Source organism: Heterodontus francisci, chromosome 11 (genome assembly GCF_036365525.1).
Source record: "Heterodontus francisci isolate sHetFra1 chromosome 11, sHetFra1.hap1, whole genome shotgun sequence".
NCBI lineage: Eukaryota > Metazoa > Chordata > Chondrichthyes > Heterodontiformes > Heterodontidae > Heterodontus > Heterodontus francisci.
Window position 1 is genome coordinate 8,816,851 of NC_090381.1, and position 522,961 is coordinate 9,339,811.

Consider the following 522,961-nt stretch of genomic DNA (forward strand, 5'->3'; position numbering starts at 1 on the left):
CCTCAGTTTGAGGTGTTGCCTTCCTTTGAGGCGCTGCCTTCGTTTGAGCGGTTGCCTTTGTTTGAGTGGCTGCCTTAGATTGAGCGGTTGCCTTTGTTTGAGCGGCTGCCTTAGTTTGAGGGCCTGTCTTAGTTTGAGCGGCTGCCTTACTTTGAGGGGCTGCCTTAGTTTGAGGGCCTGTCTTAGTTTGAGCGGCTGCCTTAGTTTGAAGTGTTGCCTTTGTTTGTGCGGCTGCCTTAGTTTGAGGGGCTGCCTTAGTTTGAGGGGCTGCCTTAGTTTGAGCGGCTGCCTTAGTTTGAGAGGCTGCCTTCGTTTGAGCGGCTGCCTTAGTTTGAAGAGTTGCCTTTGTTTGAGCGGCTGCCTTAGTTTGAGGCGCTGCCTTAGTTTGAGGGGCTGCCTTAGTTTGAGGGGTTGCATTTGTTTGAGCGGCTGTCTTAGTTTGAGCGGCTGCCTTAGTTTGCGCGGTTGCCTTAGTTTGAAGAGTTGCCTTAGTTTGAGGGTTTGCCTTAGTTTGAGCGGTTGGCTTAGTTTGAGGGGCGGCCTGAGTTTGAGGGGTTGCATTAGTTTGAGCGGTTGCCTTAGTTTGAGCGGCTGCCTTCGTTTGCGCGGTTGCCTTAGTTTGAAGGGTTGCCTTAGTTTGAGGGTTTGCCTTAGTTTGAGCGGTTGGCTTAGTTTGAGGGGCGGCCTGAGTTTGAGGGGTTGCATTATTTTGAGCGGTTGCCTTAGTTTGAGGGGTTGTCTTAGTTTGAGCGGCTGTCTTAGCTGAGCGGCTGCCTTAGTTTGAGCGGCTGCCTTCGTTTGAGCGGTTGCCTAAGTTGCAGCGGTTGCCTTAGTTTGAGGGGTTGGCTTAGTTTGAGGGGTTGCCTTAGTTTGCTCTGCTGCCTTAGTTTGAGGGTTTGCATTAGTTTGAGGGGTTGCCTTAGTTTGAGTGGTTGCCTTAGTTTGAAGGATTGCCTTAGTTTGAGGGGCTGCCTTAGTTTGAGGGGTTGCCTTAGTTTGAGGGGCTGCCTTAGTTTGAGGGGTTGCATTAGTTTGAGGGGTTGCCTTAGTTTGAGGGGCTGCCTTAGTTTGAGCGGCTGCCTTAGTTTGAGAGGCTGCCTTCGTTTGAGCGGCTGCCTTAGTTTGAAGAGTTGCCTTTGTTTGAGCGGCTGCCTTAGTTTGAGGCGCTGCCTTAGTTTGAGGGGCTGCCTTAGTTTGAGGGGTTGCATTTGTTTGAGCGGCTGTCTTAGTTTGAGGGGCTGCCTTAGTTTGCGCGGTTGCCTTAGTTTGAGGGGTTGCCTTAGTTTGAGGGTTTGCCTTAGTTTGAGCGGTTGGCTTAGTTTGAGGGGCGGCCTGAGTTTGAGGGGTTGCATTAGTTTGAGCGGTTGCCTTAGTTTGAGCGGCTGCCTTCGTTTGCGCGGTTGCCTTAGTTTGAAGGGTTGCCTTAGTTTGAGGGTTTGCCTTAGTTTGAGCGGTTGGCTTAGTGTGAGGGGCGGCCTGAGTTTGAGGGGTTGCATTATTTTGAGCGGTTGCCTTAGTTTGAGGGGTTGTCTTAGTTTGAGCGGCTGTCTTAGTTTGAGGGGCTGCCTTAGTTTGAGGGGTTGCCTTAGTATGAGGGGCTGCCTTAGTTTGAGGGGTTGCATTAGTTTGAGGGGTTGCCTTAGTTTGAGTGGTTGCCTTAATTTGAGCGGTTGCCTGAGTTTGAGGGTTTGCCTTGGTTTGAGAGGTTGCCTCAGATTGAGCGGTTGCCTGAGTTTGAGCGGTTGCCTTAGTTTGAGGGGTTGCCTTCGTTTGAGCGGTTGCCTTAGTTTGAGGGGTTGCCTCAGTTTGAGGGGTTGCCTTAGTTTGCGCAGTTGCCTCAGTTTGAGGGGCTGCCTTAGTTTGAGGGGTTGCATTAGTTTGAGGGGTTGCCTTAGTTTGAGGGGTTGCCTTAGTTTGATGGGTTGCCTTCCTTTGAGGGGCTGCCTTAGTTTGAGCGGTTGCCTTTGTTTGAGTGGCTGCCTTAGTTTGAGGGGTTCCCTTAGTTTAAGCGGCTGCCTTAGTTTGAGGGGCTGCCTTAGATTGGGCGGCAGCCTTAGTTTGAGCAGTTGCCTTAGTTTGAGCGGGTGCCTTAGCTTAAGCGGCTGCCTTAGTTTGAGCGGTTTCCTTAGTTTGAGGGGCTGCCTTAGTTTGAGCGGTTGCCTTACTTTGAGGGGTTGCCTTAATTTGAGCAGTTGCCTTAGTTTGAGTGGTTGCCTTAGTTTGAGGGGCTGCCTTAGTTTGCGCGGTTGCCTTAGTTTGAAGGGTTGCCTTAGTTTGAGGGGTTGCCTGAGTTTGAGCGGTTGGCTTAGTTTGAGCGGTTGCCTTAGTTTGAGCGGCTGCCTTAGTTTGAGGGCTTGCCTTAGTTTGAGCGGCTGCCTTAGTTTGAGCGGCTGCCTGAGTTTGAGGGGTTGCCTTAGTTTGAGCGGTTGGCTTAGTTTGAACGTCTGCCTTCGTTCGAGGGCTTGCCTTAGTTTGAGCAGCTGCCTTAGTTTGAGCATCTGCCTTAGTTTGAGGGGTTGCCTTAGTTTGAGCTGTTGCCTTAGTTTGACTGGATGCCTTAGTTTGAGCGACTGCCTTAGTTTGATGGCTTGCCTTAGTTTGAGCGGCTGCCTTAATTTGAGCGGCTGCCTTAGTTTGAGGGGTTGCCTTAGTTTGAGCGGATGCCTTAGTTTGAGCGGTTGGCTTAGTTTGAGGGGCGGCCTCAGTTTGAGGGGTTGCTTTAGTTTGAGCGTTTGCCTTAGTTTGCGGGGTTGTCTTAGTTTGAGCGGCTGTCTTAGTTTGAGGGGCTGCCTTAGTTTCAGGGGTTGCTTTAGTTTGAGCGGATGCCTTAGTTTGAGCGGTTTGCTTAGTTTGAGGGGCGGCCTGAGTTTGAGTGGTTGCTTTAGTTTGAGCGGTTGCCTTCGTTTGAGGGGTTGTCTTCGTTTGAGCGGCTGTCTTAGTTGAGCGGCTGCCTTAGTTTGAGCGGCTGCGTTAGTTTGAGGGGTTGCCTTAGTTTGATGGGTTGCCTTAGTTTGCGCGGTTGCCTTAGTTTGAGGGGTTGCATTAATTTGAGGGGTTGCCTTAGTTTGAGGGGTTGCCTTAGTTTGAAGGGTTGCCTTAGTTTGATGGGCTGCCTTAGTTTGAGGGGTTACATTAGTTTGAGGAGTGGCCTTAGTTTGAGGGGTTGCCTCAGTTAGAGCGGTTGCCTTAGTTTGAGGGGTTGCCTTAGTTAGAACGGTTGCCTTAGTTTGAGGGTTTTCCTTAGTTTGAGGGGTTGTCTTTTTTTGAGGTGTTGCCTTAGTTTGAGGAGTTGCCTTAGTTTGAGTGGCTGCCTTTGTTTGAGCGGCTGCTTAGTTTGAGCGGCTGCCTTAGTTTGAGGGGCTGCCTCAGTTTGAGGTGTTGCCTTCCTTTGAGGCGCTGCCTTAGTTTGAGCGGTTGCCTTTGTTTGAGCGGCTGCCTTAGCTTGAGGGGCTGCCTTAGTTTGAGCGCTTGCCTGAGTTTGAGCGGCTGACTTAGTTTGAGTGGTTGCCTGAGTTTGAGCGGCTGCCTTAGTTTGAGTGGTTGCCTTAGTTTGAGGGGCTGCCTTTGTTTGAGCGGTTGCCTTAGTTTGAGCGGCTGCCTTAGTTTGAGGGGCTGCCTTAGTTTGAGCAGTTGCCTTAGTTTGAAGGGTTGCCTTAGTTTGAGCGGTTGCCTTAGTTTGAGTGGTTGCCTTAGTCTGAGGGGCTGCCTTAGTTTGCACGGTTGCCTTAGCTTGAAGGGTTGCCTTCGTTTGAGGGGTTGCCTTAGTTTGAGCGGTTGGCTTAGTTTGAGAGGCTGCCTTACATTGAGCGGCTGCCTTAGTTTGAGGGGCTGCCTTCCATTGAGCGGCTGCCTTAGTTTGAGTGGTTGCCTTAGTTTGAGCGGCTGCCTCAGTTTGAGCCGCTGCCTTAGTTTGAGGGGTTGCCTCAGTTTAAGCGGATGCCTTAGTTTGAGGGGTAGTCTTATTTTCAGCGGCAGTCTTATTTGAGCGGCTGCCTTAGTTTGAGCGGCTGCTTTAGTTTGAGCGGTTGCCTAAGTTTGAGCGGTTGCCTTAGTTTGAGGGGTTGCCTTAGTTTGCGCGGTTCCCTTAGTTTGAGGGGTTTCATTAGTTTGAGGAGTGGCCTTAGTTTGAGGGGTTGCCTCAGTTTGAGCGGTTGCCTTAGTTTGAGAGGTTGCCTTGGTTTGAGGGATTGCCTTAGTTTGAGCGGTTGCCTTAGTTTGAACGGTTTCCTTAGTTTGAGAGGTTGCCTTAGTTTGAGGGGTTGCCTTAGTTTCAGCGGTTGCCTAAGTTTGAGCGGTTGCCTTAGTTTGAGGGGTTGCCTTAGTTTGCGCGGTTGCCTTAGTTTGAGGGGTTGCATTAGTTTGAGGGTTTGCCTTAGTTTGCGCGGTTGACTTAGTTTGAGGGGCTGCTTTAGTTTGAGGGGTTGCAATAGTTTGAGGGGTTGCCTTAGTTTGAGGGGTTGCCTTAGTTTGAGGGGTTGCCTTAGTTTGATGGGTTGCCTTCCTTTGAGTGGCTGCCTTATTTTGAGCGGCTGCCATAGTTTGAGCGGCTGCCATAGTTTGAGGGTCTGCCTTAGCTTGAGCGGCTGCCTTAGTTTGAGCGGCTGCCTTAGTTTGAGGGGTTGCCTTAGTTTGATGGGTTGCCTTTGTTTGAGCGGCTGCCTTAGTTTGAGCGGCTGCCTTAGTTTGAGCGGCTGCCTTAGTTTGAGGGGCTGCCTTAGTTTGAGGTGTTGCCTTAGTTTGAGCGGTTGCCTTTGTTTGAGCGGCTGCCTTAGTTTGACGGGCTGCCTTAGTTTGAGGGGTTGCCTTACTTTGAGGTGTTCCCTTCCTTTGAGGCACTGCCTTAGTTTGAGCGGTTGCCATAGTTTGAGGGGCTGCCTTAGTTTGAGGGGTTGCCTTAGTTTGAGGGGCTGCCTTAGTTTGAGCGGTTGCCTTAGTTTGAGAGGCTGCCTTAGTTTGAGGGGTTGCATTAGTTTGAGGGGTTGCCTTAGTTTGAGGGGTTGCCTTAGTTTGATGGGTTGCCTACCTTTGAGGGGCTGCCTTATTTTGAGCGGCTGCCATAGTTTGAGCGGCTGCCATAGTTTGAGGGTCTGCCTTAGTTTGAGCGGCTTCCTTAGTTTGAGCGGCTGCCTGAGTTTGAGGGGTTGCCTTAGTTTGATGGGTTGCCTTCCTTTGAGGGGCTGCCTTAGTTTGAGCGGTTGCCTTTGTTTGAGCGGTTGCCTTACTTTGAGGGGCTGCCTTAGTTTGAGCGGTTGCCTTAGTTTGAGCGGTTGCCTTAGTTTGAGGGGTTGCCTTAGTTTGAGAGGCTGCCTTTGTTTGAGCGGCTGCCTTAGTTTGAGCGGTTGCCTTTGTTTGAGCGGCTGCCTTAGTTTGAGGGGCTGCCTTAGTTTGAGGTGTAGCCTTAGTTTGAGCGATTTCCTTTGTTTGAGCGGCTGCCTTAGTTTGACGGGCTGCCTTAGTTTGAGGGGTTGCCTTACTTTGAGGTGTTCCCTTCGTTTGAGGCGCTGCCTTAGTTTGAGCGGTTGCCATAGTTTGAGGGGCTGCCTTAGTTTGAGGGGTTGCCTTAGTTTGAGGGGCTGCCTTAGTTTGAGCGGTTGCCTTAGTTTGAGCGGTTGCCTTAGTTTGAAGAGTTGCCTTAGTTTGAGCGCTTGCCTTAGTTTGAGGGGCTGCCTTAGTTTGAGGGGCTGCCTTAGTTTGAGCGGTTGCCTTAGTTTGAGGGGCTGCCTTAGTTTGAGGGCTGCCTTAGTTTGAGCGGTTGCCTTAGTTTGAGCGGCTGCGTTAGTTTGAGGGGTTGTCTTAGTTTGAGCGGCTGTCTTAGTTTGAGGGGCTGCCTTAGTTTCAGGGGTTGCTTTAGTTTGAGCGGATGCCTTAGTTTGAGCGGTTGGCTTAGTTTGAGGGGCGGCCTGAGTTTGAGGGGTTGCTTTAGTTTGAGCGGTTGCCTTAGTTTGAGGGGTTGTCTTCGTTTGAGCGGCTGTCTTAGTTGAGCGGCTGCCTTAGTTTGAGCGGCTGCGTTAGTTTGAGGGGTTGCCTTAGTTTGAGGGGTTGCCTTAGTTTGAGGGTTTGCCTTAGTTTGAGGGGTTGCCTTAGTTTGAAGGGTTGCCTTAGTTTGATGGGCTGCCTTAGTTTGAGGGGTTACATTAGTTTGAGGAGTGGCCTTAGTTTGAGGGGTTGCCTCAGTTTGAGCGGTTGCCTTAGTTTGAGGGGTTGCCTTAGTTAGAACGGTTGCCTTAGTTAGAGGGTTTTCCTTAGTTTGAGGGGTTGTCTTATTTTGAGGTGTTGCCTTAGTTTGAGGAGTTGCCTTAGTTTGAGTGGCTGCCTTTGTTTGAGCGGCTGCTTAGTTTGAGCGGCTGCCTTAGTTGGAGGGGCTGCCTCAGTTTGAGGTGTTGCCTTCCTTTGAGGCGCTGCCTTAGTTTGAGCGGTTGCCTTTGTTTGAGCGGCTGCCTTAGCTTGAGGGGCTGCCTTAGTTTGAGCGCTTGCCTGAGTTTGAGCGGCTGACTTAGTTTGAGTGGTTGCCTGAGTTTGAGCGGCTGCCTTAGTTTGAGCGGTTGCCTTAGTTTGAGCGGCTGCCTTAGTTTGAGGGTCTGCCTTAGTTTGAGCGGTTGCCTTAGTTTGAAGGGTTGCCTTAGTTTGAGCGGTTGCCTTAGTTTGAGTGGTTGCCTTAGTCTGAGGGGCTGCCTTAGTTTGCACGGTTGCCTTAGTTTGAAGGGTTGCCTTCGTTTGAGGGGTTGCCTTAGTTTGAGCGGTTGGCTTAGTTTGAGGGGCTGCCTTACATTGAGCGGCTGCCTTAGTTTGAGGGGCTGCCTTCCATTGAGCGGCTGCCTTAGTTTGAGTGGTTGCCTTAGTTTGAGCGGCTGCCTCAGTTTGAGCCGCTGCCTTAGTTTGAGGGGTTGCCTTAGTTTAAGCGGATGCCTTAGTTTGGGGGGTAGTCTTATTTTCAGCGGCAGTCTTGTTTGAGCGGCTGCTTTAGTTTGAGCGGTTGCCTAAGTTTGAGCGGTTGCCTTAGTTTGAGGGGTTGCCTTAGTTTGCGCGGTTGCCTTAGTTTGAGGGGTTTCATTAGTTTGAGGAGTGGCCTTAGTTTGAGGGGTTGCCTCAGTTTGAGCGGTTGCCTTAGTTTGAGGGGTTGCCTTGGTTTGAGGGATTGCCTTAGTTTGAGCGGTTGCCTTAGTTTGAGCGGTTTCCTTAGTTTGAGAGGTTGCCTTAGTTTGAGGGGTTGCCTTAGTTTGAGCGGTTGCCTAAGTTTGAGCGGTTGCCTTAGTTTGAGGGGTTGCCTTAGTTTGCGCGGTTGCCTTAGTTTGAGGGGTTGCATTAGTTTGAGGGTTTGCCTTAGTTTGCGCGGTTGACTTAGTTTGAGGGGCTGCTTTAGTTTGAGGGGTTGCAATAGTTTGAGGGGTTGCCTTAGTTTGAGGGGTTGCCTTAGTTTGAGGGGTTGCCTTAGTTTGATGGGTTGCCTTCCTTTGAGTGGCTGCCTTTTTTTGAGCGGCTGCCATAGTTTGAGCGGCTGCCATAGTTTGAGGGTCTGCCTTAGCTTGAGCGGCTGCCTTAGTTTGAGCGGCTGCCTTAGTTTGAGGGGTTGCCTTAGTTTGATGGGTTGCCTTTGTTTGAGCGGCTGCCTTAGTTTGAGCGGCTGCCTTTGTTTGAGCGGCTGCCTTAGTTTGAGGGGCTGCCTTAGTTTGAGGTGTTGCCTTAGTTTGAGCGGTTGCCTTTGTTTGAGCGGCTGCCTTAGTTTGACGGGCTGCCTTAGTTTGAGGGGTTGCCTTAATTTGAGGTGTTCCCTTCCTTTGAGGCGCTGCCTTAGTTTGAGCGGTTGCCATAGTTTGAGGGGCTGCCTTAGTTTGAGGGGTTGCCTTAGTTTGAGGGGCTGCCTTAGTTTGAGCGGTTGCCTTAGTTTGAGAGGCTGCCTTAGTTTGAGGGGTTGCATTAGGTTGAGGGGCTGCCTTCGTTTGAGCGGCTGCCTTAGTTTGACGGGCTGCCTTAGTTTGAGGGGTTGCCTTAATTTGAGGTGTTCCCTTCCTTTGAGGCGCTGCCTTAGTTTGAGCGGTTGCCATAGTTTGAGGGGCTGCCTTAGTTTGAGGGGTTGCCTTAGTTTGAGGGGCTGCCTTAGTTTGAGCGGTTGCCTTAGTTTGAGAGGCTGCCTTAGTTTGAGGGGTTGCATTAGTTTGAGGGGTTGCCTTAGTTTGAGGGGTTGCCTTAGTTTGATGGGTTGCCTTCCTTTGAGGGGCTGCCTTAGTTTGAGCGGTTGCCTTTGTTTGAGCGGTTGCCTTACTTTGAGGGGCTGCCTTAGTTTGAGCGGTTGCCTTAGTTTGAGCGGTTGCCTTAGTTTGAGAGGCTGCCTTTGTTTGAGCGGCTGCCTTAGTTTGAGCGGTTGCCTTTGTTTGAGCGGCTGCCTTAGTTTGAGGGGCTGCCTTATTTTGAGGTGTAGCCTTAGTTTGAGCGATTTCCTTTGTTTGAGCGGCTGCCTTAGTTTGACGGGCTGCCTTAGTTTGAGGGGTTGCCTTACTTTGAGGTGTTCCCTTCGTTTGAGGCGCTGCCTTAGTTTGAGCGGTTGCCATAGTTTGAGGGGCTGCCTTAGTTTGAGGGGTTGCCTTAGTTTGAGGGGCTGCCTTAGTTTGAGCGGTTGCCTTAGTTTGAGCGGTTGCCTTAGTTTGAAGAGTTGCCTTAGTTTGAGCGGTTGCCTTAGTTTGAGGGGCTGCCTTAGTTTGAGGGGCTGCCTTAGTTTGAGCGGTTGCCTTAGTTTGAGGGGCTGCCTTAGTTTGAGGGGCTGCCTTAGTTTGAGCGGTTGCCTTAGTTTGAGCGGTTGCCTTAGTTTGAGTGGTTGCCTTAGTTTGAGGGGTTGCCTTAGTTTGAGCGGTTACCTTAGTTTGAGGGGCTGCCTTAGTTTGAGTGGTTGCCTTAGATTGAGGGGCTGCCTTAGTTTGCGCGGTTGCCTTAGTTTGAAGGGTTGCCTTAGTTTGAGCGGGTGGCTTAGTTTGAGGGCTTGCCTTAGTTTGAGGGCTTGCCTTAATTTGAGCGGCTGCCTTAGTTTGAGCCGCTGCCTTAGTTTGAGGGGTTGCCTTAGTTTAAGCGGATGCCTTAGTTTGAGCGGTTGGCTTAGTTTGAGGGGCGGCCAGAGTTTGAGGGGTTGCTTTAGTTTGAGGGGTTGTCTTAGTTTCAGCGGCAGTTTTAGTTGAGCGGCTGCCTTAGTTTGAGCGGCTGCCTTAGTTTGAGCGGTTGCCTAAGTTTGAGCGGTTGCCTTAGTTTGAGGGGTTGCCTTAGTTTGAGGGGTTGCCTTAGTTTGCGCGGTTGCTTTAGTTTGAGGGGTTGCATTAGTTTGAGGGTTTGCCTTAGTTTGAGGGGTTGCCTCAGTTTGAAGGGTTGCCTTCGTTTGAGGGGCTGCCTTAGTTTGAGGGGTTTCATTAGTTTGAGGAGTGGCCTTAGTTTGAGGGGTTGCCTCAGTTTGAGCGGTTGCCTTAGTTTGAGGGGTTGCCTTGGTTTGAGGGGTTGCCTTAGATTGAGCGGTTGCCTCAGTTTGAGCGGTTTCCTTAGTTTGAGAGGTTGCCTTAGTTTGAGGGGTTGCCTTAGTTTGAGCGGTTGCCTTAGTTTGCGCGGTTGCCTTAGTTTGAGTGGCTGCCTTAGTTTCAGGGGATGCATTAGTTTGAGGGGTTGCCTTAGTTTGAGCTGTTGCCTTAGTTTGAGCGGTTGGCTTAGTTTGAGGGGCTGCCTTACATTGAGCAGCTGCCTTAGTTTGAGGGGCTGCCTTACATTGAGCGGCTGCCTTAGTTTGAGTGGTTGCCTTAGTTTGAGCGGCTGCCTCAGTTTTAGCCGCTGCCTTAGAATGAGGGGTTGCCTTAGTTTAAGCGGATGCCTTAGTTTGAGGGGTTGTCTTAGTTTCAGCGGCAGTCTTAGTTGAGCGGCTGCCTTAGTTTGAGCGGCTGCCTTAATTTGAGCGGTTGCCTAGGTTTGAGCGGTTGCCTTAGTTTGAGGGGTTGCCTTAGTTTGCGCGGTTGCCTTAGTTTGAGGGGTTGCATTAGTTTGAGGGTTTGCCTTAGTTTGAGGGGTTGCCTTAGTTTGAAGGGTTGCCTTAGTTTGAGGGGCTGCCTTAGTTTGAGGGTTTTCATTAGTTTGAGGAGTGGCGTTAGTTTGAGAGGTTGCCTTAGTTTGAGGGGTTGCCTTAGTTTGAGCGGTTGCCTTAGTTTGCGCAGTTGCCTTAGTTTGAGGGGCTGCCTCAGTTTGAGGGGTTGCAATAGTTTGAGGTGTTGCCTTAGTTTGAGGGGTTGCCTTAGTTTGATGGGTTGCCTTCCTTTGAGGGGCTGCCTTATTTTGAGCGGCTGCCATAGTTTGAGCGGCTGCCATAGTTTGAGGGGCTGCCTTAGCTTGAGCGGCTGCCTTAGTTTGAGGGGCTGCCTTAGTTTGAGCGGTTGCCTGAGTTTGAGAGGCTGCCTTAGTTTGATGGGTTGCCATCCTTTGAGGGGCTGCCTTATTTTGAACGGCTGCCATAGTTTGAGCGGCTGCCATAGTTTAAACAAAGAAAAGATAATTGCAGCACAGGAACAGGCCCTTCGGCCCTCCAAGCCTGCGCCGATCCAGATCCTCTCTCTAAACATGTCGCCTATTTTCTAAGGTTCTGTAACTCTTTTCTTCCTGCCCATTCATGTATCTGTCTAGATACATCTTAAAAGACTCCATCGTGCCCGCATATACCACCTCCGCTGGCAATGCGTTCCAGTTGCCCACCACCCTCTGCGTAAAGAACTTTCCACGCATATCCCCCCTAAACTTTTCCCCTTTCACTTTGAACTCGTGTCCTCTAGTAATTGAAACCCCCACTCTGGGAAAAGCCTCTTGCTATCCACCCTGTCTATACCTCTCATGATTTTGTACACCTCAATCAGGTCCCCCCTCAACCTCCGTCTTTCTAATGAAAATAATCCTAATCTGCTCAACCTCTCTTCATAGCTAGCGCCCTCCATACCAGGCAACATCCTGGTGAACCTCCTCTGCACCCTCTCCAAAGCATCCACATCTTTTTGATAATGTGGCGACCAGAACTGTACGCAGTATTCCAAATGTGGCCGAACCAAAGTCCTATACAACTGTAACATGACCTGCCAACTCTTGTACTCAATGCCCCGTCCGATGAAGGAAAGCATGCCATATGCCTTCTTGACCACTCTATTTACCTGCGTTGCCACCTTCAGGGAACAGTGGACCTGAACACCCAAATCTCTCTGGACATCAATTTTCCCCAGGACTTCTCCATTTACTGTATAGTTCACTCTTGAATTGGATCTTCCAAAATGCATCACCTCGCATTTGCCCTGATTGAACTCCATCTGCCATTTCTCTGCCCAACTCTCCAATCTATCTATATTCTGCTGTATTCTCTGACAGTCCCCTTCACTATCTGCTACTCCACCAATCTTAGTGTCGTCTGCAAATTTGCTAATCAGTCCACCTATACTTTCCTCCAAATCATTAATGTATATCACAAACAACAGTGGTCCCAGCACGGATCCCTGTGGAACACCACTGGTCACACGTCTCCATTTTGAGAAACTCCCTTCCACTGCTACTCTCTGTCTCCTGTTGCCCAGCCAGTTCTTTATCCATCTAGCTAGTACACCTTGGACCCCAAGCGCCTTCACTTTCTCCATCAGCCTGCCATGGGGAACCTTATCAAACGCCTTACTGAAGTCCATGTATATGACATCGACAGCCCTTCCCTCATCAATCAACTTTGTCACTTCCTCAAAGAATTCTATTAAGTTGGTAAGACATGACCTTCCCTGCACAAAACCATGTTGCCTATCACTGATGAGCCCATTTTCTTCCAAATGGGAATAGATCCTATCCCTCAGTAACTTCCCCAGCAACTTCCCTACCACTGACATCAGACTCACCGGTCTATAATTACCTGGATTATCCCTGCTACCCTTCTTAAACAAGGGGACAACATTAGCAATTCTCCAGTCCTCCGGGACCTCACCCGTGTTTAAGGATGCTGCAAAGATATCTGTTAAGGCCCCAGCTATTTCCTCTCTCGCTTCCCTCAGTAACCTGGGATAGATCCCATCCGGACCTGGGGACTTGTCCACCTTAATGCCCTTTAGAATACCCAACACTTCCTCCCTCCTTATGCCGACTTCACCTAGAGTAATCAAACATCTGTTCCTAACCTCAACATCCGTCATGTCCCTCTCCTCGGTGAATACCGATGCAAAGTACTCGTTTAGAATCTCACCCATTTTCTCTGAGTCCAAGCATAACATTCCTCCTTTGTCCTTTAGTGGGCCAATCCTTTCTCTAGTTACCCTCTTTCTCCTTATATATGAATAAAAGGCTTTGGGATTTTCCTTAACCCTGTTTGCTAAAGATATTTCATGACCCCTTTTAGCCCTCTTAATTCCTCGTTTCAGATTGGTCCTACATTCCCGATATTCTTTCAAAGCTTCGTCTTTCATCAGCCGCCTAGACCTTATGTATGCTTCCTTTTTCCTCTTAGCTAGTCTCACAATTTCACCTGTCATCCATGGTTCCCTAATCTTGCCATTTCTATCCCTCATTTTCACAGGAACATGTCTCTCCTGCGCGCTAATCAACCTCTCTTTAAAAGCCTCCCACATATCACATGTAGATTTACCTTCAAACAGCTGCTCCCAATCTACATTTCCCAGCTCCTGCCGAATTTTGGGATAGTTGGCCTTCCCCCAATTTAGCACTCTTCCTTTAGGACCACTCTCATCTTTGTCCATGAGTATTTTAAAGCTTACGGAATTGTGATCACTATTCCCAAAGTAGTCCCCTACTGAAACTTCAACAACCTGGCCGGGCTCATTCCCCAACACCAGGTCCAGTATGGCCCCTTCCCGAGTTGGACTATTTACATACTGCTCTAGAAAACCTTCCTGGATGCTCCTTACAAATTCTGCTCCATCTGGACCTCTAACACTAAGCGAATCCCAGTCAATGTTGGTAAAATTAAAATCTCCTATCACCACCACCCTGTTGCTCCTACATCTTTCCATAATCTGTTTACATATTTGTACCTCTATCTCACGCTCGCTGTTGGGAGGCCTGTAGTACAGCCCCAACATTGTTACCGCACCCTTCCTATTTCTGAGTTCTGTCCATATTGCCTCACTGCTCGAGTCCTCCATAGTGCCCTCCTTCAGCACAGCTGTGATATCCTCTTTGACCAGTAATGCAACTCCTCCACCCCTTTTACCTCCCTCTCTATCCCGCCTGAAGCATCGATATCCTGGGATATTTAGTTGCCAATCATGCCCTTCCCTCAACCAAGTCTCAGTAATAGCAATAACATCATACTCCCAGGTACCAATCCAAGCCCTAAGTTCATCTGCCTTACCTACTACACTTCTTGCATTAAAACAAATGCACCTCAGACCACCAGTCCCTTTATATTCATCATCTGCTCCTTGCCTGCTCTTCCCCTTAGTCACACTGACTTCATTATCCAGTTCCTTACAGGCTTTTGTTACTACCTCCTTACTGTCAACTGACCTCAATTGGTTCCCATCCCCCTGCCACATTACTTTAAACCCTCCCCAACAGCGTTAGCAAAAGCACCCCCAAGGACATTGGTTCCAGTCCGGCCCAGGTGTAGACCATCCAATTTGTAATAGTCCCACCTCCCCCAGAACCGGTCCCAATGTCCCAAAAATCTGAACCCCTCCTTCCTGCACCATCTCTCAAGCCACGCATTCATCCTGACTATTCTTTCATTTTTACTCTGACTAATCACGTGGCACTGGTAGTAATCCTGAGATTACTACCTCTGAGGTCCTACTTTTTAACTTGGCTCCTAACTCCCTAAATTCTGCATGTAGGACCTCATCCCGTTTTTTACCTATATCATTAGTGCCTATGTGCACAATGACAACTGGCTGTTCACCCTCCCCCTTTAGAATGTTCTGCAGCCGATCTGAGACGTCCCTGACCCGTGCACCTGGGAGGCAACATACCATTCGGGAGCCTCGTGTTCGACCACAGAACCGCCTATCTACTCCCCTTACAATCGAATCCCCTACGACTATAGCCCTTCCACTCTTTTTCCCGCCCTTCGGAACAGCAGAGCCAGCCACGGTGCCATGGACCTGGCTACTGCTGCCTTCCCCTGGTGAGCCATCTCCCTCAACAGTATCCAAAACGGTATACTTGTTTTGGAGGGAGATGACCGCAGGGGACACCTGCGCTGCCTTCCTGCTCTTTCTCTGCCTTTTGGTCACCCATTCCCTTTCTCCCTCAGCAATCCTAATCTGCGGTGTGACCAATTCACTAAACGTGCTATCCACGACCTCCTCAGCATCGCGCATGCTCCAAAGTGAGTCCATCCGCAGCTCGAGAGCCGTCATGCGGTCTAACAAGAGCTGCAGCTGGACACACTTCCTGCACGTGAAGGAGACAGGGTCATCAGCCATGTCCCTGAGCTCCCACATTGAGCAAGAGGAGCATGATACGGGTCTGAGATCTCCTGCCATTTTTAATCTTAAGTTTTAACTTAGTTAAATGAAAAAGGAACAAAAAGTTTTTACCAATCACAATAAAACCAGAGAAATCGAAAAAGCCTTACCTTATAAACACCCCACCGAGTCCTTTTTTTTGGTTAGAGGAGGAGGGCGGGTGGGAGACACTACAAGTGTGGTGTCTCGGGTTCAGAAACCGCCCAAATATATAGTGTTTTACTAACCCAGCAGCCCCCTGGCCTCCGCCGAAAAACAAAAGGAAATTAAATTTACTTTCAAACGGACTTTCCCAGCTGCTCACTCGCTAACACGCTGATCCCGAAAAAGCTGCTGCACTGAAAGGTTTGAGTGGTTGCCTTAGTTTGAGGGGCTGCCTTAGTTTGAGCGGCTGCCTTAGTTTGAGCGGCTGCCTTAGTTTGAGGGGTTGCCTTAGTTTGATGGGTTGCCTTCCTTTGAGGGGCTGCCTTAGTTTGAGCGGTTGCCTTTGTTTGAGCGGCTGCCTTAGTTTGAGGCGTTGCCTTAGTTTGAGCGGTTGCCTTAGTTTGAGGGGCTGCCTTAGTTTGAGCGGTTGCCTTAGTTTGAGCGGTTGCCTTAGTTTGAGGGGTTGCCTTAGTTTGAGAGGCTGCCTTTGTTTGAGCGCCTGCCTTAGTTTGAGCGGTTGCCTTTGTTTGAGCGGCTGCCTTAGTTTGAGGGGCTGCCTTAGTTTGAGGTGTTGCCTTAGTTTGAGCGATTTCCTTTGTTTGAGCGGCTGCCTTAGTTTGACGGGCTGCCTTAGTTTGAGGGGTTGCCTTACTTTGAGGTGTTCCCTTCGTTTGAGGCGCTGCCTTAGTTTGAGCAGTTGCCATAGTTTGAGGGGCTGCCTAAGTTTGAGGGGTTGCCGTAGTTTGAGGGGCTGCCTTAGTTTGAGCGGTTGCCTTAGTTTGAGCGGTTGCCTTAGTTTGAAGAGTTGCCTTAGTTTGAGCGGTTGCCTTAGTTTGAGGGGCTGCCTTAGTTTGAGGGGCTGCCTTAGTTTGAGCGGTTGCCTTAGTTTGAGGGGCTGCTTTAGTTTGAGGGGCTGCCTTAGTTTGAGCGGTTGCCTTAGTTTGAGCGGTTGCCTTAGTTTGAGTGGTTGCCTTAGTTTGAGGGGCTGCCTTAGTTTGTGCGGTTGCCTTAGTTTGAAGGGTTGCCTTAGTTTGAGGGGTTGCCTTAGTTTGAGCGGTTGCCTTAGTTTGAGGGGCTGCCTTAGTTTGAGTGGTTGCCATAGTTTGAGGGGCTGCCTTAGTTTGCGCGGTTGCCTTAGTTTGAAGGGTTGCCTTAGTTTGAGCGGGTGGCTTAGTTTGAGGGGTTGCCTTAGTTTGAGCGTCTGCCTTAGTTTGAGGGCTTGCCTTAGTTTGAGCGGCTGCCTTAGTTTGAGCCGCTGCCTTAGGTTGAGGGGTTGCCTTAGTTTAAGCGGATGCCTTAGTTTGAGCGGTTGGCTTAGTTTGAGGGGCGGCCTGAGTTTGAGGGGTTGCTTTAGTTTGAGCGGTTGCCTTAGTTTGAGGAGTTGTCATAGTTTGAGCGGTTGCCTAAGTTTGAGCGGTTGACTTAGTTTGAGGGGATGCCTTAGTTTGAGGGGTTGCCTTAGTTTGCGCGGTTGCCTTAGTTTGAGGGGTTACATTAGTTTGAGGATTTGCCTTAGTTTGAGGGGTTGCCTTAGTTTGAAGGGTTGCCTTAGTTTGAGGGGCTGCCTTAGTTTGAGGGGTTTCATTAGTTTGAGGAGTGGCCTTAGTTTGAGGGGTTGCCTCAGTTTGAGCGGTTGCCTTAGTTTGAGGGGTTGCCTTGGTTTGAGGGGTTGCCTTAGTTTGAGTGGTTGCCTTAGTTTGAGGGGTTGCCTTAGTTTGAGCGGTTGCCTGAGTTTGTGCGGTTGCCTTAGTTTGAGTGGCTGCCTTAGTTTGAGGGGATGCATTAGTTTGAGGGGTTGCCTTAGTTTGAGGGGTTGCCTTGGTTTGATGGGTTGCCTTCCTTTGAGGGGCTGCCTTATTTTGAGCGGCTGCCATAGTTTGAGCGGCTGCCATAGTTTGAGGGGCTGCCTTAGTTTGAGCGGCTGACTTAGTTTGAGGGGTTGCCTTAGTTTGATGGGTTGCATTCCTTTGAGGGGCTGCCTTAGTTTGAGCGGTCGCCTTTGTTTGAGCGGCTGCCTTAGTTTGAGGCGTTGCCTTAGTTTGAGCAGTTGCCTTAGTTTGAGGGGCTGCCTTAGTTTGAGCGGTTGCCTTAGTTTAGCGGTTGCCTTAGTTTGAGGGGTTGCCTTAGTTTGAGAGGCTGCCTTTGTTTGAGCGGCTGCCTTAGTTTGAGCGGTTGACTTTGTTTGAGCGGCTGCCTTAGTTTGAGGGGCTGCCTTAGTTTGAGGTGTTGCCTTAGTTTGAGCGGTTTCCTTTGTTTGAGCGGCTGCCTTAGTTTGAGGGGTTGCCTTACTTTGAGGTGTTCCCTTCCTTTGAGGCGCTGCCTTAGTTTGAGCGGTTGCCATGGTTTGAGGGGCTGCCTTAGTTTGAGGGGATGCCTTAGTTTGAGGGGCTGCCTTAGTTTGAGCGGTTGCCTTAGTTTGAGAGGCTGCCTTAGTTTGAGGGGTTGCATTAGTTTGAGGGGTTGCCTTAGTTTGAGGGGTAGCCTTAGTTTGATGGGTTGCCTTCCTTTGAGGGGCTGCCTTATTTTGAGTGGCTGCCATAGTTTGAGCGGCTGCCGTAGTTTGAGGGGCTGCCTTAGTTTGAGCGGCTGCCTTAGTTTGAGCAGCTGCCTTTGTTTGAGGGGTTGCCTTAGTTTGATGGGTTGCCTTCCTTTGAGGGGCTGCCTTAGTTTGAGCGGTTGCCTTTGTTTGAGCGGCTGCCTTAGTTTGAGGCGTTGCCTTTGTTTGAGCGGCTGCCTTAGTTTGAGCGGTTGCCTTAGTTTGAGCGGTTGCCTTCGTTTGAGGGGTTGCCTTAGTTTGAGAGGCTGCCTTTGTTTGAGCGGCTGCCTTAGTTTGAGCGGTTGCCTTTGTTTGAGCGGCTGCCTTAGTTTGAGGGGCTGCCTTAGTTTGAGGTTTTGACTTAGTTTGAGCGATTTCCTTTGTTTGAGCGGATGCCTTAGTTTGACGGGCTGCCTTAGTTTGAGGGGTTGCCATACTTTGAGGTGTTCCCTTCGTTTGAGGCGCTGCTTTAGTTTGAGCGGTTCCCATAGTTTGAGGGGCTGCCTTAGTTTGAGGGGGTGCCTTAGTTTGAGGGGCTGCCTTAGTTTGAGCGGTTGCCTTAGTTTGAGGGGCTGCCTTAGTTTGAGGGGCTGCCTTAGTTTGAGCGGTTGCCTTAGTTTCAGCGGTTGCCTTATTTTGAGGGGTTGCCTTAGTTTGAGTGGTTGCCTTAGTTTGAGGGGCGGTCTTAGTTTGAGGGGCTGCCTTAGTTTGAGCGGTTGCCTTAGTTTGAGGGGCTGCCTTAGTTTGAGGGGCTGCCTTAGTTTGAGGGGTTGCCTTAGTTTGAACGGCTGCCTTAGTTTGAGGGGTTGCCTTAGCTTGAGGGGCTGCCTTAGTTTGAGGGGCTGCCTTAGTTTGAGGGGTTGCCTTAGTTTGAGGTATTGCCTTCCTTTGAGGCACTGCCTTTGTTTGAGCGGCTCCCTTCTTTTGAGGGGCTGCCTCAGTTTGACCGGCTGCCGTTGTTTGAGCGGGTGCGGTAGTTTGAGGGGTTGCCTTAGTTTGAGGGGCGGCTTTAGTTTGAGTCGTTGCCTTAGTTTGAGAGTCTGCCTCAGTTTAAGCGGTTGCCTTAGTTTATGGTACTGCCTTAGTTTGAGCGGTTGCCTTAGTTTGAGGGGCTGCCTTAATTTGAGCGGTTGCCATAGTTTGAGAGTCTGCCTTAGTTTGAGGGTCTGCCTTAGTTTGATCAGTTGCCTTTGTCTGAGGGGTTGCCTTATTTTGAGCGGTTGCCTCAGATTGAGGGGCTGCCTTAGTTTGAGTGGTTGCCTTAGTTTGAGTGTTTGCTTTAGTTTGTGTGGCTGCCTTAGTTTGAGCGGTTGCCTGCGTTTGACTGGTTGCCTTAGTTTGGGCGGTTGCCTTAGTTTGAGACACTGCCTTAGTATGAGGGTTTGCCTTAGTTTGAGCGATTGCCTTAGTTTGAGGTGTTGCTTTAGTTTGAGCGGTTGCCTTAGTTTGTGGTGTTGCCTTAGTTTGAGCGGTTGCCTGAATTTGAGCGTCTGCCTTAGTTTGAGGGGTTGCCTTAGTTTGAGCGGTTGCCTTAGTTTGAGGGGTTGCCTTAGTTTGAGAGTCTGCCTTAGTTTGTAGGGTTGCCTTCGTTTGAGGGGTTACCTTAGTTTGAGGGGTTGCCTTAGTTTGAGGGGTTGCATTAGTTTGAGCGGTTGCCTAAGTTTGAGATTTTGTCTTTGTTTGAGGGGTTGCCTTAGTTTGAGGGGTTGCCTTAGCTTGAACGGTTGCCTTCGTTTGAGGGGCTGCCTTAGTTTGAGGGGTTTCCTTCGTTTGATTGGTTCATTAGTTTGACGCGCTGACTTAGTTTGAGAGGATGCCTTAGTTTGAGCGGTTGCCTTAGTTTGAGTGGTTCCCATAGTTTGAACGGTTGCCTTAGTTTGAAGGGTTTCTTTAGATTGAGCGGTTGCCTAAGTTTGAGCTTTTGCCTTAGTTTGAGGGTTTGCCTTAGTTTGAGGGGTTGCCTTAGTTTGAGCGGTTGCCTTACTTTGAAGTGTTGCCTTAGTTTGAGGGGTCGCCTTAGATTGAGGGGTTGCCTTAGTTTGAGTGGTTGCCTTCGACTGAGGGGCTGCCTTCGTTTGAGTGATTGCCTTAGTTTGAGGGTTTGCCTTAGTTTGAGGGGCTGCCTTAGTTTGAGGGTTTGCCTTCGATTGAATGTTTGCCTTAGTTTGAGGGGCTGCCTTAGTTTGAGAGGCTGCCTTTGTTTGAGCTGTTGCCTTAGTTTGAGAAGTTGCCTAAGTTTGAGGGGCTGCCTTAGTTTGAGTCGTTGCCTTAGATGGAGGGGCTGCCTTAGTTTGAGCGGTTGCCTTAGTTTCAGAGTCTGCCTTAGTTTGAGGGCTTGCCTTAGTTTGAGGGGTTGCCATAGTTTGAGCGGTTGCCTTAGTTTGAGGGGTTGCCTTAGTTTGAGCGGTTGCCTAAATTTGAGCGTTTGCCTTAGTTTGAGGGGTTGCCTTCGTTTGAGGGGTAGCCTGAGTTTGAGGGTTGCCTTAGTTTGAGCGGTTGCCTAAGTTTGAGCGTTTGCCTTAGTTTGAGGGGTTGCCTTCGTTTGAGGGGTTGCCTTAGTTTGAGGGGTTGCCTTCGTTTTATGGGCTGCCTTAGTTTGAGGGGTTGCCTTAGTTTGAGCGGTTGCCTTAGTTTGAGGGGTTGCCTCAGTTAGAGCGGTTGCCTTAGTTTGACTGGTTATCTTAGTTTGAGCGGTTGCGTCAGTTTTTACGGGTTGCCTTACATTGAATGGTTGCCTTCGTTTGAGGGGTTGCCTTAGTTTGAGTGGTTGCCTTAGTTTGAGCGGTTGCCTTAGTTTGAGACTCTGCCTTAGTTTGAGGGGTTCCCTGAGTTTGAGTGCTTGCCTTAGTTTTAGGGGCTGCCTTAGTTTGAGCAGTTGCCTCAGTTTGAGTAGTTGCCTTAGTTTGAGGGGCTGCCTTAGTTTGATGGGTTGCCTTGGTTTGAGTGGTTGCCTTAGGTTGAGGGGCTGCCTTAGTTTGTGGGGCTGCCCTAGTTTGAGCGCTTGCCTCAGTTTGAGGGGATGCCTTAGTTTGAGGGGTTGCCTGAGTTTGAGTGCTTGCCTTAGTTTGAGGGGCTGCCTTAGTTTGAGCGGTTGCCTTAGTTTGAGCGGCTGCCTTTGTTTGAGGGGTTGCCCTAGTTTGATGGTTTGCCTTAGTTTGAGGGACTGCCTTAGTTTGAGCGGTTGCCTTTGTTTGAGCGGCTGCCTTAGTTTGAGGCGTTGCCTTAGTTTGAGCGGCTGCCTTAGTTTGAGGGGCTGCCTTAGTTTGAGCGTTTGCCTTAGTTTGAGCGGTTGCCTTCGTTTGAGGGGTTGCCTTAGTTTGAGAGGCTGCCTTTGTTTGAGCGGCTGCCTTACTTTGAGCGGTTGCCTTTGTTTGAGCGGCTGCCTTAGTTTGAGGGGCTGCCTTAGATTGAGGTGTTGACTTAGTTTGAGCGATTTCCTTTGTTTGAGCGGATGCCTTAGTTTGACGGGCTGCCTTAGTTTGAGGGGATGCCATACTTTGAGGTGTTCCCTTCGTTTGAGGCGCTGCCTTAGCTTGAGCGGTTGCCATAGTTTGAGGGGCTGCCTTAGTTTGAGCGGTTGCCTTAGTTTGAAGAGTTGCCTTAGTTTGAGCGGTTGCCTCAGTTTGAGGGGCTGCCTTAGTTTGAGGGGCTGCCTTAGATGAGCGGTTGCCTTAGTTTGAGGGGCTGCCTTAGTTTGAGGGGCTGCCTTAGTTTGAGCGGTTGCCTTAGTTTCAGCGGTTGCCTTAGTTTGAGGGGTTGCCTTAGTTTGAGTGGTTGCCTTAGTTTGAGGGGCGGGCTTAGTTTGAGGGGCTGCCTTAGTTTGAGCGATTGCCTTAGTTTGAGGGGCTGCCTTAGTTTGAGGGGCTGCCTTAGTTTGAGCGGTTGACTTAGTTTGAGGGGCTGCCTTAGTTTGAGGGGCTGCCTTAGTTTGAGGGGTTGCCTTAGTTTGAGGTATAGCCTTCCTTTGAGGCACTGCCTTTGTTTGAGCGGCTCCCTTCTTTTGAGGGGCTGCCTTAGTTTGACCGGCTGCCTTTGTTTGAGCGGGTGCGTTAGTTTGAGGGGTTGCCTTAGTTTGAGCGGTTGCCTTAGTTTGAGGGGCGGCCTTAGTTTGAGTCGTTGCCTTAGTTTGAGAGTCTGCCTCAGTTTAAGCGGTTGCCTTAGTTTGAGGTACTGCCTTAGTTTGAGCGGTTGCCTTAGTTTGAGGGGCTGCCTTAATTTGAGCGGTTGCCATATTTTGAGAGTCTGCCTTTGTTTGAGTGTCTGCCTTAGTTTGAGCGGTTGCCTTTGTCTGAGGGGTTGCCTTATTTTGAGCGGTTGCCTCAGATTGAGGGGCTGCCTTAGTTTGAGTGGTTGCCTTAGTTTGAGTGGTTGCTTTAGTTTGTGTGGCTGCCTTAGTTTGAGCGGTTGCCTTGGTTTGACTGGTTGCCTTAGTATGGGCGGTTGCCTTAATTTGAGACACTGCCTTAGTATGAGGGTTTGCCTTAGTTTGAGCGGTTGCCTTAGTTTGAGGTGTTGCTTTAGTTTGAGCGGTTGCCTTAGTTTGTGGTGTTGCCTTAGTTTGAGCGGTTGCCTGAATTTGATGCTCTGCCTTAGTTTGAGGGGTTGCCTTAGTTTGAGCGGTTGCCTTAGTTTGATGGGTTGCCTTAATTTGAGAGTCTGCCTTAGTTTGTAAGGTTGCCTTTGTTTGAGGGGTTACCTTAGTTTGAGGGGTTGCCTTAGTTTGAGGGGTTGCATTAGTTTGAGCGGTTGCCTTGGTTTGAGCTTTTGTCTTTGTTTGAGGGGTTGCCTTAGTTTGAGGGGTTGCCTTAGCTTGAACGGTTGCCTTCGTTTGAGGGGCTGCCTTAGTTTGAGGGGTTTCCTTCGTTTGAGTGGTTGCATTAGTTTGACTCGCTGACTTAGTTTGAGAGGATGCCTTAGTTTGAGCGGTTGCCTTAGTTTGAGCAGTTGCCTTAGTTTGAGGGCTTGCCTTAGTTTGAGTGGTTCCCATAGTTTGAATGGTTGCCTTAGTTTGAAGGGTTGCTTTAGATTGAGCGGTTGCCTAAGTTTGAGCTTTTGCCTTCGTTTGAGGGGTTGCCTTAGTTTGAGGGGTTGCCTTAGTTTGAGCGGTTGCCTTACTTTGAAGTGTTGCCTTAGTTTGAGGGGTTGCCTGAGATTGAGGGGTTGCCTTAGTTTGAGTGGTTGCCTTCGACTGAGGGGCTGCCTTTGTTTGAGTGATTGCCTTAGTTTGAGGGTTTGCCTTAGTTTGAGGGGCTGCCTCAGTTTGAGGGGTTGCCTTCGATTGAATGTTTGCCTTAGTTTGAGGGGTTGCCTTCGATTGATGTTTGCCTTAGTTTGAGGGGCTGCCTTAGTTTGAGAGGCTGCCTTTGTTTGAGCTGTTGCCTTAGTTTGAGAAGTTGCCTAAGTTTGAGGGGCTGCCTTAGTTTGAGTCGTTGCCTTAGATGGAGGGGCTGCCTTAGTTTGAGCGGTTGCCTTAGTTTCAGAGTCTGCCTTAGTTTGAGGGCTTGCCTTAGTTTGAGGGGTTGCCATAGTTTGAGCGGTTGCCTTAGTTTGAGGGGTTGCCTTAGTTTGAGCGGTTGCCTAAATTTGAGCGTTTGCCTTAGTTTGAGGGGTTGCCTTCGTTTGAGGGGTAGCCTGAGTTTGAGGGGTTGCCTTAGTTTGAGCGGTTGCTTAAGTTTGAGGGGTTGCCTTAGTTTGAGCGGTTGCCTTAGTTTGAGGGGCTGCCTTAGTTTGTGCGGTTACCTTAGTTTGAGGGATTGCCTTAGTTTGAGTGGTTGCATGAGTTTGAGGGGCTGCCTTATTTTGAGGGGCTGCCTTAGTTTGAGCGGTTACCTTAGTTTGAGGGATTGCCTTAGTTTGAGTGGTTGCATGAGTTTGAGGGGCTGCCTTATTTTGAGGGGCTGCCTTAGTTTGAGACTCTGCCTTAGTTTGAGGGGTTCCCTTAGTTTGAGTGCTTGCCTTAGTTTTAGGGGCTGCCTTAGTTTGAGGGGTTGCCTTAGTTTGAGTGCTTGCCTTAGTTTGAGGGGCTGCCTTAGTTTGAGCGGTTGCCTTATTTTGAGTGGTTGCCTTAGTTTGAGGGGCTGCCTGAGTTTGAGGTGTTGCCTTGGTATGAGTGGTTGCCTTAGGTTGAGGGGCTGCCTTAGTTTGAGCATTTGCGTTAGTTTGAGGGGTTGCCTTAGTTTGAGGGGTTGCCTTAGTTTGAGCGGCTGCGTTAGTTTGAGGGTTTGCTTTCGTTTGAGCGGATGCCTTAGTTTGAGCGGTTGCCTCAGTTTGACACTCTGCCTTAGTTTGAGGGGTTCCCTTAGTTTGAGTGCTTGCCTTAGTTTTAGGGGCTGCCTTAGTTTGAGACTCTGCCTTAGTTTGAGGGGTTCCCTTAGTTTGAGTGCTTGCCTTAGTTTTAGGGGCTGCCTTAGTTTGAGGGGTTGCCTTAGTTTGAGTGCTTGCCTTAGTTTGAGGGGCTGCCTTAGTTTGAGAGGCTGCCTTAGTTTGAGGGGTTGCCTTAGATTGAGAGGCTGCCTCAGTTTGAGCGGATGCCTTAGTTTGATCGGTTGCCTAAGTTTGAGGGGATGCATTAGTTTGAGGTTCTGCCTTATTTTGAGCGGTTGCCTTAGTTTGACCGGCTGCCTTAGTTTGAGCGGGTGCGTTAGTTTGAGGATTTGCCTTAGTTTGAGCGGCTGCCTTAGTTTGAGGGTTGCCTTACTTTGAGGGGTTGCCTTAGTTTGAGGGGCTGCCTTAGTTTGAGGGGTTGCCTTCGTTTGAGCGGTTGCCTTAGTTTGAGGGGCTGCCTTAGTTTGAGTTGTTGCCTTAGTTTGAGCAGTTGCCTTAGTTTGAGGGGCTGCCTTAGCTTGAGCGTTTGCCTTAGTTTGAGAGTCTACCTCAGTTTGAGCGGTTGACTTAGTTTGAGGTACTGCCTTAGTTTGAGCGGTTGCCTTAGTTTGAGGGGCTGCCTTAATTTGAGCGGTTGCCTTAGTTTGAGAGTCTGCCTTCGTTTGAGGGTCTGCCTTAGTTTGAGCGGTTGCCTTTGTTTGAGGGGTTGCCTTAATTTGAGCGGATGCCTAAGTTTGAGCGGTTGCCTTAGTTTGTGCTGTTCCCTTTGTTTGAGCGGTTGCCTTAGTTTGAGGTGTTGCTTTAGTTAGAGCGGTTGCCTTAGTTTGAGCGGTTGCCTTAGTTTCAGAGTCTGCCTTAGTTTGAGGGCTTGCCTTAGTTTGAGGGGTTGCCATAGTTTGAGCGGTTCCCTTAGTTTGAGGGGTTGCCTTAGTTTGAGCGGTTGCCTAAATTTGAGCGTTTGCCTTAGTTTGAGGGGTTGCCTTCGTTTGAGGGGTAGCCTGAGTTTGAGGGGTTGCCTTAGTTTGAGCGGTTGCCTTAGTTTGAGGGGTTGCCTTAGTTTGAGCGGTTGCCTTAGTTTGAGGGGCTGCCTTAGTTTGTGCGGTTACCTTAGTTTGAGGGATTGCCTTAGTTTGAGTGGTTGCATGAGTTTGAGGGGCTGCCTTATTTTGAGGGGCTGCCTTAGTTTGAGCGGTGACCTTAGTTTGAGGGATTGCCTTAGTTTGAGTGGTTGCATGAGTTTGAGGGGCTGCCTTATTTTGAGGGGCTGCCTTAGTTTGAGACTCTGCCTTAGTTTGAGGGGTTCCCTTAGTTTGAGTGCTTGCCTTAGTTTTAGGGGCTGCCTTAGTTTGAGGGGTTGCCTTAGTTTGAGTGCTTGCCTTAGTTTGAGGGGCTGCCTTAGTTTGAGCGGTTGCCTTAGTTTGAGTGGTTGCCTTAGTTTGAGGGGCTGCCTGAGTTTGAGGTGTTGCCTTGGTATGAGTGGTTGCCTTAGGTTGAGGGGCTGCCTTAGTTTGAGCATTTGCGTTAGTTTGAGGGGTTGCCTTAGTTTGAGGGGTTGCCTTAGTTTGAGCGGCTGCGTTAGTTTGAGGGTTTGCTTTCGTTTGAGCGGATGCCTTAGTTTGAGCGGTTGCCTCAGTTTGACACTCTGCCTTAGTTTGAGGGGTTCCCTTAGTTTGAGTGCTTGCCTTAGTTTTAGGGGCTGCCTTAGTTTGAGACTCTGCCTTAGTTTGAGGGGTTCCCTTAGTTTGAGTGCTTGCCTTAGTTTTAGGGGCTCCCTTAGTTTGAGGGGTTGCCTTAGTTTGAGTGCTTGCCTTAGTTTGAGGGGCTGCCTTAGTTTGAGAGGCTGCCTTAGTTTGAGGGGTTGCCTTAGATTGAGAGGCTGCCTCAGTTTGAGCGGATGCCATAGTTTGATCGGTTGCCTAAGTTTGAGGGGATGCATTAGTTTGAGGTTCTGCCTTATTTTGAGCGGTTGCCTTAGTTTGACCGGCTGCCTTAGTTTGAGCGGGTGCGTTAGTTTGAGGATTTGCCTTAGTTTGAGCGGCTGCCTTAGTTTGAGGGTTGCCTTACTTTGAGGGGTTGCCTTAGTTTGAGGGGCTGCCTTAGTTTGAGGGGTTGCCTTCGTTTGAGCGGTTGCCTTAGTTTGAGGGGCTGCCTTAGTTTGAGTTGTTGCCTTAGTTTGAGCAGTTGCCTTAGTTTGAGGGGCTGCCTTAGCTTGAGCGTTTGCCTTAGTTTGAGAGTCTACCTCAGTTTGAGCGGTTGACTTAGTTTGAGGTACTGCCTTAGTTTGAGCGGTTGCCTTAGTTTGAGGGGCTGCCTTAATTTGAGCGGTTGCCTTAGTTTGAGAGTCTGCCTTCGTTTGAGGGTCTGCCTTAGTTTGAGCGGTTGCCTTTGTTTGAGGGGTTGCCTTAATTTGAGCGGATGCCTAAGTTTGAGCGGTTGCCTTAGTTTGTGCTGTTCCCTTTGTTTGAGCGGTTGCCTTAGTTTGAGGTGTTGCTTTAGTTAGAGCGGTTGCCTTAGTTTGAGCGGTTGCCTTAGTTTGAGCGGTTGCCTTAGTTTGAGGTGTTGCTGAAGTTTGAGCGGTTGCCTTAGTTTGAGGGGTTGCCTTAGTTTGAGCGGTTGCCTTAGTTGGAGGGGTTGCCTTAGTTTGAGGGGTTGCCTTCGTTTGAGGGGCTGCCTTAGTTTGAGCGGTTGCCTTAGTTTGAGGGGTTGCCTTAGTTTGAGGGGTTGCCTTAGTTTGAGCGGTTGCCTTATTTGAGGGGTTGCCTTAGTTTGAGGGGTTGCCTTCGTTTGAGGGGCTGCCTTAGTTTGAATGGTTGCCTTAGTTTGAGACTCTGCATTAGTTTGAGGGGTTCCCTTAGTTTGAGTGCTTGCCTTAGTTTGAGGGGCTGCCTTAGTTTGAGCGGTTGCCTTAGTTTGAGACTCTGCATTAGTTTGAGGGGTTCCCTTAGTTTGAGTGCTTGCCTTAGTTTGAGGGGCTGCCTTAGTTTGAGCAGTTGCCTTAGTTTGAGTGGTTGCCTTAGTTTGAGGGGCTGCCTCAGTTTGAACGGTTGCCTTAGTTTGAGCAGTTGCCTTTGTTTGAGGGGCGGCCTTAGTTTGAGTCGTTGCCTTAGTTTGAGAGTCTGCCTTAGTTTGAGCGGTTGCATTAGTTTGAGGTACTGCCTTAGTTTGAGCAATTGCCTTAGTTTGAGGGGCTGCCTTAATTTGAGCGGTTGCCTTAGTTTGAGAGTCTGCCTTAGTTTGAGGGTCTGCCTTAGTTTGAGCGGTTGCCTTAGTTTGAGGGGTCGCCTTAGTTTGAGCGGTTGCCTAAGTTTGAGCGGTTTCCTTAGTTTGTGGTGTTGCCTTTGTTTGAGCGGTTGCCTTAGTTTGAGGTGTTGCTTTAGTTTGAGCGTTTGCCTTAGTTTGAGCGGTTGCCTTAGTTTGAGGGGTTGCCTTAGTTTGAGGTGTTGCTTTAGTTTGAGCGGTTTCCTTAGTTTGAGCGGTTTCCTTAGTTTGAGGGGCTGCGTTAATTTGAGCCGTTGCCTTAGTTTGGGAGTCTGCCTTAGTTTGAGGGGGTGCCTTAGTTTGAGCGGTTGCCTTAGTTTGAGGGGTTGCCTTAGATTGAGCGGTTGCCTTAGTTTGAGGGCTTGCCTTAGTTTGAGGGCTTGACTTAGTTTGAGGGCTTGCCTTAGTTTGAGAGGTTGAAATAGTTTGAGCGTTTGCCTCAGTTTGAGGGGTTGCCTCTGTTTGAGGGGTTGCCTTAGTTTGAGGGGTTGCCTTAGTTTGAGCAGTTGCCTAAGTTTGAGCGTTTGCCTCAGTTTGAGCGGTTGCCTTATTTGAGGGGTTGCCTTAGTTTGAGGGGTTGCCTTCGTTTGAGGGGCTGCCTTAGTTTGAATGGTTGCCTTAGTTTGAGACTTTGCATTAGTTTGAGGGGTTCCCTTAGTTTGAGTGCTTGCCTTAGTTTGAGGGGCTGCCTTAGTTTGAGCGGTTGCCTTAGTTTGAGACTCTGCATTAGTTTGAGGGGTTCCCTTAGTTTGAGTGCTTGCCTTAGTTTGAGGGGCTGCCTTAGTTTGAGCAGTTGCCTTAGTTTGAGTGGTTGCCTTAGTTTGAGGGGCTGCCTCAGTTTGAACGGTTGCCTTAGTTTGAGCAGTTGCCTTTGTTTGAGGGGCGGCCTTAGTTTGAGTCGTTGCCTTAGTTTGAGAGTCTGCCTTCGTTTGAGCGGTTGCATTAGTTTGAGGTACTGCCTTAGTTTGAGCAATTGCCTTAGTTTGAGGGGCTGCCTTAATTTGAGCGGTTGCCTTAGTTTGAGAGTCTGCCTTAGTTTGAGGGTCTGCCTTAGTTTGAGCGGTTGCCTTAGTTTGAGGGGTCGCCTTAGTTTGAGCGGTTGCCTAAGTTTGAGCGGTTTCCTTAGTTTGTGGTGTTGCCTTTGTTTGAGCGGTTGCCTTAGTTTGAGGTGTTGCTTTAGTTTGAGCGTTTGCCTTAGTTTGAGCGGTTGCCTTAGTTTGAGGGGTTGCCTTAGTTTGAGGTGTTGCTTTAGTTTGAGCGGTTTCCTTAGTTTGAGCGGTTTCCTTAGTTTGAGGGGCTGCGTTAATTTGAGCGGTTGCCTTAGTTTGGGAGTCTGCCTTAGTTTGAGGGGGTGCCTTAGTTTGAGCGGTTGCCTTAGTTTGAGGGGTTGCCTTAGATTGAGCGGTTGCCTTAGTTTGAGGGCTTGCCTTAGTTTGAGGGCTTGACTTATTTTGAGGGCTTGCCTTAGTTTGAGAGGTTGAAATAGTTTGAGCGTTTGCCTCAGTTTGAGGGGTTGCCTCTGTTTGAGGGGTTGCCTTAGTTTGAGGGGTTGCCTTAGTTTGAGCAGTTGCCTAAGTTTGAGCGTTTGCCTCAGATTGAGGGGTTGCCTTAGTTTGAAATGTTGCGTTAGTTTGAGTGGTTGCTTTAGTTTGAGCTGTTGCCTTAGTTTGACTGGTTGCCTTATTTTGAGCGGTTCCGTCAGTTTTTAGGGGTTGCCTTACTTTGAATGGTTGCTTTAGTTTGAGGGTTGCCTTAGTTTGAGGGGTTGCCTTAGTTTGAGCGGTTGCCTTTGTTTGAGACTCTGCCTCAGTTTGAGGCGTTGCCTTAGTTTGAGCGGTTGCCTTAGATTGAGGAGTTGTCTTTGTTTGAGCGGTTGCCTTAGTTTGAGCGGTTGCCTTAGATTGAGGGGCTGCGTTAATTTGAGCGGTTGCCTTAGTTTAAGAGTCTGCCTTAGTTTGAGGGGTTGCCTTAATTTGAGCGGTTGCCTGTGTTTGAGGGGTTGCCTCAGCTTGAGCGGTTGCCCTATTATGAGGGCTTGCCTTAGATTGAGGAGTTGCCATAGTTTGAGCGGTTGACTTAGTTTGAGGGGTTGCCTTAGTTTGAGCGGTTGCCTAAGTTTGAGCGTTTGTCTTAGTTTGAGCGGTTGCCTTAGTTTGTGGTGTTGCCTTAGTTTGAGGGGTTGCCTTAGTTTGAGGGGTTGCCTTAGTTTGAGCGGTTGCCTTAGTTTGTGGGGTTGCCTTAGTTTGAGCGGTTGCCTAAGTTTGAGCTTTTGCCTTAGTTTGAGCGGTTGCCTTAGTTTGAGTGGTTGCCTTAGTTTAAGCGGTTGCCTTTGTTTGAAGGGTTGCCTTAGTTTGAGGGGTTGCCTTAGTTTGAGGGGTTAGCTTAGTTTGAGTGGTTGCCTTCGATTGAGGGGCTGCCTTCGTTTGAGAGATTGCCTTAGTTTGAGGGGTTGCCTTAGTTTGAGGGGCTGCCTTAGTTTGAGAGTCTGCCTTTGTTTGAGCTGTTGCCTTACTTTGAGCAGTTGCCTTAGTTTGAGGGGTCGCCTTAGTTTGAGCGGTTGCCTAAGTTTGAGCGGTTTCCTTAGTTTGTGGTGTTGCCTTTGTTTGAGCGGTTGCCTTAGTTTGAGGTGTTGCTTTAGTTTGAGCGTTTGCCTTAGTTTGAGCGGTTGCCTTAGTTTGAGGGGTTGCCTTAGTTTGAGGTGTTGCTTTAGTTTGAGCGGTTTCCTTAGTTTGAGCGGTTTCCTTAGTTTGAGGGGCTGCGTTAATTTGAGCGGTTGCCTTAGTTTGGGAGTCTGCCTTAGTTTGAGGGGGTGCCTTAGTTTGAGCGGTTGCCTTAGTTTGAGGGGTTGCCTTAGATTGAGCGGTTGCCTTAGTTTGAGGGCTTGCCTTAGTTTGAGGGCTTGACTTAGTTTGAGGGCTTGCCTTAGTTTGAGAGGTTGAAATAGTTTGAGCGTTTGCCTCAGTTTGAGGGGTTGCCTCTGTTTGAGGGGTTGCCTTAGTTTGAGGGGTTGCCTTAGTTTGAGCAGTTGCCTAAGTTTGAGCGTTTGCCTCAGATTGAGGGGTTGCCTTAGTTTGAAATGTTGCGTTAGTTTGAGTGGTTGCTTTAGTTTGAGCTGTTGCCTTAGTTTGACTGGTTGCCTTATTTTGAGCGGTTCCGTCAGTTTTTAGGGGTTGCCTTACTTTGAATGGTTGCTTTAGTTTGAGGGTTGCCTTAGTTTGAGGGGTTGCCTTAGTTTGAGCGGTTGCCTTTGTTTGAGACTCTGCCTCAGTTTGAGGCGTTGCCTTAGTTTGAGCGGTTGCCTTAGATTGAGGAGTTGTCTTTGTTTGAGCGGTTGCCTTAGTTTGAGCGGTTGCCTTAGATTGAGGGGCTGCGTTAATTTGAGCGGTTGCCTTAGTTTAAGAGTCTGCCTTAGTTTGAGGGGTTGCCTTAATTTGAGCGGTTGCCTGTGTTTGAGGGGTTGCCTCAGCTTGAGCGGTTGCCCTATTATGAGGGCTTGCCTTAGATTGAGGAGTTGCCATAGTTTGAGCGGTTGACTTAGTTTGAGGGGTTGCCTTAGTTTGAGCGGTTGCCTAAGTTTGAGCGTTTGTCTTAGTTTGAGCGGTTGCCTTAGTTTGTGGTGTTGCCTTAGTTTGAGGGGTTGCCTTAGTTTGAGGGGTTGCCTTAGTTTGAGCGGTTGCCTTAGTTTGTGGGGTTGCCTTAGTTTGAGCGGTTGCCTAAGTTTGAGCTTTTGCCTTAGTTTGAGCGGTTGCCTTAGTTTGAGTGGTTGCCTTAGTTTAAGCGGTTGCCTTTGTTTGAAGGGTTGCCTTAGTTTGAGGGGTTGCCTTAGTTTGAGGGGTTAGCTTAGTTTGAGTGGTTGCCTTCGATTGAGGGGCTGCCTTCGTTTGAGAGATTGCCTTAGTTTGAGGGGTTGCCTTAGTTTGAGGGGCTGCCTTAGTTTGAGAGTCTGCCTTTGTTTGAGCTGTTGCCTTACTTTGAGCAGTTGCCTTAGTTTGAGTCATTGCCTTCGTGTGAGAGTCTGCCTTAGTTTAAGGGGCTGCCTAAGTTTGAGCGGTTGCCTTAGTTAATGGTCTGCCTTAGTTGGAGCGGTTGCCATAGTTTGACAGTGTGCCTTAGTTTGAGGGCTTGCCTTAGTTTGAGGGGTTGCCATAGTTTGAGCGGTTGCCTTAGTTTGAGGGGTTGCCTTAGTTTGAGCGGTTGCCTAAGTTTGAGCGTTTGCCTTAGTTTGAGGGGTTGCCTTCGTTTGAGGGGTTGCCTTAGTTTGAGGGGTTGCCTTCGTTTGAGGGGCTGCCTTAGTTTGAGGGGTTGCCTTAGTTTGAGCGGCTGCCTTAGTTTGAGGTGTTGCCTTAGTTTGAGCGGTTGCTTTAGTTTGAGTGGCTGCCTTAGTTTGAGTGGTTGCCTTAGTTTGAGTGGTTGACTTAGTTTGAGCGGCTGCCTTAGTTTGAGGTGTTGCCTTAGTTTGAGCGGTTGCCTTAGTTTGAGGGGTTGCTTTAGTTTGAGCGGTTGCCTTAGTTTAAGACTGTGCCTTAGTTTGAGGGGCTCCCTTAGTTTGAGCGGTTGCCTTAGTTTGAGTGGTTGCCTTAGTTTGAGTTGCTGCCTTAGTTTGAGGGTTTGCCTTAGTTTGAGGGGTTGCCTTAGTTTGTGGGGCTGCCTTAGTGTGTGGGGCTGCCATAGTTTGAGCGCTTGCCACAGTTTGAGGGGATGCCTTAGTTTGAGGGGTTGCCTTAGTTTGAGTGCTTGCCTTATTTTGAGGGGCTGCCTTAATTTGAGCGGTTGCCTTAGTTTGAGTGGTTGCCTTAGTTTGAGGGGCTGCCTTACTTTGAGGGGTTGCCTTGGTTTGAGGGGTTACCTTAGTTTGAGTATTTGCGTTAGTTTGAGGGGTTCCCTTAGTTTGAGGGGTTGCCTTAGTTTGAGGGTTTGCTTTAGTTTGAGCGGATGCCTTAGTTTGAGCGGTTGCCTTAGTTTGAGCGGCTGCCTCAGTTTGAACGGATGCCTGAGTTTGAGCGGTGGCCTTAGTTTGAGGGGATGCCTTAGTTTGAGGGGCTGCCTTAGTTTGAGCGGTTGCCTTAGTTTGACCGGCTGCCTTAGTTTGAGCGGGTGCGTTAGTTTGAGGGGTTGCCTTAGTTTGAGCGACTGCCTTAGTTTGAAGGGTTGCCTTAGTTTGATTGGTTGCGTTAGTTTGAGGGGTTGCCTTAGTTTGAGAGGCTGCCTTAGTTTGAGCGTTTGCCTTAGTTTGAGCAGTTGCCTTAGTTTGAGGTGCGGCCTTAGTTTGAGTCGTTGCCTTAGTTTGAGGGGCTGCCTTAATTTGAGCGGTTGCCTTAGTTTGAGAGTCTGCCTTAGTTTGAGGGTCTGCCTTCGTTTGAGCGGTTGCCTTAGTTTGACGGGTTGCCTTAGTTTGAGCGGTTGCCTAAGTTTGAGCGTTTGCCTTAGTTTGAGGGGTTGCCTTCGTTTGAGGGGTTGCCTTAGTTTGAGGGGTAGCCTTATTTTGAGCGGTTGCCTAAGCATGAGCGTTTGCCTCAGATTTAGGGGCTGCCTTAGTTTGAGGGGTTGCCTTAGTTTGAGTGGTTGCTTTTGTTTGTGTGGCTGCCTTAGTTTGAGCGGTTGCCTTAGTTTGAGGTGTTGCCTTAGTTTGTGCGGTTGTCTTAGTTTGAGGGGTTGTCTCAGTTTGAGCGTTTGCCTTAGCTTGAGCGGTTGCCTTAGTTTGTGGTGTTGCCTTTGTTTGAGCAGTTGCCTTAGTTTGAGCGGTTGCCTTAGTTTGAGGTGTAGCTTTAGTTTGAGCGGTTGCCTTAGTTTGAGCGGTTGCCTTAGTTTGTGGTGTTGCCTTTGAGCGGTTGCCTTAGTTTGAGAGTCTGCCTTAGTTTGAGGGTCTGCCTTAGTTTGAGCGGTTGCCTTAGTTTGACGGGTTGCCTTAGTTTGAGGGTTTGCCTTAGATTGAGGGGTAGCCTTATTTTGAGCGGTTGCCTGAGCATGAGCGTTTGCCTCAGATTGAGGGGCTGCCTTAGTTTGAGGGGTTGCCTTAGTTTGAGTGGTTGCTTTAGTTTGTGTGGCTGCCTTAGTTTGAGCGGTTGCCTTAGTTTGAGACTCTGCCTTAGTTTGAGGTGTTGCCTTAGTTTGTGCGGTTGCCTTAGTTTGAGGGGTTGTCTCAGTTTGAGCGGTTGCCTTAGTTTCAGCGGTTGCCTTAGTTTGTGGTGTTGCCTTTGTTAGAGCAGTTGCCTTAGTTTGAGCGGTTGCCTTAGTTTGAGGTGTTGCTTTAGTTTGAGCGGTTGCCTTAGTTTGTGGTGTTGCCTTTGAGCGGTTGCCTTAGTTTGAGCGGTTGCCTTAGTTTGAGGGGCTGCGTTAATTTGAGCGGTTGCCTTAGTTTGAGAGTCTGCCTTAGTTTGAGGGGCTGCCTTAGTTTGAACGGTTGCCTTAGTTTGAGGGGTTGCCTGAGATTGAGCGGTTGCATTAGTTTGAGGGCTTGCCTTAGTTTGAGGGCTTGGCTTAGTTTTAGGGCTTGCCTTAGTTTGAGGGGTTGCCATAGTTTGAGCGTTTGCCTCAGTTTGAGGGGTTGCCTTCGTTTGAGGTGTTGCCTTAGTTTGAGCGGTTGACTAAGTTTGAGCGTTTGCCTCAGAATGAGGGGCTGCCTTATTTTGAGGGGTTGCCTTAGTTTGAGTGGTTGCTTTAGTTTGAGCTGTTGCCTTAGTTTGACTGGTTGCCTTAGTTTGAGCGGTTCCGTCAGTTTTTAGGGGTTGCCTCACTTTGAATGGTTGCCTTCGTTTGAGGGTTGCCTTAGTTTGAGGGGTTGCCTTAGTTTGAGCGGTTGCCTTAGTTTGAGACTCTGCCTTAGTTTGAGGGGTTGACTTAGTTTGAGCGGTTGCCTTAGTTTGAGGGGTTGTCTTAGTTTGAGCGGTTGCCTTAGTTTGAGGGGATGCCTTAGTTTGAGGGGCTGCCTTAGTTTGAGCATTTGCCTTGGTTTGACCGGCTGCCTTAGTTTGAGCGGTTGCCTTAGTATGAGGTGTTGCCTTAGTTTGAACGGTTGCCTTAGTTTGAGGGGTTGCCTTATTTTGAGCGTTTGTCTTAGTTTGAGTGGTTGCCTTAGTTTGAGGTGTTGCTTTAGTTTGAGCGGTTGCATTAGTTTGTGCTGTCGCCTTTGTTTGAGCGATTGCCTTAGTTTGAGGTGTTGCCTCAGTTTGAACGGTTGCCTTAGTTTCAGCGTCTGCCTTAGTTTGAGGGGTTGCCTTAGTTTGAGGCGTTGCCTTAGTTTGAGCGGTTGCCTAAGTTTGAGCATTTGCCTAAGATTGAGTGGCTGCATTAGTTTGAGGGGTTGCCTTAGTTTGAGTGGTTGCTTTAGTTTGAGCTGTTGCCTTCGTTTGACTGGTTGCCTTAGTTTGAGCGGTTCTGTCAGTTTTTAGAGGTTACCTTACTTTGAATAGTTGCCTTAGTTTGAGGGGTTGCCTTTGTTTGAGCGGTTGCTTTTGTTTGAGCGGTTGCCTTAGTTTGTGGTGTTGCCTTTGTTTGAGCGGTTGCCTTAGTTCGAGCGGTTGCCTCAGTTTGAGCGGCTGCCTTAGTTTGAGCGGTTGCCTTAGTATGAGGGGTTGCCTTAGTTTGAACGGTTGCCTTAGTTTGAGGGGTTGCCTTAGTTTGAGCGTTTGTCTTAGATTGAGCGGTTGCCTTAGTTTGAGGTGTTGCTTTAGTTTGAGCGGTTGCATTAGTTTGTGGTGTCGCCTTTGTTTGAGCGATTGCCTTAGTTTGAGGTGTTGCCTCAGTTTGAGCGGTTGCCTTAGTTTCAGCGTCTGCCTTAGTTTGAGGGGTTTCCTTAGTTTGAGCGGTTGCCTTAGTTTGAGGGGTTGCCTCAGTTTGAGAGTCTGCCTTAGTTTGAGGGGTTGCCTTAGTTTGAGCGGTTGCCTTAGTTTGAAGGGTTGCCTTCGTTTGAGGGGTTGCCATATTTTGAGCGGTTGATTTAGTTTGAGGGGTTGCCTTAGTTTGAGCGGTTGCCTAAGTTTGACCGTTTGTCTTAGTTTGAGGGGTTGCCTTAGTTTGAGGGGTCGCCTTAGTTTGAACGGTTGACTTAGTTTGAGGGGTTGCCTTAGTTTGAGGCGTTGCCTTAGTTTGAGCAGTTGCCTAAGTTTGAGCATTTGCCTCAGATTGAGGGACTGCATTAGTTTGAGGGGTTGCCTTATTTTGAGGGGCTGCCTTAATTTGAGCGGTTGCCTTAGTTTGAGTGGTTGGCTTAGTTTGAGGGGCTGCCTTACTTTGAGGGGTTGCCTTGGTTTGAGGGGTTGCCTTAGTTTGAGTATTTGCGTTAGTTTGAGGGGTTCCCTTAGTTTGAGGGGTTGCCTTAGTTTGAGGGTTTGCTTTAGTTTGAGCGGATGCCTTAGTTTGAGCGGTTGCCTTAGTTTGAGCGGCTGCCTCAGTTTGAACGGATGCCTGAGTTTGAGCGGTGGCCTTAGTTTGAGGGGATGCCTTAGTTTGAGGGGCTGCCTTAGTTTGAGCGGTTGCCTTAGTTTGACCGGCTGCCTTAGTTTGAGCGGGTGCGTTAGTTTGAGGGGTTGCCTTAGTTTGAGCGACTGCCTTAGTTTGAAGGGTTGCCTTAGTTTGATTGGTTGCGTTAGTTTGAGGGGTTGCCTTAGTTTGAGAGGCTGCCTTAGTTTGAGCGTTTGCCTTAGTTTGAGCAGTTGCCTTAGTTTGAGGTGCGGCCTTAGTTTGAGTCGTTGCCTTAGTTTGAGGGGCTGCCTTAATTTGAGCGGTTGCCTTAGTTTGAGAGCCTGCCTTAGTTTGAGGGTCTGCCTTCGTTTGAGCGGTTGCCTTAGTTTGACGGGTTGCCTTAGTTTGAGCGGTTGCCTAAGTTTGAGCGTTTGCCTTAGTTTGAGGGGTTGCCTTCGTTTGAGGGGTTGCCTTAGTTTGAGGGGTAGCCTTATTTTGAGCGGTTGCCTAAGCATGAGCGTTTGCCTCAGATTTAGGGGCTGCCTTAGTTTGAGGGGTTGCCTTAGTTTGAGTGGTTGCTTTTGTTTGTGTGGCTGCCTTAGTTTGAGCGGTTGCCTTAGTTTGAGGTGTTGCCTTAGTTTGTGCGGTTGCCTTAGTTTGAGGGGTTGTCTCAGTTTGAGCGTTTGCCTTAGCTTGAGCGGTTGCCTTAGTTTGTGGTGTTGCCTTTGTTTGAGCAGTTGCCTTAGTTTGAGCGGTTGCCTTAGTTTGAGGTGCAGCTTTAGTTTGAGCGGTTGCCTTAGTTTGAGCGGTTGCCTTAGTTTGTGGTGTTGCCTTTGAGCGGTTGCCTTAGTTTGAGAGTCTGCCTTAGTTTGAGGGTCTGCCTTAGTTTGAGCGGTTGCCTTAGTTTGACGGGTTGCCTTAGTTTGAGCGGTTGCCTAAGTTTGAGCGTTTGCCTCAGGTTGAGGGGTTGACTTCGTTTGAGGGTTTGCCTTAGATTGAGGGGTAGCCTTATTTTGAGCGGTTGCCTGAGCATGAGCGTTTGCCTCAGATTGAGGGGCTGCCTTAGTTTGAGGGGTTGCCTTAGTTTGAGTGGTTGCTTTAGTTTGTGTGGCTGCCTTAGTTTGAGCGGTTGCCTTAGTTTGAGACTCTGCCTTAGTTTGAGGTGTTGCCTTAGTTTGTGCGGTTGCCTTAGTTTGAGGGGTTGTCTCAGTTTGAGCGGTTGCCTTAGTTTCAGCGGTTGCCTTAGTTTGTGGTGTTGCCTTTGTTAGAGCAGTTGCCTTAGTTTGAGCGGTTGCCTTAGTTTGAGGTGTTGCTTTAGTTTGAGCGGTTGCCTTAGTTTGTGGTGTTGCCTTTGAGCGGTTGCCTTAGTTTGAGCGGTTGCCTTAGTTTGAGGGGCTGCGTTAATTTGAGCGGTTGCCTTAGTTTGAGAGTCTGCCTTAGTTTGAGGGGCTGCCTTAGTTTGAACGGTTGCCTTAGTTTGAGGGGTTGCCTGAGATTGAGCGGTTGCATTAGTTTGAGGGCTTGCCTTAGTTTGAGGGCTTGGCTTAGTTTGAGGGGTTGCCATAGTTTGAGCGTTTGCCTCAGTTTGAGGGGTTGCCTTCGTTTGAGGGGTTGCCTTAGTTTGAGGTGTTGCCTTAGTTTGAGCGGTTGACTAAGTTTGAGCGTTTGCCTCAGAATGAGGGGCTGCCTTATTTTGAGGGGTTGCCTTAGTTTGAGTGGTTGCTTTAGTTTGAGCTGTTGCCTTAGTTTGACTGGTTGCCTTAGTTTGAGCGGTTCCGTCAGTTTTTAGGGGTTGCCTCACTTTGAATGGTTGCCTTCGTTTGAGGGGTTGCCTTAGTTTGAGGGGTTGCCTTAGTTTGAGCGGTTGCCTTAGTTTGAGACTCTGCCTTAGTTTGAGGGGTTGACTTAGTTTGAGCGGTTGCCTTAGTTTGAGGGGTTGTCTTAGTTTGAGCGGTTGCCTTAGTTTGAGGGGATGCCTTAGTTTGAGGGGCTGCCTTAGTTTGAGCATTTGCCTTGGTTTGACCGGCTGCCTTAGTTTGAGCGGTTGCCTTAGTATGAGGTGTTGCCTTAGTTTGAACGGTTGCCTTAGTTTGAGGGGTTGCCTTATTTTGAGCGTTTGTCTTAGTTTGAGCGGTTGCCTTAGTTTGAGGTGTTGCTTTAGTTTGAGCGGTTGCATTAGTTTGTGGTGTCGCCTTTGTTTGAGCGATTGCCTTAGTTTGAGGTGTTGCCTCAGTTTGAGCGGTTGCCTTAGTTTCAGCGTCTGCCTTAGTTTGAGGGGTTTCCTCAGTTTGAGCGGTTGCCTTAGTTTGAGGGGTTGCCTTAGTTTGAGAGTCTGCCTTAGTTTGAGGGGCTGCCTTAGTTTGAGCGGTTGCCTTAGTTTGACCGGCTGCCTTAGTTTGAGCGGGTGCGTTAGTTTGAGGGGTTGCCTTAGTTTGAGCGACTGCCTTAGTTTGAAGGGTTGCCTTCGTTTGAGTGGTTGCCTTAGTTTGAGGGGCTGCCTTAGTTTGAGAGGCTGCCTTAGTTTGAGCGTTTGCCTTAGTTTGAGCAGTTGCCTTAGTTTGAGGTTCGGCCTTAGTTTGAGTCGTTGCCTTAGTTTGAGAGTCTGCTTTAGTTTGAGCGGTTGCCTTAGTTTGAGGTACTGCCCTGGTTTGAGCGGTTGCCTTAGTTTGAGGGGCTGCCTTAATTTGAGCGGTTGCCTTAGTTTGAGAGTCTGCCTTAGTTTGAGGGTCTGCCTTTGTTTGAGCGGTTGCCTTAGTTTGACGGGTTGCCTTAGTTTGAGCGGTTGCCTAAGTTTGAGCGTTTGCCTTAGTTTGAGGGGTTGCCTTCGTTTGAGGGCTTGCCTTAGTTTGAGGGGTAGCCTTATTTTGAGCTGTTGCCGAAGCATGAGCGTTTGCCTCAGATTTAGGGGCTGCCTTAGTTTGAGGGGTTGCCTTAGTTTGAGTGGTTGCTTTCGTTTGTGTGGCTGCCTTAGTTTGAGCGGTTGCCTTAGTTTGAGACTCTGCCTTAGTTTGAGGTGTTGCCTTAGTTTGAGGGGTTGTCTCAGTTTGAGCAGTTGCCTTAGCTTGAGCGGTTGCCTTAGTTTGTGGTGTTGCCTTTGTTTGAGCAGTTGCCTTAGTTTGAGCGGTTGCCTTAGTTTGAGGTGTAGCTTCAGTTTGAGCGGTTGCCTTAGTTTGAGCGGTTGCCTCAGATTGAGGGGCTGCCTTTGTTTGAGGGGTTTACTTAGTTTGAGTGGTTGCTTTAGTTTGTCTGGCTGCCTTAGTTTGCGCGGTTGCCTTAGTTTGAGACTCTGCCTTAGTTTGAGGTGTTGCCTTAGTTTGTGCGGTTGCCTTAGTTTGAGGGGTTGTCTCAGTTAGAGCGGTTGCCTTAGTTTGAGCGGTTGCCTTAGTTTGTGGTGTTGCCTTTGTTAGAGCAGTTGCCTTAGTTTGAGCTGTTGCCTTAGTTTGAGGTGTTGCTTTAGTTTGAGCGGTTGCCTTAGTTAGAGCGGTTGCCTTAGTTTGTTGTGTTGCCTTTGAGCGGTTGCCTAAGTTTGAGCGTTTGCCTTAGTTTGAGGGGTTGCCTTCGTTTGAGGGGTTGCCTTAGTTTGAGGGGTTGCCTTCGTTTGAGGGGCTGCCTTAGTTTGAGGGGTTGCCTTAGTTTGAGCGGCTGCCTTAGTTTGAGGTGTTGCCTTAGTTTGAGCGGTTGCTTTAGTTTGAGTGGCTGCCTTAGTTTGAGCGGTTGCCTTAGTTTGACTGGTTGCCTTAGTTTGAGCGGTTGCCTTAGTTTAAGACTCTGCCTTAGTTTGAGGGGTTCCCTTAGTTTGAGCGGTTGCCTTAGTTTGAGTGGTTGCCTTAGTTTGAGTTGCTGCCTTAGTTTGAGGGTTTGCCTTAGTTTGAGGGGTTGCCTTAGTTTGTGGGGCTGCCTTAGTTTGTGGGGCTGCCCTAGTTTGAGCGCTTGCCACAGTTTGAGGGGATGCCTTAGTTTGAGGGGTTGCCTTAGTTTGAGTGCTTGCCTTATTTTGAGGGGCTGCCTTAATTTGAGCGGTTGCCTTAGTTTGAGTGGTTGCATTAGTTTGAGGGGCTGCCCTACTTTGAGGGGTTGCCTTGATTTGAGGGGTTGCCTTAGTTTGAGCATTTGCGTTAGTTTGAGGGGTTCCCTTAGTTTGAGGGGTTGCCTTAGTTTGAGGGTTTGCTTTAGTTTGAGCGGATGCCTTAGTTTGAGCGGTTGCCTTAGTTTGAGCAGCTGCCTCAGTTTGAACGGATGCCTGAGTTTGAGCGGTTGCCTTAGTTTGAGGGGATGCCTTAGTTTGAGGGGCTGCCTTAGTTTGAGCGGTTGCCTTAGTTTGACCGGCTGCCTTAGTTTGAGCGGGTTCGTTAGTTTGAGGGGTTGCCTTAGTTTGAGCGACTGCCTTAGTTTGAAGGGTTGCCTTAGTTTGATTGGTTGCGTTAGTTTGAGGGGCTGCCTTAGTTTGAGAGGCTGCCTTAGTTTGAGCGTTTGCCTTAGTTTGAGCAGTTGCCTTAGTTTGAGGTGCGGCCTTAGTTTGAGGGGTTGCCATAGTTTGAGCGTTTGCCTCAGTTTGAGGGGTTGCCTTCGTTTGAGGGGTTGCCTTAGTTTGAGGGGTTGCCTTAGTTTGAGCGGTTGACTCAGTTTGAGCGTTTGCCTCAGATTGAGGGGCTGCCTTAGTTTGAGGGGTTGCCTTAGTTTGAGTGGTTGCTTTAGTTTGAGCTGTTGCCTTAGTTTGACTGGTTGCCTTAGTTTGAGAGGTTCCGTCAGTTTTTAGGTGTTGCCTCACTTTGAATGGTTGCCTTCGTTTGAGGGGTTGCCTTAGTTTGAGGGGTTGCCTTAGTTTGAGCGGTTGCCTTAGTTTGAGACTCTGCCTTAGTTTGAGGGGTTGACTTAGTTTGAGCGGTTGCCTTAGTTTGAGGGGTTGTCTTAGTTTGAGCGGTTGCCTTAGTTTGAGGGGATGCCTTAGTTTGAGGGGCTGCCTTAGTTTGAGCATTTGCCTTGGTTTGACCGGCTGCCTTAGTTTGAGCGGTTGCCTTAGTATGAGGTGTTGCCTTAGTTTGAACGGTTGCCTTAGTTTGAGGGGTTGCCTTAGTTTGAGCGTTTGTCTTAGTTTGAGCGGTTGCCTTAGTTTGAGGTGTTGCTTTAGTTTGAGCGGTTGCATTAGTTTGTGGTGTCGCCTTTGTTTGAGCGATTGCCTTAGTTTGAGGTGTTGCCTCAGTTTGAGCGGTTGCCTTAGTTTCAGCGTCTGCTTTAGTTTGAGGGGTATCCTTAGTTTGAGCGCTTGCCTTAGTTTGAGGGGTTGCCTTAGTTTGAGAGTCTGCCTTAGTTTGAGGGGTTGCCTTAGTTTGAGCGGTTGCCTTAGTTTGAGGGATTGCCATATTTTGAGCATTTGATTTAGTTTGAGGGGTTGCCTTAGTTTGAGCGGTTGCCTAAGTTTGAGCGTTTGTCTTAGTTTGAGGGGTTGCCTTAGTTTGAGGGGTTGCCTTAGTTTGAACGGTTGCCTTAGTTTGAGGTGTTGCCTTAGTTTGAGGCGTTGCCTTAGTTTGAGCGGTTGCCTAAGTTTGAGCATTTGCCTCAGATTGAGGGGCTGCATTAGTTTGAGGGGTTGCCTTAGTTTGAGTGGTTGCTTTAGTTTGAGCTGTTGCCTTCGTTTGACTGGTTGCCTTAGTTTGAGCGGTTCCGTCAGTTTTTAGGGGTTACCTTACTTTGAATAGTTGCCTTAGTTTGAGGGGTTGCCTTAGTTTGAGGGGTTGCCTTGGTTTGAGCGGTTGCCTTAGTTTGAGACTCTGCCTTAGTTTGAGGGGTTGCCTTAGTATGAGCGGTTGCCTTAGTTTGAGGGGTTGTCTCAGTTTGAGCGGTTGCCTTAGTTTGTGGTGTTGCCTTTGTTTGAGCGGTTGCCTCATTTTGAGCGGTTGCCTTAGTTTGAGCGGCTGCCTTAGTTTGAGCGGTTGTCTTAGTATGAGGGGTTGCCTTAGTTTGAACGGTTTCCTTAGTTTGAGGGGTTGCCTTAGTTTGAGGGGTTGCCTTAGTTTGAGTGGTTGCCTTATACTGAGGGGCTTCCTTCGTTTGAGGGGTTGACTTAGTTTGAGCGGTGCCTTAGTTTGAGGGGCTGCCTTAGTTTGAGGGGTTGCCTTAGTTTGAAGGGCTGCCTTAGTTTGAGGGGCTGCCTTTGTTTGAGTGGTTGCATTAGTTTGAGGCGCTGCTTTAGTTTGAGAGGCTGCCTTAGTTTGAGCGGTTGCCTTAGATTGAGCAGTTGCCTTAGTTTGATGGCTTGCCTTAGTATGAGGGGTTACCAGAGATTGAGCAGTTGCCTTAGTTTGAAGGGTTGCCTTAGTTTGAGCGGTTGCCTAAGTTTGAGCGTTTGTCTTAGTTTGAGGGGTTGCCTTAGTTTGAGTGGTTGCCTTAGTTTGAACGGTTGCCTTAGTTTGAGGGGTTGACATAGTTTGAGGCGTTGCCTTCGTTTGAGTGGTTGCCTTAGTTTGAGCGGCTGCCTTAGTTTGAGGGGCTGCCTTAGTTTGAGGGGTTGCCTTAGTTTGAGGGGCTGCCTGAGTTTGAGGTGTTGCCTTCGTTTGAGGGGCTGCCTTAGTTTGAGGGGTTGCCTTAGTTTGAGCAGTTGCCTTAGTTGAGGGCTTGCCTTAGTTTGAGGGGTTCCCATAGTTTGAGCGGTTGCCTTAGTTTGAAGGGTTGCCTTAGTTTGACTGGTTGCCTTAGTTTGAGCGGTTGCCTTAGTTTGAGCGGTTGCTTTAGTTTGAGTGGCTGCCTTAGTTTGAGCGGTTGCCTTAGTTTGACTGGTTGCCTTAGTTTGAGCGGTTGCCTTAGTTTAAGACTCTGCCTTAGTTTGAGGGGTTCCCTTAGTTTGAGCGGTTGCCTTAGTTTGAGTGGTTGCCTTAGTTTGAGTTGCTGCCTTAGTTTGAGGGTTTGCCTTAGTTTGAGGGGTTGCCTTAGTTTGTGGGGCTGCCTTAGTTTGTGGGGCTGCCCTAGTTTGAGCGCTTGCCACAGTTTGAGGGGATGCCTTAGTTTGAGGGGTTGCCTTAGTTTGAGTGCTTGCCTTATTTTGAGGGGCTGCCTTAATTTGAGCGGTTGCCTTAGTTTGAGTGGTTGCCTTAGTTTGAGGGGCTGCCCTACTTTGAGGGGTTGCCTTGATTTGAGGGGTTGCCTTAGTTTGAGCATTTGCGTTAGTTTGAGGGGTTCCCTTAGTTTGAGGGGTTGCCTTAGTTTGAGGGTTTGCTTTAGTTTGAGCGGATGCCTTAGTTTGAGCAGCTGCCTCAGTTTGAACGGATGCCTGAGTTTGAGCGGTTGCCTTAGTTTGAGGGGATGCCTTAGTTTGAGGGGCTGCCTTAGTTTGAGCGGTTGCCTTAGTTTGACCGGCTGCCTTAGTTTGAGCGGGTTCGTTAGTTTGAGGGGTTGCCTTAGTTTGAGCGACTGCCTTAGTTTGAAGGGTTGCCTTAGTTTGATTGGTTGCGTTAGTTTGAGGGGCTGCCTTAGTTTGAGAGGCTGTCTTAGTTTGAGCGTTTGCCTTAGTTTGAGCAGTTGCCTTAGTTTGAGGTGCGGCCTTAGTTTGAGTCGTTGCCTTAGTTTGAGGGGCTGCCTTAATTTGAGCGGTTGCCTTAGTTTGAGAGTCTGCCTTAGTTTGAGCGGTTGCCTTAGTTTGAGCGGTTGCCTTAGTTTGTGGTGTTGCCTTTGAGCGGTTGCCTTAGTTTGAGCGGTTGCCTTAGTTTGAGGGGCTGCGTTAATTTGAGCGGTTGCCTTAGTTTGAGAGTCTGCCTTAGTTTGAGGGGCTGCCTTAGTTTGAACGGTTGCCTTAGTTTGACTGGTTGCCTTAGTTTGAGCGGTTCCGTCAGTTTTTAGGGGTTGCCTTACTTTGAATGGTTGCCTTCGTTTGAGGGGTTGCCTTAGTTTGAGGGGTTGCCTTAGTTTGAGCGGTTGCCTTAGTTTGAGACTCTGCCTTAGTTTGAGGGGTTGCCTTAGTTTGAGCGGTTGCCTTAGTTTGAGGGGTTGTCTCATTTTGAGCGGTTGCCTTAGTTTGAGGGGATGCCTTAGTTTGAGGGTCTGCCTTAGTTTGAGCGGTTGCCTTAGTTTGACGGGTTGCCTTCGTTTGAGCGGTTGCCTAAGTTTGAGCGTTTGCCTCAGGTTGAGGGGTTGCCTTCGTTTGAGGGTTTGCCTTAGATTGTGGGGTAGCCTTATTTTGAGCGGTTGCCTGAGCATGAGCGTTTGCCTCAGATTGAGGGACTGCCTTAGTTTGAGGGGTTGCCTTAGTTTGAGTGGTTGCTTTAGTTTGTGTGGCTGCCTTTGTTTGAGCGGTTGCCTTAGTTTGAGACTCTGCCTTAGTTTGAGGTGTTGCCTTAGTTTGTGCGGTTGCCTTAGTTTGAGGGGTTGTCTCAGTTTGAGCGGTTGCCTTAGTTTGAGCGGTTGCCTTAGTTTGTGGTGTTGCCTTTGTTAGAGCAGTTGCCTTAGTTTGAGCGGTTGCCTTAGTTTGAGGTGTTGCTTTAGTTTGAGCGGTTGCCTTAGTTTGTGGTGTTGCCTTTGAGCGGTTGCCTTAGTTTGAGCGGTTGCCTTAGTTTGAGGGGCTGCGTTAATTTGAGCGGTTGCCTTAGTTTGAGAGTCTGCCTTAGTTTGAGGGGCTGCCTTGGTTTGAACGGTTGCCTTAGTTTGAGGGGTTGCCTGAGATTGAGCGGTTGCATTAGTTTAAGGGCTTGCCTTAGTTTGAGGGCTTGGCTTAGTTTGAGGGCTTGCCTTAGTTTGAGGGGTTGCCATAGTTTGAGCGTTTGCCTCAGTTTGAGGGGTTGCCTTCGTTTGAGGGGTTGCCTTAGTTTGAGGGGTTGCCTTAGTTTGAGCGGTTGACTCAGTTTGAGCGTTTGCCTCAGATTGAGGGGCTGCCTTAGTTTGAGGGGTTGCCTTAGTTTGAGTGGTTGCTTTAGTTTGAGCTGTTGCCTTAGTTTGACTGGTTGCCTTAGTTTGAGAGGTTCCGTCAGTTTTTAGGTGTTGCCTCACTTTGAATGGTTGCCTTCGTTTGAGGGGTTGCCTTAGTTTGAGGGGTTGCCTTAGTTTGAGCGGTTGCCTTAGTTTGAGACTCTGCCTTAGTTTGAGGGGTTGACTTAGTTTGAGCGGTTGCCTTAGTTTGAGGGGTTGTCTTAGTTTGAGCGGTTGCCTTAGTTTGAGGGGATGCCTTAGTTTGAGGGGCTGCCTTAGTTTGAGCATTTGCCTTGGTTTGACCGGCTGCCTTAGTTTGAGCGGTTGCCTTAGTATGAGGTGTTGCCTTAGTTTGAACGGTTGCCTTAGTTTGAGGGGTTGCCTTAGTTTGAGCGTTTGTCTTAGTTTTAGCGGTTGCCTTAGTTTGAGGTGTTGCTTTAGTTTGAGCGGTTGCATTAGTTTGTGGTGTCGCCTTTGTTTGAGCGATTGCCTTAGTTTGAGGTGTTGCCTCAGTTTGAGCGGTTGCCTTAGTTTCAGCGTCTGCCTTAGTTTGAGGGGTATCCTTAGTTTGAGCGCTTGCCTTAGTTTGAGGGGTTGCCTTAGTTTGAGAGTCTGCCTTAGTTTGAGGGGTTGCCTTAGTTTGAGCGGTTGCCTTAGTTTGAGGGATTGCCATATTTTGAGCATTTGATTTAGTTTGAGGGGTTGCCTTAGTTTGAGCGGTTGCCTAAGTTTGAGCGTTTGTCTTAGTTTGAGGGGTTGCCTTAGTTTGAGGGGTTGCCTTAGTTTGAACGGTTGCCTTAGTTTGAGGTGTTGCCTTAGTTTGAGGCGTTGCCTTAGTTTGAGCGGTTGCCTAAGTTTGAGCATTTGCCTCAGATTGAGGGGCTGCATTAGTTTGAGGGGTTGCCTTAGTTTGAGTGGTTGCTTTAGTTTGAGCTGTTGCCTTCGTTTGACTGGTTGCCTTAGTTTGAGCGGTTCCGTCAGTTTTTAGGGGTTACCTTACTTTGAATAGTTGCCTTAGTTTGAGGGGTTGCCTTAGTTTGAGGGGTTGCCTTGGTTTGAGCGGTTGCCTTAGTTTGAGACTCTGCCTTAGTTTGAGGGGTTGCCTTAGTATGAGCGGTTGCCTTAGTTTGAGGGGTTGTCTCAGTTTGAGCGGTTGCCTTAGTTTGTGGTGTTGCCTTTGTTTGAGCGGTTGCCTCATTTTGAGCGGTTGCCTTAGTTTGAGCGGCTGCCTTAGTTTGAGCGGTTGTCTTAGTATGAGGGGTTGCCTTAGTTTGAACGGTTTCCTTAGTTTGAGGGGTTGCCTTAGTTTGAGGGGTTGCCTTAGTTTGAGTGGTTGCCTTATATTGAGGGGCTTCCTTCGTTTGAGGGGTTGCCTTAGTTTGAGCGGTGCCTTAGTTTGAGGGGCTGCCTTAGTTTGAGGGGTTGCCTTAGTTTGAAGGGCTGCCTTAGTTTGAGGGGCTGCCTTTGTTTGAGTGGTTGCATTAGTTTGAGGCGCTGCTTTAGTTTGAGAGGCTGCCTTAGTTTGAGCGGTTGCCTTAGATTGAGCAGTTGCCTTAGTTTGATGGCTTGCCTTAGTATGAGGGGTTACCAGAGATTGAGCAGTTGCCTTAGTTTGAAGGGTTGCCTTAGTTTGAGCGGTTGCCTAAGTTTGAGCGTTTGTCTTAGTTTGAGGGGTTGCCTTAGTTTGAGTGGTTGCCTTAGTTTGAACGGTTGCCTTAGTTTGAGGGGTTGACATAGTTTGAGGCGTTGCCTTCGTTTGAGTGGTTGCCTTAGTTTGAGCGGCTGCCTTAGTTTGAGGGGCTGCCTTAGTTTGAGGGGTTGCCTTAGTTTGAGGGGCTGCCTGAGTTTGAGGTGTTGCCTTCGTTTGAGGGGCTGCCTTAGTTTGAGGGGTTGCCTTAGTTTGAGCAGTTGCCTTAGTTGAGGGCTTGCCTTAGTTTGAGGGGTTCCCATAGTTTGAGCGGTTGCCTTAGTTTGAAGGGTTGCCTTCGTTTGAGCGGTTGCCTAAGTTTGAGCTTTTGCCTTAGTTTGAGGGGTTGCCTCAGTTTGAGGGGTTGCCTTAGTTTGAGCGGTTGCCTTAATTTGAAGGGTTGCCTTAGTTTGAGGGGTTGCCATAGTTTGAGGGGTTGCCTTAGTTTGAGTGGTTGCCTTCGATTGAGGGGCTGCTTTCGTTTGAGAGATTGCCTTAGTTTGAGGGGTTGCCTAAGTTTGAACTTTTGCCTTAGTTTGAGCGGTTGCCTTAGTTTGAGGGGTTGCCTTAGTTTGAGCGGTTGCCTTAGTTTGAAGGGTTGCCTTCGTTTGAGGGGTTGCCTTAGTTTGAGGGGTTAGCTTAGTTTGAGTGGTTGCCTTCGATTGAGGGGCTGCCTTCGTTTGAGAGATTGCCTTAGTTTGAGGGGTTGCCTCAGTTTGAGGGGCTGCCTTAGTTTGAGGGGTTGCCTTCGATTGAGTGGTTGCCTTAGTTTGAGAGGCTGCCTTTGTTTGAGCTGTTGCCTTACTTTGAGCAGTTGCCTTAGTTTGAGGGGCTGCCTTAATTGGAGCGGTTGCCATAGTTTGACAGTGTGCCTTAGTTTGAGGGCTTGCCTTAGTTTGAGGGGTTGCCATAGTTTGAGCGGTTGCCTTAGTTTGAGGGGTTGCCTTTGTTTGAGCGGTTGCCTAAGTTTGAGCGTTTGCCTTAGTTTGAGGGGTTGCCTTCGTTTGAGGGGTTGCCTTAGTTTGAGGGGTTGCCTTCGTTAGAGGGGCTGCCTTAGTTTGAGGGGTTGCCTTAGTTTGAGCGGCTGCCTTAGTTTGAGGTGTTGCCTTAGTTTGAGCGGTTGCTTTAGTTTGAGTGGCTGCCTTAGTTTGAAGGGTTGCCTTAGTTTGAGGGGTTGCCTTAGTTTGAGGGGTTGCCTTAGTTTGAGCGGTTGCCTTAGTTTGAGACTCTGCCTGAGTTTGAGGGGTTCCCTTAGTTTGAGCGGTTGCCTAAGTTTGAGTGGTTGCCTTAGTTTGAGTTGCTGCCTTAGTTTGAGGGTTTGCCTTAGTTTGAGGCGTTGCCTTAGTTTGTGGGGCTGCCTTAGTTTGTGGGGCTGCCCTAGTTTCAGCGCTTGCCACAGTTTGAGGGGATGCGTTAGTTTGAGGGGTTGCCTTAGTTTGAGTGCTTGCCTTATTTTGAGGGGCTGCCTTAGTTTGAGCGGTTGCCTTAGTTTGAGTGGTTGCCTTAGTTTGAGGGGCTGCCTTACTTTGAGGGGTTGCCTTGGTTTGAGGGGTTGCCTTAGTTTGAGCATTTGCGTTAGTTTGAGGGGTTCCCTTAGTTTGAGGGGTTGCCTTAGTTTGAGCTGCTGCCTTAGTTTGAGGGTTTGCTTTAGTTTGAGCGGATGCCTTAGTTTGAGCGGTTGCCTTAGTTTGAGCGGCTGCCTCAGTTTGAACGGATGCCTGAGTTTGAGCGGTTGCCTTAGTTTGAGGGGATGCCTTAGTTTGAGGGGCTGCCTTAGTTTGAGCGGTTGCCTTAGTTTGACCGGCTGCCTTAGTTTGAGCGGGTGCGTTAGTTTGAGGGGTTGCCTTAGTTTGAGCGACTGCCTTAGTTTGAAGGGTTGCCTTAGTTTGAGTGGTTGCCTTAGTTTGAGGGGCTGCCTTAGTTTGAGAGGCTGCCTTAGTTTGAGCGTTCGCCTTAGTTTGAGCAGTTGCCTTAGTTTGAGGTGCGGCCTTAGTTTGAGTCGTTGCCTTAGTTTGAGAGTCTGCTTTAGTTTGAGCGGTTGCCTTAGTTTGAGGTACTGCCCTGGTTTGAGCGGTTGCCTTAGTTTGAGGGGCTGCCTGAATTTGAGCGGTTGCCTTAGTTTGAGAATCTGCCTTAGTTTGAGGGTCTGCCTTAGTTTGAGCGGTTGCCTTAGTTTGACGGGTTGCCATAGATTGAGCGGTTGCCTAAGTTTGAGCGTTTGCCTTAGTTTGAGGGGTTGCCTTCGTTTGAGGGGTTGCCTTAGTTTGAGGGGTAGCCTTATTTTGAGCGGTTGCCTAAGCATGAGCGTTTGCCTTAGATTTAGGGGCTGCCTTAGTTTGAGGGGTTGCCTTAGTTTGAGTGGTTGCTTTTGTTTGTGTGGCTGCCTTAGTTTGAGCGGTTGCCTTAGTTTGAGACTCTGCCTTAGTTTGAGGTGTTGCCTTAGTTTGTGCGGTTGCCTTAGTTTGAGGGGTTGTCTCAGTTTGAGCGGTTGCCTTAGTTTGAGCGGTTGCCTTAGTTTGAGGTGTAGCTTTCGTTTGAGCGGTTGCCTTAGTTTGAGCTGTTGCCTTAGTTTGAGGGGCTGCGTTAATTTGAGCGGTTGCCTTAGTTTGAGAGTCTGCCTTAGTTTGAGGGGCTGCCTTAGTTTGAACGGTTGCCTTAGTTTGAGGGGTTGCATTGGATTGAGCGGTTGCATTAGTTTGAGGGGTTGCCATAGTTTGAGAGTCTGCCTTAGTTTGAGGGGCTGCCTTAGTTTGAACGGTTGCCTTAGTTTGAGGTGTTGCCTTAGTTTGAGCTGTTGCCTTAGTTTGAGGGGTTGCCTTAGTTTGAGCGGTCGCCTTAGTTTGAGACTCTGCCTTAGTTTGAGGGGTTGCCTTAGTTTGAGCTGTTGCCTTAGTTTGAGGGGTTGCCTTAGTTTGAGCGGTCGCCTTAGTTTGAGACTCTGCCTTAGTTTGAGGGGTTGCCTTAGTTTGTGCGGTTACCTTCGTTTGTGGTGTTGCCTTAGTTTGAGTGCTTGCCTTAGTTTGAGAGTCTGCCTTAGTTTGAGCGGTTGCCTTAGTTTGAGAGTCTGCCTTAGTTTGAGGGTCTGCCTTAGTTTGAGCGGTTGCCTTAGTTTGACGGGTTGCCTTAGTTTGAGCGGTTGCCTAAGTTTGAGCGTTTGCCTTAGGTTGAGGGGTTGCCTTCGTTTGAGGGTTTGCCTTAGTTTGAGGGGTAGCCTTATTTTGAGCGGTTGCCTGAGCATGAGCGTTTGCCTCAGATTGAGGGGCTGCCTTAGTTTGAGGGGTTTACTTAGTTTGAGTGGTTGCTTTAGTTTGCGCGGTTGCCTTAGTTTGAGACTCTGCCTTAGTTTGAGGTGTTGCCTTAGTTTGTGCGGTTGCCTTAGTTTGAGGGGTTGTCTCAGTTAGAGCGGTTGCCTTAGCTTGAGCGGTTGCCTTAGTTTGTGGTGTTGCCTTTGAGCGGTTGCCTTTGTTTGAGCGGTTGCCTAAGTTTGAGCGTTTGCCTTAGTTTGAGGGGTTGCCTTCGTTTGAGGGGTTGCCTTAGTTTGAGGGGTTGCCTTCGTTTGAGGGGCTGCCTTAGTTTGAGGGGTTGCCTTAGTTTGAGCGGTTGCATCAGTTTTTAGGGGTTGCCTTAGTTTGAGGGGTTGCCTTAGTTTGTGCGGTTGCCTTAGTTTGAGTGGTTGCCTTAGTTTGAGTTGCTGCCTTAGTTTGAGGGTTTGCCATAGTTTGAGGGGTTGCCTTAGTTTGTGGGGCTGCCTTAGTTTGTGGGGCTGCCCTAGTTTGAGCGCTTGCCACAGTTTGAGGGGATGCCTTAGTTTGAGGGGTTGCCTTAGTTTGAGTGCTTGCCTTATTTTGAGGGGCTGCCTTAGTTTGAGCGGTTGCCTTAGTTTGAGTGGTTGCCTTAGTTTGAGGGGCTGCCTTACTTTGAGGGGTTGCCTTGGTTTGAGGGGTTGCCTTAGTTTGAGCCTTTGCGTTAGTTTGAGGGGTTCCCTTAGTTTGAGGGGTTGTCTTAGTTTGAGCGGCTGCCTTAGTTTGAGGGTTTGCTTTAGTTTGATCGGATGCCTTAGTTTGAGCGGTTGCCTTAGTTTGAGCGGCTGCCTCAGTTTGAACGGATGCCTGAGTTTGAGCGGTTGCCTTAGTTTGAGGGGATGCCTTAGTTTGAGGGGCTGCCTTAGTTTGAGCGGTTGCCTTAGTTTGACCGGCTGCCTTAGTTTGAGCGGGTGCGTTAGTTTGAGGGGTTGCCTTAGTTTGAGTGACTGCCTTAGTTTGAAGGGTTGCCTTAGTTTGAGTGGTTGCGTTAGTTTGAGGGGCTGCCTTAGTTTGAGAGGCTGCCTTAGTTTGAACGTTTGCCTTAGTTTGAGCAGTTGCCTTAGTTTGAGGTGCGGCCTTAGTTTGAGTCGTTGCCTTAGTTTGAGAGTCTGCTTTAGTTTGAGCGGTTGCCTTAGTTTGAGGTACTGCCCTGGTTTGAGCGGTTGCCTTAGTTTGAGGGGCTGCCTTAATTTGAGCGGTTGCCTTAGTTTGAGAGTCTGCCTTAGTTTGAGGGTCTGCCTTCGTTTGAGCGGTTGCCTTAGTTTGACGGGTTGCCTTAGTTTGAGCGGTTGCCTAAGTTTGAGCGTTTGCCTTAGTTTGAGGGGTTGCCTTCGTTTGAGGGGTTGCCTTAGTTTGAGGGGTAGCCTTATTTTGATCGGTTGCCTAAGCATGAGCGTTTGCCTCAGATTTAGGGGCTGCCTTAGTTTGAGGGGTTGCCTTAGTTTGAGTGGTTGCTTTTGTTTGTGTGGCTGCCTTAGTTTCAGCGGTTGCCTTAGTTTGAGGTGTTGCCTTAGTTTGTGCGGTTGCCTTAGTTTGAGGGGTTGTCTCAGTTTGAGCGTTTGCCTTAGCTTGAGTGGTTGCCTTAGTTTGTGGTGTTGCCTTAGTTTGAGCGGTTGCCTTAGTTTGAGGTGTAGCTTTAGTTTGAGCGGTTGCCTTAGTTTGAGCGGTTGCCTTAGTTTGTGGTGTTGCCTTTCAGCGGTTGCCTTAGTTTGAGCGGTTGCCTTAGTTTGAGGGGCTGCGTTAATTTGAGCGGTTGCCTTAGTTTGAGAGTCTGCCTTAGTTTGAGGGGCTGCCTTAGTTTGAACGGTTGCCTTAGTCTGACTGGTTGCCTTAGTTTGAGCGGTTCCGTCAGTTTTTAGGGGTTGCCTTACTTTGAATGGTTGCCTTCGTTTGAGGGGTTGCCTTAGTTTGAGGGGTTGCCTTAGTTTGAGCGGTTGCCTTAGTTTGAGACTCTGCCTTAGTTTGAGGGGTTGCCTTAGTTTGAGCGGTTGCCTTAGTTTGAGGGGTTGTCTCATTTTGAGCGGTTTCCTTAGTTTGAGGTACTGCCTTAGTTTGAGCGGTTGCCTTAGTTTGAGAGTCTGCCTTAGTTTGAGGTACTGCCTTAGTTTGAGCGGTTGCCTTAGTTTGAGAGTCTGCCTTAGTTTGAGGGTCTGCCTTAGTTTGAGCGGTTGCCTTAGTTTGACGGGTTGCCTTAGTTTGAGTGGTTGCTTTAGTTTGTGTGGCTGCCTTAGTTTGAGCGGTTGCCTTAGTTTGAGACTCTGCCTTAGTTTGAGGTGTTGCCTTAGTTTGTGCGGTTGCCTTAGTTTGAGGGGTTGTCTCAGTTTGAGCGGTTGCCTTAGTTTGAGCGGTTGTCTTAGTTTGTGGTGTTGCCATTGTTAGAGCAGTTGCCTTAGTTTGAGCGGTTGCCTTAGTTTGAGGTGTTGCTTTAGTTTGAGCGGTTGCCTTAGTTTGTGGTGTTGCCTTTGAGCGGTTGCCTTAGTTTGAGCGGTTGCCTTAGTTTGAGGGGCTGCGTTAATTTGAGCGGTTGCCTTAGTTTGAGAGTCTGCCTTAGTTTGAGGGGCTGCCTTAGTTTGAACGGTTGCCTTAGTTTGAGGGGTTGCCTTAGATTGAGCGGTTGCATTAGTTTGAGGGCTTGCCTTAGTTTGAGGGCTTGGCTTAGTTTGAGGGCTTGCCTTAGTTTGAGGGGTTGCCATAGTTTGAGCGTTTGCCTCAGTTTGAGGGGTTGCCTTCGTTTGAGGGGTTGCCTTAGTTTGAGGGGTTGCCTTAGTTTGAGCGGTTGACTAAGTTTGAGCGTTTGCCTCAGATTGAGGGGCTGCCTTAGTTTGAGGGGTTGCCTTAGTTTGAGTGGTTGCTTTAGTTTGAGCTGTTGCCTTAGTTTGACTGGTTGCCTTAGTTTGAGCAGTTCCGTCAGTTTTTAGGGGTTGCCTCACTTTGTATGGTTGCCTTCGTTTGAGGGGTTGCCTTAGTTTGAGGGGTTGCCTTAGTTTGAGCGGTTGCCTTAGTTTGAGACTATGCCTTAGTTTGAGGGGTTGCCTTAGTTTGAGCGGTTGCCTTAGTTTGAGGGGTTGTCTTAGTTTGAGCGGTTGCCTTAGTTTGAGGGGATGCCTTAGTTGAGGGGCTGCCTTAGTTTGAGCATTTGCCTTGGTTTGACCGGCTGCCTTAGTTTGAGCGGTTGCCTTAGTATGAGGTGCTGCCTTAGTTTGAACGGTTGCCTTAGTTTGAGGGGTTGCCTTAGTTTGAGCGTTTGTCTTAGTTTGAGCGGTTGCCTTAGTTTGAGGTGTTGCTTTAGTCTGAGCGGTTGCATTAGTTTGTGGTGTCGCCTTTGTTTGAGCGATTGCCTTAGTTTGAGGTGTTGCCTCAGTTTGAGCGGTTGCCTTAGTTTCAGCGTCTGCCTTAGTTTGAGGGGTTTCCTTAGTTTGAGCGGTTGCCTTAGTTTGAGGGGTTGCCTTAGTTTGAGAGTCTGCCTTAGTTTGAGGGGTTGCCTTAGTTTGAGCGGTTGCCTTAGTTTGAAGGGTTGCCTTAGTTTGAGGGGTTGCCATATTTTGAGCGGTTGATTTAGTTTGAGGGGTTGCCTTAGTTTGAGCGGTTGCCTAAGTTTGAGCGTTTGTCTTAGTTTGAGGGGTTGCCTTAGTTTGAGGGGTTGCCTTAGTTTTAGACTCTGCCTTAGTTTGAGGGGTTGCCTTAGTATGAGCGGTTGCCTTAGTTTGAGGTGTTGTCTCAGTTTGAGCGGGTGCCTTAGTTTGTGGTGTTGCCTTTGTTTGAGCGGTTGCCTCAGTTTGAGCGGTTGCCTTAGTTTGAGCGGCTGCCTTAGTTTGAGCGGATGCCTTAGTATGAGGGGTTGCCTTAGTTTGAACGGTTTCCTTAGTTTGAGGGGTTGCCTTAGTTTGAGGGGTTGCCTTAGTTTGAGTGGTTGCCTTATATTGAGGGGCTTCCTTCGTTTGAGGGGTTGCCTTAGTTTGAGCGGTGCCTTAGTTTGAGGGGCTGCCTTAGTTTGAGGGGTTGCCTTAGTTTGAGGGGCTGCCTTAGTTTGAGGGGTTGCCTTCGGTTGAGGGGCTGCCTTAGTTTGAGGGGCTGCCTTCGTTTGAGTGGTTGCATTAGTTTGAGGCGCTGCTTTAGTTTGAGAGGCTGCCTTAGTTTGAGCGGTTGCCTTAGATTGAGCAGTTGCCTTAGTTTGATGGCTTGCCTTAGTATGAGGGGTTCCCATAGTTTGAGCAGTTGCCTTAGTTTGAGCGGTTGCCTAAGTTTGAGCGTTTGTCTTAGTTTGAGGGGTTGACATAGTTTGAGGCGTTGCCTTAGTTTGAACGGTTGCCTTAGTTTGAGGGGTTGACATAGTTTGAGGGGTTGCCTTAGTTTGACTGGTTGCCTTAGTTTGAGGTGTTGCCTTCGTTTGAGGGGCTGCCTTAGTTTGAGGGGTTGCCTTAGTTTGAGCAGTTGCCTTAGTTGAGGGCTTGCCTTAGTTTGAGGGGTTGCCTTAGTTTGTAACGTTGCCTTCGTTTGAGCGGTTGCCTAAGTTTGAGCTTTTGCCTTAGTTTGAGGGGTTGCCTCAGTTTGAGGGGTTGCCTTAGTTTGAGCGGTTTCCTTAGTTTGAAGGGTTGCCTTAGTTTGAGGGGTTGCCATAGTTTGAGGGGTTGCATAGTTTGAGTGGTTGCCTTCGATTGAGGGGCTGCTTTCGTTTGAGAGATTGCCTTAGTTTGAGGGGTTGCCTAAGTTTGAACTTTTGCCTTAGTTTGAGCGGTTGCCTTAGTTTGAGGGGTTGCCTTAGTTTGAGCGGTTGCCTTAGTTTGAGGGGTTGCCTTAGTTTGAGCGGTTGCCTAAGTTTGAGCTTTTGCCTTAGTTTGAGCGGTTGCCTTAGTTTGAGGGGTTGCCTTAGTTTGAGCGGTTGCCTTAGTTTGAGGGGCTGCCTTCGTTTGAGAGATTGCCTTAGTTTGAGGGGTTGCCTCAGTTTGAGGGGCTGCCTTAGTTTGAGGGGTTGCCTTCGATTGAGTGGTTGCCTTAGTTTGAGAGGCTGCCTTTGTTTGAGCTGTTGCCTTACTTTGAGCAGTTGCCTTAGTTTGAGGGGCTGCCTTAATTGGAGCGGTTGCCATAGTTTGACAGTGTGCCTTAGTTTGAGGGCTTGCCTTAGTTTGAGGGGTTGCCATAGTTTGAGCGGTTGCCTTAGTTTGAGGGGTTGCCTTTGTTTGAGCGGTTGCCTAAGTTTGAGCGTTTGCCTTAGTTTGAGGGGTTGCCTTCGTTTGAGGGGTTGCCTCAGTTTGAGGGGTTGCCTTCGTTTGAGGGGCTGCCTTAGTTTGAGGGGTTGCCTTAGTTTGAGCGGCTGCCTTAGTTTGAGGTGTTGCCTTTGTTTGAGCGGTTGCCTTAGTTTGAGCGGTTGCCTTAGTTTGAGGGGTTGCCTTAGTTTGAGACTCTGCCTGAGTTTGAGGGGTTCCCTTAGTTTGAGCGGTTGCCTTAGTTTGAGTGGTTGCCTTAGTTTGAGTTGCTGCCTTAGTTTGAGGGTTTGCCTTAGTTTGAGGGGTTGCCTTAGTTTGTGGGGCTGCCTTAGTTTGTGGGGCTGCCCTAGTTTGAGCGCTTGCCACAGTTTGAGGGGATGCCTTAGTTTGAGGGGTTGCCTTAGTTTGAGTGCTTGCCTTATTTTGAGGGGCTGCCTTAGTTTGAGCGGTTGCCTTGGTTTGAGGGGTTGCCTTAGTTTGAGCATTTGCGTTAGTTTGAGGGGTACCCTTAGTTTGAGGGGTTGCCTTAGTTTGAGCTGCTGCCTTAGTTTGAGGGTTTGCTTTAGTTTGAGCGGATGCCTTAGTTTGAGCGGTTGCCTTAGTTTGAGCGGCTGCCTCAGTTTGAACGGATGCCTGAGTTTGAGCGGTTGCCTTAGTTTGAGGGGATGCCTTAGTTTGAGGGGCTGCCTTAGTTTGAGCGGTTGCCTTAGTTTGACCGGCTGCCTTAGTTTGAGCGGGTGCGTTAGTTTGAGGGGTTGCCTTAGTTAGAGCGACTGCCTTAGTTTGAAGGGTTGCCTTAGTTTGAGTGGTTGCCTTAGTTTGAGGGGCTGCCTTAGTTTGAGAGGCTGCCTTAGTTTGAGCGTTTGCCTTAGTTTGAGCAGTTGCCTCAGTTTGAGGTGCGGCCTTAGTTTGAGTCGTTGCCTTAGTTTGAGAGTCTGCTTTAGTTTGAGCGGTTTCCTTAGTTTGAGGTACTGCCCTGGTTTGAGTGGTTGCCTTAGTATGAGGGGCTGCCTGAATTTGAGCGGTTGCCTTAGTTTGAGAGTCTGCCTTAGTTTGAGGGTCTGCCTTAGTTTGAGCGGTTGCCTTAGTTTGACGGGTTGCCTTAGTTTGAGCGGTTGCCTTAGTTTGAGGGGTTGCCTTCGTTTGAGGGGTTGCCTTAGTTTGAGGGGTAGCCTTATTTTGAGCGGTTGCTTAAGCATGAGCGTTTACCTCAGATTTAGGGGCTGCCTTAGTTTGAGGGGTTGCCTTAGTTTGAGTGGTTGCTTTCGTTTGTGTGGCTGCCTTAGTTTGAGCGGTTGCCTTAGTTTGAGACTCTGCCTTAGTTTGAGGTGTTGCCTTAGTTTGTGCGGTTGCCTTAGTTTGAGGGGTTGTCTCAGTTTGAGCGGTTGCCTTAGTTTGAGCGGTTGACTTAGTTTGTGGTGTTGCCTTTGTTTGAGCAGTTGCCTTAGTTTGAGGGGTTGCCTTAGTTTGAGCGGTTGCCTTAGTTTGAAGGGTTGCCTTAGTTTGAGGGATTGCCATAGTTTGAGGGGTTGCCTTAGTTTGAGTGGTTGCCTTCGATTGAGGGGCTGCTTTCGTTTGAGAGATTGCCTTAGTTTGAGGGGTTGCCTAAGTTTGAACTTTTGCCTTAGTTTGAGCGGTTGCCTTAGTTTGAGGGGTTGCCTTAGTTTGAGCGGTTGCCTTAGTTTGAGGGGTTGCCTTAGTTTGAGCGGTTGCCTAAGTTTGAGCTTTTGCCTTAGTTTGAGCGGTTGCCTTAGTTTGAGGGGTTGCCTTAGTTTGAGCGGTTGCCTTAGTTTGAAGGGTTGCCTTCGTTTGAGGGGTTGCCTTAGTTTGAGGGGTTAGCTTAGTTTGAGTGGTTGCCTTCGATTGAGGGGCTGCCTTCATTTGAGAGATTGCCTTAGTTTGAGGGGTTGCCTCAATTTGAGGGGCTGCCTTAGTTTGAGGGGTTGCCTTCGATTGAGTGGTTGCCTTAGTTTGAGAGGCTGCCTTTGTTTGAGCTGTTGCCTTACTTTGAGCAGTTGCCTTAGTTTGAGGGGCTTCCTTAATTGGAGCGGTTGCCATAGTTTGACAGTGTGCCTTAGTTTGAGGGCTTGCCTTCGTTTGAGGGGTTGCCATAGTTTGAGCGGTTGCCTTAGTTTGAGTGGTTGCCTTTGTTTGAGCGGTTGCCTAAGTTTGAGCGTTTGCCTTAGTTTGAGGGGTTGCCTTCGTTTGAGGGGTTGCCTTAGTTTGAGGGGTTGCCTTTGTTTGAGGGGCTGCCTTAGTTTGAGGGGTTGCCTTAGTTTGAGCGGCTGCCTTAGTTTGAGGTGTTGCCTTAGTTTGAGGGGTTGCCTTAGTTTGAGTTGCTGCCTTAGTTTGAGGGTTTGCCTTAGTTTGAGGGGTTGCCTTAGTTTGTGGGGCTGCCTTAGTTTGAGTGGTTGCCTTAGTTTGAGTTGCTGCCTTAGTTTGAGGGTTTGCCTTAGTTTGAGGGGTTGCCTTAGTTTGAAGGGTTGCCTTAGTTTGAGTGGTTGCCTTAGTTTGAGGGGCTGCCTTACTTTGAGGGGCTGCGTTAATTTGAGCGGTTGCCTTAGTTTGAGAGTCTGCCTTAGTTTGAGGGGCTGCCTTAGTTTGAACGGTTGCCTTAGTTTGAGGGGTTGCCTTAGATTGAGCGGTTGCATTAGTTTGAGGGTTTGCCATAGTTTGAGAGACTGCCTTAGTTTGAGGGGCTGCCTTAGTTTGAACGGTTGCCTTAGTTTGAGGTGTTGCCTTAGTTTGAGCTGTTGCCTTAGTTTGAGGGGTTGCCTTAGTTTGAGCGGTCGCTTTAGTTTGAGACTCTGCCTTAGTTTGAGGGGTTGCCTTAGTTTGTGCGGTTGCCTTAGTTTGAGGGGTTGTCTCAGTTTGAGCGGTTACCTTCGTTTGTGGTGTTGCCTTAGTTTGAGTGCTTGCCTTAGTTTGAGAGTCTGCCTTAGTTTGAGCGGTTGCCTTAGTTTGAGAGTCTGCCTTAGTTTGAGGGTCTGCCTTAGTTTGAGCGGTTGCCTTAGTTTGACGGGTTGCCTTAGTTTGAGCGGTTGCCTAAGTTTGAGCGTTTGCCTTAGGTTGAGGGGTTGCCTTCGTTTGAGGGTTTGCCTTAGTTTGAGGGGTAGCCTTATTTTGAGCGGTTGCCTGAGCATGAGCGTTTGCCTCAGATTGAGGGGCTGCCTTAGTTTGAGGGGTTTACTTAGTTTGAGTGGTTGCTTTAGTTTGCGCGGTTGCCTTAGTTTGAGACTCTGCCTTAGTTTGAGGTGTTGCCTTAGTTTGTGCGGTTGCCTTAGTTTGAGGGGTTGTCTCAGTTTGTGGTGTTGCCTTTGAGCGGTTGCCTTTGTTTGAGCGGTTGCCTTAGTTTGAGCGGTTGCCTTAGTTTGTGGTGTTGCCTTTGAGCGGTTGCCTTTGTTTGAGCGGTTGCCTAAGTTTGAGCGTTTGCCTTAGTTTGAGGGGTTGCCTTCGTTTGAGGGGTTGCCTTAGTTTGAGGGGTTGCCTTCGTTTGAGGGGCTGCCTTAGTTTGAGGGGTTGCCTTAGTTTGAGCGGTTGCATCAGTTTTTAGGGGTTGCCTTAGTTTGAGGGGTTGCCTTAGTTTGTGCGGTTGCCTTAGTTTGAGTGGTTGCCTTAGTTTGAGTTGCTGCCTTAGTTTGATGGTTTGCCATAGTTTGAGGGGTTGCCTTAGTTTGTGGGGCTGCCTTAGTTTGTGGGGCTGCCCTAGTTTGAGCGCTTGCCACAGTTTGAGGGGATGCCTTAGTTTGAGGGGTTGCCTTAGTTTGAGTGCTTGCCTTATTTTGAGGGGCTGCCTTAGTTTGAGCGGTTGCCTTAGTTTGAGTGGTTGCCTTAGTTTGAGGGGCTGCCTTACTTTGAGGGGTTGCCTTGGTTTGAGGGGTTGCCTTAGTTTGAGCCTTTGCGTTAGTTTGAGGGGTTCCCTTAGTTTGAGGGGTTGCCTTAGTTTGAGCGGCTGCCTTAGTTTGAGGGTTTGCTTTAGTTTGATCGGATGCCTTAGTTTGAGCGGTTGCCTTAGTTTGAGCGGCTGCCTCAGTTTGAACGGATGCCTGAGTTTGAGCGGTTGCCTTAGTTTGAGGGGATGCCTTAGTTTGAGGGGCTGCCTTAGTTTGAGCGGTTGCCTTAGTTTGACCGGCTGCCTTAGTTTGAGCGGGTGCGTTAGTTTGAGGGGTTGCCTTAGTTTGAGCGACTGCCTTAGTTTGAAGGGTTGCCTTAGTTTGAGTGGTTGCGTTAGTTTGAGGGGCTGCCTTAGTTTGAGAGGCTGCCTTAGTTTGAACGTTTGCCTTAGTTTGAGCAGTTGCCTTAGTTTGAGGTGCGGCCTTAGTTTGAGTCGTTGCCTTAGTTTGAGAGTCTGCTTTAGTTTGAGCGGTTGCCTTAGTTTGAGGTACTGCCCTGGTTTGAGCGGTTGCCTTAGTTTGAGGGGCTGCCTTAATTTGAGCGGTTGCCTTAGTTTGAGAGTCTGCCTTAGTTTGAGGGTCTGCCTTCGTTTGAGCGGTTGCCTTAGTTTGACGGGTTGCCTTAGTTTGAGCGGTTGCCTAAGTTTGAGCGTTTGCCTTAGTTTGAGGGGTTGCCTTCGTTTGAGGGGTTGCCTTAGTTTGAGGGGTAGCCTTATTTTGATCGGTTGCCTAAGCATGAGCGTTTGCCTCAGATTTAGGGGCTGCCTTAGTTTGAGGGGTTGCCTTAGTTTGAGTGGTTGCTTTTGTTTGTGTGGCTGCCTTAGTTTGAGCGGTTGCCTTAGTTTGAGGTGTTGCCTTAGTTTGTGCGGTTGCCTTAGTTTGAGGGGTTGTCTCAGTTTGAGCGTTTGCCTTAGCTTGAGTGGTTGCCTTAGTTTGTGGTGTTGCCTTAGTTTGAGCGGTTGCCTTAGTTTGAGGTGTAGCTTTAGTTTGAGCGGTTGCCTTAGTTTGAGCGGTTGCCTTAGTTTGTGGTGTTGCCTTTCAGCGGTTGCCTTAGTTTGAGCGGTTGCCTTAGTTTGAGGGGCTGCGTTAATTTGAGCGGTTGCCTTAGTTTGAGAGTCTGCCTTAGTTTGAGGGGCTGCCTTAGTTTGAACGGTTGCCTTAGTTTGACTGGTTGCCTTAGTTTGAGCGGTTCCGTCAGTTTTTAGGGGTTGCCTTACTTTGAATGGTTGCCTTCGTTTGAGGGGTTGCCTTAGTTTGAGGGGTTGCCTTAGTTTGAGCGGTTGCCTTAGTTTGAGACTCTGCCTTAATTTGAGGGGTTGCCTTAGTTTGAGCGGTTGCCTTAGTTTGAGGGGTTGTCTCATTTTGAGCGGTTTCCTTAGTTTGAGGTACTGCCTTAGTTTGAGCGGTTGCCTTAGTTTGAGAGTCTGCCTTAGTTTGAGGTACTGCCTTAGTTTGAGCGCTTGCCTTAGTTTGAGAGTCTGCCTTAGTTTGAGGGTCTGCCTTAGTTTGAGCGGTTGCCTTAGTTTGACGGGTTGCCTTAGTTTGAGTGGTTGCTTTAGTTTGTGTGGCTGCCTTAGTTTGAGCGGTTGCCTTAGTTTGAGACTCTGCCTTAGTTTGAGGTGTTGCCTTAGTTTGTGCGGTTGCCTTAGTTTGAGGGGTTGTCTCAGTTTGAGCGGTTGCCTTAGTTTGAGCGGTTGCCTTAGTTTGTGGTGTTGCCATTGTTAGAGCAGTTGCCTTAGTTTGAGCGGTTGCCTTAGTTTGAGGTGTTGCTTTAGTTTGAGCGGTTGCCTTAGTTTGTGGTGTTGCCTTTGAGCGGTTGCCTTAGTTTGAGCGGTTGCCTTAGTTTGAGGGGCTGCGTTAATTTGAGCGGTTGCCTTAGTTTGAGAGTCTGCCTTAGTTTGAGGGGCTGCCTTAGTTTGAACGGTTGCCTTAGTTTGAGGGGTTGCCTTAGATTGAGCGGTTGCATTAGTTTGAGGGCTTGCCTTAGTTTGAGGGCTTGGCTTAGTTTGAGGGCTTGCCTTAGTTTGAGGGGTTGCCATAGTTTGAGCGTTTGCCTCAGTTTGAGGGGTTGCCTTCGTTTGAGGGGTTGCCTTAGTTTGAGGGGTTGCCTTAGTTTGAGCGGTTGACTAAGTTTGAGCGTTTGCCTCAGATTGAGGGGCTGCCTTAGTTTGAGGGGTTGCCTTAGTTTGAGTGGTTGCTTTAGTTTGAGCTGTTGCCTTAGTTTGACTGGTTGCCTTAGTTTGAGCGGTTCCGTCAGTTTTTAGGGGTTGCCTCACTTTGTATGGTTGCCTTCGTTTGAGGGGTTGCCTTAGTTTGAGGGGTTGCCTTAGTTTGAGCGGTTGCCTTAGTTTGAGACTATGCCTTAGTTTGAGGGGTTGCCTTAGTTTGAGCGGTTGCCTTAGTTTGAGGGGTTGTCTTAGTTTGAGCGGTTGCCTTAGTTTGAGGGGATGCCTTAGTTGAGGGGCTGCCTTAGTTTGAGCATTTGCCTTGGTTTGACCGGCTGCCTTAGTTTGAGCGGTTGCCTTAGTATGAGGTGCTGCCTTAGTTTGAGGGGTTGCCTTAGTTTGAGGGGTTGCCTTAGTTTGAGCGTTTGTCTTAGTTTGAGCGGTTGCCTTAGTTTGAGGTGTTGCTTTAGTCTGAGCGGTTGCATTAGTTTGTGGTGTCGCCTTTGTTTGAGCGATTGCCTTAGTTTGAGGTGTTGCCTCAGTTTGAGCGGTTGCCTTAGTTTCAGCGTCTGCCTTAGTTTGAGGGGTTTCCTTAGTTTGAGCGGTTGCCTTAGTTTGAGGGGTTGCCTTAGTTTGAGAGTCTGCCTTAGTTTGAGGGGTTGCCTTAGTTTGAGCGGTTGCCTTAGTTTGAAGGGTTGCCTTAGTTTGAGGGGTTGCCATATTTTGAGCGGTTGATTTAGTTTGAGGGGTTGCCTTATTTTGAGCGGTTGCCTACGTTTGAGCATTTGTCTTAGTTTGAGGGGTTGCCTTAGTTTGAGGGGTTGCCTTAGTTTTAGACTCTGCCTTAGATTGAGGGGTTGCCTTAGTATGAGCGGTTGCCTTAGTTTGAGGTGTTGTCTCAGTTTGAGCGGGTGCCTTAGTTTGTGGTGTTGCCTTTGTTTGAGCGGTTGCCTCAGTTTGAGCGGTTGCCTTAGTTTGAGCGGCTGCCTTAGTTTGAGCGGATGCCTTAGTATGAGGGGTTGCCTTAGTTTGAACGGTTTCCTTAGTTTGAGGGGTTGCCTTAGTTTGAGGGGTTGCCTTAGTTTGAGTGGTTGCCTTATATTGAGGGGCTTCCTTCGTTTGAGGGGTTGCCTTAGTTTGAGCGGTGCCTTAGTTTGAGGGGCTGCCTTAGTTTGAGGGGTTGCCTTAGTTTGAGGGGCTGCCTTAGTTTGAGAGGTTGCCATCGGTTGAGGGGCTGCCTTAGTTTGAGAGGCTGCCTTCGTTTGAGTGGTTGCATTAGTTTGAGGCGCTGCTTTAGTTTGAGAGGCTGCCTTAGTTTGAGCGGTTGCCTTAGATTGAGCAGTTGCCTTAGTTTGATGGCTTGCCTTAGTATGAGGGGTTCCCATAGTTTGAGCAGTTGCCTTAGTTTGAGCGGTTGCCTAAGTTTGAGCGTTTGTCTTAGTTTGAGGGGTTGACATAGTTTGAGGCGTTGCCTTAGTTTGAACGGTTGCCTTAGTTTGAGGGGTTGACATAGTTTGAGGCGTTGCCTTAGTTTGAGTGGTTCCCTGATATTGAGGGGCTGCCTTCGTTTGAGTGGTTGCCTTAGTTTGAGCGGCTGCCTTAGTTTGAGGGGCTGCCTTAGTTTGAGGGGTTGCCTTAGTTTGAGGGGCTGCCTGAGTTTGAGGTGTTGCCTTCGTTTGAGGGGCTGCCTTAGTTTGAGGGGTTGCCTTAGTTTGAGCAGTTGCCTTAGTTGAGGGCTTGCCTTAGTTTGAGGGGTTGCCTTAGTTTGTAACGTTGCCTTCGTTTGAGCCGTTGCCTAAGTTTGAGCTTTTGCCTTAGTTTGAGGGGTTGCCTCAGTTTGAGGGGTTGCCTTAGTTTGAGCGGTTTCCTTAGTTTGAAGGGTTGCCTTAGTTTGAGGGGTTGCCATAGTTTGAGGGGTTGCATAGTTTGAGTGGTTGCCTTCGATTGAGGGGCTGCTTTCGTTTGAGAGATTGCCTTAGTTTGAGGGGTTGCCTAAGTTTGAACTTTTGCCTTAGTTTGAGCGGTTGCCTTAGTTTGAGGGGTTGCCTTAGTTTGAGCGGTTGCCTTAGTTTGAGGGGTTGCCTTAGTTTGAGCGGTTGCCTAAGTTTGAGCTTTTGCCTTAGTTTGAGCGGTTGCCTTAGTTTGAGGGGTTGCCTTAGTTTGAGCGGTTGCCTTAGTTTGAGGGACTGCCTTCGTTTGAGAGATTGCCATAGTTTGAGGGGTTGCCTCAGTTTGAGGGGCTGCCTTAGTTTGAGGGGTTGCCTTCGATTGAGTGGTTGCCTTAGTTTGAGAGGCTGCCTTTGTTTGAGCTGTTGCCTTACTTTGAGCAGTTGCCTTAGTTTGAGGGGCTGCCTTAATTGGAGCGGTTGCCATAGTTTGACAGTGTGCCTTAGTTTGAGGGCTTGCCTTAGTTTGAGGGGTTGCCATAGTTTGAGCGGTTGCCTTAGTTTGAGGGGTTGCCTTTGTTTGAGCGGTTGCCTAAGTTTGAGCGTTTGCCTTAGTTTGAGGGGTTGCCTTCGTTTGAGGGGTTGCCTCAGTTTGAGGGGTTGCCTTCGTTTGAGGGGCTGCCTTAGTTTGAGGGGTTGCCTTAGTTTGAGCGGCTGCCTTAGTTTGAGGTGTTGCCTTTGTTTGAGCGGTTGCCTTAGTTTGAGCGGTTGCCTTAGTTTGAGGGGTTGCCTTAGTTTCAGACTCTGCCTGAGTTTGAGGGGTTCCCTTAGTTTGAGCGGTTGCCTTAGTTTGAGTGGTTGCCTTAGTTTGAGTTGCTGCCTTAGTTTGAGGGTTTGCCTTAGTTTGAGGGGTTGCCTTAGTTTGTGGGGCTGCCTTAGTTTGTGGGGCTGCCCTAGTTTGAGCGCTTGCCACAGTTTGAGGGGATGCCTTAGTTTGAGGGGTTGCCTTAGTTTGAGTGCTTGCCTTATTTTGAGGGGCTGCCTTAGTTTGAGCGGTTGCCTTGGTTTGAGGGGTTGCCTTAGTTTGAGCATTTGCGTTAGTTTGAGGGGTACCCTTAGTTTGAGGGGTTGCCTTAGTTTGAGCGGCTGCCTTAGTTTGAGGGTTTGCTTTAGTTTGAGCGGATGCCTTAGTTTGAGCGGTTGCCTTAGTTTGAGCGGCTGCCTCAGTTTGAACGGATGCCTGAGTTTGAGCGGTTGCCTTAGTTTGAGGGGATGCCTTAGTTTGAGGGGCTGCCTTAGTTTGAGCGGTTGCCTTAGTTTGACCGGCTGCCTTAGTTTGAGCGGGTGCGTTAGTTTGAGGGGTTGCCTTAGTTAGAGCGACTGCCTTAGTTTGAAGGGTTGCCTTAGTTTGAGTGGTTACCTTAGTTTGAGGGGCTGCCTTAGTTTGAGAGGCTGCCTTAGTTTGAGCGTTTGCCTTAGTTTGAGCAGTTGCCTTAGTTTGAGGTGCGGCCTTAGTTTGAGTCGTTGCCTTTGTTTGAGAGTCTGCTTTAGTTTGAGCGGTTTCCTTAGTTTGAGGTACTGCCCTGGTTTGAGTGGTTGCCTTAGTATGAGGGGCTGCCTGAATTTGAGCGGTTGCCTTAGTTTGAGAGTCTGCCTTAGTTTGAGGGTCTGCCTTAGTTTGAGCGGTTGCCTTAGTTTGACGGGTTGCCTTAGTTTGAGCGGTTGCCTTAGTTTGAGGGGTTGCCTTCGTTTGAGGGGTTGCCTTAGTTTGAGGGGTAGCCTTATTTTGAGCGGTTGCCTAAGCATGAGCGTTTACCTCAGATTTAGGGGCTGCCTTAGTTTGAGGGGTTGCCTTAGTTTGAGTGGTTGCTTTCGTTTGTGTGGCTGCCTTAGTTTGAGCGGTTGCCTTAGTTTGAGACTCTGCCTTAGTTTGAGGTGTTGCCTTAGTTTGTGCGGTTGCCTTAGTTTGAGGGGTTGTCTCAGTTTGAGCGGTTGCCTTAGTTTGAGCGGTTGACTTAGTTTGTGGTGTTGCCTTTGTTTGAGCAGTTGCCTTAGTTTGAGGGGTTGCCTTAGTTTGAGCGGTTGCCTTAGTTTGAAGGGTTGCCTTAGTTTGAGGGGTTGCCATAGTTTGAGGGGTTGCCTTAGTTTGAGTGGTTGCCTTCGATTGAGGGGCTGCTTTCGTTTGAGAGATTGCCTTAGTTTGAGGGGTTGCCTAAGTTTGAACTTTTGCCTTAGTTTGAGCGGTTGCCTTAGTTTGAGGGGTTGCCTTAGTTTGAGCGGTTGCCTTAGTTTGAGGGGTTGCCTTAGTTTGAGCGGTTGCCTAAGTTTGAGCTTTTGCCTTAGTTTGAGCGGTTGCCTTAGTTTGAGGGGTTGCCTTAGTTTGAGCGGTTGCCTTAGTTTGAAGGGTTGCCTTCGTTTGAGGGGTTGCCTTAGTTTGAGGGGTTAGCTTAGTTTGAGTGGTTGCCTTCGATTGAGGGGCTGCCTTCATTTGAGAGATTGCCTTAGTTTGAGGGGTTGCCTCAATTTGAGGGGCTGCCTTAGTTTGAGGGGTTGCCTTCGATTGAGTGGTTGCCTTAGTTTGAGAGGCTGCCTTTGTTTGAGCTGTTGCCTTACTTTGAGCAGTTGCCTTAGTTTGAGGGGCTTCCTTAATTGGAGCGGTTGCCATAGTTTGACAGTGTGCCTTAGTTTGAGGGCTTGCCTTCGTTTGAGGGGTTGCCATAGTTTGAGCGGTTGCCTTAGTTTGAGTGGTTGCCTTTGTTTGAGCGGTTGCCTAAGTTTGAGCGTTTGCCTTAGTTTGAGGGGTTGCCTTCGTTTGAGGGGTTGCCTTAGTTTGAGGGGTTGCCTTCGTTTGAGGGGCTGCCTTAGTTTGAGGGGTTGCCTTAGTTTGAGCGGCTGCCTTAGTTTGAGGTGTTGCCTTAGTTTGAGGGGTTGCCTTAGTTTGAGTTGCTGCCTTAGTTTGAGGGTTTGCCTTAGTTTGAGGGGTTGCCTTAGTTTGTGGGGCTGCCTTAGTTTGAGTGGTTGCCTTAGTTTGAGTTGCTGCCTTAGTTTGAGGGTTTGCCTTAGTTTGAGGGGTTGCCTTAGTTTGTTGGGCTGCCTTAGTTTGTGGGGCTGCCCTAGTTTGAGCGCGTGCCACAGTTTGAGGGGATGCCTTAGTTTGAGGGGTTGCCTTAGTTTGAGGGGCTGCCTTAGTTTGAGCGGTTGCCTTAGTTTGAGTGGTTGCCTTAGTTTGAGGGGCTGCCTTACTTTGAGGGGTTGCCTTGGTTTGAGGGGTTGCCTTAGTTTGAGCATTTGCGTTAGTTTGAGGGGTACCCTTAGTTTGAGGGGTTGCCTTAGTTTGAGCTGCTGCCTTAGTTTGAGCGGTTGCCTTAGTTTGAGCGGTTGCCTTAGTTTGAGGGTCTGCCTTAGTTTGAGCGGTTGCCTTAGTTTGAGGGGTTGCCGTAGATTGAGCGGTTGCCTTAGTTTGAGAGTCTGCCTTAGTTTGAGGGTCTGCCTTAGTTTGAGCGGTTGCCTTAGTTTGAGGGGTTGCCGTAGATTGAGCGGTTGCATTAGTTTGAGGGGTTGCCTTCGTTTGAGTGGTTGCCTTAGTTTGAGCGGTTGCCTAAGATTGAGCGTTTGCCTCAGATTGAGGGGCTGCCTTAGTTTGAGGGGTTGCCTTAGTTTGAGTGGTTGCTTTAGTTTGAGCTGTTGCCTTCGTTTGACTGGTTGCCTTAGTTTGAGCGGTTCCGTCAGTTTTTTGGGGTTGCCTTACTTTGAATGGTTGCCTTCGTTTGAGGGGTTGCCTTAGTTTGAGGGGTTGCCTTAGTTTGTGCGGTTGCCTTAGTTTGAGACTCTGCCTTAGTTTGAGGTGTTGCCTTAGTTTGAGCGGTTGTCTTAGTTTGTGGTATTGCCTTAGTTTGAGTGCTTGCCTTAGTTTGAGGGCTTGACTTAGTTTGAGGGCTTGCCTTAGTTTGAGGGGTTGCCATAGTTTGAGCGTTTGCCTTCGTTTGAGGGGTTGCCTTCGTTTGAGTGGTTGCCTTAGTTTGAGGGGTTGCCTTAGTTTGAGCGGTTGCCTAAGTTTGAGCGTTTGCCTCAGATTGAGGGGCTGCCTTAGTTTGAGGGGTTGCTTTCGTTTGAGCGGTTCCGTCAGTTTTTAGGGGTTGCCTTACTTTGAATGGTTGCCTGCGTTTGAGGGGTTGCCTTAGTTTGAGGGGTTGCCTTAGTTTGTGCGGTTGCCTTAGTTTGAGACTCTGCCTTAGTTTGAGGTGTTGCCTTAGTTTGAGCGGTTGCCTTAGTTTGTGGTATTGCCTTAGTTTGAGTGCTTGCCTTAGTTTGAGAGTCCGCTTTAGTTTGAGCGGTTGCCTTAGTTTGAGCGGTTGCCTTAGTTTGAGGGGCTGACTTAATTTGAGCGGTTGCCTTAGTTTGAGAGTCTGCCTTAGTTTGAGGGTCTGCCTTAGTTTGAGCGGTTGCCTTAGTTTGACTGGTTGCCTTAGTTTGAGCGGTTCCGTCAGTTTTTAGGGGTTGCCTTACTTTGAATGGTTGCCTGCGTTTGAGGGGTTGCCGTAGTTTGAGGGGTTGCCTTAGTTTGTGCGGTTGCCTTAGTTTGAGACTCTGCCTTAGTTTGAGGTGTTGCCTTAGTTTGAGCGGTTGCCTTAGTTTGTGGTATTGCCTTAGTTTGAGTGCTTGCCTTAGTTTGAGTCCGCTTTAGTTTGAGCGGTTGCCTTAGATTGAGCGGTTGCCTTAGTTTGAGGGGCTGACTTAATTTGAGCGGTTGCCTTAGTTTGAGAGTCTGCCTTAGTTTGAGGGTCTGCCTTAGTTTGAGCGGTTGCCTTAGTTTGAGGGGTTGCCTTAGTTTGAGTGGTTGCTTTCGTTTGTGTGGCTGCCTTAGTTTGAGCGGTTGCCTTAGTTTGAGACTCTGCCTTAGTTTGAGGTGTTGCCTTAGTTTGTGCGGTTGCCTTTGTTTGAGGGGTTGTCTCAGTTTGAGCGGTTGCCTTAGTTTGAGCGGTTGCCTTAGTTTGTGGTGTTGCCTTTGTTTGAGCAGTTGCCTTAGTTTGAGCGGTTGCCTTAGTTTGAGGTGTAGCTTTAGTTTGAGCGGTTGCCTTAGTTTGAGCGGTTGCCTTAGTTTGTGGTGTTGCCTTTGAGCGGTTGCCTTAGTTTGAGCGGTTGCCTTAGTTTGAGGGGCTGCGTTAATTTGAGCGGTTGCCTTAGTTTGAGGGGCTGCCTTAGTTTGAGGGGCTGCCTTAGTTTGAACGGTTGCCTTCGTTTGAGGGGTTGCCTTAGATTGAGCGGTTGCATTAGTTTGAGGGCTTGCATTAGTTTGAGGGCTTGACTTAGTTTGAGGGCTTGCCTTAGTTTGAGGGGTTGCCAGAGTTTGAGCGTTTGCCTTGGTTTGAGGGGTTGCCTTCGTTTGAGTGGTTGCCTTAGTTTGAGGGGTTGCCTAAGTTTCAGCGGTTGACTAAGTTTGAGCGTTTGCCTCAGATTGAGGGGCTGCCTTAGTTTGAGGGGTTGCCTTAGTTTGAGTGGTTGCTTTAGTTTGAGCTGTTGCCTTAGTTTGACTGGTTGCCTTAGTTTGAGCGGTTCCGTCAGTTTTTAGGGGTTGCCTTACTTTGAATGGTTGCCTGCGTTTGAGGGGTTGCCTTAGTTTGAGGGGTTGCCTTAGTTTGTGCGGTTGCCTTAGTTTGAGACTCTGCCTTAGTTTGAGGTGTTGCCTTAGTTTGAGCGGTTGCCTTAGTTTGTGGTGTTGCCTTAGTTTGAGTGCTTGCCTTTGTTTGAGAGTCTGCTTTAGTTTGAGCGGTTGCCTTAGTTTGAGGTACTGCCTTAGTTTGAGCGGTTGCCTTAGTTTGAGGGGCTGACTTAATTTGAGCGGTTGCCTTAGTTTGAGAGTCTGCCTTAGTTTGAGGGTCTGCCTTAGTTTGAGCGGTTGCCTTAGTTTGAGGGGTAGCCTTATTTTGAGCGGTTGCCTGAGCATGAGCGTTTGCCTCAGATTTAGGGGCTGCCTTAGTTTGAGGGGTTGCCTTAGTTTGAGTGGTTGCTTTCGTTTGTGTGGCTGCCTTAGTTTGAGCGGTTGCCTTAGTTTGAGACTCTGCCTTAGTTTGAGGTGTTGCCTTAGTTTGTGCGGTTGCCTTAGTTTGAGGGGTTGTCTCAATTTGAGCGGTTGCCTTAGTTTGAGCAGTTGCCTTAGTTTGTGGTGTTGCCTTTGTTTGAGCAGTTGCCTTAATTTGAGCGGTTGCCTTAGTTTGAGGTGTAGCTTTAGTTTGAGAGGTTGCCTTAGTTTGAGCGGTTGCCTTAGTTTGTGGTGTTGCCTTTGAGCGGTTGCCTTAGTTTGAGCGGTTGCCTTAGTTTGAGGGGCTGCGTTAATTTGAGCGGTTGCCTTAGTTTGAGAGTCTGCCTTAGTTTGAGGGGCTGCCTTAGTTTGAACGGTTGCCTTAGTTTGAGGGGTTGCCTTAGATTGAGCGGTTGCATTAGTTTGAGGGCTTGCCTTAGTTTGAGGGCTTGACTTAGTTTGAGGGCTTGCCTTAGTTTGAGGGGTTGCCATAGTTTGAGCGTTTGCCTTGGTTTGAGGGGTTGCCTTCGTTTGAGTGGTTGCCTTAGTTTGAGGGGTTGCCTTAGTTTGAGCGGTTGCCTAAATTTGAGCGTTTGCCTCAGATTGAGGGGCTGCCTTAGTTTCAGGGGTTGCCTTAGTTTGAGTGGTTGTTTTAGTTTGAGCTGTTGCCTTAGTTTGACTGGTTGCCTTAGTTTGAGCGGTTCCGTCAGTTTTTAGGGGTTGCCTTACTTTGAATGGTTGCCTGCGTTTGAGGGGTTGCCTTAGTTTGAGGGGTTGCCTTAGTTTGAGCGGTTGCCTTAGTTTGAGACTCTGCCTTAGTTTGAGGGGTTGCCTTAGTTTGAGTGGTTGCCTTAGTTTGTGGTGTTGCCTTAGTTTGAGTGCTTGCCTTAGTTTGAGAGTCTGCTTTAGTTTGAGCGGTTGCCTGAGTTTGAGGTACTGCCTTAGTTTGAGCGGTTGCATTAGTTTGAGGGGCTGACTTAATTTGAGCGGTTGCCTTAGTTTGAGAGTCTGCCTTATTTTGAGGGTCTGCCTTAGTTTGAGCGGTTGCCTTAGTTTGACGGGTTGCCTTAGTTTGAGCGGTTGCCTAAGTTTGAGGGTTTGCCTTAGTTTGAGGGGTTGCCTTCGTTTGAGGGGTTGCCTTAGTTTGAGGGGTAGTCTTATCTTGAGCGGTTGCCTGAGCATAAGCGTTTGCCTCAGATTGAGGGGCTGCCTTAATTTGAGGGGTTGCCTTAGTTTGAGTGGTTGCTTTAGTTTGTGTGGCTGCCTTAGTTTGAGCGGTTGCCTTAGTTTGAGACTCTGCCTTCGTTTGAGGTGTTGCCTTAGTTTGTGCGGTTGCCTTCGTTTGAGGATTTGTCTCAGTTTGAGCGGTTGCCTTAGTTTGAGCGGTTGCCTTAGTTTGTGGTGTTGCCTTTGTTTGAGCAGTTGCCTTAGTTTGAGCGGTTGCCTTAGTTTGAGGTGTTGCTTTAGTTTGAGCGGTTGCCTTAGTTTGAGCGGTTGCCTTAGTTTGTGGTGTTGCCTTTGAGCGGTTGCCTTAGTTTGAGCCGTTGCCTTAGTTTGAGGGGCTGCGTTAATTTGAGCGGTTGGCTTAGTTTGAGAGTCTGCCTTAGTTTGAGGGGCTGTCTTAGTTTGAACGGTTGCCTTCGTTTGAGGGGTTGCCTTAGATTGAGCGGTTGCATTAGTTTGAGGGCTTGCCTTAGTTTGAGGGCTTGGCTTAGTTTGAGGGCTTGCCTTAGTTTGAGGGGTTGCCATCGTTTGAGCGGTTGCCTTAGTTTGAGACTCTGCCTTAGTTTGAGGGGTTGCCTTAGTTTGAGCGGTTGCCTTAGTTTGAGGGGTTGTCTTAGTTTGAGAGGTTGCCTTAGTTTGTGGTGTTGCCTTAGTTTGAGCGCTTGCCTTAGTTTGAGGGGATGCCTTAGTTTGAGGGGCTGCCTTAGTTTGAGCATTTGCCTTAGTTTGACCGGCTGCCTTAGTTTGAGCGGTTGCCTTAGTTTGAGTGGTTGCCTTAGTTTGAGTGGCTGCCTTAGTTTGAAGGGTTGCCTTAGTTTGAGGGGTTGCCTTAGTTTGAGGGTCTGCCTTAGTTTGTGGTGTTGCCTTCGTTCGAGTGGTTGCCTTAGTTTGATGGGCTGCCTTAGTTTGAGAGGCTGGCTTAGTTTGAGAGGCTGCCTTAGTTTGAGCAGTTGCCTTAGTTTGAGCAGTTGCCTTAGTTTGAGGTGCGGCCTTAGTTTGAGTCGTTGCCTTAGTTTGAGAGTCTGCTTTAGTTTGAGCGGTTGCCTCAGTTTGAGGTACTGCCTTAGTTTGAGCGGTTGCCTTAGTTTGAGGGGGTGCCTTAATTTGAGCGCTTGCCTTAATTTGAGAGTCTGCCTTAGTTTGAGGGTCTGCCTTAGTTTGAGCGGTTGCCTTAGTTTAAGGGGTTGCCTTAGTTTGAGCGGTTGCCGAAGTTTGAGCGTTTGCCTTAGTTTGAGGGGTTGCCTTCGTTTGAGGGGTTGCCTTAGTTTGAGGGGTTGCCTTATTTTGAGCGGTTGCCTAAGTTTGAGCGTTTGCCTCAGATTGAGGAGCTGCCTTAGTTTGAGGGGTTGCCTTCGTTTGAGTGGTTGCTTTAGTTTGTGTGGCTGCCTCAGTTTGAGCGGTTGCCTTAGTTTGAGACTCTGCCTTAGTTTGAGGGGTTGCCTTAGTTTGTGCGGTTGCCTTAGTTTGAGGGGTTGTCTCAGTTTGAGCGGTTGCCTTAGTTTGAGCGTTTGCCTTAGTTTGTGGTGTTGCCTTTGTTTGAGCGGTTGCCTTAGTTTGAGCGGTTGCCTTAGTTTGAGGGGCTGCGTTAATTTGAGCGGTTGCCTTAGTTTGAGAGTCTGCCTTAGTTTGAGGGGCTGCCTTAGTTTGAACGGTTGCCTTAGTTTGAGGGGTTGCCTTAGATTGAGCGGTTGCATTAGTTTGAGGGCTTGCCTTAGTTTGAGGGCTTGACTTAGTTTGAGGGCTTGCCTTAGTTTGAGGGGTTGCCATAGTTTGAGCGTTTGCCTTGGTTTGAGGGGTTGCCTTCGTTTGAGTGGTTGCCTTAGTTTGAGGGGTTGCCTTAGTTTGAGCGGTTGCCTAAGTTTGAGCGTTTGCCTCAGATTGAGGGGCTGCCTTAGTTTCAGGGGTTGCCTTAGTTTGAGTGGTTGTTTTAGTTTGAGCTGTTGCCTTAGTTTGACTGGTTGCCTTAGTTTGAGCGGTTCCGTCAGTTTTTAGGGGTTGCCTTACTTTGAATGGTTGCCTGCGTTTGAGGGGTTGCCTTAGTTTGAGGGGTTGCCTTAGTTTGAGCGGTTGCCTTAGTTTGAGACTCTGCCTTAGTTTGAGAGGTTGCCTTAGTTTGAGTGGTTGCCTTAGTTTGTGGTGTTGCCTTAGTTTGAGTGCTTGCCTTAGTTTGAGAGTCTGCTTTAGTTTGAGCGGTTGCCTGAGTTTGAGGTACTGCCTTAGTTTGAGCGGTTGCATTAGTTTGAGGGGCTGACTTAATTTGAGCGGTTGCCTTAGTTTGAGAGTCTGCCTTAGTTTGAGGGTCTGCCTTAGTTTGAGCGGTTGCCTTAGTTTGACGGGTTGCCTTAGTTTGAGCGGTTGCCTAAGTTTGAGGGTTTGCCTTAGTTTGAGGGGTTGCCTTCGTTTGAGGGGTTGCCTTAGTTTGAGGGGTAGTCTTATCTTGAGCGGTTGCCTGAGCATAAGCGTTTGCCTCAGATTGAGGGGCTGCCTTAATTTGAGGGGTTGCCTTAGTTTGAGTGGTTGCTTTAGTTTGTGTGGCTGCCTTAGTTTGAGCGGTTGCCTTAGTTTGAGACTCTGCCTTCGTTTGAGGTGTTGCCTTAGTTTGTGCGGTTGCCTTCGTTTGAGGATTTGTCTCAGTTTGAGCGGTTGCCTTAGTTTGAGCGGTTGCCTTAGTTTGTGGTGTTGCCTTTGTTTGAGCAGTTGCCTTAGTTTGAGCGGTTGCCTTAGTTTGAGGTGTTGCTTTAGTTTGAGCGGTTGCCTTAGTTTGAGCGGTTGCCTTAGTTTGTGGTGTTGCCTTTGAGCGGTTGCCTTAGTTTGAGCCGTTGCCTTAGTTTGAGGGGCTGCGTTAATTTGAGCGGTTGGCTTAGTTTGAGAGTCTGCCTTAGTTTGAGGGGCTGTCTTAGTTTGAACGGTTGCCTTCGTTTGAGGGGTTGCCTTAGATTGAGCGGTTGCATTAGTTTGAGGGCTTGCCTTAGTTTGAGGGCTTGGCTTAGTTTGAGGGCTTGCCTTAGTTTGAGGGGTTGCCATCGTTTGAGCGGTTGCCTTAGTTTGAGACTCTGCCTTAGTTTGAGGGGTTGCCTTAGTTTGAGCGGTTGCCTTAGTTTGAGGGGTTGTCTTAGTTTGAGAGGTTGCCTTAGTTTGTGGTGTTGCCTTAGTTTGAGCGCTTGCCTTAGTTTGAGGGGATGCCTTAGTTTGAGGGGCTGCCTTAGTTTGAGCATTTGCCTTAGTTTGACCGGCTGCCTTAGTTTGAGCGGTTGCCTTAGTTTGAGTGGTTGCCTTAGTTTGAGTGGCTGCCTTAGTTTGAAGGGTTGCCTTAGTTTGAGGGGTTGCCTTAGTTTGAGGGTCTGCCTTAGTTTGTGGTGTTGCCTTCGTTCGAGTGGTTGCCTTAGTTTGATGGGCTGCCTTAGTTTGAGAGGCTGGCTTAGTTTGAGAGGCTGCCTTAGTTTGAGCAGTTGCCTTAGTTTGAGCAGTTGCCTTAGTTTGAGGTGCGGCCTTAGTTTGAGTCGTTGCCTTAGTTTGAGAGTCTGCTTTAGTTTGAGCGGTTGCCTCAGTTTGAGGTACTGCCTTAGTTTGAGCGGTTGCCTTAGTTTGAGGGGGTGCCTTAATTTGAGAGCTTGCCTTAATTTGAGAGTCTGCCTTAGTTTGAGGGTCTGCCTTAGTTTGAGCGGTTGCCTTAGTTTAAGGGGTTGCCTTAGTTTGAGCGGTTGCCGAAGTTTGAGCGTTTGCCTTAGTTTGAGGGGTTGCCTTCGTTTGAGGGGTTGCCTTAGTTTGAGGGGTTGCCTTATTTTGAGCGGTTGCCTAAGTTTGAGCGTTTGCCTCAGATTGAGGAGCTGCCTTAGTTTGAGGGGTTGCCTTCGTTTGAGTGGTTGCTTTAGTTTGTGTGGCTGCCTCAGTTTGAGCGGTTGCCTTAGTTTGAGACTCTGCCTTAGTTTGAGGGGTTGCCTTAGTTTGTGCGGTTGCCTTAGTTTGAGGGGTTGTCTCAGTTTGAGCGGTTGCCTTAGTTTGAGCGTTTGCCTTAGTTTGTGGTGTTGCCTTTGTTTGAGCGGTTGCCTTAGTTTGAGCGCTTGCCTTAGTTTGAGGTGTTGCTTTAGTTTGAGTGGTTGCCTTCGTTTCAGCGGTTGCCTTAGTTTGTGGTGTTGCCTTTGTTTGAGCGGTTGCCTTAGTTTGAGGGGCTGCGTTAATTTGAGAGGTTGCCTTAGTTTGAGGGGTTGCCTTCGTTTGAGGGGCTGCCTTAGTTTGAATGGTTGCCTTAGTTTGAGACTTTGCATTAGTTTGAGGGGTTCCCTTAGTTTGAGTGCTTGCCTTAGTTTGAGGGGCTGCCTTAGTTTGAGCGGTTGCCTTAGTTTGAGACTCTGCATTAGTTTGAGGGGTTCCCTTAGTTTGAGTGCTTGCCTTAGTTTGAGGGGCTGCCTTAGTTTGAGCAGTTGCCTTAGTTTGAGTGGTTGCCTTAGTTTGAGGGGCTGCCTCAGTTTGAACGGTTGCCTTAGTTTGAGCAGTTGCCTTTGTTTGAGGGGCGGCCTTAGTTTGAGTCGTTGCCTTAGTTTGAGAGTCTGCCTTCGTTTGAGCGGTTGCATTAGTTTGAGGTACTGCCTTAGTTTGAGCAATTGCCTTAGTTTGAGGGGCTGCCTTAATTTGAGCGGTTGCCTTAGTTTGAGAGTCTGCCTTAGTTTGAGGGTCTGCCTTAGTTTGAGCGGTTGCCTTAGTTTGAGGGGTCGCCTTAGTTTGAGCGGTTGCCTAAGTTTGAGCGGTTTCCTTAGTTTGTGGTGTTGCCTTTGTTTGAGCGGTTGCCTTAGTTTGAGGTGTTGCTTTAGTTTGAGCGTTTGCCTTAGTTTGAGCGGTTGCCTTAGTTTGAGGGGTTGCCTTAGTTTGAGGTGTTGCTTTAGTTTGAGCGGTTTCCTTAGTTTGAGCGGTTTCCTTAGTTTGAGGGGCTGCGTTAATTTGAGCGGTTGCCTTAGTTTGGGAGTCTGCCTTAGTTTGAGGGGGTGCCTTAGTTTGAGCGGTTGCCTTAGTTTGAGGGGTTGCCTTAGATTGAGCGGTTGCCTTAGTTTGAGGGCTTGCCTTAGTTTGAGGGCTTGACTTAGTTTGAGGGCTTGCCTTAGTTTGAGAGGTTGAAATAGTTTGAGCGTTTGCCTCAGTTTGAGGGGTTGCCTCTGTTTGAGGGGTTGCCTTAGTTTGAGGGGTTGCCTTAGTTTGAGCAGTTGCCTAAGTTTGAGCGTTTGCCTCAGATTGAGGGGTTGCCTTAGTTTGAAATGTTGCGTTAGTTTGAGTGGTTGCTTTAGTTTGAGCTGTTGCCTTAGTTTGACTGGTTGCCTTATTTTGAGCGGTTCCGTCAGTTTTTAGGGGTTGCCTTACTTTGAATGGTTGCTTTAGTTTGAGGGTTGCCTTAGTTTGAGGGGTTGCCTTAGTTTGAGCGGTTGCCTTTGTTTGAGACTCTGCCTCAGTTTGAGGCGTTGCCTTAGTTTGAGCGGTTGCCTTAGATTGAGGAGTTGTCTTTGTTTGAGCGGTTGCCTTAGTTTGAGCGGTTGCCTTAGATTGAGGGGCTGCGTTAATTTGAGCGGTTGCCTTAGTTTAAGAGTCTGCCTTAGTTTGAGGGGTTGCCTTAATTTGAGCGGTTGCCTGTGTTTGAGGGGTTGCCTCAGCTTGAGCGGTTGCCCTATTATGAGGGCTTGCCTTAGATTGAGGAGTTGCCATAGTTTGAGCGGTTGACTTAGTTTGAGGGGTTGCCTTAGTTTGAGCGGTTGCCTAAGTTTGAGCGTTTGTCTTAGTTTGAGCGGTTGCCTTAGTTTGTGGTGTTGCCTTAGTTTGAGGGGTTGCCTTAGTTTGAGGGGTTGCCTTAGTTTGAGCGGTTGCCTTAGTTTGTGGGGTTGCCTTAGTTTGAGCGGTTGCCTAAGTTTGAGCTTTTGCCTTAGTTTGAGCGGTTGCCTTAGTTTGAGTGGTTGCCTTAGTTTAAGCGGTTGCCTTTGTTTGAAGGGTTGCCTTAGTTTGAGGGGTTGCCTTAGTTTGAGGGGTTAGCTTAGTTTGAGTGGTTGCCTTCGATTGAGGGGCTGCCTTCGTTTGAGAGATTGCCTTAGTTTGAGGGGTTGCCTTAGTTTGAGGGGCTGCCTTAGTTTGAGAGTCTGCCTTTGTTTGAGCTGTTGCCTTACTTTGAGCAGTTGCCTTAGTTTGAGGGGTCGCCTTAGTTTGAGCGGTTGCCTAAGTTTGAGCGGTTTCCTTAGTTTGTGGTGTTGCCTTTGTTTGAGCGGTTGCCTTAGTTTGAGGTGTTGCTTTAGTTTGAGCGTTTGCCTTAGTTTGAGCGGTTGCCTTAGTTTGAGGGGTTGCCTTAGTTTGAGGTGTTGCTTTAGTTTGAGCGGTTTCCTTAGTTTGAGCGGTTTCCTTAGTTTGAGGGGCTGCGTTAATTTGAGCGGTTGCCTTAGTTTGGGAGTCTGCCTTAGTTTGAGGGGGTGCCTTAGTTTGAGCGGTTGCCTTAGTTTGAGGGGTTGCCTTAGATTGAGCGGTTGCCTTAGTTTGAGGGCTTGCCTTAGTTTGAGGGCTTGACTTAGTTTGAGGGCTTGCCTTAGTTTGAGAGGTTGAAATAGTTTGAGCGTTTGCCTCAGTTTGAGGGGTTGCCTCTGTTTGAGGGGTTGCCTTAGTTTGAGGGGTTGCCTTAGTTTGAGCAGTTGCCTAAGTTTGAGCGTTTGCCTCAGATTGAGGGGTTGCCTTAGTTTGAAATGTTGCGTTAGTTTGAGTGGTTGCTTTAGTTTGAGCTGTTGCCTTAGTTTGACTGGTTGCCTTATTTTGAGCGGTTCCGTCAGTTTTTAGGGGTTGCCTTACTTTGAATGGTTGCTTTAGTTTGAGGGTTGCCTTAGTTTGAGGGGTTGCCTTAGTTTGAGCGGTTGCCTTTGTTTGAGACTCTGCCTCAGTTTGAGGCGTTGCCTTAGTTTGAGCGGTTGCCTTAGATTGAGGAGTTGTCTTTGTTTGAGCGGTTGCCTTAGTTTGAGCGGTTGCCTTAGATTGAGGGGCTGCGTTAATTTGAGCGGTTGCCTTAGTTTAAGAGTCTGCCTTAGTTTGAGGGGTTGCCTTAATTTGAGCGGTTGCCTGTGTTTGAGGGGTTGCCTCAGCTTGAGCGGTTGCCCTATTATGAGGGCTTGCCTTAGATTGAGGAGTTGCCATAGTTTGAGCGGTTGACTTAGTTTGAGGGGTTGCCTTAGTTTGAGCGGTTGCCTAAGTTTGAGCGTTTGTCTTAGTTTGAGCGGTTGCCTTAGTTTGTGGTGTTGCCTTAGTTTGAGGGGTTGCCTTAGTTTGAGGGGTTGCCTTAGTTTGAGCGGTTGCCTTAGTTTGTGGGGTTGCCTTAGTTTGAGCGGTTGCCTAAGTTTGAGCTTTTGCCTTAGTTTGAGCGGTTGCCTTAGTTTGAGTGGTTGCCTTAGTTTAAGCGGTTGCCTTTGTTTGAAGGGTTGCCTTAGTTTGAGGGGTTGCCTTAGTTTGAGGGGTTAGCTTAGTTTGAGTGGTTGCCTTCGATTGAGGGGCTGCCTTCGTTTGAGAGATTGCCTTAGTTTGAGGGGTTGCCTTAGTTTGAGGGGCTGCCTTAGTTTGAGAGTCTGCCTTTGTTTGAGCTGTTGCCTTACTTTGAGCAGTTGCCTTAGTTTGAGTCATTGCCTTCGTGTGAGAGTCTGCCTTAGTTTAAGGGGCTGCCTAAGTTTGAGCGGTTGCCTTAGTTAATGGTCTGCCTTAGTTGGAGCGGTTGCCATAGTTTGACAGTGTGCCTTAGTTTGAGGGCTTGCCTTAGTTTGAGGGGTTGCCATAGTTTGAGCGGTTGCCTTAGTTTGAGGGGTTGCCTTAGTTTGAGCGGTTGCCTAAGTTTGAGCGTTTGCCTTAGTTTGAGGGGTTGCCTTCGTTTGAGGGGTTGCCTTAGTTTGAGGGGTTGCCTTCGTTTGAGGGGCTGCCTTAGTTTGAGGGGTTGCCTTAGTTTGAGCGGCTGCCTTAGTTTGAGGTGTTGCCTTAGTTTGAGCGGTTGCTTTAGTTTGAGTGGCTGCCTTAGTTTGAGTGGTTGCCTTAGTTTGAGTGGTTGACTTAGTTTGAGCGGCTGCCTTAGTTTGAGGTGTTGCCTTAGTTTGAGCGGTTGCCTTAGTTTGAGGGGTTGCTTTAGTTTGAGCGGTTGCCTTAGTTTAAGACTGTGCCTTAGTTTGAGGGGCTCCCTTAGTTTGAGCGGTTGCCTTAGTTTGAGTGGTTGCCTTAGTTTGAGTTGCTGCCTTAGTTTGAGGGTTTGCCTTAGTTTGAGGGGTTGCCTTAGTTTGTGGGGCTGCCTTAGTGTGTGGGGCTGCCATAGTTTGAGCGCTTGCCACAGTTTGAGGGGATGCCTTAGTTTGAGGGGTTGCCTTAGTTTGAGTGCTTGCCTTATTTTGAGGGGCTGCCTTAATTTGAGCGGTTGCCTTAGTTTGAGTGGTTGCCTTAGTTTGAGGGGCTGCCTTACTTTGAGGGGTTGCCTTGGTTTGAGGGGTTACCTTAGTTTGAGTATTTGCGTTAGTTTGAGGGGTTCCCTTAGTTTGAGGGGTTGCCTTAGTTTGAGGGTTTGCTTTAGTTTGAGCGGATGCCTTAGTTTGAGCGGTTGCCTTAGTTTGAGCGGCTGCCTCAGTTTGAACGGATGCCTGAGTTTGAGCGGTGGCCTTAGTTTGAGGGGATGCCTTAGTTTGAGGGGCTGCCTTAGTTTGAGCGGTTGCCTTAGTTTGACCGGCTGCCTTAGTTTGAGCGGGTGCGTTAGTTTGAGGGGTTGCCTTAGTTTGAGCGACTGCCTTAGTTTGAAGGGTTGCCTTAGTTTGATTGGTTGCGTTAGTTTGAGGGGTTGCCTTAGTTTGAGAGGCTGCCTTAGTTTGAGCGTTTGCCTTAGTTTGAGCAGTTGCCTTAGTTTGAGGTGCGGCCTTAGTTTGAGTCGTTGCCTTAGTTTGAGGGGCTGCCTTAATTTGAGCGGTTGCCTTAGTTTGAGAGTCTGCCTTAGTTTGAGGGTCTGCCTTCGTTTGAGCGGTTGCCTTAGTTTGACGGGTTGCCTTAGTTTGAGCGGTTGCCTAAGTTTGAGCGTTTGCCTTAGTTTGAGGGGTTGCCTTCGTTTGAGGGGTTGCCTTAGTTTGAGGGGTAGCCTTATTTTGAGCGGTTGCCTAAGCATGAGCGTTTGCCTCAGATTTAGGGGCTGCCTTAGTTTGAGGGGTTGCCTTAGTTTGAGTGGTTGCTTTTGTTTGTGTGGCTGCCTTAGTTTGAGCGGTTGCCTTAGTTTGAGGTGTTGCCTTAGTTTGTGCGGTTGTCTTAGTTTGAGGGGTTGTCTCAGTTTGAGCGTTTGCCTTAGCTTGAGCGGTTGCCTTAGTTTGTGGTGTTGCCTTTGTTTGAGCAGTTGCCTTAGTTTGAGCGGTTGCCTTAGTTTGAGGTGTAGCTTTAGTTTGAGCGGTTGCCTTAGTTTGAGCGGTTGCCTTAGTTTGTGGTGTTGCCTTTGAGCGGTTGCCTTAGTTTGAGAGTCTGCCTTAGTTTGAGGGTCTGCCTTAGTTTGAGCGGTTGCCTTAGTTTGACGGGTTGCCTTAGTTTGAGGGTTTGCCTTAGATTGAGGGGTAGCCTTATTTTGAGCGGTTGCCTGAGCATGAGCGTTTGCCTCAGATTGAGGGGCTGCCTTAGTTTGAGGGGTTGCCTTAGTTTGAGTGGTTGCTTTAGTTTGTGTGGCTGCCTTAGTTTGAGCGGTTGCCTTAGTTTGAGACTCTGCCTTAGTTTGAGGTGTTGCCTTAGTTTGTGCGGTTGCCTTAGTTTGAGGGGTTGTCTCAGTTTGAGCGGTTGCCTTAGTTTCAGCGGTTGCCTTAGTTTGTGGTGTTGCCTTTGTTAGAGCAGTTGCCTTAGTTTGAGCGGTTGCCTTAGTTTGAGGTGTTGCTTTAGTTTGAGCGGTTGCCTTAGTTTGTGGTGTTGCCTTTGAGCGGTTGCCTTAGTTTGAGCGGTTGCCTTAGTTTGAGGGGCTGCGTTAATTTGAGCGGTTGCCTTAGTTTGAGAGTCTGCCTTAGTTTGAGGGGCTGCCTTAGTTTGAACGGTTGCCTTAGTTTGAGGGGTTGCCTGAGATTGAGCGGTTGCATTAGTTTGAGGGCTTGCCTTAGTTTGAGGGCTTGGCTTAGTTTTAGGGCTTGCCTTAGTTTGAGGGGTTGCCATAGTTTGAGCGTTTGCCTCAGTTTGAGGGGTTGCCTTCGTTTGAGGTGTTGCCTTAGTTTGAGCGGTTGACTAAGTTTGAGCGTTTGCCTCAGAATGAGGGGCTGCCTTATTTTGAGGGGTTGCCTTAGTTTGAGTGGTTGCTTTAGTTTGAGCTGTTGCCTTAGTTTGACTGGTTGCCTTAGTTTGAGCGGTTCCGTCAGTTTTTAGGGGTTGCCTCACTTTGAATGGTTGCCTTCGTTTGAGGGTTGCCTTAGTTTGAGGGGTTGCCTTAGTTTGAGCGGTTGCCTTAGTTTGAGACTCTGCCTTAGTTTGAGGGGTTGACTTAGTTTGAGCGGTTGCCTTAGTTTGAGGGGTTGTCTTAGTTTGAGCGGTTGCCTTAGTTTGAGGGGATGCCTTAGTTTGAGGGGCTGCCTTAGTTTGAGCATTTGCCTTGGTTTGACCGGCTGCCTTAGTTTGAGCGGTTGCCTTAGTATGAGGTGTTGCCTTAGTTTGAACGGTTGCCTTAGTTTGAGGGGTTGCCTTATTTTGAGCGTTTGTCTTAGTTTGAGTGGTTGCCTTAGTTTGAGGTGTTGCTTTAGTTTGAGCGGTTGCATTAGTTTGTGCTGTCGCCTTTGTTTGAGCGATTGCCTTAGTTTGAGGTGTTGCCTCAGTTTGAACGGTTGCCTTAGTTTCAGCGTCTGCCTTAGTTTGAGGGGTTGCCTTAGTTTGAGGCGTTGCCTTAGTTTGAGCGGTTGCCTAAGTTTGAGCATTTGCCTAAGATTGAGTGGCTGCATTAGTTTGAGGGGTTGCCTTAGTTTGAGTGGTTGCTTTAGTTTGAGCTGTTGCCTTCGTTTGACTGGTTGCCTTAGTTTGAGCGGTTCTGTCAGTTTTTAGAGGTTACCTTACTTTGAATAGTTGCCTTAGTTTGAGGGGTTGCCTTTGTTTGAGCGGTTGCCTTTGTTTGAGCGGTTGCCTTAGTTTGTGGTGTTGCCTTTGTTTGAGCGGTTGCCTTAGTTCGAGCGGTTGCCTCAGTTTGAGCGGCTGCCTTAGTTTGAGCGGTTGCCTTAGTATGAGGGGTTGCCTTAGTTTGAACGGTTGCCTTAGTTTGAGGGGTTGCCTTAGTTTGAGCGTTTGTCTTAGATTGAGCGGTTGCCTTAGTTTGAGGTGTTGCTTTAGTTTGAGCGGTTGCATTAGTTTGTGGTGTCGCCTTTGTTTGAGCGATTGCCTTAGTTTGAGGTGTTGCCTCAGTTTGAGCGGTTGCCTTAGTTTCAGCGTCTGCCTTAGTTTGAGGGGTTTCCTTAGTTTGAGCGGTTGCCTTAGTTTGAGGGGTTGCCTCAGTTTGAGAGTCTGCCTTAGTTTGAGGGGTTGCCTTAGTTTGAGCGGTTGCCTTAGTTTGAAGGGTTGCCTTCGTTTGAGGGGTTGCCATATTTTGAGCGGTTGATTTAGTTTGAGGGGTTGCCTTAGTTTGAGCGGTTGCCTAAGTTTGACCGTTTGTCTTAGTTTGAGGGGTTGCCTTAGTTTGAGGGGTCGCCTTAGTTTGAACGGTTGACTTAGTTTGAGGGGTTGCCTTAGTTTGAGGCGTTGCCTTAGTTTGAGCAGTTGCCTAAGTTTGAGCATTTGCCTCAGATTGAGGGACTGCATTAGTTTGAGGGGTTGCCTTATTTTGAGGGGCTGCCTTAATTTGAGCGGTTGCCTTAGTTTGAGTGGTTGGCTTAGTTTGAGGGGCTGCCTTACTTTGAGGGGTTGCCTTGGTTTGAGGGGTTGCCTTAGTTTGAGTATTTGCGTTAGTTTGAGGGGTTCCCTTAGTTTGAGGGGTTGCCTTAGTTTGAGGGTTTGCTTTAGTTTGAGCGGATGCCTTAGTTTGAGCGGTTGCCTTAGTTTGAGCGGCTGCCTCAGTTTGAACGGATGCCTGAGTTTGAGCGGTGGCCTTAGTTTGAGGGGATGCCTTAGTTTGAGGGGCTGCCTTAGTTTGAGCGGTTGCCTTAGTTTGACCGGCTGCCTTAGTTTGAGCGGGTGCGTTAGTTTGAGGGGTTGCCTTAGTTTGAGCGACTGCCTTAGTTTGAAGGGTTGCCTTAGTTTGATTGGTTGCGTTAGTTTGAGGGGTTGCCTTAGTTTGAGAGGCTGCCTTAGTTTGAGCGTTTGCCTTAGTTTGAGCAGTTGCCTTAGTTTGAGGTGCGGCCTTAGTTTGAGTCGTTGCCTTAGTTTGAGGGGCTGCCTTAATTTGAGCGGTTGCCTTAGTTTGAGAGTCTGCCTTAGTTTGAGGGTCTGCCTTCGTTTGAGCGGTTGCCTTAGTTTGACGGGTTGCCTTAGTTTGAGCGGTTGCCTAAGTTTGAGCGTTTGCCTTAGTTTGAGGGGTTGCCTTCGTTTGAGGGGTTGCCTTAGTTTGAGGGGTAGCCTTATTTTGAGCGGTTGCCTAAGCATGAGCGTTTGCCTCAGATTTAGGGGCTGCCTTAGTTTGAGGGGTTGCCTTAGTTTGAGTGGTTGCTTTTGTTTGTGTGGCTGCCTTAGTTTGAGCGGTTGCCTTAGTTTGAGGTGTTGCCTTAGTTTGTGCGGTTGCCTTAGTTTGAGGGGTTGTCTCAGTTTGAGCGTTTGCCTTAGCTTGAGCGGTTGCCTTAGTTTGTGGTGTTGCCTTTGTTTGAGCAGTTGCCTTAGTTTGAGCGGTTGCCTTAGTTTGAGGTGCAGCTTTAGTTTGAGCGGTTGCCTTAGTTTGAGCGGTTGCCTTAGTTTGTGGTGTTGCCTTTGAGCGGTTGCCTTAGTTTGAGAGTCTGCCTTAGTTTGAGGGTCTGCCTTAGTTTGAGCGGTTGCCTTAGTTTGACGGGTTGCCTTAGTTTGAGCGGTTGCCTAAGTTTGAGCGTTTGCCTCAGGTTGAGGGGTTGACTTCGTTTGAGGGTTTGCCTTAGATTGAGGGGTAGCCTTATTTTGAGCGGTTGCCTGAGCATGAGCGTTTGCCTCAGATTGAGGGGCTGCCTTAGTTTGAGGGGTTGCCTTAGTTTGAGTGGTTGCTTTAGTTTGTGTGGCTGCCTTAGTTTGAGCGGTTGCCTTAGTTTGAGACTCTGCCTTAGTTTGAGGTGTTGCCTTAGTTTGTGCGGTTGCCTTAGTTTGAGGGGTTGTCTCAGTTTGAGCGGTTGCCTTAGTTTCAGCGGTTGCCTTAGTTTGTGGTGTTGCCTTTGTTAGAGCAGTTGCCTTAGTTTGAGCGGTTGCCTTAGTTTGAGGTGTTGCTTTAGTTTGAGCGGTTGCCTTAGTTTGTGGTGTTGCCTTTGAGCGGTTGCCTTAGTTTGAGCGGTTGCCTTAGTTTGAGGGGCTGCGTTAATTTGAGCGGTTGCCTTAGTTTGAGAGTCTGCCTTAGTTTGAGGGGCTGCCTTAGTTTGAACGGTTGCCTTAGTTTGAGGGGTTGCCTGAGATTGAGCGGTTGCATTAGTTTGAGGGCTTGCCTTAGTTTGAGGGCTTGGCTTAGTTTGAGGGGTTGCCATAGTTTGAGCGTTTGCCTCAGTTTGAGGGGTTGCCTTCGTTTGAGGGGTTGCCTTAGTTTGAGGTGTTGCCTTAGTTTGAGCGGTTGACTAAGTTTGAGCGTTTGCCTCAGAATGAGGGGCTGCCTTATTTTGAGGGGTTGCCTTAGTTTGAGTGGTTGCTTTAGTTTGAGCTGTTGCCTTAGTTTGACTGGTTGCCTTAGTTTGAGCGGTTCCGTCAGTTTTTAGGGGTTGCCTCACTTTGAATGGTTGCCTTCGTTTGAGGGGTTGCCTTAGTTTGAGGGGTTGCCTTAGTTTGAGCGGTTGCCTTAGTTTGAGACTCTGCCTTAGTTTGAGGGGTTGACTTAGTTTGAGCGGTTGCCTTAGTTTGAGGGGTTGTCTTAGTTTGAGCGGTTGCCTTAGTTTGAGGGGATGCCTTAGTTTGAGGGGCTGCCTTAGTTTGAGCATTTGCCTTGGTTTGACCGGCTGCCTTAGTTTGAGCGGTTGCCTTAGTATGAGGTGTTGCCTTAGTTTGAACGGTTGCCTTAGTTTGAGGGGTTGCCTTATTTTGAGCGTTTGTCTTAGTTTGAGCGGTTGCCTTAGTTTGAGGTGTTGCTTTAGTTTGAGCGGTTGCATTAGTTTGTGGTGTCGCCTTTGTTTGAGCGATTGCCTTAGTTTGAGGTGTTGCCTCAGTTTGAGCGGTTGCCTTAGTTTCAGCGTCTGCCTTAGTTTGAGGGGTTTCCTCAGTTTGAGCGGTTGCCTTAGTTTGAGGGGTTGCCTTAGTTTGAGAGTCTGCCTTAGTTTGAGGGGCTGCCTTAGTTTGAGCGGTTGCCTTAGTTTGACCGGCTGCCTTAGTTTGAGCGGGTGCGTTAGTTTGAGGGGTTGCCTTAGTTTGAGCGACTGCCTTAGTTTGAAGGGTTGCCTTCGTTTGAGTGGTTGCCTTAGTTTGAGGGGCTGCCTTAGTTTGAGAGGCTGCCTTAGTTTGAGCGTTTGCCTTAGTTTGAGCAGTTGCCTTAGTTTGAGGTTCGGCCTTAGTTTGAGTCGTTGCCTTAGTTTGAGAGTCTGCTTTAGTTTGAGCGGTTGCCTTAGTTTGAGGTACTGCCCTGGTTTGAGCGGTTGCCTTAGTTTGAGGGGCTGCCTTAATTTGAGCGGTTGCCTTAGTTTGAGAGTCTGCCTTAGTTTGAGGGTCTGCCTTTGTTTGAGCGGTTGCCTTAGTTTGACGGGTTGCCTTAGTTTGAGCGGTTGCCTAAGTTTGAGCGTTTGCCTTAGTTTGAGGGGTTGCCTTCGTTTGAGGGCTTGCCTTAGTTTGAGGGGTAGCCTTATTTTGAGCTGTTGCCGAAGCATGAGCGTTTGCCTCAGATTTAGGGGCTGCCTTAGTTTGAGGGGTTGCCTTAGTTTGAGTGGTTGCTTTCGTTTGTGTGGCTGCCTTAGTTTGAGCGGTTGCCTTAGTTTGAGACTCTGCCTTAGTTTGAGGTGTTGCCTTAGTTTGAGGGGTTGTCTCAGTTTGAGCAGTTGCCTTAGCTTGAGCGGTTGCCTTAGTTTGTGGTGTTGCCTTTGTTTGAGCAGTTGCCTTAGTTTGAGCGGTTGCCTTAGTTTGAGGTGTAGCTTCAGTTTGAGCGGTTGCCTTAGTTTGAGCGGTTGCCTCAGATTGAGGGGCTGCCTTTGTTTGAGGGGTTTACTTAGTTTGAGTGGTTGCTTTAGTTTGTCTGGCTGCCTTAGTTTGCGCGGTTGCCTTAGTTTGAGACTCTGCCTTAGTTTGAGGTGTTGCCTTAGTTTGTGCGGTTGCCTTAGTTTGAGGGGTTGTCTCAGTTAGAGCGGTTGCCTTAGTTTGAGCGGTTGCCTTAGTTTGTGGTGTTGCCTTTGTTAGAGCAGTTGCCTTAGTTTGAGCTGTTGCCTTAGTTTGAGGTGTTGCTTTAGTTTGAGCGGTTGCCTTAGTTAGAGCGGTTGCCTTAGTTTGTTGTGTTGCCTTTGAGCGGTTGCCTTTGTTTGAGCGGTTGCCTAAGTTTGAGCGTTTGCCTTAGTTTGAGGGGTTGCCTTCGTTTGAGGGGTTGCCTTAGTTTGAGGGGTTGCCTTCGTTTGAGGGGCTGCCTTAGTTTGAGGGGTTGCCTTAGTTTGAGCGGCTGCCTTAGTTTGAGGTGTTGCCTTAGTTTGAGCGGTTGCTTTAGTTTGAGTGGCTGCCTTAGTTTGAGCGGTTGCCTTAGTTTGACTGGTTGCCTTAGTTTGAGCGGTTGCCTTAGTTTAAGACTCTGCCTTAGTTTGAGGGGTTCCCTTAGTTTGAGCGGTTGCCTTAGTTTGAGTGGTTGCCTTAGTTTGAGTTGCTGCCTTAGTTTGAGGGTTTGCCTTAGTTTGAGGGGTTGCCTTAGTTTGTGGGGCTGCCTTAGTTTGTGGGGCTGCCCTAGTTTGAGCGCTTGCCACAGTTTGAGGGGATGCCTTAGTTTGAGGGGTTGCCTTAGTTTGAGTGCTTGCCTTATTTTGAGGGGCTGCCTTAATTTGAGCGGTTGCCTTAGTTTGAGTGGTTGCATTAGTTTGAGGGGCTGCCCTACTTTGAGGGGTTGCCTTGATTTGAGGGGTTGCCTTAGTTTGAGCATTTGCGTTAGTTTGAGGGGTTCCCTTAGTTTGAGGGGTTGCCTTAGTTTGAGGGTTTGCTTTAGTTTGAGCGGATGCCTTAGTTTGAGCGGTTGCCTTAGTTTGAGCAGCTGCCTCAGTTTGAACGGATGCCTGAGTTTGAGCGGTTGCCTTAGTTTGAGGGGATGCCTTAGTTTGAGGGGCTGCCTTAGTTTGAGCGGTTGCCTTAGTTTGACCGGCTGCCTTAGTTTGAGCGGGTTCGTTAGTTTGAGGGGTTGCCTTAGTTTGAGCGACTGCCTTAGTTTGAAGGGTTGCCTTAGTTTGATTGGTTGCGTTAGTTTGAGGGGCTGCCTTAGTTTGAGAGGCTGCCTTAGTTTGAGCGTTTGCCTTAGTTTGAGCAGTTGCCTTAGTTTGAGGTGCGGCCTTAGTTTGAGGGGTTGCCATAGTTTGAGCGTTTGCCTCAGTTTGAGGGGTTGCCTTCGTTTGAGGGGTTGCCTTAGTTTGAGGGGTTGCCTTAGTTTGAGCGGTTGACTCAGTTTGAGCGTTTGCCTCAGATTGAGGGGCTGCCTTAGTTTGAGGGGTTGCCTTAGTTTGAGTGGTTGCTTTAGTTTGAGCTGTTGCCTTAGTTTGACTGGTTGCCTTAGTTTGAGAGGTTCCGTCAGTTTTTAGGTGTTGCCTCACTTTGAATGGTTGCCTTCGTTTGAGGGGTTGCCTTAGTTTGAGGGGTTGCCTTAGTTTGAGCGGTTGCCTTAGTTTGAGACTCTGCCTTAGTTTGAGGGGTTGACTTAGTTTGAGCGGTTGCCTTAGTTTGAGGGGTTGTCTTAGTTTGAGCGGTTGCCTTAGTTTGAGGGGATGCCTTAGTTTGAGGGGCTGCCTTAGTTTGAGCATTTGCCTTGGTTTGACCGGCTGCCTTAGTTTGAGCGGTTGCCTTAGTATGAGGTGTTGCCTTAGTTTGAACGGTTGCCTTAGTTTGAGGGGTTGCCTTAGTTTGAGCGTTTGTCTTAGTTTGAGCGGTTGCCTTAGTTTGAGGTGTTGCTTTAGTTTGAGCGGTTGCATTAGTTTGTGGTGTCGCCTTTGTTTGAGCGATTGCCTTAGTTTGAGGTGTTGCCTCAGTTTGAGCGGTTGCCTTAGTTTCAGCGTCTGCTTTAGTTTGAGGGGTATCCTTAGTTTGAGCGCTTGCCTTAGTTTGAGGGGTTGCCTTAGTTTGAGAGTCTGCCTTAGTTTGAGGGGTTGCCTTAGTTTGAGCGGTTGCCTTAGTTTGAGGGATTGCCATATTTTGAGCATTTGATTTAGTTTGAGGGGTTGCCTTAGTTTGAGCGGTTGCCTAAGTTTGAGCGTTTGTCTTAGTTTGAGGGGTTGCCTTAGTTTGAGGGGTTGCCTTAGTTTGAACGGTTGCCTTAGTTTGAGGTGTTGCCTTAGTTTGAGGCGTTGCCTTAGTTTGAGCGGTTGCCTAAGTTTGAGCATTTGCCTCAGATTGAGGGGCTGCATTAGTTTGAGGGGTTGCCTTAGTTTGAGTGGTTGCTTTAGTTTGAGCTGTTGCCTTCGTTTGACTGGTTGCCTTAGTTTGAGCGGTTCCGTCAGTTTTTAGGGGTTACCTTACTTTGAATAGTTGCCTTAGTTTGAGGGGTTGCCTTAGTTTGAGGGGTTGCCTTGGTTTGAGCGGTTGCCTTAGTTTGAGACTCTGCCTTAGTTTGAGGGGTTGCCTTAGTATGAGCGGTTGCCTTAGTTTGAGGGGTTGTCTCAGTTTGAGCGGTTGCCTTAGTTTGTGGTGTTGCCTTTGTTTGAGCGGTTGCCTCATTTTGAGCGGTTGCCTTAGTTTGAGCGGCTGCCTTAGTTTGAGCGGTTGTCTTAGTATGAGGGGTTGCCTTAGTTTGAACGGTTTCCTTAGTTTGAGGGGTTGCCTTAGTTTGAGGGGTTGCCTTAGTTTGAGTGGTTGCCTTATACTGAGGGGCTTCCTTCGTTTGAGGGGTTGACTTAGTTTGAGCGGTGCCTTAGTTTGAGGGGCTGCCTTAGTTTGAGGGGTTGCCTTAGTTTGAAGGGCTGCCTTAGTTTGAGGGGCTGCCTTTGTTTGAGTGGTTGCATTAGTTTGAGGCGCTGCTTTAGTTTGAGAGGCTGCCTTAGTTTGAGCGGTTGCCTTAGATTGAGCAGTTGCCTTAGTTTGATGGCTTGCCTTAGTATGAGGGGTTACCAGAGATTGAGCAGTTGCCTTAGTTTGAAGGGTTGCCTTAGTTTGAGCGGTTGCCTAAGTTTGAGCGTTTGTCTTAGTTTGAGGGGTTGCCTTAGTTTGAGTGGTTGCCTTAGTTTGAACGGTTGCCTTAGTTTGAGGGGTTGACATAGTTTGAGGCGTTGCCTTCGTTTGAGTGGTTGCCTTAGTTTGAGCGGCTGCCTTAGTTTGAGGGGCTGCCTTAGTTTGAGGGGTTGCCTTAGTTTGAGGGGCTGCCTGAGTTTGAGGTGTTGCCTTCGTTTGAGGGGCTGCCTTAGTTTGAGGGGTTGCCTTAGTTTGAGCAGTTGCCTTAGTTGAGGGCTTGCCTTAGTTTGAGGGGTTCCCATAGTTTGAGCGGTTGCCTTAGTTTGAAGGGTTGCCTTAGTTTGACTGGTTGCCTTAGTTTGAGCGGTTGCCTTAGTTTGAGCGGTTGCTTTAGTTTGAGTGGCTGCCTTAGTTTGAGCGGTTGCCTTAGTTTGACTGGTTGCCTTAGTTTGAGCGGTTGCCTTAGTTTAAGACTCTGCCTTAGTTTGAGGGGTTCCCTTAGTTTGAGCGGTTGCCTTAGTTTGAGTGGTTGCCTTAGTTTGAGTTGCTGCCTTAGTTTGAGGGTTTGCCTTAGTTTGAGGGGTTGCCTTAGTTTGTGGGGCTGCCTTAGTTTGTGGGGCTGCCCTAGTTTGAGCGCTTGCCACAGTTTGAGGGGATGCCTTAGTTTGAGGGGTTGCCTTAGTTTGAGTGCTTGCCTTATTTTGAGGGGCTGCCTTAATTTGAGCGGTTGCCTTAGTTTGAGTGGTTGCCTTAGTTTGAGGGGCTGCCCTACTTTGAGGGGTTGCCTTGATTTGAGGGGTTGCCTTAGTTTGAGCATTTGCGTTAGTTTGAGGGGTTCCCTTAGTTTGAGGGGTTGCCTTAGTTTGAGGGTTTGCTTTAGTTTGAGCGGATGCCTTAGTTTGAGCAGCTGCCTCAGTTTGAACGGATGCCTGAGTTTGAGCGGTTGCCTTAGTTTGAGGGGATGCCTTAGTTTGAGGGGCTGCCTTAGTTTGAGCGGTTGCCTTAGTTTGACCGGCTGCCTTAGTTTGAGCGGGTTCGTTAGTTTGAGGGGTTGCCTTAGTTTGAGCGACTGCCTTAGTTTGAAGGGTTGCCTTAGTTTGATTGGTTGCGTTAGTTTGAGGGGCTGCCTTAGTTTGAGAGGCTGTCTTAGTTTGAGCGTTTGCCTTAGTTTGAGCAGTTGCCTTAGTTTGAGGTGCGGCCTTAGTTTGAGTCGTTGCCTTAGTTTGAGGGGCTGCCTTAATTTGAGCGGTTGCCTTAGTTTGAGAGTCTGCCTTAGTTTGAGCGGTTGCCTTAGTTTGAGCGGTTGCCTTAGTTTGTGGTGTTGCCTTTGAGCGGTTGCCTTAGTTTGAGCGGTTGCCTTAGTTTGAGGGGCTGCGTTAATTTGAGCGGTTGCCTTAGTTTGAGAGTCTGCCTTAGTTTGAGGGGCTGCCTTAGTTTGAACGGTTGCCTTAGTTTGACTGGTTGCCTTAGTTTGAGCGGTTCCATCAGTTTTTAGGGGTTGCCTTACTTTGAATGGTTGCCTTCGTTTGAGGGGTTGCCTTAGTTTGAGGGGTTGCCTTAGTTTGAGCGGTTGCCTTAGTTTGAGACTCTGCCTTAGTTTGAGGGGTTGCCTTAGTTTGAGCGGTTGCCTTAGTTTGAGGGGTTGTCTCATTTTGAGCGGTTGCCTTAGTTTGAGGGGATGCCTTAGTTTGAGGGTCTGCCTTAGTTTGAGCGGTTGCCTTAGTTTGACGGGTTGCCTTCGTTTGAGCGGTTGCCTAAGTTTGAGCGTTTGCCTCAGGTTGAGGGGTTGCCTTCGTTTGAGGGTTTGCCTTAGATTGTGGGGTAGCCTTATTTTGAGCGGTTGCCTGAGCATGAGCGTTTGCCTCAGATTGAGGGACTGCCTTAGTTTGAGGGGTTGCCTTAGTTTGAGTGGTTGCTTTAGTTTGTGTGGCTGCCTTTGTTTGAGCGGTTGCCTTAGTTTGAGACTCTGCCTTAGTTTGAGGTGTTGCCTTAGTTTGTGCGGTTGCCTTAGTTTGAGGGGTTGTCTCAGTTTGAGCGGTTGCCTTAGTTTGAGCGGTTGCCTTAGTTTGTGGTGTTGCCTTTGTTAGAGCAGTTGCCTTAGTTTGAGCGGTTGCCTTAGTTTGAGGTGTTGCTTTAGTTTGAGCGGTTGCCTTAGTTTGTGGTGTTGCCTTTGAGCGGTTGCCTTAGTTTGAGCGGTTGCCTTAGTTTGAGGGGCTGCGTTAATTTGAGCGGTTGCCTTAGTTTGAGAGTCTGCCTTAGTTTGAGGGGCTGCCTTGGTTTGAACGGTTGCCTTAGTTTGAGGGGTTGCCTGAGATTGAGCGGTTGCATTAGTTTAAGGGCTTGCCTTAGTTTGAGGGCTTGGCTTAGTTTGAGGGCTTGCCTTAGTTTGAGGGGTTGCCATAGTTTGAGCGTTTGCCTCAGTTTGAGGGGTTGCCTTCGTTTGAGGGGTTGCCTTAGTTTGAGGGGTTGCCTTAGTTTGAGCGGTTGACTCAGTTTGAGCGTTTGCCTCAGATTGAGGGGCTGCCTTAGTTTGAGGGGTTGCCTTAGTTTGAGTGGTTGCTTTAGTTTGAGCTGTTGCCTTAGTTTGACTGGTTGCCTTAGTTTGAGAGGTTCCGTCAGTTTTTAGGTGTTGCCTCACTTTGAATGGTTGCCTTCGTTTGAGGGGTTGCCTTAGTTTGAGGGGTTGCCTTAGTTTGAGCGGTTGCCTTAGTTTGAGACTCTGCCTTAGTTTGAGGGGTTGACTTAGTTTGAGCGGTTGCCTTAGTTTGAGGGGTTGTCTTAGTTTGAGCGGTTGCCTTAGTTTGAGGGGATGCCTTAGTTTGAGGGGCTGCCTTAGTTTGAGCATTTGCCTTGGTTTGACCGGCTGCCTTAGTTTGAGCGGTTGCCTTAGTATGAGGTGTTGCCTTAGTTTGAACGGTTGCCTTAGTTTGAGGGGTTGCCTTAGTTTGAGCGTTTGTCTTAGTTTTAGCGGTTGCCTTAGTTTGAGGTGTTGCTTTAGTTTGAGCGGTTGCATTAGTTTGTGGTGTCGCCTTTGTTTGAGCGATTGCCTTAGTTTGAGGTGTTGCCTCAGTTTGAGCGGTTGCCTTAGTTTCAGCGTCTGCCTTAGTTTGAGGGGTATCCTTAGTTTGAGCGCTTGCCTTAGTTTGAGGGGTTGCCTTAGTTTGAGAGTCTGCCTTAGTTTGAGGGGTTGCCTTAGTTTGAGCGGTTGCCTTAGTTTGAGGGATTGCCATATTTTGAGCATTTGATTTAGTTTGAGGGGTTGCCTTAGTTTGAGCGGTTGCCTAAGTTTGAGCGTTTGTCTTAGTTTGAGGGGTTGCCTTAGTTTGAGGGGTTGCCTTAGTTTGAACGGTTGCCTTAGTTTGAGGTGTTGCCTTAGTTTGAGGCGTTGCCTTAGTTTGAGCGGTTGCCTAAGTTTGAGCATTTGCCTCAGATTGAGGGGCTGCATTAGTTTGAGGGGTTGCCTTAGTTTGAGTGGTTGCTTTAGTTTGAGCTGTTGCCTTCGTTTGACTGGTTGCCTTAGTTTGAGCGGTTCCGTCAGTTTTTAGGGGTTACCTTACTTTGAATAGTTGCCTTAGTTTGAGGGGTTGCCTTAGTTTGAGGGGTTGCCTTGGTTTGAGCGGTTGCCTTAGTTTGAGACTCTGCCTTAGTTTGAGGGGTTGCCTTAGTATGAGCGGTTGCCTTAGTTTGAGGGGTTGTCTCAGTTTGAGCGGTTGCCTTAGTTTGTGGTGTTGCCTTTGTTTGAGCGGTTGCCTCATTTTGAGCGGTTGCCTTAGTTTGAGCGGCTGCCTTAGTTTGAGCGGTTGTCTTAGTATGAGGGGTTGCCTTAGTTTGAACGGTTTCCTTAGTTTGAGGGGTTGCCTTAGTTTGAGGGGTTGCCTTAGTTTGAGTGGTTGCCTTATATTGAGGGGCTTCCTTCGTTTGAGGGGTTGCCTTAGTTTGAGCGGTGCCTTAGTTTGAGGGGCTGCCTTAGTTTGAGGGGTTGCCTTAGTTTGAAGGGCTGCCTTAGTTTGAGGGGCTGCCTTTGTTTGAGTGGTTGCATTAGTTTGAGGCGCTGCTTTAGTTTGAGAGGCTGCCTTAGTTTGAGCGGTTGCCTTAGATTGAGCAGTTGCCTTAGTTTGATGGCTTGCCTTAGTATGAGGGGTTACCAGAGATTGAGCAGTTGCCTTAGTTTGAAGGGTTGCCTTAGTTTGAGCGGTTGCCTAAGTTTGAGCGTTTGTCTTAGTTTGAGGGGTTGCCTTAGTTTGAGTGGTTGCCTTAGTTTGAACGGTTGCCTTAGTTTGAGGGGTTGACATAGTTTGAGGCGTTGCCTTCGTTTGAGTGGTTGCCTTAGTTTGAGCGGCTGCCTTAGTTTGAGGGGCTGCCTTAATTTGAGCGGTTGCCTTAGTTTGAGAGTCTGCCTTAGTTTGAGCGGTTGCCTTAGTTTGAGCGGTTGCCTTAGTTTGTGGTGTTGCCTTTGAGCGGTTGCCTTAGTTTGAGCGGTTGCCTTAGTTTGAGGGGCTGCGTTAATTTGAGCGGTTGCCTTAGTTTGAGAGTCTGCCTTAGTTTGAGGGGCTGCCTTAGTTTGAACGGTTGCCTTAGTTTGACTGGTTGCCTTAGTTTGAGCGGTTCCATCAGTTTTTAGGGGTTGCCTTACTTTGAATGGTTGCCTTCGTTTGAGGGGTTGCCTTAGTTTGAGGGGTTGCCTTAGTTTGAGCGGTTGCCTTAGTTTGAGACTCTGCCTTAGTTTGAGGGGTTGCCTTAGTTTGAGCGGTTGCCTTAGTTTGAGGGGTTGTCTCATTTTGAGCGGTTGCCTTAGTTTGAGGGGATGCCTTAGTTTGAGGGTCTGCCTTAGTTTGAGCGGTTGCCTTAGTTTGACGGGTTGCCTTCGTTTGAGCGGTTGCCTAAGTTTGAGCGTTTGCCTCAGGTTGAGGGGTTGCCTTCGTTTGAGGGTTTGCCTTAGATTGTGGGGTAGCCTTATTTTGAGCGGTTGCCTGAGCATGAGCGTTTGCCTCAGATTGAGGGACTGCCTTAGTTTGAGGGGTTGCCTTAGTTTGAGTGGTTGCTTTAGTTTGTGTGGCTGCCTTTGTTTGAGCGGTTGCCTTAGTTTGAGACTCTGCCTTAGTTTGAGGTGTTGCCTTAGTTTGTGCGGTTGCCTTAGTTTGAGGGGTTGTCTCAGTTTGAGCGGTTGCCTTAGTTTGAGCGGTTGCCTTAGTTTGTGGTGTTGCCTTTGTTAGAGCAGTTGCCTTAGTTTGAGCGGTTGCCTTAGTTTGAGGTGTTGCTTTAGTTTGAGCGGTTGCCTTAGTTTGTGGTGTTGCCTTTGAGCGGTTGCCTTAGTTTGAGCGGTTGCCTTAGTTTGAGGGGCTGCGTTAATTTGAGCGGTTGCCTTAGTTTGAGAGTCTGCCTTAGTTTGAGGGGCTGCCTTGGTTTGAACGGTTGCCTTAGTTTGAGGGGTTGCCTGAGATTGAGCGGTTGCATTAGTTTAAGGGCTTGCCTTAGTTTGAGGGCTTGGCTTAGTTTGAGGGCTTGCCTTAGTTTGAGGGGTTGCCATAGTTTGAGCGTTTGCCTCAGTTTGAGGGGTTGCCTTCGTTTGAGGGGTTGCCTTAGTTTGAGGGGTTGCCTTAGTTTGAGCGGTTGACTCAGTTTGAGCGTTTGCCTCAGATTGAGGGGCTGCCTTAGTTTGAGGGGTTGCCTTAGTTTGAGTGGTTGCTTTAGTTTGAGCTGTTGCCTTAGTTTGACTGGTTGCCTTAGTTTGAGAGGTTCCGTCAGTTTTTAGGTGTTGCCTCACTTTGAATGGTTGCCTTCGTTTGAGGGGTTGCCTTAGTTTGAGGGGTTGCCTTAGTTTGAGCGGTTGCCTTAGTTTGAGACTCTGCCTTAGTTTGAGGGGTTGACTTAGTTTGAGCGGTTGCCTTAGTTTGAGGGGTTGTCTTAGTTTGAGCGGTTGCCTTAGTTTGAGGGGATGCCTTAGTTTGAGGGGCTGCCTTAGTTTGAGCATTTGCCTTGGTTTGACCGGCTGCCTTAGTTTGAGCGGTTGCCTTAGTATGAGGTGTTGCCTTAGTTTGAACGGTTGCCTTAGTTTGAGGGGTTGCCTTAGTTTGAGCGTTTGTCTTAGTTTTAGCGGTTGCCTTAGTTTGAGGTGTTGCTTTAGTTTGAGCGGTTGCATTAGTTTGTGGTGTCGCCTTTGTTTGAGCGATTGCCTTAGTTTGAGGTGTTGCCTCAGTTTGAGCGGTTGCCTTAGTTTCAGCGTCTGCCTTAGTTTGAGGGGTATCCTTAGTTTGAGCGCTTGCCTTAGTTTGAGGGGTTGCCTTAGTTTGAGAGTCTGCCTTAGTTTGAGGGGTTGCCTTAGTTTGAGCGGTTGCCTTAGTTTGAGGGATTGCCATATTTTGAGCATTTGATTTAGTTTGAGGGGTTGCCTTAGTTTGAGCGGTTGCCTAAGTTTGAGCGTTTGTCTTAGTTTGAGGGGTTGCCTTAGTTTGAGGGGTTGCCTTAGTTTGAACGGTTGCCTTAGTTTGAGGTGTTGCCTTAGTTTGAGGCGTTGCCTTAGTTTGAGCGGTTGCCTAAGTTTGAGCATTTGCCTCAGATTGAGGGGCTGCATTAGTTTGAGGGGTTGCCTTAGTTTGAGTGGTTGCTTTAGTTTGAGCTGTTGCCTTCGTTTGACTGGTTGCCTTAGTTTGAGCGGTTCCGTCAGTTTTTAGGGGTTACCTTACTTTGAATAGTTGCCTTAGTTTGAGGGGTTGCCTTAGTTTGAGGGGTTGCCTTGGTTTGAGCGGTTGCCTTAGTTTGAGACTCTGCCTTAGTTTGAGGGGTTGCCTTAGTATGAGCGGTTGCCTTAGTTTGAGGGGTTGTCTCAGTTTGAGCGGTTGCCTTAGTTTGTGGTGTTGCCTTTGTTTGAGCGGTTGCCTCATTTTGAGCGGTTGCCTTAGTTTGAGCGGCTGCCTTAGTTTGAGCGGTTGTCTTAGTATGAGGGGTTGCCTTAGTTTGAACGGTTTCCTTAGTTTGAGGGGTTGCCTTAGTTTGAGGGGTTGCCTTAGTTTGAGTGGTTGCCTTATATTGAGGGGCTTCCTTCGTTTGAGGGGTTGCCTTAGTTTGAGCGGTGCCTTAGTTTGAGGGGCTGCCTTAGTTTGAGGGGTTGCCTTAGTTTGAAGGGCTGCCTTAGTTTGAGGGGCTGCCTTTGTTTGAGTGGTTGCATTAGTTTGAGGCGCTGCTTTAGTTTGAGAGGCTGCCTTAGTTTGAGCGGTTGCCTTAGATTGAGCAGTTGCCTTAGTTTGATGGCTTGCCTTAGTATGAGGGGTTACCAGAGATTGAGCAGTTGCCTTAGTTTGAAGGGTTGCCTTAGTTTGAGCGGTTGCCTAAGTTTGAGCGTTTGTCTTAGTTTGAGGGGTTGCCTTAGTTTGAGTGGTTGCCTTAGTTTGAACGGTTGCCTTAGTTTGAGGGGTTGACATAGTTTGAGGCGTTGCCTTCGTTTGAGTGGTTGCCTTAGTTTGAGCGGCTGCCTTAGTTTGAGGGGCTGCCTTAGTTTGAGGGGTTGCCTTAGTTTGAGGGGCTGCCTGAGTTTGAGGTGTTGCCTTCGTTTGAGGGGCTGCCTTAGTTTGAGGGGTTGCCTTAGTTTGAGCAGTTGCCTTAGTTGAGGGCTTGCCTTAGTTTGAGGGGTTCCCATAGTTTGAGCGGTTGCCTTAGTTTGAAGGGTTGCCTTCGTTTGAGCGGTTGCCTAAGTTTGAGCTTTTGCCTTAGTTTGAGGGGTTGCCTCAGTTTGAGGGGTTGCCTTAGTTTGAGCGGTTGCCTTAGTTTGAAGGGTTGCCTTAGTTTGAGGGGTTGCCATAGTTTGAGGGGTTGCCTTAGTTTGAGTGGTTGCCTTCGATTGAGGGGCTGCTTTCGTTTGAGAGAATGCCTTAGTTTGAGGGGTTGCCTAAGTTTGAACTTTTGCCTTAGTTTGAGCGGTTGCCTTAGTTTGAGGGGTTGCCTTAGTTTGAGCGGTTGCCTTAGTTTGAAGGGTTGCCTTCGTTTGAGGGGTTGCCTTAGTTTGAGGGGTTAGCTTAGTTTGAGTGGTTGCCTTCGATTGAGGGGCTGCCTTCGTTTGAGAGATTGCCTTAGTTTGAGGGGTTGCCTCAGTTTGAGGGGCTGCCTTAGTTTGAGGGGTTGCCTTCGATTGAGTGGTTGCCTTAGTTTGAGAGGCTGCCTTTGTTTGAGCTGTTGCCTTACTTTGAGCAGTTGCCTTAGTTTGAGGGGCTGCCTTAATTGGAGCGGTTGCCATAGTTTGACAGTGTGCCTTAGTTTGAGGGCTTGCCTTAGTTTGAGGGGTTGCCATAGTTTGAGCGGTTGCCTTAGTTTGAGGGGTTGCCTTTGTTTGAGCGGTTGCCTAAGTTTGAGCGTTTGCCTTAGTTTGAGGGGTTGCCTTCGTTTGAGGGGTTGCCTTAGTTTGAGGGGTTGCCTTCGTTAGAGGGGCTGCCTTAGTTTGAGGGGTTGCCTTAGTTTGAGCGGCTGCCTTAGTTTGAGGTGTTGCCTTAGTTTGAGCGGTTGCTTTAGTTTGAGTGGCTGCCTTAGTTTGAAGGGTTGCCTTAGTTTGAGGGGTTGCCTTAGTTTGAGGGGTTGCCTTAGTTTGAGCGGTTGCCTTAGTTTGAGACTCTGCCTGAGTTTGAGGGGTTCCCTTAGTTTGAGCGGTTGCCTAAGTTTGAGTGGTTGCCTTAGTTTGAGTTGCTGCCTTAGTTTGAGGGTTTGCCTTAGTTTGAGGCGTTGCCTTAGTTTGTGGGGCTGCCTTAGTTTGTGGGGCTGCCCTAGTTTCAGCGCTTGCCACAGTTTGAGGGGATGCGTTAGTTTGAGGGGTTGCCTTAGTTTGAGTGCTTGCCTTATTTTGAGGGGCTGCCTTAGTTTGAGCGGTTGCCTTAGTTTGAGTGGTTGCCTTAGTTTGAGGGGCTGCCTTACTTTGAGGGGTTGCCTTGGTTTGAGGGGTTGCCTTAGTTTGAGCATTTGCGTTAGTTTGAGGGGTTCCCTTAGTTTGAGGGGTTGCCTTAGTTTGAGCTGCTGCCTTAGTTTGAGGGTTTGCTTTAGTTTGAGCGGATGCCTTAGTTTGAGCGGTTGCCTTAGTTTGAGCGGCTGCCTCAGTTTGAACGGATGCCTGAGTTTGAGCGGTTGCCTTAGTTTGAGGGGATGCCTTAGTTTGAGGGGCTGCCTTAGTTTGAGCGGTTGCCTTAGTTTGACCGGCTGCCTTAGTTTGAGCGGGTGCGTTAGTTTGAGGGGTTGCCTTAGTTTGAGCGACTGCCTTAGTTTGAAGGGTTGCCTTAGTTTGAGTGGTTGCCTTAGTTTGAGGGGCTGCCTTAGTTTGAGAGGCTGCCTTAGTTTGAGCGTTCGCCTTAGTTTGAGCAGTTGCCTTAGTTTGAGGTGCGGCCTTAGTTTGAGTCGTTGCCTTAGTTTGAGAGTCTGCTTTAGTTTGAGCGGTTGCCTTAGTTTGAGGTACTGCCCTGGTTTGAGCGGTTGCCTTAGTTTGAGGGGCTGCCTGAATTTGAGCGGTTGCCTTAGTTTGAGAATCTGCCTTAGTTTGAGGGTCTGCCTTAGTTTGAGCGGTTGCCTTAGTTTGACGGGTTGCCATAGATTGAGCGGTTGCCTAAGTTTGAGCGTTTGCCTTAGTTTGAGGGGTTGCCTTCGTTTGAGGGGTTGCCTTAGTTTGAGGGGTAGCCTTATTTTGAGCGGTTGCCTAAGCATGAGCGTTTGCCTCAGATTTAGGGGCTGCCTTAGTTTGAGGGGTTGCCTTAGTTTGAGTGGTTGCTTTTGTTTGTGTGGCTGCCTTAGTTTGAGCGGTTGCCTTAGTTTGAGACTCTGCCTTAGTTTGAGGTGTTGCCTTAGTTTGTGCGGTTGCCTTAGTTTGAGGGGTTGTCTCAGTTTGAGCGGTTGCCTTAGTTTGAGCGGTTGCCTTAGTTTGAGGTGTAGCTTTCGTTTGAGCGGTTGCCTTAGTTTGAGCTGTTGCCTTAGTTTGAGGGGCTGCGTTAATTTGAGCGGTTGCCTTAGTTTGAGAGTCTGCCTTAGTTTGAGGGGCTGCCTTAGTTTGAACGGTTGCCTTAGTTTGAGGGGTTGCATTGGATTGAGCGGTTGCATTAGTTTGAGGGGTTGCCATAGTTTGAGAGTCTGCCTTAGTTTGAGGGGCTGCCTTAGTTTGAACGGTTGCCTTAGTTTGAGGTGTTGCCTTAGTTTGAGCTGTTGCCTTAGTTTGAGGGGTTGCCTTAGTTTGAGCGGTCGCCTTAGTTTGAGACTCTGCCTTAGTTTGAGGGGTTGCCTTAGTTTGAGCTGTTGCCTTAGTTTGAGGGGTTGCCTTAGTTTGAGCGGTCGCCTTAGTTTGAGACTCTGCCTTAGTTTGAGGGGTTGCCTTAGTTTGTGCGGTTACCTTCGTTTGTGGTGTTGCCTTAGTTTGAGTGCTTGCCTTAGTTTGAGAGTCTGCCTTAGTTTGAGCGGTTGCCTTAGTTTGAGAGTCTGCCTTAGTTTGAGGGTCTGCCTTAGTTTGAGCGGTTGCCTTAGTTTGAGGGGTTGCCTTAGTTTGAGCGGTCGCCTTAGTTTGAGAGTCTGCCTTAGTTTGAGGGGCTGCCTTAGTTTGAACGGTTGCCTTAGTTTGAGGTGTTGCCTTAGTTTGAGCTGTTGCCTTAGTTTGAGGGGTTGCCTTAGTTTGAGCGGTCGCCTTAGTTTGAGACTCTGCCTTAGTTTGAGGGGTTGCCTTAGTTTGTGCGGTTGCCTTAGTTTGAGGGGTTGTCTCAGTTTGAGCGGTTACCTTCGTTTGTGGTGTTGCCTTAGTTTGAGTGCTTGCCTTAGTTTGAGAGTCTGCCTTAGTTTGAGCGGTTGCCTTAGTTTGAGAGTCTGCCTTAGTTTGAGGGTCTGCCTTAGTTTGAGCGGTTGCCTTAGTTTGACGGGTTGCCTTAGTTTGAGCGGTTGCCTAAGTTTGAGCGTTTGCCTTAGGTTGAGGGGTTGCCTTCGTTTGAGGGTTTGCCTTAGTTTGAGGGGTAGCCTTATTTTGAGCGGTTGCCTGAGCATGAGCGTTTGCCTCAGATTGAGGGGCTGCCTTAGTTTGAGGGGTTTACTTAGTTTGAGTGGTTGCTTTAGTTTGCGCGGTTGCCTTAGTTTGAGACTCTGCCTTAGTTTGAGGTGTTGCCTTAGTTTGTGCGGTTGCCTTAGTTTGAGGGGTTGTCTCAGTTAGAGCGGTTGCCTTAGCTTGAGCGGTTGCCTTAGTTTGTGGTGTTGCCTTTGAGCGGTTGCCTTTGTTTGAGCGGTTGCCTAAGTTTGAGCGTTTGCCTTAGTTTGAGGGGTTGCCTTCGTTTGAGGGGTTGCCTTAGTTTGAGGGGTTGCCTTCGTTTGAGGGGCTGCCTTAGTTTGAGGGGTTGCCTTAGTTTGAGCGGTTGCATCAGTTTTTAGGGGTTGCCTTAGTTTGAGGGGTTGCCTTAGTTTGTGCGGTTGCCTTAGTTTGAGTGGTTGCCTTAGTTTGAGTTGCTGCCTTAGTTTGAGGGTTTGCCATAGTTTGAGGGGTTGCCTTAGTTTGTGGGGCTGCCTTAGTTTGTGGGGCTGCCCTAGTTTGAGCGCTTGCCACAGTTTGAGGGGATGCCTTAGTTTGAGGGGTTGCCTTAGTTTGAGTGCTTGCCTTATTTTGAGGGGCTGCCTTAGTTTGAGCGGTTGCCTTAGTTTGAGTGGTTGCCTTAGTTTGAGGGGCTGCCTTACTTTGAGGGGTTGCCTTGGTTTGAGGGGTTGCCTTAGTTTGAGCCTTTGCGTTAGTTTGAGGGGTTCCCTTAGTTTGAGGGGTTGTCTTAGTTTGAGCGGCTGCCTTAGTTTGAGGGTTTGCTTTAGTTTGATCGGATGCCTTAGTTTGAGCGGTTGCCTTAGTTTGAGCGGCTGCCTCAGTTTGAACGGATGCCTGAGTTTGAGCGGTTGCCTTAGTTTGAGGGGATGCCTTAGTTTGAGGGGCTGCCTTAGTTTGAGCGGTTGCCTTAGTTTGACCGGCTGCCTTAGTTTGAGCGGGTGCGTTAGTTTGAGGGGTTGCCTTAGTTTGAGCGACTGCCTTAGTTTGAAGGGTTGCCTTAGTTTGAGTGGTTGCGTTAGTTTGAGGGGCTGCCTTAGTTTGAGAGGCTGCCTTAGTTTGAACGTTTGCCTTAGTTTGAGCAGTTGCCTTAGTTTGAGGTGCGGCCTTAGTTTGAGTCGTTGCCTTAGTTTGAGAGTCTGCTTTAGTTTGAGCGGTTGCCTTAGTTTGAGGTACTGCCCTGGTTTGAGCGGTTGCCTTAGTTTGAGGGGCTGCCTTAATTTGAGCGGTTGCCTTAGTTTGAGAGTCTGCCTTAGTTTGAGGGTCTGCCTTCGTTTGAGCGGTTGCCTTAGTTTGACGGGTTGCCTTAGTTTGAGCGGTTGCCTAAGTTTGAGCGTTTGCCTTAGTTTGAGGGGTTGCCTTCGTTTGAGGGGTTGCCTTAGTTTGAGGGGTAGCCTTATTTTGATCGGTTGCCTAAGCATGAGCGTTTGCCTCAGATTTAGGGGCTGCCTTAGTTTGAGGGGTTGCCTTAGTTTGAGTGGTTGCTTTTGTTTGTGTGGCTGCCTTAGTTTCAGCGGTTGCCTTAGTTTGAGGTGTTGCCTTAGTTTGTGCGGTTGCCTTAGTTTGAGGGGTTGTCTCAGTTTGAGCGTTTGCCTTAGCTTGAGTGGTTGCCTTAGTTTGTGGTGTTGCCTTAGTTTGAGCGGTTGCCTTAGTTTGAGGTGTAGCTTTAGTTTGAGCGGTTGCCTTAGTTTGAGCGGTTGCCTTAGTTTGTGGTGTTGCCTTTCAGCGGTTGCCTTAGTTTGAGCGGTTGCCTTAGTTTGAGGGGCTGCGTTAATTTGAGCGGTTGCCTTAGTTTGAGAGTCTGCCTTAGTTTGAGGGGCTGCCTTAGTTTGAACGGTTGCCTTAGTCTGACTGGTTGCCTTAGTTTGAGCGGTTCCGTCAGTTTTTAGGGGTTGCCTTACTTTGAATGGTTGCCTTCGTTTGAGGGGTTGCCTTAGTTTGAGGGGTTGCCTTAGTTTGAGCGGTTGCCTTAGTTTGAGACTCTGCCTTAGTTTGAGGGGTTGCCTTAGTTTGAGCGGTTGCCTTAGTTTGAGGGGTTGTCTCATTTTGAGCGGTTTCCTTAGTTTGAGGTACTGCCTTAGTTTGAGCGGTTGCCTTAGTTTGAGAGTCTGCCTTAGTTTGAGGTACTGCCTTAGTTTGAGCGGTTGCCTTAGTTTGAGAGTCTGCCTTAGTTTGAGGGTCTGCCTTAGTTTGAGCGGTTGCCTTAGTTTGACGGGTTGCCTTAGTTTGAGTGGTTGCTTTAGTTTGTGTGGCTGCCTTAGTTTGAGCGGTTGCCTTAGTTTGAGACTCTGCCTTAGTTTGAGGTGTTGCCTTAGTTTGTGCGGTTGCCTTAGTTTGAGGGGTTGTCTCAGTTTGAGCGGTTGCCTTAGTTTGAGCGGTTGTCTTAGTTTGTGGTGTTGCCATTGTTAGAGCAGTTGCCTTAGTTTGAGCGGTTGCCTTAGTTTGAGGTGTTGCTTTAGTTTGAGCGGTTGCCTTAGTTTGTGGTGTTGCCTTTGAGCGGTTGCCTTAGTTTGAGCGGTTGCCTTAGTTTGAGGGGCTGCGTTAATTTGAGCGGTTGCCTTAGTTTGAGAGTCTGCCTTAGTTTGAGGGGCTGCCTTAGTTTGAACGGTTGCCTTAGTTTGAGGGGTTGCCTTAGATTGAGCGGTTGCATTAGTTTGAGGGCTTGCCTTAGTTTGAGGGCTTGGCTTAGTTTGAGGGCTTGCCTTAGTTTGAGGGGTTGCCATAGTTTGAGCGTTTGCCTCAGTTTGAGGGGTTGCCTTCGTTTGAGGGGTTGCCTTAGTTTGAGGGGTTGCCTTAGTTTGAGCGGTTGACTAAGTTTGAGCGTTTGCCTCAGATTGAGGGGCTGCCTTAGTTTGAGGGGTTGCCTTAGTTTGAGTGGTTGCTTTAGTTTGAGCTGTTGCCTTAGTTTGACTGGTTGCCTTAGTTTGAGCAGTTCCGTCAGTTTTTAGGGGTTGCCTCACTTTGTATGGTTGCCTTCGTTTGAGGGGTTGCCTTAGTTTGAGGGGTTGCCTTAGTTTGAGCGGTTGCCTTAGTTTGAGACTATGCCTTAGTTTGAGGGGTTGCCTTAGTTTGAGCGGTTGCCTTAGTTTGAGGGGTTGTCTTAGTTTGAGCGGTTGCCTTAGTTTGAGGGGATGCCTTAGTTGAGGGGCTGCCTTAGTTTGAGCATTTGCCTTGGTTTGACCGGCTGCCTTAGTTTGAGCGGTTGCCTTAGTATGAGGTGCTGCCTTAGTTTGAACGGTTGCCTTAGTTTGAGGGGTTGCCTTAGTTTGAGCGTTTGTCTTAGTTTGAGCGGTTGCCTTAGTTTGAGGTGTTGCTTTAGTCTGAGCGGTTGCATTAGTTTGTGGTGTCGCCTTTGTTTGAGCGATTGCCTTAGTTTGAGGTGTTGCCTCAGTTTGAGCGGTTGCCTTAGTTTCAGCGTCTGCCTTAGTTTGAGGGGTTTCCTTAGTTTGAGCGGTTGCCTTAGTTTGAGGGGTTGCCTTAGTTTGAGAGTCTGCCTTAGTTTGAGGGGTTGCCTTAGTTTGAGCGGTTGCCTTAGTTTGAAGGGTTGCCTTAGTTTGAGGGGTTGCCATATTTTGAGCGGTTGATTTAGTTTGAGGGGTTGCCTTAGTTTGAGCGGTTGCCTAAGTTTGAGCGTTTGTCTTAGTTTGAGGGGTTGCCTTAGTTTGAGGGGTTGCCTTAGTTTTAGACTCTGCCTTAGTTTGAGGGGTTGCCTTAGTATGAGCGGTTGCCTTAGTTTGAGGTGTTGTCTCAGTTTGAGCGGGTGCCTTAGTTTGTGGTGTTGCCTTTGTTTGAGCGGTTGCCTCAGTTTGAGCGGTTGCCTTAGTTTGAGCGGCTGCCTTAGTTTGAGCGGATGCCTTAGTATGAGGGGTTGCCTTAGTTTGAACGGTTTCCTTAGTTTGAGGGGTTGCCTTAGTTTGAGGGGTTGCCTTAGTTTGAGTGGTTGCCTTATATTGAGGGGCTTCCTTCGTTTGAGGGGTTGCCTTAGTTTGAGCGGTGCCTTAGTTTGAGGGGCTGCCTTAGTTTGAGGGGTTGCCTTAGTTTGAGGGGCTGCCTTAGTTTGAGGGGTTGCCTTCGGTTGAGGGGCTGCCTTAGTTTGAGGGGCTGCCTTCGTTTGAGTGGTTGCATTAGTTTGAGGCGCTGCTTTAGTTTGAGAGGCTGCCTTAGTTTGAGCGGTTGCCTTAGATTGAGCAGTTGCCTTAGTTTGATGGCTTGCCTTAGTATGAGGGGTTCCCATAGTTTGAGCAGTTGCCTTAGTTTGAGCGGTTGCCTAAGTTTGAGCGTTTGTCTTAGTTTGAGGGGTTGACATAGTTTGAGGCGTTGCCTTAGTTTGAACGGTTGCCTTAGTTTGAGGGGTTGACATAGTTTGAGGGGTTGCCTTAGTTTGACTGGTTGCCTTAGTTTGAGGTGTTGCCTTCGTTTGAGGGGCTGCCTTAGTTTGAGGGGTTGCCTTAGTTTGAGCAGTTGCCTTAGTTGAGGGCTTGCCTTAGTTTGAGGGGTTGCCTTAGTTTGTAACGTTGCCTTCGTTTGAGCGGTTGCCTAAGTTTGAGCTTTTGCCTTAGTTTGAGGGGTTGCCTCAGTTTGAGGGGTTGCCTTAGTTTGAGCGGTTTCCTTAGTTTGAAGGGTTGCCTTAGTTTGAGGGGTTGCCATAGTTTGAGGGGTTGCATAGTTTGAGTGGTTGCCTTCGATTGAGGGGCTGCTTTCGTTTGAGAGATTGCCTTAGTTTGAGGGGTTGCCTAAGTTTGAACTTTTGCCTTAGTTTGAGCGGTTGCCTTAGTTTGAGGGGTTGCCTTAGTTTGAGCGGTTGCCTTAGTTTGAGGGGTTGCCTTAGTTTGAGCGGTTGCCTAAGTTTGAGCTTTTGCCTTAGTTTGAGCGGTTGCCTTAGTTTGAGGGGTTGCCTTAGTTTGAGCGGTTGCCTTAGTTTGAGGGGCTGCCTTCGTTTGAGAGATTGCCTTAGTTTGAGGGGTTGCCTCAGTTTGAGGGGCTGCCTTAGTTTGAGGGGTTGCCTTCGATTGAGTGGTTGCCTTAGTTTGAGAGGCTGCCTTTGTTTGAGCTGTTGCCTTACTTTGAGCAGTTGCCTTAGTTTGAGGGGCTGCCTTAATTGGAGCGGTTGCCATAGTTTGACAGTGTGCCTTAGTTTGAGGGCTTGCCTTAGTTTGAGGGGTTGCCATAGTTTGAGCGGTTGCCTTAGTTTGAGGGGTTGCCTTTGTTTGAGCGGTTGCCTAAGTTTGAGCGTTTGCCTTAGTTTGAGGGGTTGCCTTCGTTTGAGGGGTTGCCTCAGTTTGAGGGGTTGCCTTCGTTTGAGGGGCTGCCTTAGTTTGAGGGGTTGCCTTAGTTTGAGCGGCTGCCTTAGTTTGAGGTGTTGCCTTTGTTTGAGCGGTTGCCTTAGTTTGAGCGGTTGCCTTAGTTTGAGGGGTTGCCTTAGTTTGAGACTCTGCCTGAGTTTGAGGGGTTCCCTTAGTTTGAGCGGTTGCCTTAGTTTGAGTGGTTGCCTTAGTTTGAGTTGCTGCCTTAGTTTGAGGGTTTGCCTTAGTTTGAGGGGTTGCCTTAGTTTGTGGGGCTGCCTTAGTTTGTGGGGCTGCCCTAGTTTGAGCGCTTGCCACAGTTTGAGGGGATGCCTTAGTTTGAGGGGTTGCCTTAGTTTGAGTGCTTGCCTTATTTTGAGGGGCTGCCTTAGTTTGAGCGGTTGCCTTGGTTTGAGGGGTTGCCTTAGTTTGAGCATTTGCGTTAGTTTGAGGGGTACCCTTAGTTTGAGGGGTTGCCTTAGTTTGAGCTGCTGCCTTAGTTTGAGGGTTTGCTTTAGTTTGAGCGGATGCCTTAGTTTGAGCGGTTGCCTTAGTTTGAGCGGCTGCCTCAGTTTGAACGGATGCCTGAGTTTGAGCGGTTGCCTTAGTTTGAGGGGATGCCTTAGTTTGAGGGGCTGCCTTAGTTTGAGCGGTTGCCTTAGTTTGACCGGCTGCCTTAGTTTGAGCGGGTGCGTTAGTTTGAGGGGTTGCCTTAGTTAGAGCGACTGCCTTAGTTTGAAGGGTTGCCTTAGTTTGAGTGGTTGCCTTAGTTTGAGGGGCTGCCTTAGTTTGAGAGGCTGCCTTAGTTTGAGCGTTTGCCTTAGTTTGAGCAGTTGCCTCAGTTTGAGGTGCGGCCTTAGTTTGAGTCGTTGCCTTAGTTTGAGAGTCTGCTTTAGTTTGAGCGGTTTCCTTAGTTTGAGGTACTGCCCTGGTTTGAGTGGTCGCCTTAGTATGAGGGGCTGCCTGAATTTGAGCGGTTGCCTTAGTTTGAGAGTCTGCCTTAGTTTGAGGGTCTGCCTTAGTTTGAGCGGTTGCCTTAGTTTGACGGGTTGCCTTAGTTTGAGCGGTTGCCTTAGTTTGAGGGGTTGCCTTCGTTTGAGGGGTTGCCTTAGTTTGAGGGGTAGCCTTATTTTGAGCGGTTGCCTAAGCATGAGCGTTTACCTCAGATTTAGGGGCTGCCTTAGTTTGAGGGGTTGCCTTAGTTTGAGTGGTTGCTTTCGTTTGTGTGGCTGCCTTAGTTTGAGCGGTTGCCTTAGTTTGAGACTCTGCCTTAGTTTGAGGTGTTGCCTTAGTTTGTGCGGTTGCCTTAGTTTGAGGGGTTGTCTCAGTTTGAGCGGTTGCCTTAGTTTGAGCGGTTGACTTAGTTTGTGGTGTTGCCTTTGTTTGAGCAGTTGCCTTAGTTTGAGGGGTTGCCTTAGTTTGAGCGGTTGCCTTAGTTTGAAGGGTTGCCTTAGTTTGAGGGATTGCCATAGTTTGAGGGGTTGCCTTAGTTTGAGTGGTTGCCTTCGATTGAGGGGCTGCTTTCGTTTGAGAGATTGCCTTAGTTTGAGGGGTTGCCTAAGTTTGAACTTTTGCCTTAGTTTGAGCGGTTGCCTTAGTTTGAGGGGTTGCCTTAGTTTGAGCGGTTGCCTTAGTTTGAGGGGTTGCCTTAGTTTGAGCGGTTGCCTAAGTTTGAGCTTTTGCCTTAGTTTGAGCGGTTGCCTTAGTTTGAGGGGTTGCCTTAGTTTGAGCGGTTGCCTTAGTTTGAAGGGTTGCCTTCGTTTGAGGGGTTGCCTTAGTTTGAGGGGTTAGCTTAGTTTGAGTGGTTGCCTTCGATTGAGGGGCTGCCTTCATTTGAGAGATTGCCTTAGTTTGAGGGGTTGCCTCAATTTGAGGGGCTGCCTTAGTTTGAGGGGTTGCCTTCGATTGAGTGGTTGCCTTAGTTTGAGAGGCTGCCTTTGTTTGAGCTGTTGCCTTACTTTGAGCAGTTGCCTTAGTTTGAGGGGCTTCCTTAATTGGAGCGGTTGCCATAGTTTGACAGTGTGCCTTAGTTTGAGGGCTTGCCTTCGTTTGAGGGGTTGCCATAGTTTGAGCGGTTGCCTTAGTTTGAGTGGTTGCCTTTGTTTGAGCGGTTGCCTAAGTTTGAGCGTTTGCCTTAGTTTGAGGGGTTGCCTTCGTTTGAGGGGTTGCCTTAGTTTGAGGGGTTGCCTTTGTTTGAGGGGCTGCCTTAGTTTGAGGGGTTGCCTTAGTTTGAGCGGCTGCCTTAGTTTGAGGTGTTGCCTTAGTTTGAGGGGTTGCCTTAGTTTGAGTTGCTGCCTTAGTTTGAGGGTTTGCCTTAGTTTGAGGGGTTGCCTTAGTTTGTGGGGCTGCCTTAGTTTGAGTGGTTGCCTTAGTTTGAGTTGCTGCCTTAGTTTGAGGGTTTGCCTTAGTTTGAGGGGTTGCCTTAGTTTGAAGGGTTGCCTTAGTTTGAGTGGTTGCCTTAGTTTGAGGGGCTGCCTTACTTTGAGGGGCTGCGTTAATTTGAGCGGTTGCCTTAGTTTGAGAGTCTGCCTTAGTTTGAGGGGCTGCCTTAGTTTGAACGGTTGCCTTAGTTTGAGGGGTTGCCTTAGATTGAGCGGTTGCATTAGTTTGAGGGTTTGCCATAGTTTGAGAGACTGCCTTAGTTTGAGGGGCTGCCTTAGTTTGAACGGTTGCCTTAGTTTGAGGTGTTGCCTTAGTTTGAGCTGTTGCCTTAGTTTGAGGGGTTGCCTTAGTTTGAGCGGTCGCTTTAGTTTGAGACTCTGCCTTAGTTTGAGGGGTTGCCTTAGTTTGTGCGGTTGCCTTAGTTTGAGGGGTTGTCTCAGTTTGAGCGGTTACCTTCGTTTGTGGTGTTGCCTTAGTTTGAGTGCTTGCCTTAGTTTGAGAGTCTGCCTTAGTTTGAGCGGTTGCCTTAGTTTGAGAGTCTGCCTTAGTTTGAGGGTCTGCCTTAGTTTGAGCGGTTGCCTTAGTTTGACGGGTTGCCTTAGTTTGAGCGGTTGCCTAAGTTTGAGCGTTTGCCTTAGGTTGAGGGGTTGCCTTCGTTTGAGGGTTTGCCTTAGTTTGAGGGGTAGCCTTATTTTGAGCGGTTGCCTGAGCATGAGCGTTTGCCTCAGATTGAGGGGCTGCCTTAGTTTGAGGGGTTTACTTAGTTTGAGTGGTTGCTTTAGTTTGCGCGGTTGCCTTAGTTTGAGACTCTGCCTTAGTTTGAGGTGTTGCCTTAGTTTGTGCGGTTGCCTTAGTTTGAGGGGTTGTCTCAGTTAGAGCGGTTGCCTTAGTTTGAGCGGTTGCCTTAGTTTGTGGTGTTGCCTTTGAGCGGTTGCCTTTGTTTGAGCGGTTGCCTAAGTTTGAGCGTTTGCCTTAGTTTGAGGGGTTGCCTTCGTTTGAGGGGTTGCCTTAGTTTGAGGGGTTGCCTTCGTTTGAGGGGCTGCCTTAGTTTGAGGGGTTGCCTTAGTTTGAGCGGTTGCATCAGTTTTTAGGGGTTGCCTTAGTTTGAGGGGTTGCCTTAGTTTGTGCGGTTGCCTTAGTTTGAGTGGTTGCCTTAGTTTGAGTTGCTGCCTTAGTTTGATGGTTTGCCATAGTTTGAGGGGTTGCCTTAGTTTGTGGGGCTGCCTTAGTTTGTGGGGCTGCCCTAGTTTGAGCGCTTGCCACAGTTTGAGGGGATGCCTTAGTTTGAGGGGTTGCCTTAGTTTGAGTGCTTGCCTTATTTTGAGGGGCTGCCTTAGTTTGAGCGGTTGCCTTAGTTTGAGTGGTTGCCTTAGTTTGAGGGGCTGCCTTACTTTGAGGGGTTGCCTTGGTTTGAGGGGTTGCCTTAGTTTGAGCCTTTGCGTTAGTTTGAGGGGTTCCCTTAGTTTGAGGGGTTGCCTTAGTTTGAGCGGCTGCCTTAGTTTGAGGGTTTGCTTTAGTTTGATCGGATGCCTTAGTTTGAGCGGTTGCCTTAGTTTGAGCGGCTGCCTCAGTTTGAACGGATGCCTGAGTTTGAGCGGTTGCCTTAGTTTGAGGGGATGCCTTAGTTTGAGGGGCTGCCTTAGTTTGAGCGGTTGCCTTAGTTTGACCGGCTGCCTTAGTTTGAGCGGGTGCGTTAGTTTGAGGGGTTGCCTTAGTTTGAGCGACTGCCTTAGTTTGAAGGGTTGCCTTAGTTTGAGTGGTTGCGTTAGTTTGAGGGGCTGCCTTAGTTTGAGAGGCTGCCTTAGTTTGAACGTTTGCCTTAGTTTGAGCAGTTGCCTTAGTTTGAGGTGCGGCCTTAGTTTGAGTCGTTGCCTTAGTTTGAGAGTCTGCTTTAGTTTGAGCGGTTGCCTTAGTTTGAGGTACTGCCCTGGTTTGAGCGGTTGCCTTAGTTTGAGGGGCTGCCTTAATTTGAGCGGTTGCCTTAGTTTGAGAGTCTGCCTTAGTTTGAGGGTCTGCCTTCGTTTGAGCGGTTGCCTTAGTTTGACGGGTTGCCTTAGTTTGAGCGGTTGCCTAAGTTTGAGCGTTTGCCTTAGTTTGAGGGGTTGCCTTCGTTTGAGGGGTTGCCTTAGTTTGAGGGGTAGCCTTATTTTGATCGGTTGCCTAAGCATGAGCGTTTGCCTCAGATTTAGGGGCTGCCTTAGTTTGAGGGGTTGCCTTAGTTTGAGTGGTTGCTTTTGTTTGTGTGGCTGCCTTAGTTTGAGCGGTTGCCTTAGTTTGAGGTGTTGCCTTAGTTTGTGCGGTTGCCTTAGTTTGAGGGGTTGTCTCAGTTTGAGCGTTTGCCTTAGCTTGAGTGGTTGCCTTAGTTTGTGGTGTTGCCTTAGTTTGAGCGGTTGCCTTAGTTTGAGGTGTAGCTTTAGTTTGAGCGGTTGCCTTAGTTTGAGCGGTTGCCTTAGTTTGTGGTGTTGCCTTTCAGCGGTTGCCTTAGTTTGAGCGGTTGCCTTAGTTTGAGGGGCTGCGTTAATTTGAGCGGTTGCCTTAGTTTGAGAGTCTGCCTTAGTTTGAGGGGCTGCCTTAGTTTGAACGGTTGCCTTAGTTTGACTGGTTGCCTTAGTTTGAGCGGTTCCGTCAGTTTTTAGGGGTTGCCTTACTTTGAATGGTTGCCTTCGTTTGAGGGGTTGCCTTAGTTTGAGGGGTTGCCTTAGTTTGAGCGGTTGCCTTAGTTTGAGACTCTGCCTTAATTTGAGGGGTTGCCTTAGTTTGAGCTGTTGCCTTAGTTTGAGGGGTTGTCTCATTTTGAGCGGTTTCCTTAGTTTGAGGTACTGCCTTAGTTTGAGCGGTTGCCTTAGTTTGAGAGTCTGCCTTAGTTTGAGGTACTGCCTTAGTTTGAGCGCTTGCCTTAGTTTGAGAGTCTGCCTTAGTTTGAGGGTCTGCCTTAGTTTGAGCGGTTGCCTTAGTTTGACGGGTTGCCTTAGTTTGAGTGGTTGCTTTAGTTTGTGTGGCTGCCTTAGTTTGAGCGGTTGCCTTAGTTTGAGACTCTGCCTTAGTTTGAGGTGTTGCCTTAGTTTGTGCGGTTGCCTTAGTTTGAGGGGTTGTCTCAGTTTGAGCGGTTGCCTTAGTTTGAGCGGTTGCCTTAGTTTGTGGTGTTGCCATTGTTAGAGCAGTTGCCTTAGTTTGAGCGGTTGCCTTAGTTTGAGGTGTTGCTTTAGTTTGAGCGGTTGCCTTAGTTTGTGGTGTTGCCTTTGAGCGGTTGCCTTAGTTTGAGCGGTTGCCTTAGTTTGAGGGGCTGCGTTAATTTGAGCGGTTGCCTTAGTTTGAGAGTCTGCCTTAGTTTGAGGGGCTGCCTTAGTTTGAACGGTTGCCTTAGTTTGAGGGGTTGCCTTAGATTGAGCGGTTGCATTAGTTTGAGGGCTTGCCTTAGTTTGAGGGCTTGGCTTAGTTTGAGGGCTTGCCTTAGTTTGAGGGGTTGCCATAGTTTGAGCGTTTGCCTCAGTTTGAGGGGTTGCCTTCGTTTGAGGGGTTGCCTTAGTTTGAGGGGTTGCCTTAGTTTGAGCGGTTGACTAAGTTTGAGCGTTTGCCTCAGATTGAGGGGCTGCCTTAGTTTGAGGGGTTGCCTTAGTTTGAGTGGTTGCTTTAGTTTGAGCTGTTGCCTTAGTTTGACTGGTTGCCTTAGTTTGAGCGGTTCCGTCAGTTTTTAGGGGTTGCCTCACTTTGTATGGTTGCCTTCGTTTGAGGGGTTGCCTTAGTTTGAGGGGTTGCCTTAGTTTGAGCGGTTGCCTTAGTTTGAGACTATGCCTTAGTTTGAGGGGTTGCCTTAGTTTGAGCGGTTGCCTTAGTTTGAGGGGTTGTCTTAGTTTGAGCGGTTGCCTTAGTTTGAGGGGATGCCTTAGTTGAGGGGCTGCCTTAGTTTGAGCATTTGCCTTGGTTTGACCGGCTGCCTTAGTTTGAGCGGTTGCCTTAGTATGAGGTGCTGCCTTAGTTTGAGGGGTTGCCTTAGTTTGAGGGGTTGCCTTAGTTTGAGCGTTTGTCTTAGTTTGAGCGGTTGCCTTAGTTTGAGGTGTTGCTTTAGTCTGAGCGGTTGCATTAGTTTGTGGTGTCGCCTTTGTTTGAGCGATTGCCTTAGTTTGAGGTGTTGCCTCAGTTTGAGCGGTTGCCTTAGTTTCAGCGTCTGCCTTAGTTTGAGGGGTTTCCTTAGTTTGAGCGGTTGCCTTAGTTTGAGGGGTTGCCTTAGTTTGAGAGTCTGCCTTAGTTTGAGGGGTTGCCTTAGTTTGAGCGGTTGCCTTAGTTTGAAGGGTTGCCTTAGTTTGAGGGGTTGCCATATTTTGAGCGGTTGATTTAGTTTGAGGGGTTGCCTTATTTTGAGCGGTTGCCTACGTTTGAGCATTTGTCTTAGTTTGAGGGGTTGCCTTAGTTTGAGGGGTTGCCTTAGTTTTAGACTCTGCCTTAGATTGAGGGGTTGCCTTAGTATGAGCGGTTGCCTTAGTTTGAGGTGTTGTCTCAGTTTGAGCGGGTGCCTTAGTTTGTGGTGTTGCCTTTGTTTGAGCGGTTGCCTCAGTTTGAGCGGTTGCCTTAGTTTGAGCGGCTGCCTTAGTTTGAGCGGATGCCTTAGTATGAGGGGTTGCCTTAGTTTGAACGGTTTCCTTAGTTTGAGGGGTTGCCTTAGTTTGAGGGGTTGCCTTAGTTTGAGTGGTTGCCTTATATTGAGGGGCTTCCTTCGTTTGAGGGGTTGCCTTAGTTTGAGCGGTGCCTTAGTTTGAGGGGCTGCCTTAGTTTGAGGGGTTGCCTTAGTTTGAGGGGCTGCCTTAGTTTGAGGGGTTGCCATCGGTTGAGGGGCTGCCTTAGTTTGAGAGGCTGCCTTCGTTTGAGTGGTTGCATTAGTTTGAGGCGCTGCTTTAGTTTGAGAGGCTGCCTTAGTTTGAGCGGTTGCCTTAGATTGAGCAGTTGCCTTAGTTTGATGGCTTGCCTTAGTATGAGGGGTTCCCATAGTTTGAGCAGTTGCCTTAGTTTGAGCGGTTGCCTAAGTTTGAGCGTTTGTCTTAGTTTGAGGGGTTGACATAGTTTGAGGCGTTGCCTTAGTTTGAACGGTTGCCTTAGTTTGAGGGGTTGACATAGTTTGAGGCGTTGCCTTAGTTTGAGTGGTTCCCTGATATTGAGGGGCTGCCTTCGTTTGAGTGGTTGCCTTAGTTTGAGCGGCTGCCTTAGTTTGAGGGGCTGCCTTAGTTTGAGGGGTTGCCTTAGTTTGAGGGGCTGCCTGAGTTTGAGGTGTTGCCTTCGTTTGAGGGGCTGCCTTAGTTTGAGGGGTTGCCTTAGTTTGAGCAGTTGCCTTAGTTGAGGGCTTGCCTTAGTTTGAGGGGTTGCCTTAGTTTGTAACGTTGCCTTCGTTTGAGCGGTTGCCTAAGTTTGAGCTTTTGCCTTAGTTTGAGGGGTTGCCTCAGTTTGAGGGGTTGCCTTAGTTTGAGCGGTTTCCTTAGTTTGAAGGGTTGCCTTAGTTTGAGGGGTTGCCATAGTTTGAGGGGTTGCATAGTTTGAGTGGTTGCCTTCGATTGAGGGGCTGCTTTCGTTTGAGAGATTGCCTTAGTTTGAGGGGTTGCCTAAGTTTGAACTTTTGCCTTAGTTTGAGCGGTTGCCTTAGTTTGAGGGGTTGCCTTAGTTTGAGCGGTTGCCTTAGTTTGAGGGGTTGCCTTAGTTTGAGCGGTTGCCTAAGTTTGAGCTTTTGCCTTAGTTTGAGCGGTTGCCTTAGTTTGAGGGGTTGACTTAGTTTGAGCGGTTGCCTTAGTTTGAGGGACTGCCTTCGTTTGAGAGATTGCCATAGTTTGAGGGGTTGCCTCAGTTTGAGGGGCTGCCTTAGTTTGAGGGGTTGCCTTCGATTGAGTGGTTGCCTTAGTTTGAGAGGCTGCCTTTGTTTGAGCTGTTGCCTTACTTTGAGCAGTTGCCTTAGTTTGAGGGGCTGCCTTAATTGGAGCGGTTGCCATAGTTTGACAGTGTGCCTTAGTTTGAGGGCTTGCCTTAGTTTGAGGGGTTGCCATAGTTTGAGCGGTTGCCTTAGTTTGAGGGGTTGCCTTTGTTTGAGCGGTTGCCTAAGTTTGAGCGTTTGCCTTAGTTTGAGGGGTTGCCTTCGTTTGAGGGGTTGCCTCAGTTTGAGGGGTTGCCTTCGTTTGAGGGGCTGCCTTAGTTTGAGGGGTTGCCTTAGTTTGAGCGGCTGCCTTAGTTTGAGGTGTTGCCTTTGTTTGAGCGGTTGCCTTAGTTTGAGCGGTTGCCTTAGTTTGAGGGGTTGCCTTAGTTTCAGACTCTGCCTGAGTTTGAGGGGTTCCCTTAGTTTGAGCGGTTGCCTTAGTTTGAGTGGTTGCCTTAGTTTGAGTTGCTGCCTTAGTTTGAGGGTTTGCCTTAGTTTGAGGGGTTGCCTTAGTTTGTGGGGCTGCCTTAGTTTGTGGGGCTGCCCTAGTTTGAGCGCTTGCCACAGTTTGAGGGGATGCCTTAGTTTGAGGGGTTGCCTTAGTTTGAGTGCTTGCCTTATTTTGAGGGGCTGCCTTAGTTTGAGCGGTTGCCTTGGTTTGAGGGGTTGCCTTAGTTTGAGCATTTGCGTTAGTTTGAGGGTTTGCTTTAGTTTGAGCGGATGCCTTAGTTTGAGCGGTTGCCTTAGTTTGAGCGGCTGCCTCAGTTTGAACGGATGCCTGAGTTTGAGCGGTTGCCTTAGTTTGAGGGGATGCCTTAGTTTGAGGGGCTGCCTTAGTTTGAGCGGTTGCCTTAGTTTGACCGGCTGCCTTAGTTTGAGCGGGTGCGTTAGTTTGAGGGGTTGCCTTAGTTAGAGCGACTGCCTTAGTTTGAAGGGTTGCCTTAGTTTGAGTGGTTACCTTAGTTTGAGGGGCTGCCTTAGTTTGAGAGGCTGCCTTAGTTTGAGCGTTTGCCTTAGTTTGAGCAGTTGCCTTAGTTTGAGGTGCGGCCTTAGTTTGAGTCGTTGCCTTTGTTTGAGAGTCTGCTTTAGTTTGAGCGGTTTCCTTAGTTTGAGGTACTGCCCTGGTTTGAGTGGTTGCCTTAGTATGAGGGGCTGCCTGAATTTGAGCGGTTGCCTTAGTTTGAGAGTCTGCCTTAGTTTGAGGGTCTGCCTTAGTTTGAGCGGTTGCCTTAGTTTGACGGGTTGCCTTAGTTTGAGCGGTTGCCTTAGTTTGAGGGGTTGCCTTCGTTTGAGGGGTTGCCTTAGTTTGAGGGGTAGCCTTATTTTGAGCGGTTGCCTAAGCATGAGCGTTTACCTCAGATTTAGGGGCTGCCTTAGTTTGAGGGGTTGCCTTAGTTTGAGTGGTTGCTTTCGTTTGTGTGGCTGCCTTAGTTTGAGCGGTTGCCTTAGTTTGAGACTCTGCCTTAGTTTGAGGTGTTGCCTTAGTTTGTGCGGTTGCCTTAGTTTGAGGGGTTGTCTCAGTTTGAGCGGTTGCCTTAGTTTGAGCGGTTGACTTAGTTTGTGGTGTTGCCTTTGTTTGAGCAGTTGCCTTAGTTTGAGGGGTTGCCTTAGTTTGAGCGGTTGCCTTAGTTTGAAGGGTTGCCTTAGTTTGAGGGGTTGCCATAGTTTGAGGGGTTGCCTTAGTTTGAGTGGTTGCCTTCGATTGAGGGGCTGCTTTCGTTTGAGAGATTGCCTTAGTTTGAGGGGTTGCCTAAGTTTGAACTTTTGCCTTAGTTTGAGCGGTTGCCTTAGTTTGAGGGGTTGCCTTAGTTTGAGCGGTTGCCTTAGTTTGAGGGGTTGCCTTAGTTTGAGCGGTTGCCTAAGTTTGAGCTTTTGCCTTAGTTTGAGCGGTTGCCTTAGTTTGAGGGGTTGCCTTAGTTTGAGCGGTTGCCTTAGTTTGAAGGGTTGCCTTCGTTTGAGGGGTTGCCTTAGTTTGAGGGGTTAGCTTAGTTTGAGTGGTTGCCTTCGATTGAGGGGCTGCCTTCATTTGAGAGATTGCCTTAGTTTGAGGGGTTGCCTCAATTTGAGGGGCTGCCTTAGTTTGAGGGGTTGCCTTCGATTGAGTGGTTGCCTTAGTTTGAGAGGCTGCCTTTGTTTGAGCTGTTGCCTTACTTTGAGCAGTTGCCTTAGTTTGAGGGGCTTCCTTAATTGGAGCGGTTGCCATAGTTTGACAGTGTGCCTTAGTTTGAGGGCTTGCCTTCGTTTGAGGGGTTGCCATAGTTTGAGCGGTTGCCTTAGTTTGAGTGGTTGCCTTTGTTTGAGCGGTTGCCTAAGTTTGAGCGTTTGCCTTAGTTTGAGGGGTTGCCTTCGTTTGAGGGGTTGCCTTAGTTTGAGGGGTTGCCTTCGTTTGAGGGGCTGCCTTAGTTTGAGGGGTTGCCTTAGTTTGAGCGGCTGCCTTAGTTTGAGGTGTTGCCTTAGTTTGAGGGGTTGCCTTAGTTTGAGTTGCTGCCTTAGTTTGAGGGTTTGCCTTAGTTTGAGGGGTTGCCTTAGTTTGTGGGGCTGCCTTAGTTTGAGTGGTTGCCTTAGTTTGAGTTGCTGCCTTAGTTTGAGGGTTTGCCTTAGTTTGAGGGGTTGCCTTAGTTTGTTGGGCTGCCTTAGTTTGTGGGGCTGCCCTAGTTTGAGCGCGTGCCACAGTTTGAGGGGATGCCTTAGTTTGAGGGGTTGCCTTAGTTTGAGGGGCTGCCTTAGTTTGAGCGGTTGCCTTAGTTTGAGTGGTTGCCTTAGTTTGAGGGGCTGCCTTACTTTGAGGGGTTGCCTTGGTTTGAGGGGTTGCCTTAGTTTGAGCATTTGCGTTAGTTTGAGGGGTACCCTTAGTTTGAGGGGTTGCCTTAGTTTGAGCTGCTGCCTTAGTTTGAGCGGTTGCCTTAGTTTGAGCGGTTGCCTTAGTTTGAGGGTCTGCCTTAGTTTGAGCGGTTGCCTTAGTTTGAGGGGTTGCCGTAGATTGAGCGGTTGCCTTAGTTTGAGAGTCTGCCTTAGTTTGAGGGTCTGCCTTAGTTTGAGCGGTTGCCTTAGTTTGAGGGGTTGCCGTAGATTGAGCGGTTGCATTAGTTTGAGGGGTTGCCTTCGTTTGAGTGGTTGCCTTAGTTTGAGCGGTTGCCTAAGATTGAGCGTTTGCCTCAGATTGAGGGGCTGCCTTAGTTTGAGGGGTTGCCTTAGTTTGAGTGGTTGCTTTAGTTTGAGCTGTTGCCTTCGTTTGACTGGTTGCCTTAGTTTGAGCGGTTCCGTCAGTTTTTTGGGGTTGCCTTACTTTGAATGGTTGCCTTCGTTTGAGGGGTTGCCTTAGTTTGAGGGGTTGCCTTAGTTTGTGCGGTTGCCTTAGTTTGAGACTCTGCCTTAGTTTGAGGTGTTGCCTTAGTTTGAGCGGTTGTCTTAGTTTGTGGTATTGCCTTAGTTTGAGTGCTTGCCTTAGTTTGAGGGCTTGACTTAGTTTGAGGGCTTGCCTTAGTTTGAGGGGTTGCCATAGTTTGAGCGTTTGCCTTCGTTTGAGGGGTTGCCTTCGTTTGAGTGGTTGCCTTAGTTTGAGGGGTTGCCTTAGTTTGAGCGGTTGCCTAAGTTTGAGCGTTTGCCTCAGATTGAGGGGCTGCCTTAGTTTGAGGGGTTGCTTTCGTTTGAGCGGTTCCGTCAGTTTTTAGGGGTTGCCTTACTTTGAATGGTTGCCTGCGTTTGAGGGGTTGCCTTAGTTTGAGGGGTTGCCTTAGTTTGTGCGGTTGCCTTAGTTTGAGACTCTGCCTTAGTTTGAGGTGTTGCCTTAGTTTGAGCGGTTGCCTTAGTTTGTGGTATTGCCTTAGTTTGAGTGCTTGCCTTAGTTTGAGAGTCCGCTTTAGTTTGAGCGGTTGCCTTAGTTTGAGCGGTTGCCTTAGTTTGAGGGGCTGACTTAATTTGAGCGGTTGCCTTAGTTTGAGAGTCTGCCTTAGTTTGAGGGTCTGCCTTAGTTTGAGCGGTTGCCTTAGTTTGACTGGTTGCCTTAGTTTGAGCGGTTCCGTCAGTTTTTAGGGGTTGCCTTACTTTGAATGGTTGCCTGCGTTTGAGGGGTTGCCGTAGTTTGAGGGGTTGCCTTAGTTTGTGCGGTTGCCTTAGTTTGAGACTCTGCCTTAGTTTGAGGTGTTGCCTTAGTTTGAGCGGTTGCCTTAGTTTGTGGTATTGCCTTAGTTTGAGTGCTTGCCTTAGTTTGAGTCCGCTTTAGTTTGAGCGGTTGCCTTAGATTGAGCGGTTGCCTTAGTTTGAGGGGCTGACTTAATTTGAGCGGTTGCCTTAGTTTGAGAGTCTGCCTTAGTTTGAGGGTCTGCCTGAGTTTGAGCGGTTGCCTTAGTTTGATGGGTTGCCTTAGTTTGAGTGGTTGCTTTCGTTTGTGTGGCTGCCTTAGTTTGAGCGGTTGCCTTAGTTTGAGACTCTGCCTTAGTTTGAGGTGTTGCCTTTGTTTGAGCGGTTGCCTTAGTTTGAGCGGTTGCCTTAGTTTGAGGGGTTGCCTTAGTTTCAGACTCTGCCTGAGTTTGAGGGGTTCCCTTAGTTTGAGCGGTTGCCTTAGTTTGAGTGGTTGCCTTAGTTTGAGTTGCTGCCTTAGTTTGAGGGTTTGCCTTAGTTTGAGGGGTTGCCTTAGTTTGTGGGGCTGCCTTAGTTTGTGGGGCTGCCCTAGTTTGAGCGCTTGCCACAGTTTGAGGGGATGCCTTAGTTTGAGGGGTTGCCTTAGTTTGAGTGCTTGCCTTATTTTGAGGGGCTGCCTTAGTTTGAGCGGTTGCCTTGGTTTGAGGGGTTGCCTTAGTTTGAGCATTTGCGTTAGTTTGAGGGTTTGCTTTAGTTTGAGCGGATGCCTTAGTTTGAGCGGTTGCCTTAGTTTGAGCGGCTGCCTCAGTTTGAACGGATGCCTGAGTTTGAGCGGTTGCCTTAGTTTGAGGGGATGCCTTAGTTTGAGGGGCTGCCTTAGTTTGAGCGGTTGCCTTAGTTTGACCGGCTGCCTTAGTTTGAGCGGGTGCGTTAGTTTGAGGGGTTGCCTTAGTTAGAGCGACTGCCTTAGTTTGAAGGGTTGCCTTAGTTTGAGTGGTTACCTTAGTTTGAGGGGCTGCCTTAGTTTGAGAGGCTGCCTTAGTTTGAGCGTTTGCCTTAGTTTGAGCAGTTGCCTTAGTTTGAGGTGCGGCCTTAGTTTGAGTCGTTGCCTTTGTTTGAGAGTCTGCTTTAGTTTGAGCGGTTTCCTTAGTTTGAGGTACTGCCCTGGTTTGAGTGGTTGCCTTAGTATGAGGGGCTGCCTGAATTTGAGCGGTTGCCTTAGTTTGAGAGTCTGCCTTAGTTTGAGGGTCTGCCTTAGTTTGAGCGGTTGCCTTAGTTTGACGGGTTGCCTTAGTTTGAGCGGTTGCCTTAGTTTGAGGGGTTGCCTTCGTTTGAGGGGTTGCCTTAGTTTGAGGGGTAGCCTTATTTTGAGCGGTTGCCTAAGCATGAGCGTTTACCTCAGATTTAGGGGCTGCCTTAGTTTGAGGGGTTGCCTTAGTTTGAGTGGTTGCTTTCGTTTGTGTGGCTGCCTTAGTTTGAGCGGTTGCCTTAGTTTGAGACTCTGCCTTAGTTTGAGGTGTTGCCTTAGTTTGTGCGGTTGCCTTAGTTTGAGGGGTTGTCTCAGTTTGAGCGGTTGCCTTAGTTTGAGCGGTTGACTTAGTTTGTGGTGTTGCCTTTGTTTGAGCAGTTGCCTTAGTTTGAGGGGTTGCCTTAGTTTGAGCGGTTGCCTTAGTTTGAAGGGTTGCCTTAGTTTGAGGGGTTGCCATAGTTTGAGGGGTTGCCTTAGTTTGAGTGGTTGCCTTCGATTGAGGGGCTGCTTTCGTTTGAGAGATTGCCTTAGTTTGAGGGGTTGCCTAAGTTTGAACTTTTGCCTTAGTTTGAGCGGTTGCCTTAGTTTGAGGGGTTGCCTTAGTTTGAGCGGTTGCCTTAGTTTGAGGGGTTGCCTTAGTTTGAGCGGTTGCCTAAGTTTGAGCTTTTGCCTTAGTTTGAGCGGTTGCCTTAGTTTGAGGGGTTGCCTTAGTTTGAGCGGTTGCCTTAGTTTGAAGGGTTGCCTTCGTTTGAGGGGTTGCCTTAGTTTGAGGGGTTAGCTTAGTTTGAGTGGTTGCCTTCGATTGAGGGGCTGCCTTCATTTGAGAGATTGCCTTAGTTTGAGGGGTTGCCTCAATTTGAGGGGCTGCCTTAGTTTGAGGGGTTGCCTTCGATTGAGTGGTTGCCTTAGTTTGAGAGGCTGCCTTTGTTTGAGCTGTTGCCTTACTTTGAGCAGTTGCCTTAGTTTGAGGGGCTTCCTTAATTGGAGCGGTTGCCATAGTTTGACAGTGTGCCTTAGTTTGAGGGCTTGCCTTCGTTTGAGGGGTTGCCATAGTTTGAGCGGTTGCCTTAGTTTGAGTGGTTGCCTTTGTTTGAGCGGTTGCCTAAGTTTGAGCGTTTGCCTTAGTTTGAGGGGTTGCCTTCGTTTGAGGGGTTGCCTTAGTTTGAGGGGTTGCCTTCGTTTGAGGGGCTGCCTTAGTTTGAGGGGTTGCCTTAGTTTGAGCGGCTGCCTTAGTTTGAGGTGTTGCCTTAGTTTGAGGGGTTGCCTTAGTTTGAGTTGCTGCCTTAGTTTGAGGGTTTGCCTTAGTTTGAGGGGTTGCCTTAGTTTGTGGGGCTGCCTTAGTTTGAGTGGTTGCCTTAGTTTGAGTTGCTGCCTTAGTTTGAGGGTTTGCCTTAGTTTGAGGGGTTGCCTTAGTTTGTTGGGCTGCCTTAGTTTGTGGGGCTGCCCTAGTTTGAGCGCGTGCCACAGTTTGAGGGGATGCCTTAGTTTGAGGGGTTGCCTTAGTTTGAGGGGCTGCCTTAGTTTGAGCGGTTGCCTTAGTTTGAGTGGTTGCCTTAGTTTGAGGGGCTGCCTTACTTTGAGGGGTTGCCTTGGTTTGAGGGGTTGCCTTAGTTTGAGCATTTGCGTTAGTTTGAGGGGTACCCTTAGTTTGAGGGGTTGCCTTAGTTTGAGCTGCTGCCTTAGTTTGAGCGGTTGCCTTAGTTTGAGCGGTTGCCTTAGTTTGAGGGTCTGCCTTAGTTTGAGCGGTTGCCTTAGTTTGAGGGGTTGCCGTAGATTGAGCGGTTGCCTTAGTTTGAGAGTCTGCCTTAGTTTGAGGGTCTGCCTTAGTTTGAGCGGTTGCCTTAGTTTGAGGGGTTGCCGTAGATTGAGCGGTTGCATTAGTTTGAGGGGTTGCCTTCGTTTGAGTGGTTGCCTTAGTTTGAGCGGTTGCCTAAGATTGAGCGTTTGCCTCAGATTGAGGGGCTGCCTTAGTTTGAGGGGTTGCCTTAGTTTGAGTGGTTGCTTTAGTTTGAGCTGTTGCCTTCGTTTGACTGGTTGCCTTAGTTTGAGCGGTTCCGTCAGTTTTTTGGGGTTGCCTTACTTTGAATGGTTGCCTTCGTTTGAGGGGTTGCCTTAGTTTGAGGGGTTGCCTTAGTTTGTGCGGTTGCCTTAGTTTGAGACTCTGCCTTAGTTTGAGGTGTTGCCTTAGTTTGAGCGGTTGTCTTAGTTTGTGGTATTGCCTTAGTTTGAGTGCTTGCCTTAGTTTGAGGGCTTGACTTAGTTTGAGGGCTTGCCTTAGTTTGAGGGGTTGCCATAGTTTGAGCGTTTGCCTTCGTTTGAGGGGTTGCCTTCGTTTGAGTGGTTGCCTTAGTTTGAGGGGTTGCCTTAGTTTGAGCGGTTGCCTAAGTTTGAGCGTTTGCCTCAGATTGAGGGGCTGCCTTAGTTTGAGGGGTTGCTTTCGTTTGAGCGGTTCCGTCAGTTTTTAGGGGTTGCCTTACTTTGAATGGTTGCCTGCGTTTGAGGGGTTGCCTTAGTTTGAGGGGTTGCCTTAGTTTGTGCGGTTGCCTTAGTTTGAGACTCTGCCTTAGTTTGAGGTGTTGCCTTAGTTTGAGCGGTTGCCTTAGTTTGTGGTATTGCCTTAGTTTGAGTGCTTGCCTTAGTTTGAGAGTCCGCTTTAGTTTGAGCGGTTGCCTTAGTTTGAGCGGTTGCCTTAGTTTGAGGGGCTGACTTAATTTGAGCGGTTGCCTTAGTTTGAGAGTCTGCCTTAGTTTGAGGGTCTGCCTTAGTTTGAGCGGTTGCCTTAGTTTGACTGGTTGCCTTAGTTTGAGCGGTTCCGTCAGTTTTTAGGGGTTGCCTTACTTTGAATGGTTGCCTGCGTTTGAGGGGTTGCCGTAGTTTGAGGGGTTGCCTTAGTTTGTGCGGTTGCCTTAGTTTGAGACTCTGCCTTAGTTTGAGGTGTTGCCTTAGTTTGAGCGGTTGCCTTAGTTTGTGGTATTGCCTTAGTTTGAGTGCTTGCCTTAGTTTGAGTCCGCTTTAGTTTGAGCGGTTGCCTTAGATTGAGCGGTTGCCTTAGTTTGAGGGGCTGACTTAATTTGAGCGGTTGCCTTAGTTTGAGAGTCTGCCTTAGTTTGAGGGTCTGCCTGAGTTTGAGCGGTTGCCTTAGTTTGAGGGGTTGCCTTAGTTTGAGTGGTTGCTTTCGTTTGTGTGGCTGCCTTAGTTTGAGCGGTTGCCTTAGTTTGAGACTCTGCCTTAGTTTGAGGTGTTGCCTTAGTTTGTGCGGTTGCCTTTGTTTGAGGGGTTGTCTCAGTTTGAGCGGTTGCCTTAGTTTGAGCGGTTGCCTTAGTTTGTGGTGTTGCCTTTGTTTGAGCAGTTGCCTTAGTTTGAGCGGTTGCCTTAGTTTGAGGTGTAGCTTTAGTTTGAGCGGTTGCCTTAGTTTGAGCGGTTGCCTTAGTTTGTGGTGTTGCCTTTGAGCGGTTGCCTTAGTTTGAGCGGTTGCCTTAGTTTGAGGGGCTGCGTTAATTTGAGCGGTTCCCTTAGTTTGAGGGGCTGCCTTAGTTTGAGGGGCTGCCTTAGTTTGAACGGTTGCCTTCGTTTGAGGGGTTGCCTTAGATTGAGCGGTTGCATTAGTTTGAGGGCTTGCATTAGTTTGAGGGCTTGACTTAGTTTGAGGGCTTGCCTTAGTTTGAGGGGTTGCCAGAGTTTGAGCGTTTGCCTTGGTTTGAGGGGTTGCCTTCGTTTGAGTGGTTGCCTTAGTTTGAGGGGTTGCCTAAGTTTCAGCGGTTGACTAAGTTTGAGCGTTTGCCTCAGATTGAGGGGCTGCCTTAGTTTGAGGGGTTGCCTTAGTTTGAGTGGTTGCTTTAGTTTGAGCTGTTGCCTTAGTTTGACTGGTTGCCTTAGTTTGAGCGGTTCCGTCAGTTTTTAGGGGTTGCCTTACTTTGAATGGTTGCCTGCGTTTGAGGGGTTGCCTTAGTTTGAGGGGTTGCCTTAGTTTGTGCGGTTGCCTTAGTTTGAGACTCTGCCTTAGTTTGAGGTGTTGCCTTAGTTTGAGCGGTTGCCTTAGTTTGTGGTGTTGCCTTAGTTTGAGTGCTTGCCTTTGTTTGAGAGTCTGCTTTAGTTTGAGCGGTTGCCTTAGTTTGAGGTACTGCCTTAGTTTGAGCGGTTGCCTTAGTTTGAGGGGCTGACTTAATTTGAGCGGTTGCCTTAGTTTGAGAGTCTGCCTTAGTTTGAGGGTCTGCCTTAGTTTGAGCGGTTGCCTTAGTTTGAGGGGTAGCCTTATTTTGAGCGGTTGCCTGAGCATGAGCGTTTGCCTCAGATTTAGGGGCTGCCTTAGTTTGAGGGGTTGCCTTAGTTTGAGTGGTTGCTTTCGTTTGTGTGGCTGCCTTAGTTTGAGCGGTTGCCTTAGTTTGAGACTCTGCCTTAGTTTGAGGTGTTGCCTTAGTTTGTGCGGTTGCCTTAGTTTGAGGGGTTGTCTCAATTTGAGCGGTTGCCTTAGTTTGAGCAGTTGCCTTAGTTTGTGGTGTTGCCTTTGTTTGAGCAGTTGCCTTAATTTGAGCGGTTGCCTTAGTTTGAGGTGTAGCTTTAGTTTGAGAGGTTGCCTTAGTTTGAGCGGTTGCCTTAGTTTGTGGTGTTGCCTTTGAGCGGTTGCCTTAGTTTGAGCGGTTGCCTTAGTTTGAGGGGCTGCGTTAATTTGAGCGGTTGCCTTAGTTTGAGAGTCTGCCTTAGTTTGAGGGGCTGCCTTAGTTTGAACGGTTGCCTTAGTTTGAGGGGTTGCCTTAGATTGAGCGGTTGCATTAGTTTGAGGGCTTGCCTTAGTTTGAGGGCTTGACTTAGTTTGAGGGCTTGCCTTAGTTTGAGGGGTTGCCATAGTTTGAGCGTTTGCCTTGGTTTGAGGGGTTGCCTTCGTTTGAGTGGTTGCCTTAGTTTGAGGGGTTGCCTTAGTTTGAGCGGTTGCCTAAGTTTGAGCGTTTGCCTCAGATTGAGGGGCTGCCTTAGTTTCAGGGGTTGCCTTAGTTTGAGTGGTTGTTTTAGTTTGAGCTGTTGCCTTAGTTTGACTGGTTGCCTTAGTTTGAGCGGTTCCGTCAGTTTTTAGGGGTTGCCTTACTTTGAATGGTTGCCTGCGTTTGAGGGGTTGCCTTAGTTTGAGGGGTTGCCTTAGTTTGAGCGGTTGCCTTAGTTTGAGACTCTGCCTTAGTTTGAGGGGTTGCCTTAGTTTGAGTGGTTGCCTTAGTTTGTGGTGTTGCCTTAGTTTGAGTGCTTGCCTTAGTTTGAGAGTCTGCTTTAGTTTGAGCGGTTGCCTGAGTTTGAGGTACTGCCTTAGTTTGAGCGGTTGCATTAGTTTGAGGGGCTGACTTAATTTGAGCGGTTGCCTTAGTTTGAGAGTCTGCCTTATTTTGAGGGTCTGCCTTAGTTTGAGCGGTTGCCTTAGTTTGACGGGTTGCCTTAGTTTGAGCGGTTGCCTAAGTTTGAGGGTTTGCCTTAGTTTGAGGGGTTGCCTTCGTTTGAGGGGTTGCCTTAGTTTGAGGGGTAGTCTTATCTTGAGCGGTTGCCTGAGCATAAGCGTTTGCCTCAGATTGAGGGGCTGCCTTAATTTGAGGGGTTGCCTTAGTTTGAGTGGTTGCTTTAGTTTGTGTGGCTGCCTTAGTTTGAGCGGTTGCCTTAGTTTGAGACTCTGCCTTCGTTTGAGGTGTTGCCTTAGTTTGTGCGGTTGCCTTCGTTTGAGGATTTGTCTCAGTTTGAGCGGTTGCCTTAGTTTGAGCGGTTGCCTTAGTTTGTGGTGTTGCCTTTGTTTGAGCAGTTGCCTTAGTTTGAGCGGTTGCCTTAGTTTGAGGTGTTGCTTTAGTTTGAGCGGTTGCCTTAGTTTGAGCGGTTGCCTTAGTTTGTGGTGTTGCCTTTGAGCGGTTGCCTTAGTTTGAGCCGTTGCCTTAGTTTGAGGGGCTGCGTTAATTTGAGCGGTTGGCTTAGTTTGAGAGTCTGCCTTAGTTTGAGGGGCTGTCTTAGTTTGAACGGTTGCCTTCGTTTGAGGGGTTGCCTTAGATTGAGCGGTTGCATTAGTTTGAGGGCTTGCCTTAGTTTGAGGGCTTGGCTTAGTTTGAGCATTTGCCTTAGTTTGAGGGGTTGCCTTAGTTTGAGCGGTTGCCTTAGTTTGAGGGGTTGTCTTAGTTTGAGAGGTTGCCTTAGTTTGTGGTGTTGCCTTAGTTTGAGCGCTTGCCTTAGTTTGAGGGGATGCCTTAGTTTGAGGGGCTGCCTTAGTTTGAGCATTTGCCTTAGTTTGACCGGCTGCCTTAGTTTGAGCGGTTGCCTTAGTTTGAGTGGTTGCCTTAGTTTGAGTGGCTGCCTTAGTTTGAAGGGTTGCCTTAGTTTGAGGGGTTGCCTTAGTTTGAGGGTCTGCCTTAGTTTGTGGTGTTGCCTTCGTTCGAGTGGTTGCCTTAGTTTGATGGGCTGCCTTAGTTTGAGAGGCTGGCTTAGTTTGAGAGGCTGCCTTAGTTTGAGCAGTTGCCTTAGTTTGAGCAGTTGCCTTAGTTTGAGGTGCGGCCTTAGTTTGAGTCGTTGCCTTAGTTTGAGAGTCTGCTTTAGTTTGAGCGGTTGCCTCAGTTTGAGGTACTGCCTTAGTTTGAGCGGTTGCCTTAGTTTGAGGGGGTGCCTTAATTTGAGCGCTTGCCTTAATTTGAGAGTCTGCCTTAGTTTGAGGGTCTGCCTTAGTTTGAGCGGTTGCCTTAGTTTAAGGGGTTGCCTTAGTTTGAGCGGTTGCCGAAGTTTGAGCGTTTGCCTTAGTTTGAGGGGTTGCCTTCGTTTGAGGGGTTGCCTTAGTTTGAGGGGTTGCCTTATTTTGAGCGGTTGCCTAAGTTTGAGCGTTTGCCTCAGATTGAGGAGCTGCCTTAGTTTGAGGGGTTGCCTTCGTTTGAGTGGTTGCTTTAGTTTGTGTGGCTGCCTCAGTTTGAGCGGTTGCCTTAGTTTGAGACTCTGCCTTAGTTTGAGGGGTTGCCTTAGTTTGTGCGGTTGCCTTAGTTTGAGGGGTTGTCTCAGTTTGAGCGGTTGCCTTAGTTTGAGCGTTTGCCTTAGTTTGTGGTGTTGCCTTTGTTTGAGCGGTTGCCTTAGTTTGAGCGGTTGCCTTAGTTTGAGGGGCTGCGTTAATTTGAGCGGTTGCCTTAGTTTGAGAGTCTGCCTTAGTTTGAGGGGCTGCCTTAGTTTGAACGGTTGCCTTAGTTTGAGGGGTTGCCTTAGATTGAGCGGTTGCATTAGTTTGAGGGCTTGCCTTAGTTTGAGGGCTTGACTTAGTTTGAGGGCTTGCCTTAGTTTGAGGGGTTGCCATAGTTTGAGCGTTTGCCTTGGTTTGAGGGGTTGCCTTCGTTTGAGTGGTTGCCTTAGTTTGAGGGGTTGCCTTAGTTTGAGCGGTTGCCTAAGTTTGAGCGTTTGCCTCAGATTGAGGGGCTGCCTTAGTTTCAGGGGTTGCCTTAGTTTGAGTGGTTGTTTTAGTTTGAGCTGTTGCCTTAGTTTGACTGGTTGCCTTAGTTTGAGCGGTTCCGTCAGTTTTTAGGGGTTGCCTTACTTTGAATGGTTGCCTGCGTTTGAGGGGTTGCCTTAGTTTGAGGGGTTGCCTTAGTTTGAGCGGTTGCCTTAGTTTGAGACTCTGCCTTAGTTTGAGAGGTTGCCTTAGTTTGAGTGGTTGCCTTAGTTTGTGGTGTTGCCTTAGTTTGAGTGCTTGCCTTAGTTTGAGAGTCTGCTTTAGTTTGAGCGGTTGCCTGAGTTTGAGGTACTGCCTTAGTTTGAGCGGTTGCATTAGTTTGAGGGGCTGACTTAATTTGAGCGGTTGCCTTAGTTTGAGAGTCTGCCTTAGTTTGAGGGTCTGCCTTAGTTTGAGCGGTTGCCTTAGTTTGACGGGTTGCCTTAGTTTGAGCGGTTGCCTAAGTTTGAGGGTTTGCCTTAGTTTGAGGGGTTGCCTTCGTTTGAGGGGTTGCCTTAGTTTGAGGGGTAGTCTTATCTTGAGCGGTTGCCTGAGCATAAGCGTTTGCCTCAGATTGAGGGGCTGCCTTAATTTGAGGGGTTGCCTTAGTTTGAGTGGTTGCTTTAGTTTGTGTGGCTGCCTTAGTTTGAGCGGTTGCCTTAGTTTGAGACTCTGCCTTCGTTTGAGGTGTTGCCTTAGTTTGTGCGGTTGCCTTCGTTTGAGGATTTGTCTCAGTTTGAGCGGTTGCCTTAGTTTGAGCGGTTGCCTTAGTTTGTGGTGTTGCCTTTGTTTGAGCAGTTGCCTTAGTTTGAGCGGTTGCCTTAGTTTGAGGTGTTGCTTTAGTTTGAGCGGTTGCCTTAGTTTGAGCGGTTGCCTTAGTTTGTGGTGTTGCCTTTGAGCGGTTGCCTTAGTTTGAGCCGTTGCCTTAGTTTGAGGGGCTGCGTTAATTTGAGCGGTTGGCTTAGTTTGAGAGTCTGCCTTAGTTTGAGGGGCTGTCTTAGTTTGAACGGTTGCCTTCGTTTGAGGGGTTGCCTTAGATTGAGCGGTTGCATTAGTTTGAGGGCTTGCCTTAGTTTGAGGGCTTGGCTTAGTTTGAGGGCTTGCCTTAGTTTGAGGGGTTGCCATCGTTTGAGCGGTTGCCTTAGTTTGAGACTCTGCCTTAGTTTGAGGGGTTGCCTTAGTTTGAGCGGTTGCCTTAGTTTGAGGGGTTGTCTTAGTTTGAGAGGTTGCCTTAGTTTGTGGTGTTGCCTTAGTTTGAGCGCTTGCCTTAGTTTGAGGGGATGCCTTAGTTTGAGGGGCTGCCTTAGTTTGAGCATTTGCCTTAGTTTGACCGGCTGCCTTAGTTTGAGCGGTTGCCTTAGTTTGAGTGGTTGCCTTAGTTTGAGTGGCTGCCTTAGTTTGAAGGGTTGCCTTAGTTTGAGGGGTTGCCTTAGTTTGAGGGTCTGCCTTAGTTTGTGGTGTTGCCTTCGTTCGAGTGGTTGCCTTAGTTTGATGGGCTGCCTTAGTTTGAGAGGCTGGCTTAGTTTGAGAGGCTGCCTTAGTTTGAGCAGTTGCCTTAGTTTGAGCAGTTGCCTTAGTTTGAGGTGCGGCCTTAGTTTGAGTCGTTGCCTTAGTTTGAGAGTCTGCTTTAGTTTGAGCGGTTGCCTCAGTTTGAGGTACTGCCTTAGTTTGAGCGGTTGCCTTAGTTTGAGGGGGTGCCTTAATTTGAGCGCTTGCCTTAATTTGAGAGTCTGCCTTAGTTTGAGGGTCTGCCTTAGTTTGAGCGGTTGCCTTAGTTTAAGGGGTTGCCTTAGTTTGAGCGGTTGCCGAAGTTTGAGCGTTTGCCTTAGTTTGAGGGGTTGCCTTCGTTTGAGGGGTTGCCTTAGTTTGAGGGGTTGCCTTATTTTGAGCGGTTGCCTAAGTTTGAGCGTTTGCCTCAGATTGAGGAGCTGCCTTAGTTTGAGGGGTTGCCTTCGTTTGAGTGGTTGCTTTAGTTTGTGTGGCTGCCTCAGTTTGAGCGGTTGCCTTAGTTTGAGACTCTGCCTTAGTTTGAGGGGTTGCCTTAGTTTGTGCGGTTGCCTTAGTTTGAGGGGTTGTCTCAGTTTGAGCGGTTGCCTTAGTTTGAGCGTTTGCCTTAGTTTGTGGTGTTGCCTTTGTTTGAGCGGTTGCCTTAGTTTGAGCGCTTGCCTTAGTTTGAGGTGTTGCTTTAGTTTGAGTGGTTGCCTTCGTTTCAGCGGTTGCCTTAGTTTGTGGTGTTGCCTTTGTTTGAGCGGTTGCCTTAGTTTGAGGGGCTGCGTTAATTTGAGAGGTTGCCTTAGTTTGAGAGTCTGCCTTAGTTTGAGGGGATCCCTGAAATTGAGCGGTTGCCTTAGTTTGAGGGGTTGCCTTAGATTGAGCGGTTGCCTTAGTATGAGGGCTTGCCTTAGTTTGAGGGCTTTACTTAGTTTGAGGGCTTGCCTTAGTTTGAGGGGTTGCCATAGTTTGAGCGTTTGCCTCTGATTGAGGGGCTGCCTTAGTTTGAGGGGTTGCCTTAGTTTGACTGGTGCCTGAGTTTGAGCGGTTCCGTCAGTTTTTAGGGGTTGCCTCACTTTGAATGGTTGCCTTTGTTTGAGGCGTTGCCTTAGTTTGAACGGTTGCCTTAGTTTGAGCGGTTGCCTTAGTTTGAGACTCTGCCTTAGTTTGAGGCATTGCCTTAGTTTGAGCGGTTGCCTTAGTTTGAGGGGTTGTCTTAGTTTGAGCGGTTGCCTTAGTTTGTGGTGTTGCCTTTGTTTGAGCGGTTGCCTTAGTTTGAGCGGTTGACTTAGTTTGAGGGGCTGCGTTAATTTGAGCGGTTGCCTTAGTTTGAGAGTCTGCCTTAGTTTGAGGGCTTGCCTTAGTTTGAGCGGTTGCCTTAGTTTGAGGGGTTGTCTTAGTTTGAGCGGTAGCCTTAGTCTGAGGGGTTGTCTTAGTTTGAGCGGTTGCCTTAGTTTGTGGTGTTGCCTTTGTTTGAGCGGTTGCCTTAGTTTGAGCGGTTGACTTAGTTTGAGGGGTTGCCTTACTTTGAGCGGTTGCCTAAGTTTGAGAGTTTGTCTTCGTTTGAGGGGTTGCCTTAGTTTGAACGGTTGCCTTAGTTTGAGGGGTTGCCTGATATTGAGGGGCTGCCTTTATTTGAGGGGTTGCCTTAGTTTGAGCGGCTGCCTTAGTTTGAGGGGTTGCCTTCGTTTGAGGGGCTGCCTTAGTTTGAGGGGGTGCCTTAGTTTGAGCATTTGCCTTAGTTTGACCGGCTGCCTTAGTTTGAGCGGTTGCCTTAGTTTGAGTGGTTGCCTTAGATTGAGTGGCTGCCTTAGTTTGAAGGGTTGCCTTAGTTTGAGGGGTTGCCTTAGTTTGAGGGTCTGCCTTAGTTTGTGGTGTTGCCTTCGTTCGAGTGGTTGCCTTAGTTTGATGGGCTGCCTTAGTTTGAGAGGCTGGCTTAGTTTGAGAGGCTGCCTTAGTTTGAGCAGTTGCCTTAGTTTGAGCAGTTGCCTTAGTTTGAGGTGCGGCCTTAGTTTGAGTCGTTGCCTTAGTTTGAGAGTCTGCTTTAGTTTGAGCGGTTGCCTCAGTTTGAGGTACTGCCTTAGTTTGAGCGGTTGCCTTAGTTTGAGGGGGTGCCTTAATTTGAGCGCTTGCCTTAATTTGAGAGTCTGCCTTAGTTTGAGGGTCTGCCTTAGTTTGAGCGGTTGCCTTAGTTTAAGGGGTTGCCTTAGTTTGAGCGGTTGCCGAAGTTTGAGCGTTTGCCTTAGTTTGAGGGGTTGCCTTCGTTTGAGGGGTTGCCTTAGTTTGAGGGGTTGCCTTATTTTGAGCGGTTGCCTAAGTTTGAGCGTTTGCCTCAGATTGAGGAGCTGCCTTAGTTTGAGGGGTTGCCTTCGTTTGAGTGGTTGCTTTAGTTTGTGTGGCTGCCTCAGTTTGAGCGGTTGCCTTAGTTTGAGACTCTGCCTTAGTTTGAGGGGTTGCCTTAGTTTGTGCGGTTGCCTTAGTTTGAGGGGTTGTCTCAGTTTGAGCGGTTGCCTTAGTTTGAGCGTTTGCCTTAGTTTGTGGTGTTGCCTTTGTTTGAGCGGTTGCCTTAGTTTGAGCGGTTGCCTTAGTTTGAGGGGCTGCGTTAATTTGAGCGGTTGCCTTAGTTTGAGAGTCTGCCTTAGTTTGAGGGGCTGCCTTAGTTTGAACGGTTGCCTTAGTTTGAGGGGTTGCCTTAGATTGAGCGGTTGCATTAGTTTGAGGGCTTGCCTTAGTTTGAGGGCTTGACTTAGTTTGAGGGCTTGCCTTAGTTTGAGGGGTTGCCTTAGTTTGTGGTGTTGCCTTTGAGCGGTTGCCTTAGTTTGAGCCGTTGCCTTAGTTTGAGGGGCTGCGTTAATTTGAGCGGTTGGCTTAGTTTGAGAGTCTGCCTTAGTTTGAGGGGCTGTCTTAGTTTGAACGGTTGCCTTCGTTTGAGGGGTTGCCTTAGATTGAGCGGTTGCATTAGTTTGAGGGCTTGCCTTAGTTTGAGGGCTTGGCTTAGTTTGAGGGCTTGCCTTAGTTTGAGGGGTTGCCATCGTTTGAGCGGTTGCCTTAGTTTGAGACTCTGCCTTAGTTTGAGGGGTTGCCTTAGTTTGAGCGGTTGCCTTAGTTTGAGGGGTTGTCTTAGTTTGAGAGGTTGCCTTAGTTTGTGGTGTTGCCTTAGTTTGAGCGCTTGCCTTAGTTTGAGGGGATGCCTTAGTTTGAGGGGCTGCCTTAGTTTGAGCATTTGCCTTAGTTTGACCGGCTGCCTTAGTTTGAGCGGTTGCCTTAGTTTGAGTGGTTGCCTTAGTTTGAGTGGCTGCCTTAGTTTGAAGGGTTGCCTTAGTTTGAGGGGTTGCCTTAGTTTGAGGGTCTGCCTTAGTTTGTGGTGTTGCCTTCGTTCGAGTGGTTGCCTTAGTTTGATGGGCTGCCTTAGTTTGAGAGGCTGGCTTAGTTTGAGAGGCTGCCTTAGTTTGAGCAGTTGCCTTAGTTTGAGCAGTTGCCTTAGTTTGAGGTGCGGCCTTAGTTTGAGTCGTTGCCTTAGTTTGAGAGTCTGCTTTAGTTTGAGCGGTTGCCTCAGTTTGAGGTACTGCCTTAGTTTGAGCGGTTGCCTTAGTTTGAGGGGGTGCCTTAATTTGAGCGCTTGCCTTAATTTGAGAGTCTGCCTTAGTTTGAGGGTCTGCCTTAGTTTGAGCGGTTGCCTTAGTTTAAGGGGTTGCCTTAGTTTGAGCGGTTGCCGAAGTTTGAGCGTTTGCCTTAGTTTGAGGGGTTGCCTTCGTTTGAGGGGTTGCCTTAGTTTGAGGGGTTGCCTTATTTTGAGCGGTTGCCTAAGTTTGAGCGTTTGCCTCAGATTGAGGAGCTGCCTTAGTTTGAGGGGTTGCCTTCGTTTGAGTGGTTGCTTTAGTTTGTGTGGCTGCCTCAGTTTGAGCGGTTGCCTTAGTTTGAGACTCTGCCTTAGTTTGAGGGGTTGCCTTAGTTTGTGCGGTTGCCTTAGTTTGAGGGGTTGTCTCAGTTTGAGCGGTTGCCTTAGTTTGAGCGTTTGCCTTAGTTTGTGGTGTTGCCTTTGTTTGAGCGGTTGCCTTAGTTTGAGCGCTTGCCTTAGTTTGAGGTGTTGCTTTAGTTTGAGTGGTTGCCTTCGTTTCAGCGGTTGCCTTAGTTTGTGGTGTTGCCTTTGTTTGAGCGGTTGCCTTAGTTTGAGGGGCTGCGTTAATTTGAGAGGTTGCCTTAGTTTGAGAGTCTGCCTTAGTTTGAGGGGATCCCTGAAATTGAGCGGTTGCCTTAGTTTGAGGGGTTGCCTTAGATTGAGCGGTTGCCTTAGTATGAGGGCTTGCCTTAGTTTGAGGGCTTTACTTAGTTTGAGGGCTTGCCTTAGTTTGAGGGGTTGCCATAGTTTGAGCGTTTGCCTCTGATTGAGGGGCTGCCTTAGTTTGAGGGGTTGCCTTAGTTTGACTGGTGCCTGAGTTTGAGCGGTTCCGTCAGTTTTTAGGGGTTGCCTCACTTTGAATGGTTGCCTTTGTTTGAGGCGTTGCCTTAGTTTGAACGGTTGCCTTAGTTTGAGCGGTTGCCTTAGTTTGAGACTCTGCCTTAGTTTGAGGCATTGCCTTAGTTTGAGCGGTTGCCTTAGTTTGAGGGGTTGTCTTAGTTTGAGCGGTTGCCTTAGTTTGTGGTGTTGCCTTTGTTTGAGCGGTTGCCTTAGTTTGAGCGGTTGACTTAGTTTGAGGGGCTGCGTTAATTTGAGCGGTTGCCTTAGTTTGAGAGTCTGCCTTAGTTTGAGGGCTTGCCTTAGTTTGAGCGGTTGCCTTAGTTTGAGGGGTTGTCTTAGTTTGAGCGGTAGCCTTAGTCTGAGGGGTTGTCTTAGTTTGAGCGGTTGCCTTAGTTTGTGGTGTTGCCTTTGTTTGAGCGGTTGCCTTAGTTTGAGCGGTTGACTTAGTTTGAGGGGTTGCCTTACTTTGAGCGGTTGCCTAAGTTTGAGAGTTTGTCTTCGTTTGAGGGGTTGCCTTAGTTTGAACGGTTGCCTTAGTTTGAGGGGTTGCCTGATATTGAGGGGCTGCCTTTATTTGAGGGGTTGCCTTAGTTTGAGCGGCTGCCTTAGTTTGAGGGGTTGCCTTCGTTTGAGGGGCTGCCTTAGTTTGAGGGGGTGCCTTAGTTTGAGCATTTGCCTTAGTTTGACCGGCTGCCTTAGTTTGAGCGGTTGCCTTAGTTTGAGTGGTTGCCTTAGATTGAGTGGCTGCCTTAGTTTGAAGGGTTGCCTTAGTTTGAGGGGTTGCCTTAGTTTGAGGGTCTGCCTTAGTTTGTGGTGTTGCCTTCGTTCGAGTGGTTGCCTTAGTTTGATGGGCTGCCTTAGTTTGAGAGGCTGGCTTAGTTTGAGAGGCTGCCTTAGTTTGAGCAGTTGCCTTAGTTTGAGCAGTTGCCTTAGTTTGAGGTGCGGCCTTAGTTTGAGTCGTTGCCTTAGTTTGAGAGTCTGCTTTAGTTTGAGCGGTTGCCTCAGTTTGAGGTACTGCCTTAGTTTGAGCGGTTGCCTTAGTTTGAGGGGGTGCCTTAATTTGAGCGCTTGCCTTAATTTGAGAGTCTGCCTTAGTTTGAGGGTCTGCCTTAGTTTGAGCGGTTGCCTTAGTTTAAGGGGTTGCCTTAGTTTGAGCGGTTGCCGAAGTTTGAGCGTTTGCCTTAGTTTGAGGGGTTGCCTTCGTTTGAGGGGTTGCCTTAGTTTGAGGGGTTGCCTTATTTTGAGCGGTTGCCTAAGTTTGAGCGTTTGCCTCAGATTGAGGAGCTGCCTTAGTTTGAGGGGTTGCCTTCGTTTGAGTGGTTGCTTTAGTTTGTGTGGCTGCCTCAGTTTGAGCGGTTGCCTTAGTTTGAGACTCTGCCTTAGTTTGAGGGGTTGCCTTAGTTTGTGCGGTTGCCTTAGTTTGAGGGGTTGTCTCAGTTTGAGCGGTTGCCTTAGTTTGAGCGTTTGCCTTAGTTTGTGGTGTTGCCTTTGTTTGAGCGGTTGCCTTAGTTTGAGCGCTTGCCTTAGTTTGAGGTGTTGCTTTAGTTTGAGTGGTTGCCTTCGTTTCAGCGGTTGCCTTAGTTTGAGGGCTTGCCTTTGTTTGAGCGGTTGCCTTAGTTTGAGGGGCTGCGTTAATTTGAGAGGTTGCCTTAGTTTGAGAGTCTGCCTTAGTTTGAGGGGATCCCTGAAATTGAGCGGTTGTCTTAGTTTGAGGGGTTGCCTTAGATTGAGCGGTTGCCTTAGTATGAGGGCTTGCCTTAGTTTGAGGGCTTTACTTAGTTTGAGGGCTTGCCTTAGTTTGAGGGGTTGCCATAGTTTGAGCGTTTGCCTCTGATTGAGGGGCTGCCTTAGTTTGAGGGGTTGCCTTAGTTTGACTGGTGCCTGAGTTTGAGCGGTTCCGTCAGTTTTTAGGGGTTGCCTTACTTTGAATGGTTGCCTTTGTTTGAGGCGTTGCCTTAGTTTGAACGGTTGCCTTAGTTTGAGCGGTTGCCTTAGTTTGAGACTCTGCCTTAGTTTGAGGCATTGCCTGAGTTTGAGCGGTTGCCTTAGTTTGAGGGGTTGTCTTAGTTTGAGCGGTTGCCTTAGTTTGTGGTGTTGCCTTTGTTTGAGCGGTTGCCTTAGTTTGAGCGGTTGACTTAGTTTGAGGGGCTGCGTTAATTTGAGCGGTTGCCTTAGTTTGAGAGTCTGCCTTAGTTTGAGGGCTTGCCTTAGTTTGAGCGGTTGCCTTAGTTTGAGGGGTTGTCTTAGTTTGAGCGGTTGCCTTAGTCTGAGGGGTTGTCTTAGTTTGAGCGGTTGCCTTAGTTTGTGGTGTTGCCTTTGTTTGAGCGGTTGCCTTAGTTTGAGCGGTTGACTTAGTTTGAGGGGTTGCCTTACTTTGAGCGGTTGCCTAAGTTTGAGAGTTTGTCTTCGTTTGAGGGGTTGCCTTAGTTTGAACGGTTGCCTTAGTTTGAGGGGTTGCCTGATATTGAGGGGCTGCCTTTATTTGAGGGGTTGCCTTAGTTTGAGCGGCTGCCTTAGTTTGAGGGGTTGCCTTCGTTTGAGGGGCTGCCTTAGTTTGAGGGGGTGCCTTAGTTTGAGCAGTTGCCTTAGTTTGAGGGGTTCCCATAGTTTGAGCGGTTGCCTTACTTTGAAGGGTTGCCTTAGTTTGAGCGGTTGCCTAAGTTTGAGCTTTTGCCTTAGTTTGATCGGTTGCCTTAGTTTGAGGGGTTGCCTTGGTTTGAGCGGCTGCCTTAGTTTGAGGGGTTGCCTTCGTTTGAGGGTTTGCCTTAGTTTGAGGGGTTGTCTTAGTTTGAGGGGTTGTCTTAGTTTGAGCGGTTGCCTTAGTTTGAGTGGTTGCCTTAGTCTAAGCGGTTGCCTTATTTTGAGACTCTGCCTTAGTTTGAGCGGTTGCCTTAGTTTGTGGTGTTGCCTTTGTTTGAGCGGTTCCCTTCGTTTGAGGTGTTGACTTAGTTTGAGCGGTTACCTTAGTTTGAGGGGATGCCTTAGCTTGAGGTGTTGCCTTATTTTGAGCAGTTGCCTTCGTTTGAGGGGTTCCCTTAGTTTGAGGGGTTGCCTTAGTTTGAGCGACTGCCTTAGTTTGAGCGGTTGACATAGTTTGAGGGGCTGCCTTAGTTTCAGGGGTTTCCATGGTTTGAGCGGTTGACTTAGTTTGAGGGGTTGCCTTAGTTTGACTGGTTGCCTTAGTTTGAGGGGTTGCCTCAGCTTGAGCGGTTGCCTTAGTTTGAGGGCTTGCCTTAGTTTGAGGGGTTGCCATAGTTTGAGCGGTTGACTTAATTTGAGGGGTTGCCTTAGCTTGAGCGGTTGCCTTAGTTTGAGGGCTTGCCTTAGTTTGAGGGGTTGCCATAGTTTGAGCGGTTGACTAAATTTGAGCGGTTGCCTTAGTTTGAGGTGTTGCTTTAGTTTGTGGTTTTGATTTAGAATGAGCGGTTGCATTAGATTTTGGTGTCGCCTTTGTTTGAGCGGTTGCCTTTGTTTGAAGTGTTGCTTTAGTTTGAGCGGTTGCATTGGTTTGTGGTGTCGCCTTTGTTTGAGCGGTTGCCTTAGTTTGTGGTGTTGCCTTAGTCTGAGCGGTTGCCTTAGTTTGAGGGGTTGCCTTAGTTTGAGAGTCTGCCTTAGTTTGTGGTGTTGCCTTAGTTTGAGCGGTTGCCTTAGTTTGAGGGGTTGCCTTCGTTTGAGGGGTTGCCTTAGTTTGAGAGTCTGCCTTAGTTTGAGGGGTTGTCTTAGTTTGAGCGGTTGACTTAGTTTGAGGGGTTGCCATCGTTTGAGCGGTTGACTTAGTTTGAGGGGTTGCGTTAGTTTGAGCGGTTGCCTAAGTTTGAGCGTTTGTCTTAGTTTGAGGGGTTGCCTTAGTTTGAGGGGTTGCCTTAGGTTGAACGGTTGCCTTAGTTTGAGCGGTTGCCTTTGTTTTAGGCGTTGCCTTAGTTTGAACGGTTGCCTTAGTTTGAGCGGTTGCCTTAGTTTGAGACTCTGCCTTAGTTTGAGGCGTTGCCTTTGTTTGAGCGGTTGCCTTAGTTTGAGCGGTTGCCTTAGTTTGAGGGGCTGCGTTAATTTGAGCGGTTGCCTTAGTTTGAGAGTCTGCCTTAGTTTGAGGGCTTGCCTTAGTTTGAGGGGTTGCCTTAGTTTGAGGGGTTGCCTTAGTTTGAGTAGTTGCCTTATATTGAGGGGCTGCCTTAGTTTGAGGGGTTGCCTTAATTTGAGCGGCTGCCTTAGTTTGAGGGGCTGCCTTAGTTTGAGGGGTTGCCTTAGTTTGAGGGGCTGCCATAGTTTGAGGCGTTGCCTTCGTTTGAGGGGCTGCCTTCGTTTGAGTGGTTGCATTAGTTTGAGGCGCTACTTTAGTTTGAGAGGCTGCCTTAGTTTGAGCGGTTGCCTTAGTTTGAGCAGTTGCCTTATTTTGAGGGCTTGCCTTAGTTTGAGGGGTTCCCATAGTTTGTGCAGTTGCCTTAGTTTGAAGGGTTGCCTTAGTTTGAGCGGTTGCCTAAGTTTGAGCTTTTGCCTTAGTTTGAGGGGTTGCCTTAGTTTGAGGGGTTGCCTTAGTTTCAGCGGTTGCCTTAGTTTGAAGAGTTGCCTTCGTATGAGGGGTTGCCTTAGTTTGAGGGGTTGCCTTAGTCTGAGCAGTTGCCTTCGATTGAGGGGCTGCCTTCGTTTGAGCGGTTGCCTTAGTTTGAGCGGTTGCCTTAGTTTGTGGTGTTGCCTTTGTTTGAGCGGTTGCCTTAGTTTGAGCGCTTGCCTTAGTTTGAGGTGTTGCTTTAGTTTGAGTGGTTGCCTTCGTTTGAGCGGTTGCCTTAGTTTGTGGTGTTGCCTTTGTTTGAGCGGTTGCCTTAGTTTGAGGGGCTGCGTTAATTTGAGAGGTTGCCTTCGTTTGAGAGTCTGCCTTAGTTTGAGGGGTTGCCTGAAATTGAGCGGTTGCCTTAGTTTGAGGGGTTGCCTTAGATTGAGCGGTTGCCTTGGTATGAGGGCTTGCCTTAGTTTGAGGGCTTTACTTAGTTTGAGGGCTTGCCTTAGTTTGAGGGGTTGCCATAGTTTGAGCGTTTGCCTCTGATTGAGGGGCTGCCTTAGTTTGAGGGGTTGCCTTAGTTTGTGTGGTTGCTTTAGTTTGAGCTGTTGCCTTAGTTTGACTGGTTGCCTTAGTTTGAGCGGTTCCGTCAGTTTTTAGGGGTTGCCTTACTTTGAATGGTTGCCTTTGTTTTAGGCGTTGCCTTAGTTTGAACGGTTGCCTTAGTTTGAGCGGTTGCCTTAGTTTGAGACTCTGCCTTAGTTTGAGGCGTTGCCTTTGTTTGAGCGGTTGCCTTAGTTTGAGCGGTTGACTTAGTTTGAGGGGCTGCGTTAATTTGAGCGGTTGCCTTAGTTTGAGAGTCTGCCTTAGTTTGAGGGCTTGCCTTAGTTTGAGCGGTTGCCTTAGTTTGAGGGGTTGTCTTAGTTTGAGCGGTTGCCTTAGTTTGAGGGGTTGTCTTAGTTTGAGCGGTTGCCTTAGTTTGTGGTGTTGCCTTTGTTTGAGCGGTTGCCTTAGTTTGAGCGGTTGACTTAGTTTGAGGGGTTGCCTTACTTTGAGCGGTTGCCTAAGTTTGAGAGTTTGTCTTCGTTTGAGGGGTTGCCTTAGTTTGACGGGTTGCCTGAGTTTGAGGGGTTGCCTGATATTGAGGGGCTGCCTTTATTTGAGGGGTTGCCTTAGTTTGAGCGGCTGCCTTAGTTTGAGGAGCTGCCTTTGTTTGAGGGGTTGCCTTAGTTTGAGGGGCTGCCTTAGTTTGAGGGGTTGCCTTCGTTTGAGGGGCTGCCTTAGTTTGAGCAGTTGCCTTAGTTTGAGGGGTTCCCATAGTTTGAGCGGTTGCCTTACTTTGAAGGGTTGCCTTAGTTTGAGCGGTTGCCTAAGTTTGAGCTTTTGCCTTAGTTTGATCGGTTGCCTTAGTTTGAGGGGTTGCCTTGGTTTGAGCGGCTGCCTAGTTTGAGGGGTTGCCTTAGTTTGAGGGTTTGCCTTAGTTTGAGGGGTTGTCTTAGATTGAGGGGTTGTCTTAGTTTGAGCGGTTGCCTTAGTTTGAGGGGTTGCCTTAGTCTAAGCGGTTGCCTTATTTGGAGACTCTGCCTCAGTTTGAGGGGTTGCCTTAGTTTGAGGGGTTGTCATAGTTTGAGCGGTTGCCTTAGTTTGAGCGGTTGCCTTAGTTTGAGCGGTTGCCTTTGTTTGTGGTGTTGCCTTTGTTTGAGCTGTTCCCTTAGTTTGAGGTGTTGACTTAGTTTGAGCGGTTGCCTTAGTTTGAGGGGATGCCTTAGCTTGAGGTGTTGCCTTATTTTGAGCGGTTGACTTAGTTTGAGGGGTTGCGTTAGTTTGAGTGGTTGCCTAAGTTTGAGCGTTTGTCTTAGTTTGAGGGGTTGCCTTAGTTTGAGGGGTTGCCTTAGTTTGAACGGTTGCCTTAGTTTGAGGGGTTGCCTTAGTTTGAGGGGTTGCCTTAGTTTGAGTAGTTGCCTTATATTGAGGGGCTGCCTTAGTTTGAGGGGTTGCCTTAATTTGAGCGGCTGCCTTAGTTTGAGGGCTGCCTTAGTTTGAGGGGTTGCCTTAGTTTGAGGGGCTGCCATAGTTTGAGGCGTTGCCTTCGTTTGAGGGGCTGCCTTCGTTTGAGTGGTTGCATTAGTTTGAGGCGCTGCTTTAGTTTGAGAGGCTGCCTAAGTTTGAGCAGTTGCCTTATTTTGAGGGCTTGCCTTAGTTTGAGGGGTTCCCATAGTTTGAGCAGTTGCCTTAGTTTGAAGGGTTGCCTTAGTTTGAGCGGTTGCCTAAGTTTGAGCTTTTGCCTTAGTTTGAGGGGTTGCCTTAGTTTGAGGGGTTGCCTTAGTTTGAGCGGTTGCCTTAGTTTCAAGAGTTGCCTTTGTATGAGGGGTTGCCTTAGTTTGAGGGGTTGCCTTAGTCTGAGCAGTTGCCTTCGATTGAGGGGCTGCCTTCGTTTGAGAGATTGCCTTAGTTTGAGTGGTTGCCTTCGTTTGAGGGGCTGCCTTAGTTTGAGGGGTTGCCTTCGATTGAGTGGTTGCCTTAGTTTGAGGGGCTGCCTTCGTTTGAGAGGCTGCCTTTGTTTGAGCTGTTGCCTTAGTTTGAGCAGTTGCCTTAGTTTGAGGGGCTGCCTTAGTTTGAGACGTTGCCTCAGTGTGAGAGTCTGCTTTAGTTTGAGCGGTTGCCTTAGTTTGAGGGGCTGCCTTAGTTTGAGCGGTTGCCTTAGTTAAGGGGCTGCCTTAATTTGAGCGGTTGCCTGAGTTTGAGAGTCAGCCTTAGTTTGAGGGCTTGCCTTAGTTTGAGGGGTTGCCATAGTTTGAGCGGTTGCCTAGTTTGAGGGGTTGCCTTAGTTTGAGCGGTTGCCTTGAGTTTGAGCGTTTGCCTTTGTTTGAGGGGTTGCCTTCGTTTGAGGGATTGCCTTAGTTTGAGGGGTTGCCTTCGTTTGAGGGGTTGCCTTAGTTTGAGGGGTTGCCTTCTTTTGAGGGCTGCCTTAGTTTGAGGGGTTGCCTTAGTTTGAGCGGTTGCCTTAGTTTGAGGTGTTACCTTAGTTTGAGCGGTTGCTTTAGTTTGAGTGGCTGCCTTAGTTTGAGCGGTTGCCTTAGTTTGACTGGTTGCCTTCCTTTGAGCGGTTGCGTCAGTTTTGAGGGGTTGCCTTACATTGAATGGTTGACTTAGTTTGAGGGGTTGCCTTAGTTTGAGGGACTGCCTTAGTTTGAGCGGTTGCCTTAGTTTGAGACTCTGCCTTAGTTTGAGCGGTTCCCTTAGTTTGACTGCTTGCCTTAGTTTGAGGGGCTGCCTTAGTTTGAGCAGTTGCCTTAGTTTGAGTGGTTGCCTTAGTTTGAGTTGCTGCCTTAGTTTGAGGGGTTGCCTTAGTTTGAGGGGTTGCCTTAGTTTGTGGGGCTGCCTTAGTTTGTGGGGCTGCCTTAGTTTGAGCGCTTGCCTCAGTTTGAGGGGAAGCCTTAGTTTGAGGGGTTGCCTTAGTTTGAGTGCTTGCCTTAGTTTGCGGGGCTGCCTTAGTTTGCGCGGTTGCCTTAGTTTGAGTGGTTCCCTTAGTTTGAGGGGCTGCCTTAGTTTGAGGGGTTGCCTTGGTTTGAGCGGCTGCCTTCGGTTGAGGGGCTGCCTTAGTTAGAGCATTTGCGTTAGTTTGAGGGGTTGCCTTAGTTTGAGGGGTTGCCTTAGTTTGAGTGGTTGCCTTCGTTTGAGGGGCTGCCTTAGTTTGAGGGGTTGCCTTCGATTGAGTGGTTGCCTTAGTTTGAGGGGCTGCCTTCGTTTGAGAGGCTGCCTTTGTTTGAGCTGTTGCCTTAGTTTGAGCAGTTGCCTTAGTTTGAGGGGCTGCCTTAGTTTGAGACGTTGCCTCAGTGTGAGAGTCTGCTTTAGTTTGAGCGGTTGCCTTAGTTTGAGGGGCTGCCTTAGTTTGAGCGGTTGCCTTAGTTAAGGGGCTGCCTTAATTTGAGCGGTTGCCTGAGTTTGAGAGTCAGCCTTAGTTTGAGGGCTTGCCTTAGTTTGAGGGGTTGCCATAGTTTGAGCGGTTGCCTAGTTTGAGGGGTTGCCTTAGTTTGAGCGGTTGCCTTGAGTTTGAGCGTTTGCCTTTGTTTGAGGGGTTGCCTTCGTTTGAGGGATTGCCTTAGTTTGAGGGGCTTCCTTAGTTTGAGCGGTTGCCTAAGTTTGAGCGTTTGCCTTAGTTTGAGGGGTTGCCTTCGTTTGAGGGGTTGCCTTAGTTTGAGGGGTTGCCTTCTTTTGAGGGCTGCCTTAGTTTGAGGGCTTGCCTTAGTTTGAGCGGTTGCCTTAGTTTGATGTGTTACGTTAGTTTGAGCGGTTGCTTTAGTTTGAGTGGCTGCCTTAGTTAGAGCATTTGCGTTAGTTTGAGGGGTTGCCTTCCTTTGAGCGGTTGCGTCAGTTTTGAGGGGTTGCCTTACATTGAATGGTTGACTTAGTTTGAGGGGTTGCCTTAGTTTGAGGGACTGCCTTAGTTTGAGCGGTTGCCTTAGTTTGAGACTCTGCCTTAGTTTGAGGGGTTCCCTTTGTTTGACTGCTTGCCTTAGTTTGAGCGGATGCCTTAGTTTGAGCAGTTGCCTTAGTTTGGCACTCTGCCTTAGTTTGAGCGGCTGCCTTATTTTGAGGGGTTGCCTTAGTTTGAGCGGCTGCCTCAGTTTGAACGGATGCCTTAGTTTGAGCGGTTGCCTTAGTTTGAGGGGATGCCTTAGTTTGAGCGGTTGCCTTAGTTTGAGGGGTTGTCTTAGTTTGAGCGGTTGCCTTAGTTTGTGGTGTTGCCTTTGTTTGAGCGGTTCCCTTAGTTTGAGCTGTTGCCTTAGTTTGAGGGGTTGTCTTAGTTTGAGCGGTTGGCTTATTTTGAGGGCTTGCCTTAGTTTGAGGGCTTGCCATACTTTGAGCGGTTGCCTTCGTTTGTGGTGTTGCCTTTGTTTGAGGGGTTGCCTTAGCTTGAGCGGTTGACTTAGTTTGAGGGCTTGCCTTAGTTTGAGGGCTTGCCATAGTTTGAGCGGTTGACTTAGTTTGAGGGGTTGCCTTAGTTTGAGCGTTTGCCTAAATTTGAGCATTTGTCTTAGTTTTAGGGCTTGCCTTAGTTTGAGGGCTTGCCATAGTTTGAGCGGTTGACTTAGTTTGAGGGGTTGCCTTAGTTTGAGCGGTTGCCTAAGTTTGAGCATTTGTCTTAGTTTGAGGGCTTGCCTTAGTTTGAGGGCTTGCCATAGTTTGAGCGGTTGACTTAGTTTGAGGGGTTGCCTTAGTTTGAGCGGTTGCCTAAGTTTGAGCATTTGTCTTAGTTTGAGCGGTTGCCTTAGTTTGAGGTGTTGCTTTAGTTTGAGTGGTTGCCTTAGTTTGTGGTGTTGCTTTAGTTTGAGCGGTTGCATTAGTTTGTGGTGTCGCCTTTGTTTGAGCGGTTGCCTTAGTTTGAGGTGTTGCTTTAGTTTGAGCGGTTGCATTAGTTTGTGGTGTTGCCTTAGTTTGAGCGGTTGCCTGAGATTAAGCTTCTGCCTTAGTTTGAGGGGTTGCCTTAATCTGAGCGGTTGCCTTAGTTTGAGGGCTTGCCTTAGTTTGAGAGTCTGTCTTAGTTTGAGGGGTTGCCTTAGTTTGAGCGGTTGCCTAAGTTTGAGCATTTGTCTTAGTTTGAGGGCTTGCCTTAGTTTGAGGGCTTGCCATAGTTTGAGCGGTTGACTTAGTTTGAGGGGTTGCCTTAGTTTGAGCGGTTGCCTTAGTTTGAGGTTTTACCTTAGTTTGAGCGGTTGCTTTAGTTTGAGTGGCTGCCTTAATTTGAGCGGTTGCCTTAGTTTTGAGGGGTTGCCTTACATTGAGCGGTTGCGTCAGTTTTGAGGGGTTGCCTTACATTGAATGGTTGACTTAGTTTGAGGGGTTGCCTTAGTTTGAGGGACTGCCTTAGTTTGAGCGGTTGCCTTAGTTTGAGACTCTGCCTTAGTTTGAGCGGTTCCCTTAGTTTGACTGTTTGCCTTAGTTTGAGGGGCTGCCTTAGTTTGAGCAGTTGCCTTAGTTTGAGTGGTTGCCTTAGTTTGAGTTGCTGCCTTAGTTTGAGGGGTTGCCTTAGTTTGAGGGGTTGCCTTAGTTTGAGCGCTTGCCTCAGTTTGCGGGGAAGCCTTAGTTTGAGGGATTGCCTTAGTTTGAGTGCTTGCCTTAGTTTGCGGAGCTGCCTTAGTTTGAGCGCTTGCCTCAGTTTGCGGGGAAGCCTTAGTTTGAGGGATTGCCTTAGTTTGAGTGCTTGCCTTAGTTTGCGGGGCTGCCTTAGTTTGCGCGGTTGCCTTAGTTTGAGAGGTTCCCTTAGTTTGAGGGGCTGCCTTAGTTTGAGGGGTTGCCTTGGTTTGAGCGGCTGCCTTCGGTTGAGGGGCTGCCTTAGTCGGAGCATTTGCGTTAGTTTGAGGGGTTGCCTTAGTTTGAGGGTTTGCCTTAGTTTGAGCGGTTGCCTTAGTTTGAGGGTTTGCTTTAGTTTGAGCGGATGCCTTAGTTTGAGCGGTTGCCTTAGTTTGGCACTCTGCCTTAGTTTGAGCGGCTGCCTTAGTTTGAGGGGTTGCCTTAGTTTGAGCGGCTGCCTCAGTTTGAACGGATGCCTTAGTTTGAGCGGTTGCCTAAGTTTGAGGGGTTGTCTTAGTTTGAGCGGTTGCCTTAGTTTGTGGTGTTGCCTTTGTTTGAGCGGTTCCCTTAGTTTGAGCTGTTGCCTTAGTTTGAGGGGTTGTCTTAGTTTGAGCGGTTGGCTTATTTTGAGGGCTTGCCTTAGTTTGAGGGCTTGCCATAGTTTGAGCGGTTGCCTTCGTTTGTGGTGTTGCCTTTGTTTGAGGGGTTGCCTTAGCTTGAGCGGTTGACTTAGTTTGAGGGCTTGCCTTAGTTTGAGGGCTTGCCATAGTTTGAGCGGTTGACTTAGTTTGAGTGGTTGCCTTAGTTTGAGCGTTTGCCTAAGTTTGAGCATTTGTCTTAGTTTTAGGGCTTGCCTTAGTTTGAGGGCTTGCCATAGTTTGAGCGGTTGACTTAGTTTGAGGGGTTGCCTTAGTTTGAGCGGTTGCCTAAGTTTGAGCATTTGTCTTAGTTTCAGCGGTTGCCTTAGTTTGACGTGTTGCTTTAGTTTGAGTGGTTGCCTTAGTTTGTGGTGTTGCTTTAGTTTGAGCGGTTGCATTAGTTTGTGGTGTCGCCTTTGTTTGAGCGGTTGCCTTAGTTTGAGGTGTTGCTTTAGTTTGAGCGGTTTCATTAGTTTGTGGTGTTGCCTTAGTTTGAGCGGTTGCCTGAGATTAAGCTTCTGCCTTAGTTTGAGGGGTTGCCTTAATCTGAGCGGTTGCCTTAGTTTGAGGGCTTGCCTTAGTTTGAGAGTCTGTCTTAGTTTGAGGGGTTGCCTTAGTTTGAGCGGTTGCCTTAGTTTGAGACTGCCTTAGTTTGAGGGGTTGCCTTAGTTTGAGCGGTTGCCTTAGTTTGAGGGGCTGCATTAGTTAGAGCGGTTGCCTTAGTTTGAGAGACTGCCTTAGTTTGAGGGGTTGCCTTAGTTTGAGGGCTTGCCATAGTTTGAGCGGTTGACTTAGTTTGAGCGGTTGCCTTAGTTTGAGGTGTTGCTTTAGTTTGAGCGGTTGCCTTAGTTTGTGGTGTTGCTTTAGTTTGAGCGGTTGCATTAGTTTGTGGTGTCGCCTTTGTTTGAGCGGTTGCCTTAGTTTGAGGTGTTGCTTTAGTTTGAGCGGTTGCATTAGTTTGTGGTGTCGCGTTTGTTTGAGCGGTTGCCTTAGTTTGTGGTGTTGCCTTATTTTGAGCGTTTCCCTGAGATTGAGCTTCTGCCTTAGTTTGAGGGGTTGCCTTAGTTTGAGCGGTTGCCTTAGTTTGAGGGGTTGACTTAGTTTGAGGGGTTGCCTTAGTTTGAGTGGTTCCCTGATATTGAGGGGCTGCCTTCGTTTGAGGGGTTGCCTTAGTTTGAGCGGCTGCCTTAGTTTGAGGGGCTGCCTTAGTTTGAGGGGTTGCCTTAGTTTGAGGGGCTGCCTGAGTTTGAGGTGTTGCCTTCGTTTGAGGGGCTGCCTTAGTTTGAGGGGTTGCCTTACTTTGAGCTGTTGCCTCAGTTTGAGGGGTTGCCTTAGTTTGAGCGGTTGCCTTAGTTTGAGGGGCTGCGTTAGTTAGAGCGGTTGCCTTAGTTTGAGAGACTGCCTTAGTTTGAGGGGTTGCCTTAGTTTGAGGGCTTGCCATAGTTTGAGCGGTTGACTTAGTTTGAGCGGTTGCCTTAGTTTGAGGTGTTGCTTTAGTTTGAGCGGTTGCCTTAGTTTGTGGTGTTGCTTTAGTTTGAGCGGTTGCATTAGTTTGTGGTGTCGCCTTTGTTTGAGCGGTTGCCTTAGTTTGAGGTGTTGCTTTAGTTTGAGCGGTTGCATTAGTTTGTGGTGTCGCGTTTGTTTGAGCGGTTGCCTTAGTTTGTGGTGTTGCCTTAGTTTGAGCGTTTCCCTGAGATTGAGCTTCTGCCTTAGTTTGAGGGCTTGCCATAGTTTGAGCGGTTGACTTAGTTTGAGGGGTTGCCTTAGTTTGAGCGGTTGCCTAAGTTTGAGCATTTGTCTTAGTTTGAGGGCTTGCCTTAGTTTGAGGGCTTGCCATAGTTTGAGCGGTTGACTTAGTTTGAGGGGTTGCCTTAGTTTGAGCGGTTGCCTTAGTTTGAGGTGTTACCTTAGTTTGAGCGGTTGCTTTAGTTTGAGTGGCTGCCTTAGTTTGAGCGGTTGCCTTAGTTTGACTGGTTGCCTTCCTTTGAGCGGTTGCGTCAGTTTTGAGGGGTTGCCTTACATTGAATGGTTGACTTAGTTTGAGGGGTTGCCTTAGTTTGAGGGACTGCCTTAGTTTGAGCGGTTGCCTTAGTTTGAGACTCTGCCTTAGTTTGAGGGGTTCCCTTAGTTTGACTGCTTGCCTTAGTTTGAGGGGCTGCCTTAGTTTGAGCAGTTGCCTTAGTTTGAGTGGTTGCCTTAGTTTGAGTTGCTGCCTTAGTTTGAGGGGTTGCCTTAGTTTGAGGGGTTGCCTTAGTTTGTGGGGCTGCCTTAGTTTGTGGGGCTGCCTTAGTTTGAGCGCTTGCCTCAGTTTGAGGGGAAGCCTTAGTTTGAGCAGTTGCCTTAGTTTGAGTGGTTGCCTTAGTTTGAGTTGCTGCCTTAGTTTGAGGGGTTGCCTTAGTTTGAGGGGTTGCCTTAGTTTGAGGGGTTGCCTTAGTTTGTGGGGCTGCCTTAGTTTGCGGGGCTGCCTTAGTTTGCGCGGTTGCCTTAGTTTGAGTGGTTCCCTTAGTTTGAGGGGCTGCCTTAGTTTGAGGGGTTGCCTTGGTTTGAGCGGCTGCCTTCGGTTGAGGGGCTGCCTTAGTTACAGCATTTGCGTTAGTTTGAGGGGTTGCCTTAGTTTGAGGGGTTGCCTTAGTTTGAGCGGTTGCCTTAGTTTGAGGGTTTGCTTTAGTTTGAGCGGATGCCTTAGTTTGAGCGGTTGCCTTAGTTTGGCACTCTGCCTTAGTTTGAGCGGCTGCCTTAGTTTGAGGGGTTGCCTTAGTTTGAGCGGCTGCCTCAGTTTGAACGGATGCCTTAGTTTGAGCGGTTGCCTAAGTTTGAGGGGATGCCTTATTTTGAGGGGCTGCCTTAGTTTGAGCGGTTGCCTTAGTTTGACCGGCTGCCTTAGTTTCAGCGGATGCCTTAGTTTGAGCGGTTGCCTTAGTTTGAGGGGATGCCTTATTTTGAGGGGTTGCCTTAGTTTGAGGGGTTGCCTTAGTTTGAGCGATTGCCTCAGTTTGAGACTCTGCCTTAGTTTGAGGGGTTGCCTTAGTTTGAGCAGTTGCCTTAGTTTGAGGGGTTGTCTTAGTTTGAGCGGTTGCCTTAGTTTGTGGTGCTGCCTTTGTTTGAGCGGTTCCCTTAGTTTGAGCTGTTGCCTTAGTTTGAGGGGTTGTCTTAGTTTGAGCGGTTGGCTTATTTTGAGGGCTTGCCTTAGTTTGAGGGCTTGCCATACTTTGAGCGGTTGCCTTCGTTTGTGGTGTTGCCTTTGTTTGAGGGGTTGCCTTAGCTTGAGCGGTTGACTTAGTTTGAGGGCATGCCTTAGTTTGAGGGCTTGCCATAGTTTGAGCGGTTGACTTAGTTTGAGGGGTTGCCTTAGTTTGAGCGTTTGCCTAAGTTTGAGCATTTGTCTTAATTTTAGGGCTTGCCTTAGTTTGAGGGCTTTCCATAGTTTGAGCGGTTGACTTAGTTTGAGGGGTTGCCTTAGTTTGAGCGGTTGCCTAAGTTTGAGCATTTGTCTTAGTTTGAGGGCTTGCCTTAGTTTGAGTGCTTGCCATAGTTTGAGCGGTTGACTTAGTTTGAGGGGTTGCCTTAGTTTGAGCGGTTGCCTAAGTTTGAGCATTTGTCTTAGTTTGAGCGGTTGCCTTAGTTTGAGGTGTTGCTTTAGTTTGAGTGGTTGCCTTAGTTTGTGGTGTTGCTTTAGTTTGAGCGGTTGCATTAGTTTGTGGTGTCGCCTTTGTTTGAGCGGTTGCCTTAGTTTGAGGTGTTGCTTTAGTTTGAGCGGTTTCATTAGTTTGTGGTGTTGCCTTAGTTTGAGCGGTTGCCTGAGATTAAGCTTCTGCCTTAGTTTGAGGGGTTGCCTTAATCTGAGCGGTTGCCTTAGTTTGAGGGCTTGCCTTAGTTTGAGAGTCTGTCTTAGTTTGAGGGGTTGCCTTAGTTTGAGCGGTTGCCTTAGTTTGAGACTCTGCCTTAGTTTGAGGGGTTGCCTTAGTTTGAGCGGTTGCCTTAGTTTGAGGGGCTGCGTTAGTTAGAGCGGTTGCCTTAGTTTGAGAGACTGCCTTAGTTTGAGGGGTTGCCTTAGTTTGAGGGCTTGCCATAGTTTGAGCGGTTGACTTAGTTTGAGCGGTTGCCTTAGTTTGAGGGGCTGCGTTAGTTAGAGCGGTTGCCTTAGTTTGAGAGACTGCCTTAGTTTGAGCGGTTGCCTTAGTTTGAGGGGCTGCGTTAGTTAGAGCGGTTGCCTTAGTTTGAGAGACTGCCATAGTTTGAGGGGTTGCCTTAGTTTGAGGTGTTGCTTTAGTTTGAGCGGTTGCCTTAGTTTGTGGTGTTGCTTTAGTTTCAGCGGTTGCATTAGTTTGTGGTGTCGCGTTTGTTTGAGCGGTTGCCTTAGTTTGTGGTGTTGCCTTAGTTTGAGCGTTTCCCTGAGATTGAGCTTCTGCCTTAGTTTGAGGGGTTGCCTTAGTTTGAGCGGTTGCCTTAGTTTGAGGGGTTGACTTAGTTTGAGGGGTTGCCTTAGTTTGAGTGGTTCCCTGATATTGAGGGGCTGCCTTCGTTTGAGGGGTTGCCTTAGTTTGAGCGGCTGCCTTAGTTTGAGGGGCTGCCTTAGTTTGAGGGGCTGCCTGAGTTTGAGGTGTTGCCTTCGTTTGAGCAGTTGCCTTAGTTTGAGGGCTTGCCTTAGTTTGAGGGGTTGCCTTAGTTTGAGCGGCTGCCTTAGTTTGAGGGGCTGCCTTAGTTTGAGGGGTTGCCTTAGTTTGAGCGGTTGCCTTAGTTTGAGGGGTTCCCATAGTTTGAGCGGTTGCCTTAGTTTGAAGGGTTGCCTTAGTTTGAGCGGTTGCCTAAGTTTGAGCTTTTGCCTTAGTTTGAGGGGTTGCCTCAGTTTGAGGGGTTGCCTTAGTTTGAGCGGTTGCCTAAGTTTGAGCTTTTGCCTTAGTTTGAGGGGTTGCCTCAGTTTGAGGGGTTGCCTTAGTTTGAGTGGTTGCCTTAGTTTGAAGGGTTGCCTTAGTTTGAGGGGTTGCCTTAGTTTGAGGGGTTGCCTTAGTTTGAGTGGTTGCCTTCGATTGAGGGGCTGCCTTCGTTTGAGAGATTGCCTTAGTTTGAGGGGTTGCCTTAGTTTGAGCGGCTGGCTTAGTTTGAGGGGTTGCCTTAGTTTGAGGGTTTGCCTTAGTTTGAGGGTTTGTCTTAGTTTGAGGGGTTGCCTTAGTTTGAGGGGTTGCCTTAGTTTGAGTGGTTGCCTTCGATTGAGGGGCTGCCTTCGTTTGAGAGATTGCCTTAGTTTGAGGGGTTGCCTTTCTTTGAATGGTGGCCTTAGTTTGAGGGGTTGCCTTAGTTTGAGTGGTTGCCTTAGTTTGAAGGGTTGCCTTAGTTTGAGGGGTTGCCTTAGTTTGAGGGGTTGCCTTAGTTTGAGTGGTTGCCTTAGTTTGAGTGGTTGCCTTAGTTTGAAGGGTTGCCTTAGTTTGAAGGGTTGCCTTAGTTTGAGGGGTTGCCTTAGTTTGAGGGGTTGCCTCAGTTTGAGCGGTTGCCTTAGTTTGAGCGGTTGCCTTAGTTTGAGCAGATGCCTTAGTTTGGGGGGCTGCCTTAATTTGAGCGGTTGCCTTAGTTTGAGAGTCTGCCTAAGTTTGAGGGGTTGCCTCAGTTTGAGCGGTTGCCTTAGTTTGAGGGGTTGCCTTAGCTTGAGCAGTTGCCTTAGTTTGAGGGCTTGCATAGTTTGAAGGGTTGCCTTAGTTTGAGCGGTTGCCTAAGTTTGAGCTTTTGCCTTCGTTTGAGTGGTTGCTTTAGTTTGAGCTGTTGCCTTAGTTTGACTGGTGGCCTTAGTTTGAGGGGTTGCCTTAGTTTGAGGGGTTGCCTTAGTTTGAGCGGTTGCCTTAGTTTGAGGTGTTACCTTAGTTTGAGGGCTTGCCATAGTTTGAGTGGCTGCCTTAGTTTGAGCGGTTGCCTTAGTTTGACTGGTTGCCTTCCTTTGAGCGGTTGCGTCAGTTTTGAGGGGTTGCCTTACATTGAATGGTTGACTTAGTTTGAGGGGTTGCCTTAGTTTGAGGGACTGCCTTAGTTTGAGCGGTTGCCTTAGTTTGAGACTCTGCCTTAGTTTGAGGGGTTCCCTTAGTTTGAGGGCTTGCCATAGTTTGAGCGGTTGACTTAGTTTGAGTGGTTGCCTTAGTTTGAGCGTTTGCCTAAGTTTGAGCATTTGTCTTAGTTTTAGGGCTTGCCTTAGTTTGAGGGCTTGCCATAGTTTGAGCGGTTGACTTAGTTTGAGGGGTTGCCTTAGTTTGAGCGGTTGCCTAAGTTTGAGCATTTGTCTTAGTTTCAGCGGTTGCCTTAGTTTGACGTGTTGCTTTAGTTTGAGTGGTTGCCTTAGTTTGTGGTGTTGCTTTAGTTTGAGCGGTTGCAATAGTTTGTGGTGTCGCCTTTGTTTGAGCGGTTGCCTTAGTTTGAGGTGTTGCTTTAGTTTGAGCGGTTTCATTAGTTTGTGGTGTTGCCTTAGTTTGAGCGGTTGCCTGAGATTAAGCTTCTGCCTTAGTTTGAGGGGTTGCCTTAATCTGAGCGGTTGCCTTAGTTTGAGGGCTTGCCTTAGTTTGAGAGTCTGTCTTAGTTTGAGGGGTTGCCTTAGTTTGAGCGGTTGCCTTAGTTTGAGACTGCCTTAGTTTGAGGGGTTGCCTTAGTTTGAGCGGTTGCCTTAGTTTGAGGGGCTGCATTAGTTAGAGCGGTTGCCTTAGTTTGAGAGACTGCCTTAGTTTGAGGGGTTGCCTTAGTTTGAGGGCTTGCCATAGTTTGAGCGGTTGACTTAGTTTGAGCGGTTGCCTTAGTTTGAGGTGTTGCTTTAGTTTGAGCGGTTGCCTTAGTTTGTGGTGTTGCTTTAGTTTGAGCGGTTGCATTAGTTTGTGGTGTCGCCTTTGTTTGAGCGGTTGCCTTAGTTTGAGGTGTTGCTTTAGTTTGAGCGGTTGCATTAGTTTGTGGTGTCGCGTTTGTTTGAGCGGTTGCCTTAGTTTGTGGTGTTGCCTTATTTTGAGCGTTTCCCTGAGATTGAGCTTCTGCCTTAGTTTGAGGGGTTGCCTTAGTTTGAGCGGTTGCCTTAGTTTGAGGGGTTGACTTAGTTTGAGGGGTTGCCTTAGTTTGAGTGGTTCCCTGATATTGAGGGGCAGCCTTCGTTTGAGGGGTTGCCTTAGTTTGAGCGGCTGCCTTAGTTTGAGGGGCTGCCTTAGTTTGAGGGGTTGCCTTAGTTTGAGGGGCTGCCTGAGTTTGAGGTGTTGCCTTCGTTTGAGGGGCTGCCTTAGTTTGAGGGGTTGCCTTACTTTGAGCTGTTGCCTCAGTTTGAGGGGTTGCCTTAGTTTGAGCGGCTGCCTTAGTTTGAGGGGCTGCGTTAGTTAGAGCGGTTGCCTTAGTTTGAGAGACTGCCTTAGTTTGAGGGGTTGCCTTAGTTTGAGGGCTTGCCATAGTTTGAGCGGTTGACTTAGTTTGAGCGGTTGCCTTAGTTTGAGGTGTTGCTTTAGTTTGAGCGGTTGCCTTAGTTTGTGGTGTTGCTTTAGTTTGAGCGGTTGCATTAGTTTGTGGTGTCGCCTTTGTTTGAGCGGTTGCCTTAGTTTGAGGTGTTGCTTTAGTTTGAGCGGTTGCATTAGTTTGTGGTGTCGCGTTTGTTTGAGCGGTTGCCTTAGTTTGTGGTGTTGCCTTAGTTTGAGCGTTTCCCTGAGATTGAGCTTCTGCCTTAGTTTGAGGGCTTGCCATAGTTTGAGCGGTTGACTTAGTTTGAGGGGTTGCCTTAGTTTGAGCGGTTGCCTAAGTTTGAGCATTTGTCTTAGTTTGAGGGCTTGCCTTAGTTTGAGGGCTTGCCATAGTTTGAGCGGTTGACTTAGTTTGAGGGGTTGCCTTAGTTTGAGCGGTTGCCTTAGTTTGAGGTGTTACCTTAGTTTGAGCGGTTGCTTTAGTTTGAGTGGCTGCCTTAGTTTGAGCGGTTGCCTTAGTTTGACTGGTTGCCTTCCTTTGAGCGGTTGCGTCAGTTTTGAGGGGTTGCCTTACATTGAATGGTTGACTTAGTTTGAGGGGTTGCCTTAGTTTGAGGGACTGCCTTAGTTTGAGCGGTTGCCTTAGTTTGAGACTCTGCCTTAGTTTGAGGGGTTCCCTTAGTTTGAGGGGTTGCCTTAGTTTGAGGGGTTGCCTTAGTTTGAGGGGTTGCCTTAGTTTGTGGGGCTGCCTTAGTTTGTGGGGCTGCCTTAGTTTGAGCGCTTGCCTCAGTTTGAGGGGAAGCCTTAGTTTGAGCAGTTGCCTTAGTTTGAGTGGTTGCCTTAGTTTGAGTTGCTGCCTTAGTTTGAGGGGTTGCCTTAGTTTGAGGGGTTGCCTTAGTTTGAGGGGTTGCCTTAGTTTGTGGGGCTGCCTTAGTTTGCGGGGCTGCCTTAGTTTGCGCGGTTGCCTTAGTTTGAGTGGTTCCCTTAGTTTGAGGGGCTGCCTTAGTTTGAGGGGTTGCCTTGGTTTGAGCGGCTGCCTTCGGTTGAGGGGCTGCCTTAGTTACAGCATTTGCGTTAGTTTGAGGGGTTGCCTTAGTTTGAGGGGTTGCCTTAGTTTGAGCGGTTGCCTTAGTTTGAGGGTTTGCTTTAGTTTGAGCGGATGCCTTAGTTTGAGCGGTTGCCTTAGTTTGGCACTCTGCCTTAGTTTGAGCGGCTGCCTTAGTTTGAGGGGTTGCCTTAGTTTGAGCGGCTGCCTCAGTTTGAACGGATGCCTTAGTTTGAGCGGTTGCCTAAGTTTGAGGGGATGCCTTATTTTGAGGGGCTGCCTTAGTTTGAGCGGTTGCCTTAGTTTGACCGGCTGCCTTAGTTTCAGCGGATGCCTTAGTTTGAGCGGTTGCCTTAGTTTGAGGGGATGCCTTATTTTGAGGGGTTGCCTTAGTTTGAGGGGTTGCCTTAGTTTGAGCGATTGCCTCAGTTTGAGACTCTGCCTTAGTTTGAGGGGTTGCCTTAGTTTGAGCAGTTGCCTTAGTTTGAGGGGTTGTCTTAGTTTGAGCGGTTGCCTTAGTTTGTGGTGCTGCCTTTGTTTGAGCGGTTCCCTTAGTTTGAGCTGTTGCCTTAGTTTGAGGGGTTGTCTTAGTTTGAGCGGTTGGCTTATTTTGAGGGCTTGCCTTAGTTTGAGGGCTTGCCATACTTTGAGCGGTTGCCTTCGTTTGTGGTGTTGCCTTTGTTTGAGGGGTTGCCTTAGCTTGAGCGGTTGACTTAGTTTGAGGGCATGCCTTAGTTTGAGGGCTTGCCATAGTTTGAGCGGTTGACTTAGTTTGAGGGGTTGCCTTAGTTTGAGCGTTTGCCTAAGTTTGAGCATTTGTCTTAATTTTAGGGCTTGCCTTAGTTTGAGGGCTTTCCATAGTTTGAGCGGTTGACTTAGTTTGAGGGGTTGCCTTAGTTTGAGCGGTTGCCTAAGTTTGAGCATTTGTCTTAGTTTGAGGGCTTGCCTTAGTTTGAGTGCTTGCCATAGTTTGAGCGGTTGACTTAGTTTGAGGGGTTGCCTTAGTTTGAGCGGTTGCCTAAGTTTGAGCATTTGTCTTAGTTTGAGCGGTTGCCTTAGTTTGAGGTGTTGCTTTAGTTTGAGTGGTTGCCTTAGTTTGTGGTGTTGCTTTAGTTTGAGCGGTTGCATTAGTTTGTGGTGTCGCCTTTGTTTGAGCGGTTGCCTTAGTTTGAGGTGTTGCTTTAGTTTGAGCGGTTTCATTAGTTTGTGGTGTTGCCTTAGTTTGAGCGGTTGCCTGAGATTAAGCTTCTGCCTTAGTTTGAGGGGTTGCCTTAATCTGAGCGGTTGCCTTAGTTTGAGGGCTTGCCTTAGTTTGAGAGTCTGTCTTAGTTTGAGGGGTTGCCTTAGTTTGAGCGGTTGCCTTAGTTTGAGACTCTGCCTTAGTTTGAGGGGTTGCCTTAGTTTGAGCGGTTGCCTTAGTTTGAGGGGCTGCGTTAGTTAGAGCGGTTGCCTTAGTTTGAGAGACTGCCTTAGTTTGAGGGGTTGCCTTAGTTTGAGGGCTTGCCATAGTTTGAGCGGTTGACTTAGTTTGAGCGGTTGCCTTAGTTTGAGGGGCTGCGTTAGTTAGAGCGGTTGCCTTAGTTTGAGAGACTGCCTTAGTTTGAGCGGTTGCCTTAGTTTGAGGGGCTGCGTTAGTTAGAGCGGTTGCCTTAGTTTGAGAGACTGCCATAGTTTGAGGGGTTGCCTTAGTTTGAGGTGTTGCTTTAGTTTGAGCGGTTGCCTTAGTTTGTGGTGTTGCTTTAGTTTCAGCGGTTGCATTAGTTTGTGGTGTCGCGTTTGTTTGAGCGGTTGCCTTAGTTTGTGGTGTTGCCTTAGTTTGAGCGTTTCCCTGAGATTGAGCTTCTGCCTTAGTTTGAGGGGTTGCCTTAGTTTGAGCGGTTGCCTTAGTTTGAGGGGTTGACTTAGTTTGAGGGGTTGCCTTAGTTTGAGTGGTTCCCTGATATTGAGGGGCTGCCTTCGTTTGAGGGGTTGCCTTAGTTTGAGCGGCTGCCTTAGTTTGAGGGGCTGCCTTAGTTTGAGGGGCTGCCTGAGTTTGAGGTGTTGCCTTCGTTTGAGCAGTTGCCTTAGTTTGAGGGCTTGCCTTAGTTTGAGGGGTTGCCTTAGTTTGAGCGGCTGCCTTAGTTTGAGGGGCTGCCTTAGTTTGAGGGGTTGCCTTAGTTTGAGCGGTTGCCTTAGTTTGAGGGGTTCCCATAGTTTGAGCGGTTGCCTTAGTTTGAAGGGTTGCCTTAGTTTGAGCGGTTGCCTAAGTTTGAGCTTTTGCCTTAGTTTGAGGGGTTGCCTCAGTTTGAGGGGTTGCCTTAGTTTGAGCGGTTGCCTAAGTTTGAGCTTTTGCCTTAGTTTGAGGGGTTGCCTCAGTTTGAGGGGTTGCCTTAGTTTGAGTGGTTGCCTTAGTTTGAAGGGTTGCCTTAGTTTGAGGGGTTGCCTTAGTTTGAGGGGTTGCCTTAGTTTGAGTGGTTGCCTTCGATTGAGGGGCTGCCTTCGTTTGAGAGATTGCCTTAGTTTGAGGGGTTGCCTTAGTTTGAGCGGCTGGCTTAGTTTGAGGGGTTGCCTTAGTTTGAGGGTTTGCCTTAGTTTGAGGGTTTGTCTTAGTTTGAGGGGTTGCCTTAGTTTGAGGGGTTGCCTTAGTTTGAGAGATTGCCTTAGTTTGAGGGGTTGCCTTTCTTTGAATGGTGGCCTTAGTTTGAGGGGTTGCCTTAGTTTGAGTGGTTGCCTTAGTTTGAAGGGTTGCCTTAGTTTGAGGGGTTGCCTTAGTTTGAGGGGTTGCCTTAGTTTGAGTGGTTGCCTTAGTTTGAGTGGTTGCCTTAGTTTGAAGGGTTGCCTTAGTTTGAAGGGTTGCCTTAGTTTGAGGGGTTGCCTTAGTTTGAGGGGTTGCCTCAGTTTGAGCGGTTGCCTTAGTTTGAGCGGTTGCCTTAGTTTGAGCAGATGCCTTAGTTTGGGGGGCTGCCTTAATTTGAGCGGTTGCCTTAGTTTGAGAGTCTGCCTAAGTTTGAGGGGTTGCCTCAGTTTGAGCGGTTGCCTTAGTTTGAGGGGTTGCCTTAGCTTGAGCAGTTGCCTTAGTTTGAGGGCTTGCATAGTTTGAAGGGTTGCCTTAGTTTGAGCGGTTGCCTAAGTTTGAGCTTTTGCCTTCGTTTGAGTGGTTGCTTTAGTTTGAGCTGTTGCCTTAGTTTGACTGGTTGCCTTAGTTTGAGGGGTTGCCTTAGTTTGAGGGGTTGCCTTCTTTTGAGGGCTGCCTTAGTTTGAGGGGTTGCCTTAGTTTGAGCGGTTGCCTTAGTTTGAGGTGTTACCTTAGTTTGAGGGCTTGCCATAGTTTGAGTGGCTGCCTTAGTTTGAGCGGTTGCCTTAGTTTGACTGGTTGCCTTCCTTTGAGCGGTTGCGTCAGTTTTGAGGGGTTGCCTTACATTGAATGGTTGACTTAGTTTGAGGGGTTGCCTTAGTTTGAGGGACTGCCTTAGTTTGAGCGGTTGCCTTAGTTTGAGACTCTGCCTTAGTTTGAGGGGTTCCCTTAGTTTGACTGCTTGCCTTAGTTTGAGGGGCTGCCTTAGTTTGAGCAGTTGCCTTAGTTTGAGTGGTTGCCTTAGTTTGAGTTGCTGCCTTAGTTTGAGGGGTTGCCTTAGTTTGAGGGGTTGCCTTAGTTTGTGGGGCTGCCTTAGTTTGTGGGGCTGCCTTAGTTTGAGCGCTTGCCTCAGTTTGAGGGGAAGCCTTAGTTTGAGGGTTTGCCTTAGTTTGAGTGCTTGCCTTAGTTTGCGGGGCTGCCTTAGTTTGAGCGGTTGCCTTAGTTTGAGTGGTTCCCTTAGTTTGAGGGGCTGCCTTAGTTTGAGCAATTGCCTTAGTTTGAGTGGTTGCCTTAGTTTGAGTTGCTGCCTTAGTTTGAGGGGTTGCCTTAGTTTGAGGGGTTGCCTTAGTTTGTGGGGCTGCCTTAGTTTGTGGGGCTGCCTTAGTTTGAGCGCTTGCCTCAGTTTGCGGGGCTGCCTTAGTTTGAGCGGTTGCCTTAGTTTGAGTGGTTCCCTTAGTTTGAGGGGCTGCCTTAGTTTGAGGGGTAGCCTTGGTTTGAGCGGCTGCCTTCGGTTGAGGGGCTGCCTTAGTTAGAGCATTTGCGTTAGTTTGAGGGGTTGCCTTAGTTTGAGGGGTTGCCTTAGTTTGAGCGGTTGCCTTAGTTTGAGGGTTTGATTTAGTTTGAGCGGATGCCTTAGTTTGAGCGGTTGCCTTAGTTTGGCACTCTGCCTTAGTTTGAGCGGCTGCCTTAGTTTGAGGGGTTGCCTTAGTTTGAGCGGCTGCCTCAGTTTGAACGGATGCCTTAGTTTGAGCGGTTGTCTAAGTTTGAGGGGATGCCTTATTTTGAGGGGCTGCCTTAGTTTGAGCGGTTGCCTTAGTTTGACCGGCTGCCTTAGTTTCAGCGGATGCACTAGTTTGAGCGGTTGCCTTAGTTTGAGGGGATGCCTTATTTTGAGGGGTTGCCTTAGTTTGAGGGGTTGCCTTAGTTTGAGCGGTTGCCTTAGTTTGGGACTCTGCCTTAGTTTGAGGGGTTGCCTTAGTTTGAGCGGTTGCCTTAGTTTGAGGGGTTGTCTTAGTTTGAGCGGTTGCCTTAGTTTGTGGTGTTGCCTTTGTTTGAGCGGTTCCCTTAGTTTGAGCTGTTGCCTTAGTTTGAGGGGTTGTCTTAGTTTGAGCGGTTGGCTTAGTTTGAGGGCTTGCCTTAGTTTGAGGGCTTGCCATAGTTTGAGCGGTTGCCTTCGTTTGACTGGTTGCCTTAGTTTGAGCATTGTGTCAGTTTTTAGGGGTTACCTTAATTTGAATGGTTGCCTTAGTTTGAGGGCTTGCCTTAGTTTGAGCGGTTGCCTTAGTTTGAGACTCTGCCTTAGTTTGGGGGATTGCCTTAGTTTGAGTGGTTGCCTTAGTTTGAGGGGTTGTCTTAGTTTGAGCGGTTGCTTAGTTTGAGCGGTTGCCTTAGTTTGAGCGGTTGCCTTAGTTTGAGCGTTTGCCTTAGTTTGAGGTGTTGCTTTCGTTTGAGCGGTTGCCTTAGTTTGAGCGGTTGCCTTAGTTTGTTGTGTTGCCTTTGTTTGAACGGTTGCCTTAGTTTGAGCGTTTGCCTTAGTTTGAGGTGTTGCTTTCGTTTGAGCGGTTGCCTTAGTTTGAGCGGTTGCCTTAGTTTGTTGTGTTGCCTTTGTTTGAGCGGTTGCCTTAGTTTGAGCGGTTGCCTTAGTTTGAGCGTTTGCCTTAGTTTGAGGTGTTGCTTTCGTTTGAGCGGTTGCCTTAGTTTGAGCGGTTGCCTTAGTTTGTTGTGTTGCCTTTGTTTGAGCGGTTGTCATAGTTTGAGCGGTTGCCTTCGTTTGAGGTGTTGCTTTAGTTTGAGTGGTTGCCTTAATTTGAGCGGTTGCCTTAGTTTGTGGTGTTGCCTTTGCTTGAGCGATTGTCATAGTTTGAGCGGTTGCCTTAGTTTGAGGGGCTGCCTTATTTTGAGGGGTTGCCTTAGTTTGAGGGGTTGCCTCAGTTTGAGCGGTTGCCTTAGTTTGGGACTCTGCCTTAGTTTGAGGGGTTGCCTTAGTTTGAGCGGTTGCCTTAGTTTGAGGGGTTGTCTTAGTTTGAGCGGTTGCCTTAGTTTGGGACTCTGCCTTAGTTTGAGGGGTTGCCTTAGTTTGAGCGGTTGCCTTAGTTTGAGGGGTTGTCTTAGTTTGAGCGGTTGCCTTAGTTTGTGGTGTTGCCTTTGTTTGAGCGGTTCCCTTAGTTTGAGCTGTTGCCTTAGTTTGAGGGGTTGTCTTAGTTTGAGCGGTTGGCTTAGTTTGAGGGCTTGCCTTAGTTTGAGGGCTTGCCATAGTTTGAGCGGTTGCCTTCGTTTGACTGGTTGCCTTAGTTTGAGCATTGTGTCAGTTTTTAGGGGTTACCTTAATTTGAATGGTTGCCTTAGTTTGAGGGCTTGCCTTAGTTTGAGCGGTTGCCTTAGTTTGAGACTCTGCCTTAGTTTGGGGGATTGCCTTAGTTTGAGTGGTTGCCTTAGTTTGAGGGGTTGTCTTAGTTTGAGCGGTTGCTTAGTTTGAGCGGTTGCCTTAGTTTGAGCGGTTGCCTTAGTTTGAGCGTTTGCCTTAGTTTGAGGTGTTGCTTTCGTTTGAGCGGTTGCCTTAGTTTGAGCGGTTGCCTTAGTTTGTTGTGTTGCCTTTGTTTGAACGGTTGCCTTAGTTTGAGCGTTTGCCTTAGTTTGAGGTGTTGCTTTCGTTTGAGCGGTTGCCTTAGTTTGAGCGGTTGCCTTAGTTTGTTGTGTTGCCTTTGTTTGAGCGGTTGCCTTAGTTTGAGCGGTTGCCTTAGTTTGAGCGTTTGCCTTAGTTTGAGGTGTTGCTTTCGTTTGAGCGGTTGCCTTAGTTTGAGCGGTTGCCTTAGTTTGTTGTGTTGCCTTTGTTTGAGCGGTTGTCATAGTTTGAGCGGTTGCCTTCGTTTGAGGTGTTGCTTTAGTTTGAGTGGTTGCCTTAATTTGAGCGGTTGCCTTAGTTTGTGGTGTTGCCTTTGCTTGAGCGATTGTCATAGTTTGAGCGGTTGCCTTAGTTTGAGGGGCTGCCTTAATTTGAGCGGTTGCGTTAGTTTGAGGGGTTGCCTTACTTTGAGCGGTTGCCTTAGTTTGAGGGGTTGCCTTTGCTTGAGCGGTTGCCTTAGTTTGACGGGTTGCCTCAGTTTGAGTGGTTGCCTTATATTGAGGGGCTTCCTTCGTTGAGGGGTTGCCTTAGTTTGAGGGGTTGCCTTAGTTTGAGCGGCTGCCTTAGTTTGAGGTTTTGCCTTAGTTTGAGGGGTTGCCTTCGTTTGTGCGGCTGCCTTAGTTTGAGGGGTTGCCTTATTTTGAAACTCTGCCTTCGTTTGAGCGGTTGCCTTAGTTTGAAGGGTTGCCTTAATTTGAGGGGTTGCCTTAGTTTGAAGGGTTGCCTTAGTTTGATGGGTTGCCTGAGATTAAGGGTTTGCCTTAGTTTGAGGGGTTGCCTTAGTTTGAGCGGTTGCCTTAGTTTGAAGGGTTGCCTTCGTTTGAAGGGTTGCCTTACTTTGAGGGGTTGCCTTAGTTTGAAGGGTTGCCTTAGTTGGAGGGGTTGCCTTAGTTTGAGGGGTTGTCTTAGTTTGAGCGGTTGCCTTAGTTTGAGCGGTTGCCTTTGTTTGAGCGGTTGCCTTAGTTTGAGCGGTTGCCTTAGTTTGAGGGGCTGCCTTAGTTTGAGTCGTTGCCTTAGTTTGAGCGGTTGCCTTAGTTTGAGGGGCTGCCTTAGTTTGAGTCTTTGCCTTAGTTTGAGAGTCTGCCTCAGTTTGTGCGGTTGCCTTAGTTTGAGTGGATGCCTTAGTTTGAGAGGTTGTCTTCGTTTGTGGGTTTGCCTTAGTTTGAGTGGCTGCCTTAGTTTGAGCGGTTGCCTTAGTTTGACTGGTTGCCTTAGTTTGAGCGTTTGTGTCAGTTTTTAGGGGTTGCCTTAATTTGAATGGTTGCCTTAGTTTGAGCGGTTGCCTTAGTTTGAGTGGATGCCTTAGTTTGAGAGGTTGTCTTAGTTTGAGGTGTTGCCTTAGTTTGAGAGGTTGCCTTAGTTTGAGGGTTTGCCTTAGTTTGAGTGGCTGCCTTAGTTTGAGCGGTTGCCTTAGTTTGACTGGTTGCCTTAGTTTGAGCGTTTGTGTCAGTTTTTAAGGGTTACCTTAATTTGAATGGTTGCCTTAGTTTGAGCGGTTTCCTTAGTTTGACTGGTTGCCTTAGTTTGAGCGTTTGTGTCAGTTTTTAAGGGTTACCTTAATTTGAATGGTTGCCTTAGTTTGAGCGGTTGCCTTAGTTTGAGGGGATGCCTTAGTTTGAGCGGTTGCCTTAGTTTGAGCGGTTGCCTTAGTTTGAGGGGTTTCCTTAGTTTGAGGGGTTGCCTTAGTTTGTGGTGTTGCCTTTGCTTGAGCGATTGTCATAGTTTGAGCGGTTGCCTTAGTTTGAGGGGCTGCCTTAATTTGAGCGGTTGCGTTAGTTTGAGGGGTTGCCTTACTTTGAGCGGTTGCCTTAGTTTGAGGGGTTGCCTTTGCTTGAGCGGTTGCCTTAGTTTGACGGGTTGCCTCAGTTTGAGTGGTTGCCTTATATTGAGGGGATTCCTTCGTTTGAGGGGTTGCCTTAATTTGAGGGGTTGCCTTAGTTTGAGCGGCTGCCTTAGTTTGAGGTTTTGCCTTAGTTTGAGGGGTTGCCTTAATTTGAGGGGTTGCCTTAGTTTGAAGGGTTGCCTTAGTTTGAAGGGTTGCCTGAGATTAAGGGCTTGCCTTAGTTTGAGGTGTTGCCTTAGTTTGAGCCGTTGCCTTAGTTTGAAGGGTTGCCTTCGTTTGAAGGGTTGCCTTACTTTGAGGGGTTGCCTTAGTTTGAAGGGTTGCCTTAGTTGGAGGGGTTGCCTTAGTTTGAGGGATTGTCTTAGTTTGAGCGGTTGCCTTAGTTTGAGCGGTTGCCTTTGTTTGAGCGGTTGCCTTTGTTTGAGCGGTTGCCTTCGTTTCAGGGGTTACCTCAGCTTGAGCGGTTGCCGTAGTTTGAGTGTCTGCCTTAGCTTGAGCGGTTGCCTCATTTTGAGCGGTTGCCTGTGATTGAGGGGTTGCCTTCGTTTGAGGGGTTGCCTCAGTTTGAGCGGTTGCCTTAGTTTGTGGTGTTGCCTTTGTTTGAGCGGTTGCCTTAGTTTGAGCTGTTGCCTTAGTTTGAGGGGCTGCCTTAATTTGAGCGGTAGCCTTAGTTTGAGCGGTTGCCTTAGTTTGAGGGGCTGCCTTAGTTTGAGCGGTTGCCTTATTTTTTTTTTTGTTTTTTGTAGAGGGAGATTTACTCTGTATCTCACCCCGTTTTGTTTTTTTTTTCTTTTTTTCCTTTATACATTTTTTATGTCGAGGGGGCCTTTATTCCTCAGGCCCCCTTTATATACACACTTATATTTTTAAAATAACTTTATTAAAACCAGGTAAATAAACAAAAAAACTCAAATTAAAATGCCATTCTCGGCGTCGACGATGCACTCCAGTCCCTGCCATGCCCACCGGTCGCGGAAGGCCTCAAGCGTACCGGCGGACACCGCATGCTCCTTTTCCAGGGACACCCGGGCGCGAACGTAACCGCGGAAGAGGGGCAGGCAATCGGGGAGGACGGACCCCCCGACGGCCCGCAACCTGGACCTGTGAATTGCCACCTTTGCCAGGCCCAGGAGCAGACCGACGAGGAGATCCTCCTCCCGGCCCAAGCCCCTCCGCACTGGGTGCCCAAAGATCAGGAGCGTGGAACTGAAGTGCAGCCAGAATTTGAGGAGCAGCCCCTTCAGATACTCAAATAGGGGCTGCAACCTCGCACACTCCATATAAATGTGGAACACGGACTCGTCCAGGCCGCAGAAAGTACAGCTGGCCTGGGAGTCCGTGAACCTACTTAAAAGCCTATTGCACGGGACTGCTCTGTGCAGCACCCTCCACCCCAGGTCCCCGATGTAAAGGGGGAAGACTCCCGCGTAGAGAGACCTCCATCGGGGTTTCCCCTCGCCAGGGCGTGTCCGGCCGGCTGACGAGGGCGAGGAAGTGGAGAGTGTGCAGGAGCAGCCCGTACAGGAAACCCCTCCGCGCCGATTGGAATGGCACGGAGGGCATTTCCGAGAGGCGGCTCGGGTTGTGCGGGACCGGCTCCCGAGGAGGGTTTCGGGGACTGGGTCCGATGAGCAGTTCCGGCCAAGCGGGGATCAGCTCGGCCGGGATCGCTCCGCACTCCCGAGCCCCCTCGCCACCCGCAGCGAGGGGCGTCCCGGGGGTTTCGGCTACTCCTCCGCCCGCCGGACCGTCCCCGGAGTCGGCCGCCCGGACAGCCGAGGCGCTCTCCTCCGCCGGCGGGGGAGCGCCCTGAGCGGAGGCGACCATGTTCCAGACTCGGAAAAGATCCCGGTAAAAGACAGGCAACTCCCTCAGAGAGGCGCGGCTAACGGACTCCACCGGGAGCTGCGTGTCGTCTTGAAGGCAGTGACACTGGCGGAAAAAATACGTCGCCAGCGCACACCATCTGGGAGGACGCTCGACGTACAGGTATCTCTGCAGGGTCCGAAGGCGGAGAGTCGCAGCCTGGGTGCGGACGCACACCAGCGACTGACCGCCCTCCTCGATCGGGAGACTCAGGACCGCAGCAGAGACCCAGTGTTTCCTCTTGCCCCAGAAGAAATCGACGAGTTTCTTCTGGATCTTGGTGGCAAATACAGGGGGCGGGGCCAAAGTGACCAACCGGTACCAAAGCATGGAGGTCACCAGTTGGTTTATGACCAACGCTCGGCCCCTGTAGGAAAGCACTCGGAGCAGTCCTGTCCAGCGCCCCAGCCGAGCGGTGACTTTCGCCTCCAACTCCTGCCAGTTTGCCGGCCAGGCTTCCTCAGCGGGGCTAAGGTGGACTCCCAGATAGAGGAGGTGCGTGGTGCTCCGCGCAAAAGGTGTCATCTCCTCCGGCAGGGAGTCCACCCGCCACTGACCAACCAGGAGTCCGGAACATTTCTCCCAATTGATCCTCGCGGAGGACGCGGCAGAAAAGGTCTGCTGGCAGTCGCGCATCCTCCGCAAGTCAACGGGATCTGTGATTGCGAGGAGCACGTCGTTGGCGTAAGCCGAGAGGACGACCCGCATGGCCGGCTCGCGCAGAGCCAATCCCGTCAACCTCCTGCGAAGCAGGCACAGGAAGGGCTCCACGCAGATGGTATACAATTGGCCGGACATGGGGCACCCCTGACGCACTCCTCTCCCAAATCGAAGGGGCGCCGTCAAGGACCCGTTAACTTTGACTAGACACTCTGCGGCGGCGTATAAAAGTCGGACCCGGGCCACGAAATGCGGCCCGAGTCCGAAAGCGCGCAGAGTCCCGAAAAGTTAATCGTGATCCACCCTGTCGAACGCCTTCTCCTGATCGAGGGAGAGAAAGGCGACCAACTGACCAGTCCTCTGGGAAAGATGGATCAGGTCCCGGACCAGATGGGTGTTGTCCTGGATGGACCGGCCCGGGACCGTGTAGGACTGGTCGGGGTGGATCATGTGGGCCAGCACGGAGCCCAGGCGGGTAGACATAGCCCGGGCAAAGATCTTATAATCCGTGCTGAGGAGGGAGACCGGACGCCAGTTTTTAAGCAGGCGGAGATCGCCCCTCTTCGGCAGCAGGACGATGACCGCCCTGTGCCACGAGAGGGGCATCTCCCCAGTCGCCAGGCTTTCCCCCAGGACCCGCGCGTAATCGTCCCCCAGGACGTCCCAGAACGCCCTGAGGAACTCCACGGTCAACCCATCCAGCCCTGGGGATTTGCCCCTCGAGAGCTGGTGGAGGGCGCCAGTCAGCTCCGCCAACGTGAGCGGAGCCTCCAATCCTTCGGCGCCCTCTGGGCTGACCTGCGGCAGGTCCTCCCACAAAACTCTGCGCGCATCCTCGCTGGACGGATCCGGAGAGAACAACGCACTGTAATACGTCCGGACCAGGAGGCCCATTCCCTCCAGATCCGTGATGGAGGATCCGTCGTCGGCCAGCAGCTCGACGAGCTGCTTACGGACCCCCCGCCATTTTTCCAGCGAGCAGAAGAAGGGTGAGGCGCGGTCCAAATCTTCCAGGATCTGGATCCGCGACCTCACGTACGCGCCTCGGGACCCTATGAGCTGCAGGTCCCTCAGCGCGCCCTTCTTCTCTTTGTACGCCTGCCACAGGGCCGGGTCCGCGACGGCATGACCGAGGCGGGATTCCAAGTCGAGCACCTCCCTCTCAAGGCGCCCGATCTCGGCTTCCCGCCTCTTGGTCGACCCCTTCGCGTACTCCTGACAGAAGACGTGGATGTGAGTCTTGCCCACATCCCACCATAGCCTCAAGGAGGGGAAGCCCCCCTGCTTCCTTCTCCAGTCGGCCCAGAATCGACAGAACGAGTCCCGAAATCGCACGTCCTCCAGCAGCCGGTTGTTAAAGTGCCAGTACGTGGACCCCGCCCGCGTGCGGAGCGGAGTGAACTCCGCCCACACCAAGCGGTGGTCCGAGCACGGCACCAGCCGCATGGAGGCCGCCGAAACGCGGGAGACGTACGCCTGCGAAATGTAGAGGCGGTCGATTCACGACCCCCCTCCTCCAGACCGCCACGTGAAGGCGCTGGAGTCGGGATGGAGATTCCGCCAGACGTCCACCAAGTTAAGGGAGCTGATCAGTCCCCTCAACTTCTCCACCGACGCTTGGCCGCGCTGGGGACCGGAGCGATCCCCCACCTCGAGGATGCAGTTAAAATCCCCCCCGAGGATGATGCACTCGCCGCTATCGATGGAGCTCAAGAGAGCGGACACTTCTTCAAAGAAGCGCGCTTGCAACGCGCCGGGCCTGGGCGCGTACACGTTCACAAAGTGCAGCGGCACGCTACCCAGGCGAACGGCGAGGTGGAGCAAGCGGCCCGGCACTAGCTCCTTGACCCCCAAGATCTCCGGCTGAAAAGTCGGGGCCAACAAGATAGCCACCCCACTAGAAATAGGGGTGAGGTGACTCATGTAGACCCCACCCTGCCACTCCAGGAGCCAGGTGGCTTCGTCTCCCGGAACGGTGTGTGTTTCCTGCAGAAAGCTCACCACGTATCTCCCTTCCCTGAGGACTGAGAGATTGTGAAATCTGCGGTGAGCCCCTCTGCTGCCGTTGATGTTGAGGCTGGCTATGGTTATCTTCATGTCAAAGGTAATTAAAAACCCGTCACAAACACCTCACTGTGAGGAGGGAGTGGAAGTGCACCTGGCCCTCCACTCCCCCAGCAACCCATTGAGGAACACATTAAAACGGCGCCTCTCAACCAGTTTCACGTCCGCGCGCTTGCCCGCTATATTAAGGGCGGCACGGACGGACTGTATGATCAGCGCCAGATTCGACCAACGGTCGAGGGCCAGCTGAACTTTATTGCGGCAATCTCTGCAAGCCGCGAGGAAATCCCGGAGTTCCGCCATGGGGATGAGAGGAGATTCGGTGGGAGGCACGAGGGACTCCACCACCTCACTGGCGATGGAATCAAGATCATCCTCCGTGCCCCGCACCGAATCCCCATCCTCCTCCGGGTCGTCACCGCCAGCGGTCGACACATCCACCACACACTGTGGGGCGGACGCGCCAGCTGGTCCCGCCTCCGTCACGATCCCACCCCCAGGATCGATGGCGGAGGAGTCCTCTCTGGGTTCTATTGTGAAACTGGAGCCTGTAGGCACCAGCGGTTCAGGACCCCCCTCCACCTCCATCCCCAGGCCAATGAGTGGTCCAGGGGAGACAGAAGTTCCGGACTCCGGGAAACCAGCCGGAGCCGAGACTGGAGGCGGCGAGAGGAGGCCATCTCCCGCTCCGCCAGCACCCACAGGCCCAGCAGATGGGGCAGCATTCTCAGTTATAACTGGGTCGGGTGTCTCCTGGTTGGTGGTGGACTCCGGCTGGGAGGCCCGACCCTCTGGGGCCTCGCCCTCCCCTTCATTCAGGGCACCCGACCCAGTAGCAGTGGCGGAATGGGCGGTTTCCCCAGGCTCCCCCACCACAAGCAGGGCCCCACTTACTCCTTCAGGAGGGGCCTCAAGTACCGGGGCCATCCCCTCCCCTCCATCCTGAGGAATAGAGTGCTCCTGCCCGGACTTTGCAGCCTTGGTGGTGGCGGTAGGGGGAACCTGAGGACCAGAAACAGGAGGCAGCTCCCCTCCAACAGATGGGCCCTGCACCTCAGGGCCCTGTGTTATTTCTGTGGAGGGGTGCCTTCTCCTCTTTCTCGCACTTGGGCGCGGAGACTCAGAGACCTCCATGTCATCAGAGGCCTCCGCCTCCGCACCCTTTTTTCCCTTTTTAGTCACCCTGGGCCTGAGCCCAGCCCTGGGACAGGTGGATTCCATGGGAATGGGCTTTGGGCTGAGCTCAGGCTCGGGTTGAGTCAAAGTGTCCAGGGGACGCGCCTCACGATGTTTCTTTTTTCCCCGCGTCTTCCTTCCGCTCGGACAGACGCTCCCCTCCCCGCCAGAGGCTGTGAAAACCACAGCCTCCGGAACCGACTGAGCGGTGTCTGTTGGATCTGCAGGGGGAGTGGGAGGAGGTGCTGTGGAACCACTCTGGGTCGCCGAGGTGGAGCTGGCGGCCGGGAGGTTGGGGCAGTTCTTACGAACATGCCCCACCCCCTTGCAGACGTGGCACCGCGCCCCATCCGAGGTCCAGAAGACGCGGTAGGCCGTCCCCTGGAACTCCACATAAAATTGGCCCTCCGTGTCCTCCTCCCACGCCAGCTGCATAAATAACTGGCGGCGGAAGGAGTAGACATGTTGGAGGCTGTGCTCCCGAAGACCAAGCCGGACTGGGGTGATCCCCGACCTCACCTCCCCCAGATGGTGCAAGTGAAGGAGGAGGAGCTCACTGGGAATGAAGGGTGGGACGTTGGACAACATTATCCGATGCGCAGTGGCCCCCAGAGGGTCCACTGGCAGGAAGGTCCCCCCCACAGTGAGCCCTTTACTCGGGGCCAGGGACACCGCCCGCTCGGTCTTCAAAAAGAACACAGCCTTCCCATACATCTTTGAGGCCGCAACAATGGCCGAGGGGCCGACAACCACGGCCATTGCCTGAACGCAGGCCTCAATAGACATGTTGGGGTGGGGATAGCTCTTCACCCCATGGCTGCATGTCAATAATTTAAAGGGTGACGGGGCCACGTGGGCAGCCACAGAAGCTGCAGCTGCGTAGGTAGTAGAGGGCCCCGCCACCGGTGATGAAGGGCTTGCCATGGGTCTAAGAGCTAAACCCACCCCAAATTGTGGACTTGCACACTAAATAACAGTGATTCACAGAAAAATTTGAAAAGACAAGCAAACAAACAACAGGTTGGTGGAGAGGCTGAGGTAAGAGAGGAGAGGCAAAGGCAGGCTGGAAGGGATGACTTGCTTTCTGGAGGTGGTGCTCACAGTACACTTAAAACAAACAGGCTTTGAAGTTGGTCTTCCGGTCTTCTGGTTGGGGGAGTCGTCTTCACCTGGGTCAGCTGAAGCTGCCCAGGCACTATCTATCCCCATCCGTCTGTTTAGCTGGGCAGCTTCAGCTGACCCAGGCTTGGCAATTGGGGTGGGGAGGGAGCTTCCCTGTGTGCTTGTGCAGCAGCACAGATTCCTGTTGAATTGGCAGCCCCACCCCTTGTTGTTCCAGCCACTTGTTCCTCCCCCAACAGTCCAAAGTAAATTACTGGTGTTCAGCACCCACCTCTAGACAAAGCCTTGTTTCCAAAAAATGTCTCTTCTCTTTAATGGAGACTGTTGTTGGAGTTTTCCTCTGCTTGTTGGTAGCTGCTCTCCCTTGCTCAGTGCAGCTCCTCTCTCGACCTCTGCAACCTCCAACTGCGGTTGCCTTAGTTTGAGGGGCTGCCTTAGTTTGAGCGGTTGCCTTAGTTTGAGGGGCTGCCTTAGTTTGAGGGGTTGCATTAGTTTGAGCGGCTGCCTTAGCTGGAGCGGCAGCCATAGTTTGAGCGGTTGCCTTAGTTTGACATGTTGCCTTACTTTGAGCGGCAGCCTTACTTTGAGCGGCTGCCTTAGTTTGAGGGGTTGCCTTAGTTTGAGGGGTTGCCTTAGTTTGAGCGGCTGCCTTAGTTTGAGGGGTAGCCTTAGTTTGAGCGGATGCCTAAGTTTGACAGGTTGCCTTAGTTTGAGGGGTTGCCTTAGTTTGAGGTGTTGCTTTAATTTGAGCGGTTGCCTTAGTTTGAGCGGTTGCGTTAGTTTGAGGTGTTGCTTTAGTTTGAGGGGTTGCCTTAGTTTGAGGGGCTGCCTTAGTTTGAGCGCTTGCCTTAGTTTGAGGGGCTGCCTTAGTTTGAGCGTTTGCCTTCGTTTGAGTGGTTGCCTTAGTTTGAGGGGCTGCCTTAGTTTGAGGGGTTGCCTTAGATTGAGGGGTTGCCTTATTTTGAGCGGCTGCCTTAGTTTGAGCGGCTGCCTTAGTTTGAGTGGTTGCCTTAGTTTGAGGGGTTGCCTTAGTTTGAGGGGTTGCCTTAGTTTGAGCGTTTTCCTTAGTTTGAGGGGTTGCCTTAGTTTGAGCGTTTGCCTTAGTTTGAGGTGTTGCCTTAGTTTGAGGGGTTGCCTTAGTTTAAGCGGCTGCCTTAGTTTGAGCGGTTGACTTAGTTTGAGGGGTTGCCTTAGTTTGATCATTTGCCTTAGTTTGAGGTGTTGCCTGAGTTTGAGGGGTTGCCTTAGTTTGAGCGGCTGCCTTTGTTTGAGCGGTTGACTTAGTTTGAGGAGTTGCCTTAGTTTGAGCAGTTGCCTTAGTTTGAGGGGTTGCCTTAGTTTGAGCGGTTGCCTTAGTTTGAGGGTTTGCTTTAGTTTGATCGTCTGCCTTAGTGTGAGCGGATGCCTTAGTTTGAGCGGTTGCCTTAGTTTGAGCAGCTGCCTTAGTTTGAGTGGATGCCTTAGTTTGAGCAGCTGCCTTAGTTTGAACGGCTGCCTTAGTTAGAGCGGTTCCCATAGTTTGAGGGGTTGCCTTAGTTTGAGGGGTTGCCTTAGGTTGAGGGGCTGCCTTAGTTTGAGGGGTTGCCTTAGGTTGAGGGGCTGCCTTATTTTGAGCGGTTGCCTTAGTTTGACGGGTTGCCTTAGTTTGAGGGGTTGCATCAGTTTGAGGCGTTGCCATGGTTTGGCCGGTTACCTTAGTTTGAGCGGCTGCCTTAGTTTGAGGGTTTGCTTTAGTTTGAGGGGTTGCCTTAATTTGAGCGGCTGCCTGAGTTTGAGCGGTTGCCTTAGTCTGAGAGGCTGCCTTAGTTTGCGGGGTTGCTTTAGTTTGAGGGGTTGCCTTAGTTTGAGGGGTTGCCTTAGGTTGAGGGGCTGCCTTAGTTTGAGGGGTTGCCTTAGGTTGAGGGGCTGCCTTATTTTGAGCGGTTGCCTTAGTTTGACGGGTTGCCTTAGTTTGAGGGGTTGCCTTAGTTTGAGCGGCTGCCTGAGTTTGAGGGGTTGCCTCAGTTTGAGGCGTTGCCATGGTTTGAGCGGTTACCTTAGTTTGAGCGGCTGCCTTAGTTTGAGGGTTTGCTTTAGTTTGAGGGGTTGCCTTAATTTGAGCGGCTGCCTGAGTTTGAGCGGTTGCCTTAGTCTGAGAGGCTGCCTTAGTTTGAGGGGTTGCTTTAGTTTGAGGGGTTGCCTTAGTTTGAGCGGCTGCCTTAGTTTGAGGGGTTGCTTTTGTTTGAGATTCTGCTGAGTTTGAGCGGCTGCCTTAGTTTGAGCGGTTGCCTTGGTTTGAGCAGCTGCCTTAGTTTGAGGGTTTGCTTTAGTTTGAGGGGTTGCCTTAGTTTGAGCGGCTGCCTTAGTTTGAGGGGCTGCCTTAGTTTGAGCGGCTGCCTTAATTTGAGCGGCTGCCTTGGTTTGAGCGGTTGCCTTAGTTTGAGATTCTGCTGAGTTTGAGCGGCTGCCTTAGTTTGAGCGGTTGCCTTAGTTTGAGTAGCTGCCTTAGTTTAAGCAGTTGACTTAGTTTGAGGGGCTGCCTTAGTTTTAGCGGTTGCCTAAGTTTGAGCGTTTGCCTTAGTTTGAGGGGTTGCCTTAGTTTGAGGGGCTGCCTTAGTTTGAAGGGTTGCCTTAGTTTGAGGGGTTGCCTTAGTTTGAGGGGTTGCCTTAGTTTGAGTGGTTGCCTTAGATTGAGGGGCTCCCTTAGTTTGAGGGGTTGCCTTAGTTTGAGCGGTTGCCTTAGATTGAGGGGCTGCCTTAGTTTGAGCAGCTGCCTTAGTTTGAGGGTTTGCTTTAGTTTGAGGGGTTACCTTAGTTTCAGCGGCTGCCTTAGTTTGAGGGGCTGCCTTAGTTTGAGCGGCTGCCTTAGTTTGAGCGGCTGCCTTAGTTTGAGCGGTTGCCTTAGTTTGAGGGGCTGCCTTAGTTTGAGCAGCTGCCTTAGTTTGAGGGGTTGCCTTAGTTTGAGCGGCTGCCTTTGTTTGAGCGGTTGACTTAGTTTGAGGAGTTGCCTTAGTTTGAGCAGTTGCCTTAGTTTGAGGGGTTGCCTTAGTTTGAGCGGCTGCCTTAGTTTGAGGGTTTGCTTTAGTTTGATCGTCTGCCTTAGTGTGAGCGGATGCCTTAGTTTGAGCGGTTGCCTTAGTTTGAGCAGCTGCCTTAGTTTGAGTGGATGCCTTAGTTTGAGCAGCTGCCTTAGTTTGAACGGCTGCCTTAGTTAGAGCGGTTCCCATAGTTTGAGGGGTTGCCTTAGTTTGAGGGGTTGCCTTAGGTTGAGGGGCTGCCTTAGTTTGAGGGGTTGCCTTAGGTTGAGGGGCTGCCTTATTTTGAGCGGTTGCCTTAGTTTGACGGGTTGCCTTAGTTTGAGGGGTTGCCTTAGTTTGAGCGGCTGCCTGAGTTTGAGGGGTTGCCTCAGTTTGAGGCGTTGCCATGGTTTGAGCGGTTACCTTAGTTTGAGCGGCTGCCTTAGTTTGAGGGTTTGCTTTAGTTTGAGGGGTTGCCTTAATTTGAGCGGCTGCCTGAGTTTGAGCGGTTGCCTTAGTCTGAGAGGCTGCCTTAGTTTGAGGGGTTGCTTTAGTTTGAGGGGTTGCCTTAGTTTGAGCGGCTGCCTTAGTTTGAGGGGTTGCTTTTGTTTGAGATTCTGCTGAGTTTGAGCGGCTGCCTTAGTTTGAGCGGTTGCCTTGGTTTGAGCAGCTGCCTTAGTTTGAGGGTTTGCTTTAGTTTGAGGGGTTGCCTTAGTTTGAGCGGCTGCCTTAGTTTGAGGGGCTGCCTTAGTTTGAGCGGCTGCCTTAATTTGAGCGGCTGCCTTGGTTTGAGCGGTTGCCTTAGTTTGAGATTCTGCTGAGTTTGTGCGGCTGCCTTAGTTTGAGCGGTTGCCTTAGTTTGAGTAGCTGCCTTAGTTTAAGAAGTTGACTTAGTTTGAGGGGCTGCCTTAGTTTTAGCGGTTGCCTAAGTTTGAGCGTTTGCCTTAGTTTGAGGGGTTGCCTTAGTTTGAGGGGCTGCCTTAGTTTGAAGGGTTGCCTTAGTTTGAGGGATTGCCTTAGTTTGAGGGGTTGCCTTAGTTTGAGTGGTTGCCTTAGATTGAGGGGCTCCCTTAGTTTGAGGGGTTGCCTCAGTTTGAGCGGTTGCCTTAGTTTGAGGGGCTGCCTTAGTTTGAGCAGCTGCCTTAGTTTGAGGGTTTGCTTTAGTTTGAGGGGTTACCTTAGTTTCAGCGGCTGCCTTAGTTTGAGGGGCTGCCTTAGTTTGAGCGGCTGCCTTAGTTTGAGCGGCTGCCTTAGTTTGAGCGGTTGCCTTAGTTTGAGGGGCTGCCTTAGTTTGAGCAGCTGCCTTAGTTTGAGGGTTTGCTTTAGTTTGAGGGGTTGCCTTAGTTTGAGCGGCTGCCTTAGTTTGAGGGGCTGCCTTAGTTTGAGCGGCTGCCTTAGTTTGAGCGGTTGCCTTAGTTTGAGATTCTGCTGAGTTTGAGCGGCTGTCTTAGTTTGAGCGGTTGCCTTAGTTTGAGCAGCTGCCTTAGTTTGAGCGGTTGCCTTAGTTTGAGGGGCTGCCTTAGTTTGAGGCGTTGCCTTAGTTTGAGATTCTGCTGAGTTTGAGGGGTTGCCTTAGTTTGAGCGGTTGCCTTAGTTTGAGCGGATGCCTTAGTTTGAGGATTTGCTTTAGTTTGAGGGGTTGCCTTAGATTGAGCGTCTGCCTTCTTTTGAGCGGATGCCTTAGTTTGAGGGGCTGCCTTAGTTTGAGGGGTTGCCTTAGTTTGAGCGGCTGCCTTAGTTTAAGGGGCAGCCTTAGTTTGAGCAGTTGCCTTAGTTTGAGCGGTTGCCTTAGTTTGAGGGGTTGCCTTAGGTTGAGGGGCTGCCTTAGTTTGAGGGGTTGCCTTAGGTTGAGGGGCTGCCTTATTTTGAGCGGTTGCCTTAGTTTGACAGGTTGCCTTAGTTTGAGGGGTTGCCTTAGTTTGAGCGGCTGCCTGAGTTTGAGGGGTTGCCTCAGTTTGAGGCGTTGCCATGGTTTGAGCGGTTACCTTAGTTTGAGCGGCTGCCTTAGTTTGAGGGTTTGCTTTAGTTTGAGGGGTTGCCTTAATTTGAGCGGCTGCCTGAGTTTGAGCGGTTGCCTTAGTCTGAGAGGCTGCCTTAGTTTGAGGGGTTGCTTTAGTTTGAGGGGTTGCCTTAGTTTGAGCGGCTGCCTTAGTTTGAGGGGTTGCTTTTGTTTGAGATTCTGCTGAGTTTGAGCGGCTGCCTTAGTTTGAGCGGTTGCCTTGGTTTGAGCAGCTGCCTTAGTTTGAGGGTTTGCTTTAGTTTGAGGGGTTGCCTTAGATTGAGCGGCTGCCTTAGTTTGAGGGGCTGCCTTAGTTTGAGCGGCTGCCTTAATTTGAGCGGCTGCCTTGGTTTGAGCGGTTGCCTTAGTTTGAGATTCTGCTGAGTTTGAGCGGCTGCCTTAGTTTGAGCGGTTGCCTTAGTTTGAGTAGCTGCCTTAGTTTAAGCAGTTGACTTAGTTTGAGGGGCTGCCTTAGTTTTAGCGGTTGCCTAAGTTTGAGCGTTTGCCTTAGTTTGAGGGGTTGCCTTAGTTTGAGGGGCTGCCTTAGTTTGAAGGGTTGCCTTAGTTTGAGGGGTTGCCTTAGTTTGAGGGGTTGCCTTAGTTTGAGTGGTTGCCTTAGATTGAGGGGCTCCCTTAGTTTGAGGGGTTGCCTTAGTTTGAGCGGTTGCCTTAGTTTGAGGGGCTGCCTTAGTTTGAGCAGCTGCCTTAGTTTGAGGGTTTGCTTTAGTTTGAGGGGTTACCTTAGTTTCAGCGGCTGCCTTAGTTTGAGGGGCTGCCTTAGTTTGAGCGTTTGCCTTAGTTTGAGCGGCTGCCTTAGTTTGAGCGGTTGCCTTAGTTTGAGGGGCTGCCTTAGTTTGAGCAGCTGCCTTAGTTTGAGGGTTTGCTTTAGTTTGAGGGGTTGCCTTAGTTTGAGCGGCTGCCTTAGTTTGAGGGGCTGCCTTAGTTTGAGCGGCTGCCTTAGTTTGAGCGGTTGCCTTAGTTTGAGATTCTGCTGAGTTTGAGCGGCTGTCTTAGTTTGAGCGGTTGCCTTAGTTTGAGCAGCTGCCTTAGTTTGAGCGGTTGCCTTAGTTTGAGGGGCTGCCTTAGTTTGAGGCGTTGCCTTAGTTTGAGATTCTGCTGAGTTTGAGGGGTTGCCTTAGTTTGAGCGGTTGCCTTAGTTTGAGCGGATGCCTTAGTTTGAGGGTTTGCTTTAGTTTGAGGGGTTGCCTTAGATTGAGCGTCTGCCTTCTTTTGAGCGGATGCCTTAGTTTGAGGGGCTGCCTTAGTTTGAGGGGTTGCCTTAGTTTGAGCGGCTGCCTTAGTTTGAGGGGCAGCCTTAGTTTGAGCGGTTGCCTTAGTTTGAGCGGTTGCCTTAGTTTGAGGGGTTGCCTTACTTTGAGTTGTTGCCTTAGTTTGAGGGCTGCCTTAGTTTGAGTGGTTGCCTTAGTTTGTGGGGTTGCCTTAGTTTGAGGGGTTGCCTTAGGATGAGTGCTTGCCTTAGTTTGAGGGGCTGCCTTAGTTTGTGTGGTTGCCTTAGTTTGTGGTGTTGCCTTAGTTTGAGGGGTTGCCTTAGTTTGAGCGGTTGCCTTCGTTTGAGGGGTTTCCTTAGTTTGAGCGTTTGCCTTAGTTTGAGAGTCTGCCTTAGCTTGAGCGGTTGCCTTAGTTTGAGCGCTTGCCTTAGTTTGAGGGGTTGCCTTACTTTGAGCTGTTGCCTTAGTTTGAGGTTTTGCCTTAGTTTGAGAGCTTGCCTTAGTATGAGGTGCTGCCTTAATTTGGGAGGTTGCCTTAGTTTGAGTGGTTGCCGTGGTTTGAGGGGTTGCCTTAGTTTGAGGGATTGCCTTATTTTGAGCGGTTGACTTAGTTTGAGGGGTTGCCTTAGTTTGAGCGGTTGCCTTAGTTTGAGGGGTTGCCTTCGTATGAGCGGTTGCTTTAGTTTGAGGGGTTGCTTTAGTTTGAGCGGCTGCCTCAGTTTGAGCGGATGCCTTACTTTGAGCAGCTGCCTTAGTTTGAGCGGTTGCCTTAGTTTGAGGGGCTGCCATAGTTTGAGTCGTTGACTTAATTTGAGATTCTTCTGAGTTTGAGGGGTTGCATTAGTTTGAGCGGTTGCCTAAGTTTCAGCGGTTGCCTTAGTTTGAGGGGCTGCCATAGTTTGAGTCGTTGACTTAATTTGAGATTCTTCTGAGTTTGAGGTGTTGCCTTAGTTTGAGCGGTTGCCTTCGTTTCAGGGGTTGCCTTAGTTTGAGCGGTTGCCTTTGTTTGAGCGGTTGCCTTAGTTTGAGGGGTTGCCTTACGTTGAGCTGTTGCCTTAGTTTGAGGGGTTGCCATAATTATAGCGGTTGCCTTAGTTTGAGGGGCTGCCTTAGTTTGAGCGGTTGCCTTAGTCTGAGGGGTTGCCTTAGTTTGAGCGGATGCCTAAGTTTGACAGGTTGCCTTAGTTTGAGGGGTTGCCTTAGTTTGAGGTGTTGCTTTAATTTGAGCAGTTGCCTTCGTTTGAGCGGTTGCGTTAGTTTGAGGTGTTGCTTTAGTTTGAGGGGTTGCCTTAGTTTGAGGGGCTGCCTTAGTTTGAGCGGTTGCCTTAGTTTGAGGGGTTGCCTTAGTTTGAGCGCTTGCCTTAGTTTGAGGGGCTGCCTTAGTTTGAGCGTTTGCCTTCGTTTGAGTGGTTGCCTTAGTTTGAGGGGCTGCCTTAGTTTGAGGGGTTGCCTTAGATTGAGGGGTTGCCTTATTTTGAGCGGCTGCCTTAGTTTGAGCGGCTGCCTTAGTTTGAGCGGTTGCCTTAGTTTGAGGGGTTGCATTAGTTTGAGGGGTTGCCTTAGTTTGAGCGGCTGCCTTAGTTTGAGGGGTTGCCTTAGTTTGAGCGTTTGCCTTAGTTTGAGGGGTTGCCTTAGTTTAAGCGGCTGCCTTAGTTTGAGCGGTTGACTTAGTTTGAGGGGTTGCCTTAGTTTGATCATTTGCCTTAGTTTGAGGTGTTGCCTGAGTTTGAGCGTTTGCCTTAGTTTGAGGGGTTGCCTTAGTTTAAGCGGCTGCCTTAGTTTGAGCGGTTGCCTTAGTTTGAGGGGTTGCCTTAGTTTGAGCGGCTGCCTTAGTTTGAGGGTTTGCTTTAGTTTGATCGTCTGCCTTAGTGTGAGCGGATGCCTTAGTTTGAGCGGTTGCCTTAGTTTGAGCAGCTGCCTTAGTTTGAGTGGATGCCTTAGTTTGAGCAGCTGCCTTAGTTTGAACGGCTGCCTTAGTTTGAGCGGTTCCCTTAGTTTGAGGGGCTGCCTTAGTTTGTGGGGTTACTTTAGTTTGAGCGGTTGTCTTATTTTGAGGGGCTGCCTTAGTTTGAGCGGTTGCCTTAGTTTGAGTGGTTGCCTTCGTTTGAGGGGTTGCCTTAGTTTGAGGGGTTGCCTTAGGTTGAGGGGCTGCCTTATTTTGAGCGGTTGCCTTAGTTTGACGGGTTGCCTTAGTTTGAGGGGTTGCCTTAGTTTGAGCGGCTGCCTGAGTTTGAGGGGTTGCATTAGTTTGAGGGTTTGCTTTAGTTTGAGCGGTTGCCTTAATTTGAGCGGCTGCCTGAGTTTGAACGGCTGCCTTAGTCTGAGAGGCTGCCTTAGTTTGAGGGGTTGCTTTAGTTTGAGGGGTTGCCTTAGTTTGAGCGGCTGCCTTAGTTTGAGGGGTTGCTTTTGTTTGAGATTCTGCTGAGTTTGAGCGGCTGCCTTAGTTTGAGCGGTTGCCTTGGTTTGAGCAGCTGCCTTAGTTTGAGGGTTTGCTTTAGTTTGAGGGGTTGCCTTAGTTTAAGCGGCTGCCTTAGTTTGAGGGGCTGCCTTAGTTTGAGATTCTGCTGAGTTTGAGCGGCTGCCTTAGTTTGAGCGGTTGCCTTAGTTTGAGAAGCTGCCTTAGTTTAAGCGGTTGACTTAGTTTGTGGGGCTGCCTTAGTTTTAGCGGTTGCCTAAGTTTGAACGTTTGCCTTAGTTTGAGGGGTTGCCTTAGTTTGAGGGGCTGCCTTAGTTTGTAGGGTTGCCTTCGTTTGAGGGGTTGCCTTAGTTTGAGCGGTTGCCTTAGATTGAGGGGCTCCCTTAGTTTGAGCGGCTGCCTTAGTTTGAGGGGTTGCCTTAGTTTGAGATTCTGCTGAGTTTGAGCGGCTGCCTTAGTTTGAGCGGTTGCCTTAGTTTGAGTAGCTGCCTTAGTTTAAGCGGTTGACTTAGTTTGTGGGGCTGACTTAGTTTTAGCGGTTGCCTAAGTTTGAACGTTTGCCTTAGTTTGAGGGGTTGCCTTAGTTTGAGGGGCTGCCTTAGTTTGTAGGGTTGCCTTCGTTTGAGGGGTTGCCTTAGTTTGAGGGGTTGCCTTAGTTTGAGCGGTTGCCTTAGATTGAGGGGCTCCCTTAGTTTGAGGGGTTGCCTTAGTTTGAGCGGTTGCCTTAGTTTGAGGGGCTGCCTTAGTTTGAGCAGCTGCCTTAGTTTGAGGGTTTGCTTTAGTTTGAGGGGTTGCCTTAGTTTGAGCGGCTGCCTTAGTTTGAGGGGCTGCCTTAGTTTGAGCGGCTGCCTTAGTTTGAGCGGCTGCCTTAGTTTGAGCGGTTGCCTTAGTTTGAGGGGCTGCCTTAGTTTGAGAAGCTGCCTTAGTTTGAGGGTTTGCTTTAGTTTGAGGGGTTGCCTTAGTTTGAGCGGCTGCCTTAGTTTGAGGGGCTGCCTTAGTTTGAGCGGCTGCCTTAGTTTGAGCGGTTGCCTTAGTTTGAGATTCTGCTGAGTTTGAGCGGCTGCCTTAGTTTGAGCGGTTGCCTTAGTTTGAGCAGCTGCCTTAGTTTGAGCGGTTGCCTTAGTTTGAGGGGCTGCCTTAGTTTGAGGCGTTGCCTTAGTTTGAGCGGCTGCCTTAGATTGAGGGGTTGCCTTATTTTGAGCGGCTGCCTTAGTTTGAGCGGCTGCCTTAGTTTGAGTGGTTGCCTTAGTTTGAGGGGTTGCCTTAGTTTGAGGGGTTGCCTTAGTTTGAGCGGCTGCCTTAGTTTGAGGGGTTGCCTTAGTTTGAGCGTTTGCCTTAGTTTGAGGTGTTGCCTTAGTTTGAGGGGTTGCCTTAGTTTAAGCGGCTGCCTTAGTTTGAGCGGTTGACTTAGTTTGAGGGGTTGCCTTAGTTTGATCATTTGCCTTAGTTTGAGGTGTTGCCTGAGTTTGAGGGGTTGCCTTAGTTTGAGCGGCTGCCTTTGTTTGAGCGGTTGACTTAGTTTGAGGAGTTGCATTAGTTTGAGCAGTTGCCTTAGTTTGAGGGGTTGCCTTAGTTTGAGCGGCTGCCTTAGTTTGAGGGTTTGCTTTAGTTTGATCGTCTGCCTTAGTGTGAGCGGATGCCTTAATTTGAGCGGTTGCCTTAGTTTGAGCAGCTGCCTTAGTTTGAGCGGTTCCCTTAGTTTGAGGGGCTGCCTTAGTTTGTGGGGTTACTTTAGTTTGAGCGGTTGTCTTATTTTGAGGGGCTGCCTTAGTTTGAGCCGTTGCCTTAGTTTGAGTGGTTGCCTTCGTTTGAGGGGTTGCCTTAGTTTGAGGGGTTGCCTTAGGTTGAGGGGCTGCCTTATTTTGAGCGGTTGCCTTAGTTTGACGGGTTGCCTTAGTTTGAGGGGTTGCCTTAGTTTGAGCGGCTGCCTGAGTTTGAGGGGTTGCATCAGTTTGAGGCGTTGCCATGGTTTGAGCGGTTACCTTAGTTTGAGTGGATGCCTTAGTTTGAGGGTTTGCTTTAGTTTGAGGGGTTGCCTTAATTTGAGCGGCTGCCTTAGTTTGAGGGGTTGCTTTTGTTTGAGATTCTGCTGAGTTTGAGCGGCTGCCTTAGTTTGAGCGGTTGCCTTGGTTTGAGCAGCTGCCTTAGTTTGAGGGTTTGCTTTAGTTTGAGGGGTTGCCTTAGTTTGAGCGGCTGCCTTAGTTTGAGGGGCTGCCTTAGTTTGAGCGGCTGCCTTAATTTGAGCGGCTGCCTTGGTTTGAGCGGTTGCCTTAGTTTGAGATTCTGCTGAGTTTGAGCGGCTGCCTTAGTTTGAGCGGTTGCCTTAGTTTGAGTAGCTGCCTTAGTTTAAGCGGTTGACTTAGTTTGTGGGGCTGCCTTAGTTTTAGCGGTTGCCTAAGTTTGAACGTTTGCCTTAGTTTGAGGGGTTGCCTTAGTTTGAGGGGCTGCCTTAGTTTGTAGGTTTGCCTTCGTTTGAGGGGTTGCCTTAGTTTGAGGGGTTGCCTTAGTTTGAGCGGATGCCTTAGTTTGAGCGGCTGCCTTAGTTTGAGCGGTTGCCTTAGTTTGAGGGGCTGCCTTAGTTTGAGCAGCTGCCTTAGTTTGAGGGTTTGCTTTAGTTTGAGGGGTTGCCTTAGTTTGAGCGGCTGCCTTAGTTTGAGGGGCTGCCTTAGTTTGAGCGGCTGCCTTAGTTTGAGCGGTTGCCTTAGTTTGAGATTCTGCTGAGTTTGAGCGGCTGCCTTAGTTTGAGCGGTTGCCTTAGTTTGAGCAGCTGCCTTAGTTTGAGCGGTTGCCTTAGTTTGAGGGGCTGCCTTAGTTTGAGGCGTTGCCTTAGTTTGAGCGGCTGCCTTAGATTGAGGGGTTGCCTTATTTTGAGCGGCTGCCTTAGTTTGAGCGGCTGCCTTAGTTTGAGTGGTTGCCTTAGTTTGAGGGGTTGCCTTAGTTTGAGGGGTTGCCTTAGTTTGAGCGGCTGCCTTAGTTTGAGGGGTTGCCTTAGTTTGAGCGTTTGCCTTAGTTTGAGGTGTTGCCTTAGTTTGAGGGGTTGCCTTAGTTTAAGCGGCTGCCTTAGTTTGAGCGGTTGACTTAGTTTGAGGGGTTGCCTTAGTTTGATCATTTGCCTTAGTTTGAGGTGTTGCCTGAGTTTGAGGGGTTGCCTTAGTTTGAGCGGCTGCCTTTGTTTGAGCGGTTGACTTAGTTTGAGGAGTTGCATTAGTTTGAGCAGTTGCCTTAGTTTGAGGGGTTGCCTTAGTTTGAGCGGCTGCCTTAGTTTGAGGGTTTGCTTTAGTTTGATCGTCTGCCTTAGTGTGAGCGGATGCCTTAATTTGAGCGGTTGCCTTAGTTTGAGCAGCTGCCTTAGTTTGAGCGGTTCCCTTAGTTTGAGGGGCTGCCTTAGTTTGTGGGGTTACTTTAGTTTGAGCGGTTGTCTTATTTTGAGGGGCTGCCTTAGTTTGAGCCGTTGCCTTAGTTTGAGTGGTTGCCTTCGTTTGAGGGGTTGCCTTCGTTTGAGGGGTTGCCTTAGTTTGACGGGTTGCCTTAGTTTGAGGGGTTGCCTTAGTTTGAGCGGCTGCCTGAGTTTGAGGGGTTGCATCAGTTTGAGGCGTTGCCATGGTTTGAGCGGTTACCTTAGTTTGAGTGGCTGCCTTAGTTTGAGGGTTTGCTTTAGTTTGAGGGGTTGCCTTAATTTGAGCGGCTGCCTTAGTTTGAGGGGTTGCTTTTGTTTGAGATTCTGCTGAGTTTGAGCGGCTGCCTTAGTTTGAGCGGTTGCCTTGGTTTGAGCAGCTGCCTTAGTTTGAGGGTTTGCTTTAGTTTGAGGGGTTGCCTTAGTTTGAGCGGCTGCCTTAGTTTGAGGGGCTGCCTTAGTTTGAGCGGCTGCCTTAATTTGAGCGGCTGCCTTGGTTTGAGCGGTTGCCTTAGTTTGAGATTCTGCTGAGTTTGAGCGGCTGCCTTAGTTTGAGCGGTTGCCTTAGTTTGAGTAGCTGCCTTAGTTTAAGCGGTTGACTTAGTTTGTGGGGCTGCCTTAGTTTTAGCGGTTGCCTAAGTTTGAACGTTTGCCTTAGTTTGAGGGGTTGCCTTAGTTTGAGGGGCTGCCTTAGTTTGTAGGGTTGCCTTCGTTTGAGGGGTTGCCTTAGTTTGAGGGGTTGCCTTAGTTTGAGCGGTTGCCTTAGATTGAGGGGCTCCCTTAGTTTGAGGGGTTACCTTAGTTTGAGCGGTTGCCTTAGTTTGAGGGGCTGCCTTAGTTTGAGCAGCTGCCTTAGTTTGAGGGTTTGCTTTAGTTTGAGGGGTTGCCTTAGTTTGAGCGGCTGCCTTAGTTTGAGGGGCTGCCTTAGTTTGAGCGGCTGCCTTAGTTTGAGCGGCTGCCTTAGTTTGAGCGGTTGCCTTAGTTTGAGGGGCTGCCTTAGTTTGAGCAGCTACCTTAATTTGAGGGTTTGCTTTAGTTTGAGGGGTTGCCTTAGTTTGAGCGGCTGCCTTAGTTTGAGGGGCTGCCTTAGTTTGAGCGGCTGCCTTAGTTTGAGCGGTTGCCTTAGTTTGAGATTCTGCTGAGTTTGAGCGGCTGCCTTAGTTTGAGCGGTTGCCTTAGTTTGAGCAGCTGCCTTAGTTTGAGCGGTTGCCTTAGTTTGAGGGGCTGCCTTAGTTTTAGGCGTTGCCTTAGTTTGAGATTCTGCTGAGTTTGAGGGATTGCCTTAGTTTGAGCGGTTGCCTTAGTTTGAGCGGATGCCTTAGTTTGAGGGTTTGCTTTAGTTTGAGGGGTTGCCTTAGATTGAGCCTCTGCCTTCTTTTGAGCGGATGCCTTAGTTTGAGGGGCTGCCTTAGTTTGAGCAGTTGCCTTAGTTTGAGCGGCTCCCTTAGTTTGAGGGGCAGCCTTAGTTTGAGCGGTTGCCTTAGTTTGAGCGGTTGACTTAGTTTGAGGGGCTGCCTTAGTTTGAGGGGCTGCCTTAGTTTGAGCTGTTGCCTGAGTTTGAGGGGTTGCCTTAGTTTGAGCGGTTGCCTTAGTTTGAGGGGCCGCCTTAGTTTGTGTGGTTGCCTTAGTTTGTGGTGTTGCCTTAGTTTGAGGGGTTGCCTTAGTTTGAGCGGTTGCCTTCGTTTGAGGGGTTTCCTTAGTTTGAGAATTTGCCTTAGTTTGAGAGTCTGCCTTAGCTTGAGCGGTTGCCTTAGTTTGAGCGATTGCCTTAGTTTCAGGGGTTGCCTAACTTTGAGCTGTTGCCTTAGTTTGAGGTTTTGCCTTAGTTTGAGAGCTTGCCTTAGTATGAGGGGCTGCCTTAAATTGGGAGGTTGCCTTAGTTTGAGTGGTTGCCGTGGTTTGAGGGGTTGCCTTAGTTTGAGGGGTTGCCTTAATTTGAGCGGTTGACTTAGTTTGAGGGGTTGCCTTAGTTTGAGCGGTTGCCTTAGTTTGAGGGGTTGCCTTCGTATGAGCGGTTGCCTTAGTTTGAGGGGTTGCTTTAGTTTGAGGGGTTGCCTTAGTTTGAGGTGTTGCTTTAATTTGAACGGTTGCCTTAGTTTGAGCGGTTGCGTTAGTTTGAGGTGTTGCTTTAGTTTGAGGGGTTGCCTTAGTTTGAGGGGCTGCCTTAGTTTGAGCGGTTCCCGTAGTTTGAGGGGTTGCCTTAGTTTGAGCGCTTGCCTTAGTTTGAGGGGCTGCCTTAGTTTGAGCGTTTGCCTTCGTTTGAGTGGTTGCCTTAGTTTGAGGGGCTGCCTTAGTTTGAGGGGTTGCCTTAGATTGAGGGGTTGCCTTATTTTGAGCGGCTGCCTTAGTTTGAGCGGCTGCCTTAGTTTGAGTGGTTGCCTTAGTTTGAGGGGTTGCCTTAGTTTGAGCGGCTGCCTTAGTTTGAGGGTTTGCTTTAGTTTGAGCAGCTGCCTTAGTTTGAGTGGATGCCTTCGTTTGAGCAGCTGCCTTAGCTTGAACGGCTGCCTTAGTTTGAGCGGTTCCCTTAGTTTGAGGGGCTGCCTTAGTTTGTGGGGTTACTTTAGTTTGAGCGGTTGTCTTATTTTGAGGGGCTGCCTTAGTTTGAGCGGTTGCCTTAGTTTGAGTGGTTGCCTTCGTTTGAGGGGTTGCCTTAGTTTGAGGGGTTGCCTTAGGTTGAGGGGCTGCCTTATTTTGAGCGGTTGCCTTAGTTTGACGGGTTGCCTTAGTTTGAGGGGTTGCCTTAGTTTGAGCGGCTGCCTGAGTTTGAGGGGTTGCATCAGTTTGAGGGGTTGCCATGGTTTGAGCGGTTACCTTAGTTTGAGCGGCTGCCTTAGTTTGAGGGTTTGCTTTAGTTTGAGGGGTTGCCTTAATTTGAGCGGCTGCCTGAGTTTGAACGGCTGCCTTAGTCTGAGAGGCTGCCTTAGTTTGAGGGGTTGCTTTAGTTTGAGGGGTTGCCTTAGTTTGAGCGGCTGCCTTAGTTTGAGGGGTTGCTTTTGTTTGAGATTCTGCTGAGTTTGAGCGGCTGCCTTAGTTTGAGCGGTTGCCTTGGTTTGAGCAGCTGCCTTAGTTTGAGGGTTTGCTTTAGTTTGAGGGGTTGCCTTAGTTTGAGCGGCTGCCTTAGTTTGAGGGGCTGCCTTAGTTTGAGCGGCTGCCTTAATTTGAGCGGCTGCCTTGGTTTGAGCGGTTGCCTTAGTTTGAGATTCTGCTGAGTTTGAGCGGCTGCCTTAGTTTGAGCGGTTGACTTAGTTTGTGGGGCTGCCTTAGTTTTAGCGGTTGCCTAAGTTTGAACGTTTGCCTTAGTTTGAGGGGTTGCCTTAGTTTGAGGGGCTGCCTTAGTTTGTCGGGTTGCCTTCGTTTGAGGGGTTGCCTTAGTTTGAGGGGTTGCCTTAGTTTGAGCGGTTGCCTTAGATTGAGGGGCTCCCTTAGTTTGAGGGCTTGCCTTAGTTTGAGCGGTTGCCTTAGTTTGAGGGGCTGCCTTAGTTTGAGCAGCTGCCTTAGTTTGAGGGTTTGCTTTAGTTTGAGGGGTTGCCTTAGTTTGAGCGGCTGCCTTAGTTTGAGGGGCTGCCTTAGTTTGAGCGGCTGCCTTAGTTTGAGCGGCTGCCTTAGTTTGAGCGGTTGCCTTAGTTTGAGGGGCTGCCTTAGTTTGAGCAGCTGCCTTAGTTTGAGGGTTTGCTTTAGTTTGAGGGGTTGCCTTAGTTTGAGCGGCTGCCTTAGTTTGAGGGGCTGCCTTAGTTTGAGCGGCTGCCTTAGTTTGAGCGGTTGCCTTAGTTTGAGATTCTGCTGAGTTTGAGCGGCTGCCTTAGTTTGAGCGGTTGCCTTAGTTTGAGCAGCTGCCTTAGTTTGAGCGGTTGCCTTAGTTTGAGGGGCTGCCTTAGTTTGAGCGGTTGCCTTAGTTTGAGCGGTTGCCTTAGTTTGAGGGGCTGCCTTAGTTTGAGGGGCTGCCTTAGTTTGAGCTGTTGCCTGAGTTTGAGGGGTTGCCTTACTTTGAGTTGTTGCCTTAGTTTGAGGGGCTGCCTTAGTTTGAGTGGTTGCCTTAGTTTGTGGGGTTGCCTTAGTTTGAGGGGTTGCCTTAGTATGAGTGCTTGCCTTAGTTTGAGGGGCTGCCTTAGTTTGAGCGGTTGCCTTAGTTTGAGGGGCCGCCTTAGTTTGTGTGGTTGCCTTAGTTTGTGGTGTTGCCTTAGTTTGAGGGGTTGCCTTAGTTTGAGCGGTTGCCTTCGTTTGATGGGTTTCCTTAGTTTGAGCGTTTGCCTTAGTTTGAGAGTCTGCCTTAGCTTGAGCGGTTGCCTTAGTTTGAGCGATTGCCTTAGTTTGAGGGGTTGCCTTACTTTGAGCTGTTGCCTTAGTTTGAGGTTTTGCCTTAGTTTGAGAGCTTGCCTGAGTTTGAGGGGCTGCCTTAAATTGGGAGGTTGCCTTAGTTTGAGTGGTTGCCGTGGTTTGAGGGGTTGCCTTAGTTTGAGGGGTTGCCTTAATTTGAGCGGTTGACTTAGTTTGAGGGGTTGCCTTAGTTTGAGCGGTTGCCTTAGTTTGAGGGGTTGCCTTCGTATGAGCGGTTGCCTTAGTTTGAGGGGTTGCTTTAGTTTGAGGGGTTGCCTTAGTTTGAGGTGTTGCTTTAATTTGAGCGGTTGCCTTAGTTTGAGCGGTTGCGTTAGTTTGAGGTGTTGCTTTAGTTTGAGGGGTTGCCTTAGTTTGAGGGGCTGCCTTAGTTTGAGCGGTTCCCGTAGTTTGAGGGGTTGCCTTAGTTTGAGCGCTTGCCTTAGTTTGAGGGGCTGCCTTAGATTGAGCGTTTGCCTTCGTTTGAGTGGTTGCCTTAGTTTGAGGGGCTGCCTTAGTTTGAGGGGTTGCCTTAGATTGAGGGGTTGCCTTATTTTGAGCGGTTGCCTTAGTTTGAGCGGCTGCCTTAGTTTGAGTGGTTGCCTTAGTTTGAGGGGTTGCCTTAGTTTGAGCGGCTGTTTTAGTTTGAGGGGTTGCCTTAGTTTGAGCGTTTGCCTTAGTTTGAGGTGTTGCCTTAGTTTGAGGGGTTGCCTTAGTTTAAGCGGCTGCCTTAGTTTGAGCGGTTGACTTAGTTTGAGGGGTTGCCTTAGTTTGATCATTTGCCTTAGTTTGAGGTGTTGCCTGAGTTTGAGGGGTTGCCTTAGTTTGAGCGGCTGCCTTTGTTTGAGCGGTTGACTTAGTTTGAGGAGTTGCCTTAGTTTGAGCAGTTGCCTTAGTTTGAGGGGTTGCCTTAGTTTGAGCGGCTGCCTCAGTTTGAGGGTTTGCTTTAGTTTGATCGACTGCCTTAGTGTGAGCGGATTCCTTAGTTTGAGCGGTTGCCTTAGTTTGAGCAGCTGCCTTAGTTTGAGTGGATGCCTTAGTTTGAGCAGCTGCCTTAGTTTGAACGGCTGCCTTAGTTTGAGCGGTTCACTTAGTTTGAGGGGCTGCCTTAGTTTGTGGGGTTACTTTAGTTTGAGCGGTTGTCTTATTTTGAGGGGCTGCCTTAGTTTGAGCGGTTGCCTTAGTTTGAGTGGTTGCCTTCGTTTGAGGGGTTGCCTTCGTTTGAGGGGTTGCCTTAGGTTGAGGGGCTGCCTTATTTTGAGCGGTTGCCTTAGTTTGACGGGTTGCCTTAGTTTGAGGGGTTGCCTTAGTTTGAGGGGTTGCCTTAGTTTCAGCGGCTGCCTTAGTTTGAGGGGTTGCCTTAGTTTGAGCGGCTGCCTTAGTTTGAGGGGTTGCCTTAGTTTGAGCGTTTGCCTTAGTTTGAGGTGTTGCCTTAGTTTGAGGGGTTGCCTTAGTTTAAGCGGCTGCCTTAGTTTGAGCGGTTGACTTAGTTTGAGGGGTTGCCTTAGTTTGATCATTTGCCTTAGTTTGAGGTGTTGCCTGAGTTTGAGGGGTTGCCTTAGTTTGAGCGGCTGCCTTTGTTTGAGCGGTTGACTTAGTTTGAGGAGTTGCATTAGTTTGAGCAGTTGCCTTAGTTTGAGGGGTTGCCTTAGTTTGAGCGGCTGCCTTAGTTTGAGGGTTTGCTTTAGTTTGATCGTCTGCCTTAGTGTGAGCGGATGCCTTAATTTGAGCGGTTGCCTTAGTTTGAGCAGCTGCCTTAGTTTGAGCGGTTCCCTTAGTTTGAGGGGCTGCCTTAGTTTGTGGGGTTACTTTAGTTTGAGCGGTTGTCTTATTTTGAGGGGCTGCCTTATATTTGAGCCGTTGCCTTAGTTTGAGTGGTTGCCTTCGTTTGAGGGGTTGCCTTAGTTTGAGGGGTTGCCTTAGGTTGAGGGGCTGCCTTATTTTGAGCGGTTGCCTTAGTTTGACGGGTTGCCTTAGTTTGAGGGGTTGCCTTAGTTTGAGCGGCTGCCTGAGTTTGAGGGGTTGCATCAGTTTGAGGCGTTGCCATGGTTTGAGCGGTTACCTTAGTTTGAGTGGCTGCCTTAGTTTGAGGGTTTGCTTTAGTTTGAGGGGTTGCCTTAATTTGAGCGGCTGCCTTAGTTTGAGGGGTTGCTTTTGTTTGAGATTCTGCTGAGTTTGAGCGGCTGCCTTAGTTTGAGCGGTTGCCTTGGTTTGAGCAGCTGCCTTAGTTTGAGGGTTTGCTTTAGTTTGAGGGGTTGCCTTAGTTTGAGCGGCTGCCTTAGTTTGAGGGGCTGCCTTAGTTTGAGCGGCTGCCTTAATTTGAGCGGCTGCCTTGGTTTGAGCGGTTGCCTTAGTTTGAGATTCTGCTGAGTTTGAGCGGCTGCCTTAGTTTGAGCGGTTGCCTTAGTTTGAGTAGCTGCCTTAGTTTAAGCGGTTGACTTAGTTTGTGGGGCTGCCTTAGTTTTAGCGGTTGCCTAAGTTTGAACGTTTGCCTTAGTTTGAGGGGTTGCCTTAGTTTGAGGGGCTGCCTTAGTTTGTAGGGTTGCCTTCGTTTGAGGGGTTGCCTTAGTTTGAGGGGTTGCCTTAGTTTGAGCGTTTGCCTTAGATTGAGGGGCTCCCTTAGTTTGAGGGGTTACCTTAGTTTGAGCGGTTGCCTTAGTTTGAGGGGCTGCCTTAGTTTGAGCAGCTGCCTTAGTTTGAGGGTTTGCTTTAGTTTGAGGGGTTGCCTTAGTTTGAGCGGCTGCCTTAGTTTGAGGGGCTGCCTTAGTTTGAGCGGCTGCCTTAGTTTGAGCGGCTGCCTTAGTTTGAGCGGTTGCCTTAGTTTGAGGGGCTGCCTTAGTTTGAGCAGCTACCTTAATTTGAGGGTTTGCTTTAGTTTGAGGGGTTGCCTTAGTTTGAGCGGCTGCCTTAGTTTGAGGGGCTGCCTTAGTTTGAGCGGCTGCCTTAGTTTGAGCGGTTGCCTTAGTTTGAGATTCTGCTGAGTTTGAGCGGCTGCCTTAGTTTGAGCGGTTGCCTTAGTTTGAGCAGCTGCCTTAGTTTGAGCGGTTGCCTTAGTTTGAGGGGCTTCCTTAGTTTGAGGCGTTGCCTTAGTTTGAGATTCTGCTGAGTTTGAGGGATTGCCTTAGTTTGAGCGGTTGCCTTAGTTTGAGCGGATGCCTTAGTTTGAGGGTTTGCTTTAGTTTGAGGGGTTGCCTTAGATTGAGCGTCTGCCTTGTTTTGAGCGGATGCCTTAGTTTGAGGGGCTGCCTTAGTTTGAGCAGTTGCCTTAGTTTGAGCGGCTCCCTTAGTTTGAGGGGCAGCCTTAGTTTGAGCGGTTGCCTTAGTTTGAGCGGTTGACTTAGTTTGAGGGGCTGCCTTAGTTTGAGGGGATGCCTTAGTTTGAGCTGTTGCCTGAGTTTGAGGGGTTGCCTTAGTTTGAGGGGCCGCCTTAGTTTGTGTGGTTGCCTTAGTTTGTGGTGTTGCCTTAGTTTGAGGGGTTGCCTTAGTTTGAGCGGTTGCCTTCGTTTGAGGGGTTTCCTTAGTTTGAGCGTTTGCCTTAGTTTGAGAGTCTGCCTTAGCTTGAGCAGTTGCCTTAGTTTGAGCGATTGCCTTAGTTTCAGGGGTTGCCTAACTTTGAGCTGTTGCCTTAGTTTGAGGTTTTGCCTTAGTTTGAGAGCTTGCCTTAGTATGAGGGGCTGCCTTAAATTGGGAGGTTGCCTTAGTTTGAGTGGTTGCCGTGGTTTGAGGGGTTGCCTTAGTTTGAGGGGTTGCCTTAATTTGAGCGGTTGACTTAGTTTGAGGGGTTGCCTTAGTTTGAGCGGTTGCCTTAGTTTGAGGGGTTGCCTTCGTATGAGCGGTTGCCTTAGTTTGAGGGGTTGCTTTAGTTTGAGGGGTTGCCTTAGTTTGAGGTGTTGCTTTAATTTGAGCGGTTGCCTTAGTTTGAGCGGTTGCGTTAGTTTGAGGTGTTGCTTTAGTTTGAGGGGTTGCCTTAGTTTGAGGGGCTGCCTTAGTTTGAGCGGTTCCCGTAGTTTGAGGGGTTGCCTTAGTTTGAGCGCTTGCCTTAGTTTGAGGGGCTGCCTTAGTTTGAGCGTTTGCCTTCGTTTGAGTGGTTGCCTTAGTTTGAGGGGCTGCCTTAGTTTGAGGGGTTGCCTTAGATTGAGGGGTTGCCTTATTTTGAGCGGCTGCCTTAGTTTGAGCGGCTGCCTTAGTTTGAGTGGTTGCCTTAGTTTGAGGGGTTGCCTTAGTTTGAGCGGCTGCCTTAGTTTGAGGGTTTGCTTTAGTTTGAGCAGCTGCCTTAGTTTGAGTGGATGCCTTCGTTTGAGCAGCTGCCTTAGCTTGAACGGCTGCCTTAGTTTGAGCGGTTCCCTTAGTTTGAGGGGCTGCCTTAGTTTGTGGGGTTACTTTAGTTTGAGCGGTTGTCTTATTTTGAGGGGCTGCCTTAGTTTGAGCGGTTGCCTTAGTTTGAGTGGTTGCCTTCGTTTGAGGGGTTGCCTTAGTTTGAGGGGTTGCCTTAGGTTGAGGGGCTGCCTTATTTTGAGCGGTTGCCTTAGTTTGACGGGTTGCCTTAGTTTGAGGGGTTGCCTTAGTTTGAGCGGCTGCCTGAGTTTGAGGGGTTGCATCAGTTTGAGGGGTTGCCATGGTTTGAGCGGTTACCTTAGTTTGAGCGGCTGCCTTAGTTTGAGGGTTTGCTTTAGTTTGAGGGGTTGCCTTAATTTGAGCGGCTGCCTGAGTTTGAACGGCTGCCTTAGTCTGAGAGGCTGCCTTAGTTTGAGGGGTTGCTTTAGTTTGAGGGGTTGCCTTAGTTTGAGCGGCTGCCTTAGTTTGAGGGGTTGCTTTTGTTTGAGATTCTGCTGAGTTTGAGCGGCTGCCTTCGTTTGAGCGGTTGCCTTGGTTTGAGCAGCTGCCTTAGTTTGAGGGTTTGCTTTAGTTTGAGGGGTTGCCTTAGTTTGAGCGGCTGCCTTAGTTTGAGGGGCTGCCTTAGTTTGAGCGGCTGCCTTAATTTGAGCGGCTGCCTTGGTTTGAGCGGTTGCCTTAGTTTGAGATTCTGCTGAGTTTGAGCGGCTGCCTTAGTTTGAGCGGTTGCCTTAGTTTGAGTAGCTGCCTTAGTTTAAGCGGTTGACTTAGTTTGTGGGGCTGCCTTAGTTTTAGCGGTTGCCTAAGTTTGAACGTTTGCCTTAGTTTGAGGGGTTGCCTTAGTTTGAGGGGCTGCCTTAGTTTGTCGGGTTGCCTTCGTTTGAGGGGTTGCCTTAGTTTGAGGGGTTGCCTTAGTTTGAGCGGTTGCCTTAGATTGAGGGGCTCCCTTAGTTTGAGGGGTTGCCTTAGTTTGAGCGGTTGCCTTAGTTTGAGGGGCTGCCTTAGTTTGAGCAGCTGCCTTAGTTTGAGGGTTTGCTTTAGTTTGAGGGGTTGCCTTAGTTTGAGCGGCTGCCTTAGTTTGAGGGGCTGCCTTAGTTTGAGCGGCTGCCTTAGTTTGAGCGGCTGCCTTAGTTTGAGCGGTTGCCTTAGTTTGAGGGGCTGCCTTAGTTTGAGCAGCTGCCTTAGTTTGAGGGTTTGCTTTAGTTTGAGGGGTTGCCTTAGTTTGAGCGGCTGCCTTAGTTTGAGGGGCTGCCTTAGTTTGAGCGGCTGCCTTAGTTTGAGCGGTTGCCTTAGTTTGAGATTCTGCTGAGTTTGAGCGGCTGCCTTAGTTTGAGCGGTTGCCTTAGTTTGAGCAGCTGCCTTAGTTTGAGCGGTTGCCTTAGTTTGAGGGGCTGCCTTAGTTTGAGCGGTTGCCTTAGTTTGAGCGGTTGCCTTAGTTTGAGGGGCTGCCTTAGTTTGAGGGGCTGCCTTAGTTTGAGCTGTTGCCTGAGTTTGAGGGGTTGCCTTACTTTGAGTTGTTGCCTTAGTTTGAGGGGCTGCCTTAGTTTGAGTGGTTGCCTTAGTTTGTGGGGTTGCCTTAGTTTGAGGGGTTGCCTTAGTATGAGTGCTTGCCTTAGTTTGAGGGGCTGCCTTAGTTTGAGCGGTTGCCTTAGTTTGAGGGGCCGCCTTAGTTTGTGTGGTTGCCTTAGTTTGTGGTGTTGCCTTAGTTTGAGGGGTTGCCTTAGTTTGAGCGGTTGCCTTCGTTTGATGGGTTTCCTTAGTTTGAGCGTTTGCCTTAGTTTGAGAGTCTGCCTTAGCTTGAGCGGTTGCCTTAGTTTGAGCGATTGCCTTAGTTTGAGGGGTTGCCTTACTTTGAGCTGTTGCCTTAGTTTGAGGTTTTGCCTTAGTTTGAGAGCTTGCCTGAGTTTGAGGGGCTGCCTTAAATTGGGAGGTTGCCTTAGTTTGAGTGGTTGCCGTGGTTTGAGGGGTTGCCTTAGTTTGAGGGGTTGCCTTAATTTGAGCGGTTGACTTAGTTTGAGGGGTTGCCTTAGTTTGAGCGGTTGCCTTAGTTTGAGGGGTTGCCTTCGTATGAGCGGTTGCCTTAGTTTGAGGGGTTGCTTTAGTTTGAGGGGTTGCCTTAGTTTGAGGTGTTGCTTTAATTTGAGCGGTTGCCTTAGTTTGAGCGGTTGCGTTAGTTTGAGGTGTTGCTTTAGTTTGAGGGGTTGCCTTAGTTTGAGGGGCTGACTTAGTTTGAGCGGTTCCCGTAGTTTGAGGGGTTGCCTTAGTTTGAGCGCTTGCCTTAGTTTGAGGGGCTGCCTTAGTTTGAGCGTTTGCCTTCGTTTGAGTGGTTGCCTTAGTTTGAGGGGCTGCCTTAGTTTGAGGGGTTGCCTTAGATTGAGGGGTTGCCTTATTTTGAGCGGTTGCCTTAGTTTGAGCGGCTGCCTTAGTTTGAGTGGTTGCCTTAGTTTGAGGGGTTGCCTTAGTTTGAGCGGCTGTTTTAGTTTGAGGGGTTGCATAGTTTGAGCGTTTGCCTTAGTTTGAGGTGTTGCCTTAGTTTGAGGGGTTGCCTTAGTTTAAGCGGCTGCCTTAGTTTGAGCGGTTGACTTAGTTTGAGGAGTTGCCTTAGTTTGAGCAGTTGCCTTAGTTTGAGGGGTTGCCTTAGTTTGAGCGGCTGCCTCAGTTTGAGGGTTTGCTTTAGTTTGATCGTCTGCCTTAGTGTGAGCGGATTCCTTAGTTTGAGCGGTTGCCTTAGTTTGAGCAGCTGCCTTAGTTTGAGTGGATGCCTTAGTTTGAGCAGCTGCCTTAGTTTGAACGGCTGCCTTAGTTTGAGCGGTTCACTTAGTTTGAGGGGCTGCCTTAGTTTGTGGGGTTACTTTAGTTTGAGCGGTTGTCTTATTTTGAGGGGCTGCCTTAGTTTGAGCGGTTGCCTTAGTTTGAGTGGTTGCCTTCGTTTGAGGGGTTGCCTTCGTTTGAGGGGTTGCCTTAGGTTGAGGGGCTGCCTTATTTTGAGCGGTTGCCTTAGTTTGACGGGTTGCCTTAGTTTGAGGGGTTGCCTTAGTTTGAGGGGTTGCCTTAGTTTCAGCGGCTGCCTGAGTTTGAGGGGTTGCCTTAGTTTGAGGGGTTACCATGGTTTGAGCGGTTACCTTAGTTTGAGCGGCTGCCTTAGTTTGAGGGTTTGCTTTAGTTTGAAGGGTTGCCTTAATTTGAGCGGCTGCCTGAGTTTGAGCGGTTGCCTTAGTCTGAGAGGCTGCCTTAGTTTGAGGGGTTGCTTTAGTTTGAGGGGTTGCCTATGTTTGAGCGGCTGCCTTAGTTTGAGGGGTTGCTTTTGTTTGAGATTCTGCTGAGTTTGAGCTGCTGCCTTAGTTTGAGCGGTTGCCTTGGTTTGAGCAGCTGCCTTAGTTTGAGGATTTGCTTTAGTTTGAGGGGTTGCCTTAGTTTGAGCGGCTGCCTTAGTTTGAGGGGCTGCCTTAGTTTGAGCGGCTGCCTTAATTTGAGCGGCTGCCTTGGTTTGAGCGGTTGCCTTAGTTTGAGATTCTGCTGAGTTTGAGCGGCTGCCTTAGTTTGAGCGGTTGCCTTAGTTTGAGTAGCTGCCTTAGTTTAAGCGGTTGACTTAGTTTGAGGGGCTGCCTTAGTTTTAGCGGTTGCCTAAGTTTGAGCGTTTGCCTTAGTTTGAGGGGTTGCCTTAGTTTGAGGGGCTGCCTTAGTTTGAAGGGTTGCCTTAGTTTGAGGGGTTGCCTTAGTTTGAGGGGTTGCCTTAGTTTGAGTGGTTGCCTTAGATTGAGGGGCTCCCTTAGTTTGAGGGGTTGCCTTAGTTTGAGCGGTTGCCTTAGTTTGAGGGGCTGGCTTAGTTTGAGCAGCTGCCTTAGTTTGAGGGTTTGCTTTAGTTTGAGGGGTTGCCTTAGTTTGAGCGGCTGCCTTAGTTTGAGGGGCTGCCTTAGTTTGAGCGGCTGCCTTAGTTTGAGCGGCTGCCTGAGTTTGAGCGGTTGCCTCAGTTTGAGGGGCTGCCTTAGTTTGAGCAGCTGCCTTAGTTTGAGGGTTTGCTTTAGTTTGAGGAGTTGCCTTAGTTTGAGCGGCTGCCTTAGTTTGAGGGGCTGCCTTAGTTTGAGCGGCTGCCTTAGTTTGAGCGGTTGCCTTTGTTTGAGATTCTGCTGAGTTTGAGCGGCTGCCTTAGTTTGAGCGGTTGCCTTAGTTTGAGCAGCTGCCTTAGTTTGAGCGGTTGCCTTAGTTTGAGGGGCTGCCTTAGTTTGAGGCGTTGCCTTAGTTTGAGCAGCTGCCTTAGTTTGAGGGTTTGCTTTAGTTTGAGGGGTTGCCTTAGTTTGAGCGGCTGCCTTAGTTTGAGGGGCTGCCTTAGTTTGAGCGGCTGCCTTAGTTTGAGCGGTTGCCTTAGTTTGAGATTGTGCTGAGTTTGAGCGGCTGCCTTAGTTTGAGCGGTTGCCTTAGTTTGAGCAGCTGCCTTAGTTTGAGCGGTTGCCTTAGTTTGAGGGGCTGCCTTAGTTTGAGGCGTTGCCTTAGTTTGAGCGGCTGCCTTAGATTGAGGGGTTGCCTTATTTTGAGCGGCTGCCTTAGTTTGAGCGGCTGCCTTAGTTTGAGTGGTTGCCTTAGTTTGAGGGGTTGCCTTAGTTTGAGGGGTTGCCTTAGTTTGAGCGGCTGCCTTAGTTTGAGGGGTTGCCTTAGTTTGAGCGTTTGCCTTAGTTTGAGCGGTTGACTTAGTTTGAGGGGTTGCCTTAGTTTGATCATTTGCCTTAGTTTGAGGTGTTGCCTGAGTTTGAGGGGTTGCCTTAGTTTGAGCGGATGCCTTTGTTTGAGCGGTTGACTTAGTTTGAGGAGTTGCATTAGTTTGAGCAGTTGCCTTAGTTTGAGGGGTTGCCTTAGTTTGAGCGGCTGCCTTAGTTTGAGGGTTTGCTTTAGTTTGATCGTCTGCCTTAGTGTGAGCGGATGCCTTAATTTGAGCGGTTGCCTTAGTTTGAGCAGCTGCCTTAGTTTGAGCGGTTCCCTTAGTTTGAGGGGCTGCCTTAGTTTGTGGGGTTACTTTAGTTTGAGCGGTTGTCTTATTTTGAGGGGCTGCCTTAGTTTGAGCCGTTGCCTTAGTTTGAGTGGTTGCCTTCGTTTGAGGGGTTGCCTTAGTTTGAGGGGTTGCCTTAGGTTGAGGGGCTGCCTTATTTTGAGCGGTTGCCTTAGTTTGACGGGTTGCCTGAGTTTGAGGGGTTGCCTTAGTTTGAGCGGCTGCCTGAGTTTGAGGGGTTGCATCAGTTTGAGGCGTTGCCATGGTTTGAGCGGTTACCTTAGTTTGAGTGGCTGCCTTAGTTTGAGGGTTTGATTTAGTTTGAGGGGTTGCCTTAATTTGAGCGGCTGCCTTACTTTGAGGGGTTCCTTTTGTTTGAGATTCTGCTGAGTTTGAGCGGCTGCCTTAGTTTGAGCGGTTGCCTTGGTTTGAGCAGCTGCCTTAGTTTGAGGGTTTGCTTTAGTTTGAGGGGTTGCCTTAGTTTGAGCGGCTGCCTTAGTTTGAGGGGCTGCCTTAGTTTGAGCGGCTGCCTTAATTTGAGCGGCTGCCTTGGTTTGAGCGGTTGCCTTAGTTTGAGATTCTGCTGAGTTTGAGCGGCTGCCTTAGTTTGAGCGGTTGCCTTAGTTTGAGTAGCTGCCTTAGTTTAAGCGGTTGACTTAGTTTGTGGGGCTGCCTTAGTTTTAGCGGTTGCCTAAGTTTGAACGTTTGCCTTAGTTTGAGGGGTTGCCTTAGTTTGAGGGGCTGCCTTAGTTTGTAGGGTTGCCTTCGTTTGAGGGGTTGCCTTAGTTTGAGGGGTTGCCTTAGTTTGAGCGGTTGCCTTATATTGAGGGGCTCCCTTAGTTTGAGGGGTTACCTTAGTTTGAGCGGTTGCCTTAGTTTGAGGGGCTGCCTTAGTTTGAGCAGCTGCCTTAGTTTGAGGGTTTGCTTTAGTTTGAGTGGTTGCCTTAGTTTGAGCGGCTGCCTTAGTTTGAGGGGCTGCCTTAGTTTGAGCGGCTGCCTTAGTTTGAGCGGCTGCCTTAGTTTGAGCGGTTGCCTTAGTTTGAGGGGCTGCCTTAGTTTGAGCAGCTGCCTTAATTTGAGGGTTTGCTTTAGTTTGAGGGGTTGCCTTAGTTTGAGCGGCTGCCTTAGTTTGAGGGGCTGCCTTAGTTTGAGCGGCTGCCTTAGTTTGAGCGGTTGCCTTAGTTTGAGATTCTGCTGAGTTTGAGCGGCTGCCTTAGTTTGAGCGGCTGCCTTAGTTTGAGGGGCTGCCTTAGTTTGAGGCGTTGCCTTAGTTTGAGATTCTGCTGAGTTTGAGGGATTGCCTTAGTTTGAGCGGTTGCCTTAGTTTGAGCGGATGCCTTAGTTTGAGGGTTTGCTTTAGTTTGAGGGGTTGCCTTAGATTGAGCGTCTGCCTTCTTTTGAGCGGATGCCTTAGTTTGAGGGGCTGCCTTAGTTTGAGCAGTTGCCTTAGTTTGAGCGGCTGCCTTAGTTTGAGGGGCAGCCTTAGTTTGAGCGGTTGCCTTAGTTTGAGCGGTTGACTTAGTTTGAGGGGCTGCCTTAGTTTGAGGGGCTGCCTTAGTTTGAGCTGTTGCCTGAGTTTGAGGTGTTGCCTTACTTTGAGTTGTTGCCTTAGTTTGAGGGGCTGCCTTAGTTTGAGTGGTTGCCTTAGTTTGTGGGGTTGCCTTAGTTTGAGGGGTTGCCTTAGTATGAGTGCTTGCCTTAGTTTGAGGGGCTGCCTTAGTTTGAGCGGTTGCCTTAGTTTGAGGGGCCGCCTTAGTTTGTGTGGTTGCCTTAGTTTGTGTTGTTGCCTTAGTTTGAGGGGTTGCCTTAGTTTGAGCGGTTGCCTTCGTTTGAGGGGTTTCCTTAGTTTGAGCGTTTGCCTTAGTTTGAGAGTCTGCCTTAGCTTGAGCGGTTGCCTTAGTTTGAGCGATTGCCTTAGTTTCAGGGGTTGCCTTACTTTGAGCTGTTGCCTTAGTTTGAGATTCTGCTGTGTTTGAGCGGCTGCCTTAGTTTGAGCGGTTGCCTTAGTTTGAGTAGCTGCCTTAGTTTAAGCGATTGACTTAGTTTGTGGGGCTGCCTTAGTTTTAGCGGTTGCCTAAGTTTGAACGTTTGCCTTAGTTTGAGGGGTTGCCTTAGTTTGAGGGGCTGCCTTAGTTTGTAGGGTTGCCTTCGTTTGACGGGTTTCCTTAGTTTGAGGGGTTGCCTTAGTTTGAGCGGTTGCCTTCGATTGAGGGGCTCCCTTAGTTTGAGGGGTTACCTTAGTTTGAGCGGTTGCCTTAGTTTGAGGGGCTGCCTTAGTTTGAGCAGCTGCCTTAGTTTGAGGGTTTGCTTTAGTTTGAGTGGTTGCCTTAGTTTGAGCGGCTGCCTTAGTTTGAGGGGCTGCCTTAGTTTGAGCGGCTGCCTTAGTTTGAGCGGCTGCCTTAGTTTGAGCGGTTGCCTTAGTTTGAGGGGCTGCCTTAGTTTGAGCAGCTGCCTTAATTTGAGGGTTTGCTTTAGTTTGAGGGGTTGCCTTAGTTTGAGCGGCTGCCTTAGTTTGAGGGGCTGCCTTAGTTTGAGCGGCTGCCTTAGTTTGAGCGGTTGCCTTAGTTTGAGATTCTGCTGAGTTTGAGCGGCTGCCTTAGTTTGAGCGGCTGCCTTAGTTTGAGGGGCTGCCTTAGTTTGAGGCGTTGCCTTAGTTTGAGATTCTGCTGAGTTTGAGGGATTGCCTTAGTTTGAGCGGTTGCCTTAGTTTGAGCGGATGCCTTAGTTTGAGGGTTTGCTTTAGTTTGAGGGGTTGCCTTAGATTGAGCGTCTGCCTTCTTTTGAGCGGATGCCTTAGTTTGAGGGGCTGCCTTAGTTTGAGCAGTTGCCTTAGTTTGAGCGGCTGCCTTAATTTGAGGGGCAGCCTTAGTTTGAGCGGTTGCCTTAGTTTGAGCGGTTGACTTAGTTTGAGGGGCTGCCTTAGTTTGAGGGGCTGCCTTAGTTTGAGCTGTTGCCTGAGTTTGAGGGGTTGCCTTACTTTGAGTTGTTGCCTTAGTTTGAGGGGCTGCCTTAGTTTGTGTGGTTGCCTTAGTTTGTGGTGTTGCCTTAGTTTGAGGGGTTGCCTTAGTTTGAGCGGTTGCCTTCGTTTGAGGGGTTTCCTTAGTTTGAGCGTTTGCCTTAGTTTGAGAGTCTGCCTTAGCTTGAGCGGTTGCCTTAGTTTGAGCGATTGCCTTAGTTTCAGGGGTTGCCTTACTTTGAGCTGTTGCCTTAGTTTGAGGTTTTGCCTTAGTTTGAGAGCTTGCCTTAGTATGAGGGGCTGCCTTAAATTGGGAGGTTGCCTTAGTTTGAGTGGTTGCCGTGGTTTGAGGGGTTGCCTTAGTTTGAGGGGTTGCCTTAATTTGAGCGGTTGACTTAGTTTGAGGGGTTGCCTTAGTTTGAGCGGTTGCCTTAGTTTGAGGGGTTGCCTTCGTATGAGCGGTTGCCTTAGTTTGAGGGGTTGCTTTAGTTTGAGGGGTTGCCTTAGTTTGAGGTGTTGCTTTAATTTGAGCGGTTGCCTTAGTTTGAGTGGTTGCGTTAGTTTGAGGTGTTGCTTTAGTTTGAGGGGTTGCCTTAGTTTGAAGGGCTGCCTTAGTTTGAGCGGTTCCCGTAGTTTGAGGGGTTGCCTTAGTTTGAGCGCTTGCCTTAGTTTGAGGGGCTGCCTTAGTTTGAGCGTTTGCCTTCGTTTGAGTGGTTGCCTTAGTTTGAGGGGCTGCCTTAGTTTGAGGGGTTGCCTTAGATTGAGGGGTTGCCTTATTTTGAGCGGCTGCCTTAGTTTGAGCGGCTGCCTTAGTTTGAGTGGTTGCCTTAGTTTGAGGGGTTGCCTTAGTTTGAGCGGCTGCCTTAGTTTGAGGGTTTGCTTTAGTTTGAGCAGCTGCCTTAGTTTGAGTGGATGCCTTAGTTTGAGCAGCTGCCTTAGCTTGAACGGCTGCCTTAGTTTGAGCGGTTCCCTTAGTTTGAGGGGCTGCCTTAGTTTGTGGGGTTACTTTAGTTTGAGCGGTTGTCTTATTTTGAGGGGCTGCCTTAGTTTGAGCGGTTGCCTTAGTTTGAGTGGTTGCCTTCGTTTGAGGGGTTGCCTTAGTTTGAGGGGTTGCCTTAGGTTGAGGGGCTGCCTTATTTTGAGCGGTTGCCTTAGTTTGACGGGTTGCCTTAGTTTGAGGGGTTGCCTTAGTTTGAGCGGCTGCCTGAGTTTGAGGGGTTGCATCAGTTTGAGGCGTTGCCATGGTTTGAGCGGTTACCTTAGTTTGAGCGGCTGCCTTAGTTTGAGGGTTTGCTTTAGTTTGAGGGGTTGCCTTAATTTGAGCGGCTGCCTGAGTTTGAACGGCTGCCTTAGTCTGAGAGGCTGCCTTAGTTTGAGGGGTTGCTTTAGTTTGAGGGGTTGCCTTAGTTTGAGCGGCTGCCTTAGTTTGAGGGGTTGCTTTTGTTTGAGATTCTGCTGAGTTTGAGCGGCTGCCTTAGTTTGAGCGGTTGCCTTGGTTTGAGCAGCTGCCTTAGTTTGAGGGTTTGCTTTAGTTTGAGGGGTTGCCTTAGTTTGAGCGGCTGCCTTAGTTTGAGGGGCTGCCTTAGTTTGAGCGGCTGCCTTAATTTGAGCGGCTGCCTTGGTTTGAGCGGTTGCCTTAGTTTGAGATTCTGCTGAGTTTGAGCGGCTGCCTTAGTTTGAGCGGTTGCCTTAGTTTGAGTAGCTGCCTTAGTTTAAGCGGTTGACTTAGTTTGTGGGGCTGCCTTAGTTTTAGCGGTTGCCTAAGTTTGAACGTTTGCCTTAGTTTGAGGGGTTGCCTTAGTTTGAGGGGCTGCCTTAGTTTGTCGGGTTGCCTTCGTTTGAGGGGTTGCCTTAGTTTGAGGGGTTGCCTTAGTTTGAGCGGTTGCCTTAGATTGAGGGGCTCCCTTAGTTTGAGGGGTTGCCTTAGTTTGAGCGGTTGCCTTAGTTTGAGGGGCTGCCTTAGTTTGAGCAGCTGCCTTAGTTTGAGGGTTTGCTTTAGTTTGAGGGGTTGCCTTAGTTTGAGCGGCTGCCTTAGTTTGAGGGGCTGCCTTAGTTTGAGCGGCTGCCTTAGTTTGAGCGGCTGCCTTAGTTTGAGCGGTTGCCTTAGTTTGAGGCGCTGCCTTAGTTTGAGCAGCTGCCTTAGTTTGAGGGTTTGCTTTAGTTTGAGGGGTTGCCTTAGTTTGAGCGGCTGCCTTAGTTTGAGGGGCTGCCTTAGTTTGAGCGGCTGCCTTAGTTTGAGCGGTTGCCTTAGTTTGAGATTCTGCTGAGTTTGAGCGGCTGCCTTAGTTTGAGCGGTTGCCTTAGTTTGAGCAGCTGCCTTAGTTTGAGCGGTTGCCTTAGTTTGAGGGGCTGCCTTAGTTTGAGCGGTTGCCTTAGTTTGAGCGGTTGCCTTAGTTTGAGGGGCTGCCTTAGTTTGAGGGGCTGCCTTAGTTTGAGCTGTTGCCTGAGTTTGAGGGGTTGCCTTACTTTGAGTTGTTGCCTTAGTTTGAGGGGCTGCCTTAGTTTGAGTGGTTGCCTTAGTTTGTGGGGTTGCCTTAGTTTGAGGGGTTGCCTTAGAATGAGTGCTTGCCTTAGTTTGAGGGGCTGCCTTAGTTTGAGCGGTTGCCTTAGTTTGAGGGGCCGCCTTAGTTTGTGTGGTTGCCTTAGTTTGTGGTGTTGCCTTAGTTTGAGGGGTTGCCTTAGTTTGAGCGGTTGCCTTCGTTTGATGGGTTTCCTTAGTTTGAGCGTTTGCCTTAGTTTGAGAGTCTGCCTTAGCTTGAGCGGTTGCCTTAGTTTGAGCGATTGCCTTAGTTTGAGGGGTTGCCTTACTTTGAGCTGTTGCCTTAGTTTGAGGTTTTGCCTTAGTTTGAGAGCTTGCCTTAGTTTGAGGGGCTACCTTAAATTGGGAGGTTGCCTTAGTTTGAGTGGTTGCCGTGGTTTGAGGGGTTGCCTTAGTTTGAGGGGTTGCCTTAATTTGAGCGGTTGACTTAGTTTGAGGGGTTGCCTTAGTTTGAGCGGTTGCCTTAGTTTGAGGGGCTGCCTTCGTATGAGCGGTTGCCTTAGTTTGAGGGGTTGCTTTAGTTTGAGGGGTTGCCTTAGTTTGAGGTGTTGCTTTAATTTGAGCGGTTGCCTTAGTTTGAGCGGTTGCGTTAGTTTGAGGTGTTGCTTTAGTTTGAGGGGTTGCCTTAGTTTGAGGGGCTGCCTTAGTTTGAGCGGTTCCCGTACTTTGAGGGGTTGCCTTAGTTTGAGCGCTTGCCTTAGTTTGAGGGGCTGCCTTAGTTTGAGCGTTTGCCTTCGTTTGAGTGGTTGCCTTAGTTTGAGGGGCTGCCTTAGTTTGAGGGGTTGCCTTAGATTGAGGGGTTGCCTTATTTTGAGCGGCTGCCTTAGTTTGAGCGGCTGCCTTAGTTTGAGTGGTTGCCTTAGTTTGAGGGGTTGCCTTAGTTTGAGCGGCTGTTTTAGTTTGAGGGGTTGCCTTAGTTTGAGCGTTTGCCTTAGTTTGAGGTGTTGCCTTAGTTTGAGGGGTTGCCTTAGTTTAAGCGGCTGCCTTAGTTTGAGCGGTTGACTTAGTTTGAGGGGTTGCCTTAGTTTGATCATTTGCCTTAGTTTGAGGTGTTGCCTGAGTTTGAGGGGTTGCCTTAGTTTGAGCGGCTGCCTTTGTTTGAGCGGTTGACTTAGTTTGAGGAGTTGCCTTAGTTTGAGCTGTTGCCTTAGTTTGAGGGGTTGCCTTAGTTTGAGCGGCTGCCTCAGTTTGAGGGTTTGCTTTAGTTTGATCGTCTGCCTTAGTGTGAGCGGATTCCTTAGTTTGAGCGGTTGCCTTAGTTTGAGCAGCTGCCTTAGTTTGAGTGGATGCCTTAGTTTGAGCAGCTGCCTTAGTTTGAACGGCTGCCTTAGTTTGAGCGGTTCACTTAGTTTGAGGGGCTGCCTTAGTTTGTGGGGTTACTTTAGTTTGAGCGGTTGTCTTATTTTGAGGGGCTGCCTTAGTTTGAGCGGTTGCCTTAGTTTGAGTGGTTGCCTTCGTTTGAGGGGTTGCCTTCGTTTGAGGGGTTGCCTTCGGTTGAGGGGCTGCCTTATTTTGAGCGGTTGCCTTAGTTTGACGGGTTGCCTTAGTTTGAGGGGTTGCCTTAGTTTGAGGGGTTGCCTTAGTTTCAGCGGCTGCCTGAGTTTGAGGGGTTGCCTTAGTTTGAGGGGTTACCATGGTTTGAGCGGTTACCTTAGTTTGAGCGGCTGCCTTAGTTTGAGGGTTTGCTTTAGTTTGAAGGGTTGCCTTAATTTGAGCGGCTGCCTGAGTTTGAGCGGTTGCCTTAGTCTGAGAGGCTGCCTTAGTTTGAGGGGTTGCTTTAGTTTGAGGGGTTGCCTTAGTTTGAGCGGCTGCCTTAGTTTGAGGGGTTGCTTTTGTTTGAGATTCTGCTGAGTTTGAGCTGCTGCCTTAGTTTGAGCTGTTGCCTTGGTTTGAGCAGCTGCCTTAGTTTGAGGATTTGCTTTAGTTTGAGGGGTTGACTTAGTTTGAGCGGCTGCCTTAGTTTGAGGGGCTGCCTTAGTTTGAGCGGCTGCCTTAATTTGAGCGGCTGCCTTGGTTTGAGCGGTTGCCTTAGTTTGAAATTCTGCTGAGTTTGAGCGGCTGCCTTAGTTTGAGCAGTTGCCTTAGTTTGAGTAGCTGCCTTAGTTTAAGCGGTTGACTTAGTTTGAGGGGCTGCCTTAGTTTTAGCGGGTGCCTAAGTTTGAGCGTTTGCCTTAGTTTGAGGGGTTGCCTTAGTTTGAGGGGCTGCCTTAGTTTGAAGGGTTGCCTTAGTTTGAGGGGTTGCCTTAGTTTGAGGGGTTGCCTTAGTTTGAGTGGTTGCCTTAGATTGAGGGGCTCCCTTAGTTTGAGGGGTTGCCTTAGTTTGAGCGGTTGCCTTAGTTTGAGGGGCTGCCTTAGTTTGAGCAGCTGCCTTAGTTTGAGGGTTTGCTTTAGTTTGAGGGGTTGCCTTAGTTTGAGCGGCTGCCTTAGTTTGAGGGGCTGCCTTAGTTTGAGCGGCTGCCTTAGTTTGAGCGGCTGCCTGAGTTTGAGCGGTTGCCTCAGTTTGAGGGGCTGCCTTAGTTTGAGCAGCTGCCTTAGTTTGAGGGTTTGCTTTAGTTTGAGGAGTTGCCTTAGTTTGAGCGGCTGCCTTAGTTTGAGGGGCTGCCTTAGTTTGAGCGGCTGCCTTAGTTTGAGCGGTTGCCTTTGTTTGAGATTCTGCTGAGTTTGAGCGGCTGCCTCAGTTTGAGCGGTTGCCTTAGTTTGAGCAGCTGCCTTAGTTTGAGCGGTTGCCTTAGTTTGAGGGGCTGCCTTAGTTTGAGGCGTTGCCTTAGTTTGAGATTCTGCTGAGTTTGAGGGGTTGCCTTAGATTGAGCGTCTGCCTTCTTTTGAGCGGATGCCTTAGTTTGAGGGGTTGCCTTAGTTTGAGCGGCTGCCTTAGTTTGAGGGGCTGCCTTAGTTTGAGCGGTTGACTTAGTTTGTGGGGCTGCCTTAGTTTTAGCGGTTGCCTAAGTTTGAACGTTTGCCTTAGTTTGAGGGGTTGCCTTAGTTTGAGGGGCTGCCTTAGTTTGTCGGGTTGCCTTCGTTTGAGGGGTTGCCTTAGTTTGAGGGGTTGCCTTAGTTTGAGCGGTTGCCTTAGATTGAGGGGCTCCCTTAGTTTGAGGGGTTGCCTTAGTTTGAGCGGTTGCCTTAGTTTGAGGGGCTGCCTTAGTTTGAGCAGCTGCCTTAGTTTGAGGGTTTGCTTTAGTTTGAGGGGTTGCCTTAGTTTGAGCGGCTGCCTTAGTTTGAGGGGCTGCCTTAGTTTGAGCGGCTGCCTTAGTTTGAGCGGCTGCCTTAGTTTGAGCGGTTGCCTTAGTTTGAGGGGCTGCCTTAGTTTGAGCAGCTGCCTTAGTTTGAGGGTTTGCTTTAGTTTGAGGGGTTGCCTTAGTTTGAGCGGCTGCCTTAGTTTGAGGGGCTGCCTTAGTTTGAGCGGCTGCCTTAGTTTGAGCGGTTGCCTTAGTTTGAGATTCTGCTGAGTTTGAGCGGCTGCCTTAGTTTGAGCGGTTGCCTTAGTTTGAGCAGCTGCCTTAGTTTGAGCGGTTGCCTTAGTTTGAGGGGCTGCCTTAGTTTGAGCGGTTGCCTTAGTTTGAGCGGTTGCCTTAGTTTGAGGGGCTGCCTTAGTTTGAGGGGCTGCCTTAGTTTGAGCTGTTGCCTGAGTTTGAGGGGTTGCCTTACTTTGAGTTGTTGCCTTAGTTTGAGGGGCTGCCTTAGTTTGAGTGGTTGCCTTAGTTTGTGGGGTTGCCTTAGTTTGAGGGGTTGCCTTAGAATGAGTGCTTGCCTTAGTTTGAGGGGCTGCCTTAGTTTGAGCGGTTGCCTTAGTTTGAGGGGCCGCCTTAGTTTGTGTGGTTGCCTTAGTTTGTGGTGTTGCCTTAGTTTGAGGGGTTGCCTTAGTTTGAGCGGTTGCCTTCGTTTGATGGGTTTCCTTAGTTTGAGCGTTTGCCTTAGTTTGAGAGTCTGCCTTATCTTGAGCGGTTGCCTTAGTTTGAGCGATTGCCTTAGTTTGAGGGGTTGCCTTACTTTGAGCTGTTGCCTTAGTTTGAGGTTTTGCCTTAGTTTGAGAGCTTGTCTTAGTTTGAGGGGCTGCCTTAAATTGGGAGGTTGCCTTAGTTTGAGTGGTTGCCGTGGTTTGAGGGGTTGCCTTAGTTTGAGGGGTTGCCTTAATTTGAGCGGTTGACTTAGTTTGAGGGGTTGCCTTAGTTTGAGCGGTTGCCTTAGTTTGAGGGGTTGCCTTCGTATGAGCGGTTGCCTTAGTTTGAGGGGTTGCTTTAGTTTGAGGGGTTGCCTTAGTTTGAGGTGTTGCTTTAATTTGAGCGGTTGCCTTAGTTTGAGCGGTTGCGTTAGTTTGAGGTGTTGCTTTAGTTTGAGGGGTTGCCTTAGTTTGAGGGGCTGCCTTAGTTTGAGCGGTTCCCGTAGTTTGAGGGGTTGCCTTAGTTTGAGGGTTTGCTTTAGTTTGATCGTCTGCCTTAGTGTGAGCGGATTCCGTAGTTTGAGCGGTTGCCTTAGTTTGAGCAGCTGCCTTAGTTTGAGTGGATGCCTTATTTTGAGCAGCTGCCTTAGTTTGAACGGCTGCCTAAGTTTGAGCGGTTCACTTAGTTTGAGGGGCTGCCTTAGTTTGTGGGGTTACTTTAGTTTGAGCGGTTGTCTTATTTTGAGGGGCTGCCTTAGTTTGAGCGGTTGCCTTAGTTTGAGTGGTTGCCTTCGTTTGAGGGGTTGCCTTCGTTTGAGGGGTTGCCTTAGGTTGAGGGGTTGCCTTATTTTGAGCGGTTGCCTTAGTTTGACGGGTTGCCTTAGTTTGAGGGGTTGCCTTAGTTTGAGGGGTTGCCTTAGTTTCAGCGGCTGCCTGAGTTTGAGGGGTTGCCTTAGTTTGAGGGGTTACCATGGTTTGAGCGGTTACCTTAGTTTGAGCGGCTGCCTTAGTTTGAGGGTTTGCTTTAGTTTGAAGGGTTGCCTTAATTTGAGCGGCTGCCTGAGTTTGAGCGGTTGCCTTAGTCTGAGAGGCTGCCTTAGTTTGAGGGGTTGCTTTAGTTTGAGGGGTTGCCTTAGTTTGAGCGGCTGCCTTAGTTTGAGGGGTTGCTTTTGTTTGAGATTCTGCTGAGTTTGAGCTGCTGCCTTAGTTTGAGCTGTTGCCTTGGTTTGAGCAGCTGCCTTAGTTTGAGGATTTGCTTTAGTTTGAAGGGTTGACTTAGTTTGAGCGGCTGCCTTAGTTTGAGGGGCTGCCTTAGTTTGAGCGGCTGCCTTAATTTGAGCGGCTGCCTTGGTTTGAGCGGTTGCCTTAGTTTGAGATTCTGCTGAGTTTGAGCGGCTGCCTTAGTTTGAGCGGTTGCCTTAGTTTGAGTAGCTGCCTTAGTTTAAGCGGTTGACTTAGTTTGAGGGGCTGCCTTAGTTTTAGCGGGTGCCTAAGTTTGAGCGTTTGCCTTAGTTTGAGGGGTTGCCTTAGTTTGAGGGGCTGCCTTAGTTTGAAGGGTTGCCTTAGTTTGAGGGGTTGCCTTAGTTTGAGGGGTTGCCTTAGTTTGAGTGGTTGCCTTAGATTGAGGGGCTCCCTTAGTTTGAGGGGTTGCCTTAGTTTGAGCGGTTGCCTTAGTTTGAGGGGCTGCCTTAGTTTGAGCAGCTGCCTTAGTTTGAGGGTTTGCTTTAGTTTGAGGGGTTGCCTTAGTTTGAGCGGCTGCCTTAGTTTGAGGGGCTGCCTTAGTTTGAGCGGCTGCCTTAGTTTGAGCGGCTGCCTGAGTTTGAGCGGTTGCCTCAGTTTGAGGGGCTGCCTTAGTTTGAGCAGCTGCCTTAGTTTGAGGGTTTGCTTTAGTTTGAGGAGTTGCCTTAGTTTGAGCAGCTGCCTTAGTTTGAGGGGCTGCCTTAGTTTGAGCGGCTGCCTTAGTTTGAGCGGTTGCCTTTGTTTGAGATTCTGCTGAGTTTGAGCGGCTGCCTTAGTTTGAGCGGTTGCCTTAGTTTGAGCAGCTGCCTTAGTTTGAGCGGTTGCCTTAGTTTGAGGGGCTGCCTTAGTTTGAGGCGTTGCCTTAGTTTGAGATTCTGCTGAGTTTGAGGGGTTGCCTTAGATTGAGCGTCTGCCTTCTTTTGAGCGGATGCCTTAGTTTGAGGGGTTGCCTTAGTTTGAGCGGCTGCCTTAGTTTGAGGGGCTGCCTTAGTTTGAGCGGTTGACTTAGTTTGTGGGGCTGCCTTAGTTTTAGCGGTTGCCTAAGTTTGAACGTTTGCCTTAGTTTGAGGGGTTGCCTTAGTTTGAGGGGCTGCCTTAGTTTGTCGGGTTGCCTTCGTTTGAGGGGTTGCCTTAGTTTGAGTGGTTGCCTTAGTTTGAGCGGTTGCCTTAGTTTGAGGGGCTGCCTTAGTTTGAGCAGCTGCCTTAGTTTGAGGGTTTGCTTTAGTTTGAAGGGTTGCCTTAATTTGAGCGGCTGCCTGAGTTTGAGCGGTTGCCTTAGTCTGAGAGGCTGCCTTAGTTTGAGGGGTTGCTTTAGTTTGAGGGGTTGCCTTAGTTTGAGCGGCTGCCTTAGTTTGAGGGGTTGCTTTTGTTTGAGATTCTGCTGAGTTTGAGCTGCTGCCTTAGTTTGAGCTGTTGCCTTGGTTTGAGCAGCTGCCTTAGTTTGAGGATTTGCTTTAGTTTGAAGGGTTGACTTAGTTTGAGCGGCTGCCTTAGTTTGAGGGGCTGCCTTAGTTTGAGCGGCTGCCTTAATTTGAGCGGCTGCCTTGGTTTGAGCGGTTGCCTTAGTTTGAGATTCTGCTGAGTTTGAGCGGCTGCCTTAGTTTGAGCGGTTGCCTTAGTTTGAGTAGCTGCCTTAGTTTAAGCGGTTGACTTAGTTTGAGGGGCTGCCTTAGTTTTAGCGGGTGCCTAAGTTTGAGCGTTTGCCTTAGTTTGAGGGGTTGCCTTAGTTTGAGGGGCTGCCTTAGTTTGAAGGGTTGCCTTAGTTTGAGGGGTTGCCTTAGTTTGAGGGGTTGCCTTAGTTTGAGTGGTTGCCTTAGATTGAGGGGCTCCCTTAGTTTGAGGGGTTGCCTTAGTTTGAGCGGTTGCCTTAGTTTGAGGGGCTGCCTTAGTTTGAGCAGCTGCCTTAGTTTGAGGGTTTGCTTTAGTTTGAGGGGTTGCCTTAGTTTGAGCGGCTGCCTTAGTTTGAGGGGCTGCCTTAGTTTGAGCGGCTGCCTTAGTTTGAGCGGCTGCCTGAGTTTGAGCGGTTGCCTCAGTTTGAGGGGCTGCCTTAGTTTGAGCAGCTGCCTTAGTTTGAGGGTTTGCTTTAGTTTGAGGAGTTGCCTTAGTTTGAGCAGCTGCCTTAGTTTGAGGGGCTGCCTTAGTTTGAGCGGCTGCCTTAGTTTGAGCGGTTGCCTTTGTTTGAGATTCTGCTGAGTTTGAGCGGCTGCCTTAGTTTGAGCGGTTGCCTTAGTTTGAGCAGCTGCCTTAGTTTGAGCGGTTGCCTTAGTTTGAGGGGCTGCCTTAGTTTGAGGCGTTGCCTTAGTTTGAGATTCTGCTGAGTTTGAGGGGTTGCCTTAGATTGAGCGTCTGCCTTCTTTTGAGCGGATGCCTTAGTTTGAGGGGTTGCCTTAGTTTGAGCGGCTGCCTTAGTTTGAGGGGCTGCCTTAGTTTGAGCGGTTGACTTAGTTTGTGGGGCTGCCTTAGTTTTAGCGGTTGCCTAAGTTTGAACGTTTGCCTTAGTTTGAGGGGTTGCCTTAGTTTGAGGGGCTGCCTTAGTTTGTCGGGTTGCCTTCGTTTGAGGGGTTGCCTTAGTTTGAGTGGTTGCCTTAGTTTGAGCGGTTGCCTTAGTTTGAGGGGCTGCCTTAGTTTGAGCAGCTGCCTTAGTTTGAGGGTTTGCTTTAGTTTGAGGGGTTGCCTTAGTTTGAGCGGCTGCCTTAGTTTGAGGGGCTGCCTTAGTTTGAGCGGCTGCCTTAGTTTGAGCGGCTGCCTTAGTTTGAGCGGTTGCCTTAGTTTGAGGGGCTGCCTTAGTTTGAGCAGCTGCCTTAGTTTGAGGGTTTGCTTTAGTTTGAGGGGTTGCCTTAGTTTGAGCGGCTGCCTTAGTTTGAGGGGCTGCCTTAGTTTGAGCGGCTGCCTTAGTTTGAGCGGTTGCCTTAGTTTGAGATTCTGCTGAGTTTGAGCGGCGGCCTTATTTTGAGCGGTTGCCTTAGTTTGAGCAGCTGCCTTTGTTTGAGCGGTTGCCTTAGTTTGAGGGGCTGCCTTAGTTTGAGCGGTTGCCTTAGTTTGAGCGGTTGCCTTAGTTTGAGGGGCTGCCTTAGTTTGAGGGGCTGCCTTAGTTTGAGCTGTTGCCTGAGTTTGAGGGGTTGCCTTACTTTGAGTTGTTGCCTTAGTTTGAGGGGCTGCCTTAGTTTGAGTGGTTGCCTTAGTTTGTGGGGTTGCCTTAGTTTGAGGGGTTGCCTTAGAATGAGTGCTTGCCTTAGTTTGAGGGGCTGCCTTAGTTTGAGCGGTTGCCTTAGTTTGAGGGGCCGCCTTAGTTTGTGTGGTTGCCTTAGTTTGTGGTGTTGCCTTAGTTTGAGGGGTTGCCTTAGTTTGAGCGGTTGCCTTCGTTTGATGGGTTTCCTTAGTTTGAGCGTTTGCCTTAGTTTGAGAGTCTGCCTTAGCTTGAGCGGTTGCCTTAGTTTGAGCGATTGCTTTAGTTTGAGGGGTTGCCTTACTTTGAGCTGTTGCCTTAGTTTGAGGTTTTGCCTTAGTTTGAGAGCTTGTCTTAGTTTGAGGGGCTGCCTTAAATTGGGAGGTTGCCTTAGTTTGAGTGGTTGCCGTGGTTTGAGGGGTTGCCTTAGTTTGAGGGGTTGCCTTAATTTGAGCGGTTGACTTAGTTTGAGGGGTTGCCTTAGTTTGAGCGGTTGCCTTAGTTTGAGGGGTTGCCTTCGTATGAGCGGTTGCCTTAGTTTGAGGGGTTGCTTTAGTTTGAGGGGTTGCCTTAGTTTGAGGTGTTGCTTTAATTTGAGCGGTTGCCTTAGTTTGAGCGGTTGCGTTAGTTTGAGGTGTTGCTTTAGTTTGAGGGGTTGCCTTAGTTTGAGGGGCTGCCTTAGTTTGAGCGGTTCCCGTAGTTTGAGGGGTTGCCTTAGTTTGAGCGCTTGCCTTAGTTTGAGGGGCTGCCTTAGTTTGAGCGTTTGCCTTCGTTTGAGTGGTTGCCTTAGTTTGATGGGCTGCCTTAGTTTGAGGGGTTGCCTTAGATTGAGGGGTTGCCTTATTTTGAGCGGCTGCCTTAGTTTGAGCGGCTGCCTTAGTTTGAGTGGTTGCCTTAGTTTGAGGGGTTGCCTTAGTTTGAGCGGCTGTTTTAGTTTGAGGGGTTGCCTTAGTTTGAGCGTTTGCCTTAGTTTGAGGTGTTGCCTTAGTTTGAGGGGTTGCCTTAGTTTAAGCGGCTGCCTTAGTTTGAGCGGTTGACTTAATTTGAGGGGTTGCCTTAGTTTGATCATTTGCCTTAGTTTGAGGTGTTGCCTGAGTTTGAGGGGTTGCCTTAGTTTGAGCGGCTGCCTTTGTTTGAGCGGTTGACTTAGTTTGAGGAGTTGCCTTAGTTTGAGCAGTTGCCTTAGTTTGAGGGGTTGCCTTAGTTTGAGCGGCTGCCTCAGTTTGAGGGTTTGCTTTAGTTTGATCGTCTGCCTTCGTGTGAGCGGATTCCTTAGTTTGAGCGGTTGCCTTAGTTTGAGCAGCTGCCTTAGTTTGAGTGGATGCCTTAGTTTGAGAAGCTGCCTTAGTTTGAACGGCTGCCTTACTTTGAGCGGTTCACTTAGTTTGAGGGGCTGCCTTAGTTTGTGGGGTTACTTTAGTTTGAGCGGTTGTCTTATTTTGAGGGGCTGCCTTAGTTTGAGCGGTTGCCTTAGTTTGAGTGGTTGCCTTCGTTTGAGGGGTTGCCTTCGTTTGAGGGGTTGCCTTAGGTTGAGGGGCTGCCTTATTTTGAGCGGTTGCCTTAGTTTGATGGGTTGCCTTAGTTTGAGGGGTTGCCTTAGTTTGAGGGGTTGCCTCAGTTTCAGCGGCTGCCTGAGTTTGAGGGGTTGCCTTAGTTTGAGGGGTTACCATGGTTTGAGCGGTTACCTTAGTTTGAGCGGCTGCCTTAGTTTGAGGGTTTGCTTTAGTTTGAAGGGTTGCCTTAATTTGAGCGGCTGCCTGAGTTTGAGCGGTTGCCTTAGTCTGAGAGGCTGCCTTTATTTGAGGGGTTGCTTTAGTTTGAGGGGTTGCCTTAGTGGGAGCGGCTGCCTTAGTTTGAGGGGTTGCTTTTGTTTGAGATTCTGCTGAGTTTGAGCTGCTGCCTTAGTTTGAGCGGTTGCCTTGGTTTGAGCAGCTGCCTTAGTTTGAGGATTTGCTTTAGTTTGAGGGGTTGCCTTAGTTTGAGCGGCTGCCTTAGTTTGAGCGGCTGCCTTGGTTTGAGCGGTTGCCTTAGTTTGAGATTCTGCTGAGTTTGAGCGGCTGCCTTAGTTTGAGCGGTTGCCTTAGTTTGAGTAGCTGCCTTAGTTTAAGCGGTTGACTTAATTTGAGGGGCTGCCTTAGTTTTAGCGGTTGCCTAAGTTTGAGCGTTTGCCTTAGTTTGAGGGGTTGCCTTAGTTTGAGGGGCTGCCTTAGTTTGAAGGGTTGCCTTAGTTTGAGGGGTTGCCTTAGTTTGAGGGGTTGCCTTAGTTTGAGTGGTTGCCTTAGATTGAGGGGCTCCCTTAGTTTGAGGGGTTGCCTTAGTTTGAGCGGTTGCCTTAGTTTGAGGGGCTGCCTTAGTTTGAGCAGCTGCCTTAGTTTGAGGGTTTGCTTTAGTTTGAGGGGTTGCCTTAGTTTGAGCGGCTGCCTTAGTTTGAGGGGCTGCCTTAGTTTGAGCGGCTGCCTTAGTTTGAGCGGCTGCCTGAGTTTGAGCGGTTGCCTCAGTTTGAGGGGCTGCCTTAGTTTGAGCAGCTGCCTTAGTTTGAGGGTTTGCTTTAGTTTGAGGAGTTGCCTTAGTTTGAGCGGCTGCCTTAGTTTGAGGGGCTGCCTTAGTTTGAGCGGCTGCCTTCGTTTGAGCGGTTGCCTTTGTTTGAGATTCTGCTGAGTTTGAGCGGCTGCCTTAGTTTGAGCGGTTGCCTTAGTTTGAGCAGCTGCCTTAGTTTGAGCGGTTGCCTTAGTTTGAGGGGCTGCCTTAGTTTGAGGCGTTGCCTAAGTTTGAGATTCTGCTGAGTTTGAGGGGTTGCCTTAGATTGAGCGTCTGCCTTCTTTTGAGCGGATGCCTTAGTTTGAGGGGTTGCCTTAGTTTGAGCGGCTGCCTTAGTTTGAGGGGCTGCCTTAGTTTGAGCGGTTGACTTAGTTTGTGGGGCTGCCTTAGTTTTAGCGGCTGCCTAAGTTTGAACGTTTGCCTTAGTTTGAGGGGTTGCCTTAGTTTGAGGGGCTGCCTTAGTTTGTCGGGTTGCCTTCGTTTGAGGGGTTGCCTTTGTTTGAGGGGTTGCCTTAGTTTGAGCGGTTGCCTTAGATTGAGGGGCTCCCTTAGTTTGAGGGGTTGCCTTAGTTTGAGCGGTTGCCTTAGTTTGAGGGGCTGCCTTAGTTTGAGCAGCTGCCTTAGTTTGAGGGTTTGCTTTAGTTTGAGGGGTTGCCTTAGTTTGAGCGGCTGCCTTAGTTTGATGGGCTGCCTTAGTTTGAGCGGCTGCCTTAGTTTGAGCGGCTGCCTTCGTTTGAGCGGTTGCCTTAGTTTGAGGGGCTGCCTTAGTTTGAGCAGCTGCCTTAGTTTGAGGGTTTGCTTTAGTTTGAGGGGTTGCCTTAGTTTGAGCGGCTGCCTTAGTTTGAGGGGCTGCCTTAGTTTGAGCGGCTGCCTTAGTTTGAGCGGTTGCCTTAGTTTGAGATTCTGCTGAGTTTGAGCGGCTGCCTTAGTTTGAGCGGTTGCCTTAGTTTGAGCAGCTGCCTTAGTTTGAGCGGTTGCCTTAGTTTGAGGGGCTGCCTTAGTTTGAGCGGTTGCCTTAGTTTGAGCGGTTGCCTTAGTTTGAGGGGCTGCCTTAGTTTGAGGGGCTGCCTTAGTTTGAGCTGTTGCCTGAGTTTGAGGGGTTGCCTTACTTTGAGTTGTTGCCTTAGTTTGAGGGGCTGCCTTAGTTTGAGTGGTTGCCTTAGTTTGTGGGGTTGCCTTAGTTTGAGGGGTTGCCTTAGAATGAGTGCTTGCCTTAGTTTGAGGGGCTGCCTTAGTTTGAGCGGTTGCCTTAGTTTGAGGGGCCGCCTTAGTTTGTGTGGTTGCCTTAGTTTGTGGTGTTGCCTTAGTTTGAGGGGTTGCCTTAGTTTGAGCGGTTGCCTTCGTTTGATGGGTTTCCTTAGTTTGAGCGTTTGCCTTAGTTTGAGAGTCTGCCTTAGCTTGAGCGGTTGCCTTAGTTTGAGCGATTGCCTTAGTTTGAGGGGTTGCCTTACTTTGAGCTGTTGCCTTAGTTTGAGGTTTTGCCTTAGTTTGAGAGCTTGCCTTAGTTTGAGGGGCTGCCTTAAATTGGGAGGTTGCCTTAGTTTGAGTGGTTGCCGTGGTTTGAGGGGTTGCCTTAGTTTGAGGGGTTGCCTTAATTTGAGCGGTTGACTTAGTTTGAGGGGTTGCCTTAGTTTGAGCGGTTGCCTTAGTTTGAGGGGTTGCCTTCGTATGAGCGGTTGCCTTAGTTTGAGGGGTTGCTTTAGTTTGAGGGGTTGCCTTAGTTTGAGGTGTTGCTTTAATTTGAGCGGTTGCCTTAGTTTGAGCGGTTGCGTTAGTTTGAGGTGTTGCTTTAGTTTGAGGGGTTGCCTTAGTTTGAGGGGCTGCCTTAGTTTGAGCGGTTCCCGTAGTTTGAGGGGTTGCCTTAGTTTGAGCGCTTGCCTTAGTTTGAGGGGCTGCCTTAGTTTGAGCGTTTGCCTTCGTTTGAGTGGTTGCCTTAGTCTGAGGGGCTGCCTTAGTTTGAGGGGTTGCCTTAGATTGAGGGGTTGCCTTATTTTGAGCGGCTGCCTTAGTTTGAGCGGCTGCCTTAGTTTGAGTGGTTGCCTTAGTTTGAGGGGTTGCCTTAGTTTGAGCGGCTGTTTTAGTTTGAGGGGTTGCCTTAGTTTGAGCGTTTGCCTTAGTTTGAGGTGTTGCCTTAGTTTGAGGGGTTGCCTTAGTTTAAGCGGCTGCCTTAGTTTGAGCGGTTGACTTAGTTTGAGGGGTTGCCTTAGTTTGATCATTTGCCTTAGTTTGAGGTGTTGCCTGAGTTTGAGGGGTTGCCTTAGTTTGAGCGGCTGCCTTTGTTTGAGCGGTTGACTTAGTTTGAGGAGTTGCCTTAGTTTGAGCAGTTGCCTTAGTTTGAGGGGTTGCCTTAGTTTGAGCGGCTGCCTCAGTTTGAGGGTTTGCTTTAGTTTGATCGTCTGCCTTAGTTTGAGCGGATTCCTTAGTTTGAGCGGTTCCCTTAGTTTGAGCAGCTGCCTTAGTTTGAGTGGATGCCTTAGTTTGAGCAGCTGCCTTAGTTTGAACGGCTGCCTTAGTTTGAGCGGTTCACTTAGTTTGAGGGGCTGCCTTAGTTTGTGGGGTTACTTTAGTTTGAGCGGTTGTCTTATTTTGAGGGGCTGCCTTAGTTTGAGCGGTTGCCTTAGTTTGAGTGGTTGCCTTCGTTTGAGGGGTTGCCTTCGTTTGAGCGGTTGCCTTAGGTTGAGGGGCTGCCTTATTTTGAGCGGTTGCCTTAGTTTGACGGGTTGCCTTAGTTTGAGAGGTTGCCTTAGTTTGAGGGGTTGCCTTAGTTTCAGCGGCTGCCTGAGTTTGAGGGGTTGCCTTAGTTTGAGGGGTTACCATGGTTTGAGCGGTTACCTTAGTTTGAGCGGCTGCCTTAGTTTGAGGGTTTGCTTTAGTTTGAAGGGTTGCCTTAATTTGAGCGGCTGCCTGAGTTTGTGCGGTTGCCTTAGTCTGAGAGGCTGCCTTAGTTTGAGGGGTTGCTTTAGTTTGAGGGGTTGCCTTAGTTTGAGCGGCTGCCTTAGTTTGAGGGGTTGCTTTTGTTTGAGATTCTGCTGAGTTTGAGCTGCTGCCTTAGTTTGAGCGGTTGCCTTGGTTTGAGCAGCTGCCTTAGTTTGAGGATTTGCTTTAGTTTGAGGGGTTGCCTTAGTTTGAGCGGCTGCCTTAGTTTGAGGGGCTGCCTTAGTTTGAGCGGCTGCCTTAATTTGAGCGGCTGCCTTGGTTTGAGCGGTTGCCTTAGTTTGAGATTCTGCTGAGTTTGAGCGGCTGCCTTAGTTTGAGCGGTTGCCTTAGTTTGAGTAGCTGCCTTAGTTTAAGCGGTTGACTTAGTTTGAGGGGCTGCCTTAGTTTTAGCGGTTGCCTAAGTTTGAGCGTTTGCCTTAGTTTGAGGGGTTGCCTTAGTTTGAGGGGCTGCCTTAGTTTGAAGGGTTGCCTTAGTTTGAGGGGTTGCCTTAGTTTGAGGGGTTGCCTTAGTTTGAGTGGTTGCCTTAGATTGAGGGGCTCCCTTAGTTTGAGGGGTTGCCTTAGTTTGAGCGGTTGCCTTAGTTTGAGGGGCTGCCTTAGTTTGAGCAGCTGCCTTAGTTTGAGGGTTTGCTTTAGTTTGAGGGGTTGCCTTAGTTTGAGCGGCTGCCTTAGTTTGAGGGGCTGCCTTAGTTTGAGCGGCTGCCTTAGTTTGAGCGGCTGCCTGAGTTTGAGCGGTTGCCTCAGTTTGAGGGGCTGCCTTAGTTTGAGCAGCTGCCTTAGTTTGAGGGTTTGCTTTAGTTTGAGGAGTTGCCTTAGTTTGAGCGGCTGCCTTAGTTTGAGGGGCTGCCTTAGTTTGAGCGGCTGCCTTAGTTTGAGCGGTTGCCTTTGTTTGAGATTCTGCTGAGTTTGAGCGGCTGCCTTAGTTTGAGCGGTTGCCTTAGTTTGAGCAGCTGCCTTAGTTTGAGCGGTTGCCTTAGTTTGAGGGGCTGCCTTAGTTTGAGGCGTTGCCTTAGTTTGAGATTCTGCTGAGTTTGAGGGGTTGCCTTAGATTGAGCGTCTGCCTTCTTTTGAGCGGATGCCTTAGTTTGAGGGGTTGCCTTAGTTTGAGCGGCTGCCTTAGTTTGAGGGGCTGCCTTAGTTTGAGCGGTTGCCTTAGTTTGAGCGGTTGCCTTAGTTTGAGGGGCTGCCTTAGTTTGAGGGGTTGCCTTACTTTGAGCTGTTGCCTGAGTTTGACGGGTTGCCTTACTTTGAGTTGTTGCCTTAGTTTGAGGGGCTGCTTTAGTTAGAGTGGTTGCCTTAGTTTGTGGGGTTGCCTTAGTTTGAGGGTTTGCCTTAGTATGAGTGCTTGCCTTAGTTTGAGGGGCTGCCTTAGTTTGAGCGGTTGCCTTAGTTTGAGGGGCCGCCGAAGTTTGTGTGGTTGCCTTAGTTTGTGGTGTTGCCTTAGTTTGAGGGGTTTGCTTAGTTTGAGCGGTAGCCTTCGTTTGAGGGGTTTCCTTAGTTTGAGCGTTTGCCTTAGTTTGAGAGTCTGCCTTAGCTAGAGCGATTGCCTTAGTTTCAGCGATTGCCTTAGTTTGAGGGGTTGGCTTACTTTGAGCTGTTGCCTTAGTTTGAGGTTTTGCCTTAGTTTGAGAGCTTGCCTTAGTATGAGGGGCTGCCTTAATTTGGGACGTTGCCTTAGTTTGAGTGGTTGCCGTGGTTTGAGGGGTTGCCTTAGTTTGAGGGGTTGCCTTAATTTGAGCGGTTGACTTAGTTTGAGGGGTTGCCTTAGTTTGAGCGGTTGCATTAGTTTGAGGGGTTGCCTTTGTATGAGCGGTTGCCTTAGTTTGAGGGGTTGCTTTAGTTTGAGCGGCTGCCTCAGTTTGAGCGGATGCCTTACTTTGAGCGGTTGCCTTAGTTTGAGGGGCTGCCTTAGTTTGAGGGGCTGCCTTAGTTTGAGCGGCTGCCTTAGTTTGAGGGGCTGCCTTAGTTTGAGCGGCTGCCTTAGTTTGAGCGGTTGCCTTAGTTTGAGATTCTGCGGAGTTTGAGCGGCTGCCTTGGTTTGAGCGGTTGCCTTAGTTTGAGCAGCTGCCTTAGTTTGAGCGGTTGCCTTAGTTTGAGGGGCTGCCTTAGTTTGAGTCGTTGACTTAGTTTGAGATTCTTCTGAGTTTGAGGGGTTGCATTAGTTTGAGGTGTTGCCTAAGTTTGAGCGGTTGCCTTAGTTTGAGGGGCTGCCTTAGTTTGAGGTGTTGCCTTAGTTTGAGCGGTTGCCTTCGTTTCAGGGGTTGCCTTAGTTTGAGCGGTTGCCTTAGTTTGAGGGGTTGCCTTACTTTGAGCTGTTGCCTTAGTTTGAGGGGTTGCCTTAATTTGAGCGGTTGCCTTAGTTTGAGGGGCTGCCTTAGTTTGAGCGGTTGCCTTAGTCTGAGGGGTTGCCTTAGTTTGAGGGGTTCCCTTAGTTTGAGTGCTTGCCTTGGTTTGAGGGGCTGCCTTAGTTTGAGCGGTTGCCTTACTTTGAGTGGTTGCCATGGTATGAGGTGCTGCCTTAGTTTGAGTGGTTGCCTTCGGCTGAGGGGCTGCCTTAGTTTGAGCATTTGCCTTAGTTGGAAAGGTTGACTTAGTTTGAGCGGCTGACATAGTTTGAGGGTTTGCTTCAGTTTGAGAGGCTGCCTTAGTTTGAGCGGTTGCCTTAGTTTGAGAATCTGCCTTAGTTTGAGCGGCTGCTTTAATTTGAGGGGTTGCCTTAGTTGGAGCGGCTGCCTTCGTTTGAGCGGATGCCTTAGTTTGAGCGGTTGACTTATTTTGAGCGGCTGCCTTAGTTTGAGCGGATGCCATAGTTTGAGGGGGTTCCTTAGTTTGAGCGGCTGCCTTAGTTTGAAGGGTTGCCTGAGTTTGAGGGGTTGCCTTAGTTTGAGGGGCTGCCTAAATTTGAGGGGTTTCCTTCGTTTGAGTGGTTGCCTTAGTTTGAGGGGATGCCTTAGAATGAGAGGCTGCCTTAGTTTGAGCGGTTGCCTTAGTTTGAGCAGCTGCCATCGTTTGAGAGTCGTCCTTAGTTTGAGCGGTTGCATAGGTTTGAGGGGCTGCCTTAGTTTGAGGGGTTGCCTTCGTTTGATGGTTGCCTTAGTTTGAGGGGTTGCCTTAGTTTGAGGGGCTGCCTTAGTTTGAGGGGTTGCCTTCGTTTGAGTGGTTGCCTTAGTTTGAGGGGTTGCCTTAGTTTGAGCGGCTGCCTTAGTTTGAGGGGTTGCCTTAGTTTGAGGGGTTGCCTTAGTTTGAGGGGCTTCCTTAGTTTGAGGGGTTGCCTTCGTTTGAGGGGCTGCCTTAATTTGAGGGGTTTCCTTCGTTTGAGTGGTTGCCTTAGTTTGAGGGGATGCCTTAGAATGAGAGGCTGCCTTAGTTTGAGCGGTTGCCTTAGTTTGAGCAGCTGCCATCGTTTGAGAGTCGTCCTTAGTTTGAGCGGTTGCATAGGTTTGAGGGGCTGCCTTAGTTTGAGGGGTTGCCTTCGTTTGATGGTTGCCTTAGTTTGAGGGGTTGCCTTAGTTTGACGGGCTGCCTTAGTTTGAGGGGTTGCCTTCGTTTGAGTGGTTGCCTTAGTTTGAGGGGTTGCCTTAGTTTGAGCGGCTGCCTTAGTTTGAGGGGTTGCCTTAGTTTGAGGGGTTGCCTTCGTTTGAGCGGTTGCCTTAGTTTGAGGGACTGCCTTAGATTGAAACGCTGCCTTAGTTTGAGCGGTTGCCTTAGTTTGACCAGTTGCCTTAGTTTGAGGGGCTGCCTTAGTTTGAGTCGTTGCCTTAGTTTGAGAGTCTGCCTTAGTTTGAGCGGTTGCCTTAGTTTGAGCGGTTGCCTTAGTTAGATGGGTTGCCTTAGTTTGAGCGGCTGCCTTCGTTTGAGCGGCTGCCTTAGTTTGAGGGGTTGCCTTAGTTTGAGCGGCTGCCTTAGTTTGAGGGGTTGCCTTAGTTTGAGGGGTTGCCTTAGTTTGAGGGGCTGCCTTAGTTTGAGGTGTTGCCTTAGTTTGAGTGCTTGCCTCAGTTTGAGGGGATGCCTTAGATTGAGAGGCTGCCTTAGTTTGAGCGGTTGCCTTAGTTTGAGCAGTTGCCTTAGTTTGAGGGGCTGCCTTAGTTTGAGTCGTTGCCTTAGTTTGAGGGGTTGCCTTAGTTTGAGGGGCTGGCTTGGTTTGAGGGGTTGCCTTCGTTTGAGAGTCTGCCTTAGTTTGAGGGGCTGCCTTAGTTTGAGCGGTTGCCTTAGTTTGAGGGGTTGCCTTAGTTTGAGGGGTTGCCTTAGTTTGAGGGGCTGGCTTGGTTTGAGGGGTTGCCTTCGTTTGAGAGTCTGCCTTAGTTTGAGGGGCTGCCTTAGTTTGAGCGGTTGCCTTAGTTTGAGGGGTTGCCTTAGTTTGAGGGGTTACCTTAGTTTGAGCGGTTGCCTTAGTTTGAGCGGCTGCCTTAGTTTGAGGGGTTGCCTTAGTTTGAGGGGTTGCCTTAGTTTGAGGGGCTGGCTTGGTTTGAGGGGTTGCCTTCGTTTGAGAGTCTGCCTTAGTTTGAGGGGCTGCCTTAGTTTGAGCGGCTGCCTTAGTTTGAGCGGTTGCCTTAGTTTGAGATTCTGCGGAGTTTGAGCGGCTGCCTTGGTTTGAGCGGTTGCCTTAGTTTGAGCAGCTGCCTTAGTTTGAGCGGTTGCCTTAGTTTGAGGGGCTGCCTTAGTTTGAGTCGTTGACTTAGTTTGAGATTCTTCTGAGTTTGAGGGGTTGCATTAGTTTGAGGTGTTGCCTAAGTTTGAGCGGTTGCCTTAGTTTGAGGGGCTGCCTTAGTTTGAGGTGTTGCCTTAGTTTGAGCGGTTGCCTTCGTTTCAGGGGTTGCCTTAGTTTGAGCGGTTGCCTTAGTTTGAGGGGTTGCCTTACTTTGAGCTGTTGCCTTAGTTTGAGGGGTTGCCTTAATTTGAGCGGTTGCCTTAGTTTGAGGGGCTGCCTTAGTTTGAGCGGTTGCCTTAGTCTGAGGGGTTGCCTTAGTTTGAGGGGTTCCCTTAGTTTGAGTGCTTGCCTTGGTTTGAGGGGCTGCCTTAGTTTGAGCGGTTGCCTTACTTTGAGTGGTTGCCATGGTATGAGGTGCTGCCTTAGTTTGAGTGGTTGCCTTCGGCTGAGGGGCTGCCTTAGTTTGAGCATTTGCCTTAGTTGGAAAGGTTGACTTAGTTTGAGCGGCTGACATAGTTTGAGGGTTTGCTTCAGTTTGAGAGGCTGCCTTAGTTTGAGCGGTTGCCTTAGTTTGAGAATCTGCCTTAGTTTGAGCGGCTGCTTTAATTTGAGGGGTTGCCTTAGTTGGAGCGGCTGCCTTCGTTTGAGCGGATGCCTTAGTTTGAGCGGTTGACTTATTTTGAGCGGCTGCCTTAGTTTGAGCGGATGCCATAGTTTGAGGGGGTTCCTTAGTTTGAGCGGCTGCCTTAGTTTGAAGGGTTGCCTGAGTTTGAGGGGTTGCCTTAGTTTGAGGGGCTGCCTAAATTTGAGGGGTTTCCTTCGTTTGAGTGGTTGCCTTAGTTTGAGGGGATGCCTTAGAATGAGAGGCTGCCTTAGTTTGAGCGGTTGCCTTAGTTTGAGCAGCTGCCATCGTTTGAGAGTCGTCCTTAGTTTGAGCGGTTGCATAGGTTTGAGGGGCTGCCTTAGTTTGAGGGGTTGCCTTCGTTTGATGGTTGCCTTAGTTTGAGGGGTTGCCTTAGTTTGAGGGGCTGCCTTAGTTTGAGGGGTTGCCTTCGTTTGAGTGGTTGCCTTAGTTTGAGGGGTTGCCTTAGTTTGAGCGGCTGCCTTAGTTTGAGGGGTTGCCTTAGTTTGAGGGGTTGCCTTAGTTTGAGGGGCTTCCTTAGTTTGAGGGGTTGCCTTCGTTTGAGGGGCTGCCTTAATTTGAGGGGTTTCCTTCGTTTGAGTGGTTGCCTTAGTTTGAGGGGATGCCTTAGAATGAGAGGCTGCCTTAGTTTGAGCGGTTGCCTTAGTTTGAGCAGCTGCCATCGTTTGAGAGTCGTCCTTAGTTTGAGCGGTTGCATAGGTTTGAGGGGCTGCCTTAGTTTGAGGGGTTGCCTTCGTTTGATGGTTGCCTTAGTTTGAGGGGTTGCCTTAGTTTGACGGGCTGCCTTAGTTTGAGGGGTTGCCTTCGTTTGAGTGGTTGCCTTAGTTTGAGGGGTTGCCTTAGTTTGAGCGGCTGCCTTAGTTTGAGGGGTTGCCTTAGTTTGAGGGGTTGCCTTCGTTTGAGCGGTTGCCTTAGTTTGAGGGACTGCCTTAGATTGAAACGCTGCCTTAGTTTGAGCGGTTGCCTTAGTTTGACCAGTTGCCTTAGTTTGAGGGGCTGCCTTAGTTTGAGTCGTTGCCTTAGTTTGAGAGTCTGCCTTAGTTTGAGCGGTTGCCTTAGTTTGAGCGGTTGCCTTAGTTAGATGGGTTGCCTTAGTTTGAGCGGCTGCCTTCGTTTGAGCGGCTGCCTTAGTTTGAGGGGTTGCCTTAGTTTGAGCGGCTGCCTTAGTTTGAGGGGTTGCCTTAGTTTGAGGGGTTGCCTTAGTTTGAGGGGCTGCCTTAGTTTGAGGTGTTGCCTTAGTTTGAGTGCTTGCCTCAGTTTGAGGGGATGCCTTAGATTGAGAGGCTGCCTTAGTTTGAGCGGTTGCCTTAGTTTGAGCAGTTGCCTTAGTTTGAGGGGCTGCCTTAGTTTGAGTCGTTGCCTTAGTTTGAGGGGTTGCCTTAGTTTGAGGGGCTGGCTTGGTTTGAGGGGTTGCCTTCGTTTGAGAGTCTGCCTTAGTTTGAGGGGCTGCCTTAGTTTGAGCGGTTGCCTTAGTTTGAGGGGTTGCCTTAGTTTGAGGGGTTGCCTTAGTTTGAGGGGCTGGCTTGGTTTGAGGGGTTGCCTTCGTTTGAGAGTCTGCCTTAGTTTGAGGGGCTGCCTTAGTTTGAGCGGTTGCCTTAGTTTGAGGGGTTGCCTTAGTTTGAGGGGTTACCTTAGTTTGAGCGGTTGCCTTAGTTTGAGCGGCTGCCTTAGTTTGAGGGGTTGCCTTAGTTTGAGGGGTTGCCTTAGTTTGAGGGGCTGGCTTGGTTTGAGGGGTTGCCTTCGTTTGAGAGTCTGCCTTAGTTTGAGGGGCTGCCTTAGTTTGAGCGGTTGCCTTAGTTTGAGGGGTTGCCTTAGTTTAAGGGGTTACCTTAGTTTGAGGGGCTGGCTTGGTTTGAGGGATTGCCTTCGTTTGAGAGTCTGCCTTAGTTTGAGGGGCTGCCTTAGTTTGAGCGGTCGCCTTAGTTTGAGGGGCTGCCTTAGTTTGAGCGGCTGCCTTAGTTTGCCTGGTTGCCTTAGTTTGAGAGTCTGCTTTAGTTTGAGGGGCTGCCTTAGTTTGAGCAGTTGCCTTGGTTTGAGGGCTTGCCTTAGTTTGAGGGGTTGCCATAGTTATGAGCGGTTGCCTTAGTTTGAGGGGCTGCCTTAGTTTGTGGGGCACCCTTATTTTGAGGGGCTGCCTTAGTTTGAGCGGTTGCCTTAGTTTGAGGGGCTGCCTTAGTATGAGGGGATGCCTTAGAATGAGAGGCTGCCTTAGTTTGAGCGGTTGCCTTAGTTTGAGGGGTTGCCTTACTTTGAGCTGTTGCCTTAGTTTGAGGGGCTGCCTTAGTTTGAGCGGTTGCCTTAGTCTGAGGGGTTGCCTTAGTTTGAGAGGTTCCCTTAATTTGAGTGCTTGCCTTGGTTTGAGGGGCTGCCTTAGATTGAGCGGTTGCCTTACTTTGAGTGGTTGCCATGGTTTGAGGGGCTGCCTTAGTTTGAGTGGTTGCCTTCGGCTGAGGGGCTGCCTTAGTTTGAGCATTTGCCTGAGTTGGAGGGGTTGACTTAGTTTGAGCGGCTGACATAGTTTGAGGGTTTGCTTTAGTTTGAGAGGCTGCCTTAGTTTGAGCGGTTGCCTTAGTTTGAGAATCTGCCTTAGTTTGAGCGGCTGCTTTAATTTGAGGGGTTGCCTTAGTTGGAGCGGCTGCCTTAGTTTGAGCGGATGCCATAGTTTGAGGGGGTTCCTTAGTTTGAGCGGCTGCCTTCGTTTGAGTGGCTGCCTTAGTTTGAGGGGTTGCCTTAGTTTGAGCGGCTGCCTTAGTTTGAGGGGTTGCCTTAGTTTGAGGGGTTGCCTTAGTTTGATAGTCTGCCTTAGTTTGAGGGGCTGCCGTAGTTTGAGCGGTTGCCTTAGTTTGAGGGGTTGCCTTAGTTTGAGGGGTTACCTTAGTTTGAGGGGCTGGCTTGGTTTGAGGGATTGCTTTCGTTTGAGAGTCTGCCTTAGTTTGAGGGGCTGCCTTAGTTTGAGCGGTCGCCTTAGTTTGAGGGGCTGCCTTAGTTTGAGCGGCTGCCTTAGTTTGCCTGGTTGACTTAGTTTGAGAGTCTGCTTTAGTTTGAGGGGCTGCCTTAGTTTGAGCAGTTGCCTTGGTTTGAGGGCTTGCCTTAGTTTGAGGGGTTGCCATAGTTATGAGCGGTTGCCTTAGTTTGAGGGGCTGCCTTAGTTTGAGGGGCACCCTTATTTTGAGGGGCTGCCTTAGTTTGAGCGGTTGCCTTAGTTTGAGGGGCTGCCTTAGTTTGAGGGGTTGCCTTAGTTTGAGGGGCTGTCTTAGTTTGAGGGGTTGCCTTAGTTTGAGTGCTTGCCTCAGTTTGAGGGGCTGCCTTAGATTGAGCAGTTGCCTTAGTTTGAGGGGCTGCCTTAGTTTGAGTCGTTGCCTTAGTTTGAGGGGCTGCCTTAGTTTGAGTCGTTGCCTTAGATTGAGGGGTTGCCTTAGTTTGAGGGGCTGGCTTGGTTTGAGGGGTTGCCATCGTTTGAGAGTCTGCCTTAGTTTGAGGGGCTGCCTTAGTTTGAGCGGTTGCCTTAGTTTGAGGGGTTGCCTTAGTTTGAGGGGCTGGCTTGGTTTGAGGGGTTGCCTTCGTTTGAGAGTCTGCCTTAGTTTGAGGTGCTGCCTTAGTTTGAGCGGTTGCCTTAGTTTGAGGGGTTGCCTTAGTTTGAGGGGTTACCTTAGTTTGAGCGGTTGCCTTAGTTTGAGCGGCTGCCTTAGTTTGAGGGGTTGCCTTAGTTTGAGGGGTTGCCTTAGTTTGAGGGGCTGGCTTGGTTTGAGGGGTTGCCTTCGTTTGAGAGTCTGCCTTAGTTTGAGGGGCTGCCTTAGTTTGAGCGGTTGCCTTAGTTTGAGGGGTTGCCTTAGTTTAAGGGGTTACCTTAGTTTGAGGGGCTGGCTTGGTTTGAGGGATTGCCTTCGTTTGAGAGTCTGCCTTAGTTTGAGGGGCTGCCTTAGTTTGAGCGGTCGCCTTAGTTTGAGGGGCTGCCTTAGTTTGAGCGGCTGCCTTAGTTTGCCTGGTTGCCTTAGTTTGAGAGTCTGCTTTAGTTTGAGGGGCTGCCTTAGTTTGAGCAGTTGCCTTGGTTTGAGGGCTTGCCTTAGTTTGAGGGGTTGCCATAGTTATGAGCGGTTGCCTTAGTTTGAGGGGCTGCCTTAGTTTGAGGGGCACCCTTATTTTGAGGGGCTGCCTTAGTTTGAGCGGTTGCCTTAGTTTGAGGGGCTGCCTTAGTATGAGGGGATGCCTTAGAATGAGAGGCTGCCTTAGTTTGAGCGGTTGCCTTAGTTTGAGGGGTTGCCTTACTTTGAGCTGTTGCCTTAGTTTGAGGGGCTGCCTTAGTTTGAGCGGTTGCCTTAGTCTGAGAGGTTCCCTTAATTTGAGTGCTTGCCTTGGTTTGAGGGGCTGCCTTAGTTTGAGCGGTTGCCTTACTTTGAGTGGTTGCCATGGTTTGAGGGGCTGCCTTAGTTTGAGTGGTTGCCTTCGGCTGAGGGGCTGCCTTAGTTTGAGCATTTGCCTGAGTTGGAGGGGTTGACTTAGTTTGAGCGGCTGACATAGTTTGAGGGTTTGCTTTAGTTTGAGAGGCTGCCTTAGTTTGAGCGGTTGCCTTAGTTTGAGAATCTGCATTAGTTTGAGCGGCTGCTTTAATTTGAGGGGTTGCCTTAGTTGGAGCGGCTGCCTTAGTTTGAGCGGTTGACTTAGTTTGAGCGGCTGCATTAGTTTGAGCGGATGCCATAGTTTGAGGGGGTTCCTTAGTTTGAGCGGCTGCCTTAGTTTGAAGTGTTGCCTGAGTTTGAGAGGCTGCCTTAGTTTGAGCGGTTGCCTTAGTTTGGGCAGCTGCCATCGTTTGAGAGTCGTCCTTAGTTGGAGCGGTTGCATAGGTTTGAGGGGCTGCCTTAGTTTGAGGGGTTGCCTTCGTTTGATGGTTGCCTTAGTTTGAGGGGTTGCCTTAGTTTGAGGGGCTGCCTTAATTTGAGGGGTTGCCTTCGTTTGAGTGGTTGCCTTAGTTTGAGGGGTTGCCTTAGCTTGAGCGGCTGCCTTAGTTTGAGGGGCTGCCTTCGTTTGAGGGGTTGCCTTAGTTTGAGGGGCTGCCTTAGTTTGAGCGGTTGCCTTCGTTTGAGCGGTTGCCTTAGTTTGAGGGGCTGCCTTAGATTGAGACGCTGCCTTCGTTTGAGCGGTTGCCTTAGTTTGACCAGTTGCCTTAGTTTGAGGGGCTGCCTTAGTTTGAGTCGTTGCCTTAGTTTGAGAGTCTGTCTTAGTTTGAGCGGTTGCCTGAGTTTGAGCGGCAACCTTAGTTTGAGGGGTTGCCTTAGTTTGAGCGGCTGCCTTCGTTTGAGTGGCTGCCTTAGTTTGAGGGGTTGCCTTAGTTTGAGCGGCTGCCTTAGTTTGAGGGGTTGCCTTAGTTTGAGGGGTTGCCTTAGTTTGAGAGTCTGCCTTAGTTTGAGGGGCTGCCTTAGTTTGAGCGGTTGCCTTAGTTTGAGGGGTTGCCTTAGTTTGAGGGGTTACCTTAGTTTGAGGGGCTGGCTTGGTTTGAGGGATTGCCTTCGTTTGAGAGTCTGCCTTAGTTTGAGGGGCTGCCTTAGTTTGAGCGGTCGCCTTAGTTTGAGGGGCTGCCTTAGTTTGAGCGGCTGCCTTAGTTTGCCTGGTTGCCTTAGTTTGAGAGTCTGCTTTAGTCTGAGGGGCTGCCTTAGTTTGAGCAGTTGCCTTGGTTTGAGGGCTTGCCTTAGTTTGAGGGGTTGCCATAGTTATGAGCGGTTGCCTTAGTTTGAGGGGTTGCCTTAGTTGGAGCGGCTGCCTTAGTTTGAGCGGTTGACTTAGTTTGAGCGGCTGCCTTAGTTTGAGCGGATGCCATAGTTTGAGGGGGTTCCTTAGTTTGAGCGGCTGCCTTAGTTTGAAGGGTTGCCTGTGTTTGAGGGGTTGCCTTAGTTTGAGGGGCTGCCTTAATTTGAGGGGTTTCCTTCGTTTGAGTGGTTGCCTTCGTTTGAGGGGATGCTTTAGAATGAGAGGCTGCCTTCGTTTGAGCGGTTGCCTTAGTTTGGGCAGCTGCCATCGTTTGAGAGTCGTCCTTAGTTTGAGCGGTTGCATAGGTTTGAGGGGCTGCCTTAGTTTGAGGGGTTGCCTTCGTTTGATGGTTGCCTTAGTTTGAGGGGTTGCCTTAGTTTGAGGGGCTGCCTTAATTTGAGGGGTTGCCTTCGTTTGAGTGGTTGCCTTAGTTTGAGGGGTTGCCTTAGCTTGAGCGGCTGCCTTAGTTTGAGGGGTTGCCTTCGTTTGAGGGGTTGCCTTAGTTTGAGGGGCTGCCTTAGTTTGAGGGGTTGCCTTCGTTTGAGCGGTTGCCTTAGTTTGAGGGGCTGCCTTAGATTGAGACGCTGCCTTCGTTTGAGCGGTTGCCTTAGTTTGACCAGTTGCCTTAGTTTGAGGGGCTGCCTTAGTTTGAGTCGTTGCCTTAGTTTGAGAGTCTGCCTTAGTTTGAGCGGTTGCCTGAGTTTGAGCGGCAACCTTAGTTTGAGGGGTTGCCTTAGTTTGAGCGGCTGCGTTCGTTTGAGTGGCTGCCTTAGTTTGAGGTGTTGCCTTAGTTTGAGCGGCTGCCTTAGTTTGAGGGGTTGCCTTAGTTTGAGGGGTTGCCTTAGTTTGAGAGTCTGCCTTAGTTTGAGGGGCTGCCTTAGTTTGAGCGGTTGCCTTAGTTTGAGGGGTTGCCTTAGTTTGAGGGGTTACCTTAGTTTGAGGGGCTGGCTTGGTTTGAGGGATTGCCTTCGTTTGAGAGTCTGCCTTAGTTTGAGGGGCTGCCTTAGTTTGAGCGGTCGCCTTAGTTTGAGGGGCTGCCTTAGTTTGAGCGGCTGCCTTAGTTTGCCTGGTTGCCTTAGTTTGAGAGTCTGCTTTAGTTTGAGGGGCTGCCTTAGTTTGAGCAGTTGCCTTGGTTTGAGGGCTTGCCTTAGTTTGAGGGGTTGCCATAGTTATGAGCGGTTGCCTTAGTTTGAGGGGCTGCCTTAGTTTGAGGGGCACCCTTATTTTGAGGGGCTGCCTTAGTTTGAGCGGTTGCCTTAGTTTGAGGGGCTGCCTTAGTATGAGGGGATGCCTTAGAATGAGAGGCTGCCATAGTTTGAGCGGTTGCCTTAGTTTGAGGGGTTGCCTTACTTTGAGCTGTTGCCTTAGTTTGACGGGCTGCCTTAGTTTGAGCGGTTGCCTTAGTCTGAGGGGTTGCCTTAGTTTGAGAGGTTCCCTTAGTTTGAGTGCTTGCCTTGGTTTGAGGGGCTGCCTTAGTTTGAGCGGTTGCCTTACTTTGAGGGGTTGCCATGGTTTGAGGGGCTGCCTTAGTTTGAGTGGTTGCCTTCGGCTGAGGGGCTGCCTTAGTTTGAGCATTTGCCTGAGTTGGAGAGGTTGACTTAGTTTGAGCGGCTGACATAGTTTGAGGGTTTGCTTTAGTTTGAGAGGCTGCCTTAGTTTGAGCGGTTGCCTTAGTTTGAGAATCTGCATTAGTTTGAGCGGCTGCTTTAATTTGAGGGGTTGCCTTAGTTGGAGCGGCTGCCTTAGTTTGAGCGGTTGACTTAGTTTGAGCGGCTGCCTTAGTTTGAGCGGATGCCATAGTTTGAGGGGGTTCCTTAGTTTGAGCGGCTGCCTTAGTTTGAAGGGTTGCCTGAGTTTGAGGGGTTGCCTTAGTTTGAGGGGCTGCCTTAATTTGAGGGGTTGCCTTCGTTTGAGTGGTTGCCTTCGTTTGAGGGGATGCTTTAGAATGAGAGGCTTCCTTCGTTTGAGCGGTTGCCTTAGTTTGGGCAGCTGCCATCGTTTGAGAGTCGTCCTTAGTTTGAGCGGTTGCATAGGTTTGAGGGGCTGCCTTAGTTTGACGGGTTGCCTTCGTTTGATGGTTGCCTTAGTTTGAGGGGTTGCCTTAGTTTGAGGGGCTGCCTTAATTTGAGGGGTTGCCTTCGTTTGAGTGGTTGCCTTAGTTTGAGGGGTTGCCTTAGCTTGAGCGGCTGCCTTAGTTTGAGGGGTTGCCTTCGTTTGAGGGGTTGCCTTAGTTTGAGGGGCTGCCTTAGTTTGAGGGGTTGCCTTCGTTTGAGCGGTTGCCTTAGTTTGAGGGGCTGCCTTAGATTGAGACGCTGCCTTCGTTTGAGCGGTTGCCTTAGTTTGACCAGTTGCCTTAGTTTGAGGGGCTGCCTTAGTTTGAGTCGTTTCCTTAGCTTGAAAGTCTGCCTTAGTTTGAGCGGTTGCCTGAGTTTGAGCGGCAACCTTAGTTTGAGGGGTTGCCTTAGTTTGAGCGGCTGCCTTCGATTGAGTGGCTGCCTTAGTTTGAGGGGTTGCCTTAGAATGAGCGGCTGCCTTAGTTTGAGGGGTTGCCTTAGTTTGAGGGGTTGCCTTAGTTTGAGGGGCTGCCTTAGTTTGAGGGGTTGCCTTAGTTTGAGTGCTTGCCTCAGTTTGAGGGGCTGCCTTAGATTGAGAGGCTGCCTTAGTTTGAGCGGTTGCCTTAGTTTGAGCAGTTGCCTTAGTTTGAGGGGCTGCCTTAGTTTGAGTCGTTGCCTTAGTTTGAGAGTCTGCCTTAGTTTGAGCGGTTGCATAGGTTTGAGGGGCTGCCTTAGTTTGAGCGGTTGCCTTAGTTTGAGCGGCTGCCTTAGTTTGAGGGGTTGCCTTAGTTTGAGGGATTGCCTTAGTTTGAGGGGCTGGCTTGGTTTGAGGGGTTGCCTTCGTTTGAGAGTCTGCCTTAGTTTGAGGGGCTGCCATAGTTTGAGCGGATGCCTTAGTTTGAGGGGTTGCCTTAGTTTGAGGGGTTACCTTAGTTTGAGGGGCTGGCTTGGTTTGAGGGGTTGCCTTCGTTTGAGAGTCTGCCTTAGTTTGAGGGGCTGCCTTAGTTTGAGCGGTCGCCTTAGTTTGAGGGGCTGCCTAAGTTTGAGCAGCTGCCTTAGTTGGCCTGGTTGCCTTAGTTTGAGAGTCTGCTTTAGTTTGAGGGGCTGCCTTAGTTTGAGCAGTTACCTTGGTTTGAGGGCTTGCCTTAGTTTGAGGGGTTGCCATAGTTATGAGCGGTTGCCTTAGTTTGAGGGGCTGCCTTAGTTTGAGGGGTACCCTTATTTTGAGGGGCTGCCTTAGTTTGAGCGGTTGCCTTAGTTTGAGGGGCTGCCTTAGTGTGAGGGGTTGCCTTCGTTTGTGGTGTTGCCTTTGTTTGAGCGGTTGCCTTAGTTTGAGGTGTTGCCTAAGTTTGAGCGGTTGCCTTAGTTTGAGCGGTTGCCTTAGTTTGAGGGGTTGCCTTACTTTGAGCTGTTGCCTTAGTTTGAGGGGTTGCCTTAATTTGAGCGGTTGCCTTAGTTTGAGGGGCTGCCTTAGTTTGAGCGGTTGCCTTAGTCTGAGGGGTTGCCTTAGTTTGAGGGGTTCCCTTAGTTTGAGTGCTTGCCTTGGTTTGAGGGGCTGCCTTAGTTTGAGCGGTTGCCTTACTTTGAGTGGTTGCCATGGTTTGAGGGGCTGCCTTAGTTTGAGTGGTTGCCTTTGGCTGAGGGGCTGCCTTAGTTTGAGCATTTGCCTTAGTTGTGGGCTTGACTTAGTTTGAGCGGCTGACATAGTTTGAGGGTTTGCTTTAGTTTGAGAGGCTGCCTTAGTTTGAGCGGTTGCCTACGTTTGAGAATCTGCCTTAGTTTGAGCGGCTGCTTTAATTTGAGGGGTTGCCTTAGTTGGAGCGGCTGCCTTAGTTTGAGCGGTTGACTTAGTTTTAGCGGCTGCCTTAGTTTGAGCGGATGCCATAGTTTGAGGGGGTTCCTTAATTTGAGTGGCTGCCTTAGTTTGAAGGGTTGCCTGAGTTTGAGGGGTTGCCTTAGTTTGAGGGGCTGCCTTAATTTGAGGGGTTGCCTTCGTTTGAGTGGTTGCCTTCGTTTGAGTGGTTGCCTTAGTTTGAGGGGATGCCTTAGAATGAGAGGCTGCCTTAGTTTGAGCGGCTGCCTTAGTTTGGGCAGCTGCCATCGTTTGAGAGTCGTCCTTAGTTTGAGCGGTTGCATAGGTTTGAGGGGCTGCCTTCGTTTGAGGAGTTGCCTTCGTTTGATGGTTGCCTTAGTTTGAGGGGTTGCCTTAGTTTGAGGGGCTGCCTTAATTTGAGGGGTTGCCTTCGTTTGAGTGGTTGCCTTAGTTTGAGGGGTTGCCTTAGTTTGAGCGGCTGCCTTAGTTTGAGGGGTTGCCTTCGTTTGAGGGGTTGCCTTAGTTTGAGGGGCTGCCTTAGTTTGAGGGGTTGCCTTCGTTTGAGCGGTTGCCTTAGTTTGAGGGGCTGCCTTAGATTGAGACGCTGCCTTCGTTTGAGCGGTTGCCTTAGTTTGACCAGTTGCCTTAGTTTGAGGGGCTGCCTTAGTTTGAGTCGTTGCCTTAGTTTGAGAGTCTGCCTTAGTTTGAGCGGTTGCCTTAGTTTGAGCGGCAACCTTAGTTTGAGGGGTTGCCTTAGTTTGAGCGGCTGCCTTCGTTTGAGCGGCTGCCTTAGTTTGAGGGGTTGCCGTAGTTTGAGAGTCTGCCTTAGTTTGAGGGGCTGCCTTAGTTTGAGCGGTTGCCTTAGTTTGAGGGGTTGCCTTAGTTTGAGGGGTTACCTTAGTTTGAGGGGCTGGCTTGGTTTGAGGGATTGCCTTCGTTTGAGAGTCTGCCTTAGTTTGAGGGGCTGCCTTAGTTTGAGCGGTCGCCTTAGTTTGAGGGGCTGCCTTAGTTTGAGCGGCTGCCTTAGTTTGCCTGGTTGCCTTAGTTTGAGAGTCTGCTTTAGTTTGAGGGGCTGCCTTAGTTTGAGCAGTTGCCTTGGTTTGAGGGCTTGCCTTAGTTTGAGGGGTTGCCATAGTTATGAGCGGTTGCCTTAGTTTGAGGGGCTGCCTTAGTTTGAGGGGCACCCTTATTTTGAGGGGCTGCCTTAGTTTGAGCGGTTGCCTTAGTTTGAGGGGCTGCCTTAGTATGAGGGGATGCCTTAGAATGAGAGGCTGCCATAGTTTGAGCGGTTGCCTTAGTTTGAGGGGTTGCCTTACTTTGAGCTGTTGCCTTAGTTTGACGGGCTGCCTTAGTTTGAGCGGTTGCCTTAGTCTGAGGGGTTGCCTTAGTTTGAGAGGTTCCCTTAGTTTGAGTGCTTGCCTTGGTTTGAGGGGCTGCCTTAGTTTGAGCGGTTGCCTTACTTTGAGGGGTTGCCATGGTTTGAGGGGCTGCCTTAGTTTGAGTGGTTGCCTTCGGCTGAGGGGCTGCCTTAGTTTGAGCATTTGCCTGAGTTGGAGAGGTTGACTTAGTTTGAGCGGCTGACATAGTTTGAGGGTTTGCTTTAGTTTGAGAGGCTGCCTTAGTTTGAGCGGTTGCCTTAGTTTGAGAATCTGCCTTAGTTTGAGCGGCTGCTTTAATTTGAGGGGTTGCCTTAGTTGGAGCGGCTGCCTTAGTTTGAGCGGTTGACTTAGTTTGAGCGGCTGCCTTAGTTTGAGCGGATGCCATAGTTTGAGGGGGTTCCTTAGTTTGAGCGGCTGCCTTAGTTTGAAGGGTTGCCTGAGTTTGAGGGGTTGCCTTAGTTTGAGGGGCTGCCTTAATTTGAGGGGTTGCCTTCGTTTGAGTGGTTGCCTTCGTTTGAGGGGATGCTTTAGAATGAGAGGCTTCCTTCGTTTGAGCGGTTGCCTTAGTTTGGGCAGCTGCCATCGTTTGAGAGTCGTCCTTAGTTTGAGCGGTTGCATAGGTTTGAGGGGCTGCCTTAGTTTGACGGGTTGCCTTCGTTTGATGGTTGCCTTAGTTTGAGGGGTTGCCTTAGTTTGAGGGGCTGCCTTAATTTGAGGGGTTGCCTTCGTTTGAGTGGTTGCCTTAGTTTGAGGGGTTGCCTTAGCTTGAGCGGCTGCCTTAGTTTGAGGGGTTGCCTTCGTTTGAGGGGTTGCCTTAGTTTGAGGGGCTGCCTTAGTTTGAGGGGTTGCCTTCGTTTGAGCGGTTGCCTTAGTTTGAGGGGCTGCCTTAGATTGAGACGCTGCCTTCGTTTGAGCGGTTGCCTTAGTTTGACCAGTTGCCTTAGTTTGAGGGGCTGCCTTAGTTTGAGTCGTTTCCTTAGCTTGAAAGTCTGCCTTAGTTTGAGCGGTTGCCTGAGTTTGAGCGGCAACCTTAGTTTGAGGGGTTGCCTTAGTTTGAGCGGCTGCCTTCGATTGAGTGGCTGCCTTAGTTTGAGGGGTTGCCTTAGAATGAGCGGCTGCCTTAGTTTGAGGGGTTGCCTTAGTTTGAGGGGTTGCCTTAGTTTGAGGGGCTGCCTTAGTTTGAGGGGTTGCCTTAGTTTGAGTGCTTGCCTCAGTTTGAGGGGCTGCCTTAGATTGAGAGGCTGCCTTAGTTTGAGCGGTTGCCTTAGTTTGAGCAGTTGCCTTAGTTTGTGGGGCTGCCTTAGTTTGAGTCGTTGCCTTAGTTTGAGAGTCTGCCTTAGTTTGAGCGGTTGCATAGGTTTGAGGGGCTGCCTTAGTTTGAGCGGTTGCCTTAGTTTGAGCGGCTGCCTTAGTTTGAGGGGTTGCCTTAGTTTGAGGGATTGCCTTAGTTTGAGGGGCTGGCTTGGTTTGAGGGGTTGCCTTCGTTTGAGAGTCTGCCTTAGTTTGAGGGGCTGCCATAGTTTGAGCGGATGCCTTAGTTTGAGGGGTTGCCTTAGTTTGAGGGGTTACCTTAGTTTGAGGGGCTGGCTTGGTTTGAGGGGTTGCCTTCGTTTGAGAGTCTGCCTTAGTTTGAGGGGCTGCCTTAGTTTGAGCGGTCGCCTTAGTTTGAGGGGCTGCCTAAGTTTGAGCAGCTGCCTTAGTTGGCCTGGTTGCCTTAGTTTGAGAGTCTGCTTTAGTTTGAGGGGCTGCCTTAGTTTGAGCAGTTACCTTGGTTTGAGGGCTTGCCTTAGTTTGAGGGGTTGCCATAGTTATGAGCGGTTGCCTTAGTTTGAGGGGCTGCCTTAGTTTGAGGGGTACCCTTATTTTGAGGGGCTGCCTTAGTTTGAGCGGTTGCCTTAGTTTGAGGGGCTGCCTTAGTGTGAGGGGTTGCCTTCGTTTGTGGTGTTGCCTTTGTTTGAGCGGTTGCCTTAGTTTGAGGTGTTGCCTAAGTTTGAGCGGTTGCCTTAGTTTGAGCGGTTGCCTTAGTTTGAGGGGTTGCCTTACTTTGAGCTGTTGCCTTAGTTTGAGGGGTTGCCTTAATTTGAGCGGTTGCCTTAGTTTGAGGGGCTGCCTTAGTTTGAGCGGTTGCCTTAGTCTGAGGGGTTGCCTTAGTTTGAGGGGTTCCCTTAGTTTGAGTGCTTGCCTTGGTTTGAGGGGCTGCCTTAGTTTGAGCGGTTGCCTTACTTTGAGTGGTTGCCATGGTTTGAGGGGCTGCCTTAGTTTGAGTGGTTGCCTTTGGCTGAGGGGCTGCCTTAGTTTGAGCATTTGCCTTAGTTGGGGGCTTGACTTAGTTTGAGCGGCTGACATAGTTTGAGGGTTTGCTTTAGTTTGAGAGGCTGCCTTAGTTTGAGCGGTTGCCTACGTTTGAGAATCTGCCTTAGTTTGAGCGGCTGCTTTAATTTGAGGGGTTGCCTTAGTTGGAGCGGCTGCCTTAGTTTGAGCGGTTGACTTAGTTTTAGCGGCTGCCTTAGTTTGAGCGGATGCCATAGTTTGAGGGGGTTCCTTAATTTGAGTGGCTGCCTTAGTTTGAAGGGTTGCCTGAGTTTGAGGGGTTGCCTTAGTTTGAGGGGCTGCCTTAATTTGAGGGGTTGCCTTCGTTTGAGTGGTTGCCTTCGTTTGAGTGGTTGCCTTAGTTTGAGGGGATGCCTTAGAATGAGAGGCTGCCTTAGTTTGAGCGGCTGCCTTAGTTTGGGCAGCTGCCATCGTTTGAGAGTCGTCCTTAGTTTGAGCGGTTGCATAGGTTTGAGGGGCTGCCTTCGTTTGAGGAGTTGCCTTCGTTTGATGGTTGCCTTAGTTTGAGGGGTTGCCTTAGTTTGAGGGGCTGCCTTAATTTGAGGGGTTGCCTTCGTTTGAGTGGTTGCCTTAGTTTGAGGGGTTGCCTTAGTTTGAGCGGCTGCCTTAGTTTGAGGGGTTGCCTTCGTTTGAGGGGTTGCCTTAGTTTGAGGGGCTGCCTTAGTTTGAGGGGTTGCCTTCGTTTGAGCGGTTGCCTTAGTTTGAGGGGCTGCCTTAGATTGAGACGCTGCCTTCGTTTGAGCGGTTGCCTTAGTTTGACCAGTTGCCTTAGTTTGAGGGGCTGCCTTAGTTTGAGTCGTTGCCTTAGTTTGAGAGTCTGCCTTAGTTTGAGCGGTTGCCTTAGTTTGAGCGGCAACCTTAGTTTGAGGGGTTGCCTTAGTTTGAGCGGCTGCCTTCGTTTGAGCGGCTGCCTTAGTTTGAGGGGTTGCCGTAGTTTGAGCGGATGCCTTAGTTTGAGGGGTTGCCTTAGTTTGAGGGGTTGCCTTAGTTTGAGGGGCTGCCTTAGATGAGGGGTTGCCTTAGTTTGAGTGCTTGCCTCAGTTTGAGGGGCTGACTTAGATTGAGGGGTTGCCTTAGTTGGAGCGGCTGCCTTCGTTTGAGCGGATGCCTTAGTTTGAGCGGTTGACTTAGTTTGAGCGGCTGCCTTAGTTTGAGCGGATGCCATAGTTTGAGGGGGTTCCTTAGTTTGAGCGGCTGCCTTAGTTTGAAGGGTTGCCTGAGTTTAAGGGGTTGCCTTAGTTTGAGGGGCTCCCTTAATTTGAGGGGTTGCCTTCGTTTGAGAGGTTGCCTTAGTTTGAGGGGATGCCTTAGAATGAGAGGCTGCCTTCGTTTGAGCGGTTGCCTTAGTTTGAGCAGCTGCCATCGTTTGAGAGTCGTCCTTAGTTTGAGCGGTTGCATCGGTTTGAGGGGCTGCCTTAGTTTGAGGGGTTGCCTTCGTTTGATGGTTGCCTTAGTTTGAGGGGTTGCCTTAGTTTGAGGGGCTGCCTTAGTTTGAGGGGTTGCCTTCGTTTGAGTGGTTGCCTTAGTTTGAGGGGTTGCCTTAGTTTGAGCGGCTGCCTTAGTTTGAGGGGTTGCCTTCGTTTGAGGGGTTGCCTTAGTTTGAGGGGCTGCCTTAGTTTGAGGGGTTGCCTTCGTTTGAGCGGTTGCCTTAGTTTGAGGGGCTGCCTTAGATTGAGGGGCTGGCTTGGTTTGAGGGGTTGCCTTCGTTTGAGAGTCTGCCTTAGTTTGAGGGGCTGCCTTAGTTTGAGCGGTTGCCTTAGTTTGAGGGGTTGCCTTAGTTTGAGGGGTTACCTTAGTTAGAAGTGCTGGCTTGGTTTGAGGGGTTGCCTTCGTTTGAGAGTCTGCCTTAGTTTGAGGGGCTGCCTGAGTTTGAGCGGTCGCCTTAGTTTGAGGGGCTGCCTTAGTTTGAGCGGCTGCCTTAGTTTGCCTGGTTGCCTTAGTTAGAGAGTCTGCTTTAGTTTGAGGGGCTGCCTTAGTTTGAGCAGTTGCCTTGGTTTGAGGGCTTGCCTTAGTTTGAGGGGTTGCCACAGTTATGAGCGGTTGCCTTAGTTTGAGGGGCTGCCTTAGTTTGAGGGGTAACCTTATTTTGAGGGGCTGCCTTAGTTTGAGCGGTTGCCTTAGTTTGAGGGGCTGCCTTAGTGTGAGGGGTTGCCATCGTTTGTGGTGTTGCCTTTGTTTGAGCGGTTGCCTTAGTTTGAGGTGTTGCCTAAGTTTGAGCGGTTGCCTTAGTTTGAGCGGCTGCCTTAGTTTGAAGGGTTGCCTGAGTTTGAGGGGTTGCCTTAGTTTGAGGGGCTCCCTTAATTTGAGGGGTTGCCTTCGTTTGAGTGGTTGCCTTAGTTTGAGGGGATGCCTCAGAATGAGAGGCTGCCTTCGTTTGAGCGGTTGCCTTAGTTTGAGCAGCTGCCATCGTTTGAGAGTCGTCCTTAGTTTGAGCGGTTGCATAGGTTTGAGGGGCTGCCTTAGTTTGAGGGGTTGCCTTCGTTTGATGGTTGCCTTAGTTTGAGGGGTTGCCTTAGTTTGAGGGGCTGCCTTAGTTTGAGGGGTTGCCTTCGTTTGAGTGTTTGCCTTAGTTTGAGGGGTTGCCTTAGTTTGAGCGGCTGCCTTAGTTTGAGGGGTTGCCTTCGTTTGAGGGGTTGCCTTAGTTTGAGGGGCTGCCTTAGTTTGAGGGGTTGCCTTCGTTTGAGCGGTTGCCTTAGTTTGAGGGGCTGCCTTAGATTGAGACGCTGCCTTAGTTTGAGCGGTTGCCTTAGTTTGACCAGTTGCCTTAGTTTGAGGGGCTGCCTTAGTTTGAGTCGTTGCCTTAGTTTGAGAGTCTGCCTTAGTTTGAGCGGTTGCCTTAGTTTGAGCGGCAACCTTAGTTTGAGGGGTTGCCTTAGTTTGAGCGGCTGCCTTCGTTTGAGCGGCTGCCTTAGTTTGAGGGGTTGCCTTAGTTTGAGCGGCTGCCTTAGTTTGAGGGGTTGCCTTAGTTTGAGGGGTTGCCTTAGTTTGAGGGGCTGCCTTAGTTTGAAGGGTTGCCTTCGTTTGAGGGGTTGCCTTAGATTGAGGGGTTGCCTTAGTTTGAGTGGTTGCCTTAGATTGAGGGACTCCCTTAGTTGGAGGGGTTGCCTTAGTTTGAGCGGTTGCCTTAGTTTGAGGGGCTGCCTTAGTTTGAGCAGCTGCCTTCGTTTGAGGGTTTGCTTTAGTTTGAGGGGTTGCCTTAGTTTGAGCGGCTGCCTTAGTTTGAGGGGCTGCCTTAGTTTGAGCGGCTGCCTTAGTTTGAGCGGCTGCCTTACTTTGAGCGGTTGCCTTAGTTTGAGGGGCTGCCTTAGTTTGAGCAGCTGCCTTAGGTTGAGGGTTTGCTTTAGTTTGAGGGGTTGCCTTAGTTTGAGCGGTTGCCTTAGTTTGAGACTCTGCATTAGTTTGAGCGGTTGCCTTAGTTTGAGGGGTTGCCTTAGTTTGAGGGGTTGCCTTAGTTTGAGCTGTTGCCTTCGTTTGAGCGGTTGCCTTAGTTTGTGGTGTTGCCTCAGTTTGAGGTGTTGCCTTAGTTTGAGCGGTTGCCTTAGTTGGAGCGCTTGCCTTAGTTTGAGGGGTTGCCTTAGTTTGAGCGCTTGCCATAGTTTGAGTGGTTGCCTTAGTTTGAGGGGTTGACTTCGTTTGAGTGCTTGCCTTAGTTTGAGGGGCTGCCTTTGTTTGGGCGGTTGCCTTAGTTTGAGTGGTTGCCTTAGTTTGAGTGGTTGCCTTAGGTTGAGGGGCTGCCTTAGTTTGAGCATTTGCCTTAGTTTGAGGGGTTGCCTTAGTTTGAGCGGTTGCCTTAGTTTGAGGGGCTGCCTTAGTTTGAGCGCTTGCCTTAGTTTGAGCGGTTGTCTTGGTTTGAGGGGTTGCTTTAATTTGAGGCGTTGACTTAGTTTGAGTGCTTGCCTTATTTTGAGGGGCTGCCTTAGTTTGAGCGGTTGCCTTAGTTTGAGTGCTTGCCTTAGTTTGAGGGGCTGTCTTAGTTTGAGGGGTTACCTTACTTTGAGTGGCTGCCTTAGTTTGAGCGGCTGCCTTAGTTTGATGGGTTGCCTTAGTTTGAGCGGCTGCCTTAGTCAGAGCGGATGCCTTAGTTTGAGCGGTTGCCTTAGTTTGACCAGCTGCCTTAGTTTGAGCGGCTGCCTTAGTTTGAGGGGTTGCCTTAGTTTGAGCGGCTGTCTTAGTTTGAGGGGTTACCCTCGTTTGAGTGGTTGACTTAGGTTGAGAGGTTGCCTTAGTTTGAGCGGTTGCCTTAGTTTGAGAGTATGCCTTAGTTTGAGTGGTTGCCTTAGTTTGAGCGGTTGCCTAAGTTTGAGGGTTTACCTTAGTTTGAGGAGTTGCCATATTTTGAGCGGTTGCCTTAGTTTGAGGGGTTGCCTTAGTTTGATCGGTTGCCTAAGTTTGAGCGTTTGCCTTAGTTTGAGGGGCTGCCTTAGTTTGAAGGGTTGCCTTCGTTTGAGGGGTTGCCTTAGTTTGAGGGGTTGCCTTAGTTTGAGTTGTTGCCTTGGGTTGAGGTGCTGCCTTAGTTTGAGCATTTGCCTTCGTTTGAGGGGTTGCCTTAGTTTGAGGGGTTGCCTTAGTTTGAGCGGCTGCCTTAGTTTGAGCGGATGCCTTGGTTTGAGACTCTGCCTTCGTTTGAGCGGCTGCCTTAGTGTGAGGGGTTGCCTTAGTTTTAGCGGCTGCCTTTGTTTGAGCGGCTGCCTTTGTTTGATGGGTTGCCTTAGTTTGAGCGGCTGCCTTAGTCAGAGCGGATGCCTTAGTTTGAGCGTTTGCCTTAGTTTGAGCGGCTGCCTTAATTTGAACGGCTGCCTTAGTTTGAGGGGTTGCCTTAGTTTGAGGGGTTGCCTTTGTTTGAGGGGTGGCCTTAGTTTGAGGGGTTGCCTTCGTTTGAGTGGTTGCCTTAGTTTGAGGGGCTGCCTTAGATTGAGAGGCTGCCTTAGTTTGAGCGGTTGCCTTTGTTTGATGGGTTGCCTTAGTTTGAGCGGCTGCCTTAGTCAGAGCGGATGCCTTAGTTTGAGCGTTTGCCTCAGTTTGAGTGGCTGCCTTAATTTGAACGGCTGCCTTAGTTTGATGGGTTGCTTTAGTTTGAGCGGCTGCCTTAGTTTGAGGGGTTGCCTTAGTTTTAGGGGTTGCCTTTGTTTGAGGGGTTGCCTTAGTTTGAGGGGTTGCCTTCGTTTGAGTCGTTGCCTTAGTTTGAGGGGCTGCCTTAGATTGAGAGGCTGCCTTAGTTTGAGCGGTTGCCTTAGTTTGAGCAGTTGCCTTAGTTTGAGGGGCTGCCTTAGTTTGAGGGGTTGCCTTAGTTTGACGGGTTGCCTTAGTTTGAGAGTCTGCCTTAGTTTGAGCGGTTGCATAGGTTTGAGGGGCTGCCTTAGTTTGAGCGGTTGCCTTAGTTTGAGCGGCTGCCTTGATTTGAGGGTTTGCCTTAGTTTGACGGGTTGCCTTAGTTTGAGGGGCTGGCTTGGTTAGAGGGGTTGCCTTCGTTTGAGAGTCTGCCTTAGTTTGAGGGGCTGCCTTAGTTTTAGGGGTTGCCTTAGTTTGAGGGGTTGCCTGAGTTTGAGCGGTTGCTTTAGTGTGAGTGGCTGCGTTAGTTTGAGCGGCTGCCTTAGTTTGACTGGTTGCCTTAGTTTGAGAGTCTGCTTTAGGTTGAGGGGCTGCCTTAGTTTGAGCAGTTGCCTTCGTTTGAGGGGTTGCCTTAGTTTGAGCGGTTGCCTTCGTTTGAGGGGTTGCCTTAGTTTGAGCGTTTGCCTTTGTTTGAGGGGCTGCCTTAGTTTGTGGGGTTGCCTTAGTTTGAGCGGCTGCCTTAGTTTGAGGGGTTGCCTGAGTGTGAGCGGTTGCTTTAGTTTGAGTGGATGCCTTAGTTTGAGCGGCTGCCTTAGTTTGAGACTCTGCCTTAGTTTGAGCGGTTGCCTTAGTTTGACTGGTTGCCTTAGTTTGTGGGGTTGCCTTAGTTTGAGCGGTTGCCTTTGTTTGAAACTCTGCCTTAGTTTGAGCCGTTGCCTTAGTTTGAGCGGTTGCCTTAGTTTGTGGTGTTGCCTCAGTTTGAGGCGTTGCCTTAGTTTGAGCGGTTGCCTTAGTTTGTGGTGTTGCCTCAGTTTGAGGTGTTGCCATAGTTTGAGCGGTTACCTTAGTTTGAGTGGTTGCCTTAGTTTGAGCGGTTGCCTTCGTTTGAGGGGTTGCCTTAGTTTGAGCGGCTGCCTTAGTTTTTGGGGTTGCCTGAGTGTGAGCGGTTGCTTTAGTTTTAGTGGATGCCTTAGTTTGAGCGGCTGCCTTAGTTTGACTGGTTGGCTTAGTTTGAGAGGTTGCGTCAGTTTTTAGGGGTGCCTTACTTTGAGCTGTTGCCTTAGTTTGAGGGGTTGCCTTAGTTTGAGGGGTTGCCTTAGTTTGAGGGGTTGCCTTAGTTTGAGCGGTTGCCTTTGTTTGAAACTCTGCCTTAGTTTGAGCCGTTGCCTTAGTTTGTGGTGTTGCCTCAGTTTGAGGTGTTGCCTTAGTTTGAGCGGTTGCCTTAGTTGGAGCGGTTGCCTTAGTTTGAGGGGTTGCCTTAGTTTGAGCGCTTGCCATAGTTTGAGCGGTTGCCTTAGTTTGAGGGGTTGACTTAGTTTGAGTGCTTGCCTTAGTTTGAGAGGCTGCCTTTGTTTGAGCGGTTGCCTTAGTTTGAGTGGTTGCCTTAGTTTGAGTGGTTGCCTTAGGTTGAGGGGCTGCCTTAGTTTGAGCATTTGCCTTAGTTTGAGGGGTTGCCTTAGTTTGAGCGGTTGCCTTAGTTTGAGGGGCTGCCTTAGTTTGAGCGCTTGCCTTAGTTTGAGCGGTTGTCTTGGTTTGAGGGGTTGCTTTAATTTGAGGCGTTGACTTAGTTTGAGTGCTTGCCTTAGTTTGAGGGGCTGCCTTCGTTTGAGCGGTTGCCTTAGTTTGAGTGCTTGCCTTAGTTTAAGGGGCTGTCTTAGTTTGAGGGGTTACCTTACTTTGAGTGGCTGCCTTAGTTTGAGCGGCTGCCTTAGTTTGATGGGTTGCCTTAGTTTGAGCGGCTGCCTTAGTCAGAGCGGATGCCTTAGTTTGAGCGGTTGCCTTAGTTTGACCAGCTGCCTTAGTTTGAGCGGCTGACTTAGTTTGAGGGGTTGCCTTAGTTTGAGCGGCTGTCTTAGTTTGAGGGGTTACCCTCGTTTGAGTGGTTGCCTTAGGTTGAGGGGCTGCCTTAGTTTGAGCGGTTGTCTTAGTTTGAGAGGTTGCCTTAGTTTGAGCGGTTGCCTTAGTTTGAGAGTCTGCCTTAGTTTGAGTGGTTGCCTTAGTTTGAGTGGTTGCCTTAGTTTGAGGGTTTACCTTGGTTTGAGGAGTTGCCATATTTTGAGCGGTTGCCTTAGTTTGAGGGGTTGCCTTAGTTTGAGCGGTTGCCTAAGTTTGAGCATTTGCCTTAGATTGAGGGGTTGCCTGAGTTTGAGGGGCTGCCTTAGTATGAAGGGTTGCCTTCGTTTGAGGGGTTGCCTTAGTTTGAGGGGTTGCCTTAGTTTGAGTTGTTGCCTTGGGTTGAGGTGCTGCCTTAGTTTGAGCATTTGCCTTCGTTTGAGGGGTTGCCTTAGTTTGAGGGGTTGCCTTAGTTTGAGCGGGTGCCTTAGTTTGAGCAGATGCCTTAGTTTGAGACTCTGCCTTCGTTTGAGCGGCTGCCTTAGTGTGAGGGGTTGCCTTAGTTTTAGCGGCTGCCTTCGTTTGAGCGGCTGCCTTTGTTTGATTGGTTGCCTTAGTTTGAGCGGCTGCCTTAGTCAGAGCGGATGCCTTAGTTTGAGCGTTTGCCTTAGTTTGAGCGGCTGCCTTAATTTGAACGGCTGCCTTAGTTTGAGGGGTTGCCTCAGTTTGAGGGGTTGCCTTTGTTTGAGGGGTTGCCTTAGTTTGAGGGGTTGCCTTCGTTTGAGTGGTTGCCTTAGTTTGAGGGGCTGCCTTAGATTGAGAGGCTGCCTTAGTTTGAGCGGTTGCCTTAGTTTGAGCAGTTGCCTTAGTTTGAGGGGCTGCCTTAGTTTGAGGGGTTGCCTTAGTTTGACGGGTTGCCTTAGTTTGAGAGTCTGCCTTAGTTTGAGCGGTTGCATAGGTTTGAGGGGCTGCCTTAGTTTGAGTGGTTGCCTTAGTTTGAGCGGCTGCCTTAGTTTGAGGGGTTGCCTTAGTTTGACGGGTTGCCTTAGTTTGAGGGGCTGTCTTGGTTAGAGGGGTTGCCTTCGTTTGAGAGTCTGCCTTAGTTTGAGGGGCTGCCTTAGTTTTAGTGGTTGCCTTAGTTTGAGGGGTTGCCTGAGTTTGAGCGGTTGCTTTAGTGTGAGTGGCTGCGTTAGTTTGAGCGGCTGCCTTAGTTTGACTGGTTGCCTTGTTTTGAGGGCTTGCCTTAGTTTGAGGGGTTGCCATAGTTTGAACGGTCGCCTTAGTTTGAGGGGTTGCCTTAGTTTGAGCGGTTGCCTTCGTTTGAGGGGTTGCCTTAGTTTGAGGGGTTGCCTTAGTTTGAGCGGTTGCCTTAGTTTGAGGGGCTGCCTTAGTTTGAGCGCTTGCCTTAGTTTGAGCGGTTGTCTTGGTTTGAGGGGTTGCTTTAATTTGAGGCGTTGACTTAGTTTGAGTGCTTGCCTTATTTTGAGGGGCTGTCTTAGTTTGAGGGGTTACCTTACTTTGAGTGGCTGCCTTAGTTTGAGCGGCTGCCTTAGTTTGATGGGTTGCCTTAGTTTGAGCGGCTGCCTTAGTCAGAGCGGATGCCTTAGTTTGAGCGGTTGCCTTAGTTTGACCAGCTGCCTTAGTTTGAGCGGCTGCCTTAGTTTGAGGGGTTGCCTTAGTTTGAGCGGCTGTCTTAGTTTGAGGTGTCACCCTCGTTTGAGTGGTTGACTTCGGTTGAGAGGTTGCCTTAGTTTGAGCGGTTGCCTTAGTTTGAGAGTATGCCTTAGTTTGAGTGGTTGCCTTAGTTTGAGCGGTTGCCTAAGTTTGAGGGTTTACCTTAGTTTGAGGAGTTGCCATATTTTGAGCGGTTGCCTTAGTTTGAGGGGTTGCCTTAGTTTGATCGGTTGCCTAAGTTTGAGCGTTTGCCTTAGTTTGAGGGGCTGCCTTAGTTTGAAGGGTTGCCTTCGTTTGAGGGGTTGCCTTAGTTTGAGGGGTTGCCTTAGTTTGAGTTGTTGCCTTGGGTTGAGGTGCTGCCTTAGTTTGAGCATTTGCCTTCGTTTGAGGGGTTGCCTTAGTTTGAGGGGTTGCCTTAGTTTGAGCGGCTGCCTTAGTTTGAGCGGATGCCTTGGTTTGAGACTCTGCCTTCGTTTGAGCGGCTGCCTTAGTGTGAGGGGTTGCCTTAGTTTTAGCGGCTGCCTTTGTTTGAGCGGTTGCCTTTGTTTGATGGGTTGCCTTAGTTTGAGCGGCTGCCTTAGTCAGAGCGGATGCCTTAGTTTGAGCGTTTGCCTTAGTTTGAGCGGCTGCCTTAATTTGAACGGCTGCCTTAGTTTGAGGGGTTGCCTTAGTTTGAGTGGTTGCCTTAGTTTGAGGGGTTGCCTTTGTTTGAGGGGTGGCCTTAGTTTGAGGGGTTGCCTTCGTTTGAGTGGTTGCCTTAGTTTGAGGGGCTGCCTTAGATTGAGAGGCTGCCTTAGTTTGAGCGGTTGCCTTTGTTTGATGGGTTGCCTTAGTTTGAGCGGCTGCCTTAGTCAGAGCGGTGCCTTAGTTTGAGCGTTTGCCTCAGTTTGAGTGGCTGCCTTAATTTGAACGGCTGCCTTAGTTTGAGGGGTTGCTTTAGTTTGAGCGGCTGCCTTAGTTTGAGGGGTTGCCTTAGTTTGAGGGGTTGCCTTTGTTTGAGGGGTTGCCTTAGTTTGAGGGGTTGCCTTCGTTTGAGCCGTTGCCTTAGTTTGAGGGGCTGCCTTAGATTGAGAGGCTGCCTTAGTTTGAGCGGTTGCCTTAGTTTGAGCAGTTGCCTTAGTTTGAGGGGCTGCCTTAGTTTGAGGGGTTGCCTTAGTTTGACGGGTTGCCTTAGTTTGAGAGTCTGCCTTAGTTTGAGCGGTTGCATAGGTTTGAGGGGCTGCCTTAGTTTGAGCGGTTGCCTTAGTTTGAGCGGCTGCCTTGATTTGAGGGTTTGCCTTAGTTTGACGGGTTGCCTTAGTTTGAGGGGCTGGCTTGGTTAGAGGGGTTGCCTTCGTTTGAGAGTCTGCCTTAGTTTGAGGGGCTGCCTTAGTTTTAGGGGTTGCCTTAGTTTGAGGGGTTGCCTGAGTTTGAGCGGTTGCTTTAGTGTGAGTGGCTGCGTTAGTTTGAGCGGCTGCCTTAGTTTGACTGGTTGCCTTAGTTTGAGAGTCTGCTTTAGGTTGAGGGGCTGCCTTAGTTTGAGCAGTTGCCTTCGTTTGAGGGGTTGCCTTAGTTTGAGCGGTTGCCTTCGTTTGAGGGGTTGCCTTAGTTTGAGCGTTTGCCTTTGTTTGAGGGGCTGCCTTAGTTTGTGGGGTTGCCTTAGTTTGAGCGGCTGCCTTAGTTTGAGGGGTTGCCTGAGTGTGAGCGGTTGCTTTAGTTTGAGTGGATGCCTTAGTTTGAGCGGCTGCCTTAGTTTGAGACTCTGCCTTAGTTTGAGCGGTTGCCTTAGTTTGACTGGTTGCCTTAGTTTGTGGGGTTGCCTTAGTTTGAGCGGTTGCCTTTGTTTGAAACTCTGCCTTAGTTTGAGCCGTTGTCTTAGTTTGAGCGGTTGCCTTAGTTTGTGGTGTTGCCTCAGTTTGAGGTGTTGCCATAGTTTGAGCGGTTACCTTAGTTTGAGTGGTTGCCTTAGTTTGAGCGGTTGCCTTCGTTTGAGGGGTTGCCTTAGTTTGAGCGGCTGCCTTAATTTGTGGGGTTGCCTGAGTGTGAGCGGTTGCTTTAGTTTTAGTGGATGCCTTAGTTTGAGCGGCTGCCTTAGTTTGACTGGTTGGCTTAGTTTGCGAGGTTGCGTCAGTTTTTAGGGGTGCCTTACTTTGAGCTGTTGCCTAGGTTGGAGGGGTTGCCTTAGTTTGAGGGGTTGCCTTAGTTTGAGGGGTTGCCTTAGTTTGAGCGGTTGCCTTTGTTTGAAACTCTGCCTTAGTTTGAGCCGTTGCCTTAGTTTGAGCGGTTGCCTTAGTTTGTGGTGTTGCCTCAGTTTGAGGTGTTGCCTTAGTTTGAGCGGTTGCCTCAGTTGGAGCGGTTGCCTTAGTTTGAGGGGTTGCCTTAGTTTGAGCGCTTGCCATAGTTTGAGCGGTTGCCTTAGTTTGAGGGGTTGACTTAGTTTGAGTGCTTGCCTTAGTTTGAGAGGCTGCCTTTGTTTGAGCGGTTGCCTTAGTTTGAGTGGTTGCCTTAGTTTGAGTGGTTGCCTTAGGTTGAGGGGCTGCCTTAGTTTGAGCATTTGCCTTAGTTTGAGGGGTTGCCTTAGTTTGAGCGGTTGCCTTAGTTTGAGGGGCTGCCTTAGTTTGAGCGCTTGCCTTAGTTTGAGCGGTTGTCTTGGTTTGAGGGGTTGCTTTAATTTGAGGCGTTGACTTAGTTTGAGTGCTTGCCTTAGTTTGAGGGGCTGCCTTCGTTTGAGCGGTTGCCTTAGTTTGAGTGCTTGCCTTAGTTTAAGGGGCTGTCTTAGTTTGAGGGGTTACCTTACTTTGAGTGGCTGCCTTAGTTTGAGCGGCTGCCTTAGTTTGATGGGTTGCCTTAGTTTGAGCGGCTGCCTTAGTCAGAGCGGATGCCTTAGTTTGAGCGGTTGCCTTAGTTTGACCAGCTGCCTTAGTTTGAGCGGCTGCCTTAGTTTGAGGGGTTGCCTTAGTTTGAGCGGCTGTCTTAGTTTGAGGGGTTACCCTCATTTGAGTGGTTGCCTTAGGTTGAGGGGCTGCCTTAGTTTGAGCGGTTGTCTTAGTTTGAGAGGTTGCCTTAGTTTGAGCGGTTGCCTTAGTTTGAGAGTCTGCCTTAGTTTGAGTGGTTGCCTTAGTTTGAGTGGTTGCCTTAGTTTGAGGGTTTACCTTGGTTTGAGGAGTTGCCATATTTTGAGCGGTTGCCTTAGTTTGAGGGGTTGCCTTAGTTTGAGCGGTTGCCTAAGTTTGAGCATTTGCCTTAGATTGAGGGGTTGCCTGAGTTTGAGGGGCTGCCTTAGTTTGAAGGGTTGCCTTCGTTTGAGGGGTTGCCTTAGTTTGAGGGGTTGCCTTAGTTTGAGTTGTTGCCTTGGGTTGAGGTGCTGCCTTAGTTTGAGCATTTGCCTTCGTTTGAGGGGTTGCCTTAGTTTGAGGGGTTGCCTTAGTTTGAGCGGGTGCCTTAGTTTGAGCGGATGCCTTAGTTTTAGACTCTGCCTTCGCTTGAGCGGCTGCCTGAGTGTGAGGGGTTGCCTTAGTTTTAGCGGCAGCCTTCGTTTGAGCGGCTGCCTTTGTTTGATTGGTTGCCTTAGTTTGAGCGGCTGCCTTAGTCAGAGCGGATGCCTTAGTTTGAGCGTTTGCCTTAGTTTGAGCGGCTGCCTTAATTTGAACGGCTGCCTTAGTTTGAGGGGTTGCCTCAGTTTGAGGGGTTGCCTTTGTTTGAGGGGTTGCCTTAGTTTGAGGGGTTGCCTTCGTTTGAGTGGTTGCCTTAGTTTGAGGGGCTGCCTTAGATTGAGAGGCTGCCTTAGTTTGAGCGGTTGCCTTAGTTTGAGCAGTTGCCTTAGTTTGAGGGGCTGCCTTAGTTTGAGGGGTTGCCTTAGTTTGACGGGTTGCCTTAGTTTGAGAGTCTGCCTTAGTTTGAGCGGTTGCATAGGTTTGAGGGGCTGCCTTAGTTTGAGTGGTTGCCTTAGTTTGAGCGGCTGCCTTAGTTTGAGGGGTTGCCTTAGTTTGACGGGTTGCCTTAGTTTGAGGGGCTGGCTTGGTTAGAGGGGTTGCCTTCGTTTGAGAGTCTGCCTTAGTTTGAGGGGCTGCCTTAGTTTTAGTGGTTGCCTTAGTTTGAGGGGTTGCCTGAGTTTGAGCGGTTGCTTTAGTGTGAGTGGCTGCGTTAGTTTGAGCGGCTGCCTTAGTTTGACTGGTTGCCTTGTTTTGAGGGCTTGCCTTAGTTTGAGGGGTTGCCATAGTTTGAACGGTCGCCTTAGTTTGAGGGGTTGCCTTAGTTTGAGCGGTTGCCTTCGTTTGAGGGGTTGCCTTAGTTTGAGGGGTTGCCTTAGTTTGAGCGGTTGCCTTAGTTTGAGGGGCTGCCTTAGTTTGAGCGCTTGCCTTAGTTTGAGCGGTTGTCTTGGTTTGAGGGGTTGCTTTAATTTGAGGCGTTGACTTAGTTTGAGTGCTTGCCTTAGTTTGAGGGGCTGCCTTAGTTTGAGCGGTTGCCTTAGTTTGAGTGCTTGCCTTAGTTTGAGGGGCTGTCTTAGTTTGAGGGGTTACCTGACTTTGAGTGGCTGCGTTAGTTTGAGCGGCTTCCTTAGTTTGATGGGTTGCCTGAGTTTGAGCGGCTGCCTCAGTCAGAGCGGATGCCTTAGTTTGAGCGGTTGCCTTAGTTTGACCAGGTGCCTTAGTTTGAGTGGCTGCCTTAGTTTGAGGGGTTGCCTTAGTTTGAGCGGCTGTCTTAGTTTGAGGGGTTACCCTCATTTGAGTGGTTGCCTTAGGTTGAGGGGCTGCCTTAGTTTGAGCATTTGCCTTCTTTTGAGGGGTTCCCTTAGTTTGAGGGGCTGTCTTAGTTTGAGGGGTTACCTTAGTTTGAGTGGTTGCCTTAGGTTGAGGGGCTGCCTAAGTTTGAGCATTTTCCTTCGTTTGAGGGGTTGCCTTCGTTTGAGCGGTTGACTTAGTTTGAGGTGTTGCCTTACTTTGAGCGGTTGCCTTAGTTTGAGGGTTTGCCTTAGTATATGCGGCTGCCTTAGTTTGAGGGGTTGCTTTAGTTTGAGGGGTTGCTTAAGTTTGAGCAGCTGCCTTAGTTTGAGGGGCTGCCTTAGTTTGAGCGGTTTCCTTAGTTTGAGCGGCTGCCTTAGTTTGAGGGGTTGTCTTAGTTTGAGGGGCTGCCTTAGTTTGAGGGGTTGCTTAAGTTTGAGCGGCTGCCTTAGATTGAGGGGCTGCCTTAGTTTGAGCGGTTTCCTTAGTTTGAGCGGCTGCCTTAGTTTGAGGGTTTGCCTTAGTTTGAGGGGCTGGCTTGGTTTGAGGGGTTGCCTTCGTTTGAGAGTCTGCCTTAGTTTGAGGGGATACCTTGGTTTGAGGGGCTGGCTTGGTTTGAGGGGTTGCCTTCGTTTGAGAGTCTGCCTTAGTTTGAGGGGCTGCCTTAGTTTGAGCGGTTGCCTTTGTTTGAGGGGCTGCCTTAGTTTGAGCGGCTGCCTTAGTTTGACTGGTTGCCTTAGTTTGAGAGTCTGCTTTAATTTGAGGGGCTGTCTTAGTTTGAGCAGTTGCCTTGTTTTGAGGGCTTGCCTTAGTTTGAGGGGTTGCCATATTTTGAGCGTTTCCCTTAGTTTGAGGGGTTGCCTTAGTTTGAAGGGCTGCCTTAGTTTGAGCGGTTGCCTTAGTTTGCGGGGTTACCTTAGTTTGAGTGGTTGCCTTAGTTTGAGTGGTTGCCTTATGTTGAGGGGCTGCCTTAGTTTGAGCATTTGCCTTAGTTTGAGGGGTTGCCTTAGTTTGAGCGTTGCCTTAGTTTGAGGGGCTGCCTTAGTTTGAGCGCTTGCCTTAGTTTGTGCGGTTGTCTTGGTTTGAGGGGTTGCTTTAATTTGAGGCGTTGACTTAGTTTGAGTGCTTGCCTTAGTTTGAGGGGCTGCCTTAGTTTGAGCGGTTGCCTTAGTTTGAGTGCTTGCCTTAGTTTGAGGGGCTGTCTTAGTTTGAGGGGTTACCTGACTTTGAGTGGCTGCCTTAGTTTGAGCGGCTTCCTTAGTTTGATGGGTTGCCTGAGTTTGAGCGGCTGCCTCAGTCAGAGCGGAAGCCTTAGTTTGAGCGGTTGCCTTAGTTTGACCAGGTGCCTTAGTTTGAGCGGCTGCCTTAGTTTGAGGGGTTGCCTTAGTTTGAGCGGCTGTCTTAGTTTGAGGGGTTACCCTCGTTTGAGTGGTTGCCTTAGGTTGAGGGGCTGCCTTAGTTTGAGCATTTGCCTTCGTTTGAGGGGTTCCCTTAGTTTGAGGGGCTGTCTTAGTTTGAGGGGTTACCTTAGTTTGAGTGGTTGCCTTAGGTTGAGGGGCTGCCTAAGTTTGAGCATTTTCCTTCGTTTGAGGGGTTGCCTTCGTTTGAGCGGTTGACTTATTTTGAGGTGTTGCCTTACTTTGAGCGGTTGCCTTAGTTTGAGGGGTTGCTTTAGTTTGAGGGGTTGCTTAAGTTTGAGCAGCTGCCTTAGTTTGAGGGGCTGCCTTAGTTTGAGCGGTTTCCATAGTTTGAGCGGCTGCCTTAGTTTGAGGGGTTGTCTTAGTTTGAGGGGCTGCCTTAGTTTGAGGGGTTGCTTAAGTTTGAGCGGCTGCCTTAGATTGAGGGGCTGCCTTAGTTTGAGCGGTTTCCTTAGTTTGAGCGGCTGCCTTAGTTTGAGGGGTTGCCTTAGTTTGAGGGGCTGGCTTGGTTTGAGGGGTTGCCTTCGTTTGAGAGTCTGCCTTAGTTTGAGGGGATACCTTAGTTTGAGGGGCTGGCTTGGTTTGAGGGGTTGCCTTCGTTTGAGAGTCTGCCTTAGTTTGAGGGGCTGCCTTAGTTTGAGCGGTTGCCTTTGTTTGAGGGGCTGCCTTAGTTTGAGCGGCTGCCTTAGTTTGACTGGTTGCCTTAGTTTGAGAGTCTGCTTTAATTTGAGGGGCTGTCTTAGTTTGAGCAGTTGCCTTGTTTTGAGGGCTTGCCTTAGTTTGAGGGGTTGCCATAGTTTGAGCGTTTCCCATAGTTTGAGGGGTTGCCTTAGTTTGAAGGGCTGCCTTAGTTTGAGCGGTTGCCTTAGTTTGCGGGGTTACCTTAGTTTGAGTGGTTGCCTTCGGTTGAGGGGCTGCCTTTGTTTGAGCGGTTGCCATAGTTTGAGGGGTTGCCTTAGTGTGACCGGCTGCCTTAGTTTGAGGGGTTGCTTTAGTTTGAACGGCTGCCTCAGTTTGAGCAGATGCCTTAGTTTGAGCGGTTGCGTTAGTTTGAGGGGCTGCCTTAGTTTGAGGGGTTGCATAAGTTTGAGCGGCTGCCTTAGTTTTAGGGGCTGCCTTAGTTTGAGCGGTTTCCTTAGTTTGAGAGGCTGCCTTAGTTTGAGGGTTTGCCTTAGTTTGAGCAGCTGCCTTAGTTTGAGGTGTTGCCTTAGTTACAGGGGCTGCTTTAGTTTGAGGGGTTCCCTTCGTTTGAGTGGTTGCCTTAGTTTGAGGGGGTGCCTTAGTTTGAGAGGCTGCCTCAGTTTGAGCAGTTCCTTCGTTTGAGCAGTTGCCTTATTTTGAGGGGCTGCCTTAGTTTGAGTCGTTGCCTTAGTTTGAGAGGGTGCCTTAGTTTGAGGGGCTGCTTTAGTTTGAGCGGTTGCCTTCGTTTGAGAGTCTGCCTTAGTTTGAGCGGTTGCCTTAGTTTGAGGGGCTGCCTTAGTTTGAGTGGTTGCCTTAGTTTGAGGGGTTGCCTTAGTTTGAGGGGCTGCCTTAGTTTGAGCGGTTTCCTTAAATTGAGCGGCTGCCTTAGTCTGAGCGGATGCCTTAGTTTGAGCGGTTGCCTTAGTTTGAGCGGCTGCCTTAGTCTGAGCGGATGCCTTAGTTTGAGCGGTAGCCTTAGTTTGAGCGGCTGCCTTAGTTTGAGGGGTGGCTTTAATTTGACCGGCTGCCTCAGTTTGAGCGGATGCCTTAGTTTGAGCGGTTGCCTTAGTTTGAGGGGTTGCCTTAGTTTGAGGGGTTGCTTCAGTTTGAGCGGCTGCTTAGTTTGAGGGGCTGCCTTAATTTGAGCGGTTTCCTTAGTTTGAGCGACTGCCTTAGTTTGAGGGGTAGCCTTAGTTTGAGCGGCTGCCTTAGTTTGAGGGTTTGCCTTAGTTAGAGGGGCTGCCTTAGTTTGAGGGGTTGCCTTCGTTTGAGTGGCTGCTTTAGTTTGAGGGGGTGCCTTAGTTTGAGAGGCTGCCTTAGTTCGAGCAGTTGCCTTAGTTTGAGAGTCTTGCTTAGTTTGAGCGGTTGCCTTAGCTTGTGGGGCTGCCTTAGTTTGAGCGGTTGCCTTAGTTTGAGGGGCTGCCTTAGTTTGAGCGGTTGCCTTAGTTTGAGAGTCTGCCTTAGTTTGAGCGGTTACCTTAGTTTGAGGAGCTGCCTTCGTTTGAGCGTTTGCCTTACTTTGAGGAGTTGCCTTAGTTTGAGCGGTTGCCTTAGTTTGAGAGTCTGCCTTAGATTGAGTGGTTGCCTTAGTTTGAGCGGTTGCCTTAGTTTGAGGGTTTGCCTTAGTTTGAGGAGTTGCCATATTTTGAGCGGTTGCCTGAGTTTGAGGGGTTGCCTTAGTTTGAGCGGTTGCCTAAGTTTGAGCGTTTGCCTTAGTTTGAGGGGTTGCCTGAGTTTGAGGGGCTGCCTTAGTTTGAAGGGTTGCCTTCGTTTGAGGGGTTGCCTTAGTTTGAGGGGTTGCCTCAGTTTGAGGGGTTGCCTTAGGTTGAGGGGCTGCCTTAGTTTGAGCATTTGCCTTTGTTTGAGGGGTTGCCTTCGTTTGCGGGTTTGCCTTAGTTTGAGCGGCTGCCTTAGTTTTAGCGGTTGACTTAGTTTGAGACTCTGCCTTCGTTTGAACGGCTGCCTTAGTTTGAGGGGTTGCCTTAGTTTGAGCGGCTGCCTTAGTTCGAGCGGCTGCCTTATTTTGATGGGTTGCCTTAGTTTGAGTGGCTGCCTTAGTCAGAGCGGATGCCTTAGTTTGAGCGGTTGCCTTAGTTTGAGCGGCTGCCTTAGTTTGAACGGCTGCCTTAGTTTGAGGGGTTGCCTTAGTTTGAGCGGCTGCCATAGTTTGACGGGTTGCCTTAGTTTGAGGGGTTGCCTTTGTTTGAGGGGCAGCCTTAGTTTGAGGGGTTGCCTTCGTTTGAGTGGTTGCCTTAGTTTGAGGGGCTGCCTTAGATTGAGAGGCTGCCTTAGTTTGAGCGGTTGCCTTGGTTTGAGCAGTGGCCTTAGTTTGAGGGGCTGCCTTAGTTTGAGTCGTTGCCTTAGTTTGAAAGTCTGACTTAGTTTGAGCAGTTGCATAGGTTTGAGGGGCTGCCTTAGTTTGAGCGGTTGCCTTAGTTTGAGCGGCTGCCTTAGTTTGAGGGGTTGCCTTAGTTTGACGGGTTGCGTTAGTTTGAGGGGCTGGCTTGGTTTGAGGGGTTGCCTTCGTTTGAGAGTCTGCCTTAATTTGAGGGGTTGCCTTAGTTTGAGCGGCTGTCTTAGTTTGAGGGGTTACCCTCGTTTGAGTGGTTGCCTTAGGTTGAGGGGCTGCCTTAGTTTGAGCGGTTGTCTTAGTTTGAGCGGTTGTCTTAGTTTGAGAGGTTGCCTTAGTTTGAGCGGTTGCCTTAGTTTGAGAGTCTGCCTTAGTTTGAGTGGTTGCCTTAGTTTGAGTGGTTGCCTTAGTTTGAGGGTTTACCTTGGTTTGAGGAGTTGCCATATTTTGAGCGGTTGCCTTAGTTTGAGGGGTTGCCTTAGTTTGAGCGGTTGCCTAAGTTTGAGCATTTGCCTTAGATTGAGGGGTTGCCTGAGTTTGAGGGGCTGCCTTAGTTTGAAGGGTTGCCTTCGTTTGAGGGGTTGCCTTAGTTTGAGGGGTTGCCTTAGTTTGAGTTGTTGCCTTGGGTTGAGGTGCTGCCTTAGTTTGAGCATTTGCCTTCGTTTGAGGGGTTGCCTTAGTTTGAGGGGTTGCCTTAGTTTGAGCGGGTGCCTTAGTTTGAGCGGATGCCTTAGTTTGAGACTCTGCCTTCGTTTGAGCGGCTGCCTTAGTGTGAGGGGTTGCCTTAGTTTTAGCGGCTGCCTTCGTTTGAGCGGCTGCCTTTGTTTGATTGGTTGCCTTAGTTTGAGCGGCTGCCTTAGTCAGAGCGGATGCCTTAGTTTGAGCGTTTGCCTTAGTTTGAGCGGCTGCCTTAGTTTGAGCGGTTGCCTTAGTTTGAGAGTCTGCCTTAGTTTGAGTGGTTGCCTTAGTTTGAGTGGTTGCCTTAGTTTGAGGGTTTACCTTGGTTTGAGGAGTTGCCATATTTTGAGCGGTTGCCTTAGTTTGAGGGGTTGCCTTAGTTTGAGCGGTTGCCTAAGTTTGAGCATTTGCCTTAGATTGAGGGGTTGCCTGAGTTTGAGGGGCTGCCTTAGTTTGAAGGGTTGCCTTCGTTTGAGGGGTTGCCTTAGTTTGAGGGGTTGCCTTAGTTTGAGTTGTTGCCTTGGGTTGAGGTGCTGCCTTAGTTTGAGCATTTGCCTTCGTTTGAGGGGTTGCCTTAGTTTGAGGGGTTGCCTTAGTTTGAGCGGGTGCCTTAGTTTGAGCGGATGCCTTAGTTTGAGACTCTGCCTTCGTTTGAGCGGCTGCCTTAGTGTGAGGGGTTGCCTTAGTTTTAGCGGCTGCCTTCGTTTGAGCGGCTGCCTTTGTTTGATTGGTTGCCTTAGTTTGAGCGGCTGCCTTAGTCAGAGCGGATGCCTTAGTTTGAGCGTTTGCCTTAGTTTGAGCGGCTGCCTTAATTTGAACGGCTGCCTTAGTTTGAGGGGTTGCCTCAGTTTGAGGGGTTGCCTTTGTTTGAGGGGTTGCCTTAGTTTGAGGGGTTGCCTTCGTTTGAGTGGTTGCCTTAGTTTGAGGGGCTGCCTTAGATTGAGAGGCTGCCTTAGTTTGAGCGGTTGCCTTAGTTTGAGCAGTTGCCTTAGTTTGAGGGGCTGCCTTAGTTTGAGGGGTTGCCTTAGTTTGACGGGTTGCCTTAGTTTGAGAGTCTGCCTTAGTTTGAGCGGTTGCATAGGTTTGAGGGGCTGCCTTAGTTTGAGTGGTTGCCTTAGTTTGAGCGGCTGCCTTAGTTTGAGGGGTTGCCTTAGTTTGACGGGTTGCCTTAGTTTGAGGGGCTGGCTTGGTTAGAGGGGTTGCCTTCGATTTAGAGTCTGCCTTAGTTTGAGGGGCTGCCTTAGTTTTAGTGGTTGCCTTAGTTTGAGGGGTTGCCTGAGTTTGAGCGGTTGCTTTAGTGTGAGTGGCTGCGTTAGTTTGAGCGGCTGCCTTAGTTTGACTGGTTGCCTTGTTTTGAGGGCTTGCCTTAGTTTGAGGGGTTGCCATAGTTTGAACGGTCGCCTTAGTTTGAGGGGTTGCCTTAGTTTGAGCGGTTGCCTTCGTTTGAGGGGTTGCCTTAGTTTGAGGGGTTGCCTTAGTTTGAGCGGTTGCCTTAGTTTGAGGGGCTGCCTTAGTTTGAGCGCTTGCCTTAGTTTGAGCGGTTGTCTTGGTTTGAGGGGTTGCTTTAATTTGAGGCGTTGACTTAGTTTGAGTGCTTGCCTTATTTTGAGGGGCTGTCTTAGTTTGAGGGGTTACCTTACTTTGAGTGGCTGCCTTAGTTTGAGCGGCTGCCTTAGTTTGATGGGTTGCCTTAGTTTGAGCGGCTGCCTTAGTCAGAGCGGATGCCTTAGTTTGAGCGGTTGCCTTAGTTTGACCAGCTGCCTTAGTTTGAGCGGCTGCCTTAGTTTGAGGGGCTGCCTTAGTTTGAGCGGTTGCCTTTGTTTGAGGGGCTGCCTTAGTTTGAGCGGCTGCCTTAGTTTGACTGGTTGCCTTAGTTTGAGAGTCTGCTTTAATTTGAGGGGCTGTCTTAGTTTGAGCAGTTGCCTTGTTTTGAGGGCTTGCCTTAGTTTGAGGGGTTGCCATAGTTTGAGCGTTTCCCTTAGTTTGAGGGGTTGCCTTAGTTTGAAGGGCTGCCTTAGTTTGAGCGGTTGCCTTAGTTTGCGGGGTTACCTTAGTTTGAGTGGTTGCCTTCGGTTGAGGGGCTGCCTTTGTTTGAGCGGTTGCCATAGTTTGAGGGGTTGCCTTAGTGTGACCGGCTGCCTTAGTTTGAGGGGTTGCTTTAGTTTGAGCGGCTGCCTCAGTTTGAGCAGATGCCTTAGTTTGAGTGGTTGCGTTAGTTTGAGGGGCTGCCTTAGTTTGAGGGGTTGCATAAGTTTGAGCGGCTGCCTTAGTTTTAGGGGCTGCCTTAGTTTGAGCGGTTTCCTTAGTTTGAGAGGCTGCCTTAGTTTGAGGGTTTGCCTTAGTTTGAGCGGCTGCCTTAGTTTGAGGTGTTGCCTTAGTTACAGGGGCTGCTTTAGTTTGAGGGGTTCCCTTCGTTTGAGTGGTTGCCTTAGTTTGAGGGGGTGCCTTAGTTTGAGAGGCTGCCTCAGTTTGAGCAGTTCCTTCGTTTGAGCAGTTGCCTTATTTTGAGGGGCTGCCTTAGTTTGAGTCGTTGCCTTAGTTTGAGAGGGTGCCTTAGTTTGAGGGGCTGCTTTAGTTTGAGCGGTTGCCTTCGTTTAAGAGTCTGCCTTAGTTTGAGCGGTTGCCTTAGTTTGAGGGGCTGCCTTAGTTTGAGTGGTTGCCTTAGTTTGAGGGGTTGCCTTAGTTTGAGGGGCTGCCTTAGTTTGAGCGGTTTCCTTAAATTGAGCGGCTGCCTTAGTCTGAGCGGATGCCTTAGTTTGAGCGGTTGCCTTAGTTTGAGCGGCTGCCTTAGTCTGAGCGGATGCCTTAGTTTGAGCGGTAGCCTTAGTTTGAGCGGCTGCCTTAGTTTGAGGGGTTGCTTTAATTTGACCGGCTGCCTCAGTTTGAGCGGATGCCTTAGTTTGAGCGGTTGCCTTAGTTTGAGGGGTTGCCTTAGTTTGAGGGGTTGCTTCAGTTTGAGCGGCTGCTTAGTTTGAGGGGCTGCCTTAATTTGAGCGGTTTCCTTAGTTTGAGCGACTGCCTTAGTTTGAGGGGTAGCCTTAGTTTGAGCGGCTGCCTTAGTTGGAGGGTTTGCCTTAGTTAGAGGGGCTGCCTTAGTTTGAGGGGTTGCCTTCGTTTGAGTGGCTGCCTTAGTTTGAGGGGGTGCCTTAGTTTGAGAGGCTGCCTTAGTTTGAGCAGTTGCCTTAGTTTGAGAGTCTTGCTTAGTTTGAGCGGTTGCCTTAGCTTGTGGGGCTGCCTTAGTTTGAGCGGTTGCCTTAGTTTGAGGGGCTGCCTTAGTTTGAGCGGTTGCCTTAGTTTGAGAGTCTGCCTTAGTTTGAGCGGTTACCTTAGTTTGAGGAGCTGCCTTCGTTTGAGCGTTTGCCTTACTTTGAGGAGTTGCCTTAGTTTGAGCGGTTGCCTTAGTTTGAGAGTCTGCCTTAGATTGAGTGGTTGCCTTAGTTTGAGCGGTTGCCTTAGTTTGAGGGTTTGCCTTAGTTTGAGGAGTTGCCATATTTTGAGCGGTTGCCTGAGTTTGAGGGGTTGCCTTAGTTTGAGCGGTTGCCTAAGTTTGAGCGTTTGCCTTAGTTTGAGGGGTTGCCTGAGTTTGAGGGGCTGCCTTAGTTTGAAGGGTTGCCTTCGTTTGAGGGGTTGCCTTAGTTTGAGGGGTTGCCTTAGTTTGAGGGGTTGCCTTAGGTTGAGGGGCTGCCTTAGTTTGAGCATTTGCCTTTGTTTGAGGGGTTGCCTTCGTTTGCCGGTTTGCCTTAGTTTGAGCGGCTGCCTTAGTTTTAGCGGTTGACTTAGTTTGAGACTCTGCCTTCGTTTGAGCGGCTGCCTTAGTTTGAGGGGTTGCCTTAGTTTGAGCGGCTGCCTTAGTTCGAGCGGCTGCCTTATTTTGATGGGTTGCCTTAGTTTGAGTGGCTGCCTTAGTCAGAGCGGATGCCTTAGTTTGAGCGGTTGCCTTAGTTTGAGCGGCTGCCTTAGTTTGAACGGCTGCCTTAGTTTGAGGGGTTGCCTTAGTTTGAGCGGCTGCCATAGTTTGACGGGTTGCCTTAGTTTGAGGGGTTGCCTTTGTTTGAGGGGCAGCCTTAGTTTGAGGGGTTGCCTTCGTTTGAGTGGTTGCCTTAGTTTGAGGGGCTGCCTTAGATTGAGAGGCTGCCTTAGTTTGAGCGGTTGCCTTGGTTTGAGCAGTGGCCTTAGTTTGAGGGGCTGCCTTAGTTTGAGCGGTTGCCTTAGTTTGAGCGGCTGCCTTAGTTTGAGGGGTTGCCTTAGTTTGACGGGTTGCGTTAGTTTGAGGGGCTGGCTTGGTTTGAGGGGTTGCCTTCGTTTGAGATTCTTCCTTAGTTTGAGGGATTGCCTGAGTTTGAGCGGTTGCCTTAGTTTGACTGGTTGCCTTAGTTTGAGGGGCTGCCTTAGTTTGAGCGGTTGCCTTAGTTTGAGAGTCTGCCTTAGTTTGAGCGGTTACCTTAGTTTGAGGGGCTGCCTTCGTTTGAGCGTTTGCCTTACTTTGAGGAGTTGCCTTAGTTTGAGAGTCTGCCTTAGATTGAGTGGTTGCCTTATGTTGAGCGGTTGCCTTAGTTTGAGGTCTTGCCTTAGTTTGAGCGGTTGCCTTAGTTTGAGGGGTTGCCTTGTTTTGAGGGGTTGCCTTAGTTTGAGGGGTTGCCATAGTTTGAGCGGTTGCCTTAGATTTGAGGGCTTGCCTTAGTTTGAGGGGTTGCCATAGTTTGACGGGTGCCTTAGTTTAAGGGGATGCCTTAGTTTGAAGGGTTGCCATCGTTTGAGCGGTTGCCTTAGTTTGAGGGGTTGCCTTGTTTTGAGGGGTTGCCTTAAATGAGGGGTTGCCATAGTTTGAGCAGTTGCCTTGTTTTGAGGGCTTGCCTTAGTTTGAGGGGTTGCCATAGTTTGAGCGGTTGCCTTAGTTTGAGGGGTTGCCTTAGTTTGAGAGTCGGCCTTAGTTTGAGCGGTTGCATAGGTTTGAGTGGCTGCCTTAGTTTGAGCAGTTGCCTTGTCTTGAGGGCTTGCCTTAGTTTGAGGTGTTGCCTTAGTTTGAGCGGTTGCCTTCGTTTGAGGGGTTGCCTGAGTATGAGCGGTTGCTTTAGTTTGAGTGGATGCCTTAGTTTGCCGGCTGCCTTAGTTTGACTGGTTGGCTTAGTTTGAGAGGTTGCGTCAGTTTTTAGGGGTGCCTTACTTTGAGCTGTTGCCTTAGTTTGAGGGGTTGCCTTAGTTTGAGGGGTTGCTTTAGTTTGAGCAGTTGCCTTAGTTTGAGACTCTACCGTGGTTTGAGCGGTTGCCTTAGTTTGAGGGGTTGCCTTAGTTTGAGGGGTTGCCTTAGTTTGAGCGGTTTCCTTTGTTTGAAACTCTGCCTTAGTTTCAGCCGTTGCCTTAGTTTGAGCGGTTGCCTTAGTTTGAGAGGCTGCCTCAGTTTGAGCAGTTGCCTCTGTTTGAGCAGTTGCCTTATTTTGAGGGGCTGCCTTCGTTTGAGTCGTTGCCTTAGTTTGAGAGTCTGCCGTAGTTTGAGCGGTTGCCTTCGTTTGAGGGGCTGCCTTCGTTTGAGCGATTGCCTTAGTTTGAGGGGCTGCCTTAGTTTGAGCGGTTGCCTTCGTTTGAGAGTCTGCCACAGTTTGAGCGGTTGCCTTAGTTTGATCGGTTGCCTTAGTTTGAGGGGCTGTCTTAGTTTGAGCGATTGCCTTACTATGACGGGCTGCCTTTGTTTGAGCGGTTGCCTTAGTTTGATCGGTTGCCTTAGTTTGAGGGGCTGCCTTAGTTTGAGGGGTTGCTTAAGTTTGAGCGGCTGCCTTAGTTTGAGGGGCTGCCTTAGTTAGAGCGGTTTCCTTAGTTTGAGCGGCTGCCTTAGTCTGAGCGGATGCCTTAGTTTTAACGGTTGCCTTAGTATGAGCGGCTGCCTTAGTTTGAGGGGTTGCTTTAGTTTGAGCGGCTGCCTCAGATTGAGCGGATGCCTTTATTTGAGGGGCTGCCTTCGTTTGAGCGATTGCCTTAGTTTGAGGGGCTGCCTTAGTTAGAGCGGTTGCCTTCGTTTGAGAGTCTGCCACAGTTTGAGCGGTTGCCTTAGTTTGATCGGTTGCCTTAGTTTGAGGGGCTGTCTTAGTTTGAGCGATTGCCTTAGTTTGAGGGGCTGCTTTAGTTTGAGCGGTTTCCCTCGTTTGAGCGGCTACCTTAGTCTGAGCGGATGCCTTAGTTTGAGCGGTTGCCTTAGTTTTAACGGTTGCCTTAGTATGAGCGGCTGCCTTAGTTTGAGGGGTTGCTTTAGTTTGAGCGGCTGCCTCAGATTGAGCGGATGCCTTAGTTTGAGCTTTTGCCTTAGTTTGAGGGGCTGCCTTAGTTTGACGAGTTGCTTAAGTTTGAGCCTGTGCCTTAGTTTGAGGGGCTGCCTTATTTTGAGCGGTTTCCTCAGTTTGAGCGGCTGCCTTAGTTTGAGCGGTTGCCTTAGTTTGAGCGGCTGCCTTAGTTTGAAGGGTTGCCTTAGTTAGAGGGGCTGCCTTAGTTTGAGGGGTTGCCTTTGTTTGAGCGGTTGCCTTAGTTTCAGGGGGTGCCTTAGTTTGAGAGGCTGCCTTAGTTTGAGCAGTTGCCTTAATTTGAGCAGTTGCCTTATTTTAAGGGGCTGCCTTAGTTTGAGTCGTTGCCTTAGTTTGAGAGTCTGCCTTACTTTGAGCGGTTGCCTTAGTGTGAGGGGCTGCCGTAGTTTGAGCGGTTGCCTTAGTTTGAGGGGCTGTCTTAGTTTGAGCGGTAGCCTTAGTTTGAGATTCTGCCTTAGTTTGAGCGGTTGCCTTAGTTTGAGCGGTTGCCTTAGTTTGAGGGACTGCCTTAGTTTGAGCGGTTGCATTAGTTTGAGCGGTTGCCTCAGTTTTAGGGGCTCCCTTAATTTGAGCGGTTACCTTAGTTTGAGAGTCTGCCTTAGTTTGAGTGGTTGCCTTAGTTTGAGCGGTTGCCTTAGTTTGCGGGTTTGCCTTAGTTTGAGGAGTTGCCATATTTTGTGCGGTTGCCTTAGTTTGAGGGTTTGCCTTAGTTTGAGCGGTTGCCTAAGTTTGAGCGTTTGCCTTAGTTTGAGGGGATGCCTTAGTTTGAGGGGCTGCCTTAGTTTGAAGGGTTGCCTTCGTTAGAGGGGTTGCCTTAGTTTGAGGGGTTGCCTTAGTTTGAGTGGTTGCCTTAGATTGAGGGGCTCCCTCAGTTTGAGGGGTTGCCTTAGTTTGAGGGGTTGCCTTGGTTTGAGCGGCTGCCTTAGTTTGAGGGGTTGCCTTAGTTTGAGCGGTTGCCTTAGTTTGAGGGGTTGACTTAGTTTGAGCGGCTGCCTTAGTTTGAGGGGTTGCCTTAGTTTGAGCGGTTGCCTTAGTTTGAGCCGTTACTTTAGTTTGAGTGGTTGCCTGATATTGAGCGGTTGCCTTAGGTTGAGGGGCTGCCTTAGTTTGAGCATTTGCCTTAGTTTGAGGGGTTGCCTTAGTTTGAGGGGTTGCCTTAGTTTGAGCGGTTTCCTTTGTTTGAAACTCTGCCTTAGTTTCAGCCGTTGCCTTAGTTTGAGCGGTTGCCTTAGTTTGAGAGGCTGCCTCAGTTTGAGCAGTTGCCTCTGTTTGAGCAGTTGCCTTATTTTGAGGGGCTGCCTTCGTTTGAGTCGTTGCCTTAGTTTGAGAGTCTGCCGTAGTTTGAGCGGTTGCCTTCGTTTGAGGGGCTGCCTTCGTTTGAGCGATTGCCTTAGTTTGAGCGGTTGCCTTACTATGACGGGCTGCCTTTGTTTGAGCGGTTGCCTTAGTTTGATCGGTTGCCTTAGTTTGAGGGGCTGCCTTAGTTTGAGGGGTTGCTTAAGTTTGAGCGGCTGCCTTAGTTTGAGGGGCTGCCTTAGTTAGAGCGGTTTCCTTAGTTTGAGCGGCTGCCTTAGTCTGAGCGGATGCCTTAGTTTTAACGGTTGCCTTAGTATGAGCGGCTGCCTTAGTTTGAGGGGTTGCTTTAGTTTGAGCGGCTGCCTCAGATTGAGCGGATGCCTTTATTTGAGGGGCTGCCTTCGTTTGAGCGATTGCCTTAGTTTGAGGGGCTGCCTTAGTTAGAGCGGTTGCCTTCGTTTGAGAGTCTGCCACAGTTTGAGCGGTTGCCTTAGTTTGATCGGTTGCCTTAGTTTGAGGGGCTGTCTTAGTTTGAGCGATTGCCTTAGTTTGAGGGGCTGCTTTAGTTTGAGCGGTTTCCCTCGTTTGAGCGGCTACCTTAGTCTGAGCGGATGCCTTAGTTTGAGCGGTTGCCTTAGTTTTAACGGTTGCCTTAGTATGAGCGGCTGCCTTAGTTTGAGGGGTTGCTTTAGTTTGAGCGGCTGCCTCAGATTGAGCGGATGCCTTAGTTTGAGCTTTTGCCTTAGTTTGAGGGGCTGCCTTAGTTTGACGAGTTGCTTAAGTTTGAGCCTGTGCCTTAGTTTGAGGGGCTGCCTTATTTTGAGCGGTTTCCTCAGTTTGAGCGGCTGCCTTAGTTTGAGCGGTTGCCTTAGTTTGAGCGGCTGCCTTAGTTTGAAGGGTTGCCTTAGTTAGAGGGGCTGCCTTAGTTTGAGGGGTTGCCTTTGTTTGAGCAGTTGCCTTAGTTTCAGGGGGTGCCTTAGTTTGAGAGGCTGCCTTAGTTTGAGCAGTTGCCTTAATTTGAGCAGTTGCCTTATTTTAAGGGGCTGCCTTAGTTTGAGTCGTTGCCTTAGTTTGAGAGTCTGCCTTAGTTTGAGCGGTTGCCTTAGTGTGAGGGGCTGCCGTAGTTTGAGCGGTTGCCTTAGTTTGAGGGGCTGTCTTAGTTTGAGCGGTAGCCTTAGTTTGAGATTCTGCCTTAGTTTGAGCGGTTGCCTTAGTTTGAGCGGTTGCCTTAGTTTGAGGGACTGCCTTAGTTTGAGCGGTTGCCTTAGTTTGAGCGGTTGCCTCAGTTTTAGGGGCTCCCTTAATTTGAGCGGTTACCTTAGTTTGAGAGTCTGCCTTAGTTTGAGTGGTTGCCTTAGTTTGAGCGGTTGCCTTAGTTTGCGGGTTTGCCTTAGTTTGAGGAGTTGCCATATTTTGTGCGGTTGCCTTAGTTTGAGGGTTTGCCTTAGTTTGAGCGGTTGCCTAAGTTTGAGCGTTTGCCTTAGTTTGAGGGGATGCCTTAGTTTGAGGGGCTGCCTTAGTTTGAAGGGTTGCCTTCGTTAGAGGGGTTGCCTTAGTTTGAGGGGTTGCCTTAGTTTGAGTGGTTGCCTTAGATTGAGGGGCTCCCTCAGTTTGAGGGGTTGCCTTAGTTTGAGGGGTTGCCTTGGTTTGAGCGGCTGCCTTAGTTTGAGGGGTTGCCTTAGTTTGAGCGGTTGCCTTAGTTTGAGGGGTTGACTTAGTTTGAGCGGCTGCCTTAGTTTGAGGGGTTGCCTTAGTTTGAGCGGTTGCCTTAGTTTGAGCCGTTACTTTAGTTTGAGTGGTTGCCTGATATTGAGCGGTTGCCTTAGGTTGAGGGGCTGCCTTAGTTTGAGCATTTGCCTTAGTTTGAGGGGTTGCCTTAGTTTGAGGGGTTGCCTTAGTTTGAGCAGCTGCCTTAGTTTGAGCGGATGCCTTAGTATGAGACTCTGCCTTCGTTTAAGCGGTTGCCTTAGTTTGAGCGGTTGCCTTAGTTTGAGCGGCTGTCTTAGTTTGAGGGGTTGCCTGAGTTTGAGCGGCTGCCTTAGTTTGAGCGGCTGCCTTAGTTTGAGGGGTTGCTTTAATTTGAGGCGTTGACTCAGTTTGAGTGCTTGCCTTAGTTTGAGGGGCTGCCTTAGTTTGAGCGGTTGCCTTAGTTTGAGCGGTTGCCTTAGTTTGAGCGGCTGTCTTAGTTTGAGGGGTTACCTTAGTTTGAGTGGCTGCCTTAGTTTGAGCGGCTGCCTTAGTTTGAGGGGTTGCCTTAGTTTGAGCGGTTTCCTTAGTTTGAGCCGTTACTTTAGTTTGAGTGGTTGCCTGATATTGAGCGGTTGCCTTAGGTTGAGGGGCTGCCTTAGTTTGAGCATTTGCCTTAGTTTGAGGTGTTGCCTTAGTTTGAGGGGTTGCCTTAGTTTGAGCGGCTGCCTTAGTTTGAGCGGATGCCTTAGTTTGAGACTCTGCCTTCGTTTAACCGGTTGCCTTAGTTTGAGCGGTTGCCTTAGTTTGAGCAGCTGTCTTAGTTTGAGGGGTTGCCTTAGTTTGAGCGGCTGCCTTAGATTGAGCGGCTGCCTTAGTTTGAGGGGTTGCTTTAATTTGAGGCGTTGACTTAGTTTGAGTGCTTGCCTTAGTTTGAGGGGCTGCCTTAGTTTGAGCGGTTGCCTTAGTTTGAGCGGTTGACTTAGTTTGAGCGGCTGACTTAGTTTGAGGGGTTACCTTAGTTTGAGTGGCTGCCTTAGTTTGAGCGGCTGCCTTCGTTTGAGCAGTTGCCTTAGTTTGAGGGGCTGCCTTAGATTGAGCGGCTGCCTTAGTTTGAGGGGCTGCCTTAGTTTGAGCAGTTGCCTTAGTTTGAGCGGCTGCTTTAGTTTGAGCGGTTGCCTCAGTTTGAGGGGTTACCTTAGTTTGAGGGGCTGCCTTCGTTTGAGCGGCTGCCTTAGTTTGAGCGGCTGCCTTAGTTTGAGCGGTTGCCTTAGTTTGAGGGGTTGCCTTAGTTTGAGCGTTTGCCTTAGTTTGAGGGGTTGCCTTAGTTTGAGGGGTTGCCTTGGTTTGAGGAGTTGCCTTAGTTTGAGGGGTTGCCTTCGTCTGAGTGGTTGCCTTAGGTTGAGGGGCTGCCTGAGTTTGAGCGTTTGCCTTAGTTTGAGGGGTTGCCTTAGTTAGAGGGGTTGACTTAGTTTGAGGGGTTGAATTAGTTGGAGGGGTTGCCTTAGTTTGAGAGGTTGCCTTAGTTTGAGGGGTTGCCTTAGTTTGAGCAGTTGCCTTAGTTTGAGCGATTGCCTTAGTTTGAGGGGCTGCCTTAGTTTGAGCGGTTGCCTTCGTTTGAGAGTCTGCCACAGTTTGAGCGGTTGCCTTAGTTTGATCGGTTGCCTTAGTTTGAGGGGCTGCCTTAGTTTGAGCGATTGCCTTGGTATGAGGGGCTGCCTTTGTTTGAGCGGTTGCCTTAGTTTGATCGGTTGCCTTAGTTTGAGGGGCTGCCTTAGTTTGAGGGGTTGCTTAAGTTTGAGCGGCTGCCTTAGTTTGAGGGGCTGCCTTAGTTTGAGCGGTTTCCTTAGTTTGAGCGGCTGCCTTAGTCTGAGCGGATGCCTTAGTTTGAGCGGTTGCCTTAGTTTGAGCGGCTGCCTTAGTCTGAGAGGATGCCTTAGTTTTAACGGTTGCCTTAGTATGAGCGGCTGCCTTAGTTTGAGGGGTTGCTTTAGTTTGAGCGGCTGCCTCAGATTGAGCGGATTCCTTAGTTTGAGCTTTTGCCTTAGTTTGAGGGGTTGCCTTAGTTTGACGAGTTGCTTAAGTTTGAGCCTGTGCCTTAGTGTGAGGGGCTGCCTTATTTTGAGCGGTTTCCTCAGTTTGAGCGGCTGCCTTAGTTTGAGCGGTTTCCTCAGTTTGAGCGGCTGCCTTAGTTTGAGCGGTTGCCTTTGTTTGAGCGGTTGCCTTAGTTTCAGGGGGTGCCTTAGTTTGAGAGGCTGCCTTAGTTTGAGCAGATGCCTTAGTTTGAGCAGTTGCCTTATTTTAAGGGGCTGCCTTAGTTTGAGTCGTTGCCTTAGTTTGAGAGTCTGCCTTAGTTTGAGCGGTTGCCTTAGTGTGAGGGGCTGCCTTAGTTTGAGCGGTTGCCTTAGTTTGAGGGGCTGCCTTAGTTTGAGCGGTTGCCTTAGTTTGAGGGGCTGCCTTAGTTTGAGCGGTTGCCTTAGTTTGAGCGGTTGCCTTAGTTTGAGGGGCTGCCTTAGTTTGAGCGGTTGCCTTAGTTTGAGCGGTTGCCTCAGTTTGCGGGTTTGCCTTAGTTTGAGGAGTTGCCATATTTTGTGCGGTTGCCTTAGTTTGAGGGTTTGCCTTAGTTTGAGGAGTTGCCATATTTTGTGCGGTTGCCTTAGTTTGAGGGTTTGCCTTAGTTTGAGCGGTTGCCTAAGTTTGAGCGTTTGCCTTAGTTTGAGGGGATGCCTTAGTTTGAGGGGCTGCCTTAGTTTGAAGGGTTGCCTTCGTTAGAGGGGTTGCCTTAGTTTGAGGGGTTGCCTTAGTTTGAGTGGTTGCCTTAGATTGAGGGGCTCCCTCAGTTTGAGGGGTTGCCTTAGTTTGAGGGGTTGCCTTGGTTTGAGCGGCTGCCTTAGTTTGAGGGGTTGCCTTAGTTTGAGCGGTTGCCTTAGTTTGAGGGGTTGACTTAGTTTGAGCGGCTGCCTTAGTTTGAGGGGTTGCCTTAGTTTGAGCGGTTGCCTTAGTTTGAGCCGTTACTTTAGTTTGAGTGGTTGCCTGATATTGAGCGGTTGCCTTAGGTTGAGGGGCTGCCTTAGTTTGAGCATTTGCCTTAGTTTGAGGGGTTGCCTTAGTTTGAGGGGTTGCCTTAGTTTGAGCGGCTGCCTTAGTTTGAGCGGATGCCTTAGTATGAGACTCTGCCTTCGTTTAAGCGGTTGCCTTAGTTTGAGCGGTTGCCTTAGTTTGAGCGGCTGTCTTAGTTTGAGGGGTTGCCTGAGTTTGAGCGGCTGCCTTAGTTTGAGCGGCTGCCTTAGTTTGAGGGGTTGCTTTAATTTGAGGCGTTGACTCAGTTTGAGTGCTTGCCTTAGTTTGAGGGGCTGCCTTAGTTTGAGCGGTTGCCTTAGTTTGAGCGGTTGCCTTAGTTTGAGCGGCTGTCTTAGTTTGAGGGGTTACCTTAGTTTGAGTGGCTGCCTTAGTTTGAGCGGCTGCCTTAGTTTGAGCAGTTGCCTTAGTTTGAGGGGCTGCCTTAGATTGAGCGGCTGCCTTAGTTTGAGGGGCTGCCTTAGTTTGAGCAGTTGCCTTAGTTTGAGCGGCTGCTTTAGTTTGAGCGGTTGCCTTAGTTTGAGGGGTTGCCTTAGTTTGAGGGGCTGCCTTCGTTTGAGCGGCTGCCTTAGTTTGAGCAGCTGCCTTAGTTTGAGCGGTTGCCTTAGTTTGAGAGGTTGCCTTAGTTTGAGCGGCTGCCTTATTTTGAGGGGTTGCCTTAGTCTGAGTGAATGCTTCAGGTTGAGGGGTTGCCTTAGTTTGAGCGTTTGCCTTAGTTTGAGGGGTTGCCTTAGTTTGAGGGGTTTACTTAGCTTGAGGGGTTGAATTAGTTTGAGGGGTTGAATTATTTTGAGGGGTTGCCTTGGTTTGAGGAGTTGCCTTAGTTTGAGGGGTTGCCTTCGTCTGAGTGGTTGCCTTAGGTTGAGGGGCTGCCTGAGTTTGAGCGTTTGCCTTAGTTTGAGGGTTTGCCTTAGTTAGAGGGGTTGCCTTAGTTTGAGGGGTTGAATTAGTTGAAGGGTTGCCTTAGTTTGAGCGGTTGCCTTAGTTTGAGGGGTTGCCTTAGTTTGAGCAGTTGCCTTAGTTTGAGCGATTGCCTTAGTTTGAGGGGCTGCCTTAGTTTGAGCGGTTGCCTTCGTTTGAGAGTCTGCCACAGTTTGAGCGGTTGCCTTAGTTTGATCGGTTGCCTTAGTTTGAGGGGCTGCCTTAGTTTGAGCGATTGCCTTAGTATGAGGGGCTGCCTTTGTTTGAGCGGTTGCCTTAGTTTGATCGGTTGCCTTAGTTTGAGGGGCTGCCTTAGTTTGAGGGGTTGCTTAAGTTTGAGCGGCTGCCTTAGTTTGAGGGGCTGCCTTAGTTTGAGCGGTTTCCTTAGTTTGAGCGGCTGCCTTAGTCTGAGCGGATGCCTTAGTTTGAGCGGTTGCCTTAGTTTGAGCGGCTGCCTTAGTCTGAGTGGATGCCTTAGTTTTAACGGTTGCCTTAGTATGAGCGGCTGCCTTAGTTTGAGGGGTTGCTTTAGTTTGAGCGGCTGCCTCAGATTGAGCGGATGCCTTAGTTTGAGCTTTTGCCTTAGTTTGAGGGGTTGCCTTAGTTTGACGAGTTGCTTAAGTTTGAGCCTGTGCCTTAGTTTGAGGGGCTGCCTTATTTTGAGCGGTTTCCTCAGTTTGAGCGGCTGCCTTAGGTTGAGCGGTTGCCTTAGTTTGAGCGGCTGCCTTAGTTTGAGGGGTTGCCTTAGTTAGAGGGGCTGCCTTAGTTTGAGGGGTTGCCTTTGTTTGAGCGGTTGCCTTAGTTTCAGGGCGTGCCTTAGTTTGAGAGGCTGCCTTTGTTTGAGCAGTTGCCTTAGCTTGAGCAGTTGCCTTATTTTAAGGGGCTGCCTTAGTTTGAGTCGTTGCCTTAGTTTGAGAGTCTGCCTTTGTTTGAGCGGTTGCCTTAGTGTGAGGGGCTGCCTTAGTTTGAGCGGTTGCCTTAGTTTGAGGGGCTGCCTCAGTTTGAGCGGTTGCCTTAGTTTGAGCGGTTGCCTCAGTTTTAGGGGCTCCCTTAATTTGAGCGGTTGCCTTAGTTTGAGAGTCTGCCTTAGTTTGAGTGGTTGCCTTAGTTTGAGCGGTTGCCTTAATTTGCGGGTTTGCCTTAGTTTGAGGAGTTGCCATATTTTGTGCGGTTGCCTTAGTTTGAGGGGTTGCCTTAGTTTGAGCGGTTGCCGAAGTTTGAGCGTTTGCCTTAGTTTGAGGGGATGCCTTAGTTTGAGGGGCTGCCTTAGTTTGAAGTGTTGCCTTCGTTAGAGGGGTTGCCTTAGTTTGAGGGGTTGCCTTAGTTTGAGTGGTTGCCTTAGATTGAGGGGCTCCCTCAGTTTGAGGGGTTGCCTTAGTTTGAGGGGTTGCCTTGGTTTGAGCGGCTGCCTTAGTTTGAGGGGTTGCCTTAGTTTGAGCGGTTGCCTTAGTTTGAGGGGTTGACTTAGTTTGAACGGCTGCCTTAGTTTGAGGGGTTGCCTTAGTTTGAGCGGTTGCCTTAGTTTGAGCCGTTACTTTAGTTTGAGTGGTTGCCTGATATTGAGCGGTTGCCTGAGGTTGAGGGGCTGCCTTAGTTTGAGCATTTGCCTTAGTTTGAGGGGTTGCCTTAGTTTGAGGGGTTGCCTTAGTTTGAGCGGCTGCCTTAGTTTGAGCGGATGCCTTAGTTTGAGACTCTGCCTTCGTTTGAGCGGTTGCCTTAGTTTGAGCGGTTGCCTTAGTTTGAGCGGCTGTCTTAGTTTGAGGGGTTGCCTTAGTTTGAGCGGCTGCCCTAGTTTGAGCGGCTGCCTTAGTTTGAGGGGTTGCTTTAATTTGAGGCGTTGACTTAGTTTGAGTGCTTGCCTTAGTTTGAGGGGCTGCCTTAGTTTGAGCGGTTGACTTAGTTTGAGCGGTTGCCTTAGTTTGAGCAGCTGTCTTAGTTTGAGGGGTTACCTTAGTTTGAGTGGCTGCCTTAGTTTGAGCGGCTGCCTAAGTTTGATGGGTTGCCTTAGTTTGAGCAGTTGCCTTAGTTTGAGCAGTTGCCTTAGTTTGAGGGGCTGCCTTAGATTGAGCGGCTGCCTTAGTTTGAGGGGCTGCCTTAGTTTGAGCAGTTGCCTTAGTTTGACCGGCTGCTTTAGTATGAGCGGTTGCCTTAGTTTGAGGGGTTGCCTTAGTTTGAGGGGCTGCCTTCGTTTGAGCGGCTGCCTTAGTTTGAGCGGCTGCCTTAGTTTGAGCGGTTGCCTTAGTTTGAGGGGTTGACTTAGTTTGAGCGGCTGCCTTATTTTGAGGGGTTGCCTTAGTTTGAGTGATTGCCTCAGGTTGAGGGGTTGCCTTAGTTTGAGCGTTTGCCTTAGTTTGAGGGGTTGCCTTAGTTTGAGGGGTTGCCTTAGCTTGAGGGGTTGAATTAGTTTGAGGGGTTGAATTATTTTGAGGGGTTGCCTTGGTTTGAGGAGTTGCCTTAGTTTGAGGGGTTGCCTTCGTCTGAGTGGTTGCCTTAGGTTGAGGGGCTGCCTGAGTTTGAGCGTTTGCCTTAGTTTGAGGGGTTGCCTTAGTTAGAGGGGTTGCCTTAGTTTGAGGGGTTGAATTAGTTGGAGGGGTTGCCTTAGTTTGAGCGGTTGCCTTAGTTTGAGGGGTTGCCTTAGTTTGAGCGGCTGCTTTAGTTTGAGGGGTTGCCTTAGTTTGAGTGGTTGCCTTAGTATGTGCGGATGCCTTAGTTTGAGGGGTTGCCTTAGTTTGAGCGGTTGCCTTAGTTTGAGAGTCTGACTTAGTTTGAGCGGTTGCCCTAGTTTGAGTGGTTGCCTTAGTTTGAGGGGTTGCCTTAGTTTGAGCGGTTGCCTTAGTTTGAGAGTCTGCCTTATTTTGAGCGGTTGCCTCAGTTTGAGTGGTTGCCTTAGTTTGAGGGGTTGCCTTAGTTTGAGCGGTTGACTTAGTTTGAGGGGTTGCCTTAGTTTGAGGGGTTGCCTTATTTTTAGCGGCTGCCTTAGTTTGAGCGGTTGCCTCAGTTTGAGGGGCTGCCTTAGATTGAGCGGCTGCCTCAGTTTGAGCGGCTGCATTAGTTTGAGGGGTTGCCTTAGTTCGAGCGGTTGCCTTATTTTGAGTGTCTGCTTTATTTGAGCGGCTGCCTTAGTTTGAGGGGTTGCCTTAGTTTAAGCGGCTGCCTGAGTTTGAGGGGTTGCCTTAGAATGAGCGGCTGCCTCAGTGTGAGCGGCTGCCTTAGTTTGAGGGGTTGCCATAGTTTGAGCGGCTGCCTTAGTTTGAGGGGTTGCCTTAGTTTGAGCGGCTGCCTCAGTTTGAGCGGCTGCCTTAGTTTGAGCGGTTGCCTTAGTTTGAGGGGCTGCCTTAGTTTGTGGGGTTCCTTACGTTTGAGCGGATGCCTTAGTTTGAGGGGCTGCCTTAGTTTGAGGGGCTGCCTTAGTTTGAGCGGCTGCCTTACTTTGAGCGGCTGCCTTAGTTTGAGGGGCTGCCTTAGATTGAGCGACTGCCTTAGTTTGAGAGGCTGCCTTAGTTTGAGCGGCTGCCTTAGTTTGAAGGGCTGCCTTAGTTTGAGCTGCTGCCTTAGTTTGAGCGGCTGCTTTAGTTTGAGGGGTTGCCTTAGTTTGAGTGGTTGCCTTAGTATGTGCGGATGCCTTAGTTTGAGGGGTTGCCTTCGTTTGAGCGGTTGCCTTAGTTTGAGAGTCTGACTTAGTTTGAGCGGTTGCCCTAGTTTGAGCGGTTGCCTTAGTTTGAGGGGTTGCCTTAGTTTGAGTGGTTGCCTTAGTTTGAGAGTCTGCCTTATTTTGAGCGGTTGCCTCAGTTTGAGTGGTTGCCTTAGTTTGAGGGGTTGCCTTAGTTTGAGCGGTTGACTTAGTTTGAGGGGTTGCCTTAGTTTGAGGGGTTGCCTTATTTTTAGCGGCTGCCTTAGTTTGAGCGGTTGCCTCAGTTTGAGGGGATGCCTTAGGTTGAGCGGTTGCCTTATTTTGAGGAACTGCCTTATTTTGAGGGGTTGCCTTAATTTGAGCGGCTGTCTTAGTTTGAGTAGCTGCCTTAGTTTGAGGGGTTGCCTTCCTTTGAGCGGTTGCCTTAGTTTGAGCGGCTGCCTCAGTTTGAGGGGCTGCCTTAGTTTGAGGGGTTGCCTTAGTTTGAGGGGATGCCTTCGGTTGAGCGGTTGCCTTCTTTGAGGGGTTGCCTTAGTTTGAGCGGTTGCCTTCGTTTGAGGGGCTGCCTTAGTTTGAGCGGTTGCCTTAGTTTGAGCAGTTGCCTTAGTTTGAGGGGCTGCCTTAGCTTGAGCGTTTGCCTTAGTTTGAGAGTCTGCCTTAGTTTGAGCGGTTACCTTAGTTTGTCTGTTGCCTTCGTTTGAGAGTCTGCCTTAGTTTGAGGGGTTGTCTTAGTTTGAGCGGTGGCCTTAGTTTGAGGGGCTGCCTTAGTTTGAGTGGTTGCCTTCGTGTGAGGGACTGCCTTAATTTGAGCGGTTGCCTTAGTTTGAGAGTCTGCATTACTTTTAGCTGTTGCCTTAGTTTGAGGGGCTGCCTGAATTTGAGCGGTTGCCTTGGTTTGAGAGTCTGCCTTAGTTTGAGGGGTTGCCTTAGTTTGAGCGGTTGCCTTAGTTTGAGGGGTTGCCTTAGCTTGAGCGGCTCCCTTAGTTTGAGGATTAGCCTTAGTTTGAGGGGTCGCCTTAGTTTGAGGGGATGCCTTAGTTTGAGTGGTTGCCTTAGATTGAGGGACTGCCATAGTTTGAGCGGCTGCCTTAATTTGAGGGGTTGCCTTAGTTTGAGGGGTTGCCTTAGTTTGAGGGGTTGCCTTAGTTTGAGCGGTTGCTTTAGTTTGAGTGGCTGCCTTAGTTTGTGCGGTTGCCTTAGTTTGAGGGGTTGCCTTTGTTTGAGCGGTTGCCTTTGTTTGAGGGGTTCCCTTCGTTTGAGCAGTTGCCTAATTTTGAGTGTCTTCCTTCGTTTGAGCGGTTGCATTAGTTTGGGGGTTGCCATTGCTTGAGGGGTTGACTTAGAGCGGCTGCCTTAGTTTGAGGGGCTGCCTGAGTTTGAGCGGTTGCCTTAGTTTGAGGGGTTGCCTTAGTTTGAGTGGTTGCATTAGTTTGAGGGGCTGCCTTAGTTTGAGCGGTTGCCTAAGTTTGAGGGATTGCCTTATTTTGAGCGCTTGCCTTCGTTTGAGCGGTTGCCTTAGTTTGAGGGGCTGCCTTAGTTTTAGCGTTTGCCTTATTTTGAGGGGCTGCCTTAGATTGAGGGGCTGCCTTAGTTTGAGCGGCTGCCTTAATTGGAGGGGTTGCCTTAGTTTGAGGGGTTGCCTTATTTTGAGCGGTTGCCTTCGTTTGAGCGGTTGCCTTAGTTTGAGGGGCTGCCTTAGTTTTAGCGTTTGCCTTATTTTGAGGGGCTGCCTTAGATTGAGGGCCTGCCTTAGTTTGAGCGGCTGCCTTAATTGGAGGGGTTACCTTAGTTTGAGGGGTTGCCTTAGTTTCAGGGGATGCCTTAGTTTGAGCGGTTGCTTTAGTTTGAGGGGTTGCATTTGTTAGAGCGGTTGCCTTAGTTTGAGGGGTTGCATTAGTTTGAGGGGTTGCCTTAGTTTGAGCGGTTGCCTTAGTTTGAGGGGTTGCCTTAGTTAGAGCGGTTGCCTTATTTAGACAGTCTGCTTAATTTTAGCGGCTGCCTTAGTTAGAGCGGTTGCCTTATTTTGAGGGTCTGCCTTAGTTTCAGGGGTTGCCTTACTTTGAGCGGCTGCCTTAGTTTGAGCGTTTGCCTTAGTTTGAGGGGTTGCCTTAGTTAGATGGCTTGCCTTAGTTTGAGGGGTTGAATTAGTTTGAGGGGTTGCCTTGGTTTGAGCGGTTGCCTTGGTTTGAGGGGTTGCCTTAGTTTGAGCGGCTGCCTTAGTTTGAGGGGTTGCTTTAGTTTGAGCAGCTGCCTTAGTTTGAGCAGTTACGTTAGTTTGAGGGGCTGCCTTAGTTTGAGGGGTTCCTTAAGATTGAGCGGATGCCTTAGTTTGATGGGCTGCCTTAGTTTGAGGCGCTGCCTTAGTTTGAGCGGCTGCCTTACTTTGAGCGGCAGCATTAGTTTGAGAGGTTGCCTTAGTTTGAGCCGTTGCCTTAGTTTGAGGGGCTGCCTTAGATTGAGCGGCTGCCTTAGATTGAGCGGCTGCCTTAGTTTGAGGGGCTGCCTTAGATTGAGCGGCTGCCTTAGTTTGAGGGGCTGCCTTAGTTTGAGCGGCTGCTTTAGTTTGAGCGGTTGCCTTAGTTTGAGGGGTTGCCTTAGTTTGAGGGGCTGACTTCGTTTGAGCAGCTGCCTTAGTTTGAGCGGCTGCCTTAGATTGAGCGGTTGCCTTAGTTTGAGGGGTTGCCTTAGTTTGAGCGGCTGCCTTATTTTGAGGGGTTGCCTTAGTCTTAGTGGTTGCCTCAGGTTGAGGGGTTGCCTTAGTTTGAGCGTTTGCCTTAGTTTGAGGGATTGCCTTAGCTTGAGGGGTTGAATTAGTTTGAGGGGTTGAATTATTTTGAGGGGTTGCCTTGGTTTGAGGAGTTGCCTTAGTTTGAGGGGTTGCCTTCGTCTGAGTGGTTGCCTTAGGTTGAGAGGCTGCCTGAGTTTGAGCGTTTGCCTTAGTCTGAGGTGTTGCCTTAGTTAGAGGGGTTGCCTTAGTTTGAGGGGTTGAATTAGTTTGAGGGGTTGCCTTTGTTTGAGCGGTTGCCTTAGTTTGAGGGGTTGCCTCAGTTTGAGCGGCTGCCTTAGTTTGAGGGGTTGCTTTAGTTTGAGCAGCTGCCTTAGTTTGAGCGGTTGCCTTAGTTTGAGGGGCTGCCTTAGTTTGTGGGGTTCCTTAAGTTTGAGCGGATGCCTTAGTTTGAGGGGCTGCCTTAGTTTGAGGGGCTGCCTTAGTTTGAGCGGCTGCCTTACTTTGAGCGGCTGCCTGAGTTTGAGCGTTTGCCGTAGTTAGAGGGGCTGCCATAGATTGAGCGGCTGCCTTAGTTTGAGCGGCTGCCTTAGTTTGAGGGGCTGCCTTAGATTGAGCGGCTGCCTTAGTTTGAGAGGCTGCCTTAGTTTGAGCGGCTGCCTTAGTTTGAAGGGCTGCCTTAGTTTGAGCTGTTGCCTTAGTTTGAGCGGCTGCTTTAGTTTGAGGGGTTGCCTTAGTTTGAGTGGTTGTTTTAGTATGTGCGGATGCCTTAGTTTGAGGGGTTGCCTTAGTTTGAGCGGTTGCCTTAGTTTGAGAGTCTGACTTAGTTTGAGCGGTTGCCCTAGTTTGAGTGGTTGCCTTAGTTTGAGGGGTTGCCTTAGTTTGAGCGGTTGCCTTAGTTTGAGTCTGCCTTATTTTGAGCGGTTGCCTCAGTTTGAGTGGTTGCCTTAGTTTGAGGGGTTGCCTTAGTTTGAGCGGTTGACTTAGTTTGAGGGGTTGCCTTAGTTTGAGGGGTTGCCTTATTTTTCGCGGCTGCCTTAGTTTGAGCGGTTGCCTCAGTTTGAGGGGCTGCCTTAGATTGAGCGGCTGCCTCAGTTTGAGCGGCTGCATTAGTTTGAGGGGTTGCCTTAGTTCGAGCGGTTGCCTTATTTTGAGTGTCTGCTTTATTTGAGCGGCTGCCTTAGTTTGAGGGGTTGCCTTAGTTTAAGCGGCTGCCTTAGTTTGAGGGGCTGCCTTAGATTGAGCGGCTGCTTTAGTTTGAGAGGCTGCCTTAGTTTGAGCGGCTGCCTTAGTTTGAAGGGCTGCCTTAGTTTGAGCTGCTGCCTTAGTTTGAGCGGCTGCTTTAGTTTGAGGGGTTGCCTTAGTTTGAGTGGTTGTCTTAGTATGTGCGGATGCCTTAGTTTGAGGGGTTGCTTTAGTTTGAGCAGCTGCCTTAGTTTGAGCGGTTGCCTTAGTTTGAGGGGCTGCCTTAGTTTGTGGGGTTCCTTAAGTTTGAGCGGATGCCTTAGTTTGAGGGGCTGCCTTAGTTTGAGGGGCTGCCTTAGTTTGAGCGGCTGCCTTACTTTGAGCGGCTGCCTGAGTTTGAGCGTTTGCCGTAGTTAGAGGGGCTGCCATAGATTGAGCGGCTGCCTTAGTTTGAGCGGCTGCCTTAGTTTGAGGGGCTGCCTTAGATTGAGCGGCTGCCTTAGTTTGAGAGGCTGCCTTAGTTTGAGCGGCTGCCTTAGTTTGAAGGGCTGCCTTAGTTTGAGCTGTTGCCTTAGTTTGAGCGGCTGCTTTAGTTTGAGGGGTTGCCTTAGTTTGAGTGGTTGTTTTAGTATGTGCGGATGCCTTAGTTTGAGGGGTTGCCTTAGTTTGAGCGGTTGCCTTAGTTTGAGAGTCTGACTTAGTTTGAGCGGTTGCCCTAGTTTGAGTGGTTGCCTTAGTTTGAGGGGTTGCCTTAGTTTGAGCGGTTGCCTTAGTTTGAGTCTGCCTTATTTTGAGCGGTTGCCTCAGTTTGAGTGGTTGCCTTAGTTTGAGGGGTTGCCTTAGTTTGAGCGGTTGACTTAGTTTGAGGGGTTGCCTTAGTTTGAGGGGTTGCCTTATTTTTCGCGGCTGCCTTAGTTTGAGCGGTTGCCTCAGTTTGAGGGGCTGCCTTAGATTGAGCGGCTGCCTCAGTTTGAGCGGCTGCATTAGTTTGAGGGGTTGCCTTAGTTCGAGCGGTTGCCTTATTTTGAGTGTCTGCTTTATTTGAGCGGCTGCCTTAGTTTGAGGGGTTGCCTTAGTTTAAGCGGCTGCCTTAGTTTGAGGGGCTGCCTTAGATTGAGCGGCTGCCTTAGTTTGAGAGGCTGCCTTAGTTTGAGCGGCTGCCTTAGTTTGAAGGGCTGCCTTAGTTTGAGCTGCTGCCTTAGTTTGAGCGGCTGCTTTAGTTTGAGGGGTTGCCTTAGTTTGAGTGGTTGTCTTAGTATGTGCGGATGCCTTAGTTTGAGGGGTTGCCTTAGTTTGAGCGGTTGCCTTAGTTTGAGAGTCTGACTTAGTTTGAGCGGTTGCCCTAGTTTGAGCGGTTGCCTTAGTTTGAGGGGTTGCCTTAGTTTGAGTGGTTGCCTTAGTTTGAGAGTCTGCCTTATTTTGAGCGGTTGCCTCAGTTTGAGGGGTTGCCTTAGTTTGAGCGGTTGACTTAGTTTGAGGGGTTGCCTTAGTTTGAGGGGTTGCCTTATTTTTAGCGGCTGCCTTAGTTTGAGCGGTTGCCTCAGTTTGAGGGGATGCCTTAGGTTGAGCGGTTGCCTTATTTTGAGGGGCTGCCTTATTTTGAGGGGTTGCCTTAATTTGAGCGGCTGTCTTAGTTTGAGCAGCTGCCTTAGTTTGAGGGGTTGCCTTCCTTTGAGCGGTTGCCTTAATTTGAGCGGCTGCCTCAGTTTGAGGGGCTGCCTTAGTTTGAGGGGTTGCCTTAGTTTGAGGGGATGCCTTCGGTTGAGCGGTTGCCTTCTTTGAGGGGTTGCCTTAGTTTGAGCGGTTGCCTTCGTTTGAGGGGCTGCCTTAGTTTGAGCGGTTGCCTTAGTTTGAGCAGTTGCCTTAGTTTGAGGGGCTGCCTTAGCTTGAGCGTTTGCCTTAGTTTGAGAGTCTGCCTTAGTTTGAGCGGTTGCCTTAGTTTGTCTGTTGCCTTAGTTTGAGAGTCTGCCTTAGTTTGAGGGGTTGCCTTAGTTTGAGCGGTGGCCTTAGTTTGAGGGGTTGAATTAGTTTGAGGGGTTGAATTATTTTGAGGGGTTGCCTTGGTTTGAGGAGTTGCCTTAGTTTGAGGGGTTGCCTTCGTCTGAGTGGTTGCCTTAGGTTGAGGGGCTGCCTGAGTTTGAGCGTTTGCCTTAGTCTGAGGGGTTGCCTTAGTTAGAGGGGTTGCCTTAGTTTGAGGGGTTGAATTAGTTTGAGGGGTTGCCTTTGTTTGAGCGGTTGCCTTAGTTTGAGTGGTTGCCTTAGTTTGAGCGGCTGCCTTAGTTTGAGGGGTTGCTTTAGTTTGAGCAGCTGCCTTAGTTTGAGCGGTTGCCTTAGTTTGAGGGGCTGCCTTAGTTTGTGGGGTTCCTTAAGTTTGAGCGGATGCCTTAGTTTGAGGGGCTGCCTTAGTTTGAGGGGCTGCCTTAGTTTGAGCGGCTGCCTTACTTTGAGCGGCTGCCTTAGTTTGAGCGGTTGCCGTAGTTAGAGGGGCTGCCATAGATTGAGCGGCTGCCTTAGTTTGAGCGGCTGCCTTAGTTTGAGGGGCTGCCTTAGATTGAGCGGCTGCCTTAGTTTGAGAGGCTGCCTTAGTTTGAGCGGCTGCCTTAGTTTGAAGGGATGCCTTAGTTTGTGCTGTTGCCTTAGTTTGAGCGGCTGCTTTAGTTTGAGGGGTGGCCTTAGTTTGAGTGGTTGCCTTAGTAAGTGCGGATGCCTTAGTTTGAGGGGTTGCCTTAGTTTGAGCGGTTGCCTTAGTTTGAGAGTCTGACTTAGTTTGAGCGGTTGCCCTAGTTTGAGTGGTTGCCTTAGTTTGAGGGGTTGCCTTAGTTTGAGCGGTTGCCTTAGTTTGAGAGTCTGCCTTATTTTGAGCGGTTGCCTCAGTTTGAGTGGTTGCCTTAGTTTGAGGGGTTGCCTTAGTTTGAGCGGTTGACTTAGTTTGAGGGGTTGCCTTAGTTTGAGGGGTTGCCTTATTTTTAGCGGCTGCCTTAGTTTGAGCGGTTGCCTCAGTTTGAGGGGCTGCCTTAGATTGAGCGGCTGCCTCAGTTTGAGCGGCTGCATTAGTTTGAGGGGTTGCCTTAGTTCGAGCGGTTGCCTTATTTTGAGTGTCTGCTTTATTTGAGCGGCTGCCTTAGTTTGAGGGGTTGCCTTAGTTTAAGCGGCTGCCTGAGTTTGAGGGGTTGCCTTAGAATGAGCGGCTGCCTCAGTTTGAGCGGCTGCCTTAGTTTGAGGGATTGCCATAGTTTGAGCGGCTGCCTTAGTTTGAGGGGTTGCCTTAGTTTGAGCGGCTGCCTCAGTTTGAGCGGCTGCCTTAGTTTGAGCGGTTGCCTTAGTTTGAGGGGCTGCCTTAGTTTGTGGGGTTCCTTAAGTTTGAGCGGATGCCTTAGTTTGAGGGGCTGCCTTAGTTTGAGGGGCTGCCTTAGTTTGAGCGGCTGCCTTACTTTGAGCGGCTGCCTTAGTGTGAGCGGTTGCCTTAGTTAGAGGGGCTGCCATAGATTGAGCGGCTGCCTTAGTTTGAGCGGCTGCCTTAGTTTGAGGGGCTGCCTTAGCTTGAGCGGCTGCCTTAGTTTGAGAGGCTGCCTTAGTTTGAGCGGCTGCCTTAGTTTGAAGGGCTGCCTTAGTTTGAGCTGCTGCCTTAGTTTGAGCGGCTGCTTTAGTTTGAGGGGTTGCCTTAGTTTGAGTGGTTGCCTTAGTATGTGCGGATGCCTTAGTTTGAGGGGTTGCCTTAGTTTGAGGGGTTGCCTTATTTTTAGCGACTGCCTTAGTTTGAGCGGTTGCCTCAGTTTGAGGGGATGCCTTAGGTTGAGCGGTTGCCTTATTTTGAGGGGCTGCCTTATTTTGAGGGGTTGCCTTAATTTGAGCGGCTGTCTTAGTTTGAGCAGCTGCCTTAGTTTGAGGGGTTGCCTTCCTTTGAGCGGTTGCCTTAGTTTGAGCGGCTGCCTCAGTTTGAGGGGCTGCCTTAGTTTGAGGGGTTGCCTTAGTTTGAGGGGATGCCTTCGGTTGAGCGGTTGCCTTAGTTTGTCTCTTGCCTTAGTTTGAGAGTCTGCCTTAGTTTGAGGGGTTGCCTTAGTTTGAGCGGTGGCCTTAGTTTGAGGGGTTGAATTAGTTTGAGGGGTTGAATTATTTTGAGGGGTTGCCTTGGTTTGAGGAGTTGCCTTAGTTTGAGGGCTTGCCTTCGTCTGAGTGGTTGCCTTAGGTTGAGGGGCTGCCTGAGTTTGAGCGTTTGCCTTAGTCTGAGGGGTTGCCTTAGTTAGAGGGGTTGCCTTAGTTTGAGGGGTTGAATTAGTTTGAGGTGTTGCCTTTGTTTGAGCGGTTGCCTTAGTTTGAGTGGTTGCCTTAGTTTGAGCGGCTGCCTTAGTTTGAGGGGTTGCTTTAGTTTGAGCAGCTGCCTTAGTTTGAGCGGTTGCCTTAGTTTGAGGGGCTGCCTTAGTTTGTGGGGTTCCTTAAGTTTGAGCGGATGCCTTAGTTTGAGGGGCTGCCTTAGTTTGAGGGGCTGCCTTAGTTTGAGCGGCTGCCTTACTTTGAGCGGCTGCCTTAGTTTGAGCGGTTGCCGTAGTTAGAGGGGCTGCCATAGATTGAGCGGCTGCCTTAGTTTGAGCGGCTGCCTGAGTTTGAGGGGCTGCCTTAGATTGAGCGGCTGCCTTAGTTTGAGAGGCTGCCTTAGTTTGAGCGGCTGCCTTAGTTTGAAGGGATGCCTTAGTTTGTGCTGTTGCCTTAGTTTGAGCGGCTGCTTTAGTTTGAGGGGTTGCCTTAGTTTGAGTGGTTGCCTTAGTAAGTGCGGATGCCTTAGTTTGAGGGGTTGCCTTAGTTTGAGCGGTTGCCTTAGTTTGAGAGTCTGACTTAGTTTGAGCGGTTGCCCTAGTTTGAGTGGTTGCCTTAGTTTGAGGGGTTGCCTTAGTTTGAGCGGTTGCCTTAGTTTGAGAGTCTGCCTTATTTTGAGCGGTTGCCTCAGTTTGAGTGGTTGCCTTAGTTTGAGGGGTTGCCTTAGTTTGAGCGGTTGACTTAGTTTGAGGGGTTGCCTTAGTTTGAGGGGTTGCCTTATTTTTAGCGGCTGCCTTAGTTTGAGCGGTTGCCTCAGTTTGAGGGGCTGCCTTAGATTGAGCGGCTGCCTCAGTTTGAGCGGCTGCCTTAGTTTGAGGGATTGCCATAGTTTGAGCGGCTGCCTTAGTTTGAGGGGTTGCCTTAGTTTGAGCGGCTGCCTCAGTTTGAGCGGCTGCCTTAGTTTGAGCGGTTGCCTTAGTTTGAGGGGTTGCCTTAGTTTGAGGGGTTGCCTTATTTTTAGCGACTGCCTTAGTTTGAGGGGTTGCCTTAGTTTGAGGGGATGCCTTCGGTTGAGCGGTTGCCTTCTTTGAGGGGTTGCCTTAGTTTGAGCGGTTGCCTTCGTTTGAGGGGCTGCCTTAGTTTGAGCGGTTGCCTTAGTTTGAGCGTTTGCCTTAGTTTGAGGGGCTGCCTTAGCTTGAGCGTTTGCCTTAGTTTGAGAGTCTGCCTTAGTTTGAGCGGTTGCCTTAGTTTGTCTGTTGCCTTAGTTTGAGAGTCTGCCTTAGTTTGAGGGGTTGCCTTAGTTTGAGCGGTGGCCTTAGTTTGAGGGGCTGCCTTAGTTTGAGTGGTTGCCTTCGTGTGAGGGACTGCCTTAATTTGAGCGGTTGCCTTAGTTTGAGAGTCTGCATTACTTTTAGCTGTTGCCTTAGTTTGAGGGGCTGCCTGAATTTGAGCGGTTGCCTTGGTTTGAGAGTCTGCCTTAGTTTGAGGGGTTGCCTTAATTTGAGCGGTTGCCTTAGTTTGAGGGGTTGCCTTAGCTTGAGCGGCTCCCTTAGTTTGAGGATTAGCCTTAGTTTCAGGGGTCGCCTTAGTTTGAGGGGTTGCCTTAGTTTGAGTGTTTGCGTTAGATTGAGGGGCTGCCATAGTTTGAGCGGCTGCCTTAATTTGAGGGGTTGCCTTAGTTTGAGGGGTTGCCTTAGTTTGAGGGGTTGCCTTAGTTTGAGCGGTTGCTTTAGTTTGAGTGGCTGCCTTAGTTTGAGCGGTTGCCTTAGTTTGAGGGGTTGCCTTTGTTTGAGCGGTTGCCTTAGTTTGAGGGGTTCCCTTCGTTTGAGCAGTTGCCTAAGTTTGAGAGTCCTCCTTTGTTTGAGCGGTTGCCTTAGTTTGGGGGTTGCCATTGCTTGAGGGGTTGACTTAGTTAGAGCGGCTGCCTTAGTTTGAGCTGTTGCCTTAGTTTGAAGGGCTGCCTTATTTTGAGGGGTTGCCTTAGTTTGAGCAGCTGCCTAAGTTTGAGCGGCTGCCTTAGTTTGAGGGGTTGCCTTAGTTTGAGCGGCTGCCTCAGTTTGATCGGCTGCCTTAGTTTGAGGGGTTGCCTTAGTTTGAGCGGTTGCCTCAGTTTGAGCGGCTGCTTTAGTTTGAGGGGTGACCTTATTTTGAGAATCTGCTTAGTTTGAGCCTCTGCCTTAGTTTGAGCGGTGCCTCAGTTTGAGCGGCTGCCTTAGTTTGAGGGGTTGCCTTAGTTTGAGCGGCTGCCTCAGTTTGAGTGGCTGCCTTAGTTTGAGCGGTTGCCTTATTATGAGAGTCTGCTTCGTTTGAGTGGCTGCCTTAGTTAGAGCGGTTGCCTTATTTTGAGGGGCTGCTTTAGTTTGAGGGGTTGCCTTAGTTTGAGCGGCTGCCTTAGTTTGAGGGGTTGCCTTCCATTGAGCAGTTGCCTTAATTTGAGCGGCTGCCTTAGTTTGACGGGCTGCGTTAGTTTGAGCGGTTGCCTTATTTTGAGGGGCTGCCTTATTTTGAGGGGTTGCCTTAATTTGAGCGGCTGCCTTAGTTTGACGGGCTGCGTTAGTTTGAGCGGTTGCCTTATTTTGAGGGGCTGCCTTATTTTGAGGGGTTGCCTTAGTTTGAGCGGCTGCCTTAGTTTGAGGGGTTGCCTTCCATTGAGCAGTTGCCTTAATTTGAGCGGCTGCCTTAGTTTGACGGGCTGCGTTAGTTTGAGCGGTTGCCTTATTTTGAGGGGCTGCCTTATTTTGAGGGGTTGCCTTCCTTTGAGCAGTTGCCTTAGTTTGAGCGGCTGTCTTAGTTTGAGCAGCTGCCTTAGTTTGAGGGGTTGCCTTCCTTTGAGCGGTTGCCTTAGTTTGAGCGGCAGCCTCAGTTTGAGGGGCTGCCTTAGTTTGAGGGGTTGCCTTAGTTTGAGGGGATGCCTTCGGTTGAGCGGTTGCCTTCTTTGAGGGGTTGCCTTAGTTTGAGCGGTTGCCTTCGTTTGAGGGGCTGCCTTAGTTTGAGCGGTTGCCTTAGTTTGAGCAGTTGCCTTAGTTTGAGGGGCTGCCTTAGCTTGAGCGTTTGCCTTAGTTTGAGAGTCTGCCTTAGTTTGAGCGGTTGCCTTAGTTTGTCTGTTGCCTTAGTTTGAGAGTCTGCCTTAGTTTGAGGGGTTGCCTTAGTTTGAGCGGTGGCCTTAGTTTGAGGGGCTGCCTTAGTTTGAGTGGTTGCCTTCGTGTGAGGGACTGCCTTAGTTTGAGCGGTTGCCTTAGTTTGAGAGTCTGCATTACTTTTAGCTGTTGCCTTAGTTTGAGGGGCTGCCTGAATTTGAGCGGTTGCCTTGGTTTGAGAGTCTGCCTTAGTTTGAGGGGTTGCCTTAATTTGAGCGGTTGCCTTAGTTTGAGGGGTTGCCTTAGCTTGAGCGGCTCCCTTAGTTTGAGGATTAGCCTTAGTTTGAGGGGTCGCCTTAGTTTGAGGGGTTGCCTTAGTTTGAGTGTTTGCCTTAGATTGAGGGGCTGCCATAGTTTGAGCGGCTGCCTTAATTTGAGGGGTTGCCTTAGTTTGAGGGGTTGCCTTAGTTTGAGGGGTTGCCTTAGTTTGAGCGGTTGCTTTAGTTTGAGTGGCTGCCTTAGTTTGAGCGGTTGCCTTAGTTTGAGGGGTTGCCTTTGTTTGAGCGGTTGCCTTAGTTTGAGGGGTTCCCTTCGTTTGAGCAGTTGCCTAAGTTTGAGAGTCTTCCTTCGTTTGAGCGGTTGCCTTAGTTTGGGGGTTGCCATTGCTTGAGGGGTTGACTTAGTTAGAGCGGCTGCCTTAGTTTGAGCTGCTGCCTTAGTTTGAAGGGCTGCCTTATTTTGAGGGGTTGCCTTAGTTTGAGCAGCTGCCTAAGTTTGAGCGGCTGCCTTAGTTTGAGGGGTTGCCTTAGTTTGAGCAGCTGCCTCAGTTTGATCGGCTGCCTTAGTTTGAGGGGTTGCCTTAGTTTGAGCGGTTGCCTCAGTTTGAGCGGCTGCTTTAGTTTGAGGGGTGACCTTATTTTGAGAGTCTGCTTAGTTTGAGCCTCTGCCTTAGTTTGAGCGGTGCCTCAGTTTGAGCGGCTGCCTTAGTTTGAGGGGTTGCCTTAGTTTGAGCGGCTGCCTCAGTTTGAGTGGCTGCCTTAGTTTGAGCGGTTGCCTTATTATGAGAGTCTGCTTCGTTTGAGTGGCTGCCTTAGTTAGAGCGGTTGCCTTATTTTGAGGGGCTGCTTTAGTTTGAGGGGTTGCCTTAGTTTGAGCGGCTGCCTTAGTTTGAGGGGTTGCCTTCCATTGAGCAGTTGCCTTAATTTGAGCGGCTGCCTTAGTTTGAGGGGCTGCGTTAGTTTGAGCGGTTGCCTTATTTTGAGGGGTTGCCTTAGTTTGAGGGATTGCCTTAGTTTGACCGGTTGCCTTATTTTGAGGGGTTGCCTTAGTATGAGCAGTTCCCTTAGTTTGAGGGGCTGCCTTAGTTTGAGCGGTTGCCTTAGATTGAGGGGTTGCCTTAGTTTGAGTGGTTGCCTTTGTTTGAGCGGCTGGCTTAGTTTGAGCGGTTGCCTTAGTTTGAGAGGTTGCCTTAGTTTGAGGGGCTGCCTTAGTTTGAGCGGTTGCCTTAGTTTGAGCGTTTGCCTTAGTTTGAGGGGCTGCCTTAGTTTTAGCGTTTGCCTTAGTTTGGGGGTCTGCCTTAGATTGAGGGGCTGCCTTAGTTTGAGCAGCTGCCTTAATTGGAGGGGTTGCCTTAGTTTGAGGGGTTGCCTTAGTTTGAGCGGTTGCTTTAGTTTGAGTGGCTGCCTTAGTTTGAGGGGTTGCCTTAGTTTGAGCGGTTGCCTTTGTTTGAGAGTCTGCTTTAGTTTGAGCGGTTGCCTTAGTTTGAGGTGTTGCCTTAGTTTGAGGGGTTGCCTGAGTTTGAGCGGCTGCCTTAGTTTGAGCGGTTGCCTTAGTTTGAGGGGCTGCCTTAGTTTGAGGGGATGCATTAGTTTGAGCAGCTGCTTAAGTTTGAGGGGCTGCCTGAGTTTGAGGGGCTGCCTTAGTTTGAGCGCATGCCTCAGTTTGAGTGGCTGCCTAAGTTTGAGGGGTTGCCTCAGTTAGAGCGGTTGCCTTATTTTGAGGGATTGCCTTAGTTTGAGGGGTTGCCTTACTTTGAGTGGCTGCCTTAGTTTGAGCATTTGACTTAATTTGAGGGATTGCCTTATTTAGTAGGGTTGCCTTAGTTTGAGGGGTTGAATTAGTTTGAGGGGTTGCCTTAGATTAAGCAGTTGCCTTAGTTTGAGGAGTTGACTTAGTTTGAGCGGCTGCCTTAGTTGGAGGGGTTGCTTTAGTTTGAGCAGCTGCCTTAGTTTGAGCGGTTGCCTTAGTTTGAGGGGCTGCCTTAGTTTGAGGGGTTCCTTAAGTTTGAGCGGATGCCTTAGTTTGAGGGGCTGCCTTAGTTTGAGGGGCTGCCTTAGTTTGAGCGGCTGCCTTAGTTTGAGCGGCTGCCTTTCTTTGTGCGGCTGCCTTAGTTTGAGCGCATGCCTCAGTTTGAGTGGCTGCCTAAGTTTGAGGGGTTGCCTCAGTTAGAGCGGTTGCCTTATTTTGAGGGATTGCCTTAGTTTGAGGGGTTGCCTTACTTTGAGTGGCTGCCTTAGTTTGAGCATTTGACTTAATTTGAGGGATTGCCTTATTTAGTAGGGTTGCCTTAGTTTGAGGGGTTGAATTAGTTTGAGGGGTTGCCTTAGATTAAGCAGTTGCCTTATTTTGAGTGTCTGCTTTATTTGAGCGGCTGCCTTAGTTTGAGGGGTTGCCTTAGTTTAAGCGGCTGCCTTAGTTTGAGGGGCTGCCTTAGATTGAGCGGCTGCCTTAGTTTGAGAGGCTGCCTTAGTTTGAGCGGCTGCCTTAGTTTGAAGGGCTGCCTTAGTTTGAGCTGCTGCCTTAGTTTGAGCGGCTGCTTTAGTTTGAGGGGTTGCCTTAGTTTGAGTGGTTGTCTTAGTATGTGCGGATGCCTTAGTTTGAGGGGTTGCCTTAGTTTGAGCGGTTGCCTTAGTTTGAGAGTCTGACTTAGTTTGAGCGGTTGCCCTAGTTTGAGCGGTTGCCTTAGTTTGAGGGGTTGCCTTAGTTTGAGTGGTTGCCTTAGTTTGAGAGTCTGCCTTATTTTGAGCGGTTGCCTCAGTTTGAGGGGTTGCCTTAGTTTGAGCGGTTGACTTAGTTTTAGGGGTTGCCTTAGTTTGAGGGGTTGCCTTAGTTTGAGCGGTTGCCTCAGTTTGAGGGGATGCCTTAGGTTGAGCGGTTGCCTTATTTTGAGGGGCTGCCTTATTTTGAGCGGTTGCCTTAATTTGAGCGGCTGTCTTAGTTTGAGCGGCTGCCTTAGTTTGAGGGGTTGCCTTCCTTTGAGCGGTTGCCTTAATTTGAGCGGCTGCCTTAGTTTGAGGGGTTGCCTTAGTTTGAGGGGATGCCTTCGGTTGAGCGGTTGCCTTCTTTGAGGGGTTGCCTTAGTTTGAGCGGTTGCCTTCGTTTGAGCAGTTGCCTTAGTTTGAGGGGCTGCCTTAGCTTGAGCGTTTGCCTTAGTTTGAGAGTCTGCCTTAGTTTGAGCGGTTGCCTTAGTTTGTCTGTTGCCTTAGTTTGAGAGTCTGCCTTAGTTTGAGGGGTTGCCTTAGTTTGAGCGGTGGCCTTAGTTTGAGGGGTTGAATTAGTTTGAGGGGTTGAATTATTTTGAGGGGTTGCCTTGGTTTGAGGAGTTGCCTTAGTTTGAGGGGTTGCCTTCGTCTGAGTGGTTGCCTTAGGTTGAGGGGCTGCCTGAGTTTGAGCGTTTGCCTTAGTCTGAGGGGTTGCCTTAGTTAGAGGGGTTGCCTTAGTTTGAGGGGTTGAATTAGTTTGAGGGGTTGCCTTTGTTTGAGCGGTTGCCTTAGTTTGAGTGGTTGCCTTAGTTTGAGCGGCTGCCTTAGTTTGAGGGGTTGCTTTAGTTTGAGCAGCTGCCTTAGTTTGTGGGGTTCCTTAAGTTTGAGCGGATGCCTTAGTTTGAGGGGCTGCCTTATTTTGAGCATTTGCCTTAGTTTGAGCGGCTGCCTTACTTTGAGCGGCTGCCTTAGTTTGAGCGGTTGCCGTAGTTAGAGGGGCTGCCATAGATTGAGCGGCTGCCTTAGTTTGAGCGGCTGCCTTAGTTTGAGGGGCTGCCTTAGATTGAGCGGCTGCCTTAGTTTGAGAGGCTGCCTTAGTTTGAGCGGCTGCCTTAGTTTGAAGGGATGCCTTAGTTTGTGCTGTTGCCTTAGTTTGAGCGGCTGCTTTAGTTTGAGGGGTTGCCTTAGTTTGAGTGGTTGCCTTAGTAAGTGCGGATGCCTTAGTTTGAGGGGTTGCCTTAGTTTGAGCGGTTGCCTTAGTTTGAGAGTCTGACTTAGTTTGAGCGGTTGCCCTAGTTTGAGTGGTTGCCTTAGTTTGAGGGGTTGCCTTAGTTTGAGCGGTTGCCTTAGTTTGAGAGTCTGCCTTATTTTGAGCGGTTGCCTCAGTTTGAGTGGTTGCCTTAGTTTGAGGGGTTGCCTTAGTTTGAGCGGTTGACTTAGTTTGAGGGGTTGCCTTAGTTTGAGGGGTTGCCTTATTTTTAGCGGCTGCCTTAGTTTGAGCGGTTGCCTCAGTTTGAGGGGCTGCCTTAGATTGAGCGGCTGCCTCAGTTTGAGCGGCTGCATTAGTTTGAGGGGTTGCCTTAGTTCGAGCGGTTGCCTTATTTTGAGTGTCTGCTTTATTTGAGCGGCTGCCTTAGTTTGAGGGGTTGCCTTAGTTTAAGCGGCTGCCTGAGTTTGAGGGGTTGCCTTAGAATGAGCGGCTGCCTCAGTTTGAGCGGCTGCCTTAGTTTGAGGGATTGCCATAGTTTGAGCGGCTGCCTTAGTTTGAGGGGTTGCCTTAGTTTGAGCGGCTGCCTCAGTTTGAGCGGCTGCCTTAGTTTGAGCGGTTGCCTTAGTTTGAGGGGCTGCCTTAGTTTGTGGGGTTCCTTAAGTTTGAGCGGATGCCTTAGTTTGAGGGGCTGCCTTAGTTTGAGGGGCTGCCTTAGTTTGAGCGGCTGCCTTACTTTGAGCGGCTGCCTTAGTGTGAGCGGTTGCCTTAGTTAGAGGGGCTGCCATAGATTGAGCGGCTGCCTTAGTTTGAGCGGCTGCCTTAGTTTGAGGGGCTGCCTTAGCTTGAGCGGCTGCCTTAGTTTGAGAGGCTGCCTTAGTTTGAGCGGCTGCCTTAGTTTGAAGGGCTGCCTTAGTTTGAGCTGCTGCCTTAGTTTGAGCGGCTGCTTTAGTTTGAGGGGTTGCCTTAGTTTGAGTGGTTGCCTTAGTATGTGCGGATGCCTTAGTTTGAGGGGTTGCCTTAGTTTGAGCGGTTGCCTTAGTTTGAGAGTCTGACTTAGTTTGAGCGGTTGCCCTAGTTTGAGGGGTTGCCTTAGTTTGAGGGGTTGCCTTAGTTTGAGTGGTTGCCTTAGTTTGAGAGTCTGCCTTATTTTGAGCGGTTGCCTCAGTTTGAGTGGTTGCCTAAGTTTGAGGGGTTGCCTTAGTTTGAGCGGTTGACTTAGGTTGAGCGGTTGCCTTATTTTGAGGGGCTGCCTTATTTTGAGGGGTTGCCTCAGTTTGAGTGGTTGCCTAAGTTTGAGGGGTTGCCTTAGTTTGAGCAGCTGCCTTAGTTTGAGGGGTTGCCTTCCTTTGAGCGGTTGCCTTAATTTGAGGGGCTGTCTTAGTTTGAGGGGTTGCCTTCCTTTGAGCGGATGCCTTAGTTTGAGCGGCTGCCTTAGTTTGAGCGGTTGCCTTCGTTTGAGCGTTTGCCTTAGTTTGAGGGGCTGCCTTAGTTTGAGTGGTTGCCTTCGTGTGAGGGGCTGCCTTAGCTTGAGCGTTTGCCTTAGTTTGAGAGTCTGCCTTAGTTTGAGCGGTTGCCTTAGTTTGTCTGTTGCCTTAGTTTGAGAGTCTGCCTTAGTTTGAGCGGTGGCCTTAGTTTGAGGGGCTGCCTTAGTTTGAGTGGTTGCCTTCGTGTGAGGGACTGCCTTAATTTGAGCGGTTGCCTTAGTTTGAGAGTCTGCATTACTTTTAGCTGTTGCCTTAGTTTGAGGGGCTGCCTGAATTTGAGCGGTTGCCTTGGTTTGAGAGTCTGCCTTAGTTTGAGGGGTTGCCTTAATTTGAGCGGTTGCCTTAGTTTGAGGGGTTGCCTTAGCTTGAGCGGCTCCCTTAGTTTGAGGATTAGCCTTAGTTTCAGGGGTCGCCTTAGTTTGAGGGGTTGCCTTAGTTTGAGTGTTTGCGTTAGATTGAGGGGCTGCCATAGTTTGAGCGGCTGCCTTAATTTGAGGGGTTGCCTTAGTTTGAGGGGTTGCCTTAGTTTGAGGGGTTGCCTTAGTTTGAGCGGTTGCTTTAGTTTGAGTGGCTGCCTTAGTTTGAGCGGTTGCCTTAGTTTGAGGGGTTGCCTTTGTTTGAGCGGTTGCCTTAGTTTGAGGGGTTCCCTTCGTTTGAGCAGTTGCCTAAGTTTGAGAGTCCTCCTTTGTTTGAGCGGTTGCCTTAGTTTGGGGGTTGCCATTGCTTGAGGGGTTGACTTAGTTAGAGCGGCTGCCTTAGTTTGAGCTGTTGCCTTAGTTTGAAGGGCTGCCTTAGTTTGATGGGTTGCCTTAGTTTGAGCAGCTGCCTAAGTTTGAGCGGCTGCCTTAGTTTGAGGGGTTGCCTTAGTTTGAGCGGCTGCCTCAGTTTGATCGGCTGCCTTAGTTTGAGGGGTTGCCTTAGTTTGAGCGGTTGCCTCAGTTTGAGCGGCTGCTTTAGTTTGAGGGGTGACCTTATTTTGAGAATCTGCTTAGTTTGAGCCTCTGCCTTAGTTTGAGCGGTGCCTCAGTTTGAGCGGCTGCCTTAGTTTGAGGGGTTGCCTTAGTTTGAGCGGCTGCCTCAGTTTGAGTGGCTGCCTTAGTTTGAGCGGTTGCCTTATTATGAGAGTCTGCTTCGTTTGAGTGGCTGCCTTAGTTAGAGCGGTTGCCTTATTTTGAGGGGCTGCTTTAGTTTGAGGGGTTGCCTTAGTTTGAGCGGCTGCCTTAGTTTGAGGGGTTGCCTTCCATTGAGCAGTTGCCTTAATTTGAGCGGCTGCCTTAGTTTGAGGGGCTGCGTTAGTTTGAGCGGTTGCCTTATTTTGAGGGGTTGCCTTAGTTTGAGGGATTGCCTTAGTTTGACCGGTTGCCTTATTTTGAGGGGTTGCCTTAGTATGAGCAGTTCCCTTAGTTTGAGGGGCTGCCTTAGTTTGAGCGGTTGCCTTAGATTGAGGGGTTGCCTTAGTTTGAGTGGTTGCCTTTGTTTGAGCGGCTGGCTTAGTTTGAGCGGTTGCCTTAGTTTGAGAGGTTGCCTTAGTTTGAGGGGCTGCCTTAGTTTGAGCGGTTGCCTTAGTTTGAGCGTTTGCCTTAGTTTGAGGGGCTGCCTTAGTTTTAGCGTTTGCCTTAGTTTGGGGGTCTGCCTTAGATTGAGGGGCTGCCTTAGTTTGAGCAGCTGCCTTAATTGGAGGGGTTGCCTTAGTTTGAGGGGTTGCCTTAGTTTGAGCGGTTGCTTTAGTTTGAGTGGCTGCCTTAGTTTGAGGGGTTGCCTTAGTTTGAGCGGTTGCCTTTGTTTGAGAGTCTGCTTTAGTTTGAGCGGTTGCCTTAGTTTGAGGTGTTGCCTTAGTTTGAGGGGTTGCCTGAGTTTGAGCGGCTGCCTTAGTTTGAGCGGTTGCCTTAGTTTGAGGGGCTGCCTTAGTTTGAGGGGATGCATTAGTTTGAGCAGCTGCCTAAGTTTGAGGGGCTGCCTGAGTTTGAGGGGCTGCCTTAGTTTGAGCGCATGCCTCAGTTTGAGTGGCTGCCTAAGTTTGAGGGGTTGCCTCAGTTAGAGCGGTTGCCTTATTTTGAGGGATTGCCTTAGTTTGAGGGGTTGCCTTACTTTGAGTGGCTGCCTTAGTTTGAGCATTTGACTTAATTTGAGGGATTGCCTTATTTAGTAGGGTTGCCTTAGTTTGAGGGGTTGAATTAGTTTGAGGGGTTGCCTTAGATTAAGCAGTTGCCTTAGTTTGAGGAGTTGACTTAGTTTGAGCGGCTGCCTTAGTTGGAGGGGTTGCTTTAGTTTGAGCAGCTGCCTTAGTTTGAGCGGTTGCCTTAGTTTGAGGGGCTGCCTTAGTTTGAGGGGTTCCTTAAGTTTGAGCGGATGCCTTAGTTTGAGGGGCTGCCTTAGTTTGAGGGGCTGCCTTAGTTTGAGCGGCTGCCTTAGTTTGAGCGGCTGCCTTTCTTTGTGCGGCTGCCTTAGTTTGAGCGGTTGCCTTAGTTTGAGGGGCTGCCTTAGATTGAGCGGCTGCCTTAGTTTGTGCGGCTGCCCTAGTTTGAGGGGCTGCCTTAGATTGAGCGGCTGCCTTAGTTTGAGCGGCTGCCTTAGTTTGAGCGGCTGCCTTAGTTTGAGGGGCTGCCTTATTTTGAGCATTTGCCTTAGTTTGAGCGGCTGCTTTAGTTTGAGCGGTTGCTTTAGTTTGAGGGGTTGCCTTCGTTTGAGGGGCTGCCTTAGTTTGAGCGGCTGCCTTAGTTTGAGCGGTTTCCTTAGTTTGAGGGGTTGCCTTAGATTGAGCGGCTGCCTTATTTTGAGTGGCTGCCTTAGTTTGAGCGGCTGCCTTAGTTTGAGCGGTTGCCTTAGTTTGAGGGGCTGCCTTAGTTTGTGCGGTTGCCTTAGTTTGAGGGTTTGTCTTAGTTTGAGGGGTTTCCTTAGTTTGAGGGGTTGCCTTAGTTTTAGTGGTTGCCTTAGATTGAGGGGCTGCCTTACTTTGAGGGGTTGCCTTAGTTTGAGCGGTTGCCTTAGTTTGAGAGTCTTCCTTCGTTTGAGCGGTTGCCTTAGTTTGGGGGTTGCCATAGCTTGAGGGGTTGCCGTAGTTAGAGCGGCTGCCTTAGTTTGAGCGGTTGCCTTAGTTTGAAGGGCTGGCTTATTTTGAGGGGTTGCCTTAGTTTGAGCGGCTGCCTAAGTTTGAGCGGCTGCCTTAGTTTGAGCGGTTGTCTTAGTTTGAGCGGCTGCCTCAGTTTGAGCGGCTGCCTTAGTTTGAGGGGTTGCATTAGTTTGAGCGGCTGCCTTAGTTTGTGCTGCTGCCATAATTTGAGGGGCTGCCTTAGTTTGAGGGGTTGCATTAGTTTGAGCGGCTGCCTTAGTTTGAGCGGTTGCCTTAGTTTGAGGGGTTGAATTAGTTTGAGGGGTTGCCTTAGTTTGAGCGGTTGCCTTAGTTTGAGGGGTTGACTTAGTTTGAGCGGCTGCCTTAGTTGGAGGGGTTGCTTTAGTTTGAGCAGCTGCCTTAGTTTGAGCGGTTGCCTTAGTTTGAGGGGCTGCCTTAGTTTGAGGGGTTCCTTAAGTTTGAGCGGATGCCTTAGTTTGAGGGGCTGCCTTAGTTTGAGGGGCTGCCTTAGTTTGAGCGGCTGCCTTTCTTTGAGCGGCTGCCTTAGTTTGATTGACTGCCTTAGTTGGAGCGGCTGCCTTAGTTTGAGTGGTTGCCTTAGTTTGATGGGTTGCCTTCCTTTGAGGGGCTGCCTTAGTTTGAGCGGCTGCCTTTGTTTGAGCGGCTGCTTTAGTTTGAGGGGTTGACTTAGTTTAAGCGGCTGCCTTAGTTTGAGGGGATGCCTTAGTTTGAGGGGCTGCCTTAGTTTGAGCGGTTGCCTTATTTTTAGGGGTTGCCTTAGTTTGAGGGATTGCCTTAGTTTGAGCGGTTGCCTTAGTTTGAGGGGCTGGCTTAGTTTGAGCGGTTGCCTTAGTTTGAGGGGCTGGCTTAGTTTGAGCGGTTGCCTTAGTTTGAGGGGTTGCCTTAGTTTGAGTGGTTGCCTTAGTTTAAGGGGCTGCCTTAGTTTGAGCGGTTGCCTTAGTTTGAGAGGTTGCCTTAGTTTGAGGGGCTCCCTTAGTTTGAGCGGTTGCCTTAGTTTGAGCGTTTGCCTTAGTTTGAGGGGCTGCCTTAGTTTTAACGTTTGCCTTAGTTTGAGGGTCTGCCTTAGATTGAGGGGCTGCCTTAGTTTGAGCGGCTGCCTTAATTGGAGGGGTTGCCTTAGTTTGAGGGGTTGCCTTAGTTTGAGGGGTTGCCTTACTTTGAGCGGCTGCCTTAGTTTGAGCGTTTGCCTTAGTTTGAGCGGTTGCCTTAGTTTGAGGGGTTGCCTTAGTTTGAGGGGTTGCCTTAGTTTGAGCGGCTGCCTTAGTTTGAGCGGTTGCCTTAGTTTGAGGGGTTGAATTAGTTTGAGGGGTTGCCTTAGTTTGAGCGGTTTCCTTAGTTTGAGGGGTTGACTTAGTTTGAGCGGCTGCCTTAGTTGGAGGGGTTGCTTTAGTTTGAGCAGCTGCCTTAGTTTGAGCGGTTGCCTTAGTTTGAGGGGCTGCCTTAGTTTGAGGGGTTCCTTAAGTTTGAGCGGATGCCTTAGTTTGAGGGGCTGCCTTAGTTTGAGGGGCTGCCTTAGTTTGAGCGGCTGCCTTTCTTTGAGCGGCTGCCTTAGTTTGAGCGGTTGCCTTAGTTTGAGGGGCTGCCTTAGTTGGAGGGGTTGCTTTAGTTTGAGCAGCTGCCTTAGTTTGAGCGGTTGCCTTAGTTTGAGCGGCTGCCTTAGTTTGAGCGGCTGCCTTAGTTTGAGGGGCTGCCTTATTTTGAGCAGTTGCCTTAGTTTGAGTGGCTGCTTTAGTTTGAGCGGTTGCCTTAGTTTGAGGGGTGGCCTTAGTTTGAGGGGCTGCCTTAGTTTGAGCGGCTGCCTTAGTTTGAGCGGCTGCCTTAGTTTGAGCGGTTGCCTTAGTTTGAGGGGTTGCCTTACTTTGAGCGGCTGCATTATTTTGAGCAGCTGCCTTAGTTTGAGCGGCTGCCTTAGTTTGAGCTGTTGCCTTAGTTTGAGGGGCTGCCTTAGTTTGTGCGGTTGCCTTAGTTTGAGGGTTTGTCTTAGTTTGAGGGGTTGCCTTAGTTTGAGGGGTTGCCTTAGTTTTAGTGGTTGCCTTAGATTGAGGGGGTGCCTTACTTTGAGGGGTTGCCTTAATTTGAGGGCTTGCCTTAGTTTGAGCCACTGCCTTAGTTTGAGGGGTTGCCTTAGTTTGAGGAGTTGCCTTAGTTTGAGCGGTTGCTTTAGTTTGAGTGGCTGCCTTAGTGTGAGTTGTTGCCTTAGTTTGAGGGGTGGCCTTAGTTTGAGTGGTTGCCTTAGTATGAGCGGTTTCCTCAGTTTGAGGGGTTGACTTAGTTTGTGCGGTTGCCTTACTTTGAGAGTCTGCCTTAGTTTGTGCGGTTGCCTTAGTTTGAGCGGTTGCCTTAGTTTGAGAGTCTTCCTTCGTTTGAGCGGTTGCCTTAGTTTGGGGGTTGCCATAGCTTGAGGGGTTGCCTCAGTTAGAGCGGCTGCCTTAGTTTGAGCGCTTGCCTTGGTTTGAAGAGCTGCCTTATTTTGAGGGGTTGCCTTAGTTTGAGCGGCTGCCTAAGTTTGAGCGGCTGCCTTAGTTTGAGCGGTTGCCTTTGTTTGAGCGGCTGCCTCAGTTTGAGCGGCTGCCTTAGTTTGAGGGGTTGGTTTAGTTTGAGGGGCTGCCTTACTTTGAGGGGTGCTTTAGTTAGAGCGGCTGCCTTAGTTTGAGCGGCTGGCTTAGTTTGAGCGGTTGCCTTTGTTTGAGCGACTGCCTTAGTTTGAGGGGCTGTCTTAGTTTGAGGGCTTGCCTTAGTTTGAGGAGTTCCCTTCCGTTGAGGCGCTGCCTCAGTTTGAGCGGTTGCCTTTGTTTGTGCGGCTGCCTTCGTTTGAGGGGTTGCCTTATTTTGAGCGGTTGCCTTAGTTTGAGGGGGTGCCTTAGTTTGAGGGGCTGCCTTAGTTTGAGGGGTTGCTAAGTTTGAGTGGTTGCCTTAGTTTGAGGGTCTGCCTTAGTTTGAGCGGTTGCCTTAGTTTGAGTGGTGGCCTTATTTTGAGGGGCTTCCTTCGTTTGAGCGGTTGCCTTAGTTTGAGTGGTTGCCTTAGTTTGAGGGGTTGCCTTACTTTGAGCGGTTGCCTTAGTTTGAGGGGTTGCCTTAGTTTGAGGGGCTGCCTTAGTTTGAGGGGTTTCTTTAGTTTGAGCGGTTGCCTAAGTTTGAGTGGTTGCCTTCGTTTGAGGGTCTGCCTTAGATTGAGCGGTTGCCTCAGTTTGAGTGGTTGTCTTAGTTTGAGGGGCTGCCTTAGTTTGAGGGGTTGCCTTAGTTGGAGCGGTTGCCTTAGTTTGAGCGGATGCCTTAGCTTGAGCGTGTGCCTTAGTTTGTGGGGTTGCCTTAGTTTGAGCGGCGGCCTTCGTTTGAGGGGTTGCTTCAGTTTGAGCGGTTGCCTTAGTTTGAGGGGTTGCCTTAGTTTGAGCTGCTGCCTTAGTTTGAGGGGCTCCCTTAGTTTGAGGGGTTGCCTTAGTTTGAGCGGATGCCTTAGTTTGAGGGGCTGCCTTAGTTTGAGCGGTTGCCTTAGATTGAGCGGTTGCCTTAGTTTGAGGGGCTGCCTTAGTTTGAGGGGCTGCCTTAGTTTGAGCGGCTGCCTTAGCTTGAGGGGCTGCCTTAGTTTGAGCCGCTGCCTTAGTTTGAGCGGTTGCCTTAGTTTGAGCGGCGGCCTTCGTTTGAGGGGTTGCTTCAGTTTGAGCGGTTGCCTTAGTTTGAGGGGTTGCCTTAGTTTGAGCTGCTGCCTTAGTTTGAGGGGCTCCCTTAGTTTGAGGGGTTGCCTTAGTTTGAGCGGATGCCTTAGTTTGAGGGGCTGCCTTAGTTTGAGCGGTTGCCTTAGATTGAGCGGTTGCCTTAGTTTGAGGGGCTGCCTTAGTTTGAGGGGCTGCCTTAGTTTGAGCGGCTGCCTTAGCTTGAGGGGCTGCCTTAGTTTGAGCCGCTGCCTTAGTTTGAGCGGTTGCCTTAGTTTGAGGGGCTGCCTTAGTTTGAGCGGCTGCCTTCGTTTGAGCGGTTGCATTTGTTTGATGGGTTGCCTTCCTTTGAGGGGCTGACTTAGTTTGAGCGGTTGCCTTTGTTTGAGCGGCTGCTTTAGTTTGAGGGGTTGCCTTAGTTTAAGCGGCTGCCTTAGTTTGAGGAGTAGCCTTAGTTTGAGGGGCTGCCTTAGTTTGAGGGGCTGCCTTAGTTTGAGGGGCTGCCTTAGTTTGAGCGGTTTCCTTAGTTTGAGCGGTTGCCTTAGTTTGAGCGGTTGCCTTAGTTTGAGGGGCTGCCTTAGTTTGAGGGGCTGCCTTAGTTTGAGCGGCTGCCTTAGTATGAGGGGCTGCCTTAGTTTGAGCGGCTGCCTTATTTTGAGCGGTTGCCTGAGTTTGAGCGTTTGCATTTGTTTGAGGGGTTGCCTTAGTTTGAGGGGTTGCCTTAGTTTGAGAGGCTGCCTTAGTTTGAGGGGCTGCCTTAGTTTGAGCGGTTGCCTTTGTTTGAGCGACTGCCTTAGTTTGAAGGGCTGCCTTAGTTTGAGGGGTTGCCTTAGTTTGAGTGGTTGCCTTAGTTTGAGGGGTTGCCTTATTTTGAGCGCTTGCGTTAGTTTGAGGCGGTGCCTTAGTTTGAGGGGCTGCCTTAGTTTGAGTGGTTGCCTTCGTTTGAGGGTCTGCCTTAGTTTGAGCGGTTGCCTCTGTTTGAGTGGTTGCCTTAGTTTGCGGGGCTGCCTTAGTTTGAGCGCATGCCTTAGTTTGAGTGGTTGCCTTAGATTGAGGGGTTGCCTTAGTTTGAGCGGCGGCCTTAGTTTGAGGGGCTGCCTTAGTTTGAGGGGTTGCCTTCGTTTGATTCGTTGCCTTAGTTTGAGCGGTTGACTTAGTTTGAGCGGTTACCTTATTTTGAGATTCTGCTAAGTTTGAGCGGCTGCCTTAGTTTGAGAGGCTGCCTTAGTTTGATGGGCTGCCTTAGTTTGAGGGGCTGCCTTGGTTTGAGCGGCTGCCTTAGTTTGAGCGGATGCCTTAGTTTGAGCGGTTGCCTTAGTTTGAGGGGCGGCCTTCGTTTGAGGGGTTGCTTTAGGTTGAGCGGTTGCCTTAGTTTGAGGGGTTGCCTTAATTTGAGCTGATGCCTTACTTTGAGGGGTGCTTTAGTTTGAGCGGCTGCCTTAGTTTGAGCGGCTGCCTTTGTTTGAGCGGTTGCCTTAGTTTGAGGGGCTACCTTAGTTTGAGGGGTTGCATAATTTTGAGCGGCTGCCTTCGTTTGAGAGGCTGCCTTACTTTGAGGGGCTGCCTTAGTTTGAGCGGCTGCCTTAGTTTGAGTGGCGGCCTTAGTTTGAGCGGTTGCCTTAGTTTGAGGGGTTGCCTCAACGTGAGGGGCTGCCACAGTTTGAGGTGTGGCCTTAGTTTGAGGGGTTGCCTTCGATTGAGGGGTTCCCTTCCTTTGTGGGGCTGCCTTAGTTTGAGCGGTTGCCTTTGATTGAGCGTTTGCTTTATTTTGAGGGGTTGCCTTAGTTTAAGCGGCTGCCTTAGTTTGAGGAGTAGCCTTAGTTTGAGGGGCTGCCTTAGTTTGAGGGGCTGCCTTAGTTTGAGGGGCTGCCTTAGTTTGAGCGGTTGCCTTAGTTTGAGCGGTTGCCTTAGTTTGAGGGGCTGCCTTAGTTTGAGGGGCTGCCTTAGTTTAAGCGGCTGCCTTAGTTTGAGGAGTAGCCTTAGTTTGAGGGGCTGCCTTAGTTTGAGGGGCTGCCTTAGTTTGAGGGGCTGCCTTAGTTTGAGCGGTTTCCTTAGTTTGAGCGGTTGCCTTAGTTTGAGCGGTTGCCTTAGTTTGAGGGGCTGCCTTAGTTTGAGGGGCTGCCTTAGTTTGAGCGGCTGCCTTAGTATGAGGGGCTGCCTTAGTTTGAGCGGTTGCCTTAGTTTGAGGGGCTGCCTTAGTTTGAGGGGCTGCCTTAGTTTGAGCGGCTGCCTTAGTATGAGGGGCTGCCTTAGTTTGAGCGGCTGCCTTATTTTGAGCGGTTGCCTGAGTTTGAGCGTTTGCATTTGTTTGAGGGGTTGCCTTAGTTTGAGGGGTTGCCTTAGTTTGAGAGGCTGCCTTAGTTTGAGGGGCTGCCTTAGTTTGAGCGGTTGCCTTTGTTTGAGCGACTGCCTTAGTTTGAAGGGCTGCCTTAGTTTGAGGGGTTGCCTTAGTTTGAGTGGTTGCCTTAGTTTGAGGGGTTGCCTTATTTTGAGCGCTTGCGTTAGTTTGAGGCGGTGCCTTAGTTTGAGGGGCTGCCTTAGTTTGAGTGGTTGCCTTCGTTTGAGGGTCTGCCTTAGTTTGAGCGGTTGCCTCTGTTTGAGTGGTTGCCTTAGTTTGCGGGGCTGCCTTAGTTTGAGCGCATGCCTTAGTTTGAGTGGTTGCCTTAGATTGAGGGGTTGCCTTAGTTTGAGCGGCGGCCTTAGTTTGAGGGGCTGCCTTAGTTTGAGGGGTTGCCTTCGTTTGATTCGTTGCCTTAGTTTGAGCGGTTGACTTAGTTTGAGCGGTTACCTTATTTTGAGATTCTGCTAAGTTTGAGCGGCTGCCTTAGTTTGAGAGGCTGCCTTAGTTTGATGGGCTGCCTTAGTTTGAGGGGCTGCCTTGGTTTGAGCGGCTGCCTTAGTTTGAGCGGATGCCTTAGTTTGAGCGGTTGCCTTAGTTTGAGGGGCGGCCTTCGTTTGAGGGGTTGCTTTAGGTTGAGCGGTTGCCTTAGTTTGAGGGGTTGCCTTAATTTGAGCTGATGCCTTACTTTGAGGGGTGCTTTAGTTTGAGCGGCTGCCTTAGTTTGAGCGGCTGCCTTTGTTTGAGCGGTTGCCTTAGTTTGAGGGGCTACCTTAGTTTGAGGGGTTGCATAATTTTGAGCGGCTGCCTTCGTTTGAGAGGCTGCCTTACTTTGAGGGGCTGCCTTAGTTTGAGCGGCTGCCTTAGTTTGAGTGGCGGCCTTAGTTTGAGCGGTTGCCTTAGTTTGAGGGGTTGCCTCAACGTGAGGGGCTGCCACAGTTTGAGGTGTGGCCTTAGTTTGAGGGGTTGCCTTCGATTGAGGGGTTCCCTTCCTTTGTGGGGCTGCCTTAGTTTGAGCGGTTGCCTTTGATTGAGCGTTTGCTTTATTTTGAGGGGTTGCCTTAGTTTAAGCGGCTGCCTTAGTTTGAGGAGTAGCCTTAGTTTGAGGGGCTGCCTTAGTTTGAGGGGCTGCCTTAGTTTGAGGGGCTGCCTTAGTTTGAGCGGTTGCCTTAGTTTGAGCGGTTGCCTTAGTTTGAGGGGCTGCCTTAGTTTGAGGGGCTGCCTTAGTTTGAGCGGCTGCCTTATTTTGAGCGGTTGCCTTAGTTTGAGCGGTTGCATTTGTTTGAGGGGTTGCCTTAGTTTGAGAGGCTGGCTTAGTTTGAGGGGCTGCCTTAGTTTGAGGTGTTGCCTTCCTTTGAGGCGCTGCTTTAGTTTGAGCGGTTGCCTTTGTTTGAGCTACTGCCTTAGTTTGAGGGGCTGCCTTAGTTTGAGGGGTTGCCTTAGTTTGAGGTGTTCCCTTCCTTTGAGGCGCTGCCTTAGTTTGAGGGGTTCCCTTATTTTGAGCGCTTGCGTTAGTTTGAGGGGCGGCCTTAGTTTGAGGGGCTGCCTTAGTTTGAGGGGTTGCCTTAGTTTGAGCGGATGCCTTAGTTTGAGCGGTTGCCTTAGTTTGAGAGGTTGCATAATTTTGAGCGGCTGCCTTCGTTTGAGAGGCTGCCTTACTTTGAGTGGCTGCCTTAGTTTGAGTGGCGGCCTTAGTTTGAGCTGTTGCTTTATGTTGAGCGGTTGCTTTAGTTTGAGCGGCTGCCTTAGTTTGAGCGGTTGACTTAGTTTGAGCGGTTACCTTATTTTGAGATTCTGCATAGTTTGAGCGGCTGCCTTAGTTTGAGCGGCTGCCTTTGTTTGAGCGGTTGCCTTAGTTTGAGGGGTTGCCTTAGTTTGAGAGGTTGCATAATTTTGAGCGGCTGCCTTCGTTTGAGAGGCTGCCTCACTTTGAGGGGCTGCCTTAGTTTGAGTGGCGGCCTTAGTTTGAGCGGTTGTCTTAGTTTGAGGGGTTGCCTCAGTGTGAGGGGCTGCCTCAGTTTGAGGTGTTGCCTTAGTTTGAGGGGTTGCCTTCGATTGAGGGGTTCCCTTCCTTTGTGGGGCTGCCTTAGTTTGAGCGGTTGCCTTTGTTTGAGCGGCTGCCGTAGTTTGATGGGCTGCCTTAGTTTGAGGGGCTGCCTTAATTTGAGCGGCTGCCTTAGTTTGAGAGGCTGCCTTAGTTTGAGGGGCTGCCTTTGTTTGAGCGGCTGCCTTGGTTTGAGCGGCTGCCTTAGTTTGAGCGGTTGCCTTAGTTTGAGGGGTTGCCTTAATTTGAGCTGCTGCCTTACTTTGAGGGGTGCTTTAGTTTGAGCGGCTGCCTTAGTTTGAGCGGTTGCCTTAGTTTGAGGGGCGGCCTTCGTTTGAGGGGTTGCTTTAGTTTGAGCGGCTGCCTTAGTTTGAGCGGTTGACTTAGTTTGAGCGGTTACCTTATTTTGAGATTCTGCTTAGTTTGAGCGGCTGCCTTTGTTTGAGCGGTTGCCTTTGTTTGAGGGGCTACCTTAGTTTGAGGGGTTGCATAATTTTGAGCGGCTGCCTTCGTTTGAGAGGCTGCCTTACTTTGAGGGGCAGCCTTAGTTTGAGCGGCTGCCTTAGTTTGAGTGGCGGCCTTAGTTTGAGCGGTTGCCTTAGTTTGAGGGGTTGCCTCAGTGTGAGGGGCTGCCTCAGTTTGAGGTCTTGCCTTAGTTTGAGGGGTTGCCTTCTATTGAGGGGTTCCCTTCCTTTGTGGGGCTGCCTTAGTTTGAGCGGTTGCCTTTGTTTGAGCGGCTGCCTTAGTTTGAGCGGCTGCCTTAGTTTGAGAGGCTGCCTTAGTTTGAGGTGCTGTCTTAGTTTGAGCGGCTGCCTTAGTTTGAGGTGCTGTCTTAGTTTGAGCGGCTGCCTTAGTTTGAGGGGCTGCCTTTGTTTGAGCGGCTGCCTTGGTTTGAGCGGCTGCCTTAGTTTGAGCGGCTGCCTTAGTTTGAGAGGCTGCCTTAGTTTCAGGTGCTGCCTTAGTTTGAGCGGCTGCCGTGGTTTGAGCGGCTGCCTCAGTTTGACCGGTTGCCTTTGTTTGACCGGTTGCCTTAGTTTGAGGGGCTGCCTTAGTTTGAGGGGCTGCCTTAGGTGGAGGGTCTGCCTTAGTTTGAGGAGCTGCCTTTGTTTGAGCGGCTGCCTTGTTGTGAGCGTCTACTTTAGTTTGAGCGGTGCCCTTAGTTTAAGCTGCTGTCTTAGTTTGAGCGGCTGCCTTAGTTTGAGCGGCTGCCTTTGTTTGACCGGTTGCCTTAGTTTAAGCTGCTGTCTTAGTTTGAGCGGCTGCCGTGGTTTGAGCGGCTGCCTTGGTTTGAGCGGCTGCCTTTGTTTCACCGGTTGCCTTAGTTTGAGCTGCTGTCTTAGTTTGAGCGGCTGCCGTGGTTTGAGCGGCTGCCTTTGTTTGACCGGTTGCCTTAGTTTAAGCTGCTGTCTTAGTTTGAGCGGCTGCCTTAGTTTGAGCGGCTGCCGTGGTTTGAGCGGCTGCCTTAGTTTGAGCGGCTGCCTTTGTTTGACTGGTTGCCTTAGTTTAAGCTGCTGTCTTAGTTTGAGCGGCTGCCTTAGTTTGAGCGGCTGCCTTAGTTTGAGGGGCTGCCTTTGTTTGAGCGGCTGCCTTAGTTTGAGCGGCTGCCTTTGTTTGACCGTTTGCCTTAGTTTAAGCTGCTGTCTTAGTTTGAGCGGCTGCCTTAGTTTGAGCGTCTGCCTTAGTTTGAGGGGCTGCTTTAGTTTGAGCGGCTGCCTTGGTTTGAGCGGCTGCCTTTATTTGATCGGTTGCCTAAGTTTGAGCGTCTGCCTTAGTTTGAGGGGCTGCCTTAGTTTGAGCGGCTGCCTTGGTTTGAGCGGCTGCCTTTATTTGATCGGTTGCCTTAGTTTGAGGGGCTGCCTTAGTTTCAGGTGCTGCCTTAGTTTGAGGGGCTGCCTTTGTTTGAGCGGCTGCCTTTGTTTGAGCGGCTGCCTTTGTTTGACCGGTTGCCTTAGTTTAAGCTGCTGTCTTAGTTTGAGCGGCTGCCTTAGTTTGAGCGGCTGCCTTAGTTTGAGCGGCTGCCTTAGTTTGAGCGTCTTCCTGAATTTGAGCGGTTGCCTTAGTTTGAGCGGCTGCCTTAGTTTGATTGGATGCCTTAGTTTGAGCGGATGCCTTAGTTTGACAGGTTGCCTTAGTTTGAGCGGCTGCCTTAGTTTGACAGGTTGCCTTAGTTTGAGCGGCTGCCTTAGTTTGAGCGGTTGCCTTAGATTGACAGGTTGCCTTAGTTTGAGCGGTTGCCTTAGTTTGAGCGGCTGCCTTAGTTTGAGGGGTTGCCTTAGTTTGAGCGGCTGCCTTAGTTTGAGGGGCTGCCTTAGTTTGAGCGGCTGCCTTAGTTTGAGGGGCTGCCTTAGTTTGAGCGGCTGCCTTAGTTTGAGGGGCTGCCTTAGTTTGAGCGGCTGCCTTAGTTTGAGGGGCTGCCTTAGTTTGAGGGGCTGCCTTTGTTTGAGCGGCTGCCTTGGTTTGAGCGGCTGCCTTAGTTTGAGCGGCTGCCTTAGTTTGAGGGGCTGCCTATGTTTGAGCGGCTGCCTTGGTTTGAGCGGCTGCCTTAGTTTGAGCGGTTGCCTTTGTTTCAGAGGCGGCCTTAATTTGAGGGGCTGCCTTAGTTTGAGCGGCTGCCTTAGTTTGAGGGGCTGCCTTAGTTTGAGCGGCTGCCTTAGTTTAAGAGGCTGCCTTAGTTTGAGCGGCTGCCTTAGTATGAGGGGCTGCCTTAGTTTGGGGGGCTGCCTTTGTTTGAGCGGCTGCCTTGGTTTGAGCGGCTGCCTTAGTTTGAGCGGTTGCCTTTGTTTGAGAGGCGGCCTTAATTTGAGGGGTTGCCTTAGTTTGAGCGGCTGCCTTTGTTTGAGGGGCTGCCTTAGTTTGAGGAGATGCCTTTGTTTGTGCGGCTACCTTGGTTTGAGCGGTTGCCTTAGTTTGAGCGGCTGCCGTGGTTTGAGCGGCAGCCTTGGTTTCAGCGGCAACCTTTGTTTGACCGGTTGCCTTAGTTTAAGCGGCTGCCTGAGTTTGAGCGGCTGCCTTAGTTTGAGGGTCTGCCTTTGTTTGAGCGGCTGCCTTGGTTTGAGCGGCTGCCTTTGTTTGACCGGTTGCCTTAGTTTAAGCTGCTGTCTTAGTTTGAGCGGCTGCCTTAGTTTGAGCGGCTGCCTTTGTTTGACCGGTTGCCTTAGTTTAAGCTGCTGTCTTAGTTTGAGCGGCTGCCTTGGTTTGAGAGGCTGCCTTAGTTTGAGCTTCTTCCTTACTTTGAGCGGTTGCCTTAGTTTGAGCGGCTGCCTTACTTTGAGCGTCTTCCTTAGTTTGAGCGGCTGCCTTAGTTTGAGAGGCTGCCTTAGTTTGAGCTTCTTCCTTACTTTGAGCGGCTGCCTTAGTTTGAGAGGCTGCCTTAGGTTGAGCGGCTGCCTTAGTTTGAGGGGCTGCCTTACTTTGAGGGGCTGCCTTAGTTTGAGCGGCTGCCTTAGTTTGAGGGGCTGCCTTAGTTTGAGGGGCTGCCTTAGTTTGAGCGGCTGCCTTAGTTTGAGGGGCTGCCTTAGTTTGAGGGGCTGCCTTTGCTTGAGCGGCTGCCGTGATTTGAGCGGCTGCCATAGTTTGAGGGGCTGCCTTAGTTTGAGTGGCTGCCTTTGTTTGAGCGGCTGCATTGGTTTGAGCGGCTGCCATAGTTTGAGCGGTTGCCTTTGTTTGAGGGGCTGCCTTTGTTTGAGCGGCTGCCTTGGTTTGAGCGGCTGCCATAGTTTGAGCGGTTGCCTTTGTTTGAGAGGTGGCCTTCGTTTGAGGGGCTGCCTTATTTTGAGGGGCTGGCTTAGTTTGAGCGGTTGCCTTTGTTTGAGAGGCGGCCGTTCTTTGAGGGGCGGCCGTTGTTTGAGCGGCTGCCTTGGTTTGAGCGGCTGCCTTAGTTTGAGCGGTTGCCTTTGTTTGAGAGGCGGCCTTCGTTTGAGGGGCTGCCTTATTTTGAGGGGCTGGCTTAGTTTGAGGGGCTGCCTTAGTTTGAGGAGCTGCCTTTGTTTGAGCGGCTGCCTTGGTTTGAGCGGCTGCCTTAGTTTGAGCGGCTGCCTTTGTTTGACCGGTTGCCTTAGTTTTAGCTGCTGTCTTAGTTTGAGCGGCTGCCTTGGTTTGAGCGGCTACCTTAGTTTGAGCGGTTGCCTTAGTTTGAGGTGCTGCCGTGGTTTGAGCGGCTGCCTTAGTTTGACCGGTTGCCTTAGTTTAAGCTGCTGTCTTAGTTTGAGCGGCTGCCTTACTTTGAGCGGCTGCCTTTGTTTGACCGGTTGCCTTAGTTTAAGCTGCTGTCTTAGTTTGAGCGGCTGCCTTAGTTTGAGAGGCTGCCTTAGTTTGAGCTTCTTCCTTACTTTGAGCGGTTGCCTTAGTTTGAGCGGCTGCCTTTGTTTGACCGGTTGCCTTAGTTTAAGCTGCTGTCTTAGTTTGAGCGGCTGCCTTGGTTTGAGAGGCTGCCTTAGTTTGAGCTTCTTCCTTACTTTGAGCGGTTGCCTTAGTTTGAGCGGCTGCCTTAGTTTGACCGTCTTCCTTAGTTTGAGCGGCTGCCTTAGTTTGAGAGGCTGCCTTAGTTTGAGCTTCTTCATTACTTGGAGCGGCTGCCTTATTTTGAGAGGCTGCCTTAGGTTGAGCGGCTGCCTTAGTTTGAGGGGCTGCCTTACTTTGAGGGGCTGCCTTAGTTTGAGCGGCTGCCTTAGTTTGAGGGGCTGCCTTAGTTTGAGGGGCTGCCTTAGTTTGAGCGGCTGCCTTAGTTTGAGGGGTTGCCTTAGTTTGAGCGGATGCCTTAGTTTGAGCGGTTGCCTTAGTTTGAGAGGTTGCATAATTTTGAGCGGCTGCCTTCGTTTGAGAGGCTGCCTTACTTTGAGTGGCTGCCTTAGTTTGAGTGGCGGCCTTAGTTTGAGCGGTTGCTTTAGGTTGAGCGGTTGCTTTAGTTTGAGCGGCTGCCTTAGTTTGAGCGGTTGACTTAGTTTGAGCGGTTACCTTATTTTGAGATTCTGCATAGTTTGAGCGGCTGCCTTAGTTTGAGCGGCTGCCTTTGTTTGAGCGGTTGCCTTAGTTTGAGGGGTTGCCTTAGTTTGAGAGGTTGCATAATTTTGAGCGGCTGCCTTCGTTTGAGAGGCTGCCTCACTTTGAGGGGCTGCCTTAGTTTGAGTGGCGGCCTTAGTTTGAGCGGTTGTCTTAGTTTGAGGGGTTGCCTCAGTGTGAGGGGCTGCCTCAGTTTGAGGTGTTGCCTTAGTTTGAGGGGTTGCCTTCGATTGAGGGGTTCCCTTCCTTTGTGGGGCTGCCTTAGTTTGAGCGGTTGCCTTTGTTTGAGCGGCTGCCGTAGTTTGATGGGCTGCCTTAGTTTGAGGGGCTGCCTTAATTTGAGCGGCTGCCTTAGTTTGAGAGGCTGCCTTAGTTTGAGGGGCTGCCTTTGTTTGAGCGGCTGCCTTGGTTTGAGCGGCTGCCTTAGTTTGAGCGGCTGCCTTAGTTTGAGGGGTTGCCTTAATTTGAGCTGCTGCCTTACTTTGAGGGGTGCTTTAGTTTGAGCGGCTGCCTTAGTTTGAGCGGTTGCCTTAGTTTGAGGGGCGGCCTTCGTTTGAGGGGTTGCTTTAGTTTGAGCGGCTGCCTTAGTTTGAGCGGTTGACTTAGTTTGAGCGGTTACCTTATTTTGAGATTCTGCTTAGTTTGAGCGGCTGCCTTTGTTTGAGCGGTTGCCTTTGTTTGAGGGGCTACCTTAGTTTGAGGGGTTGCATAATTTTGAGCGGCTGCCTTCGTTTGAGAGGCTGCCTTACTTTGAGGGGCAGCCTTAGTTTGAGCGGCTGCCTTAGTTTGAGTGGCGGCCTTAGTTTGAGCGGTTGCCTTAGTTTGAGGGGTTGCCTCAGTGTGAGGGGCTGCCTCAGTTTGAGGTCTTGCCTTAGTTTGAGGGGTTGCCTTCTATTGAGGGGTTCCCTTCCTTTGTGGGGCTGCCTTAGTTTGAGCGGTTGCCTTTGTTTGAGCGGCTGCCTTAGTTTGAGCGGCTGCCTTAGTTTGAGAGGCTGCCTTAGTTTGAGGTGCTGTCTTAGTTTGAGCGGCTGCCTTAGTTTGAGGTGCTGTCTTAGTTTGAGCGGCTGCCTTAGTTTGAGGGGCTGCCTTTGTTTGAGCAGCTGCCTTGGTTTGAGCGGCTGCCTTAGTTTGAGCGGCTGCCTTAGTTTGAGAGGCTGCCTTAGTTTCAGGTGCTGCCTTAGTTTGAGCGGCTGCCGTGGTTTGAGCGGCTGCCTCAGTTTGACCGGTTGCCTTTGTTTGACCGGTTGCCTTAGTTTGAGGGGCTCCCTTAGTTTGAGGGGCTGCCTTAGGTGGAGGGTCTGCCTTAGTTTGAGGAGCTGCCTTTGTTTGAGCGGCTGCCTAGTTGTGAGCGGCTACCTTAGTTTGAGCGGTGCCCTTAGTTTAAGCTGCTGTCTTAGTTTGAGCGGCTGCCTTAGTTTGAGCGGCTGCCTTTGTTTGACCGGTTGCCTTAGTTTAAGCTGCTGTCTTAGTTTGAGCGGCTGCCGTGGTTTGAGCGGCTGCCTTGGTTTGAGCGGCTGCCTTTGTTTCACCGGTTGCCTTAGTTTGAGCTGCTGTCTTAGTTTGAGCGGCTGCCGTGGTTTGAGCGGCTGCCTTTGTTTGAGCGGCTGCCTTTGTTTGACTGGTTGCCTTAGTTTAAGCTGCTGTCTTAGTTTGAGCGGCTGCCTTAGTTTGAGCGGCTGCCGTGGTTTGAGCGGCTGCCTTAGTTTGAGCGGCTGCCTTTGTTTGACTGGTTGCCTTAGTTTAAGCTGCTGTCTTAGTTTGAGCGGCTGCCTAAGTTTGAGCGGCTGCCTTAGTTTGAGGGGCTGCCTTTGTTTGAGCGGCTGCCTTAGTTTGAGCGGCTGCCTTTGTTTGACCGTTTGCCTTAGTTTAAGCTGCTGTCTTAGTTTGAGCGGCTGCCTTAGTTTGAGCCTCTGCCTTAGTTTGAGGGGCTGCTTTAGTTTGAGTGGCTGCCTTGGTTTGAGCGGCTGCCTTTATTTGATCGGTTGCCTAAGTTTGAGCGTCTGCCTTAGTTTGAGGGGCTGCCTTAGTTTGAGCGGCTGCCTTGGTTTGAGCGGCTGCCTTTATTTGATCGGTTGCCTTAGTTTGAGGGGCTGCCTTAGTTTCAGGTGCTGCCTTAGTTTGAGGGGCTGCCTTTGTTTGAGCGGCTGCCTTTGTTTGAGCGGCTGCCTTTGTTTGACCGGTTGCCTTAGTTTAAGCTGCTGTCTTAGTTTGAGCGGCTGCCTTAGTTTGAGCGGCTGCCTTAGTTTGAGGGGCTGCCTTAGTTTGAGCGTCTTCCTGAATTTGAGCGGTTGCCTTAGTTTGAGCGGCTGCCTTAGTTTGATTGGATGCCTTAGTTTGAGCGGATGCCTTAGTTTGACAGGTTGCCTTAGTTTGAGCGGCTGCCTTAGTTTGACAGGTTGCCTTAGTTTGAGCGGCTGCCTTAGTTTGAGCGGTTGCCTTAGATTGACAGGTTGCCTTAGTTTGAGCGGTTGCCTTAGTTTGAGCGGCTGCCTTAGTTTGAGGGGTTGCCTTAGTTTGAGCGGCTGCCTTAGTTTGAGCGGCTGCCTTAGTTTGAGCGGCTGCCTTAGTTTGAGGGGCTGCCTTAGTTTGAGCGGCTGCCTTAGTTTGAGGGGCTGCCTTAGTTTGAGCGGCTGCCTTAGTTTGAGGGGCTGCCTTAGTTTGAGGGGCTGCCTTTGTTTGAGCGGCTGCCTTGGTTTGAGCGGCTGCCTTAGTTTGAGCGGCTGCCTTAGTTTGAGGGGCTGCCTATGTTTGAGCGGCTGCCTTGGTTTGAGCGGCTGCCTTAGTTTGAGCGGTTGCCTTTGTTTCAGAGGCGGCCTTAATTTGAGGGGCTGCCTTAGTTTGAGCGGCTGCCTTAGTTTGAGGGGCTGCCTTAGTTTGAGCGGCTGCCTTTGTTTAAGGGGCTGCCTTAGTTTGAGCGGCTGCCTTAGTATGAGGGGCTGCCTTAGTTTGGGGGGCTGCCTTTGTTTGAGCGGCTGCCTTGGTTTGAGCGGCTGCCTTAGTTTGAGCGGTTGCCTTTGTTTGAGAGGCGGCCTTAATTTGAGGGGTTGCCTTAGTTTGAGCGGCTGCCTTTGTTTGAGGGGCTGCCTTAGTTTGAGGAGATGCCTTTGTTTGTGCGGCTACCTTGGTTTGAGCGGTTGCCTTAGTTTGAGCGGCTGCCGTGGTTTGAGCGGCTGCCTTGGTTTCAGCGGCAACCTTTGTTTGACCGGTTGCCTTAGTTTAAGCGGCTGCCTGAGTTTGAGCGGCTGCCTTAGTTTGAGGGTCTGCCTTTGTTTGAGCGGCTGCCTTGGTTTGAGCGGCTGCCTTTGTTTGACCGGTTGCCTTAGTTTAAGCTGCTGTCTTAGTTTGAGCGGCTGCCTTAGTTTGAGCGGCTGCCTTTGTTTGACCGGTTGCCTTAGTTTAAGCTGCTGTCTTAGTTTGAGCGGCTGCCTTGGTTTGAGAGGCTGCCTTAGTTTGAGCTTCTTCCTTACTTTCAGCGGTTGCCTTAGTTTGAGCGGCTGCCTTACTTTGAGCGTCTTCCTTAGTTTGAGCGGCTGCCTTAGTTTGAGAGGCTGCCTTAGTTTGAGCTTCTTCCTTACTTTGAGCGGCTGCCTTAGTTTGAGAGGCTGCCTTAGGTTGAGCGGCTGCCTTAGTTTGAGGGGCTGCCTTACTTTGAGGGGCTGCCTTAGTTTGAGCGGCTGCCTTAGTTTGAGGGGCTGCCTTAGTTTGAGGGGCTGCCTTAGTTTGAGCGGCTGCCTTAGTTTGAGGGGCTGCCTTAGTTTGAGGGGCTGCCTTTGCTTGAGCGGCTGCCGTGGTTTGAGCGGCTGCCATAGTTTGAGGGGCTGCCTTAGTTTGAGGGGCTGCCTTTGTTTGAGCGGCTGCCTTGGTTTGAGCGGCTGCCTAGTTTGAGCGGTTGCCTTTGTTTGAGGGGCTGCCTTTGTTTGAGCGGCTGCCTTGGTTTGAGCGGCTGCCATAGTTTGAGCGGTTGCCTTTGTTTGAGAGGTGGCCTTCGTTTGAGGGGCTGCCTTATTTTGAGGGGCTGGCTTAGTTTGAGCGGTTGCCTTTGTTTGAGAGGCGGCCGTTCTTTGAGGGGCGGCCGTTGTTTGAGCGGCTGCCTTGGTTTGAGCGGCTGCCTTAGTTTGAGCGGTTGCCTTTGTTTGAGAGGCGGCCTTCGTTTGAGGGGCTGCCTTATTTTGAGGGGCTGGCTTAGTTTGAGGGGCTGCCTTAGTTTGAGGAGCTGCCTTTGTTTGAGCGGCTGCCTTGGTTTGAGCGGCTGCCTTAGTTTGAGCGGCTGCCTTTGTTTGACCGGTTGCCTTAGTTTTAGCTGCTGTCTTAGTTTGAGCGGCTGCCTTGGTTTGAGCGGCTACCTTAGTTTGAGCGGTTGCCTTAGTTTGAGGTGCTGCCGTGGTTTGAGCGGCTGCCTTAGTTTGACCGGTTGCCTTAGTTTAAGCTGCTGTCTTAGTTTGAGCGGCTGCCTTACTTTGAGCGGCTGCCTTTGTTTGACCGGTTGCCTTAGTTTAAGCTGCTGTCTTAGTTTGAGCGGCTGCCTTAGTTTGAGAGGCTGCCTTAGTTTGAGCTTCTTCCTTACTTTGAGCGGTTGCCTTAGTTTGAGCGGCTGCCTTTGTTTGACCGGTTGCCTTAGTTTAAGCTGCTGTCTTAGTTTGAGCGGCTGCCTTGGTTTGAGAGGCTGCCTTAGTTTGAGCTTCTTACTTACTTTGAGCGGTTGCCTTAGTTTGAGCGGCTGCCTTAGTTTGACCGTCTTCCTTAGTTTGAGCGGCTGCCTTAGTTTGAGAGGCTGCCTTAGTTTGAGCTTCTTCATTACTTGGAGCGGCTGCCTTATTTTGAGAGGCTGCCTTAGGTTGAGCGGCTGCCTTAGTTTGAGGGGCTGCCTTACTTTGAGGGGCTGCCTTAGTTTGAGCGGCTGCCTTAGTTTGAGGGGCTGCCTTAGTTTGAGGGGCTGCCTTAGTTTGAGGGGCTGCCTTAGTTTGAGGGGCTGCCTTAGTTTGAGGGGCTGCCTTTGTTTGAGCGGCTGCCTTGGTTTGAGCGGCTGCCATAGTTTGAGGGGCTGCCTTGGTTTGAGGGGCTGCCTTTGTTTGAGCGGCTGCCTTGGTTTGAGCGGCTGCCATAGTTTGAGCGGTTGCCTTTGTTTGAGGGGCTGCCTTTGTTTGAGCGGCTGCCTTGGTTTGAGCGGCTGCCATAGTTTGAGCGGTTGCCTTTGTTTGAGAGGCGGCCTTCGTTTGAGGGGCTGCCTTCTTTTGAGGGGCTGGCTTAGTTTGAGCGGTTGCCTTTGTTTGAGAGGCGGCCGTTCTTTGAGGGGTGGCCGTTGTTTGAGCGGCTGCCTTGGTTTGAGCGGCTGCCTTAGTTTGAGCGGTTGCCTTTGTTTGAGAGGCGGCCTTCGTTTGAGGGGCTGCCTTATTTTGAGGGGCTGGCTTAGTTTGAGGGGCTGCCTTAGTTTGAGGAGCTGCCTTTGTTTGAGCGGCTGCCTTGGTTTGAGCGGCTGCCTTAGTTTGAGCGGCTGCCTTTGTTTGACCGGTTGCCTTAGTTTAAGCTGCTGTCTTAGTTTGAGCGGCTGCCTTGGTTTGAGCGGCTACCTTAGTTTGAGCGGTTGCCTTAGTTTGAGGTGCTGCCGTGGTTTGAGCGGCTGCCTTAGTTTAAGCTGCTGTCTTAGTTTGAGCGGCTGCCTTACTTTGAGCGGCTGCCTTTGTTTGACCGGTTGCCTTAGTTTAAGCTGCTGTCTTATTTTGAGCGGCTGCCTTAGTTTGAGAGGCTGCCTTAGTTTGAGCTTCTTCCTTACTTTGAGCGGTTGCCTTAGTTTGAGCGGCTGCCTTAGTTTGAGCGTCTTCCTTAGTTTGAGCGGTTGCCTTAGTTTGAGCGGCTGCCTTAGCTTGACCGGTTGCCTTAGTTTGAGCGGCTGCCTTAGGTTGAGCGGCTGCCTTAGTTTGAGGGGCTGCCTTACTTTGAGGGGCTGCCTTAGTTTGAGCGGCTGCCTTAGTTTGAGGGGCTGCCTTAGTTTGAGGGGCTGCCTTTGTTTGAGCGGCAGCCTTGGTTTGAGCGGCTGCCATAGTTTGAGCGGTTGCCTTTGTTTGAGGGGCGGCCGTTGTTTGAGGGGCGGCCGTTGTTTGAGCGGCTGCCTTGGTTTGAGCGGCTGCCTTAGTTTGAGCTTCTTCCTTACTTTGAGCGGTTGCCTTAGTTTAAGCTGCTGTCTTAGTTTGAGCGGCTGCCTTAGTTTGAGAGGCTGCCTTAGTTTGAGCTTCTTCCTTACTTTGAGCGGTTGCCTTAGTTTGAGCGGCTGCCTTAGTTTGAGCGTCTTCCTTAGTTTGAGCGGTTGCCTTAGTTTGAGCGGCTGCCTTAGCTTGACCGGTTGCCTTAGTTTGAGCGGCTGCCTTAGGTTGAGCGGCTGCCTTAGTTTGAGGGGCTGCCTTAGTTTGAGGGGCTGCCTTAGTTTGAGCGGCTGCCTTAGTTTGAGGGGCTGCCTTAGTTTGAGGGGCTGCCTTTGTTTGAGCGGCTGCCTTGGTTTGAGCGGCTGCCATAGTTTGAGCGGTTGCCTTTGTTTGAGGGGCGGCCGTTGTTTGAGGGGCGGCCGTTGTTTGAGCGGCTGCCTTGGTTTGAGCGGCTGCCTTAGTTGAGCTTCTTCCTTACTTTGAGCGGTTGACTTAGTTTAAGCTGCTGTCTTAGTTTGAGCGGCTGCCTTAGTTTGAGAGGCTGCCTTAGTTTGAGCTTCTTCCTTACTTTGAGCGGTTGCCTTAGTTTGAGCGGCTGCCTTAGTTTGAGCGTCTTCCTTAGTTTGAGCGGTTGCCTTAGTTTGAGCGGCTGCCTTAGGTTGAGCGGCTGCCTTAGTTTGAGGGGCTGCCTTAGTTTGAGGGGCTGCCTTAGTTTGAGCGGCTGCCTTAGTTTGAGGGGCTGCCTTAGTTTGAGGGGCTGCCTTTGTTTGAGCGGCTGCCTTGGTTTGAGCGGCTGCCATAGTTTGAGCGGTTGCCTTTGTTTGAGGGGCGGCCGTTGTTTGAGGGGCGGCCGTTGTTTGAGCGGCTGCCTTAGTTTGAGCGGTTGCCTTTGTTTGAGAGGCGGCCTTCGTTTGAGGGGCTGCCTTATTTTGAGGGGCTGCCTTAGTTTGAGGGGCTGCCTTAGTTTGAGGAGCTGCCTTTGTTTGAGCGGCTGCCTTGGTTTGAGCGGCTGCCTTTGTTTGACCGGTTGCCTTAGTTTAAGCTGCTGTCTTAGTTTGAGCGGCTGCCTTCGTTTGAGCGGCTGCCTTTGTTTGACCGGTTGCCTTAGTTTAAGCTGCTGTCTTAGTTTGAGCGGCTGCCTTGGTTTGAGCGGCTCCCTTAGTTTGAGCGGTTGCCTTAGTTTGAGGTGCTGCCGTGGTTTGAGCGGCTGCCTTAGTTTGACCGGTTGCCTTAGTTTAAGCTGCTGTCTTAGTTTGTGCGGCTGCCTTACTTTGAGCGGCTTCCTTTGTTTGACCGGTTGCCTTAGTTTAAGCGGCTGCCTTTGTTTGACCGGTTGCCTTAGTTTGAGGGGCTGCCTTTGTTTGAGCGGCTGCCTTTGTTTGACCGGTTGCCTTAGTTTAAGCTGCTGTCTTAGTTTGAGCGGCTGCCTTAGTTTGAGCGGCTGCCTTAGTTTGAGGGGCTGCCTTTGTTTGAGCGGTTGCCTTAGTTTGAGGGGCTGCCTTTGTTTGAGCGGCTGCCTTTGTTTGACCGGTTGCCTTAGTTTAAGCTGCTGTCTTAGTTTGAGCGGCTGCCTTAGTTTGAGCGGCTGCCTTAGTTTGAGGGGCTGCCTTTGTTTGAGTGGCTGCCTTGGTTTGAGCGGCTGCCTTAGTTTGAGGGGCTGCCTTGGTTTGAGCGGCTGCCTTTGTTTGACCGGTTGCCGTAGTTTCAGCGGCTGCCTTTGTTTGACCGGTTGCCTTAGTTTAAGCTGCTGTCTTAGTTTGAGCGGCTGCCTTAGTTTGAGCGGTTGCCTTAGTTTGAGGGACTGCCTTTGTTTGAGCAGCTGCCTTGGTTTGAGCGGCTGCCTTTGTTTGACCGGTTTCCTTAGTTTAAGCTGCTGTCTTCGTTTGAGCGGCTGCCTTAGTTTGAGCGGCTGCCTTAGTTTGAGCGGCTGCCTTAGTTTGAGCGTCTTCCTTAGTTTGAGCGCTTGCCTTAGTTTGAGCGGCTGCCTTAGTTTGAGCGGTTGCCTTAGTTTGAGCGGCTGCCTTATGTTGAGCGGCTGCCTTAGTTTGAGCGTCTTCCTGAATTTGAGCGGTTGCCTTAGTTTGAGCGGCTGCCTTAGTTTGATTGGATGCCTTAGTTTGAGCGGCTGCCCTAGGTTGAGCGGCTGCCTTAGTTTGAGCGGCTGCCTTAGTTTGAGGGGTTGCCTTAGTTTGAGCGGATGCCTTAGTTTGACAGGTTGCCTTAGTTTGAGCGGCTGCATTAGTTTGAGGGCTTGCCTTAGTTTGAGCGGCTGCCTTAGTTTGAGCGGTTGCCTTTGATTGCCAAGTTGCCTTAGTTTGAGCGGCTGCCTGAGTTTGAGCGGCTGCCTTAGTTTGAGGGTTTGCCTTAGTTTGACAGGTTGCCTTAGTTTGAGGGCTTGCCTTAGTTTGAGCGGCTGCCTTAGTTTGAGGGGCTGCCTTAGTTTGAGCGGCTGCCTTAGTTTGAGGGGCTGCCTTAGTTTGAGGGGCTGCCTTTGTTTGAGAGGCTCCGTTAGTTTGAGCGGTTGCCTTTGTTTGAGAGGCGGCCTTAATTTGAGGGGCTGCCTTAGTTTGAGCGGCTGCCTCAGTTTGAGGGGCTGCCTTAGTTTGAGGAGCTGCCTTTGTTTGAGCGGCTGCCTTGGTTTGAGTGGCTACCTTAGTTTGAGCGGTTGCCTTAGTTTGAGCGGCTGCCTTAGATTGACAGGTTGCCTCAGTTTGAGCGGTTGCCTTAGTTTGAGCGGCTGCCTTAGTTTGAGGGGTTGCCTTAGTTTGAGCGGCTGCCTTAGTTTGAGGGGCTGCCTTAGTTTGAGCTGCTGCCTTAGTTTGAGCGGCTGCCTTAGTTTGAGGGGCTGCCTTAGATTGAGCGGCTGCCTTAGATTGAGCGGCTGCCTTAGTTTGAGGGGCTGCCTTTGTTTGAGCGGCTGCCTCGGTTTGAGCAGCTGCCTTAGTTTGAGCGGCTGCCTTAGTTTGAGGGGCTGCATATGTTTGAGCGGCTGCCTTGGTTTGAGCGGCTGCCTTAGTTTGAGCGGTTGCCTTTGTTTGAGAGGCGGACTTAATTTGAGGGTCTGCCTTAGTTTGAGCGGCTGCCTTAGTTTGAGGAGCTGCCTTAGTTTGAGCGGCTGCCTTAGTTTGAGGGGCTGCCTTAGTTTGAGGGGCTGCCTTTGTTTGAGCGGCTGCCTTGGTTTGAGCGGCTGCCTTAGTTTGAGCGGTTGCCTTACTTTGAGGGGTTGCCTTTGTTTGAGCGGCTCCATTAGTTTGAGGGTCTGCCTTAGCATGAGGCGCTGCCTTAGTTTGAGCGGTTGCCTTAGTTTGAGCGGTTGCCTTAGTTTGAGGGGCTGCCTTAGTTTGAGGCGTTGCCTAAGATTGAGTGGTTGCCTTCGTTTGAGGGTCTGCCTTAGTTTGAGCGGTTGCCTTAGTTTGAGGAGCTGCCTTTGTTAGAGGGGCTGCCTTAGTTTGAGCGGCTGCCTTAGTTTGAGAGGCGGCCTTAGTTTGAGGGGCTGCCTTAGTTTGAGGGTCTGCGTTAGTTTGAGCGGCTGCCTTAGTTTGAGGGGCTGCCTTAGTTTGAGGAGCTGCCTTTGTTTGAGCGGCTGCCTTGGTTTGAGGGGCCACCTTCGTTTGAGGTGCTGCCTTAGTTTGAGTGGCTGCCTTAGTTTGAGGGTCTGCCTTAGTTTGAGCGGCTGCCTTAGTTTGAGGGGCTGCCTTAGTTTGAGGAGCTGCATTAGTTTGAGACTCTGCCTTTGTTTGAGCGGTTGCCTTAGTTTGAGGGGCTACCTTCGTTTGAGGGTTTGCATAATTTTGTGCGGCTGCCTTAGTTTGAGAGGCTGCCTTACTTTGAGGGGCTGCCTTAGTTTGAGCGGCTGCCTTAGTTTGAGTGGCGGCCTTAGTTTGAGCAGTTGCCTTAGTTTGAGGGGTTGCCTTAGTTTGAGGGGCTGCCTCAGTTTGAGTTGTTGCCTTAGATTGAGGGGTTGCCTTAGATTGTGGGGTTCCCTTCCTTTGTGGGGCTGCCTTAGTTTGCGCGGTTGCCTTTGTTTGAGCGGCTGCCTTAGTTTGAGGGGCTGCCTTAGTTTGAGGGGCTGCCTTAATTTGTTCGGCTGCCATAGTTTGAGAGGCTGCCTTAGTTTGTGTGCTTCCTTAGTTTGAGCGGCTGCCTTTGTTTGAGGGGCTGCCTTAGTTTGAGGGGCTGCCTTTGTTTGAGCGGCTGCCTTGGTTTGAGCGGCTGCCTTAGTTTGAGCGGTTGCCTTTGTTTGAGGAGCTGCCTTTGTTTGAGCGGCTGCCTTGGTTTGAGCGGCTGCCTTAGTTTGAGCGGTTGCCTTTGTTTGAGAGGCGGCCTTAGTTTGAGGGGCTGACATAGTTTGAGCCGCTGCCTTAGTTCAAGGGGCTGCCTTAGTTTGAGGAGCTGCCTTTGTTTGAGCGGCTGCCTTGGTTTGAGTGGCTACCGTGGTTTGAGCGTCTGCCTTGGTTTGAGCGTCTTCCTTAGTTTGAGCGTTTGCCTTAGTTTGAGCGGCTGCCTTAGTTTGAGTGCTTGCCTTTGTTTGAGAGGCGGCCTTAGTTTGAGGGGTTGCCTTAGTTTGAGCGGCTGCCTTAGTTTGAGCGGCTGCCTTAGTTTGAAGGGCTGCCTTAGTTTGAGGGGTTGCCTTTGTTTGAGGGGCTGCCTTAGTTTGAGGGGTTGCCTTAGTTTGAGCGGCTGCCTTAGTTTGAGCGGCTGCCTTAGTTTGAGAGGCGGCCTTAGTTTGAGGGGCTGCCTTAGTTTGAGGGGCTGCCTTAGTTTGAGAGGCTGCTTTAGTTTGAGTAGATGCCTTAGTTTGAGCGGCTGCCTTAGTTTGAGGGGCTGCCTTAGTTTGAGGGGCTGCCTTTGTTTGAGCGGCTGCCTTGGTTTGAGCGGCTGCCTTTGTTTGAGCGGTTGCCTTTGTTTGAGGGGCGGCCGTTGTTTGAGGGGCGGCCGTTGTTTGAGCGGCTGCCTTGGTTTGAGCGGCTGCCTTAGTTTGAGCTTCTTCCTTACTTTGAGCGGTTGCCTTAGTTTAAGCTGCTGTCTTAGTTTGAGCGGCTGCCTTAGTTTGAGAGGCTGCCTTAGTTTGAGCGTCTTCCTTAGTTTGAGCGGTTGCCTAAGTTTGAGCGGCTGCCTTAGCTTGACCGGTTGCCTTAGTTTGAGCGGCTGCCTTAGGTTGAGCGGCTGCCTTAGTTTGAGGGGCTGCCTTAGTTTGAGGGGCTGCCTTAGTTTGAGCGGCTGCCTTAGTTTGAGGGGCTGCCTTAGTTTGAGGGGCTGCCTTTGTTTGAGCGGCTGCCTTGGTTTGAGCGGTTGCCTTTGTTTGAGAGGCGGCCTTCGTTTGAGGGGCTGCCTTATTTTGAGGGGCTGCCTTAGTTTGAGGGGCTGCCTTAGTTTGAGGAGCTGCCTTTGTTTGAGCGGCTGCCTTGGTTTGAGCGGCTGCCGTTGTTTGAGCGGTTGCCTTAGTTTGAGGGGCTACCTTAGTTTGAGGGGTTGCATAATTTTGAGCGGCTGCCTTAGTTTGAGCGGCTGCCTTAGTTTGAGGCGCTGCCTTTGTTTGAGCTGCTGCCGTGGTTTGAGCAGTTGCCTTAGTTTGAGCGGCTGCCTTATTTTGAGCGTCTTCCTTAGTTTGAGCGTTTGCCTTAGTTTGAGCGGCTGCCCCAGTTTGAGCGGTTGCCTTTGTTTGAGAGGCGGCCTTAGTTTGAGGGGCTGCCTTAGTTTGAGGGGCTGCCTTAGTTTGAGGAGCTGCCTTTGTTTGAGGGGCTGCCTTAGTTTGAGGGGCTGCCTTAGTTTGAGCGTCTTCCTTAGTTTGAGCGTTTGCCTTAGTTTGAGCGGCTGCCCCAGTTTGAGCGGTTGCCTTTGTTTGAGAGGCGGCCTTAGTTTGAGGGGCTGCCTTAGTTTGAGCGGCTGCCTTAGTTTGAGGGGCTGCCTTAGTTTGAGGAGCTGCCTTTGTTTGAGGGGCTGCCTTAGTTTGAGCGGCTGCCTTAGTTTGAGGTGCTGCCTTAGTTTGAGGAGCTGCCTTTGTTTGAGGGGCTGCCTTAGTTTGAGCGGCTGCCTTAGTTTGAGGGGCTGCCTTAGTTTGAGGGGCTGCCTTAGTTTGAGGAGCTGCCTTTGTTTGAGGGGCTGCCTTAGTTTGAGGGGCTGCCTTAGTTTGAGCGTCTTCCTTAGTTTGAGCGTTTGCCTTAGTTTGAGCGGCTGCCCCAGTTTGAGCGGTTGCCTTTGTTTGAGAGGCGGCCTTAGTTTGAGGGGCTGCCTTAGTTTGAGGGGCTGCCTTAGTTTGAGGAGCTGCCTTTGTTTGAGGGGCTGCCTTAGTTTGAGCGGCTGCCTTAGTTTGAGGGGCTGCCTTAGTTTGAGGGGCTGCCTATGTTTGAGGGGCTGCCTTAGTTTGAGCGGCTGCCTTAGTTTGAGGGGTTGCATAATTTTGAGCGGCTGCCTTAGTTTGAGAGGCTGTCTTACTTTGAGGAGCTGCCTTAGTTTGAGCGGCTGCCTTAGTTTGAGGGGCTGCCTTAGTTTGAGGCGCTGCCTTTGTTTGAGCGGCTGCCGTGGTTTGAGCAGCTGCCTTTGTTTGAGCGGTTGCCTTAGTTTGAGCGGCTGCCTTAGTTTGAGCGTCATCCTTAGTTTGAGCGTTTGCCTCAGTTTGAGCGGCTGCCTTAGTTTGAGCGTCTTCCTTAGTTTGAGAGTTTGCCTTAGTTTGAGCAGCTGCCTTAGTTTGAGCGTTTGCCTTAGTTTGAGCAGCTGCCTTAGTTTGAGCGGTTGCCTTAGTTTGAGGGGCTGCCTTAGTTTGAGCGGCTACCTTAGTTTGAGGGGTTGCATAATTTTGAGCGGCTGCCTTAGTTTGAGAGGCTGTCTTACTTTGAGGAGCTGCCTTAGTTTGAGTGGCGGCCTTAGTTTGAGCAGTTGCCTTAGTTTGAGGGGTTGCCTTAGTTTGAGGGGCTGCCTCAGTTTGAGTTGTTGGCTTAGTTTGAGGGGTTGCCTTAGATTGAGGGGTTCCCTTCCTTTGTGGGGCTGCCTTAGTTTGCGCGGTTGCCTTTGTTTGAGCGGCTGACTTAGTTTGAGGGGCTGCCTTCGTTTGAGGGGCTGCCTTAATTTGAGCGGCTGCCTTAGTTTGAGAGGCTGCCTTAGTTTGAGGTGTTGCCTTAGTTTGAGCGGCTGCCTTAGTTTGAGGGGCTGCCTTAGTTTGAGCGGCGGCCTTAGTTTGAGCGGTTGCCTTAGTTTGAGAGGCGGCCTTAGTTTGAGGGGCTGACTTAGTTTGAGCCGCTGCCTTAGTTCGAGGGGCTGCCTTAGTTTGAGGAGCTGCCTTTGTTTGAGCGGCTGCCTTGGTTTGAGCGGCTACCTTAGTTTGAGCGGCTGCCGTGGTTTGAGGGGCTGCCTCAGTTTCAGCGGCAGCCTTACTTTGAGGGTCTGCCTTTGTTTGAGCGTCTTCCTTAGTTTGAGCGTTTGCCTTAGTTTGAGCGGCTGCCTTAGTTTGAGCTGTTGCCTTTGTTTGAGAGGCGGCCTTAGGTTGAGGGGCTGCCTTAGTTTGAGGGGCTGCCTTAGTTTGTGGAGCTGCCTTTGTTTGAGGGGCTGCCTTAGTTTGAGCGGCTGCCTTAGTTTGAGGGGCTGCCTTAGTTTGAGGAGCTGCCTTTGTTTGAGGGGCCGCCTTACTTTGAGGGGCAGCCTTAGTTTGAGGGGCTGCCTTAGTTTGAGCGGCTGCCTTAGTTTGAGGGGCTGCCTTAGTTTGAGGGGCTGCCTTAGTTTGAGGAGCTGCCTTTGTTTGAGCGGTTGCCTTGGTTTGAGCGGCTGCTTTGGTTTGAGCGGATGCCTTTGTTTGACCGGTTGCCTTAGTTTGAGGGGCTGCTTTAGTTTGAGGGGCTGCCTTAGTTTGAGCGGCTGCCTTACTTTGAGGGGCTGCCTTAGTTTGAGGGGCTGCCTTAGTTTGAGGGGCTGCCTTAGTTTGAGCGGTTGCCTTAGTTTGAGGGGCAGCCTTAGTTTGAGCGGCTGCCTTAGTTTGAGAGGCGGCCTTCGTTTGAGGGGCTGCCTTAGTTTGAGCGGCTGCCTTAGTTTGAGGGGCTGCCTTAGTTTGAGGAGCTGCCTTTGTTTGAGCGGCTGCCTTAGTTTGAGCGGTTGCCGCAGTTTGAGCGGCTGCCTCAGTTTGAGCGGCTGCCTTAGTTTGAGGGGCTGCCTCAGTTTGAGCGGCTGCCTTAGTTTGAGGCGCTGCCTTTGTTTGAGCGGCTGCCGTGGTTTGAGCGTCTTCCTTAGTTTGAGCGTTTGCCCTAGTTTGAGCGGATGCCTTAGTTTGAGCGGCTGCCCTAGTTTGAGCGGTTGGCTTTGTTTGAGAGGCCGCCTTAGTTTGAGCAGCTGCCTTAGTTTGAGCGTCTTCCTTAGTTTGAGCGTTTGCCTTAGTTTGAGCGGCTGCCCTAGTTTGAGCGGTTGGCTTTGTTTGAGAGGCCGCCTTAGTTTGAGGGGCTGCCTTAGTTTGAGGAGCTGCCTTTGTTTGAGGGGCTGCCTTAGTTTGAGCGGCTGCCTTAGTTTGAGGGGCTGCCTTAGTTTGAGGAGCTGCCTTTTTTTGAGGGGCTGCCTTAGTTTGAGCGGCTGCCTTAGTTTGAGCGTCTGCCTTAGTTTGAGCTGCTGCCTTAGTTTGAGCGTCATCCTTAGTTTGAGCGTTTGCCTTAGTTTGAGCAGCTGCCTTAGTTTGAGCGTCTTCCTTAGTTTGAGCGTTTGCCTTAGTTTGAGCGTCATCCTTAGTTTGAGCGTTTGCCTTAGTTTGAGCAGCTGCCTTAGTTTGAGCGTTTGCCTTAGTTTGAGCAGCTGCCTTAGTTTGAGCGGTTGCCTTAGTTTGAGCAGCTGCCTTAGTTTGAGCAGCTGCCTTAGTTTGAGCGTCTTCCTTAGTTTGAGCGTTTGCCTTAGTTTGAGCGTCATCCTTAGTTTGAGCGTTTGCCTTAGTTTGAGCAGCTGCCTTAGTTTGAGCGGCTGCCTTAGTTTGAGCGTCTTCCTTAGTTTGAGCGTCTGCCTTAGTTTGAGCGTCTTCCTTAGTTTGAGCGTTTGCCTTAGTTTGAGCGGCTGCCTTAGTTTGAGCGGTTGCCTTAGTTTGAGGTGCTGCCTTAGTTTGAGGGGCTGCCTTAGTTTGAGCGGTTGCCTTAGTTTGAGGTGCTGCCTTAGTTTGAGGGGCTGCCTTAGTTTGAGCGGCTGCCTTAGTTTGAGGGGCTGCCTTAGTTTGAGGGGCTGCCTTAGTTTGAGCGGTTGCCTTAGTTTGAGGTGCTGCCTTAGTTTGAGGGGCTGCCTTAGTTTGAGCGGCTGCCTTAGTTTGAGGAGCTGCCTTTGTTTGAGCGGCTGCCTTGGTTTGAGCGGCTGCCGTTGTTTGAGCGGCTGCCTTAGTTTGAGCTGCTGCCTTCGTTTGAGCGGCTGCCTTAGTTTGAGCGGCTGCCTTGGTTTGAGCGGCTACCTTAGTTTGAGCGGCTGCGTTAGTTTGAGTGGCGGCCTTAGTTTCAGCGGCAGCCTTACTTTGAGGGTCTGCCTTTGTTTGAGCGGCTGCCTTGGTTTGAGTGTCTTCCTTAGTTTGAGCGTTTGCCTTAGTTTGAGCGGCTGCCTTAGTTTGAGCTGTTGCCTTTGTTTGAGAGGCGGCCTTAGGTTGAGGGGCTGCCTTAGTTTGAGGGGCTGCCTTAGTTTGAGGAGCTGCCTTTGTTTGAGGGGCTGCCTTAGTTTGAGCGGCTGCCTTAGTTTGAGGGGCTGCCTTAGTTTGAGGAGCTGCCTTTGTTTGAGGGGCGGCCTTACTTTGAGGGGCAGCCTTAGTTTGAGGGGCTGCCTTAGTTTGAGCGGCTGCCTCAGTTTGAGGGGCTGCCTTAGTTTGAGGGGCTGCCTTAGTTTGAGGAGCTGCCTTTGTTTGAGCGATTGCCTTGGTTTGAGCGGCTGCTTTGGTTTGAGCGGCTGCCTTTGTTTGACCGGTTGCCTTAGTTTGAGGGGCTGCCTTAGTTTGAGGGGCTGCCTTAGTTTGAGCGGCTGCCTTACTTTGAGGGGCTGCCTTAGTTTGAGGGGCTGCCTTAGTTTGAGGGGCTGCCTTAGTTTGAGCGGTTGCCTTAGTTTGAGGGGCAGCCTTAGTTTGAGCGGCTGCCTTAGTTTGAGAGGCGGCCTTCGTTTGAGGGGCTGCCTTAGTTTGAGCGGCTGCCTTAGTTTGAGGGGCTGCCTTAGTTTGAGGAGCTGCCTTTGTTTGAGGGGCTGCCTTTGTTTGAGCGGCTGCCTTAGTTTGAGCGGTTGCCGCAGTTTGAGCGGCTGCCTCAGTTTGAGCGGCTGCCTTAGTTTGAGGGGCTGCCTCAGTTTGAGCTTCTGCCGTGGTTTTAGCAGCTGCCTTTGTTTGAGCGTCTTCCTTAGTTTGAGCGTTTGCCTTAGTTTGAGCGGATGCCTTAGTTTGAGGGGCTGCCTTAGTTTGAGGAGCTGCCTTTGTTTGAGGGGCTGCCTTAGTTTGAGCGTCTTCCTTAGTTTGAGCGTTTGCCTTAGTTTGAGCGGGTGCCTTAGTTTGAGGGGCTGCCTTAGTTTGAGGAGCTGCCTTTGTTTGAGGGGCTGCCTTAGTTTGAGCAGCTGCCTTAGTTTGAGCGTCTTCCTTAGTTTGAGCGTTTGCCTTAGTTTGAGCGGCTGCCTTAGTTTGAGGGGCTGCCTTAGTTTGAGGAGCTGCCTTTGTTTGAGGGGCTGCCTTAGTTTGAGCGGCTGCCTTAGTTTGAGGGGCTGCCTTAGTTTGAGGAGCTGCCTTTTTTTGAGGGGCTGCCTTAGTTTGAGCGGCTGCCTTAGTTTGAGCGTCTGCCTTAGTTTGAGCTGCTGCCTTAGTTTGAGCGTCATCCTTAGTTTGAGCGTTTGCCTTAGTTTGAGCGTCATCCTTAGTTTGAACGTTTGCCTTAGTTTGAGCAGCTGCCTTAGTTTGAGCGGTTGCCTTAGTTTGAGCAGCTGCCTTTGTTTGAGCGGTTGCCTTAGTTTGAGCAGCTGCCTTAGTTTGAGCGGCTGCCTTAGTTTGAGCAGCTGCCTTTGTTTGAGCGGTTGCCTTAGTTTGAGCAGCTGCCTTAGTTTGAGCGTCTTCCTTAGTTTGAGCGTCTGCCTTAGTTTGAGCTGCTGCCTTAGTTTGAGCGTCTTCCTTAGTTTGAGCGTTTGCCTTAGTTTGAGAGGCTGCCTTAGTTTGAGCGGCTGCCTTAGTTTGAGGGGCTAGCTTAGTTTGAGGGGTTGCCTTTGTTTGAGCGTCTGCCGTGGTTTGAGCGGGTGCCTCAGTTTGAGCGGCTGCCTTAGTTTGAGCGACTGCCTTAGTTTGTGCGGCTGCCTTAGTTTGAGAGGCGGCCTTAGTTTGAGGGGCTGACTTAGTTTGAGCCGCTGCCTTAGTTCGAGGGGCTGACTTAGTTTGAGCGGCTGCCTTAGTTTGAGAGGCTGCCTTAGTTTGAGCGGCTGCCTTAGTTTGTGCGGATGCCTTAGTTTGAGAGGCGGCCTTAGTTTGAGGGGCTGCCTTAGTTTGAGGGGCTGCCTTTGTTTGAGGTGTTGCCTTAGTTTGAGGGGCTGCCTCAGTTTGTGTTGTTGCCTTAGTTTGAGGGGTTGCCTTAGATTGAGGGGTTCCCTTCCTTTGTGGGGCTGCCTTAGTTTGCGCGGTTGCCTTTGTTTGAGCGGCTGCCTTAGTTTGAGGGGCTGCCTTAGTTTGAGAGGCTGCCTTAGTTTGAGGTGTTGCCTTAGTTTGAGCGGCTGCCTTAGTTTGAGGGGCTGCCTTAGTTTGAGCGGCTGCCTTAGTTTGAGCGGTTGCCTTTGTTTGAGAGGCGGCCTTAGTTTGAGGGGCTGACTTAGTTTGAGCCGCTGCCTTAGTTCGAGGGGCTGCCTTAGTTTGAGGAGCTGCCTTTGTTTGAGCTGCTGCCTTGGTTTGAGCGGCTACCTTAGTTTGAACGGCTGCCGTGGTTTGAGGGGCTGCCTCAGTTTGAGCGGCAGCCTTACTTTTAGGGTCTGCCTTTGTTTGAGCGGCTGCCTTGGTTTGAGCGGCTACCTTAGTTTGAACGGCTGCCGTGGTTTGAGGGGCTGCCTCAGTTTGAGCGGCAGCCTTACTTTGAGGGTCTGCCTTTGTTTGACCGGTTGCCTTAGTTTAAGCTGCTGCCTTAGTTTGAGCGGCTGCCTTAGTTTGAGTGTCTTCCTTAGTTTTAGCGTTTGCCTTAGTTTGAGCGGCTGCCTTAGTTTGAGCTGTTGCCTTTGTTTGAGAGGCGGCCTTAGTTTGAGGGGCTGCCTTAGTTTGAGGAGCTGCCTTTGTTTGAGGGGCTGCCTTTGTTTGAGGGGCTGCCTTAGTTTGAGGGGCTGCCTTAGTTTGAGGAGCTGCCTTTGTTTGAGGGGCTGCCTTAGTTTGAGTGGCTGCCTTAGTTTGAGGGGCTGCCTTAGTTTGAGCGGCTGCCTTAGTTTGAGGGGCTGCCTTACTTTGATGGGCAGCCTTAGTTTGAGGGGCTGCCTTAGTTTGAGCGGCTGCCTTAGTTTGAGGGGCTGCCTTAGTTTGAGCGGCTGATTTGGTTTGAGCGGCTGCCTTTGTTTGAGCGGCTGCCTTAGTTTGAGGAGCTGCCTTTGTTTGAGCGGCTGATTTGGTTTGAGCGGCTGCCTTTGTTTGAGGGGCTGCCTTAGTTTGAGGGGCTGCCTTAGTTTGAGCGGCTGCCTTAGTTTGAGGGGCAGCCTTAGTTTGAGCGGCTGCCTTAGTTTGAGAGGCGGCCTTCGTTTGAGGGGCTGCCTTAGTTTGAGGAGCTGCCTTTGTTTGAGCGGCTGCCTTGGTTTGAGCGGCTGCCTTTGTTTGAGCGGCTGCCTTAGTTTGAGCGGTTGCCGCAGTTTGAGCGCCTGCCTCAGATTGAGCGGCTGCCTTAGTTTGAGGGGCTGCCTCAGTTTGAGCGGCTGCCTTAGTTTGAGGCGCTGCCTTTGTTTGAGCGGCTGCCGTGGTTTGAGCAGCTGCCTTTGTTTGAGCGGTTGCCTTAGTTTGAGCAGCTGCCTTAGTATGAGCGGCTGCCTTATTTTGAGCTGCTGCCTTCGTTTGAGCGTCTTCCTTAGTTTGAGCGTTTGCCTTAGTTTGAGGCGCTGCCTTTGTTTGAGCGGCTGCCGTGGTTTGAGCAGCAGCCTTTGTTTGAGCGGTTGCCTTAGTTTGAGCAGCTGCCTTAGTTTCAGCGGCTGCCTTATTTTGAGCGTTTGCCTTAGTTTGAGCGGCTGCCTTAGTTTGAGCGTTTGCCTTAGTTTGAGCGGCTGCCTTAGTTTGAGCGTTTGCCTTAGTTTGAGCGGCTGCCTTAGTTTGAGCGGTTGCCTTTGTTTGAGAGGCGGACTTAGTTTGAGGGGCTGCCTTAGTTTGAGCAGCTGCCTTAGTTTGAGCGTCTTCCTTCGTTTGAGCGTTTGCCTTAGTTTGAGCGGCTGCCTTAGTTTGAGCGGTTGCCTTTGTTTGAGGTGCTGCCTTTGTTTGAGGGGCTGCCTTAGTTTGAGGGGCTGCCTTAGTTTGAGCGGCTGCCTTAGTTTGAGCGGCTACCTTAGTTTGAGGTGCTGCCTTTGTTTGAGGGGCTGCCTTAGTTTGAGCGGCTGCCTTAGTTTGAGCGTTTGCCTTAGTTTGAGCGGCTGCCTTAGTTTGAGCGGTTGCCTTTGTTTGAGAGGCGGACTTAGTTTGAGGGGCTGCCTTAGTTTGAGCAGCTGCCTTAGTTTGAGCGTCTTCCTTCGTTTGAGCGTTTGCCTTAGTTTGAGCGGCTGCCTTAGTTTGAGCGGTTGCCTTTGTTTGAGGTGCTGCCTTTGTTTGAGGGGCTGCCTTAGTTTGAGGGGCTGCCTTAGTTTGAGCGGCTGCCTTAGTTTGAGCGGCTACCTTAGTTTGAGGTGCTGCCTTTGTTTGAGGGGCTGCCTTAGTTTGAGCGGCTGCCTTTGTTTGAGCGGCTGCCGTGGTTTGAGCAGCTGCCTTTGTTTGAGCGGTTGCCTTAGTTTGAGCAGCTGCCTTAGTTTGAGCGGCTGCCTTAGTTTGAGCGTCATCCTTAGTTTGAGCGTTTGCCTTAGTTTGAGGCGCTGCCTTTGTTTGAGCGGCTGCCGTGGTTTGAGCAGCTGCCTTTGTTTGAGCGGTTGCCTTAGTTTGAGCAGCTGCCTTAGTTTGAGCGGCTGCCTTAGTTTGAGCGTCATCCTTAGTTTGAGCGTTTGCCTTAGTTTGAGCGTTTGCCTTAGTTTGAGCGGCTGCCTTAGTTTGAGGGGCTGCCTTAGTTTGAGGGGCTGCCTTGGTTTGAGCGGCTGCCTTGGTTTGAGCGGCTGCCTTAGTTTGAGCGGTTGCCTTTGTTTGAGAGTCGGCCTTAGTTTGAGGGGCTGACTTAGTATGAGCCGCTGCCTTAGTTCGAGGGGCTGCCTTAGTTTGAGGAGCTGCCTTTGTTTGAGCGGCTGCCTTGGTTTGAGCGGCTGCCTTAGTTTGAGCGGTTGTTTTGTTTGAGAGGCGGCCTTAGTTTGAGGGGCTGACTTAGTTTGAGCCGCTGCCTTAGTTCGAGGGGCTGCCTTAGTTTGAGCGGCTGCCTTAGTTTGAGGGGCTGCCTTAGTTTGAGTGGCTGCCTTAGTTTGAGCGGTTGCCTTTGTTTGAGAGGCGGCCTTAGTTTGAGGGGCTGACTTAGTTTGAGCCGCTGCCTTAGTTTGTGTTGTTGCCTTAGTTTGAGGGGTTGCCTTAGATTGAGGGGTTCCCTTCCTTTGTGGGGCTGCCTTAGTTTGCGCGGTTGCCTTTGTTTGAGCGGCTGCCTTAGTTTGAGGGGCTGCCTTAGTTTGAGAGGCTGCCTTAGTTTGAGGTGTTGCCTTAGTTTGAGCGGCTGCCTTAGTTTGAGGGGCTGCCTTAGTTTGAGCGGCTGCCTTAGTTTGAGCGGTTGCCTTTGTTTGAGAGGCGGCCTTAGTTTGAGGGGCTGACTTAGTTTGAGCCGCTGCCTTAGTTCGAGGGGCTGCCTTAGTTTGAGGAGCTGCCTTTGTTTGAGCTGCTGCCTTGGTTTGAGCGGCTACCTTAGTTTGAACGGCTGCCGTGGTTTGAGGGGCTGCCTCAGTTTGAGCGGCAGCCTTACTTTGAGGGTCTGCCTTTGTTTGAGCGGCTGCCTTGGTTTGAGCGGCTACCTTAGTTTGAACGGCTGCCGTGGTTTGAGGGGCTGCCTCAGTTTGAGCGGCAGCCTTACTTTGAGGGTCTGCCTTTGTTTGACCGGTTGCCTTAGTTTAAGCTGCTGCCTTAGTTTGAGCGGCTGCCTTAGTTTGAGTGTCTTCCTTAGTTTTAGCGTTTGCCTTAGTTTGAGCGGCTGCCTTAGTTTGAGCTGTTGCCTTAGTTTGAGAGGCGGCCTTAGTTTGAGGGGCTGCCTTAGTTTGAGGAGCTGCCTTTGTTTGAGGGGCTGCTTTTGTTTGAGGGGCTGCCTTAGTTTGAGGGGCTGCCTTAGTTTGAGGAGCTGCCTTTGTTTGAGGGGCTGCCTTAGTTTGAGTGGCTGCCTTAGTTTGAGGGGCTGCCTTAGTTTGAGCGGCTGCCTTAGTTTGAGGGGCTGCCTTACTTTGATGGGCAGCCTTAGTTTGAGGGGCTGCCTTAGTTTGAGCGGCTGCCTTAGTTTGAGGGGCTGCCTTAGTTTGAGCGGCTGATTTGGTTTGAGCGGCTGCCTTTGTTTGAGCGGCTGCCTTAGTTTGAGGAGCTGCCTTTGTTTGAGCGGCTGATTTGGTTTGAGCGGCTGCCTTTGTTTGAGGGGCTGCCTTAGTTTGAGGGGCTGCCTTAGTTTGAGCGGCTGCCTTAGTTTGAGGGGCAGCCTTAGTTTGAGCGGCTGCCTTAGTTTGAGAGGCGGCCTTCGTTTGAGGGGCTGCCTTAGTTTGAGGAGCTGCCTTTGTTTGAGCGGCTGCCTTGGTTTGAGCGGCTGCCTTTGTTTGAGCGGCTGCCTTAGTTTGAGCGGTTGCCGCAGTTTGAGCGCCTGCCTCAGATTGAGCGGCTGCCTTAGTTTGAGGGGCTGCCTCAGTTTGAGCGGCTGCCTTAGTTTGAGGCGCTGCCTTTGTTTGAGCGGCTGCCGTGGTTTGAGCAGCTGCCTTTGTTTGAGCGGTTGCCTTAGTTTGAGCAGCTGCCTTAGTATGAGCGGCTGCCTTATTTTGAGCTGCTGCCTTCGTTTGAGCGTCTTCCTTAGTTTGAGCGTTTGCCTTAGTTTGAGCTGCTGCCTTAGTTTGAGCGTCTGCCTTAGTTTGAGCTGCTGCCTTAGTTTGAGCGTCATCCTTAGTTTGAGCGTTTGCCTTAGTTTGAGCAGCTGCCTTAGTTTGAGCGTCTTCCTTAGTTTGAGCGTTTGCCTTAGTTTGAGCGTCATCCTTAGTTTGAGCGTTTGCCTTAGTTTGAGCAGCTGCCTTAGTTTGAGCGTTTGCCTTAGTTTGAGCAGCTGCCTTAGTTTGAGCGGTTGCCTTAGTTTGAGCAGCTGCCTTAGTTTGAGCAGCTGCCTTAGTTTGAGCGTCTTCCTTAGTTTGAGCGTTTGCCTTAGTTTGAGCGTCATCCTTAGTTTCAGCGTTTGCCTTAGTTTGAGCAGCTGCCTTAGTTTGAGCGGCTGCCTTAGTTTGAGCGTCTTCCTTAGTTTGAGCGTCTGCCTTAGTTTGAGCGTCTTCCTTAGTTTGAGCGTTTGCCTTAGTTTGAGCGGCTGCCTTAGTTTGAGCGGTTGCCTTAGTTTGAGGTGCTGCCTTAGTTTGAGGGGCTGCCTTAGTTTGAGCGGTTGCCTTAGTTTGAGGTGCTGCCTTAGTTTGAGGGGCTGCCTTAGTTTGAGCGGCTGCCTTAGTTTAAGGGGCTGCCTTAGTTTGAGGGGCTGCCTTAGTTTGAGCGGTTGCCTTAGTTTGAGGTGCTGCCTTAGTTTGAGGGGCTGCCTTAGTTTGAGCGGCTGCCTTAGTTTGAGGAGCTGCCTTTGTTTGAGCGGCTGCCTTGGTTTGAGCGGCTGCCGTTGTTTGAGCGGCTGCCTTAGTTTGAGCTGCTGCCTTCGTTTGAGCGGCTGCCTTAGTTTGAGCGGCTGCCTTGGTTTGAGCGGCTACCTTAGTTTGAGCGGCTGCGTTAGTTTGAGTGGCGGCCTTAGTTTCAGCGGCAGCCTTACTTTGAGGGTCTGCCTTTGTTTGAGCGGCTGCCTTGGTTTGAGTGTCTTCCTTAGTTTGAGCGTTTGCCTTAGTTTGAGCGGCTGCCTTAGTTTGAGCTGTTGCCTTTGTTTGAGAGGCGGCCTTAGGTTGAGGGGCTGCCTTAGTTTGAGGGGCTGCCTTAGTTTGAGGAGCTGCCTTTGTTTGAGGGGCTGCCTTAGTTTGAGCGGCTGCCTTAGTTTGAGGGGCTGCCTTAGTTTGAGGAGCTGCCTTTGTTTGAGGGGCGGCCTTACTTTGAGGGGCAGCCTTAGTTTGAGGGGCTGCCTTAGTTTGAGCGGCTGCCTTAGTTTGAGGGGCTGCCTTAGTTTGAGGGGCTGCCTTAGTTTGAGGAGCTGCCTTTGTTTGAGCGGTTGCCTTGGTTTGAGCGGCTGCTTTGGTTTGAGCGGCTGCCTTTGTTTGACCGGTTGCCTTAGTTTGAGGGGCTGCCTCAGTTTGAGGGGCTGCCTTAGTTTGAGCGGCTGCCTTACTTTGAGGGGCTGCCTTAGTTTGAGGGGCTGCCTTAGTTTGAGCGGTTGCCTTAGTTTGAGGGGCAGCCTTAGTTTGAGCGGCTGCCTTAGTTTGAGAGGCGGCCTTCGTTTGAGGGGCTGCCTTAGTTTGAGCGGCTGCCTTAGTTTGAGGGGCTGCCTTAGTTTGAGGAGCTGCCTTTGTTTGAGGGGCTGCCTTTGTTTGAGCGGCTGCCTTAGTTTGAGCGGTTGCCGCAGTTTGAGCGGCTGCCTCAGTTTGAGCGGCTGCCTTAGTTTGAGGGGCTGCCTCAGTTTGAGCTTCTGCCGTGGTTTTAGCAGCTGCCTTTGTTTGAGCGTATTCCTTAGTTTGAGCGTTTGCCTTAGTTTGAGCGGATGCCTTAGTTTGAGGGGCTGCCTTAGTTTGAGGAGCTGCCTTTGTTTGAGGGGCTGCCTTAGTTTGAGCGTCTTCCTTAGTTTGAGCGTTTGCCTTAGTTTGAGCGGGTGCCTTAGTTTGAGGGGCTGCCTTAGTTTGAGGAGCTGCCTTTGTTTGAGGGGCTGCCTTAGTTTGAGCAGCTGCCTTAGTTTGAGCGTCTTCCTTAGTTTGAGCGTTTGCCTTAGTTTGAGCGGCTGCCTTAGTTTGAGGGGCTGCCTTAGTTTGAGGAGCTGCCTTTGTTTGAGGGGCTGCCTTAGTTTGAGCGGCTGCCTTAGTTTGAGGGGCTGCCTTAGTTTGAGGAGCTGCCTTTTTTTGAGGGGCTGCCTTAGTTTGAGCGGCTGCCTTAGTTTGAGCGTCTGCCTTAGTTTGAGCTGCTGCCTTAGTTTGAGCGTCATCCTTAGTTTGAGCGTTTGCCTTAGTTTGAGCGTCATCCTTAGTTTGAACGTTTGCCTTAGTTTGAGCAGCTGCCTTAGTTTGAGCGGTTGCCTTAGTTTGAGCAGCTGCCTTTGTTTGAGCGGTTGCCTTAGTTTGAGCAGCTGCCTTAGTTTGAGCGGCTGCCTTAGTTTGAGCAGCTGCCTTTGTTTGAGCGGTTGCCTTAGTTTGAGCAGCTGCCTTAGTTTGAGCGTCTTCCTTAGTTTGAGCGTCTGCCTTAGTTTGAGCTGCTGCCTTAGTTTGAGCGTCTTCCTTAGTTTGAGCGTTTGCCTTAGTTTGAGAGGCTGCCTTAGTTTGAGCGGCTGCCTTAGTTTGAGGGGCTAGCTTAGTTTGAGGGGTTGCCTTTGTTTGAGCGTCTGCCGTGGTTTGAGCGGGTGCCTCAGTTTGAGCGGCTGCCTTAGTTTGAGCGACTGCCTTAGTTTGTGCGGCTGCCTTAGTTTGAGAGGCGGCCTTAGTTTGAGGGGCTGACTTAGTTTGAGCCGCTGCCTTAGTTCGAGGGGCTGACTTAGTTTGAGCGGCTGCCTTAGTTTGAGAGGCTGCCTTAGTTTGAGCGGCTGCCTTAGTTTGTGCGGATGCCTTAGTTTGAGAGGCGGCCTTAGTTTGAGGGGCTGCCTTAGTTTGAGGGGCTGCCTTTGTTTGAGGTGTTGCCTTAGTTTGAGGGGCTGCCTCAGTTTGTGTTGTTGCCTTAGTTTGAGGGGTTGCCTTAGATTGAGGGGTTCCCTTCCTTTGTGGGGCTGCCTTAGTTTGCGCGGTTGCCTTTGTTTGAGCGGCTGCCTTAGTTTGAGGGGCTGCCTTAGTTTGAGAGGCTGCCTTAGTTTGAGGTGTTGCCTTAGTTTGAGCGGCTGCCTTAGTTTGAGGGGCTGCCTTAGTTTGAGCGGCTGCCTTAGTTTGAGCGGTTGCCTTTGTTTGAGAGGCGGCCTTAGTTTGAGGGGCTGACTTAGTTTGAGCCGCTGCCTTAGTTCGAGGGGCTGCCTTAGTTTGAGGAGCTGCCTTTGTTTGAGCTGCTGCCTTGGTTTGAGCGGCTACCTTAGTTTGAACGGCTGCCGTGGTTTGAGGGGCTGCCTCAGTTTGAGCGGCAGCCTTACTTTTAGGGTCTGCCTTTGTTTGAGCGGCTGCCTTGGTTTGAGCGGCTACCTTAGTTTGAACGGCTGCCGTGGTTTGAGGGGCTGCCTCAGTTTGAGCGGCAGCCTTACTTTGAGGGTCTGCCTTTGTTTGACCGGTTGCCTTAGTTTAAGCTGCTGCCTTAGTTTGAGCGGCTGCCTTAGTTTGAGTGTCTTCCTTAGTTTTAGCGTTTGCCTTAGTTTGAGCGGCTGCCTTAGTTTGAGCTGTTGCCTTTGTTTGAGAGGCGGCCTTAGTTTGAGGGGCTGCCTTAGTTTGAGGAGCTGCCTTTGTTTGAGGGGCTGCCTTTGTTTGAGGGGCTGCCTTAGTTTGAGGGGCTGCCTTAGTTTGAGGAGCTGCCTTTGTTTGAGGGGCTGCCTTAGTTTGAGTGGCTGCCTTAGTTTGAGGGGCTGCCTTAGTTTGAGCGGCTGCCTTAGTTTGAGGGGCTGCCTTACTTTGATGGGCAGCCTTAGTTTGAGGGGCTGCCTTAGTTTGAGCGGCTGCCTTAGTTTGAGGGGCTGCCTTAGTTTGAGCGGCTGATTTGGTTTGAGCGGCTGCCTTTGTTTGAGCGGCTGCCTTAGTTTGAGGAGCTGCCTTTGTTTGAGCGGCTGATTTGGTTTGAGCGGCTGCCTTTGTTTGAGGGGCTGCCTTAGTTTGAGGGGCTGCCTTAGTTTGAGCGGCTGCCTTAGTTTGAGGGGCAGCCTTAGTTTGAGCGGCTGCCTTAGTTTGAGAGGCGGCCTTCGTTTGAGGGGCTGCCTTAGTTTGAGGAGCTGCCTTTGTTTGAGCGGCTGCCTTGGTTTGAGCGGCTGCCTTTGTTTGAGCGGCTGCCTTAGTTTGAGCGGTTGCCGCAGTTTGAGCGCCTGCCTCAGATTGAGCGGCTGCCTTAGTTTGAGGGGCTGCCTCAGTTTGAGCGGCTGCCTTAGTTTGAGGCGCTGCCTTTGTTTGAGCGGCTGCCGTGGTTTGAGCAGCTGCCTTTGTTTGAGCGGTTGCCTTAGTTTGAGCAGCTGCCTTAGTATGAGCGGCTGCCTTATTTTGAGCTGCTGCCTTCGTTTGAGCGTCTTCCTTAGTTTGAGCGTTTGCCTTAGTTTGAGGCGCTGCCTTTGTTTGAGCGGCTGCCGTGGTTTGAGCAGCAGCCTTTGTTTGAGCGGTTGCCTTAGTTTGAGCAGCTGCCTTAGTTTCAGCGGCTGCCTTATTTTGAGCGTTTGCCTTAGTTTGAGCGGCTGCCTTAGTTTGAGCGTTTGCCTTAGTTTGAGCGGCTGCCTTAGTTTGAGCGTTTGCCTTAGTTTGAGCGGCTGCCTTAGTTTGAGCGGTTGCCTTTGTTTGAGAGGCGGACTTAGTTTGAGGGGCTGCCTTAGTTTGAGCAGCTGCCTTAGTTTGAGCGTCTTCCTTCGTTTGAGCGTTTGCCTTAGTTTGAGCGGCTGCCTTAGTTTGAGCGGTTGCCTTTGTTTGAGGTGCTGCCTTTGTTTGAGGGGCTGCCTTAGTTTGAGGGGCTGCCTTAGTTTGAGCGGCTGCCTTAGTTTGAGCGGCTACCTTAGTTTGAGGTGCTGCCTTTGTTTGAGGGGCTGCCTTAGTTTGAGCGGCTGCCTTAGTTTGAGCGTTTGCCTTAGTTTGAGCGGCTGCCTTAGTTTGAGCGGTTGCCTTTGTTTGAGAGGCGGACTTAGTTTGAGGGGCTGCCTTAGTTTGAGCAGCTGCCTTAGTTTGAGCGTCTTCCTTCGTTTGAGCGTTTGCCTTAGTTTGAGCGGCTGCCTTAGTTTGAGCGGTTGCCTTTGTTTGAGGTGCTGCCTTTGTTTGAGGGGCTGCCTTAGTTTGAGGGGCTGCCTTAGTTTGAGCGGCTGCCTTAGTTTGAGCGGCTACCTTAGTTTGAGGTGCTGCCTTTGTTTGAGGGGCTGCCTTAGTTTGAGCGGCTGCCTTTGTTTGAGCGGCTGCCGTGGTTTGAGCAGCTGCCTTTGTTTGAGCGGTTGCCTTAGTTTGAGCAGCTGCCTTAGTTTGAGCGGCTGCCTTAGTTTGAGCGTCATCCTTAGTTTGAGCGTTTGCCTTAGTTTGAGGCGCTGCCTTTGTTTGAGCGGCTGCCGTGGTTTGAGCAGCTGCCTTTGTTTGAGCGGTTGCCTTAGTTTGAGCAGCTGCCTTAGTTTGAGCGGCTGCCTTAGTTTGAGCGTCATCCTTAGTTTGAGCGTTTGCCTTAGTTTGAGCGTTTGCCTTAGTTTGAGCGGCTGCCTTAGTTTGAGGGGCTGCCTTAGTTTGAGGGGCTGCCTTGGTTTGAGCGGCTGCCTTGGTTTGAGCGGCTGCCTTAGTTTGAGCGGTTGCCTTTGTTTGAGAGTCGGCCTTAGTTTGAGGGGCTGACTTAGTATGAGCCGCTGCCTTAGTTCGAGGGGCTGCCTTAGTTTGAGGAGCTGCCTTTGTTTGAGCGGCTGCCTTGGTTTGAGCGGCTGCCTTAGTTTGAGCGGTTGTTTTGTTTGAGAGGCGGCCTTAGTTTGAGGGGCTGACTTAGTTTGAGCCGCTGCCTTAGTTCGAGGGGCTGCCTTAGTTTGAGCGGCTGCCTTAGTTTGAGGGGCTGCCTTAGTTTGAGCGGCTGCCTTAGTTTGAGCGGTTGCCTTTGTTTGAGAGGCGGCCTTAGTTTGAGGGGCTGACTTAGTTTGAGCCGCTGCCTTAGTTTGTGTTGTTGCCTTAGTTTGAGGGGTTGCCTTAGATTGAGGGGTTCCCTTCCTTTGTGGGGCTGCCTTAGTTTGCGCGGTTGCCTTTGTTTGAGCGGCTGCCTTAGTTTGAGGGGCTGCCTTAGTTTGAGAGGCTGCCTTAGTTTGAGGTGTTGCCTTAGTTTGAGCGGCTGCCTTAGTTTGAGGGGCTGCCTTAGTTTGAGCGGCTGCCTTAGTTTGAGCGGTTGCCTTTGTTTGAGAGGCGGCCTTAGTTTGAGGGGCTGACTTAGTTTGAGCCGCTGCCTTAGTTCGAGGGGCTGCCTTAGTTTGAGGAGCTGCCTTTGTTTGAGCTGCTGCCTTGGTTTGAGCGGCTACCTTAGTTTGAACGGCTGCCGTGGTTTGAGGGGCTGCCTCAGTTTGAGCGGCAGCCTTACTTTGAGGGTCTGCCTTTGTTTGAGCGGCTGCCTTGGTTTGAGCGGCTACCTTAGTTTGAACGGCTGCCGTGGTTTGAGGGGCTGCCTCAGTTTGAGCGGCAGCCTTACTTTGAGGGTCTGCCTTTGTTTGACCGGTTGCCTTAGTTTAAGCTGCTGCCTTAGTTTGAGCGGCTGCCTTAGTTTGAGTGTCTTCCTTAGTTTTAGCGTTTGCCTTAGTTTGAGCGGCTGCCTTAGTTTGAGCTGTTGCCTTAGTTTGAGAGGCGGCCTTAGTTTGAGGGGCTGCCTTAGTTTGAGGAGCTGCCTTTGTTTGAGGGGCTGCTTTTGTTTGAGGGGCTGCCTTAGTTTGAGGGGCTGCCTTAGTTTGAGGAGCTGCCTTTGTTTGAGGGGCTGCCTTAGTTTGAGTGGCTGCCTTAGTTTGAGGGGCTGCCTTAGTTTGAGCGGCTGCCTTAGTTTGAGGGGCTGCCTTACTTTGATGGGCAGCCTTAGTTTGAGGGGCTGCCTTAGTTTGAGCGGCTGCCTTAGTTTGAGGGGCTGCCTTAGTTTGAGCGGCTGATTTGGTTTGAGCGGCTGCCTTTGTTTGAGCGGCTGCCTTAGTTTGAGGAGCTGCCTTTGTTTGAGCGGCTGATTTGGTTTGAGCGGCTGCCTTTGTTTGAGGGGCTGCCTTAGTTTGAGGGGCTGCCTTAGTTTGAGCGGCTGCCTTTGTTTGAGGGGCTGCCTTAGTTTGAGGGGCTGCCTTAGTTTGAGCGGCTGCCTTAGTTTGAGGGGCAGCCTTAGTTTGAGCGGCTGCCTTAGTTTGAGAGGCGGCCTTCGTTTGAGGGGCTGCCTTAGTTTGAGGAGCTGCCTTTGTTTGAGCGGCTGCCTTGGTTTGAGCGGCTGCCTTTGTTTGAGCGGCTGCCTTAGTTTGAGCGGTTGCCGCAGTTTGAGCGTCTGCCTCAGATTGAGCGGCTGCCTTAGTTTGAGGGGCTGCCTCAGTTTGAGCGGCTGCCTTAGTTTGAGGCGCTGCCTTTGTTTGAGCGGCTGCCGTGGTTTGAGCAGCTGCCTTTGTTTGAGCGGTTGCCTTAGTTTGAGCAGCTGCCTTAGTATGAGCGGCTGCCTTATTTTGAGCTGCTGCCTTCGTTTGAGCGTCTTCCTTAGTTTGAGCGTTTGCCTTAGTTTGAGGCGCTGCCTTTGTTTGAGCGGCTGCCGTGGTTTGAGCAGCAGCCTTTGTTTGAGCGGTTGCCTTAGTTTGAGCAGCTGCCTTAGTTTCAGCGGCTGCCTTATTTTGAGCGTTTGCCTTAGTTTGAGCGGCTGCCTTAGTTTGAGCGTTTGCCTTAGTTTGAGCGGCTGCCTTAGTTTGAGCGTTTGCCTTAGTTTGAGCGGCTGCCTTAGTTTGAGCGGTTGCCTTTGTTTGAGAGGCGGACTTAGTTTGAGGGGCTGCCTTAGTTTGAGCAGCTGCCTTAGTTTGAGCGTCTTCCTTCGTTTGAGCGTTTGCCTTAGTTTGAGCGGCTGCCTTAGTTTGAGCGGTTGCCTTTGTTTGAGGTGCTGCCTTTGTTTGAGGGGCTGCCTTAGTTTGAGGGGCTGCCTTAGTTTGAGCGGCTGCCTTAGTTTGAGCGGCTACCTTAGTTTGAGGTGCTGCCTTTGTTTGAGGGGCTGCCTTAGTTTGAGCGGCTGCCTTAGTTTGAGCGTTTGCCTTAGTTTGAGCGGCTGCCTTAGTTTGAGCGGTTGCCTTTGTTTGAGAGGCGGACTTAGTTTGAGGGGCTGCCTTAGTTTGAGCAGCTGCCTTAGTTTGAGCGTCTTCCTTCGTTTGAGCGTTTGCCTTAGTTTGAGCGGCTGCCTTAGTTTGAGCGGTTGCCTTTGTTTGAGGTGCTGCCTTTGTTTGAGGGGCTGCCTTAGTTTGAGGGGCTGCCTTAGTTTGAGCGGCTGCCTTAGTTTGAGCGGCTACCTTAGTTTGAGGTGCTGCCTTTGTTTGAGGGGCTGCCTTAGTTTGAGCGGCTGCCTTAGTGTGAGGCGCTGCCTTTGTTTGAGCGGCTGCCGTGGTTTGAGCAGCTGCCTTTGTTTGAGCGGTTGCCTTAGTTTGAGCAGCTGCCTTAGTTTGAGCGGCTGCCTTAGTTTGAGCGTCATCCTTAGTTTGAGCGTTTGCCTTAGTTTGAGGCGCTGCCTTTGTTTGAGCGGCTGCCGTGGTTTGAGCAGCTGCCTTTGTTTGAGCGGTTGCCTTAGTTTGAGCAGCTGCCTTAGTTTGAGCGGCTGCCTTAGTTTGAGCGTCATCCTTAGTTTGAGCGTTTGCCTTAGTTTGAGCGTTTGCCTTAGTTTGAGCGGCTGCCTTAGTTTGAGGGGCTGCCTTAGTTTGAGGGGCTGCCTTGGTTTGAGCGGCTGCCTTGGTTTGAGCGGCTGCCTTAGTTTGAGCGGTTGCCTTTGTTTGAGAGTCGGCCTTAGTTTGAGGGGCTGACTTAGTATGAGCCGCTGCCTTAGTTCGAGGGGCTGCCTTAGTTTGAGGAGCTGCCTTTGTTTGAGCGGCTGCCTTGGTTTGAGCGGCTGCCTTAGTTTGAGCGGTTGTTTTGTTTGAGAGGCGGCCTTAGTTTGAGGGGCTGACTTAGTTTGAGCCGCTGCCTTAGTTCGAGGGGCTGCCTTAGTTTGAGGAGCTGCCTTAGTTTGAGCGGCTGCCTTGGTTTGAGCGGCTGCCTTGGTTTGAGCGGCTGCCTTTGCTTGAGCGGTTGCCTTAGTTTGAGGGGCTGCCTTAGTTTGAGGGGCTGCCTTGGTTTGAGCGGCTGCCTTGGTTTGAGCGGCTGCCTTAGTTTGAGCGGTTGCCTTTGTTTGAGAGTCGGCCTTAGTTTGAGGGGCTGACTTAGTATGAGCCGCTGCCTTAGTTCGAGGGGCTGCCTTAGTTTGAGGAGCTGCCTTTGTTTGAGCGGCTGCCTTGGTTTGAGCGGCTGCCTTAGTTTGAGCGGTTGCCTTTGTTTGAGAGGCGGCCTTAGTTTGAGGGGCTGACTTAGTTTGAGCCGCTGCCTTAGTTCGAGGGGCTGCCTTAGTTTGAGGAGCTGCCTTAGTTTGAGCGGCTGCCGTGGTTTGAGCGGCTGCCTCAGTTTGAGCGGCTGCCTTTGTTTGAGCGGCTGCCTTAGTTTGAGGGGCTGCCTTAGTTTGAGGGGCTGCCTTTGTTTGAGCGGCTGCCTTGGTTTGAGGGGCTGCCTTAGTTTGAGGGGTTGCCTTATTTTGAGATTCTGCTTAGTTTGAGCGGCTGCCTTAGTTTGAGGTGCTGCCTTAGTTTGAGCGGCTGCCTTAGTTTGAGGGGCTGCCTTTGTTTGAGGAGCTGCCTTTGTTTGAGGGGCTGCCTTACTTTGAGGGGCAGCCTTAGTTTGAGGGGCTGCCATAGTTTGAGGGGCTGCCTTAGTTTGAGAGGCTGCCTTAGTTTGAGGTGCTGCCTTAGTTTGAGCGGCTGCCTTAGTTTGAGGGGCTGCCTTTGTTTGAGGAGCTGCCTTTGTTTGAGGGGCTGCCTTACTTTGAGGGGCAGCCTTAGTTTGAGGGGCTGCCTTAGTTTGAGCGGCTGCCTTTGTTTGAGCGGCTGCCTTTGTTTGAGCGGTTGCCTTAGTTTGAGGGGCTACCTTAGTTTGAGGGGTTGCATAATTTTGAGCGGCTGCCTTAGTTTGAGAGGCTGCCTTACTTTGAGGGGCTGCCTTAGTTTGAGCGGCTGCCTTAGTTTGAGTGGTGGCCTTAGTTTGAGGGGTTGCCTTAGTTTGAGGGGCTGCCTCAGTTTGAGTTGTTGCCTTAGTTTGAGGGGTTGCCTTAGATTGAGGGGTTCCCTTCCTTTGTGGGGCTGCCTTAGTTTGCGCGGTTGCCTTTGTTTGAGCGGCTGCCTTAGTTTGAGAGGCTGCCTTAGTTTGAGGTGCTGCCTTAGTTTGAGCGGCTGCCTTAGTTTGAGGGGCTGCCTTTGTTTGAGGAGCTGCCTTTGTTTGAGGGGCTGCCTTACTTTGAGGGGCAGCCTTAGTTTGAGGGGCTGCCTTAGTTTGAGGGGCTGCCTTAGTTTGAGAGGCTGCCTTAGTTTGAGGTGCTGCCTTAGTTTGAGCGGCTGCCTTAGTTTGAGGGGCTGCCTTTGTTTGAGGAGCTGCTTTTGTTTGAGGGGCTGCCTTACTTTGAGGGGCAGCCTTAGTTTGAGGGGCTGCCTTAGTTTGAGCGGCTGCCTTAGTTTGAGGGGCGGCCTTAATTTGAGCGGCTGCCTTAGTTTGAGAGGCTGCCTTAGTTTGAGGTGCTGCCTTAGTTTGAGCAGCTGCCTTAGTTTGAGGGGCTGCCTTTGTTTGAGCGGCTGCCTTGGTTTGAGCGGCTGCCTTAGTTTGAGCGGTTGCCTTTGTTTGAGAGGCGGCCTTAATTTGAGGGGCTGCCTTAGTTTGAGGGGCTGCCTTAGTTTGAGCGGCTGCCTTAGTTTGAGCGGCTGCCTTTGTTTAAACGGTTGCCTTAGTTTGAGGGGCTACCTTAGTTGAAGGGGTTGCATAATTTTGAGCGGCTGCCTTAGTTTGAGCGGATGCCTTACTTTGAGGGGTTGCCTTAGTTTAAGCGGCTGCCTTAGTTTGAGTGGCGGCCTTAGTTTGAGCAGTTACCTTAGTTTGAGGGGTTGCCTTAGTTTGAGGGGCTGCCTCAGTTTGAGTTGTTGCCTGAGTTTGAGGGGTTGCCTTACATTGAGGGGTTCCCTTCCTTTGTGGGGCTGCCTTAGTTTGCGCGGTTGCCTTTATTTGAGCGGCTGCCTCAGTTTGAGGGGCTGCCTTAGTTTGAGGGGCTGCCTTAATTTGAGCGGCTGCCTTAGTTTTTGTGGCTGCCTTAGTTTGAGGTGCTGCCTTAGTTTGAGCGGCTGCCTTCGTTTGAGGGGTTGCCTTAGTTTGAGGGGCTGCCTTTGTTTGAGCGGCTGCCTTGGTTTGAGCGGCTGCCTTAGTCTGTGCGGTTGCCTTTGCTTGAGAGGCGGCTTTAGTTTGAGGGGCTGACTTAGTTTGAGCCGCTGCCTTAGTTCGAGGGGCTGCCTTAGTTTGAGGAGCTGCCTTTGTCTGAGCGGCTGCCTTGGTTTGAGCGGCTACCTTAGTTTGAGCGGCTGCCTTAGTTTGAGCGTCTTCCTTAGTTTGAGCGTTTGCCTTAGTTTGAGGGGTTGCCTTAGTTTGAGTGGTTGCCTTTGTTTGAGAGGCGGCCTTAGTTTGAGGGGCTGCCTTAGTTTGAGGGGCTGCCTTAGTTTGAGCAGCTGCCTTTGTTTGAGGGGCTGCCTTAGTTTGAGCGGCTGCCTTAGCTTGAGGGGCTGCCTTTGTTTGAGGAGCTGCCTTTGTTTGAGGGGCTGCCTTAGTTTGAGCGGCTGCCTTAGTTTGAGAGGCGGCCTTAGTTTCAGGGGCTTCTTTAGTTTGAGGGGCTGCCTTAGATTGAGAGGCTGCCTTAGTTTGAGGTGCTGCCTTAGTTTGAGGGGCTGCCTTCGTTTGACGGGCTGCCTTTATTTGAGCGGCTGCCTTGCTTTGAGCGGCTGCCTTTGTTTGAGCGGCTGCCTTAGTTTGAGGGGCTGCCTTAGTTTGAGGGGCTGCCTTATTTTGAGATTCTGCTTAGTTTGAGCGGCTGCATTAGTTTGAGCGGCTGTCTTTGTTTGAGCGGTTGCCTTAGTTTGAGGGGTTGCATAATTGTGAGCGGCTGCCTCAGTTTGAGAGGCTGCCTTACTTTGAGGGGCTGCCTTAGTTTGAGCGGCTGCCTTAGTTTGAGGGGTTGCCTCAGTTTGAGGGGCTGCATTAGTTTGAGGTGCTGCCTTAGTTTGAGGTGCTGCGTTAGTTTGAGCGGCTGCCTTAGTTTGAGGGGTTCCCTTCCTTTGTGGGGCTGCCTTAGTTGGCGCGGTTGCCTTTGTTTGAGCGGCTGCCTTAGTTTGAGGGGCTGCCTAAGTTTGAGGGGCTGCCTTAATTTGAGCGGCTGCCTTAGTTTGAGCGGCTGCATTAGTTTGTGGTGCTGCCTTAGTTTGAGCGGCTGCCTTAGTTTGAGGGGCTGCCTTAGTTTAGGGGGTGCCTTTGTTTGAGCGGCTGCCTTGGTTTGAGCGGCTGCCTTAGTTTGAGCAGTTGCCTTTGTTTGAGAGGCGGCCTCAGTTTGAGGGGCTGCCTTAGTTTGAGGGGCTGCCTTAATTTGAGCGGCTGCCTTAGTTTGAGAGGCTGCCTTAGTTTGAGGTGCTGCCTTAGTTTGAGCGGCTGCCTTAGTTTGAGGGGCTGCCTTAGTTTGAGGGGCTGCCTTTGTTTGAGCGGCTGCCTTGGTTTGAGCGGCTGCCTTAGTTTGAGCGGTTGCCTTTGTTTGAGAGGCGGCCTTAATTTGAGGGGCTGCCTTAGTTTGAGGGGCTGCCTTAGTTTGAGCGGCTGCCTTAGTTTGAGGGGCTGCCTTAATTTGAGGAGCTGCCTTTGTTTGAGCGGCTGCCTTAGTTTGAGCGGCTGCCTTTGTTTGAGCGGTTGCCTTAGTTTGAGGGGCTACCTTAGTTTGAGGGGTTGCATAATTTTGAGCGGCTGCCTTAGTTTGAGAGGCTGCCTTACTTTGAGGGGCTGCCTTAGTTTAAGCGTCTGCCTTAGTTTGAGTGGCGGCCTTAGTTTGAGCAGTTGCCTTAGTTTGAGGTGTTGCCTTAGTTTGAGGGGCTGCCTCAGTTTGAGTTGTTGCCTGAGTTTGAGGGGTTGCCTTACATTGAGGGGTTCCCTTCCTTTTTGGGCTGCCTTAGTTTGCGCGGTTGCCTTTGTTTGAGCGGCTGCCTCAGTTTGAGGGGCTGCCTTAGTTTGAGGGGCTGCCTTAATTTGAGCGGCTGCCTTAGTTTGAGAGGCTGCCTTAGTTTGAGGTGCTGCCTTAGTTGGAGCGGCTGCCTTCGTTTGAGGGGCTGCCTTAGTTTGAGGGGCTGCCTTTGTTTGAGCGGCTGCCTTGGTTTGAGCGGCTGCCTTAGTTTGAGCGGTTGCCTTTGTTTGAGAGGCGGCCTTAGTTTGAGGGGCTGACATAGTTTGAGCTTCTGCCTTCGTTCGAGGGGCTGCCTTAGTTTGAGGAGCTGCCTTTGTTTGAGCGGCTGCCTTGGTTTGAGCGGCTGCCTTAGTTTGAGCGGTTGCCTTTGCTTGAGAGGCGGCTTTAGTTTGAGGGGCTGACTTAGTTTGAGCCGCTGCCTTAGTTCGAGGGGCTGCCTTAGTTTGAGGAGCTGCCTTTGTCTGAGCGGCTGCCTTGGTTTGAGCGGCTACCTTAGTTTGAGCGGCTGCATTAGTTTGAGCCTCTTCCTTAGTTTGAGCGTTTGCCTTAGTTTGAGGGGTTGCCTTAGTTTGAGTGGTTGCCTTTGTTTGAGAGGCGGCCTTAGTTTGAGGGGCTGCCTTAGTTTGAGGGACTGCCTTTGTTTGAGGAGCTGCCTTTGTTTGAGGGGCTGCCTTAGTTTGTGCGGCTGCTTTAGCTTGAGGGGCTGCCTTTGTTTGAGGAGCTGCCTTTGTTTGAGGGGCTGCCTTATGTTGAGCGGCTGCCTTAGTTTGAGAGGCGGCCTTAGTTTCAGGGGCTTCTTTAGTTTGAGGGGCTGCCTTAGATTGAGAGGCTGCCTTAGTTTGAGGTGCTGCCTTAGTTTGAGAGGCTGCCTTAGTTTGAGGTGCTGCCTTAGTTTGAGGGGCTGCCTTAGTTTGACGGGCTGCCTTTGTTTGAGCGGCTGCCTTGCTTTGAGCGGCTGCCTTTGTTTGAGCGGCTGCCTTAGTTTGAGGGGCTGCCTTAGTTTGAGGGGCTGCCTTATTTTGAGATTCTGCTTAGTTTGAGCGGCTGCATTAGTTTGAGCGGCTGTCTTTGTTTGAGCAGTTGCCTTAGTTTGAGGGGCTACCTTAGGTTGAGGGGTTGCATAATTGTGAGCGGCTGCCTTAGTTTGAGAGGCTGCCTTACTTTGAGGGGTTGCCTTAGTTTGAGGGGCTGCCTCAGTTTGAGCGGCTGCATTAGTTTGAGGTGCTGCCTTAGTTTGAGGTGCTGCGTTAGTTTGAGCGGCTGCCTTAGTTTGAGGGTTTCCCTTCCTTTGTGGGGCTGCCTTAGTTGGCGCGGTTGCCTTTGTTTGAGCGGCTGCCTTAGTTTGAGGGGCTGCCTAAGTTTGAGGGGCTGCCTTAATTTGAGCGGCTGCCTTAGTTTGAGAGGCTGCATTAGTTTGAGGTGCTGCCTTAGTTTGAGCGGCTGCCTTAGTTTGAGGGGCTGCCTTAGTTTGAGGGGCTGCCTTTGTTTGAGCGGCTGCCTTGGTTTGAGCGGCTGCCTTAGTTTGAGCGGTTGCCTTTGTTTGAGAGGCGGCCTTAGTTTGAGGGGCTGACATAGTTTGAGCCGCTGCCTTAGTTCGAGGGGCTGCCTTAGTTTGAGGAGCTGCCTTTGTTTGAGCGGCTGCCTTGGTTTGAGCGGCTACCTTAGTTTGAGCGGCTGCCGTGGTTTGAGCGGCTGCCTCAGTTTGAGCGGCTGCCTCAGTTTGAGCAGCTGCCTTACTTTGAGGGGCTGCCTTTGTTTGAGCGTCTGCCTTGGTTTGAGCGGCTGCCTTTGTTTGACCGGTTGCCTTAGTTTGAGCGTCTTCCTTAGTTTGAGCGTTTGCCTTTGTTTGAGAGGCGGCCTTAGTTTGAGGGGCTGCCTTAGTTTGAGGGGCTGCCTTAGTTTGAGGAGCTGCCTTTGTTTGAGGTGCTGCCTTAGTTTGAGCGGCTGCCTTAGTTTGAGGGGCTTCCTTAGTTTGAGGGGCTGCCTTTGTTTGAGCGGCTGCCTTAGTTTGAGAGGATGCCTTAGTGTGAGGTGCTGCCTTAGTTTGAGCGGCTGCCTTAGTTTGAGGGGCTGCCTTAGTTTGAGGGGCTGCCTTTGTTTGAGGGGCTGCCTTAGTTTGAGCGGCTGCCTTAGTTTGAGCGGTTGCCTTTGTTTGAGAGGCGGCCTTAATTTGAGGGGCTGCCTTAGTTTGAGTGTCTTCCTTAGTTTGAGAGGCTGCCTTAATTTGAGGAGCTGCCTTTGTTTGAGCGGCTGCCTTAGTTTGAGTGGCTGCCTTTGTTTGAGCAGTTGCCCTTAGTTTGAGGGGCTACCTTAGTTTGAGGGGTTGCATAATTTTGAGCGGCTGCCTTAGTTTGAGTGGCGGCCTTAGTTTGAGCAGTTGCCTTACATTGAGGTGTTCCCTTCCTTTGTGGGGCTGCCTTAGTTTGCGCGGTTGCCTTTGTTTGAGCGGCTGCCTCAGTTTGACGGGCTGGCTTAGTTTGAGGGGCTGCCTTAATTTGAGCGGCTGCCATAGTTTGAGAGGTTGCCTTAGTTTGAGGTGCTGCCTTAGTTTGAGCGGCTGTCTTCGTTTGAGGGGCTGCCTCAGTTTGAGGGGCTGCCTTTGTTTGAGCGGCTGCCTTGGTTTGAGCGGCTGCCTTAGTTTGAGCGGTTGCCTTTATTTGAGAGGCGGCCTTAGTTTGAGGGGCGGACTTAGTTTGAGCCGCTGCCTTAGTTCGAGGGGCTGCCTTAGTTTGAGGAGCTGCCTTTGTTTGAGCGGCTGCCTTGGTTTGAGCGGCTGCCTTAGTTTGAACGGTTGCCTTTGCTTGAGAGGCGGCCTTAGTTTGAGGGGCTGACTTAGTTTGAGCCGCTGCCTTAGTTCGAGGGGCTGCCTTAGTTTGAGGAGCTGCCTTTGTCTGAGCGGCTGCCTTGGTTTGAGCGGCTACCTTAGTTTGAGCGGCTGCCGTGGTTTGAGCGGCTGCTTTTGTTTGACCGGTTGCCTTAGTTTAAGCTGCTGCCTTATTTTGAGCGGCTGCCTTAGTTTGAGCGTCTTCCTTAGTTTGAGCGTTTGCCTTAGTTTGAGCGGCTGCCTTAGTTTGAGTGGTTGCCTTTGTTTGAGAGGCGGCCTTAGTTTGAGGGGCTGCCTTAGTTTGAGGAGCTGCCTTTGTTTGAGGGGCTGCCTTAGTTTGAGCGGCTGCCTTAGTTTGAGAGGCGGCCTTAGTTTCAGGGGCTGCCTTAGTTTGAGGGGCTGCCTTAGTTTGAGAGGCTGCCTTAGTTTGAGGTGCTGCCTTAGTTTGAGCGGCTGCCTTAGTTTGAGGGGCTGCCTTAGTTTGAGGGGCTGCCTTTGTTTGAGCGGCTGCCTTGGTTTAAGCGGCTGCCTTTGTTTGAGCGGCTGCCTTAGTTTGAGGGGCTGCCTTATTTTGAGATTCTGCTTAGTTAGAGCGGCTGCCTTAGTTTGAGCGGCTGTCTTTGTTTGAGCGGTTGCCTTAGTTTGAGCGGCTACCTTAGTTTGAGGGGTAGCATAATTTTGAGCGGCTGCCTTAGTTTGAGAGGCTGACTTACTTTGAGGGGCTGCCTTAGTTTGAGCGGCTGCCTTAGTTTGAATGGTTGCCTTAGTTTGAGGGGCTGCCTCAGTTTGAGTTGTTGACTTAGTTTGAGGGGTTGCCTTAGATTGAGGGGTTCCCTTCCTTTGTGGGGCTGCCTTAGTTGGCGCGGTTGCCTTTGTTTGAGCGGCTGCCTTAGTTTGAGGGGCTGCCTAAGTTTGAGGGGCTGCCTTAATTTGAGCGGCTGCCTTAGTTTGAGCGGCTGCCTTTGTTTGAGCGGCTGCCTTGGTTTGAGCGGCTGCCTTAGTTTGAGCGGTTGCCTTTGTTCGAGAGGCGGCCTTAGTTTGAGGGGCTGACTTAGTTTGAGGGGCTGCCTTAGTTTGAGGGGCTGCCTTTGTTTGAGCGGCTGCCTTGGTTTGGGCGGCTGCCTTAGTTTGAGCGGTTGCCTTTGTTTGAGAGGCGGCCTTAGTTTGAGGGGCTGACTTAGTTTGAGCCGCTGCCTTAGTTCGAGGGGCTGCCTTAGTTTGAGGAGCTGCCTTTGTTTGAGCGGCTGCCTTGGTTTGAGCGGCTACCTTAGTTTGAGCGGCTGCCGTGGTTTGAGCGGCTGCCTCAGTTTGAGCGGCTGCCTCAGTTTGAGCGGCTGCCTTACTTTGAGGGGCTGCCTTTGTTTGAGCGTCTGCCTTGGTTTGAGCGGCTGCCTTTGTTTGACCTGTTGCCTTGGTTTGCGCGTCTTCCTTAGTTTGAGCGTTTGCCTTAGTTTGAGCGGGTGCCTTAGTTTGAGCGGTTGCCTTTGTTTGAGAGGCGGCCTTAGTTTGAGCGGCTGCCTTAGGTGGAGCGGCTGCCTTAGTTTGAGATGCGGCCTCAGTTTGAGGGGCTGCCTTAGTTTGAGGGGCTGCCTTAGTTTGAGCGGCTGCCTTAGTTTGAGGGGCTGCCTTAGTTTGAGGAGCTGCCTTTGTTTGAGCGGCTGCCTTGGTTTGAGCGGCTGCCTTTGTTTGAGCGTTTGCCTTAGTTTGAGGGGCTACCTTAGTTTGAGGGGTTGCATAATTTTGAGCGGCTGCCTTAGTTTGAGAGGCTGTCTTACTTTGAGGGGCTGCCTTAGTTTGAGCGGCTGCCTTAGTTTGAGTGGCGGCCTTAGTTTGAGCAGTTGCCTTCGTTTCAGGGGTTGCCTTAGTTTGAGCGGCTGCCTCAGTTTGTGTTGTTGCCTTAGTTTGAGGGGTCGCCTTAGATTGAGGGGTTCCCTTCCTTTGTGGGGCTGCCTTAGTTTGCGCGGTTGCCTTTGTTTGAGCGGCTGCCTAAGTTTGAGGGGCTGCCTTAGTTTGAGGGGCTGCCTTAATTTGAGCGGCTGCCTTAGGTTGAGAGGCTGCCTTAGTTTGAGGTGCTGCCTTAGTTTGAGCGTCTGCCTTAGTTTGAGGAGCTGCCTTAGTTTGAGGGGCTGCCTTTGTTTGAGCGGCTGCCTTGGTTTGAGCGGCTGCCTTAGTTTGAGCGGTTGCCTTTGTTTGAGAGGCGGCCTTAGTTTGAGGGGCTGACTTAGTTTGAGCCGCTGCCTTAGTTCGAGGGGCTGCCTTAGTTTGAGGAGCTGCCTTTGTTTGAGCGGCTACCTTAGTTTGAGCGGCTGCCGTGGTTTGAGGGGCTGCCTCAGTTTGAGCGGCTGCCTTACTTTGAGGGGCTGCCTTTGTTTGAGAGGCTGCCTTGGTTTGAGCGGCTGCCTTTGTTTGACCGGTTGCCTTAGTTTAAGCTGCTGCCTTAGTTTGAGGAGCTGCCATAGTTTGAGCGGTTGCCTTTGTTTGAGAGGCGGCCTTAGTTTGAGGGGCAGGCTTAGTTTGAGGGGCTGCCTTAGTTTGAGGAGCTGCCTTTGTTTGTGTGGCTGCCTTAGTTTGAGCGGCTGCCTTTGTTTGAGGGGCTGCCTTAGTTTGAGCGGCTGCCTTAGTTTGAGAGGCGGCCTTAGTTTGAGGGGCTGCCTTAGTTTGAGGTGCTGCCTTTGTTTGAGCGGCTGCCTTAGTTTGAGGGGCTGCCTTAGTTTGAGGAGCTGCCTTTGTTTGAGCGGCTGCCTTGGTTTGAGCGGCTGCCGTGGTTTGAGCAGCTGCCTTTGTTTGAGCGGCTGCCTTGGTTTGACAGGTTGCCTTAGTTTAAGCTGCTGCCTTAGTTTGAGCGGTTGCCTTAGTTTGAGCAGCTGCCTTAGTTTGAGCGGTTGCCATTGTTTGAGCGGCTGCCTTGGTTTGAGCGGCTGCCTTTGTTTGACAGGTTGCCTTAGTTTAAGCTGCTGCCTTAGTTTGAGCGGCTGCCTGAGTTTGATTGGATGCCTTAGTTTGAGCGGCTGCCTTAGGTGGAGCGGCTGCCTTAGTTTGAGCGGCTGCCTTAGTTTGAGGGGTTGCCTTAGTTTGAGCGGATGCCTTAGTTTGACAGGATGCCTTAGTTTGAGCGGCTGCATTAGTTTGAGGGCTTGCCTTAGTTTGAGCGGCTGCCTTAGTTTGAGCGGTTGCCTTAAATTGACAGGTTGCCTTAGTTTTAGCGGCTGCCTTAGTTTGAGCGGCTGCCTTAGTTTGAGTGGTTGCCTCAGTTTGACAGGTTGCCTTAGTTTGAGGGCTTGCCTCAGTTTGAGCGGCTGCCTTAGTATGAGCTGATGCCTTAGTTTGCGGGGTTGCCTTAGTTTGAGCGGATGCCTTAGTTTGAGCGGTTGGCTTAGTTTGAGGGGCTGCCTTAGTTTGAGGGGTTGCCTTATTTTGAGATTCTGCTTAGTTTGAGCGGCTGCCTTAGTTTGAGCGGCTGCCTTTGTTTGAGCGGTTGCCTTAGTTTGAGGGGCTACCTTAGTTTGAGGGGTTGCATAATTTTGAGCGGCTGCCTTAGTTTGAGCGGCTGCCTTACATTGAGGGGCTGCCTTAATTTGAGCGGCTGCCTTAGTTTGAGTGGCGGCCTTAGTTTGAGCAGTTGCCTTAGTTTGAGGGGTTGCCTTAGTTTGAGGGGATGCCTCAGTTTGAGTTGTTGCCTTAGTTTGAGGGGTTGCCTTAGATTGAGGGGTTCCCTTCCTTTGTGGGGCTGCCTTAGTTTGTGCGGTTGCCTTTGTTTGAGCGGCTGCCTTAGTTTGAGGGGCTGCCTTAGTTTGAGTGGCTGCCTTAATTTGAGCGGCTGCCTTAGTTTGAGAGGCTGCCTTAGTTTGAGGTGCTGCCTTAGTTTGAGGGGCTGCCTTAGTTTGAGGGGCTGCCTTTGTTTGAGCGGCTGCCTTGGTTTGAGCGGCTGCCTTCGTTTGAGCGGTTGCCTTTGTTTGAGAGGCGGCCTTAGTTTGAGGGGCTGACTTAGTTTGAGCCGCTGCCTTAGTTCGAGGGGCTGCCTTAGTTTGAGGAGCTGCCTTTGTTTGAGCGGCTGCCTTGGTTTGAGCGGCTACCTTAGTTTGAGCGGCTGCCGTGGTTTTAGCGGCTGCCTCAGTTTGAGCGGCTGCCTCAGTTTGAGCAGCTGCCTTACTTTGAGGGGCTGCATTTGTTTGAGCGTCTGCCTTGGTTTGAGCGGCTGCCTTTGTTTGACCGGTTGCCTTAGTTTGAGCGTCTTCCTTAATTTGAGCGTTTGCCTTAGTTTGAGCGGCTGCCTTAGTTTGAGCGGTTGCCTTTGTTTGAGAGGCGGCCTTAGTTTGAGGGGCTGCCTTAGTTTGAGGTGCTGCCTTAGTTTGAGGAGCTGCCTTTGTTTGAGGTGCTGCCTTAGTTTGAGCGGCTGCCTTAGTTTGAGGGGCTGCCTTAGTTTGAGGGGCTGCCTTTGTTTGAGCGGCTGCCTTAGTTTGAGAGGATGCCTTAGTTTGAGGTGCTGCCTTAGTTTGAGCGGCTGCCTTAGTTTGAGGGGCTGCCTTAGTTTGAGAGGCTGCCTTGGTTTGAGCGGCTGCCTTTGTTTGACCGGTTGCCTTAGTTTAAGCTGCTGCCTTAGTTTGAGGAGCTGCCATAGTTTGAGCGGTTGCCTTTGTTTGAGAGGCGGCCTTAGTTTGAGGGGCAGGCTTAGTTTGAGGGGCTGCCTTAGTTTGAGGAGCTGCCTTTGTTTGTGTGGCTGCCTTAGTTTGAGCGGCTGCCTTTGTTTGAGGGGCTGCCTTAGTTTGAGCGGCTGCCTTAGTTTGAGAGGCGGCCTTAGTTTGAGGGGCTGCCTTAGTTTGAGGTGCTGCCTTTGTTTGAGCGGCTGCCTTAGTTTGAGGGGCTGCCTTAGTTTGAGGAGCTGCCTTTGTTTGAGCGGCTGCCTTGGTTTGAGCGGCTACCTTAGTCTGAGCGGTTGCCTTAGTTTGAGGCGCTGCCTTTGTTTGAGCGGCTGCCTTAGCTTGAGCGGCTGCCGTGGTTTGAGCAGCTGCCTTTGTTTGAGCGGCTGCCTTGGTTTGACAGGTTGCTTTAGTTTAAGCTGCTGCCTTAGTTTGAGCGGTTGCCTTAGTTTGAGCAGCTGCCTTAGTTTGAGCGGTTGCCATTGTTTGAGCGGCTGCCTTGGTTTGAGCGGCTGCCTTTGTTTGACAGGTTGCCTTAGTTTAAGCTGCTGCCTTAGTTTGAGCGGCTGCCTGAGTTTGATTGGATGCCTTAGTTTGAGCGGCTGCCTTAGGTGGAGCGGCTGCCTTAGTTTGAGCGGCTGCCTTAGTTTGAGGGGTTGCCTTAGTTTGAGCGGATGCCTTAGTTTGACAGGTTGCCTTAGTTTGAGCGGCTGCATTAGTTTGAGGGCTTGCCTTAGTTTGAGCGGCTGCCTTAGTTTGAGCGGTTGCCTTAAATTGACAGGTTGCCTTAGTTTTAGCGGCTGCCTTAGTTTGAGCGGCTGCCTTAGTTTGAGTGGTTGCCTCAGTTTGACAGGTTGCCTTAGTTTGAGGGCTTGCCTCAGTTTGAGCGGCTGCCTTAGTATGAGCTGATGCCTTAGTTTGCGGGGTTGCCTTAGTTTGAGCGGATGCCTTAGTTTGAGCGGTTGGCTTAGTTTGAGGGGCTGCCTTAGTTTGAGGGGTTGCCTTATTTTGAGATTCTGCTTAGTTTGAGCGGCTGCCTTAGTTTGAGCGGCTGCCTTTGTTTGAGCGGTTGCCTTAGTTTGAGGGGCTACCTTAGTTTGAGGGGTTGCATAATTTTGAGCGGCTGCCTTAGTTTGAGCGGCTGCCTTACTTTGAGGGGCTGCCTTAATTTGAGCGGCTGCCTTAGTTTGAGTGGCGGCCTTAGTTTGAGCAGTTGCCTTAGTTTGAGGGGTTGCCTTAGTTTGAGCGGCTGCCTTAGTTTGAGCGTCTTCCTTAGTTTGAGCGTTTGCCTTAGTTTGAGCGGCTGCCTTAGTTTGAGTGGTTGCCTTTGTTTGAGAGGCGGCCTTAGTTTGAGGGGCTGCCTTAGTTTGAGGGGCTGCCTTAGTTTGAGCGGCTGCCTTAGCTTGAGGGGCTGCCTTAGTTTGAGGAGCTGCCTTTGTTTGAGGGGCTGCCTTAGTTTGAGCGGCTGCCTTAGTTTGAGAGGCGGCCTTAGTTTCAGGGGCTGCCTTAGTTTGAGGGGCTGCCTTAGTTTGAGAGGGTGCCTTAGTTTGAGGTGCTGCCTTAGTTTGAGGTGCTGCCTTAGTTTGAGCGGCTGCCTTAGTTTGAGGGGCTGCCTTAGTTTGAGGTGCTGCCTTTGTTTGAGCGGCTGCCTTACTTTGAGGGGCTGCCTTAGTTTGAGCGGCTGCCTTTGTTTGAGCGGCTGCCTTACTTTGAGGGGCTGCCTTAGTTTGAGCGGCTGCCTTAGTTTGAGTTGTTGCCTTAGTTTGAGGTGTTGCATAATTTTGAGCGGCTGCCTTAGTTTGAGCGGCTGCCTTAGTTTGAGGGGTTCCCTTAGTTTGAGGGGCTGCCTCAGTTTGAGTTGTTGCCTTAGTTTGAGGGGTTGCCTTAGATTGAGGGGTTTCCTTCCTTTGTGGGGCTGCCTTAGTTGGCGCGGTTGCCTTTGTTTGAGCGGCTGCCTTAGTTTGAGGGGCTGCTTAAGTTTGAGGGGCTGCCTTAATTTAGCGGCTGCCTTAGTTTGAGGGGCTGCCTTAGTTTGAGGGGCTGCCTTTGTTTGATCGGCTGCCTTGGTTTGAGCGGCTGCCTTAGTTTGAGCGGTTGCCTTTGTTTGAGCGGCTGCCTTAGTTTCAGAGGATGCCTTAGTTTGAGGTGCTGCCTTAGTTTGAGCGGCTGCCTTAGTTTGAGGGGCTGCCTTAGTTTGAGGGGCTGCCTTAGTTTGAGGGGCTGCCTTTGTGTGAGCGGCTGCCTTGGTTTGAGCGGCTGCCTTAGTTTGAGCGGTTGCCTTTGTTTGAGAGGCGGCCTTACTTTGAGGGGCTGCCTTAGTTTGAGGGGCTGCCTTAGTTTGAGTGGCGGCCTTAGTTTGAGCAGTTGCCTTAGTTAGAGGGGTTGCCTTAGTTTGAGGGGCTGCCTCAGTTTGAGTTGTTGCCTGAGTTTGAGGGGTTGCCTTACGTTGAGGGGTTCCCTTCCTTTGTGGGGCTGCCTTAGTTTGCGCGGTTGCCTTTGTTTGAGCGGCTGCCTCAGTTTGAGGGGCTGTCTTAGTTTGAGGGGCTGCCTTAATTTGAGCGGCTGCCTTAGTTTGAGAGGCTGCCTTAGTTTGAGGTGCTGCCTTAGTTTGAGGGGCTGCCTTAGTTTGAGGGGCTGCCTTTGTTTGAGCGGCTGCCTTGGTTTGAGCGGCTGCCTTCGTTTGAGCGGTTGCCTTTGTTTGAGAGGCGGCCTTAGTTTGAGGGGCTGACTTAGTTTGAGCCGCTGCCTTAGTTCGAGGGGCTGCCTTAGTTTGAGGAGCTGCCTTTGTTTGAGCGGCTGCCTTGGTTTGAGCGGCTACCTTAGTTTGAGCGGCTGCCGTGGTTTTAGCGGCTGCCTCAGTTTGAGCGGCTGCCTCAGTTTGAGCAGCTGCCTTACTTTGAGGGGCTGCATTTGTTTGAGCGTCTGCCTTGGTTTGAGCGGCTGCCTTTGTTTGACCGGTTGCCTTAGTTTGAGCGTCTTCCTTAATTTGAGCGTTTGCCTTAGTTTGAGCGGCTGCCTTAGTTTGAGCGGTTGCCTTTGTTTGAGAGGCGGCCTTAGTTTGAGGGGCTGCCTTAGTTTGAGGTGCTGCCTTAGTTTGAGGAGCTGCCTTTGTTTGAGGTGCTGCCTTAGTTTGAGCGGCTGCCTTAGTTTGAGGGGCTGCCTTAGTTTGAGGGGCTGCCTTTGTTTGAGCGGCTGCCTTAGTTTGAGAGGATGCCTTAGTTTGAGGTGCTGCCTTAGTTTGAGCGGCTGCCTTAGTTTGAGGGGCTGCCTTAGTTTGAGGGGCTGCCTTTGTTTGAGCGGCTGCCTTGGTTTGAGTGGCTGCCTTAGTTTGAGCGGTTGCCTTTGTTTGAGAGGCGGCCTTAATTTGAGGGGCTGCCTTAGTTTGAGGGGCTGCCTTAGTTTGAGCGGCTGCCTTAGTTTGAGGGGCTGCCTTAATTTGAGGAGCTGCCTTTTTTTGAGCGGCTGCCTTAGTTTGAGCGGCTGCCTATGTTTGAGCGGTTGCCTTAGTTTGAGGGGCTACCTTAGTTTCAGGGGTTGCATAATTTTGAGCGGCTGCCTTAGTTTGAGAGGCTGCCTTACTTTGAGGGGCTGCCTTAGTTTGAGCGGCTGCCTTAGTTGGAGTGGCGGCCTTAGTTTGAGCAGTTGCCTTAGTTTGAGGGGTTGCCTTAGTTTGAGGGGCTGCCTCAGTTTGATTTGTTGCCTGAGTTTGAGGGGTTGCCTTACATTAAGGGGTTCCCTTCCTTTGTGGGGCTGCCTTAGTTTGCGCGGTTGCCTTTGTTTGAGCGGCTGCCTCAGTTTGAGGGGCTGGCTTAGTTTGAGGGGCTGCCTTAATTTGAGCGGCTGCCTTAGTTTGAGAGGTTGCCTTAGTTTGAGGTGCTGCCTTAGTTTGAGCGGCTGTCTTCGTTTGAGGGGCTGCCTCAGTTTGAGGGGCTGCCTTTGTTTGAGCGGCTGCCTTGGTTTGAGCGGCTGCCTTAGTTTGAGCGGTTGCCTTTGTTTGAGAGGCGGCCTTAGTTTGAGGGGCTGACTTAGTTTGAGCCGCTGCCTTAGTTCGAGGGGCTGCCTTAGTTTGAGGAGCTGCCTTTGTCTGAGCGGCTGCCTTGGTTTGAGCGGCTACCTTAGTTTGAGCGGCTGCCTTTGGTTTGAGCGGCTGCCTTTGTTTGACCGGTTGCCTTAGTTTAAGCTGCTGCCTTAGTTTGAGCGGCTGCCTTAGTTTGAGCGTCTTCCTTAGTTTGAGCGTTTGCCTTAGTTTGAGCGGCTGCCTTAGTTTGAGTGGTTGCCTTTGTTTGAGAGGCGGCCTTAGTTTGAGGGGCTGCCTTAGTTTGAGGGGCTGCCTTAGTTTGAGCGGCTGCCTTAGCTTGAGGGGCTGCCTTAGTTTGAGGAACTGCCTTTGTTTGAGGGGCTGCCTTAGTTTGAGCGGCTGCCTTAGTTTGAGAGGCGGCCTTAGTTTCAGGGGCTGCCTTAGTTTGAGGGGCTGCCTTAGTTTGAGAGGGTGCCTTAGTTTGAGGTGCTGCCTTAGTTTGAGGTGCTGCCTTAGTTTGAGCGGCTGCCTTAGTTTGAGGGGCTGCCTTAGTTTGAGGTGCTGCCTTTGTTTGAGCGGCTGCCTTACTTTGAGTGGCTGCCTTAGTTTGAGCGGCTGCCTTTGTTTGAGCGGCTGCCTTACTTTGAGGGGCTGCCTTAGTTTGAGCGGCTGCCTTAGTTTGAGTTGTTGCCTTAGTTTGAGGTGTTGCATAATTTTGAGCGGCTGCCTTAGTTTGAGCGGCTGCCTTAGTTTGAGGGGTTCCCTTAGTTTGAGGGGCTGCCTCAGTTTGAGTTGTTGCCTTAGTTTGAGGGGTTGCCTTAGATTGAGGGGTTTCCTTCCTTTGTGGGGCTGCCTTAGTTGGCGCGGTTGCCTTTGTTTGAGCGGCTGCCTTAGTTTGAGGGGCTGCCTAAGTTTGAGGGGCTGCCTTAATTTAGCGGCTGCCTTAGTTTGAGGGGCTGCCTTAGTTTGAGGGGCTGCCTTTGTTTGATCGGCTGCCTTGGTTTGAGCGGCTGCCTTAGTTTGAGCGGTTGCCTTTGTTTGAGCGGCTGCCTTAGTTTGAGAGGATGCCTTAGTTTGAGGTGCTGCCTTAGTTTGAGCGGCTGCCTTAGTTTGAGGGGCTGCCTTAGTTTGAGGGGCTGCCTTTGTGTGAGCGGCTGCCTTGGTTTGAGCGGCTGCCTTAGTTTGAGCGGTTGCCTTTGTTTGAGAGGCGGCCTTACTTTGAGGGGCTGCCTTTGTTTGAGGGGCTGCCTTAGTTTGAGTGGCGGCCTTAGTTTGAGCAGTTGCCTTAGTTTGAGGGGTTGCCTTAGTTTGTGGGGCTGCCTCAGTTTGAGTTGTTGCCTGAGTTTGAGGGGTTGCCTTACATTGAGGGGTTCCCTTCCTTTGTGGGGCTGCCTTAGTTTGCGCGGTTGCCTTTGTTTGAGCGGCTGCCTCAGTTTGAGGGGCTGTCTTAGTTTGAGGGGCTGCCTTAGTTTGAGGCGTTGCCTTAGTTTGAGCGGTTGCCTTAGTTTGAGGTGCTGCCTTAGTTTGAGGGGTTGCATTAGTTTGAGGGGTTGCCTTAGTTTGAGGGGTTGCCTTAGTTTGATGGGTTGCCTTCCTTTGAGGGGCTGCCTTATTTTGAGCGGTTGCCTTTGTTTGAGCGGCTGCCTTAGTTTGAGGTGCTGCCTTTGTTTGAGGGGTTGCATAATTATGAGCGGTGCCTTAGTTTGAGAGGCTGCCTTAGTTTGAGGTGCTGCCTTAGTTTGAGCGGCTGCCTTAGTTTGAGGGGCTGCCTTAGTTTGAGGGGCTGCCTTAGTTTGAGGGGCTGCCTTTGTTTGAGGTGCTGCCTTAGTTTGAGCTGCTGCCTTAGTTTGAGGGGCTGACTTAGTTTGAGGGGCTGCCTTTGTTTGAGCGGCTGCCTTAGTTTGAGGTGCTGCCTTAGTTTGAGGTGCTGCCTTAGTTTGAGCGGCTGCCTTAGTTTGAGGGGCTGCCTTAGTTTGAGGGGCTGCCTTTGTTTCAGCGGCTGCCTTGGTTTGAGCGGCTGCCTTAGTTTGAGCGGTTGTCTTTGTTTGAGATGCGGCCTTAATTTTAGGGGCTGCCTTAGTTTGAGGGGCTGCCTTAGTTTGAGGGGCTGCCTTAGTTTGAGGGGCTGCCTTAATTTGAGGAGCTGCCTTTGTTTGAGCGGCTGCCTTAGTTTGAGCGGCTGCCTTTGTTTGAGCGGTTGCCTTAGTTTGAGGGGCTACCTTAGTTTGAGGGGTTGCATAATTTTGAGCGGCTGCCATAGTTTGAGAGGCTGCCTTACTTTGAAGGGCTGCCTTAGTTTGAGGGGCTGCCTTTGTTTGAGGTGCTGCCTTAGTTTGAGCGGCTGCCTTAGTTTGAGGGGCTGCCTTAGTTTGAGGGGCTGCCTTAGTTTGAGCAGCTGCCTTAGTTTGAGGGGCTGCCTTAGTTTGAGGGGCTGCCTTTGTTTGAGCGGCTGCCTTGGTTTGAGCGGCTGCCTTAGTTTGAGCGGTTGTCTTTGTTTGAGATGCGGCCTTAATTTGAGGGGCTGCCTTAGTTTGAGGGGCTGCCTTAGTTTGAGGGTCTGCCTTAGTTTGAGGGGCTGCCTTAATTTGAGGAGCTGCCTTTGTTTGAGCGGCTGCCTTAGTTTGAGCGGCTGCCTTTGTTTGAGCGGTTGCCTTAGTTTGAGGGGCTACCTTAGTTTGAGGGGTTGCATAATTTTGAGCGGCTGCCATAGTTTGAGAGGCTGCCTTACTTTGAAGGGCTGCCTTAGTTTGAGCGGCTGCCTTAGTTTGAGTGGCGGCCTTAGTTTGAGCAGTTGACTTAGTTTGAGGGGTTGCCTTAGTTTGAGGGGCTGCCTCAGTTTGAGTTGTTGCCTGAGTTTGAGGGGTTGCCTTACATTGAGGGGTTCCCTTCCTTTGTGGGGCTGCCTTAGTTTGCGCGGTTGCCTTTGTTTGAGCGGCTGCCTCAGTTTGAGGGGCTGGCTTAGTTTGAGGGGCTGCCTTAATTTGAGCGGCTGCCTTAGTTTGAGAGGTTGCCTTAGTTTGAGGTGCTGCCTTAGTTTGAGTGGCTGTCTTCGTTTGAGGGGCTGCCTCAGTTTTAGGGGCTGCCTTTGTTTGAGCGGCTGCCTTGGTTTGAGCGGCTGCCTTAGTTTGAGCGGTTGCCTTTGTTTGAGAAGCGGCCTTAGTTTGAGGGGCTGACTTAGTTTGAGCCGCTGCCTTAGTTCGAGGGGCTGCCTTAGTTTGAGGAGCTGCCTTTGTTTGAGCGGCTGCCTTGGTTTGAGCAGCTGCCTTAGTTTGAGCGGTTGCCTTTGCTTGAGAGGCGGCCTTAGTTTGAGGGGCTGACTTAGTTTGAGCCGCTGCCTTAGTTCGAGGGGCTGCCTTAGTTTGAGGAGCTGCCTTTGTCTGAGCGGCTGCCTTGGTTTGAGCGGCGACCTTAGTTTGAGCGGCTGCCGTGGTTTGAGCGGCTGCCTTTGTTTGACCGGTTGCCTTAGTTTAAGCTGCTGCCTTAGTTTGAGCGGCTGCCTTAGTTTGAGCGTCTTCCTTAGTTTGAGCGTTTGCCTTAGTTTGAGCGGCTGCCTTAGTTTGAGTGGTTGCCTTTGTTTGAGAGGCGGCCTTAGTTTGAGGGTCTGCCTTAGTTTGAGGGGCTGCCTTAGTTTGAGGAGCTGCCTTTGTTTGAGGGGCTGCCTTAGTTTGAGCGGCTGCCTTAGCTTGAGGGGCTGCCTTAGTTTGAGGAGCTGCCTTTGTTTGAGGGGCTGCCTTAGTTTGAGCGGCTGCCTTAGTTTGAGAGGCGACCTTAGTTTCAGGGGCTGCCTTAGTTTGAGGGGCTGCCTTAGTTTGAGGGGCTGCCTTCGTTTGAGGTGCTGCCTTAGTTTGAGCGGCTGCCTTAGTTTGAGAGGCTGCCTTACTTTGAGGGGCTGCCTTAGTTTGAGCGGCTGCCTTAGTTTGAGGGGCTGCCTAAGTTTGAGGGGCTGCCTTAATTTGAGCGGCTGCCTTAGTTTGAGCGGCTGCATGAATTTGAGCGGCTGCCTTAGTTTGAGGGGCTGCCTTAGTTTGAGGGGCTGCCTTTGTTTGAGCGGCTGCCTTGGTTTGAGCGGCTGCCTTAGTTTGAGCGGTTGCCTTTGTTTGAGAGGCGGCCTTAGTTTGAGGGGCTGACTTAGTTTGAGCCGCTGCCTTAGTTCGAGGGACTGCCTTAGTTTGAGGAGCTGCCTTTGTTTGAGCGGCTGCCTTGGTTTGAGCGGCTACCTTAGTTTGAGCGGCTGCCGTGGTTTGAGCGGCTGCCTCAGTTTGAGCGGCTGCCTCAGTTTGAGCGGCTGCCTTACTTTGAGGGGCTGCCTTTGTTTGAGCGTCTGCCTTGGTTTGAGCGGCTGCCTTTGTTTGACCGGTTGCCTTAGTTTGAGCGTCTTCCTTAGTTTGTGCGTTTGCCTTAGTTTGAGCAGCTGCCTTAGTTTGAGCGGTTGCCTTAGTTTGAGAGGCGGCCTTAGTTTGATGGGCTGCCTTAGTTTGAGGGGCTGCCTTAGTTTGAGGAGCTGCCTTTGTTTGAGGGGCTGCCTTAGTTTGAGCGGCTGCCTTAGTTTGAGGGGCTGCCTTAGTTTGAGGTGCTGCCTTTGTTTGAGGGGCTGCCGCAGTTTGAGCGGCTGCCTTAGTTTGAGAGGCGGCCTCAGTTTGAGGGGCTGCCTTAGTTTGAGGTGCTGCCTTAGTTTGAGGGGCTGCATTAGTTTGAGGGGCTGCCTTAGTTTGAGCAGTTGCCTTCATTTCAGGGGTTGCCTTAGTTTGAGGGGCTGCCTCAGTTTGTGTTGTTGCCTTAGTTTGAGGGGTCGCCGTAGATTGAGGGGTTCCCTTCCTTTGTGGGGCTGTCTTAGTTTGCGCGGTTGCCTTTGTTTGAGCGGCTGCCTTAGTTTGAGGGGCTGCCTTAGTTTGAGGGGCTGCCTTAATTTGAGCGGCTGCCTTAGTTTGAGAGGCTGCCTTAGTTTGAGGTGCTGCCTTAGTTTGAGCGTCTGCCTTAGTTTGAGGAGCTGCCTTAGTTTGAGGGGCTGCCTTTGTTTGAGCGGCTGCCTTGGTTTGAGCTGCTGCCTTAGTTTGAGCGGTTGCCTTTGTTTGAGAGGCGGCCTTAGTTTGAGGGGCTGACTTAGTTTGAGCCGCTGCCTTAGTTCGAGGGGCCGCCTTAGTTTGAGGAGCTGACTTTGTTTGAGCGGCTGCCTTGGTTTGAGCGGCTACCTCAGTTTGAAAGGCTGCCGTGGTTTGAGGGGCTGCCTCAGTTTGAGCGGCTGCCTTACTTTGAGGGGCTGCCTTTGTTTGAGAGGCTGCCTTGGTTTGAGCGGCTGCCTTTGTTTGACCGGTTGCCTTAGTTTAAGCTGCTGCCTTAGTTTGAGCGGCTGCCTTAGTTTGAGCGGTTGCCTTTGTTTGAGAGGCGGCCTTTGTTTGAGGGGCTGCCTTAGTTTGAGGGGCTGCCTTAGTTTGAGGAGCTGCCTTTGTTTGAGGGGCTGCCTTAGTTTGAGCGGCTGCCTTAGTTTGAGGGGCTGCCTTAGTTTGAGGAGCTGCCTTAGTTTGTGGGGCTGCCTTAGTTTGAGCGGCTGCCTTAGTTTGAGAGGCGGCCTTAGTTTGAGGGGCTGCCTTAGTTTGAGGTGCTGCCTTTGTTTGAGCGGCTGCCTTAGTTTGAGGGGCTGCCTTAGTTTGAGGAGCTGCCTTTGTTTGAGTGGCTGCCTTGGTTTGAGCGGATACCTTAGTTTGAGCGGTTGCCTGAGTTTGAGGCGCTGCCTTTGTTTGAGCGGCTGCCTTAGCTTGAGCGGCTGCCGTGGTTTGAGCAGCTGCCTTTGTTTGAGCGGCTGCCTTGGTTTGAGCGGTTGCCATTGTTTGAGTGGCTGCCTTGGTTTGAGCGGCTGCCTTTGTTTGACAGGTTGCCTTAGTTTAAGCTGCTGCCTTAGTTTGAGCGGTTGCCATTGTTTGAGTGGCTGCCTTGGTTTGAGCGGCTGCCTTTGCTTGACAGGTTGCCTTAGTTTAAGCTGCTGCCTTAGTTTGAGCGGTTGCCATTGTTTGAGTGGCTGCCTTAGTTTGAGCAGCTGCTTTAGCTTGAGCGGCTTCCTTACTTTGAGCGTCTTCCTTAGTTTGATTGGATGCCTTACTTTGAGCGGCTGCCTTAGGTGGAGCGGCTGCCTGAGTTTGAGCGGCTGCCTTAGTTTGAGGGGTTGCCTTAGTTTGAGCGGATGCCTTAGTTTGACAGGTTGCCTTAGTTTGAGCGGCTGCATTAGTTTGAGTGCTTGCCTTAGTTTGAGCGGCTGCCTTAGTTTTAGCGGCTGCCTAAGTTTGAGCGGCTGCCTTAGTTTGAGGGGTTGCCTCAGTTTGACAGGTTGCCTTCGTTTGAGCGGATGCCTTAGTTTGAGCGGTTGGCTTAGTTTGAGGGGCTGCCTTAGTTTGAGGGGTTGCCTTATTTTGAGATTCTGCTTAGTTTGAGCGGCTGCCTTAGTTTGAGCGGCTGCCTTTGTTTGAGCGGTTGCCTTAGTTTGAGGGGCTACCTTAGTTTGAGGGGTTGCATAATTTTGAGCGGCTGCCTTAGTTTGAGCGGCTGCCTTACTTTGAGGGGCTGCCTTAGTTTGAGCGGCTGCCTTAGTTTGTGTGGCGGCCTTAGTTTGAGCAGTTGCCTTAGTTTGAGGGGTTGCCTTAGTTTGAGTGGCTGCCTTAATTTGAGCGGCTGCCTTAGTTTGAGAGGCTGCCTTAGTTTGAGGTGCTGCCTTAGTTTGAGGGGCTGCCTTAGTTTGAGGGGCTGCCTTTGTTTGAGCGGCTGCCTTGGTTTGAGCGGTTGCCTTCGTTTGAGCGGTTGCCTTTGTTTGAGAGGCGGCCTTCGTTTGAGGGGCTGACTTAGTTTGAGCCGCTGCCTTAGTTCGAGGGGCTGCCTTAGTTTGAGGAGCTGCCTTTGTTTGAGCGGCTGCCTTGGTTTGAGCGGCTACCTTAGTTTGAGCGGCTGCCATGGTTTGAGCGGCTGCCTCAGTTTGAGCGGCTGCCTCAGTTTGAGCAGCTGCCTTACTTTGAGGGGCTGCATTTGTTTGAGCGTCTTCCTTAATTTGAGCGTTTGCCTTAGTTTGAGCGGCTGCCTTAGTTTGAGCGGTGGCCTTTGTTTGAGAGGCGGCCTTAGTTTGAGGGGCTGCCTTAGTTTGAGGGGCTGCCTTAGTTTGAGGAGCTGCCTTTGTTTGAGGGGCTGCCTTAGTTTGAGTTGTTGCCTTAGTTTGAGGGGTTGCCTTAGATTGAGGGGTTCCCTTCCTTTGTGGGGCTGCCTTAGTTGGCGCGGTTGCCTTTGTTTGAGCGGCTGCCTTAGTTTGAGGGGCTGCCTAAGTTTGAGGGGCTGCCTTAATTTGAGCGGCTGCCTTAGTTTGAGCGGCTGCATGAATTTGAGCGGCTGCCTTAGTTTGAGGGGCTGCCTTAGTTTGAGGGGCTGCCTTTGTTTGAGCGGCTGCCTTGGTTTGAGCGGCTGCCTTAGTTTGAGCGGTTGCCTTTGTTTGAGAGGCGGCCTTAGTTTGAGGGGCTGACTTAGTTTGAGCCGCTGCCTTAGTTCGAGGGGCTGCCTTAGTTTGAGGAGCTGCCTTTGTTTGAGCGGCTGCCTTGGTTTGAGCGGCTACCTTAGTTTGAGCGGCTGCCGTGGTTTGAGCGGCTGCCTCAGTTTGAGCGGCTGCCTCAGTTTGAGCGGCTGCCTTACTTTGAGGGGCTGCCTTTGTTTGAGCGTCTGCCTTGGTTTGAGCGGCTGCCTTTGTTTGACCAGTTGCCTTAGTTTGAGCGTCTTCCTTAGTTTGTGCGTTTGCCTTAGTTTGAGCAGCTGCCTTAGTTTGAGCGGTTGCCTTAGTTTGAGAGGCGGCCTTAGTTTGATGGGCTGCCTTAGTTTGAGGGGCTGCCTAAGTTTGAGGAGCTGCCTTTGTTTGAGGGGCTGCCTTAGTTTGAGCGGCTGCCTTAGTTTGAGGGGCTGCCTTAGTTTGAGGTGCTGCCTTTGTTTGAGGGGCTGCCGCAGTTTGAGCGGCTGCCTTAGTTTGAGAGGCGGCCTCAGTTTGAGGGGCTGCCTTAGTTTGAGGTGCTGCCTTAGTTTGAGGGGCTGCCTTAGTTTGAGGAGCTGCCTTAGTTTGAGCAGTTGCCTTCGTTTCAGAGGTTGCCTTAGTTTGAGGGGCTGCCTCAGTTTGTGTTGTTGCCTTAGTTTGAGGGGTCGCCTTAGATTGAGGGGTTCCCTTCCTTTGTGGGGCTGTCTTAGTTTGCGCGGTTGCCTTTGTTTGAGCGGCTGCCTTAGTTTGAGGGGCTGCCTTAGTTTGAGGGGCTGCCTTAATTTGAGCGGCTGCCTTAGTTTGAGAGGCTGCCTTAGTTTGAGGTGCTGCCTTAGTTTGAGCGTCTGCCTTAGTTTGAGGAGCTGCCTTAGTTTGAGGGGCTGCCTTTGTTTGAGCGGCTGCCTTGGTTTGAGCGGCTGCCTTAGTTTGAGCGGCTGCCTTGGTTTGAGCGGCTGCCTTAGTTTGAGGGGCTGACTTAGTTTGAGCCGCTGCCTTAGTTCGAGGGGCCGCCTTAGTTTGAGGAGCTGACTTTGTTTGAGAGGCTGCCTTGGTTTGAGCGGCTGCCTTTGTTTGACCGGTTGCCTTAGTTTAAGCTGCTGCCTTAGTTTGAGCGGCTGCCTTAGTTTGAGCGGTTGCCTTTGTTTGAGAGGCAGCCTTTGTTTGAGGGGCTGCCTTAGTTTGAGGGGCTGCCTTAGTTTGAGTAGCTGCCTTTGTTTGAGGGGCTGCCTTAGTTTGAGCGGCTGCCTTAGTTTGAGGGGCTGCCTTAGTTTGAGGAGCTGCCTTAGTTTGTGGGGCTGCCTTAGTTTGAGCGGCTGCCTTAGTTTGAGAGGCGGCCTTAGTTTGAGGGGCTGCCTTAGTTTGAGGTGCTGCCTTTGTTTGAGCGGCTGCCTTCGTTTGAGGGGCTGCCTTAGTTTGAGGAGCTGCCTTTGTTTGAGTGGCTGCCTTGGTTTGAGCGGATACCTTAGTTTGAGCGGTTGCCTGAGTTTGAGGCACTGCCTTTGTTTGAGCGGCTGCCTTAGCTTGAGCGGCTGCCGTGGTTTGAGCAGCTGCCTTTGTTTGAGCGGCTGCCTTGGTTTGAGCGGCTGCCTTTGTTTGACAGGTTGCCTTAGTTTAAGCTGCTGCCTTAGTTTGAGCGGCTGCTTTAGCTTGAGCGGCTTCCTTACTTTGAGCGTCTTCCTTAGTTTGATTGGATGCCTTAGTTTGAGCGGCTGCCTTAGTTTGAGCGGCTGCCTTAGTTTGAGGGGTTGCCTTAGTTTGAGCGGATGCCTTAGTTTGACAGGTTGCCTTAGTTTGAGCGGCTGCATTAGTTTGAGTGCTTGCCTTAGTTTGAGCGGCTGCCTTAGTTTTAGCGGCTGCCTAAGTTTGAGCGGCTGCCTTAGTTTGAGGGGTTGCCTCAGTTTGACAGGTTGCCTTCGTTTGAGCGGATGCCTTAGTTTGAGCGGTTGGCTTAGTTTGAGGGGCTGCCTTAGTTTGAGGGGTTGCCTTATTTTGAGATTCTGCTTAGTTTGAGCGGCTGCCTTAGTTTGAGCGGCTGCCTTTGTTTGAGCGGTTGCCTTAGTTTGAGGGGCTACCTTAGTTTGAGGGGTTGCATAATTTTGAGCGGCTGCCTTACTTTGAGGGGCTGCCTTAGTTTGAGCGGCTGCCTTAGTTTGTGTGGCGGCCTTAGTTTGAGCAGTTGCCTTAGTTTGAGGGGTTGCCTTAGTTTGAGGGGCTGCCTCAGTTTGAGTTGTTGCCTTAGTTTGAGGGGTTGCCTTAGATTGAGGGGTTCCCTTCCTTTGTGGGGCTGCCTTAGTTTGTGCGGTTGCCTTTGTTTGAGCGGCTGCCTTAGTTTGAGGGGCTGCCTTAGTTTGAGTGGCTGCCTTAATTTGAGCGGCTGCCTTAGTTTGAGAGGCTGCCTTAGTTTGAGGTGCTGCCTTAGTTTGAGGGGCTGCCTTAGTTTGAGGGGCTGCCTTTGTTTGAGCAGCTGCCTTGGTTTGAGCGGCTGCCTTCGTTTGAGCGGTTGCCTTTGTTTGAGAGGCGGCCTTAGTTTGAGGGGCTGACTTAGTTTGAGCCGCTGCCTTAGTTCGAGGGGCTGCCTTAGTTTGAGGAGCTGCCTTTGTTTGAGCGGCTGCCTTGGTTTGAGCGGCTACCTTAGTTTGAGCGGCTGCCGTGGTTTGAGCGGCTGCCTCAGTTTGAGCGGCTGCCTCAGTTTGAGCAGCTGCCTTACTTTGAGGGGCTGCATTTGTTTGAGCGTCTTCCTTAATTTGAGCGTTTGCCTTAGTTTGAGCGGCTGCCTTAGTTTGAGCGGTGGCCTTTGTTTGAGAGGCGGCCTTAGTTTGAGGGGCTGCCTTAGTTTGGGGAGCTGCCTTTGTTTGAGGTGCTGCCTTAGTTTGAGCGGCTGCCTTAGTTTGAGAGGATGCCTTAGTTTGAGGTGCTGCCTTAGTTTGAGCGGCTGCCTTAGTTTGAGAGGATGCCTTAGTTTGAGGGGCTGCCTTAGTTTGAGGGGCTGCCTTAGTTTGAGGAGCTGCCTTTGTTTGAGGGGCTGCCTTAGTTTGAGGGGCTGCCTTAATTTGAGCGGCTGCCTTAGTTTGAGAGGCTGCCTTAGTTTGAGGTGCTGCCTTAGTTTGAGCGTCTGCCTTAGTTTGAGGAGCTGCCTTAGTTTGAGGGGCTGCCTTTGTTTGAGCGGCTGCCTTGGTTTGAGCGGCTGCCTTAGTTTGAGCGGTTGCCTTTGTTTGAGAGGCTGCCTTAGTTTGAGGGGCTGACTTAGTTTGAGCCGCTGCCTTAGTTCGAGGGGCCGCCTTAGTTTGAGGAGCTGACTTTGTTTGAGCGGCTGCCTTGGTTTGAGCGGCTACCTCAGTTTGAAAGGCTGCCGTGGTTTGAGGGGCTGCCTCAGTTTGAGCGGCTGCCTTACTTTGAGGGGCTGCCTTTGTTTGAGAGGCTGCCTTGGTTTGAGCGGCTGCCTTTGTTTGACCGGTTGCCTTAGTTTAAGCTGCTGCCTTAGTTTGAGCGGCTGCCTTAGTTTGAGCGGTTGCCTTTGTTTGAGAGGCGGCCTTTGTTTGAGGGTCTGCCTTAGTTTCAGGGGCTGCCTTAGTTTGAGGAGCTGCCTTTGTTTGAGGGGCTGCCTTAGTTTGAGCGGCTGCCTTAGTTTGAGGGGCTGCCTTAGTTTGAGGAGCTGCCTTAGTTTGTGGGGCTGCCTTAGTTTGAGCGGCTGCCTTAGTTTGAGAGGCGGCCTTAGTTTGAGGGGCTGCCTTAGTTTGAGGTGCTGCCTTTGTTTGAGCGGCTGCCTTCGTTTGAGGGGCTGCCTTAGTTTGAGGAGCTGCCTTTGTTTGAGTGGCTGCCTTGGTTTGAGCGGATACCTTAGTTTGAGCGGTTGCCTGAGTTTGAGGCGCTGCCTTTGTTTGAGCGGCTGCCTTAGCTTGAGCGGCTGCCGTGGTTTGAGCAGCTGCCTTTGTTTGAGCGGCTGCCTTGGTTTGACAGGTTGCCTTAGTTTAAGCTGCTGCCTTAGTTTGAGCGGTTGCCATTGTTTGAGTGGCTGCCTTGGTTTGAGCGGCTGCCTTTGTTTGACAGGTTGCCTTAGTTTAAGCTGCTGCCTTAGTTTGAGCGGCTGCTTTAGCTTGAGCGGCTTCCTTACTTTGAGCGTCTTCCTTAGTTTGATTGGATGCCTTAGTTTGAGCGGCTGCCTTAGTTTGAGCGGCTGCCTTAGTTTGAGGGGTTGCCTTAGTTTGAGCGGATGCCTTAGTTTGACAGGTTGCCTTAGTTTGAGCGGCTGCATTAGTTTGAGTGCTTGCCTTAGTTTGAGCGGCTGCCTTAGTTTTAGCGGCTGCCTAAGTTTGAGCGGCTGCCTTAGTTTGAGGGGTTGCCTCAGTTTGACAGGTTGCCTTCGTTTGAGCGGATGCCTTAGTTTGAGCGGTTGGCTTAGTTTGAGGGGCTGCCTTAGTTTGAGGGGTTGCCTTATTTTGAGATTCTGCTTAGTTTGAGCGGCTGCCTTAGTTTGAGCGGCTGCCTTTGTTTGAGCGGTTGCCTTAGTTTGAGGGGCTACCTTAGTTTGAGGGGTTGCATAATTTTGAGCGGCTGCCTTACTTTGAGGGGCTGCCTTAGTTTGAGCGGCTGCCTTAGTTTGTGTGGCGGCCTTAGTTTGAGCAGTTGCCTTAGTTTGAGGGGTTGCCTTAGTTTGAGGGGCTGCCTCAGTTTGAGTTGTTGCCTTAGTTTGAGGGGTTGCCTTAGATTGAGGGGTTCCCTTCCTTTGTGGGGCTGCCTTAGTTTGTGCGGTTGCCTTTGTTTGAGCGGCTGCCTTAGTTTGAGGGGCTGCCTTAGTTTGAGTGGCTGCCTTAATTTGAGCGGCTGCCTTAGTTTGAGAGGCTGCCTTAGTTTGAGGTGCTGCCTTAGTTTGAGGGGCTGCCTTAGTTTGAGGGGCTGCCTTTGTTTGAGCAGCTGCCTTGGTTTGAGCGGCTGCCTTCGTTTGAGCGGTTGCCTTTGTTTGAGAGGCGGCCTTAGTTTGAGGGGCTGACTTAGTTTGAGCCGCTGCCTTAGTTCGAGGGGCTGCCTTAGTTTGAGGAGCTGCCTTTGTTTGAGCGGCTGCCTTGGTTTGAGCGGCTACCTTAGTTTGAGCGGCTGCCGTGGTTTGAGCGGCTGCCTCAGTTTGAGCGACTGCCTCAGTTTGAGCAGCTGCCTTACTTTGAGGGGCTGCATTTGTTTGAGCGTCTTCCTTAATTTGAGCGTTTGCCTTAGTTTGAGCGGCTGCCTTAGTTTGAGCGGTGGCCTTTGTTTGCGAGGCGGCCTTAGTTTGAGGGGCTGCCTTAGTTTGAGGAGCTGCCTTTGTTTGAGGTGCTGCCTTAGTTTGAGCGGCTGCCTTAGTTTGAGAGGATGCCTTAGTTTGAGGTGCTGCCTTAGTTTGAGCGGCTGCCTTAGTTTGAGAGGATGCCTTAGTTTGAGGGGCTGCCTTAGTTTGAGGGGCTGCCTTAGTTTGAGGAGCTGCCTTTGTTTGTGGTGCTGCCTTAGTTTGAGCGGCTGCCTTAGTTTGAGGGGCTGCCTTAGTTTGAGGGGCTGCCTTTGTTTGAGCGGCTGCCTTAGTTTGAGAGGATGCCTTAGTTTGAGGTGCTGCCTTAGTTTGAGCGGCTGCCTTAGTTTGAGGGGCTGCCTTAGTTTGAGGGGCTGCCTTTGTTTGAGCGGCTGCCTTGGTTTGAGCGGCTGCCTTAGTTTGAGCGGTTGCCTTTGTTTGAGAGGCGGCCTTAATTTGAGGGGCTGCCTTAGTTTGAGGGGCTGCCTTAGTTTGAGCGGCTGCCTTAGTTTGAGGGGCTGCCTTAATTTGAGGAGCTGCCTTTGTTTGAGCGGCTGCCTTAGTTTGAGCGGCTGCCTATGTTTGAGCGGTTGCCTTAGTTTGAGGGGCTACCTTAGTTTGAGGGGTTGCATAATTTTGAGCGGCTGCCTTTGTTTGAGAGGCTGCCTTACTTTGAGGGGCTGCCTTAGTTTGAGCGGCTGCCTTCGTTTGAGTGGCGGCCTTAGTTTGAGCAGTTGCCTTAGTTTGAGGGGTTGCCTTAGTTTGAGGGGCTGCCTCAGTTTGATTTGTTGCCTGAGTTTGAGGGGTTGCCTTACATTAAGGGGTTCCCTTCCTTTGTGGGGCTGCCTTAGTTTGCACGGTTGCCTTTGTTTGAGCGGCTGCCTCAGTTTGAGGGGCTGGCTTAGTTTGAGGGGCTGCCTTAATTTGAGCGGCTGCCTTAGTTTGAGAGGTTGCCTTAGTTTGAGGTGCTGCCTTAGTTTGAGCGGTGTCTTCGGTTGAGGGGCTGCCTCAGTTTGAGGGGCTGCCTTTGTTTGAGCGGCTGCCTTGGTTTGAGAGGCTGCCTTAGTTTGAGCGGTTGCCTTTGTTTGAGAGGCGGCCTTAGTTTGAGGGGCTAACTTAGTTTGAGGCGCTGCCTTAGTTCGAGGGGCTGCCTTAGTTTGAGGAGCTGCCTTTGTCTGAGCGGCTGCCTTGGTTTGAGCGGCTGCCGTGGTTTGAGCGGCTGCCTTTGTTTGACCGGTTGCCTTAGTTTAAGCTGCTGCCTCAGTTTGAGCGGCTGCCTTAGTTTGAGCGTCTTCCTTAGTTTGAGCGTTTGCCTTAGTTTGAGCGGCTGCCTTAGTTTGAGTGGTTGCCTTTGTTTGAGCGGCTGCCTTAGTTTGAGGGGCTGCCTTAGTTTGAGGAGCTGCCTTTGTTTGAGTGGCTGCCTTGGTTTGAGCGGATACCTTAGTTTGAGCGGTTGCCTGAGTTTGAGGCGCTGCCTTTGTTTGAGCGGCTGCCGTGGTTTGAGCAGCTGCCCTAGTATGAGCGGCTGCCTTGGTTTGAGCGGCTGCCCTAGTTTGAGCGGCTTCCTTACTTTGAGCGTCTTCCTTAGTTTGATTGGATGCCTTAGTTTGAGCGGCTGCCTTAGTTTGAGGGGTTGCCTTAGTTTGAGCGGATGCCTTAGTTTGACAGGTTGCCTTAGTTTGAGCGGCTACATTAGTTTGAGTGCTTGCCTTAGTTTGAGCGGCTGCCTTAGTTTGAGCGGCTGCCTTAGTTTTAGCGGCTGCCTAAGTTTGAGCGGCTGCATTAGTTTGAGTGCTTGCCTTCGTTTGAGCGGATGCCTTAGTTTGAGCGGTTGGCTTAGTTTGAGGGGTTGCCTTATTTTGAGATTCTGCTTAGTTTGAGCGGCTGCCTTAGTTTGAGCGGCTGCCTTTGTTTGAGCGGTTGCCTTAGTTTGAGGGGCTACCTTAGTTTGAGGGGTTGCATAATTTTGAGCGGCTGCCTTACTTTGAGGGGCTGCCTTAGTTTGAGCGGCTGCCTTAGTTTGTGTGGCGGCCTTAGTTTGAGCAGTTGCCTTAGTTTGAGGGGTTGCCTTAGTTTGAGGGGCTGCCTCAGTTTGAGTTGTTGCCTTAGTTTGAGGGGTTGCCTTAGATTGAGGAGTTCCCTTCCTTTGTGGGGCTGCCTTAGTTTGTGCGGTTGCCTTTGTTTGAGCGGCTGCCTTAGTTTGAGGGGCTGCCTTAGTTTGAGTGGCTGCCTTAATTTGAGCGGCTGCCTTAGTTTGAGAGGCTGCCTTAGTTTGAGGTGCTGCCTTAGTTTGAGGGGCTGCCTTAGTTTGAGGGGCTGCCTTTGTTTGAGCGGCTGCCTTGGTTTGAGCGGCTGCCTTCGTTTGAGCGGTTGCCTTTGTTTGAGAGGCGGCCTTAGTTTGAGGGGCTGACTTAGTTTGAGCCGCTGCCTTAGTTCGAGGGGCTGCCTTAGTTTGAGGAGCTGCCTTTGTTTGAGCGGCTGCCTTGGTTTGAGCGGCTACCTTAGTTTGAGCGGCTGCCGTGGTTTGAGCGGCTGCCTCAGTTTGAGCGGCTGCCTCAGTTTGAGCAGCTGCCTTACTTTGAGGGGCTGCATTTGTTTGAGCGTCTTCCTTAATTTGAGCGTTTGACTTAGTTTGAGCGGCTGCCTTATTTTGAGCGGTGGCCTTTGTTTGAGAGGCGGCCTTAGTTTGAGGGGCTGCCTTAGTTTGAGGAGCTGCCTTTGTTTGAGGTGCTGCCTTAGTTTGAGCGGCTGCCTTAGTTTGAGAGGATGCCTTAGTTTGAGGTGCTGCCTTAGTTTGAGCGGCTGCCTTAGTTTGAGAGGATGCCTTAGTTTGAGGGGCTGCCTTAGTTTGAGGGGCTGCCTTAGTTTGAGGAGCTGCCTTTGTTTGAGGTGCTGCCTTAGTTTGAGCGGCTGCCTTAGTTTGAGGGGCTGCCTTAGTTTGAGGGGCTGCCTTTGTTTGAGCGGCTGCCTTAGTTTGAGAGGATGCCTTAGTTTGAGGTGCTGCCTTAGTTTGAGCGGCTGCCTTAGTTTGAGGGGCTGCCTTAGTTTGAGGGGCTGCCTTTGTTTGAGCGGCTGCCTTGGTTTGAGCGGCTGCCTTAGTTTGAGCGGTTGCCTTTGCTTGAGAGGCGGCCTTAATTTGAGGGGCTGCCTTAGTTTGAGGGGCTGCCTTAGTTTGAGCGGCTGCCTTAGTTTGAGGGGCTGCCTTAATTTGAGGAGCTGCCTTTGTTTGAGCGGCTGCCTTAGTTTGAGCGGCTGCCTATGTTTGAGCGGTTGCCTTAGTTTGAGGGGCTACCTTAGTTTGAGGGGTTGCATAATTTTGAGCGGCTGCCTTTGTTTGAGAGGCTGCCTTACTTTGAGGGGCTGCCTTAGTTTGAGCGGCTGCCTTAGTTTGAGTGGCGGCCTTAGTTTGAGCAGTTGCCTTAGTTTGAGGGGTTGCCTTAGTTTGAGGGGCTGCCTCAGTTTGATTTGTTGCCTGAGTTTGAGGGGTTGCCTTACATTAAGGGGTTCCCTTCCTTTGTGGGGCTGCCTTAGTTTGCGCGGTTGCCTTTGTTTGAGCGGCTGCCTCAGTTTGAGGGGCTGGCTTAGTTTGAGGGGCTGCCTTAATTTGAGCGGCTGCCTTAGTTTGAGAGGTTGCCTTAGTTTGAGGTGCTGCCTTAGTTTGAGCGGCTGTCTTCGGTTGAGGGGCTGCCTCAGTTTGAGGGGCTGCCTTTGTTTGAGCGGCTGCCTTGGTTTGAGCGGCTGCCTTAGTTTGAGCGGTTGCCTTTGTTTGAGAGGCGGCCTTAGTTTGAGGGGCTAACTTAGTTTGAGCCGCTGCCTTAGTTCGAGGGGCTGCCTTAGTTTGAGGAGCTGCCTTTGTCTGAGCGGCTGCCTTGGTTTGAGCGGCTACCTTAGTTTGAGCGGCTGCCGTGGTTTGAGCGGCTGCCTTTGTTTGACCGGTTGCCTTAGTTTAAGCTGCTGCCTTAGTTTGAGCGGCTGCCTTAGTTTGAGCGTCTTCCTTAGTTTGAGCGTTTGCCGTAGTTTGAGCGGCTGCCTTAGTTTGAGTGGTTGCCTTTGTTTGAGAGGCGGCCTTAGTTTGAGGGGCTGCCTTAGTTTGAGGGGTTGCCTTAGTTTGAGGAGGTGCCTTTGTTTGAGGGGCTGCCTTAGTTTGAGCGGCTGCCTTAGCTTGAGGGGCTGCCTTAGTTTGAGGAGCTGCCTTTGTTTGAGGGGCTGCCTTAGTTTGAGCGGCTGCCTTAGTTTGAGAGGCGGCCTTAGTTTCAGGGGCTGCCTTAGTTTGAGGGGCTGCCTTAGTTTGAGAGGGTGCCTTAGTTTGAGGTGCTGCCTTAGTTTGAGCGGCTGCCTTAGTTTGAGGGGCTGCCTTAGTTTGAGGGGCTGCCTTTGTTTGAGCGGCTGCCTTGGTTTGAGCGGCTGCCTTTGTTTGAGCGGCTGCCTTAGTTTGAGGGGCTGCCTTAGTTTGAGGGGCTGCCTTTGTTTGAGCGGCTGCCTTGGTTTGAGCGGCTGCCTTTGTTTGAGCGGCTGCCTTAGTTTGAGGGGCTGCCTTAGTTTGAGGGGCTGCCTTATTTTGAGATTCTGCTTAGTTTGAGCGGCTGCCTTAGTTTGAGCAGCTGTCTTTGTTTGAGCGGTTGACTTAGTTTGAGCGGCTACCTTAGTTTGAGGGGTTGCATAATTTTGAGCGTCTGCCTTAGTTTGAGAGTCTGCCTTACTTTGAGGGGCTGCCTTAGTTTGAGCGGCTGCCTTAGTTTGAGGGGTTGCCTTAGTTTGAGGGGCTGCCTCAGTTTGAGTTGTTGCCTTAGTTTGAGGGGTTGCCTTAGATTGAGGGGTTCCCTTCCTTTGTGGGGCTGCCTTAGTTGGCGCGGTTGCCTTTGTTTGAGCGGCTGCCTTAGTTTGAGGGGCTGCCTAAGTTTGAGGGGCTGCCTTAATTTAGCGGCTGCCTTAGTTTGAGTGGCTGCATTAATTTGAGCGGCTGTCTTAGTTTGAGGGGCTGCCTTAGTTTGATCGGCTGCCTTTGTTTGATCGGCTGCCTTGGTTTGAGCGGCTGCCTTAGTTTGAGCGGTTGCCTTTGTTTGAGCGGCTGCCTTAGTTTGAGAGGATGCCTTAGTTTGAGGTGCTGCCTTAGTTTGAGCGGCTGCCTTAGTTTGAGGGGCTGCCTTAGTTTGAGGGGCTGCCTTTGTTTGAGCGGCTGCCTTGGTTTGAGCGGCTGCCTTAGTTTGAGGGGTTGCCTTTGTTTGAGAGGCGGCCTTAATTTGAGGGGCTGCCTTAGTTTGCGGGGCTGCCTTAGTTTGAGCGGCTGCCTTAGTTTGAGGGGCTGCCTTAATTTGAGGAGCTGCCTTTGTTTGAGCGGCTGCCTTTGTCTGAGCGGCTGCCTTTGTTTGAGCGGTTGCCTTAGTTTGAGGGGCGACCTTAGTTTGACGGGTTGCATAATTTTGAGCGGCTGCCTTAGTTTGAGAGGCTGCCTTACTTTGAGGGGCTGCCTTAATTTGAGGGGCTGCCTTAGTTTGAGTGGCGGCCTTAGTTTGAGCAGTTGCCTTAGTTTGAGGGGTTGCCTTAGTTTGAGGGGCTGCCTCAGTTTGAGTTGTTGCCTGAGTTTGAGGGGTTGCCTTACATTGAGGGGTTCCCTTCCTTTGTGGGGCTGCCTTAGTTTGCGCGGTTGCCTTTGTTTGAGAGGCTGCCTTACTTTGAGGGGCTGCCTTAGTTTGAGCGGCTGCCTTAGTTTGAGTGGCGGCCTTAGTTTGAGCAGTTGCCTTAGTTTGAGGGGTTGCCTTAGTTTGAGGGGCTGCCTCAGTTTGATTTGTTGCCTGAGTTTGAGGGGTTGCCTTACATTAAGGGGTTCCCTTCCTTTGTGGGGCTGCCTTAGTTTGCGCGGTTGCCTTTGTTTGAGCGGCTGCCTCAGTTTGAGGGGCTGGCTTAGTTTGAGGGGCTGCCTTAATTTGAGCGGCTGCCTTAGTTTGAGAGGTTGCCTTAGTTTGAGGTGCTGCCTTAGTTTGAGCGGCTGTCTTCGGTTGAGGGGCTGCCTCAGTTTGAGGGGCTGCCTTTGTTTGAGCGGCTGCCTTGGTTTGAGCGGCTGCCTTAGTTTGAGCGGTTGCCTTTGTTTGAGAGGCGGCCTTAGTTTGAGGGGCTAACTTAGTTTGAGCCGCTGCCTTAGTTCGAGGGGCTGCCTTAGTTTGAGGAGCTGCCTTTGTCTGAGCGGCTGCCTTGGTTTGAGCGGCTACCTTAGTTTGAGCGGCTGCCGTGGTTTGAGCGGCTGCCTTTGTTTGACCGGTTGCCTTAGTTTAAGCTGCTGCCTTAGTTTGAGCGGCTGCCTTAGTTTGAGCGTCTTCCTTAGTTTGAGCGTTTGCCGTAGTTTGAGCGGCTGCCTTAGTTTGAGTGGTTGCCTTTGTTTGAGAGGCGGCCTTAGTTTGAGGGGCTGCCTTAGTTTGAGGGGCTGCCTTAGTTTGAGGAGGTGCCTTTGTTTGAGGGGCTGCCTTAGTTTGAGCGGCTGCCTTAGCTTGAGGGGCTGCCTTAGTTTGAGGAGCTGCCTTTGTTTGAGGGGCTGCCTTAGTTTGAGCGGCTGCCTTAGTTTGAGAGGCGGCCTTAGTTTCAGGGGCTGCCTTAGTTTGAGGGGCTGCCTTAGTTTGAGAGGGTGCCTTAGTTTGAGGTGCTGCCTTAGTTTGAGCGGCTGCCTTAGTTTGAGGGGCTGCCTTAGTTTGAGGGGCTGCCTTTGTTTGAGCGGCTGCCTTGGTTTGAGCGGCTGCCTTTGTTTGAGCGGCTGCCTTAGTTTGAGGGGCTGCCTTAGTTTGAGGGGCTGCCTTTGTTTGAGCGGCTGCCTTGGTTTGAGCGGCTGCCTTTGTTTGAGCGGCTGCCTTAGTTTGAGGGGCTGCCTTAGTTTGAGGGGCTGCCTTATTTTGAGATTCTGCTTAGTTTGAGCGGCTGCCTTAGTTTGAGCAGCTGTCTTTGTTTGAGCGGTTGACTTAGTTTGAGCGGCTACCTTAGTTTGAGGGGTTGCATAATTTTGAGCGTCTGCCTTAGTTTGAGAGTCTGCCTTACTTTGAGGGGCTGCCTTAGTTTGAGCGGCTGCCTTAGTTTGAGGGGTTGCCTTAGTTTGAGGGGCTGCCTCAGTTTGAGTTGTTGCCTTAGTTTGAGGGGTTGCCTTAGATTGAGGGGTTCCCTTCCTTTGTGGGGCTGCCTTAGTTGGCGCGGTTGCCTTTGTTTGAGCGGCTGCCTTAGTTTGAGGGGCTGCCTAAGTTTGAGGGGCTGCCTTAATTTAGCGGCTGCCTTAGTTTGAGTGGCTGCATTAATTTGAGCGGCTGTCTTAGTTTGAGGGGCTGCCTTAGTTTGATCGGCTGCCTTTGTTTGATCGGCTGCCTTGGTTTGAGCGGCTGCCTTAGATTGAGCGGTTGCCTTTGTTTGAGCGGCTGCCTTAGTTTGAGAGGATGCCTTAGTTTGAGGTGCTGCCTTAGTTTGAGCGGCTGCCTTAGTTTGAGGGGCTGCCTTAGTTTGAGGGGCTGCCGTGGTTTGAGCGGCTGCCTTTGTTTGAGGTGCTGCCTTAGTTTGAGCGGCTGCCTTAGTTTGAGAGGATGCCTTAGTTTGAGGTGCTGCCTTAGTTTGAGCGGCTGCCTTAGTTTGAGAGGATGCCTTAGTTTGAGGGGCTGCCTTAGTTTGAGGGGCTGCCTTAGTTTGAGGAGCTGCCTTTGTTTGTGGTGCTGCCTTAGTTTGAGCGGCTGCCTTAGTTTGAGGGGCTGCCTTAGTTTGAGGGGCTGCCTTTGTTTGAGCGGCTGCCTTAGTTTGAGAGGATGCCTTAGTTTGAGGTGCTGCCTTAGTTTGAGCGGCTGCCTTAGTTTGAGGGGCTGCCTTAGTTTGAGGGGCTGCCTTTGTTTGAGCGGCTGCCTTGGTTTGAGCGGCTGCCTTAGTTTGAGCGGTTGCCTTTGTTTGAGAGGCGGCCTTAATTTGAGGGGCTGCCTTAGTTTGAGGGGCTGCCTTAGTTTGAGCGGCTGCCTTAGTTTGAGGGGCTGCCTTAATTTGAGGAGCTGCCTTTGTTTGAGCGGCTGCCTTAGTTTGAGCGGCTGCCTATGTTTGAGCGGTTGCCTTAGTTTGAGGGGCTACCTTAGTTTGAGGGGTTGCATAATTTTGAGCGGCTGCCTTTGTTTGAGAGGCTGCCTTACTTTGAGGGGCTGCCTTAGTTTGAGCGGCTGCCTTCGTTTGAGTGGCGGCCTTAGTTTGAGCAGTTGCCTTAGTTTGAGGGGTTGCCTTAGTTTGAGGGGCTGCCTCAGTTTGATTTGTTGCCTGAGTTTGAGGGGTTGCCTTACATTAAGGGGTTCCCTTCCTTTGTGGGGCTGCCTTAGTTTGCACGGTTGCCTTTGTTTGAGCGGCTGCCTCAGTTTGAGGGGCTGGCTTAGTTTGAGGGGCTGCCTTAATTTGAGCGGCTGCCTTAGTTTGAGAGGTTGCCTTAGTTTGAGGTGCTGCCTTAGTTTGAGCGGTGTCTTCGGTTGAGGGGCTGCCTCAGTTTGAGGGGCTGCCTTTGTTTGAGCGGCTGCCTTGGTTTGAGAGGCTGCCTTAGTTTGAGCGGTTGCCTTTGTTTGAGAGGCGGCCTTAGTTTGAGGGGCTAACTTAGTTTGAGGCGCTGCCTTAGTTCGAGGGGCTGCCTTAGTTTGAGGAGCTGCCTTTGTCTGAGCGGCTGCCTTGGTTTGAGCGGCTGCCGTGGTTTGAGCGGCTGCCTTTGTTTGACCGGTTGCCTTAGTTTAAGCTGCTGCCTCAGTTTGAGCGGCTGCCTTAGTTTGAGCGTCTTCCTTAGTTTGAGCGTTTGCCTTAGTTTGAGCGGCTGCCTTAGTTTGAGTGGTTGCCTTTGTTTGAGCGGCTGCCTTAGTTTGAGGGGCTGCCTTAGTTTGAGGAGCTGCCTTTGTTTGAGTGGCTGCCTTGGTTTGAGCGGATACCTTAGTTTGAGCGGTTGCCTGAGTTTGAGGCGCTGCCTTTGTTTGAGCGGCTGCCGTGGTTTGAGCAGCTGCCCTAGTATGAGCGGCTGCCTTGGTTTGAGCGGCTGCCCTAGTTTGAGCGGCTTCCTTACTTTGAGCGTCTTCCTTAGTTTGATTGGATGCCTTAGTTTGAGCGGCTGCCTTAGTTTGAGGGGTTGCCTTAGTTTGAGCGGATGCCTTAGTTTGACAGGTTGCCTTAGTTTGAGCGGCTACATTAGTTTGAGTGCTTGCCTTAGTTTGAGCGGCTGCCTTAGTTTGAGCGGCTGCCTTAGTTTTAGCGGCTGCCTAAGTTTGAGCGGCTGCATTAGTTTGAGTGCTTGCCTTCGTTTGAGCGGATGCCTTAGTTTGAGCGGTTGGCTTAGTTTGAGGGGTTGCCTTATTTTGAGATTCTGCTTAGTTTGAGCGGCTGCCTTAGTTTGAGCGGCTGCCTTTGTTTGAGCGGTTGCCTTAGTTTGAGGGGCTACCTTAGTTTGAGGGGTTGCATAATTTTGAGCGGCTGCCTTACTTTGAGGGGCTGCCTTAGTTTGAGCGGCTGCCTTAGTTTGTGTGGCGGCCTTAGTTTGAGCAGTTGCCTTAGTTTGAGGGGTTGCCTTAGTTTGAGGGGCTGCCTCAGTTTGAGTTGTTGCCTTAGTTTGAGGGGTTGCCTTAGATTGAGGAGTTCCCTTCCTTTGTGGGGCTGCCTTAGTTTGTGCGGTTGCCTTTGTTTGAGCGGCTGCCTTAGTTTGAGGGGCTGCCTTAGTTTGAGTGGCTGCCTTAATTTGAGCGGCTGCCTTAGTTTGAGAGGCTGCCTTAGTTTGAGGTGCTGCCTTAGTTTGAGGGGCTGCCTTAGTTTGAGGGGCTGCCTTTGTTTGAGCGGCTGCCTTGGTTTGAGCGGCTGCCTTCGTTTGAGCGGTTGCCTTTGTTTGAGAGGCGGCCTTAGTTTGAGGGGCTGACTTAGTTTGAGCCGCTGCCTTAGTTCGAGGGGCTGCCTTAGTTTGAGGAGCTGCCTTTGTTTGAGCGGCTGCCTTGGTTTGAGCGGCTACCTTAGTTTGAGCGGCTGCCGTGGTTTGAGCGGCTGCCTCAGTTTGAGCGGCTGCCTCAGTTTGAGCAGCTGCCTTACTTTGAGGGGCTGCATTTGTTTGAGCGTCTTCCTTAATTTGAGCGTTTGACTTAGTTTGAGCGGCTGCCTTATTTTGAGCGGTGGCCTTTGTTTGAGAGGCGGCCTTAGTTTGAGGGGCTGCCTTAGTTTGAGGAGCTGCCTTTGTTTGAGGTGCTGCCTTAGTTTGAGCGGCTGCCTTAGTTTGAGAGGATGCCTTAGTTTGAGGTGCTGCCTTAGTTTGAGCGGCTGCCTTAGTTTGAGAGGATGCCTTAGTTTGAGGGGCTGCCTTAGTTTGAGGGGCTGCCTTAGTTTGAGGAGCTGCCTTTGTTTGAGGTGCTGCCTTAGTTTGAGCGGCTGCCTTAGTTTGAGGGGCTGCCTTAGTTTGAGGGGCTGCCTTTGTTTGAGCGGCTGCCTTAGTTTGAGAGGATGCCTTAGTTTGAGGTGCTGCCTTAGTTTGAGCGGCTGCCTTAGTTTGAGGGGCTGCCTTAGTTTGAGGGGCTGCCTTTGTTTGAGCGGCTGCCTTGGTTTGAGCGGCTGCCTTAGTTTGAGCGGTTGCCTTTGCTTGAGAGGCGGCCTTAATTTGAGGGGCTGCCTTAGTTTGAGGGGCTGCCTTAGTTTGAGCGGCTGCCTTAGTTTGAGGGGCTGCCTTAATTTGAGGAGCTGCCTTTGTTTGAGCGGCTGCCTTAGTTTGAGCGGCTGCCTATGTTTGAGCGGTTGCCTTAGTTTGAGGGGCTACCTTAGTTTGAGGGGTTGCATAATTTTGAGCGGCTGCCTTTGTTTGAGAGGCTGCCTTACTTTGAGGGGCTGCCTTAGTTTGAGCGGCTGCCTTAGTTTGAGTGGCGGCCTTAGTTTGAGCAGTTGCCTTAGTTTGAGGGGTTGCCTTAGTTTGAGGGGCTGCCTCAGTTTGATTTGTTGCCTGAGTTTGAGGGGTTGCCTTACATTAAGGGGTTCCCTTCCTTTGTGGGGCTGCCTTAGTTTGCGCGGTTGCCTTTGTTTGAGCGGCTGCCTCAGTTTGAGGGGCTGGCTTAGTTTGAGGGGCTGCCTTAATTTGAGCGGCTGCCTTAGTTTGAGAGGTTGCCTTAGTTTGAGGTGCTGCCTTAGTTTGAGCGGCTGTCTTCGGTTGAGGGGCTGCCTCAGTTTGAGGGGCTGCCTTTGTTTGAGCGGCTGCCTTGGTTTGAGCGGCTGCCTTAGTTTGAGCGGTTGCCTTTGTTTGAGAGGCGGCCTTAGTTTGAGGGGCTAACTTAGTTTGAGCCGCTGCCTTAGTTCGAGGGGCTGCCTTAGTTTGAGGAGCTGCCTTTGTCTGAGCGGCTGCCTTGGTTTGAGCGGCTACCTTAGTTTGAGCGGCTGCCGTGGTTTGAGCGGCTGCCTTTGTTTGACCGGTTGCCTTAGTTTAAGCTGCTGCCTTAGTTTGAGCGGCTGCCTTAGTTTGAGCGTCTTCCTTAGTTTGAGCGTTTGCCGTAGTTTGAGCGGCTGCCTTAGTTTGAGTGGTTGCCTTTGTTTGAGAGGCGGCCTTAGTTTGAGGGGCTGCCTTAGTTTGAGGGGTTGCCTTAGTTTGAGGAGGTGCCTTTGTTTGAGGGGCTGCCTTAGTTTGAGCGGCTGCCTTAGCTTGAGGGGCTGCCTTAGTTTGAGGAGCTGCCTTTGTTTGAGGGGCTGCCTTAGTTTGAGCGGCTGCCTTAGTTTGAGAGGCGGCCTTAGTTTCAGGGGCTGCCTTAGTTTGAGGGGCTGCCTTAGTTTGAGAGGGTGCCTTAGTTTGAGGTGCTGCCTTAGTTTGAGCGGCTGCCTTAGTTTGAGGGGCTGCCTTAGTTTGAGGGGCTGCCTTTGTTTGAGCGGCTGCCTTGGTTTGAGCGGCTGCCTTTGTTTGAGCGGCTGCCTTAGTTTGAGGGGCTGCCTTAGTTTGAGGGGCTGCCTTTGTTTGAGCGGCTGCCTTGGTTTGAGCGGCTGCCTTTGTTTGAGCGGCTGCCTTAGTTTGAGGGGCTGCCTTAGTTTGAGGGGCTGCCTTATTTTGAGATTCTGCTTAGTTTGAGCGGCTGCCTTAGTTTGAGCAGCTGTCTTTGTTTGAGCGGTTGACTTAGTTTGAGCGGCTACCTTAGTTTGAGGGGTTGCATAATTTTGAGCGTCTGCCTTAGTTTGAGAGTCTGCCTTACTTTGAGGGGCTGCCTTAGTTTGAGCGGCTGCCTTAGTTTGAGGGGTTGCCTTAGTTTGAGGGGCTGCCTCAGTTTGAGTTGTTGCCTTAGTTTGAGGGGTTGCCTTAGATTGAGGGGTTCCCTTCCTTTGTGGGGCTGCCTTAGTTGGCGCGGTTGCCTTTGTTTGAGCGGCTGCCTTAGTTTGAGGGGCTGCCTAAGTTTGAGGGGCTGCCTTAATTTAGCGGCTGCCTTAGTTTGAGTGGCTGCATTAATTTGAGCGGCTGTCTTAGTTTGAGGGGCTGCCTTAGTTTGATCGGCTGCCTTTGTTTGATCGGCTGCCTTGGTTTGAGCGGCTGCCTTAGTTTGAGCGGTTGCCTTTGTTTGAGCGGCTGCCTTAGTTTGAGAGGATGCCTTAGTTTGAGGTGCTGCCTTAGTTTGAGCGGCTGCCTTAGTTTGAGGGGCTGCCTTAGTTTGAGGGGCTGCCTTTGTTTGAGCGGCTGCCTTGGTTTGAGCGGCTGCCTTAGTTTGAGGGGTTGCCTTTGTTTGAGAGGCGGCCTTAATTTGAGGGGCTGCCTTAGTTTGCGGGGCTGCCTTAGTTTGAGCGGCTGCCTTAGTTTGAGGGGCTGCCTTAATTTGAGGAGCTGCCTTTGTTTGAGCGGCTGCCTTTGTCTGAGCGGCTGCCTTTGTTTGAGCGGTTGCCTTAGTTTGAGGGGCGACCTTAGTTTGACGGGTTGCATAATTTTGAGCGGCTGCCTTAGTTTGAGAGGCTGCCTTACTTTGAGGGGCTGCCTTAATTTGAGGGGCTGCCTTAGTTTGAGTGGCGGCCTTAGTTTGAGCAGTTGCCTTAGTTTGAGGGGTTGCCTTAGTTTGAGGGGCTGCCTCAGTTTGAGTTGTTGCCTGAGTTTGAGGGGTTGCCTTACATTGAGGGGTTCCCTTCCTTTGTGGGGCTGCCTTAGTTTGCGCGGTTGCCTTTGTTTGAGAGGCTGCCTTACTTTGAGGGGCTGCCTTAGTTTGAGCGGCTGCCTTAGTTTGAGTGGCGGCCTTAGTTTGAGCAGTTGCCTTAGTTTGAGGGGTTGCCTTAGTTTGAGGGGCTGCCTCAGTTTGATTTGTTGCCTGAGTTTGAGGGGTTGCCTTACATTAAGGGGTTCCCTTCCTTTGTGGGGCTGCCTTAGTTTGCGCGGTTGCCTTTGTTTGAGCGGCTGCCTCAGTTTGAGGGGCTGGCTTAGTTTGAGGGGCTGCCTTAATTTGAGCGGCTGCCTTAGTTTGAGAGGTTGCCTTAGTTTGAGGTGCTGCCTTAGTTTGAGCGGCTGTCTTCGGTTGAGGGGCTGCCTCAGTTTGAGGGGCTGCCTTTGTTTGAGCGGCTGCCTTGGTTTGAGCGGCTGCCTTAGTTTGAGCGGTTGCCTTTGTTTGAGAGGCGGCCTTAGTTTGAGGGGCTAACTTAGTTTGAGCCGCTGCCTTAGTTCGAGGGGCTGCCTTAGTTTGAGGAGCTGCCTTTGTCTGAGCGGCTGCCTTGGTTTGAGCGGCTACCTTAGTTTGAGCGGCTGCCGTGGTTTGAGCGGCTGCCTTTGTTTGACCGGTTGCCTTAGTTTAAGCTGCTGCCTTAGTTTGAGCGGCTGCCTTAGTTTGAGCGTCTTCCTTAGTTTGAGCGTTTGCCGTAGTTTGAGCGGCTGCCTTAGTTTGAGTGGTTGCCTTTGTTTGAGAGGCGGCCTTAGTTTGAGGGGCTGCCTTAGTTTGAGGGGCTGCCTTAGTTTGAGGAGGTGCCTTTGTTTGAGGGGCTGCCTTAGTTTGAGCGGCTGCCTTAGCTTGAGGGGCTGCCTTAGTTTGAGGAGCTGCCTTTGTTTGAGGGGCTGCCTTAGTTTGAGCGGCTGCCTTAGTTTGAGAGGCGGCCTTAGTTTCAGGGGCTGCCTTAGTTTGAGGGGCTGCCTTAGTTTGAGAGGGTGCCTTAGTTTGAGGTGCTGCCTTAGTTTGAGCGGCTGCCTTAGTTTGAGGGGCTGCCTTAGTTTGAGGGGCTGCCTTTGTTTGAGCGGCTGCCTTGGTTTGAGCGGCTGCCTTTGTTTGAGCGGCTGCCTTAGTTTGAGGGGCTGCCTTAGTTTGAGGGGCTGCCTTTGTTTGAGCGGCTGCCTTGGTTTGAGCGGCTGCCTTTGTTTGAGCGGCTGCCTTAGTTTGAGGGGCTGCCTTAGTTTGAGGGGCTGCCTTATTTTGAGATTCTGCTTAGTTTGAGCGGCTGCCTTAGTTTGAGCAGCTGTCTTTGTTTGAGCGGTTGACTTAGTTTGAGCGGCTACCTTAGTTTGAGGGGTTGCATAATTTTGAGCGTCTGCCTTAGTTTGAGAGTCTGCCTTACTTTGAGGGGCTGCCTTAGTTTGAGCGGCTGCCTTAGTTTGAGGGGTTGCCTTAGTTTGAGGGGCTGCCTCAGTTTGAGTTGTTGCCTTAGTTTGAGGGGTTGCCTTAGATTGAGGGGTTCCCTTCCTTTGTGGGGCTGCCTTAGTTGGCGCGGTTGCCTTTGTTTGAGCGGCTGCCTTAGTTTGAGGGGCTGCCTAAGTTTGAGGGGCTGCCTTAATTTAGCGGCTGCCTTAGTTTGAGTGGCTGCATTAATTTGAGCGGCTGTCTTAGTTTGAGGGGCTGCCTTAGTTTGATCGGCTGCCTTTGTTTGATCGGCTGCCTTGGTTTGAGCGGCTGCCTTAGATTGAGCGGTTGCCTTTGTTTGAGCGGCTGCCTTAGTTTGAGAGGATGCCTTAGTTTGAGGTGCTGCCTTAGTTTGAGCGGCTGCCTTAGTTTGAGGGGCTGCCTTAGTTTGAGGGGCTGCCTTTGTTTGAGCGGCTGCCTTGGTTTGAGCGGCTGCCTTAGTTTGAGGGGTTGCCTTTGTTTGAGAGGCGGCCTTAATTTGAGGGGCTGCCTTAGTTTGCGGGGCTGCCTTAGTTTGAGCGGCTGCCTTAGTTTGAGGGGCTGCCTTAATTTGAGGAGCTGCCTTTGTTTGAGCGGCTGCCTTTGTCTGAGCGGCTGCCTTTGTTTGAGCGGTTGCCTTAGTTTGAGGGGCGACCTTAGTTTGACGGGTTGCATAATTTTGAGCGGCTGCCTTAGTTTGAGAGGCTGCCTTACTTTGAGGGGCTGCCTTAATTTGAGGGGCTGCCTTAGTTTGAGTGGCGGCCTTAGTTTGAGCAGTTGCCTTAGTTTGAGGGGTTGCCTTAGTTTGAGGGGCTGCCTCAGTTTGAGTTGTTGCCTGAGTTTGAGGGGTTGCCTTACATTGAGGGGTTCCCTTCCTTTGTGGGGCTGCCTTAGTTTGCGCGGTTGCCTTTGTTTGAGCGGCTGCCTCAGTTTGAGGCGCTGGCTTAGTTTGAGGGGCTGCCTTAGTTTGAGGGGTTGCCTTAGTTTGAGCGGTTGCCTTAGTTTGAGGTGCTGCCTTAGTTTGAGGGGTTGCATTAGTTTGAGGGGTTGCCTTAGTTTGAGGGGTTGCCATAATGTTTGATGGGTTGCCTTCCTTTGAAGGGCTGCCTTATTTTGAGCGGTTGCCTTTGTTTGAGCGGCTGCCTTAGTTTGAGGTGCTGCCTTAGTTTGAGGGGTTGCATAATTTTGAGCAGCTGCCTTAGTTTGAGAGGCTGCCTTAGTTTGAGGTGCTGCCTTAGTTTGAGCGGCTGTCTTCGTTTGAGGGGCTGCCTCAGTTTTAGGGGCTGCCTTTGTTTGAGCGGCTGCCTTGGTTTGAGCGGCTGCCTTAGTTTGAGCGGTTGACTTTGTTTGAGAGGCGGCCTTAGTTTGAGGGGCTGGCTTAGTTTGAGGGGCTGCCTTAATTTGAGCGGCTGCCTCAGTTTGAGTTGTTGCCTGAGTTTGAGGGGTTGCCTTACATTGAGGGGTTCCCTTCCTTTGTGGGGCTGCCTTAGTTTGCGCGGTTGCCTTTGTTTGAGCGGCTGCCTCAGTTTGAGGGGCTGGCTTAGTTTGAGGGGCTGCCTTAATTTGAGCGGCTGCCTTAGTTTGAGAGGTTGCCTTAGTTTGAGGTGCTGCCTTAGTTTGAGCGGCTGTCTTCGTTTGAGGGGCTGCCTCAGTTTTAGGGGCTGCCTTTGTTTGAGCGGCTGCCTTGGTTTGAGCGGCTGCCTTAGTTTGAGCGGTTGCCTTTGTTTGAGAGGCGGCCTTAGTTTGAGGGGCTGACTTAGTTTGAGCCGCTGCCTTAGTTCGAGGGGCTGCCTTAGTTTGAGGAGCTGCCTTTGTTTGAGCGGCTGCCTTGGTTTGAGCAGCTGCCTTAGTTTGAGCGGTTGCCTTTGCTTGAGAGGCGGCCTTAGTTTGAGGGGCTGACTTAGTTTGAGCCGCTGCCTTAGTTCGAGGGGCTGCCTTAGTTTGAGGAGCTGCCTTTGTCTGAGCGGCTGCCTTGGTTTGAGCGGCGACCTTAGTTTGAGCGGCTGCCGTGGTTTGAGCGGCTGCCTTTGTTTGACCGGTTGCCTTAGTTTAAGCTGCTGCCTTAGTTTGAGCGGCTGCCTTAGTTTGAGCGTCTTCCTTAGTTTGAGCGTTTGCCTTAGTTTGAGCGGCTGCCTTAGTTTGAGTGGTTGCCTTTGATTGAGAGGCTGTCTTACTTTGAGGGGCTGCCTTAGTTTGAGCGGCTGCCTTAATTTGAGTGGCGGCCTTAGTTTGAGCAGTTGCCTTCGTTTCAGGGGTTGCCTTAGTTTGAGGGGCTGCCTCAGTTTGTGTTGTTGCCTTAGTTTGAGGGGTCGCCTTAGATTGAGGGGTTCCCTTCCTTTGTGGGGCTTCCTTAGTTTGCGCGGTTGCCTTTGTTTGAGCGGCTGCCTTAGTTTGAGGGGCTGCCTTAGTTTGAGGGGCTGCCTTAATTTGAGCGGCTGCCTTAGTTTGAGAGGCTGCCTTAGTTTGAGGTGCTGCCTTAGTTTGAGCGTCTGCCTTAGTTTGAGGAGCTGCCTTAGTTTGAGGGGCTGCCTTTGTTTGAGCGGCTGCCTTGGTTTGAGCGGCTGCCTTAGTTTGAGCGGTTGCCTTTGTTTGAGAGGCGGCCTTAGTTTGAGGGGCTGACTTAGTTTGAGGAGCTGACTTTGTTTGTGCGGCTGCCTTGGTTTGAGCGGCTACCTCAGTTTGAGCGGCTGCCGTGGTTTGAGGGGCTGCCTTAGTTTGAGGTGCTGCCTTTGTTTGAGCGGCTGCCTTAGTTTGAGGGGCTGCCTTAGTTTGAGGAGCTGCCTTTGTTTGAGAGGCTGCCTTGGTTTGAGCGGCTGCCTTTGTTTGACCGGTTGCCTTAGTTTAAGCTGCTGCCTTAGTTTGAGCGGCTGCCTTAGTTTGAGCGGTTGCCTTTGTATGAGAGGTGGCCTTTGTTTGAGGGGCTGCCTTAGTTTGAGGGGCTGCCTTAGTTTGAGCGGCTGCCTTAGTTTGAGGTGCTGCCTTAGTTTGAGGGGTTGCATAATTTTGAGCGGCTGCCTTAGTTTGAGAGGCTGCCTTAGTTTGAGGTGCTGCCTTAGTTTGAGCGGCTGCCTTAGTTTGAGGGGCTGCCTTAGTTTGAGGGGCTGCCTTAGTTTGAGGGGCTGCCTTTGTTTGAGGTGCTGCCTTAGTTTGAGCGGCTGCCTTAGTTTGAGGGGCTGACTTAGTTTGAGGGGCTGCCTTTGTTTGAGCGGCTGCCTTAGTTTGAGGTGCTGCCTTAGTTTGAGGTGCTGCCTTAGTTTGTGCGGCTCCCTTAGTTTGAGGGGCTGCCTTAGTTTGAGGGGCTGCCTTTGTTTGAGCGGCTGCCTTGGTTTGAGCGGCTGCCTTAGTTTGAGCGGTTGTCTTTGTTTGAGATGCGGCCTTAATTTGAGGGGCTGCCTTAGTTTGAGGGGCTGCCTTAGTTTGAGGGGCTGCCTCAGTTTGAGGGGCTGCCTTAATTTGAGGAGCTGCCTTTGTTTGAGCGGCTGCCTTAGTTTGAGCGGCTGCCTTTGTTTGAGCGGTTGCCTTAGTTTGAGGGGCTACCTTAGTTTGAGGATTTGCATAATTTTGAGCGGCTGCCTTAGTTTGAGAGGCTGCCTTACTTTGAAGGGCTGCCTTAGTTTGAGCGGCTGCCTTAGTTTGAGTGGCGGCCTTAGTTTGAGCAGTTGACTTAGTTTGAGGGGTTGCCTTAGTTTGAGGGGCTGCCTCAGTTTGAGTTGTTGCCTGAGTTTGAGGGGTTGCCTTACATTGAGGGGTTCCCTTCCTTTGTGGGGCTGCCTTAGTTTGCGCGGTTGCCTTTGTTTGAGCGGCTGCCTCAGTTTGAGGGGCTGGCTTAGTTTGAGGGGCTGCCTTAATTTGAGCGGCTGCCTTAGTTTGAGAGGTTGCCTTAGTTTGAGGTGCTGCCTTAGTTTGAGCGGCTGTCTTCGTTTGAGGGGCTGCCTCAGTTTTAGGGGCTGCCTTTGTTTGAGCGGCTGCCTTGGTTTGAGCGGCTGCCTTAGTTTGAGCGGTTGCCTTTGTTTGAGAGGCGGCCTTAGTTTGAGGGGCTGACTTAGTTTGAGCCGCTGCCTTAGTTCGAGGGGCTGCCTTAGTTTGAGAAGCTGCCTTTGTTTGAGCGGCTGCCTTGGTTTGAGCAGCTGCCTTAGTTTGAGCGGTTGCCTTTGCTTGAGAGGCGGCCTTAGTTTGAGGGGCTGACTTAGTTTGAGCCGCTGCCTTAGTTCGAGGGGCTGCCTTAGTTTGAGGAGCTGCCTTTGTCTGAGCGGCTGCCTTGGTTTGAGCGGCGACCTTAGTTTGAGCGGCTGCCGTGGTTTGAGCGGCTGCCTTTGTTTGACCGGTTGCCTTAGTTTAAGCTGCTGCCTTAGTTTGAGCGGCTGCCTTAGTTTGAGCGTCTTCCTTAGTTTGAGCGTTTGCCTTAGTTTGAGTGGCTGCCTTAGTTTGAGTGGTTGCCTTTGTTTGAGAGGCTGTCTTACTTTGAGGGGCTGCCTTAGTTTGAGCGGCTGCCTTAGTTTGAGTGGCGGCCTTAGTTTGAGCAGTTGCCTTCGTTTCAGGGGTTGCCTTAGTTTGAGGGGCTGCCTCAGTTTGTGTTGTTGCCTTAGTTTGAGGGGTCGCCTTAGATTGAGGGGTTCCCTTCCTTTGTGGGGCTTCCTTAGTTTGCGCGGTTGCCTTTGTTTGAGCGGCTGCCTTAGTTTGAGGGGCTGCCTTAGTTTGAGGGGCTGCCTTAATTTGAGCGGCTGCCTTAGTTTGAGAGGCTGCCTTAGTTTGAGGTGCTGCCTTAGTTTGAGCGTCTGCCTTAGTTTGAGGAGCTGCCTTAGTTTGAGGGGCTGCCTTTGTTTGAGCGGCTGCCTTGGTTTGAGCGGCTGCCTTAGTTTGAGCGGTTGCCTTTGTTTGAGAGGCGGCCTTAGTTTGAGGGGCTGACTTAGTTTGAGGAGCTGACTTTGTTTGTGCGGCTGCCTTGGTTTGAGCGGCTACCTCAGTTTGAGCGGCTGCCGTGGTTTGAGGGGCTGCCTCAGTTTGAGCGGCTGCCTTACTTTGAGGGGCTGCCTTTGTTTGAGAGGCAGCCTTGGTTTGAGCGGCTGCCTTTGTTTGACCGGTTGCCTTAGTTTAAGCTGCTGCCTTAGTTTGAGCGGCTGCCTTAGTTTGAGCGGTTGCCTTTGTATGAGAGGTGGCCTTTGTTTGAGGGGCTGCCTTAGTTTGAGGGGCTGCCTTAGTTTGAGGAGCTGCCTTTGTTTGAGGGGCTGCCTTAGTTTGAGCGGCTGCCTTAGTTTGAGGGGCTGCCTTAGTTTGAGGAGCTGCCTTAGTTTGTGGGGCTGCCTTAGTTTGAGCGGCTGCCTTAGTTTGAGAGGCGGCCTTAGTTTGAGGGGCTGCCTTAGTTTGAGGTGCTGCCTTTGTTTGAGCGGCTGCCTTAGTTTGAGGGGCTGCCTTAGTTTGAGGAGCTGCCTTTGTTTGAGCGGCTGCCTTGGTTTGAGCGTATACCTTAGTTTGAGCGGTTGCCTGAGTTTGAGGCGCTGCCTTAGTTTGAGGGGTTGCCTTAGTTTGAGCGGATGCCTTAGTTTGACAGGTTGCCTTAGTTTGAGCGGCTGCATTAGTTTGAGTGCTTGCCTTAGTTTGAGCGGCTGCCTTAGTTTTAGCGGCTGCCTTAGTTTGAGCGGCTGCCTTAGTTTGAGGGGTTGCCTCAGTTTGACAGGTTGCCTTAGTTTGAGGGCTTGCCTCCGTTTGAGCGGCTGCCTTAGTATGAGCGGATGCCTTAGTTTGCGGGGTTGCCTTAGTTTGAGTGGATGCCTTAGTTTGAGCGGTTGGCTTAGTTTGAGGGGCTGCCTTAGTTTGAGGGGTTGCCTTATTTTGAGATTCTGCTTAGTTTGAGCGGCTGCCTTAGTTTGAGCGGCTGCCTTTGTTTGAGCGGTTGCCTTAGTTTGAGGGGCTACCTTAGTTTGAGGGGTTGCATAATTTTGAGCGGCTGCCTTAGTTTGAGAGGCTGCCTTACTTTGAGGGGCTGCCTTAGTTTGAGCGGCTGCCTTAGTTTGAGTGGCGGCCTTAGTTTGAGCAGATGCCTTAGTTTGAGCGGTTGCCTTAGTTTGAGGGGCTGCCTCAGTTTGAGTTGTTGCCTCAGTTTGAGGGTTGCCTTAGATTGAGGGGGTCCCTTCCTTTGTGGGGCTGCCTTAGTTTGTGCGGTTGCCTTTGTTTGAGCGGCTGCCTTAGTTTGAGGGGCTGCCTTAGTTTGAGTGGCTGCCTTAATTTGAGCGGCTGCCTTAGTTTGAGAGGCTGCCTTAGTTTGAGGTGCTGCCTTAGTTTGAGCGGCTGCCTTAGTTTGAGGGGCTGCCTTAGTTTGAGGGGCTGCCTTTGTTTGAGCGGCTGCCTTGGTTTGAGCGGCTGCTTTGGTTTGAGCGGCTGCCTTGGTTTGAGCGGCTGCCTTTGTTTGAGAGGCGGCCTTAGTTTGAGGGGCTGACTTAGTTTGAGCCGCTGCCTTAGTTCGAGGGGCTGCCTTAGTTTGAGGAGCTGCCTTTGTTTGAGCGGCTGCCGTGGTTTGAGCGGCTGCCTCAGTTTGAGCGGCTGCCTTTGTTTGACCGGTTGCCTTAGTTTAAGCTGCTGCCTTAGTTTGAGCGGCTGCCTTATTTTGAGCGTCTTCCTTAGTTTGAGCGTTTGCCTTAGTTTGAGCGGCTGCTTTAGTTTGAGGGGCTGCCTTAGTTTGAGGAGCTGCCTTATTTTGAGCGGCTGCCTTATTTTGAGGGGCTGCCTTAGTTTGAGGAGCTGCCTTTGTTTGAGCGGCTGCCTTTGTTTGAGCTGTTGCATAATTTTGAGCGGCTGCCTTAGTTTGAGAGGCTGTCTTACTTTGAGGGGCTGCCTTCGTTTGAGCGGCTGCCTTAGTTTGAGTGGCGGCCTTAGTTTGAGCTGTTGCCTTACTTTGAGGGGTTGCCTTAGTTTGAGGGGCTGCCTCAGTTTGAGTTGTTGCCTGAGTTTGAGGGGTTGCCTTAGATTGAGGGGTTCCCTTCCTTTGTGGGGCTGCCTTAGTTTGCGCGGTTGCCTTTGTTTGAGCGGCTGCCTTAGTTTGAGGGGCTGCCTTAGTTTGAGGGGCTGCCTTAGTTTGAGGAGCTGCCTTGGTTTGAGCGGCTGCCTTTGTTTGAGCGGCTGCCTGAGTTTGAGCGGTTGCCTTAGTTTGAGGGGCTGCCTTAGTTTGAGCGTCTTCCTTAGTTTGAGCGTTTGCCTTAGTTTGAGTGGCTGCCTTAGTTTGAGTGGTTGCCTTTGTTTGAGAGGCTGTCTTACTTTGAGGGGCTGCCTTAGTTTGAGCGGCTGCCTTAGTTTGAGTGGCGGCCTTAGTTTGAGCAGTTGCCTTCGTTTCAGGGGTTGCCTTAGTTTGAGGGGCTGCCTCAGTTTGTGTTGTTGCCTTAGTTTGAGGGGTCGCCTTAGATTGAGGGGTTCCCTTCCTTTGTGGGGCTTCCTTAGTTTGCGCGGTTGCCTTTGTTTGAGCGGCTGCCTTAGTTTGAGGGGCTGCCTTAGTTTGAGGGGCTGCCTTAATTTGAGCGGCTGCCTTAGTTTGAGAGGCTGCCTTAGTTTGAGGTGCTGCCTTAGTTTGAGCGTCTGCCTTAGTTTGAGGAGCTGCCTTAGTTTGAGGGGCTGCCTTTGTTTGAGCGGCTGCCTTGGTTTGAGCGGCTGCCTTAGTTTGAGCGGTTGCCTTTGTTTGAGAGGCGGCCTTAGTTTGAGGGGCTGACTTAGTTTGAGGAGCTGACTTTGTTTGTGCGGCTGCCTTGGTTTGAGCGGCTACCTCAGTTTGAGCGGCTGCCGTGGTTTGAGGGGCTGCCTCAGTTTGAGCGGCTGCCTTACTTTGAGGGGCTGCCTTTGTTTGAGAGGCAGCCTTGGTTTGAGCGGCTGCCTTTGTTTGACCGGTTGCCTTAGTTTAAGCTGCTGCCTTAGTTTGAGCGGCTGCCTTAGTTTGAGCGGTTGCCTTTGTATGAGAGGTGGCCTTTGTTTGAGGGGCTGCCTTAGTTTGAGGGGCTGCCTTAGTTTGAGGAGCTGCCTTTGTTTGAGGGGCTGCCTTAGTTTGAGCGGCTGCCTTAGTTTGAGGGGCTGCCTTAGTTTGAGGAGCTGCCTTAGTTTGTGGGGCTGCCTTAGTTTGAGCGGCTGCCTTAGTTTGAGAGGCGGCCTTAGTTTGAGGGGCTGCCTTAGTTTGAGGTGCTGCCTTTGTTTGAGCGGCTGCCTTAGTTTGAGGGGCTGCCTTAGTTTGAGGAGCTGCCTTTGTTTGAGCGGCTGCCTTGGTTTGAGCGTATACCTTAGTTTGAGCGGTTGCCTGAGTTTGAGGCGCTGCCTTAGTTTGAGGGGTTGCCTTAGTTTGAGCGGATGCCTTAGTTTGACAGGTTGCCTTAGTTTGAGCGGCTGCATTAGTTTGAGTGCTTGCCTTAGTTTGAGCGGCTGCCTTAGTTTTAGCGGCTGCCTTAGTTTGAGCGGCTGCCTTAGTTTGAGGGGTTGCCTCAGTTTGACAGGTTGCCTTAGTTTGAGGGCTTGCCTCCGTTTGAGCGGCTGCCTTAGTATGAGCGGATGCCTTAGTTTGCGGGGTTGCCTTAGTTTGAGCGGCTGCCTTTGTTTGACCGGTTGCCTTAGTTTAAGCTGCTGCCTTAGTTTGAGCGGCTGCCTTAGTTTGAGCGTCTTCCTTAGTTTGAGCGTTTGCCTTAGTTTGAGTGGCTGCCTTAGTTTGAGTGGTTGCCTTTGTTTGAGAGGCTGTCTTACTTTGAGGGGCTGCCTTAGTTTGAGCGGCTGCCTTAGTTTGAGTGGCGGCCTTAGTTTGAGCAGTTGCCTTCGTTTCAGGGGTTGCCTTAGTTTGAGGGGCTGCCTCAGTTTGTGTTGTTGCCTTAGTTTGAGGGGTCGCCTTAGATTGAGGGGTTCCCTTCCTTTGTGGGGCTTCCTTAGTTTGCGCGGTTGCCTTTGTTTGAGCGGCTGCCTTAGTTTGAGGGGCTGCCTTAGTTTGAGGGGCTGCCTTAATTTGAGCGGCTGCCTTAGTTTGAGAGGCTGCCTTAGTTTGAGGTGCTGCCTTAGTTTGAGCGTCTGCCTTAGTTTGAGGAGCTGCCTTAGTTTGAGGGGCTGCCTTTGTTTGAGCGGCTGCCTTGGTTTGAGCGGCTGCCTTAGTTTGAGCGGTTGCCTTTGTTTGAGAGGCGGCCTTAGTTTGAGGGGCTGACTTAGTTTGAGGAGCTGACTTTGTTTGTGCGGCTGCCTTGGTTTGAGCGGCTACCTCAGTTTGAGCGGCTGCCGTGGTTTGAGGGGCTGCCTCAGTTTGAGCGGCTGCCTTACTTTGAGGGGCTGCCTTTGTTTGAGAGGCAGCCTTGGTTTGAGCGGCTGCCTTTGTTTGACCGGTTGCCTTAGTTTAAGCTGCTGCCTTAGTTTGAGCGGCTGCCTTAGTTTGAGCGGTTGCCTTTGTATGAGAGGTGGCCTTTGTTTGAGGGGCTGCCTTAGTTTGAGGGGCTGCCTTAGTTTGAGGAGCTGCCTTTGTTTGAGGGGCTGCCTTAGTTTGAGCGGCTGCCTTAGTTTGAGGGGCTGCCTTAGTTTGAGGAGCTGCCTTAGTTTGTGGGGCTGCCTTAGTTTGAGCGGCTGCCTTAGTTTGAGAGGCGGCCTTAGTTTGAGGGGCTGCCTTAGTTTGAGGTGCTGCCTTTGTTTGAGCGGCTGCCTTAGTTTGAGGGGCTGCCTTAGTTTGAGGAGCTGCCTTTGTTTGAGCGGCTGCCTTGGTTTGAGCGTATACCTTAGTTTGAGCGGTTGCCTGAGTTTGAGGCGCTGCCTTAGTTTGAGGGGTTGCCTTAGTTTGAGCGGATGCCTTAGTTTGACAGGTTGCCTTAGTTTGAGCGGCTGCATTAGTTTGAGTGCTTGCCTTAGTTTGAGCGGCTGCCTTAGTTTTAGCGGCTGCCTTAGTTTGAGCGGCTGCCTTAGTTTGAGGGGTTGCCTCAGTTTGACAGGTTGCCTTAGTTTGAGGGCTTGCCTCCGTTTGAGCGGCTGCCTTAGTATGAGCGGATGCCTTAGTTTGCGGGGTTGCCTTAAATTGAGTGGATGCCTTAGTTTGAGCGGTTGGCTTAGTTTGAGGGGCTGCCTTAGTTTGAGGGGTTGCCTTATTTTGAGATTCTGCTTAGTTTGAGCGGCTGCCTTAGTTTGAGCGGCTGCCTTTGTTTGAGCGGTTGCCTTAGTTTGAGGGGCTACCTTAGTTTGAGGGGTTGCATAATTTTGAGCGGCTGCCTTAGTTTGAGAGGCTGCCTTACTTTGAGGGGCTGCCTTAGTTTGAGCGGCTGCCTTAGTTTGAGTGGCGGCCTTAGTTTGAGCAGATGCCTTAGTTTGAGCGGTTGCCTTAGTTTGAGGGGCTGCCTCAGTTTGAGTTGTTGCCTCAGTTTGAGGGTTGCCTTAGATTGAGGGGGTCCCTTCCTTTGTGGGGCTGCCTTAGTTTGTGCGGTTGCCTTTGTTTGAGCGGCTGCCTTAGTTTGAGGGGCTGCCTTAGTTTGAGTGGCTGCCTTAATTTGAGCGGCTGCCTTAGTTTGAGAGGCTGCCTTAGTTTGAGGTGCTGCCTTAGTTTGAGCGGCTGCCTTAGTTTGAGGGGCTGCCTTAGTTTGAGGGGCTGCCTTTGTTTGAGCGGCTGCCTTGGTTTGAGCGGCTGCTTTGGTTTGAGCGGCTGCCTTGGTTTGAGCGGCTGCCTTTGTTTGAGAGGCGGCCTTAGTTTGAGGGGCTGACTTAGTTTGAGCCGCTGCCTTAGTTCGAGGGGCTGCCTTAGTTTGAGGAGCTGCCTTTGTTTGAGCGGCTGCCGTGGTTTGAGCGGCTGCCTCAGTTTGAGCGGCTGCCTTTGTTTGACCGGTTGCCTTAGTTTAAGCTGCTGCCTTAGTTTGAGCGGCTGCCTTATTTTGAGCGTCTTCCTTAGTTTGAGCGTTTGCCTTAGTTTGAGCGGCTGCTTTAGTTTGAGGGGCTGCCTTAGTTTGAGGAGCTGCCTTATTTTGAGCGGCTGCCTTATTTTGAGGGGCTGCCTTAGTTTGAGGAGCTGCCTTTGTTTGAGCGGCTGCCTTTGTTTGAGCTGTTGCATAATTTTGAGCGGCTGCCTTAGTTTGAGAGGCTGTCTTACTTTGAGGGGCTGCCTTCGTTTGAGCGGCTGCCTTAGTTTGAGTGGCGGCCTTAGTTTGAGCTGTTGCCTTACTTTGAGGGGTTGCCTTAGTTTGAGGGGCTGCCTCAGTTTGAGTTGTTGCCTGAGTTTGAGGGGTTGCCTTAGATTGAGGGGTTCCCTTCCTTTGTGGGGCTGCCTTAGTTTGCGCGGTTGCCTTTGTTTGAGCGGCTGCCTTAGTTTGAGGGGCTGCCTTAGTTTGAGGGGCTGCCTTAGTTTGAGGAGCTGCCTTGGTTTGAGCGGCTGCCTTTGTTTGAGCGGCTGCCTGAGTTTGAGCGGTTGCCTTAGTTTGAGGGGCTGCCTTAGTTTGAGCGTCTTCCTTAGTTTGAGCTTTTGCCTTAGTTTGAGTGGCTGCCTTAGTTTGAGTGGTTGCCTTTGTTTGAGAGGCTGTCTTACTTTGAGGGGCTGCCTTAGTTTGAGCGGCTGCCTTAGTTTGAGTGGCGGCCTTAGTTTGAGCAGTTGCCTTCGTTTCAGGGGTTGCCTTAGTTTGAGGGGCTGCCTCAGTTTGTGTTGTTGCCTTAGTTTGAGGGGTCGCCTTAGATTGAGGGGTTCCCTTCCTTTGTGGGGCTTCCTTAGTTTGCGCGGTTGCCTTTGTTTGAGCGGCTGCCTTAGTTTGAGGGGCTGCCTTAGTTTGAGGGGCTGCCTTAATTTGAGCGGCTGCCTTAGTTTGAGAGGCTGCCTTAGTTTGAGGTGCTGCCTTAGTTTGAGCGTCTGCCTTAGTTTGAGGAGCTGCCTTAGTTTGAGGGGCTGCCTTTGTTTGAGCGGCTGCCTTGGTTTGAGCGGCTGCCTTAGTTTGAGCGGTTGCCTTTGTTTGAGAGGCGGCCTTAGTTTGAGGGGCTGACTTAGTTTGAGGAGCTGACTTTGTTTGTGCGGCTGCCTTGGTTTGAGCGGCTACCTCAGTTTGAGCGGCTGCCGTGGTTTGAGGGGCTGCCTCAGTTTGAGCGGCTGCCTTACTTTGAGGGGCTGCCTTTGTTTGAGAGGCAGCCTTGGTTTGAGCGGCTGCCTTTGTTTGACCGGTTGCCTTAGTTTAAGCTGCTGCCTTAGTTTGAGCGGCTGCCTTAGTTTGAGCGGTTGCCTTTGTATGAGAGGTGGCCTTTGTTTGAGGGGCTGCCTTAGTTTGAGGGGCTGCCTTAGTTTGAGGAGCTGCCTTTGTTTGAGGGGCTGCCTTAGTTTGAGCGGCTGCCTTAGTTTGAGGGGCTGCCTTAGTTTGAGGAGCTGCCTTAGTTTGTGGGGCTGCCTTAGTTTGAGCGGCTGCCTTAGTTTGAGAGGCGGCCTTAGTTTGAGGGGCTGCCTTAGTTTGAGGTGCTGCCTTTGTTTGAGCGGCTGCCTTAGTTTGAGGGGCTGCCTTAGTTTGAGGAGCTGCCTTTGTTTGAGCGGCTGCCTTGGTTTGAGCGTATACCTTAGTTTGAGCGGTTGCCTGAGTTTGAGGCGCTGCCTTAGTTTGAGGGGTTGCCTTAGTTTGAGCGGATGCCTTAGTTTGACAGGTTGCCTTAGTTTGAGCGGCTGCATTAGTTTGAGTGCTTGCCTTAGTTTGAGCGGCTGCCTTAGTTTTAGCGGCTGCCTTAGTTTGAGCGGCTGCCTTAGTTTGAGGGGTTGCCTCAGTTTGACAGGTTGCCTTAGTTTGAGGGCTTGCCTCCGTTTGAGCGGCTGCCTTAGTATGAGCGGATGCCTTAGTTTGCGGGGTTGCCTTAGTTTGAGTGGATGCCTTAGTTTGAGCGGTTGGCTTAGTTTGAGGGGCTGCCTTAGTTTGAGGGGTTGCCTTATTTTGAGATTCTGCTTAGTTTGAGCGGCTGCCTTAGTTTGAGCGGCTGCCTTTGTTTGAGCGGTTGCCTTAGTTTGAGGGGCTACCTTAGTTTGAGGGGTTGCATAATTTTGAGCGGCTGCCTTAGTTTGAGAGGCTGCCTTACTTTGAGGGGCTGCCTTAGTTTGAGCGGCTGCCTTAGTTTGAGTGGCGGCCTTAGTTTGAGCAGATGCCTTAGTTTGATGGGTTGCCTTAGTTTGAGGGGCTGCCTCAGTTTGAGTTGTTGCCTCAGTTTGAGGGTTGCCTTAGATTGAGGGGGTCCCTTCCTTTGTGGGGCTGCCTTAGTTTGTGCGGTTGCCTTTGTTTGAGCGGCTGCCTTAGTTTGAGGGGCTGCCTTAGTTTGAGTGGCTGCCTTAATTTGAGCGGCTGCCTTAGTTTGAGAGGCTGCCTTAGTTTGAGGTGCTGCCTTAGTTTGAGCGGCTGCCTTAGTTTGAGGGGCTGCCTTAGTTTGAGGGGCTGCCTTTGTTTGAGCGGCTGCCTTGGTTTGAGCGGCTGCTTTGGTTTGAGCGGCTGCCTTGGTTTGAGCGGCTGCCTTTGTTTGGGAGGCGGCCTTAGTTTGAGGGGCTGACTTAGTTTGAGCCGCTGCCTTAGTTCGAGGGGCTGCCTTAGTTTGAGGAGCTGCCTTTGTTTGAGCGGCTGCCGTGGTTTGAGCGGCTGCCTCAGTTTGAGCGGCTGCCTTTGTTTGACCGGTTGCCTTAGTTTAAGCTGCTGCCTTAGTTTGAGCGGCTGCCTTATTTTGAGCGTCTTCCTTAGTTTGAGCGTTTGCCTTAGTTTGAGCGGCTGCTTTAGTTTGAGGGGCTGCCTTAGTTTGAGGAGCTGCCTTATTTTGAGCGGCTGCCTTATTTTGAGGGGCTGCCTTAGTTTGAGGAGCTGCCTTTGTTTGAGCGGCTGCCTTTGTTTGAGCTGTTGCATAATTTTGAGCGGCTGCCTTAGTTTGAGAGGCTGTCTTACTTTGAGGGGCTGCCTTCGTTTGAGCGGCTGCCTTAGTTTGAGCGGTTGCCTTTGTATGAGAGGTGGCCTTTGTTTGAGGGGCTGCCTTAGTTTGAGGGGCTGCCTTAGTTTGAGGAGCTGCCTTTGTTTGAGGGGCTGCCTTAGTTTGAGCGGCTGCCTTAGTTTGAGGGGCTGCCTTAGTTTGAGGAGCTGCCTTAGTTTGTGGGGCTGCCTTAGTTTGAGCGGCTGCCTTAGTTTGAGAGGCGGCCTTAGTTTGAGGGGCTGCCTTAGTTTGAGGTGCTGCCTTTGTTTGAGCGGCTGCCTTAGTTTGAGGGGCTGCCTTAGTTTGAGGAGCTGCCTTTGTTTGAGCGGCTGCCTTGGTTTGAGCGTATACCTTAGTTTGAGCGGTTGCCTGAGTTTGAGGCGCTGCCTTAGTTTGAGGGGTTGCCTTAGTTTGAGCGGATGCCTTAGTTTGACAGGTTGCCTTAGTTTGAGCGGCTGCATTAGTTTGAGTGCTTGCCTTAGTTTGAGCGGCTGCCTTAGTTTTAGCGGCTGCCTTAGTTTGAGCGGCTGCCTTAGTTTGAGTGGTTGCCTCAGTTTGACAGGTTGCCTTAGTTTGAGGGCTTGCCTCCGTTTGAGCGGCTGCCTTAGTATGAGCGGATGCCTTAGTTTGCGGGGTTGCCTTAGTTTGAGTGGATGCCTTAGTTTGAGCGGTTGGCTTAGTTTGAGGGGCTGCCTTAGTTTGAGGGGTTGCCTTATTTTGAGATTCTGCTTAGTTTGAGCGGCTGCCTTAGTTTGAGCGGCTGCCTTTGTTTGAGCGGTTGCCTTAGTTTGAGGGGCTACCTTAGTTTGAGGGGTTGCATAATTTTGAGCGGCTGCCTTAGTTTGAGAGGCTGCCTTACTTTGAGGGGCTGCCTTAGTTTGAGCGGCTGCCTTAGTTTGAGTGGCGGCCTTAGTTTGAGCAGATGCCTTAGTTTGAGCGGTTGCCTTAGTTTGAGGGGCTGCCTCAGTTTGAGTTGTTGCCTCAGTTTGAGGGTTGCCTTAGATTGAGGGGGTCCCTTCCTTTGTGGGGCTGCCTTAGTTTGTGCGGTTGCCTTTGTTTGAGCGGCTGCCTTAGTTTGAGGGGCTGCCTTAGTTTGAGTGGCTGCCTTAATTTGAGCGGCTGCCTTAGTTTGAGGGGCTGCCTTAGTTTGAGGGGCTGCCTTAGTTTGAGGAGCTGCCTTGGTTTGAGCGGCTGCCTTTGTTTGAGCGGCTGCCTGAGTTTGAGCGGTTGCCTTAGTTTGAGGGGCTGCCTTAGTTTGAGCGTCTTCCTTAGTTTGAGCTTTTGCCTTAGTTTGAGTGGCTGCCTTAGTTTGAGTGGTTGCCTTTGTTTGAGAGGCTGTCTTACTTTGAGGGGCTGCCTTAGTTTGAGCGGCTGCCTTAGTTTGAGTGGCGGCCTTAGTTTGAGCAGTTGCCTTCGTTTCAGGGGTTGCCTTAGTTTGAGGGGCTGCCTCAGTTTGTGTTGTTGCCTTAGTTTGAGGGGTCGCCTTAGATTGAGGGGTTCCCTTCCTTTGTGGGGCTTCCTTAGTTTGCGCGGTTGCCTTTGTTTGAGCGGCTGCCTTAGTTTGAGGGGCTGCCTTAGTTTGAGGGGCTGCCTTAATTTGAGCGGCTGCCTTAGTTTGAGAGGCTGCCTTAGTTTGAGGTGCTGCCTTAGTTTGAGCGTCTGCCTTAGTTTGAGGAGCTGCCTTAGTTTGAGGGGCTGCCTTTGTTTGAGCGGCTGCCTTGGTTTGAGCGGCTGCCTTAGTTTGAGCGGTTGCCTTTGTTTGAGAGGCGGCCTTAGTTTGAGGGGCTGACTTAGTTTGAGGAGCTGACTTTGTTTGTGCGGCTGCCTTGGTTTGAGCGGCTACCTCAGTTTGAGCGGCTGCCGTGGTTTGAGGGGCTGCCTCAGTTTGAGCGGCTGCCTTACTTTGAGGGGCTGCCTTTGTTTGAGAGGCAGCCTTGGTTTGAGCGGCTGCCTTTGTTTGACCGGTTGCCTTAGTTTAAGCTGCTGCCTTAGTTTGAGCGGCTGCCTTAGTTTGAGCGGTTGCCTTTGTATGAGAGGTGGCCTTTGTTTGAGGGGCTGCCTTAGTTTGAGGGGCTGCCTTAGTTTGAGGAGCTGCCTTTGTTTGAGGGGCTGCCTTAGTTTGAGCGGCTGCCTTAGTTTGAGGGGCTGCCTTAGTTTGAGGAGCTGCCTTAGTTTGTGGGGCTGCCTTAGTTTGAGCGGCTGCCTTAGTTTGAGAGGCGGCCTTAGTTTGAGGGGCTGCCTTAGTTTGAGGTGCTGCCTTTGTTTGAGCGGCTGCCTTAGTTTGAGGGGCTGCCTTAGTTTGAGGAGCTGCCTTTGTTTGAGCGGCTGCCTTGGTTTGAGCGTATACCTTAGTTTGAGCGGTTGCCTGAGTTTGAGGCGCTGCCTTAGTTTGAGGGGTTGCCTTAGTTTGAGCGGATGCCTTAGTTTGACAGGTTGCCTTAGTTTGAGCGGCTGCATTAGTTTGAGTGCTTGCCTTAGTTTGAGCGGCTGCCTTAGTTTTAGCGGCTGCCTTAGTTTGAGCGGCTGCCTTAGTTTGAGGGGTTGCCTCAGTTTGACAGGTTGCCTTAGTTTGAGGGCTTGCCTCCGTTTGAGCGGCTGCCTTAGTATGAGCGGATGCCTTAGTTTGCGGGGTTGCCTTAGTTTGAGTGGATGCCTTAGTTTGAGCGGTTGGCTTAGTTTGAGGGGCTGCCTTAGTTTGAGGGGTTGCCTTATTTTGAGATTCTGCTTAGTTTGAGCGGCTGCCTTAGTTTGAGCGGCTGCCTTTGTTTGAGCGGTTGCCTTAGTTTGAGGGGCTACCTTAGTTTGAGGGGTTGCATAATTTTGAGCGGCTGCCTTAGTTTGAGAGGCTGCCTTACTTTGAGGGGCTGCCTTAGTTTGAGCGGCTGCCTTAGTTTGAGTGGCGGCCTTAGTTTGAGCAGATGCCTTAGTTTGATGGGTTGCCTTAGTTTGAGGGGCTGCCTCAGTTTGAGTTGTTGCCTCAGTTTGAGGGTTGCCTTAGATTGAGGGGGTCCCTTCCTTTGTGGGGCTGCCTTAGTTTGTGCGGTTGCCTTTGTTTGAGCGGCTGCCTTAGTTTGAGGGGCTGCCTTAGTTTGAGTGGCTGCCTTAATTTGAGCGGCTGCCTTAGTTTGAGAGGCTGCCTTAGTTTGAGGTGCTGCCTTAGTTTGAGCGGCTGCCTTAGTTTGAGGGGCTGCCTTAGTTTGAGGGGCTGCCTTTGTTTGAGCGGCTGCCTTGGTTTGAGCGGCTGCTTTGGTTTGAGCGGCTGCCTTGGTTTGAGCGGCTGCCTTTGTTTGGGAGGCGGCCTTAGTTTGAGGGGCTGACTTAGTTTGAGCCGCTGCCTTAGTTCGAGGGGCTGCCTTAGTTTGAGGAGCTGCCTTTGTTTGAGCGGCTGCCGTGGTTTGAGCGGCTGCCTCAGTTTGAGCGGCTGCCTTTGTTTGACCGGTTGCCTTAGTTTAAGCTGCTGCCTTAGTTTGAGCGGCTGCCTTATTTTGAGCGTCTTCCTTAGTTTGAGCGTTTGCCTTAGTTTGAGCGGCTGCTTTAGTTTGAGGGGCTGCCTTAGTTTGAGGAGCTGCCTTATTTTGAGCGGCTGCCTTATTTTGAGGGGCTGCCTTAGTTTGAGGAGCTGCCTTTGTTTGAGCGGCTGCCTTTGTTTGAGCTGTTGCATAATTTTGAGCGGCTGCCTTAGTTTGAGAGGCTGTCTTACTTTGAGGGGCTGCCTTCGTTTGAGCGGCTGCCTTAGTTTGAGCGGTTGCCTTTGTATGAGAGGTGGCCTTTGTTTGAGGGGCTGCCTTAGTTTGAGGGGCTGCCTTAGTTTGAGGAGCTGCCTTTGTTTGAGGGGCTGCCTTAGTTTGAGCGGCTGCCTTAGTTTGAGGGGCTGCCTTAGTTTGAGGAGCTGCCTTAGTTTGTGGGGCTGCCTTAGTTTGAGCGGCTGCCTTAGTTTGAGAGGCGGCCTTAGTTTGAGGGGCTGCCTTAGTTTGAGGTGCTGCCTTTGTTTGAGCGGCTGCCTTAGTTTGAGGGGCTGCCTTAGTTTGAGGAGCTGCCTTTGTTTGAGCGGCTGCCTTGGTTTGAGCGTATACCTTAGTTTGAGCGGTTGCCTGAGTTTGAGGCGCTGCCTTAGTTTGAGGGGTTGCCTTAGTTTGAGCGGATGCCTTAGTTTGACAGGTTGCCTTAGTTTGAGCGGCTGCATTAGTTTGAGTGCTTGCCTTAGTTTGAGCGGCTGCCTTAGTTTTAGCGGCTGCCTTAGTTTGAGCGGCTGCCTTAGTTTGAGTGGTTGCCTCAGTTTGACAGGTTGCCTTAGTTTGAGGGCTTGCCTCCGTTTGAGCGGCTGCCTTAGTATGAGCGGATGCCTTAGTTTGCGGGGTTGCCTTAGTTTGAGTGGATGCCTTAGTTTGAGCGGTTGGCTTAGTTTGAGGGGCTGCCTTAGTTTGAGGGGTTGCCTTATTTTGAGATTCTGCTTAGTTTGAGCGGCTGCCTTAGTTTGAGCGGCTGCCTTTGTTTGAGCGGTTGCCTTAGTTTGAGGGGCTACCTTAGTTTGAGGGGTTGCATAATTTTGAGCGGCTGCCTTAGTTTGAGAGGCTGCCTTACTTTGAGGGGCTGCCTTAGTTTGAGCGGCTGCCTTAGTTTGAGTGGCGGCCTTAGTTTGAGCAGATGCCTTAGTTTGAGCGGTTGCCTTAGTTTGAGGGGCTGCCTCAGTTTGAGTTGTTGCCTCAGTTTGAGGGTTGCCTTAGATTGAGGGGGTCCCTTCCTTTGTGGGGCTGCCTTAGTTTGTGCGGTTGCCTTTGTTTGAGCGGCTGCCTTAGTTTGAGGGGCTGCCTTAGTTTGAGTGGCTGCCTTAATTTGAGCGGCTGCCTTAGTTTGAGAGGCTGCCTTAGTTTGAGGTGCTGCCTTAGTTTGAGCGGCTGCCTTAGTTTGAGGGGCTGCCTTAGTTTGAGGGGCTGCCTTTGTTTGAGCGGCTGCCTTGGTTTGAGCGGCTGCTTTGGTTTGAGCGGCTGCCTTGGTTTGAGCGGCTGCCTTTGTTTGAGAGGCGGCCTTAGTTTGAGGGGCTGACTTAGTTTGAGCCGCTGCCTTAGTTCGAGGGGCTGCCTTAGTTTGAGGAGCTGCCTTTGTTTGAGCGGCTGCCGTGGTTTGAGCGGCTGCCTCAGTTTGAGCGGCTGCCTTTGTTTGACCGGTTGCCTTAGTTTAAGCTGCTGCCTTAGTTTGAGCGGCTGCCTTATTTTGAGCGTCTTCCTTAGTTTGAGCGTTTGCCTTAGTTTGAGCGGCTGCTTTAGTTTGAGGGGCTGCCTTAGTTTGAGGAGCTGCCTTATTTTGAGCGGCTGCCTTATTTTGAGGGGCTGCCTTAGTTTGAGGAGTTGCCTTTGTTTGAGCGGCTGCCTTTGTTTGAGCTGTTGCATAATTTTGAGCGGCTGCCTTAGTTTGAGAGGCTGTCTTACTTTGAGGGGCTGCCTTCGTTTGAGCGGCTGCCTTAGTTTGAGTGGCGGCCTTAGTTTGAGCTGTTGCCTTACTTTGAGGGGTTGCCTTAGTTTGAGGGGCTGCCTCAGTTTGAGTTGTTGCCTGAGTTTGAGGGGTTGCCTTAGATTGAGGGGTTCCCTTCCTTTGTGGGGCTGCCTTAGTTTGCGCGGTTGCCTTTGTTTGAGCGGCTGCCTTAGTTTGAGGGGCTGCCTTAGTTTGAGGGGCTGCCTTAGTTTGAGGAGCTGCCTTGGTTTGAGCGGCTGCCTTTGTTTGAGCAGCTGCCTGAGTTTGAGCGGTTGCCTTAGTTTGAGGGGCTGCCTTAGTTTGAGAGGCTGCCTTAGTTTGAGGTGCTGCCTTAGTTTGAGCGGCTGCCTTAGTTTGAGCGGCTGCCTTGGTTTGAGCGGCTGCCTTAGTTTGAGCGGTTGCCTTAGATTGAGGGGTTCCCTTCCTTTGTGGGGCTGCCTTAGTTTGCGCGGTTGACTTTGTTTGAGCGGCTGCCTTAGTTTGAGGGGCTGCCTTAGTTTGAGGGGCTGCCTTAATTTGAGCGGCTGCCTTAGTTTGAGAGGCTGCCTTAGTTTGAGGTGCTGCCTTAGTTTGAGCGGCTGCCTTAGTTTGAGCGGCTGCCTTGGTTTGAGCGGCTGCCTTAGTTTGAGCGGTTGCCTTTGTTTGAGAGGCGGCCTTAGTTTGAGGGACTGACTTAGTTTGAGCCGCTGCCTTAGTTCGAGGGGCTGCCTTAGTTTGAGGAGCTGCCTTTGTTTGAGCGGCTACCTTGGTTTGAGCGGCTACCTTAGTTTCAGCGGCTGCCGTGGTTTGAGGGGCTGCCTCAGTTTGAGCGGCTGCCTTACTTTGAGGGGCTGCCTTTGTTTGAGCGGCTGCCTTGGTTTGAGCGGCTGCCTTTGTTTGACCGGTTGCATTAGTTTAAGCTGCTGCCTTTGTTTGAGGGGTTGCCTTAGTTTGAGCAGTTGCCTTACTTTGAGGGGTTGCCTTAGTTTGAGCGGTTGCCTTCGTTTGAGGGGATGCCTTAGTTTGAGGGGTTGCATTATTTTGAGGGGTTGCCTTTGTTTGAGGGGTTGCCTTAGTTTGAGCAGTTGCCTTACTTTGAGGGGTTGCCTTAGTTTGAGCGGTTGCCTTAGTTTGAGGGGTTGCCTTCGTTTGAGGGGATGCCTTAGTTTGAGCAGTTGCCTTACTTTGAGGGGTTGCCTTAGTTTGAGCGGTTGCCTTAGTTTGAGGGGTTGCCTTTGTTTGAGGGGTTGCCTTAGCTTGAGCAGTTGCCTTACTTTGAGTGGTTGCCTTAGTTTGAGCGGTTGCCTTCGTTTGAGGGGATGCCTTAGTTTGAGCGGTTGCCTTAGTTTGAGCGTCTTCCTTAGTTTGAGCGGTTGCCTTAGTTTGAGGGGTTGCCTTAATTTGCGCGGTTGCCTTAGTTTGAGGGGTTGCATAAGTTTGAGGTGTTGCCTTAGTTTGAGGGGCGGCCTTTGTTTGAGGGGCTGACTTAGTTTGAGGGGTTGCATTAGTTTGAGGGGTTGCCTTAGTTTGAGCAGTTGCCTTAGTTTGGGGGGTTGCCTTTGTTTGAGGGGTTGCCTTAGTTTGAGCGGTTGCCTTACTTTGAGGGGTTGCCTTAGTTTGAGCTGTTGCCTTAGTTTGAGGGGTTGCCTTAGTTTGAGGGGTTGCCTTAGTTTGAGCGGTGCCTTAGTTTGAGGTGCTGCCTTAGTTTGAGGGGTTGCATTAGTTTGAGCGGATGCCTTAGTTTGAGAGGTTGGCTTAGTTTGAGGGGCGGCCTTAGGTTGAGGGGTTGCTTTAGTTTGAGCGGTTGCCTTAGTTTGAGGGGTTGTCTTAGTTTGAGCGGCTGTCTTAGTTTGAGCGGCTGCCTTAGTTTGAGGGGTTGACTTAGTTTGAGGGGCGGCCTTAGTTTGAGGTGCTGCCTTAGTTTGAGGGGTTGCATTAGTTTGAGCGGATGCCTTAGTTTGAGAGGTTGGCTTAGTTTGAGGGGCGGCCTTAGGTTGAGGGGTTGCTTTAGTTTGAGCGGTTGCCTTAGTTTGAGGGGTTGTCTTAGTTTGAGCGGCTGTCTTAGTTTGAGCGGCTGCCTTAGTTTGAGGGGTTGACTTAGTTTGAGGGGTTGCCTTAGTTTGAGCGGTTGCCTTAGTTTGAGGGGTTGTCTTTGTTTGAGCGGCTGCCTTAGTTTGAGCGGTTGTCTTAGATTGACAGGTTGCCTTAGTTTTAGCGGCTGCCTTAGTTTGAGCGGCTGCCTTAGTTTGAGGGCTTGCCTCAGTTTGAGCAGCTGCCTTAGTTTGAGCCGATGCCTTAGTTTGCGGGGTTGCCTTAGTTTGAGCGGATGCCTCAGTTTGAGCGGTTGGCTTAGTTTGAGGGGCGGCCTTAGTTTGAGGGGTTGCTTTAGTTCGAGCGGTTGCCTCAGTTTGAGGGGTTGTCTTAGTTTGAGCGGCTGTCTTAGTTTGAGCGGTTGCCTAAGTTTGAGCGGTTGCCTTAGTTTGAGGGGTTGCCTTAATTTGCGCGGTTGCCTTAGTTTGAGGGGTTGCATAAGTTTGAGGTGTTGCCTTAGTTTGAGGGGCGGCCTTTGTTTGAGGGGCTGACTTAGTTTGAGGGGTTGCATTAGTTTGAGGGGTTGCCTTAGTTTGAGCAGTTGCCTTAGTTTGGGGGGTTGCCTTTGTTTGAGGGGTTGCCTTAGTTTGAGCGGTTGCCTTACTTTGAGGGGTTGCCTTAGTTTGAGCTGTTGCCTTAGTTTGAGGGGTTGCCTTAGTTTGAGGGGTTGCCTTAGTTTGAGCGGTGCCTTAGTTTGAGGTGCTGCCTTAGTTTGAGGGGTTGCATTAGTTTGAGCGGATGCCTTAGTTTGAGAGGTTGGCTTAGTTTGAGGGGCGGCCTTAGGTTGAGGGGTTGCTTTAGTTTGAGCGGTTGCCTTAGTTTGAGGGGTTGTCTTAGTTTGAGCGGCTGTCTTAGTTTGAGCGGCTGCCTTAGTTTGAGGGGTTGACTTAGTTTGAGGGGCGGCCTTAGTTTGAGGTGCTGCCTTAGTTTGAGGGGTTGCATTAGTTTGAGCGGATGCCTTAGTTTGAGAGGTTGGCTTAGTTTGAGGGGCGGCCTTAGGTTGAGGGGTTGCTTTAGTTTGAGCGGTTGCCTTAGTTTGAGGGGTTGTCTTAGTTTGAGCGGCTGTCTTAGTTTGAGCGGCTGCCTTAGTTTGAGGGGTTGACTTAGTTTGAGGGGTTGCCTTAGTTTGAGCGGTTGCCTTAGTTTGAGGGGTTGTCTTTGTTTGAGGGTTTGCCTTAGTTCGAGCAGTTGCCTTACTTTGAGGGGTTGCCTTAGTTTGAGCGGTTGCCTCAGTTTGAGGCGATGCCTTAGTTTGCGCGGTTGCCTTAGTTTGAGGGGCTGCCTTAGTTTGAGGGGTTGCATTAGTTTGAGGGGTTGCCTTAGTTTGAGCGGTTGCCTTAGTTTGAGGGGTTGCCTTTGTTTGAGGGGTTGCCTTAGTTTGAGCGGTTGCCTTACTTTGAGGGGTTGCCTTAGTTTGAGCTGTTGCCTTAGTTTGAGGGGTTGCCTTAGTTTGAGGGGTTGCCTTAATTTGAGCGGTTGCCTTAGTTTGAGGTGCTGCCTTCGTTTGAGGGGTTGCATTAGTTTGAGGGGTTGCCTTAGTTTGAGGGGTTGCCTTAGTTTGATGGGTTGCCTTCCTTTGAGGGGCTGCCTTATTTTGAGCGGTTGCCTTTGTTTGAGCTGCTGCCTTAGTTTGAGGTGCTGCCTTAGTTTGTGGGGCTGCCTTAATTTGAGCGGCTGCCTTAGTTTGAGAGGCTGCCTTAGTTTGAGGTGCTGCCTTAGTTTGAGCGGCTGCCTTAGTTTGAGGGGCTGCCTTAGTTTGAGGGGCTGACTTTGTTTGTCCGGCTGCCTCAGTTTGAGCGGCTGCCTTAGTTTGAGCGGTTTCCTTTGTTTGAGAGGCGGCCTTAGTTTGAGGGGCTGACTTAGTTTGAGCCGCTGCCTTAGTTCGAGGGGCTGCCTTAGTTTGAGGAGCTGCCTTTGTTTGAGCGGCTGCCTTGGTTTGAGCGGCTACCTTAGTTTGAGCGGCTGCCGTGGTTTGAGGGGCTGCCTCAGTTTGAGCGGCTGACTTACTTTGAGGGGCTGCCTTTGTTTGAGCGGCTGCCTTGGTTTGAGCGGCTGCCTTTGTTTGACCGGTTGCCTTAGTTTAAGCTGCTGCCTTCGTTTGAGCGTCTTCCTTAGTTTGAGCGTTTGCCTTTGTTTGAGAGGCGGCCTTAGTTTGAGGGGCTGCCTTAGTTTGAGGGGCTGCCTTAGTTTGAGGAGCTGCCTTTGTTTGAGGGGCTGCCTTAGTTTGAGGGGCTGCCTTAGTTTGAGGAGCTGCCTTTGTTTGAGGGGCTGCCTTAGTTTGAGCGGCTGCCTTAGTTTGAGGGGCTGCCTTAGTTTGAGGGGCTGCCTTAGTGTGAGGAGCTGCCTTTGTTTGAGGGGCTGCCTTAGTTTGAGCGGCTGCCTTAGTTTGAGAGGCGGCCTTAGTTTGAGGGGCTGCCTTAGTTTGAGGGGCTGCCTTAGTTTGAGCGGCTGCCTTAGTTTGAGGAGCTGCCTTAGTTTGAGGAGCTGCCTTTGTTTGAGCGGCTGCCTTAGTTTGAGCGGTTGCCATGGTTTGAGCGGCTGCCTCAGTTTGAGCGGCTGCCTTAGTTTGAGGGGCTGCCTTAGTTTGAGGCGCTGCCTTTGTTTGAGCGGCAGCCTTAGCTTGAGCGGCTGCCGTGGTTTGAGCAGCTCCCTTTGTTTGAGCGGCTGCCTTGGTTTGACATGTTGCCTTAGTTTAAGCGGCAGCCTTAGTTTGAGAGGCTTCCTTAGTTTGAGCGTCTTCCTTAGTTTGATTGGATGCCTTATTTTGAGCGGCTGCCTTAGATTGAGGGGTTGCCTTAGTTTGAGCGGATGCCTTACTTTGACAGGTTGCCTTAGTTTGAGCGGCTGCATTAGTTTGAGGGCTTGCCTTAGTTTGAGCGGCTGCCTTAGTTTGAGCGGTTGTCTTAGATTGACAGGTTGCCTTAGTTTTAGCGGCTGCCTTAGATTGAGCGGCTGCTTTAGCTTGAGGGGTTGCCTTAGTTTGACAAGTTGCCTTAGTTTGAGGGCTTGCCTCAGTTTGAGCAGCTGCCTTAGTTTGAGCCGATGCCTTAGTTTGCGGGGTTGCCTTAGTTTGAGCGGATGCCTCAGTTTGAGCGGTTGGCTTAGTTTGAGGGGCGGCCTTAGTTTGAGGGGTTGCTTTAGTTCGAGCGGTTGCCTCAGTTTGAGGCGTTGTCTTAGTTTGAGCGGCTGTCTTAGTTTGAGCGGTTGCCTAAGTTTGAGCGGTTGCCTTAGTTTGAGGGGTTGCCTTAATTTGCGCGGTTGCCTTAGTTTGAGGGGTTGCATAAGTTTGAGGAGTTGCCTTAGTTTGAGGGGCGGCCTTTGTTTGAGGGGCTGACTTAGTTTGAGGGGTTGCATTAGTTTGAGGGGTTGCCTTAGTTTGAGCAGTTGCCTTAGTTTGGGGGGTTGCCTTTGTTTGAGGGGTTGCCTTAGTTTGAGCAGTTGCCTTAGTTTGAGGTGCTGCCTTAGTTTGAGGGGTTGCATTAGTTTGAGCGGATGCCTTAGTTTGAGAGGTTGGCTTAGTATGAGGGGCGGCCTTAGGTTGAGGGGTTGCTTTAGTTTGAGCGGTTGCCTTAGTTTGAGGGGTTGTCTTAGTTTGAGCGGCTGTCTTAGTTTGAGCGGCTGCCTTAGTTTGAGGGGTTGACTTAGTTTGAGGGGCGGCCTTTGTTTGAGGAGCTGACTTAGTTTGAGCGGTTGCATTAGTTTGAGGGGTTGCCTTAGTTTGAGCGGTTGCCTTAGTTTGAGGGGTTGCCTTTGTTGGAGGGTTTGCCTTAGTTTGAGCAGTTGCCTTACTTTGAGGGGTTGCCTTAGTATGAGCGGTTGCCTCAGTTTGAGGCGATCCCTTAGTTTGCGCCGTTGCCTTAGTTTGAGGGGCTGCCTTCGTTTGAGGGGTTGCATTAGTTTGAGGGGTTGCCTTAGTTTGAGGGGTTGCCTTAGTTTGATGGGTTGCCTTCCTTTGAGGGGCTGCCTTATTTTGAGCGGTTGCCTTAGTTTGAGCGGTTGCCTTAGTTTGAGCGGCTGCCTTAGTTTGAGCGTCTTCCTTAGTTTGAGCGGCTGCCTTAGTTTGAGCGGATGCCTTAGTTTGAGAGGTTGGCTTAGTTTCAGGGGCGGCCTTAGCATGAGGGGTTGCTTTAGTTTGAGCGGTTGCCTTAGTTTGAGGGGTTGGCTTAGTTTGAGCGGCTGTCTTAGTTTGAGCGGCTGCCTTAGTTTGAGCGGTTGCCTTAGTTTGAGGGGTTGCCTTAGTTTGAGGGGTTGCCTTAGTTTGAGGGGTTGACTTAGTTTGAGGGGCGGCCTTTGTTTGAGGGGCTGACTTAGTTTGAGCGGTTGCATTAGTTTGAGGGGTTGCCTTAGTTTGAGCGGTTGCCCTAGTTTGAGGGGTTGCCTTTGTTTGAGGGGTTGCCTTAGTTTGAGCGGTTGCCTTCCTTTGAGGGGTTGCCTTATTTTGAGCGGTTGCCTTAGTTTGAAGGGTTGCCTGAGTTTGAGGGGTTGCCTTAGTTTGCGCGGTTGCCTTAGTTTGAGGGGCTGCCTTAGTTTGAGGGGTTGCCTTAGTTTGAGGGGTTGCCTTAGTTTGATGGGTTGCCTTCCTTTGAGGGGCTGCCTTAGTTTGAGGGGCTGCCTTAGTTTGAGCGGTTGCCTTAGTTTGACTTGTTGCCTTAGTTTGAGGGGCTGCCTTAGTTTGAGGGGTTGCCTAAATTTGAGTTGATGCCTGAGTTTGAGGGTCTGCCTTAGTTTGAGCGGTTCCCTTAGTTTGAGTGGTTGCCTTAGTTTGAGGGGCTGCCTTAGTTTGTGCGGTTGCCTTAGTTTGAGTGGTTGCCTTAGTTTGAGGGGTTGCCTTAGTTTGAGGGGCTGCCTTAGTTTGAGGGGTTGCCTAAGTTTGAGTGGTTGCCTTTGTTTGAGGGTTTCCCTTAGTTTGAGCCGTTGCCTTAGTTTGAGCTGTTGCCTTAGTTTGAGGGGCTGCCTCAGTATGAGCGGTTGCCGTAGTTTGAGCGGATGCCTTAGTTTGAACGGATGCCTTAGCTTGAGCGTTTGCCTTAGTTTGAGGGGTTGCCTTAGTTTGAGCGGATGCCTTAGTTTGAGCGGTTGATTAGTTTGAGGGGGCGGCCTTCGTTTGAGGGGTTGATTTAGTTTGAGGTGCTGCCTTAGTTTGAGGGGTTGCCTTAGTTTGAGCGGATGCCTTAGTTTGAGCGGTTGCCTTAGTTTGAGGGGCGGCCTTCGTTTGAGGGGTTGCTTTAGTTTGAGCGGTTGCCTTAGTTTGAGCGGTTGCCTTAATTTGAGCTGCTGCCATACTTTGAGGGGCTGGCTTAGTTTGAGCGGCTGCCTTAGTTTGAGCGGTTGACATAGTTTGAGCGGTTGCCTTATTTTGAGATTCTGCTTAGTTTGAGCGGCTGCCTTAGTTTGAGCGGCTGCCTTACTTTGAGCGGTTGCCTTAGTTTGAGGGGCTACCTTAGTTTGAGGGGTTGCATAATTTTGAGCGGCTGCCTTAGTTTGAGAGGCTGCCTTACTTTGAGGGGCTGCCTTAGTTTGAGCGGCTGCCTTAGTTTGAGTGGCGGCCTTAGTTTGAGCGGTTGCCTTAGTTTGATGGGTTGCCTTATTTTGAGGGGATGCCTCAGTTTGAGGTGTTGCCTTAGTTTGAGGGGTTGCCTTAGTTTGAGGGGTTGCCTTCCTTTGTGGGGCTGCCTTAGTTTGAGCGGTTGCCTTTGTTTGAGCGGCTGCCTTAGTTTGAGGGGCTGCCTTAGTTTGTTGGGCTGCCTTAGTTTGAGCGGCTGCCTCAGTTTGAGAGGCTGCCTTAGTTTGAGGTGCTGCCTTAGTTTGAGCGGCTGCCTTAGTTTGAGCGGCTGCCTTAGTTTGAGGGGCTGCCTTAGTTTGAACGGCTGCCTTAGGTTGAACGGCTGCCTTAGTTTGAGCGGCTGCCTTCGTTTGAGGGGTTGCCTTAGTTTGAGCGGCTGCCTTAGTTTGAGGGCTTGCCTTAGTTTGAGCGGCTGCCTTAGTTTGAGCGGTTGCCTTAGATTGACAGGTTGCCTTAGTTTGAGCGGCTGCCTTAGTTTGAGCGGCTGCCTTAGTTTGAGGGGTTGCCTTCGTTTGACAGGTTGCCTTAGTTTGAGGGCTTGCCTTAGTTTGAGCGGCTGCCTTAGTTTGAGCGGCTGCCTTAGTTTGAGGGTTTGCCTTAGTTTGGGCGGATGCCTTATTTTGAGCGGTTGGCTTAGTTTGAGGGGCGGCCTTTTTTCGAGGGGTTGCTTTAGTTTGAGCGGCTGCCTTAATTTGAGGGGTTGTCTTAGTTTGAGCGGCTGTCTTAGTTTGAGCGGCTGCCTCAGTTTGAGCGGTTCCCTAAGTTTGAGCGGTTGCCTTAGTTTGAGGGGTTGCCTTAGTTTGAGGGGTTGCATTAGTTTGAGGTGTTGCCTTAGTTTGAGGGGCGGCCTTTGTTTGAGGGGCTGACTTAGTTTGAGCGGTTGCCTTAGTTTGACAGGTTGCCTTAGTTTGACAGGTTGCCTTAGTTTGAGGGCTTGCCTTAGTTTGAGGGGTTACCTTAGTTTGAGAGGTTGCCTTAGTTTGAGTGGTTGCCTTAGTTTGAGCGGCTGCCTTAGTTTGAGCGGTTGCCTTAGTTTGAGGGTTTGCCTTAGTTTGAGCGGATGCCTTAGTTTGAGCGGTTGCCTTAGTTTGAGCGGCTGCCTTAGTTTGAGGGCTTGCCTTAGATTGAGCGGCTGCCTTAGTTTGAGCGTTTGTCTTAGATTGACAGGTTGCCTCAGTTTGAGCGGCTGCCTTAGTTTGAGCGGCTGCCTGAGTTTGAGGGGTTGCCTTAGTTTGACAGGTTGCCTTAGTTTGACGGCTTGCCTTCGTTTGAGCGGCAGCCTTAGTTTGAGTGGCTGCCTTAGTTTGAGCGGATCCCTTAGTTTGAGAGGTTGGCTTAGTTTGAGGGGCGGCCTTAGGTTGAGGGGTTGCTTTAGTTTGAGCGGTTGCCTTAGTTTGACGGGTTGTCTTAGTTTGAGCGGCTGTCTTAGTTTGAGCGGCTGCCTTAGTTTGAGCGATTGCCTAAGTTTATGCGGTTGCCTTAGTTTGAGGGGTTGCCTTAGTTTGAGGGGTTACCTTAGTTTGCGCGTTTGCCTTAGTTTGAGGGGTTGCATTAGTTTGAGGTGTTGCCTTATTTTGAGGGGCGGCCTTTGTTTGAGGGGCTGACTTAGTTTGAGCGGTTGATTTAGTTTGAGGGGTTGCCGTAGTTTGAGCGGTTGCCTTAGTTTGAGGGGTTGCCTTTGTTTGAGGGGTTGCCTTAGTTTGAGCGGTGGCCTTACTTTGAGGGCTTGCCTTAGTTTGAGCAGTTGCCTTAGTTTGAGGGGTTGCCTTAGTTTGAGGGGTTGCATTAGTTTGAGGGGTTGCCTTAGTTTGCGCGTTTGCCTTAGTTTGAGGGGTTGCATTAGTTTGAGGTGTTGCCTTAGTTTGAGGGGCGGCTTTTGTTTGAGGGGCTGACTTAGTTTGAGCGGTTGCATTAGTTTGAGGGGTTGCCGTAGTTTGAGCGGTTGCCTTAGTTTCAGGGGTTGCCTTTGTTTGAGGGGTTGCCTTAGTTTGAGGGTCTGCCTTAGTTTGAGCGGTTGCCTTAGTTTGAGTGGTTGCCTTAGTATGAGGGGCTGCCTTAGTTTGAGCGGATGCCTTAGTTTGACAGGTTGCCTTAGTTTGAGGGCTTGCCTCAGTTTGAGGGTTACCTTAGTTTGCGCTGTTGCCTTAGTTTGAGGGGTTGCATTAGTTTGAGGGGTTGCCTTAGTTTGAGCAGTTGCCTTTGTTTGAGGGGTTGCCTTTGTTTGAGGGGTTCCCTCAGTTTGATCGGTTGCCTTACTTTGAGGCGTTGCCTTAGTTTGAGCGGTTGCCTTAGTTTGAGGGGTTGCCTTAGTTTGAGGGGTTGCGTTAGTTTGCACGGTTGCTTTAGTATGAGGGGCTGCCTTAGTTTGAGGGGTTGCATTAGTTTGAGGGGTTGCCTTAGTTTGAGGGGCTGCCTTAGTTTGAGGGGTTGCCTAAGTTTGAGTGGTTGCCTTAGTTTGAGGGTCTGCCTTAGTTTGAGCTGTTGCCTTAGTTTGAGGGGCTGCATTTGTTTGAGGTGTTGCCTTAGTTTGAGGGGCGGCCTTTGTTTGAGGGGCTGACTTAGTTTGAGCGGTTGCATTAGTTTGAGGGGTTGCCTTAGTTTGAGCGGTTGCCTTAGTTTGAGGGGTTGCCTTTGTTTGAGGGGTTGCCTTAGTTTGAGCGGTTGCCTTCCTTTGAGGGGTTGCCTTAGTTTGAGCGGTTGTCTTAGTTTGAGGGGTTGCCTGGGTTTGAGGGGTTGCCTTAGTTTGCGCGGTTGCCTTAGTTTGAGGGGCTGCCTTAGTTTGAGGGGTTGCCTTAGTTTGAGGGGTTGCCTTAGTTTGATGGGTTGCCCTCCTTTGAGGGGCTGCCTTAGTTTGAGGGGCTGCCTTAGTTTGAGCGGTTGCCTTAGTTTGACTGGTTGCCTTAGTTTGAGGGGCTGCCTTAGTTTGAGGGGTTGCCTAAGTTTGAGTTGTTGCCTGAGTTTGAGGGTCTGCCTTAGTTTGAGCGGTTCCCTTAGTTTGAGTGGTTGCCTTAGTTTGAGGGGTTGCCTAAGTTTGAGTGGTTGCCTTAGTTTGAGGGTCTGCCTTAGTTTGAGCTGTTGCCTTAGTTTGAGGGGTTGCATTTGTTTGAGGTGTTGCCTTAGTTTGAGGGGCGGCCTTTGTTTGAGGGGCTGACTTAGTTTGAGCGGTTGCATTAGTTTGAGGGGTTGCCTTAGTTTGAGCGGTTGCCTTAGTTTGAGGGGTTGCCTTTGTTTGAGGGGTTGCCTTAGTTTGAGCGGTTGCCTTCCTTTGAGGGGTTGCCTTAGTTTGAGCGGTTGCCTTAGTTTGAGGGGTTGCCTGGGTTTGAGGGGTTGCCTTAGTTTGCGCGGTTGCCTTAGTTTGAGGGGCTGCCTTAGTTTGAGGGGTTGCCTTAGATTGAGGGGTTGCCTTAGTTTGATGGGTTGCCCTCCTTTGAGGGGCTGCCTTAGTTTGAGGGGCTGCCTTAGTTTGAGCGGTTGCCTTAGTTTGACTGGTTGCCTTAGTTTGAGGGGCTGCCTTAGTTTGAGGGGTTGCCTAAGTTTGAGTTGTTGCCTGAGTTTGAGGGTCTGCCTTAGTTTGAGCGGTTCCCTTAGTTTGAGTGGTTGCCTTAGTTTGAGGGGCTGCCTTAGTTTGAGCGGTTGCCTTAGTTTGAGTGGTTGCCTTAGTATGAGGGGCTGCCTTAGTTTGAGCGGATGCCTTAGTTTGACAGGTTGCCTTAGTTTGAGGGCTTGCCTCAGTTTGAGGGTTACCTTAGTTTGCGCTGTTGCCTTAGTTTGAGGGGTTGCATTAGTTTGAGGGGTTGCCTTAGTTTGAGCAGTTGCCTTTGTTTGAGGGGTTGCCTTTGTTTGAGGTATTCCCTCAGTTTGAGCGGTTGCCTTACTTTGAGGGGTTGCCTTACTTTGAGCGGTTGCCTTAGTTTGAGGGGTTGCCTTAGTTTGAGGGGTTGCGTTAGTTTGCACGGTTGCTTTAGTATGAGGGGCTGCCTTAGTTTGAGGGGTTGCATTAGTTTGAGGGGTTGCCTTAGTTTGAGGGGCTGCCTTAGTTTGAGGGGTTGCCTAAGTTTGAGTGGTTGCCTTAGTTTGAGGGTCTGCTTTAGTTTGAGCTGTTGCCTTAGTTTGAGGGGTTGCATTTGTTTGAGGTGTTGCCTTAGTTTGAGGGGCGGCCTTTGTTTGAGGGGCTGACTTAGTTTGAGCGGTTGCATTAGTTTGAGGGGTTGCCTTAGTTTGAGGGGTTGCCTTAGTTTGAGGGGCTGCCTTAGTTTGAGGGGTTGCATTAGTTTGAGGGGTTGCCTTAGTTTGCGCGTTTGCCTTAGTTTGAGGGGTTGCATTAGTTTGAGGAGTTGCCTTAGTTTGAGGGGCGACTTTTGTTTGAGGGGCTGACTTAGTTTGAGCGGTTGCATTAGTTTGAGGGGTTGCCGTAGTTTGAGCGGTTGCCTTTGTTTGAGGGGTTGCCTTAGTTTGAGGGGTTGCCTTAGTTTGATGGGTTGCCTTCCTTTGAGGGGCTGCCTTATTTTGATCGGTTGCCTTTGTTTGAGCGGCTGCCTTAGTTTGAGGGGCTGCCTTAGTTTGAGGGGCTGCCTTAGTTGAGCCTTTGCCTTCGTTTGAGTGGTTGCCTTAGTTTGAGGTTCAGCCTTAGTTTGAGCGGTTGCCTTAGTTTGAGTGGTTGCCTTAGTTTGAGGGGCTGCCTTAGTTTGAGCGGTTGCCTTAGTTTGAGGGGTTGCCTTAGTTTGAGGGGTTGCCTTAGTTTGAGCGGTTGCCTTAGTTTGAGTGGTTGCCTTAGTTTGAGGTTCAGCCTTAGTTTGAGCGGTTGCCTCAGTTTGAGTGGTTGCCTTAGTTTGAGGGGCTGCCTTAGTTTGAGCGGTTGCCTTAGTTTGAGGGATTGCCTTAGTTTGAGGGGTTGCCTTAGTTTGAGCGGTTGCCTTAGTTTGAGGGGTTGCTTTAGTTTGAGGGGCTGTCTTAGTTTGAGGGGTTGCCTCAGTTTGAGTGGTTGCCTTCGTTTGAGGGGCTGCCTTAGTTTGAGCGGTTGCCTTAGTTTGAGCGGTTGCCTTAGTTTGAGCGGTTGCCTTAGTTTGAGGGGCTGTCTTAGTTTGAGGGGTTGCCTCAGTTTGAGTGGTTGCCTTAGTTTGAGCGGCTGCCTTAGTTTGAGCGGTTGCCTTAGTTTGAGCGGTTGCCTTAGTTTGAGCTGCTGCCTTAGTTTGAGGGGTTGTCTTAGTTTGAGCGGATGCCTTAGTTTGAGCGGTTGCCTTAGTTTGAGGGGCGGCCTTCGTTTGAGGTGTTGCTTTAGATTGAGCGGTTGCCTTAGTTTGAGGGGTTCCCTTAGTTTGAGCTGCTGATAGTTTGAGGGGCAGCCTTAGTTTGAGGGGTTGCCTTAGTTTGAGCGGCTGCCTTATTTTGAGCGGTTGCCTTAGTTTGAGGGGCGGCCTTCGTTTGAGGGGTTGCTTTAGTTTGAGCGGTTGCCTTAAGTTGAGGGGTTGCCTTAATTTGAGCTGCCAGCTTACTTTGAGGGGCTGCCTTAGTTTGAGCGGCTGCCTTAGTGTGAGCGGTTGCCTTAGTTTGAGGGGTTGTCTTAGTTTGAGCGGCTGTCTTAGTTTGAGCGGCTGCCTTAGTTTGAGCGGTTGCCTAAGTTTATGCGGTTGCCTTAGTTTGAGGGGTTGCCTTAGTTTGAGGGGTTACCTTAGTTTGCGCGTTTGCCTTAATTTGAGAGGTTGCATTAGTTTGAGGTGTTGCCTTATTTTGAGGGGCGGCCTTTGCTTGAGGGGCTGACTTAGTTTGAGCGGTTGATTTAGTTTGAGGGGTTGCCGTAATTTGAGCTGTTGCCTTAGTTTGAGGGTTTGCCTTTGTTTGAGCGGTTGTCTTAGTTTGAGAGGTGGGCTTACTTTCAGGGCTTGCCTTAGTTTGAGCGGTTGCCTTAGTTTGAGGGGTTGCCTTAGTTTGAGGGGTTGCCTCAGTTTGCGCGGTTGCCTTAGTTTGATGGGCTGCCTTAGTTTGAGGGGTTGCCTTAGTTTGCGCGTTTGCCTTAGTTTGAGGGGTTGCATTAGTTTGAGGTGTTGCCTTAGTTTGAGCGGTTGCCTTAGTTTGAGGGGATGCCTTAGTTTGAGCGGATGCCTTAGTTTGACAGGTTGCCTTAGTTTGAGCGGCTGCCTTAGTTTGAGGGCTTGCCTCAGTTTGAGCGGCTGCCTTAGTTTGAGCGGTTGCCTTAGATTGACAGGTTGCCTTTGTGTGAGCGGCTGCCTTAGTTTGAGCGGCTGCCTTAGTTTGAGGGGTTGCCTTAGTTTGACAGGTTGCCTTAGTTTGAGGGCTTGCATCAGTTTGAGGGTTACCTTAGTTTGCGCTGTTGCCTTAGTTTGAGGGGTTGCTTTAGTTTGAGGTGTTGCCTTAGTTTGAGGGGCGGCCTTTGTTTGAGGGGCTGACTTAGTTTGAGCGGTTGCATTAGTTTGAGGGGTTGCCTTAGTTTGAGCAGTTGCCTTCGTTTGAGGGGTTGCCTTTGTTTGAGGGGTTCCCTCAGTTTGAGGTGTTGCCTTAGTTTGAGCGGTTGCCTTAGTTTGAGGGGTTGCCTTAGTTTGAGGGGTTGCCTTAGTTTGCACGGTTGCTTTAGTTTGAGGGGCTGCCTTAGTTTCACAGGTTGCATTAGTTTGAGGGGTTGCCTTAGTTTGAGGGGTTGCCTTAGTTTGAGGGTTTGCCTTAGTTTGATCGGTTGCCTTCCTTTGAGTGGCTGCCTTAGTTTGAGGGGTTGCCTAAGTTTGAGTGGTTGCCTTAGTTTGAGGGTCTGCCTTAGTTTGAGAGGTTGCCTTAGTTTGAGTGATTGCCTTAGTTTGAGCGGCTGCCTTAGTTTGAGCGGTTGCCTTAGTTTGAGGGTTTGCCTTAGTTTGAGCGGATGCCTTAGTTTGACAGGTTGCCTTAGTTTGAGCGGCTGCCTTAGTTTGAGGGCTTGCCTTAGTTTGAGCGGCTGCCTTAGTTTGAGCGGTTGTCTTAGATTGACAGGTTGCCTTAGTTTGAGCGGCTGCCTTAGTTTGAGCGGCTGCCTTAGTTTGAGGGGTTGCCTTAGTTTGACAGGTTGCCTTAGTTTGAGGGCTTGCCTTAGTTTGAGCGGATACCTTAGTTTGAGAGGTTGGCTTAGTTTGAGGGGCGGCCTTAGTTTGATTGGCTGCCTTAGTTTGAGCGCATGCCTTAGTTTGAGAGGTTGGCTTAGTTTGTGGGGCGGCCTTAGGTTGAGAGGTTGCTTTAGTTTGAGCGGTTGCCTTCGTTTGAGGGGTTGTCTTAGTTTGAGCGGCTGTCTTAGTTTGAGCGGCTGCCTTAGTTTGAGCGGTTGCCTAAGTTTATGTGGTTGCCTTAGTTTGAGCGGTCGCCTTAGTTTGAGTGGCTGCCTTAGTTTGAGGGGTTGCATTAGTTTGAGGGGTTGCCTTAGTTTGAGGGGTTGCCTTAGTTTGATGGGTTGCCTTCCTTTGAGGGGCTGCCTTATTTTGATCGGTTGCCTTTGTTTGAGCGGCTGCCTTAGTTTGAGGGGCTGCCTTAGTTTGAGGGGCTGCCTTAGTCTGCGCCTTTGCCTTCGTTTGAGTGGTTGCCTTAGTTTGAGGTTCTGCCTTAGTTTGAGCGGTTGCCTTAGTTTGAGTGGTTGCCTTAGTTTGAGGGGTTGCCTTAGTTTGAGCGGTTGCCTTAGTTTGAGGGGTTGCCTTAGTTTGAGGGGCTGTCTTAGTTTGAGGGGTTGCCTAAGTTTGAGTGGTTGCCTTCGTTTGAGGGGCTGCCTTAGTTTGAGCGGTTGCCTTAGTTTGAGTGGTTGCCTTAGTTTGAGGGGCGGCCTTCGTTTGAGGTGTTGCTTTAGATTGAGCGGTTGCCTTAGTTTGAGGGGTTCCCTTAGTTTGAGAGGATGCCTCAGTTTGAGCGGTTGCCTTAGTTTGAGGGGCGGCCTTCGTTTGAGTTGTTGCTTTAGATTGAGCGGTTGCCTTAGTTTGAGGGGTTCCCTTAGTTTGAGCTGCTGATAGTTTGAGGGGCAGCCTTAGTTTGAGGGGTTTCCTTAGTTTGAGCGGATGCCTTAGTTTGAGCGGTTGCCTTAGTTTGAGGGGCGGCCTTCGTTTGAGGGGTTGCTGTAGTTTGAGCAGTTGCCTTAGTTTGAGGGGTTGCCTTAATTTGAGCTGCCGGCCTACTTTGAGGCGCTGCCTTAGTTTGAGAGGCTGCCTTAGTTTGAGTGGCGGCCTTAGTTTGAGCGGTTGCCTCAGTTTGAGGTGTTGCCTTAGTTTGAGGGGTTGCCTTAGTTTGAGGGGTTGCCTTCCTTTGTGGGGCTGCCTTAGTTTGAGCGGCTGCCTTTGTTTGAGCAGCTGCCTGAGTTTGAGGGGCTGCCTTAGTTTGAGGGGTTGCCTTAGTTTGAGCGGCTGCCTTAGTTTGAGAGGCTGCCTTAGTTTGAGGGGATGCCTTAGTTTGAGCGGTTGCCTTAGTTTGAGTGGTTGCCTTAGTTTGAGGGGTTGCCTTAGTTTGAGCGGTTGCCTAAGTTTGAGGGGTTGCCTTAGTTTGAGGGGCTGCCTTAGTTTGAGGGGTTGCCTAAGTTTGAGTGGTTGCCTTTGTTTGAGGGTCTGCTTTAGTTTGAGCGGTTGCCTTAGTTTGAGGGGCTGCCTTAGTTTGTGGGGTTGCTTTAGTTTGAGCGGTTGCCTTAGCTTCAGGGGTTGCCTTAGTTTGAGCTGCTGCCTTAGTTTGAGGTGCTGCCTTAGTTTGAGAGGTTGCCTTACTTTGAGCGGATGCCTTAGTTTGAGCGGTTGCCTTAGTTTGAGGGGCGGCCTTCGTTTGAGGGGTTGCTTTAGTTTGAGCGGTTGCCTTAGTTTGAGCGGTTGCCTTAGTTTGAGCGGTTGCCTTAGTTTGAGGGGCTGTCTTAGTTTGAGGGGTTGCCTCAGTTTGAGTGGTTGCCTTAGTTTGAGCGGCTGCCTTAGTTTGAGCGGTTGCCTTAGTTTGAGCGGTTGCCTTAGTTTGAGGGGCTGCCTTAGTTTGAGGGGTTGCCTTAGTTTGAGCGGATGCCTTAGTTTGAGCGGTTGCCTTAGTTTGAGGGGCGGCCTTCGTTTGAGGTGTTGCTTTAGATTGAGCGGTTGCCTTAGTTTGAGGGGTTCCCTTAGTTTGAGCTGCTGATAGTTTGAGGGGCAGCCTTAGTTTGAGGGGTTGCCTTAGTTTGAGCGGCTGCCTTATTTTGAGCGGTTGCCTTAGTTTGAGGGGCGGCCTTCGTTTGAGGGGTTGCTTTAGTTTGAGCGGTTGCCTTAAGTTGAGGGGTTGCCTTAATTTGAGCTGCCAGCTTACTTTGAGGGGCTGCCTTAGTTTGAGCGGCTGCCTTAGTGTGAGCGGTTGCCTTAGTTTGAGGGGTTGTCTTAGTTTGAGCGGCTGTCTTAGTTTGAGCGGCTGCCTTAGTTTGAGCGGTTGCCTAAGTTTATGCGGTTGCCTTAGTTTGAGGGGTTGCCTTAGTTTGAGGGGTTACCTTAGTTTGCGCGTTTGCCTTAATTTGAGAGGTTGCATTAGTTTGAGGTGTTGCCTTATTTTGAGGGGCGGCCTTTGCTTGAGGGGCTGCCTTAGTTTGAGCGGTTGATTTAGTTTGAGGGGTTGCCGTAATTTGAGCTGTTGCCTTAGTTTGAGGGGTTGCCTTTGTTTGAGCGGTTGTCTTAGTTTGAGAGGTGGGCTTACTTTCAGGGTTTGCCTTAGTTTGATCGGTTGCCTTCCTTTGAGTGGCTGCCTTAGTTTGAGGGGTTGCCTAAGTTTGAGTGGTTGCCTTAGTTTGAGGGTCTGCCTTAGTTTGAGAGGTTGCCTTAGTTTGAGTGATTGCCTTAGTTTGAGCGGCTGCCTTAGTTTGAGCGGTTGCCTTAGTTTGAGGGTTTGCCTTAGTTTGAGCGGATGCCTTAGTTTGACAGGTTGCCTTAGTTTGAGCGGCTGCCTTAGTTTGAGGGCTTGCCTTAGTTTGAGCGGCTGCCTTAGTTTGAGCGGTTGTCTTAGATTGACAGGTTGCCTTAGTTTGAGCGGCTGCCTTAGTTTGAGCGGCTGCCTTAGTTTGAGGGGTTGCCTTAGTTTGACAGGTTGCCTTAGTTTGAGGGCTTGCCTTAGTTTGAGCGGATACCTTAGTTTGAGAGGTTGGCTTAGTTTGAGGGGCGGCCTTAGTTTGATTGGCTGCCTTAGTTTGAGCGCATGCCTTAGTTTGAGAGGTTGGCTTAGTTTGAGGGGCGGCCTTAGGTTGAGGGGTTGCTTTAGTTTGAGCGGTTGCCTTCGTTTGAGGGGTTGTCTTAGTTTGAGCGGCTGTCTTAGTTTGAGCGGCTGCCTTAGTTTGAGCGGTTGCCTAAGTTTATGCGGTTGCCTTATTTTGAGCGGTCGCCTTAGTTTGAGTGGCTGCCTTAGTTTGAGGGGTTGCATTAGTTTGAGGGGTTGCCTTAGTTTGAGGGGTTGCCTTAGTTTGATGGGTTGCCTTCCTTTGAGGGGCTGCCTTATTTTGATCGGTTGCCTTTGTTTGAGCGGCTGCCTTAGTTTGAGGGGCTGCCTTAGTTTGAGGGGCTGCCTTAGTTTGCGCCTTTGCCTTCGTTTGAGTGGTTGCCTTAGTTTGAGGTTCTGCCTTAGTTTGAGCGGTTGCCTTAGTTTGAGTGGTTGCCTTAGTTTGAGGGGTTGCCTTAGTTTGAGCGGTTGCCTTAGTTTGAGGGGTTGCCTTAGTTTGAGGGGCTGTCTTAGTTTGAGCGGTTGCCTTAGTTTGAGTGGTTGCCTTAGTTTGAGGGGCGGCCTTCGTTTGAGGTGTTGCTTTAGATTGAGCGGTTGCCTTAGTTTGAGGGGTTCCCTTAGTTTGAGAGGATGCCTCAGTTTGAGCGGTTGCCTTAGTTTGAGGGGCGGCCTTCGTTTGAGTTGTTGCTTTAGATTGAGCGGTTGCCTTAGTTTGAGGGGTTCCCTTAGTTTGAGCTGCTGATAGTTTGAGGGGCAGCCTTAGTTTGAGGGGTTTCCTTAGTTTGAGCGGATGCCTTAGTTTGAGCGGTTGCCTTAGTTTGAGGGGTTGCCTTAATTTGAGCTGCCGGCCTACTTTGAGGCGCTGCCTTAGTTTGAGAGGCTGCCTTACTTTGAGGGGCTGCCTTAGTTTGAGCGGCTGCCTTAGTTTGAGTGGCGGCCTTAGTTTGAGCGGTTGCCTCAGTTTGAGGTGTTGCCTTAGTTTGAGGGGTTGCCTTAGTTTGAGGGGTTGCCTTTGTTTGAGCAGCTGCCTGAGTTTGAGGGGCTGCCTTAGTTTGAGGGGTTGCCTTAGTTTGAGCGGCTGCCTTAGTTTGAGATGCTGCCTTAGTTTGAGGGGATGCCTTAGTTTGAGCGGTTGCCTTAGTTTGAGTGGTTGCCTTTGTTTGAGCAGCTGCCTGAGTTTGAGGGGCTGCCTTAGTTTGAGGGGTTGCCTTAGTTTGAGCGGCTGCCTTAGTTTGAGATGCTGCCTTAGTTTGAGGGGATGCCTTAGTTTGAGCGGTTGCCTTAGTTTGAGTGGTTGCCTTAGTTTGAGGGGTTGCCTTAGTTTGAGCGGTTGCCTAAGTTTGAGGGGTTGCCTTAGTTTGAGGGGCTGCCTTAGTTTGAGGGGTTGCCTAAGTTTGAGTGGTTGCCTTTGTTTGAGGGTCTGCTTTAGTTTGAGCGGTTGCCTTAGTTTGAGGGGCTGCCTTAGTTTGTGGGGTTGCTTTAGTTTGAGCGGTTGCCTTAGCTTCAGGGGTTGCCTTAGTTTGAGCTGCTGCCTTAGTTTGAGGTGCTGCCTTAGTTTGAGGGGTTGCCTTACTTTGAGCGGATGCCTTAGTTTGAGCGGTTGCCTTAGTTTGAGGGGCGGCCTTCGTTTGAGGGGTTGCTTTAGTTTGAGCGGTTGCCTTAGTTTGAGCGGTTGCCTTAGTTTCAGCGGTTGCCTTAGTTTGAGGGGCTGTCTTAGTTTGAGGGGTTGCCTCAGTTTGAGTGGTTGCCTTAGTTTGAGCGGCTGCCTTAGTTTGAGCGGTTGCCTTAGTTTGAGCGGTTGCCTTAGTTTGAGGGGCTGCCTTAGTTTGAGGGGTTGCCTTAGTTTGAGCGGATGCCTTAGTTTGAGCGGTTGCCTTAGTTTGAGGGGCGGCCTTCGTTTGAGGTGTTGCTTTAGATTGAGCGGTTGCCTTAGTTTGAGGGGTTCCCTTAGTTTGAGCTGCTGATAGTTTGAGGGGCAGCCTTAGTTTGAAGGGTTGCCTTAGTTTGAGCGGCTGCCTTATTTTGAGCGGTTGCCTTAGTTTGAGGGGCGGCCTTCGTTTGAGGGGTTGCTTTAGTTTGAGCGGTTGCCATAAGTTGAGGGGTTGCCTTAATTTGAGCTGCCAGCTTACTTTGAGGGGCTGCCTTAGTTTGAGCGGCTGCCTTAGTGTGAGCGGTTGCCTTAGTTTGAGGGGTTGTCTTAGTTTGAGCGGCTGTCTTAGTTTGAGCGGCTGCCTTAGTTTGAGCGGTTGCCTAAGTTTATGCGGTTGCCTTAGTTTGAGGGGTTGCCTTAGTTTGAGGGGTTACCTTAGTTTGCGCGTTTGCCTTAATTTGAGAGGTTGCATTAGTTTGAGGTGTTGCCTTATTTTGAGGGGCGGCCTTTGCTTGAGGGGCTGCCTTAGTTTGAGCGGTTGATTTAGTTTGAGGGGTTGCCGTAATTTGAGCTGTTGCCTTAGTTTGAGGGGTTGCCTTTGTTTGAGCGGTTGTCTTAGTTTGAGAGGTGGGCTTACTTTCAGGGTTTGCCTTAGTTTGATCGGTTGCCTTCCTTTGAGTGGCTGCCTTAGTTTGAGGGGTTGCCTAAGTTTGAGTGGGTGCCTTACTTTGAGGGTCTGCCTTAGTTTGAGAGGTTGCCTTAGTTTGAGTGATTGCCTTAGTTTGAGCGGCTGCCTTAGTTTGAGCGGTTGCCTTAGTTTGAGGGTTTGCCTTAGTTTGAGCGGATGCCTTAGTTTGACAGGTTGCCTTAGTTTGAGCGGCTGCCTTAGTTTGAGGGCTTGCCTTAGTTTGAGCGGCTGCCTTAGTTTGAGCGGTTGTCTTAGATTGACAGGTTGCCTTAGTTTGAGCGGCTGCCTTAGTTTGAGCGGCTGCCTTAGTTTGAGGGGTTGCCTTAGTTTGACAGGTTGCCTTAGTTTGAGGGCTTGCCTTAGTTTGAGCGGATACCTTAGTTTGAGAGGTTGGCTTAGTTTGAGGGGCGGCCTTAGTTTGATTGGCTGCCTTAGTTTGAGCGCATGCCTTAGTTTGAGAGGTTGGCTTAGTTTGAGGGGCGGCCTTAGGTTGAGGGGTTGCTTTAGTTTGAGCGGTTGCCTTCGTTTGAGGGGCTGCCTTAGTTTGAGCGGTTGCCTAAGTTTATGCGGTTGCCTTAGTTTGAGGGGTTGCCTTAGTTTGAGGGGTTACCTTAGTTTGCGCGTTTGCCTTAATTTGAGAGGTTGCATTAGTTTGAGGTGTTGCCTTATTTTGAGGGGCGGCCTTTGCTTGAGGGGCTGCCTTAGTTTGAGCGGTTGATTTAGTTTGAGGGGTTGCCGTAATTTGAGCTGTTGCCTTAGTTTGAGGGGTTGCCTTTGTTTGAGCGGTTGTCTTAGTTTGAGAGGTGGGCTTACTTTCAGGGTTTGCCTTAGTTTGATCGGTTGCCTTCCTTTGAGTGGCTGCCTTAGTTTGAGGGGTAGCCTAAGTTTGAGTGGTTGCCTTAGTTTGAGGGTCTGCCTTAGTTTGAGAGGTTGCCTTAGTTTGAGTGATTGCCTTAGTTTGAGCGGCTGCCTTAGTTTGAGCGGTTGCCTTAGTTTGAGGGTTTGCCTTAGTTTGAGCGGATGCCTTAGTTTGACAGGTTGCCTTAGTTTGAGCGGCTGCCTTAGTTTGAGGGCTTGCCTTAGTTTGAGCGGCTGCCTTAGTTTGAGCGGTTGTCTTAGATTGACAGGTTGCCTTAGTTTGAGCGGCTGCCTTAGTTTGAGCGGCTGCCTTAGTTTGAGGGGTTGCCTTAGTTTGACAGGTTGCCTTAGTTTGAGGGCTTGCCTTAGTTTGAGCGGATACCTTAGTTTGAGAGGTTGGCTTAGTTTGAGGGGCGGCCTTAGTTTGATTGGCTGCCTTAGTTTGAGCGCATGCCTTAGTTTGAGAGGTTGGCTTAGTTTGAGGGGCGGCCTTAGGTTGAGGGGTTGCTTTAGTTTGAGCGGTTGCCTTCGTTTGAGGGGTTGTCTTAGTTTGAGCGGCTGTCTTAGTTTGAGCGGCTGCCTTAGTTTGAGCGGTTGCCTAAGTTTATGCGGTTGCCTTAGTTTGAGCGGTCGCCTTAGTTTGAGTGGCTGCCTTAGTTTGAGGGGTTGCATTAGTTTGAGGGGTTGCCTTAGTTTGAGGGGTTGCCTTAGTTTGATGGGTTGCCTTCCTTTGAGGGGCTGCCTTATTTTGATCGGTTGCCTTTGTTTGAGCGGCTGCCTTAGTTTGAGGGGCTGCCTTAGTTTGAGGGGCTGCCTTAGTTTGCGCCTTTGCCTTCGTTTGAGTGGTTGCCTTAGTTTGAGGTTCTGCCTTAGTTTGAGCGGTTGCCTTAGTTTGAGTGGTTGCCTTAGTTTGAGGGGTTGCCTTAGTTTGAGCGGTTGCCTTAGTTTGAGGGGTTGCCTTAGTTTGAGGGGCTGTCTTAGTTTGAGGGGTTGCCTAAGTTTGAGTGGTTGCCTTCGTTTGAGGGGCTGCCTTAGTTTGAGCGGTTGCCTTAGTTTGAGTGGTTGCCTTAGTTTGAGGGGCGGCCTTCGTTTGAGGTGTTGCTTTAGATTGAGCGGTTGCCTTAGTTTGAGGGGTTCCCTTAGTTTGAGAGGATGCCTCAGTTTGAGGGGCTGCCTTAGTTTGTGGGGTTGCTTTAGTTTGAGCGGTTGCCTTAGCTTCAGGGGTTGCCTTAGTTTGAGCTGCTGCCTTAGTTTGAGGTGCTGCCTGAGTTTGAGGGGTTGCCTTACTTTGAGCGGATGCCTTAGTTTGAGCGGTTGCCTTAGTTTGAGGGGCGGCCTTCGTTTGAGGGGTTGCTTTAGTTTGAGCGGTTGCCTTAGTTTGAGCGGTTGCCTTAGTTTGAGCGGTTGCCTTAGTTTGAGGGGCTGTCTTAGTTTGAGGGGTTGCCTCAGTTTGAGTGGTTGCCTTAGTTTGAGCGGCTGCCTTAGTTTGAGCGGTTGCCTTAGTTTGAGCGGTTGCCTTAGTTTGAGGGGCTGCCTTAGTTTGAGGGGTTGCCTTAGTTTGAGCGGATGCCTTAGTTTGAGCGGTTGCCTTAGTTTGAGGGGCGGCCTTCGTTTGAGGTGTTGCTTTAGATTGAGCGGTTGCCTTAGTTTGAGGGGTTCCCTTAGTTTGAGCTGCTGATAGTTTGAGGGGCAGCCTTAGTTTGAGGGGTTGCCTTAGTTTGAGCGGCTGCCTTATTTTGAGCGGTTGCCTTAGTTTGAGGGGCGGCCTTCGTTTGAGGTGTTGCTTTAGTTTGAGCGGTTGCCTTAAGTTGAGGGGTTGCCTTAATTTGAGCTGCCAGCTTACTTTGAGGGGCTGCCTTAGTTTGAGCGGCTGCCTTAGTGTGAGCGGTTGCCTTAGTTTGAGGGGTTGTCTTAGTTTGAGCGGCTGTCTTAGTTTGAGCGGCTGCCTTGGTTTGAGCGGTTGCCTAAGTTTATGCGGTTGCCTTAGTTTGAGGGGTTGCCTTAGTTTGAGGGGTTACCTTAGTTTGCGCGTTTGCCTTAATTTGAGAGGTTGCATTAGTTTGCGCGGTTGCCTTAGTTTGAGGGGCTGCCTTAGTTTGAGGGGTTGCCTTAGTTTGCGCGTTTGCCTTAGTTTGAGGGGTTGCATTAGTTTGAGGTGTTGCCTTAGTTTGAGCGGTTGCCTTAGTTTGAGGGGATGCCTTAGTTTGAGCGGATGCCTTAGTTTGACAGGTTGCCTTAGTTTGAGCGGCTGCCTTAGTTTGAGGGCTTGCCTCAGTTTGAGCGGCTGCCTTAGTTTGAGCGGTTGCCTTAGATTGACAGGTTGCCTTTGTGTGAGCGGCTGCCTTAGTTTGAGCGGCTGCCTTAGTTTGAGGGGTTGCCTTAGTTTGACAGGTTGCCTTAGTTTGAGGGCTTGCCTCAGTTTGAGGGTTACCTTAGTTTGCGCTGTTGCCTTAGTTTGAGGGGTTGCTTTAGTTTGAGGTGTTGCCTTAGTTTGAGGGGCTGCCTTAGTTTGCGCCTTTGCCTTCGTTTGAGTGGTTGCCTTAGTTTGAGGTTCTGCCTTAGTTTGAGCGGTTGCCTTAGTTTGAGTGGTTGCCTTAGTTTGAGGGGTTGCCTTAGTTTGAGCGGTTGCCTTAGTTTGAGGGGTTGCCTTAGTTTGAGGGGCTGTCTTAGTTTGAGGGGTTGCCTAAGTTTGAGTGGTTGCCTTCGTTTGAGGGGCTGCCTTAGTTTGAGTGGTTGCCTTAGTTTGAGGGGCGGCCTTCGTTTGAGGTGTTGCTTTAGATTGAGCGGTTGCCTTAGTTTGAGGGGTTCCCTTAGTTTGAGAGGATGCCTCAGTTTGAGCGGTTGCCTTAGTTTGAGGGGCGGCCTTCGTTTGAGTTGTTGCTTTAGATTGAGCGGTTGCCTTAGTTTGAGGGGTTCCCTTAGTTTGAGCTGCTGATAGTTTGAGGGGCAGCCTTAGTTTGAGGGGTTTCCTTAGTTTGAGCGGATGCCTTAGTTTGAGCGGTTGCCTTAGTTTGAGGGGCGGCCTTCGTTTGAGGGGTTGCTTTAGTTTGAGCAGTTGCCTTAGTTTGAGGGGTTGCCTTAATTTGAGCTGCCGGCCTACTTTGAGGGGCTGCCTTAGTTTGAGCGGCTGCCTTAGTTTGAGTGGCGGCCTTAGTTTGAGCGGTTGCCTTAGTTTGAGGTGTTGCCTTAGTTTGAGGGGTTGCCTTAGTTTGAGGGGTTGCCTTCCTTTGTGGGGCTGCCTTAGTTTGAGCGGCTGCCTTTGTTTGAGCAGCTGCCTGAGTTTGAGGGGCTGCCTTAGTTTGAGAGGCTGCCTTAGTTTGAGGGGATGCCTTAGTTTGAGCGGTTGCCTTAGTTTGAGTGGTTGCCTTAGTTTGAGGGGTTGCCTTAGTTTGAGCGGTTGCCTTAGTTTGAGTGGTTGCCTTAGTTTGAGGTTCAGCCTTAGTTTGAGCGGTTGCCTTAGTTTGAGTGGTTGCCTTAGTTTGAGGGGCTGCCTTAGTTTGAGCGGTTGCCTTAGTTTGAGGGGTTGCCTTAGTTTGAGGGGTTGCCTTAGTTTGAGCGGTTGCCTTAGTTTGAGGGGTTGCTTTAGTTTGAGGGGCTGTCTTAGTTTGAGGGGTTGCCTCAGTTTGAGTGGTTGCCTTCGTTTGAGGGGCTGCCTTAGTTTGAGCGGTTGCCTTAGTTTGAGCGGTTGCCTTAGTTTGAGGGGCTGTCTTAGTTTGAGGGGTTGCCTCAGTTTGAGTGGTTGCCTTAGTTTGAGCGGCTGCCTTAGTTTGAGCGGTTGCCTTAGTTTGAGCGGTTGCCTTAGTTTGAGCTGCTGCCTTAGTTTGAGGGGTTGCCTTAGTTTGAGCGGATGCCTTAGTTTGAGCGGTTGCCTTAGTTTGAGGGGCGGCCTTCGTTTGAGGTGTTGCTTTAGATTGAGCGGTTGCCTTAGTTTGAGGGGTTCCCTTAGTTTGAGCTGCTGATAGTTTGAGGGGCAGCCTTAGTTTGAGGGGTTGCCTTAGTTTGAGCGGCTGCCTTATTTTGAGCGGTTGCCTTAGTTTGAGGGGCGGCCTTCGTTTGAGGGGTTGCTTTAGTTTGAGCGGTTGCCTTAAGTTGAGGGGTTGCCTTAATTTGAGCTGCCAGCTTACTTTGAGGGGCTGCCTTAGTTTGAGCGGCTGCCTTAGTGTGAGCGGTTGCCTTAGTTTGAGGGGTTGTCTTAGTTTGAGCGGCTGTCTTAGTTTGAGCGGCTGCCTTAGTTTGAGCGGTTGCCTAAGTTTATGCGGTTGCCTTAGTTTGAGGGGTTGCCTTAGTTTGAGGGGTTACCTTAGTTTGCGCGTTTGCCTTAATTTGAGAGGTTGCATTAGTTTGAGGTGTTGCCTTATTTTGAGGGGCGGCCTTTGCTTGAGGGGCTGACTTAGTTTGAGCGGTTGATTTAGTTTGAGGGGTTGCCGTAATTTGAGCTGTTGCCTTAGTTTGAGGGTTTGCCTTTGTTTGAGCGGTTGTCTTAGTTTGAGAGGTGGGCTTACTTTCAGGGCTTGCCTTAGTTTGAGCGGTTGCCTTAGTTTGAGGGGTTGCCTTAGTTTGAGGGGTTGCCTCAGTTTGCGCGGTTGCCTTAGTTTGAGGGGCTGCCTTAGTTTGAGGGGTTGCCTTAGTTTGCGCGTTTGCCTTAGTTTGAGGGGTTGCATTAGTTTGAGGTGTTGCCTTAGTTTGAGCGGTTGCCTTAGTTTGAGGGGATGCCTTAGTTTGAGCGGATGCCTTAGTTTGACAGGTTGCCTTAGTTTGAGCGGCTGCCTTAGTTTGAGGGCTTGCCTCAGTTTGAGCGGCTGCCTTAGTTTGAGCGGTTGCCTCAGATTGACATGTTGCCTTTGTGTGAGCGGCTGCCTTAGTTTGAGCGGCTGCCTTAGTTTGAGGGGTTGCCTTAGTTTGACAGGTTGCCTTAGTTTGAGGGCTTGCCTCAGTTTGAGGGTTACCTTAGTTTGCGCTGTTGCCTTAGTTTGAGGGGTTGCTTTAGTTTGAGGTGTTGCCTTAGTTTGAGGGGCGGCCTTTGTTTGAGGGGCTGACTTAGTTTGAGCGGTTGCATTAGTTTGAGGGGTTGCCTTAGTTTGAGCAGTTGCCTTCGTTTGAGGGGTTGCCTTTGTTTGAGTGGTTCCCTCAGTTTGAGGGGTTGCCTTAGTTTGAGCGGTTGCCTTAGTTTGAGGGGTTGCCTTAGTTTGAGGGGTTGCCTTAGTTTGCACGGTTGCTTTAGTTTGAGGGGCTGCCTTAGTTTCACAGGTTGCATTAGTTTGAGGGGTTGCCTTAGTTTGAGGGGTTGCCTTAGTTTGAGGGTTTGCCTTAGTTTGATCGGTTGCCTTCCTTTGAGTGGCTGCCTTAGTTTGAGGGGTTGCCTAAGTTTGAGTGGTTGCCTTAGTTTGAGGGTCTGCCTTAGTTTGAGAGGTTGCCTTAGTTTGAGTGATTGCCTTAGTTTGAGCGGCTGCCTTAGTTTGAGCGGTTGCCTTAGTTTGAGGGTTTGCCTTAGTTTGAGCGGATGCCTTAGTTTGACAGGTTGCCTTAGTTTGAGCGGCTGCCTTAGTTTGAGGGCTTGCCTTAGTTTGAGCGGCTGCCTTAGTTTGAGCGGTTGTCTTAGATTGACAGGTTGCCTTAGTTTGAACGGCTGCCTTAGTTTGAGCGGCTGCCTTAGTTTGAGGGGTTGCCTTAGTTTGACAGGTTGCCTTAGTTTGAGGGCTTGCCTTAGTTTGAGCGGATACCTTAGTTTGAGAGGTTGGCTTAGTTTGAGGGGCGGCCTTAGTTTGATTGGCTGCCTTAGTTTGAGCGCATGCCTTAGTTTGAGAGGTTGGCTTAGTTTGTGGGGCGGCCTTAGGTTGAGAGGTTGCTTTAGTTTGAGCGGTTGCCTTCGTTTGAGGGGTTGTCTTAGTTTGAGCGGCTGTCTTAGTTTGAGCGGCTGCCTTAGTTTGAGCGGTTGCCTAAGTTTATGCGGTTGCCTTAGTTTGAGCGGTCGCCTTAGTTTGAGTGGCTGCCTTAGTTTGAGGGGTTGCATTAGTTTGAGGGGTTGCCTTAGTTTGAGGGGTTGCCTTAGTTTGATGGGTTGCCTTCCTTTGAGGGGCTGCCTTATTTTGATCGGTTGCCTTTGTTTGAGCGGCTGCCTTAGTTTGAGGGGCTGCCTTAGTTTGAGGGGCTGCCTTAGTCTGCGCCTTTGCCTTCGTTTGAGTGGTTGCCTTAGTTTGAGGTTCTGCCTTAGTTTGAGCGGTTGCCTTAGTTTGAGTGGTTGCCTTAGTTTGAGGGGTTGCCTTAGTTTGAGCGGTTGCCTTAGTTTGAGGGGTTGCCTTAGTTTGAGGGGCTGTCTTAGTTTGAGGGGTTGCCTAAGTTTGAGTGGTTGCCTTCGTTTGAGGGGCTGCCTTAGTTTGAGCGGTTGCCTTAGTTTGAGTGGTTGCCTTAGTTTGAGGGGCGGCCTTCGTTTGAGGTGTTGCTTTAGATTGAGCGGTTGCCTTAGTTTGAGGGGTTCCCTTAGTTTGAGAGGATGCCTCAGTTTGAGCGGTTGCCTTAGTTTGAGGGGCGGCCTTCGTTTGAGTTGTTGCTTTAGATTGAGCGGTTGCCTTAGTTTGAGGGGTTCCCTTAGTTTGAGCTGCTGATAGTTTGAGGGGCAGCCTTAGTTTGAGGGGTTTCCTTAGTTTGAGCGGATGCCTTAGTTTGAGCGGTTGCCTTAGTTTGAGGGGCGGCCTTCGTTTGAGGGGTTGCTTTAGTTTGAGCAGTTGCCTTAGTTTGAGGGGTTGCCTTAATTTGAGCTGCCGGCCTACTTTGAGGCGCTGCCTTAGTTTGAGGGGCTGCCTTAGTTTGAGCGGTTGCCTCAGTTTGAGGTGTTGCCTTAGTTTGAGGGGTTGCCTTAGTTTGAGCGGCTGCCTTAGTTTGAGTGGCGGCCTTAGTTTGAGCGGTTGCCTCAGTTTGAGGTGTTGCCTTAGTTTGAGGGGTTGCCTTAGTTTGAGGGGTTGCCTTCCTTTGTGGGGCTGCCTTAGTTTGAGCGGCTGCCTTTGTTTGAGCAGCTGCCTGAGTTTGAGGGGCTGCCTTAGTTTGAGGGGTTGCCTTAGTTTGAGCGGCTGCCTTAGTTTGAGAGGCTGCCTTAGTTTGAGGGGATGCCTTAGTTTGAGCGGTTGCCTTAGTTTGAGTGGTTGCCTTAGTTTGAGGGGTTGCCTTAGTTTGAGCGGTTGCCTAAGTTTGAGGGGTTGCCTTAGTTTGAGGGGCTGCCTTAGTTTGAGGGGTTGCCTAAGTTTGAGTGGTTGCCTTTGTTTGAGGGTCTGCTTTAGTTTGAGCGGTTGCCTTAGTTTGAGGGGCTGCCTTAGTTTGTGGGGTTGCTTTAGTTTGAGCGGTTGCCTTAGCTTCAGGGGTTGCCTTAGTTTGAGCTGCTGCCTTAGTTTGAGGTGCTGCCTTAGTTTGAGGGGTTGCCTTACTTTGAGCGGATGCCTTAGTTTGAGCGGTTGCCTTAGTTTGAGGGGCGGCCTTCGTTTGAGGGGTTGCTTTAGTTTGAGCGGTTGCCTTAGTTTGAGCGGTTGCCTTAGTTTGAGCGGTTGCCTTAGTTTGAGGGGCTGTCTTAGTTTGAGGGGTTGCCTCAGTTTGAGTGGTTGCCTTAGTTTGAGCGGATGCCTTAGTTTGAGCGGTTGCCTTAGTTTGAGCGGTTGCCTTAGTTTGAGGGGCTGCCTTAGTTTGAGGGGTTACCTTAGTTTGAGCGGATGCCTTAGTTTGAGCGGTTGCCTTAGTTTGAGGGGCGGCCTTCGTTTGAGGTGTTGCTTTAGATTGAGCGGTTGCCTTAGTTTGAGGGGTTCCCTTAGTTTGAGCTGCTGATAGTTTGAGGGGCAGCCTTAGTTTGAGGGGTTGCCTTAGTTTGAGCGGCTGCCTTATTTTGAGCGGTTGCCTTAGTTTGAGGGGCGGCCTTCGTTTGAGGGGTTGCTTTAGTTTGAGCGGTTGCCTTAAGTTGAGGGGTTGCCTTAATTTGAGCTGCCAGCTTACTTTGAGGGGCTGCCTTAGTTTGAGCGGCTGCCTTAGTGTGAGCGGTTGCCTTAGTTTGAGGGGTTGTCTTAGTTTGAGCGGCTGTCTTAGTTTGAGCGGCTGCCTTAGTTTGAGCGGTTGCCTAAGTTTATGCGGTTGCCTTAGTTTGAGGGGTTGCCTTAGTTTGAGGGGTTACCTTAGTTTGCGCGTTTGCCTTAATTTGAGAGGTTGCATTAGTTTGAGGTGTTGCCTTATTTTGAGGGGCGGCCTTTGCTTGAGGGGCTGCCTTAGTTTGAGCGGTTGATTTAGTTTGAGGGGTTGCCGTAATTTGAGCTGTTGCCTTAGTTTGAGGGGTTGCCTTTGTTTGAGCGGTTGTCTTAGTTTGAGAGGTGGGCTTACTTTCAGGGTTTGCCTTAGTTTGATTGGTTGCCTTCCTTTGAGTGGCTGCCTTAGTTTGAGGGGTTGCCTAAGTTTGAGTGGTTGCCTTAGTTTGAGGGTCTGCCTTAGTTTGAGAGGTTGCCTTAGTTTGAGTGATTGCCTTAGTTTGAGCGGCTGCCTTAGTTTGAGCGGTTGCCTTAGTTTGAGGGTTTGCCTTAGTTTGAGCGGATGCCTTAGTTTGACAGGTTGCCTTAGTTTGAGCGGCTGCCTTAGTTTGAGGGCTTGCCTTAGTTTGAGCGGCTGCCTTAGTTTGAGCGGTTGTCTTAGATTGACAGGTTGCCTTAGTTTGAGCGGCTGCCTTAGTTTGAGCGGCTGCCTTAGTTTGAGGGGTTGCCTTAGTTTGACAGGTTGCCTTAGTTTGAGGGCTTGCCTTAGTTTGAGCGGATACCTTAGTTTGAGAGGTTGGCTTAGTTTGAGGGGCGGCCTTAGTTTGATTGGCTGCCTTTGTTTGAGCGCATGCCTTAGTTTGAGAGGTTGGCTTAGTTTGTGGGGCGGCCTTAGGTTGAGAGGTTGCTTTAGTTTGAGCGGTTGCCTTCGTTTGAGGGGTTGTCTTAGTTTGAGCGGCTGTCTTAGTTTGAGCGGCTGCCTTAGTTTGAGCGGTTGCCTAAGTTTATGCGGTTGCCTTAGTTTGAGCGGTCGCCTTAGTTTGAGTGGCTGCCTTAGTTTGAGGGGTTGCATTAGTTTGAGGGGTTGCCTTAGTTTGAGGGGTTGCCTTAGTTTGATGGGTTGCCTTCCTTTGAGGGGCTGCCTTATTTTGATCGGTTGCCTTTGTTTGAGCGGCTGCCTTAGTTTGAGGGGCTGCCTTAGTTTGAGGGGCTGCCTTAGTTTGCGCCTTTGCCTTCGTTTGAGTGGTTGCCTTAGTTTGAGGTTCTGCCTTAGTTTGAGCGGTTGCCTTAGTTTGAGTGGTTGCCTTAGTTTGAGGGGTTGCCTTAGTTTGAGCGGTTGCCTTAGTTTGAGGGGTTGCCTTAGTTTGAGGGGCTGTCTTAGTTTGAGGGGTTGCCTAAGTTTGAGTGGTTGCCTTCGTTTGAGGGGCTGCCTTAGTTTGAGCGGTTGCCTTAGTTTGAGTGGTTGCCTTAGTTTGAGGGGCGGCCTTCGTTTGAGGTGTTGCTTTAGATTGAGCGGTTGCCTTAGTTTGAGGGGTTCCCTTAGTTTGAGAGGATGCCTCAGTTTGAGCGGTTGCCTTAGTTTGAGGGGCGGCCTTCGTTTGAGTTGTTGCTTTAGATTGAGCGGTTGCCTTAGTTTGAGCGGTTCCCTTAGTTTGAGCTGCTGATAGTTTGAGGGGCAGCCTTAGTTTGAGGGGTTTCCTTAGTTTGAGCGGATGCCTTAGTTTGAGCGGTTGCCTTAGTTTGAGGGGCGGCCTTCGTTTGAGGGGTTGCTTTAGTTTGAGCAGTTGCCTTAGTTTGAGGGGTTGCCTTAATTTGAGCTGCCGGCCTACTTTGAGGGGCTGCCTTAGTTTGAGCGGCTGCCTTAGTTTGAGTGGCGGCCTTAGTTTGAGCGGTTGCCTCAGTTTGAGGTGTTGCCTTAGTTTGAGGGGTTGCCTTAGTTTGAGGGGTTGCCTTCCTTTGTGGGGCTGCCTTAGTTTGAGCGGCTGCCTTTGTTTGAGCAGCTGCCTGAGTTTGAGGGGCTGCCTTAGTTTGAGGGGTTGCCTTAGTTTGAGCGGCTGCCTTAGTTTGAGAGGCTGCCTTAGTTTGAGGGGATGCCTTAGTTTGAGCGGTTGCCTTAGTTTGAGTGGTTGCCTTAGTTTGAGGGGTTGCCTTAGTTTGAGCGGTTGCCTAAGTTTGAGGGATGCCTTAGTTTGAGGGGCTGCCTTAGTTTGAGGGGTTGCCTAAGTTTGAGTGGTTGCCTTTGTTTGAGGGTCTGCTTTAGTTTGAGCGGTTGCCTTAGTTTGAGGGGCTGCCTTAGTTTGTGGGGTTGCTTTAGTTTGAGCGGTTGCCTTAGCTTCAGGGGTTGCCTTAGTTTGAGCTGCTGCCTTAGTTTGAGGTGCTGCCTTAGTTTGAGGGGTTGCCTTACTTTGAGCGGATGCCTTAGTTTGAGCGGTTGCCTTAGTTTGAGGGGCGGCCTTCGTTTGAGGGGTTGCTTTAGTTTGAGCGGTTGCCTTAGTTTGACCGGTTGCCTTAGTTTGAGCGGTTGCCTTAGTTTGAGGGGCTGTCTTAGTTTGAGGGGTTGCCTCAGTTTGAGTGGTTGCCTTAGTTTGAGCGGCTGCCTTAGTTTGAGCGGTTGCCTTAGTTTGAGCGGTTGCCTTAGTTTGAGGGGCTGCCTTAGTTTGAGGGGTTGCCTTAGTTTGAGCGGATGCCTTAGTTTGAGCGGTTGCCTTAGTTTGAGGGGCGGCCTTCGTTTGAGGTGTTGCTTTAGATTGAGCGGTTGCCTTAGTTTGAGGGGTTCCCTTAGTTTGAGCTGCTGATAGTTTGAGGGGCAGCCTTAGTTTGAGGGGTTGCCTTAGTTTGAGCGGCTGCCTTATTTTGAGCGGTTGCCTTAGTTTGAGGGGCGGCCTTCGTTTGAGGGGTTGCTTTAGTTTGAGCGGTTGCCTTAAGTTGAGGGGTTGCCTTAATTTGAGCTGCCAGCTTACTTTGAGGGGCTGCCTTAGTTTCAGCGGCTGCCATAGTGTGAGCGGTTGCCTTAGTTTGAGGGGTTGTCTTAGTTTGAGCGGCTGTCTTAGTTTGAGCGGCTGCCTTAGTTTGAGCGGTTGCCTAAGTTTATGCGGTTGCCTTAGTTTGAGGGGTTGCCTTAGTTTGAGGGGTTACCTTAGTTTGCGCGTTTGCCTTAATTTGAGAGGTTGCATTAGTTTGAGGTGTTGCCTTATTTTGAGGGGCGGCCTTTGCTTGAGGGGCTGCCTTAGTTTGAGCGGTTGATTTAGTTTGAGGGGTTGCCGTAATTTGAGCTGTTGCCTTAGTTTGAGGGGTTGCCTTTGTTTGAGCGGTTGTCTTAGTTTGAGAGGTGGGCTTACTTTCAGGGCTTGCCTTAGTTTGAGCGGTTGCCTTAGTTTGAGGGGTTGCCTTAGTTTGAGGGGTTGCCTCAGTTTGCGCGGTTGCCTTAGTTTGAGGGGCTGCCTTAGTTTGAGGGGTTGCCTTAGTTTGCGCGTTTGCCTTAGTTTGAGGGGTTGCATTAGTTTGAGGTGTTGCCTTAGTTTGAGCGGTTGCCTTAGTTTGAGGGGATGCCTTAGTTTGAGCGGATGCCTTAGTTTGACAGGTTGCCTTAGTTTGAGCGGCTGCCTTAGTTTGAGGGCTTGCCTCAGTTTGAGCGGCTGCCTTAGTTTGAGCGGTTGCCTTAGATTGACATGTTGCCTTAGTGTGAGCGGCTGCCTTAGTTTGAGCGGCTGCCTTAGTTTGAGGGGTTGCCTTAGTTTGATAGGTTGCCTTAGTTTGAGGGCTTGCCTCAGTTTGAGGGTTACCTTAGTTTGCGCTGTTGCCTTAGTTTGAGGGGTTGCTTTAGTTTGAGGTGTTGCCTTAGTTTGAGGGGCGGCCTTTGTTTGAGGGGCTGACTTAGTTTGAGCGGTTGCATTAGTTTGAGGGGTTGCCTTAGTTTGAGCAGTTGCCTTCGTTTGAGGGGTTGCCTTTGTTTGAGGGGTTCCCTCAGTTTGAGGGGTTGCCTTAGTTTGAGCGGTTGCCTTAGTTTGAGGGGTTGCCTTAGTTTGAGGGGTTGCCTTAGTTTGCACGGTTGCTTTAGTTTGCGGGGCTGCCTTAGTTTCACAGGTTGCATTAGTTTGAGGGGTTGCCTTAGTTTGAGGGGTTGCCTTAGTTTGAGGGTTTGCCTTAGTTTGATCGGTTGCCTTCCTTTGAGTGGCTGCCTTAGTTTGAGGGGTTGCCTAAGTTTGAGTGGTTGCCTTAGTTTGAGGGTCTGCCTTAGTTTGAGAGGTTGCCTTAGTTTGAGTGATTGCCTTAGTTTGAGCGGCTGCCTTAGTTTGAGCGGTTGCCTTAGTTTGAGGGTTTGCCTTAGTTTGAGCGGATGCCTTAGTTTGACAGGTTGCCTTAGTTTGAGCGGCTGCCTTAGTTTGAGGGCTTGCCTTAGTTTGAGCGGCTGCCTTAGTTTGAGCGGTTGTCTTAGATTGACAGGTTGCCTTAGTTTGAGCGGCTGCCTTAGTTTGAGCGGCTGCCTTAGTTTGAGGGGTTGCCTTAGTTTGACAGGTTGCCTTAGTTTGAGGGCTTGCCTTAGTTTGAGCGGATACCTTAGTTTGAGAGGTTGGCTTAGTTTGAGGGGCGGCCTTAGTTTGATTGGCTGCCTTAGTTTGAGCGCATGCCTTAGTTTGAGAGGTTGGCTTAGTTTGAGGGGCGGCCTTAGGTTGAGGGGTTGCTTTAGTTTGAGCGGTTGCCTTCGTTTGAGGGGTTGTCTTAGTTTGAGCGGCTGTCTTAGTTTGAGCGGCTGCCTTAGTTTGAGCGGTTGCCTAAGTTTATGCGGTTGCCTTAGTTTGAGCGGTCGCCTTAGTTTGAGTGGCTGCCTTAGTTTGAGGGGTTGCATTAGTTTGAGGGGTTGCCTTAGTTTGAGGGGTTGCCTTAGTTTGATGGGTTGCCTTCCTTTGAGGGGCTGCCTTATTTTGATCGGTTGCCTTTGTTTGAGCGGCTGCCTTAGTTTGAGGGGCTGCCTTAGTTTGAGGGGCTGCCTTAGTTTGCGCCTTTGCCTTCGTTTGAGTGGTTGCCTTAGTTTGAGGTTCTGCCTTAGTTTGAGCGGTTGCCTTAGTTTGAGTGGTTGCCTTAGTTTGAGGGGTTGCCTTAGTTTGAGGGGTTGCCTTAGTTTGAGGGGCTGTCTTAGTTTGAGGGGTTGCCTAAGTTTGAGTGGTTGCCTTCGTTTGAGGGGCTGCCTTAGTTTGAGCGGTTGCCTTAGTTTGAGTGGTTGCCTTAGTTTGAGGGGCGGCCTTCGTTTGAGGTGTTGCTTTAGATTGAGCGGTTGCCTTAGTTTGAGGGGTTCCCTTAGTTTGAGAGGATGCCTCAGTTTGAGCGGTTGCCTTAGTTTGAGGGGCGGCCTTCGTTTGAGTTGTTGCTTTAGATTGAGCGGTTGCCTTAGTTTGAGGGGTTCCCTTAGTTTGAGCTGCTGATAGTTTGAGGGGTTTCCTTAGTTTGAGCGGATGCCTTAGTTTGAGCGGATGCCTTAGTTTGAGGGGCGGCCTTCGTTTGAGGGGTTGCTTTAGTTTGAGCAGTTGCCTTAGTTTGAGGGGTTGCCTTAATTTGAGCTGCCGGCCTACTTTGAGGCGCTGCCTTAGTTTGAGAGGCTGCCTTACTTTGAGGGGCTGCCTTAGTTTGAGGTGTTGCCTTAGTTTGAGGGGTTGCCTTAGTTTGAGGGGTTGCCTTCCTTTGTGGGGCTGCCTTAGTTTGAGCGGCTGCCTTTGTTTGAGCAGCTGCCTGAGTTTGAGGGGCTGCCTTAGTTTGAGGGGTTGCCTTAGTTTGAGCGGCTGACTTAGTTTGAGATGCTGCATTAGTTTGAGTGGTTGCCTTAGTTTGAGGGGATGCCTTAGTTTGAGCGGTTGCCTTAGTTTGAGGGGTTGCCTTAGGTTGAGGGGCTGCCTTAGTTTGAGGGGTTGCCTAAGTTTGAGGGGTTGCCTTAGTTTGAGGGGTTGCCTTAGTTTGAGCGGTTGCCTAAGTTTGAGGGGTTGCCTTAGGTTGAGGGGCTGCCTTAGTTTGAGGGGTTGCCTAAGTTTGAGTGGTTGCCTTTGTTTGAGGGTCTGCCTTAGTTTGAGCGGTTGCCTTAGTTTGAGGGGCTGCCTTAGTTTGTGGGGTTGCTTTAGTTTGAGCGGTTGCCTTAGCTTCAGGGGTTGCCTTAGTTTGAGCTGCTGCCTTAGTTTGAGGTGCTGCCTTAGTTTGAGGGGTTGCCTTAGTTTGAGCGGATGCCTTAGTTTGAGCGGTTGCCTTAGTTTGAGGGGCGGCCTTCGTTTGAGGGGTTGCTTTAGTTTGAGCGGTTGCCTTAGCTTGAGGGGTTGCCTTAGTTTGAGCTGCTGCCTTAGTTTGAGGTGCTGCCTTAGTTTGAGGGGTTGCCTTAGTTTGAGCGGATCCCTTAGTTTGAGCGGTTGCCTTAGTTTAAACGGATGCCTTAGTTTGAGGGGCGGCCTTCGTTTGAAGGGTTGCTTTAGTTTGAGCGGTTGCCTTAGCTTGAGGGGTTGCCTTATTTTGAGCTGCTGCCTTACTTTGACGGGCTGCCTTAGTTTGAGCGGCTGCCTTAGTTTGAGCGGTTGACATAGTTTGAGCGGTTGCTTTATTTTGAGATTCTGCTTAGTTTGAGCGGCTGCCTTAGTCTGAGCGACTGCCTTACTTTGAGGGGCTGCCATAGTTTGAGCGGCTGCCTTAGTTTGAGTGGCGGCCTTAGTTTGATCGGTTGCCTTCGTTTGAGGGGTTGCCTTAGTTTGAGGGGCTGCCTCAGTTTGAGGTGTTGCCTTAGTTTGAGGGGTTGCCTTAGTTTGAGGGGTTGCCTTTGTTTGAGGTGCTGCCTTAGTTTGAGCGGCTCCCTTAGTTTGAGGGGCTGTCTTAGTTTGAGCGGCTGCCTTAGGTTGATCGGCTGCCTTAGTTTGAGCGGCTGCCTTCGTTTGAGGGGTTGCCTTAGTTTGAGCGGATGCCTTAGTTTGACAGGTTGCCTTTGTTTGAGCGGCTGCCTTAGTTTGAGCGGCTGCCTTAGTTTGAGGGGTTGCCTTAGTTTGACAGGTTGCCTTAGTTTGAGGGCTTGCCTTAGTTTGAGCGGCTGCCTTAGTTTGAGCGGCTGCCTTAGTTTGAGGGGTTGCCTTAGTTTGAGCGGATGCCTTAGTTTGAGCGGTTGCCTAAGTTTGAGCGGTTGCCTTAGTTTGAGGGGTTGCCTTAGTTTGAGGGGTCACCTTAGTTTGCGCGGTTGCCTTAGTTTGAGGGGTTGCATTAGTTTGAGGTGTTGCCTTAGTTTGAGCGGTTGCCTTAGTTTGAGGGGTTGCCTTTGTTTGAGCGGCTGCCTTAGTTTGAGTGGCTGCCTTAGTTTGAGGGGCTGCCTGAGTTTGAGCAGCTGCCTTAGTTTGAGAGGCTGCCTTCGTTTGAGGTGCTGCCTTAGTTTGAGCGGCTCCCTTAGTTTGAGGGGCTGTCTTAGTTTGAGCGGCTGCCTTAGGTTGAGCGGCTGCCTTAGTTTGAGCGGCTGCCTTCGTTTGAGGGGTTGCCTTAGTTTGTGCGGATGCCTAAGTTTGACAGGTTGCCTTTGTTTGAGCGGCTGCCTTAGTTTGAGCGGCTGCCTTAGTTTGAGGGGTTGCCTTAGTTTGACAGGTTGCCTTAGTTTGAGGGCTTGCCTTAGTTTGAGCGGCTGCCTTAGTTTGAGCGGCTGCCTTAGTTTGAGGGGTTGCCTTAGTTTGAGCGGATGCCTTAGTTTGAGCGGTTGCCTTAGTTTGAGCGGTTGCCTAAGTTTGAGCGGTTGCCTTAGTTTGAGGGGTTGCATTAGTTTGAGGGGTTACCTTAGTTTGCGCGGTTGCCTTAGTTTGAGGGGTTGCATTAGTTTGAGGTGTTGCCTTAGTTTGAGCGGTTGCCTTAGTTTGAGGGGTTGCCTTTGTTTGAGGGGTTGCCTTAGTTTGAGCGGTTGCATTAGTTTGAGGGGTTGCCTTAGTTTGAGCGGTTGCCTTAGTTTGAGGGGTTGCCTTTGTTTGAGGTGTTGCCTTAGTTTGAGCGGTTGCCTTACTTTGAGGGCTTGCCTTAGTTTGAGCGGTTGCCTTAGTTTGAGGGGTTGCCTTAGTTTGAGGGGTTGCCTTAGTTTGCGCGGTTGCCTTAGTTTGAGGGGCTGCCTTAGTTTGAGGGGTTGCATAATATTGAGCAGCTGCCTTAGTTTGAGCGGCTGCCTTAGTTTGAGAGGCGGCCTTAGTCCGAGGGGTTGCTTTAGTTTGAGCGGTTGCCTTAGTTTGAGGGGTTGTCTTAGTTTGAGCGGCTGTCTTAGTTTGAGCGGCTGCCTTAGTTTGAGCGGTTGCCTAATTTTGAGCGGTTGCTTTAGTTTGAGGGGTTGCCTTAGTTTGAGGGGTTACCTTAGTTTGAGCGGTTGCCTTAGTTTGAGGGGTTGCCTTTGTTTGAGGGGTTGCCTTAGTTTGAGCGGTTGCATTAGTTTGAGGGGTTGCATTAGTTTGAGCGGTTGCCTGAGTTTGAGGGGATGCCTTTGTTTGAGGGGTTGCCTTAGTTTGAGCGGTTGCCTTACTTTGAGGGCTTGCCTTAGTTTGAGCGGTTGCCTTAGTTTGAGGGGTTGCCTTAGTTTGAGGGGTTGCCTTCGTTTGCGCGGTTGCCTTTGTTTGAGGGGCTGCTTTAGTTTGAGGGGTTGCATTAGTTTGAGGGGTTGCCGTAGTTTGAGGGGTTGCCTTAGTTTGATGGGTTGCCTTCCTTTGAGGGGCTGCCTTATTTTGAGCGGTTGCCTTTGTTTGAGCGGCTGCCTTAGTTTGAGGGGCTGCCTTAGTTTGAGGGGCTGCCTTCGTTTGAGGGGTTGCCTAAATTTGAGTGGTTGCCTTAGTTTGAGGGGCTGCCTTAGTTTGAGTGGTTGCCTTAGTTTGAGGGGCTGCCTTAGTTTGAGTGGTTGCCTTAGTTTAAGTGGTTGCCTTAGTTTGAGGGGTTGGTTTAGTTTGAGCGGTTGCCTTAGTTTGAGGGGTTGCCTTAGTTTGAGGGGCGGCCTTAGTTTGAGGGGTTGCCTAAGTTTGAGTGGTTGCCTTCGTTTGAGGGTCTGCCTTAGTTTGAGCGGTTGCCTTAGTTTGAGTGGTTGCCTTAGCTTGAGCGTTTGCCTTAGTTTGTGGGGTTGCCTTAGTTTGAGGGCCTGCCTTAGTTTGAGCGGTTGCCTAAGTTTGAGTGGTTGCCTTAGTTTGAGGGGCTGCCTTAGTTTGAGCGGTTGCCTTAGTTTGAGTGGTTGCCTTAGTTTGAGGGGTTGCCTTAGTTTGAGCGGTTGCCTTAGTTTGAGGGGTTGCCTTAGTTTGAGGGGCTGCCTTAGTTTGAGGGGCTGCCTTAGTTTGAGCGGTTGCCTTAGTTTGAGCGGTTGCCTTAGTTTGAGGGGCTGCCTTAGTTTGAGGGGTTGCCTTTGTTTGAGAGGTTGCCTTAGATTGAGCGGATGCCTTAGTTTGAGCGGATGCCTTAGCTTGAGCGTTTGTCTTAGTTTGAGGGGTTGCCTTAGATTGAGCGGTTGCCTTAGTTTGAGCTGCTACCTTAGTTTGAGGGGCAGCCTTAGTTTGAGAAGTTGCCTTAGTTTGAGCGGATGCCTTAGTTTGAGCGGTTGCCTTAGTTTGAGGGGCAGCCTTCGTTTGAGGGGTTGCTTTAGTTTGAGCGGTTGACTTAGTTTGATGGGTTGCCTTAATTTGAGCTGCTGCCTCTCTTTGAGGGGCTGCCTTAGTTTGAGCGGCTGCCTTAGTTTGAGCGGTTGACTTAGTTTGAGCGGTTGCCTTAGTTTGAGCGGTTGCCTTAGTTTGAGGGGCTACCTTAGTTTGAGGGGTTGCATAATTTTGAGCGGCTGCTTTCGTTTGAGAGGCTGCATTACTTTTAGGGGGTGCCTTAGTTTGAGCGGCTGCCTTAGTTTGAGTGGCGCCTTAGTTTGAGCGGTTGCCTTAGTTTGAGGGGTTGCCTTCGTTTGAGGGGCTGCCTCAGTTTGAGGTGTTGCCTTAGTTTGAGGGGTTGCCTTAGTTTGAGGGGTTGCCTTCCTTTGTGGGGCTGCCTTAGTTTGAGCGGTTGCCTTTGTTTGAGCGGCTGCCTTAGTTTGAGGGGCTGCCTTAGTTTGAGGGGCTGCCTTAGTTTGAGCGTCTGTCTGAGTTTGAGGGGCTGCCTTAGTTTGAGGGGTTGCCTTAATTTGAGGGCTTGTCTTAGTTTGAGCGGCTGCCTTAGTTTGAGCAGCTGCCTTAGTTTGAGGGGTTGCCTTAGTTTGAGGGGTTGCCTTAGTTTGAGCGGATGCCTTATTTTGAGCGGTTGGCTTACTTTGAGGGGCGGCCTTAGTCCGAGGGGTTGATTTAGTTTGAGCGGTTGCCTTAGTTTGAGGGGTTGCCTTAGTTTGAGTGGCTGTCTTAGTTTGAGAGGCTGCCTTAGTTTGAGGGGCTGTCTTAGTTTGAGCAGCTGCCTTAGGTTGAGCGGCTGCCTTAGTTTGAGCGGATGCCTTCGTTTGAGGGGTTGCCTTAGTCTGAGCGGATGCCTTAGTTTGACAGGTTGCCTTTGTTTGAGCGGCTGCCTTAGTTTGAGCGGCTGCCTTAGTTTGAGGGCTTGCCTTAGTTTGACAGGTTGCCTTAGTTTGGGGGCTTGCCTTAGTTTGAGCGGCTGCCTTAGTTTGAGCGGCTGCCTTAGTTTGAGGGGTTGCCTTAGTTTGAGCGGATGCCTTATTTTGAGCGGTTGGCTTAGTTTGAGGGGCGGCCTTAGTCCGAGGGGTGCTTTAGTTTGAGCGGTTGCCTTAGTTTGAGGGGTTGTCTTAGTTTGTGCGGCTGTCTTAGTTTGAGCGGCTGCCTTAGTTTGAGCGGTTGCCTAATTTTGAGCGGTTGCTTTAGTTTGAGGGGTTGCCTTAGTTTGAGGGGTTACCTTAGTTTGCGCGGTTGCCTTAGTTTGAGGGGTTGCATTAGTTGAGGGGTTGCCTTAGTTTGAGCGGTTGCCTTAGTTTGAGGGGTTGCCTTTGTTTGAGGGTTTGCCTTAGTTTGAGCGGTTGCATTAGTTTGAGGGGTTGCCTTAGTTTGAGCGGTTGCCTTAGTTTGAGGGGTTGCCTTTGTTTGAGTGGTTGCCTTCGTTTGAGGGGCTGCCTTAGTTTGAGCGGTTGCCTTAGTTTGAGTGGTTGCCTTAGTTTGAGGGGCTGCCTTAGTTTGAGGGGTTGCCTTAGTTTGAGCGGTTGCCTTAGTTTGAGCGGATGCCTTAGTTTGAGCGGATGCCTTAGTTTGAGTGGTTGCCTTAGTTTGAGGGGCGGCCTTCGTTTGAGGTGTTGCTTTAGTTTGAGCGGTTGCCTTAGTTTGAGGGGCTGCCTTAGTTTGAGGGGTTGCCTTAGCTTGAGCGTTTGTCTTAGTTTGAGGGGTTGCCTTAGTTTGAGCGGAAGCCTTAGTTTGAGTGGTTGCCTTAGTTTGAGGGGCGGCCTTCGTTTGAGCTGCTGCCTTAGTTTGAGGGGCAGCCTTAGTTTGAGGAGTTGCCTTAGTTTGAGCGGATGCCTTTGTTTGAGCGGTTGCCTTAGTTTGAGGGGCAGCCTTCGTTTGAGGGGTTGCTTTAGTTTGAGCGGTTGACTTAGTTTGAGGGGTTGCCTTAGTTTGAGCTGCTGCCTTAGTTTGAGGGGCAGCCTTAGTTTGAGGAGTTGCCTTAGTTTGAGCGGATGCCTTTGTTTGAGCGGTTGCCTTAGTTTGAGGGGTTGCCTTAGTTTGAGGGGCTGCCTTAGTTTGAGGGGCTGCCTTAGTTTGAGCCTTTGCCTTCGTTTGATTGGTTGCCTTAGTTTGAGGTTCTGCCTTAGTTTGAGCGGTTGCCTTAGTTTGAGTGTTTGCCTTAGTTTGAGGGGCTGCCATAGTTTGAGCGGTTGCCATAGTTTGAGTGGTTGCCTTTGTTTGAGCGGTTGCCTTAGTTTGAGGGGTTGCCTTAGTTTGAGGGGCTGTCTTAGTTTGAGGGGTTGCCTTAGTTTGAGCGGATGCCTTATTTTGAGCGGTTGGCTTAGTTTGAGGGGCGGCCTTAGTCCGAGGGGTGCTTTAATTTGAGCGGTTGCCTTAGTTTGAGGGGTTGTCTTAGTTTGAGCGGCTGTATTAGTTTGAGCGGCTGCCTTAGTTTGAGCGGTTGTCTAATTTTGAGCGGTTGCTTTAGTTTGAGGGGTTGCCTTAGTTTGAGGGGTTACCTTAGTTTGCGCGGTTGCCTTAGTTTGAGGGGTTGCATTAGTTTGAGGGGTTGCCTTAGTTTGAGCGGTTGCCTTAGTTTGAGGGGTTGCCTTTGTTTGAGGGTTTGCCTTAGTTTGAGCGGTTGCATTAGTTTGAGGGGTTGCCTTAGTTTGAGCGGTTGCCTTAGTTTGAGGGGTTGCCTTTGTTTGAGTGGTTGCCTTCGTTTGAGGGGCTGCCTTAGTTTGAGCGGTTGCCTTAGTTTGAGTGGTTGCCTTAGTTTGAGGGGCTGCCTTAGTTTGAGGGGTTGCCTTAGTTTGAGCGGTTGCCTTAGTTTGAGCGGATGCCTTAGTTTGAGCGGATGCCTTAGTTTGAGTGGTTGCCTTAGTTTGAGGGGCGGCCTTCGTTTGAGGTGTTGCTTTAGTTTGAGCGGTTGCCTTAGTTTGAGGGGCTGCCTTAGTTTGAGGGGTTGCCTTAGCTTGAGCGTTTGTCTTAGTTTGAGGGGTTGCCTTAGTTTGAGCGGAAGCCTTAGTTTGAGTGGTTGCCTTAGTTTGAGGGGCGGCCTTCGTTTGAGCTGCTGCCTTAGTTTGAGGGGCAGCCTTAGTTTGAGGAGTTGCCTTAGTTTGAGCGGATGCCTTTGTTTGAGCGGTTGCCTTAGTTTGAGGGGCAGCCTTCGTTTGAGGGGTTGCTTTAGTTTGAGCGGTTGACTTAGTTTGAGGGGTTGCCTTAGTTTGAGCTGCTGCCTTAGTTTGAGGGGCAGCCTTAGTTTGAGGAGTTGCCTTAGGTTGAGCGGATGCCTTTGTTTGAGCGGTTGCCTTAGTTTGAGGGGTTGCCTTAGTTTGAGGGGCTGCCTTAGTTTGAGGGGCTGCCTTAGTTTGAGCCTTTGCCTTCGTTTGATTGGTTGCCTTATTTTGAGGTTCTGCCTTAGTTTGAGCGGTTGCCTTAGTTTGAGTGTTTGCCTTAGTTTGAGGGGCTGCCATAGTTTGAGCGGTTGCCATAGTTTGAGTGGTTGCCTTTGTTTGAGCGGTTGCCTTAGTTTGAGGGGTTGCCTTAGTTTGAGGGGCTGTCTTAGTTTGAGGGGTTGCCTAAGTTTGAGTGGTTGCCTAAGTTTGAGTGGTTGCCTTCGTTTGAGGGGCTGCCTTAGTTTGAGCGGTTGCCTTAGTTTGAGTGGTTGCCTTAGTTTGAGGGGCTGCCTTAGTTTGAGGGGTTGCCTTAGTTTGAGCGGTTGCCTTAGTTTGAGGGGTTGCCTTAGTTTGAGCGGATGCCTTAGCTTGAGCGTTTGTCTTAGTTTGAGGGGTTGCCTTAGTTTGAGCGGTTGCCTTAGTTTGAGGGGCGGCCTTCGTTTGAGGTGTTGCTTTAGATTGAGCGGTTGCCTTAGTTTGAGGGGTTCCCTTAGTTTGAGCTGCTGATAGTTTGAGGGGCAGCCTTAGTTTGAGGGGTTTCCTTAGTTTGAGCGGATGCCTTAGTTTGAGCGGTTGCTTAGTTTGAGGGGCGGCCTTCGTTTGAGGGGTTGCTTTAGTTTGAGCAGTTGCCTTAGTTTGAGGGGTTGCCTTAATTTGAGCTGCAGGCTTACTTTGAGGCGCTGACTTAGTTTGAGCGGCTGCCTTAGTTTGAGCGGTTGACTTAGTTTGACCGGTTGCCTTAGTTTGAGGGGCTACCATAGTTTGAGGGGTTGCATAATTTTGAGCGGCTGCCTTAGTTTGAGATGCTGCCTTACTTTGAGGGGCTGCCTTATTTTGAGCGGCTGCCTTAGTTTGAGAGGCTGCCTTAGTTTGAGTGGTTGCCTTAGTTTGAGGGGATGCCTTAGTTTGAGCGGTTGCCTTAGTTTGAGTGGTTGCCTTAGTTTGAGGGGTTGCCTTAGTTTGAGCGGTTGCCTTAGTTTGAGGGGTTGCCTTAGTTTGAGGGGCTGCCTTAGTTTGAGGGGTTGCCTAAGTTTGAGTGGTTGCCTTTGTTTGAGGGTCTGCCTTAGTTTGAGCGGTTGCCTTAGTTTGAGGGGCTGCCTTAGTTTGAGGGGTTGCTTTAGTTTGAGGGGTTGCCTTAGTTTGATGGGTTGCCTTCCTTTGAGGGGCTGCCTTATTTTGAGCGGTTGCCTTTGTTTGAGCGGCTGCCTTAGTTTGAGGGGCTGCCTTAGTTTGAGGGGCTGCCTTCGTTTGAGGGGTTGCCTAAATTTGAGTGGTTGCCTTAGTTTGAGGGGCTGCCTTAGTTTGAGTGGTTGCCTTAGTTTGAGGGGCTGCCTTAGTTTGAGTGGTTGCCTTAGTTTAAGTGGTTGCCTTAGTTTGAGGGGTTGGTTTAGTTTGAGCGGTTGCCTTAGTTTGAGGGGTTGCCTTAGTTTGAGGGGCGGCCTTAGTTTGAGGGGTTGCCTAAGTTTGAGTGGTTGCCTTCGTTTGAGGGTCTGCCTTAGTTTGAGCGGTTGCCTTAGTTTGAGTGGTTGCCTTAGCTTGAGCGTTTGCCTTAGTTTGTGGGGTTGCCTTAGTTTGAGGGCCTGCCTTAGTTTGAGCGGTTGCCTAAGTTTGAGTGGTTGCCTTAGTTTGAGGGGCTGCCTTAGTTTGAGCGGTTGCCTTAGTTTGAGTGGTTGCCTTAGTTTGAGGGGTTGCCTTAGTTTGAGCGGTTGCCTTAGTTTGAGGGGTTGCCTTAGTTTGAGGGGCTGCCTTAGTTTGAGGGGCTGCCTTAGTTTGAGCGGTTGCCTTAGTTTGAGCGGTTGCCTTAGTTTGAGGGGCTGCCTTAGTTTGAGGGGTTGCCTTTGTTTGAGAGGTTGCCTTAGATTGAGCGGATGCCTTAGTTTGAGCGGATGCCTTAGCTTGAGCGTTTGTCTTAGTTTGAGGGGTTGCCTTAGATTGAGCGGTTGCCTTAGTTTGAGCTGCTACCTTAGTTTGAGGGGCAGCCTTAGTTTGAGAAGTTGCCTTAGTTTGAGCGGATGCCTTAGTTTGAGCGGTTGCCTTAGTTTGAGGGGCAGCCTTCGTTTGAGGGGTTGCTTTAGTTTGAGCGGTTGACTTAGTTTGATGGGTTGCCTTAATTTGAGCTGCTGCCTCTCTTTGAGGGGCTGCCTTAGTTTGAGCGGCTGCCTTAGTTTGAGCGGTTGACTTAGTTTGAGCGGTTGCCTTAGTTTGAGCGGTTGCCTTAGTTTGAGGGGCTACCTTAGTTTGAGGGGTTGCATAATTTTGAGCGGCTGCTTTCGTTTGAGAGGCTGCATTACTTTTAGGGGGTGCCTTAGTTTGAGCGGCTGCCTTAGTTTGAGTGGCGCCTTAGTTTGAGCGGTTGCCTTAGTTTGAGGGGTTGCCTTCGTTTGAGGGGCTGCCTCAGTTTGAGGTGTTGCCTTAGTTTGAGGGGTTGCCTTAGTTTGAGGGGTTGCCTTCCTTTGTGGGGCTGCCTTAGTTTGAGCGGTTGCCTTTGTTTGAGCGGCTGCCTTAGTTTGAGGGGCTGCCTTAGTTTGAGGGGCTGCCTTAGTTTGAGCGTCTGTCTGAGTTTGAGGGGCTGCCTTAGTTTGAGGGGTTGCCTTAATTTGAGGGCTTGTCTTAGTTTGAGCGGCTGCCTTAGTTTGAGCAGCTGCCTTAGTTTGAGGGGTTGCCTTAGTTTGAGGGGTTGCCTTAGTTTGAGCGGATGCCTTATTTTGAGCGGTTGGCTTACTTTGAGGGGCGGCCTTAGTCCGAGGGGTTGATTTAGTTTGAGCGGTTGCCTTAGTTTGAGGGGTTGCCTTAGTTTGAGTGGCTGTCTTAGTTTGAGAGGCTGCCTTAGTTTGAGGGGCTGTCTTAGTTTGAGCAGCTGCCTTAGGTTGAGCGGCTGCCTTAGTTTGAGCGGATGCCTTCGTTTGAGGGGTTGCCTTAGTCTGAGCGGATGCCTTAGTTTGACAGGTTGCCTTTGTTTGAGCGGCTGCCTTAGTTTGAGCGGCTGCCTTAGTTTGAGGGCTTGCCTTAGTTTGACAGGTTGCCTTAGTTTGGGGGCTTGCCTTAGTTTGAGCGGCTGCCTTAGTTTGAGCGGCTGCCTTAGTTTGAGGGGTTGCCTTAGTTTGAGCGGATGCCTTATTTTGAGCGGTTGGCTTAGTTTGAGGGGCGGCCTTAGTCCGAGGGGTGCTTTAGTTTGAGCGGTTGCCTTAGTTTGAGGGGTTGTCTTAGTTTGTGCGGCTGTCTTAGTTTGAGCGGCTGCCTTAGTTTGAGCGGTTGCCTAATTTTGAGCAGTTGCTTTAGTTTGAGGGGTTGCCTTAGTTTGAGGGGTTACCTTAGTTTGCGCGGTTGCCTTAGTTTGAGGGGTTGCATTAGTTGAGGGGTTGCCTTAGTTTGAGCGGTTGCCTTAGTTTGAGGGGTTGCCTTTGTTTGAGGGTTTGCCTTAGTTTGAGCGGTTGCATTAGTTTGAGGGGTTGCCTTAGTTTGAGCGGTTGCCTTAGTTTGAGGGGTTGCCTTTGTTTGAGTGGTTGCCTTCGTTTGAGGGGCTGCCTTAGTTTGAGCGGTTGCCTTAGTTTGAGTGGTTGCCTTAGTTTGAGGGGCTGCCTTAGTTTGAGGGGTTGCCTTAGTTTGAGCGGTTGCCTTAGTTTGAGCGGATGCCTTAGTTTGAGCGGATGCCTTAGTTTGAGTGGTTGCCTTAGTTTGAGGGGCGGCCTTCGTTTGAGCTGCTGCCTTAGTTTGAGGGGCAGCCTTAGTTTGAGGAGTTGCCTTAGTTTGAGCAGATGCCTTTGTTTGAGCGGTTGCCTTAGTTTGAGGGGCAGCCTTCGTTTGAGGGGTTGCTTTAGTTTGAGCGGTTGACTTAGTTTGAGGGGTTGCCTTAGTTTGAGCTGCTGCCTTAGTTTGAGGGGCAGCCTTAGTTTGAGGAGTTGCCTTAGTTTGAGCGGATGCCTTTGTTTGAGCGGTTGCCTTAGTTTGAGGGGTTGCCTTAGTTTGAGGGGCTGCCTTAGTTTGAGGGGCTGCCTTAGTTTGAGCCTTTGCCTTCGTTTGATTGGTTGCCTTAGTTTGAGGTTCTGCCTTAGTTTGAGCGGTTGCCTTAGTTTGAGTGTTTGCCTTAGTTTGAGGGGCTGCCATAGTTTGAGCGGTTGCCATAGTTTGAGTGGTTGCCTTTGTTTGAGCGGTTGCCTTAGTTTGAGGGGTTGCCTTAGTTTGAGGGGCTGTCTTAGTTTGAGGGGTTGCCTTAGTTTGAGCGGATGCCTTATTTTGAGCGGTTGGCTTAGTTTGAGGGGCGGCCTTAGTCCGAGGGGTGCTTTAATTTGAGCGGTTGCCTTAGTTTGAGGGGTTGTCTTAGTTTGAGCGGCTGTCTTAGTTTGAGCGGCTGCCTTAGTTTGAGCGGTTGCCTAATTTTGAGCGGTTGCTTTAGTTTGAGGGGTTGCCTTAGTTTGAGGGGTTACCTTAGTTTGCGCGGTTGCCTTAGTTTGAGGGGTTGCATTAGTTTGAGGGGTTGCCTTAGTTTGAGCGGTTGCCTTAGTTTGAGGGGTTGCCTTTGTTTGAGGGTTTGCCTTAGTTTGAGCGGTTGCATTAGTTTGAGGGGTTGCCTTAGTTTGAGCGGTTGCCTTAGTTTGAGGGGTTGCCTTTGTTTGAGTGGTTGCCTTCGTTTGAGGGGCTGCCTTAGTTTGAGCGGTTGCCTTAGTTTGAGTGGTTGCCTTAGTTTGAGGGGCTGCCTTAGTTTGAGGGGTTGCCTTAGTTTGAGCGGTTGCCTTAGTTTGAGCGGATGCCTTAGTTTGAGCGGATGCCTTAGTTTGAGTGGTTGCCTTAGTTTGAGGGGCGGCCTTCGTTTGAGGTGTTGCTTTAGTTTGAGCGGTTGCCTTAGTTTGAGGGGCTGCCTTAGTTTGAGGGGTTGCCTTAGCTTGAGCGTTTGTCTTAGTTTGAGGGGTTGCCTTAGTTTGAGCGGAAGCCTTAGTTTGAGTGGTTGCCTTAGTTTGAGGGGCGGCCTTCGTTTGAGCTGCTGCCTTAGTTTGAGGGGCAGCCTTAGTTTGAGGAGTTGCCTTAGTTTGAGCGGATGCCTTTGTTTGAGCGGTTGCCTTAGTTTGAGGGGCAGCCTTCGTTTGAGGGGTTGCTTTAGTTTGAGCGGTTGACTTAGTTTGAGGGGTTGCCTTAGTTTGAGCTGCTGCCTTAGTTTGAGGGGCAGCCTTAGTTTGAGGAGTTGCCTTAGGTTGAGCGGATGCCTTTGTTTGAGCGGTTGCCTTAGTTTGAGGGGTTGCCTTAGTTTGAGGGGCTGCCTTAGTTTGAGGGGCTGCCTTAGTTTGAGCCTTTGCCTTCGTTTGATTGGTTGCCTTATTTTGAGGTTCTGCCTTAGTTTGAGCGGTTGCCTTAGTTTGAGTGTTTGCCTTAGTTTGAGGGGCTGCCATAGTTTGAGCGGTTGCCATAGTTTGAGTGGTTGCCTTTGTTTGAGCGGTTGCCTTAGTTTGAGGGGTTGCCTTAGTTTGAGGGGCTGTCTTAGTTTGAGGGGTTGCCTAAGTTTGAGTGGTTGCCTAAGTTTGAGTGGTTGCCTTCGTTTGAGGGGCTGCCTTAGTTTGAGCGGTTGCCTTAGTTTGAGTGGTTGCCTTAGTTTGAGGGGCTGCCTTAGTTTGAGGGGTTGCCTTAGTTTGAGCGGTTGCCTTAGTTTGAGGGGTTGCCTTAGTTTGAGCGGATGCCTTAGCTTGAGCGTTTGTCTTAGTTTGAGGGGTTGCCTTAGTTTGAGCGGTTGCCTTAGTTTGAGGGGCGGCCATCGTTTGAGGTGTTGCTTTAGATTGAGCGGTTGCCTTAGTTTGAGGGGTTCCCTTAGTTTGAGCTGCTGATAGTTTGAGGGGCAGCCTTAGTTTGAGGGGTTTCCTTAGTTTGAGCGGATGCCTTAGTTTGAGCGGTTGCTTAGTTTGAGGGGCGGCCTTCGTTTGAGGGGTTGCTTTAGTTTGAGCAGTTGCCTTAGTTTGAGGGGTTGCCTTAATTTGAGCTGCAGGCTTACTTTGAGGCGCTGCCTTAGTTTGAGCGGCTGCCTTAGTTTGAGCGGTTGACTTAGTTTGACCGGTTGCCTTAGTTTGAGGGGCTACCATAGTTTGAGGGGTTGCATAATTTTGAGCGGCTGCCTTAGTTTGAGAGGCTGCCTTACTTTGAGGGGCTGCCTTAGTTTGAGCGGCTGCCTTAGTTTGAGAGGCTGCCTTAGTTTGAGTGGTTGCCTTAGTTTGAGGGGATGCCTTAGTTTGAGCGGTTGCCTTAGTTTGAGTGGTTGCCTTAGTTTGAGGGGTTGCCTTAGTTTGAGCGGTTGCCTTAGTTTGAGGGGTTGCCTTAGTTTGAGGGGCTGCCTTAGTTTGAGGGGTTGCCTAAGTTTGAGTGGTTGCCTTTGTTTGAGGGTCTGCCTTAGTTTGAGCGGTTGCCTTAGTTTGAGGGGCTGCCTTAGTTTGAGGGGTTGCTTTAGTTTGAGCGGTTGCCTTAGCTTCAGGGGTTGCCTCAGTTTGAGCTGCTGCCTTAGTTTGAGGTGCTGCCTTAGTTTGAGGGGTTGTCTTAGTTTGAGCGGATGCCTTAGTTTGAGCGGTTGCCTTAGTTTTGAGGGGCGGCCATCGTTTGAGGGGTTGCTTTAGTTTGAGCGGTTGCCTTAGCTTGAGGGGTTGCCTTAGTTTGAGCTGCTGCCTTCGTTTGAGGTGCTGCCTTAGTTTGAGGGGTTGCCTCAGTTTGAGCGGATGCCTTAGTTTGAGCGGTTGCCTCAGTTTAAACGAATGCCGAAGTTTGAGGGGCGGCCTTCATTTGAAGGGCTGCTTTAGTTTGAGCGGTTGCCTTTGCTTGAGGGGTTGCCTTATTTTGAGCTGCTGCCTTAGTTTGAGGTGCTGCCTCAGTTTGAGGGGTTGCCTTAGTTTGAGCGGTTGCCTTAGTTTGAGGGGTTGCCTTAATTTGAGCTGCTGCCTTACTTTGAGGGGCTGCCTTAGTTTGAGCGGCTGCCTTAGTTTGAGCGGTTGACATAGTTTGAGCGGTTGCTTTATTTTGAGATTCTGCTTAGTTTGAGCGGCTCCCTTAGTCTGAGCGGCTGCCTTACTTTGAGGGGCTGCCATAGTTTGAGCGGCTGCCTTAGTTTGAGCGGCTGCCTTAGTTTGAGTGGCGGCCTTAGTTTGATCGGTTGCCTTAGTTTGAGGGGTTGCCTTAGTTTGAGGGGCTGCCTCAGTTTGAGGTGTTGCCTTAGTTTGAGGGGTTGCCTTAGTTTGAGTGGTTGCCTTTGTTTGAGCGGTTGCCTTAGTTTGAGTGGCTGCCTTAGTTTGAGGGGCTGCCTGAGTTTGAGCAGCTGCCTTAGTTTGAGAGGCTGCCTTCGTTTGAGGTGCTGCCTTAGTTTGAGCGGCTCCCTTAGTTTGAGGGGCTGTCTTAGTTTGAGCGGCTGCCTGAGGTTGAGCGGCTGCCTTAGTTTGAGCGGCTGCCTTCGTTTGAGGGGTTGCCTTAGTTTGAGCGGATGCCTTAGTTTGACAGGTTGCCTTTGTTTGAGCGACTGCCTTAGTTTGACAGGTTGCCTTAGTTTGAGGGCTTGCCTTAGTTTGAGCGGCTGCCTTAGTTTGAGCGGCTGCCTTAGTTTGAGGGGTTGCCTTAGTTTGAGCGGATGCCTTATTTTGAGCGGTTGGCTTAGTTTGAGGGGCGGCCTTAGTTCGATGGGTTGCTTTCTTTTGAGCAGTTGCCTTAGTTTGAGGGGTTGTCTTAGTTTGAGCGGCTGTCTTAGTTTGAGCGGCTGCCTTAGTTTGAGCGGTTGCCTAAGTTTGAGTGGTTGCCTTAGTTTGAGGGGTTGCCTTAGTTTGAGGGGTTACCTTAGTTTACGCGGTTGCCTTTGTTTGAGGGGTTGCATTAGTTTGAGGTGTTGCCTTAGTTTGAGTGGTTGCCTTAGTTTGAGGTGTTGCCTTTGTTTGAGGGGTTGCCTTAGTTTGAGCGGTTGCATTAGTTTGAGGGGTTGCCTTAGTTTGAGCGGTTGCCTTAGTTTGAGGGGTTGCCTTTGTTTGAGGGGTTGCCTTAGTTTGAGGGGTTGCCTTAGTTTGAGGGGTTGCCTTAGTTTGCGCGGTTGCCTTAGTTTGAGGGGCTGCCTTAGTTTGAGGGGTTGCATAATATTGAGCGGCTGCCTTAGTTTGAGCGGCTGCCTTAGTTTGAGTGGCGGCCTTAGTCCGAGGGGTTGCTTTAGTTTGAGCGGTTGCCTTAGTTTGAGGGGTTGTCTTAGTTTGAGCGGCTGTCTTAGTTTGAGCGGCTGCATTATTTTGAGGGGTTGCCTTAGTTTGAGGGGTTGCCTTAGTTTGATGGGTTGCCTTCCTTTGAGGGGCTGCCTTATTTTGATCGGTTGCCTTTGTTTGAGCGGCTGCCTTAGTTTGAGGGGCTGCCTTAGTTTGAGGTGTTGCCTAAGTTTGAGTGGTTTCCTTCGTTTGAGGGGCTGCCTTAGTTTGAGTGGTTGCCTTAGTTTGAGCGTTTGCCTTAGTTTGAGGGGTTGCCTTAGTTTGAGGGGCTGCCTTAGTTTGAGCGGTTGCCTTAGTTTGAGTGGTTGCCTTAGTTTGAGGGGTTGCCTTAGTTTGAGCGGTTGCCTTAGTTTGAGCAGTTGCTTAGTTTGAGGGGCTGCCTTAGTTTGAGGGGTTGCCTAAGTTTGAGTGGTTGCCTTCGTTTGAGGGGCTGCCTTAGTTTGAGCGGTTGCCTTAGTTTGAGTGGTTGCCTTAGTTTGAGGGGCTGCCTTAGTTTGAGGGGTTGCCTTAGTTTGAGCGGTTGCCTTAGTTTGAGTGGATGCCTTAGTTTGAGCGGATGCCTTAGTTTGAGTGGTTGCCTTAGTTTGAGGGGCGGCCTTCGTTTGAGGTGTTGCTTTAGTTTGAGCGGTTGCCTTAGTTTGAGGGGTTGCCTTAGTTTGAGCTGCTGCCTTAGTTTGAGGGGCAGCCTTAGTTTGAGGAGTTGCCTTAGTTTGAGCGGATGCCTTTGTTTGAGCGGTTGCCTTAGTTTGAGGGGCAGCCTTCGTTTGAGGGGTTGCTTTAGTTTGAGCGGTTGACTTAGTTTGATGGATTGCCTTAATTTGAGCTGCTGCCTCTTTGAGGGGCTGCCTTAGTTTGAGCGGCTGCCTTAGTTTGAGCGGTTGACTTAGTTTGAGCGGTTGCCTTAGTTTGAGCGGTTGCCTTAGTTTGAGGGGCTACCTTAGTTTGAGGGGTTGCATAATTTTGAGCGGCTGCTTTAGTTTGAGAGGCTGCATTACTTTGAGGGGGTGCCTTAGTTTGAGCTGCTGCCTTAGTTTGAGTGGCGGCCTTAGTTTGAGCGGTTGCCTTAGTTTGAGGGGTTGCCTTCGTTTGAGGGGCTGCCTCAGTTTGAGGTGTTGCCTTAGTTTGAGGGGTTGCCTTAGTTTGAGGTGTTGCCTTCCTTTGTGGGGCTGCCTTAGTTTGAGCGGTTGCCTTTGTGTGAGCGGCTGCCTTAGTTTGAGGGGTTGCCTTAATTTGAGGGCTTGCCTTAGTTTGAGCGGCTGCCTTAGTTTGAGCAGCTGCCTTAGTTTGAGGGGTTCCCTTAGTTTGAGGGGTTGCCTTAGTTTGAGCGGATGCCTTATTTTGAGCGGTTGGCTTACTTTGAGGGGCGGCCTTAGTCCGAGGGGTTGATTTAGTTTGAGCGGTTGCCTTAGTTTGAGGGGTTGCCTTAGTTTGAGCGGCTGTCTTAGTTTGAGAGGCTGCCTTAGTTTGAGGGGCTGTCTTAGTTTGAGCAGCTGCCTTAGGTTGAGCGGCTGCCTTAGTTTGAGCGGATGCCTTCGTTTGAGGGGTTGCCTTAGTCTGAGCGGATGCCTTAGTTTGACAGGTTGCCTTTGTTTGAGCGGCTGCCTTAGTTTGAGCGGCTGCCTTAGTTTGAGGGCTTGCCATAGTTTGACAGGTTGCCTTAGTTTGAGGGCTTGCCTTAGTTTGAGCGGCTGCCTTAGTTTGAGCGGCTGCCTTAGTTTGAGGGGTTGCCTAAGTTTGAGCGGATGCCTTATTTTGAGCGGTTCCTTCGTTTGAGGGGCGGCCTTAGTCCGAGGGGTTGCTTTAGTTTGAGCGGTTGCCTTAGTTTGAGGGGTTGTCTTAGTTTGAGCGGCTGTCTTAGTTTGAGCGGCTGCCTTAGTTTGAGGGGCTGCCTTAGTTTGAGGGGCTGCCTTAGTTTGAGGGGTTGCCTTAGCTTGAGCGTTTGTCTTAGTTTGAGGGGTTGCCTTAGTTTGAGCGGATGCCTTAGTTTGAGTGGTTGCCTTAGTTTGAGGGGCGGCCTTCGTTTGAGCTGCTGCCTTAGTTTGAGGGGCAGCCTTAGTTTGAGGAGTTGCCTTTGTTTGAGCGGATGCCTTTGTTTGAGCGGTTGCCTTAGTTTGAGGGGCAGCCTTCGTTTGAGGGGTTGCCTTAGCTTGAGCGTTTGTCTTAGTTTGAAGGGTTGCCTTAGTTTGAGCTGCTGCCTTAGTTTGAGGGGCAGCCTTAGTTTGAGGAGTTGCCTTAGTTTGAGCGGATGCCTTTGTTTGAGCGGTTGCCTTAGTTTGAGGGGTTGCCTTAGTTTGAGGGGCTGCCTTAGTTTGAGGGGCTGCCTTAGTTTGAGCCTTTGCCTTCGTTTGATTGGTTGCCTTAGTTTGAGGTTCTGCCTTAGTTTGAGGTTCTGCCTTAGTTTGAGCGGTTGCCTTAGTTTGAGTGTTTGCCTTAGTTTGAGGGGCTGCCATAGTTTGAGCGGTTGCCATAGTTTGAGTGGTTGCCTTTGTTTGAGCGGTTGCCTTAGTTTGAGGGGTTGCCTTAGTTTGAGGGGCTGTCTTAGTTTGAGGGGTTGCCTAAGTTTGAGTGGTTGCCTAAGTTTGAGTGGTTGCCTTCGTTTGAGGGGCTGCCTTAGTTTGAGCGGTTGCCTTAGTTTGAGTGGTTGCCTTAGTTTGAGCGGTTGCCTTAGTTTGAGGGGTTGCCTTAGTTTGAGCGGATGCCTTAGCTTGAGCGTTTGTCTTAGTTTGAGGGGTTGCCTTAGTTTGAGCGGTTGCCTTAGTTTGAGGGGCGGCCTTCGTTTGAGGTGTTGCTTTAGATTGAGCGGTTGCCTTAGTTTGAGGGGTTCCCTTAGTTTGAGCTGCTGATAGTTTGAGGGGTTTCCTTAGTTTGAGCGGATGCCTTAGTTTGAGCGGTTGCTTAGTTTGAGGGGCGGAATTCGTTTGAGGGGTTGCTTTAGTTTGAGCAGTTGCCTTAGTTTGAGGGGTTGCCTTAATTTGAGCTGCAGGCTTACTTTGAGGCGCTGCCTTAGTTTGAGCGGCTGCCTTAGTTTGAGCGGTTGACTTAGTTTGACCGGTTGCCTTAGTTTGAGGGGCTACCATAGTTTGAGGGGTTGCATAATTTTGAGCGGCTGCCTTAGTTTGAGAGGCTGCCTTACTTTGAGGGGCTGCCTTAGTTTGAGCGGCTGCCTTAGTTTGAGAGGCTGCCTTAGTTTGAGTGGTTGCCTTAGTTTGAGGGGATGCCTTAGTTTGAGCGGTTGCCATAGTTTGAGTGGTTGCCTTAGTTTGAGGGGTTGCCTTAGTTTGAGCGGTTGCCTTAGTTTGAGGGGTTGCCTTAGTTTGAGGGGCTGCCTTAGTTTGAGGGGTTGCCTAAGTTTGAGTGGTTGCCTTTGTTTGAGGGTCTGCCTTAGTTTGAGCGGTTGCCTTAGTTTGAGGGGCTGCCTTAGTTTGAGGGGTTGCTTTAGTTTGAGCGGTTGCCTTAGCTTCAGGTGTTGCCTCAGTTTGAGCTGCTGCCTTAGTTTGAGGTGCTGCCTTAGTTTGAGGGGTTGTCTTAGTTTGAGCGGATGCCTTAGTTTGAGCGGTTGCCTTAGTTTTGAGGGGCGGCCTTCGTTTGAGGGGTTGCTTTAGTTTGAGCGGTTGCCTTAGCTTGAGGGGTTGCCTTAGTTTGAGCTGCTGCCTTCGTTTGAGGTGCTGCCTTAGTTTGAGGGGTTGCCTCAGTTTGAGCGGATGCCTTAGTTTGAGCGGTTGCCTCAGTTTAAACGAATGCCGAAGTTTGAGGGGCGGCCTTCGTTTGAAGGGCTGCTTTAGTTTGAGCGGTTGCCTTTGCTTGAGGGGTTGCCTTATTTTGAGCTGCTGCCTTAGTTTGAGGTGCTGCCTCAGTTTGAGGGGTTGCCTTAGTTTGAGCGGTTGCCTTAGTTTGAGGGGTTGCCTTAATTTGAGCTGCTGCCTTACTTTGAGGGGCTGCCTTAGTTTGAGCGGCTGCCTTAGTTTGAGCGGTTGACATAGTTTGAGCGGTTGCTTTATTTTGAGATTCTGCTTAGTTTGAGCGGCTCCCTTAGTCTGAGCGGCTGCCTTACTTTGAGGGGCTGCCATAGTTTGAGCGGCTGCCTTAGTTTGAGCGGCTGCCTTAGTTTGAGTGGCGGCCTTAGTTTGATCGGTTGCCTTAGTTTGAGGGGTTGCCTTAGTTTGAGGGGCTGCCTCAGTTTGAGGTGTTGCCTTAGTTTGAGGGGTTGCCTTAGTTTGAGTGGTTGCCTTTGTTTGAGCGGTTGCCTTAGTTTGAGTGGCTGCCTTAGTTTGAGGGGCTGCCTGAGTTTGAGCAGCTGCCTTAGTTTGAGAGGCTGCCTTCGTTTGAGGTGCTGCCTTAGTTTGAGCGGCTCCCTTAGTTTGAGGGGCTGTCTTAGTTTGAGCGGCTGCCTGAGGTTGAGCGGCTGCCTTAGTTTGAGCGGCTGCCTTCGTTTGAGGGGTTGCCTTAGTTTGAGCGGATGCCTTAGATTGACAGGTTGCCTTTGATTGAGCGGCTGCCTTAGTTTGACAGGTTGCCTTAGTTTGAGGACTTGCCTTAGTTTGAGCGGCTGCCTTAGTTTGAGCGGCTGCCTTAGTTTGAGGGGTTGCCTTAGTTTGAGCGGATGCCTTATTTTGAGCGGTTGTCTTAGTTTGAGGGGTTGTCTTAGTTTGAGCGGCTGTCTTAGTTTGAGCGGCTGCCTTAGTTTGAGCGGTTGCCTAAGTTTGAGTGGTTGCCTTAGTTTGAGGGGTTGCCTTAGTTTGAGGGGTTACCTTAGTTTGCGCGGTTGCCTTTGTTTGAGGGGTTGCATTAGTTTGAGGTGTTGCCTTAGTTTGAGCGGTTGCCTTAGTTTGAGGGGTTGCCTTTGTTTGAGGGGTTGCCTTAGTTTGAGCGGTTGCATTAGTTTGAGGGGTTGCCTTAGTTTGAGCGGTTGCCTTAGTTTGAGGGGTTGCCTTTGTTTGAGGGGTTGCCTTAGTTTGAACGGTTGCCTTACTTTGAGGGCTTGCCTTAGTTTGAGCGGTTGCCTTAGTTTGAGGGGTAGCCTTAGTTTGAGGGGTTGCCTTAGTTTGCGCGGTTGCCTTAGTTTGAGGGGCTGCCTTAGTTTGAGGGGTTGCATAATATTGAGCGGCTGCCTTAGTTTGAGCGGCTGCCTTAGTTTGAGTGGCGGCCTTAGTCCGAGGGGTTGCTTTAGTTTGAGCGGTTGCCTTAGTTTGAGGGGTTGTCTTAGTTTGAGCGGCTGTCTTAGTTTGAGCGGCTGCATTATTTTGAGGGGTTGCCTTAGTTTGAGGGGTTGCCTTAGTTTGAGGGCCTCCCTTAGTTTGAGCGGTTGCCTAAGTTTGAGTGGTTGCCTTAGTTTGAGGGGTTGCCTTAGTTTGAGCGGTTGCCTTAGTTTGAGCAGTTGCCTTAGTTTGAGGGGCTGCCTTAGTTTGAGGGGTTGCCTAAGTTTGAGTGGTTGCCTTCGTTTGCGGGGCTGCCTTAGTTTGAGCGGTTGCCTTAGTTTGAGTGGTTGACTTAGTTTGAGGGGCTGCCTTAGTTTGAGGGGTTGCCTTAGTTTGAGCGGTTGCCTTAGTTTGAGTGGATGCCTTAGTTTGAGCGGATGCCTTAGTTTGAGTGGTTGCCTTAGTTTGAGGGGCGGCCTTCGTTTGAGGTGTTGCTTTAGTTTGAGCGGTTGCCTTAGTTTGAGGGGCTGCCTTAGTTTGAGGGGTTGCCTTAGCTTGAGCGTTTGTCTTAGTTTGAGGGGTTGCCTTAGTTTGAGCGGATGCCTTAGTTTGAGTGGTTGCCTTAGTTTGAGGGGCGGCCTTCGTTTGAGGTGTTGCTTTAGTTTGAGCGGATGCCTTTGTTTGAGCGGTTGCCTTAGTTTGAGGGGCAGCCTTCGTTTGAGGGGTTGCTTTAGTTTGAGCGGTTGACTTAGTTTGATGGGTTGCCTTAATTTGAGCTGCTGCCTCTTTGAGGGGCTGCCTTAGTTTGAGCGGCTGCCTTAGTTTGAGCGGTTGACTTAGTTTGAGCGGTTGCCTTAGTTTGAGCGGTTGCCTTAGTTTGAGGGGCTACCTTAGTTTGAGGGGTTGCATAATTTTGAGCGGCTGCTTTAGTTTGAGAGGCTGCATTACTTTGAGGGGGTGCCTTAGTTTGAGCTGCTGCCTTAGTTTGAGTGGCGGCCTTAGTTTGAGCGGTTGCCTTAGTTTGAGGGGTTGCCTTCGTTTGAGGGGCTGCCTCAGTTTGAGGTGTTGCCTTAGTTTGAGGGGTTGCCTTAGTTTGAGGTGTTGCCTTCCTCTGTGGGGCTGCCTTAGTTTGAGCGGTTGCCTTTGTTTGAGCGGCTGCCTTAGTTTGAGGGGTTGCCTTAATTTGAGGGCTTGCCTTAGTTTGAGCGGCTGCCTTAGTTTGAGCAGCTGCCTTAGTTTGAGGGGTTCCCTTAGTTTGAGGGGTTGCCTTAGTTTGAGCGGATGCCTTATTTTGAGCGGTTGGCTTACTTTGAGGGGCGGCCTTAGTCCGAGGGGTTGATTTAGTTTGAGCGGTTGCCTTAGTTTGAGGGGTTGCCTTAGTTTGAGCGGCTGTCTTAGTTTGAGAGGCTGCCTTAGTTTGAGGGGCTGTCTTAGTTTGAGCAGCTGCCTAAGGTTCAGCGGCTGCCTTAGTTTGAGCGGATGCCTTCGTTTGAGGGGTTGCCTTAGTCTGAGCGGATGCCTTAGTTTGACAGGTTGCCTTTGTTTGAGCGGCTGCCTTAGTTTGAGCGGCTGCCTTAGTTTGAGGGCTTGCCTTAGTTTGACAGGTTGCCTTAGTTTGAGGGCTTGCCTTAGTTTGAGCGGCTGCCTTAGTTTGAGCGGCTGCCTTAGTTTGAGGGGTTGCCTTAGTTTGAGCGGATGCCTTATTTTGAGCGGTTCCTTCGTTTGAGGGGCGGCCTTAGTCCGAGGGGTTGCTTTAGTTTGAGCGGTTGCCTTAGTTTGAGGGGTTGTCTTAGTTTGAGCGGCTGTCTTAGTTTGAGCGGCTGACTTAGTTTGAGCGGTTGCCTAATTTTGAGCGGTTGCTTTAGTTTGAGGGGTTGCCTTAGTTTGAGCGGTTGCCTTAGTTTGAGGGGTTGCCTTAGTTTGAGGGGTTGCATTAGTTTGAGGGGTTGCCTTAGTTTGAGCGGTTACCTTAGTTTGAGGGGTTGCCTTTGTTTGAGGGTTTGCCTTAGTTTGAGCGGTTGCATTAGTTTGAGGGGTTGCCTTAGTTTGAGCGGTTGCCTTAGTTTGAGGGGTTGCCTTTGTTTGAGGGGTTGCCTTAGCTTGAGCGGTTGCCTTACTTTGAGGGCTTGCCTTAGTTTCAGCGGTTGCCTTAGTTTGAGGGATTGCCTTAGTTTGAGGGGTTTCTTCGTTTGCGCGGTTGCCTTTGTTTGAGGGGCTGCCTTAGTTTGAGCGGTTGCATTATTTTGAGGGGTTGCCTTAGTTTGAGGGGTTGCCTTAGTTTGATGGGTTGCCTTCCTTTGAGGGGCTGCCTTATTTTGAGCGGTTGCCTTTGTTTCAGCGGCTGCCTTAGTTTGAGGGGCTGCCTTAGTTTGAGGGGTTGCCTAAGTTTGAGTGGTTGCCTTTGTTTGAGGGGCTGCCTTAGTTTGAGTGGTTGCCTTAGTTTGAGTGGTTGCCTTTGTTTGAGGGGCTGCCTTAGTTTGAGTGGTTGCCTTAGTTTGAGTGGTTGCCTTAGTTTGAGGGGCTGCCTTAGTTTGAGGGGTTGCCTTAGTTTGAGTGGTTGCCTTAGTTTGAGGGGCTGCCTTAGTTTGAGTGGTTGCCTTAGTTTGAGTGGTTGCCTTAGTTTGAGTGGTTGCCTTAGTTTGAGGGGCTGCCTTAGTTTGAGGGGTTGCCTTAGTTTGAGTGGTTGCCTTAGTTTGAGGGGCTGCCTTAGTTTGAGGGGTTGCCTAAGTTTGAGTGGTTGCCTTTGTTTGAGGGGCTGCCTTAGTTTGAGTGGTTGCCTTAGTTTGAGTGGTTGCCTTTGTTTGAGGGGCTGCCTTAGTTTGAGTGGTTGCCTTAGTTTGAGTGGTTGCCTTAGTTTGAGGGGCTGCCTTAGCTTGAGCGTTTGCCTTAGTTTGAGGGGTTGCCTTAGTTTGAGGGCCTCCCTTAGTTTGAGCGGTTGCCTAAGTTTGAGTGGTTGCCTTAGTTTGAGGGGCTGCCTTAGTTTGAGCGGTTGCCTTAGTTTGAGTGGTTGCCTTAGTTTGAGGGGTTGCCGTTGTTTGAGCGGTTGCCTTAGTTTGAGCAGTTGCCTTAGTTTGAGGGGCTGCCTTAGTTTGAGGGGTTGCCTAAGTTTGAGTGGTTGCCTTCGTTTGAGGGGCTGCCTTAGTTTGAGCGGTTGCCTTAGTTTGAGTGGTTGCCTTAGTTTGAGGGGCTGCCTTAGTTTGAGGGGTTGCCTTAGTTTGAGCGGTTGCCTTAGTTTGAGTGGATGCCTTAGTTTGAGTGGATGCCTTAGTTTGAGTGGTTGCCTTAGTTTGAGGGGCGGCCTTCGTTTGAGGTGTTGCTTTAGTTTGAGCGGTTGCCTTAGTTTGAGGGGCTGCCTTAGTTTGAGGGGTTGCCTTAGCTTGAGCGTTTGTCTTAGTTTGAGGGGTTGCCTTAGTTTGAGCGGATGCCTTAGTTTGAGTGGTTGCCTTAGTTTGAGGGACGGCCTTCGTTTGAGGTGTTGCTTTAGTTTGAGCGGTTGCCTTAGTTTGAGGGGTTGCCTTAGTTTGAGCTGCTGCCTTAGTTTGAGGGGCAGCCTTAGTTTGAGGAGTTGCCTTAGTTTGAGCGGATGCCTTTGTTTGAGCGGTTGCCTTAGTTTGAGGGGCAGCCTTCGTTTGAGGGGTTGCTTTAGTTTGAGCGGTTGACTTAGTTTGATGGGTTGCCTTAATTTGAGCTGCTGCCTCTTTGAGGGGCTGCCTTAGTTTGAGCGGCTGCCTTAGTTTGAGCGGTTGACTTAGTTTGAGCGGTTGCCTTAGTTTGAGCGGTTGCCTTAGTTTGAGGGGCTACCTTAGTTTGAGGGGTTGCATAATTTTGAGCGGCTGCTTTAGTTTGAGAGGCTGCATTACTTTGAGGGGGTGCCTTAGTTTGAGCTGCTGCCTTAGTTTGAGTGGCGGCCTTAGTTTGAGCGGTTGCCTTAGTTTGAGGGGTTGCCTTAGTTTGAGGGGTTGCCTTCCTTTGTGGGGCTGCCTGAGTTTGAGGGGCTGCCTTAGTTTGAGCGGCTGCCTGAGTTTGAGGGGCTGCCTTAGTTTGAGGGGTTGCCTTAATTTGAGCGGCTGCCTTAGTTTGAGAGGCTGCCTTAGTTTGAGTGGTTGCCTCAGTTTGAGGGGATGCCTTGGTTTGAGCGGTTGACTTAGTTTGAGTGGTTGCCTTAGTTTGAGGGGTTGCCTTAGTTTGAGCGCTTTCCTTAGTTTGAGGGGTTGCCTTAGTTTGAGGGGCTGCCTTAGTTTGAGGTGTTGCCTAAGTTTGTGTGGTTGCCTTTGTTTGAGGGTCTGCCTTAGTTTGAGCGGTTGCCTTAGTTTGAGGGGCTGCCTTAGCTTGAGGGGTTTCCTTAGTTTGAGCTGCTGCCTTAGTTTTAGGTGTTGCCTTAGTTTGAGGGGTTGCCTTAGTTTGAGCGGATGCCTTAGTTTGAGCGGTTGCCTTAGTTTGAGGGGCGGCCTTCGTTTGAGGGTCGGCCTTCGTTTGAGGGGTTGCTTTAGTTTGAGCGGTGGCCTTAGCTTGAGGGGTTGCCTTATTTTGAGCTGCTGCCTTAGTTTGAGCGGCTGCCTTAGTTTGAGCGGTTGACATAGTTTGAGCGGTTGCTTTAGTTTGAGCGGATGCCTTATTTTGAGCGGTTCCTTCGTTTGAGGGGCGGCCTTAGTCCGAGGGGTTGCTTTAGTTTGAGCGGTTGCCTTAGTTTGAGGGGTTGTCTTAGTTTGAGCGGCTGTCTTAGTTTGAGCGGCTGACTTAGTTTGAGCGGTTGCCTAATTTTGACAGGTTGCCTTAGTTTGAGGGCTTGCCTTAGTTTGAGCGGCTGCCTTAGTTTGAGCGGCTGCCTTAGTTTGAGGGGTTGCCTTAGTTTGAGCGGATGCCTTATTTTGAGCGGTTCCTTCGTTTGAGGGGCGGCCTTAGTCCGAGGGGTTGCTTTAGTTTGAGCGGTTGCCTTAGTTTGAGGGGTTGTCTTAGTTTGAGCGGCTGTCTTAGTTTGAGCGGCTGACTTAGTTTGAGCGGTTGCCTAATTTTGAGCGGTTGCTTTAGTTTGAGGGGTTGCCTTAGTTTGAGCGGTTGCCTTAGTTTGAGGGGTTGCCTTAGTTTGAGGGGTTGCATTAGTTTGAGGGGTTGCCTTAGTTTGAGCGGTTACCTTAGTTTGAGGGGTTGCCTTTGTTTGAGGGTTTGCCTTAGTTTGAGCGGTTGCATTAGTTTGAGGGGTTGCCTTAGTTTGAGCGGTTGCCTTAGTTTGAGGGGTTGCCTTTGTTTGAGGGGTTGCCTTAGCTTGAGCGGTTGCCTTACTTTGAGGGCTTGCCTTAGTTTCAGCGGTTGCCTTAGTTTGAGGGATTGCCTTAGTTTGAGGGGTTTCTTCGTTTGCGCGGTTGCCTTTGTTTGAGGGGCTGCCTTAGTTTGAGCGGTTGCATTATTTTGAGGGGTTGCCTTAGTTTGAGGGGTTGCCTTAGTTTGATGGGTTGCCTTCCTTTGAGGGGCTGCCTTATTTTGAGCGGTTGCCTTTGTTTCAGCGGCTGCCTTAGTTTGAGGGGCTGCCTTAGTTTGAGGGGTTGCCTAAGTTTGAGTGGTTGCCTTTGTTTGAGGGGCTGCCTTAGTTTGAGTGGTTGCCTTAGTTTGAGTGGTTGCCTTTGTTTGAGGGGCTGCCTTAGTTTGAGTGGTTGCCTTAGTTTGAGTGGTTGCCTTAGTTTGAGGGGCTGCCTTAGTTTGAGGGGTTGCCTTAGTTTGAGTGGTTGCCTTAGTTTGAGGGGCTGCCTTAGTTTGAGTGGTTGCCTTAGTTTGAGTGGTTGCCTTAGTTTGAGTGGTTGCCTTAGTTTGAGTGGCTGCCTTAGTTTGAGGGGTTGCCTTAGTTTGAGTGGTTGCCTTAGTTTGAGGGGCTGCCTTAGTTTGAGGGGTTGCCTAAGTTTGAATGGTTGCCTTTGTTTGAGGGGCTGCCTTTGTTTGAGTGGTTGCCTTAGTTTGAGTGGTTGCCTTTGTTTGAGGGGCTGCCTTAGTTTGAGTGGTTGCCTTAGTTTGAGTGGTTGCCTTAGTTTGAGGGGCTGCCTTAGCTTGAGCGTTTGCCTTAGTTTGAGGGGTTGCCTTAGTTTGAGGGCCTCCCTTAGTTTGAGCGGTTGCCTAAGTTTGAGTGGTTGCCTTAGTTTGAGGGGCTGCCTTAGTTTGAGCGGTTGCCTTAGTTTGAGTGGTTGCCTTAGTTTGAGGGGTTGCCTTTGTTTGAGCGGTTGCCTTAGTTTGAGCAGTTGCCTTAGTTTGAGGGGCTGCCTTAGTTTGAGGGGTTGCCTAAGTTTGAGTGGTTGCCTTCGTTTGAGGGGCTGCCTTAGTTTGAGCGGTTGCCTTAGTTTGAGTGGTTGCCTTAGTTTGAGGGGCTGCCTTAGTTTGGGGGGTTGCCTTAGTTTGAGCGGTTGCCTTAGTTTGAGTGGATGCCTTAGTTTGAGTGGATGCCTTAGTTTGAGTGGTTGCCTTAGTTTGAGGGGCGGCCTTCGTTTGAGGTGTTGCTTTAGTTTGAGCGGTTGCCTTAGTTTGAGGGGCTGCCTTAGTTTGAGGGGTTGCCTTAGCTTGAGCGTTTGTCTTAGTTTGAGGGGTTGCCTTAGTTTGAGCGGATGCCTTAGTTTGAGTGGTTGCCTTAGTTTGAGGGACGGCCTTCGTTTGAGGTGTTGCTTTAGTTTGAGCGGTTGCCTTAGTTTGAGGGGTTGCCTTAGTTTGAGCTGCTGCCTTAGTTTGAGGGGCAGCCTTAGTTTGAGGAGTTGCCTTAGTTTGAGCGGATGCCTTTGTTTGAGCGGTTGCCTTAGTTTGAGGGGCAGCCTTCGTTTGAGGGGTTGCTTTAGTTTGAGCGGTTGACTTAGTTTGATGGGTTGCCTTAATTTGAGCTGCTGCCTCTTTGAGGGGCTGCCTTAGTTTGAGCGGCTGCCTTAGTTTGAGCGGTTGACTTAGTTTGAGCGGTTGCCTTAGTTTGAGCGGTTGCCTTAGTTTGAGGGGCTACCTTAGTTTGAGGGGTTGCATAATTTTGAGCGGCTGCTTTAGTTTGAGAGGCTGCATTACTTTGAGGGGGTGCCTTAGTTTGAGCTGCTGCCTTAGTTTGAGTGGCGGCCTTAGTTTGAGCGGTTGCCTTAGTTTGAGGGGTTGCCTTAGTTTGAGGGGTTGCCTTCCTTTGTGGGGCTGCCTGAGTTTGAGGGGCTGCCTTAGTTTGAGCGGCTGCCTGAGTTTGAGGGGCTGCCTTAGTTTGAGGGGTTGCCTTAATTTGAGCGGCTGCCTTAGTTTGAGAGGCTGCCTTAGTTTGAGTGGTTGCCTCAGTTTGAGGGGATGCCTTGGTTTGAGCGGTTGACTTAGTTTGAGTGGTTGCCTTAGTTTGAGGGGTTGCCTTAGTTTGAGCGCTTTCCTTAGTTTGAGGGGTTGCCTTAGTTTGAGGGGCTGCCTTAGTTTGAGGTGTTGCCTAAGTTTGTGTGGTTGCCTTTGTTTGAGGGTCTGCCTTAGTTTGAGCGGTTGCCTTAGTTTGAGGGGCTGCCTTAGCTTGAGGGGTTTCCTTAGTTTGAGCTGCTGCCTTAGTTTTAGGTGTTGCCTTAGTTTGAGGGGTTGCCTTAGTTTGAGCGGATGCCTTAGTTTGAGCGGTTGCCTTAGTTTGAGGGGCGGCCTTCGTTTGAGGGTCGGCCTTCGTTTGAGGGGTTGCTTTAGTTTGAGCGGTGGCCTTAGCTTGAGGGGTTGCCTTATTTTGAGCTGCTGCCTTAGTTTGAGCGGCTGCCTTAGTTTGAGCGGTTGACATAGTTTGAGCGGTTGCTTTAGTTTGAGCGGATGCCTTATTTTGAGCGGTTCCTTCGTTTGAGGGGCGGCCTTAGTCCGAGGGGTTGCTTTAGTTTGAGCGGTTGCCTTAGTTTGAGGGGTTGTCTTAGTTTGAGCGGCTGTCTTAGTTTGAGCGGCTGACTTAGTTTGAGCGGTTGCCTAATTTTGACAGGTTGCCTTAGTTTGAGGGCTTGCCTTAGTTTGAGCGGCTGCCTTAGTTTGAGGGGTTGCCTTAGTTTGAGGGGCTGCCTTAGTTTGAGGTGTTGCCTTAGTTTGAGCGGTTGCCTTTGTTTGAGGGTCTGCCTTAGTTTGAGCGGTTGCCTTAGTTTGAGGGGCTGCCTTAGCTTGAGGGGTTTCCTTAGTTTGAGCTGCTGCCTTAGTTTTAGGTGTTGCCTTAGTTTGAGGGGTTGCCTTAGTTTGAGCGGATGCCTTAGTTTGAGCGGTTGCCTTAGTTTGAGGGGCGGCCTTCGTTTGAGGGGCGGCCTTCGTTTGAGGGGTTGCTTTAGTTTGAGCGGTGGCCTTAGCTTGAGGGGTTGCCTTATTTTGAGCTGCTGCCTTAGTTTGAGCGGCTGCCTTAGTTTGAGCGGTTGACATAGTTTGAGCGGTTGCTTTATTTTGAGATACTGCTTAGTTTGAGCGGCTGCCATAGTCTGAGCGGCTGCCTTACTTTGAGGGGCTGCCTTAGTTTGAGCGGCTGCCTTGGTTTAAGTGGCGGCCTTAGTTTGATCGGTTGCCTTAGTTTGATGGGTTGCCTTAGTTTGAGGGGCTGCCTCAGTTTGAGGTGTTGCCTTAGTTTGAGGGGTTGCCTTAGTTTGAGGGGTTGTCTTTGTTTGAGCGGCTGCCTTAGTTTGAGGGGCTGCCTTAGTTTGAGGGGCTGCCTTAGTTTGAGCAGCTGCCTTAGTTTGAGAGGCTGCCTTAGTTTGAGGTGCTGCCTTAGTTTGAGCAGCTGCCTTAGTTTGAGGGGCTGTCTTAGTTTGAGCGGCTGCCTTAGGTTGAGCGGCTGCCTTAGTTTGAGGGGTTGCCTTAGTTTGAGCGGCTGCCTTAGTTTGAGCGGCTGCCTTAGTTTGAGGGGTTGCCTTAGTTTGACAGGTTGCCTTAGTTTGAGGGCTTGCCTTAGTTTGAGCGGCTGCCTTAGTTTGAGCGGCTGCCTTAGTTAGAGGGGTTGCCTTAGTTTGAGCGGATGCCTTATTTTGAGCGGTTGGCTTAGTTTGAGGGGGGCCTTAGTTCGAGGGGTTGCTTTAGTTTGAGCGGTTGCCTTAGTTTGAGGGGTTGTCTTAGTTTGAGCGGCTGTCTTAGTTTGAGCGGCTGCCTTAGTTTGAGCGGTTGCCTTAGTTTGAGCGGTTGCCTTAGTTTGAGGGGTTGCCTTTGTTTGAGGGGTTGCCTTAGTTTGAGCGGTTGCCTTACTTTGAGGGCTTGCCTTAGTTTGAGCGGTTGCCTTAGTTTGAGGGGTTGCCTTAGTTTGAGGGGTTGCCTTAGTTTGCGCGGTTGCCTTAGTTTGAGGGGCTGCCTTAGTTTGAGGGGTTGCATTAGTTTGAGGGGTTGCCTTAGTTTGAGGGGTTGCCTTAGTTTGATGGGTTGCCTTCCTTTGAGGGGCTGCCTTATTTTGAGCGGTTGCCTTTGTTTGAGCGGTTGCCTTAGTTTGAGTGGTTGCCTTAGTTTGAGGGGTTGCCTTAGTTTGAGCGGTTGCCTTAGTTTGAGGGGTTGCCTTAGTTTGAGGGGTTGCCTTAATTTGAGCGGCTGCCTTAGTTTGAGAGGCTGCCTTAGTTTGAGTGGTTGCCTCAGTTTGAGGGGATGCCTTGGTTTGAGCGGTTGACTTAGTTTGAGTGGTTGACTTAGTTTGAGGGGTTGCCTTAGTTTGAGCGCTTTCCTTAGTTTGAGGGGTTGCCTTAGTTTGAGGGGCTGCCTTAGTTTGAGGGGTTGCCTAAGTTTGTGTGGTTGCCTTTGTTTGAGGGTCTGCCTTAGTTTGAGCGGTTGCCTTAGTTTGAGGGGCTGCCTTAGCTTGAGGGGTTTCCTTAGTTTGAGCTGCTGCCTTAGTTTGAGGTGTTGCCTTATTTTGAGGGGTTGCCTTAGTTTGAGCGGATGCCTTCGTTTGAGCGGTTGCCTTAGTTTGAGGGGCGGCCTTCGTTTGAGGGGCGGCCTTCGTTTGAGGGGTTGCTTTAGTTTGAGCGGTGGCCTTAGCTTGAGGGGTTGCCTTAATTTGAGCTGCTGCCTTTCTTTGTGGGGCTGTCTTAGTTTGAGCGGCTGCCTTAGTTTGAGCGTTTGACATAGTTTGAGCGGTTGCTTTATTTTGAGATTCTGCTTAGTTTGAGCGGCTGCCATAGTCTGAGCGGCTGCCTTACTTTGAGGGTCTGCCTTAGTTTGAGCGGCTGCCTTAGTTTGAGTGGCGGCCTTAGTTTGATCGGTTGCCTTCGTTTGAGGGGTTGCATAATATTGAGCGGCTGCCTTAGTTTGAGCGGCTGCCTTAGTTTGAGTGGCGGCCTTAGTTTGATCGGTTGCCTTAGTTTGATGGGTTGCCTTAGTTTGAGGGGCTGCCTCAGTTTGTGGTGTTGCCTTAGTTTGAGGGGTTGCCTTAGTTTGACGGGTTGTCTTTGTTTGAGCGGCTGCCTTAGGTTGAGTGGCTGCCTTAGTTTGAGGGGCTGCCTTAGTTTGATGGGCTGCCTTAGTTTGAGCAGCTGCCTTAGTTTGAGAGGCTGCCTTAGTTTGAGGTGCTGCCTTAGTTTGAGCGGCTGCCTTAGTTTGAGGGGCTGTCTTAGTTTGAGCGGCTGCCTTAGGTTGAGCGGCTGCCTTAGTTTGAGGGGTTGCCTTAGTTTGAGCGGCTGCCTTAGTTTGAGCGGCTGCCTTAGTTTGAGGGGTTGCCTTAGTTTGACAGGTTGCCTTAGTTTGAGGGCTTGCCTTAGTTTGAGCGGCTGCCTTAGTTTGAGCGGCTGCCTTAGTTAGAGGGGTTGCCTTAGTTTGAGCGGATGCCTTATTTTGAGCGGTTGGCTTCGTTTGAGGGGCGGCCTTAGTTCGAGGGGTTGCTTTCGTTTGAGCGGTTGCCTTAGTTTGAGGGGTTGTCTTAGTTTGGGCGGCTGTCTTAGTTTGAGCGGCTGCCTTAGTTTGAGCGGTTGCCTAAGTTTGAGCGGTTGCCTTAGTTTGAGGGGTTGCCTTAGTTTGAGGGGTTACCTTAGTTTGCGCGGTTGCCTTAGTTTGAGGGGTTGCATTAGTTTGAGGTGTTGCCTTAGTTTGAGCGGTTGCATTAGTTTGAGGTGTTGCCTTAGTTTGAGCGGTTGCCTTAGTTTGAGGGGTTGCCTTTGTTTGAGGGGTTGCCTTAGTTTGAGCGGTTGCCTTACTTTGAGGGCTTGCCTTAGTTTGAGCGGTTGCCTTAGTTTGAGGGGTTGCCTTAGTTTGAGGGGTTGCCTTAGTTTGCGCGGTTGCCTTAGTTTGAGGGGCTGCCTTAGTTTGAGGGGTTGCATTAGTTTGAGGGGTTGCCTTAGTTTGAGGGGTTGCCTTAGTTTGATGGGTTGCCTTCCTTTGAGGGGCTGCCTTATTTTGAGCGGTTGCCTTTGTTTGAGCGGTTGCCTTAGTTTGAGTGGTTGCCTTAGTTTGAGGGGTTGCCTTAGTTTGAGCGGTTGCCTTAGTTTGAGGGGTTGCCTTAGTTTGAGGGGTTGCCTAAGTTTGAGTGGTTGCCTTCGTTTAAGGGGCTGCCTTAGTTTGAGTGGTTGCCTTAGTTTGAGGGGCTGCCTTAGTTTGAGCGGTTGCCTTAGTTTGAGTGGTTCCCTTAGTTTGAGGGGTTGCCTTAGTTTTAGCGGTAGCCTTAGTTTGAGGGGTGCCTTAGTTTGAGGGGCTGCCTTAGTTTGAGGGGTTGCCTAAGTTTGAGGGGCTACCTTAGTTTGAGGGGTTGCATAATTTTGAGCGGCTGCTTTAGTTTGAGAGGCTGCATTACTTTGAGGGGGTGCCTTAGTTTGAGCTGCTGCCTTAGTTTGAGTGGCGGCCTTAGTTTGAGCGGTTGCCTTAGTTTGAGGGGTTGCCTTCGTTTGAGGGGCTGCCTCAGTTTGAGGTGTTGCCTTAGTTTGAGGGGTTGCCTTAGTTTGAGGGGTTGCCTTCCTTTGTGGGGCTGCCTTAGTTTGAGCGGTTGCCTTTGTTTGAGCGGCTGCCTTAGTTTGAGGGGTGGCCTTAGTTTGAGGGGCTGCCTTAGTTTGAGCGGCTGCCTGAGTTTGAGGGGCTGCCTTAGATTGAGGGGTTGCCTTAATTTGAGCGGCTGCCTTAGTTTGAGAGGCTGCCTTAGTTTGAGTGGTTGCCTCAGTTTGAGGGGATGCCTTAGTTTGAGCGGTTGACTTAGTTTGAGTGGTTGCCTTAGTTTGAGGGGTTGCCTTAGTTTGAGCGCTTGCCTTAGTTTGAGGGGTTGCCTTAGTTTGAGGGGCTGCCTCAGTTTGAGGGGTTGCCTAAGTTTGTGTGGTTGCCTTTGTTTGAGGGTCTGCCTTAGTTTGAGCGGTTGCCTTATTTGAGGGGCTGCCTTAGCTTGAGGGGTTGCCTTAGTTTGAGCTGCTGCCTTAGTTAGAGGTGTTGCCTTAGTTTGAGGGGTTGCCTTAGTTTGAGGAGAGGCCTTCGTTTGAGGGGTTGCTTTAGTTTGAGCGGTTGCCTTAGCTTGAGGTGTTGCCTTATTTTGAGCTGCTGCCTTAGTTTGAGGGGTTGCCTTAATTAGAGCTGCTGCCTTTCTTTGAGGGGCTGCCTTAATTTGAGCGGCTGCCTTCGTTTGAGCGGTTGACATAGTTTGAGCGGTTGCTTTATTTTGAGATTCTGCTTCGTTTGAGCGGCTGCCTTAGTTTGAGGGGTTGCCTTAGTTTGATGGGTTGCCTTCCTTTGAGGGGCTGCCTTATTTTGAGCGGTTGCCTTTGTTTGACCGGTTGCCTTAGTTTGAGTGGTTGCCTTAGTTTGAGGGGTTGCCTTAGTTTGAGCGGTTGCCTTAGTTTGAGGGGTTGCCTTAGTTTGAGGGGTTGCCTAAGTTTGAGTGGTTGCCTTCGTTTGAGGGGCTGCCTTAGTTTGAGTGGTTGCCTTAGTTTGAGGGGCTGCCTTAGTTTGAGCGGTTGCCTTAGTTTGAGTGGTTCCCTTAGTTTGAGGGGTTGCCTTAGTTTTAGCGGTAGCCTTAGTTTGAGGGGTGCCTTAGTTTGAGGGGCTGCCTTAGTTTGAGGGGTTGCCTAAGTTTAAGGGGCTACCTTAGTTTGAGGGGTTGCATAATATTGAGCGGCTGCTTTAGTTTGAGAGGCTGCATTACTTTGAGGGGGTGCCTTAGTTTGAGCTGCTGCCTTAGTTTGAGTGGCGGCCTTAGTTTGAGCGGTTGCCTTAGTTTGAGGGGTTGCCTTCGTTTGAGGGGCTGCCTCAGTTTGAGGTGTTGCCTTAGTTTGAGGGGTTGCCTTAGTTTGAGGGGTTGCCTTCCTTTGTGGGGCTGCCTTAGTTTGAGCGGTTGCCTTTGTTTGAGCGGCTGCCTTAGTTTGAGGGGTGGCCTTAGTTTGAGGGGCTGCCTTAGTTTGAGCGGCTGCCTGAGTTTGAGGGGCTGCCTTAGATTGAGGGGTTGCCTTAATTTGAGCGGCTGCCTTAGTTTGAGAGGCTGCCTTAGTTTGAGTGGTTGCCTCAGTTTGAGGGGATGCCTTAGTTTGAGCGGTTGACTTAGTTTGAGTGGTTGCCTTAGTTTGAGGGGTTGCCTTAGTTTGAGCGCTTGCCTTAGTTTGAGGGGTTGCCTTAGTTTGAGGGGCTGCCTCAGTTTGAGGGGTTGCCTAAGTTTGTGTGGTTGCCTTTGTTTGAGGGTCTGCCTTAGTTTGAGCGGTTGCCTTATTTGAGGGGCTGCCTTAGCTTGAGGGGTTGCCTTAGTTTGAGCTGCTGCCTTAGTTAGAGGTGTTGCCTTAGTTTGAGGGGTTGCCTTAGTTTGAGCGGATGCCTTAGTTTGAGCAGTTGCCTTAGTTTGAGGGGCGGCCTTCGTTTGAGGAGCGGCCTTCGTTTGAGGGGTTGCTTTAGTTTGAGCGGTTGCCTTAGCTTGAGGTGTTGCCTTATTTTGAGCTGCTGCCTTAGTTTGAGGGGTTGCCTTAATTAGAGCTGCTGCCTTTCTTTGAGGGGCTGCCTTAATTTGAGCGGCTGCCTTCGTTTGAGCGGTTGACATAGTTTGAGCGGTTGCTTTATTTTGAGATTCTGCTTCGTTTGAGCGGCTGCCTTAGTTTGAGGGGTTGCCTTAATTAGAGCTGCTGCCTTTCTTTGAGGGGCTGCCTTACTTTGAGGGGCTGCCTTAGTTTGAGCGGCTGCCTTAGTTTGAGTGGCGGCCTTAGTTTGATCGGTTGCCTTAGTTTGATGGGTTGCCTTAGTTTGAGGGGCTGCCTCAGTTTGAGGTGTTGCCTTAGTTTGAGGGGTTGCCTTAGTTTGAGGGGTTGTCTTTGTTTGAGCGGCTGCCTTAGTTTGAGTGGCTGCCTAAGTTTGAGGGGCTGACTTAGTTTGAGCAGCTGCCTTAGTTTGAGAGGCTGCCTTAGTTTGAGCGGCTGCCTTAGTTTGAGGGGCTGTCTTAGTTTGAGCGGATGCATAGTTTGAGAGGCTGCCTTAGTTTGAGGTGCTGCCTTAGTTTGAGCGGCTGCCTTAGTTTGAGCGGCTGCCTTAGGCTGAGCGGCTGCCTTAGTTTGAGGGGTTGCCTTAGTTTGAGCGGATGCCTTAGTTTGAAAGGTTGCCTTAGTTTGAGCGGCTGCCTTCGTTTGAGCGGCTGCCATTAGTTTGAGGGGTTGCCTTAGTTTGACAGGTTGCCTCAGTTTGAGGGCTTGCCTTAGTTTGAGCGGCTGCCTCAGTTAGAGGGGTTGCCTTAGTTTGAGCGGCTGTCTTAGTTTGAGCGGCTGCCTTAGTTTGAGCGGTTGCCTAAGTTTGAGCGGTTGCCTTAGTTTGAGCGGTTGCCTAAGTTTGAGCGGTTGCCTTAGTTTGAGGGTTGTCTTAGTTTGAGCGGCTGTCTTAGTTTGAGCGGCTGCCTTAGTTTGAGCGGTTGCCTAAGTTTGAGCGGTTGCCTTAGTTTGAGGGGTAGCCTTAGTTTGAGCGGTTGCATTAGTTTGAGGGGTTGCCTTAGTTTGAGCAGTTGCCTTAGTTTGAGGGGTTGCCTTTGTTTGAGCGGTTGCCTTAGTTTGAGCGGTTGCGTTACTTTGAGGGCTTGCCTTAGTTTGAGCGGTTGCCTTAGTTTGAGGGGTTGCCTTAGTTTGAGGGGTTGCCTTAGTTTGCGTGGTTGCCTTAGTTTGAGGGGCTGCCTTAGTTTGAGGGGTTGCATTAGTTTGAGGGGTTGCCTTAGTTTGAGGGGTTGCCTTAGTTTGATGGGTTGCCTTCCTTTGAGGGGCTGCCTTATTTTGAGCGGTTGCCTTTGTTTGAGCGGCTGCCTTAGTTTGAGGGGCTGCCTTAGTTTGAGGGGCTGCCTTAGTTTGAGCGGTTGCCTTAGTTTGAAGGGTTGCCTTAGTTTGAGGGGCTGCCTTAGTTTGAGGGGTAGCCTAAGTTTGAGTGGTTGCCTTATTTTGAGGGGCTGCCTTAGTTTGAGCGGTTGCCTTAGTTTGAGTGGTTGCCTTAGTTTGAGGGGTTGCCTTAGTTTGAGCGGTTGCCTTAGTTTGAGGGGTTGCCTTAGTTTGAGGGGTTGCCTAAGTTTGAGTGGTTGCCTTCGGTTGAGGGGCGGCCTTAGTTCGAGGGGTTGCTTTAGTTTGAGCGGTTGCCTTAGTTTGAGGGGTTGTCTTAGTTTGAGCGGCTGTCTTAGTTTGAGCGGCTGCCTTAGTTTGAGCGGTTGCCTAAGTTTGAGCGGTTGCCTTAGTTTGAGGGGTTGCCTTAGTTTGAGGGGTTACCTTAGTTTGCGCGGTTGCCTTAGTTTGAGGGGTTGCATTAGTTTGAGGTGTTGCCTTAGTTTGAGCGGTTGCATTAGTTTGAGGTGTTGCCTTAGTTTGAGCGGTTGCCTTAGTTTGAGGGGTAGCCTTTGTTTGAGGGGTTGCCTTAGTTTGAGCGGTTGCCTTACTTTGAGGGCTTGCCTTAGTTTGAGCGGTTGCCTTAGTTTGAGGGGTTGCCTTAGTTTGAGCGGATGCCTTAGTTTGCGCGGTTGCCTTAGTTTGAGGGGCTGCCTTAGTTTGAGGGGTTGCATTAGTTTGAGGGGTTGCCTTAGTTTGAGGGGTTGCCTTAGTTTGATGGGTTGCCTTCCTTTGAGGGGCTGCCTTATTTTGAGCGGTTGCCTTTGTTTGAGCGGTTGCCTTAGTTTGAGCGGTTGCCTTAGTTTGAGGGGTTGCCTTTGTTTGAGCGGTTGCCTTAGTTTGAGTGGTTGCCTTAGTTTGAGGGGTTGCCTTAGTTTGAGCGGTTGCCTTAGTTTGAGGGGTTGCCTTAGTTTGAGGGGTTGCCTAAGTTTGAGTGGTTGCCTTCTTTTAAGGGGCTGCCTTAGTTTGAGTGGTTGCCTTAGTTTGAGGGGCTGCCTTAGTTTGAGCGGTTGCCTTAGTTTGAGTGGTTCCCTTAGTTTGAGGGGTTGCCTTAGTTTTAGCGGTAGCCTTAGTTTGAGGGGTGCCTTAGTTTGAGGGGCTGCCTTAGTTTGAGGGGTTGCCTAAGTTTGAGGGGCTACCTTAGTTTGAGGGGTTGCATAATTTTGAGCGGCTGCTTTAGTTTGAGAGGCTGCATTACTTTGAGGGGGTGCCTTAGTTTGAGCTGCTGCCTTAGTTTGAGTGGCGGCCTTAGTTTGAGCGGTTGCCTTAGTTTGAGGGGTTGCCTTCGTTTGAGGGGCTGCCTCAGTTTGAGGTGTTGCCTTAGTTTGAGGGGTTGCCTTAGTTTGAGGGGTTGCCTTCCTTTGTGGGGCTGCCTTAGTTTGAGCGGTTGCCTTTGTTTGAGCGGCTGCCTTAGTTTGAGGGGTGGCCTTAGTTTGAGGGGCTGCCTTAGTTTGAGCGGCTGCCTGAGTTTGAGGGGCTGCCTTAGATTGAGGGGTTGCCTTAATTTGAGCGGCTGCCTTAGTTTGAGAGGCTGCCTTAGTTTGAGTGGTTGCCTCAGTTTGAGGGGATGCCTTAGTTTGAGCGGTTGACTTAGTTTGAGTGGTTGCCTTAGTTTGAGGGGTTGCCTTAGTTTGAGCGCTTGCCTTAGTTTGAGGGGTTGCCTTAGTTTGAGGGGCTGCCTCAGTTTGAGGGGTTGCCTAAGTTTGTGTGGTTGCCTTTGTTTGAGGGTCTGCCTTAGTTTGAGCGGTTGCCTTATTTGAGGGGCTGCCTTAGCTTGAGGGGTTGCCTTAGTTTGAGCTGCTGCCTTAGTTAGAGGTGTTGCCTTAGTTTGAGGGGTTGCCTTAGTTTGAGCGGATGCCTTAGTTTGAGCGGTTGCCTTAGTTTGAGGGGCGGCCTTCGTTTGAGGAGCGGCCTTCGTTTGAGGGGTTGCTTTAGTTTGAGCGGTTGCCTTAGCTTGAGGTGTTGCCTTATTTTGAGCTGCTGCCTTAGTTTGAGGGGTTGCCTTAATTAGAGCTGCTGCCTTTCTTTGAGGGGCTGCCTTAATTTGAGCGGCTGCCTTCGTTTGAGCGGTTGACATAGTTTGAGCGGTTGCTTTATTTTGAGATTCTGCTTCGTTTGAGCGGCTGCCTTAGTTTGAGGGGTTGCCTTAATTAGAGCTGCTGCCTTTCTTTGAGGGGCTGCCTTACTTTGAGGGGCTGCCTTAGTTTGAGCGGCTGCCTTAGTTTGAGTGGCGGCCTTAGTTTGATGGGTTGCCTTAGTTTGATGGGTTGCCTTAGTTTGAGGGGCTGCCTCAGTTTGAGGTGTTGCCTTAGTTTGAGGGGTTGCCTTAGTTTGAGGGGTTGTCTTTGTTTGAGCGGCTGCCTTAGTTTGAGTGGCTGCCTAAGTTTGAGGGGCTGACTTAGTTTGAGGGGCTGCCTTAGTTTGAGAGGCTGCCTTAGTTTGAGGTGCTGCCTTAGTTTGAGCGGCTGCCTTAGTTTGAGGGGCTGTCTTAGTTTGAGCGGATGCCTTAGTTTGAGAGGCTGCCTTAGTTTGAGGTGCTGCCTTAGTTTGAGCGGCTGCCTTAGTTTGAGCGGCTGCCTTAGGTTGAGCGGCTGCCTTAGTTTGAGGGGTTGCCTTAGTTTGAGCGGATGCCTTAGTTTGAAAGGTTGCCTTAGTTTGAGCGGCTGCCTTCATTTGAGCGGCTGCCTTAGTTTGAGGGGTTGCCTTAGTTTGACAGGTTGCCTCAGTTTGAGGGCTTGCCTTAGTTTGAGCGGCTGCCTCAGTTAGAGGGGTTGCCTTAGTTTGAGCGGCTGTCTTAGTTTGAGCGGCTGCCTTAGTTTGAGCGGTTGCCTAAGTTTGAGCGGTTGCCTTAGTTTGAGGGTTGTCTTAGTTTGAGCGGCTGTCTTAGTTTGAGCGGCTGCCTTAGTTTGAGCGGTTGCCTAAGTTTGAGCGGTTGCCTTAGTTTGAGGGGTTGCCTTAGTTTGAGGGGTTACCTTAGTTTGCGCGGTTGCCTTAGTTTGAGGGGGTGCATTAGTTTGAGGTGTTGCCTTAGTTTGAGCGGTTGCCTTAGTTTGAGGGGTTGCCTTTGTTTGAGGGGTTGCCTTAGTTTGAGCGGTTGCATTAGTTTGAGGTGTTGCCTTATTTTGAGGGGCGGCCTTTGTTTGAGGGGCTGACTTAGTTTGAGCGGTTGCATTAGTTTGAGGGGTTGCCGTAGATTGAGCGGTTGCCTTAGTTTGAGGGGTTGCCTTAGTTTGAGGAGTTGCCTTAGTTTGCGCGGTTGCCTTAGTTTGAGGGGCTGCCTTAGTTTGAGGGGTTGCATTAGTTTGAGGGGTTGCCTTAGTTTGAGGGGTTGCCTTAGTTTGATGGGTTGCCTTCCTTTGAGGGGCTGCCTTATTTTGATCGGTTGCCTTTGTCTGAGCGGCTGCCTTAGTTTGAGGGGCTGCCTTAGTTTGAGGGGCTGCCTTAGTTTGAGCCTTTGCCTTCGTTTGAGTGGTTGCCTTAGTTTGAGGTTCAGCCTTAGTTTGAGCGGTTGCCTTAGTTTGAGTGGTTGCCTTAGTTTGAGGGGCTGCCTTAGTTTGAGCGGTTGCCTTAGTTTGAGTGGTTGCCTTAGTTTGAGGGGTTGCCTTAGTTTGAGCGGTTGCCTTAGTTTGAGGGGTTGCCTTAGTTTGAGGGGCTGTCTTAGTTTGAGTGGTTGCCTTAGTTTGAGGGGCTGCCTTAGTTTGAGGGGTTGCCTTAGTTTGAGCGGTTGCCTTAGTTTCAGGGGTTGCCTTAGTTTGAGGGGCTGTCTTAGTTTGAGCGGTTGCCTTAGTTTGAGGGGTTGCCTTAGTTTGAGCGGATGCCTTAGTTTGAGGGGCGGCCTTCGTTTGAGGTGTTGCTTTAGATTGAGCGGTTGCCTTAGTTTGAGGGGTTCCCTTAGTTTGAGCTGCTGATAGTTTGAAGGGCAGCCTTAGTTTGAGGGGCTGCCTTAGTTTGAGCGGATGCCTTAGTTTGAGCGGTTGCCTTAGTTTGAGGGGCGGCCTTCGTTTGAGGGGTTGCTTTAGTTTGAGCGGTTGCCTTAGTTTGAGGGGTTGCCATAATTTGAGCTGCCGGCTTACTTTGAGGGGCTGCCTTAGTTTGAGCGGCTGCCTTAGTTTGAGCGGTTGCCTTAGTTTGAGGGGTTGTCTTTGTTTTTGGGGTTGCCTTAGTTTGAGGGTTTGCCTTAGTTTGAGCGGTTGCCTTAGTTTGAGGGGCTGCCTTAGTTTGAGCGGTTGCCTTAGTTTGAGTGGTTGCCTTAGTTTGAGCAGTTGCCTTAGTTTGAGCGGCTGCCTTAGTTTGAGGGCTTGCCTCAGTTTGAGCGGCTGCATTAGTTTGAGCGGTTGCCTTAGATTGACAGGTTGCCTTAGTGTGAGCGGCAACCTTCGTTTGAGCGGCTGCCTTAGTTTGAGGGGTTGCCTTAGTTTGACAGGTTGCCTTAGTTTGAGGGCTTGCCTCAGTTTGAGGGTTAACTTAGTTTGCGCTGTTGCCTTAGTTTGAGGGGTTGCATTAGTTTGAGGTGTTGCCTTAGTTTGAGGGGCGGCCTTTGTTTGATGGGCTGACTTAGTTTGAGCGGTTGCATTAGTTTGAGGGGTTGCCTTAGTTTGAGCAGTTGCCTTCGTTGGAGGGGTTGCCTTTGTTTGAGGGGTTCCCTCAGTTTTAGCGGTTGCCTTACTTTGAGGGGTTGCCTTAGTTTGAGCGGTTGCCTTCGTTTGAGGGGTTGCCTTAGTTTGAGGGGTTGCGTTAGTTTGCACGGTTGCTTTAGTTTGAGGGGCTGCCGTAGTTTGAGGGGTTGCATTCGTTTGAGGGGTTGCCTTAATTTGAGGGGTTGCCTTAGTTTGATCGGTTGCCTTCCTTTGAGTGGCTGCCTTATTTTGAGCGGTTGCCTTAGTTTGAGCGGCTGTCTTAGTTTGAGGGGCTGCCTTAGTTTGAGGGGTTGCATTCGTTTGAGGGGTTGCCTTAATTTGAGGGGTTGCCTTAGTTTGATCGGTTGCCTTCCTTTGAGTGGCTGCCTTATTTTGAGCGGTTGCCTTTGTTTGAGCCGCTGCATTAGTTTGCGGGGCTGTCTTAGTTTGAGGGGCTGCCTTAGTTTGAGGGGTTGCCTCAGTTTGAGCGGTTGCCTTAGTTTGAGGGGTTGCCTTAGTTTGAGGGGCTGTCTTAGTTTGAGGGGTTGCCTAAGTTTGAGTGGTTGCCTTCGTTTGAGGGGCAGCCTTAGTTTGAGCGGTCGCCTTAGTTTGAGTGGTTGCCTTAGTTTGAGGGGCTGCCTTAGTTTGAGGGGTTGCCTTAGTTTGAGCGGTTGCCTTAGTTTCGGGGGTTGCCTTAGTTTGAGGGGCTGTCTTAGTTTGAGCGGTTGCCTTAGTTTGAGGGGTTGCCTTAGTTTGAGCGGATGCCTTAGTTTGAGGGGCGGCCTTCGTTTGAGGTGTTGCTTTAGATTGAGCGGTTGCCTTAGTTTGAGGGGATCCCTTAGTTTGAGAAGCTGATAGTTTGAGGGGCAGCCTTAGTTTGAGGGGTTGCCTTAGTTTGAGCGGATGCCTTAAATTGAGCGGTTGCCTTAGTTTGAGGGGCGGCCTTCGTTTGAGGGGTTGCTTTAGTTTGAGCGGTTGCCTTAGTTTGAGGGGTTGCCATAATTTGAGCTGCCGGCTTACTTTGAGGGGCTGCCTTAGTTTGAGCGGCTGCCTTAGTTTGAGCGGTTGCCTTAGTTTGAGGGGTTGTATAGTTTGAGCGGCTGTCTTAGTTTGAGCGGCTGCCTTAGTTTGAGCGGTTGCCTAAGTTTGAGCGGTTGCCTTAGTTTGAGGGGTTGCCTTAGTTTGAGGGGTTGCCTTAGTTTGAGCGGTGGCCTTACTTTGAGGGCTTGCCTTAGTTTGAGCGGTTGCCTTAGTTTGAGGGGTTGCCTTAGTTTGAGGGGTTGCCTTAGTTTGAGGGGCTGCCTTAGTTTGAGGGGTTGCATTAGTTTGAGGGGTTGCCTTAGTTTGCGAGTTTGCCTTAGTTTGAGGGGTTGCATTAGTTTGAGGTGTTGCCTTAGTTTGAGGGGCGGCTTTTGTTTGAGGGGCTGACTTAGTTTGAGCGGTTGCATTAGATTTAGGGGTTGCCGTCGTTTGAGCGTTTGCCTTAGTTTGAGGGGTTGCCTTTGTTTGAGGGGTTGCCTTAGTTTGAGGGTTTGCCTTAGTTTGAGCGGTTGCCTTAGTTTGAGGGGTTTCCTTAGTTTCAGCGGATGCCTTAGTTTGACAGGTTGCCTTAGTTTGAGCGGCTGCCTTAGTTTGAGGGCTTGCCTCAGTTTGAGCGGCTGCCTTAGTTTGAGCGGTTGCCTTAGATTGACAGGTTGCCTTAGTGTGAGCGGCTGCCTTCGTTTGAGCGGCTGCCTTAGTTTGAGGGGTTGCCTTAGTTTGACAGGTTGCCTTAGTTTGAGGGCTTGCCTCAGTTTGAGGGTTAACTTAGTTTGCGCTGTTGCCTTAGTTTGAGGGGTTGCATTAGTTTGAGGTGTTGCCTTAGTTTGAGGGGCGGCCTTTGTTTGAGGGGCTGACTTAGTTTGAGCGGTTGCATTAGTTTGAGGGGTTGCCTTAGTTTGAGCAGTTGCCTTCGTTGGAGGGGTTGCCTTTGTTTGAGGGGTTCCCTCAGTTTGAGCGGTTGCCTTACTTTGAGGGGTTGCCTTAGTTTGAGCGGTTGCCTTCGTTTGAGGGGTTGCCTTAGTTTGAGGGGTTGCGTTAGTTTGCACGGTTGCTTTAGTTTGAGGGGCTGCCTTAGTTTGAGGGGTTGCATTAGTTTGAGGGGTTGCCTTAATTTGAGGGGTTGCCTTAGTTTGATCGGTTGCCTTCCTTTGAGTGGCTGCCTTATTTTGAGCGGTTGCCTTTGTTTGAGCGGCTGCATTAGTTTGCGGGGCTGTCTTAGTTTGAGGGGCTGCCTTAGTTTGAGGGGTTGCCTCAGTTTGAGTGGTTGCCTTAGTTTGAGGGTCTGCCTTAGTTTGAGAGGTTGCCTTAGTTTGAGTGGTTGCCTCAGTTTGAGCGGCTGCCTTAGTTGGAGCGGTTGCCTAAGTTTGAGGGTTTGCCATAGTTTGAGCGGATGCCTTAGTTTGACAGGTTGCCTTAGTTTGAGCGGCTGCCTTAGTTTGAGGGCTTGCCTTAGTTTGAACGGCTGCATTAGTTTGAGCGGTTGTCTTAGATTGACAGGTTGCCTTAGTTTGAGCGGCTGCCTTAGTTTGAGCGGCTGCCTCAGTTTGAGGGGTTGCCTTAGTTTGACAGGTTGCCTTAGTTTGAGGGCTTGCCTTAGTTTGAGCGGATGCCTTAGTTTGAGAGGTTGGCTTAGTTTGAGGGGTTGTCTTAGTTTGAGCGGCTGTCTTAGTTTGAGCGGCTGCCTTCGTTTGAGCGGTTGCCTAAGTTTATGCGGTTGCCTTAGTTTGAGGGGTTGCCTTAGTTTGAGGGGTTACCTTAGTTTGCGCGTTTGCCTTAGTTTGAGGGGTTGCATTAGTTTGAGGTGTTGCCTTATTTTGAGGGGCGGCCTTTGTTTGAGGGGCTGACTTAATTTGAGCGGTTGCATTAGTTTGAGGGGTTGCCGTAGTTTGAGCAGTTGCCTTAGTTTGAGGGGTTGCCTTTGTTTGAGGGGTTGCCTTAGTTTGAGCGGTTGCCTTACTTTGAGGGCTTGCCTTAGTTTGAGCGGTTGCCTTAGTTTGAGGGGTTGCCTTAGTTTGAGGGGTTGCCTTAGTTTGTGGGGCTGCCTTAGTTTGAGGGGTTGCATTAGTTTGAGGGGTTGCCTTAGTTTGAGGGGTTGCCTTAGTTTGATGGGTTGCCTTCCTTTGAGGGGCTGCCATATTTTGATCGGTTGCCTTTGTTTGAGCGGCTGCCTTAGTTTGAGGGGCTGCCTTAGTTTGAGGGGCTGCCTTAGTTTGAGCCTTTGCCTTCGTTTGAGTGGTTGCCTTAGTTTGAGGTTCTGCCTTAGTTTGAGCGGTTGCTTTAGTTTGAGTGGTTGCCTTAGTTTGAGGGGCTGCCTTAGTTTGAGGGGCTGTCTTAGTTTGAGGGGTTGCCTACGTTTGATTGGTTGCCTTCGTTTGAGGGGCTGCCTTAGTTTGAGCGGTTGCCTTAGTTTGAATGGTTGCCTTAGTTTGAGGGGTTGCCTTCGTTTGAGCGGTTGCCTTAGTTTGAGGGGTTGCCTTCGTTTGAGTGGTTGCCTTAGTTTGAGGGGCTGCCTTAGTTTGAGGGATGCCTTAGCTTGAGCGTTTGTCTTAGTTTGAGGGGTTGCTTTAGATTGAGCGGCTGCCTTAGTTTGAGCGGCTGACTTAGTTTGACCGGTTGCCTTAGTTTGAGGGGCTACCATAGTTTGAGGGGTTGCATAATTTTGAGCGGCTGCCTTAGTTTGAGGGGCTGCCTTAGTTTGAGCGGCTGCCTTAGTTTGAGTGGCGGCCTTTGTTTGAGTGGTTGCCTTTGTTTGAGGGGTTGCCTTATTTGAGGGGTTGCCTAAGTTTGAGTGGTTGCCTTCGTTTGAGGGGCTGCCTTAGTTTGAGCGGTTGCCTTAGTTTGAGTGGTTGCCTTAGTTTGAGGGGTTGCCTTAGTTTGAGCGGCTGCCTTAGTTTGAGAGCCTGCCTTAGTTTGAGTGGTTCCCTTAGTTTGAGGGGATGCCTCAGTTTGAGCGGTTGCCTTAGTTTGAGTGGTTGCCTTAGTTTGAGGGGTTGCCTTAGTTTGAGCGGTTGCCTTAGTTTGAGGGGTTGCCTAAGTTTGAGTGGTTGCCATTGTTTGCGGGTCTGCCTTAGTTTGAGGGGTTGCTTTAGTTTGAGCGGTTGCCTTAGCTTCAGGGGTTGCCTAAGTTTGAGCTGCTGCCTTAGTTTGAGGTGCTGCCTTAGTTTGAGGGGTTGCCTTAGTTTGAGCGGATGCCTTAGATTGAGCGGTTGCCTTAGTTTGAGGCGCGGCCTTCGTTTGAGGGGTTGCTTTAGTTTGAGCGGTTGACTTAGCTTTAGGGGTTGCCTTAGTTTGAGCTGCTGCCTTAGTTTGAGGGGCTGCCTTAGTTTGAGCGGTTGCCTTAGTTTGAGCGGATGCCTTAGTTTGAGCGGTTGCCTTAGTTTAAACGGATGCCTTAGTTTGAGGGGCGGCCTTCGTTTGAGGGGTTGCTTTAGTTTGAGCGGTTGCCTTAGCTTGAGGGGTTGCCTTATTTTGAGCGGCTGCCTTAGTTTGAGGGCTTGCCTCAGTTTGAGAGGCTGCCTTAGTTTGAGCGGTTGCCTTAGATTGACAGGTTGCCTTAGTGTGAGCGGCTGCCTTCGTTTGAGCGGCTGCCTTAGTTTGAGGGGTTGCCTTAGTTTGACAGGTTGCCTGAGTTTGAGGGCTTGCCTCAGTTTGAGGGTTAACTTAGTTTGCGCTGTTGCCTTAGTTTGAGGGGTTGCATTAGTTTGAGGTGTTGCCTTAGTTTGAGGGGCGGCCTTTGTTTGAGGGGCTGACTTAGTTTGAGCGGTTGCATTAGTTTGAGGGGTTGCCTTAGTTTGAGCAGTTGCCTTCGTTTGAGGGGTTGCCTTTGTTTGAGGGGTTCCCTCAGTTTGAGCGGTTAGCTTACTTTGAGGGGTTGCCTTAGTTTGAGCGGTTGCCTTCGTTTGAGGGGTTGCCTTAGTTTGAGGGGCTGCTTTAGTTTGCACGGTTGCTTTAGTTTGAGGGGCTGCCTTAGTTTGAGGGGTTGCATTAGTTTGAGGGGTTGCCTTAGTTTGAGGGGTTGCCTTAGTTTGATCGGTTGCCTTCCTTTGAGTGGCTGCCTCATTTTGAGCGGTTGCCTTTGTTTGAGCGGCTGCATTAGTTTGAGGGGCTGCGTTAGTTTGAAGGGCTGCCTTAGTTTGAGGGGTTGCCTAAGTTTGAGTGGTTGCCTTAGTTTGAGGGTCTGCCTTAGTTTGAGAGGTTGCCTTAGTTTGAGTGTTTGCCTTAGTTTGAGCGGCTGCCTTAGTTGGAGCGGTTGCCTTAGTTTGAGGGTTTGCCTTAGTTTGAGCGGATGCCTTAGTTTGACAGGTTGCCTTAGTTTGAGCGGCTGCCTTAGTTTGAGGGCTTGCCTTAGTTTGAGCGGCTGCCTTAGTTTGAGCGGTTGTCTTAGATTGACAGGTTGCCTTAGTTTGAGCGGCTGCCTTAGTTTGAGCGGCTGCCTTAGTTTGAGGGGTTGCCTTAGTTTGACAGGTTGCCTTAGTTTGAGGGCTTGCCTCAGTTTGAGCGGATGCCTTAGTTTGAGCGGTTGCCTAAGTTTATGCGGTTGCCTTAGATTGAGGGGTTGCCTTAGTTTGAGGGGTTACCTTAGTTTGCGCGTTTGCCTTAGTTTGAGGGGTTGCATTAGTTTGAGGTGTTGCCTTATTTTGAGGGGCGGCCTTTGTTTGAGGGGCTGACTTAGTTTGAGCGGTTGCATTAGTTTGAGGTGTTGCCGTAGTTTGAGCGGTTGCCTTAGTTTGAGGGGTTGCCTTTGTTTGAGGGGTTGCCTTAGTTTGAGCGGTTGCCTTACTTTGAGGGCTTGCCTTAGTTTGAGCGGTTGCCTTAGTTTGAGGGGTTGCCTTAGTTTGAGGGGTTGCCTTAGTTTGCGCGGTTGCCTTAGTTTGAGGGGCTGCCTTAGTTTGAGGGTTTGCATTAGTTTGAGGGGTTGCCTTAGTTTGAGGGGTTGCCTTAGTTTGATGGGTTGCCTTCCTTTGAGGGGCTGCCATATTTTGATCGGTTGCCTTTGTTTGAGCGGCTGCCTTAGTTTGAGGGGCTGCCTTAGTTTGAGGGGCTGCCTTAGTTTGAGCCTTTGCCTTCGTTTGAGTGGTTGCCTTAGTTTGAGGTTCTGCCTCAGTTTGAGCGGTTGCCTTAGTTTGAGTGGTTGCCTTAGTTTGAGGGGCTGCCTTAGTTTGAGGGGCTGTCTTAGTTTGAGGGGTTGCCTAAGTTTGAGTGGTTGCCTTCGTTTGAGGGGCTGCCTTAGTTTGAGCGGTTGCCTTAGTTTGAGTGGTTGCCTTAGTTTGAGGGGCTGCCTTAGTTTGAGGGGTTGCCTTAGTTTGAGCGGTTGCCTTAGTTTGAGGGGTTGCCTTCGTTTGAGCGGTTGCCTTAGTTTGAGGGGTTGCCTTCGTTTGAGTGGTTGCCTTAGTTTGAGCGGCTGCCTTAGTTTGAGGGGTTGCCTTAGTTTGAGCGTTTGTCTTACTTTGAGGGGTTGCCTTAGTTTGAGAGGATGCCTTAGTTTGAGCGGTTGCCTTAGTTTGAGGGGCGGCCTTCGTTTGAGGTGTTGCTTTCGATTGAGCGGCTGCCTTAGTTTGAGCGGCTGACTTAGTTTGACCGGTTGCCTTAGTTTGAGGGGCTACCATAGTTTGAGGGGTTGCATAATTTTGAGCGGCTGCCTTAGTTTGAGGGGCTGCCTTAGTTTGAGCGGCTGCCTTAGTTTGAGTGGCGGCCTTTGTTTGAGCGGTTGCCTTTGTTTGAGGGGTTGCCTTATTTGAGGGGCTGCCTTATTTGAGGGGCTGCCTCAGTTTGAGGTGTTGCCTTAGTTTGAGGGGTTGCCTTAGTTTGAGGGGTTGCCTTCCTTTGTGGGGCTCCCTTAGTTTGAGCGGCTGCCTTTGTTTGAGCAGCTGCCTGAGTTTGAGGGGCTGCCTTAATTTGAGGGGTTGCCTTAGTTTGAGCGGCTGCCTTAGTTTGAGAGGCTGCCTTAGTTTGAGTGGTTCCCTTAGTTTGAGGGGATGCCTTAGTTTGAGCGGTTGCCTTAGTTTGAGTGGTTGCCTTAGTTTGAGGGGTTGCCTTAGTTTGAGCGGTTGCCTTAGTTTGAGGGCTTGCCTTAGTTTGAGGGGCTGCCTTAGTTTGAGGGGTTGCCTAAGTTTGAGTGGTTGCCTTTGTTTGAGGGTCTGCCTTAGTTTGAGGGGTTGCTTTAGTTTGAGCGGTTGCCTTAGCTTCAGGGGTTGCCTTAGTTTGAGCTGCTGCCTTACTTTGAGGTGCTGCCTTAGTTTGAGGGGTTGCCTTAGTTTGAGCGGATGCCTTAGTTTGAGCGGTTGCCTTAGTTTGAGGGGCGGCCTTCGTTTGAGGGGTTGCTTTAGTTTGAGCGGTTGCCTTAGCTTGAGGGGTTGCCTTAGTTTGACAGGTTGCCTTAGTTTGAGGTGCTGCCTTAGTTTGAGGGGTTGCCTTAGTTTGAGCGGATGCCTTAGTTTGAGCGGTTGCCTTAGTTTAAACGGATGCCTTAGTTTGAGGGGCGGCCTTCGTTTGAGGGGTTGCTTTAGTTTGAGCGGTTGCCTTAGCTTGAGGGGTTGCCTTATTTTGAGCTGCTGCCTTAGTTTGAGGTGCTGCCTCAGTTTGAGGGGTTGCCTTAGTTTGAGGGGTTGCCTTAATTTGAGCTGCTGCCTTACTTTGAGGGGCTGCCTTAGTCTGAGCGGCTGCCTTACTTTGAGGGGCTGCCATAGTTTGAGCGGCTGCCTTAGTTTGAGTGGCGGCCTTAGTTTGATCGGTTGCCTTTGTTTGAGGGGTTGCCTTAGTTTGAGCGGTTGCCTTACTTTGAGGGCTTGCCTTAGTTTGAGCGGTTGCCTTAGTTTGAGGGGTTGCCTTAGTTTGAGGGGTTGCCTTAGTTTGTGGGGCTGCCTTAGTTTGAGGGGTTGCATTAGTTTGAGGGGTTGCCTTAGTTTGAGGGGTTGCCTTAGTTTGATGGGTTGCCTTCCTTTGAGGGGCTGCCATATTTTGATCGGTTGCCTTTGTTTGAGCGGCTGCCTTAGTTTGAGGGGCTGCCTTAGTTTGAGGGGCTGCCTTAGTTTGAGCCTTTGCCTTCGTTTGAGTGGTTGCCTTAGTTTGAGGTTCTGCCTTAGTTTGAGCGGTTGCCTTAGTTTGAGTGGTTGCCTTAGTTTGAGGGGCTGCCTTAGTTTGAGGGGCTGTCTTAGTTTGAGGGGTTGCCTAAGTTTGATTGGTTGCCTTCGTTTGAGGGGCTGCCTTAGTTTGAGCGGTTGCCTTAGTTTGAATGGTTGCCTTAGTTTGAGGGGTTGCCTTCGTTTGAGCGGTTGCCTTAGTTTGAGGGGTTGCCTTCGTTTGAGTGGTTGCCTTAGTTTGAGGGGCTGCCTTAGTTTGAGGGATGCCTTAGCTTGAGCGTTTGTCTTAGTTTGAGGGGTTGCTTTAGATTGAGCGGCTGCCTTAGTTTGAGCGGCTGACTTAGTTTGACCGGTTGCCTTAGTTTGAGGGGCTACCATAGTTTGAGGGGTTGCATAATTTTGAGCGGCTGCCTTAGTTTGAGGGGCTGCCTTAGTTTGAGCGGCTGCCTTAGTTTGAGTGGCGGCCTTTGTTTGAGTGGTTGCCTTTGTTTGAGGGGTTGCCTTATTTGAGGGGTTGCCTAAGTTTGAGTGGTTGCCTTCGTTTGAGGGGCTGCCTTAGTTTGAGCGGTTGCCTTAGTTTGAGTGGTTGACTTAGTTTGAGGGGTTGCCTTAGTTTGAGCGGCTGCCTTAGTTTGAGAGCCTGCCTTAGTTTGAGTGGTTCCCTTAGTTTGAGGGGATGCCTCAGTTTGAGCGGTTGCCTTAGTTTGAGTGGTTGCCTTAGTTTGAGGGGTTGCCTTAGTTTGAGCGGTTGCCTTAGTTTGAGGGGTTGCCTAAGTTTGAGTGGTTGCCAATGTTTGCGGGTCTGCCTTAGTTTGAGGGGTTGCTTTAGTTTGAGCGGTTGCCTTAGCTTCAGGGGTTGCCTTAGTTTGAGCTGCTGCCTTAGTTTGAGGTGCTGCCTTAGTTTGAGGGGTTGCCTTAGTTTGAGCGGATGCCTTAGATTGAGCGGTTGCCTTAGTTTGAGGCGCGGCCTTCATTTGAGGGGTTGCTTTAGTTTGAGCGGTTGACTTAGCTTTAGGGGTTGCCTTAGTTTGAGCTGCTGCCTTAGTTTGAGGGGCTGCCTTAGTTTGAGCGGTTGCCTTAGTTTGAGCGGATGCCTTAGTTTGAGCGGTTGCCTTAGTTTAAACGGATGCCTTAGTTTGAGGGGCGGCCTTCGTTTGAGGGGTTGCTTTAGTTTGAGCGGTTGCCTTAGCTTGAGGGGTTGCCTTATTTTGAGCGGCTGCCTTAGTTTGAGGGCTTGCCTCAGTTTGAGAGGCTGCCTTAGTTTGAGCGGTTGCCTTAGATTGACAGGTTGCCTTAGTGTGAGCGGCTGCCTTCGTTTGAGCGGCTGCCTTAGTTTGAGGGGTTGCCTTAGTTTGACAGGTTGCCTGAGTTTGAGGGCTTGCCTCAGTTTGAGGGTTAACTTAGTTTGCGCTGTTGCCTTAGTTTGAGGGGTTGCATTAGTTTGAGGTGTTGCCTTAGTTTGAGGGGCGGCCTTTGTTTGAGGGGCTGACTTAGTTTGAGCGGTTGCATTAGTTTGAGGGGTTGCCTTAGTTTGAGCAGTTGCCTTCGTTTGAGGGGTTGCCTTTGTTTGAGGGGTTCCCTCAGTTTGAGCGGTTAGCTTACTTTGAGGGGTTGCCTTAGTTTGAGCGGTTGCCTTCGTTTGAGGGGTTGCCTTAGTTTGAGGGGCTGCTTTAGTTTGCACGGTTGCTTTAGTTTGAGGGGCTGCCTTAGTTTGAGGGGTTGCATTAGTTTGAGGGGTTGCCTTAGTTTGAGGGGTTGCCTTAGTTTGATCGGTTGCCTTCCTTTGAGTGGCTGCCTCATTTTGAGCGGTTGCCTTTGTTTGAGCGGCTGCATTAGTTTGAGGGGCTGCGTTAGTTTGAAGGGCTGCCTTAGTTTGAGGGGTTGCCTAAGTTTGAGTGGTTGCCTTAGTTTGAGGGTCTGCCTTAGTTTGAGAGGTTGCCTTAGTTTGAGTGTTTGCCTTAGTTTGAGCGGCTGCCTTAGTTGGAGCGGTTGCCTTAGTTTGAGGGTTTGCCTTAGTTTGAGCGGATGCCTTAGTTTGACAGGTTGCCTTAGTTTGAGCGGCTGCCTTAGTTTGAGGGCTTGCCTTTGTTTGAGGGGTTCCCTCAGTTTGAGCGGTTAGCTTACTTTGAGGGGTTGCCTTAGTTTGAGCGGTTGCCTTCGTTTGAGGGGTTGCCTTAGTTTGAGGGGCTGCTTTAGTTTGCACGGTTGCTTTAGTTTGAGGGGCTGCCTTAGTTTGAGGGGTTGCATTAGTTTGAGGGGTTGCCTTAGTTTGAGGGGTTGCCTTAGTTTGATCGGTTGCCTTCCTTTGAGTGGCTGCCTCATTTTGAGCGGTTGCCTTTGTTTGAGCGGCTGCATTAGTTTGAGGGGCTGCGTTAGTTTGAAGGGCTGCCTTAGTTTGAGGGGTTGCCTAAGTTTGAGTGGTTGCCTTAGTTTGAGGGTCTGCCTTAGTTTGAGAGGTTGCCTTAGTTTGAGTGTTTGCCTTAGTTTGAGCGGCTGCCTTAGTTGGAGCGGTTGCCTTAGTTTGAGGGTTTGCCTTAGTTTGAGCGGATGCCTTAGTTTGACAGGTTGCCTTAGTTTGAGCGGCTGCCTTAGTTTGAGGGCTTGCCTTAGTTTGAGCGGCTGCCTTAGTTTGAGCGGTTGTCTTAGATTGACAGGTTGCCTTAGTTTGAGCGGCTGCCTTAGTTTGAGCGGCTGCCTTAGTTTGAGGGGTTGCCTTAGTTTGACAGGTTGCCTTAGTTTGAGGGCTTGCCTCAGTTTGAGCGGATGCCTTAGTTTGAGCGGTTGCCTAAGTTTATGCGGTTGCCTTAGATTGAGGGGTTGCCTTAGTTTGAGGGGTTACCTTAGTTTGCGCGTTTGCCTTAGTTTGAGGGGTTGCATTAGTTTGAGGTGTTGCCTTATTTTGAGGGGCGGCCTTTGTTTGAGGGGCTGACTTAGTTTGAGCGGTTGCATTAGTTTGAGGTGTTGCCGTAGTTTGAGCGGTTGCCTTAGTTTGAGGGGTTGCCTTTGTTTGAGGGGTTGCCTTAGTTTGAGCGGTTGCCTTACTTTGAGGGCTTGCCTTAGTTTGAGCGGTTGCCTTAGTTTGAGGGGTTGCCTTAGTTTGAGGGGTTGCCTTAGTTTGCGCGGTTGCCTTAGTTTGAGGGGCTGCCTTAGTTTGAGGGTTTGCATTAGTTTGAGGGGTTGCCTTAGTTTGAGGGGTTGCCTTAGTTTGATGGGTTGCCTTCCTTTGAGGGGCTGCCATATTTTGATCGGTTGCCTTTGTTTGAGCGGCTGCCTTAGTTTGAGGGGCTGCCTTAGTTTGAGGGGCTGCCTTAGTTTGAGCCTTTGCCTTCGTTTGAGTGGTTGCCTTAGTTTGAGGTTCTGCCTCAGTTTGAGCGGTTGCCTTAGTTTGAGTGGTTGCCTTAGTTTGAGGGGCTGCCTTAGTTTGAGGGGCTGTCTTAGTTTGAGGGGTTGCCTAAGTTTGAGTGGTTGCCTTCGTTTGAGGGGCTGCCTTAGTTTGAGCGGTTGCCTTAGTTTGAGTGGTTGCCTTAGTTTGAGGGGCTGCCTTAGTTTGAGGGGTTGCCTTAGTTTGAGCGGTTGCCTTAGTTTGAGGGGTTGCCTTCGTTTGAGCGGTTGCCTTAGTTTGAGGGGTTGCCTTCGTTTGAGTGGTTGCCTTAGTTTGAGCGGCTGCCTTAGTTTGAGGGGTTGCCTTAGTTTGAGCGTTTGTCTTAGTTTGAGGGGTTGCCTTAGTTTGAGAGGATGCCTTAGTTTGAGCGGTTGCCTTAGTTTGAGGGGCGGCCTTCGTTTGAGGTGTTGCTTTCGATTGAGCGGCTGCCTTAGTTTGAGCGGCTGACTTAGTTTGACCGGTTGCCTTAGTTTGAGGGGCTACCATAGTTTGAGGGGTTGCATAATTTTGAGCGGCTGCCTTAGTTTGAGGGGCTGCCTTAGTTTGAGCGGCTGCCTTAGTTTGAGTGGCGGCCTTTGTTTGAGCGGTTGCCTTTGTTTGAGGGGTTGCCTTATTTGAGGGGCTGCCTTATTTGAGGGGCTGCCTCAGTTTGAGGTGTTGCCTTAGTTTGAGGGGTTGCCTTAGTTTGAGGGGTTGCCTTCCTTTGTGGGGCTGCCTTAGTTTGAGCGGCTGCCTTTGTTTGAGCAGCTGCCTGAGTTTGAGGGGCTGCCTTAATTTGAGGGGTTGCCTTAGTTTGAGCGGCTGCCTTAGTTTGAGAGGCTGCCTTAGTTTGAGTGGTTCCCTTAGTTTGAGGGGATGCCTTAGTTTGAGCGGTTGCCTTAGTTTGAGTGGTTGCCTTAGTTTGAGGGGTTGCCTTAGTTTGAGCGGTTGCCTTAGTTTGAGGGCTTGCCTTAGTTTGAGGGGCTGCCTTAGTTTGAGGGGTTGCCTAAGTTTGAGTGGTTGCCTTTGTTTGAGGGTCTGCCTTAGTTTGAGGGGTTGCTTTAGTTTGAGCGGTTGCCTTAGCTTCAGGGGTTGCCTTAGTTTGAGCTGCTGCCTTACTTTGAGGTGCTGCCTTAGTTTGAGGGGTTGCCTTAGTTTGAGCGGATGCCTTAGTATGAGCGGTTGCCTTAGTTTGAGGGGCGGCCTTCGTTTGAGGGGTTGCTTTAGTTTGAGCGGTTGCCTTAGCTTGAGGGGTTGCCTTAGTTTGAGGTGCTGCCTTAGTTTGAGGGGTTGCCTTAGTTTGAGCGGATGCCTTAGTTTGAGCGGTTGCCTTAGTTTAAACGGATGCCTTAGTTTGAGGGGCGGCCTTCGTTTGAGGGGTTGCTTTAGTTTGAGCGGTTGCCTTAGCTTGAGGGGTTGCCTTATTTTGAGCTGCTGCCTTAGTTTGAGGTGCTGCCTCAGTTTGAGGGGTTGCCTTAGTTTGAGCGGTTGCCTTAGTTTGAGGGGTTGCCTTAATTTGAGCTGCTGCCTTACTTTGAGGGGCTGCCTTAGTCTGAGCGGCTGCCTTACTTTGAGGGGCTGCCATAGTTTGAGCGGCTGCCTTAGTTTGAGTGGCGGCCTTAGTTTGATCGGTTGCCTTCGTTTGAGGGGTTGCCTTAGTTTGCGCGGTTGCCTTAGTTTGAGGGGCTGCCTTAGTTTGAGGGTTTGCATTAGTTTGATGGGTTGCCTTCCTCTGAGGGGCTGCCATATTTTTATCGGTTGCCTTTGTTTGAGCGGCTGCCTTAGTTTGAGGGGCTGCCTTAGTTTGAGGGGTTGCCTTAGTTTGATGGGTTGCCTTCCTCTGATGGGCTGCCATATTTTTATCTGTTGCCTTTGTTTGAGCGGCTGCCTTAGTTTGAGGGGCTGCCTTAGTTTGAGGGGCTGCCTTCGTTTGAGCCTTTGCCTTCGTTTGAGTGGTTGCCTTAGTTTGAGTGGTTGCCTTAGTTTGAGGGGCTGTCTTAGTTTGAGGGGTTGCCTAAGTTTGAGTGGTTGCCTTCGTTTGAGGGGCTGCCTTAGTTTGAGCGGTTGCCTTAGTTTGAGTGGTTGCCTTAGTTTGAGGGGCTGCCTTTGTTTGAGGGGTTGCCTTAGTTTGAGCGGTTGCCTTAGTTTGAGGGGTTGCCTTCGTTTGAGCGGTTGCCTTAGTTTGAGGGGTTGCCTTCGTTTGAGTGGTTGCCTTAGTTTGAGGGGCTGCCTTAGTTTGAGGGGTTGCCTTAGCTTGAGCGTTTGTCTCAGTTTGAGGGGTTGCCTTAGTTTGAGAGGATGCCTTAGTTTGAGCGGTTGCCTTAGTTTGAGGGGCGGCCTTCGTTTGAGGTGTTGCTTTAGATTGAGCGGCTGCCTTAGTTTGAGCGGCTGACTTAGTTTGACTGGTTGCCTTAGTTTGAGGGGCTACCATAGTTCGAGGCGTTGCATAATTTTGAACGGCTGCCTTAGTTTGAGGGGCTGCCTTAGTTTGAGCGGCTGCCTTAGTTTGAGTGGCGGCCTTTGTTTCAGCGGTTGCCTTTGTTTGAGGGGTTGCCTTATTTGAGGGGCTGCCTTATTTGAGGGGCTGCCTCAGTTTGAGGTGTTGCCTTAGTTTGAGGGGTTGCCTTAGTTTGAGGGGTTGCCTTCCTTTGTGGGGCTGCCTTAGTTTGAGCGGCTGCCTTAGTTTGAGAGGCTGCCTTAGTTTGAGTGGTTCCCTTAGTTTGAGGGGATGCCTTAGTTTGAGCGGTTGCCTTAGTTTGAGTGGTTGCCTTAGTTTGAGGGGTTGCCTTAGTTTGAGCGGTTGTCTTAGTTTGAGGGCTTGCCTTAGTTTGAGGGGCTGCCTTAGTTTGAGGGGTTGCCTAAGTTTGAGTGGTTGCCTTTGTTTGAGGGTCTGCCTTAGTTTGAGGGGTTGCTTTAGTTTGAGCGGTTGCCTTAGCTTCAGGGGTTGCCTTAGTTTGAGCTGCTGCCTTAGTTTGAGGTGCTGCCTTAGTTTGAGGGGTTGCCTTAATTTGAGCGGATGCCTTAGTTTGAGCGGTTGCCTTAGTTTGAGGGGCGGCCTTCGTTTGAGGGGTTGCTTTAGTTTGAGCGGTTGCCTTAGCTTGAGGGGTTGCCTTAGTTTGAGCTGCTGCCTTAGTTTGAGGTGCTGCCTTAGTTTGAGGGGTTGCCTTAGTTTGAGCGGATGCCTTAGTTTGAGCGGTTGCCTTAGTTTAAATGGATGCCTTAGTTTGAGGGGCGGCCTTCGTTTGAGCGGTTGCCTTAGCTTGGGGGGTTGCCTTATTTTGAGCTGCTGCCTTAGTTTGAGGGGTTGCCTTAGTTTGAGCGGTTGCCTTAGTTTGAGGGGTTGCCTTAGTTTGAAGGGTTGCCTTAATTTGAGGGGTTGCCTTAGTTTGAGGGGTTGCCTTAGTTTGAGCGGTTGCCTTAGTTTGAGGGGTTGCCTTAGTTTGAGGGGTTGCCTTAATTTGAGGGGTTGCCTTAGTTTGAGGGGTTGCCTTAGTTTGAGCGGTTGCCTTAGTTTGAGGGGTTGCCTTAGTTTGAGGGGTTGCCTTAGTTTGAGGGGTTGCCTTAATTTGAGCTGCTGCCTTACTTTGAGGGGCTGCCTTAGTCTGAGCGGCTGCCTTACTTTGAGGGGCTGCCATAGTTTGAGCGGCTGCCTTAGTTTGAGCGGCTGCCTTAGTTTGATCGGGTGCCTTAGTTTGAGGGGTTGCCTTAGTTTGAGGGGCTGCCTCAGTTTGAGGTGTTGGCTTAGTTTGAGGGGTTGCCTTAGTTTGAGGGGTTGCCTTTGTTTGAGCGGCTGCCTTAGTTTGAGCAGCTGCCTTCGTTTGAGAGGCTGCCTTAGTTTGAGGTGCTGCCTTAGTTTGAGCGGCTCCCTTAGTTTGAGGGGCTGCCTTAGTTCGAGCGGCTGCCTTCCTTTGAGGGGTTGCCTTAGTTTGAGCGGATGCCTTAGTTTGACAGGTTGCCTTTGTTTGAGCGGCTGCCTTAGTTTGAGCAGCTGCCTTAGTTTGAGGGCTTGCCTTAGTTTGACAGGTTGCCTTAGTTTGAGGGGTTGCCTTAGTTTGAGCGGATGCCTTATTTTGAGCGGTTGGCTTAGTTTGAGGGGCGGCCTTAGTCCGAGGGGTTGCTTTAGTTTGAGCGGTTGCCTTAGTTTGAGGGGTTGTCTTAGTTTGAGCGGCTGTCTTAGTTTGAGCGGCTGCCTTAGTTTGAGCGGCTGCCTAAGTTTGAGCGGTTGCCTTAGTTTGAGGGGTTGCCTTAGTTTGAGGGGTTACCTTAGTTTGCACGGTTGCCTTAGTTTGAGGTGTTGCATTAGTTTGAGGTATTGCCTTAGTTTGAGCGGTTGCCTTAGTTTGAGGGGTTGCCTTTGTTTGAGGGGTTGCCTTAGTTTGAGCGGTTGCATTAGTTTGAGGGGTTGCCTTAGTTTGAGCGGTTGCCTTAGTTTGAGGGGTTGCCTTTGTTTGAGGGGTTGCCTTAGTTTGAGCGGTTGCCTTACTTTGAGGGCTTGCCTTAGTTTGAGCGGTTGCCTTAGTTTGAGGGGTTGCCTTAGTTTGAGCGGTTGCCTTAGTTTGAGGGGCTGCCTTAGTTTGAGTGGCGGCCTTAGTTTGATCGGGTGCCTTAGTTTGAGGGGTTGCCTTAGTTTGAGGGGCTGCCTCAGTTTGAGGTGTTGCCTTAGTTTGAGGGGTTGCCTTAGTTTGAGGGGTTGCCTTTGTTTGAGCGGCTGCCTTAGTTTGAGTGGCTGCCTTAGTTTGAGGGGCTGCCTTAGTTTGAGCAGCTGCCTTAGTTTGAGAGGCTGCCTTCGTTTGAGGTGCTGCCTTAGTTTGAGCGGCTCCCTTAGTTTGAGGGGCTGTCTTAGTTTGAGCGGCTGCCTTAGGTTGAGCGGCTGCCTTAGTTTGAGCGGCTGCCTTCCTTTGAGGGGTTGCCTTAGTTTGAGCGGATGCCTTAGTTTGACAGGTTGCCTTTGTTTGAGCGGCTGCCTTAGTTTGAGCGGCCTCCTTAGTTTGAGGGCTTGCCTTAGTTTGACAGGTTGCCTTAGTTTGAGGGGTTGCCTTAGTTTGAGCGGATGCCTTATTTTGAGCGGTTGGCTTAGTTTGAGGGGCGGCCTTAATCCGAGGGGTTGCTTTAGTTTGAGCGGTTGCCTTAGTTTGAGGGGTTGTCTTAGTTTGAGCGGCTGTCTTAGTTTGAGCGGCTGCCTTAGTTTGAGCGGCTGCCTAAGTTTGAGCGGTTGCCTTAGTTTGAGGGGTTGCCTTAGTTTGAGGGGTTACCTTAGTTTGCACGGTTGCCTTAGTTTGAGGTGTTGCATTAGTTTGAGGTATTGCCTTAGTTTGAGCGGTTGCCTTAGTTTGAGGGGTTGCCTTTGTTTGAGGGGTTGCTTTAGTTTGAGCGGTTGCATTAGTTTGAGGGGTTGCCTTAGTTTGAGCGGTTGCCTTAGTTTGAGGGGTTGCCTTTGTTTGAGGGGTTGCCTTAGTTTGAGCGGTTGCCTTACTTTGAGGGCTTGCCTTAGTTTGAGCGGTTGCCTTAGTTTGAGGGGTTGCCTTAGTTTGAGGGGTTGCCTTAGTTTGCGCGGTTGCCTTAGTTTGAGGGGCTGCCTTAGTTTGAGGGGTTGCATAATATTGAGCGGCTGCCTTAGTTTGAGCGGCTGCCTTAGTTTGAGTGGCGGCCTTAGTTTGATCGGTTGCCTTAGTTTGAGGGGTTGCCTTAGTTTGAGGGGCTGCCTCAGTTTGAGGTGTTGCCTTAGTTTGAGGGGTTGCCTTAGTTTGAGGGGTTGCCTTTGTTTGAGCGGCTGCCTTAGTTTGAGTGGCTGCCTTAGTTTGAGGGGCTGCCTTAGTTTGAGGGGCTGCCTTAGTTTGAGAGGCTGCCTTAGTTTTAGGTGCTGCCTTAGTTTGAGCGGCTGCCTTAGTTTGAGGGGCTGTCTTAGTTTGAGCGGCTGACTTAGGTTGAGCGGCTGCCTTAGGTTGAGCGGCTGCCTTAGTTTGAGCGGCTGCCTTCGTTTGAGGGGTTGCCTTAGTTTGAGCGGATGCCTTAGTTTGGCAGGTTGCCTTTGTTTGAGCGGCTGCCTTAGTTTGAGCGGCTGCCTTAGTTTGAGGGGTTGCCTTAGTTTGACAGGTTGCCTTAGTTTGAAGGCTTGCCTTAGTTTGAGCGGCTGTCTTAGTTTGAGCGGCTGCCTTAGTTTGAGGGGTTGCCTTAGTTTGAGCGGATGCCTTATTTTGAGCGGCTGCCTTAGTTTGAGCGGTTGCCGAATTTTGAGCGGTTGCTTTAGTTTGAGGCGTTGCCTTAGTTTGAAGGGTTACCTTAGTTTGCGCGGTTGCCTTAGTTTGAGATGTTGCATTAGTTTGAGGTGTTGCCTTAGTTTGAGCGGTTGCCTTAGTTTGAGGGGTTGCCTTTGTTTGAGGGGTTGCCTTAGTTTGAGCGGTTGCATTAGTTTGAGGGGTTGCCTTAGTCTGAGCGGTTGCCTTAGTTTGAGGGGTTGCCTTTGTTTGAGGGGTTGCCTTAGTTTGAGCGGTTGCCTTACTTTGAGGTCTTGCCTTAGTTTGAGCGGTTGCCTTAGTTTGAGGGGTTGCCTTAGTTTGAGGGGTTGCCTTCGTTTGCGCGGTTGCCTTAGTTTGAGGGGCTGCCTTAGTTTGAGGGGCTGCCTTAGTTTGAGGGTTTGCCTTAGTTTGAGGGGTTGCCTTCCTTTGAGGGGCTGCCTTATTTTGAGCGGTTGCCTTTGTTTGAGCGGCTGCCTTAGTTTGAGGGGCTGCCTTAGTTTGAGGGGCTGCCTTAGTTTGAGGGGTTGCCTAAGTTTGAGTGGTTGCCTTCGTTTGAGGGGCTGCCTTAGTTTGAGTGGTTGCCTTAGTTAGAGGGGCTGCCTTATTTTGTGTGGTTGCCTTAGTTTGAGTGCTTGCCTTAGTTTGAGGGGTTGGCTTAGTTTGAGGGGTTGCCTTAGTTTGAGGGGTTGCCTTGGTTTGAGGGGCTGCCTTAGTTTGAGGGGTTGCCTAAGTTTGAGTGGTTGCCTTCGTTTGAGGGTCTGCCTTAGTTTGAGCAGTTGCCTTAGTTTGAGTGGTTGCCTTAGTTTGAGGGGCTGCCTTAGTTTGAGGGGCTGCCTTAGTTTGAGCGGTTGCCTTAGTTTGAGCGGATGCCTTAGTTTGAGGGCCTGCCTTAGTTTGAGCGGTTGCCTTAGTTTGAGTGGTTGCCTTAGTTTGAGGGGTTGCCTTAGTTTGAGCGGTTGCCTTAGTTTGAGGGGTTGCCTTAGTTTGAGTGGTTGCCTTAGTTTGAGTGGTTGCCTTAGTTTGAGGGGTTGCCTTAGTTTGAGCGGTTGCCTTAGTTTGAGGGGTTGCCTTAGTTTGAGGGGTTGCCTAAGTTTGAGTGGTTGCCTTCGTTTGAGGGGCTGCCTTAGTTTGAGCTGTTGCCTTAGTTTGAGTGGTTGCCTTAGTTTGAGGGGCTGCGTTAGTTTGAGGGGTTGCCTTAGTTTGAGCGGTTGCCTTAGTTTGAGCGGATGCCTTAGCTTGAGCGGATGCCTTAGCTTGAGCGTTTGTCTTAGTTTGAGGGGTTGCCTTGGTTTGAGGGGTTGCCTTAGTTTGAGCTGCTGCCTTAGTTTGAGGGGCAGCCTTAGTTTGAGGAGTTGCCTTCGTTTGAGCGGATGCCTTAGTTTGAGCGGTTGCCTTAGTTTGAGGGGCAGCCTTCGTTTGAGGGGTTGCTTTAGTTTGAGCGGTTGACTTAGTTTGATGGGTTGCCTTAATTTGAGCTGCTGCCTCACTTTGAGGGGATGCCTTAGTTTGAGCGGCTGTCTTAGTTTGAGCGGTTGACTTAGTTTGAGCGGTTGCCTTAGTTTGAGCGGTTGCCTTAGTTTGAGGGGCTACCTTAGTTTGAGGGGTTGCATAATTTTGAGCGGCTGCTTTAGTTTGAGAGGCTGCATTACTTTGAGGGGGTGCCTTAGTTTGAGCGACTGCCTTAGTTTGAGTGGCGGCCTTAGTTTGAGCGGTTGCCTTAGTTTGAGGGGTTGCCTTCGTTTGAGGGGCTGCCTCAGTTTGAGGTGATGCCTTAGTTTGAGGGGTTGCCTTAGTTAGAGGGGTTGCCTTCCTTTGTGGGGCTGCCTTAGTTTGAGCGGTTGCCTTTGTTTGAGCGGCTGCCTTTGTTTGAGGGGCTGCCTTAGTTTGAGGGGCTGCCTTAGTTTGAGCGGCTGCCTGAGTTTGAGGGGCTGCCTGAGTTTGAGGGGTTGCCTTAATATGAGCGGCTGCCTTAGTTTGAGAGGCTGCCTTAGTTTGAGTAGTTGCCTCAGTTTGAGGGGATGCCTTCGTTTGAGCGGTTGCCTTAGTTTGAGTGGTTGCCTTCGTTTGAGGGGTTGCCTTAGTTTGAGCGCTTGCCTTAGTTTGAGGGGTTGCCTTCGTTTGAGGGGCTGCCTTAGTTTGAGGTGATGCCTTAGTTTGAGGGGTTGCCTTAGTTAGAGGGGTTGCCTTCCTTTGTGGGGCTGCCTTAGTTTGAGCGGTTGCCTTTGTTTGAGCGGCTGCCTTTGTTTGAGGGGCTGCCTTAGTTTGAGGGGCTGCCTTAGTTTGAGCGGCTGCCTGAGTTTGAGGGGCTGCCTGAGTTTGAGGGGTTGCCTTAATATGAGCGGCTGCCTTAGTTTGAGGGTCTGCCTTAGTTTGAGCGGTTGCCTTAGTTTGAGGGGCTGCCTTAGCTTGAGGGGTTGCCTTAGTTTGAGGGGTTGCCTTAGTTTGAGCGGATGCCTTATTTTGAGCGGTTGGCTGAGTTTGAGGGGCGGCCTTAGTCCGAGGGGATGCTTTAGTTTGAGCGGCTGCCTTAGTTTGAGCGGTAGCCTAAGTTAGAGGGGTTACCTTAGTTTGCGCGGGTGCCTTAGTTTGAGGTGTTGCATTAGTTTGAGGTGTTGCCTTAGTTTGAGCGGTTGCCTTAGTTTGAGGGGTTGCCTTTGTTTGAGGGGTTGCCTTAGTTTGAGCGGTTGCATTAGTTTGAGGGGTTGCCTTAGTTTGAGCGGTTACCTTAGTTTGAGCGGTTGCCTAAGTTTGAGCAGTTGCCTTAGTTTGAGGGGTTGCTTTAGTTTCAGGGGTTACCTTAGTTTGAAGGTTGCCTTAGTTTGAGGTGTTGCATTAGTTTGAGGTGTTGCCTTAGTTTGAGCGGTTGCCTTAGTTTGAGGGGTTGCCTTAGTCCGAGGGGTTGCTTTAGTTTGAGCGGCTGCCTTAGATTGAGCGGTTGCCTAAGTTTGAGCAGTTGCCTTAGTTTGAGGGGTTGCCTTAGTTTGAGGGGTTACCTTAGTTTGCGCGGTTGCCTTAGTTTGAGGTGTTGCATTAGTTTGAGGTGTTGCCTTAGTTTGAGCGGTTGCCTTAGTTTGAGGGGTTGCCTTTGTTTGAGGGGTTGCCTTAGTTTGAGCGGTTGCATTAGTTTGAGGGGTTGCCTTAGTTTGAGCGGTTGCCTTAGCTTGAGCGGATGCCTTAGCTTGAGCGTTTGTCTTAGTTTGAGGGGTTGCCTTAGTTTGAGGGGTTGCCTTAGTTTGAGCTGCTGCCTTAGTTTGAGGGGCAGCCTTAGTTTGAGGAGTTGCCTTCGTTTGAGCGGATGCCTTAGTTTGAGCGGTTGCCTTAGTTTGAGGGGCAGCCTTCGTTTGAGGGGTTGCTTTAATTTGAGCGGTTGACTTAGTTTGATGGGTTGCCTTAATTTGAGCTGCTGCCTCACTTTGAGGGGCTGCCTTAGTTTGAGCGGCTGCCTTAGTTTGAGCGGTTGACTTAGTTTGAGCGGTTGCCTTAGTTTGAGCGGTTGCCTTAGTTTGAGGGGCTACCTTAGTTTGAGGGGTTGCATAATTTTGAACGGCTGCTTTAGTTTGAGAGGCTGCATTACTTTGAGGGGGTGCCTTAGTTTGAGCGGCTGCCTTAGTTTGAGTGGCGGCCTTAGTTTGAGCGGTTGCCTTAGTTTGAGGGGTTGCCTTCGTTTGAGGGGCTGCCTCAGTTTGAGGTGTTGCCTTAGTTTGAGGGGTTGCCTTAGTTAGAGGGGTTGCCTTCCTTTGTGGGGCTGCCTCAGTTTGAGGGGATGCCTTAGTTTGAGCGGTTGCCTTAGTTTGAGTGGTTGCCTTCGTTTGAGGGGTTGCCTTAGTTTGAGCGCTTGCCTTAGTTTGAGGGGTTGCCTTAGTTTGAGGGGCTGCCTTAGTTTGAGGGGTTGCCTAAGTTTGTGTGGTTGCCTTTGTTTGAGGGTCGGCCTTAGTTTGAGCGGTTGCCTTAGTTTGAGGGGCTGCCTTAGCTTGAGGGGTTGCCTTAGTTTGAGCTGCTGCCTTAGTTTGAGGTGCTGCCTTAGTTTGAGGGGTTGCATTAGTTTGAGCGGATCTCTTATTTTGAGCGGTTGGCTTAGTTTGAGGGGCGGCCTTAGTCCGAGGGGTTGCTTTAGTTTGAGCGGCTGCCTTAGTTTGAGCGGTTGCCTAAGTTTGAGCAGTTGCCTTAGTTTGAGGGGTTGCCTTAGTTTGAGGGGATACCTTAGTTTGCGCGGTTGCCTTAGTTTGAGGTGTTGCATTAGTTTGAGGTGTTGCCTTAGTTTGAGCGGTTGCCTTAGTTTGAGGGGTTGCCTTTGTTTGAGGGGTTGCCTTAGTTTGAGCGGTTGCATTAGTTTGAGGGGTTGCCTTAGTTTGAGCGGTTGCCTTAGTTTGAGGGGTTGCCTTTGTTTGAGGGGTTGCCTTAGTTTGAGCGGTTGCCTTACTTTGAGGGCTTGCCTTAGTTTGAGCGGTTGCCTTAGTTTGAGGGGTTGCCGAAGTTTGAGGGGTTGCCTTAGTTTGCGTGGTTGCCTTAGTTTGAGGGGCTGCCTTAGTTTGAGGGGTTGCATAATATTGAGCGGCTGCCTTAGTTTTAGCGGCTGCCTTAGTTTGAGCGGCTGCCTTAGTTTGAGGGGTTGCCTTAGTTTGAGGGGTTACCTCAGTTTGCACGGTTGCCTTAGTTTGAGGTGTTGCATTAGTTTGAGGTATTGCCTTAGTTTGAGCGGTTGCCTTAGTTTGAGGGGTTGCCTTTGTTTGAGGGGTTGCCTTAGTTTGAGCGGTTGCATTAGTCTGAGGGGTTGCCTTAGTTTGAGCGGTTGCCTTAGTTTGAGGGGTTGCCTTTGTTTGAGGGGTTGCCTTAGTTTGAGCGGTTGCCTTACTTTGAGGGCTTGCCTTAGTTTGAGCGGTTGCCTTAGTTTGAGGGGTTGCCTTAGTTTGAGGGGTTGCCTTAGTTTGCGCGGTTGCCTTAGTTTGAGGGGCTACCTTAGTTTGAGGGGTTGCATAATATTGAGCGGCTGCCTTAGTTTGAGTGGCGGCCTTAGTTTGATCGGTTGCCTTAGTTTGAGGTGTTGCCTTAGTTTGAGGGGCTGCCTCAGTTTGAGGTGTTGCCTTAGTTTGAGGGGTTGCCTTAGTTTGAGGGGTTGCCTTTGTTTGAGCGGCTGCCTTAGTTTGAGTGGCTGCCTTAGTTTGAGGGGCTGCCTTAGTTTGAGGGGCTGCCTTAGTTTGAGAGGCTGCCTTAGTTTGAGGTGCTGCCTTAGTTTGAGCGGCTGCCTTAGTTTGAGAGGCTGTCTTAGTTTGAGCGGCTGACTTAGGTTGAGCGGCTGCCTTAGGTTGAGCGGCTGCCTTAGTTTGAGCGGCTGCCTTCGTTTGAGGGGTTGCCTTAGTTTGAGCGGATGCCTTAGTTTGGCAGGTTGCCTTTGTTTGAGCGGCTGCCTTAGTTTGAGAGGCTGCCTTAGTTTGAGGGGTTGCCTTAGTTTGACAGGTTGCCTTAGTTTGAGGGCTTGCCTTAGTTTGAGCGGCTGCCTTATTTTGAGCGGCTGCCTTAGTTTGAGCGGTTGCCTAATTTTGAGCGGTTGCTTTAGTTTGAGGGGTTGCCTTAGTTTGAAGGGTTACCTTAGTTTGCGCGGTTGCCTTAGTTTGAGATGTTGCATTAGTTTGAGGTCTTGCCTTAGTTTGAGCGGTTGCCTTAGTTTGAGGGGTTGCCTTTGTTTGAGGGGTTGCCTTAGTTTGAGCGGTTGCATTAGTTTGAGGGGTTGCCTTAGTTTGAGCGGTTGCCTTAGTTTGAGGGGTTGCCTTTGTTTGAGGGGTTGCCTTAGTTTGAGCGGTTGCCTTACTTTGAGGGCTTGCCTTAGTTTGAGCGGTTGCCTTAGTTTGAGGGGTTGCCTTAGTTTGAGGGGTTGCCTTCGTTTGCGCGGTTGCCTTAGTTTGAGGGGCTGCCTTAGTTTGAGGGGCTGCCTTAGTTTGAGGGGTTGCCTTAGTTTGAGGGGTTGCCTTAGTTTGATGGGTTGCCTTCCTTTGAGGGGCTGCCTTATTTTGAGCGGTTGCCTTTGTTTGAGCGGCTGCCTTAGTTTGAGGGGCTGCCTTAGTTTGAGGGGCTGCCTTAGTTTGAGGGGTTGCCTAAGTTTGAGTGGTTGCCTTCATTTGAGGGGCTGCCTTAGTTTGAGTGGTTGCCTTATTTTGAGGGGCTGCCTTATTTTGTGTGGTTGCCTTAGTTTGAGTGGTTGCCTTAGTTTGAGGGGTTGGCTTAGTTTGAGGGGTTGCCTTAGTTTGAGGGGTTGCCTTGGTTTGAGGGGCTGCCTTAGTTTGAGGGGTTGCCTAAGTTTGAGTGGTTGCCTTCGTTTGAGGGTCTGCCTTAGTTTGAGCAGTTGCCTTAGTTTGAGTGGTTGCCTTAGTTTGAGGGGCTGCCTTAGTTTGAGGGGCTGCCTTACTTTGAGCGGTTGCCTTAGTTTGAGCGGATGCCTTAGCTGGGCAGATGCCTTAGCTTGAGCGTTTGCCTTAGTTTGAGGGGTTGCCTTAGTTTGAGGGCCTGCCTTAGTTTGAGCGGTTGCCTTAGTTTGAGTGGTTGCCTTAGTTTGAGGGGTTGCCTTAGTTTGAGCGGTTGCCTTAGTTTGAGGGGTTGCCTTAGTTTGAGGGGTTGCCTAAGTTTGAGTGGTTGCCTTCGTTTGAGGGGCTGCCTTCGTTTGAGCGGTTGCCTTAGTTTGAGTGGTTGCCTTAGTTTGAGGGGCTGGCTTAGTTTGAGGGGTTGCCTTAGTTTGAGCGGTTGCCTTAGTTTGAGCGGATGCCTTAGCTTGAGCGGATGCCTTAGCTTGAGCGTTTGTCTTAGTTTGAGGGGTTGCCTTAGTTTGAGGGGTTGCCTTAGTTTGAGCTGCTGCCTTAGTTTGAGGGGCAGCCTTAGTTTGAGGAGTTGCCTTCGTTTGAGCGGATGCCTTAGTTTGAGCGGTTGCCTTAGTTTGAGGGGCAGCCTTCGTTTGAGGGGTTGCTTTAGTTTGAGCGGTTGACTTAGTTTGATGGGTTGCCTTAATTTGAGCTGCTGCCTCACTTTGAGGGGCTGCCTTAGTTTGAGCGGCTGTCTTAGTTTGAGCGGTTGACTTAGTTTGAGCGGTTGCCTTAGTTTGAGCGGTTGCCTTAGTTTGAGGGGCTACCTTAGTTTGAGGGGTTGCATAATTTTGAGCGGCTGCTTTAGTTTGAGAGGCTGCATTACTTTGAGGGGGTGCCTTAGTTTGAGCGACTGCCTTAGTTTGAGTGGCGGCCTTAGTTTGAGCGGTTGCCTTAGTTTGAGGGGTTGCCTTCGTTTGAGGGGCTGCCTCAGTTTGAGGTGATGCCTTAGTTTGAGGGGTTGCCTTAGTTAGAGGGGTTGCCTTCCTTTGTGGGGCTGCCTTAGTTTGAGCGGTTGCCTTTGTTTGAGCGGCTGCCTTAGTTTGAGGGGCTGCCTTAGTTTGAGGGGCTGCCTTAGTTTGAGCGGCTGCCTGAGTTTGAGGGGCTGCCTGAGTTTGAGGGGTTGCCTTAATTTGAGCGGCTGCCTTAGTTTGAGAGGCTGCCTTAGTTTGAGTAGTTGCCTCAGTTTGAGGGGATGCCTTCGTTTGAGCGGTTGCCTTAGTTTGAGTGGTTGCCTTCGTTTGAGGGGTTGCCTTAGTTTGAGCGCTTGCCTTAGTTTGAGGGGTTGCCTTAGTTTGAGGGGCTGCCTTAGTTTGAGGGGTTGCCTAAGTTTGTGTGGTTGCCTTTGTTTGAGGGTCTGCCTTAGTTTGAGCGGTTGCCTTAGTTTGAGGGGCTGCCTTAGCTTGAGGGGTTGCCTTAGTTTGAGCTGCTGCCTCAGTTTGAGGTGCTGCCTTAGTTTGAGGGGTTGCCTTAGTTTGAGCGGATGCCTTATTTTGAGCGGTTGGCTGAGTATGAGGGGCGGCCTTAGTCCGAGGGGTTGCTTTAGTTTGAGCGGTTGCATTAGTTTGAGGGGTTGCCTTAGTTAGAGGGGTTACCTTAGTTTGCGCGGTTGCATTAGTTTGAGGGGTTGCATTAGTTTGAGGTGTTGCCTTAGTTTGAGCGGTTGCCTTAGTTTGAGGGGTTGCCTTTGTTTGAGGGGTTGCCTTAGTTTGAGCGGTTGCATTAGTTTGAGTGGATGCCTTAGTTTGAGCGTTTGCCTTAGTTTGAGCGGTTGCCTAAGTTTGAGCAGTTGCCTTAGTTTGAGGGGTTGCTTTAGTTTGAGGGGTTACCTTAGTTTGAAGGTTGCCTTAGTTTGAGGTGTTGCATTAGTTTGAGGTGTTGCCTTAGTTTGAGCGGTTGCCTTAGTTTGAGGGGTTGCCTTAGTCCGAGGGGTTGCTTTAGTTTCAGCGGCTGCCTTAGTTTGAGGTGTTGCATTAGTTTGAGGTGTTGCCTTAGTTTGAGCGTTTGCCTTAGTTTGAGGGGTTGCCTTTGTTTGAGGGGTTGCCTTAGTTTGAGCGGTTGCATTAGTTTGAGGGGTTGCCTTAGTTTGAGCGGTTGCCTTAGCTTGAGCGGATGCCTTAGCTTGAGCGTTTGTCTTAGTTTGAGGGGTTGCCTTAGTTTGATGGGTTGCCTTAATTTGAGCTGCTGCCTCACTTTGAGGGGCTGCCTTAGTTTGAGCGGCTGTCTTAGTTTGAGCGGTTGACTTAGTTTGAGCGGTTGCCTTAGTTTGAGCGGTTGCCAAAGTTTGAGGGGCTACCTTAGTATGAGGGGTTGCATAATTTTGAGCGGCTGCTTTAGTTTGAGAGGCTGCATTACTTTGAGGGGGTGCCTTAGTTTGAGCGACTGCCTTAGTTTGAGTGGCGGCCTTAGTTTGAGCGGTTGCCTTAGTTTGAGGGGTTGCCTTCGTTTGAGGGGCTGCCTCAGTTTGAGGTGATGCCTTAGTTTGAGGGATTGCCTTAGTTAGAGGGGTTGCCTTCCTTTGTGGGGCTGCCTTAGTTTGAGCGGTTGCCTTTGTTTGAGCGGCTGCCTTAGTTTGAGGGGCTGCCTTAGTTTGAGGGGCTGCCTTAGTTTGAGCGGCTGCCTGAGTTTGAGGGGCTGCCTGAGTTTGAGGGGTTGCCTTAATTTGAGCGGCTGCCTTAGTTTGAGAGGCTGCCTTAGTTTGAGTAGTTGCCTCAGTTTGAGGGGATGCCTTCGTTTGAGCGGTTGCCTTAGTTTGAGTGGTTGCCTTCGTTTGAGGGGTTGCCTTAGTTTGAGCGCTTGCCTTAGTTTGAGGGGTTGCCTTAGTTTGAGGGGCTGCCTTAGTTTGAGGGGTTGCCTAAGTTTGTGTGGTTGCCTTTGTTTGAGGGTCTGCCTTAGTTTGAGCGGTTGCCTTAGTTTGAGGGGCTGACTTAGCTTGAGGGGTTGCCTTAGTTTGAGCTGCTGCCTCAGTTTGAGGTGCTGCCTTAGTTTGAGGGGTTGCCTTAGTTTGAGCGGATGCCTTATTTTGAGCGGTTGGCTGAGTTTGAGGGGCGGCCTTAGTCCGAGGGGTTGCTTTAGTTTGAGCGGCTGCCTTAGTTTGAGCGGTAGCCTAAGTTTGAGCAGTTGCCTTAGTTTGAGGGGTTACCTTAGTTTGCGCGGTTGCCTTAGTTTGAGGTGTTGCATTAGTTTGAGGTGTTGCCTTAGTTTGAGCGGTTGCCTTAGTTTGAGGGGTTGCCTTTGTTTGAGGGGTTGCCTTAGTTTGAGCGGTTGCATTAGTTTGAGGGGTTGCCTTAGTTTGAGCGGTTGCCTTAGTTTGAGCGGTTGCCTAAGTTTGAGCAGTTGCCTTAGTTTGAGGGGTTGCTTTATTTTGAGGGGTTACCTTAGTTTGAAGGTTGCCTTAGTTTGAGGTGTTGCATTAGTTTGAGGTGTTGCCTTAGTTTGAGCGGTTGCCTTAGTTTGAGGGGTTGCCTTAGTCCGAGGGGTTGCTTTAGTTTGAGCGGCTGCCTTAGTTTGAGGTGTTGCATTAGTTTGAGGTGTTGCCTTAGTTTGAGCGGTTGCCTTAGTTTGAGGGGTTGCCTTTGTTTGAGGGGTTGCCTTAGTTTGAGCGGTTGCATTAGTTTGAGGGGTTGCCTTAGTTTGAGCGGTTGCCTTAGCTTGATGGGTTGCCTTAATTTGAGCTGCTGCCTCACTTTGAGGGGCTGCCTTAGTTTGAGCGGCTTCCTTAGTTTGAGCGGTTGACTTAGTTTGAGCGGTTGCCTTAGTTTGAGCGGTTGCCTTAGTTTGAGGGGCTACCTTAGTTTGAGGGGTTGCATAATTTTGAGCGGCTGCTTTAGTTTGAGAGGCTGCATTACTTTGAGGGGGTGCCTTAGTTTGAGCGGCTGCCTTAGTTTGAGTGGCGGCCTTAGTTTGAGCGGTTGCCTTAGTTTGAGGGGTTGCCTTCGTTTGAGGGGCTGCCTCAGTTTGAGGTGTTGCCTTAGTTTGAGGGGTTGCCTTAGTTAGAGGGGTTGCCTTCCTTTGTGGGGCTGCCTTAGTTTGAGCGGTTGCCTTAGTTTGAGGGGCTGCCTTAGCTTGAGGGGTTGCCTTATTTTGAGCTGCTGCCTCAGTTTGAGGTGCTGCCTTAGTTTGAGGGGTTGCCTTAGTTTGAGCGGATGCCTTATTTTGAGCGGTTGGCTGAGTATGAGGGGCGGCCTTAGTCCGAGGGGTTGCTTTAGTTTGAGCGGTTGCATTAGTTTGAGGGGTTGCCTTAGTTAGAGGGGTTACCTTAGTTTGCGCGGTTGCATTAGTTTGAGGGGTTGCATTAGTTTGAGGTGTTGCCTTAGTTTGAGCGGTTGCCTTAGTTTGAGGGGTTGCCTTTGTTTGAGGGGTTGCCTTAGTTTGAGCGGTTGCATTAGTTTGAGGGGATGCCTTAGTTTGAGCGTTTGCCTTAGTTTGAGCGGTTGCCTAAGTTTGAGCAGTTGCCTTAGTTTGAGGGGTTGCTTTAGTTTGAGGGGTTACCTTAGTTTGAAGGTTGCCTTAGTTTGAGGTGTTGCATTAGTTTGAGGTGTTGCCTTAGTTTGAGCGGTTGCCTTAGTTTGAGCGGATGCCTTAGCTGGGCAGATGCCTTAGCTTGAGCGTTTGCCTTAGTTTGAGGGGTTGCCTTAGTTTGAGGGCCTGCCTTAGTTTGAGCGGTTGCCTTAGTTTGAGTGGTTGCCTTAGTTTGAGGGGTTGCCTTAGTTTGAGCGGTTGCCTTAGTTTGAGGGGTTGCCTTAGTTTGAGGGGTTGCCTAAGTTTGAGTGGTTGCCTTCGTTTGAGGGGCTGCCTTCGTTTGAGCGGTTGCCTTAGTTTGAGTGGTTGCCTTAGTTTGAGGGGCTGGCTTAGTTTGAGGGGTTGCCTTAGTTTGAGCGGTTGCCTTAGTTTGAGCGGATGCCTTAGCTTGAGCGGATGCCTTAGCTTGAGCGTTTGTCTTAGTTTGAGGGGTTGCCTTAGTTTGAGGGGTTGCCTTAGTTTGAGCTGCTGCCTTAGTTTGAGGGGCAGCCTTAGTTTGAGGAGTTGCCTTCGTTTGAGCGGATGCCTTAGTTTGAGCGGTTGCCTTAGTTTGAGGGGCAGCCTTCGTTTGAGGGGTTGCTTTAGTTTGAGCGGTTGACTTAGTTTGATGGGTTGCCTTAATTTGAGCTGCTGCCTCACTTTGAGGGGCTGCCTTAGTTTGAGCGGCTGTCTTAGTTTGAGCGGTTGACTTAGTTTGAGCGGTTGCCTTAGTTTGAGCGGTTGCCTTAGTTTGAGGGGCTACCTTAGTTTGAGGGGTTGCATAATTTTGAGCGGCTGCTTTAGTTTGAGAGGCTGCATTACTTTGAGGGGGTGCCTTAGTTTGAGCGACTGCCTTAGTTTGAGTGGCGGCCTTAGTTTGAGCGGTTGCCTTAGTTTGAGGGGTTGCCTTCGTTTGAGGGGCTGCCTCAGTTTGAGGTGATGCCTTAGTTTGAGGGGTTGCCTTAGTTAGAGGGGTTGCCTTCCTTTGTGGGGCTGCCTTAGTTTGAGCGGTTGCCTTTGTTTGAGCGGCTGCCTTAGTTTGAGGGGCTGCCTTAGTTTGAGGGGCTGCCTTAGTTTGAGCGGCTGCCTGAGTTTGAGGGGCTGCCTGAGTTTGAGGGGTTGCCTTAATTTGAGCGGCTGCCTTAGTTTGAGAGGCTGCCTTAGTTTGAGTAGTTGCCTCAGTTTGAGGGGATGCCTTCGTTTGAGCGGTTGCCTTAGTTTGAGTGGTTGCCTTCGTTTGAGGGGTTGCCTTAGTTTGAGCGCTTGCCTTAGTTTGAGGGGTTGCCTTAGTTTGAGGGGCTGCCTTAGTTTGAGGGGTTGCCTAAGTTTGTGTGGTTGCCTTTGTTTGAGGGTCTGCCTTAGTTTGAGCGGTTGCCTTAGTTTGAGGGGCTGCCTTAGCTTGAGGGGTTGCCTTAGTTTGAGCTGCTGCCTCAGTTTGAGGTGCTGCCTTAGTTTGAGGGGTTGCCTTAGTTTGAGCGGATGCCTTATTTTGAGCGGTTGGCTGAGTATGAGGGGCGGCCTTAGTCCGAGGGGTTGCTTTAGTTTGAGCGGTTGCATTAGTTTGAGGGGTTGCCTTAGTTAGAGGGGTTACCTTAGTTTGCGCGGTTGCATTAGTTTGAGGGGTTGCATTAGTTTGAGGTGTTGCCTTAGTTTGAGCGGTTGCCTTAGTTTGAGGGGTTGCCTTTGTTTGAGGGGTTGCCTTAGTTTGAGCGGTTGCATTAGTTTGAGTGGATGCCTTAGTTTGAGCGTTTGCCTTAGTTTGAGCGGTTGCCTAAGTTTGAGCAGTTGCCTTAGTTTGAGGGGTTGCTTTAGTTTGAGGGGTTACCTTAGTTTGAAGGTTGCCTTAGTTTGAGGTGTTGCATTAGTTTGAGGTGTTGCCTTAGTTTGAGCGGTTGCCTTAGTTTGAGGGGTTGCCTTAGTCCGAGGGGTTGCTTTAGTTTCAGCGGCTGCCTTAGTTTGAGGTGTTGCATTAGTTTGAGGTGTTGCCTTAGTTTGAGCGTTTGCCTTAGTTTGAGGGGTTGCCTTTGTTTGAGGGGTTGCCTTAGTTTGAGCGGTTGCATTAGTTTGAGGGGTTGCCTTAGTTTGAGCGGTTGCCTTAGCTTGAGCGGATGCCTTAGCTTGAGCGTTTGTCTTAGTTTGAGGGGTTGCCTTAGTTTGATGGGTTGCCTTAATTTGAGCTGCTGCCTCACTTTGAGGGGCTGCCTTAGTTTGAGCGGCTGTCTTAGTTTGAGCGGTTGACTTAGTTTGAGCGGTTGCCTTAGTTTGAGCGGTTGCCAAAGTTTGAGGGGCTACCTTAGTATGAGGGGTTGCATAATTTTGAGCGGCTGCTTTAGTTTGAGAGGCTGCATTACTTTGAGGGGGTGCCTTAGTTTGAGCGACTGCCTTAGTTTGAGTGGCGGCCTTAGTTTGAGCGGTTGCCTTAGTTTGAGGGGTTGCCTTCGTTTGAGGGGCTGCCTCAGTTTGAGGTGATGCCTTAGTTTGAGGGATTGCCTTAGTTAGAGGGGTTGCCTTCCTTTGTGGGGCTGCCTTAGTTTGAGCGGTTGCCTTTGTTTGAGCGGCTGCCTTAGTTTGAGGGGCTGCCTTAGTTTGAGGGGCTGCCTTAGTTTGAGCGGCTGCCTGAGTTTGAGGGGCTGCCTGAGTTTGAGGGGTTGCCTTAATTTGAGCGGCTGCCTTAGTTTGAGAGGCTGCCTTAGTTTGAGTAGTTGCCTCAGTTTGAGGGGATGCCTTCGTTTGAGCGGTTGCCTTAGTTTGAGTGGTTGCCTTCGTTTGAGGGGTTGCCTTAGTTTGAGCGCTTGCCTTAGTTTGAGGGGTTGCCTTAGTTTGAGGGGCTGCCTTAGTTTGAGGGGTTGCCTAAGTTTGTGTGGTTGCCTTTGTTTGAGGGTCTGCCTTAGTTTGAGCGGTTGCCTTAGTTTGAGGGGCTGACTTAGCTTGAGGGGTTGCCTTAGTTTGAGCTGCTGCCTCAGTTTGAGGTGCTGCCTTAGTTTGAGGGGTTGCCTTAGTTTGAGCGGATGCCTTATTTTGAGCGGTTGGCTGAGTTTGAGGGGCGGCCTTAGTCCGAGGGGTTGCTTTAGTTTGAGCGGCTGCCTTAGTTTGAGCGGTAGCCTAAGTTTGAGCAGTTGCCTTAGTTTGAGGGGTTACCTTAGTTTGCGCGGTTGCCTTAGTTTGAGGTGTTGCATTAGTTTGAGGTGTTGCCTTAGTTTGAGCGGTTGCCTTAGTTTGAGGGGTTGCCTTTGTTTGAGGGGTTGCCTTAGTTTGAGCGGTTGCATTAGTTTGAGGGGTTGCCTTAGTTTGAGCGGTTGCCTTAGTTTGAGCGGTTGCCTAAGTTTGAGCAGTTGCCTTAGTTTGAGGGGTTGCTTTATTTTGAGGGGTTACCTTAGTTTGAAGGTTGCCTTAGTTTGAGGTGTTGCATTAGTTTGAGGTGTTGCCTTAGTTTGAGCGGTTGCCTTAGTTTGAGGGGTTGCCTTAGTCCGAGGGGTTGCTTTAGTTTGAGCGGCTGCCTTAGTTTGAGGTGTTGCATTAGTTTGAGGTGTTGCCTTAGTTTGAGCGGTTGCCTTAGTTTGAGGGGTTGCCTTTGTTTGAGGGGTTGCCTTAGTTTGAGCGGTTGCATTAGTTTGAGGGGTTGCCTTAGTTTGAGCGGTTGCCTTAGCTTGATGGGTTGCCTTAATTTGAGCTGCTGCCTCACTTTGAGGGGCTGCCTTAGTTTGAGCGGCTTCCTTAGTTTGAGCGGTTGACTTAGTTTGAGCGGTTGCCTTAGTTTGAGCGGTTGCCTTAGTTTGAGGGGCTACCTTAGTTTGAGGGGTTGCATAATTTTGAGCGGCTGCTTTAGTTTGAGAGGCTGCATTACTTTGAGGGGGTGCCTTAGTTTGAGCGGCTGCCTTAGTTTGAGTGGCGGCCTTAGTTTGAGCGGTTGCCTTAGTTTGAGGGGTTGCCTTCGTTTGAGGGGCTGCCTCAGTTTGAGGTGTTGCCTTAGTTTGAGGGGTTGCCTTAGTTAGAGGGGTTGCCTTCCTTTGTGGGGCTGCCTTAGTTTGAGCGGTTGCCTTAGTTTGAGGGGCTGCCTTAGCTTGAGGGGTTGCCTTAGTTTGAGCTGCTGCCTCAGTTTGAGGTGCTGCCTTAGTTTGAGGGGTTGCCTTAGTTTGAGCGGATGCCTTATTTTGAGCGGTTGGCTGAGTATGAGGGGCGGCCTTAGTCCGAGGGGTTGCTTTAGTTTGAGCGGTTGCATTAGTTTGAGGGGTTGCCTTAGTTAGAGGGGTTACCTTAGTTTGCGCGGTTGCATTAGTTTGAGGGGTTGCATTAGTTTGAGGTGTTGCCTTAGTTTGAGCGGTTGCCTTAGTTTGAGGGGTTGCCTTTGTTTGAGGGGTTGCCTTAGTTTGAGCGGTTGCATTAGTTTGAGGGGATGCCTTAGTTTGAGCGTTTGCCTTAGTTTGAGCGGTTGCCTAAGTTTGAGCAGTTGCCTTAGTTTGAGGGGTTGCTTTAGTTTGAGGGGTTACCTTAGTTTGAAGGTTGCCTTAGTTTGAGGTGTTGCATTAGTTTGAGGTGTTGCCTTAGTTTGAGCGGTTGCCTTAGTTTGAGGGGATGCCTTAGTCCGAGGGGTTGCTTTAGTTTCAGCGGCTGCCTTAGTTTGAGGTGTTGCATTAGTTTGAGGTGTTGCCTTAGTTTGAGCGTTTGCCTTAGTTTGAGGGGTTGCCTTTGTTTGAGGGGTTGCCTTAGTTTGAGCGGTTGCATTAGTTTGAGGGGTTGCCTTAGTTTGAGCGGTTGCCTTAGCTTGAGCGGATGCCTTAGCTTGAGCGTTTGTCTGAGTTTGAGGGGTTGCCTTAGTTTGATGGGTTGCCTTAATTTGAGCTGCTGCCTCACTTTGAGGGGCTGCCTTAGTTTGAGCGGCTGTCTTAGTTTGAGCGGTTGACTTAGTTTGAGCGGTTGCCTTAGTTTGAGCGGTTGCCAAAGTTTGAGGGGCTACCTTAGTATGAGGGGTTGCATAATTTTGAGCGGCTGCTTTAGTTTGAGAGGCTGCATTACTTTGAGGGGGTGCCTTAGTTTGAGCGACTGCCTTAGTTTGAGTGGCGGCCTTAGTTTGAGCGGTTGCCTTAGTTTGAGGGGTTGCCTTCGTTTGAGGGGCTGCCTCAGTTTGAGGTGATGCCTTAGTTTGAGGGGTTGCCTTAGTTAGAGGGGTTGCCTTCCTTTGTGGGGCTGCCTTAGTTTGAGCGGTTGCCTTTGTTTGAGCGGCTGCCTTAGTTTGAGGGGCTGCCTTAGTTTGAGGGGCTGCCTTAGTTTGAGCGGCTGCCTGAGTTTGAGGGGCTGCCTGAGTTTGAGGGGTTGCCTTAATTTGAGCGGCTGCCTTAGTTTGAGAGGCTGCCTTAGTTTGAGTAGTTGCCTCAGTTTGAGGGGATGCCTTCGTTTGAGCGGTTGCCTTAGTTTGAGTGGTTGCCTTCGTTTGAGGGGTTGCCTTAGTTTGAGCGCTTGCCTTAGTTTGAGGGGTTGCCTTAGTTTGAGGGGCTGCCTTAGTTTGAGGGGTTGCCTAAGTTTGTGTGGTTGCCTTTGTTTGAGGGTCTGCCTTAGTTTGAGCGGTTGCCTTAGTTTGAGGGGCTGACTTAGCTTGAGGGGTTGCCTTAGTTTGAGCTGCTGCCTCAGTTTGAGGTGCTGCCTTAGTTTGAGGGGTTGCCTTAGTATGAGCGGATGCCTTATTTTGAGCGGTTGGCTGAGTTTGAGGGGCGGCCTTAGTCCGAGGGGTTGCTTTAGTTTGAGCGGCTGCCTTAGTTTGAGCGGTAGCCTAAGTTTGAGCAGTTGCCTTAGTTTGAGGGGTTACCTTAGTTTGCGCGGTTGCCTTAGTTTGAGGTGTTGCATTAGTTTGAGGTGTTGCCTTAGTTTGAGCGGTTGCCTTAGTTTGAGGGGTTGCCTTTGTTTGAGGGGTTGCCTTAGTTTGAGCGGTTGCATTAGTTTGAGGGGTTGCCTTAGTTTGAGCGGTTGCCTTAGTTTGAGCGGTTGCCTAAGTTTGAGCAGTTGCCTTAGTTTGAGGGGTTGCTTTATTTTGAGGGGTTACCTTAGTTTGAAGGTTGCCTTAGTTTGAGGTGTTGCATTAGTTTGAGGTGTTGCCTTAGTTTGAGCGGTTGCCTTAGTTTGAGGGGTTGCCTTAGTCCGAGGGGTTGCTTTAGTTTGAGCGGCTGCCTTAGTTTGAGGTGTTGCATTAGTTTGAGGTGTTGCCTTAGTTTGAGCGGTTGCCTTAGTTTGAGGGGTTGCCTTTGTTTGAGGGGTTGCCTTAGTTTGAGCGGTTGCATTAGTTTGAGGGGTTGCCTTAGTTTGAGCGGTTGCCTTAGCTTGATGGGTTGCCTTAATTTGAGCTGCTGCCTCACTTTGAGGGGCTGCCTTAGTTTGAGCGGCTTCCTTAGTTTGAGCGGTTGACTTAGTTTGAGCGGTTGCCTTAGTTTGAGCGGTTGCCTTAGTTTGAGGGGCTACCTTAGTTTGAGGGGTTGCATAATTTTGAGCGGCTGCTTTAGTTTGAGAGGCTGCATTACTTTGAGGGGGTGCCTTAGTTTGAGCGGCTGCCTTAGTTTGAGTGGCGGCCTTAGTTTGAGCGGTTGCCTTAGTTTGAGGGGTTGCCTTCGTTTGAGGGGCTGCCTCAGTTTGAGGTGTTGCCTTAGTTTGAGGGGTTGCCTTAGTTAGAGGGGTTGCCTTCCTTTGTGGGGCTGCCTTAGTTTGAGCGGTTGCCTTTATTTGAGCGGCTGCCTTAGTTTGAGGGGCTGCCTTAGTTTGAGGGGCTGCCTTAGTTTGAGCGGCTGCCTGAGTTTGAGGGGCTGCCTGAGTTTGAGGGGTTGCCTTAATTTGACGGCTGCCTTAGTTTGAGAGGCTGCCTTAGTTTGACTAGTTGCCTCAGTTTGAGGGGATGCCTTAGTTTAAGCGGTTGCCTTAGTTTGAGTGGTTGCCTTCGTTTGAGGGGTTGCCTTAGTTTGAGCGCTTGCCTTAGTTTGAGGGGTTGCCTTAGTTTGAGGGGCTGCCTTAGTTTGAGGGGTTGCCTAAGTTTGTGTGGTTGCCTTTGTTTGAGGGTCTGCCTTAGTTTGAGCGGTTGCCTTAGTTTGAGGGGCTGCCTTAGCTTGAGGGGTTGCCTTAGTTTGAGCTGCTGCCTTAGTTTGAGGTGCTGCCTTAGTTTGAGGGGTTGCCTTAGTTTGAGCGGATGCCTTATTTTGAGCGGTTGGCTTAGTTTGAGGGGCGGCCTTAGTCCGAGGGGTTGCTTTAGTTTGAGCGGCTGCCTTAGTTTGAGCGGTTGCCTAAGTTTGAGCTGTTGCCTTAGTTTGAGGGGTTGCCTTAGTTTGAGGGGTTACCTTAGTTTGCGCGGTTGCCTTAGTTTGAGGTGTTGCATTAGTTTGAGGTGTTGCCTTAGTTTGAGCGGTTGCCTTAGCTTGAGGGGTTGCCTTTGTTTGAGGGGTTGCCTTAGTTTGAGCGGTTGCATTAGTTTGAGGGGTTGCCTTAGTTTGAGCGGTTGCCTTAGTTTGAGGGGTTGCCTTTGTTTGAGGGGTTGCCTTAGTTTGAGCGGTTGCCTTACTTTGAGGGCTTGCCTTAGTTTGAGCGGTTGCCTTAGTTTGAGGGGTTGCCGAAGTTTGAGGGGTTGCCTTAGTTTGCGTGGTTGCCTTAGTTTGAGGGGCTGCCTTAGTTTGAGGGGTTGCATAATATTGAGCGGCTGCCTTAGTTTTAGCGGCTGCCTTAGTTTGAGTGGCGGCCTTAGTTTGATCGGTTGCCTTAGTTTGAGGGGTTCCCTTAGTTTGAGGGGCTGCCTCAGTTTGAGGTGTTGCCTTAGTTTGAGGGGTTGCCTTAGTTTGAGCGGTTGCCTTTGTTTGAGCGGCTGCCTTAGTTTGAGTGGCTGCCTTAGTTTGAGGGGCTGCCTTAGTTTGAGGGGATGCCTTAGTTTGAGAGGCTGCCTTAGTTTGAGGTGCTGCCTTAGTTTGAGCGGCTGCCTTAGTTTGAGGGGCTGTCTTAGTTTGAGCGGCTGCCTTAGGTTGAGCGGCTGCCTTAGTTTGAGCGGCTGCCTTCGTCTGAGGGGTTGCCTTAGTTTGAGCGGATGCCTTAGTTTGACAGGTTGCCTTTGTTTGAGCGGCTGCCTTAGTTTGAGCGGCTGCCTTAGTTTGAGGGGTTGCCTTAGTTTGACAGGTTGCCTGAGTTTGAGGGCTTGCCTTAGTTTGAGCGGCTGCCTTAGTTTGAGCGGCTGCCTTAGTTTGAGGTGTTGCCTTAGTTTGAGCGGATGCCTTATTTTGAGCGGCTGCCTTAGTTTGAGCGGTTGCCTAATTTTGAGCGGTTGCTTTAGTTTGAGGGGTTGTCTTAGTTTGAAGGGTTACCTTAGTTTGAGCGGTTGCCTTAGTTTGAGGGGTTGCATTAGTTTGAGGTGTTGCCTTCGTTTGGGCGGTTGCCTTAGTTTGAGGGGTTGCCTTTGTTTGAGGGGTTGCCTTAGTTTGAGCGGTTGCATTAGTTTGAGGGGTTGCCTTAGTTTGAGCGGTTGCCTTAGTTTGAGGGGTTGCCTTTGTTTGAGGGGTTGCCTTTGTTTGAGCGGTTGCCTTACTTTGAGGGCTTGCCTTAGTTTGAGCGGTTGCCTTAGTTTGAGGGGTTGCCTTAGTTTGAGGGGTTGCCTTTGTTTGCGCGGTTGCCTTAGTTTGAGGGGCTGCCTTAGTTTGAGGGGTTGCATTAGTTTGAGGGGTTGCCTTAGTTTGAGGGGTTGCCTTAGTTTGATGGGTTGCCTTACTTTGAGGGGCTGCCTTATTTTGAGCGGTTGCCTTTGTTTGAGCGGCTGCCTTAGTTTGAGGGGCTGCCTTAGTTTGAGGGGCTGCCTGAGTTTGAGGGGTTGCCTAAGTTTGATAGGTTGCCTTCGTTTGAGGGGCTGCCTTAGTTTGAGTGGTTGCCTTAGTTTGAGGGGCTGCCTTAGTTTGAGTGGTTGCCTTAGTTTGAGTGGTTGCCTTAGTTTGAGGGGTTGGCTTAGTTTGAGCCTTTGCCTCAGTTTGAGGGGTTGCCTTGGTTTGAGGGGCTGCCTTAGTTTGAGGGGTTGCCTAAGTTTGAGTGGTTGCCTTCGTTTGAGGGTCTGCCTTAGTTTGAGCAGTTGCCTTAGTTTGAGTGGTTGCCTTAGTTTGAGGGGCTGCCTTAGTTTGAGGGGCTGCCTTAGTTTGAGCGTTTGCCTTAGTTTGAGCGGATGCCTTAGCTGGGCAGATGCCTTAGCTTGAGCGTTTGCCTTCGTTTGAGGGGTTGCCTTAGTTTGAGGGCCTGCCTTAGTTTGAGCGGTTGCCTTAGTTTGAGGGTTGCCTTAGTTTGAGGGGTTGCCTTAGTTTGAGGGGCTGCCTTAGTTTGAGGGGTTGCCTAAGTTTGAGTGGTTGCCTTCGTTTGAGGGGCTGCCTTAGTTTGAGCGGTTGCCTTAGTTTGAGTGGTTGCCTTAGTTTGAGGGGCTGCCTTAGTTTGAGGGGTTGCCTTAGTTTGAGCGGTTGCCTTAGTCTGAGCGGATGCCTTAGCTTGAGCGGATGCCTTAGTTTGAGGGGCAGCCTTAGTTTGAGGAGTTGCCTTAGTTTGAGCGGATGCCTTAGTTTGAGCGGTTGCCTTAGTTTGAGGGGCAGCCTTCGTTTGAGGGGTTACTTTAGTTTGAGCGGTTGACTTAGTTTGATGGGTTGCCTTAATTTGAGCTGCTGCCTCACTTTGAGGGGCTGCCTTAGTTTGAGCGGCTGCCTTAGTTTGAGCGGTTGACTTAGTTTGAGCGGTTGCCTTAGTTTGAGCGGTTGCCTTAGTGTGAGCGGTTGCCTTAGTTTGAGGGGTTGCATAATTTTGAGCGGCTGCTTTAGTTTGAGAGGCTGCATTACTTTGAGGGGGTGCCTTAGTTTGAGCGGCTGCCTTAGTTTGAGTGGCGGCCTTAGTTTGAGCGGTTGCCTTAGTTTGAGGGGTAGCCTTCGTTTGAGGGGCTGCCTCAGTTTGAGGTGTTGCCTTAGTTTGAGGGGTTGCCTTAGTTAGAGGGGTTGCCTTCCTTTGTGGGGCTGCCTTAGTTTGAGGGGCTGCCTTAGTTTGAGGGGCTGCCTTAGTTTGAGCGGCTGCCTGAGTTTGAGGGGCTGCCTTAGTTTGAGGGGTTGCCTTAATTTGAGCGGCTGCCTTAGTTTGAGAGGCTGCCTTAGTTTGAGTAGTTGCCTCAGTTTGAGGGGATGCCTTAGTTTGAGCGGTTACCTTAGTTTGAGGGGTTGCATAATTTTGAGCGGCTGCTTTAGTTTGAGAGGCTGCATTACTTTGAGGGGGTGCCTTAGTTTGAGCGGCTGCCTTAGTTTGAGTGGCGGCCTTAGTTTGAGCGGTTGCCTTAGTTTGAGGGGTTGCCTTCGTTTGAGGGGCTGCCTCAGTTTGAGGTGTTGCCTTAGTTTGAGGGGTTGCCTTAGTTAGAGGGGTTGCCTTCCTTTGTGGGGCTGTCTTAGTTTGAGCGGTTGCCTTTGTTTGAGCGGCTGCCTTTGTTTGAGGGGCTGCCTTAGTTTGAGGGGCTGCTTTAGTTTGAGCGGCTGCCTGAGTTTGAGGGGCTGCCTTAGTTTGAGGGGTTGCCTTAATTTGAGCGGCTGCGTTAGTTTGAGAGGCTGCCTTAGTTTGAGTAGTTGCCTCAGTTTGAGGGGATGCCTTAATTTGAGCAGTTGCCTTAGTTTGAGTGGTTGCCTTAGTTTGAGGGGTTGCCTTAGTTTGAGCGCTTGCCTTAGTTTGAGGGGTTGCCTTAGTTTGAGGGGCGGCCTTCGTTTGAGTGGTTGCCTTAGCTTGAGGGGTTGCCTTAATTTGAGCTGCTGCCTTACTTTGAGGGGCTGCCTCAGTTTGAGCGGCTGCCATAGTTTGAGCTGTTGACATAGTTTGAGCGGTTGCCTTATTTTGAGATTCTGCTTAGTTTGAGCGGCTGCCTTAGTTTGAGCGGCTGCCTTAGTGTGAGCGGTTGCCTTAGTTTGAGGGGCTACCTTAGTTTGAGGGGTTGCACAATATTGAGCAGCTGCCTTAGTTTGAGAGGCTGCCTTACTTTGAGGGGCTGCCTTTGTTTGAGCGACTGCCTTAGTTTGAGTGGCGGCCTTAGTTTGATCTGTTTCCTTAGTTTGACGGGTTGCCTTAGTTTGAGGGGCTGCCTTAGTTTGAGGGGTTGCCTTCCTTTGTGGGGCTGCCTTAGTTAGAGCGGTTGCCTTTGTTTGAGCGGCTGCCTTAGTTTGAGGGGCTGCCTTAGTTTTAGCGGCTGCCTTAGTTTGAGCGGCTGCCTTAGTTTGAGGGGCTGCCTTAGTTTGAGCGGCTGCCTTAGTTTGAGCGGCTGCCTTAGTTTGAGTGGCTGCCTTAGTTTGAGGGCTTGCCTTAGTTTGAGTGGCTGCCTTAGTTTGAGCGGTTGCCTTAGATTGACAGGTTGCCTTAGTTTGAGCGGCTGCCTTAGTTTGAACGGCTGCCTTAGTTTGAGGGGTTGCCTTAGTTTGACAGGTTGCCTTAGTTTGAGGGCTTGCCTTAGTTTGACAGGTTGCCTTAGTTTGAGGGCTTGCCTTAGTTTGAGCGGCTGCCATAGTTTGAGCTGTTGACATAGTTTGAGCGGTTGCCTTATTTTGAGATTCTGCTTAGTTTGAGCGGCTGCCTTAGTTTGAGCGGCTGCCTTAGTTTGAGCGGTTGCCTTAGTTTGAGGGGCTACCTTAGTTTGAGGGGTTGCACAATATTGAGCAGCTGCCTTAGTTTGAGAGGCTGCCTTACTTTGAGGGGCTGCCTTTGTTTGAGCGACTGCCTTAGTTTGAGTGGCGGCCTTAGTTTGATCGGTTACCTTAGTTTGACGGGTTGCCTTAGTTTGAGGGGCTGCCTCAGTTTGATGTGTTGCCTTAGTTTGAGGGGTTGCCTTAGTTTGAGGGGTTGCCTTAGTTTGAGGGGTTGCCTTCCTTTGTGGGGCTGCCTTAGTTTGAGCGGTTGCATTTGTTTGAGCGGCTGCCTTAGTTTGAGGGGCTGCCTTAGTTTGAGCGGCTGCCTTAGTTTGAGCGGCTGCCTTAGTTTGAGCGGCTGCCTTAGTTTGAGTGGCTGCCTTAGTTTGAGGGCTTGCCTTAGTTTGAGCGGCTGCCTTAGTTTGTGCGGTTGCCTTAGATTGACAAGTTGCCTTAGTTTGAGCGGCTGCCTTAGTTTGAGCGGCTGCCTTAGTTTGAGGGGTTGCCTTAGTTTGACAGGTTGCCTTAGTTTGAGGGCTTGCCTTAGTTTGAGCGGCTGCCTTAGTTTGAGCGGCTGCCTTAGTTTGAGGGGTTGCCTTAGTTTGAGCGGATGCATTATTTTGAGCGGTTGCCTTAGTTTGAGGGGCGGCCTTAGTTCGAGGGGTTGCTTTAGTTTGAGCGGTTGCCTTAGTTTGAGGGGTTGTCTTAGTTTGAGCGGCAGTCTTAATTTGAGCGGCTGCCTTAGTTTGAGCGGTTGCCTAAGTTTGAGCGGTTGCCTTAGTTTGAGGGGTTGCCTTAGTTTGAGGGGTTACCTTAGTTTGCGCGGTTGCCTTAGTTTGAGGGGTTGCATTAGTTTGAGGAGTTGCCTAAGTTTGAGGGGTGGCCTTTGTTTGAGGGGCTGACTTAGTTTGAGCGGTTGCATTAGTTTGAGGGGTTGCCTTAGTTTGAGCGGTTGCCTTAGTTTGAGGGGTTGCCTTTGTTTGAGGGGTTGCCTTAGTTTGAGCGGTTGCCTTACTTTGAGGGGTTGCCTTAGTTTGAGCGGTTGCCTTAGTTTGAGGGGTTGCCTTAGTTTGAGGGGTTGCCTTAGTTTGCGCGGTTGCCTTAGTTTGAGGGGCTGCCTTAGTTTGAGGGGTTGCATTAGTTTGAGGGGTTGCCTTAGTTTGAGGGGCTGCCTTAGTTTGAGGGTTTGCCTAAGTTGGAGTGGTTGCCTTAGTTTGAGGGTCTGCCTTAGTTTGAGCTGTTGCCTTAGTTTGAGTGGTTGCCTTACTTTGAGGGGCTACCTTAGTTTGAGGGGTTGCCTAAGTTTGAGTGGTTGCCTTCGTTTGAGGGTCTGCCTTATCTTGAGCGGTTACCTTAGTTTGAGTGGTTGCCTTAGTTTGAGGGGCTGCCTTAGTTTGAGGGGTTGCCTTAGTTTGAGTGGTTGCCTTAGTTTGAGGGGCTGCCTTAGTTTGAGGGCTTGCTTTAGTTTGAGCGGTTGCCTTAGTTTGAGCGTTTGCCTTAGTTTGAGGGGTTGCCTTAGTTTGAGCGAATGCCTTAGTTTGAGCGTTTGCCTTAGTTTGAGGGGTTGCCTTAGTTTGAGGGGTTGCCTTAGTTTGAGCTGTTGCCTTAGTTTGATTTGTTGCCTTAGTTTGAGGGGCTGCCTTAGTTTGAGCGGTTGCCTTAGTTTGAGTGGTTGCCTTACTTTGAGGGGCTACCTTAGTTTGAGGGGTTGCCTAAGTTTGAGTGGTTGCCTTCGTTTGAGGGTCTGCCTTAGTTTGAGCGGTTGCCTTAGTTTGAGTGGTTGCCTTAGTTTGAGGGGCTGCCTTAGTTTGAGGGGTTGCCTTAGTCTGAGCGGTTGCTTTAGTTTGAGCGGATGTCTTAGTTTGCGCGGATGCCTTAGCTTGAGCGTTTGCCTTAGTTTGAGGGGTTGCCTTAGTTTGAGCGGATGCCTTAGTTTGATCGGTTGCCTTAATTTGAGGGGCGGTCTTCGTTTGAGGGGTTGCTTTAGTTTGAGCGGTTGCCTTAGTTTGAGTGGTTGCCTTAGTTTGAGGGGCTGCCTTAGTTTGAGGGGTTGCTTTAGTTTGAGCGGTTGCCTTAGTTTGAGCGTTTGCCTTAGTTTGAGGGGTTGCATTAGTTTGAGCGGATGCCTTAGTTTGAGCGTTTGCCTTAGTTTGAGGGGTTGCCTTAGTTTGAGGGGTTGCCTTAGTTTGAGCTGTTGCCTTAGTTTGATTTGTTGCCTTAGTTTGAGGGGCTGCCTTAGTTTGAGCGGTTGCCTTAGTTTGAGTGGTTGCCTTACTTTGAGGGGCTACCTTAGTTTGAGGGGTTGTTAAGTTTGAGTGGTTGCCTTCGTTTGAGGGTCTGCCTTAGTTTGAGCGGTTGCCTTAGTTTGAGTGGTTGCCTTAGTTTGAGGGGCTGCCTTAGTTTGAGGGGTTGCCTTAGTCTGAGCGGTTGCTTTAGTTTGAGCAGATGCCTTAGTTTGCGCGGATGCCTTAGCTTGAGCGTTTGCCTTAGTTTGAGGGGTTGCCTTAGTTTGAGCTGTTGCCTTAGTTTGAGCGGTTGCCATAATTTGAGGGGCGGTCTTCGTTTGAGGGGTTGCTTTAGTCTGAGCGGTTGCCTTAGTTTGAGGGGTTGCCTTAGTTTGAGCTGCTGCCTTAGATTGAGTGGCTGCCTTAGTTTGAGGGGCTGCCTCAGTTTGATCGCTTGCCTTAGTTTGAGGGGCGGCCTTCGTTTGAGGGGTTGCTTTAGTTTGAGCGGCTGCCTTAGTTTGAGGGGTTGCCTTAATTTGAGCTGCTGCCTAACTTTGAGGGGCTGCCTTAGTTTGAGCGTCTGCCTCAGTTTGAGCGGTTGACTTAGTTTGAGCGGTTGCCTTATTTTGAGATTCTTCTTAGTTTGAGCGGTTGCCTTAGTTTGAGGGGTTGCCTTAGTTTGAGGGGTTGCATAATTTTGAGCGGCTGCCTTAGTTTGAGAGGCTGCCTTACTTTGAGGGGCTGCCTTAGTTTGAACGGCTGCCTTAGTTTGAGTGGCGGCCTTAGTTTGAGCGGTTGCCTTATTTTGAGGGGTTGCCTTAGTTTGAGGGGCTGCCTCAGTTTGAGGTGTTGCCTTAGTTTTAGGTGCTGCCTTAGTTTGAGCTGCTGCCTTACTTTGAGGGGCTGCCTTAGTTTGAGCGGCTGCCTTAGTTTGAGCGGTTGACTTAGTTTGAGCGGTTGCCTTATTTTGAGATTCTTCTTAGTTTGAGCGGCTGCCGTAGTTTGAGGGGCTACCTTAGTTTGAGGGGTTGCATAATTTTGAGCGGCTGCCTTAGTTTGAGCGGCTGCCTTACTTTGAGCGGTTGACTTAGTTTGAGCGGTTGCCTTATTTTGAGATTCTTCTTAGTTTGAGTGGCGGCCTTAGTTTGAGCGGTTGCCTAATTATGAGGGGTTGCCTTAGTTTGAGGGGCTGCCTCAGTTTGAGGTGTTGCCTTAGTTTGAGGGGTTGCCTTAGCTTGAGGGATTGCCTTCCTTTGTGGGGCTGCCTTCGTTTGAGCGGTTGCCTTAGTTTGAGGGGCTGCCTTAATTTGAGCGGCTGCCTTAGTTTGATAGGCTGCCTTAGTTTGAGGTGCTGCCTTTGTTTGAGCGGCTGCCTTGGTTTGAGCTGCTGCCTTAGTTTGAGGGGATGCCTTAGTTTGAGCGGTTGCCTTAATTTGAGGTCTTGCCTTAGTTTGAGGGGTTGCCTTAGTTTGAGCGGTTGCCTTAGTTTGAGCGGTTGCCTTAGTTTGAGGCGTTGCCTTAGTTTGAGCAGCTGCCTTAGTTTGAGGGGTTGCCTAAGTTTGAGTGGTTGCCTTTGTTTGAGGGTCTGCCTTAGTTTGAGCGGTTGCCTTAGTTTGAGTGGTTGCCTTAGTTTGAGGGGCTGCCTTAGTTTGAGGTGTTGCTTTAGTTTGAGCGGTTGCCTTAGTTTGAGCGTTTGCCTTAGTTTGAGGGGTTGCCTTAGTTTGAGCGGATGCCTTAGTTTGAGCGGTTGCCTTAGTTTGAGGGTTTGCCTTAGTTTGAGGGGTTGCCTTAGTTTGAGGGGCGGCCTTCGTTTGAGGGGTTGCTTTAGTTTGAGCGGTTGCCTTAGTTTGAGGGGTTGCCTTAGTTTGAGCTGCTGCCTTAGTTTGAGGTGCTGCCTTAGTTTGAGGGGTTGCCTCAGTTTGAGCGGTTGCCTTAGTTTGAGTGGTTGCCTTAGTTTGAGGGGCGGCCTTCGTTTGAGGGGTTGCTTTAGTTTGAGCGGTTGCCTTAGTTTGAGCGTTTGCCTTAGTTTGAGGGGTTGCCTTAGTTTGAGCGGATGCCTTAGTTTGAGCGTTTGCCTTAGTTAGAGGGGCGGCCTTCGTTTGAGGGGTTGCTTTAGTTTGAGCGGTTGCCTTAGTTTGAGGGGTTGCCTTAGTTTGAGCTGCTGCCTTAGTTTGAGGTGCTGCCTTAGTTTGTGGGGTTGCCTTCGTTTGAGCGGATGCCTTAGTTTGAGCGGTTGCCTTAGTTTGAGGGGCGGCCTTCGTTTGAGGGGTTCCTTTAGTTTGAGCGGTTGCCTTAGTTTGAGGGGTTGCCTTAATTTGAGCTGCTGCCTTACTTTGAGGGGCTGCCTCAGTTTGAGCGGCTGCCATAGTTTGAGCGGTTGACATAGTTTGAGCGGTTGCCTTATTTTGAGATTCTGCTTAGTTTGAGCGGCTGCCTTAGTTTGAGCGGCTGCCTTAGTTTGAGCGGTTGCCTTAGTTTGAGGGGCTACCTTAGTTTGAGGGGTTGCACAATATTGAGCGGCTGCCTTAGTTTGAGAGGCTGTCTTACTTTGAGGGGCTGCCTTTGTTTGAGCGACTGCCTTAGTTTGAGTGGCGGCCTTAGTTTGATCGGTTACCTTAGTTTGACGGGTTGCCTTAGTTTGAGGGGCTGCCTCAGTTTGATGAGTTGCCTTAGTTTGAGGGGTTGCCTTAGTTTGAGGGGTTGCCTTCCTTTGTGGGGCTGCCTTAGTTTGAGCGGTTGCCTTTGTTTGAGCGGCTGCCTTAGTTTGAGGGGCTGCCTTAGTTTGAGCGGCTGCCTTAGTTTGAGGGGCTGCCTTAGTTTGAGCGGCTGCCTCAGGTTGAGCGGCTGCCTTAGTTTGACCGGCTGCCTTAGTTTGACCGGCTGCCTTCGTTTGAGGGGTTGCCTTAGTTTGAGCGGATGCCTTAGTTTGACAAGTTGCCTTAGTTTGAGCGGTTGCCTTAATTTGAGTGGTTGCCTTAGTTTGAGGGGTTGCCTTCGTTTGAGCGGTTGCCTTAGTTTGAGCGGTTGCCTTAGTTTGAGGCGTTGCCTTAGTTTGAGCGGTTGCCTTAGTTTGAGGCGTTGCCTTAGTTTGAGCAGCTGCCTTAGTTTGAGGGGTTGCCTAAGTTTGAGTGGTTGCCTTTGTTTGAGGGTCTGCCTTAGTTTGAGCGGTTGCCTTAGTTTGAGTGGTTGCCTTAGTTTCAGGGGCTGCCTTAGTTTGAGGGGTTGCTTTAGTTTGAGCGGTTGCCTTAGTTTGAGCGTTTGCCTTAGTTTGAGGGGTTGCCTTAGTTTGAGGGGCAGCCTTAGTTTGAGGAGTTGCCTTCGTTTGAGCGGATGCCTTAGTTTGAGCGGTTGCCTTAGTTTGAGGGGCAGCCTTCGTTTGAGGGGTTGCTTTAGTTTGAGCGGTTGACTTAGTTTGATGGGTTGCCTTAATTTGAGCTGCTGCCTCACTTTGAGGGGCTGCCTTAGTTTGAGCGGCTGTCTTAGTTTGAGCGGTTGACTTAGTTTGAGCGGTTGCCTTAGTTTGAGCGGTTGCCTTAGTTTGAGGGGCTACCTTAGTTTGAGGGGTTGCATAATTTTGAGCGGCTGCTTTAGTTTGAGAGGCTGCATTACTTTGAGGGGGTGCCTTAGTTTGAGCGACTGCCTTAGTTTGAGTGGCGGCCTTAGTTTGAGCGGTTGCCTTAGTTTGAGGGGTTGCCTTCGTTTGAGGGGCTGCCTCAGTTTGAGGTGATGCCTTAGTTTGAGGGGTTGCCTTAGTTAGAGGGGTTGCCTTCCTTTGTGGGGCTGCCTTAGTTTGAGCGGTTGCCTTTGTTTGAGCGGCTGCCTTAGTTTGAGGGGCTGCCTTAGTTTGAGGGGCTGCCTTAGTTTGAGCGGCTGCCTGAGTTTGAGGGGCTGCCTGAGTTTGAGGGGTTGCCTTAATTTGAGCGGCTGCCTTAGTTTGAGAGGCTGCCTTAGTTTGAGTAGTTGCCTCAGTTTGAGGGGATGCCTTCGTTTGAGGGGCTGCCTCAGTTTGATGTGTTGCCTTAGTTTGAGGGGTTGCCTTAGTTTGAGGGGTTGCCTTAGTTTGAGGGGTTGCCTTCCTTTGTGGGGCTGCCTTAGTTTGAGCGGTTGCATTTGTTTGAGCGGCTGCCTTAGTTTGAGGGGCTGCCTTAGTTTGAGCGGCTGCCTTAGTTTGAGCGGCTGCCTTAGTTTGAGCGGCTGCCTTAGTTTGAGTGGCTGCCTTAGTTTGAGGGCTTGCCTTAGTTTGAGCGGCTGCCTTAGTTTGTGCGGTTGCCTTAGATTGACAAGTTGCCTTAGTTTGAGCGGCTGCCTTAGTTTGAGCGGCTGCCTTAGTTTGAGGGGTTGCCTTAGTTTGACAGGTTGCCTTAGTTTGAGGGCTTGCCTTAGTTTGAGCGGCTGCCTTAGTTTGAGCGGCTGCCTTAGTTTGAGGGGTTGCCTTAGTTTGAGCGGATGCATTATTTTGAGCGGTTGCCTTAGTTTGAGGGGCGGCCTTAGTTCGAGGGGTTGCTTTAGTTTGAGCGGTTGCCTTAGTTTGAGGGGTTGTCTTAGTTTGAGCGGCAGTCTTAATTTGAGCGGCTGCCTTAGTTTGAGCGGTTGCCTAAGTTTGAGCGGTTGCCTTAGTTTGAGGGGTTGCCTTAGTTTGAGGGGTTACCTTAGTTTGCGCGGTTGCCTTAGTTTGAGGGGTTGCATTAGTTTGAGGAGTTGCCTAAGTTTGAGGGGTGGCCTTTGTTTGAGGGGCTGACTTAGTTTGAGCGGTTGCATTAGTTTGAGGGGTTGCCTTAGTTTGAGCGGTTGCCTTAGTTTGAGGGGTTGCCTTTGTTTGAGGGGTTGCCTTAGTTTGAGCGGTTGCCTTACTTTGAGGGGTTGCCTTAGTTTGAGCGGTTGCCTTAGTTTGAGGGGTTGCCTTAGTTTGAGGGGTTGCCTTAGTTTGCGCGGTTGCCTTAGTTTGAGGGGCTGCCTTAGTTTGAGGGGTTGCATTAGTTTGAGGGGTTGCCTTAGTTTGAGGGGCTGCCTTAGTTTGAGGGTTTGCCTAAGTTGGAGTGGTTGCCTTAGTTTGAGGGTCTGCCTTAGTTTGAGCTGTTGCCTTAGTTTGAGTGGTTGCCTTACTTTGAGGGGCTACCTTAGTTTGAGGGGTTGCCTAAGTTTGAGTGGTTGCCTTCGTTTGAGGGTCTGCCTTATCTTGAGCGGTTGCCTTAGTTTGAGTGGTTGCCTTAGTTTGAGGGGCTGCCTTAGTTTGAGGGGTTGCCTTAGTTTGAGTGGTTGCCTTAGTTTGAGGGGCTGCCTTAGTTTGAGGGCTTGCTTTAGTTTGAGCGGTTGCCTTAGTTTGAGCGTTTGCCTTAGTTTGAGGGGTTGCCTTAGTTTGAGCGAATGCCTTAGTTTGAGCGTTTGCCTTAGTTTGAGGGGTTGCCTTAGTTTGAGGGGTTGCCTTAGTTTGAGCTGTTGCCTTAGTTTGATTTGTTGCCTTAGTTTGAGGGGCTGCCTTAGTTTGAGCGGTTGCCTTAGTTTGAGTGGTTGCCTTACTTTGAGGGGCTACCTTAGTTTGAGGGGTTGCCTAAGTTTGAGTGGTTGCCTTCGTTTGAGGGTCTGCCTTAGTTTGAGCGGTTGCCTTAGTTTGAGTGGTTGCCTTAGTTTGAGGGGCTGCCTTAGTTTGAGGGGTTGCCTTAGTCTGAGCGGTTGCTTTAGTTTGAGCGGATGTCTTAGTTTGCGCGGATGCCTTAGCTTGAGCGTTTGCCTTAGTTTGAGGGGTTGCCTTAGTTTGAGCGGATGCCTTAGTTTGATCGGTTGCCTTAATTTGAGGGGCGGTCTTCGTTTGAGGGGTTGCTTTAGTTTGAGCGGTTGCCTTAGTTTGAGTGGTTGCCTTAGTTTGAGGGGCTGCCTTAGTTTGAGGGGTTGCTTTAGTTTGAGCGGTTGCCTTAGTTTGAGCGTTTGCCTTAGTTTGAGGGGTTGCATTAGTTTGAGCGGATGCCTTAGTTTGAGCGTTTGCCTTAGTTTGAGGGGTTGCCTTAGTTTGAGGGGTTGCCTTAGTTTGAGCTGTTGCCTTAGTTTGATTTGTTGCCTTAGTTTGAGGGGCTGCCTTAGTTTGAGCGGTTGCCTTAGTTTGAGTGGTTGCCTTACTTTGAGGGGCTACCTTAGTTTGAGGGGTTGTTAAGTTTGAGTGGTTGCCTTCGTTTGAGGGTCTGCCTTAGTTTGAGCGGTTGCCTTAGTTTGAGTGGTTGCCTTAGTTTGAGGGGCTGCCTTAGTTTGAGGGGTTGCCTTAGTCTGAGCGGTTGCTTTAGTTTGAGCAGATGCCTTAGTTTGCGCGGATGCCTTAGCTTGAGCGTTTGCCTTAGTTTGAGGGGTTGCCTTAGTTTGAGCTGTTGCCTTAGTTTGAGCGGTTGCCATAATTTGAGGGGCGGTCTTCGTTTGAGGGGTTGCTTTAGTCTGAGCGGTTGCCTTAGTTTGAGGGGTTGCCTTAGTTTGAGCTGCTGCCTTAGATTGAGTGGCTGCCTTAGTTTGAGGGGCTGCCTCAGTTTGATCGCTTGCCTTAGTTTGAGGGGCGGCCTTCGTTTGAGGGGTTGCTTTAGTTTGAGCGGCTGCCTTAGTTTGAGGGGTTGCCTTAATTTGAGCTGCTGCCTAACTTTGAGGGGCTGCCTTAGTTTGAGCGTCTGCCTCAGTTTGAGCGGTTGACTTAGTTTGAGCGGTTGCCTTATTTTGAGATTCTTCTTAGTTTGAGCGGTTGCCTTAGTTTGAGGGGTTGCCTTAGTTTGAGGGGTTGCATAATTTTGAGCGGCTGCCTTAGTTTGAGAGGCTGCCTTACTTTGAGGGGCTGCCTTAGTTTGAACGGCTGCCTTAGTTTGAGTGGCGGCCTTAGTTTGAGCGGTTGCCTTATTTTGAGGGGTTGCCTTAGTTTGAGGGGCTGCCTCAGTTTGAGGTGTTGCCTTAGTTTTAGGTGCTGCCTTAGTTTGAGCTGCTGCCTTACTTTGAGGGGCTGCCTTAGTTTGAGCGGCTGCCTTAGTTTGAGCGGTTGACTTAGTTTGAGCGGTTGCCTTATTTTGAGATTCTTCTTAGTTTGAGCGGCTGCCGTAGTTTGAGGGGCTACCTTAGTTTGAGGGGTTGCATAATTTTGAGCGGCTGCCTTAGTTTGAGCGGCTGCCTTACTTTGAGCGGTTGACTTAGTTTGAGCGGTTGCCTTATTTTGAGATTCTTCTTAGTTTGAGTGGCGGCCTTAGTTTGAGCGGTTGCCTAATTATGAGGGGTTGCCTTAGTTTGAGGGGCTGCCTCAGTTTGAGGTGTTGCCTTAGTTTGAGGGGTTGCCTTAGCTTGAGGGATTGCCTTCCTTTGTGGGGCTGCCTTCGTTTGAGCGGTTGCCTTAGTTTGAGGGGCTGCCTTAATTTGAGCGGCTGCCTTAGTTTGATAGGCTGCCTTAGTTTGAGGTGCTGCCTTTGTTTGAGCGGCTGCCTTGGTTTGAGCTGCTGCCTTAGTTTGAGGGGATGCCTTAGTTTGAGCGGTTGCCTTAATTTGAGGTCTTGCCTTAGTTTGAGGGGTTGCCTTAGTTTGAGCGGTTGCCTTAGTTTGAGCGGTTGCCTTAGTTTGAGGCGTTGCCTTAGTTTGAGCAGCTGCCTTAGTTTGAGGGGTTGCCTAAGTTTGAGTGGTTGCCTTTGTTTGAGGGTCTGCCTTAGTTTGAGCGGTTGCCTTAGTTTGAGTGGTTGCCTTAGTTTGAGGGGCTGCCTTAGTTTGAGGTGTTGCTTTAGTTTGAGCGGTTGCCTTAGTTTGAGCGTTTGCCTTAGTTTGAGGGGTTGCCTTAGTTTGAGCGGATGCCTTAGTTTGAGCGGTTGCCTTAGTTTGAGGGTTTGCCTTAGTTTGAGGGGTTGCCTTAGTTTGAGGGGCGGCCTTCGTTTGAGGGGTTGCTTTAGTTTGAGCGGTTGCCTTAGTTTGAGGGGTTGCCTTAGTTTGAGCTGCTGCCTTAGTTTGAGGTGCTGCCTTAGTTTGAGGGGTTGCCTCAGTTTGAGCGGTTGCCTTAGTTTGAGTGGTTGCCTTAGTTTGAGGGGCGGCCTTCGTTTGAGGGGTTGCTTTAGTTTGAGCGGTTGCCTTAGTTTGAGCGTTTGCCTTAGTTTGAGGGGTTGCCTTAGTTTGAGCGGATGCCTTAGTTTGAGCGTTTGCCTTAGTTAGAGGGGCGGCCTTCGTTTGAGGGGTTGCTTTAGTTTGAGCGGTTGCCTTAGTTTGAGGGGTTGCCTTAGTTTGAGCTGCTGCCTTAGTTTGAGGTGCTGCCTTAGTTTGTGGGGTTGCCTTCGTTTGAGCGGATGCCTTAGTTTGAGCGGTTGCCTTAGTTTGAGGGGCGGCCTTCGTTTGAGGGGTTCCTTTAGTTTGAGCGGTTGCCTTAGTTTGAGGGGTTGCCTTAATTTGAGCTGCTGCCTTACTTTGAGGGGCTGCCTCAGTTTGAGCGGCTGCCATAGTTTGAGCGGTTGACATAGTTTGAGCGGTTGCCTTATTTTGAGATTCTGCTTAGTTTGAGCGGCTGCCTTAGTTTGAGCGGCTGCCTTAGTTTGAGCGGTTGCCTTAGTTTGAGGGGCTACCTTAGTTTGAGGGGTTGCACAATATTGAGCGGCTGCCTTAGTTTGAGAGGCTGTCTTACTTTGAGGGGCTGCCTTTGTTTGAGCGACTGCCTTAGTTTGAGTGGCGGCCTTAGTTTGATCGGTTACCTTAGTTTGACGGGTTGCCTTAGTTTGAGGGGCTGCCTCAGTTTGATGAGTTGCCTTAGTTTGAGGGGTTGCCTTAGTTTGAGGGGTTGCCTTCCTTTGTGGGGCTGCCTTAGTTTGAGCGGTTGCCTTTGTTTGAGCGGCTGCCTTAGTTTGAGGGGCTGCCTTAGTTTGAGCGGCTGCCTTAGTTTGAGGGGCTGCCTTAGTTTGAGCGGCTGCCTCAGGTTGAGCGGCTGCCTTAGTTTGACCGGCTGCCTTAGTTTGACCGGCTGCCTTCGTTTGAGGGGTTGCCTTAGTTTGAGCGGATGCCTTAGTTTGACAAGTTGCCTTAGTTTGAGCGGTTGCCTTAATTTGAGTGGTTGCCTTAGTTTGAGGGGTTGCCTTCGTTTGAGCGGTTGCCTTAGTTTGAGCGGTTGCCTTAGTTTGAGGCGTTGCCTTAGTTTGAGCGGTTGCCTTAGTTTGAGGCGTTGCCTTAGTTTGAGCAGCTGCCTTAGTTTGAGGGGTTGCCTAAGTTTGAGTGGTTGCCTTTGTTTGAGGGTCTGCCTTAGTTTGAGCGGTTGCCTTAGTTTGAGTGGTTGCCTTAGTTTCAGGGGCTGCCTTAGTTTGAGGGGTTGCTTTAGTTTGAGCGGTTGCCTTAGTTTGAGCGTTTGCCTTAGTTTGAGGGGTTGCCTTAGTTTGAGCGGATGCCTTAGTTTGAGCGTTTGCCTTAGTTTGAGGGGCGGCCTTCGTTTGAGGGGTTGCTTTAGTTTGAGCTGCTGCCTTAGTTTGAGGTGCTGCCTTAGTTTGAGGGGTTGCCTTAGTTTGAGGGGCGGCCTTCGTTTGAGGGGTTCCTTTAGTTTGAGCGGTTGACATAGTTTGAGCGGTTGCCTTATTTTGAGATTCTGCTTAGTTTGAGCGGCTGCCTTAGTTTGAGCGGCTGCCTTAGTTTGAGCGGTTGCCTTAGTTTGAGGGGCTACCTTAGTTTGAGGGGTTGCACAATATTGAGCGGCTGCCTTAGTTTGAGAGGCTGCCTTACTTTGAGGGGCTGCCTTTGTTTGAGCGACTGCCTTAGTTTGAGTGGCGGCCTTAGTTTGATCGGTTACCTTAGTTTGACGGGTTGCCTTAGTTTGAGGGGCTGCCTCAGTTTGATGAGTTGCCTTAGTTTGAGGGGTTGCCTTAGTTTGAGGGGTTGCCTTCCTTTGTGGGGCTGCCTTAGTTTGAGCGGTTGACTTTGTTTGAGCGGCTGCCTTAGTTTGAGGGGCTGCCTTAGTTTGAGCGGCTGCCTTAGTTTGAGCGGCTGCCTTAGTTTGAGGGGCTGCCTTAGTTTGAGCGGCTGCCTTAGGTGGAGCGGCTGCCTTAGGTTGACCGGCTGCCTTAGTTTGACCGGCTGCCTTCGTTTGAGGGGTTGCCTTAGTTTGAGCGGATGCCTTAGTTTGACAAGTTGCCTTAGTTTGAGTGGCTGCCTTAGTTTGAGGGCTTGCCTTAGTTTGAGCGGCTGCCTTAGTTTGAGCGGTTGCCTTAGTTTGACAGGTTGCCTTAGTTTGAGGGCTTGCCTTAGTTTGAGCGGCTGCCTTAGTTTGAGAGGCTGCCTTAGTTTGAGGGGTTGCCTTAGTTTGAGCGAATCCTTATTTTGAGCGGTTGGCTTAGTTTGAGGGGTGGCCTTAGTTCGAGGGGTTGCTTTAGTTTGAGCGGTTGCCTTAGTTTGAGGGGTTGTCTTAGTTTGAGCGGCAGTCTTAGTTTGAGCAGCTGCCTTAGTTTGAGCGGTTGCCTAAGTTTGAGCGGTTGCCTTAGTTTGAGGGTTTGCCTTAGTTTGAGGGGTTACCTTAGTTTGCGCGGTTGCCTTAGTTTGAGGGGTTGCATTAGTTTGTGGAGTTGCCTTAGTTTGAGGGGCGGCCTTTGTTTGAGGGGCTGACTTAGTTTGAGCGGTTGCATTAGTTTGAGGGGTTGCCTTAGTTTGAGCGGTTGCCTTAGTTTGAGGGGTTGCCTTTGTTTGAGGGGTTGCCATAGTTTGAGCGGTTGACTTACTTTGAGGGTTTGCCTTAGTTTAAGCGGCTGTCTTAGGTTGAGCGGCTGCCTTAGTTTGACCGGCTGCCTTAGTTTGACCGGCTGCCTTCTTTTGAGGGGTTGCCTTAGTTTGAGCGGATGCCTTAGTTTGACAAGTTGCCTTAGTTTGAGCGGTTGCCTTAATTTGAGTGGTTGCCTTAGTTTGAGGGGTTGCCTTAGTTTGAGCGGTTGCCTTAGTTTGAGCGGTTGCCTTAGTTTGAGGCGTTGCCTTAGTTTGAGGGTCTGCCTTAGTTTGAGCGGTTGCCTTAGTTTGAGTGGTTGCCTTAGTTTCAGGGGCTGCCTTAGTTTGAGGGGTTGCTTTAGTTTGAGGCGTTGCCTTAGTTTGAGCAGCTGCCTTAGTTTGAGGGTCTGCCTTAGTTTGAGCGGTTGCCTTAGTTTGAGTGGTTGCCTTAGTTTCAGGGGCTGCCTTAGTTTGAGGGGTTGCTTTAGTTTGAGCGGCTGCCTTAGTTTGAGCGTTTGCCTTAGTTTGAGGGGTTGCCTTAGTTTGAGCGGATGCCTTAGTTTGAGCGTTTGCCTTAGTTTGAGGGGCGGCCTTCGTTTGAGGGGTTGCTTTAGTTTGAGCTGCTGCCTTAGTTTGAGGTGCTGCCTTAGTTTGAGGGGTTGCCTTAGTTTGAGCGGATGCCTTAGTTTGAGCGGTTGCCTTAGTTTGAGGGGCGGCCTTCGTTTGAGGGGTTCCTTTAGTTTGAGCGGTTGCCTTAGTTGGAGGGGTTGCCTTAATTTGAGCCGCTGCCTTTCTTTGAGGGGCTGCCTCAGTTTGAGCGGCTGCCATAGTTTGAGCGGTTGACATAGTTTGAGCGGTTGCCTTATTCTGAGATTCTGCTTAGTTTGAGCGGCTGCCTTAGTTTGAGCGGCTGCCTTAGTTTGAGCGGTTGCCTTAGTTTGAGGGGCTACCTTAGTTTGAGGGGTTGCACAATATTGAGCGGCTGCCTTAGTTTGAGAGGCTGCCTTACTTTGAGGGGCTGCCTTTGTTTGAGCGACTGCCTTAGTTTGAGTGGCGGCCTTAGTTTGATCGGTTACCTTAGTTTGACGGGTTGCCTTAGTTTGAGGGGCTGCCTCAGTTTGATGAGTTGCCTTAGTTTGAGGGGTTGCCTTAGTTTGAGGGGTTGCCTTCCTTTGTGGGGCTGCCTTAGTTTGAGCGGTTGACTTTGTTTGAGCGGCTGCCTTAGTTTGAGGGGCTGCCTTAGTTTGAGCGGCTGCCTTAGTTTGAGCGGCTGCCTTAGTTTGAGCGGCTGCCTTAGTTTGAGGGGCTGCCTTAGTTTGAGCGGCTGCCTTAGGTTGAGCGGCTGCCTTAGTTTGACCGGCTGCCTTAGTTTGACCGGCTGCCTTCGTTTGAGGGGTTGCCTTAGTTTGAGCGGATGCCTTAGTTTGACAAGTTGCCTTAGTTTGAGCGGTTGCCTTAATTTGAGTGGTTGCCTGAGTTTGAGGGGTTGCCTTAGTTTGAGCGGTTGCCTTAGTTTGAGCGGTTGCCTTAGTTTGAGGCGTTGCCTTAGTTTGAGCGGTTGCCTTAGTTTGAGGCGTTGCCTTAGTTTGAGCAGCTGCCTTAGTTTGAGGGGTTGCCTTTGTTTGAGGGTCTGCCTTAGTTTGAGCGGTTGCCTTAGTTTGAGTGGTTGCCTTAGTTTCAGGGGCTGCCTTAGTTTGAGGGGTTGCTTTAGTTTGAGCGGTTGCCTTAGTTTGAGCGTTTGCCTTAGTTTGAGGGGTTGCCTTAGTTTGAGCGGATGCCTTAGTTTGAGCGTTTGCCTTAGATTGAGGGGCGGCCTTCGTTTGAGGGGTTGCTTTAGTTTGAGCTGCTGCCTTAGTTTGAGGTGCTGCCTTAGTTTGAGGGGTTGCCTTAGTTTGAGGGGCGGCCTTCGTTTGAGGGGTTCCTTTAGTTTGAGCGGTTGCCTTAGTTTGAGGGGTTGCCTTAATTTGAGCCGCTGCCTTTCTTTGAGGGGCTGCCTCAGTTTGAGCGGCTGCCATAGTTTGAGCGGTTGACATAGTTTGAGCGGTTGCCTTATTTTGAGATTCTGCTTAGTTTGAGCGGCTGCCTTAGTTTGAGCGGCTGCCTTAGTTTGAGCGGTTGCCTTAGTTTGAGGGGCTACCTTAGTTTGAGGGGTTGCACAATATTGAGCGGCTGCCTTAGTTTGAGAGGCTGCCTTACTTTGAGGGGCTGCCTTTGTTTGAGCGACTGCCTTAGTTTGAGTGGCGGCCTTAGTTTGATCGGTTACCTTAGTTTGACGGGTTGCCTTAGTTTGAGGGGCTGCCTCAGTTTGATGAGTTGCCTTAGTTTGAGGGGTTGCCTTAGTTTGAGGGGTTGCCTTCCTTTGTGGGGCTGCCTTAGTTTGAGCGGTTGACTTTGTTTGAGCGGCTGCCTTAGATTGAGGGGCTGCCTTAGTTTGAGCGGCTGCCTTAGTTTGAGCGGCTGCCTTAGTTTGAGGGGCTGCCTTAGTTTGAGCGGCTGCCTTAGGTGGAGCGGCTGCCTTAGGTTGACCGGCTGCCTTAGTTTGACCGGCTGCCTTCGTTTGAGGGGTTGCCTTAGTTTGAGCGGATGCCTTAGTTTGACAAGTTGCCTTAGTTTGAGTGGCTGCCTTAGTTTGAGGGCTTGCCTTAGTTTGAGCGGCTGCCTTAGTTTGAGCGGTTGCCTTAGTTTGACAGGTTGCCTTAGTTTGAGGGCTTGCCTTAGTTTGAGCGGCTGCCTTAGTTTGAGAGGCTGCCTTAGTTTGAGGGGTTGCCTTAGTTTGAGCGAATCCTTATTTTGAGCGGTTGGCTTAGTTTGAGGGGCGGCCTTAGTTCGAGGGGTTGCTTTAGTTTGAGCGGTTGCCTTAGTTTGAGGGGTTGTCTTAGTTTGAGCGGCAGTCTTAGTTTGAGCAGCTGCCTTAGTTTGAGCGGTTGCCTAAGTTTGAGCGGTTGCCTTAGTTTGAGGGTTTGCCTTAGTTTGAGGGGTTACCTTAGTTTGCGCGGTTGCCTTAGTTTGAGGGGTTGCATTAGTTTGTGGAGTTGCCTTAGTTTGAGGGGCGGCCTTTGTTTGAGGGGCTGACTTAGTTTGAGCGGTTGCATTAGTTTGAGGGGTTGCCTTAGTTTGAGCGGTTGCCTTAGTTTGAGGGGTTGCCTTTGTTTGAGGGGTTGCCATAGTTTGAGCGTTTGACTTACTTTGAGGGTTTGCCTTAGTTTGAGCAGCTGCCTTAGATGAGCGGCTGCCTTAGTTTGACCGGCTGCCTTAGTTTGACCGGCTGCCTTCTTTTGAGGGGTTGCCTTAGTTTGAGCGGATGCCTTAGTTTGACAAGTTGCCTTAGTTTGAGCGGTTGCCTTAATTTGAGTGGTTGCCTTAGTTTGAGGGGTTGCCTTAGTTTGAGCGGTTGCCTTAGTTTGAGCGGTTGCCTTAGTTTGAGGCGTTGCCTTAGTTTGAGCGGTTGCCTCAGTTTGAGGCGTTGCCTTAGTTTGAGCAGCTGC